We start from the raw sequence: 569,016 nt of genomic DNA on the forward strand, positions 1-569,016 counted from the left end.
GGGAGGGGGGTCTGGGGAGAGTGCTCAGGAGACAGGCTTGCCTCTTGAGTCTTTCAGAACACTCCTGCTCCGTCTCCTGCCATGGTAACTGATCAGTTCTGGAGATTTCTCTGGAGGGAACGTGATGGCATCCTCTTTGTCTAGCTGCCCGGGCATCCCACTGCAGTCCCTAGCTCTGGAACCTGAGAGAAGCCAAGCTCCTTCTACCCCTCACAGCCCTAACCCCTCCCTCCACCAGGTCACCACTGTCATCTCTACAAAGGACTGGGCTTGGGTGACAGAGGTATGGTCTTCACAAGCACTGTTTAAACATCCTTGTTTAAAGTGATATCTAGAGCCACAGTGACCTTTGTGGATCACCAGGATGGTTAGGGCCAGCCACCAATATCCAGATGGCGCATGCCCATATGACTGTAAACACAGTGTCTGATGCCTCCCTGGGCCTCAGTGTTCCCACCTGGAAGGCCACAGGCAGAGACCTGGTGTGCTTAGCTCAGCAGCTGTGAGCATCAAGTGACCACTTGACATCTGTGGCGTTCTCACTGACTGAGGACCTGGTGTGGACTCAGGAAGGACAGGCAGTGTGAGACAGACTGTGGGCTAGCCTGGATGGCTCCCAGGTGTGGGAGAGGATGGAAACTTAGGAAAAAGCTAGTGAGAGGAGGCGAGGCTAGAGTGAGTGAATCTGACAGAGGGTTTGGAGGGAGGAGAAACGGGACCAGTGAGTGGCTGCACGGGTGGATCTGGGAGGGCTCACTTGTGCCTGCTGGGGTGCCATTGTTGCTCCATGTGAATTGCCTTGGGCTGAGGCCTGAGGCCCCTGGGCCAGTGCAGTCTTCTTCACATCTAGGGTAGCTCTGGGTCCAGGGACTTCTAAGGAGAGAGTGAGGACAGTCACATGGGTCCTTAGGAAACACCTGCTCCATGTCATCTTGCAGTTAACATTGTGACAGGTTAAAACACAGAGAAAGAAAAGGTGGTGTCAGGACCCCTGTGCGGCCACCAATCACCTCGATCATGAGCACATCCCTGACCTCCTTGCTTCCATTTTGCTGTTCTGTTCTTTTAAAACAGCACCACACACAGTATTATTTTATGTTTGATTACCTCAGCTTTTATCTCCAACCAGATGATTAAAAACAAATCATATAACTACAACTAGGTCTTGGCCACTGCTATTGATTCGACAATGATTTCTTTTGTATGCTCATGCATGTGATATATATATATATATATATATATATATATATATATATATATATATATATATATATATATATGCAAGTGTGTTCACCTATGCATGTGTACAGGGAGGCTAGAGGCTGACTTATAAATTGATGAAGTAATAGCTCCCACCTTACTCTTTGGAGGTAGGGGTTTGTCCAGATTGAGTAGCTAATGAGTCCGTGGGATCTGCTGCTCCCGTGTCCCAGCGCTGGGGTCAGAGGAGTGTGCCACAGCACCGAGACTTTGCCTGCGTGCTGGGAATCGGGACTCAACTCCTCATGCCTGTGCAGCAAACACTTGATCACCGAGCTGTGTCCCCAGACCCCAACCTTCTCAATCTCCTGTAGCAGTAAGTCCAGGCTCAGGCTTTGCTGATGGTCTGTCTCTTCCTTCTGGGAACAGTGACGGATTTAATTTCTAGGTAGGGGGAGATCATCACACAGGTTCAGTTCATCTCATGATGTACGATCTGTTTGCTTCATGACTGTATATAGTGATTTGTGGAAGGAAGAAATGAATGAGCGAGCAGAGAAGGAACTGGAAAATGTGGTAGTAGAGGAACACGTTCTCAAATTCTCCGTCCATCCTGAAACTGGAAAACAGATGAGGGCCCGGGAGAGCAGTGGGGCCATTCCTGTCCCAGCACAGAGCTGTCTTTTGTTCCTTCCAACTACCCAGCCATGCCTGTCTGGTGTCCAAGCTCCTGTCCCATTGGCCTGTCTGCACCCTGGGGCGGTTTCCCTCCCTGGGACGGGCTGGGAGCAGGAGGGTGGGGGAACACACACACCCAGACCCACTGCTGCTGGTGGGCTCTGCCCATGAGGGGTCATCTGGTTTCAATCCACAAGATCTCAACACTTTCCATGGGAACGTCCATGCTCAGGCTCTCCCGAGTGGGCCGGGCAAGGCAACCTGCTCAGGCTGGCACTGCTGAGATGCTGGGTATCTCCAGCTTCTCCCAGTCGGCAGGACCAGGCCTAAGGAACTCTGCAAGTCCTCAGCTACCGGTTCAAACCCCGTAAGATCTTCATAGTTAAATAATGTGACTCCAGCAGGCTTCCTCAGTTTGCCTCCGCTTCAGCTTCTTCTTCGACAGTGTGGACATAAACCGTGCTGTCGGGATTAAAGGAACGAAAGCCAGTTGTGGGCTCAGCATAATGTCCGCATATGCTCAGGCTGACGAAGGCAGGTGTGCCGGTTCTCAACCAAAACCTGACCCATGTGTTACAGAAATCCTGTTTCTGGACTTTTAGAAAAGTAATACGATACATATTCTAATATCGTATATAATTCAGCATGGTTGGGACAATGGCAGGATCACACACAGCAGTGCATCCTCTCTAGAGCACGTGACTGTGACTGTGCATCCGAATGAAAGTTCACAGGCAGTAGCTGCCTGCTTAGGGCTTTGCTAAAGATGGTGTGGAGAAGTTTCAGTTTTGGGGGCCCGGAGGTGTTTGGAATTGTAGAAGAGGATCTCCCATCTCTCCCTCTCCCTCTCCCTCTCCCTCTCCCTCTCCCTCTCCCTCTCCCTCTCCCTCTCCCTCTCTCCCTCTCCCTCTCTCCCTCTCCCTCCCTCTCCCTCTCCCTCTCTCCCTCTCCCTCCCTCTCCCTCTCCCTCTCCCTCTCTCCCTCTCCCTGTCTCCCTCTCCCTCCCTCTCCCTCTCTCCCTCTCCCTCTCTCCCTCTCCCTCTCCCTCTCTCCCTCTCCCTCTCTCCCTCTCCCTCTCCCTCTCTCCCTCTCCCTCTCTCCCTCTCCCTCTCCCTCTCTCCCTCTCCCTCTCTCCTCTCTCCCTCTCCCTCTCCCTCTCTCCCTCTCCCTCTCCCTCTCTCCCTCTCCCTCTCCCTCTCTCCCTCTCCCTCTCCCTCTCTCCCTCTCCCTCTCCCTCTCTCCCTCTCCCTCTCTCCCTCTCTCTCTCTTTCTCTCTCTCTCTCTCTCTCTCCCCCCTCCCTCTCCCTCCCTCCCTCTCCCCCTCTCTCTCTCTCTCTCTCTCTCTCTCTCTCTCTCTGTGTGTGTGTGTGTGTGTGTGTGTGTGCGCTTCCATTAACATTACATATTGAGGATCAAGGTGGGGGAGTCTCTCCTGCCCTGGAAGGGCAGGCTTGGCCCCTGTGGAGAGGGGTGGGTTTTCCCATAGGGAGAGAAAGCAAGAGACAACTTTGGGTGCTGACAAATCCCCTTCTCTGGGCGAGTGACACTGGGTTGGTGAAGCAGAAGCCTTGTGGTGTGGTCATGTAGGCTGGTGGGCACTGTCAGAGCTTTGGAGGAGAAGGGCCTGAGGTAACCTGGGCTTCCCCTGGTGGCTTCAGAAACCCTCTTTCCACTTAGGCCACTCAGAGACACAGGACCAAGGTTTGTAACCCATTTCCCTCCCTGCTCTTCTAGGCCATGGGGCTCAGGCTCAGGGCTGAGAGGCAGAAACCAGGTTTCTTCCTCGCAGAATCAGAAGCTGGGCTGGATGTCTCATGGGAGGATCTCACCCACCCCGTGTTGCTGTAGAGAAGGAGCTATAGGTCGACCCAGGGCACAAGCATTTTTAAAGCACGTTTGCTGGCTCGGGGCAGCTCACTACTTGGACATCGTTTTAATCACACTTGGAAATGAAGGGACTTGCCCAGGTTTCTGCCTCCATGTTGGACATACTTCCCCCCTACTTTTCTCTCCCTAGTTTACCCAGTCTCTGGAGGCTTCCCAGGGACACTTTCTCTGACTGCTGCTCCTGCCAAAGGTATCTGTGGGAAAAGTGGGGCTGAGCAGAAGCGTGGCGTGGGACCTTGCCTTGCCTGGAGCCCCAGCCCCCGGCAGGGATTGCGTCCTCGCCTCCTCCACGGCTGGCATGGGGGAATTCCCCCTTGCTGGGTGCCCAAGGATTAAACACAACACCTCAGCTAATAATAGAATATAAAGAGCAAACAAGACAACAGCTGGGGTGGATGAAGGAAAGAGATGCTTATAAAAGTGCTTTGAGCCCCTGGAAGAAAGGAGAGGCCAAACACAGGGCTCCAGTCTCGGCCCCTGACTGGCCTGTAGGGCATTCAGAGAGTCTCTGAGTTTGCAGTGGAGGATGAGGCGGAGGTAGCTTAAGCCCCCAAAGAATGCTGGGAAAAACGATGAATGCCTGGTGTGTTCGGGTTGTCTCAGCCCAGGTCACTGCTAGGCCTTCCCTTGGTCAGTCCCTGACAAGGACAGAAGATCCCCACCTCTGCCATGGCCAATTTATGAGAGAGCAGGCACCAGCATGAGAACTTAAGCAGAGGCTCCTGCCCAAGTCCATGAAGCCCACCAGAGAAGGTCAGTCCTCTCTGGTCCTTACCCGTGTTTGAGAGGCCTCTCTAGGCCCTGGGTCCTAGCATGGAATGCACACTCAGCATGTCAGAAGGTCACTAGTCTCACCACCACTCGAGGCTGGGCGGAGGGCCTGGGGGAGCCGAGCCCTGGGCCATCATGGCTGGAGAGATGCAGCATACTCTCTTGTGAAGGGTTGCCTCAGTGGAGTTTTACCTAGGATCTTTCCCAACTCTTTCTGTCTCTGCCACAGAGTTCTCCCTTTCCACAGCTCTCATGGACCATGGCTGCTTTTCTGTATGGTATAGGTCAGGCCTGAGGCCTCGTGCACATTAAGAAGTAGAGCGTTTGCTTCAGTGCTCAGCCTGTATTCTAGAGGGGAACACAGAAGTTCCCATCCCCTTGACTCTGTACAACATAAAAGCTGGGCTCAGATTGGTGACTGGAGGAGCCTTTCCAGGGTACACAAGATGACCTCAGTGCTGTATTGGTCTATGATGGTGGTGCTGAGGCGGCCTGGCTGGTCACTGAGACCGTGAGCTTTCCTCGCATACCTCTATTATGGCTGGGCTAGACTGGAGCAGGCCAAGGACTTTTTAGTAACTTCAAGGGTGTAGCAGTCCTCTGGGTGATCATTAGATGCCTGCCAGGTCTGGTGGAGCCCTTATCTTCTAGTCAATATTCCCGTTTGCTAGGCGGGTACTGTTACCAATACCAGGTATAGATGGATGGTGTCAAGGCAAGTGATAGGCAGGGAGACAGAAGAAGTTGGGGATGCCATCTCTGTAGCAATGGACTTTAGTCGTTGTCTTCTCGACCAGTCATGTCCTTCAACCTAGCCGGTGGGCCTGAGTCTTGTTCAGGCTGAACTTCAAGTCTCCCAGATACTCTGAGGCCCCAACATGGAGGGAGCTCTTCTCTTCTTCCCACCTCACAAGTGGGCGCTGACCCAGGTTTCTGGAGTCTACTGGGGGCCCCAGTCTGGTGGCCCATGCCAAGTCTCCTGGCTACCCTCTAGCCAGGGATCTGGAAGCAGGTGGTGGCATGCAGGAGGCCCTGGCTCCTGCCCCATCACTTTGCTGTGCCCTCCAAGGGTGTGGTCTGGCCACCAGCCTCTTACGACCGTGCACTATGCCTACCATTCTCAGTGCTAGCCGTTTCTCGTGTTCATCTCCTCCTGTGTGCTGTTTCTGCTCCAAGACCCACCCTCTGTTCCCTAAAGTGTGGTAATATTATCAGCTACCAGCCTCTACCTCTTGCTAGTTACCCTTCACCATTACACTGCCCACCCTCCACCACATCACTGTCCTGACCTCCCCTGCTCAACACGGGCTCCCATGGGCCCCGGCTCTTAGCTGCTCTGGGAAAGCTATCATCGGTTACTCCTGGACCCAGTGCCACCTCCTTGTCTTACTAAACAAATCTACTCAAGGAGTTCCTACCACTGCTCTGCCAGAACACTCTAGTCCAATCTCTTGTGTTCCTCTGCCCCTTAGTTTCTGAGGCCTGCGTTGGCAGGGGGATTCCACTCATGGTTCCCTGGGATTTGTTACATAATTGCCTAGTTTCAGCCTGGCCCAAGTACTTTCCTATAGTGAATTAGAAGCCATTCTTTATGGAATGTATCCCTAATACAGAAAATCAAGAAATAATTCAAATGCCCTCAAAGAAGGGAAACGGAATGTGAACTGTTAGGCAGATATTTCAAAAGTATGTAGGTATGCATGTGTACGTGCTTGTGTGCGTGCTTGTGTGTGTGTGTGTGTGTGTGTGTATGGTAACAGAATGGTCAAAATGTCTTCAATAACATTAAATGATAAGTTAAATGAGATCTAAAATTGGTTTGTGCTGTTTTCAATATAAACAAGAAAAATGACTGGAAAGAAGCCGTCGCATTCCTCAGGCCTCTGTTGGGATATAAAGCCCAGTCATAGACGAGACACAAAGTATTTCTTGAATACTATTGCAGACTACACAGTGAGCCTGGGTGTGCTCTCCCCCTTTTACAAGGAAAAAAACACAACCTCAGTAGTAAGTTTCGATGGCTACTCTGGAAGCACGTTGCTGCTGTGACACCTGCCAGGGTCCCCTTTCCAGGGGCTGGTGGCACAGCGTCCAGGCAGGGCGCATGGTGGGCCCTCCTCCCCACCAAGGACTGAGCAGCCTGGGAGCAGCCGGCCTCTGCTGACCTGTTGTTCCTTGTTCTGCAACCTCGATGGCTGGGCATGGCAGGGAGGGCTGAGGCTGGGATAGCAGGCAGGATGGGTGTCGCCCCCACTTCCTTTGAGCTCTGTGGTATTTTTACCATCTCTTTTGGGCACAGCCATCAGGCCAGGGCTCTGGCCCGGCAACAGTAAGAAGCTCGCCCAGGGCGGGAACCAGTGCAAACGGCTTCCGTTTTCATACAGTGATGATGGCCAGTATTCCCAGACCGTGTCTGCTTATTTTCCTTGCCGCCCTTACAGGTGAGGGAGCTCCCACCCCAGCCCAGGGAGCAGCCGGCCAGCCTGAAGCCAGCTTCCACCACCCGGCCCCTTGCCTGCCACCCCAGGAGGCAGGGACAAACTCTGCCAAGTGCATCTATGGAAGAAGGCTGTCAGCAGGCTCACACTGGGCCTGTGATGGAGCAGGTTTGGGGAAGACGGGAAGCAGTGCCTCTCGAGTCTAGAACAGTACCTGGCACCTTGTGCGCGTAGTGGTTAAGTGAACTGGAATGTCCTGTGCTCCCCAGCAGGACACCCAGACCGCCATGATGAAGCAAAGGGACAAGTATCTTTGAAGCCAGAAGCCTTGGAACTGAATTGTCAGGCTGGCTCCCTCCTCCAGGAAGGCTTCATTGTCGGCCACAACTTTGTAAACAGACAGTGCTGATCGACTTTTCTCTTAGGAGGTGATGACCCTGCCTAAGGGCACACTGGCTCAGCTATGCCCCTGCTTCACCCGCCTGGCCCTCTGGGGACAGGGACACTCTTACCATTCATACAGTCCCACAGTCCCAGTGCCAGCCCAGGGTGGGAGTGTACCCTAGACCCCCATTCTTGTCTCTCCCCTGCAGCAACACTGAACGTGCCTGATGAGTGCCCAGCGATGCACGGATCGCTGCCTGGGTGGGTGAGCATTTGCTTGTCTACGGCCCAGGCCCGTCAGCTCCCACGATGCTTGTCCAGGCCCAGCTATACCGAGTTCTCTCAGCTTCAGGGTGTCCTGTGGCATCTCCAAGTCTGTCTACCACTCATCAGAGACGGCCTCTCAGCATCCGCCCTGCCTGGACCAATCTTGGAAACCTACTCCTGCCCCTGAACGTCCCATACTGGGCTCCTGAGACTGATTTCTCCATGCTAGACCCCTGGCCCTGGTGCTCCCCATACTGAGCTCCTGGCCCTGGTGCTCCCCATGCTACACTCCTGTCTTGGTGCTCCCCATACTCCTGACCCAAGTTCCCCATCCTGGGCCCTCCACATTAGGTAGCTGATGGGAAAGAAAGAGTAAATACTCCTCCCACAGATGGTGGCCCTGTGTGTTCCTTCAGCCTTTCTAGTCAGCTCAAGCCCAGTATGGCTGTGCAGGGCGTGGCCCAGAACACAGAGCTCTAGGTACAGCAGCAGAGCCAGAGGCCTGGCAGTGAAGTCCTCACCACAGAAGAGTCGCAGTCACTGTGTTTTCCAGAGGGAAGGTTACTCTTGTTGATAGCAAGCTCACAGCTGGACTGGAAACGTGTCAGCTTCAGGGGGCCGTGAGGGTCTCCAGTGTTGGTTAACTGTGTGTGTGTGTGTGTCTGTGTGTGTGTGTGTGTAATTAACTTCTTAGTAAGTGTAGCTTTTAAAAAACTTTGCTAACAAGGGTCCCAGGTCAAGCAGTTCAGCACAGACTCTCTGGATGTCTGACAGGGCAACTGGAGATCCCCAGGACAGTGACCTGCGGGTTGTGTAGAAGAGGTGAGGCTTGTGGGGTGCGGGGCACTAGCTGGTGCTGAAGAGCTAAGGTATGAGAGACAGGAGCACCTGCAGCAAGTTCCTGCATGGAGATTACGGTGAAGACAGGCTTTCTGGAGTATTGCTTGCTCCCTGTTTTCTGTGTCCCTGGATTCAACCTGCAGGTTGAAAATGTTCAGAAAGACTTTGCATCTCTACTGAGCATTCGTAGACTTTTCTCTTCCCTAAACTGTTCAGTGTGACAACTGTTTATTTGTATTTACAATTGTACTGGGTATCATCACTAATAGGGGTGGTTTAAAGGGTGGTCAGAAGTCATACACAAACACTGCTGGATTTCATAGAAGACTTAAGCATCTGTAGATTTGGGGGTGGGGCAAGTGGAATTAGCCTCCATGGAAAGCAAGAAGGGATAGGTCTACCATGCGTCAGGCATGGGCACTGGACGTGCCCCGACTCATTGAACCCTTCTGCTGACCCCATCAGGTTGTGGAATCCCATTCTGCAGAGGAGGAAACAAAGGTTAAGTGGCTTGCTCAAGTTCATGCACTTAGTTAAGTGGTGGAGCCAAGATTTGACTCAGGCTGGCTGGCTCCAGGGCCCACAACCCTCCACTCCGACAAGCTAATTAGCCTGGAGCATGAACACTGCTGTGCTGGGCTCCAGTCGGGAGTTCTCTGCATGGCTCTGGCAGTGGGTGAGACTGGGGGACTGCTGGGTCTGGGTGGCTGGGGTAAGGGCAGGTGAGGCAGGTGCCCCAGGGGCAGTCTGGGTGCTGATGTTGGGTGAGAGGCGAGAGAGACAGGCAGGCAGCCATCTGGGTTGTGTAATTTACAGCCCACACTATGAGAGCCACCGGCACAGGGGCAAGATACCTCCTCCCACCTGGAATATGCCTCAGGCTTGGGAGGCTCACTGGGGCAACATGGGGAGGGGGGTACAGAGTCCTTGAAGTCAGCAAAGGCAGCATTGAGCCCCCAAGGGTGCCTCACACTGAAGGCCTCCTGGGTGAGCGGGGACCCTGGCTCAGACACCAAACATGGTATCATCAGTCTCTACTTGGGTTGTGAACTGAATCCCAATCACTCATGTCTTCTCCCTGTCCCCTCCCAAGTCAACCCTCGGTAACTAGTATTCTGCAGACACGGTCACACTCAAATGGCTCCTGGCTTTGTCTCTCTGCAAGATTGTCCTGTCAAGGGTCTCAGAAAGGTTAAAGACTAAGAAGGTGGTGGATGTGGACCATGTGGGACAGGACCTGGGCTGTGATGAACTGTGTTGGAGAAGGGAGACTGTAGCTACCACCATCGGCAGCCACCCACACTAGCCTCTCATTTCTAGGTAGTAACTTCCTCTACCGTTTGCCAAAGGGTGCTCGGGTGCTGCTCTTCCAGGTGGGGATTGAAGTGGTCACAGAATGAAAGGGGCTGGTTTTCTCAGGTGGTTCCTGAGGTGACTCAAAGGACACATTCCGAAGGGTCTTTGGAATGGGGAGACTTCTATGCCAGGCCTAGTCCACGAAGACTCAAAGGAAAGGGGAGGCCTACTGCTGAAGGAGTGGGAACATCTGACTGAGGGCCTCCAGGTGCCATTTTGCTCATCCCAAAGTCCTGGACAGGCAGCTGCCCAGGGGAGGAAGGGTCCTGATGGAGGAGCCTTGGTTGCTTCCGGGATACTTTTATTGCCATGATTATCATGGTTTGTCATGACCCTAAGCAGGACTTCCCACACTTGTAAGGTGCGATTCTTCTAAAGGGGTGAGAGAATGTTGCGGAGTGAAGTTTAGGGCCTCAGAGAAGGAAAATGTCCATTAGGACGACTGGGGTCACTGCATAGTTAACCTGGAAGCATTCCACAGACCTGGCTCTGGGGATACCTGGCTGGATGTCCTTGGTAGTTCTTAACAATTTTCATCCTTCCCCCCACCAATGGAAAAGTGTTTGAACTTGGACCTGCAAATCTGCTTTTAACCTTAAAGTTCTAGTTTGTCCCAAGCCATTCAAGCACAGCCATCTGGAAATAAGTTTGTATGATCCACACTTATGTAGTCACACAGATATCCTACTCACGTGCAAAGATTGCCTTCAAGTGTATTTTGTTTGGGTTCTCGGAGACAGGGTTTCATGCAGGTCAGGCTGTCAAATTTACTGTAGCTGAGGAGGACCTTTAACTCCTGACCTTCCTGCTGCTGCCTCCCAAGTGCTAGACTTGCAGACACTATGGCAGCTTCAAAGTCCTTTCCTGCAGAATCCACTGTGGTCAGTATGTGACCTTGGAGCCGGCAATCGTGGGTCTGACTTTAGCTTCACGTGGTTTCCAGCCCAGGACCCACCATAGCAAGCCCCTGTCATGGGAGGAATGGCCAAAACAACTGGGGCAATGAATTACTTAATGGTGTTGACATGCTCTGAGAAATACAGTGTTGGGCGGTTTGTGGCTGTGTGGGCATCACAGCAGAGGATTATGAAAACAAAGATGGCTACATCACTGGTGATATTATCCTACGGAACCACGGTTTGGTCACTGACCAGAGCCGCTTGTGACGAGTATGAATGTTATACACACAAGTGGATCACAGAATCTCCTTGACTGCGGAAGACCAGGGAGCTGTATTGATTCCTTGTGCTCAGAACAGAGGAGGGAAGAGAGGGCAGGAAGGAGAGGCAGGAGGGGGAGATGGGGAGAGACAGTGAAGGGAATGGGTGGCTTTGTGCCTTTGGGTAAGCTATGTCAGATCCTACGGATTTTCACCTGATTCTCACAGCGATGGGGATGCAATGGAGCCCCTCTCTGTGCTAGGAAAGCATTTCAACACTGAGCTAAATCCCTGCCCTTCATGTTCTGATTCAAAATGTGAGGCTAGGGTCACACCTACAGTACTTAGCTGTTCTGAGAATTTAAACTGTATGTACCTACAAGTGCCATGTCCCCATTTCTAGTTTTTACTTTTTTCAGTTGGCATTGAAGGTGCTAATTCTTGTTCTCATTCATAAAAGTATCAATGAATCAATATTGATGCTATAAAGAGTTATGTGGTATCTCACCATTAGCTGATTAGACAACCTAACTTTCCTGTGTCGAGCTGCAGGATGAGTCTGTCCTCAGGACCCAAGCAGGTTCTGGGGCTGCTTCTATTTCTAATCCCACACAAGAGGCAAATCCAGTGCTGCCACTTTGCTGGCAAAGCCGAGACTCTGAAACACGAGTCTGCAGCCAGCAGGAACTGAAACTGAGTCAGAGGGAGAGAGAATTGCCTTGCTCTGATTGCTTTGCTGTGGGAAAGCAGGGGCCAGGGAAGAAGCAGGTCAGTGGGTCGAGGCTCTCCAGTGCAGCCTAGGAGGCCTGCTGAGTTAAAGCAAGATCTCCTCCCTCCGCCCTCTGTATGAGAAAGAAAGACAGACAGACACACACACACACAGAGAGAAGCAGAGAGACAGAGACAGAGACAGAGAAAGTCAGAGAGACGGGGTGGGGATAAATGAATCACAGGGCCTCCCGATTCTGCATTTAGTGACTTCGCAGGAGCTGCTGGTTCGGTGGGTTATTTACATTGGGGATTTGGCAGGCAGTCCATACTACTCAGGGTCCCTGCATTTCATTTTCTTTAAATCACAAGAGAGTAGGCAGAGCAAGGTTTGGATGTGAGTCTCTCATGTGGAAGCTTACACTGTTTGTAGTTTATGTCTCAGGCTGTGGGCAGCGGGGCCTTGGAAGCCACACTGCCATCGGTGGAGCACTGGCTAACTAGAGTCTGTTATTCCTTCTTCCCAGGTGACCAGAGGATGCCTGATCACATCCACACATCAGTAAACACATTTTGCTGTGATTCCTTTCCTTGAGGAGATGTGAACATCTACTGTCTATGCTCCCTCCTAAGGTCAGGCTACGGTGTGAGTCTGCCAAAGTTCACTCTGAGGATTTATTTATTCAGCAATGGGTGAGGGTTACAGGCAGAGGCATGTGTGGTGGTTCTTTAAGCAGCCACTCTGGAAGGTCGGTACCCAGCATGCACAATGTCTCCTCCATGGCTGTGTGGGTGGGAGTTCCCTTCCCTTGTGATACAGCCTCCAGCCCAGTGGTTTGCAACCCGTGGGTCGAGACCCCACTGGGGTCAAACAGACCTTTCACAGGGGTTATCTAGGACCAGTGGAAAACTCAGTAAATTACATTATGATTCATAACAGTAGCAGAATTAGTTTTGAAGTAGCCATGAAAATAATTTTATGGCTGGGGGTCACCACAACATGAGGAGCTGTAGCTGTAGGAAGGACGAGAATCAGAACTGTATTAAAGGGTCAAAGCATTAGGAAGAATGACGACCACTGCGCCAGCCCTTCTCTGAGTCCCCAGGGCCATGTGTAATTAGTGGCCTCTGGATACTCAGGTGAGGATCCCATGACCTTCCCAGCCCCCTCCTTCCAAAAGGAAAGAGTACAGTTCACAAGCCTAGCTGTGATGATCTCCAAGGAGTAGGCCCAGCCAAGATGGTGGCAGTTTGGCTTGCCTTAAATTACAAGGGCCAAGTAAGCTGGAGGTGGGATTTACAAGGTAGTAATAATGCGCTCTCCTCTGTGGCACTTAGCTTCTTGAAAGCATTTTACAGCCATTTACTAATTAGTCCTCCGCTGCACCCTCTGAGCAGGTACAATGCTTCCTGATGGGCAAAGCCACAGGCAAATTGTAAAAACATGCACGGACCCTCACTGCACTGGGTCACACAACCTCGCGCTTGAATCCATATGAAGTGGTGACTTTCAGTTTCTGTTTTCTCCTCCCACCAATATTTTTACGTGTGTGTGTGTGTGTGTGTGTGTGTGTGTGTGTGTGTGTGTGTGTGTCTGTCTGAGAGAGACAGAGAGAGAGAGAGAAAAAGAGGGAGAGGGAGAGCCTGAGAGATTACCACTCAGCATGTGTGGAGATCAGAGGACTACTTCCTAGGGCCTGGTTTTCTCCTTCTACCTTGTTTGGAGGCAAGGTTTCTCTTCTTCCTGCTTCTTTGTTAGGTTTGAGACCTTCTGGCTCATCTGTCTCTGTGTCCATCTCACTGTAAGAGCGCTGTGATTACAGATGTGTACCATGACACTGAGCGTCTCATACGGGTTCTGAGGACTGAATTTAGGCCACCAGGCTTGGGTGGCAAGTGTCCCCGCCCCCTCCCCTCCTGTTAAACCTTCTCTCTGGCCCAATTTTCTGTTTTTTCATTTCCTGCTAAGAAAATCAGTTCAAACTCTTCCTGGGGTAAGAGAGCTGACCATCTTTGTGAACACAATCTCCATCCCTACAAACCTACACATCACCCCTTTCCAGGAAGGATATAAAAGAGCCTCAATGTGTTCCCTAGACCCACGGGCATCTGCTGCAGGCTTCAGCTGGCCTGCTCCCTGCAGCCATCACAGGCAGGCTGCCGCTGCTGCTGGTCTCTCCTGGGAGGTGGGGGCTGGGAGGGCCAGAGGACCATCACCTGAGTATCCACACTCCTCTAAACCAGTTGTCTGCAATTCTGCCCTAATTGCTCATGGCTCTGGGGGCTCTGAGAAAGCCTAGAGCAGTGGTCCCCCAACCGGAGGGTCTAAACCCTTTTGTGGGGGGTCACCCAAGAGTATCAGAAAACACAGATATTTACATTATGGTTCATGATAGCAGCAAAATTACAGTTATAAAGCAGCAAAAAAATAATTGTATGGTTGGAGGTCACCACAGCCTGAGGAACTGTGTTAAAGGGTGGGAGCACTACAGTTGAGGAGCACTGGGTAGAGGACACAGGAAGGGAAGGACTGGGGGAGGGGATTCTCCTACATAGCCGTGGGAGAGTCATGCACGCTGGGTGGTGGCTGCTTTAAGGTCACCCATGCTCTCGCCTGTAATCCCTGGCCACGCAAGCCTGATGGCCTCAGTTCAGTCCTCAGAACCCATATGAAGAGTTCAGTGTCACAGTCCGCATCCGTAATCATGGCGCTCCTATGGCTTGCGAGATAGGAGACAAAGACAGAATTGGCCGGAAGGTCTCAAACCCAGCAATGGAGCAGAAACAAGAGGTGGAGAAAACCAACCACAGGAGGGATTCTGATCTGGGCCCAGCCTGTCTGACAGGTGATGACCGGCACTTCACTCAACCTCTCTGATCTTGCTTCCTCATCTGTGGGGCAGGACTTGACCCCAGCTGCTCGCCCACATCCCAGGTCTGCTGTGAAGATACTCTGAGCCCTGTCTGCGACCGTGCGTCTTAGACAGACGGTGTCTGCCTTGCTCAGATTAATCATCCGCTGGCCTGGACATGCCAATCCTAGAGGCTGACAAGGGCAAGGTGGGGACAGCTGGAGACTGAACTGCGCTGTAGGCTGCAGACTCTGCTATCTGAAGTGTAGGGGTCCCCTCTATGCATATGCCACCCTATTCTAGGGCTGGCGATGCCTGCCAGGCGGGTGCCGAGGAATCTTAGCTCCAGCAGCTCCTGACTAGGTTGGCAGTGAAGCCCGATGCATGCCCGGGTTCACAGGGTAGCCAGAATAATCCTAAGTGGCCACGGCAGGGAGCCGCGGGGCAGTGGTTCGTAACCACTGTGGGTTGTGACCCTTTTGAGAGTCGAACAACCCTTTCACAGGGGTTACCTAAGACAATACAGAGAGTTACATTATGATTCATAACTAACAAAATTATACTTAGTAGTAATGAAAAAAGTTTCTGGTTGGGGGAGTCAGGACATGAGGAACTGCATTACAGGGTCACAGTTCTCTGAAGGTTGAGAACATGGCTTTGCAGGAACGTCTTAGAGCTCAGCACACATCTGCCCTGAAGAGAGAGCACTGCCAAATAGACTCCAGCATGAAACACCCAACAGATTCCCTGGGGAGTCCCACTAAACTCTAGATGCCCACACTCAGGTTCCTATGAGTCTGCTAACAGTCCTACAGTGGAGAGAAAATCAAGAGTTCCTGAAAAGCCCCCTGGGAGATTCTGGGGAGCTGAGGTATGGTCTGGTGTAGCCCCACTTCTAGAATTACCTTCAGGAAGGGACTGACTTGAGTCATGCAGCCAGTTAATGGCACAGTGGGACATGGACACAGACTCCTCTGTCCTGGGAATTCCCAAGGGCAGTGAGCCAAGAACCCCTGGGTGCAGATGGGCAGCAGCCCCGCTGGCAGATCTGTTCCTGGTTCTCCCTAGCCTCTTGAGAACATCCTTGGAGCTGGGGGTCGGGGATGCAGGGATGAACTTCTCACTGGTGCAACGGGGTCTACAATTCCTTCCTTTCTGGGCCCATGTGGTAAAACTTGGCTCTAAGAACCCCCACGGAGTGGGCCGAGTGGGAGGCCCAGCAGGACCGTGTGTTCCTGCAGGAGGAACCTTAGTTTCACGAAGCAGAAGAGGAAGTCCAGGCCAACCACTCAGCTCTTGGTTCTCTTGCTTTAAGGATGCTTCCTGCACTTTAGGTTGCCTTCAGGATAGGAGCGTGCTACACGGCATTGTGTGTGTGGGCCTTGTCAAGAGGTCAAGTGCAGCCTGCTGGTGTGGAGGCTGGGAAGCGGCGTGCTGCTGTGAAGGGCCTAGCTGACCCGTCCCACACTGCTCCAGCTTTGCCTGTTCCTGCTTTGCTTCCAGTCACGAGACCCTCCTGGCCACAGTCCTCCCTCTGGCCACTGACGGGAGTGGTAAAGGATGGGGAGAAACTTGATGGCTTCTAAATGCTCTTGCCATGTAACCCAGACTAGCCACGAACTTGCGATCCTCCTGCTCCGCTCTTCGGAGTGCTGGCGTGACAGGCAGACCTGGCTCCCCAGTTCTGATCCTGCTCAGCTTCAGAGCGGCCAGGCCTGAGGTGAGAAGTCAAACACACCAGAGATGGCCCTTGACCCCTACCCTTTGTCTCCTATGAATAATCCACAGAGCCAAAATGACCCAAGGAGCTCCCATGAAGAGAGGGAGAGGGGGAGGGAGAGTACACACCGGAGCCAGTGGCTGCACGGTGCTAGGAACCAGGAACTGCTGAGCGCTGGCTCTGGGCCTGCGGAGTGGGCAACTGAACCCTGTAGGTCAGAATCACTGGGTCACCTCTTCTCCAGTGGAAGACTTCCTCAACTGGAAGTATAAATGTTGGGGTACAAATTACACACACACACACACACACACACACACACACACACACACACCACTAGTTTCAGTGGAGTAGGGAGAAGTCAAGGGTGTTCAATGGAACTTGAACGGAGCCTTTTGGACAAAGACTTGAAAGAAGGGTGTGTGCATTCATGACATTTTAATTTCCCTGGAAAAGTTCTCCATCGTAAAGCAGTTTATTTCTTTCAGCTAAGAAATCTACGGAGGGAGGAGGAGCAGCCAGCCATGAGGGGCTGGGATTCAGGGTGCTGCCAGCCGTGAGGGTTTGGGCTCCAGCAGAGCAGGGCTGTGTGGGGCAGGCAGAGCTGCTGCCTGAGCAGAAGGCCGCCATGGAGACCTTCCCAGCAGCTTCCAGGAAGCAGGCTGAGCGCTGACACGCATGTGGCTGGGCTCTCAACACTGGTGTTTCCTAGAGCTTCCCGTTGGCAAACGCGGCCTCCTGGAACTGAGGGACAAAGGTTTTGAAATAAGCCCTGGTGGGAAAGAGGGGAGAAAGAACTGTGGTTAGCATAAACAGCTTGAGCAAAAAAATGCAACTCAGAGCTTTCCCCGTAACTCAGAACAGTTGTTATTTATTGTTCATGCAAGCTGGGGCGGGCTCTCCTCCCCAGGCAAAGCCTTCTGGACTGTTCCACGGAGCTCCATGCGGTTCACTACTGCACTACCTCTCACAGGTGGCTAAAGAGTCTGTGCTGACCTTCCTGCCTGCCACATCTATTAGACGCTCACCCTCAGAACGCTGTCCATTCTTAGGAGAAAGACCGGGCTTGAGCCAAGCTCTAGAACAGAGAGCGACCATATTGATACCCAGTCACCTCCTTGCCTGAAGGCATCACCAGGGTTATACCCTCCTAAGTTAGATCTATGACTTCATAAACATAAAGATCTAATAAGGATCCCTAAATGAGTTATGCTCTGTATTTATTTCCACATATGTGTAGTCTAGCTTCCCGGCTGGGCTTTGGGAGAACCTCTAAAGACAGGAAGAATCTCGGACAGAACACAGCCTTCTGGATATCTGATTTTTTTTCTATTTAGACAAGTGTTACTCCTCATCCAGACTAGCCTGGCCCTTACTCTATAGCTGAAGTAAGCCTAGAATTCACTAGGTACCCTAGCTGGCCTCTTAACTCCCAGGAATCCTCCTGTCTCAGTTTACCAAGTGCTGGGATCATAGATATGAGCCACCACATTGACCCAGACACCCGGCTTTCTACTCTGCAGAGACAAAGCCACATTCCACATCAGGGGATGGAATGTGCTGAGCCTACGCTGTGCCAGAGGCTGCTGGGATGGCCCAGATGTGGGACCGGTCACATAGGAGAGATCTCCGTTTAGAGGAGGAGGCAGATATAAAATCAAGCAGGACCAGAGCTGGGGAGTCAGGTCTCCCTGTCATGCCAGCACTCCGGAGAACGAATCAACACTTAGGTGTGTGGTACATACATCTCGGTGGCACTATGGACCCTATCAGGCAGTCACTGAAAGACTGGGGTGGGTTGAACTGACAGAAGACCCAGCAGGAGCAGTGGGAAGTGGGAGTTGTGCATGTGTAGAGAAAAGGACCTTCCATTACCCAGACTTGCCTTTTAGTCCCTGACTGACTCCCACATAATCTCCATCATCCTTGGGCGTTTAGTGGTAGCTCGCCCAGTAATCTCACTTTCCCAGAACAGCAACAAGAACTAGGAGTCCCCAAGAAGTGCCACCATCCACACAAAGTATCGTATTAAAGATCTGGGTTCTAATAAGCCTGGCTGCCAGGTTCCAGCTCTTAGGAGGTGAGAGGTGCCCAGCTAGGAGTGGAGGGCCCACTGAGAGGCAGGAGGTGCACCTGCCTCATTACTGAGATGAAGGACAGCAGAGCCAACCTGGGAGAGCACCGAGAGCTGCACAGGACTTAGCTCTACCACAGGTGCTACGATGCGGCACAAGCGCCCCTGTACCCACCAGGCCCTGGTGGCCGGTCGTCTCTAGACCCCCCAGAGTGCAGCTACTGATAATGCACGGCCCTCCTCCACCACCACCAAGTCACTGAAATCCCTTCTAATTAGACTGCTCTGGATGTCTGGGCTTCTCAGTCTAGGTACCCCCATAGTATCTCTGCAGCATTTAGAAGCCAGTGCCCCTCTTTGGAAGCCTGCTCTCTCTCTGTCTCTGTCTCTCTCTCCCCTTTCCCCGCCCCATCATAACTGTGTGACTTAAGCATGTTAGCTCTGCTGCCCCTCTCTCTCCTGGACACACCTTCTCTTGGAGCTTGGGTCTCCCTGCTCTCCTCTCTCCATGCCGAGCAAGGCCGAGGTCATGGTTCTGAAGGCTTGCGTCACTTTCAGTGCCCTCCAGGCTGCTCCCCACCCTCTTTCCCCTCCCAAATTTCCAGTCCCACAGTCCCAACCACCTGCGGGACATTCTGACCTAGAAGACACTCTGGCCAACGTGCGCTCCTCTAAGAGAGCCTGTAGCTTCTGAGGCTCCCTAGATCCTCGCTGAGAACCCACCGTCAAGATTCTCATCCTCTTTGGTCTTGGTGACACTCCTGTTCTAATTTTGCTACCTTCCAACCGAGTCCTGGAAGAAGCCTGCTTCCCTGAGGACACAAGCCAGCCATGCCTTTCTGTTGACTGTCTCTGCCACGGAGACCTGAGCAGGATCTGTGTTCCTCCAGCACTCATCCTGACTCCCACGATGGTTCTATTTGCCTGCCACTCATTTTATTTTGTTGAGTTTTTTTTAAAAAATATATTCTTTGATATTTTTGAGGTATGAATTCCTTTGAAAAGTAAACAAAGGATACTCTCAGAAAAAGTGTAAGCAGATCCTTCCATTCCTATTACACATATCTTATGCAACTAAGGACTACCCTAAGCCCACCCATGTATGCCTGTGTATCTGCCCGCCCTCCAGTACGTGCCCGCCCTCCAGTACGTGGCCACATCCTCTTTCTCACAGCGTCATTTCCACCTTTACTTCCGTTTAGGTTAGGTAGTTTTGATTTCCACATTGCTTGGCCATCAGAGGATTCTCTTCTGCCCATAGACAGTCCTTGTGCTTCCAGGGCATTGGAATATTCACACATCCCCCTGACAGGCCACACTGGTGGCCCCTGTAAAATGGGGCTTGCTGGTTTAGCCCTGGTTCAGCTTGCACTCCACAGTGGCTTTACTGGATGTAGCTCATGGTGGCCACTGGTCAGCAAGGGCTGGCTTAAGCCCATGCATTACGAACTGTTAAAGTATGTGGGTGAGAGAACAAGACTCTACCAATATATGCAGTGTTTACATGGTGACAGAGGAAACTGGTCCACTCTTAAATTCAGTCTGTGCCAATGAAAAGAGAGGAAGACAGATAGAGCAGCATCTTCCATCCACTCCTGACCGACACAGACCCACAGTGCTGAAATCACTGTCACCTTGACTTTAAAGGACTTGTGCACAGCTGCACCTGACCAAATACTCTTTATGCATAAGGAAGAGCTGACGAGAGTGTTGTGACCTGGAACACAGCTGGATGAGCCAAGAGTAGCCCTGATATGAGGTTCAACAAAGGACAGAGTGTGGCAACCATGGCTGTCAGTCACATGTCCCAGTGGCGTCCATTTATTTTCCCAACTGTCTAGATGTGTAGCTGGGGAGAGCTGACTCCCTTACTCTGAGGATCAGAGTGGGTGGGCTGCTGCCAGAGCCTGCAGCCCTTCCGTCAAGGTCACTGTGGACAGGGTCCCTCTGGCTGTATCTAGGTTACATACAGCAGGGCCCCAACATACAGCCTGGTTGAGTGGGCGTACTGGCTGCAAGGATTGGCTCCAGGCATTAGCCTGAGCCGGGCGGCTATAGTCATCCCTCCCAGGACCAGTCTCTCAGGGTCTGGAGCTACTCAGCCCTCAGCTTAGTGTTTCCTCGGAACACTAGTGGGGAAGGGGCTACAAGGTCCTTACAAAAGGTCTTGGCAACAGGGAGCATGATTGATAGGCAAGCTCTTCCTTTGCAGAAAATTTGCAGAAAGTTTCCTGTGTTTCCCGGGCTTTCCCTGCCAGGGCAGACTGTGCCTCTGCAGGGAAGTGTGGCGAGGGCTATTTAAAGGCATGATGCTCCCAGCTGTTTGCAGAGATCGCTTCTCAGCTTGGCTCCTCATTAAGTCAGTTAAGGGAGGGGAAGCAGGCAGAGGAAGGGGAAAATGACAACTGGCGCCCACCCATTTATAGATGGTTTTAGAGCACTGTTTTCAATTATTTACTTTTTATCAGAGAAAATGAGGAGCTGCCCAGGGCACAGCATGCTAATGGCACTAGGTATCTACATCTGTTACCGAAGGCAACAACGTGTCCAGGAAACTTCCCAAGTGTGTGATGTGGTGGGACAGGCTCCTTGCCTTAGCGTTAGCTGGCCAGGGGTGGGTGTGGTGGCAGGAGACAGATGCCTGGAGTCAGCCAAGTCCCTCACTCCACTCATGCTAGAAGTTTTAGTTTCAGACTAGTTCAGAGTCTATTAAGTTTCAGAGTGGAATAAGGCTCCGATACTCTCACACTTTTGATAAGTCTGACTGACACCCTATTGCTCAAGGTTTCAGAAATCCAAGAACCTCCAGAAAACAAATTGTAGAGAAGGGATCCCAGGCGGTGGCAAGGTCAGTGCTGTGTAGAACAGGGCAAGGGGCCAGGAGACGCCATGCTTAGCAGCTCTCCTTCTCTTGGCCCTGGACCCAGGGCTGATCTTTTCTTCTCTGGACTTTAGTTGCCTCTTCTCCACAGCTGAGAGCCTGGCCTGCCTCTGACTGTGAGTGACGGGTAGAGTAGGCCCTGAAAAGGTGAGATCTCAGCTTCAGGCCTGTTACTAGCTGGATCCCTTGGGCAAGTGACGGTTTGGTTTCTTCATCCATAACATGGGAACAACTGTGGCTACCTTAAAAGGTTCTTAAATGAGATGGTCCAAGTAAGCCCTTGACATAGAAACTGACCTAATAGATGATCAATGCTGCCAACTGTAACCATGGGAACCAAGCTGGGTCTAAGTGGTGGGGAGAGAGGGTCAGAGGTTCTGTACACAGTCATAAACATCGTGAGGCACTATGGAGGAGGGATGCCTTGTACAGGAAGACAGGCCTTTCGTGTCCGTGTCCTTAATTCATCCTCTTCCTGTGGCTTCTTGACTCACTCCGCCTTCCCCACACATCATATACAGAGCTGTCAGCCGGTCAGTGAGATGGCTACTCTTACACTGGACACAGCCAATGTCCTGGGGACAGCATATAACTTCTGAAATTCAGTCCTGGCCTGCTTGGTGGCATATTGGTGGCATCTAAGGGTAAGCTCTGCGGCCAAAGGTACCCCAAAGCCCTCATTCATCTTCTTCCAAACCTGCTGGGTTTGCTCTCTGGGTACACATTTTTGGTCAGGAAGGAGGTCACATCTGTTGGTTAGGAAGGGGTTTAAGAGTCATATGACGAGCTGCCCAAGACGAGGGCAGAGTTATTTGGCGTGGTCCTCAGACAGATCTTTTTATTTTGCAAAAGCCTAAACATTTGCCTTCTTCCAAAACAGGACTTGAATTAAAAAGTGCTTTTCTCTGGGCAACTGTAAGATGAGACAGACCTGTGATGTGCGAGCCAGGCCAGTGTGGTGGTGGGGTGGGGTAGGGTGGGCTGGGAGAAGTGGTTTAGAGACATGACCCTCACCGTCAGGAAATTCAGAACATATAAATCAAGCCAGAGGTCATTTATGAAAATAGAGGCAAGTTCCAAACACCTAATAGCTCTCTCCCTGCCTTTCCAGCTTCATTCTGCAGCTGTGACTTCAACAGACACATGGTTTTCATCAGGCGCATGAAAACCGATTGTGGTATGAAAATCAAAGCAGTCCTGTAAACAGTGTAAGGTAAGTCCTGCTAATCATGCCTCGTGGTGCCTTGTCCTCATTGTCCGGGACCGCCATGTAAATACAGACTCATTCTGGGTTCTTGCCTCATGTCAAAAGGCCAGGCTTACAATAGATCTTGACAAAAAGACCTGCTTCCATTTTGATGCCTTCCCCTGGAAACCTTCCAAAGCCCAGGTAGCAACTGCCCATCTAACTCTGGGCACTGATGGTGGATCAGTGATGGGTGGGGGTCTGTTTGACTGCTGTGCCCTGGGTGACGGTAGCCTGGCCCTCTCTAGTATGGGGTTTAAGAACATAAGAGTGTTTCTGTCATGGTTCATGGGGAGTCTTGAACATGGCTGCTACACATGCCAGTGCTTGGGCAGCTCTGGTTTCTTTCTGGGATGTGGGAGGTGGTGCCCAAGCTTATAAAATGAGGAATTAGCACACTGAAAAGACAAAGGCTTGATAGCAAGCTAAGAACACAATGTCACATGCTAGTGGCTTCAGATACAGGCCCCATGCCCTCAGCTGGGCCCAGTCTTTCTTAGGCTGAATTCCACGGCACTCTGCTCACCAGTCTGAAGCCAGCATGGCCTAACTTGGTTGAGGATGTTTAGACTTGGTTCTAGACTGTGTGTAACACAGTGCATTGCCTCACCTATGAGAAGGATAAGGTTGTGATCTCAGTATTGCTAAACTCAATCAAAAGCTGTTGTGGAAGGTCTTCACATCCAACTATTGGAATGGAACCTGGTTCCTGATGAACCGTAGGGTATCTAAACATTCTAAGTGCTCAGGATTCCCTAGCAGTTCGTTGCCCTTCTGAAGCCCTCTACAGAGATCTTCTGGAGCCTGGCCAATCCCTTTGGGGTCAAGGCAGCTTGCAGGCAGTTACTGCAATTGTTGGGGCCAGTAATTACTCTCCAGGATGCAAGCGTCTCCAGCTCTCACCTCTAGCTCAAGTGCAGTGTGCACGGTGGTGGAAGAGGGCAGAGGGCTACCTGGTAACTGGAGAGGGTTGGAGAGGAAATCCTCAGGCCTCAGCTACAAGGCTGGACGGCTCTTCTGGGCTTCCATCTCTGAGTAAATGCCTCTTTAATATGCCAGACAGTTTCCCATACTCCTAGGATGGAAGATCCCTGCTCATACAGGCCCCCAGGTTCACACTGGGTACTCCACACACAGCTCGACATGGATTCCTCAAACAGATGTGTGAAGAAGTGCATTAGAGTAATTTCATTTTATGAGATGGAACAATCACATTGTTATAGGGAAGAGTGTTAGAGGATGGTTGAGTTGCAATGACCCCTTACTAAGATGCAGATCCTGGCCTGTCCATATTGGCTTTTTCTGTAAGTCCCTCAAAGGCTGAAACTAGCATGGACTCTCCTCAGTATCCTGGTGCCTGTCTTTCTCAGGCTTTGTTACAGGTGAATTCCACCCTGGTGCATAAAGGAAAGAAGTCTGCTCTGAGGATGGCCGGCAGTCCGGGAGCCGGCAAGCACGCCTTCTCATCCGTCCCCTCTCTGGTCTTCTGCGATGAGCTGGTGAAGCTGCAGCAGGTAGTGGGTGTTGGGAATGAGGGATGAGGTGCTGCTGGGAGCTTCGAAGCCCAAGTGGGGCCCAGCCCTGTGCTCACTGGGTCCTGTCGCCTGTCTCTGCCTATTTTGCTCACACAGTGATCTGATCCCCCAACTACTTGGCTAAGGGCAAGTAGGAACCTAGCTCAGGCCAGGATGTGATAGCAGTGTGAAGGACCACAGATGGTGAGGGACCTGACCACAGCCCTGGCCACAAGAAGGGCTACTCATCAGCTCACCTGCTAGGGGGAAGTGACCATCTATTTGATGGTAGTGAGTCATCTTCAAGGTCACAGATGGCCTTCTACTGCTTAGTAAGTAAAAAGGGAAACACCAAAGGATGACCCCCTGAGCGGAAGTGCTCAGCCTACCAGCAGGGCTGACCACAGGGAGTGGGAGGTCTAGGCTCCAGCAGGAAGAGGCGGTGCCTCAGGGTTTCCATACAGCACCACTGGGCATTAGTCTAGACTCAGGGTCTAGTTATTGTCCCCAAGGAGCAAGATCACTTTTAGGACATCAATTCTTTGTGGATTTAGAACAATAGTATTCCTGTTGAGTTTCTTGGTGGTTGTGATGTCTTGTTTGCCAGGCAGCAAACATGGCTTAGGGGGTGAACGCTAGACCTCAAATGTCTAGGGGCTCACGGCTTCCCTGGCTGCCTGGGGAAATACCTGTTGGCCTTTGGGCACAGCATCTGGTGGGTGCTCTGAGCCTTGGTTTCCCAGGAAAGGTGTTTATGGCTAGCTTTGGTAGCAAACCGAGGGCCTTTACACCCTTCTACATTCACAGCCAGTGGACCAGACAAGTCAGAGAGCAAACAGAGGAGAAGCACCTGCTCTGTGTCCACGGCAGCTCACGGACCTCCAGTGCCACCCCAGGATGTGTTCACTCAAATACTGGGCTGTGAAATCCATTCAGTGGATCCTGACCACTGTAAATAACTTATATAAAATCTGAGAGGAACACATGTAGCCAGGGGAAATATCACTTTGTGAAACTTCTAATAATATACACTAAATTGAGAGATAAATATCTTGCTGTGGATTATGGTTTAAACCATACATAGAAGCCACAGGCTCGAGGGAAGGAAGGAGCCTGTCCTATGCTAGACAGCTTACATCCATCTCTGTTGTTTCCCACTGACTCCCAATGGCCCCACCCTCAGGTTGGTGTTTTTGCTTTGGCCAATGAGAAATCAATGATCCAGAGATGCCCACTGGCTTTTCTAGGGTCACACGCTAACAGGAAGTTATGCTGCTATGAATTTATGGCTGCTGACTCCAAAGAATATGCTCCTTCCTCTCCACTCTGGCATAAGTTCCAGTAGAGTGAACACTAGCAATGGAGGTGGGAAACAGGCTCATCCCTGGCTCTACCAAAAGGAATAATGCTTTCATTTCCTTGTCTATAGGGGAGTGAGGGATAGGAGAGCTTGATTTGGTGGCTCTCCCCTCCCGAATAGCGTTGTAGCTGAATGTGCTTTTCCTCATCCACTACTTTTAATAGAATAGCCAGCTACCTACGAGTGAAGCTCAAGAGCGGCTCTCATTCAATGGTCAGTTCTCATTCAGTGGTCAGTTCTCATTCAGTGGTCAGTTCTCATTCAGTGGTCAGTTCTCATTCAGTGGTCAGTTTTCATTCAGTGGTCAGTTCTCATTGCCCGGCATTTGTTCTGCATGTGCTCGATGGTCCAACACCTTGCAGTGTGTCTATGGATACGGACTGGTACCTCAGGGCCTGCCCTGGGTACCTCTGAGGACATTTATGGCTGTGATAACAAGGCGCAGAAGAGATGAGCCTGGCCTTCCTGCTAGCCCATTTGCTTCTCTGACATGTAGTGCAACTTAATGGAAGCTGGGATACCTCGCTTGTCTGAAAGGACAGAAGAAAAGGAACTCCAACAAAGACATATGCAGTCCGTCCACATGACACTGGAGGCACCATAGATGTTCTCTCAACAGATTCCCAGGAGAACACGGGTACCTATAAACTGTTTTCACCACAGATGTCATCTGGAAGCTCTGTTGCCCAGTGCTATAAAATGGGGTGCCTTTGATCCAAACACAGTCAATGGATGGATTGTGGTGGGAATCCTCCAGAGATTCCAGCTCTGTTTCTTACTGGCTGTGTGACCTTGGATAAGCCACCTTACCTCTCTGGGCCCCAGAAGCCTCATGTGTAAAGTAAAGGTATGGTTTCTAAGGCAACTGCTGGTCAGGTATATTATTATCTGTCATTGTTTGCTATTATTATCACCTCAGTGTCAGCCCAACCATATTAGTCATAGGCAGTTTCTCAAGTGGGAAGCAGTCATTTAATAATGACTTCTCCCTGTGCTTTGCTAGAGGGGTTCCCTCCAAAGTCTTAATAACCATCATCAGAGGTCCTGCATATCTGAGGCTTCTCTGCAGCTCCTGTGTATCTACAGATCTGACCTAGGATCCTAAGGAATGGTGGACCGTCTCCATCCTATCCTCCCTCCAACCTTCCTCCCATCCTTCAAATGAGTAGACAACAAGACATTTACACACTTAGAGAGCTTGTGGTCTGGGCATGGTTGTTCCTGTAGTGGTAAAGAAATTCGTGTAAGCAGGACCCTGGTCCTCAGAAAACACATGGACATTTGACTACCACGTCAGAGAGCTGATGCTAGCCTTAGAAGGGAGCTTGGGTGCTTTGCTTTTCGTTATAGGCCAAGCCCTCCTTGGCTCACTCGCTACTGCCAGTGAGAGAACTTCCTTTTCTGCTCAGACCTATGCCTGGGCATTATGCAGCAGACCAGATGTCTAGCATCTTTAAGAACATTAACAACAATAATAATAATTTGCATTTATACAAGGCCTACCATTGGGGAATCTTAAAGTATATCACAAACAATAATTAATTTCATTTGCAAGTCTGGGAGCCAGCTAGGTAGAAGCCCCTTTATTTCACAGGTACAGGATACTTTCCTGCACCCTGAAGCATGTTGGGAGAACTTTCTGCCTCTTAGAAATCCAACCTCTTCCCTCTTGAGTTCTGGGTTAAGATCAGGCCCTGAAATGGAGTTTCTCATGTCGAAAATTCCCTAGCTATCTGATTTGGATAACTGCTGAACACTAATTTGGTGCTGGAGAAACACAGGGTTGGGAGTGATCTTAGCAGGCAGTCTGAAGCAGACTCTAACAGCATTTGTGAGGGGTGGGTAACACTCTTGACTGCTTTTCAGAATGGAGAACTCAATACTTGCATAGAAGTTGTCTATTTTTGCAGCACCCAGAGGATGGATGGCTGGAGGCTGCCTATATGAGCTGGGACCTGCCTTCTTGTGTGTTACAGGAGTCTCCAGGGTGCTTCTGGCTTTGGTATTGTGGTCTGCTTTAGATACAATTCCTCAGACTACTTTGTCTCTTCTCTGGGAGCAACTGTAGTTTATATTCTGGGCTTATCTTGGGGCTGGGGGTGCTGCTTTGTTTCAGTGGCAAAGAAATACCCCGAATTTCCATTTAGCTACTGATGTACTGGATGCTCTAGTGCTGGAGATTGACCCAAGGGCTTGATCCACACTAAGTAAGAGTTTTCCCACTCAGGAATGAATTACATTCCTCATCCTCTGATGGGTGTATTCTTCTTCAGGCTTTTAAATTTTATTTCACTATTTTATGTGCATGGGTGTTTTGCTTTTATGTCTGTGTCCTACATGCACGTTTGTATACAGAATACAAACAGAAGAGGACATCGGGTCTTCTGAACTGGAGATGGCTGTAAGATATAATGTGGGTTCTGGGAATCTAACCTGGATCCTCTGGAAGAGTGGCCAGTGCTCTTAACTGCGGAACCATCTCTCCAGCCCTCACTGAAAATTTTGAGACAGGGTCTCATTATGCCTACCTTCTGTTCCAACTTTACAAGGTTCCTAGAGTCTGGTCTAGAACCGGAGGATCATTCTGGCCTTGGTTTTTTGTCTGGGCCATTGTTGGGAGAAGACTGGGAAAGGACAAAGGGACTGGAGGGTAGAGCTTCCTGGTTATTCAAAGGCAAGGAGCACATCCTACAACTGTGTTGCCCAGCTGTGAAGGGGAAACTGTGAGCTTTCGAAGCAGAGCTAAATTTAAATACAGATTCATTGCTTGCTCCCTGTGCTTTTGGGGAAGTCCTTGGGTTTCCAACTGTTTTTCTGCTTGGGGCATTGGAAGAACTGAGGCCACCTTGGCTTTCTTTCTGCCCCATTCTACTGTTACCAGAATATCTATGCCCCCCTCTTTCTCTGTCTCTCTCCTCTTTCTCTGTGTGTGTATTTATGTACATGTATGTGAGCATGTATCTGAAGACCAGAGGTCACCTTCCTCGGGAGCCGGCCACCTTGTTTTTGGAGACAGGGTCTCTCACTGGGGCCTGAGGTTGTTCTCTGTTCCAGGCTCTGGCTAGTGATCCTGGGGATCCCGTCTCTGCCTCTCCAGTACTGCGATTATGAGTGGAATCACCATGCTTGGCTTTTTACATGTGTGCCAAGCACTTTACCAACTGAGTCACTGCCCTCTCTGAACACCTTCCAGGGAGATCTGGGCTCACTGGTGCCACCTGGCACTGTGTAACTTTCCAGTGTCTGTTGGGTAAGTGAATGAACTAACTTGGCTCTTGGTATTTTGCAATTTATAATGTGCTTTTAAAAATAACTTCATTGTAATCCAAATAGCAGTATGTACAGAAGAGATCCTGTTACTCTGCTCCACAATATCCATGGACGAACGGGCTCATGGTGAGGCAGGAAGCAGCTCAGTGTCAGACAGGAATATGTATGCCACCCGGTACCCTGCCAATAGTACACTACTAGCTCGGGATGGCCTATGGTGCCTTCTGTGGTCACTGAAGCTTAGACATGGAAGAGGAAGAACATAGTCTGAGGTGTACCACATTCTACACAATGGGACCCTTAGAGTGATGCTCCAATCCTGTGTCCAGCCACCACAACACACTTCAACAATATCATGGAAGCCATGTTCTTATTGCTTAGGGGTGGTGGGAAGGTGTGGAAGGGTGTTGCTGAGACTATCCCTGCTTGTTACGATCTCAAAGGCCAGGCCACATACTAGGCAACAAGGATCACATTACAGGACTCTGTAGACACACTGGGTGAGCGTCAGCAGCTGCCACTGTGTCTGGGAGTCCAGCAACCACTGCAGCAGGGGCAACATGGTGCCCAGCCTGTGCTCTTCTTGCTAAGCTGTGTGTTCATTCAGAGCCAGGGGAGAACAGAAAAGAGACAGCTTTTTTCCAAACTACTAGTGAAACTAGCAACCTAGAGGGGACAGAGGCAGCCTTTCTTAGTCTGCACAAAGCTTTTTTTTTTTTTATTAGATATATTCTCTATTTAAATTTCAAATGATTTCCTCTTTCCTGGTCCCCCCCCCCCCCCCCCGAAAGTCCCATAGCCAACTCCCCTCCCCCATTCCCCAATCAACCCCGTTCCGCTTCCCTGTCCTGGTATTCCCCTACACTGCTGCATCAAGCCTTTCCAGGGCCAGGGGCCTCTCCTCCCTTTGATGCCCAACAAGGCCATATTCTGCTACCTATGCCTCTGGAGCCATGGGTAACTCCATGTGTATTCTCTGGTTGATGTTTTTGTCCCTAGGAACTCTGGAAGTACTAGGTGGCTCATATCTTTGTTCCTCCTATGGTTCTGAAAACCCCTTCAGCTCCTTGGATCCTTTCTCTAGCTCCTGTATTGGGGACCCTGTGCTCAGTTCAATGGCTGGCTGAGAGTGTCCCCCTCTGTATTTGTCATGCGCTAGCAGAGCCTCCCAGGTGACAGCTATATCCAGCTCCGGTCAGCAAGCACTTGTGGGCAATGATAACATTGTCTGGGTTTTGTAACTGTATGGGATGGATCCCTATGTGGGGTAGTCTCTGGATGGTCTTTCCCTCAAACACTGCTCCACACTTAGTCTGCACAAAGCTTGTCTCTGTATCTTCTTCTGTGGGTATTTTGTTCACCCTTCTAAGAAGGACCAGAGTATCCATACTTTGTTCTTCCTTCTTCTTGGGCATCATTTGATATGTGAATTGTGTCTTGGGTATTCCAAGCTTCTGGGCTAATATCCACTTATCAGTGAGTACATGTGTGTTCTTTTGTGATTGGGTTACCTCACTTAGGATGATATTTTCCAGTTCCACCCATTTGCCTAAGAATTTCATGAGTTCATTGTTTTTAATAGCTGAGTAGTATCCCATTGTGTAAATATACCACATTTTCTGTATCCATTCTTCTGTTGAGGGACATCTGGGTTCTTTCCAGCTTTTGGCTATTATAAATAGGGCTGCTATGAACATAGTGGAGCATGTGTCCTTATTGCATGCTGGGGAATCCTCTGGGTATATGCCCAGGAGTGGTATAGCAGGGTCCTCTGGTAGTATCATGCCCAGTTTTCTGAGGAACTGCCAAACTGATTTCCAGAGTGGTTGTACCAGCTTGCAATCAGTTCCTCTTTCTCCACATCCTCTCTAGCATCTACTGTCTTCTGAGTTTTTGATCTTAGCCATTCTGTTTGGTGTGAGGTAAAATCTCAGGGTTGTTTTGATTTGCATTTCCCTGATTACTAAGGATGTTGAACATTTCTTTAGGTGCTTCTCAACCATAAAACCAGACACACTGAACCTAATAGAAAAGAAACTGGGGAAGACCCTTGAGCACATGGGCACAGGGGAAAATTTCCTGAATAGAACACTAATAGCTTATGCTCTAAGATCAAGAATTATCAAATGGGATCTCATAAAATTACAAAGTTTCTGTAAGACAAAGGACACTGTCAATAGGACAAAATGGCAACCAACAAATTTGGAAAAGATCTTTACCAACCCTACATCCAATAGAGGGCTATTATCCAATATATACAAAGAACTCAAGAAGTTTTGGTCAGTAGCGAGCTGGTATAGAACAGAAGTGTGGGAAGTAAATTCACTGGGAGTGAATTCTATAAATGGCACCCCTTGTTTGCATTGGCTTTGAGTGTAGAAAGGTTAAAAAAAAAAGGTGCTTCCTAGCTCACATTTTAGAGGCCCTGAGGAGCCCTTCCTGGTTTCTTACAGAACTTACCAATCACTTCAGCACTTTTGGCCATCCCCACCCCACTGCTCAGACTGGGAGACAAGGCAAATCCAGACAGAGCAGGGCGAGAGAGGGCTGGGCATCTGGGTTCTTGAAGACAGCATGTGGTTCCCTTACCCACCATGGTTACCAAGCAGATGAGTCAGTATTCACATCAGCATTCCCTGTTTTTATGAATAACGTGGGTACATGTGGGTGTCCCACCTTGAACCAAGCCACTGAAGACAGCTACGCAGCTGAGGAAGATGTCATCCCCCACCCCCATCTAAAACTGGTAGACTCCGTGGGAATCACAGCCACCAGACCAATAACCAAACACAGACGTACAGCAAAGCCTCTGTGAAAGCACAGGAGAACAAGCTCCCCACCCTTTGTGCACTTCCACAACGCCAGAGCATGTTCTGTACTGCCAACTGTGGAGAGAAGGAGAGACCTTTTCCTAGTCAGTACCTTAGTGGATGCTTTAGGGACCAGAGTCCTTGTTAGAACTCAGAGTGCCTCCAGGTTTAAGGTCAACACATATTCTGCAAAGAGCCAGCCATTAGATATTTTCAGCTTGTAGGTCAAATCTCTGTCACAATAACTTGGCTGTACACAAGATTTACAAGATATAAATGGATAAGGGTAGCTATGTGCTAATAAAACTTTATTCATAAAAACAGGTGCTGGTAGTGCGGGTCTCTGATGGTTCACTGATGCCTTATCTAGTCTGCATCTTCTCTGTGTAGAGGTAAAGAATCTCCCTCAGGGAATTATGCAGCTGTCCAAGACTGACTTTGCAAGGCTTCATGGTGTGTGTGTGTGTAGGGGGGGGGGGGGAAGAGCAAGCCCAAAGTTGAAGGAAAGATGGCTCCTTGGAGTATAGGAGATTTTAAATAAGACTTTCAGAAGGGACCAACAATTGAATGGAAAATCACAGGTTAAACGTCTGCATTTGGCTCCTGCCTGCCTAAGGTGGGATATTCAGCTCAGCTCACACTGACTGGAGCAGGGTTGTGGCCCTCCTAGTGTTTGCTGCTCGTGGTCATTAATCAGTGAGACTCAGACGCAGTCTAAAAGTGTCTCAGGAGCAGGGCTGCGGAAAGACGCGAGAGGAACTGGGAAGCCGCTGGCATTCGTCTGTGAACAATAGGAGAAGAAAGCAGCAAATTTCTTTTTTCCAGTCAGCAGTTTGTCCAACATCCAATTGCACGGAAACGGTCAGGGAGGACAAGCCCTCTTGTCCAGGCTGAGAACAGGTTGTTTTGGCTGTCAAGCATTTTCAAAACAAGTTTTCTTGGTCTCCTGACAGGCTGAGGCAAGAACAAGAGAATGAAGAAAGGAAGATCCCATGATCAAGCTCCGGGTTCACGTGGGTCGGCTCTGCCTGCACAGTCAAGTGTGCTTTCAGAGCGTCCAGATAAAACTGGTCTTAGGGTTAATACCTCCTTGCCAGTGACACCATTTACTGCAGCGATTCCTCTAAGAACTCTCTGGAAGTTAGGCAATCATTCTAGTCTGGGAGGAAGGAGTAAGCGGTCACAGGCACTCTGAGGCAAAGGGTCGCATTCTGCTAAAGCCTACACCCAGCTTTGCTTTAATTCTCACCTCAGGTAACACAGACACAATCTCCCTGAAGCTGAGCTCTAAAACTATCTCCTCTAAGGTGGATTTTTCCATCGCAACCACAGAACACTTGGTCAGGGTGGGGCAGAGAATGTAGCAAGGAAGTGTGCACCGGGCAGGCTAGGAGCAGCCTGCTCTCAGGAAAAGCACCATTCCCAGCAGCGTGGCCTGTTAGGGCTTAACAGCTGCCTTCAAGAGAGCGATCCAAATATATCCAAATATAAGCGTGGTGTCTCAAAGGACGGAGCCCCAGACAGAGCCTAGGGAGGGCTTATCCTGCAATCCACAGAAGCCACTCCGAAAAGAGAGCCAGGAATTCTCAGATCCCCTGAATAAGGACCAAGGGCCCAAAGCACAAGACACAAGGGCTGTGGAACTGGGGCAGAGCAGCTCCCTTCTGGAAGGCCCTCTCCACAGTCTCAGATTCCAGGTGCAGTGACCAGTGAGTCCATTAGCATCACTTGGGGGATCCAGGAGGAACCCTGCAGAGGAGGCACTCACTGACTGAGGCTGGCTCTTACTCAGAAGTAAGTTACCAGGCCTCCAAGGAGGCTGTGTTTGCGCTACTAACTGTCAGCAAGAGAAAATCCCCAGAACTTTCAAGGCAGAGGCAGGCTGGCCTGAGCTGTTTAGGGACACTGAGAGCTGGGAGGGAGGTGCAGATCAGCGTGTGACATTCCTCCTGCCTCGCCCACTCCCGCTCCCACACAGTGGGGACTGTGGAACCGCACTGCCTGCTCTGCCCCAGGTCCTCTAGACGGAGCTTTTATTCCCTGAAAGACAAGGAGAGCTGACCCTGCTTTTCCACAGGCAGGCTGCTCCGGCTGACCACCACCAGGTCTGGACTGCCCCACAGCACAGGAAGCCTCATCGTGCTCAAGCTTTAGACAAACAGCATTTGACTTTTTAGTGTCAATATGTCCTGCAAGGGGGAAACTTTTATGAACTTATTTGTTACTTAGCAAAACGTTACTGTTTTTGTAGTAAATGGCACTGTATCTGGCAACTCTGTTTTGGTAAGTGTGTACATGTGTGGGAGTTCATGTGTGTGTAGGTATATGGAGAGACTAGAAGACAACCTCGGGTGTCATTCCTTAGGTGCTGCACCCTCCCCCCCTTGAAAAGGGGTTTCTCATTGGCCTGGAACTTACCAAGGAGGTCGACTGGCCAGCCAGTAAGTCTCAGGACTCTACCTATTTCTGCCTCTCCAGGGCTACAAGCATGTGCCACTATATCTAGCTTTTCAGATGTGGGTTCTGAAGATCAAATTCATACTTGTAAAGCAGGCACTTCACCAACTGGCCGCCTTCAGTTCTCTACCTGGCATTCGAACACTACAGAACCAGAGTAAGTTTGGAAAGCTCCAGACTGGCAACGAGAGGGTTAATAGGCTCAAGCCAACGGTTCCTTTACTGGGTTCTTGATCAAAAGCTTGACATGAAGACATGATGCTCTCACCACCTTCATCACCATTTCCGAGGCCACGAAGGCTCTACTAGGACTTCGCTGCCCAGATTAGGGCGAGTCTATGTATCCACATGTAAGCTTGTCAGGAAAACCCTATTGCACTCAGAAAAAGATCAAGTGTCTCAGTGTGGCAGCTGATAACAGCAGCTACGTTAAATAACACTATGCCAGGCATTATACTAATTTCCCCATCAACACTCAACAATTCTGACTTATACACAGTATACTGAGCAGCTAATTCCCTGGAAGGCCTTAGTGTCAGAGAAAAGAATCTCCATTAGTGACTGGCCTTAGTAGCCAGGGTTCTTTGAAATTTGGGCACTGAGTTTCAGCATTCTGAGAACAGCAACTCTGTAATATGGTGTGTGTGTGTGTGTGTGTGTGTGTGTGTGTGTTATATGTTAGGCCCTCCAGGACTCTGGACATGTTTTGTATATAGTTTTCTGCATGTTTCCTATATACGGATTTGCCAACCCATAACATAACTGCTAAGCCCTGTTTCTCTCTGCTGGGCATCTGGCACTGACTTCCATTGGACACAAAGAAATGAATTAGTATTTTCCCCTCAGTGGTGACTTTGGAGAAGGTTTACCTGACTTCTGCTTTCTTGCCTTCCATTTTCCACTGGGCATGACTAATTGTCTGTCTGGAAGACAGGAGTCACGGGAATTTCCTCTCCACTTGTCACTGTGCATTGCCATCCCCTGATGATCTGGAGGTTACTGTGAAGGCCATACTGCTTGTGGCCTGCCTGTCATTGTGCCCTTACTCTTTTCTCTCATTTATAAACCCCAATAATAAGTTTAGCTATGGGGATAATTACCTTCTTTTAAAAGTCCTTGGGACTGGGTCCTTAGACCCTCAGAAAGTTATTTCTGCTCGAGAATATCATGGGCTCCTCTTAAGGACACAAAGGCCCTCAGCCTCCTGGGTAAGCTGTGAGGCAGGTCACCCCAAGCCACTCCACATGCAAGCTTCCTCACTCCAGGCCCTGACTCCACTGTGCTGCTCCTGAGGCCACAGGGGGCAGGGGAAAAGCAGGAGGTCACATACAACTTAGGCATTGTCTTGGACCAGTCGTCAGGAACACAGGGTTCTAATCTTTGTACTGTACATTTTAGCCAGATTCTTCCAAGAAATAAAATTGATTCCCCAAATGTCAACTCTATGCCAGTAATTTCATTTCACTGCCACGGTGATAGTCAAAGTTTATCACATTTCTAGCTGATTTTTAAAGTTTGTTTTTCTTTCCTCCACATAAAACCAGACACACTGAAACTAATAGAAAAGAAACTGGGGACCCTTGAGGACATGGGCACAGGGGAAAAGTTCCTGAACAGAACACCAATAGCTTATACTCTAAGATCAAGAATTGACAAATGGGACCTCATAAAATTACAAAGCTTCTGTACGGCAAAGGTCACCGTCAAAAGGACAAAACGGCAACCAACAAACTGGGAAAGGATATTCACCAACTCTACATCCAACAGAGGGCTAATATTCAATATATACAAAGAACTCAAAAAGTTAGACCTCAGGGAACCAAATAACCCTATTAAAAAAATGGGGTATAGAGCTAAAAAAAGAATTTTCACCTGAAGAAATCTGGATGGCCGAGAAGCACCTTAAGAAATGTTCAACATCATTAGTCATTAGGGAAATGCAAATCAAGACAACTGAGATTTCATCTTACACCAGTCAGAATGGCTAAGGTTGAAAACTCAGGAGACAGCAGGTGTTAGCAAGGATGTGGAGAAAGAGGAACACTCCTCCACTGCTGGTGGGATTGCAAGAAGGTACAACCACTCTGGAAATCAGTCTGGTGGTTCCTCAGAAAACTGGGTATGACATTTCCGGAGGACCCGGTTATACTACTCCTGCACATATACCCAGAGGATTCCCCAGCATGCAGTAAGGACACATGCTCCACTATGTTCATAGCAGCCTTATTTATAATAGCCAGAAGCTGGAAAGAACCCAGATGTCCCTCAATGGAGGAATGGATACAGAAAATGTGGTATATTTACACAATGGAATACTACTCAGCAATTAAAAACAATGAATTCATGAAATTTTTAGGCAACTGGTTGGAACTGGAAAAATATCATCCTAAGTGAGGTAACCCAATCACAAAAGAATACACATGGAATGCAATCATTGATAAGTGGATATTAATTAGCCCAGAAGCTCTGAATACTCAAGACACAATTAGCATATCAAATGATTCCCATGAAGAAGGAAGGAGAGGGCCCTGGTCCAGGAAAGGCTTGATCCAGCTTTGCAGGCGAGTACCAGGACAGAGAAAAGGGAGGGGGGTGATTGGAGAATGGGTGGAGAGAAGAGGGCTTATGGGACATATGGGGAGGGGGAAACCGGGAAAGGGGAAAGCATTTGGAATGTAAACAAAGAATATAGAAAAAAAAAGACATAAAAAAGTTTTGTTTTTTGTTTGTTTGTTTTTTTTTCCTCGGGTCCTATGTCTTGAATCTGGCCCCAGTCTCAAGCGTACTTTCTGGCTTGGTCAACCCAACCTAGCTCTACTGTTGGTTATGGATTTTTGTGGATCATTGAGGAAAGACAAGAGCCCTATTTGTCTAGTCAGTATTTTGTTTATTTCTAGCAACTCTACATCAACAGGCATGAATCTAGTTCTTGCCACCAGTGGTTTTTGTGCTGATGATCCAGTGACAGACAAGTGCGAATCTTGTTCCTGCAGAGGCAAGGCCTGTGCTCGTCACTATAATCTGCATAGTATGAACAGTCCTCAACATTCTCTGACCATCCTTTGATGGTACCTCCTCTTCCTGCTCCTCCTGCTCCTGCTCCTCCTGCTCCTCCTCCTCCTCCTCTCTAGAATCTCTGCCTTAATGAGAAGTGATAGAAACAAGAGCCTGGGCCCTCTCGCCTGGGCTGGACTCCACGTCACACGTGACAGCCCTGAGCGGCCCTGGCGGCATATGTCAGAAGCCAGCACACACACATCTGAACAGTCAAGCCTAATTCCCAGGAAGCTGTTTTAACTTGACATCTGAAAATGTACTGTATCTAGAGTGACTTTACAGGGTGTGTGTTCGGGGCATATGCGCGCACATTCCACAGCTGAAGTGTTCTATAAATATCAGATGCAGGCTGTACAAATAGCATCACGTACACGGTGTCCTTTATTCTCCTAGTAAGATCTCAGTTTGTATCTGACCTCTGGTAACAGGGATGGATGTTTTTCAATACAGATGAAAAACTATGCCACCCTACCTTAAACATACTTTTTACTTAACAGTTCCACAAATCTATCAGAGTTTAGTGGTAACAGGTAGATACTTGCCTGATGCTTTCAGATGAGGGTACCCAGGCCCAGAAAATGACATGCCCTTCCCAAGATCACACAGGCAGGTAAGAGTGGTGTCTGGATGAGATCCAGGTCTCCTAGCTCACAGCTCTGCATTTTCTTTGTTTCCTTATATGTGTCTTCTTCCAAAGGTTCAAAGGGAACTGTGATCCTATTAGCAAATGTACATTCCTCTGTGGTGTGTTATTTAAAAGCCCCAAATCAGAACTTCTCTACCCTTTCTTTCTGTATATTTTTCTAAGAAAGAGAATACTGACTGTAACTCCCAGACAATCAGACACCCCTACACTCGATGGGGAGCACGTTCCCAGTGGCAGGGGCCAGATGCCCCACCCCAGCTCTCCCCTGATAAGCTCAACTGAGGCCAGCATCTTCTGCTTGTACAACTGAGGTTAAAGCTTAGGCCCAGCCCTGTTTTCCACTGAGAAAGACGGGGGCGGGGGGGGGGGCACGACAGAAAGCTCAAAACCAGCCTTCTGAGGAGCAGAAAGAAGCCTCAGAAAAGATGGGTCCAGGGGTCCTGCTGAGGGGATTTGCTCTGATTAGCTTCACCAGGGAGAGGGGAGGCAGGGTAGCACTGCAAATGCTGGTGCCTGGTACAGTCAGGGCTATGCAGGCTCCCAGGCCGCTGAGAGGCTAGTTCTGGGATGACGCTGTGTAAGCAGTGACTGATGGCCAGGCTTTTTAATGGAGCTTATCATATCACAGCAACAGATGTCAGGCTCTAATAAATAACATGCTCTCTCTGACCCACGCAGTTTGGAGAGGCTGCCTGTTGTCAGGCAGAACTGGATCCCTCCCATCCCTGTTGCTCTGTCTTCTGTCAGTGAAAACAAACCATGTCCCCTGAAGATACTCTTCAAACCGATTCTGGTTTGAAGGTCCTGGAGGAGCCCAGCATTCCATGCTGTTTCTCTCACCTTTCATTCCATAGCATCTACATTTCTAAACCATGAGGGAAAGCTCAGAGGAATGCAGGAACTAGTTCACAGAGAAACCCAGGCAGGCAGGCAGGCGCTGGTGGCTACAGCCTTCTGAAGTCCTGTCAGCTCAAGAGGACCAGCCCCTGCACTGTCCTCTTGACAGGGTGTTCAGGCAGCCCAAGGGCTGAGAATTTCCCTTTGCTCTCCCAAGGGGAGTTCAGTTGAGATGAGGTTGGGAGTTTTTAAAGGGAACTGGTCCTAGGAAACAGGGCAAAGCAAGAGATAAAGAAGTTCATGAATCACTGCTGGGTTGAGTGTTTGTCCCAAGGTCTGACCCCATGAGCCCTGGGACAGAGCTTCCTTGGAGTCTAGCATGGGCTGCTCTGCCTTCAGCCAATGACGCCTCTTCCTGCCTTAGGTCCTCTGTCGCCTTTGTCCAGTGGTCTGGGGATGTGATCGAGAAAAACTTGCCAGATCTCCTGCCTTCCTGATAGACTTCGCATCCTTACATGTCAGGCTGGAGTTCCAGGAAGACAGATATGAAGGAACGAGATAGGACAAAGCTGTGGCCTAGAAAGAGTTATCTGGCCACCACCAGGGTTTCCCCAGAACTGAGTGAGGATGAAGAAGATGAGAAGCACAGAGCCAGTGGGTCCCCAACATGCCAGCTCACTAGGCACGGGGACAGTTGGGACCAAGGCTTTCTGTAGTTTAGGCTCAATAGAAACAAGGCATTAGCAAGGCACCCTTGGAGCTAACAGCAGAGAACCAAGAGGGGTGGTCAACTCCTGGGGAAATAGACATTCAAAGGAGCTCATCCTTTAACTACTTGGAGTCATGCCCTGGCCTCTGATGAGGTCTCAGGCCATGCCCGCCTCCCTGCTGTGAAGACCCAATTGGAACTAGGATTTCCACATTGTAATGCAAGAGTACTAGGGGGGCCCCCAGGGACCATGGAGAGGGCTGGAGATGGGGAAGCAAAATCTGATGTCACATTTATCTCCATCTCTTGATCTATAAGAGATCTAATCAAGGAGTCGATCTATATTTAGAAGTTTTATTTAAAGGACTAATCCATGAGACTGGATTTGAGCATTTGGTAATATGTATTTTGAAGGAAAAAAACCCTAAACAACCCATAGTACATTTGAAAATATTAAAGAAGCAACTGCGAAAGTCATTGACATAATCCATAATACACAATTCAAAAGGAATTTGCTAAAGAGAAAATTATTCTTTACAGACAACTGGATGTCAAATGTTAAAAAAGCACCTAGTGAGAAACAACACCCGGGAAGCCAGGGCTGCTTTGGGAGGGTAAGGAAAACATCTTTTTGACCTTGAGGCAAGAAGGGAAATGGAAAATGGTTTGGGAAGGCTCCTGATGAATTACTCCCATGTGTGGTCTAAGGCGCTATTTTTGAACTATGTTAGTGATTCCTTTCATGTTATGGACTTTATGTGTGACAAACCATTGAAGGAGGTGCACTGGGGGTTCGGCTCGATTCTAAGATCCTACTAGGCCTCTGCTAGGACCAGCCTAAGGGGTATACAATGAGATTCACGAACAATCACACCACAGATCTCACTGACCAGACAGTACTATAACAAGGTCACCCACCCTAATCTAGACAGGTGTAAGCTACCTACACAATACCAAGGTATCTTATTTTGTTTTTTGTTTTGTCTTTTAAGGTGGTTAGTTTTATACAAAGTATGCAACTCAACTTCCTGATAGATTGTGAGATTTTTCCATTTTTTAACTAGCTGTGTTGGCATCAAGATAATAAAACCACAGGAGCCAGCAGCCTAAGATTTTAGAGTCTCTGGTCAGGTCACTAAGGTTTAGTGCTTGTTACTGGGGTATGCCTTGGTGTTGATACTATTACCTGTTAAAATTAAAATCTTTGGTCTGTAAGAAAGCATACTGAGAGTTATTTTTTTATTGCAAGCTCATAACATGCCAGACCCTACCAGACATATACCTGCATCACCTTATATAGTAGCCAGAAGCTAGAACTCTAAAATTCCATGTTCTCTGTAATGACTGAGATACTGAAACCAGTGGTTTCCATTCTGGCAATTAGGTTTTCTGGTAATATGGCACAGATGATGTTAAAACAGGGAAACCGACTGTCAGTGGAATGGCCCCTTTAAACCTGGGTGTGTAGGCCAGGCACACAAGTCAGAGACTGGAAATAGGAGGAGGATTGGATGCTGGCTTAAAAGCTGAGGGTTACTAGGCAGGGAATGAAACCAGCTTCTAGTTACTGAGAGTGATCTCCAGGTGACATCCAATAAGAAAGAACACAGGGACCTGCGTTGTGTCCAACTACCACAGGGAACAGAACTCTGCCAACATCCCAAATCAACTTAGAAAAGTCCTAGCCTAAATCTTTTTTGTTTGTTTGTTTGTTTTTTTGTTTTTTTTTCGAGACAGGGTTTCTCTGTATAGCCCTGGCTGTCCTGGAACTCACTTTGTAGACCAGGCTGGCCTCGAACTCAGAAATCCGCCTGCCTCTGCCTCCCAGAGTGCTGGGATTACAGGTGTAATCCACCGTAACACCACCGCCCTGCGCTAGCCTAAATCTTAATTGCAGCTGTCTGGACTCAGGCACGGTATGAAGGCCTCCCAGCCCATCAAAACTGGGGAGTGATAACCTGCGGTGCTTCACAATGGGGAGTTTTGCTAGACGTCAATGCAGAGAACCTTATGGGACACTTAGTGACCCTCTAAACAAGTCTTTTCCACTTTATAGACAAGGAGACAAAGACTTGGGAGGATTATGCATATCCCTAAAGTTGCACAGTCAATGAATGACAAAGACAGGTTTAAACCAGCTGGCAGGACTTCAAGGCCAGTGCCCTTAAACTGCTGCACACATTTCTTCTCTACAGCACGCTGCCCGGTCCCCGTGGAAGGGACCTTAGGCAAGTGGCAAAGAGGGTGGGAAGTATGTCTACCTGCCTGTCTCTGAATGTACAGTGAGGTTGGAGCTCAAGTGGCTGAGAGCCTGCTCTACAAGAAGCTAGCTATGTACCTTTGGGAATACGTTATCTACGTGAAGGGGACTAAGAATTTCTGCAGTGGTGATCTGTAACAGTGAGGGTGTACTGTCAGTAGTGAAGTCACAGGGATGGCAGATGCACCTGGATGTCACGCAGGAGGAATTTTCTATTGCTAATGACTGTAAGTCTCAGTGTTCTTGGCCTAAACAATGAATGTCATCTCTCCAATAGTTTGCTCTGAAAAGAGATTTTAAAAATACATTTCTTTGGGTGCTGAGCCTTCCCCCCTTAATCCAGCCATAGCGAAGCAGAGGCAGGTGGCTGGAGGTCAGCCTGGTCTACACAGTGAGCTCCAAGGCAGCCAAGACTACACAGTAAGATCCTCTCAAAATGGATTCCCTGTTACCTTTATCTAAAATCTCCAGAATGAAGTAGATTATAGTTTTCCTTTGATTAGAAAAACATTTTTTTAAAGCTATTTGACTGCTAAAATTCAATTTATTGTGGAATTCACATGCAAAACTCATGGACATCATAGCACAGAGGCTAACTGGGGCATAAAGAAACTCACCTTTTATAGATTTAGCTTTTAGATTAGGTATGAACCATTGTAATATTACTTATGATAGGTATTATCCATGTAAATTTATGTGTCAAGTAAAGGTTATATTTACTGCATATGTAACCAAAATATATGAAGTGATAGAGTTAATAAGCCAATAAGTGGGACATCAAGGGACAAAAGGGACATCAAGATATATGCCAAAATACTTCAGTAAACCAAAAGAACACTGGAAGAGAAAACAAAGGAACTAAAAGCAAAGGAAATTTAAAAATTTGAAAAAAGGACTATGTAGAGATATAGGACTTAAACTTAATAAACTCATTTGTTTTGTTAAGTATAAACAGACTAAATATTAAAGGACCATCAAACTAGATTAAAAAAATCAAAGTCTACAAAAGGTTTCAAGACATACAGATAGCTGTAAAGACTAAGTAAAATAAAAAGGGACGAAGAAAGACAGCATACAAGACTACATGGAAAGAAAGCTGGAACAACTATTTTAACACTAAAGAAGACTTCAAGTCAAAAAGCCTTACAAGACATAGACATTCCACAATGGCAGAAGGACCAATATATTAAGAGGACATAAGAATTCTAAGTATGTATGTACTTTATCAACCTAAGCAAAAGATGTTCTTCAATTTTTAGAGGGGTTATGGCCCAGTAAACCCACAAGAAGTTGAAAGTATCCTGTAGGCCAGTGAGTGTCTTAGCAGGTACAGTTACTTGCTGCCAAACTTGACAACCTGAGTTCAATCCCTAGAAATGACATGGTAGAAGGAGAGAACCAATTCCCCCAATCAATCAATCAATCAATCAATCAAAAAGAGAATTAAATATCCTTAGTAAAAACTCCATTTATGTATCTAGCTACAGGGCAGCAGAGTTTGGTAAAATAGACGACCTTAGACTACTGTTTTTCTTCCTAGGGAGCTGTGGTTTTCTACTGCTTTCTGAAATAGCGTATAGCCGTGTATTAAATAACGCTACCCATAAAAATATTACAATTCAAGATCAAAGTATGGATTCTACCAAATGTATGTTGCTTTCGGAGTACTACATGGCTCAAAAATTTTATCTGAGCCATTGTAAGACACAGTCTTTATATAAAAATTTGTCCACAGCACTGTAAATTAGACACAAGTTATACTACAATAAAAAGATAATTACAGAAAGCTTTTGCCTTTAAAGATCTTACCATTTGGTTAAGAAAACAGATGAAGATAAAGATGCTACACAAAAAGGAAAAATAACATAAAAAAGATTCTAAAGCAACATGTGAGCAGAGTCAGGACCGGAAAGAGGGCGGTGAAGGGCTGCCTGGGAGTTTAGAATATGTGAGGAAACCCATATGGAAGGAGGTTTGGGGATGAGGGATCAGAGCCCCAAGTGCAGGCACTGAAGGATGGAGCAGAAGGAAAACTTCTGGTGTTCTGAATGTCGCCTCATTGAGCACACCTTCCTAGCAAGTCCATTCAACGGCAGGCAGTACAGCCCCGTCTTAAAAGATGAAGTTCGGAGAGATTATGCACTCTGCCCAGGGCTACGGAGCTTATAGGATTAAACTCTGGCTGGAACTGGGGCATGCATGACTCTGAAGCCTGTGCCTACCCACTTTAGGATATTGTATTTGTTAAGGGTAGGATTGGCCGGATTGACATCAGCAGAAGCACTGTGGTAGGAAAGGCCTTTTCAGTGCCACTAAGTGTCCTTTTTTTTTTTTTTTTTTTTTTTTTTAATGCACATGTTTAGAACTGTGCTCTTAAACAGGCAGGATAAACAGCTGATTTCACTCAAAGGGCTCTGGGGCTGTTCTAAACCATGAGAGTGTTTATGCCGTGGGCAGAGCTCCCCAAGTGAATTATAGCCTTTTACATACTGTGTACAGTATTTTCATAAGATACAGAAACGGGGCATGCAAGGAATGCTTCACTGTTTGTTCAACATTTTCCTCCATGCCTTTCTGTTAGTTTTCAGACTGAACCACAGAACAATTCTTGCTCATGTTTGCTATTACCTGGCCTCTGACAGAGCCCCATGTAATTACTCAGTTCAATTAAAGAAGAGGGTTTAAAGCTATTACTCCTAGCTAGCATGAGCTGCTGGCTGTCTCTTTTATTACATCTAAAATGGATTTATCCTCATTAAACTAGCAGGCAGATTTTTTTTAACACGACTTCAGATGTTTTCTTTAGACTGGTGTTAACATAAAGCAAATGTCTCTTGAAAGTCTGAACCAATCTGTTAAGATAAACAGGCTTCACTTACGATATTCCTATACTGAAATCACAGGCTTGTGGTCTACAGCTCCTTAAAGACTCAATTCATACATGCTAAAATGCCTGCTTAAGAAGTACACACAGGCACACCAAGATAGCTTTGCCATGGAAACCACAAAGACATGTCTGGTTCAGACTCTGGAGCACGTACCACAAATAATGGCCCATCTTCTAAGGGCAGATCCTACGTATACACAGGGAAAGCCCAGAAAATTAAACAACTGTAAGACTTCAAAAGGAAACCTTGCTTTCTATTCCCTTTGTCCCACTGCACTTCAACACTGGCCTTAATAGCTGTTCCTAGTCACACTTGCATATGTTTGTTTATTCCGTAAATAGAATTTCAGGCTTCAGTAGACTGGATATAAAGGGAACATACAGGAGAAAGGCACATGAGTTTGAGATAACAGCTCTGGGTTGCACACAGGGATTTTGGGTGGCTGGAGTGCTGGGGAAGAGCCTTGAGCCAACCACACGGGAGGGTTTAGTGGGACAGCTGATGGGAGGGGACAGGAGGGTTTTTCCTGGGAAGAAAACTCAATCAGGAAATGGTTGGTAATAACAGGAAGTCTTAATAATCCAGAAGTTTCTAGGCCTGGAAGGTCATCTTTTGTTATAGGAACTTTAAAGCTGTCAGGAATTTGGTACGATTTATCTCCTTGCTGGCCCACAGACTCCAGGCCATGGATAATTTCTAGTTTCTTTATCATGACATCCTGAGCACGGCACACAGTGCCTGGAACACTGTAGAGGTGAATAAATACTGGATGAGCAATGGGGGACGCTTATGAGACAGTTTTCTTTCGGTGATTCTTTGGCTCTGCCGGCCCTTCAGCTGGGATCACAGGCATGTGCATACGGCTGTGCAGAGTGAAAGAGTATTAGCCACACACCGCCCTGTGATTTATTTTTGGAAAATCCCATTTCATTCCACTGCTGCTTCAGACTAGGAGGCAATGGTCCATACACTGCTGGCCCAGACACTGAAGTCTTACCTACAAACAGCAATCATGTTTCTGGATCAACCTGATTCTTGTGACTGTACTGACAGCCTTTCTATACTCGTTAGTAAGGCTAATAACTTCACTCTCCACTGAGGCACAAGTTCCACAGCAGTGTTCCCAGATCTAAGGAATCTGTGTACTTGAGTATACATCCACGCAACACACAGGAGAAAGAGCATAATTCATGAGATGCAGTTTCCCAAGGAAAAGTAGATACTGAATTCATTAAAAAAATGAATGGACTATTCATTAAAAAAAAAATCTGTTTACCAACATTTGAAATTTATCATTTAAAATATATAAGCAGTTGCCAAAATTTTTATTGTTGACATTATTTATCTACAACTCAACTTGCTATCTCATATTTCCTACAATCCATTTACCAACAAAACAAAACAACAACGACAACAACAAGCCACTCACAGCTAGTCAAATAACAACGGACCACTTACTTCGCTCTCTTGGCCATTTCGTTCCCATCCCATCTGGGGCTGTATGGGTAATTTTTTTGTGCTTGGGAGTACAGCTGTCCACTGTTGGTAAAGTGATAGACGGACTGAAATGTGAGTGTCGGCTGATCTCGAGGGAAAAACAGGGGCAGGTCAACTGCAAGGCAAAAAAAAGGAAGAAAGTTGGAGCTCATAAATACATCCTTTTTATTCCTCCTGAGACAGCGTTTCTCTGAATAGTCCTGGATGTCCTAGAACTCACCATGTAGGCCAGGCTGGACTGAGACTCACAGGCATCCACCTGTCTCTGCTTCCTTCTCAAATGCAGGGATCAGAGACATTTGACACCACTGCCCAGCAATAAACACATCTTGAGACATGTTTTTGCCTAACTCAGAATGTTGTGTACATGACAATAGGAACCACAAGTACCCTTGAAATTTGGATCAAAGCAGGGACCAGAGAATCCATGGCACATGTAGAATCTTAGGCATAAACAGGATGGCATCCCACACTGTCTGAGCTCCTGGGCCCTGGCCCTGCCCATCGGCCATCGAAGAGCTAGCTGTGTAACTGCGCTAAGCTTCCATTATGCCATAAGCTTTTCAAGGGTGCGACGGTGTCTTTCTCATCTGTAATTTGATGGGGGAGGGCAGGATGGAAGAGGGTTTTCAAGAACAAACTTGGAAATGGGACAAAGAGGGCTTTTGATAATCTCTCTACTTGATAGGATGCGCCAACTAGACTACCAGAAAAAATAAAATGATCATTTTGCTTCCAATCAAGTCGTGAATCTCCATACTCAGCACTTTCCATTTTTTCTCACATATGTTACCACATATATTTATATCTTGTAAATCAGAGGGAGCTCCTTAATGGGCTGCGACGGGGACAAATCTGAGCAGAGACTGCCGCTGTGCATCAGAGCCGAGTCCAGGCCTCCTGCGAGTGTGTACTGTGCTTTAGCATTTCATTCCGGGTTAAGTCATTTTTTAAAAATAAAATCTCTTGTTAGTTTTAGTGGAGGCAAAGCATCCCCAGAAACTGTTTCAACATTCTTTGAGGTAGACAATGTTTGTGTAAATGTTATCCATTTCCAGGACAGCAGACAGGCACATTAACAAATGCAGTAACAATGTGTATAGAATTTTCTAGCTTTGCAGAGCACATTTTAGATGCTTTGTTAATTAAAGCTTCAAGAAAGGGACATTATGTTGAAACTGTGCATTTAACAGATGAGTAAACTAGAAAGTGCCTGGACTTTATCAACTTTCTCATAGTCTGGGCAGCAGCAGGAGACAAAATCTAGAGCCAGGATTCAAATCTTTGGCTCCTACTGTGTGACACTGAAGTATAATCTCACATAACCTGTTTATAACTGTGTTGCAATTACAACTCAGTCAGTAAGCGGGAACCTCCATTGTAAAGAATGAACAGGAATGGGAATGTTAGCTGCACAAACAGATGCATACTAAAGCAGCATGTATCCATTGCGTGGAATGTATCCCGCCCGCGCCCTCGTGGGTAATGCTGATCCTAGGGCTTTCCCTATATGTGACTTCTCAAAGGAAAAGGTAGCTTTATGGGTTTTGGTTTTTAAAGAACACCCCCCTAATAATAACTCACTGCCCCCCCAAACCAAAACCAACCAACCACCAACCAACAAAAAAAAACTGTGTTGTTGGTAGAGCCTCTCAGACTTCTGAGTGGACTCGATTCTGATGATATCTGACTCAGCGGCCCAGGGGCTTTCTACTGGTGACTCACAGCACTACCAAAGAAAAGGGGCAAGACTGAGAATGCCCACTCTTTAGTCACATTTCTCAGTGTCACAATATGATAGCCTCCATACATGGCTATTTTTATGAAAGCAGAGATTTTATAACACAGAACAACAAAAGTATGAAAAGACCAATCCAAATGACAAATATCTCAGTTCAGAAAATCTCTGTGGGTTCTTCCATATAACTAGCTTGGTATGTAATATCCTCAGCTACTCTGAACAAACACTGCTTTCTAATGTTTTTATGTCCTTTCTGATACTCATTTAATTTCCTCTGATTAATTTTTAGGAACAAATGCCTGTTCATGTACTCTTTCCTCAACTTCAACTGCAACTGCTGAATTACTTTCAAGTTTCCAAATAGAAAACAACATTCAGATTAACCTCCAAAGCGATCATTAATAATAGAGAAGTAGGTTGGGAAGTGGTGGTGCATGCCTTTAATCCCAGCACTTGGGAGGTAGAGGCAGGTGGATTTCTGAGTTTGAGGCCAGCCTGGTCTACAGAATGAGTTCCAGGATTGCCAGGGCTACACAGAGAAATCCTGTCTCAAAAAACAAAAACAAAAAACAAAAAACAAAAAACAAAAAAAAACCAAAAAAAAGAAAAAGAAAAAAGAAAATAATAATAATAAAAAAATAAAAAGTATTTAAGATGCTAGTTTACCTATAAAGAAAGAGTAATTTTAAATAGTAGAATTCAATGCAATCATTTATAAACAGCCATTATTCACTATCAAAAGTAATATAGCTACTACTATGGGTCATGAAATTTTCAAGCAACTGACTTTCGGGGTTTTAGACTCTATTTTTCTAAAAATGAAAGAAGTGTGTGTGTGTGTGCGTGCGCGCGCGCGCGCGCGCATGAGTGTGCACAGACAAGCATGCATGTAGGTACATGTGTGTCAGTGCTTTGCTTGTGGTAGTCAAAGGAAAACTTCAAAGACATCATTCTTAGGAATGACCTCAACCTCCTTTGAGAAAGGGTCCCTCATCTGGCCTGAAGCCCCCCACTTAGACTGAACTGGCTGGGCAGCAGGCCTGGGGCTCCCCAGTTAGACTGAACTGGCCGGGCAGTAGGCCTGGGGCTCCCAGTTAGACTGAACTGGCCGGGCAGTAGGCCTGGGGCTCCCAGTTAGACTGAACTGGCCGGGCAGCAGGCCTGGGACTCCCCAGTTAGACTGAGCTGGCTGGGCAGCAGGCCTGGGGCTCCCCAGTTAGACTGAGCTGGCTGGGCAGCAGGCCTGGGGCTCCCCAGTTAGACTGAGCTGGCTGGGCAGCAGGCCTGAGGACCCCATGCAGCTGCCCTTTCAGCTGGGATCACAAGCACATGTCACAACGCTGAGCTTTTATACGGATCAAACTCAGGTCTTTTTGCAAGTACTTTGCAGACTGAGCCATTCTCCCAGTCCCCTGAAAAGAGAAACTTTTACAGGACTATTGTGCTCTGGCTAGTGCTAAACTCCTGGGTTCATGAGATCCTTTGGCCTCTGACTCCAGAGTATCTGGGACATAGGTATGCAACCCTGCATCCGGCTGGAATGCCTTCTAATTTTTTCCTACTATTTTGTTTTGCAGAAGTGAACTGCTGCTATTAGTATTTGATATGTTGAAAAATATTTTTTTTCTAGTTTTGAACTACCTTCTTTGACTCAAATGCCAATTAGCATCAGAAACATTAAAAACCAGAAATATCTATTTACCTATTCAAGTAAGATATGATTTTGTTTTTGTTTAAATATCAGTAAGATCTATGCTGATGTATATCATAGTCCCCCAAAGCATTAATTACATGAATCTTTTTTGTTTCCATAGAGAACAGCGTGTCCTTATAGCTAATGTTCAAATCAGAAAACTTCCTGAATCACAACTGGGTTGCTGGAAGAACAGGGATTGTCAAAGGATTTCAGAGATAAAAGTTGTCTATATGGAAATCCATGTAGAGAACATAAACATTGAAAACTATAGATACCTTTCCCAGGTAAGCTATAGTCTATCTAAAGTAGTCAGTAGTCAATAAAATTGTAGCTTCTTTAAAAACTACTCTATGCATAAAATGATGTAATAAGTACAATATCTCAGAACTACTTTGCATTCTTGTATAAGATCTGAATGGTACAAATTAGTCAGAAATTAGCAAAAACAAAACTTGTTTTCCCTTATCTCTAAATGTCTCTGTCACTTAACTTTTACTTAAAGTTAACTGATGATGAAGAATTACTGTAGGCTTCAAGCAGCATACTTGTTCCGAAGGAACTTTGTGGAGTCTAAGCAATTTGGTCTCAGTTTGGCTATAGCCATCAATTCTTGGACCATTTGCTTTCTTACGAGTGACTGGCACACACTTGATCCCTAGAACAAAATCATTCCCTTGATCTACTACTTATTATCAGTATTGCTTTTTGACAACTGTTTATTTTTTCCTCTTGTGAGTTTTAGTCGGCTTTTCATAAGTCAAAGGGACGGTCTTCGCTGGCTCAGTAGATCTGAACAGCTCTTACAGTTCTTTAAGAACTGGCTTAAGTAAGCCACACCAAATACTTCAGTTCTGCACATACTGGGCCCTTCTGGAGTCTCGTCCACATGGCTTTTGGCCACCTAAGAAGTCAGGCGTGATGAGACTGCACTCTGGACAGCCGCCACATGATGGTCACTGCGATGGGGTACTTGGTAGCTCCCAGGTAACAGCCAGAGGGCAGCATGCGAGGAAGTAAGCACAGACAGAGCATGCTGCCTCTCTCTCTACAGCACGCCTAGGGACAGCGTGTGGCTGCTGCTTGCCCACTCAGGAGCCAGCCTGCCCTGCCTGTCTACGAATGCGCATCATTTCACCAGAAGAGTCCAGGAAAGGGCTGTCTCTATGGGAAAGCCCTAGGACAGCCAAAACCACTCCATCCCATGCACTGGATATGCAGCCTGACTGACTTTCAGAATACTTTTGGCATAGCTTGAATAACTTTGGTTATAGGAGTTTTCATTCTCAGAAATTAAAAAAACAAACAAACATCATAATCACAGCAAGACAATGACAGAGCACTTTAGCAGCAAGTACTGGTAATTAGCAGTCTGGCTTGGGGAAAAGGAGAGTATAATAAATGATAAAGCAGTCAGGAGGGGAAATCCTGGTCTGAGGCCACATAGTATAGGAGGGAAGAACACTGCATTCAAGTCATTCCTCACCCTGAATCCTGGTAAAGATGGCAGCCCCCCTTGGCTGCCTACCTAACAGCCATTCTCTATCCTTCACCCGCCATGAGCACAGCTTCCTTCCCTTATCCTGTTTTTAAGCACTTGATTCTCTTAGGCTCCCAGAAGCCATGGCGTGCGACTGTTGGTGGCACTGTGGGATTGGAGCCTGGGCCTCTCACAAGTTAGACAAGTACTCTATAAGTGAACTATATTCCCCCACAGCATGGAACTTTGACTCACTGTTGCCAGTGGGATCTGAGGGGAAGCTGGCAAGGGCTTTTCTGAGACATATTTTCCACTCTGACTAGAGACACGTGGAGGCAGAAGCCCCCAGTTCATTCTGGCCTTTGATCTCACCGTGTGAAGTCCGGAGCTGTGGCCCCAGCTAGTATCCTGAGGAGGCTGTCGAGAGGTCACTGAGCTGGTGGCTTCATCATCTCTGAAGTTCTTGTTTTCTGAGGTGATTACAAGCCTTTATTATTTTACCTTGCTTAATCAAGTTTTCTTATATTTAGAGCCAAAGTTATCTAAGGAAACATTATTTCTTATAGTTGTTCAAGAAGGAAAACTGAACAATCTATTTCAAAAGGATTTCCATCATGCATGGTTAAAAAACATTCAAGAGACATAAATAGGAAACTCCTAGCTGTCTGGAAAATTTGGTTTGTGGGACAGTTCAATCCTGGCAAATGCCAAACAAATGAGGGGTTACCATAATTGCTTCTCTGGGAGTCACATCATCAAATATTTTCACCATTATTCATAAGCCATTATTTCATTTGTTCAGGCCCCACAAGCTATATTCCTCTGCCTGCCCCCACGATCTCAGACTAGCAGGGAAGGTTGTCTCTCGTGGGGAAGACGCACTAGTGGTTACGTTCCCAGTGCTAGGCTTCTCGGTCCCTTGAAGCGGGGCGATGAGGCAGCTTTCTTGTTACCCCTCCAGTGATGACTACATTTGAAGTTTTGAGGCAGAGCCTTATTGTGCAGTCCTGGCCATGTAGCTGAGGCTGACCCGGAACTTGTGGCAGCCTGCATCCCAAGTGCTAGGAATAAGCAAGTATGCCATCACACCCTGCTTGAAGGTGACTTGCAACAGTGGCCTGTGCACATCTCATTCTCGGGGTCTTCTCCAGCCTGCGTGGAAAGATTGCTGTGTAGTTATGATCCACCTCCATCTTACTAACAACTACGAGACCTTTGAGACACATAGACTTCAACCACTAGAAAGCTAACCGTGATCTAAGCATTCTGCTAATTCTGAGAGACATGATAGTAAAGTTTTCCAGTTCAGAAGTATTCCTCTTGAAGGTGTCTCCTCTGATCATCACTGCCGTTAAGTGACCAGGGAAAGCACAGCTAGGTTTTGTTAAACTGGTTGTACTTTTTACTGGTTCTGAATGTACAGCGCGCGCGCGTGTGTGTGTGTGCGCGTGTGCGTGTGTGCGTGTGTGTGTGTTTGTGTGCACTATCTGATGGTGTGAGCAGATGACTTTTGTGGTTTTAATATTATCAAACTAGCATGAAGCTTTCTAAAAAAAACTGCTATATATCCTTATTCCATTTTGAAAGGAGATAGAATCATACTCCCTTGCTATCAGATAAAAATGGCGCACCATTTATCAGTGATGTCACAGCCAAAATGGGACAAATTATTATCAGCTCATTGTGTCTGTTGACAGGATTCAACAAAAATCAGGCAGCTACTAAGTAAATATTCACTCTGCCCCTCCTTGCTCTCGCCCTGTGTGCCTCATCTAGCTTCGTAGTATTCCACGCAATTCTGATTTCTCATGGCTGTATGTAAGCCTTCAGATGCTTACATTTTAATTATCTTGATGGCAACCTTTCTCAACTTTGTAAACATTTTCACATTTCAATAAAAAAACATAGTTGTGATATCATAGAACATGGTTAAAAAAAATACTATACAGGCTGCCTCATGAGTTAAGGAAATCTTAATCCACTATTTCACAAGTGCTTAGGCCCCTAATCCAGAAACTGCTGTTAAGGGCAATGCACACTGAGGGTCTCAGGGACCACTGGGCGTGGCTCCACATTGGACACTCACTGCAGACTCTCTCCTTTAATAATGGCTCCATTTCCCAGCCAAGCCCCTTCTAAAGTCAACTTAGTCTGAGCAGTAATTCTTTCCCTCTGCATACATGCTTACTTTTGAAGAGTAAGGTGGGACTATCTCCTATCACTGGGCAGCTATGGAAGAAACTGGGGTGCTACAGTTGAGGCTAGCCAGCTAGAGACAAGATCCTCTCCCCTGCCTACTTAAGCAAACTCAGAGTGGATCTGTTAATACTGAACTTTTTTTCCATGAGATCAGAAATCTCTAACTGTAAGCCAACAGTGGCAGCACTCTGGAGCTTGGCACTGTAGATATCCCTGATGTTTTTATGTCTCCATAGGCAGAAATTTCTACAGATGTTTGGAGGGCCCTTTAGGATGTGCTGACCATTCATTAGTTCATGTTCTTAGCACTTAGCACAGGTATGTGACACATGAGAGATACTCCATACATGTTTGATGAAAGAAAGGAACTATTGGGTTCACAATAAGCTAGGTAATACCCAGGGGTTGTCCAAGGCACAAAACACCGAGTTCCCATTCACTGATGATAGAATATGAACTGCATATTGTGTTTGTATGGGCATGACACCGTTTGTGGGTACATACAAAGATGATATGGTAACTACAGGAGCAGCTAACAGGAAGTCCAGGTTAGCAGCTCTTCCCTGGAGAGGCGAGCTCCATTCAAAGACATCAGCTCTATCCCTGCCAGTATTTATTAATCTTAGAGTATGCAAGTAGGCTTTCAGAAAACCGAAGGATTAGGAAGCTCACCATGTTTCAGGAAATAAACTTGAAGCTGATAGAGTGCAGCCCATGCGCATGCCCAAGGTCTGCAGAGAAGAGCTGTGGAGGGGAAGGAGCTCCTGGACCCACACGAGGCACCCGGAGAGGGAGTGGGGAACTCCGCCTGCGGTTAGAGTTCTGAGGAGGAGATGGACTTTGAGTAGGTGGTAGAAGGTTAAAAGATGAATCAGAATTGGAGTCTGGGGAATATTCTTTAGAAGGAGAAGTAAACAAAACACCCACAGATAGCTGTGTAAGTATAACAGGTTCCTACCCATAGATAGCTGCATGGATATAACACGGATATCACATGTTTCTGCCCATGGATAGCTGCATGGATATAATATGTTCCTACCCATAGATAGCTACATGGATATCACATGTTTCTGCCCATAGATAGTTGCATGGATAAAACAGGTTTCTACCTTTTTGCCAGAGAAGCTCTTACTTGCTTTGTTTATCAGTCCTATTTCTAGTCACTCCTTCCCTGCCCCTCAGGCGGCCAGATGAAAAGGGTAGTGCGAAGCTAAAGGGGGCAGACGCTGACCCTGGGCAGCTCCTAGGCCCAGCTGCCTTCCCCTCACAGGCTTTCTTTCTTGCTCTTCTGAATCTATCTAGTTTCACTAGGATTAAGGCTCAGGAAATCAAGAAAGTCTCTGTTCTAGAGATAGAGGTCTAACCTGTGCTCCCAAGCAGGGCTCTCTCAGGCTCTGTGGAGGGTGATAGAATACCAGCGGCTGGAGTTGGGACCAAGGGGTCTCCAGCTTTCCTGGTACTCACTGCTTTCCTGTCTCTGCTTCAAGCATCACCCACTCAGTGATCATAGTCCCTGGTCTAGGTGCCATGCTAAAACCAAGGGTCCATATGTGCAGAGGGTGGCTGTGTGCTGAAGTCTGCATCACCTGCTGGTACTGCCACTGGGTGGGTGGGGGCATGCCCACCTGGACCCTGCCTCTGACACACCCTCATTCCCATCAGCTCTTCTGCTTCCAACTCTGAGACCCACACTGCCTTCACCTTTGGGGCCCATACACCTCACTTCTCAGCAGCACTGCCTGAGTGTTTGCTGGAGTGTTCACCCCACTCAGGGCTGGCCAGAGGTGGTCAGGGTACACTTAGCGCCCGACTGGCACACACCAGCATAGCAAGGGAGTCTTGACTGCACTAGGCACGGAAGAAGGAAGCACACTCTCTTGAGATGCAGAAAGAAATCTAGCAAGAGGGAGCACCATAAATAGACTTAGTAATGTCTTAAGTTCTATTTTAAAAAGAATTTAGTCACAATAAACAAATTCCTGGCTTGGGAGTATTAAAAAAGAAAGTTGGCTAAATTAGGGAAGCATTTGATTAAAAGAATCCTTAAATAAATTAAAATATACTCAAATGCAAAAATCCTTGGCGCTTTTGGCCAACTCTCCGAAACACTGTAAGCTTTTAATTTAAAGGAATTCATGGGCAAGGTACTGACTTGATTAGAAGGAAGGGGACCAATGCAGTGTTTTCTGGTTTAAAAAGAGGGGATGACACTGGGCAGCTTACATTAGTTTTAAAAAACTGACCTAGCTACAAACCAATTTACAGCCATTGTGATAGCCCCAATGTGAAGGGTGAGTAATGAGGACTTATGAATAGGGTAACATTCCTAAGCTAAAGCAGCCTCTTTTATTTTTAATTTAAAGGCTGTAGTTATAACCTTTATAGAACACAGACGGCAACATGTAACCAGCGTGAGGACCATTCCTCAAGTCCCTCCTGTGAGACAGCTGAGGGAAGCCAGCGGATCAATCCAGTCTTCCCCTCACTATACCAGCTTGTGCTGGGCCTCCACTGCGAGGGCTGGGAGGCAAGAGCGAGGGGAACAGCAGAGGCGTCCTGCCAGTGTCACAGTGGAAAGGCACACTGCTGAGGGCCTTCTAGGCAGCCTACTAGACAAGGTGGCTTTGAGTGGGGCCTTCGAGGACAATCCTGTTTCTAGCAGGATTAGAGGGAAGGGAGGGGTAAGAGCAGGACAGGCAGAGGAAGACAGTGGGGGGGGGGCGCACATGGCGGGTGTCTTACCGGTGTGTGGCAGGGAGCTCTGAAATCTAGAGTGCTCTGAACACAGAACACAGGATGGTGGACATTTTCCCATGCTGAGAGCTACTCTTGGATACTTCTGGACAGTCTCCCATGCCACTTGTAAGAGACACAGGAACCATCTTGGTATGATTCCTTCAGGATGGAGACCATTTGGAGAGTAAAACTAACAAATCAAAAAGAGGCTCCTTCTGGAGGAGCGTTCCTGAAAGAACCAGATGCCTCAGTGAAGCAGTGTATTCTGGGAGGGTAGTCTGGGGTCCGCTAGCAGCTATGCAGCACTCCTACAGAACTGTCTTGGAGTCTCTTTCCCTACACCATAAATCTGCAGACTCCAGCCTTAGGAGGGAAAATAAAGCCCTGTGTGCTTTTACTGCTTCACTGGCCTTTAGCAAGTGCTGGATGAAAAGGAAGTGGGAACCAGACTGTATGCTGGAATGTGACCGGGCTGGGCTTGACCCCTGCTCTGCGGATTACAACCTGGGTGACCTCAGGCAATCACCAAATTCTCCAAGTGTGAGTTTCCTCATCTTTAAAATGGGAGAATCCCTACCTTACAAGGCTTTGGGTGGTTTTCATGGTTTAACGAGTATACACGAAGAATGCGTGGCACAGCAAGAACTCGTAAGGGACCCCTAGTATCACTTACGTCTCTAGAAATAATTTACAAAGCAAATCTGAATTGGCATGTCTTGTACTAACTGGAAAGAAGACACAGCCCACATATCAAAAGTAACTCCCCCCCCCCCCCAATTCTGCTTTTACCTCAGTTTTGTGCTTGTATTTATTTGGGAGCCTCAAGATCTTCATTTGTTTTTTGTTTGTTTGTTTTGTTTTTTATTCTATAATATTCTCTCTTCAAACAGACAAACAAACAAAAAGCTTCAGATAATCTTAGGCCAAATGGTGTAGTGTGGTAAAAGCTTCCCAAACCAGAAGCTATCTAAAACAGAAGGCTATCCAAACAAGGCTGAAGCCGGAAGCGAGCTCTGCTCGAGCTCTCTAGGTGTTGGTAATGCAGTGTTCCTGTTCTCAGAGGTGACGGACGGACGGACGGACGAGGAAAAGCTTTGTGAGTGAGCAGGCCTGGTCTCCCGTAATCAGTCATTGCACAGTTAAGGCTTAGCTATCTGGCTTGTGGATTATCTGGGTCTGGAGTTTGGTACTTCTTATTTGGGCTAGCTCCTTTGGTCATTATTTCTTCTAGGTTAAACAGGTCGGAGATAGAGTGAGGGAATGGAAATTAATGAATGTTCTTCTCAGAGAGAAATTCCAATTAGAGTTTCGTCTGTGATAACATGTGGTTGCTGACTAGAATGAGACTTCTGAGCTCTCATTACTCTTACCCCTTTCTTTAATGAAAGAGAATGTGCCAACAGAAGGTGATCCTGTTGAGGCAAGCTCCAGGCTTCTGTAAGTGGCTCTACTTGCATGTCAGATCTGAAGGGAAGTCCTCTCCATCAGGAACTCAGTGTCACCCTCGTATAGGCACGTTCACCCTCAGCAGATCACTCTGATAACTGATGGATTGGTTTTACAAGCTTCACAGCGGTTTAGTCTTTTTTTTTTGCCCCTGATAAAAATCTAAATAGATTTCATATTTATTTCTCTTTTAACTCTAGATGATTCAAACTCATAACTATAAATCAAGTTCTGATAGTAGGCCATATAGCCATGGCATGGCCAGTAAGGTGTGTTAGCCTAAGGCCCAAGCGTGCTGTTCTTGGTTTGCTGGCTCTGAACTATTAGGTTATTGTCTGAGAATTAACTGCTGTGGAGAGACTGCACTGCTAAGGACATGGGAAGTATCCCACCAAGCTGATTAAAAAGAAGGAGGCCTGGAGCCCTTCAAGTAAGTCACACAGACATGGGGACATCTCTTTGCCTCTTCTTCTTCACTGCCTTTTGATAGGAGTGCTGACAGGACTGTTTTCCTCAGAGGTTTCCATGTCTGGTCGCATCAGAGGACATAGTCAGGTCATCCAGGGTGTGGTAGCTACCACCCAATTGACGGTTGAGTAGCTTGAGCTGTAGGGTGGCCTGATCCACCTCTTGAGCTGTCACTGAGAAGACCTGAGGCCCACTGCGGCATACCACCTGCCACACAGCACGCTTCCTACAGAGCTGAAGCAGCCACCACACACAATGGCTGTTTTCACCGCATGACTGGATATTTCAGGAACCCAAAAAACCCCTTGGAAAGGAAATCAGTCAGGCTCCATGGGCATTTGCTTTGTTTTTATGCAAATAAATACTTTGTTGCCTACTTTCTGCCCTAGGATTCCTCTTTCCCTTTTTTACTTAAGCATTAGCCTACTTCCGGGGCAAGCCAGAGAACCAAGTGGAAGTGAAGACAAGATGGCAGGAGTAGACACTAGCCCGACAGGCGGGTCTGGAGTCCACATGCTGTCTTCCAGGTCTGCAAGCTGACTTACTGCTTGCTTCTGACATCTCTACTGGGTTACCATTGCAGGTATCAGACAAGCGCTTGCTGGCCCTGTATTGGAGAAAGTGTAAGAGTCTGAGGCTGACATTTTGTCAGAGAGGACAGGGAAGAGGGAGGGGGATGTGTCTGTCTTTCAGACAAGTTAACCTCAAGTGTACACTGATCTTAGACTTGAATTTTTGCTTTTGATGTCTCAGTGTCCTTGCTTTCTCTCTGTGACTGGGGAATGCCCGATGGCCCTGTCTATGGAGCACTAATGCTCTCGTCGCTGTGCTCAGCCTGTCCTCCAGGTCTCCCCAGCACAGTCGACCTGCTACTTCTGGGCCAAGTTTTTACTGCACTTGCCCGTCCATCTTCTCACCAGTCTCAATCTCAAAGCTTAGTGGAGGGACTCACTAAGCAAGCTGTGAGGCCTAGCAGTTCTTCCTCCAGGAAGCCCATCCTTCCATGAAGAGCATCTGGTAACTTCACGAGGTTCACATCTTCTCTGACTCCTCACACTCCAGCCTGCTCATTTCCAGAGGCCTGGATACAAGATCTAGGCTTAAAGATAGCTTTCTGGCCTGGCACACAATCCCACTCAGAGAATACTAACTCAGGAACAGATAGTACCTTATTTTAATCAGGAAGAACTAGCCTTGGATTCAAGCCTTCAGATTTGAAATCTAATATTTCTAACGCCATGAAAATGTTCTGGCATCCAGAGGGAAAGAGCTCTTCCTGCCTGCTCTAAGTTCACTAACCATCAGACTCAGTTTACAGTTCTGCCAAGCACAAACTTGGCCATCTTCCGACTCCCTTCATTCTGTCATTCCCACCCTGGTGAGATTTCCATCCTAGTGAGGACCACCTACAAAGACACTGTCCTTCACACCGAATTCTATCTTGGATCAAAAGAAATGTGAATATACATTCAAAAACCAGTATCCGCCAACATTAGATAGCTGGATATACTTTTGGAAATACAGGTTTTTGCCAGAGCAACTGGCAAGGCTGCCCATACCTACCATCTAAGTCAGTTCCAAACAACATACTAATCACTGTTCATATGGAATAGAAGAATAAACTTCCTCAGGTCCTAGGAGATGGCTTTCTATCTGACCTATATACAGATGTCAGTTTAATGACTACTCGACTCCTTGTTCTAGCCCGGGGTCCTAGCTACAGTCTCTGTGATATTCCTGTATTCTGCTAAGGACAGCTATGAGAGGCCTGATGCGGCTCCTGATACCCTATCACCCATCAAGCTTTGGGCTAAGCGTTTGCTTGGAACACTAAAGAGTTTTGGAGTCAGAAACCAAGTTTATGAGTATTTCAGGATTAATGAAAAGAGTCAGATTATAAATAGAAAAAAACCTAGAGTTTCAAAGGACTTCAAAGTAAACCTGGTCACATCTCAAACGGACTCCATGACAGACTCAACAGCTAAGGCCTTCTCAGCGTGCCTGCTAATACTTGGACAGCAAGTGGCACCCTTGCCTACTTTGCCCCTGACCCCTCACCAACACACACCATGAGGTCAAATGTTTCATTTTAGATTTATTATTAATTAGCTCATGCTAAAACAGGTTTAATTCTTTGTTTGGCTCGCTAAGTCATTCCTCAAGCTCAGTTCACAGAAAAATCAAACAGAAATCTGCAAAGCAGTACAGGAGTAGGAACTGGTATGAGTTAGGGGAGGGGTGTCTGAGCCCTGGGTCTAGACCAGTGGTCCTTACCTTACTATTACTGCAGCCCTTTAATACAGTCCCCCACAGCACGGTGACCCCAACCAAAAAGTTATTTTGTTGCTACTTCATAACTTTAATTTTTCTAGTGTTATAAATAGTAATGTAAATATCTATGTTTTCTGACAGTCTTAGCAGACCCCTGTGAAAGGATTATTTAATCCCCAAAGTGGTCATGACCTACAGGCTGAGAACCACTGGCCTACAGGACGCTTTCAGTAAGAGCACATCCCATCCCCAGCATCTAAATGTTGGTGTGAATTTGGTGAAAGGATAGTTTTAGATTTGTACAAAATGAGAGAGCTGTTGGCACGAAAATCTAAGAATGTGACCAAGAACATTCTCGACCACAGGCTTTCTAACTAGCACAAAATGACCTTTGGGATTTCAACTGTTTAAAACAAACTTTTAGCTAAGTGTGGTGGTGTTGATGTGGGCCTATAATTCCAGCACTTGGGGGAATGTAGGCCAAAGGATTGGAAGTTTAAGACTAGCCTGGGTTACTCAGGCAGTTCTAGGGCAGCCTGTGCCTTAGGAAACTGTCTAAAAAAAAGCAAGCAAGCAACAAAACATGAATATAAAACAAAACCCCCACACAATTGTGGTTCATGTGAGAATAGGACCCAGTACATTATTAAAAGCATATTTAGAAATGAAAAGGTGAGTTTGTGGTTTATTTTAAAAGCCCAGTTTGCATGGCTGTCAAACTCCAGACTACAGGCAGGAGACTTTAAGGTAAAGTAAAAAGAAAATTGCCTGGGTTGGCCATTGAGGAGTCAGGGGCAAACCATCAACACAGCCAGAGGACTGTTAGCACAGGCTGCCCCTGGGGACCAGCTACTGTTCCTGTGTCTTCTAATGTCTCCCCTTTACTAGGAAGATAAGATGTAGATGATGGGGCTCAGACCTGTCCTAGCTGGCCTGATGAAATTTCAGGTCCAAGGGTAACTCTATTCTATGCCTCTCTAGTGTCCCTCTCCATGGGCAGTGGCAGAGAGGAAAAAGCATACTCTCCTTCGTGGTTGAGAGGGCAGGGCTGGTGGTGGCACCAGCCATGAGTCACCCCTCCATGGTCTTCTCAGGAGGGGCTACACTCTATGCTGAGCAACACTTGTGTCCGAGACCATGCCCTTTTCCAAGTTGCCCTCCTGGCACAGCTCTACCAGCTACCACCTATTCCCTCTTCCTTCCTTCTCTAAACTCACAAAAAATTGAGAATCTGCTCATGTTTGACTTCTGTCTATCTGAATGTATTGGTGGTCCTTACCCTACCCACAAGCCCCCACGACCATCACTACATTGATTCTTTTCCTTGGCCTTCCCCTTCCTGTCCTCTCCCTCCGGATACCCTCTCCTGACTCACCTTACTCTCTTAATGTTTTCCAGCAGCAATCTTCCCTTGCCCTTCACCAGCTGTTGGCCATATCGCTAGTGCCAGGGCTTCAACGCCATCACTATGTGGTCCCAAAGCTTTTGTTACATCTATTTTGTGCTTCTCACGGAACATCTGCACTGGCTTATCACCCAGACACCCCAGACTCAATGCATCTAAACTCATTCTCGCCCTTCTGACTTCTGGTCCTCTTCTCCAGTTTCCAGTCTTTCCTTGGCTTGCCAGGCTCAGAATCACACAGCACTCTACAAGTCCTCCCTCTTCCCCCAAAATCTGAGTGCTTACCAAGTCCCAGTTTGCTTCTGATGTATTTCTAGACTCTGTCCTTTCCTCTCCTGACTCCCACAGTTTTAGAACCTCACATTCTCTTGCCTGAACTAGTTACCAAAGTGGCTTTTCTACCCCCGGCCTCTTCCCACTTGCATTCTCCTCCCCTCTGCCATCACACTGGGAGCCTAAGATAATGCCATATCCATGTTTAACATCCCTCTAGGCCTTTCCATCAGTAAGATGACATATTTTCAACAACTGACGTACATGGTTCTTTCTAACGAGTCAACTTTCTCTTCTCTCTCATCTGCCCATGACATTCTTCACCCATGTATCCAGAACATTCCATTTTATGAAGTAGTTCCACCATGAGACAATACTATACCAGTCCCTGAGCGCACTGTACTGTTCTCTTTGGAACACTCTTGCTTCCTCACCTACAAAACTCATCTACACTTAAAGGCAAGCTCAGGCAGAACAGTTCTCTAAGATCGCCAGAGGTCTGGCACTCCTGTGTCCTAGCAGTCCACACATGCATCTGTATATTTGCATGTCTGACTCTCCCACTCAAGGACAAATGTGTGCACCTCACCACTTCTGTAGCCCCAGGTTTAGTTGAGGGCTGGGTTCACAGTATATAGTTCAATGTTTGCTGAGTCGACTTAAATGTACATAGGGCTTTCCGTGACAATAGGACTTTAGCCTGTGCATGTTCTGCTGTTCCCGGTAACAGTACTACTGACACAGCAGGTTTGGAGCAAAGACGACAGATGGTAAAAGATGCAGCTGCCAAGTATCAGAAATGGCTGCAAGTGGCTCGGGATGGGCAGGCAAAGGGGAGGAATTATTCTGTATCTTTCTGAAGTACTTGCTTTTGCAATCATTGTTGATGTTTCTTTGATAAGTTCAGTAAAATTCACTGTTGGCTATAAACAATCCAATGATAGGTCTGTAAACTGAAAGGGATCACTTTCTGAACATATAAACAGACAGGTTACACTCTAAGGACTTAACTCTAAATAAACTGTAATTTCTGTGCCAGTGACAACAGGAGCTAAGTGTGTGAGGCTATGCCCGGACAACAACTGGACCAGCAGAGCTCAGCGTCCGAGAAGAGCAGAAGCCCTGCTGGATGGATGGACACTTGCACTGACCAGGCTGCTCATCGACAGAGAAATCTTATGTGCACGAGTAGCTGCATATTTTTTTTAAGCATGAAAAAACCCTTTAAAGCCAGGGGTAGCGGCATGTGCTGATCATACCATAACTTAGAGGGAAAGACAAAAGGATCAGACTTCAAGATTGGCTATATAGCAAGTTTAAAGCCAGCCTGGGACATATGAGAACCTATTTTTAAAAAAACAAAGAAAAATTCTTGAAGAAAATATTATTTTATTCTTATAACTCTGACCATAGGTAAATGTGGAATGGAGAAGCCTTTGGAAGTGTTTTTCTTGCAGCTTATGAGAACTAATATGCTAATATTGTAGACTAAAGATAGATAAACGCACACGTGCGCTCGGAGGCGCACACACACACACACACACACACACACACACATGCACACACACACCTGGTTAAAGGACGTGGGTCTTCATGCTGGATGTGTGAATGGAGAAGTTGTGAGACTGAACTGCTGCTAAGGTTGACTGAATGCTTGGGTCAGAGAAGCCAGTGTGAGGAGTCCGCTGCAGTGTGATGCAGCAGAATGAAAAGACATTGCCCAGCATGGGTCATAAATAGATTCTTTGAAAGACCAGACATGAAGATCAATCAGTCCTTGCTTAAACATCGGATGGCTGCCGGGTACAAAGGCCTATTTTGCTTTGCTATGTAATTTCCTCACTACTTAACTACAAGAGCGTATCAGAATTGAATCCCAGTGCTCTGTCTAAAAGGGAGCTGAGTCACAGGTACCTGATGCGGTGTCTGCAGACTGAAGAGATGACTCACGTCTGTGAAATTCTGAGAGAAAGTACCACTCGACCCCTTGCTTAGTCATCGTTTGCATGGATGCTGGGTTCATGAGCTCTGTAAACTATAATGAGCTATCTAGCCTTTTACCATCTCTTTATTCTTTTCTAAACAGTACAAATTACAGCTCTAAAAATAACCTCATCTACGCAAGTGAGTCACTGTGACCTAACAAGCTTCCACAAGTAGTCACCCAGCTAAACTGTAACATTTACTTGTGAAGGCACAAATCTTATTGTCATATTAGCCCCCAGTTTTCTTTTCTTCTTCTTCCCCAAGCTTCTGATCAGAATTTGGTGAACTGGGGAAAGGAGAAGGGAAGAAGGTTTCAGGGAACATTTTAAAGAAAACATGATGTACTCAATGCTTGATATGTTCAGGATTGTAAACAGGGCTTGTGGGGAAGGAATTCATCGGAAGCCAGTCCTGGGGTTGGGATGTTTCTCAGTTTTTCAGGTTTACCTAGCATTTATAAGACCCAGGGCTCCATGCCCAGCACTGCATAAACTGTGGTGGTAGGATCAGATGTTCAAGATCATTTTAGGCCACCTAGTGAGTTTTAGGCCAATCTGGGCTAGAAATCATGCTGTTAAATCAATCAATCAATCAATCAATCAATCAATCAATCAATCAGATAAGTAAAGCTTTTCCTACCAGCATATGAGAGCTAGAATTTTAATATTCTAGGCTAAAGACCTTTCTCTTAGGAAGGAGAACATATTGACTATGGAAAGACATCTCTAGATAATTCTATTTTCTTAACAATCTTGGACTGTAAATTTATGACTTTTTTGATAAAAGATGCAGCTGTGCCAATCCGTTTGTATGCATTAAGCAGCCATCTCTGGATCTTAGAGACACACACTAAGCTTGGCCCTCCACCTGTCCGCTCTGCAACTTTCCCACCCTCAGGCCAGACCACTGGCCCTCAGCTTCCCCAGCGAGGCTGCCAGTGCCAACTTGTTATCAGCCCTACCCCAGGCCTGTACAAAAAAGACCAGGGGCAGGAACCAGGTCGTCTCCATGGAGCGTCTGTCTTCACAAGTGAGGCAATGCTGCTCAAATACCAAAGCGCCACTCACCTACACTCTGGCTCACGGGGGTTGGGGGACTGGAAAGGAACAGACTTCCTACTACCACCAGGCCTAACACTTGCCATCACCGTCTCAGCTTCTCCTGTCAGAGGTCAGACCTCTTGGCCTCACCCAGACAGTCATGTGAACAGTTGCTCCTAGCTGCTGAGGGTGCTTAGGGATAGAATGATGAAATCACTGATTTAGTTGAAAACTTCCCCAGGAAATAGGCTACAAAGCCCATTGCTGGCTCCAGCCAGGCAGAGGCTGAGTCACCCCAATCCTTCCTGACTCCTTGATTTATACTAAATAGGTCAGCTGGATCACCTGCTCATCCTCTTGAGGAGCTGGCCCCTGTCATCATGCCTACTGCTTCCTGTTGGGCCTAGTGTTTCCTGTGAGGACTTTACTAATCAGCCTTAGCCTCAAGTCCCAGGAGGCCCTGTGTACTATGTCCCAGGGGCCACCTCATGATCATATGTCTCCTTGGGATCCCACATACTTTGGATCCCTTCCAGGATGCAGAGACCCTAGCTACCCTTTCATTCCCACAAGGTGGACAACATGTAGCTCCTGTAAGCTCTGTTCTCATTACAAAATGGGAGTACCATGTACCTCTCAGGGTGTGAGGAGGAGGAAAGTGACCCCATCGTCTGTCCAAGTTCAAGGGGCTCACAACACCCAGAGGCTATGCAGTTTCTGATCAGGGCCTGCCACTGTGGGAGGCTCTGTACCTAACAATATGTTAGGATAGCATTTGACAGAGGCAAAGTAACAAAGTAGCTGGAATGAGGCAAGTTCATGGGATAATGACATGGTAAAATTTAACTGTGTGTTCTTCAGAGCAGGAAACTCAGATAGGACAGTTAAGCAGAAGATGGGTTTTCAAAAATGGCACAAGATGAGGCCAAGGAGTGACAGAGAGGAGGGTCAGCACACAGGTTCTTGCTAAGTAGGAGAGAAAGCCTGCTGGCCAGGGGAGAATGTTCCCTCGAGAGGCCATGGGATAAAAGCAGTGTCTCCATTGGCTGAATGTGGTATCTGGGCACAGGAGCTGGCCAGCGAAATCCTCCATGAGGGTGGTGACCCGACTTGACCTGGTGTAGCTAGGGAGGAGGCAAGGGTGTGGCAAACACAGAAGCAGCTCATACCTTGCATTGCTAAAGCACAGGATAGAGTCTAATTTGCTTTTATGTGATAATCCTTTATGCTTTTAATCCTGTCCTATCATAGAAGATAGGCAGGAACAGGAACAATTCCATTTCACAGATGAAAATACAGGATCTCAAGGCTGCTATGCGGTGAGGTTGAGAACCTAAACCAGTATTCAGATGGTAAAATGAGTGCTTTTTCTACCATCTGTACAGCTCTCAAACTAGCTGTGCATCTGACTCACATAGGAAGCTGGTTTTGAAACATACAAATTTGCCAACCTATCCTCCCTGATCCCTTGGAGAAAGGCAAGGAACAGGGAGGTTCGTGGGAAGGTGGGAAGGTCAGAATGGCTCTGAGGTTCTTTTTTATAGATGGGGCAAGAACGAATAGATAGCTGCAGCGCACGGTGTGGTGCCAGAGCAGACAGGGTGATGAAACTGGAGGAAAGGCAGGCTGCTCCAAGGCCTGGGGCCATTAAAGGCTGGGTGGAGCAGATGTGCAGTTAAGGGAACTGGGCAGGAACAGTGCCTCCATCAGGATGCCTTATCGGTCCCATGTGCCTCTCCTAGGCCATCCTCTCAGCAGCCAGAGCAAAGCAGTCCTGTGGCTTCTTAGAAGACCGGCTAAGAGCACCAGGGCTGTGGGCAGGGCTCCCTGAAAGACCTGACTTCTGGTGACAAGGGCATTGGACTCCCCTTGGTCTACAACAGCCAGAAGTGGTTGGGTCTGCCCTTGCCTCTCACCTCCCACCTCTCACAGCCTCCTGCTTCCTCAGGCAGAAGGAAGAGCTCCTTCCTGATTGCTATTTGAGCACCATCTTGAATTATCTTGTACTTCTCACATGATAGGCTCCCTTAGCTATTTGCTTACTCTAGTCATCCATAAAGAATTTCTATCCTGATGCTGAAGAGATGACCAGCAGCTAAGAAAGTTTATTACTCAAGAGAGGACCAGAGCTGGGTTCTTAGCACTCACATAGGTGGTTTTCAATTGCCTGTAACTGTGGCTTCAGGGGATTTGAAGTTCTCTTTTGTTCTCTGGACACCAACTGACACCTCTCGGCCCCCACCCCCACCCCTACACTCTCTCCCTACCCCCACACCTTTTTAAAAATAACTTCTACCTAATTCTTAGCCTTCTATCTATAGCACTGCCCTTTGGAACAAAAGCACACTTGTATAAGCCACACCATCATTAGAATGTTCTGATTTAAACTGAGGTTTCACTCCTTGACCTGAGCGAAACACTCTCTTATTTTGGAGCCTTTGTTTAAATGATAAGTCGCCCCATAATTATTTAGCTTCCAATCCCCCACTTAGCTTTTCTTCCTGAAGCTCCAGGCTTTAGTAGGTTCTGCCTTCAGTACTATTTTCTCACAAGATAGTCAATTCACTAAGTCTAATGTCTAGACTTCTAAGAAAAGTTTGATGTTTCATTTGACTTTTATAACTTTATCACAGATAAATGTTCATTTTTTCCCACAGGCTTTTGAATTAGTTTTGGACGCAGTGTAGTGTAGTCAGAGACCTGGGAATAAACTGCTCTAAATGCTATAAAGAATCCTTTATCTCTTGTTCATCAGACCATGAAGCAGCCACCCTCAAAGTCGGTCATCCGGTTTGTCTTGAGAGAGGGTCCTACTATGTAGCTGATCCATCTGGAATTTTACACCCCTCCCCCACCCCCACCCCTATCCCAAAAGTGTTTCCTGAACACTCCCCAGTCAAACAATGCTCCCTTTCCTCCCTCTCTATAGACCATTGTATCTATCACACCTGTGTTTTCTTTCCTTCTGCATCAACAAAAAGTTCAGGTCCCTGAAAGTAGGTGCATAAAACTACCAAGTGTCTAGAACTGACAGAGGCTCATACAAGACGGTTAACTGTTACTGATTAGCATAGATGTTACAAGCTAAGGGTAACTCCTGGGCTTGAAAGTCAGTACCTCTGTCCTGTGAAATCCCAGACCGGTTTTTAGCCTCCTGTTTTAACTCCATATGCAAAGCTGAACTGTGCTGCCTCCTATAGCGAACCCATTTGGTTTTGCCTTTAATCTAATGGCTCCATAGGTGAGTCCTGGTGACAGATGCCTCTGCCATATCTAAAATCCTTTACAAAACCAGGGGATAGCTTCTGGCTTGACATGCTGAAGAAATACTCACAGTAAAGGGCATGTGGGCTTGTTTCCTTTGAAATGGGTTATCAAACCTATTTCTCCCAAATCAAAAACAAAGCAAAACAAACCAGAAAACAGACAAAGCAATAGTATTTGGCAACTGTGATTACATCATGTTACTACAGTTGGAAGTGCAGCCATCCCTCAGGGCCTGTGCCACAAGGAGAAGAGGTCACGTTGGTTTAGTACCTGGGTGGAGACTTTGAAGAACAATTTCCGGCATGCAGCAGGAAGTTGCTGTGGTGGCAGGCAGGTGATGGCTCTGGTCCAGCTCCAGGCCCAGGCAAATAAAGAGCATCAAACCACCTTACATTTACCAAAAGCTCCTATCTCCAGGGACAGGTGAGACCTCCTGAAGATGTCCACGTGCGTGCGTGCGTGCATGTGTGTGTGCGTACGTGCGTACGTGAGGCAGCTGCATCCTTTCATCTCCAACTACAAACATGTCCAACATTCTACTGAGTCTAGCCGTGTTAAAGGAACACAAGGTATTCCATATTCTCTTTTGTCCCAAAGACTCTGGCACACAATCTGTATATGCTAACTCCATGTGCTCACGTCCCCAGCAGTCCTGACTTGAATCTCAGGGAAGCAGAGCAAGATGGTATCTGAAGGACCGGCGAAGGTGTTACATCACTATGTGCGTCAGACTAGAGGAGGCTCACAGAAGGAGCTGGGTTGGAGTCTGGACACTTAGCACTTTGTTTAAACCCAGTTCTGCACTTATCACCTGTGGCATCTTTGGCGCGTCACTGAACTCTGCTTTCTACCTTTCGAGTTGTAAAATGGCAATTATGATTTTTATCTTGCAGTGTTTCATAAGTGACAGCTATTAGTGTGATTTAGAATGAAGCTAAAACTCACTGTCTTCTACAGGAGCAGCTGACAGTGTCAACAGACTAAAGGAATCCTCACGGCATCCAGGTGAACAGCAGGTCGACTCTTGGTTCAGACTGAGTCCTATCTGCCTTATGTGCAAGAAATCCAGGAACCATGGGGATCATCCCTGTCCAAAGCATGAAGACTACGGGGCCTGGGCGTGGATGCCTCATAAAGGCCCTGCTCTGAATTCGGCCATGGTTTTAAAGAAGAGACAATTTAAATATTCTTGAGTGGTGAGACACAGTGATTTCTGAGGTGGGGGGGTGTACATAATAAACTGTCTGGCCCAAGTATTTAATAAAATGATTTCTAATTGAGTTATAATAGTAAACACTTCTTTTCAATATAGAATTAATGGAAAATAGCAAGCATGCTATAAGAAATGCCAGAGCTAGCCCCTTCTGGTATTTATCACATGCAGAGTTAGCCCAGCATTATTGGTATCATTAGTCAAATACTATTGGGGTCCTTGAAACTGATCTTTGTTGTAAAAGAAAAGAAAAAGCTGAAAAATCTGGACATTCTTTTCCCTGCAGAGCATGGGTTTGCTCTCATGCTGCACAGTCCGTGCTCACCCGTAGCCTCCCTTTATGGGCTCTGTGGCTATAAATCTGAAAGGGACAGATAAGGTAGGAACCTTGTTAAACAAAATCCCCACCGAAATGACAAACATTCAAACAGGAGTGGCCTGCCTTTATCTCGTCACCACCCAGCTATGACCAGGTCTGTTTTCCTTTTACAAAGGGTCTGCTGTCCACAGAGCAGCCAGTAATATATCCAGGAGACCAAAAGTCACTTGCTCGCTAGGTATTTCCCAAAGGACTGGTACTGTGTGTTCTACAGTGAACTTGCTGAGCTGCCTAGGTTGCCATAAAAATCCCTTGATTTTTATCTCTGCTTGGACAGATAGAGCTTTTTGATAACCTCAGTCCATTTCCCAGGAAATGCTGGTATCCATCCATGTGCTGACTCATTGTGGGTACAGAGAGCACAGAATCCCCTGCAGAGGGTGGAGACTTAAAGACTTGGAAGACAAGGGAAGGTTCTAGATAGATCATTTACAGGTTGTTTCAGCAGCTAGATAAACAGAGAACCAGGCTTGCAGCTTGTAAAGTGGTAGGTCCTTTAGGTCTTTCACAGGAAGAGAAAAGAGATTTGACATGCTTATTAAGCTGTCTGGCTACCCTGGAAACTGCGCGCATGCACCTCTCGTAACAGCTGTGGAGCAATGACTTCTCTTTGTTCTAGCCTCTTTGGTTTGCATCTCTGAAGTACAAGATTTTTTTTCATTTGAGACAGGATCACAGAAGCGTATGTAGCCCAAGATGGCCTTGAACTCAAGATTCCTCTGCTCCAGAATCCCAAGGGTTGGAATTGCAGGGCTGTGCCAACATGCCTGACCAAGATACTTTTAAATAGATGATATTTACTAAACTTAGACATGTAAAGTCCTCCTTTCATCAGAAAGAACTGTGATATGGGTTTTACAGGATTTTTCTGCAGGGAAAAAATCTCCACAGTAGAAGTAAAGACACTACATATTGAGCTCCCAATGACAATTGAGTCAACAGGTAAATCTGATTGATGTGAATTGTAAGATAACTACCGTGCCAACTAAGCTTCTGGTATAGGCACTGGGGCTAGTAAACAAGATAGCATTAGGAAGCCCTGAGTGGTAGTGCATGGCTGTAATCCCAGCATTTGAGAGGCTGAGGCAGGAGGATCAGGAGGAGATCAAGGAGTCAACCCTGGCTACATGGCAAGTTGGAACTCAGCCTGGCCTACAAGAAACTTGGTCTTAAAAAACCAAAACTGAAACAGAAGTCTGGAGAAAGGCTGAATGGTTAAGAGTCCTTTTTCAGAGGAGTAGAGTTACACCCTCTTGTGGTCTCCAAGAATATCCATAAACACGCGCGCGCGCGCGCGCACACACACACACACACACAATTAATTTGCATTATTGCGAAGAATGTAACACATATTACATTTTTAAACATGCTAAAACACAGAATCTGAGGCTGGAGAGATTCCTCAGTGTTTCAAAACATTGCTACTCTTGCAGAGGGTCTATTGGGTTTGGGTTCTAGAATCTACATGGCAGCTAACAATCATCTACAACCCCAGTTGTAGGGGGCCCAACTCACTCTTCTGGCATCCTTGGGCACCAAGCACATACACATATATACAAAACACTCATACACATACTATAAACATAAATAAATCTTTTCAAAACCACATGGCAATAGACACTATTAACCCTAGCACGCAGGAGGCAGAGGCAGCATCTCTGAGTGTGAGGTTAGTCTGCTCTACTTAACGAGTTCTAGGCTAGTTAGGGCTACACAGGGAGACCCTGGTTCACAAAACAAACAACAACAAGGCCCAGTAATATCCTACCCCCATTAAGTCTGCCTAAACGTCCCTCTCTGAGAACAAGAGCACATTTGCCCACCTGCTCCCTTTACTCCCTTGTGTCTCCCAAATTCAGTCCTAAATGCTTGCAGGCATTCTCTTCTTATTAAAGAATATGGCTTCAATGAAGAGTTATGGGTCCCTAGTTTGACCATGTTTTTTTTTATAAATGAAAATTCTATTATACAGTATGTCTCTTGTAACTTGCTTTTTAACACTAGGATACTAAGATTCCATCATCACAGTGTGCAAACTACCATTTTCACAATTAATTCAACACTATTTCTCCATCCATTTGCTCCAGTGAACACGGGGTTTCTCATGATTCTTTCTGACCATGTACTCACCAGCAACTTTCCTTTGCTTTCTGGGCACAGCCAGACTGCTTCTCAACTTCTTTGTTCGTTTATGAGTTTAGAACTCATGTAGGCCAGGCTGGCCTTGAACTTTTGATCCTCTTGCCTCAACCTCTAAGTACCAGGATCATAAACTTGCTCTACCACTCCTAGCTTTCTCAGCCTTCTTGTAGCGAGGTAGAGCTATGTATCTGAACTGTGACTGGCAACTGTGTGGAAGGGGTGCGGGCCACTCCCTGACCTGATTCCTCTCATGCCTGAAGCAGAGGGCCAAATTGGGGGCAGAGGGAAGAGGCTGGAGAGACTGGAGGAACCACCAGATAGGAAACGGGGAGAAGGCTCTGCACCGTGCACTCAAGGGGAGGGAGTTATGGGGATAAAATGGCACCAGCTGGGGAAGAGTGGAGCTCTGTGGCCGGCAATGTCCTGCTTGTTATTGTCACATTGTTATGCAAGATATTCCTATTGGGATAAATGGGCAAAGGAGGCAGTGATCTCAAAAAGGTTTGGAAACTATAAATAATTCTATAGTAAATATGGAAGTGTAACAACAAAACTACTCTAGCCATTAAGTCATATGTGGCTTAAAATCCACAAAGGTATCTCTAAAATACCCAAGTTAAATCTGCATTGTTTCAAAGGACTTTTTAGTGGTTAAAGGAATCAAACTTGAGGGACTGTAGGCCTTGCCATGCATGCTTGAGGCTCTGAGTTCAAACCCCAGTATCCATGTAAGAAAGATACTGTGGTATACATCTATAAGTACAACCCTCAAGAGGCAGATACAGATGGGCCCCTGGGGTTTGCCGGCCAGTTACTAAAGCTTTATCAGAAAGCATATCAATGAGAAACCTTGTCTTCAAAACAGATGAACAGAATCTACTGAGAACTGAGCTTGTCCTCTGGTCTCCACACGCACACACATGCATGCACTTGTATACCTTTTCCTCATTACCCAGAGGGAGAATCCTCCCAGATCAACTTGAAAGGCTGAAATCAAGAAGCAGTTCTTTCCAGAGAGTTAGTTTTCTATAGCCCCTGTGAACTCCAGAATGATGGCTACACTGAATGGTCTTGGAGTAAACTGTCTTTGAACACTGGGATGTATGGTCTCCTTCTGTTTACTCTTTATGGAGTCTACTAAGTCTGTAGTCTTGTGATGTTCACCTCCCAGAAGGAGTTCTTTGAAGTACTGTATCCCTTTGGTTAGAAGCCAACTGAGCATGCTTCCATGTGGTAAATGCAGTGTTAAGTACCATCTTACTGAGGGTTCTACCTTCTCATTGGCGGGCTGTGGTAGAATACAGAACTGTGTTTTGGCTTTCTCTGTTCTTCAAACAAAATAAAACCTTTGGAATTTGGAGAGGCTTTTGTTGGGAGCAGAACTCTGAGTTCTCTATCAAACACAAGCATATATTCTACAAATTCTTTTAATGTCGGCTATAGGAGACAATTTATAAGGTGTACGAGGTTTCTAAGCATACATCCAGATAAAAAGCGATACTATCATAGCCAGCTATTAAAAGGACGACATTCATGAAGAAGGCCACAGGGAATCTGAACATGGCAGCCTGCTCTGGATTCTTCTATAAGAGGGACATCTTCATCAGCCCTAGGTTTTCAGTGTTCAGTAAGGCCAATTTAATGCCCAAGTGTCTACACAGTCCAATTCCACTTTCTCTTGGGGTGCATAGGAGAGCTACATTAGCCTCAACATCTCATTTGAAAGATTAGCTGTAACTGTACATGAACTAACTTCCTTGAGAGACAGCCAAGAAGTGACGGCAAGTTAGCGAGAGGCTGCTCAGGTGGTGTGTGTTTATGCTGTGAAGGTGACTGTCTTTTCCTTGGTTCAACCATACTTGATAGATTCTTTTAGTAATTTTATTTCCTAGGCTCACCTGCATGCAAAATTCGCTGACCAAGAGCAGGTACTATGGTTTCTCTGAAGACCAGAAAGCCTTAATCCACCTTTTCAACATTAGGAGAGTTCAAAAGACCCACAGCACAAAGGGACACTCTCACAGCTGAGGAATCAAAGGGAACATGGAAGAATTCCAAAGCACCTCATTTTTCAGGAAGAAACAAGAAGTTAGGATCCCTGCCTACCATGTCCTCGGAGGCTGAGATTCTCATGATGATAACCTAGCTGGGGCCCCCAGAGAAGAGCCAGAGGGGGCTGTACTGCTATTGCCAACCTTTTGAAATCATGGCACTTACGCAGACAATGGGCCTATCTTATGGCATACTGGAAAAATGGGTGGGGCTGGTGAGACCACTGACTCTGCACTCCAGCTACTCCTATGACTGCCAAGAAAGGAAGCCTCAGTGAGGAGTAGGGAAAGGGAATCTGTTAGCAGGTCTTGATTTACATGCTATTTCCTTTAACTGTAGGCCAGAGGACAGGCGAATTGCATCCGTTTCCTCTTCCTGGAAAGTGAGGAAAGTAACCCAACCTCATGGGCTTTTGAGAAAATGATACTGAGTTATGGGTGTAAAATACTCTGCACGATGCTCTGTATATAGTGAGCACTCGACAGACAATACTGTCTATATGTTGTATCACCTATACTGGAGGGCACATTTTATTATTCCAGTGACCTCTGAATGGAAATGGGTGAGAAAGCATTGCTGGTTGGTATGGAAGAAAGGCTACTTAATTTTCAGGCTGTGATTTTAATCTTTTCAACTTTTTGAAGTTATGGTAAAGTATAATGAGATTCAGATCTTTGCCAGTGCGTAGAGTGTGCTTACACTGGAGCACAGCCACGACCACCATTCATCTCAGAATGTTTTTCATCACTCTTACCCCTATTATAAAGACAGCTTCCTGGTGGCCCAGATCCTAGCAACTGCTGTCTGACTTTCTAATTCTATGATTTTGACAACTCATGGAGGTGAAATCAGGCTGTATTTGTCATATGTGACATGAACTATGTTTTGACAGCCCCATTACCTCCCTTCTATTGGAGGACAAAGGCTTATTTTTAACCAAAGGCCATTCTGACTCTAGAAGTCTCTTCTAAAAGCTCTTTTAGTAAATCCTAAGTTAGAGTATGTTACGAATCCAGATCGCCTCTTTGTGAGAAAAAGCATGCAACACTGCTTTGTGAGTTCCAAACCAGAGGACAGAGAAACCTGTCTATCAGGACAAATAGTCCAGACCATCTGGACTGAGGAAGACCAGGGTTTCTGGCTTGGATGGACACTGTTCTATGGGAGTATTGGCCCATCCACTTGTCTGGTTGCCCACAGGCTCTTAAGTGCTGGCCTCATCATCTCCAGTCTATTCCTCTGAACAAAACCTTGCTTTAACTGGTGATTTCTGCTGCCTAGATGCCTATAGAAGAAACCTGGAAACCTTCATTTTTTGTGTGTTGAGCTCCGAATGTGTGTGGAGGCCAGATAGCATCATCTTTAAGTGCCTTCCTCAATCATCCCAGTCTTATCTATTGAGACAAGATCTCTTGCTGAACCCAGAGTTCACTAACTGGCTAAACTGGTTGGCCCTGAGCTTCAGGAATCTGTCTGGTTCACCCCTCCCCCACCCCCCACTAGGGTCACTGACATATCTGACCATTTCCAGCATTTTATGTAGGTGCCAGAGATCCAAACTAAGGTCTTTGTGTTTGCACAACCCTCACTCTCTCAGCTGAGTCATTTTCCCAGCCCAGAAACATCTTTATATCCTTGTATACAGAGCCAAGACAACTTTACCACTAAAAGATTTCTTTTACTCTGTTTCTCCCCTTCAACCCTCTAGTAAAGACAGCTCTGGTTAGATTCAATCACTGTTTTCCAGGACTATCTTCGCAGGTCTGCAGCATTCCATTACCAAACCGTTTTCCACAATACCAGAGGAATCTAACTGTAAAAAGCAAACATACTCCGCTTTCCTACCCAGCCCTCTTTCTTCTTATCCTTGGGATAAGGTCAAGCATTATCGGCCTGGTATGCAGAACTGTCTGTGTTCTGGCCTCTGGTGACCTTTCCAATGGAATCTCACACCACTCCCCAGACACTTGAGAAATTGGAGTCATTTGCAGTTCTTCACAAACACTTGACCATTTCTTCTCTCAGGATCTTTGTGCTAATCCTTCTGCCTAAAGTGTTCCTCCAGCTCTCCTGCTTTAGTAAGTCGGGTGTCCCCACCCTGTGTTCCCATAATACCTGCTCTATACCTAGCATTGTACTTCAAAGAATGTTTCATTGTTATGTTGTGTGTTTGGCTTTTAAGCCCGAGTCTCATTGTACACTTGTGATCCCAGACCCTGAGCCTCCTAAGTGTGGGTATTACAGGTGTGCACTGCCGTGTCTGCATGGCTTGTATGTTCATTTGCTCCAAGAATGAGAGCCGCTTCAGAGAGGATCCAAGCATCCAGGCATACCCGTGCCTTGAAAGTGCCTGACCCACAAGGACAAGTGAACTGCAGGTCTGCCTGGAGGCCACAGGGAAGAAGGAAGACGGCGAGGGGTGGGGGAAGGCAAGGAAGGAAGAAGGAGGAAAAGTAGGCGCATAGGAAGGAAGAATTAAGACTGTCTCTCTTCTACCTCAGTGCTGGATTTGAACTCCGGCCCTTATACATAGTAGGCGGGCATTCTCACTGATATTGCCAGCTCTACATTTCTTGATAGTATGATCATGTATTTAAAAATCTTAAGGAATCAACTAAAGGTCAACATAAAAGCAAAAATATCTTCCTTCTCTGACAGCTTATGGTATTTAGAATACAATAACCTGGAACTCATTTACTATGTAGCCCAGGCTGATCTGAAACTCACATGGTCCACTAATATTTTTACAAAGATACTAAAGCAATTCAGTGGGGAAATGGTCTTTTCCATCAATGTTTCTAGAGTAATAATAATAATATATATATATATAATACAATCATGTCCCCCACTTCACACCATACATAAAACAAAGCAGAATAGAGACCTATATTTATGAATTAAAACTACGAACTTTCTATAAGAAAACAACTTAATAAGGGCGGGCTCTCTACCCACCATTCTGCTACTGCTACTACTCAAAGCCTTGTGAGGAGAAGTCTGGACTTCATACCATCTCAAAAAAATAATTAAATTTAGAAAAAATTGAATTGTATTAGATGACTTAATTAAGCAGACTGCAAAAAAATTAGATGTTCTATAAAATTAAAAAGTGATAAAAAGAGACCGCATAAAAATTATAAACCTAGTTTTTGGAAAGATGCAGTTAAATAAACATACATACATACATACATACATACATACATACATACATACAACCAAACAGCTTTGTTAAAGTTTATAGAACACATTAGTGATAAATGGATCCCAGCCAAGTTTATAAAGAATTCTTAGGTCAGGGCTAGGGATAAGGTGCCACGGCAGTATTTGGCCAACGTGCTGGAGGCTCTGTGTTTGATTCCCAGCACAGGGGGAGGGGGGCTGAAAGCTGAAAAAATGAGATAACATGTCAGTGAAAACCAGAAGGAAGATTTCACCAGATCCTCCCATTCCCATGAACTGGCTCGGGAGGTTAGCACACAGAGTGCTCAGCGACACTGCGCACGAGGGAAGTGGATACTGAAAATCCCAGGGTACTCTCTCACACTCCACTGCAGCTGAGATCAGGGACTGATGATAGCAAGAGGCAGAAGGCATGCGGGAGAACGGAAACCTCACGCTCTGTGAGGAAGACTGCAAGGAGTCACACTCCTTTACAGCATGGTGGCGGATGACTGAGTTAAACACACACTGGCTGGGTGACTCAGCATCCCTACCCCGCAATTAACTAAACAGAACTAAAAGCACTGTCAAAACAAATACTTCCCTTAAATTATATCCAAGAAGCACTATTCCTAATCACCAGATACTGTAAAACAAAAAACAAAAAACAAAAAACAAAACAAACACCAATATTCGCTATCTGTGGTGGAATACTACTCAGTAACAAACAAGAACAAAACTCCGAAACACACACCTCAATATGTACAGACCTCAAACACATTATACAACAGAAAACAAGAAAAATACCATATCTATGTGGTTCCGTTATAAAGCAAATATTGTAAATCCTATAGTAGCAGAACTGACAAATATACTCTCTAACTGCTATTCAAATTCTATTCAAAGCTGACATAAATACTGAATGGCTCATAGTCTAAGTGAGGTAGCTAGAAACTCTGCAATGTCAGGTACTATATAATGTAAGCTCTTGCCTCTTAAGGGTGAGTTGATATTCTTAACTGTTTCTTACCTAAGCAGATTTTCCTAACCATACTATGAAAAGAAAAATAGTGATGTCTATTACTCAGGACCACCGTTCTTCAGGTACATTTCCGAGATTTGGGAATCCTGACTGTTTTGGGATCCTGATCTGGACAAGCTGACTGTGAAGACAATATGTATGAGGGACTGGGGTGGATAGTACAATGGTTAGAGAGTGCTATAGATCTTCCACAGGCTCGGGATTCAATTTTCTCCACTCACATCAGCAGCTTGAAACTGTGTCTAACTCCAGTTCCAGGTGGGTCAGCACACGCTGGACTCTGTGGTCACTGCATGCATACAATTCACATAGCCTCGTGCACAGGAATAAACCTTTCAAAGAAGAAAGCATGTCTGAGACCATCAGGGGAGCTTCAAGGCAGACTGAGGATTGCCTGATGTTAAAGGATTAGCTTTATAAGGCTATCTGGATGTATGATGCATACACTGTGTCCTTAAAAAGCAATGCTGTTAGAGATACACACAGGTGCATACAGAAGTATTCATAGATGAAACGAGTGATGTGGTTTACACTTGCTTCAGAGTTCTCCAGAAAATTCCAAGAGCAAATAATGAGGAGGTTTGGGTGAAGAGACAAGAGACACAGCTGCCGTGCAGGTGCTACAGGCATGAGGTGCCCGGGGGACTTCTGCTTTCATGTGTCTCATTACTTTCTCGATTGTTGGTGGCACTGAGACATGATCTCACATGATCTCACGTCCCTGCACATGCTTGGCAAGCGTTCTGCCATAAGCTATAGACAGCCTGCTTTTTGCTTTCTGAGACTGCGCTCAGTTGCTACCCGGCTGGCCTTGAATGTACATTGTGCTGGATCCTTAGCATGGACTTGTGGGTCCTTCCAGCCTCAAACTCCCGAAGTAGCTGGAATACAAGCTAGTACCACTAGGCCTTGCAGTGTTTTTTAATTTTAATTTTTGACTATATGTATATTTGGAGGGTGTATACATGTAGAGGTCAGGGGAAAACTTTTGGGAGTCAGTTCTCTCCTTTTACCATGTAGAGCTTGAATTCAGGGGATCGACTTAGTGTGACTTAGTGGCGAGGCACCTTTTGATCTGCTGAGCCATTGCTGGCTCTGTTCTTGTCCGTGAGGAGTCACAGATGCTCACGGCAGAGCCAGCGCACACGACTGATTGCACTATACTCAGCTATAACACCATGGTGAGTGCGTGAAGGAGCGTGCACTTTGCCACAGTTCAACTCCCGCCCTTGTCCTGGGCCACGGCCACTCCCACATCTGCATCACCTCCTGAGCCTGGGCGGTTACGGGATCTAGCAGGCCCCTCTGGACTCTGTGACAAACCATTATTAGCCACAGTCGCTGTCTCAGCTTAGTTTTTGATCCTCAGTTGCTCATTTATTCTTTGGTTACGCAATGTAGTTTGTCCTTTCCATGGTCAGCGTGAATTTTTATCTCAAGCTTGTATATTTAGGTTTCTCAGGAAGAGATCACAACCTGCCACCACCGAGGAACAACCCTGGCTTCACACTCTGCTGCCTTCAGCTAGAAAGGCCATCCCTGGAGAGGTCCACTGGCTCTTCGGAGATGAGAGGATGTGTCTACGTGCGGGGCTTGACGCCGACACTCTGCTCCTGCTGTTGGGGCGTCCAGATTTGTCAGGAAGTTCTGAAGGATTCTGAAAGTTGTCACACATACCTGGGGACACTGCCAATGGACTATCTGGAGCAGTGTCATACTGCAGCCACGGATCAGTTCCGAGATTTATATCCTAGCTGTCATTGAATCTTACTGTGCCACAGTATGGTCTTTTGCTACACAGGGTAAAACTAGTAATTACTCATGGAAGGGTACTAGGAGGGTTAAGTATCATAAGATATGCAAAGTACTGATCTGGGGCACAGTATACTCAGAGTTTCTGTTAATACAGATGACTGTTACTGTCATCAGCCATAGTTTTGTACCAAAAATTGCCTGTAAGTCATCAATGTAGATATCTTTTTAATGCTAACTATACAAAAATCATTTCACTCAAGGAGATCAATACCATAATTTATTCTGAAAGTGGCTTTCTTTCTGAGTAGAAGGCTTACTTTAATTATAACTTGTTAATTGGAAAGCAGTCTAGTACATTTTGGAGTCAAAAATCACTGAAACTTTTCAGGAACTCTGATCAGAAAAATTCACTTTCAAAATTACTTTACTCCAATAGTTACCACGAAGGAGAGCTGTGTCACAGGTCCCAGGGGGCACAGAGTACAGGAGTCTGTGCTGACTGTGGGTCTGACTCATAGTTCCCCTCAAGAGACATCCCTGTGGATCTCTAAACAAGGCGTTATTTAAGTCTAAGAATTCACAACAAGAGAATATTACCCAGGAAGATTTGTGAATGAAATTTTCAACCTAGTGCCAGAAGTTGCAAATAGGTTTTTAGAAAGTGAACTCTAAAGAAGAAGGAAGTTTCAGTTTGAGTCAAAGTGGTGATGGTGGTTGCTAGGGACCAGAGCTCTGAGCTGTGAACCTGGGGAGGAAGGCTTGCTGCATGTGTAATCGAGAATGGCCAGTTCCACTCCACGGCAGCTTCACAGCCCTGGGTTAAAGCCAATCGAAATGTGTGAGCCAGTTAAAAGGCCCAGGAGCCCTACAAAAACAAGGAGGCATTGGAGAGATTATCTCCCCTTTTCCCACATTCTTTAGCACTGTGAACAATAGAAGGAACAGACAGGCTTTATTTCTCGTTAATAATCAACTAGTTCCTGTTGCTCTCAGAGTTATTAATACTAAAAATTATTACATTAAACTAAGCATCTCTCACATGAGAAGTGAATATGCCAATACTACACAAACATTGTGGCTGTCTAGCTTTGGTTTAAAACAGTTTCTAATACACGTCATTGTGGTCCCCACCCTCGGTCACTTTCCCAAGTCTGATTTGTTAAAGTCCACTCATTAATATACATAAAAATGTGATTTGAACCCCAAAAAGTAAGTCACTTTTGAGAAACATCACAGCTTGGGGGTTACTGAATTACCCGGCAGACAACGTTTTTATGGGTGCTAGATTATGCCACAGGGCACACTGCTTCTGCAGCAAGGGCAGACAGCACTGTGCTCAGGGCAGAGGAAGCTGAGAGGATGGCTTTACCCTTAGTGGTAGGCGACTGGTGCGGCCCCATTTAGTGGTAGGTGACAGTGTGATTCCATACGAGAAATCCTCTGGGCTACATTAGGAATCAATCAGCTTGACAAAGCACCTTAGAATGGGCCCTGTAGCCATCACAAGCTTCCGGTCTTTATTTACAATTTCAAAACCTCTCTCGATTCCTACATTATTGGCCTCAGTTAAGGAAAGGATTGTTCCAATAACTAGCAGAGTTAGTCTGAAGTTGTCAAGTTTCTCTGACTTCATAAATATCAAATTCTGCTAGAGACTGAACCCTTTGAGAAACAATATCTATATCCTTAATATAAGCTTTGGAGCTACAAATGAAAAAAGAAAGAATGAACAGGTGGGAAATACAGATACGCAGAAAAGATAGGTGATGAACTTGATATATATATATATATATATATATATATATATATATATATATATATAGAGAGAGAGAGAGAGAGAGAGAGAGAGGGAGAGAGAGAGAGAGAGAGAAGAGAGGGAGATAGAGAGAGAGAGAGGAGAGAGAGAAGGAGGGGAGGAGGAGGTAGGTCCTCATCATTCTTAGGACGCTGTGAAGCCCACTGCTCACCTGCATCCCCCATGACCACTGCAGGGAAGGGGAGTTGCCTAAGCCTCATGAGAGGACACAAGCCAACCATGTATTAAGAGGAAACCCTTTCTTTACAACCGGGACTGTTATAGCAACCACAGACATCTATAATGCTCTACAGTTAACATACCCTCATGTGACAGACACATGGGACAATTACTATCATAAACAGTACAGTATGGGGGAGGCAGAGACGCCACATCGTACTAGCTTTAAGTCACTATTAAGCTGAAGTAGACCATGTCAAGCTAAAGGCATGCATGAAAATCTTGAGAACCAACTACTAAGAAAGTATCTAAGAAACAGCAACCGCAGAAAGAACCACAAAACACACAGTCCATCGTGCCCCAGCTGTTGCTGCATCTGCAGACCCCCCTTCCCTGCAGGTTTCTTCCTTGGCTTTTCAATGGCCTGACCATTAAAGTCTTGGGTGCAATGTCACCTCCAGGAGAAACCTTTCTGTCACACTGAAAGACTGCTACTGAAGACTCAACTTTGCCATCACAGTTCTGGTCCCATCTGAAATGTATGTGCTCGAATTTGCTTGTGAGCATTACTTTGTTTTCTATATCACAGACACACAACAAGGGAGTCAGAAAACACTGTGTTAGAGCAGCATACAGCTAGATTTCACCTTTGTCTGATTTTATCAAGTAGACTGGGGCCGGCACGCGTCCTCTGCAAATGGTGGAACGACAGGTTTTAGGCTGTGTAGACCATGCACCTCCCCCACTGTGTATTCTTTCCCTTCTCTCTTCCTTCTGCTTCTTCTTAACAACCTTGTAAGAACATGGGGCCCTCTTCTTGGCCTGGGTACTACATGAGAACACGCTGTGGCCTGCAGGCCGCAGTTGTCTAACTCCTGTGCTATACTACTATGAGCCTGGAGATCAAGCCGGAGGATGCACGTCTACACACACACACACACACACACAGAACATACAGAACATTTCTGAACATACAGAAAATGCACACAGCTGACCTTACAGTCTGCGGAAAAAGAGACGAGAAAAATGGAGACAGGCTGCGGTTGACAGACATTTCCTTGGAGATACAGAACACAGTCCAGGTCAGCTCTACAGCCCTTTAACAGATACTGGGAAAGACAGCTCTTCAGTCAGTCATAGCTTCTACCCACTTCTCCCTTCAAGCCCCGATCTCAAACCAGCCTCCATGAGCCACATGCTGATGCTTGCTGCCGCCTGGGGCCCATAAAGAAGGGAGGAGGCATCCCCAGGGTTGCTGTGCTCTGGTCACTGGCACACCTTGCTATAGGCTCTCTCACCAGCAGCATTCTGAAAGACTGCTGGCTGTGGCTTCCATCTACTACCTGAGGTAAGGATAGCTTGGCAGACACGGATAGGCCTGCCCAGTCACTGCAAGTGCTTCTCAGATGTGGCCAGGATGCCTCTCTCCCGGTCTCTGGGAGGAGAGAGCATGTTTCTCCTGCTGTGAGTATGGCTGCAGACACAGAGCAAGGGCAAAGAGAGGAAGGGGTGAGCACCTGGGAAGGCTGCCCAGTCACATCCAGAAGTACAAGAATGCCAGGGTGCTGCAGCGTGGCCTGGCGAGCCCGGAATGTGGGCAGCACCTCCTCTGAAGGTATTCTTGCTTCTGTGCATCCAAACAGTCTGAGGTCAGTACCATATGGCTCAGGAGAGGGTGCCTTTCCTCTGGTGTCCCCCAGGCTCAGTGAGCACAGGAGCTGCTCCGCTGACACTGGCTTGCTGAGCTAGGAGAATGCAAGGACAAAGGGAGGCAGAGAAGCGAGCTCATGGCCTACTAGGCCTTCAACCTCCATGACGTTGTGGAGCCGCCCACGGGAGACTGGCTCTATCTCCAAGCACTTCCTTCCTCCTCTTTCACATGTTGAGATCCCAGAATAATTCACTGCAGTGTTCTTTGTCAAGTCCCTGCTACCCCATATTCACCTCCCAGCTTTATAACAGGGGAAAAAAATAAAGAGGAACAAATGGTCCCCTGGGCGTTGGAACCAAGCAAGCAGATGCTTCCAAAGGAAGGTAAGTGTCAGATGCGCAGCCGTGTGGCTGAGGAAAACACATTATCTAACCATGCTCCAGCATGCCGCAGCAGGGCCTAAGTCTTAGATAAGAACGAGGCACTGGATGGGAATGAATGGTGGGCTGTGAGTTAGGGAAGGGGCAGGAAACAGCACCAAAGGCCCTTGATTTACAGGCATTATCTGACAGAAGAGCCAACAGTCTGAAGGCAGTGACACTAAGGGACAGGGGAATGAACAGCCTGGGGAGGAAAGGGTGACAGTTTGGGAAAACATTTTTTGGAAAAAGCAAATGAAACCAGGTTTTAAGGAAGCCATCCTAAGGAGTGCCTGAGGAGTCTGTTTCTGAAGAAGGCAGTTCACAGCTACACTAAAATATGATAAGGTTGCAGTTTTGATATACAACTTGGTGGGAAGGAGCCATGAGAAACACTGGACACACAATGCCAGGGAGATGATATTATGCAGGAACTACACGGCAGTAGCAATTCCTGTGACTACTGAAGATACTGAAGAAGGATTGGCAGGAGCCACAAGGTAAGGGCTTTTATCCTGAACATCAGTGCAAGTAATGGCTTCCTTGGTAACTAGGAGTGCGTGGTATGGTTTGTCCCTCTAGGATTCTTGGGCCGGATGCTGGTTCCCAGCGCAGTGCTATTAGGTTGTAGAATCTTTACGGTCAGGTCTACGGGAGAGTGGTTAGAGCACTGGGACACATGGTGGGAGCAACTAGTGCCATTCTCATGGGAATGAATCGTTATGAAGCTAAGACACAGAATACCTTGGCCATTCTGTATGCAGCAGGTTCCTTTTCTATTTTGCTGCCATACTGTAATCCAGCCAAGGGGCCTGGAGCAAAGTGTAAGACTCTGGACTTCTAATAGTATGAGCTGCACAAACCACTCAGTTTTATAAAGTACCTGCCCTTGGATATATTCTTATAGTAACAGGAAGTGGACTAATAGATGTTATTTTGAGTTGCACGCTGGAAAAAAACAATTAGGACTAAGGAATATGAAGAATATATTTTTCTTTTATATGGTTAACCTTTTTAGGAAATAAAAATAAGTTTCAAGAAAATTATCTGTGCTGTTGGGCTACTTCAAGATAAAGGAGCTGCTTGAAGGACTCATGCAGCCACTCTGGCAGCATCTGATGACCACCACTACCACACCCACTGGAGGCAAAGTGTAGTGTGGATGAGTTAGGCTAGACAATCACATCGGGCAGTACTTTCAAGTCCCGAGAGATCATCTGAAGCTGCAATCGGGATCTGGGTATCAGGTAAGAAAAGTAGTAATGGTGAGGCTCCCTTTCCCAGTGTACTTTTAATTGTGGGCTGAAGGCCACATGGCAATGTTTGCAGGAAGCCTAACAGCAGCCTTGCCGTCCACCATGCACGTGTGAACTAACTAAAGCAGAAGGAAGCCTGACCTAGTGATCTGACCGAGGTGTGGTTGGAGGCACGCACGCCCAAGCTGGAGCTCTCTTTCAAATTGTTTATCTGCACACATAATTAATACAAAATGTCTTTTCCAGATTTAATGTATGAAAAAAAAAATCGCCCTACTGCAGAATGTGCCACCAAGCAGGAGCACGCTGTGAAGCTGGGAATAGCTCTGAGAAGGAAGGAGAGCCATCCTCAAATGCACAGCCAGCGCTCCACAGGCTCTGTGAGGTACGCCAGCATCAGGCTCCAAAGGGAGGCTTTCTTCCCATCTTGTGGACATTTAGGGGCTTCATCTCTTACCATGTGCTGGTATGAAATCAGGTTTTAAAAAAAAAAGAATCTGAAAACTATTTTAATCTAAAATTACAATCAGAAACCTAAGCCTGCTGGGGAAGAAAACACTCTGGAGTCAATATCTGTACATTGTTTGACACCATCTATTTAGGGCCAAAGTATCCCTTCTTAGTATGAATTACTGAGATACAAGGGAGCTCTGCCTCTGCAGGAAGCCAGCTCAGCCCTCTGCTTTTGTTCTAGCTCAAGCTGGAACTCCTTGGCTGTTGACTTAAGCAAAAACATTATACGCCAAATTGCCACGGAATGCAGGGTTTAGTTGACTTGCAGCTTACACCTGATGCCACAGGTCACTGGCTCCTCTACAGCAAAGCACTACAGTCTAAACCACCCACAGAGAGGTGGACCAGTGATTACGGGCCCACTACCGATTGATTATGTAACAAACATTTAAATATGACCGCAATGTGGAAACCCACCAGAGGCTACTGGGGAAGCACAGACCGCTGCCCCCATGTTCTGTGACACTTCCCACTGACCAGAAAATCAAAGTGAGCCTGCTCTCAGCAATCCTGAAAATGTGGAGACCTGACACTGGATACATATTTTGAAATAGAAATATGTTTAAGGTAGGGTCACTATATCTTGGCAATAGTGACATTTTGTATATTCTGTTGTGAGGGGCTGTCCTGGGACAGAAGGAAATTAGGATTGTTAGCTGATGATTGTTAGCATCATCCACTGTGACAGTAAGAAATGTCTTGCCAGGTGGTGGTGGCGCACGCCTGTAATCCCAGAACTTGGGAGGCACAGGCAGGCGGATTTCTGAGTTCGAGGCTAGCCTGGTCTACAGAGTGAGTTCCAGGACAGCCAGGGCTACACAGAGAAACCCTGTCTCGGAAAGAAAAAAGAAAAGAAAAGAAATGTCTTGTCAGATATCTTCTGTGGGGCAACATCACCTTAGTGGATGAGAAACAATGGTTGGAGAAAGTATGACCTCAGCATACATACACACATGGTAAAATAAAAAGAACCATGTCAAAACACCAAAGGTTCTCACACTGATTTTTACATTCCTAAGTGTATGTGCACAGTAAAAGTATACTCACTGTGTACAAGAAAACAAAAATCTTTCCACATCAGCAGCAGAGTAAGTTTTGTGAAGCCTTCTGCATCATATTCCACGACACCTCTAAGGAAGAAAACACACACATAAACCCTCATAAAAATAACGTTCAAAAGCAATGAAGTGAAGACTCTAAAAGGCAAATGAACACATAAGCACCCAGAGGGTCTAGATATTGGGATGACAACACTGAGGTTCATGTTACAGCCCTGCTATTTGCTACTGCTTACGACCTCACTCCAATCTTTTAACCTTTGGAGACTCAGCTTCCTCATCTAGCAGGAAATTATAATATTGGTAAACTTTTTAATAGGACTGTGAAAAACTGACCAAGATAAACCATGGAATGGAAACATTAGTCATCAGTTATGAGTAAAAAGACAAACTATGAAACCAGTCCATTAGGCTTGATGGACCTTTTGCATGCCTTCGCATGCCTTTTATCCATGCCTGTATTTGGGAGGCAGAGGCAGGTGGACCTCTGCATCTCTATGAGTTTGAGGCCAGCCTAGTCCGCATTGCTAGTCCAATGGCTGGGCTACAAAGTTAGACCCTATCTCAAAACCAAACCAAAGGTCATAGATGACATTACCACACCGGATGTCACCTGACTACCTGGACAGCGAGCTCAAGTCTCACTTTATCCAGGGACTAAACAAGAATGATACTGACAGTATAATTGCGACTGTACAGTCTTGCATTGGTACCTTCGCTTCTATCTTCCCAACAAAGCAGCAGCATCAATGGGAAGTTGTTGGGGGTGTCAAGGGACAACGGTTCCTCACTTGCTGAGGGGGCTAGCAGAACCTGGTGGGCTCGCCTAATCAATTTCTGACAAAATCAGAGTGCCGAAAGGATGTTATCGCCAAAGTGTGACAACATTGTCCATGAATTGGTGAACAGAAAATACTCATTCACACAAGCAAGTCCCTGAAGCCTTAGAAATGTCTTCTCCTGACTCGTCAAAAATATTGATGGTTCCCAGTTTAATACTGGGACATTTCAGGAAACATACAGAAACTTAAGATACCAAGGACTAGGTGATCTGCTCAAAGATGGTGTGTTTATCACTCAGAACTGACTTAAGCCAACAATTCTGCCTTATGAATGTATAATTAACCCAATACTGTAATGGTGAGGTCTGAGTGCTTCACTCCACTTCCTCATAGGCGAAAACAAAATATAATGCCTTCCATGCCTAAACACATAATATGGTAATACAGTGGTAATCACTTGTAATTTAGTAACTATATATAAGTAATGCTATGTTACAATATGTGTATAATAAAATATACAAAGTGTTTATTAAAACACGATGACATTAAAAACAAATGTAAATTCATTTTTCCTACTTTTCTTATGCCCTAATAGATTTTTTATTCGATATATTCTTTATTTACATTTCAAATCCTCTCTCCCCGAAAGTCCCATAAGCCCTCTTTCCTCCCTCTGTTCCCCAATCACCCCCTTACCATTTCCCTGTCCTGGTATTCCCCTACACTGCTGTACTGAGCCTTTCCAGGACCAGGGGCCTCTCCTTTCTTCTTCTTGGGCATCATTTGATACATGAATTGTTTCTTGGATATTCCAAACTTCTGGGCTAATATCCACTTATCATTGAGTGCATACTATGTGGATTCTTTTGTGACTGGGTTGCCTCACTTAGGATGACATTCTCCAGTTCCACCCATTTGCCTACGAATTTCATTAATTCATTGTTTTTAATAGCTGAGTAGTATTCCATAATGTAAATATACCACATTTTCTGTATCCATTCCTCCATTGAGGGACATCTGGGTTCTTTCCAGCTTCTGGCTAGTATAAATAGGTATTCCCTAATAGTTGTGTGTTAGCCCATGTGTGTACATTCCATTTTGTGGGTCGTTGTGTTAGTGTCTTCATTTTCAGGCATAGACAGCCAAGGTAATCTACTCAAAATTGAGATTATCAATATTTACTACCACTATTGTATAAAAAGTGCTCTCTCAAAATGTTCACCAATAAAGCTGAAAATACGTTTAATTATGAAAGACATATAAAAGATAGGCATGTTGCTTGGATATTGGCATTTCTATTTAGGATAATGAAAGATGTTGTAATGGTTAATAAGTGAACTGTTTGGCAGTTTTTCAGGAGTCAGACATCTGTGCTACGGTGTGACGCCATGTTACCCTTGGATTCATCTGCTCTTATTTACTCTCTTACTTGGCCTCATCTTCATTTACTTCTTTGGTAAGGAGATATATTTCTGTATATGTATTATATTCCAGTCATTTCTGGAATAAGGTGGGACCTAGAATCAGAGCACTGAAATCTCTGGTACCCAACACTGGGCAGAGTGTTCCACCTTTACAGGCTACGAGGAAAACACACTGGTGCCTGAGTGAAAGTGTGTAAGAGCCTGACAGCTCTTACAGGAGAAGAACCAGGCTTTAAAGAACATGGCCTCTGGCATCCAGGGGAAGGGCAGTGCACAGGGGAGCAGTGGGAAGGGCCATTCTGCTGCCCCGTGAAGTCACAGGCTTCCCAGCTTTCTCGTGCCATCCTCTAACCCCTTCTCTGAAGTTTAACTCATCTCTGTGAGGTGTAATGTTATCTTTCCTTCCCCGTCTGAGAGGCACTGCTGGTGGCAGTCCTGTCAGAAGCCCTAGGTCCTAGGAAGTGTGATGTCTGCCTTACTGTCCCCTCTTCTACACATGGGACTTCACTGGGTCACTAACCTTCCAGGTTTCAGGGCTACCTACACAAATACATTTATAAAGTGCTCTATATCCATCATCCGTTGAATGGACAACCAAAATGTGGTTCACACAGACGATGGAATTTCATTTATTGTTGAGGAGAATGAAATCCTGGCACTTGTAGGAAAATGGATGGAACTGGAAATGATTACGTTAAGTGAAATAAAGCAGACTCAAAAAAGACGAGTGGCACATGTTTTCTCGAATACGTGGGATCCACATGTAAATGTGTATGTGTAGGCCATGAAAACAGGCAGAGGAGCAGGAGGGAGGAAGGCTGAGGGAGAACTGAGTAATGGGACACATGCGACGTGATAGGGAGAAGGAGGCCATTGGGGAGGAGGGGGAAATGGGAACAGCAGGGGTGCTTAGAACAAAGGCATGGGACATGTGTGTGTGGAAAATGCATAATAAAACCCATTACTTATACGCCAACCTAAAAATTAATTTTAAAAAGTGTAGCTGAAAAATAAAAAGAAAGAAGGAAAAGAGAAAAAGAAAAGCCCTGGCCACTAGAAGGCCTTGGGGGTGGAAGTGCAGGACAAGCCACAAGCTCTGCGAGAAGCGGGCTCTGCACCATGGCGGTTGCAGACAACACTACCACAGTGGCTGTGGCTGGGAGCACACAGTCCTGCTAGAGAGCATGGCTGGTTCTATTATTTGCTAAGGAATGTTAAAAGCTAAGTCATCCGGGGAGCTGCAGGGTAAGCACCACTCTTACCAGAGTGTAAGAGAAACAGCATCCGGTGTGCTAGCCGACCGCACAAGGCAGAACTTACGTGCCAAAGTGACTGAGGAAAGCAGCGATGTACTCTCTTCTTTTGTGATAGCCTTGAATCACATACTGTACCTGGAATGGGAACCCAAGCTTGGGATTAGTACAGAAAGACTGAAAATGCTCTATTACGAAAAACTGGAAAGACTCGGAGAAGCAGAAGGAACAGGAAAACGAACGACCACATTCCTGCCTTATATTCAACAACTGTGAGTATTTTGCCTAGCTGCTTTATCCAGCTGTCTACCTACCTGCCTACCTATCAACCTGTCAATCCATCTTGCTGAAACATTTCAAAGGAAATTAGAGACATCCTGACGGTTCACCCCAAATACTTCACTTAGTGTGCAACTCCAAAAAACTTGAGTTGTCATACTCAGCAGGTTTAGTGAGCATTCTGATGTCAGCGATGTCAGCAGCTATCTGTCCACACCGGCTACCTGTCCACACCGGCTACCTGTCCACACCTGCTACCTGTCCACACCGGCTACCTGTCCACACCGGCTACCTGTCCACACCTGCTACCTGTCCACACCAGCTACCTGTCCACACCGGCTACCTGTCCATACCGGCTCTTTTTTATAGCCTCCAAAACATTGTTTTCAAAATTCTGTCTAATTCAGGATTAGGAATGCAATCTTCATATTTTAAAAATCTTTTCATCACATAGTAACAGCATGCATGTTCCACGTATGAAACACATATGAACTTATCTGCCTGTCCATACTAGCATGAGAAAACAGCATTACCTTTTCAGAGAACAGGTTAACTTTCTTACAGACTACCTCAGTTTTCTGTTTTCTTTACCCTCTGTCTTTTCCTATACATTGGAAGTTAGAGTTAACAGTATGATTAGAGTGCATTAATGGTTTTTGGCAAGAAATCTTCCTAGGTAACACTGGATTTCATTATTTGGTTAAACAACTCCATAGTAAAGGGATGCTCTCCCTTGCCATAGTGAGAAAATGCCAAAGAACACACACACACACACACACACACACACACACACACACACACACACGCACACACCGTTCTTCTCAGGACCATCAATCTACAAATGCATCTTTCTTTTTTTAAATTTATTTTTATGTGCATTTGGTATTTTGCCTGCATGTATGTCTGTGTGACATACATCCACTGGAATCTGATTATAGACAGTTATGCATTGCTATGTGGGTACTAGGATTTGAACCTAGCTCCTCTGGAAGAGCAGTCAGTGCTCTTAACTGCTGAGGCAACTCTCCAGCCCCAGACAGATGCATCTCTTGGAGTATGTGATGAACTGGTCTCTGTGAACCATTTGCCTAATGGTTTCAGCATCAGCTGGAATATTCTTGTCTGACTTATTTCATTCGGGATTGAAAAATGTTGATCTAAAAAAGTTCTATTATTCCTTTTGCATTTCTCAGCAGACATCGTTTAAAAAGAAATGTCATTAAGTGGGGGCATTTTGGTTATCTTGCACTCCTAGTAAAAAGGTAAGATAAAATTAAAAAGGTAAGATAATACTTTATTCTTTCAAAAATCTTAATATGCAGAATGAGAAATATTACAATGGGTAATTTATTTTGCATTTTTGTATATTGTTGGTTAGCAGAAAATGACAGTTTCTACAAAAAAATGTTAAATCATTATGCTAGGTAGCTGAAAGTTAGTTATTCATACAATAGCTTCTACCACAAAAACGTATTCCTTATGATGGTCTCACTGTAGTTGAAAGAAAGAATGACAGAGACCCTCCCAAAACTGTTTAGATTGGCTGCAGCCACACTGTGTTCCCATGGCTACGGAGGGCTCAACCTTGACACAAGGCATAACCTTGACACAAGTGGTCCAGATAGCCAGGCTCTACCTTCGAAAAGGAAAACAATTCTATTTTTATAATAGCGGTTTATGTCAATTTACAGAAACAGTGCTTACTTTGCAGGCTTAATGCAGGATCAGATGTTATTTTCAGAAAAGAAAAACAGATGATAAGTTTGCTTAAGTGGCTTTGTTTAAAAAAGGGATGAAAACAGTTCTGTGTACTTGATTTTAAAAACAGAAAAGCATTTTAACAGAAACCCACAACAAAACTGGCTATAAAGATAGATTTCGATGTAATTATGGAAATTCATTTGAAGAGACTGCTCCTAAAAGCAGCCCATGCTGTCCTCGTTTAGAACAAACAGAGGAACACCAATTTTAAAGACAAGTGAAATTAATGAAAGGGAAGCAGATAGGGAAAGCAGACTGATTCTCACATTTCCGAGAAAAATGTATGACTAGAAATTAATCTCAATTGGGAAGCTTTAAAAAGGCTTTTCTTCTCAGTTCTGGAAGACAATTTACATTTTTCTCCAGAATTCTGGGACTTCAGATTTGAAGGCACTTCAAAGCCCCAGGATGTAAATAAGAATCCTGCGCTCCACTCTGGCTTAGAGGGGAGCAGCGAATAGAGGGGGTTGTCTCAGCAGAAGCCACTGCTCCAAGGAGCTAAGTACCTTGGAGTCTGGGCCGGTCCCACACACTGTAGTCTTGCCAGATTTCAGTTTCCCTGACATTTAAGAAATAATACTAAAGCCTCTGAAATATTATTGTTCTTTACAAATATGTCCTATATAGAGATGAGCTATCTTTTGAATGAGAGAGATAAACAAAAGATCTGTTTTCCCAGCCAATATGAACGAGTCAACAAGAGCAAAGAAAATAGCACTTTGGTAATTAAACCAACTGAGTCACAGTCCATGTGGGAGGGGAAAGAGCTAGGGTGACTCGTGTGTTAATATCTCTAGCTTTCAGCTAAATATCATGGTTAGACATTAACAAGTCTTTTTCCATACTTTGGGGAAACAGTTGACCACCAAACTCAGCTACATGTTCATGAACACAGCTAAGGGAAAGCTTTCGATAATCCAATAGGGCAGGGAGAAGGCCAGCTGCCCCACAATGCTTACCCCAGAGGAGCAAAAACTGGCCAACTGCCATGATGAGAATAACGAACAGACAACTAACGGGTGAGATAAGAAAGCGGAGAGACCTGAAGGCAGTTTTACAGAATTATCTCGACATGAGCTGGCTGCAGACCATGTATACACCAGATGACCGGGAGAAGGGGGTTCACAAAGGTAAAACCATAAGAATGCACAAGATGGATCCAAATGCATGCAGGGGATTATGGGAAACTTTAAGTGATGATTAACTCACCTTGTGTGAAGGGAAGTGATGAATATAAGACAAGCAGTGGAGGTCGGGTCCTCAGAAAAGGGGGAGGAAGAGGATGACAGAGAAGGAGGAACATGAATTGTCCTTCAGAGTAGGCAAGGGAGAGGTGGCTGGCACACAGACCATGAGGTGAGCTGCAGCAGAGTGCTGGAGGCGGGGGCGCTCAGCAGACAGGGCTCAGGGGCTCGCTTTTACCTTGTTGGTGAGCAGGTGGCACACTTGAGGCACGTAATCAATGAGACATCCTCCTCCTGGGAAAGCAGGGATGTGAAGAGCCGAGGAGCCTCCGAGGGCACTGAAAGGACAAGAGACCTGGTCTTAGGGCCAAGGCAGCGCAGGCCATGACACCCCGAGCAGAGCCGCCATCTCACCCGGTCTGGCTGCCGGCTGCCGAGGGTTACTGAGAATGGGAAGAAGGTCTTCACACCATGATTAGATGGCTGTATTTTAATTCAGTTTGTTTCAACAGGTTACACATCATAAAGAACAACTTGAGATGGTATCACACAGCAGTATAAACCTGCAACTTCTACCTGGCCCAGGCAAGCGTCTGAGCAATGGTGGGCAGACATTATTTAAACACATTTTTACACTCATTGTGTTGATTTAGCGCCGGACAAAGATAAGTTATTCATCAAACACTGGGCCTGAGCCACAGGGGACTGGAGAGCCAGTTCTAGAGTTTATTGTATTGTAAAAGCACACCAGACAGAGAGACAAGAACAAAGTAAGAACAAACAAGAAGACGCAATCAATATTCACTGATCTAATTACTGATGTACAGTATCGATTCTGAAACAGTTGGCCGAACTTTCGTGCAGTGAAACCTTTCCCATAGAAATGAAATGCACACTGATGCAAAGACATGGTTCAGAACATCCCACATCCATCTCTCTCAAAAACACGCATCTCATCCTTAATCTCTCCTTATGACCCCCTGTTGTTTTTCTTATGTTTTATTTTAATGTAATAATTTACTTACATGTAATGTTTCTATACTGTCTGTAAACTCCCCCTGGAATATGCTGGGGAAGAATAATGTGCCTACTTATTGTACAAGAAACCAGCTCCAATGTTGTGGGTGAAAAAGAGAATGTCACAGTAACTACCTGGAAACTCTTTTCCAAAGAGTGCAGGGCAGGGTGACTCAGTCTAGGGCTGTGACACAGGGGACACTCTGAACTCCAAACACATGTTCTCTTGACTGCAGATTTTTAAAATTAATTTTCCTGGTAAAGATGAATTTTACGTTTGCTTATGGGAATGAAAAATCTCAACAAACAAAGCCAGATGATGGCTGGGGGTCAGAGACAGACTGGAAATAGTCAGTCTTAACTTGGTAGTTCATGATGCCTGACACTGAGGTCAGCGGCCTGCGCCATGGTGCCCCACCACAGAGCTGTGCCCTGCAGCTGCCCAGGGCTGAGTCCAGGGCTTCCACTGTCAGCGTGGAGAACGGACGGAAGGCGGCCAGGAGCGGTGCTGCACCCGGTGACCTGGGGGCCAGCTTTCTGCCCGTGCCTCCAACACACAAGCACATTCTTTATCAGGTTCTAATGACTCCACTAGGTTAAAAAACAGACCAAGAAAAGTTCTATAGGGAAAAAAAAGTCTAATGTTTATGCCTTGTGATTACCGCTTAAATGTGATTACCACATTACATATAATGTGGAAAAATAGAGATAACATAAAGAAACAGGCTACACAGCCCACTTAGAGAAATAATCCATGGTATTACATATCCCCAAAACAGTAAACTAATTTGGACAGGTCCCTGGAATCAGTTGACTGCAACAGGCTTTTGGCTTGTATAAAACATTATAGGGTCGATCTTTAATCATTTGCTAAATTGTATAGAAGGAAAGTAGTCTGTGGCTATCCTCTGAATCAATCAATCTCTCTCTCTCTCTCTCTCTCTCTCTCTCTCTCTCTGCTTCTGGTGGAAAGAAGCGGAAGTGTGAAGCAATGTGGAGGTTTGCTGCCGGGCCCATCACTCTGCCCATCAGCTGACACCTGTTGCTCGCTCTTCCTTCCCGCTGTGCACTTTAGCCCCCCCTTTAGCCCCCCTCCTGCTCGGTGAATCAAGACGGACTGTGCCTTTAGAGGGGAAGAAAGCCAGGCTTGGAGGATACAGGAAATGGCCGGAGGCCTGTACAACTCATCAGTGGTCAAACCAAGATTAGAAAGCAGGTCACTAGAGCCCCTGATATTTTTAGTGACCTACTATGCTTCCTGAGGGGAGGGTGAATTTAATCATAAAAGGCTTAGGAAGAACGGCTACTGTGGTTCCCTAAAGTCCTTGGGGTCAGGATGCATATGAAGAAAAAGCTCCCTGATGCAGACACTGAGATGCACAGAGCAGGCGGGCCAGCACCCCTCCTCAGCCCTCAGCACTCACCCAGGGCTCCTCAACCACCAGACTGCCCTGATTTGGGATGTGATGCAGTAACATTCTTGGAATCGACCTTTGAACCACTTAGCTTCTGTGCTTCGCTAGCTGAAGTCTGTCAGGTGTTATGAAAAAAGAGCTCTAACTGGGCTCATGGTAAAGGAGGTATGCTTCATCACTCGTTCACCTCAGGAGTTCCTTAGTGTGTTAGGACATGAAACCTAAGTTCCAGTGTCACACATAGATAAGTGCTGCTGATTTATACATGAATACCCACTTTGTGGGTGAATATTTAACAGGCTGTTTAAAGCCTGAATGCCTTAAGTCATGTGACTTAAAGACTCATGCCATGAAATAAAAGCATGATTACATTTTCACAGGGTGGAAGGTAGAAGTAATGGCCTGTGAGCTCCAATTATTTGATCTATTTGATAGTGATGATGATGGTGATGATGATGATGATGATGATGGTGATGATGATGATGATGATGGGCTGGACATATGGAAAACTCACCCTGTGCAGAAGAGAGTCCAGGGCTGGCTCAGATACTGCCAGGGGGAAACAGGCAGGGCTGACCCCCAAAGTGGCCTATGGGGCTGAGTTTGACAGTTGTAGAGAAGGGGGAGAAAGGGTCCCTTGCTGCTCCTTCTGATCTCTGCAATGGAGCACTGAGAACATGAGGAGGACCTGTTGGATGGCAGGACCTCAGGCTGAAGCCAGGAGACGGTAAGAGGCTGATTTGATGAAGAAGCACCTTCCGATTTATCTTTCACAGATTAATATGAACCGTGAAGTTAGGTGCTAATTCTTAGAGATGAAACTAAATTGGTATGTCTAAGTTTGAAAGTCAGAATTTGAAAATCTTTTCTTCCAGTGGAGTTATTTGAATAGAACAAAAGGTAACCAAAAGGGCAATTCCAGCCATCTCTTTGGCTCTAAAAGATAATCATAGCAACAGTTTCTGATGAAGATTAATATATTCCTTTCCATGCCAATGAAACTGATAGAGCCTTCTGTGAACCTTAGTCAGAACGTCTCTACTACTCAGCACTTGACTTGGTCACAGTGTGACAACAGGGGAATTATTGTGATATGACAGAGTGCAGGGAGTCAGCCTGTCTGAAAGCCTGACTTAGGACAATGGGGCTTGACACTGACCCATGATGAAATAGCAACTTCCAAGTAAAATGAAGAAGGTATTATGTAGACAGGAGGAGATCAGCCTTTATCCTCGCCCCTATAGCCTCCTCTCAACTCAAGGGTCTCATTAGTACCACCGGGATAACACTACTCTCAAAACAGATGTGCCTGTTTTAAGAGACATTAAGAGGATAAGATTAACAACAGGGATTATACTAATATTCAAACAGCACCAAGCACTTCAAAAGAAAATACCAGAATTGTCCAGAGCTGAGTATTTCATGTCCAGGAACGAGGACAAGGCACTTTCAGGGACACCTGGAACAGCACCAGTGCTCTGATCATGGCCTTGACTTGGGTTCTGAGAGGCAGGGAGTTGTCTAGGCTGCCCTCCTTCACAATCCTGTTCCAAGGAATGTGTGTTTAGTGCATGGACATGGGAATTTCAGGACCATCAGCAGGAGACAGGCTGCCTCTAGCTCCGAGCCACAGGTAAGAGAAAGGGGCACTGCCAACCAATATCAGCCGTCTGCTTAACTTTTTTAAGGCATCCTTTTCCCCAAATAAATCTGTGAGCAGTACACCATGGCAAGGTAGAGGAATTCTATGGACCTCAAGAACCTGGGTCACTTTGTGGCATCAGCGTGTATGTCCTGGAGGCCTGCCAGGAAGGTCATTACAACAAAACAAGCCACTGACCTTTAATGAGTACCTGCTTTGGCCAGGCACTCCATAATATCTAAACTCCATAACAACCCTGCCAGGCAGACTTAACTAGATCCAGTCCCAGGTGAGAACAGTGAGGTTCAAAGGTTTAAGACTCTTATCCAGGAAGAGCAGCTGCGGTGCACAACTACAGTGCGTGAGCCTGTCTTTCCGGTTCCAAAGCCCACATCCCGTTTCATTAGGAATTCTCTTGTAGTCAGGCTTGTCTGTCTTTTGTATGGGTGTTTAGCCCGCATGTGTGTCTATGTACCAAGTGCATGCCTGGTGCTTGAAGTGGAGTTACAGATGATGATGGGCAGCTGTGTAGATGCTGGGAATTGAACCCAGGTCCTCTAGAAGAGCAGAACATTCTGGCCATCACTCTGGGACCAGTCCTGAATGCTTTAAAGATTACTCCCTTAATTGGGAAGGATGATGCACTCTGCAGTCTCAGCACTTGGAAGGCTGAGGCAGGAGGATCTATGTGAGTTTGAGACTAGCTGAGGTTATTTAGTGAGTTCTAGGCAAGCCTAGGCTACAGGGCAAGATTTGATCTCAAAGAAAACCCCCTCAAGAAAGTCTGTTCCTCCCCTATATACTGGAATGGTATTAAGTGACAAAAGTGTCTGTAACCTGATATCCATCCACGGTAAGATCACTGTGTTATTTTACTCCTTCTTAGTTTAAGATACACATGTCACAGCTAACCTAGAGGGATTAAAGTATGCATGTGAGTGTGTGCATAGACACACACACACACACACACACACACACACCATACATATATCACATAACATACGTGTACACTTTCTAGACCTATTGTTAGCACTTACTTCACTTATGGTTTCAGTTTTGAGCCATTTGGAGAGTCTCCCAAATCCTTAGTCAAGCAAAGTTTGGGTATAACGCAACATGGAAGGACCCCAATGAGAATGAGAAGAGAAGAAGAGAATAAAACATAGATCAGAACGAGGCGCTAAAAATCTCAAGAAGGAGAAATCCTGGCTCCACACAGGGGACAGAGGCTCCCAGGGGCATCGGTGCAGGGCGGTAAAGCTAAACACACTCCACGGGACATAGCAGACTTGGTTGGAATGCTGGATTTCAGTTTTCAGTTTTAGAGGAACAGATGACAATGGAAATGTTCTGAGACAATCACAATGATGACGAGGCGTTCAGAAAAGGCTCTTCCTCGGAGCAAAATCTGAAGAAGCTGAAACTGTTGAGTCTAGTTTCTTAGATGCTTATAGAATTATTACAATTATTAAATTGCTAAATGCCAATTGGCTGTTCTCTACCTAGGGACAGCATGTACAAAAAGAACTTCAATGTCAATAAAAGGGTCTTAAGTCTGCAAATGAATTCTCCATGGGACAAAAGGCAGACAAACTCCACTCACTGACCATTATGTGTCATGACCCACATCAGGAGAGGGGCAATGGCTAGTCTTGACCATTGATCTGACAGAATTTAGAATGGCTATGGAAACAAATCTCTGGATCTATCTATGAGGGGTTACCTAAGTTAGAATAACTGCGGGCACACCGAACTCCAGGGCTCTGTCACAAAGCTGCCCCACTGCTTTGCCATTGTTGGCACTTCAATCCCCCAACACATAGACCTATTCTCCTTCTACATGTGGCTTGAATGTCAGGAGATGACAAAGCCCTTGAGGCTCTTTCCAGGAAATCTTATTAAACTTAACCAAGTACTTGAACTGAAGCAAAAAGAGAGAGCCTTTTACCTTCTAGAAAAAAGGAAACTCTGGGACCTAACAGAACTGCACCGATCAGTTACCCTGACCTTCTCCAGTGGGATGCAAGCAAGAGATTTTTATATTGAAAGGATACAGAAAATGGGAATGTTTTAATTGCAAACAGAGTTTGTCTAACAACATGAGTTCTAACCAAGCCTTTGTTCAGAACTGTGTTTTCTTAAGTTTGTTAAACATTTCACAAAAGCCTTTAAGAGGCAGCAATCTTAACAGATGTCCACCATCAGGATTCTGTTAGCATGCGGAAAAGCACTTTAAGGAAGGCCCCAAAACACCAATGGGCTTGGTAGATGCTGTCCTAGTAGGACAGAGACTGCTAGAAGATGCCTGGCCACTAGAGACCAACAGGAGAAGTCTGGGCACTTTTCCCTCTTGCTGCAGCCCTATCCCTGACCTATGACCTGTAATTTATTTCACCACAATGTTTTCTCGTAAAACTTTCAAATACAACTGGTCAGGTATGAGTGAATTCACCGTTATTTTGATATAAATTTGCAAATCTGAATTGCCCCAGAATGGTTTAATGTTCTTCTACTGTGTGGGGCCAGGTTCCTTTCCCTATGACTTACCTCTGAAACATTTTTATTGAAAAAAAAAATCAATGTATTCAATAGTTACTCAAGCCTAATTTATCTTTCCAACTCCTCACCTCACAAAAACCCATAGGTTTTAAGGTCATCCAGGCAGAGGCAGAGAATAAGAAATAACTATGCCTCAAAGGAGAGGTGTGTGCATGCTTCCTGTTCAGTTGTTTGCCAAAGACTCCTCCACAGGAATGGCGTACACATGCACTGCCCGCCCCTGCACTCACACATGTGGAGTCACCTGGAGCCTGGCTTCCAGAGAGAAGTGAAAACACACCAGAAAATGCGATCAGCCTGGGAACTGTCACTCTTCACATCCTAATTGCACACTGCTCCCTTTTTGACACCTCCCATTGGCTTTATGTGGTAGCTGAGGCTGAAACAGCAGCAGAGGAGAAGCCTGAGGAGAAGTGCAGAGAACCTACCCAAACTGGAAACAAAACTGGGTTTGCAAAGTTTTCCTGCACTAGGTGGTTTCCGTGTTTGTTTAAGAATAATCTAGGGAGCCTGTTAAAGATTCACAAACCCAGGCCTCACCCTAGAGCAGGCAATGAATACATTAGGCCCAGGAGGGCTGAGATGGGGTCTGGGCACTGGCACTGTACCAGCCCGCCCAGGCGGGGCAGCACACACCTGCTGCAGCTGGTGTTCTTCACTCTGACCATGTGCAGTCAGTCACTGGGCACAGGCAGAGGAGGGGTGAGCAAATCTGCCTCCTATCCCAGAAGCATCAGGAGCGTCTCAAAGGAACTGCTTCAGGTCAGACTGGATTACAAATAAGTCTCAGCCAGCCCAAACCACATTATGAGACTCTGCCCCCGCCCCCCAACCCAAACCAAAGCCAAAGGAAAACAAATACCACCAAAAACAAGGCAGAGGAGGCTCCCGAGGTGTCTTAGCAGTTAAGAACACTGCCAGGTTTGGTTCCCAGAAGCCACCTGGGACTGTTCTCAACTACCTGTAATTCCAGTTCTAGAGGCCCTTTCACCTTCTTCTCTTCTACCCCCATGGACACCTGAATGAACATGGTACACAAACATGCTCCAGGGAACCAGACAAATGCAACAAACAAGAACCAACCCAACCGACAAGGCAAAATCATAGATCCAAAGCAAGAAATTCGTTGTAGATGGCAGACCATGGGTCTTGGGCCATATTTAATAGCTTTCGTCTGTCCCACTGAGGAAAGGAGAAAAGGGGGGGGAGGGGACAGGGGATAGGGAAAGGAGGGGAGAGGGGAGTTAGGAGATGGGAGAGGGGAGAGGAGGGGAGAGGAGGGGAGAAGAGAGAGGGGAAAGGAGGGGACAGGGAGGAGGGGAGAAGGGAGAGGAGGGGAGAGTGGAGATGGAAGGGGGGAGAGGTGAGAGGTAAGAAGAGGGGAAAGGAGGGGAGAGGAGGGGAAAGGAGGGGAGAGGAGGGGAAAGGAGGGGAGAGGAGAGGGGAGGGAGGGAGGGAGGGAGAGAGAGAGAGAGAGAGAGAGAGAGAGAGAGAGAGAGAGAGAGAGAGAGAGAGAGAGAGAGGCATGACTCCTATTTCAGACTAGCCAGGCTGTGCCTAGCTAGCAAGAAGGACAACAATAGCTCCAGATGGCTACACGTGGTAAATTAGAAACAAAATCTAAGGTTAAGAAAAGCTATGTTTAAACACACACACACACACACACACACACACACACACACACACAGAGAGAGAGAGAGAGAGAGAGAGAGAGAGAGAGAGAGAGAAACAGACAGACAGATCCTAGAGATAAAGAAGTCAGGGCTTTTAGAATAAATTTCAAGCAACTTTATTTAAGTACTTTTCCCTTTAAACTGACAACTTCCAAATTTATAACTCTAGATCAGACGTGGACTATAGTCAGGACCTAGATAATATACTTCAAACTGTTCACAGCAAACCCTGCTTTAGTTCTAGCAACTCTTGCCTTTTAGCTCCTGAATGAAAAGCCTCAGCTACCCATCCTTGTTTCTCCTTTTCCAGCCCATATTCAAGGAGCTGAGACCAGCTTCCCACCTTCGCCCCCACCCCCCGGCACACTGCCCGGCTGGGACTGCTTCACTGCCTGCTTGCCAGCCACTCTTGGGGCTGAACTCCAGTGCGGCCTTCTCACTGAGGCCTCTGACCCCAGTGCGGCCTTCTCACTGAGGCCTCTGAACTCTGACCCCAGTGTGGTCTTCTCATTGAGGCCTCTGAACTCTGACCCCAGTGTGGTCTTCTCACTGAGGCCTCTGAACTCTGACCCCAGTGTGGTCTTCTCATTGAGCCTCTGACCCCAGTGCGGCCTTCTCACTGAGGCCTCTGAACTCTGAGCCCAGTGAAGCCTTCTCACTGAGGCCTCTGAACTCTGAGCCCAGTGCGGCCTTCTCACTGAGGCCTCTGAACTCTGACCCCAGTGAGGCCTTCTCACTGAGGCCTCTGAACTCTGACCCCAGTGAGGCCTTCTCACTGAGGCCTCTGACCCCAGTGTGGCCTTCTCACCGAGGCCTCTGAACTCTGAGCCCAGTGCGGCCTTCTCACTGAGGCCTCTGAACTCTGAGCCCAGTGCGGCCTTCTCACTGAGGCCTCTGAACTCTGACCCCAGTGAGGCCTTCTCACTGAGGCCTCTGAACTCTGACCCCAGTGAGGCCTTCTCACTGAGGCCTCTGACCCCAGTGCGGCCTTCTCACTGAGGCCTCTGACCCCAGTGTGGCCTTCTCACCGAGGCCTCTGAACTCTGACCCCAGTGCGGCCTTCTCACTGAGGCCTCTGACCCCAGTGCGGCCTTCTCACTGAGGCCTCTGACCCCAGTGCGGCCTTCTCACTGAGGCCTCTGAACGGGGGCCCTTTGCCTCTGCTTGTACTCTCTCCTCTCGTGCTCCTTCCTAAGGCCCGCACCTCTCACAGACACTGTTTGCTGTACTAATTTGCCATTGACTTCCTGACCATCATTTATTCGAAGGCAAACTCTTTCAGAAATGGGAACTTTGCTGGCTTTGTTTAGGTGTATAACTCCCAAAACAATAATGGTAAGCTGCACTGGGTTCCAATAAATATCTGCTAGTGCAAATGGAATATACTTAATCTGAAAAACTGAAATCCAAAATGCTGCAAAACTGGAAGCTTTCTAAGTGCCGATTAATTTCCCAGTGGAACATTCCATACCTAATCTTACAGGACAGGTTACAGTCAAGGCACAGGCCTGGCGAGACAGGTCAGTGGGTTACAAGTGCTTGCTGGGCAAGTACGAAAACCCTAGTTCAAATCTCTAGCTCTCACATAAGGACTAGGTATGGCTGCACTGCCTGTGGCCCAAGTGCTGTGGGGAAAGAGACAGTGCCATGGAGGCTTGCTGGCCACCAGGCTAGATCCAGGTAGAGTCAGAGACCGTTTCAAGAGGTTAAGGCAGACATTCTCTCCTGGTCTCTTATTATGCATAGATCATACATATACATAAGTGTGCACACACCTATACACTCACATACATACACATACATATCACACAGACACAAACCCGTAGGTACATTAAGACTATTGTATGAGATTAATTTCAGGCTCTGTGTATACAGTACATATGAAATATAAATAAATTTCCTGTTAGATTTGCATCCTATCTCAAATATAGACCTTTATGCATATGGAAATATTCTAAAATTTGAAAAACAAACCTGAAACATTCTGGTCCCAAGCATTTTAGATAAGGGACACTCTACCTGTGTCAAATGACAATGTTGAATTTCCCAAATAAACATTCAAAGTTTATAAACATCTGTATTCTTTTCCTCATATAGTTACTATGGAAAGGGAGATTTTAGGGGTATTGGGGTCAAACACTTTTGGTAGAGTCAGTTAATAAATATTGCTTTTGCTGCTTTAGAAGATGTGTAAATGAATGCGCATGGCTGTGTTCCAACCCAATTTTATTTATGGCTACAGAAATTTGAATTCCATACAGTTTTAACAAGTTATGAAACATCAATCTTTAAATGCTTTTCTAACCATGAAAAATGCAAAGATTATTCCGTGGCTGGTGGGCCACATGGAACCAGCCACTGACTGGATCTGCCCGGTGGCCATAGCTTGTCTCTTGACTCAGAATGACTTGAGGGCTCTACAGAGGCTGAAGAAAACCGGAAACACCCAGGAAGAAACACAGGCAAAAGTCCAAGATGAGGATGTTAACAGAAACAGCAGCAGGCCCCTTTGCTGGCGTCCTTGTAACTCCACTGGCGCAGTTGGTGTTATCCCTCATGACTTCTTTAGGCATGGGTGAGGTGCATATGAGGCAGTTCATGAACCGTGGGAGTTCTTACGATGGCATTAGATCGTAACTGTGCAAGAGCGCGCTATTTATATGATTCCGAACGAAGCTTGAGGCATATTCTGGTGTTTTTTACTTCTATGTTAGGTGAAAAAGCTGCCTACAGAAGGCTGCCTCCCACCCAAAATACTAGCTGTTAGCTGCTGACTGATCTCGGCAATATTAAGATGAATCATATATGCTCTTTTCTCAGTGCAAAAAGGGATAATTTTAAAACTCAAAAAATGTCACTTTGGGTAGTCACAAACCACACAATAGAAAAGCCGTCCAGCCTTAAAGTTGTAAATAAATAGAACCCGCTTCTGCGTGGACATCTTTTGCTTCTTTTAAACTGTGACGCTTCTTCAGGCCTCGCCTCCAACCCTGCATGGTGTTGAAATGAGAAAATGTTGCAAGCGTGTTGCGTGCCGAGGCGGGAAGGCAGCCTTGCCCCACTTTGCTCTTCCCTGGCACCCCACACCCTTGATCTGAGGAACACACGCCCCTTTTCAGGCAGCTGCTTTCTCACCTACCCCAAGCAGCCTGTGGCTCTCCTGGCCTGCTCTTGCTTGGGCGCCAGCTGCCGGCAGAGTCTAGTCTTTTCCTATCACAGAAAAACCACGTGTTTCTTTCTCCTGACTGTGTAGAGAAGCAGGTATTGTTGGCCTCGATTCCTAATATCTGTTTTATTTCTCTTGTTACTAAGCAGATCCCTGCTACCCTCATTTTCTGCTGTGTCATCATTTTCCCACATTGCCCTGTTTGGCACCAAAGGATGGACCACATCAAATGGAGGAATGCAACCACACACTGCCTTGAGAAGCCAGCAAGGGAGACCTTAGAGAGAGAGAGAGAGAGAGAGAGAGAGAGAGAGAGTGTGTGTGTGTGTGTGTGTGTGTAAAATGAGCGTTTTGGGGACTTGTTCTTCCATAATCAAATCCTGCCTATCTTAACAATGTGGTGGTGTGTCAAGGCATTGGAATTCTGCTTCACTCAGCAACACAGAGCTTTATAGGAAAATGAAGCAACAAAATGTTGGTCTTCCTGTTAACTTGAGGCTGGGCTTGTACTCAGCCTGGGACTGTTTGTCTCCCTATGGCATTCCAGCCAAACCTTCAAAGTTTGTGGAGCTTGGGGCTACCACAGAGGCCCAGGCAGGATCCTGACACCCTCAGGCATGCTTCCTTTTTACTTATTTATTGATGCTGGTGCCTGAACTCATTGGTTCATGTTTTTAATTAACAAACTATCACTTGTCCTAAGTAGACAGTTTACCACTAAACTAGATTCCCACTTTCTTCTAACCTGTCCCTAGAGAAACATCATGCATTAGAGGTATAAGTTTTAAATCCAATAAACCAAAGAAGCAATTTGCTTGCAAACATTTTAGACACTGCTGGGTACCCAGATCAGTGGGAGGACACTCACAATCTGGTATGAACAAGGCTCTGGGTTTCATCTAGGCTCTGTTAGGAAACCAAACTAACCCAAAATGGTTACATCTATGTTGCTAGCAGCAGTGCAGGTCTGGCTCTGGGACCCTTACTACATGTGAGGATTTGTAGTTATGGGCCTATATCAACTGACTTTTTGCTAGTTAACTAAAAACATGTGCCTGACAAGTAAAGCATCCAGGCACTAATGTAAGATGCCACCTCCCACCTGGGACATTTAGCAGTCACATGTGATGTCTGTAGGATACAGTGCTAGGGCTGATGTTTAATGACAGCTGGCTCATGCTCATCATCATGGAAAACAGCACCTACAGGCGGAGCACTTGCGGTGATTTGATCTTTGTGACTAACACGGGCAATTAAGCAGTTCATAAAATGAATGCCGGTATTTTTGCTGTTGTTTTGGTTTGGCTTACATGCAGTTTTGGCTAATGTTGGAATTAGTCTTTCTTGAACATCATCTGTAGAATGTATAAGTTGTCTGTAGTACCAGGCAGTAAGTCTCTACTTCCATCTGTCCCAGCATAGCACACACAGGTAAAATAAATGCCTTTCAGAGATTCTCTTGGAGCTGGAGGAGGCAAATCTCACAGCTAGTGCTGCTGCAGATCCATAGGACCAACTGTCCAACGGGTCACCCCAGCATGGAACACTGCCAGGCAGGCGCGCAGAAGGAGAAGGTATCTATCCAGTCTTCTCAGGTAACAAGCAATTGGTGTTCTCCCAGTGGGGATGCTCTGCATGTCCTGATCCACTTTCAAGAGCTAAACAACACTGAAGGGAAGGAGGGCAGAGCCAGCCTACCAGGGCTGTAGGGAGGAGTGCTTGCGCAGAAGCCCTCTCCTACATTCTGCCACTGAGATGCCGAAACCTGGTGTTAGCTGGTAACTGTCATATAAATGCCTGTCAGCGAGTGAGTGTAAGATGCTGTCCTATTGCTCAGGCAGGATGGTGGTAGACCCACTCCCCACCTCTCCGCCAACAACCATCCTCCTCCTGAGGCCCCGGGGCAAGCAAAAGGAGACGCTTACATTTGGGACCAGGTTACAGAGAGGAAGTTGAGGACAAAAGATGATGAAAGGGGGCAGGTAGGACCTGGAGTGGTGATGGACTGGACTGAGGAGGCTAACTGTATCAGCACTTAGCCCTGAAGATGTACAGGCGCCTGTCACTGCTGCCTTAATCTCAGAAGACAGTTAACTTTCTAACAGAATAGTGGGGCTTCGTTCCATTAGCAGCCATCTTTGCAAAACTGAGGAGCTGCTTTGGAAAAGTAGAAAAGAAGATTATTTATTATCTCTAATTTTAAAACACCCACCATTTTAAACACTTCTTATTCAGTTCTCTGAAATAGGGAACTAAGCCCAGTCATGACAGTAAAGACGGCCTCCCCATTCCCAGGCAAGGCTGCCAGACATGTGTGAGGTGGGGACAGGGACTCTACGGTCTAGGTGAACTGGGCGAGTAGACCTGATACTCAGAAGAACACGTTTATGTCCTCCTCCTTCCCTCTGTCCCTCCCTCCCTTCTTTCCCTCCTTTCATTCTTTCTTGTCAACAGCTTTGGACAAAACAGAGGGAGAAAGGCTTGGTCAGGAGGGATGGATTCTGGTAATGTAGGCCAAGGCCAGTTTCACCAGCCAAATGGTATTGAGGTTGGTATAGTGACTTTTTTTCCAAAATGAAAATGAAATTTTGATTACTATTGTTTTCTTAATCATTTAAAACCAAAACACTTGAAATTTACTAATGGAACAATTTCAGAGCATAGCAGGAAATGTACATTATTACAGTTGAGCCGTGACTCTTGTGTCCCATTTCTGTTATAAGATAAACAGAACATCCACGGTAGCAGTGGGCATGAAGTGATGTCACCCAGACTCCCATGGAAGGACACCCAGAATGGAGCTCTTCCGTTCAACACACACTTTTAACTCCCAGCAGTCCTGGTATTCTCCACACACTCCCACAGATCTCGGCACAGACACATCACACAGGGAAGAGCAGGGGACACCCACAATGTCTGGGGCACCTGGCAGCTAAAAGCATCATTTTATTCACAGTCTGCCACAGAGCTGCAACCAGTCAGGGAAGACCCCAACCTCCTATCAGAACTTCAGTTTCTCGGCATTTTTAGTGGAAGTAGATGCGTTTTAGCACAGGCTGTTACTAACTCAGGGAAAGTCGCATCCTCGATGCTTCCTCATAGTATGCCCTCAAACTATTAAGTTGTAGGTGTGTTCATTGCCTGAGCAGATTCAACCTATAACAAATCTATTTGGCAGAGTATATCCCAGTGACTGTGCCTCCCTGGAAGGCAGAGGACTGAAGGTAAACAATGACACATCCTGAGAGGAAGGAAGCATGTAAACAACACTCCACATCTGTGGACCGGGCGCTAACTCTACCACAGTCTTCACTGGGGGACTGAGAGATAAATGAGTGACCTACAGACTCTGCTTTAGAACAATGGTCAGGATAATGTTATTAAGTGAACACAGCAAATAATAAGATCACATGTAATACTGAATACATTTTTGTGACTAAATTATAAGAATAAAAATTAATTAGAAACACATCAAACTGATTTAACAGAATTATTGCCAAAACACTAAGTCTATGTGCTGCTCCTTTCTCAATAAATTGTGTTTGCCCTCCGACTCATCGCCCCGAGGAAGAGAGGTACTACCGGGTTAAAAGAGCAGGAGCGGGGAGCAGGTTACAGCTGTGGGTCAGCAGTACCCCATGACTGCAAAGACGCCAGTGCCAGAAGTGGAGAAACTGTCTGTGTGTGCAGTGATGGCGGGGACAGGAGCTCTGTATTCATGGAGGGACTCCAAATGGACAGGGAGCTTTTACTCTAATTTTCATGTAGCCATCCAGGGACTTACTTTATGGAGCGACCTCCACAGGAGGAGCTGTGGCAGGACTCCATTTTATCTTCGCCTTGTTCACTAGTGGCATTGGAAATACACCTAAATAGATACTACCTTTGTGGAGGTGCAGGGTGTGTTCAAGTGCTGAGCCATGCTTATCTCTGTGGGCTTACAGACTACTGGTCTGAAATCTACATCGAGAAGAACAGCAGTAACAGCTACTGCCTGTGAACACTTTCATGGATCAAGAGCTTATTGTCTTGATTTAATCCGTGTAAAAGCTCTGCAAGGTTGGCATATTAAGTAAGTGACTCGAAGGAACTATGGTAACTATAAGTATCCCTTTGAACCAGATCAACTGATTCCAGTTCTTGAGTGCACACATCTCACCCTGACTTCCCACAAAGCAGCTGGGCTAAGAACCACCACTCTTCCCGGTCACAGGGTGAAATCAACTGGTTCTCAACTCTCTCTGAATTTGAGCATCCTCTTCTAGTTTAAGGCAGTGGACTGGACAGGATGTTAAGAGGATACTGATACTTGGATTCACAGAGCAAGACTGCACACTACTTAGCAAAGCCTACGAGGAATGGAAAAATGTTTCCAGCGAAGAATGTAGAGAGCGACTCTCTGGTCATGCAGGCATGCTGCAAAAGCAGGCATAGGTACTGAGAAAGGCTGAGGCCTAAGAGCACAACAGGATCACTGAGCTGCAACTCCATCTTCTGTGACTTTCCCTGAGGTCCTGCACGACTGCAGTACTAGTTTGACTTTGCATCAGGGATCCTTTAGCAGCAGATGCCTGATGTTTACTTAGCATGTCAGGTTTTCTTGACTGTTCAAGCATTGTGGTTGAGGCTCTGTTACCCCTCTAGACTCTTCTGCACCCCTTCTCTGCAAGCCTCTTCCTTCCAACTGAACTCAAAAAGTACCTCAATGAACAGTGTCTTTGTTTGTGATCTGTCTTGTTTCATATTTATATTTGTGTGTGTGTGTGTGTGTGTAGGAGGCTGACAACCAGGACTCTACCTTAATCACTCTCCCCTTTATTATTGAGGCAGAGTTCAGTTGAACTGAGGCTTGAAGAAACAGCACATCAGCCTGCTCAGAGATCCTGCCTCCGCTTTCAGAATGCTGCAAGTACTGGATGGTGTGCCTATTCGGGATGTGTCTGGCTTCTGGAGATCCAAACTCTCAGGTCTTCAAGCCTGATATTTTCTTCAAAGAACTTGAAAATGCATGTCTAGCTCAAGCTTTGGATGGTGTAGTCATTTGCGGTAGGTAGGAAGGTTCCCCAAAGATGTCCCTGCTCTAACATCAGAAATTGTGAATATATCACTGTGCTGGCTGGTTTTATGCCAACTTGACTCAAGCTAGGGTCACCAGAGAGAAGGGAACCTCCCTTGAGAAATTACCTTCATAAGTCATGGCTGGAGGCAAATTTGTATGGCATATTCTTAATTAGTGATTGATATGGGAGAGCCCAGGCAGGTGGGGGGGTGCCATTCCTGGGCTAGTGGCCCTGAGGGCTATAAGAAAGGATGAGCAAGCCACGAGGAGCAAGCCAGTAAGCAGCAACCTTCCATGGTGTCTGCATCAGCTCCTGCCTCCAGGTTCCCTCAATGATGAACTGTGCTATGGAATTGTAAGATCACATAAACCTTTTCCTTCCCAAATTTCTTTTGGTCATGGTGTTTTCTCACAGCTATAGAACTCCTAAGACAACCACCTTCCATTGTGAAAGGGATTCTGGTTGAGAGATGATACAAGTTAAAGGGCTTAGCCTGGCAAGAAGGTGCATGCCTTTCATCCCAGCACTCAAGAGGCAAAGGCAAAGAGTAGTGATCTGTGAGGTAGATACTAGCCTGGTCTAATGAGTTCCAGGTCATCCAGGGCTACACAGTGAGACTTCGGCTCAAAAACTAAACTAAATTTAAAATGGTAAAGACCTGACATAAGATACTACCCTGAAATATGTGGCCAGAAGAATTTGATCATGGGAATCTTGAAAAGGAGAAGAGGAAGCAGAAGAGGGAGGAGGCTGAGCAGTCAGGAAGGATCTGAAGCACTATGGAACTGTAGCAACCACTCTTGACTTTGAAGGAGGAATGTGCTAGGAGGTGGAAGGCTCTAGAACCCCAACTGATTTCTAGTTAGGGCATTGATAGATCTGTCTTCTACAGAGAGAGACCAAACTTTCTCAGCAGCCTGAATGGGGGAGGGGGGTTGTCTACCTCAGCCTCCAGGAAGTAATGCAGCCCCAGGGCACCTTGTGGTCAGTCCCTAGACTCTGAACCAGGCCTTGAACTTTAGAACTGGAAGACAATAAATCTGTGTCATTGTAAACTGATGATGGTTGGCAACTGTTAGAGCAGCCATAAACTTTTAATGCAGCACTCCAAACACAACTTTTAGAAGAGAGCATGATAAACGGATGGAGGCTATCTGTCTTCAGCCAAGGACATAAGTAATGTTAGAAACAGCTCATGTTCCACTGAATCAATTTAATACTGATGCATATGTCAGTACACAAATAAATGAATTAAGTCCTTTAGAGTAAAACTACCAGCTAATAAATGAGAATGAAAAGATGACATTAGAAATGTCTTAGTGATAAAATCAGAGATTTACATGGAAAACATTTCTGATAAAATAGAAGAAATATATAGAAAAACATGTTAAAATTGAAGATTATCATGAAAAATTATGCAGATAAAATAATTCCACCTTCAATTAGTTTAGAAAGGTTTTTTTTCTATCTACCATTTTATCTGTATAATTTTCCATGAAATAGTCAATTTTAACGTGTTTATCTATATATTTCTTGAATTTTATCAGAAATATTTTCCATATAAATCTTCAATTTTACCTGAAAATGTTTATAATTCCACTTTAAAACAACTTAGAATTATTTTTATGCCTACCATTTTATCTGTATAATTTCCATGATAATCTTCAATTTTAATATTTCTCCAATTTTATCAGAAATATTTTCCATGTAAATCTTCACTTTATTAGAAAATGTTTATATTTCCACTTTCAATCAACTTAGGAATACTTTTATACTTACCTTTATTTTATCTATATAATTTTTTCCATGATAATCTTCAATTTTAACAAGTTTTTCTACATTTTTCGACAATTTTATCAGAAATATTTTCCACATAAATCCTCGATTCTATCATAAAATTTTTGTATTTCATTTTTCAATTAGTTTAGCAATGTTTTTGTCTACCACTTTACTCTTTAATTTTCTATGAAAATTGTCAATTTTAACGTGTTTTTCTATATATCTCTTCTATTTTATCAGAAATATTTTCCACATAAATCTTCAATTTTATCATAAAATGTTTTTACTTCCTTTTTCAATAAAAGAACATGCTTTTCAAAAAAAAAAAAAAAGAAAGAAAGAAATGTCTTAGTGGATGCTGGCACTGCTGGGTAAAAGTGTGGCAAGGATGTTGCCAGTGCCAACATATTTCCACACAAATCTCTAACAGACAACGTCAGAGTCCAGAACTTCATGGACAGTGTCAGAAGACAACACCGCCACAGTAGGCCCAAATGGCATGGCACGCCTTTGACAAGACAGTATCCAGAAATCAGCATCACGTCTGTGACACAATCTACTCATGAGAAGGTACCAAATGAAGTTGAGTGAAGGAACAAAACAGCTGGCTATGGTCTTTGAAAACCTCAAAGTCAAGAAAGAGAGAGGTGTAGCAACTGTTCCAGACAGAGAAGAAATAGGGAGATGTGACATCTATGACAATGTGTGACACTGGACTGGATCCTGAATCAGGGGCAGACACAGCAAAAGGGATGCTATAGGATTAAGTGACAAGATTAGAGTAGGGCTTCAGGTCAGATATCGTTCTGAGTCAGTGACTGGCTTCCTGTTGATAACTGCACTGCAGTATATAAGAGAATGTCCATGCTCTGAGGAAGTACAGTCTGAAGCCTTCTACAGGGGAAGTGGACCATTCCCCAACTTACTCCCAGATTGCTCAGGAAAATCCTAGTGTTGTACGCAAACACAATACATGGAAGATATAAGGCAAACATGGCAGAATATAGACAACTTAAGTCTGTAGGTACATTCTAGCCGTTTTACTTGAAAGTTCTGTAAATTATTTCTTTAATTCTTAGCTTACAGTAGATAGACTGTTACATGTCACATAGAGAATCTTAGGTGAAGAGAATATAAATTCAGTGAGCTGAATCTTCTCTCAATGCAATATAACAGATGTGCCTTTCAATTAATGACATGCCATAAGACTTCTTATATAGTAGGCAAGCAATAAGTATCTGTAGATTGAACAAGTGTTTGTTAGTAAGAAAAGCAATACCCTGAATTAAAGAGTGGTTGACATGATATGAAATAAAATCTTCCTTGAAACTTAAGCGAACTGAGCCAGAGGCACTGACCAGCCCTTGCTTTAGCGTTGAACTGTCTGCCTGGATTTAAAAATCTAATTTTTTGTCACTTACTATACTGAGCTTGGAATAAGTAGTCTTATGAGTTTCCTAAACCTCATCTTGCTCATCAGTAAAATGGGACTAACAACAATATGCCTCCTAGTGTTACTGTGAAAAAATGGCAGAATCAGGTAAGGTGTTTAGCAAGTTCCTCACACTGGTTTATAATGTTATTTATTATTATTAGCATGGGTTTTAATACGTCTGTGGTGTTCTGTTTCCCTTATAAGAAAAAATTAACAAAAAAATTAAAACATTTTTTGCCAAATTATTTAAATTATTTTATTGCCAAATACTTAAAAGACATTTTTCCAATTAACTTTTTAAAAAGCTGTCTGGCCAAAGGGAAAGCGATGGTAAACCACTGCAGTGTCTGGGTCTCCGGTTCATCTAGAACCCAGTCCGATCAGCCCCGCCCTCATCCCGTCTGCCATACTCTGCACTCTGGCCAGCCTCAGGTATGTTCATCTAAACAGCAAATTTCAACAAGCTATGACTTTCTGGTTTTTTGCTTTTGTTTTAATTTTAGGTCTACTGTTTATTTTTCTTTGATCTAGAACAGCTTCCAGTTAGCCAGATATGATAGTGATTAATACTAATACTCAGAAGGCTGAGGCAGGACAATGTCTGGTTCAATGTCAGCTTGGGCTACACAAGACCTTGTTTAAAAAAAAACCAACACCCCATAGAAGACTTACACTGCTTCCTGTGCACTCTGAACCCACCTGCTGAGCCCCTTCATGTCCTTCCCAGCTGGTGCCATCCCTATGGTCAAGTGGATGCTCAAACATGCCCTTGCTCAACTGGTGATATTGACCACTACTACCTAGTATATCAATTATTCCTCATACATAATATGCCTCTCTCCAGTATGATATATATTTATATATTTTACATATATGGAAACACAGACACACACATAGGTGCCCAGGCATGAAGCCTTCATCTTCTTCCCCCTCTCCTCTCTCTCTTTGGCAGCACTGGGGGAATCTGTAAACCTAGGGCTGTGTACTTTTTGAGACGGGGACTTAGTGATTTGCTGGGGCTGGACTTAGACTCATTCTGTAGTCCAGGCAGACTGTCAACTTGAAATCCTCCTACTTCAGCCTCCTGAGTAGCCAAGACATCAGTCAGGTATATGTGAAAAGGCCTGGCCATAAATCCTTTCTTGACCACCATAAAATGCAATCAGTCTGCTCATTCATTCATTCATTCAGTCAGTCAATAAATGTTAACAGATCTGAGCAAGATTTTTGTTCTCATGTAATTCATATTCTAATAAGAGACAATACAGTAATAAAATTACAAAACTAATTACCATAATGTCAAAGTGTACGGCCCACACATGTCCAAGCTGGGAATAGTTACTTTTAAGGCAATCAGGGAAGGCACTGACACCTCATTGATAATGTGGACTCAACTATATAAATATCAGGAGAAGGACTTTCTGGCAGAGAGAACAGGAAGTACAATATTCCATCTATGAGAGAGTTTAGTGTTGTTTCTTACTATGGATATTCATGGACTTATATAAGTTCTCCACAAAACAAGCGCTTAATAAATCTTGAGAATAGGTTGGTAAAGGAGCTCTGAGGAAGTGAGGGCCACTCTCTACGCTACCGGATGATGGCCTCTGCCCCTAGCTTGCAAACATGTTCCATCAGCCTGAACTTCAGATCAACAGGCCTGTTATAGTGTAGGAAAACAAAGTTGCCATGGCAACTAATTAGATGCTTCCTTTCCAAAGAGAAGATCCACTGCTGTATTTACAGGCTGGTTTGGTACTCCAGCACACCTGCAAGGAGTGGAGCTCTCTGGTGAATCACGTAGTACAGGGATCATCCAATTTACCCAAGGGACCTTAGGGAGATCCCTTGAGAAAGCCTGCCTGGGAGGACTTTAGTAAAGGCATTTGTTCTTAGAAAAAAATGTAAATGAGATTAGATTCTGGGGCTGAGGAGGAGGGTGGCCCAATGGGAAGACCAGCAGTCTCAACTAACCAGGACCCCCGAGATCTCTCAGATACTAAGTCACTAACCAGGCAGTGTACATCAGCAGATATGAGGTCCCCAACACATATACGGCAGAGGACTGCCAGGTCTGACCTCAGTGAGAGAAGATGTACCTTCAAGAGACTTGAGGCCCCAGGGAGTGGGGAGGTCTGGTAAGGTGGAGGTGTGGGGGTAGGGACATCCTCATGGAGATGGGGGTGGGGTGGGGTGGGGGGTTGAGTAGGGGGTGGGGGGTATGGGATGGGGAGTGATCATGGTGGGGCAAACTGGAAGGGGAATGAAGTCTGGACTGTAAAAAAGGATTAAAGAATAAAAATAAATAAATTTAAATAAATGAAGCCAAAGTAAAGATTGCCACTAGATAAAATGTAGTTTGACAATGAATATTACTGTAACATAGCAATAGAAAGGTGATTTCTATGGTCTTTTAAACTGCCCAGTTCAGCCATCATCATACCTTGGTAGGAACTCCCATCCCCAGCACACAAGAAAGTTACCAGAGTTCTTCCTGGGCCTTGAATGTTCTGGGTAAGTCAAACAGCACTTCCAACTGCTGCCATTTATTATATTATAGTATTCTCCCTCCCTAGAGTATGAACAGCTAAAGGATAGAAACATGTTCTCTCTGTAGTTCACTACAGGACTGAACTCTATTCTGACACATAATAGATATTATACATCTAATTAGTAGAAGGTGTGAAAGTACTGAGACAGGCCAGGGAGGTCGCCCCTGCCTGGGAAGGCTTCATGCTCTTCTTGTAACAAGTTAAATACTCAAGTGCTGGATGGACTTACAGAAAGCCATAGTGTTGCCACTTTTATGATATTACACTGAGGGTCTCATTACCCCCAGGTATTTGTGGCCTCTGCTTTAAGACCTCTGTAATCTAAACACTGTCTGTCTGTTTGTCTGTGTCTGTCTACACACACACATAATACACACACACACACACACAACACACACACACACACAGAGTGAGATTATTTTACTAAGTAATTTTATCTTTAAAAAAAAAAAAAGTAGGGAAACAGACTCCCTCTTATAATCTCCAGTGCAGGTAAAATGATTTCAGCCTCCAAGGTTGGACTTGATTCTGAACCAGTGTCAAGACACTCTAAGAGCAGGCCACATACCTATGGAAGTGTGTTCCTGAGAGTGTGGGGAGTCAGAAGTGCTGTGGGGGTCAGGGGTGCTGTGTGACAGAGTAGCATAGTGAGGACACATAGATGAATGAATGAATGAATGAATGAATGAATAAGCCACAAGACAGCAGTACAGACCCGGCACTTGCCTCACGGCTGCCAGCTTGGCTGTCTCCTCTCAGTGGGTAACACTCCTAATTCAGTGTCTAGAAACTTGTAAAGTATTGCAATCCCCAGGCTCTTTGTCCCCAGGCTGCACCTTCTAAACACCATGCTGAAGTCCAAAGTCTCTGTTACTGGCAGGCCAGCAATCTTAGCAGATTACTATTGGTAATCAGGCCCTTCTCCACCCAACACTACAGCGACAGAAAACAACATTACCTCAGAGGTAAACATGGCAATCACCAGGCCCCACCCCAACTGGAAGGAATGATCAGGAGCCTGGGAGCAACCCTGACGCCGCCTTCCTGCTATGGAGACAAACACCCACCTTACCAGACCTCAGCCACTAATGGATCGCTCAGTGGCGGGAGCGGACAGTTGTGGACAACTGAGCTGGCCAGGTTGATCAACACACACTATCTTTAAAGGCCCTGACCTAATTTGCCTACTTGGCATACTCTGGGCTACTGCAGCCAGGACGCGATGAAAGGCTGAGACCCAGCACCTGTGAGGGCAGAGTTAGAGCCAGAAGCACCTGCCCCAGCCTCCGGGTGCTCTGAATAAAGGCACTAAAAGTTCACCAGGACAAAGAGGCACGCAGCCTGCCGTCAGGACCTTAGGAAGGTAGTGGCTGTGTGCGCTGCGTTACCAATTGCTACTCAACCCTGGCTCCACTGAGCAACCTTGGGCCCCTGCCCATCATCTGGGCAGGTTTGTCAAATCCCATGTGGACATGCCTACACACAACTCCCTCTTCTCTCAGACTCTACATGGAATGATGATATATTCAGGGAAAACACATTTCCTTCCTTTCATTTGTAAGAGAAATGATAACAAAACCAAACCCAGCAGCAACCAGCATCCTGAATCAGAGACATTACCAGTCCTCAGGAGTAGGCAAGGCATATTTGTGCTAAGAAAGAACAGTGCAGTTTGACCTGGTTCACAGCCTATGCCACCAAACTTAAAATCCCTGGGAGATAGCTACAAATTTCACAAAAATCTCCATCTTTTATACACATCCTCGTACTTTAGTTTTCTTTTCGAGGATCTTCATGTACCAAACTTACTGAGTAGCTGTCATAGCATGGTGTGACACTAAACGGAGTCCCTGTCCAAGCACACTGATTTAAGCATTTCTGTTGTTCATGTCTTACTGGGCCTTTAATAGTGAGTCAGTTTTGTTTTCTGAGCCATCTCATCTGTAAGCGCTCAGGGAAGAGACTGATATAGGGTCAAGTCCTCCGATCTAGAGTCTGAAAGGTGCTTCAATCTCTTGTTCTGCCACTCAGCAAGAAGTCACAGCACCCACTTCCCAGGAACAATGCGGAGCTGAAATGAGATCCACATGTAAGTCACTGAAGCCAGGGCTTGGCACAGACAAACACTCAAGGAACGTCAGCTGCTATTCTTTGCCTCGCTGTCTTAGTGGTAGTGGTAGTGGGGGTGGTTGTGGTAACAGCTGTACATAGTGCCACGGTGTGTTGCAAGAGTGGAGTCAAGCAGCAATGTAAGAATCAAGAACAATGGTAGACATACACAGAGTTTGAATTAGGTAAGAGTGGAATAAAAAACCAGCATGGCCTCGTGTGTGCATTAGAAACTAATGGCACCTCTGAAAGCAAGATATCCAAAAGATGCCCTTTCATCAAGACTGGAAAATATTCCAAAGGGCACATGGTTAGGCAGGAAGCAGAGTGAGCAGGTGGAATACTGACAGGCTTTAGCAGTGTTCAGCACACCAGTCAGGGTCCCACTCAACACACTAGTCAGGGTTGCACTCAGCATACCAGTTAGGATCACACTCATTGTCATCACTGCCTTCAAGAACTCAGAAGAAAGACTAAAGCTCAGAAATGATATGGCTACCCTCCATTACCAAAGGTTCTCGTGGCCTGGAACTGATTAGTACCCCCCCCCAACACCCCACCTCCTGCGAGAGGATTAGCCCACATCCCTGAAGGTGTAATCTCCTTGCTAAGAGTCCCCTGGCATTTTACTTCCTATTGATTTGCACAGGGTGGCATCCCGACTTCCTGAGGGTATGATGTACCTCCTCAGCTATAACTGCAACTTTATCAATAACTCAACTCAGATGCTTGCATGGCTCACATATGGACCCCAAGCAAGAGTGGCTGCTGTAGAGAGCATGCACCATGCAAACCAGACAAACATCCTTCACTGCCATGTTACTTAACTTCAATCTGTAGTTTATAAAGGGCCTGGGACCTAACTCATATGAAATTTAAGAATACATTTTTGTTTGTTTATTTTTCCCTACAGGAAGAATCAGGTTGGGCTTTCATTAGGGGAACCAAGTTAATCTCTGTTCCTTCTTCATCTGTAAATTAGGGGTAACCATAGACTTTCTTAGGCTAGATAAATACTTCTTAGGCCGAGATGATAAATCCCTCACCTCCTTACATTGGTGTCCTAGTACAGCAAAAGCTCATGGTACAAAAATGACTGTCCTGGAGGCTGTCTTCAATGGTAGAGCAACTGATCCAATGTCACCAAAGGAAAGAACCCAGTACAACCAATTTGAAAGCAGCAACTGGCACTACTCTTGAAGCATTGATCAACCAGCTACATATGTGACCCAGGCAACTCCAGGGGCTGACAGGACAGTGTGCTGTATTCTTAGAATGAGGGATACACAGTGTTTGGTAACCGCAAAGCATGACTGTCACGATGCCTCAACCAAGCTGGAACACAACTGCATAAGCGAGCAAATGTACAACTCTTAGGGCAACACGCCTGAGTGTAATACAGGTTTACAGCAGTAACACAAATACAGAGTGACTACTATCGTTATACTAACAAGATGTTCACCTTTAAAAACTATAGTCATAGTGGTCTATAACATTGATTCCCAGCTACTCGGGATGCTGAGACAGGAGAATCACAAGTTCAAGACCAGCCCATGAGACTGTGTCTAAAATATAAACAAATGAAAAAGACCCCAAGAAACTCTAAAACCAAAATAAAATAAAAGTGCTGAGGACACAGCTCAATGTCTCATATGTGTAAGGTTCTGTGTTCATGGCACCGTACTGCTCCACACGCCCCCCCAAATAAGGATGATTAAAGATTCAATTACTGGATGATCTGCACTTATTAGAGCATTTGAAATGATCCTATTCTAAGTATAATTTTATTTTATTTATTTATTTTTTTAAAAAAGGTAGTCTGGAGAGTCAGCACAGTCTCCATGAATGTCGAGAACCCTGGACAGATCACCGAGTCCCATGACTGGTGAGGCTTCCGCTAGAAGTTCTCAAAGAATGCATTTGCCCTCCTTCTGTTTCAGAGGTCAGGCTGGGAACTGTTCACATCTTGGCTTAAGGGTTCTATGCTTATAACTTCTACTGCCAGCTCCTAGCTTAAGGCAAATCCAAAATTGTATTTTTTTCCAGAAAGCTAAAAAAATTAAGTAAAATTTTAATGACTTCTACTTAGAGATAGATAGGACAAACTGAATGGACAGATAGGTCACTTAAAGGGAAAAAAACCAACAGCAAAGATTTAAATAGGAAGCAGTACGGCATATATAAGATGTTCCAGGGATCAGGCTAAGACATGAATGTAAAACTGACAAGAAGACAGGACCAGATAATCTGCAAAAAGAGAGGCTCAATCGGGTAAAATCAAATGATGGCCAACCTACCAATAACCAAAGAAAGATGAATCGATGCAAAATCATAAAGATGGGCCAAGCTGCACTCACACAGAGTGTTGACAATGATGCGGGGAGATGAGCACTCTCAAGCAGGGCTGTGAGCCTCTACACTGGCACGCCCCTACAGTACGCTCAGCACATGAGCTGAGACAGAGCTGCACAGTGCTATAGGAACGAAAGACAACAGGCCCCAGCTGTGCAAGCTCATGTCAGGTTCAACAACCCCACTGTGAAAAGAAACTCCTGCAGTATAAAGCCAAGTGGACATACAAATAAGATGGATGGGGACCTTGCCTACCACCAATAGGTAAAGCACAGCCGGAGCAACTCTTTACTAAGGGCAGATAACCCAGGATGCTATCACTAGGACTTGGGATGGAATGGAGATGGAAGAAGTAAGAAGAAAAATGGTAAGCAAGGAAGGGGACAGGCAGCAGGGAAGCTGCTATAAAGCCGAGTAGCCAGAATCACAGAATCACTGACCTTTGGCCCACATCCACACAACATGTAGAAATAATTTGCAGGAATTAGTTCATATGTATCCATTACATTATTAAAAAAATTAAAGAAGTTCTCCTGATTGATGTATATAGATAAATAGAATAAAATAGGCCATGGAAAGACAGTGAGTGAATTGACTTTTTCAACTGCTAGGGGAGGGAGGACCACAGCTCTCTTGGCTTGGGAGATGGCTCAGTGGGTAGAGCACCAGCTGCAGTTGTACATGTCCGTGATCCCAGCAATGGGAAACCACAGGAGAAGCTGTCTCAGACAAGACAAGCTGAGCACACCCGAGGCTGCCCTCTGACCACCATGCGTTTAAGGTGGCAGGCAGCTGTCTTCACACATATGCAAATTAAAACAAAACCAAAAAGAAAGAAAAAGCCTCAGCAGTGGCAGGAGTGAGTCCTTTTCTTATAGAATCAGATCATTGGTAAGTTTCCATTTTGTTTGCTTGTGGGGGGCTGGACAGGGCCTCACTATATACTCTAGGCTGGTCTTGAACTCATAATATTTTCACCTCCACCTGAGGGCTGGCATTACAAGTGTGTACCACCACATCCAACATGATACAAGCTTTGGAATGCAAAATACAGATCCTAAAATATAACGCAACTCTGGTAGAATATGCCTGTAGAGACATATAAGAAGTCACATTAAATTCATATTCCTGACAAAGGTCAAAGGACAGCCCATCACTTGAGTCACTGGATATTATTTTAGCACGTGATTCCTTTAACACACAACACAAGGTGACTCCCAAATGATTCATCAGTGGAGACTGCTCTCTCTGTGGGGGTGTTTAAGGGCGCAGGAGATGTTCAGGGATAAGATTCATGCTCATGCTTTGTCCTAAGTACCTGGGAGGAGTCTTTTCAGGGACTGAAGTACCTCAGGCATGGAGTTGGGGTGTGGCACTGGTGATCTTTGTTTCTCTTTCTATTTTTTTCTTTTCTGTTTTGGGGGAGTGGGTGGGTGAAAGTGCTAAGTTCCAAGCAAAATTATGAGAATTCTGATTTTCTATAATCATAGGGGTTTTTTCCCCCCTCTTTTTAAGACACATTACTGACAGGTTAAATAATCTCATTTGCTCCCTAGTTGCATATACTGTATTAACAAAAACTCCAAATAGGTCACATGAACTAAAGTGACAGTACTGAGTCTTAGAAAATGCAATTTACCCAGGGTTCTTTGAAGCCACTAGATCCTGGAAGTAAAGTATATTTTTGTTCTCTTGGGAAACTTCTTACTCAACATTTTAAGAATGTAAGTGGTCCTTGATGGGGACCTCTGAAAACAAGTTACACTGTGAATGCAGAGAAGGATGGACTAGGTAGGGGAGAGGGTGCAAGAAAAGAGGGAGGCAGGGAGGAAGAGACCATGGGCTCAAAGTTGAGGATACCGTTGGAAGCCGGGTAAAATCATCCTCGATTAGGAGGACAGAAGGGATCCTTGGTCACAAATTTCATTCCACAGAAAAGTAGTTATTCAGGCTTTCTTATCTTCTCTCAGACTGATGTTCAGTCTCTGACTAACAAGGGCTTCTCTAGCTCATCAGAGTAGAGGTGTGAAGTGAATCAGGCACGGCCCTTCAGAGGCCACCAAACACCGCCAGTTCTCAAAGCTTCTAAGTTCATCTGGCAAAGGATGTCCCAGGCCAAGCCACCAGCTCAGCCCACATGACTCTGCGAATGGAAGAAGCCCACACCTGCTGCCTTGCCCCAAGCAGGCGCACCTCCACCTGTGGCCTGGCCTCTCTGAATCCTGCCTGGCCAGGTCTTGTCTTCTTTGCAGCCTGTCTCTGCTGCTGTGTTGTGGCTTTCTGCCATTGCCTCTGTGAATCCCACTCAAGACTTAAGAAATCTCTAGAGAGCAGCTGTGCTGGTTTAGCTGAGGTTACAAAATGGAGATGAAAGTCCCAACTGAGTCAAATATTACAAATCTAGCCAAATTTCTTTGTGACTGTTTTCCTTCCTTTTGTAGGAATCCCTTCTGCTGCCCAAACACAATAGAAGAGCTGTTACAAGTCAGTGGCTTCTCCTTAATAACCAAACCCATAAACAAAAGGCTTCCTGCACCAAGACACATGGGCCAGCTTGAATCATCCCAAACAGCATCCTGCCTGCCATGCCGCTGGATACATCATACGTAAGAAAATGTGTGCAAGGCTCAGACACATGATGATATGTTCATTTGCATATTACCATCATTATTAGAGTCAAGGAGTATGAAATTATTATTCATCTTCCAAATATAACAAATCATTTATTTACACTAGCATGCTACATATTAGAGTTTCTTTGATTACTATTACATCATTTTTCAAAGGTACTGTAATATAAAATAATGAAATAATATCATACTGTCTTTTTAATGGAACAAAGGTCATAGGTATTTTGCTACTATTGAAATTTGTCCCCCACCCACTCTGTGACTAGTAAAAGAACAAAACAAGACAAAACAAAACAAAAACCGCAAAAGCCTGGTAATCTTGTAAACAGCCCAGAGTCCTAGATAACAAAAGACAAATATTGAAGCACGTCTATTTTTGGAAAGACTGATGATGCTATCTACTGTTTGAATCTGATTGGCTGTTTCAGTCAAGTGAGCAAGAGGAGGAAGTTATTTAAACTATTATTTGCAGATGACAAGGCTGATTAATTGTTCCAGCCAACTCCCAGGCTGCCTCTTACCATGCACTGCAGTCTTCTGCTTCACTGACATTCCTGGGGAGGGGACAGTGAACGCTCCTGGTCTTGTCTTTCCTCTGAAATGACTGACTGCTTTTATTAAAAGACGTGCAGAAAAGGGCTAGTCTGGACATGATATTGTAGTTCACCTCCTTCTGTAACCATTAGCCCTCTTCATCCGGTGTTGTTGTTGTTGTTAGGTACTAGAGACACCTTGATGTAGGAAGCCAGGAAATAGGACAGACCAGCTAGAAAGGCAGTGTCAAGAAAAATAATGAAAATGTGGCTGACATTTTCCGAAAAGGCACATTTCACACATCTGGTTACGAAGACGCACATGCTGACTGCAGTTAACAGTTCACTTAAGCACATGCAGCACACAAGCAGCACTCCTAATATTTACTTTACAAAATTACAGGGTGTTAGGAATTAGCCAGGTCTGCCTAGGCTCTGTCCTTGTCAGTCCTAGACAAGGAACAGGTCTTATGTCCAGGGCCTTTTGTTGCACATCTGCTAGCAGTGTTTTCCCAATGATGGCTGGAAACAGCAGGCTACAGGTTCGTCCACCTTCCAGCAGTTGCTCACTGACTTTCCAGGATCCAACCTGTGGCCCCTGGCCCAGCTAATGGGCTTGTTTTTAATTCCTCCTTTTCTTTCTTGACAGTGAGGGGGCCAGAATACCACCTTCAACTTCAGCTCGAGACATGAACAGCCGACCAACGCTGTGGCCAGTCCAAGACCCAGTAAGAGTTCTCCCCCTGGGCTCTCCTGCACGCCACACCAGTGGCTCTCACCTTCCTGATGCTGTGACCCTTTAACACCGTTGCTCATGTTGTGGTGACCTCTAACCATAAAACTATTTTCGTTTCTACTTCATAACTAGAATTTTGCTACTGTTATGAATTGCAATGTAAATATCTGTGTTTTCCAATGGTCTTAGGTGACCTCTGTGAAAGGTTGTTTGACTCCCACAGGGGTCATGACCCTTGGGTTAAAAACTGCTGCTCTACTCAAAACACGAATGCTCTCAAAACCACTTTCAAGGACTTATAATCCACCAAGCATAATTCTATGGGTGTGTAGTCACGAACAAATTCGCTTGCACATTTTAAAAGTTTAAAAACAAGGACTATCATCTGCCAGAAAATCTCACAGCTGCCCGAACAGCAAATCCAGGCTGAGAACAGGAAGAGCTGGGTGGCATTTACCTGTGCCAGCCTAGCCAAGAATATGCACATAAAACAGGCAACTCGCTCCAAGCACATAATGAGAGAGGGAAGGCTGTGGCAGCCAAGAAGTCACCTCGAGCAACGCAGCACATGCCACCTTGCTTCTGGGCTTCACTAACTGGCACTGTGCTTCTAAAATCAATTGTTTGCCCTTAATGCTGACCCAGCAATGGGGTTAGCACTGCATTATTAGAACAGATCCAAGGGGTGCATAAACAAAACACTTCAAGGATTCTGGGAAAGAACCATGGTAACAGGAACACAAATGCAAGTTAACAAACTTAAGTCTTACCTTTAAATAATTACATGTAAGTAAGATGTGAGAGGGGCCCTGTGAAGACTGTCTTTTCTTCTGCTTCCATTGGTGGTTGCGCTGACTTGGTCAAAATGCTCCTGTCCATCTGTCCCAAATCACTGCAGTTAATCGCTATACTCTGTCTATACCAGAGGTTCTCAACCTGTGGACTGCAAACCTTTGGAAGTGGAATGACCCTTTCATAAGGCTTGCATATCAGATATCCTACATATCAGATATTTATATAACAACTGGTAACAGTAGCAACATTACAGTTATGAAATAGAACCAAAAATAATTTTATGGTTGGGGGTCACCACAGTATAAGGAAAAGTATTAATGGGTCACAGCATTAGGAAGGTGGAGGACCACTGCTCTAGACCCTCTCCTGGTCTACTTCAGGTTGATTATAATTTAGGGTGGTGGTATTATTATTAGAATAGAGGTTTGTTTGTTTGTTTTTATACATATACAGTTAGGTCATTTCCCTTTATTTTCATCCTTCTTATCTACTATAAGTTAACTCAAAAGCTTTCTATACTGTTATACTCGTGTTATATTCTGTTCACCTAATAGGGTAAGGTAACTTGCTATTTTAATTAGTCAATTATATACTTTAACATGTGAAGTTCAGAGACCACGTGCCGCAGGCTTCTCTGTCACTAGTCACTGGGGCCACAGGCAGGAACGGGAGGAAGTAGGACGTATCTGCATGTGGAGCTGACGGCATCTCTAAAACCCAAAGCCATTTTAAAGAAAAGCCTTTGGCTGAAAGTTTTTAGACCACTCTAAAAGAGAACAAATTCAGACTTGCTTGAGAGCTGCCTGTGGTTCTGAATTATTGAAAACAATCAACAACCAAATCAACAAAAAAACAAAAACAAAAAGCCCAACCTTTGTTTCCTACCCAACACCATTACGGTAAGCGTGCCTCCTGACATCCCCTTCTGTAGTACAGACTGCTTTCTAAGCTGTCCTTTGGGGAAGAGTTCAACAGTCCCAGCTGTTTATGACAATCTCGTGCTACAGCGGCTGCTGTGCATCAGACCTGGCTCTGGCTCTAATCCCCTATGTCCAAAGCTATGATAACTTTAGCTGAAGGCCATTTGGTCAGATAGGAGGCTTTGGGATTCATGAAAGCCACCTCTACTGACAGCCTACTCTGAGGATCTCCGTTTATATATGACTTCTGAGATGATATTATTTTGTTTTCCATTTTAACTTTTATCTTATTTCTAATGTGTTTGATATGAACGTTGTTTAATATTAAATTCTGGGAGAGACCAAGTCAGAATATAGTTCAGAAGTTCTCCAGTGACTTAGGTACTCAGGCCCTTCACCTTGACTTCTGCTCCCATCTAGGATTATAGACATGCAACTCCGAGTTGGCAGGAGAGGGGAACACTGAGGGCCACTGTGCCATGCCTATCTTAGAGGTGGTTTGGGGTACTTTAAAGAGAGAAACTAGTACTTCAGAGCATTTTCAGAGCACCAAGTCCCCTGTTTTGTACCTTCTCATACATTAGCCTTATTTCTATGAACTAAGTATGCTACATCTCATAAGCTGTGTGGGTCCAGGGCTTACAATCATTGAAGCTATGCTTTGAACCAAGTGTCAGTGTGACCCCAACAATGCTTTCCCTTCACACCTGATGCTGGTTCTCAGCAGTACCAAGCACAGGCCCCTGCCCTCCTGGCCTTTAATTTCCATGTCAAGCTTCCTTACTGATTCAGAGACTAAGAGAGCCAACAAGAAGATCACAGACAGGCCATGCTAATGGTAGAGCAGGTACTTTAACCAGAGTCCCTTGTTCCATATAATGGTAGAGCAGGTACTTTAACCAGAGTCCCTTGTTCCATATGAACAATGTAATGTGTCCTAAAACAAATACATTAAACCGATTTTCAGGAGTTGTGCTGCATTTTGGACTCACACACTTCCGTGAGAGGCCAACAGTGTTTACATGGTAGAAAGTGGTATTGTCTAGTGAAATGGGGCAGCACACAGTATACCAGCACCTAGCCTGCTAGGCACTGACTACAGGATCAAATGTCTTTGCAGTATTGCATGGGATATTTTTTCTACTTCTTTGAACTAATGAGTATCTTATGAGTGCATCTGACTTGCCTAAGGCTGTTCTGGTTATTAGGCACACTTGAATTTTCATTATTTTAATTTAAATTGTGCTATATTCTAGTGTTTGACTGATGGTTTGTATCAAATGGGTTGAAATTACACAGTGACAGGTTTGGGTTTTTTTTTTTATTTTTTTGTTTTACAGAGATAGGCTGTCTATATCTGAACTATAATGATATTTATACACAGTATCTACACACTTACGTAAGTATCAGATTAGATACTGATATTTTGTTCAACAGACTCTGGTGTATCCAATGAGCCTGACCTTCTTGATGGACAACACCCACTCTTCCCCTCCCCTTCTCAACCCTCCCCTCCCCTCTGCAGTACCAAGAATGAAAATTACTCTTAGTTGCTAAAGTATGAATTTGTTCCAGACATTTACACCCTTGACTCCTTAAAATTCTCAAGTTAAGGAATCTGCAAAGTATAGTAATGGATCCTGTCCAAAGAAACAGAAAGCTGTAGAACAGAAAGACAATGGAAAAGCCAACACAAGCAGAAACCACAGACACATTCTTAACAGTATTCCTGTGGCCTAGAAAAGTTAACACGCCTTTTCCAAAGTTTTTATGTATTTACTTTTGAATGCCAACATAGCAATTGGGAAAGGGAAACAGAATTGGATTATCCTATAATGAAACAAATTCAAGAGGCTGAGGTAAAGCTCAGTGGTGCAGATCTTGCTTGAGCCCACAGACCCAGGGCCAGTCTAGACAACACAGTGAGACCCTATCTAAAGAGCAAAACAACAGGAAGAAGGAAAATAGACTACTGCCTTTGAATTCCTCTGTATTTGAGCTGTGCTGGCCCTCTTAGTTAGAGCTCAGTTTTTCTCCTGCATAGGAGCAACTGATTGTGAGAGGAACACTAGGAATTAGTTTCACTGACCAGGATAGTAACAGATTTGTTTATTAGGAAAGGTTTCAATGTTTTCAGTCAAAAACAATGTAAACAAGTCAACTGGGTCAACATGAACTAAGTTCTATCCAAGAAAGTCTTGGAAAGCCTAGAGAGAGGTCGACAGCCATCTTAATCCAGAGGACCACTATGAACCTTTTCCAAGGACCTCTGTGAGCTGCAAGCTCAGGACTTGGTATGAGAATGTTAAGCCTTTTGCTTAAACTCCACATGGCTCCTGGCTGCTCGCACCTAAGCTCAAGGGCTCTAGCAGCATCTGTCCCTAGTGACTCTCTCACAGGAATGCTCACCACAGTTCTTCCTGAGGCTAGCCCTTAAGTCTCTTCCGGCTCTTTTCTCTGATGCCTCAGATCTGTGTCACAGGTCCTCACAGGTGTTCCAGCACCCCTCTGCAAGATCCTCTTGGAGCACCTGTGACACTGTGCCCCACCCCACCGGGATGTCAGCTTCTCAGTGGCAGTGACTCATCTGTCTTCCTCCTTTTATTTCTCTGCCTTAAAGGCCCTGACACCTGGCAGGCACTTAGCACTATCTACTGATGAAATAAATGAAGAAAATGAGGAAGCACAGGAGGGAAACAAAGTGGCAAGAGGAGGAAACTGCTTCTGAGGGAGCAGGGCGGGGTGTCTGGTTTTTAGTGATGTCATCTGTTTCTACACAGAAGTTATATCACAACGCAGCCTCATTTTCTTCTTGTAAATGACGAAGATTACGCATCTTTGCCTTTTCTTGAACAATGGATGAGCAGATTCTGAGTTCATCCTGAGGATGAAGATAGAATCAGCTCCTGTATTTGCAGATCACATTATATCTTTGATGGAGTAACCATGTGACTCATGTCAGTTCTTGAAGGCAGAGAACGTAATTCATACGCACCTCCCATCCCCTTTCCCAATCAGTCTCATTAGGCAGTCCTTGCTAGCATGGAATTCTGCTATGGGACCAGGCTGGCCTTGAGCTAGCTTATAAAGATCTACCTGCCTATGCCTTCCTAGTGCTGGAATTAAAAGTGTGCACCACCACATTTAGCTGCTATTGTAATTTTACACACAACTGAAGATCAGTGGCTCATGGTCTGCTGAGGTTACATGCTCACCGAGAGGCCTTGAAGGTTTCTCATGCCTGGGAGGGCTGACCTTGGGCTCCTACAGCAGAGCACAGGACCCATCACCTTCCCACCATTTGTGGAGCACGGGCTCAAGAGGGCAGAAGTACTGTGGTCTATCTCAAGTAAATAAAAATTGAATCAAAATTTAATTATGTAAAGTGCTCCAATTCAATCTCCACAGAGAACAAAACCAGAAATATTCCTTAAGAACCATTTTCTCCCAACAAATGCATCAGCTAAGGATAAGAGTTAACTGGGGCTTCTTAGAGTTCCACTAACAAAGAACCACAAGGTCTGACTACACTGGCTTTTCTACCTGCTTTAATGGTCACCTATCGCCACAGGACACTGGCCTCACTGTAAATATTTCTTTGAATTTTGCCATTATGCAAATAGAAATGAATATTTAGACAATCACTTTTTCCCTTTTTTGTACAGCATTGAGGAACAACTGATGTAAAGTAAACTGTACATTTTCAAAACACAAAATTTTAATGAGTTTTGACATATGTTTAAATCCAGGAAACCACAATCAGGATAATGAACACATTCAGCATCTCCTGAATTTTCCTCTTGCTCTTTGTCTTTGGTCCCTCCCACAACTTCACTGTCCCCATCCCCAGGCAACCCAGGGTCTGTGTTCTGTCATCAGGGTTTAGTTTACATTCTCTAGAATTTTATACAAATGGAATCATGCAAATTTTTTGGTCCAGTTTCTTTCAGCCAGCATAATTATTTTGAGATCCCTCTACTTGGTTGCATCAATAAATCATTCAGTGTTACAGAGTGGCATATTCCATTATTTGGCTACTCTGCAATATGTTTAGCCCCTTCCTGTTGATGGTTATTTGGGTGGTTTCTATCTTTCAGCTATTATAAACAAGACTGTGATGGGGCCTGGCACGGTGGCCCAGCACTTGGGAGGCAGAGGCAGGTAGATCCCTGCGACTTCAAGGACAGCCTGATCTAGGGTGACCTCCAGGGTAGCCAGGACTATATATAGAAACGCTCTCAAAAAAACAGAACAAATAAATAAACAAACAAATAAGTAAATAAGCCTGTGATGAGCACTCCTTTAAAGTTTATTTCTATGAGGTCATGTGCTATCATTTCTCCTGATTAAGTTCCTAGGAGAACAACGATATGGCAGGCATACATTCAACTCTGTAGGAGCTTCAAGCTTCGTTAGTTCCTACTCTTCCAAACAGAACTACAATTCTAAGTGAGAGCTCTAGCTCTATATCCTTGCCACACTGGTTTTTGTCAGTCTTTCTAATTTTAACAATTCTAGTGGATGTGAAGTGTTACCTTTTTGTGGTTTTAATTTTTATTTCCATGATGATCACAATATCTTATCTGTCTGTCCATCCATCTGTCCGTCCGTCTATCCGTCCATCCATCCATCCATTCACCCATCCACCCACCCATCTATCTGTGCACCTACTCAAAAAAGAACTTTTATCCAGGAAATATAAAGAACATTTACAGCATATAAATTAGATGACAAATACTTTAATAAAATTAAGGTAGGTAGGTAGGTAGATAGATAGATGATAGATAGATAGATAGATAGATAGATAGATAGATAGACAGACAGATGATAGAGCCAGAGAGCCCATGTTCTTTGTAATTTTCTTCTCCCCAGTGTCTTTGCTTACTGTGTTGTTTTCCTAACAGTGCCTTTGAATGGCAAACATCTTTATTTTGATGAAGAGAACTTATTGATCTTTCTTTCATATTTCATATTCTTTTGCATATCATTTTTTTTATAAGTTTTCACTAAATTTACAAAGATTAGTCTCCTAGTCTCCTGCCTATATTTCCAAGACATTTGTTATGGCCTGAATGTTTGTGTCTCCCCAAATTTTTACTCTGAGATCCTAATTTTTCCAGGGATTCCAAAGTGGGACCATTACAAAGGATCTGTTCTCATGGACCAGGACTACACGGGCTAGTTTCTTCTGTTGCGAGATGTCACACTGCATAGGAAGCTGGCCCTCACTAGACACCCAATCTGCTGCTCTTTAAGTGTGAACTTCCCATCCTTCCAGAGATATGCAAAACAAATTCCTGTTTTCTATAAATTGCACAGTCTAGAATGGCTTGTTATTACAGGATGAACAGACAATGTTCTTGAATTTTAGCACATATTTAGGATCATAATCCACTTAGAGTTTGAATTGTATATGGTAGAGATAAAGGATGAGGTGTAACTTTTTGGTTATGACTATCTAGTTGTTCCAGCATCGTCTGTGGAAATCACACACACACACACACACACACACACACACACACACACACACACAGAGAGAGAGAGAGAGAGACGCAGAGACACAGAGACACAGAGAGAGACAGAGACAGAGAGAGAGAATCTCTGTGTAGTCTGCTTCCTTTCGACTCAATGTTGTTTTATATATTTTATTTCTTTATGTTAAGTTTTATGTAGCTTTGATTCCTTTAGACTTTATAAAAGTCTTGACACTGTCCTTCCTCAATTATGCTCTTTTCCATAAAGCTTGGTTTCTGCACCTGGACGCTAGGCATCTGCATATATACACTTTAGAACCAGAAGCTAAGTCTCCCCGAGTCCGCTGAGATGTTTGACTACCTAAGCTCTTAGATCAAGGATTAATTTGGGAAGAGATGAAGTTCTGAACGATTAAGCTTTCTGGCTCATAAATGACATGTCTCCTTTTATTTAGTGGTTTGTGTTGCCATTTCTCTTTAGAATTCCTTGGATATAGGTTTTATGTATCTTTTGTAAATTTGCCCCTGATCCATCACCTCATCTTTTAAGTACTTAAGTCATACTTAACCAACGCCCTGCTTTCCCACAGGGAGGGCACAACCTTGTCTTCCAGTCCATTATCTAGTCTTCCACCTTTCTGCTTCAAACGCGCCTCTGACACCAACCCAGGCCAGGCTTCCCGAGTGTTCTCGCTGCCCGTACCAGTGCCACTCTCTTGACAACTTGCCCGACACTGCACATCTCCGCACCTTATCGTCATGCTGCTATGTCTTTTCTCTTGTTCCCGCCTTGCCTGGTGATCCAGGCAGAGGATCCAGAAGTAGGATCATCTGACAGTAAAAACTTCAGCTTCTACTTGTGTGCAACTCTATGGTGCTTCAGGACCTGAGAAACAGATAACCAACTCCCTCTGAAAATAAGTTACTCCTAAAGTTAAGCCAATGAAACTGTGTCCAAAATTCTACTCTACACTAACTTAAAATTAAGCAAATGAAGAAAAAACATATTACGTAAGCACTTTTTGTGTTTAGCTGCAGCATGGGCTAGAGAGCTTCAAAGAACCAGTATACAGCCTGCTTTCCTGTCCCAGGGCACTCCACGGACGAAGCCACTGACAGGCAGTGCCCTGAGTGTCTACATGAAAGATCCCAAAGGGCCCCAGGGCCTGTGGTTAGAGACGTCTAAAATGGCTTCTGTCCACTTTCCATTTCAGTTCTTGGCATGTGTAACTCTAACAAATAGCTGTTAGCATCTGATTGAATCTGTTTACAAGACATGGGCCAAATTCCACCCTTCGCTACCCTAGAATTATTTCCAGTGATTTTAGGTCCATTATTGGATTCTGGCCCTATTCACTTTTTAGTATACTTTTTAACAAATATTCAATATATTTATAAGACCTTGCAATAGTTTTCCTGCCCCACAGGGTGAGAGGTATCAGGAATAAACAAGGAATAAACAAGGCAGGGACTTCAGTGTGGGTCATTGAGTGGCATGCATTTCGGCCTACATCATCCAGAGATTAAAATACCCAACTTGAATAGAAGATATTTAGGACCTAGTCTGTTTTCAATTTCCATTATTATATTACATCAGCCTCAACACGTCCTCACGTTCTCCATGAAAGAATAATTTCAAGCAACATTAAAAGCCATAGATACAAAAGACAGGGCAAGCTAATAACTGACAGTCAGAGGCAGCACTAGCACTGAAGGACAGCTGCCTAACACAAAACGACTGTAGGGAATGTGGGCAACAGGAGATCTAGTTTTCTGCTGGAAATGAAAACAGGAGTTATTAGTAACAGATCAGCAAAACAGGGAAAATACACACGTGCCACTGTAGGACAGTTTAAAAAGTAGCTTATAATTGGCCATGTTGCATTATCAGGCCTGCTGATTTTATAGCTTCGCAGACTTATGGTTTACCTCCTATGATCAAAGAACTCTAATGTTAACCCTAAAGAATTCATACATAATGCCTGAGTTAAGAAGGAAATAATATATACTTTTACATTGCAAGTGGTTGCAAAGCTTATTTACAAATAATTCCAAAGGTTCTGTCATACAAGAATAGTAATGACTACTTTGTGAATGGGAGTACTTCAATTCTGTAAGCCAGAGACCATTGCCAAGAGAATTCATGAGAGTTCAGACAGACAGACAAATGTAGATAGGCAAATTTTATACTAAGTGATTAAAGTACAAAGGATCAGATGAATAACCATTCTTATTCTTATTAAGAGATGAATAACTCTTAAAGTGCTCTGGTGAGGCGCTGTCCATGGAAAGGGCCCACAGCTCTGCGGACTCCTGCTAGGGTGAATCAGTACACCATGAGGGGAGCGCGAAGTGGAAGAAGAGCCCACCTCGGAATGACGGGAATGAGACGGAGAGAAGAGGGATGTGGGACTCTTTAAGGATGTGTCCCCAATGGCCTAACTTCCTCCCTCTAAATGTCAGGCCTTACAAGGTGTACCAATCTGGAACCAGACATAAAGACAGACGGTCTTTGGGACACACTTCAGGTCTAAACTGAAATCCACTCACATGGAACTGAGTGCTTTACAGATGTTCATGTGGGCCAGGAACTGGACAAGACATGGTGCCCGCCTTCAAGATGCTCTGCCTCGATGGTGCGGCCTCAAACACCTGGGAGCTGTGCTAGGCTGCCGCCCTCCCGGCCCCATCTGCGTTGTGCTTTCTCTTCTCTCTTCTCTCTGCTTTAGAATGTACTTCTCATCTCCCCTTTGTTCCCTATGTGTGTGACAGCTATAAACTCTAAACTATCCCCCAGAGGGACACGCATGCTTTAAAGTCATGCAGTAGACTGGGTTTAGGAAGTAAGTGAGTAGAAGACTGGCCACAGGGGTAGGTGTCCAGCTCGGTGGCACAGCCTTCTTCGCCTAGTATACTCAAGTCCCCAGGTTCAATTCCCAGCACCACAAGAGAAAATGATCACAGAACAAAGAAGTAGGGTGTTGAGCCCCCGAGACTCATTATACTGTTCTATTTTAATGGCTTTTGAACTTGTTATAACACTTTTAACTAAAATGCCTACATTAGGAAAAACTTACAACATCAGTATTCCACCCAGAAAACAAGGCGGTAAGCTGAAGTGTTTTCGACGTACACAGACGACAGAAATGCACGAATCTGCATGTCTCACTGAAGACAAGGAGTCATGTGTTCAAGTCTTCCTCTCTTCTTTATCCTTGTCCTCACTAGGTCCTATCTTGATACTTTACAAAGTGGGCTTTCAAAATGTATTAAATAATGAAATTAGTGATATTATTCTTATGACCAATCTTTCCTGTATGTACTTTAAACATCCATGTTTAAAAACAACACAGAAAATTGTCCAAAGGGCAAAAAAGTAATGCTCCAAATTGCTTGTCAAATGAAAGAAACATGGCAATTCAGGTAACTGACTTTACTTGCTAGGTAGTGTGTCCCACTCTCCCTCAGTAACAACTGTGGTGACCTCACGTGTTGATCTTTGCGGACTGAAGATGCAGGTAAAGACTGAAATCTGACAACTAATATATTTTCAAAATGACGAAAATTTAGTATCACAGGAACTCGAGCCAGCTCCAAAACCAAGCGCGATGATGGTTCTGGCAGACGTGCAATCTGGATCATCCACGAAGCTATTTAAAGTTGCTTGATATGTTACCACGACAGATTTCAAAGATCAAAACACAGGTGCGCATGAGTGTTGCACAATCCTGTGGCAGGAGAGAACGTGAGCTCCTTCCACCTAGAAACAGGCCCAAACACAAACACCCACCTGGGGTTCAGGTGCACAGCTCTGTCTGCAGGCAGATGCATTTATCTCTCTAGGTTTGTTCTGATAAAAATACGCCACGATAAGATACAGAGTTTTAATAAACTTAGGTTTCTCTGAATGAGTGTATCTTTTTAGCTGACTCGCAGTGTATACACTTTGTATTATTTTTAACCTCTTCAAATCTTATAGGTATAAGATTATGGCTGCTTTTAACTTTAAAGAGCCTTAATTGTTTTGTTTGTTTTTGACTTAATAAACATAGCAGAGTAGCACACATTTCTAAAGGCAGTGGAGGTACAAGTCTTTTCCATTTCTTTGGGAACCAAGAAAGAAACCTACTCAGATAAAAAGCCTTATGAAGACAAAGGGACTTAACTAAAACCATCTCGTCAGGAAGTGTGTACACTCTGTGCAACGATCCAACAGCTCCTGTGCATAGGCATTATGCACAGCTTCACAGCAACGAAAGCAAACAAGACAAGGCGGTTCTGGCTTCTGGGGCCGGAATGGTCATGGCTCTTTGGCTCAGTTTTGAGAGCTTGATTTTGTTCTGAGGTGACTATGATAAGAAGGGTACTGCTACTGATTTATCTAAGAGTGAGCTTATCACCTATGCCCAAACACAAACTGTGATTCCTCAACCGACCAGGAGTAAGCTTTGTGTGAACACAAGCAGTAAGGAAAGATTCAAGAATGTATCTGTGGGCAAATAACTACACTGTGGTTCTCTAATGTGAAATCTTCCCAAGAAAAACAAATTCTTTCTTAAAACAAAACCAAAGGCCCATGGAAAGGAGAAGCATGCACTTCACACAGATGTAAACAGGGGAAGCATTTGTGCACTGCCACCATTTGGTCAACAGATGTTGGTGTCTGCCCTGGGCTCCCACAGACAAGCCAATGCACTCCATTTTTGTGCAGCAGCTTCTATCCCAAAGTAACATGAGATGCTGCTTGGCTGTGCTGGTAGAATATGCGTGCAAAGATCTGTGTAGTAAGAATTATAACGGGCAAACACCTGTCCGGCCCGTTTGGCTGCAGTCTGCTTAGCTGGTGGCTGGCTCTGGAACTAGAATGCCAAGGTGGACTAATGTGCAAGCTTCCATAAAGCAACTGGGGGCAGCATCACTGGCTAGACTGTATAGCTATGGATTCCTTCCTCGATGCCTATTTTTATGTGATCTTTATAAAGGGAAAAAACATACTTTGGGAATTTTTCTAATCTATATGGAGTTTGAGTTTACTAGGCTATCTGACATACTTGAAGGAAGGAAGGAGGGAAGGAAGGAAGGAGGAAGATCATTCTCTTTTGTATTCATAAGAAGCAGGAGTTAGTTCCTACTTGTTACTGACAGTATTTATACTCCTATAACAGAAGAATAAATCAGCAAGATTTTAGTCTTCTAGCTTAAATGCAAGGAAAGGGTTCTAGATAGATGTGTTCCAGCCTGCTCTAGCATTAGTAACTTCAGCACATCAAAACCTCTGTGAGACAAATCAAATGACAGCAGTGAATCTGTGCAATGAGAAAAATATGAGAAAAAGAAATGTGGATGCAGTGATAGCTGATAATATAACTCCAGAGTATTAATCATAACAAACTCAGCATTCATTTTTAAAGTAATGGTATACAGATGTTAAACATTATTTAGTCTATAAACAACAGTTAGAATACATATGAATTTTCAAAGTTTTTTGCAACAGCTCCCTAGCAGATTCTGAACTCCATCTCTGGAACTTTGTTCAAAGGCTGGAAATCTAGACTTCCATGGACAAGCTCCAAATCCTCTGCTGCTGACCCTGCCACTACCATTTACCAGCCAGACCAACAGCTTTGGAAATGGAGACTTCTGTTCTCTAGCTCCTCCCGTGAAGGCCGTTGCAGAGACATTCCAACAGCAGTGCTGTGAAGCGGACATGCTGGCAGACACTTACCAAAAGTCCCAAGTCTCTGGAGAGCAGCCCTACTCCAGGGAGCAAAGCCATCCAACTTTTCTTGGTGTCTTGGAAATGTTTCCACAGAGACCCTACAATATCCTCTCACAGAAGGAGAACTCTTGTAAGCAGGAGCCAATCATCCATGACATATGTCTATGTAATCTGAGAGGGAAGAAGGGAGGTGTGGAGGGAGAGAGTGGTCTTGTGTTTTATAACAAAGCAGGCAGAGCAAGCTACGCGGAACAAGCCAGTGAGCAGCACTCCTCCATGGCCTCTGCATTAGCTCCTGCCTCCAGGTTCCTGCCCTGAGCCCCTGCCTTGACTTCCTTTGATGATCAGCTGTGATGTGGAAGTGTAAGCTGAACAAACTCTTTCCTTCCCAACTTGCTTTGGTCATGGTGTTTGAACAGAGCAATGGTAACCCTAACTAAGATACCCACTGTCTTTTTATTTCAGTGAATTTTTATAGTTGAAGAAAACCAAACAAGCATATACTCCCCCCTGTCTAGTCCATTGGCAAGTCCTCAATGGTCTTAGTAGACCTAAAAACCTGCTATTTGTCATCTCTAATTCCACCACCTGCTCAAAGCTTCCTTCTCTACTACTGGGATGTCTATAGTAGCCCACTAGCTGGTCTCTCTCATGCTATTCCTGGTCCTCTTATCTCCCTGTAATGGTAGCCAGAAGGCCTAGCAAAAGACAGACCATACGATTCCGCTGTGAGCCACTTACTCAGAGCCCTCAGAGTGAGATTCAGTGACCTTGGTGCCACGGACTGGGACGGGATCAGCAGACTGTTGCCTCTTCTACCTCCCCACCATGCCAGCCACCGGGGTCCTGGCTCAGCCGGCCTATTCTCAGGAAGCATTTGTGCCTCGCCTCTGTGCTGACTCCGCCTCCTCCCTTTGCTCAGCACTATGAGCTTTCCTTATTCTGGACCCCACTCCCCAGACCCCAACCTCTGCCTTCTTCCCCTACCCCTCCACATGGCTTATTTCATTTTATTTATTTATTTACTTATTTTTTGCAGGTTTCTATAAGCTAGAATGCAATTTCCATAAGAGCTTTGGTCTTTTTATGGTGGTAACCTACCTTTGTTTAATGGATGACAAGTAGTTTTCAAAGAGGCTTTCAATTCGGGCCTATGGAAAACCACAGTTTATTATGAAAACTACCAGGAAAATTAGAAGTACCTTAGAGAAGTGTACTTCATAGACCAAGTGGATGGAAGGACCATTCTAGTCTAAAGCAGGGGATCACATGCCTCAACGTTTTGTTTTTTGTTTTGTTTTCTCTACTTGAATACCTGTACAAGAGCAGGGAATTTATAGTTAATCTTTTTCTTTATCATCTTAATTCTCTTAACTTTTATAAATCCTATTTCTCAATCTTGACTACAACTACTTTTTCTTTTTTAACTTCTGGATTGTCTCCAAGGTTTTCAAACCCAAAGGTCATGTACCAGCCTGTAGTACAGCAGGCATAAAGCTGTCACAGAGTTCACTGGCAATACAGAGCTGTCAGAGCTTTCTTAGCTCTACCTTGTCAGATGACACACTGACAAGTCAGAGGAGGCACTCTCCTCACCCCAACATCAGTGCATAGCCTCAAATACAAGTCTAAAACAGCATGGGAAGGAAGACTGGGGTGCTGTGGCCCTAGCATGAAGCCAGTCTGTGCCCAATCTGATCCAGAAGTCAGACCTTGGGACTCATGGGTGCAGCGTCACCACAGCTGCTTAGCATGACTATAGATAAAAGGTTAGTGCTCTAAACCCTCAGGCACTGCAAATGTCTGATGTAAAATCACTCCTCCCCCTCTTCCCAAGGCTATCTGGATCTGGAGCTCCTGAAGCCAAAGCTGTGTGAGGCTGAAAGGCTGGAGCTACACAGCCAATTGTAGGCACCAAAGGGAGAAATAACGTAAACAGGAGTTTATTTATAGACCAGGCTCTATGTCTGGCAGTTAAGTTCTTGTGAAAAGCAAGTGGTCAGTTGTGTCAGGGCCTCGCCCACAAGGCTTTGCACACATACCACTCACAGGCACGATTCTCCTTATGTCAGGGCCACTTCCACAGGGCTGACACATGCAGACCACTCAGAGGGAAGTATAAGCCAAGAGAGAAGGCAGCTTCAGAACAAGTTGGGGAAGGCAGACATGCCCGGGCAGAGTTCCAGGCTCTGGCCTTCTGGCCCCGTGCTTGTCCCAGAGCTCTCCATATGTCAGAAGGAGACAGAAGCAGCAGAGGGAAACCCCTCCCCTGCCCTGTAGCCACTCAGAGGAGAGGTCCAAACCGGTGGAAAAACTATTTCCCATCTTTTTGATGAGAAAGAATTAAAAAGAGAGGGCAAAACTGTATATATTAGAGTACATGCTAGTCTTCTAAGCTGTGAGTGTGCTAATCTGATTGTGCAAACAGATCAAACAAACAAACAAAAAAGGATTCTCAATTTCATTAAGTCTTGTAGAGTGGATTATATATACATTCTTTACTACCAAACAAAACCACAGAAGAGGTGGGTAATGTTTAGCAGGGCTAAGTTTCCTAAGTTCCACTTTTCTATTCTCCTTTGATAATGACCCTGAGCTAAAAACTTTGTGTAACATTTACAACATTAAGAAAGGCCTTTATTGGAACTTATTGGGAGAGATGGTTCAGTGGTTAAGAGCATGGGCTGCTTCTAGAGGACCAGGGTTTGGTTTCCAGCACATACAGTGGCTCACAAACCATTTTTAACACTAGCTTCAAGTGATCTAACACCTCTTATCGTTTCTATGGGTACTAGACACTCACATGGTACCCAAATATACATGCAGTCAAATCATCTACACATAAAATAAAATTTAAAAGGTCTTTGTTCTAAAGTTACACACACACACAAATAAATCAAATAGGCACTGTCTATAGGTTAGCAAAAGAGTAAAAAATAAAATTAATTTAAGACCTGAAGGAAATAAGGTCCCATCTATAACCTTCGTTGACATATCACTGAAAGTTCTAACTGCTGAATACACCACAAGAGCCTGCCCACAGTCACTAATGGCAACTGCATAAAGGCACAGAGAGTTGTCCACCTGTAGCAATAAACAAATAACCATTTCAGAAGAAGTAGATTATTCTAAAGAACGAGTCAAGTAAGCAATATACCAGAAAGCCCTGTGAGCCCTGCTCGGCAGCTAGGATATGAGAATCCCCGCCCCCCCACCCTCCCCCGGTCAAGTCCTATCTGCTCACATGTGTGACTGTCGGTAACCACAGTCCTCAGCATGTGCACAGAGTCATCGTTAGCTTGGTAAAACTGAAAGAAACTATAGGCCACCAATAAGGATAAGGTGAGACAAATGCACTCAAATGTTTGTGTAGCAGAGCTACGTGGGTTAAGATGGAACCATCTCTAAGCATATCGTTTTGGGGAGAGGCAGGCTTATGGAAAAGTTTCTACTCACAGCACACCACCATGCAGATGTGCTGTTCACATGCTCAGTATCAGAATGGAACTGGAAGAAGTATATTTTACAGTGGAAAAATTTTCATAACCTCATTTTTTATAGTCTAAAATATTTTAAGTGTATATCTATTAACCTGTTTAGTATTGTTTACTTAAAAACATCATTAAGTTTGTATGTTGACAAGAACCTGTAATTCCAGTATTCAGGAGGTAGGGACTAGATAATCAGGAATTTAAGGCCAGCCTGGGACCCTCTAGATCCTGCCTCAACCAACCGACCAACCAAACAAACGAAGTGTTAAAAAGCATGAAAGAAATGGGGATTTTGGAAAGTTAAAATCTTTCCCTCTTTAGGTTCTACTTACGAAACTTTGCTTAATATTTTAGAGTGATAAAATATAAAAGAATAACTAAAAGACCTATACCTTGCGATTCTATTCTAGTTTGTAAATACCAAGAAATAACTTTAAAAATATGATATCATCAAACAAACTGAAAGATATGTAGCATAGCTGGTAGCTATTACAGGAAGAATGTTTCTTATATCATAATTGTTCTTGATCTTCTGCATGAGTAGATAAATTCATTCCTTCAATTGCAACTGGTGGTTGGGAGTTAGTAATTCTAGCTTTTAAACACACTGATTGTGACACTTTGGGCATCAGAGTAAGTCAAAATATTGGCTTTATGCCTTAAAGTATTTAATACTTTTTATGAAAACACAATACATGTTCAGTGCATAAATGTAACTAGAGAAAAGCAAAGAGAACTTTAAGCAGTTCATAATCCTATCTCCCCACAGAAAAGCACCATTAATTTGATATTCAGTCTTTCTTTTTCACTTCCAATGTAGCTATGCATTTGTAGTACATGCTGTTTTTAAAATCTTCCATAATAAATCATCACCATTACCTATCTCTGTGGGGGGGAGGGTGCACTGTTCATGTGTGCATGAGACGGACATACACAGGGTGTGTGTGTGTGTGTGTGTGTGTGTGTGTGTGTGTGTGTAGACTGGGGGTCAATGTTGAGTGTCTTCCTTGCTTGCCTGATTTTTGAGTCAGGTTCTCTCAATGAACTTGGCTGCTCTACCTAACTCTATTTCCCAAACACCAACACCAAGATCTCAAGCCTGTGCCACCATGGTTGGCTTTTTTTTGTTTTTGTTTTTTGTTTTTTTTGTTTTTTTGTTTTTGGTTTTTTGGATTTAGTTTTTTTGAGACAGGGCTTCTCTGTATAGCCCTGGCTGTCCTGGAACTCACTTTGTAGACCAGGCTGGTCTCGAACTCAGAAATCTGCCTGCTTCTGCCTCTCAGAGTGCTGGGGTTACAGGCGTGTGCCACCACCGCCCGGCTTTTTTTTTTTTTTTTTTTCACTTATCTCTTTAAAGACAACAATAATGACGACGACGATGATGATGATGATGATGATGATGATAATAATAATAATAATAATAATAATAATAATAATTTTTAAAATCCCCTTTTATAGTGCTAAGGATTGAACCCATGACCTTGTGTGTACTCCGCAAACACTCTACTGCTGAGCTATTCCCAAAACCTCTTTTGTTTTATAATTTTTGTGCTTAAAATTGTAAACTATACATTCCTTACAAAATCTCAGTTAGCTAAAGTTTTAGTTCTAATTTTTTATTTAAGTTTCTGATATGAGTCCACTGAAGCAGAACAAAATTAAGTCAACAAACATTTTCAAAATGAAAATACTAATTATAAAAGAAAGTTAAAAACATTTGCAACTCGGAAGAATTTATAATTCTGATGTTATTAAGTCTTAAAATTATACTATGACTTTTGGGAGGCTTTACATTATAACTATGCTCCCAGACCATGTTTGATTATTTTTTTAATAATATGCCATGTCATGTTCATCTAACTTTTTTTTAAAAAAGAGATTTATTTATTTACTTTATATATTTGAGTACAGTGTAGCTATCTTCAGATGCACCAGAAGAGGGCATCAGATCCCATTACAGACGGTTGTGAGCCACCATGTGGTTGCTGGGACTTGAACTCAGGACCTTTGGAAGAACAGTCAATGCTCTTAACTACTAAGCTATCTCTCCAGCAATCATCTAATGTATTATTTCTGGATATTTACATTACTTCTTTGAACAGTCAGAAAATACATAAAGGCACATATATATTGTGCCTTGTCCAGATTAGAATTATACCCACCTGGTCAGTACAGAAAGAATGTACCTTTTAAAAGTTTGTGACACATACTGTCAAGTTATCCAGAGTAGCTAAACAAGAAACAATGTCACCAATATTAGCTACATTTCGACTAAAATTAAAATGTCTTAAAAAAGAAAAGTGTCTCTCCTCTTAATCAAAGACACCAATGATAATGATTAGAGAGCTATGTTGCAAGCTCCCTTTGTTACCATAGCTTGTTGTAAATTCTCATTAAGAGGTTCAGGAAAACACCTTAAAAACCTGCCCCCAACCTCAGGGGACAGTGCCTTCAGTGGGCAGTGAGATCCTTAGAGCACAGAGGGGAGCTGGGCTTTGTTCTTCGCTCTGCTACTCAGAGCTCTGCCACATGGCAAAAGGACTTCCTGGGACACAGCCTGGAAACTAACCTGGGTCCTTTTTGGCATTCTAATTTTTTTTATTAGATATATTCTTTATTTACACTTCAAATGATTGCCCCTTTCCTGGTTCCCCTCACCCCCGAGAAAGTCCCATAAGCCATCTCCCCTCCCCCTGTTCCCCAACCAACCCCCTCCAGCTTCCCTGTCCTGGTATTCCCCTATACTGCTGCATCAAGCCTTTCCAGGACCAGGGCCCTCTCCTCCCTTTGATGTCCAACAAGGCCATCCTCTGATGCCTATGCATCTGGAGCCATGGGTAACACCATGTGTACTCTCTGGTTGATAGTTCTGTCCCTGGGAGCTCTGGGAGTACTGGGTGGCTCATATCGTTGTTCCTCCTATGGTTCTGCAAACCCCTTCAGCTCCTTGGGTCCTTTCTCTAGATCCCCCATTCAGGACCCTGTGCTCAGTCCAATGGCTGGCTGAGAGTGTGTCCCTCTGTATTTGTCATGTACTAGCAGAGCCTAGGGTGATAGCTATATAATGCAAATCAAAACAACCCTGAGATTTTACCTCACATCAGTCAGAATGGCTAAGATCAAAAACTCAGGAGACAGCAGGTGCTGGGGAGGATGTGGAGAAAGGAACATTCCCCCACTGCTGGTGGGGTTGCAAGCTGATACATCCACTCTGGAAATCAGTCTGGCAGTTCCTCAGAAAACTGGGCATGATACTACTGGAGGACCCCATTATACCACTCCTGGGCAGAGAGGATTCCCTAGCATGTAATAAGGACACATGCTCCATTATGTTCCTAGAAGCCCTATTTATAATAGCCAGAAGCTGGAAAGAACCCAAATGTCCCTCAACGGAGGAATGGATACAGAAAATGTAGTATATTTATACAATGGAATATTACTCAGCTATTAAAAACAATGAATTCATGAAATTCTTAGGCAAATGGGTGGAGGTGGAAAATATCATCCTAAGTGAGCTAACCCAATCACAAAAGAACACACATGGCATGCACTCACTGTGATAAGTGGATATTAACCCAGAAGCTTGGAATATCCAAGACACAATTCACATATCAAATGATGCCCTAGAAGAAGGAAGAACAAAGTATGGAAACTCTGGTGTTTCTTAGAAGGGGGAACAAAATACCTACAGAAGAAGATACAGAGACACAGTATATGGAGCAGAGACTGAGGGAAAGACCACCCAGAGACTACTCCACCTAGTGATCCATCCCATATACAGTTACAAAACCCAGGTACTATTGTTGATGCCCACAAGCAAAGGTATCTTTTAAGACTTGACCACAGTGACACCTTTTCAGAGGAAGTACTTTGTGCTAGCCTCCTTGAGTTCTGGAACAAAAAGCCTTTGAATAGAGCCCCAGAAAAATCTAAGTATTAGTGAACCTCCTCTCTTGTTCAGAGAAATACACGAATTTGGCTCTAACATTTACTAGGTGTGTGGTCTGGAGAAAATTACTGATGTCTCTAAGTGCTGGTTTCATCATCAATAATAAGGACGATAATAGCACCTATGATATAGAAATGCAGATTAATGATACCACAAGGAAAAATTAGCATATAATCATCACAACTGTCTCAGTTTAAGGTAGCACAGGCTTTATTATTTTGGAATATAGGGTAAAGTAAATCTTGGCCACAGGAGTGCCATCTAGAAGGACTTAGTGTTTTTCATTAAGACATATTTTTAAGTAACTTGTAATTAGATATGCAGGGTTTTAATAATTACATTTCTGAGGTCTGTAAATGTTACTTTTGTTATTTAACTTACCCTATAAACCGACGCACTGTTCACTGGTTCAAGTCCCTTTATGACAAGTCAGTTTTTGTCTCTGTCTGTCTCTGTCTCTGTCTCTACACCCTCCCCACCCCCCTTCCACTTCCCTCTTGGTTCTCAAGCTGGGCCAGAAACTGGAACTCCTGATCCCCCGCCTCACCTTCTTGAATTTGAAATTACAGGTATATGCTACCATATACTTTAGTGTTTATGTTACTAGTAGGAATATCCAGTCTGAACTATTCACTTGCATTTATTCATATAATTAGACTTAAGGAATTATATAAGTGAAATCCAACTTTGCCACAAACCCAGATAATTCCTAAGAAGTTTAAGTTTCTGAGCATACTACCCATGACCCTTTTCCCTCTTCCCTGCCCTTGGCAATGGATGGATTAAGACCTAACCTACAGAATACCAAATCAGACTCAGACTCGGACTCTTTCCAAGTGTCATCATACATTTCCACCTGCCTCGAGGACCTCCACATAGAAGGAGTGACTTTTAGGTCACCAAAAGAGATGGCGCATGCCAAGGGCCGACTGAGGCTGAACACACGGTTAAACAAACAGAGGCAGGGCCACCACAGGCCTGGCACCGGTGGGCTGGCATTGTGCTGCCCAGGTCTCGAACTCGAGTGAACTACAGCTACAGGGATGACTCCCTGTGGAAATGTGCCCAGAGGAGAAGGACTCCGCCGTGGCCACACCAGCTAGTGTTGTGAAGCAGAAACAGAACAGGAAACTACCACTCTTGCTGCAGAACTCAAGCAAGGGCCAGCAGCAAGGAAACCTACTTGGATACCACCCGAGCAGCTCAGCTACCCAAGGCAAAACCTGAACTAGACAGGTCTCAATTCATTGGGGGTTCGACTGTTTGGGGTTCGACTCCTCTCTGCTCTCCCAAGGTGTCTTCTCTCTGGTATTCATCATTTTGGTTAAAAGGGCATCTTACAAGTACAATCCCTCAGCAGCCTAGAACTTGGCCTCAGCCCCTAGTCCTGGTTCCTCTACCTACTTCCTGACTGCCCTATGACAGCATCCTCTACATAACTGCATTTATAAATCACAGCCTTGAGAGGAGTGTACCCATTTTCAAGGCTCCTGTGACTCAGGAGAGCTCAGACTGAGCCACTGAAACAACAGAAGTGCATTTCCTAGTTGACAGTTGGGGTGCTGGCTGCGGAGTCCCTTCTCAGCACACGCCTCCCACCTTGCTCTTCTGGTAAGGACCCAGTCCTACTGACTAAAACATTCCTAAAGAACGCCGTTTTACCTTAATATCCACTGAAAGGCCTCATCTCCTATACAGTCACCTTTTGAGGTCCTAGGGATAGAACCAGAGCACATGGCAATACAACTAAGCCTGTGACACCGAGTGTGTGATTTTCTGTTTAAAAGTCATCATTGATCTTACCTTCTCTTTTTTGAAAGATATATGTGTATATATATAATATATATTTATTATATTATATATATGAATGATTTTTAAGCCTCATTTGCAAAATAAGTGAGATGGGCTCCTGCCCACCTTGAGTTCCCAGCTTTATTGTCCTCATTTCTTATATTCTAGTTACTCTGGACCATTTACCATTTCGCAAACACATCTTCCATATATGCTGTTCTATGTCTAGAATAAACCATGTCAAGTAGTCTGGGAAGGCATTTTTGATGCCCGAGGCAGAACCAATTACACCCTTGCCATTCCTCAAAGAACTTTAAACCCTACTATTATAGTGTGTATCACCTTGAATTGTAATTAATCTTTTATATGCCTTTCTCCCTCACTACAATGGGAATTCCTTGAAGGCCAAGACCACGTCTGGTTTTACTTATTGCTGACTTCTTTGTACCCAGAGCTGTACCTGGTACACAGCAGGAGCTAAATATATATGTGTATTTCTTGAACAAAGGAAATGAAAAAGCTTAAGTGAACATATGAACAAAAGGGAGACAGAAGAAAGGGTCTGACTTAATGTTTAATAGCTAGGATGGTGGCACGGAACGCACCAAACTTAACCACATGCTTCAAAACTGACTGCTGCATAAAGTACTGACTGAGCCGCAGGGAGAACAGATACAACGAAGGGATCTGGAGTTATTTACTTGAAGAAAAGTCATAGAAGCAGATTATCTTCGGGGTAAGAAGGAAATGGGTTGAAAAAAGCCTATAAATGTCTTGGAAGCCAGTGCACCAACACACATGTGACGAGGAGAGCTGAGCTCCACTCAGATCCAAGAACAAAAGGTCCCCAGTTTAGGCTATGGAAGGGTCCGTTCCAGAGAGCAGCTGGGAGAGGTTCCTCACATGAAGACTTCTTAATGTATGGGAAGAAGAAAGCAAAACAAAACAAGCAAGAGCAGCAAAGGGGGAGAATTAGTGTAAACGGTTTAAGGTTTCTTTTTCCTCCTTTTTTCTTTAATGCACTGGACAAATCCCAAGGAGAGGGAAAGCGTTGTGGGATAAACATCTGTGCACTGGAACTCGACAAAGCCTTCACAGGCTCTGTGGCCTGTGCGTGTCCTTATGTGCCCGAGGTTGATCTCTGTGCTTCCATGGCCCAGACAGCTCGGAAAGTGGCCTGTAGCAGGCCAGAGCTCACTTGCTCGCTCCAGCCGGGCTGTGGGAGCAATGTTCTCTCTCTGCCTTGTGTTTGATATAACAGAAACCACACAGAAAAGCAAGTACCAAGTATATGTGTGGAACTGCCCAGCCCTGTTTGCACACATTTCTAACATATCTGACCACTTGCACATAAGTCACTATCTGTCCCCTGACCACTGATATCAAGAGATTAAGTGTAAGGGAGGAAAGGAGTCTGCTGAGCCCACTTTCTTGACCCCCCCCCTTGTGTTCACTCACAAGTGTAGGAGTTTGTGGAAGAGAAGAGCTCTCTGGGAAAATCCTCTAGTTTGGGGTACCACCTGTTCGTTTCTACCTCCCCAGTGGGGGAGAAAGATACATGGTTGTGGCCCAGTGTGACAGAGGCAGAAATAATCTGGCATCTTCAATGGGCAGTGGCCTTTGAAGGAGAAGAGAGAGCCTCAATTCTTATTCCCACTGTCTAGATCCCATCACCTCGGGGCCTTGGCTATACAGAACTACTTCCAAGACCTCTCTGCCCAGCTCACCTGCCTAATGCCAGCACTCGTGTCAGGGAGATGCTGCCTCCCTCTTGCTCTGCCTTCTGGCTAGGACAAAGCTTTCCTTGCCCTACCTTCCAATTTGTTTCCCTTTCCAAGGCTCAATATACATAGTTTTCTTTATTCACATTGCATTAGTATCTACCCATGGCATTTGGTACATATCAGGCTGAGATTTACTGTCTTATATTTCTCTCCTAGAATTTTGTGCTCGGTCCCATGTGATTTACACAAAGTCTGGGTGTCCTGGAACCAGAGGAACGATGGTCATCTAAGTGCAATGAGATATTTCAGATACATATTTTTTGTGACATATCTCAAACTCCGGACGGAAAAAGTTATTTTTTTCCCACTCCACAGGCATGCAACTCTCCAGATCTCCAGCACCTCCTGGGGTAGCTGACGACTGGCATATCCCATATAACACAAGAGAACACACTTATCCAAATTATTTTAAGAGTGGCCAGTTGGGGCTGTTAAGAAAGCTAATTATAAACCTATCTTGGCCCACCTGCTGAGCTGGATGGAGAACGCCCTGGCTCACTGAAGTTCACACTCAGGAAGGTCATGGAGAAAACAGAGGAGCAGCAGGCTGGGAAGCTTTGGGGAGAGCAAACATCCACCAGGCTAAACAAAAAGCTGATTCCAATGTCTTGTGTACCCCACTCTTCCTGTCCATACACAATATAGCATTAGAAGTAAGGAATTTGCTACCTGCTTGAATTCTGTACAGAAATATTGAAAATCACTTTTTTATACTTATGGATCAAATGGTTACTCTATGGTCTAATTTTATCTGAAGTGAGTGTGGAGAACTGACATCTAGCAGTTAAGTCTTTGTCACTAGAGGCCTATGACACAAATCTCAATGATATTTTAGGGGAACATGTATAGCTTTTCTTCACTCGTGGCTATAATTGCTGCTGGAGAAGCCCCAACATGGAAAGGTTGATGCTTCTGAATGTGCTGAAAGATGTTGGAACTAAACCATGCAATGACAGCTATCAAAATGTCACCAATGCAGTGTCATATTCAGTCAAGATGCTTAAAAAAAAATCAAATGTTCCAACTTCGACGCCGTGAGAGCTGTGCGAGGAAGGGAGCCACCTCGTCCCTGATGGGGAATCTAAGACGAGGTCATCCCAACAGCCCAGCCATCTAAGACGAGGTCATCCCAACAGTCCAGCCATCTAAGACAATGTCATCCCAACAGCCCAGCCATCTAAGACGAGGTCATCCCAACAGCCCAGCCATCTAAGACGAGGTCATCCCAACAGCCCAGCCATCTAAGACGAGGTCATCCCAACAGCCCAGCCATCTAAGACGAGGTCATCCCAACAGTCCAGCCATCTAAGACGAGGTCATCCCAACAGTCCAGCCATCTAAGACGAGGTCATCCCAACAGCCGAGCCAGCAGCCTGGCACCAGGAGCCCTGCTAGCAAGAGCCATCATTTAGTTTCATCTCCACGGCCACATTATAAGTGGTGGAGCTGGGGTTGAACAAGACTATGGAACCTGCCCAGGATCTCTGGGCTGCTAAGTACTAGAGTTGTCATCCAAATCCAGATCTGCCCGACTGTGGAGCCTGGGCTTTAATCATTCATGCGAGATCTGGTATGTTCCAGGCGTCCCTCTGCAGAAATAAAGTGTATCTCAAGTGTGCTTTACTGATCTGTACTACCCAGGTATGAAGCACAAGGTGCAGAGATCAAACACAATCTTCTCTCGCCCATGATCTAACCACTATTTAGGGGAGTACCACAACTGTCAAAGTACATACAAGTTTCTAAAGAATTCTCATGTCAATTAACTGTGACTCTTAGCTGCTTGACCACAAAATCAAAGGTCTTTATTCTAGGAATTAGTAATTGGCTGAAGAGATGGATGTAGTAGATAAGATTTAAATTTTTACTAAATGAGGTTTGGGCAACAATATAATCGATTATATTACATTTGAAAGTAAGCACATGTGGGCTGGAGAGATAGCTCAGTAATTAAGAGTTTGCACTGTTCTTTTCAGAGAACACATGTTCCAGTCCCAGTAGCCACAACTGGAAGCTCACTGTATAACTCCTGCTCCAGGGAATGCATATGCACATACCCCCCCCACACACAACACTCATGTGCACTTGAGCGCGCGTGCACGCACACACACCATTTGAAAAAGAAGTTACAAGTCTAATCAAGATCTCATCCTTCAGTTTTACCCCAATTACAAAATGCAACTAGAACATCACTTGATAAACACATGTTTAAGTGAGGTGCAACTGTGCCTGTCTGGCAATAAGTAACTGCTGTGCAGGGCACTTGCAAGCAGGAGTAGACAAGTACCAGGAAGGACACACCCACCCTCCTGTTCTGTTTCTTGGGATGCCCAGACCTTGGCACTTCATAGGAGTTTCAGGGCAAGGTCATGCACAGGTCCGCCAGAGCTCTGCTTAATCCCTTTTCAAAGGTTGGAGTCTATCTGGACCAATCCAGAGGGGAAAAAATGAAGAATTTTTGTGACAATTGGGAAGGTTGGGCTAAACCAAAGACTCTGATAAAAAAAAAAAAGTGGAATTTCTTTGAGGCCTGTGTCTAGTTTCTGCCTGGCCCGGCTTTTGCCCATGTTTCCAATTCCAAGCTCTGGAGTCTGCTGTGCTGGGAAGCGGCTCAAGCTCTAAGTGGAAGATTGGGTCCCCAGCATCTAGACCCCAGATGCCCAAGGAACCTGAGGGGCCATGGAGTAGTCCTGAGCGACTCGAAATAAGGAAGCGCCAGCCCATGTTCCTTCCCCTCCAAGAGGGAATGGTTGGGCATGTGCTCTCTGTTCCACAGGCATTCTTCACATGCCACATAAGCCACTTGAAAAGAACACTGCCTCCCGCAACTCCCTGAAGATGTCTGGCTGGGTTAAATAATTTCTCAGTTATGCAGCCTCCCTCTAGAAGGAATCTGTTGGAAAGCTGGCTGAGTACAGCTAAAAACCTTGGGATCATCATGGTTGAACATTAATAAGTTCACAGAGAACACCACAGTTTAACTTTGTAGTAGCCTATAGAAATTTGACTAAATAGATCCTCCCTCGTACTATATGCTGACAACTCACATGCAGCCCACAAGCCTCTGTAAGTTCCTGACTTTCCCAGTCACTGCAGCTTCTCTCTACTCTAACCACTGCCCACCAAAGCGCCCCACCCTTTGCGCATGCGCACACACTCTGCTTCATTACTACATGCCACCTACCCATGCTTAAAAGACATAGGAGGAAAATGAAACATGCACTTCTTCCCATGCCACTTAATTCAGCGTTGCAAGATGCCGGTACTTGTGCCCTCCAAGGAGGTCCCCAGTCTATGTGAAGTATCTCTTAGGAGTTTAGCTTTGATTAGCAATCATGGAGGAAAGTCCAGGATAGCACATCAATGTTGCTTTGTACATCACCACAGTATGAGGATGTGGTGACTGTACAGAGCTGCCTGCCAGCAGGAGGGAGCCTCTGCGACCCAACACAGTGGCTGAATGCACTGGCAAATGTTCTCCACAGACTATGATCAAAGACCCGAAGACAGTGGCATGAGTGCCTGAGAAACCCAGAGTGGTGTCAGCTACAGTCCAAACACAGGGTGCAAACATTGCATGACCTGACACAGAACTAGCCCAAAAAGAACATTCCAATAACATTTAAAAGCACAGTCATTGTATGCATTTCTTCTCTGAGGATGTCAAACCCTTCTCAAGGATGACCTTTAGCCTAAGTTCTGGTGCTTAAGCTATAGCCAGGACCATTCATAGTTAAATATCCATAATGTTCCACTCAGAGAATCTTGACTATGTTAGGGAAGCCCCTGCTGTGGTAGACAGAGCTAGCCCTCTGTCTAGCATGCTAATACTGTCATTCATGTATTGGGGAAAAAAACCTACTCATCCTTCCAAACCCTGCAGATGTCTTCCTTCCTGCAGTCCCTGGGATGCTAGCGATGGCTTTCCTAGCTCTCTGTGCTCATCTCCTATGTTGTGAAGTCACAACTCCAGGACAGGCTAGGAACTTCTGTGTGTGTCCTTTGTAGGGCACTCTTTGTTTTATATCCTGTAATGCTGACTCTAGTCTCTGAACAGTGTCAGTAGGGTACATGACACAAAATAGGAAATTAATGTTGGTTCAATGGGTGTGTGTGTGTGTGTGTGTGTCTGTGTATATGTATAAATGCATGTATGTTTTTCTTCTAAAAAACAAACTCCTGAGGCCTTGACCTAAATAATTCCCTCAGAATGCAGTGATTGCAGATCAAATGTTTTCTCCATGAGCCTTTTGAGTGAAAAGACAATCCTGTTGATGCTTTAAACCCTACAAAAACATGTTCCATATCAGTAAAATCGCCAGGCATAAACTAAAGCAGAACTGAGGCTGCCAGACATCTTCAACTCCAGTGATAACCCCAAAGAGAGAAAGGGCAAACACTTACAACGAGGATGAACACAAAGTTCCAACTCTGCCAACTATAAATTGTTTTGTAATTTAAAAATCCTTCCACAACCTTACATAAAAAATTTTGAAATGTAAATTATGCAATAAAAAATAACAATAATGTGGGCAGAGCCTGCATTTGGCAAGGAGAGTCCCTGAGTGCAGCAGGAGTGTCAAGCCTTACTGCATTATCTAAGACAGTAGCCCAGGAGATGGGGCGTGGCCGCGGAGCTGGGTGGTGGGGTCGTGCATCCCTACAATCCCAGCACCCAGGCGGCTGAGGTAAGAGGACCAGAGTGAGGCCAGGGAGCGCCATCCCACAAACAAACAAACAAACAAACGGACTTAGCCTGGCTTCTAAGTAAGAGAGAAAGAGCAGACTGTTCCAAGAAACGGAGACTACAAACTTAAGTGTGCGACGCTGCCAGTCCACTGAGGAGCACTCCTAGCAACAGTGAAGAAAGAACGGGGATCCAGGACCAAAACAACCTGCTGGGGCCAGCATGAGACGGAGTGCCAGCCGGGTTGGTAAGAACAGAGTGCACCGCGGCCCTGCACAGCCCTGCGTGCTCCGGTGTGGGGTGTGCTCTCCCTGGGTGAGCCTCTTCACTTGGCCCCGATTTTGTACCTTTACAAATCACCACGATGTAGGCCTTTTGTTTTTATTTCAAAATATTGGCTCCTTAGGTGAGGTTGGACATAATTCTAGGTCTGCCTATTGTTTTATTTCCTGTTTTGGAAACAGAAAGGCCTTACTTTTTGTTCTTCACTGGTATTTCAAATGTTCTTCAGGTCAACTGATAGCTGCTATAGTTGTGACAGCTATCTTTCTGGTTTGACATTTCTGACAGAGAAAAGCAACTTGAATGGCTTGGACACACTATTCATGACTAACATCCATGGGTGGCATATCTGAGATTAGAACCCAGGCCTTTCTGACTCCATAGCTCATGTCCTTAAATGGTTTATTGAACAGGAAGAATGAATTTGACTCTGGGTCCATTCGTGACAGGGGCCATGATGGGGAATCTCAGCTAATGTATTTGACTTCTGACTTATGCAAATATGTCAGTTTTTACTACTACCAAAGTACATCTATCCATGGCCTTTCCTCTATAGGTTCATATATGATAGGTTAAAAATAAACCAAGTTTTCCAGACAGCATAAAACAAAATAGATGGCTGCATTTCAAGACTAGGGTCTCTAGAAACTCAGATGCCCTTCCCCTTGTGTCCAGGGATCAAGGCTATTTTCTGGGCTGAGGCAGAAATCACCTTTGGATATATGGGGTTTTTCCATGAAACTGATAATATGACCTTCCCATAGGAGGCGCTTGATAAATGTTTGCTGAAGATGATGAAATACTTCTTTTCAGTTTTCTAAGTTGTTGAGAAGGAACTTTTCCAGTCAAGATTAGAAAGACCAAAATTTTCCACACACAGTGAAATACTGTTTTTTAAGAAAAAAGACTTAAAAGTTTTCTTTAAGTAAATATTATTTTTATTCTCACAGAAGTCTAAAAAATTGTAGCGCAACACACTTGTTTCTATTGAGAACCAATTTAAACCCAAGTAGTAGTGGCAATTTAATCCCAGTAGCCAGGACACAGAGGCAGGTGGATCTCTATGAGTTATGGGTCAGCCTGGTCTACAGAGTAAGTACCAGGGCGACCACGGCCACCCAGAGAAAACAGTATCAAAAAAGAGAGAGGGGGGGGAAGAGAAGGAGGGAGGAAGGGAGGGAAGAGGGGGAGAGTGAGGGAGAAGGTGGGAGAGAGAGAGACAATTTAATTAAAATAAAGTTGGCTGTAAAGGAGATTCCTATCAAGGGAACTGAATGGAATGAATCATATTTCTCCATAAAGTTGCAGTCTGACCTGGTAGCAGAGATGTCCCTAAAGTACTTAAACGTCAGTTAAGATAAAAAGGTCTATTTTTTCCAACTCAGACAATAAAATTGTATTTTAAATAAATCACTAAATTAAAATTTCACATATGAAATTCTATATATCCTGCCCTGAGAAGAGAGCTATAGTAAAAGAAGCCTTGTGTGGCCCTTGCAATAAATACTGCAGCCTTTTCTGATTAAGGTAAATAGCCCTTCCAAAAGACTGCTGGAGTCAACTGTTTTGTTGGAAAACTGCTATCATTTTTTAGAGTCCAGGAGAAGACTGCATGGGAACAATTAATAGTATTCTTTAGTCTATGGCAAGCTATAATTCTCTAACACTGTGACTAACTCCAGCCTGGCTTTGTTGTGAGGAGTTAGTAGAGACATGTAAACAACGTGTGGTCTCACGACCCTCCCAATCCACTCCCCCAGTCAGTGGCAGGGAGACACACACAGCAAAAGAACTTTAACTCAATAAGATATCAGCTGTTCGTGGGCAGATAGACCACATAGGAGGAAGACGGAAAAGGGCAGTTTTTAATCTTTACTTGGTGGATAGATAGATAAAAGATATATAAGAAATGCCTTAAGGAGGAGGTGACATTTCAATGAATACTAGAGGAGAAATGTGAAGCATTATTAATAACTAGGATTGTTTGATAAGTAAATTTTATCTTCTCAGAAGAGTTATAACTAGCACAATAAAGCAGCCTACTATGACAGATAGATATTTTGCTTAAAATACAAGCACTTCTCATTATGAATAACCAACACATAAAATAACTCATTCCATCCTTCTTCTCTGGCCCATGACAGAACAGGAAGCTGCCTGAAACAGCAACTGAGCTGCCTGTGGCTGACAGCCCCACCTGGTGGTTGTGTAGGGAACTTTTTGTCCCTATATTCATTCTCTTCTGAGTAGGAAAGGATGAGATGTGGACCATTCTGTTCCCCCCTCCCTCTCTGTTTTCTTTTTCTCTGCATCTCTAGAACATGTCCCTCAGTACACAAATATTTGTTTATATTTTCCCGATGAAGAGCCCTAGGATGAATTGTTAGCACAAGGCATATTTCTATCTATTGTCCCCAGTGCCTTTAGCTTGGCCATTATAGTATGAAGGGGAAGCACAGATAATGCACATCTGCCCCACTCACCGTCTTTTACACTACAGTACACGTGCTCCACAAGGAGACAGATGCTCCATCAACTATTTATTTAAAAAAAGAATGAACGTACTGTCCTTTTCTCTGAAACAGGTTGCTTTACTGAGAGTAGGTCGTAAGTAGCCCTGCTGGCCTCAAACTCACTGTACTGCTTTGGATGGACGTGAATTTTGGATCCTCCTGCCTCTGCCTCCCAAGTGCTGTGGGCTCATAGGCATTTGCCACCACGTCTATTTCTTTTCGAATTCTTAATCTGCTGCCTTCATTTTTATCTGTAACACAGGTCCTCTAAGCCACACTCAGGAGCTATGCTATTTCCACATACCCTGGGGGACAAGCAAAGGGAGCCCACACTGTCTGTTCAGGACCAGCCACCTGGACAGTGCCGGCACTGGGACACAAATGATAAGCCAGATGCCCAGAGGATCCAAATACCTTTTTTTCCTTTAAAACAAAAACAAAGATCCCTTTATTGTGTGTGTGTGTGTGTGTGTGTATGAGAGAGAGAGGGGGGGGGAGAGAGAGAGAGAGAGAGAGAGAGAGAGAGAGAAGGGGAGAGAGAGGGAGAGGAAGAGGGAGAGGGAGGGAGGGTGGCACACATGTTCACCACAGAGACTTAACAAAGTAGGCGCCCCCCCCTTCCTTCCACCCCTGCCTCCTCTGCAGACTCAGGTTCGTCCTCAGTGGGTCTACTGAGCGCCTCACTGCCTCCCTTTTTCCTTATACTTTAACTTAAGCTTCGGTTTTGCTTTTTGTTTTGGTACTTGAAGATATGACCTTCAAGATTTTTTTAAATGTGCTCAATTGTATTTTTCTAGTCTATGTAACCATTTATGTTCCAGTAGCAGTGGCTTGTAAGGGAAGGAAGACTACAGAGAAGGCAATGTCAGAACACTCACAGGAATAACAAGGAAACACCAGACGGGCCAAAGTTAAGACTTTAAAATGGAATATAGGAGAAACATCGGAAGAAAAAAAACGTGATAACCCGAGGTGGTCTGTAGAGGCCTCAGTGAGTCCCGCCTCTATTTCCTCATTCAATATAACCACACAGCAGAGCCCTGGGAAAGGTCCCTCAGCTGACACACCCCTCACACTCACACTTCCTGGGCCATCTCTACTTAAATCCTAAATCTTTATTTATCTAAACATTAATCCCCCAAAGGCTTTCCTTGTGAAATAAAGGGTCCTTAAGAAGTCTGCAGCTGCTATTTAGAACATCCTCTCAATCTAGAGCAACCCTTTAACACAGTGCCTCATATCGTGGTGATCCCCAACTATAAAATTATTTTTGTCGTTACTTCATAACTGTAATTTTGTGACCATATGAAAGTTCCCCATGGTCATCCGTGGTCCCTTTGAAAGGGCCACACAGCCCGCAGGCTGAGAACTGCTGATCTAGAATAATTTACAAATTGGTAAAGGAGGCAAAAAGTAGGAAAGTAAATGAAGGAGCCTGAAGGCAGAGGAGTTCAGTATAAAGAAATGTTAGCAAGAAAAATTATGGTGTTTTCCAGCTGAATACCTCTCGTTATTAAAAGCATTAATTAGAGCGATAAAATATGGCTGTGTGCACTCAGGTCGGACGGGGCAGCACCTATCACCACTGCTCCCTGACCAAAATCACAAATGCTTATTTTGAATTTTTTCCCTTTTCCAAGTTAACTGTGTCATTATCCAAAAGAAGTATCTAAGTTAAGCTTTCACGGTCTTCTTTAGCTTTAAATCTAGAAAAGTGAGGAACTTAGTATTGACCTCTCTTGCCAACGTGTTGCATACTTTGTTTAATATGGTACTTTAAGGCCTCAGTTTAAAGACACTTGAGAGGTACAAAGTATCATTATCTTAATTACTATTATTATAAGGCTCCAGAGCTTAGACTGGCTGGTGTCTAATATACTAAGTAGTCATCTATGACCTAGGAAGGTGATTTCCAAGTGTCACGTGCAGGTCCATTGCCCCTGCATATCTGTGGAGAGCCACACCCAACAGTCATAAGGGGTCTAGTGACTTGGGATCTGGTAATGATGCTGGAGTCTGGCTTTTTCTGGGACTGCTGAATCCCAGGAAAAGGATGGACCGACTCCTTCCTAGGAGAATAATTCACAGGATTCAAGTCAAGGGCAGAGTTGCAGAAAAGCCATCATATATATCCTGGGGAAAATTAGGTAATAACTCCAAAATAAACGAATAATGAGCAGACTTGAGGCATGAATCCTCAGAGTTTAGGGGCTGTTCAACGCCCTATGAGGCTAGTGAGAATCTCTGTGTCTCCCCGCCCTGCTTCTAATTGGGTAGGTCTGAACGGGTTCAAAAAGTCTACACTACTAAGGAGTTCCCAAGGCTCTGATTCAACATGTTCAATGTGTTGAAGAGGTCTCAAAGACAGGCACACCAGATGGTATAGATCAATTAGCTTTAACCATAGACTCAATTAATAGCAACCTGAGAGGCTATAGTTTGGAGTACCAGTTCCAAAGTCTTAACCAAGACCAAGCTGGCTTGAAGAAGCTGTTTCAGCAATGCCATGCTGAGGTGTCCGTGTGTGCGGACAGAATAAAGCAGAAGAGTCTTGTTAGCCAGCACAGGTGGCGACTCCATTTTCACACTACATTTTCAAATGGAACTAGCATCTCAGAAAACAGGCGTGACATACGATGCATCAAGAGAATGCTCAGTAAAAGCCATCCCAGCGTTGGGGAGTATTTTGTGAGCAGGCCTCTGTAAAGAGGAGCATCCACGAAACGGGATCCAAAATCCGAACGAGCTTTGCTTTCTTAAATGCTAAAGTCACAGTTAAAAAAAAAAAAAAAAAAAAAAAAACCCTCCACAACTTCAAGTGAAATGCTGCCAGGTGTTACTGTATCAAAGTGTTACCCACTAAGAATAACACACAAAACTGCTCAAGTGATTGCTGAAAGGTTTTACTATAAAGACAGAGATAGGAGACCAGGCTCAATGAGGAAAGTATGGCTCTGTAGAACTCAGCCCTCCACCCACTCCTAGCCCCCAACTAAATTAAAGATTGAGATGGCAAGAACTAGCACATAAAAGTTACTGTAAAACTTTATGCCAAAGCCTGGTGTAGACAGCAGCCAAAAGAAGAGAATCTGTCACTGACTCCATAGCTGTCTGGTAGCTGGTGACCATGCTCCAAAACGCCTCGGGTCACACCTCTTCATGGACCCGCCTCTTTCTTACCCTCCAAGGGCAATCTTCAGTGATGACAACAGTGGGTTGGCTATCCTGGTATCACACCAGTATATCAGACAGATACTAACACTGCTGTTGGTGTTAAGAGCGTGAGTTCAAAGCTCCAGTCGTCCTTGGCTCACTCCGGCTTCAGGAACGCCCCCCTTCTTCCCTGTATCTTCAGTCACTCTCCCTGGTACCTCCTATAATTTTCCCTCCACATGTCCAAACCAAAGAAATCTGAGAACTCAGGGAAGGGGAAGAAGTCCTTGAATTTGAGGGACCTCTTCCCCTCTTACAAGGGGTGGGGGGGGAGTTGTTGAAAAACAGATCAAAGCTAACGCTGAGGCATGGACAGAAATGAATAGTTCCACCCAAGCAAGTGCTTTGAATGTGGCAAAAATGATTCACAAGCCCTATTAGTCACAGAGGGCCAGTTTCAGGACATCTAGGTCTGTGGTCAGAATCCTTCAGGATAGAGGGCTCTTACCCCTGAACTGTTTAACCAAATGAGTTACTAAGCTTCAGGTTCGTCTTCCGAGCATGGTAAGGGTGCAAACTCCTAGAGCATCCGTGTCTCAGGAGAACGCACCACTCTGAGTGAGTTGTTTGGAGGGTTGTATACCATGCAAACCTCTCCGTTCTCCAGGGAGGGCTCAGTGCTCACAACAAAAATGATAAAACCCATGTGGGAATTCCAGCTACCAAAAATAGGGGAGGCCTGGTGTCCCAAGAACCTGGCAACTTTTGTTTCTAAGAGATAGTTTGAACTCCATTTTCTTTTTTGACAAAAGTCTAGAGGCTGATTAGGCAACTAATGAAAATAAATTGTCGTCTGTCAAGAAAGAGACCAAACCCTGTTTCTAAATATCTTTCTGTAAATGAAACTTGTTTTCATGTTTGTTCTCAGTATTAGTAATTAGTTACAGCTCACTTTCAAAGAACTGTCGAGAAACTGAGTGTGGAACAGGTACACAGCTCAGTTAATCAAAACATGATCTTGAAAAAGAAGAGCAGGCTCAGTCCTGGATACTACCAGGAAAAAGAAGTGACAGCGTCTCCCCTCATCACCATGTGCTCAAGGCCGGTCCATCTGTTGGTTCCTGGAGTCCTGAAAAGTACAGAGTTCACAGAATGTGAACCGTAGAATCAGGGCAGGCTGGAGTCCGACATCCCCTCAACGGCCACTTGCACTGTAATTTACTCAGCCTGTCGGGGCCACAGCCTCTTCACTTGTAAAATATAGAACGTCACCTACTTTACACGGGTCTTCCAAAGGATGAAATGAGATCACATATGCAAAACATCTAGGACACTGTCTGGTTTACATGAGATCCTCAAAGAAATCTGTTCCCTTTGTCCCTCTTCTATCCACTGCTAACATTTCAGACAAGTAACGAGCCTCCGCATCTATAATGGCAGATAATGGATACTTTGGATGAAAAGGTACTATATAAAACAAAATATGGTTATTAACCACCATGATAAATACCTGAAGGCATTCATTCGCTTCATAAAATATGTAAAGGTACTAATTCACTAATAAATGGGCTACAGTGGGGGCTTGTTGTGAGGTGCCAATGTGCTGAGGAGAGAGATGTTCTATGGCTATTGTGTCCAGAACTCTGACAGAAACAGCCAGAGAAGAAAGGCTTGGTCTCTCCTAGGTGAATTTATCATTGAATTTAGAATATAAAAGAGAGCCAGCACATCCATCAAAAAATAAGAGAACTAAGGAGACCGGCAACAGCCACGTATGTGGGATAGTACATGGAGAAACCAGGAGAAGTCGGCCCCGCCCTCTCTCTGCAGGTCTTTGGGGGAAACAGGGAAAGTAGGAAAATCCTTCAAGAGTACCTGCATGTTAATTTTCACTCTGAGACACAGAGATGCCAAAGCCTACATTACCCAGCTTGCAAAGAACACTTTGTCAATAAATACCAAGTACTACACAAAGGTAAAGTAAAATTATTGCCACTGAGCTGCATACAAAGATAGGAAATAACAGCTGAAATAAGGAAGTACTGGGGTGATAAGACAGGAGGAGGGAAACTATGGCATTTATTGAAGACGCTGAGTGTGTGATCCCAGGATAAACATAAGAGCTGAGAAACACGCAGCTGGGGCTCAGCATATCAACCATATCCCAGCATGCCATGGGAACAGGCAGCCTCTGGAAATAAAACATGCACAGCAAACACTCCAGAAGTCCTCAGCTTCATTTCAAAACAAAATCAATAGAATCACCACAATCATGTGTAGCCACTTCTAGTCCTTGCCTTCATGGCAATGCAAGGAGTGAGCCTCATTCCTGAGGCTCCTTTCCTATGCGAGTGACACATTCAGTGCCAGGGAAATGCTTTGCTATTAACCCCTGGGTGACACGAGGAACACACAGACTGTAGAAAGCCAATCACTTATTGCAAAGAGACTTGGGATACAAAGCCTAAAGAGAAGCCACATCATCTGCCCTCCACTTCCCCAGCACCAGTCCCCCTGACTGAGGAGGTACAGGTGAGTACCAACAATCCTAAGGGAAGGAGGGTAGCTCTACACTGCCGCTGTATAACTCAGCAGTGAGCAACAGTTTGGCTATTGACTGCCCTGCCTTTTTACTTTATACAAGAAAGATCTGACCCCACTCTGGAGGCCTCCTGTTAAACAGACTTGTGCTGTGTGAACTGAGGGGTCTATTCTCTATAGCTGGGTCATGGCTGCCTCATCTCTAACAAGATGTGCTATCTGACTCGTAGCCGCCAAGCAGAAAATAAAAGGACTGGATTCTGTCTCTCTAAAGGTAATCAAGCAGGCACTATGGCTTGATGGACTCCTTCAGTACATCCGGTTTCCTTGGTAACATAACTATGTACTAAGTGGTTTCCATGGCAAAACATGTCCCAGAGCCCAAATAAGAAGCCTACACATACGATTTGGACTTTACCTTATTAGAGGAGGGGTTTTTTTAAACATGAAAAAATTAGTAAGCTTAAAAACAGGCTTGGTAAACAGATACCGCAGAGAGCTGGCTCAGGAGGGACCCTGTCAGGCAGGAGGCTGGGAAGGAGAAAGGCAGATCTGGTGCTGCCGACATAAGCTCATGATACAGGTTCCACACACAACCCTCCAAGGGGACAAAGCTCACTCTGAAAGAGGTGGGAGAGTCATCAGAGTAAGCTTAAGGTGTTTCTAGGATCCCCTCGAAATGTCTTCTACAAATAGAAATAGGCTTGCTAAATACCCTAAAAAGGTAGCCAGTTTCCCATAGGAACTCAAAAAACAAAAACAAAAACAAAACAAAAAAAACTACCACCAACAAAAAAACCATTAGTTATATTTTCCTCAAGTGAGGTGACAGGAGCCCTTGGTAGGACATGTAAAAATGTACTGGACATTAGCAGACAGGGCCGATGATACGAAATACCCTGCACTACATAACACAGGACCACAAACCAAAGGAGTACAGCATCCATGGTGAGAAATGCGATGTGCTGCCCAGAAAACTTCCTAATGGGACTATGTTTAAAATTTTAACATGCTTCTTTTTGCTTGCATTCCTTTAAAAAAATAATAATTCAGGGGGAAAAGAAAAAAAAACCTAGGTTCTATTTTAGCAACCTTAAATGCAAACATGACATAAAGAAAGTTTTAAAAATGACTCGTCAAAATGAAAACAGCTTCCATTTCTGGTATGGTAGGCAGGCATTCTCAGCACCAACAACTCTCTAAGACAGAATGGCGTTCCAAAGGCTGCCCCGAGCACAGGCTCTGAATTTATTTCCAGAAGACTGAGAATGTGGGTGAAGGCAAATTGGGCTTTGTGGCTGCTGACCTTCAAGACAAAATCTTTCAAAATAAGTTGCTGACAATGCTATTGAAAGGAGCTTTAATATGTAAACATGAAAACACCAAACCAAACAAAACAAGACAAACAGACGAAAATGCTCTCTGCCTCACTAACGTCTGTGAGAAAACAGAGACCTGACTTGGGAACTTGAACTTTCATTAGCAGTAATGAAAAGTAACAAAAAGATGATGACTAAAACCAAGAAACACACTTTCAAATGACAGCACCAAGTGAGCTGAGAGGGCAGGAAGTGGGCAGACAGACAGGCACCTCTGAGTACTGAGGGCCCAGAGCTAGTGGAGTTGGATACGGGATAACCAGGGAGTGCTGCGGGTGCAAGGCTTTCTTTAACTTTGAATTGCTGTGCATTGTGTAGGGGCGTCAGCCTTTACTTGTGAAGTTTCAGGCATGAGTGAGGGGTTTGTGAAACCTGAGCACAGATAAAAGAGGCCCTGAGGGCTTGCTAAGGACTGATGGTCATAGACTGACACTCCGCAGAAGATGTTCCTGCCACAACCCGTGTGCTTTCTACTGTCCTCGCACAAATGGAATCCTATGCTGCTGACTCTCCAGCCTGGCAGTCGCTACTGACATCCAGTGTGTAGGAGCCAAGGAGGCAACTGTCTTTCAAGTAAGAGAAGAGACAACCCCTCCTCCCAAACAAAAACAGGGATTCAACCCAAACCGACAACAGTGCGGAGGGTGAGGACTAGGAGAGACTAAAGCACGGAATAGTCAGTTATCAAATGCTCAGTGGCCTCACAAAATATCAAGTACTGTATGTAGAACGGGGATTCTTCCAAATGGTAGGGCAGTCATTATGATTCAAAATGTATAGTAAATTAGTTCTAGTCTGATTCTTTTACTTCTTAAAAGCTAATTTAAAAATTTTACATTTTGTTCTTTGAAAGTTCCATACATTTATACAACATATATTGATCATATCCACCCACCACATCATATCCCCCAACTGCATCCTGCCTCTTCTCCCTACCAGCTTCATGTCTCTTCTTGTTTGTTCCCAACAAATTCATTGTAATGTCAGATTTAAAATACCCAGATCCACCTTGGAAAACACTTAACCATTACCTTTAAGGCCAAGGAGATCCTTTTGACCCCGTGTCAACATTGCTAGAGTCTAACTGTCCAGATTTAAATAGTGCTGACCACCACGTGCCAGGCATAGGTCAAGGCTGCTGTCAGAACTGAAGGGATCACTCAACAAGCTCCACAACTTCTAGACAAACAATGGAAGCTGAAGAACTGCTTTAAGAAGTAGCATTTCTGTATCTTTTAAACGCAGTATAAACTGTTCAAACTCACCAAAAGAGAACTTAAAGCATGAAACACAGGAATTCATTAGTGCTATCTACTAGTGCAGTGCAGACACATAAATGTGCAGGCATACACACAAAGGCACGCACGCACACATGCATACCTATTCCTATGCTCAAATATAACATTGTCTTCATATTTAGCATTATTGTTTATTATTGAACCACCTTAGTAAAATTTTAGTTCATTGTATAATACTGACTGCAGTCCTCATGTATTTTTGGTTTTTTTAAATTCTTTTTTTCTTAAGATTTATTTTATGTATATGAGTACACTGTAGCTTTCTTCAGACACACCAGAAGAGGGCATCAGATCTCATTTCAGATGGTTGTGAGCCACCATGTGGTTGCTGGGAATTGAACTCAGGACCTCTGGAAGAGCAGTCAGTGCTTTTAACCGCTGAACCCTTTCTCCAGCCCATATTTTTGATGTTTAAATGCATTTAGTTTAAACAACTGCAATCCCATGCCTTCTGATTTACTCCTCCCCTTCTGTGTCCTCCTTGAATACTGCAGTCACCATTCTACCCTTGAAATCTCTATTTCTATATGTTTATCCTTTAAAGAAAGATTCCACACAGACCTGAGATTACAAAGTAGCTTTCTTCTTGTCTTTTGGCTTATGTGGCTTAGCATAATAGTCTCTAGGTTCATCTATATTGTTGCAAAATGGCAGTACCTCTGTTCTGACAGATGAATAATCTCTGCCTTCTCTGGGAGGGACGGAGGGAGGGAGGGAGGGAGGGAGGAGAGAGAGAGAGAGAGAGAGAGAGAGAGAGAGAGAGAGAGAGAGAGAGAGAGAGAGAGAGAGAGGGAGGGAGGGAGGGAGGGAGAGAGGGGAATGTTACAATGGCCTCATCTGTCCATTTGTGAAAACCACCTAGGTGTGTAGACTGAAATAGTTGTTTTCAGCATCTGTGTTCCTTACAAATTGACTTCTTCTTTTACAGAAGAAGTCAGAGGGTGGCAAGATGCTCTAGTGGGTAAACATACTTTCCACCAAGCCTAACCACCTGGGTTTGAGCCCCAAGATTTACATGGCAGAAGGAGAATCTTGTGAGCTTCCTCTGACCTCACCACCTGTGCTGTGGCACATACATGTATGTGCACACATGCCCACCTGCACACACACACACATAAAAATTTTAAAAAGCATTGTCAAAAATTAAATAAATAGTTTCAGGTAAATAATCTTAACAGAATGGAAATAATGAAGGCTGGTCACCAAAATGTCTAATGTCTACATATAAATATTCTAAGAGGTTTTCTTAAGTCTATAAACAGAAAAATATAACAAAGATTTCAAAACTTCTTTCCTTAGTTTTAAAAGGTATTAAATGGTTGTGCTAAAGTCTCACAAAATTAAAGTTAGGGAAAGGTTCTGGGTCAGAAGAAGTGAGAGCGAGGAAGTACTGTCAATGTGCGGCCATAAATGCTTCCTCAGAGAAACATGGCTGTGAAGTCTCCTCTAGGATGAAAACTTGCCAACAAACAACCCAGTCTGACATCATAGTTTTTACAGATTTGGGTGGAGTAGGGAGGAGGGGAGGGATTAAAAGGCAGGAGGGAAAATTCTTTGCATATGGGAAAGAAAGAGACTGTAGGGAAATACGTTTCCCATTGCTGTATCTATCTCCAGGTTAACAGTGTGGGTCAGCTTCAGCTGGGTGAAGCAGACGGGAGGCTTTCCCAAGGATATCCTCTATTTTGTTGAAATGCCTGTAAAAGACAGTGTTTGCAGACAGAGTCATTTGCTCCCTATTAGGGCCCTGTTCGCTATACGATGGCTCATCATGTCTTATTTTAAATCAAAGGCCTTCCATTCACTAAGTCATTAGTGCTGCTGGTAAAAGACAGTGTGTCTGAATTTTAATAAGGGCAGAAAACTCCAATATAATCATTAGCCCTTTATTATGGGAATCAAAATCAGACATACCTGGATCAAATTACAAGCTCTCTAATAAAACCCACACAATAAATCTGACAACAATGATGCTTCCTTTTCTCTCAAACTACAAGACAGGCACTCCACTTTATATACGTTTACATAGTAGGCGCCTTAGTCATTACCCATTTACCAAAGAGTTGTAATCAGGAACCAGGGCATTACTTGGGTACTAAATCATCACCCTGTGAGAATATGTGGAGGATGATACAGTCAAAGTACTTTTTAGGGATAAGACAAACAACTTTAAGACCCATCTGACATATATTTCTATGTCTGCAGCCACATTCTATTCTATAATCTAAGTAGATGACACTTTCTTCTTCACTGTGAGCACAGGATAACTGGAGAGAGAAAATATTGATGCCTCTGAGGGCCAAGTACCAGGAAAGGAAAAGAGATGGGAGCCATACAGCAAACCACAACGTCCAAGTGGCCGGCGGCCTTGCTCCCTTAAGTTCTTCTTCCCATGTATGGCGTGAACTATAGTAGGTGCTTCTGTAGAGCAGGAGGCGGAAGAGCCACAGACTTCCGCACGAATCTGTCATCCCACCATGAGACAAAGCAACAGGCAGAAGAACTTCCTAGCACAGTAATTATGTTAGCTATTTTAAAGGAAGTTAAAATGTTCTTTTACTTAAGCAAATAGTAATAAATTTGAATAAAGGATTCTTGGAGAAATGATCACTCATTATATACCCTTTACAACAAATGTTCCAAGCCTGGTTATTTCATAACACAATGGGGCCAAAGAATTGACAAAGGAACTTTACTACTGTGTTGTACGCTGATTACTATATAAACACTGACCAAATGCTGTGTAGACACTAAATAAATGTAATACATGCATACTTGTTGTCATAGTAGACTAACATATTATCATCTAAAATTTAAATATTTTATGTTTTTAAATTTTTATATTTTTAATTTTAATTTCACTTATTTTATATACTGACTTTAGTTTCCTCTCCTTCTTCTCAGGCTCTCCTCCCCACTTGCCCCCACCCTTACCCCTCCTCCCCCTCTGTTTCTCTTCAGAAAAGAGCTGGCCTCAATGGATATCAACCAGCCCTGGCATATCAAGTTGTAGTAAGACTAGAAAGGCTAGACAAGGAAACCTAGTAGGTTGCCTTCAGGAAAGGGTCACAAAGGCTGGCAATTCAGTCAGAGACAGCCCCTGCTCCCACTGTTAGGAGTCCTATAAGAAGACCAAACTTCACAACTGTAACATATGTGCGGAGGGCCTAGGTCAGTCCCATGCAGGCTTCCTGGTTAGGGTTCCGTTTCTGTGAGCTCCTGTGGGCTCAGGTTAGTTTTCTTGCTGTTTTGTTTTGTTTTTTAAAATTCATTTATTCATTTGTCTGTCTATCTATCTATCTATCTATCTATCTATCTATCTATCTATCTATCTGTATTGGTGTTTTGCCTATGTGTTTTTGTGTAAAGGTGTCAGACCCCTAGAACTGGAGTTACAGACAATTGTGAGCTGCTGGGAATTGAACCTGAGTGTGACAGGATTATTCCTGTCCAAGCACACTAAGGCAGCAGGAGGCCCGTGATTGGCCAGGGAAAAGGGAAGCAGAGCTAAGAGTTGGAGAGACAGACTGTCTCAGGGACAGGAAGAAGGCCAAGTTGGAAGCAGACGAACAGAAAGAAGAACCTGAACCAGTGTGGCTTTAGATAGCCACAGGTAGTTACAATATCATAAGGTCAGAATAATTAGGATAGTTAGTCTAATCTAGGCGGGCAGCTTTTATCATTATCAATTGGTTCTGAAATTATTGTATTGGCATCTTGTGAATTGAGAATTTATTGATACATAAATCTGACTTGTTAATTATAAGCTCCAAGAGGTTTGATTTACTGGGTTACTGAAATGTGGGTCCTCTGACTACAGGGGTTTATGGTGGCGAAAGAACTAGTGGCTCCAGAGACAAGCAAACCATTGCTGGAAAGACAGCAAATGGCCACTGCGAGGAGGAGGGTGGTGGCTAGCTAGAGAGACTTCCTGGCAGCAGGACCACAGGAAGCCTGCCAGTCTAGCCCTGCTGGAGAGTTGGCAAATTCATTTTTAATATTTCCCACAACACCTGGGTCCTCTGGAAGAGTAGCCAGTGTTCTTAACTACTGAACCAGCCCCTGTCACCTAGAATTTAAACATTTCAGGAGTATTTATTTTATATGTATGAGTGTTTAGTCTACATCTAGGGATGGTGTTCATGCCTTGTGGCTGTTTAAGAGTCAGAAGAGGGTATTAGTACCCTGGAGTTAGCATCATGGATGGTTTTGAGCAGTCATCATGTGGGTCCTGGGAACCAAACCAGAGTCCCTCCCTCTGGCCTCTTGTCACCTAAAATCTCTATGGTGAAGCCCTTACCCAAGTGGGATAATATCAGGAGACTGCATACTTTGGAAGGTAAACAGTCTAGGTAAAGTCAAAAGGGTACTGTGATAGGTTGAGTGTCTTTACATGAAAATGAAAACATGTCAGCATATCTCTCTGCCATGCAAGTACACCTATGGTCACTTGATCTTTGACAAAGGAGCTAAATCCATCCAGTAAAAAAAGATAGCCTTTTTAACAAATGGTGCTGTTTCAACTGGTGGTTAGCATGTAGAAGAATACAAATCGATCCATTCTTATCTCCTTACACAAAGCTCAAGTCCAAGTGGATCAAGGACCTCCCCATAAAACCAGACACACTGACACTAATAGAGGAGAAAGTGGGGACGAGCCTCAAGCACATTGGCACAGGGGAACATTTCCTGAACAACATCCATAGCTTATGCTCTAAGATCAAGAATTGACAAATGGGACCTCATAAAATTGCAAAGCTTCTGTAAAGCAAAGGACACTGCCAATAGGACAAAATGGCAACCAACAGATTGAGAAAAGATCTTTACCAATCCTACATCCTATAGAGGACTAATATGCAATATATACAAAGAACACAAGAAGTTAGACTTCAGAGAACCAAATAACCCTATTAAAACATCAGGTACAGAGCTAAACAAAGAATTCTCAACTGAGAAATATGGAATGGCTGAGAAACACCTAAAGAAATGTTTGACACCCTTAGTCATCAGGGAAATGCAAATCAAAACAACCCTGAGATTCCACCTTATACTAGTTAGAATGGCTAAGATCAAAAACTCAGGGGACAGCAGATGCTGGAGAGGACTGGGAGAAAGAGGAACACTCCTCTACTGTTGGTGGGATTGCAAACTGGTACAACCACTCTGGAAATCAGCTTGGAGGTTCCTCAGAAAATTGGACATAGCACTACCTAAGGAACCAGCTATACCACTCCTGGGCATATACCCAGAAAATGCTCCAACATGTAATAAAGACACATGCTCCACTATGTTCATAGCAGTCATATTTATAATAGTCAGAAGCTGGAAACAACCCAGATGTCTCTCAACAGAGGAATGGATACAGAAAATGTGGTACATTTACACAATGGAGTACTACTCAGCTATTAATAACAATGAATTCATGAAATTCTTAGGCAAATGGGTAGACCTAGAAAATATCATCCTGAGTGAGGTAACCCAATCACAAAAGAACACACATGGTATACACCTACTGAAGCTTGGAATACCCAATATGTAATTCACAGACCACACTAAGCTCAAAAAGAAGGAAGACCAAAGTGTGAATACTTCGGTCCTTCTTAAAAGGGGGAACAAAATACCCATGGGAGGAGATACAAAGACAAGTGTGGAGCAGAGACTAAAGGAAAGGCCATTCAGAGACGGCCCCACCTGGAGATCCATCCCATATACAGTCACCAAACCCAGATACTATTGCAAAAGCCAACAAGTGCTTGCTGACAGGACCCTGATATAGCAGTCTCCTGAGAGGTTCTGCCAGTGCCTGATAAATACAGAGGGGCATGCTCTCAGCCAACCACTGGACTGAGCAGAGGGCCTCCAACAGAGGACCTAGAGAAAGGTCCCAAGGAGAGGAAGGGGTTTGCAGACCCATAGGAGGAATAACAATATGAAACAAGCAGTAACCTCAGAGCTCCCAGGGACTAAACCACCAACCAAAGAGTACACATGGAGGAATCTATGGCCCCAGCCACATGTGTAGCACAGAATGGCCTTGTTGGACATCAATGAGAGGAGAGGCCCTTGGTCCTGTGAAGGCTAGTTTCTCCAGTGTAGGGGAATGCCAGGACGGGGAAGTGGGAGTGGGTGAGTTAGTGAGAAGGGGGATGGGGGTGGGACCGAGGGCTTTTGCAGGGGAAAGGAGGAAAGGGGATAACATTTCAAATGAAAATAAAGAAACTAATAAAAATTAGCTTAAAAATAAAATAAAATAAATGTTTGTTATCTAAGACACCTTGTTCATTATATTTCATTCTGGTAATATAAGCTAAGATGGTGTGTGTATACACTTATACATAATCATATAAGTAGCTTACATGTATCATGTATACACATGGGAACCTCCACATGCACTCAGCATATATACAGTGGATATCTATATCTATTGCCTCTAAAAACATTTTATTAATCACAACAGTATGAAATACTCAACACATATATACAGCTATCTATATTTTATATATTTATGTCTAATATTTATATATATCTTTGTACATATATGTAGTATGTATATTTCATACTGTTGTGATTAATAAAATGTTATTAAAGATAATATGAGAGCTGAACATGATGGCTTATGTTTGCTGTAATTTCAGCACTTGGGAGACAGCTAGGAGGACCGAGAGCTCAAGATCAGCCTGAGCTATATGGTGACACCCTAACTCAAAAAAAAAAAAAAAAAAAAGAAAGAAAGAAAGAAAAGAAAAAAAGAAAAATAAGAAAAAAGAAAAAGGAAATAAAAAACAAGAAAAGAAAAAGAAAAAAGCATTGTAAATTTATAACTTACTAATATAAAATATTAAAATAGTTCTTTTGCTTCTAAGTATCTATGAAACATTTTAAAAATTATCTTTCACCAATAACACAATGCACTCTTTCAGTGTACAGTTCTATAGAACTATCTATCTACCACACCATGATGGGGTGATTCTGTCACCCTGCAATGCCCTGAGTTTTTGCAGCCAAGCTCCCCTTCTGCCCTTACACGGAGGACGGCTGGAAAGCGTGCACAGTGCTGAGGACACCTGCTTCATAATTTAAGTCACTGCTCTCTAATCCTAGCATATATTTAACACAAAAGAGTGAAGGGGATGAGTAACTGAATCAACAAGACAGGAGCAGCTAAAGGCTTGATAGAATCTAGACGAAGAGAGCATAAAGAAAGCATGCTTGCATCTGATGGGCTGGATAGCATGGGGTGGAGCTGGATATGGCTCGGGAGTGACTGCATCAGAGGAAAATTATCTCTGTAGTGATGAGAGAAAGCGATGAGATCAGGCTCATGTTTTAAAGGACCACTCTGTCAAGGATAGCAAGTAGCCCCAATCCAATGAGAGCAGAGTGGTCGTCAACGACAGCTTAATCCAGAGGCACAGGAAACGGAGAGCAGGATGGTCTGAGTAGCTACGTGACTATGGTAGCACTTGAATGCCATTCTGCAAACCCACAGGCCAGTCACCCAGTCCATGGGGGAAGACTGGCATACCCCACATACATATCTAGTGACAGCAACGAGAGAGTTCAGATGTTCCCAGAGGGCTACAAGTAGGATAGACACTGAAACTTCTCAGACAAGATGACAGCGCATGTCCTAGACTGATGTGTTTAGGAAAGAGGCTCCAAGGGTACAGAAGAGAAAGTGACAGAGATGGAGTCCTGCTTTAGGAAACATAATGTGGCAAAACATCAGCACCAAGGAGGCCTAATGGAGCTAGGGCTGGAGCCAAAGAGATGGTGGAAAGACCATGACAGACAGCATGGAAGCAAACACAACCAGCAGTCAGTTGTGTAGAGGAAAACAACCACAAGAGGAAGCTCAAGAATGGCTGGGTCACTAGAAGGCTAGCAGGCCATTAATAAAAGCAAACACAGGAGAGGAGAAGTCCAGGGGAAAGGGGGGATGGGCAGCATTAGATGATAATTTTCACTTAAAACAACTAACTTATTATGTTCTTATTCATACATCGTTTTATATTTTATTAGCATATATTAATTACACAATATAATGGGTTTTGTTGTGACATTTCCATACATGAATATAATATACTTTGATCATATTCACCTCCCTACAATTTGCATGTTAACGAGGTACATGAATTGGCTACCGGAGAGCCTGTTTTTCTCAAAACTATATTTAAACCCCGTGTTTCTATTTATTTTTCTAGAGTGAAGCCCGGGTCCACATGAGATCCTCAGAGCTCCGTGACAATGTGCTCTTCCTCCCAGCAGTGTGACTCTGTGTGGGTCAGTCTTCAGTGCTCTACGGTCTGGGTGCAGACTTCTTTCATTTAGACTGTTTGATCGGCATTCTACTGCCCCCAACTAAGAGCTGGCATCTGCCGCCAGATCAGGAACATTTCAGGACATTTCCTCTTCCACATTCTAACTTCCCTGATCCGACCTAAAAACTGCCCACTAGGTTTGTTAACTAGCACTATATATCTTAGATTTTATGTTGAGAAGATTTTTTCCTATTTGTCAATAAATAAAAATGGACAGCAACTACATCAAATAGAAATGACCAATGTACTCAGCTTTGCTAGTGAAGAATAATATTAAATTGAAAATCACAAATTCCTCATCTTCTCTGCGAGAAAAACATTGGGCCAAATCCGTGAGATGCTCCTCAGAAAATGGGAGGCTTACTCTTTTGGATGAATAGCTTTCAGCTTAGGCTGGTCATTACACAGCAGAGAGGACACAGGCACTGGAGAGAGATCAGGCACAGAAGTGTCTAAGGACAGAAAATTAACCCAAGGCTTAATGTACCAAGGAGGTCTGAGTTATCACAGATGTGTGCACAACTTACTTGTAAAGTCATCATTTCTGCCTAAAAGAAGCCTAAACAAGACCACTAAGCTAGCACTAACTGCTGGGGCTGGGGCTGGGGCTGGGGAGCTGGAAGCTGCACATCACAAAGTTGCCAAGTACATGACATTTAGGGGCTGACTGATCTTCCCGCATCTAAGTCTGTTTGCAATGTTGCATAGCAAAGGCCGAGCGAGCCCTTGGTGTGCTGGGAGGCACAGGCTAGACAACAGGCCAAACTCACTAATGAAAACTAGCTGAACTTTTCAGAATTCCATTCTAAGTCACGAAGAATCCATCTGGCCCTACTCCCGGGCCAGTAAAAAGAACATTTTAAGTCCCTAGAGGATAAGACAGCTCTTTCCACCAAAAGTAAATACACATCTCCCTTGACAGCTAGTTGTCGCAGCACACACTGGACTGCGTACTTATCAAAGGAGCAAAACTTGTCCAGGAGCACAGTATTTATTACAGTGTAATTTGAGTGACTCACGTAAACTACAGTAAAGTTGAATTAAGTCACATTTACTCTGTTGTGCTATTTCTTAGCTCCCAGCCCAAAATTACCTCTAGTGATATGGGGCCTCCTTTTTTGAGATAGTTGGCAAAAATTTTCTTTCAAAGAAGAGAACTATAATATTTTGTTTTGTTTTGCCAATCAATCTGTGCTTAGTCACACATGCTTTGCCACATACAACATATTCCCATGTCCTCAAAGATCATGCTTGTTGCAGGTATAGTAGGGAAAAGGAGGCCAAAAAGACCATATGGGAAGAGGTCAGACACTGTAAGCTCAAAGTTACACATTTGAAAAGGTACTCAAGGTAATGGTTACACCCACTATCTCAACACTTGGGAGGTGGAGAGAGTAGAGGATCAGGATTCAGGATCATCCTTGGCTACACAGTGAGTTCAAGACTACCTGGGATATATAAGACCAGGCCTCAAACTTTTTTTTGGAACATCTAAAATGATATGTTCCATCATGCCAGATAGTAAAATCAATGGGACTTTTGAAAAAAATCACAATACAGTGAATTTTCTTATCAAATTAAAATTTTTATTTTATCTGATTTACCTGAATACGGTATTCTTACCTATAATTTCAAATAGCATTGCTTTAATTTTCAGATCCCTATGTCCTTTTCATAGGTATGAGTCAAATTTCAATGTATCCCAGTTTCTGGATTATAACCTATTCCTATGTCCTAAAAGATCAGGCCTGTTGCAGGTACAGTAGGGAAAAGGAGGCCAAAGAGACCATATGGGAAGAGGTCAGACACTGTAAGCTCAAAGTTCATGAGGCTGAGCAAGGACCCAGCTGCTGCTTACAAGGTACAGGAACAAGAACTGAGCTACAGCCATGGAGACTACATGCCTTGCTAGGCACAGAGATCATCGGCTCCTACACTTCTGCAAAGTCACATTAGTGGGCAGTGGGGCTAGGGAAGGACCAGCTTGGCAGAAATGGGCCGTGTCTTCCCCAGCACTCAAGTAACAGGGACTTCATAGCTTAATGAAACAGTAAGCCAAGAGAGTCAGAACACAGGAGGAAAAGGTGCAGTCCCAGTAGACGGCATGTGGTGGGCAGTAAAGAAAGCTCCAAAGAGGAGGTGACTACCAGGAAGACCTAAAAAGATGGGCAGGTCACATGTAGACACTGCAGGAGAGGGGACCAAATGCTCTGCAATGCTCTGGAACAAGGACTAGTCTGAGCAAAGGTACCGATGTGGACAAAACACAAAGCCTTTTGAAAAAAAATATTAAAACATTGGGCTAAACGGCAGGCTGTGTGTGTGTGTGTGTGTGTGTGTGTGTGTGTGTGTGTGTGTGTGATGTGCAGATGGGGGTGGAAAGGTAAGAACACAGCCACTGAAAACTGCCTGAATGGCAGACTGTTAGCTGGACTGCAAGGGAGATGTTTAAGCAAGGATGTGTGTGTGGAACTTCAGGCAGACAGAGACAGTTCTGTGCCAAAGAGAGATAAAGTGAAAGCTAAAGCTGGGAGTTAGCTGGGAGTCAGACAGGAAGAGAACAGGGGCAAGGGTGCATCAAGGGGCACGACGGCTGGAAGGTTAGACCAGAAACGGTGGGGATGACGGGGAATGAAAGGCACCGGAGAGAGTGGCTTCTGGCAGGAGACCACTGGCTGGTTGATGAGAGGAGACAGGCTGGAAGATGCCCGTGAGATGCGGTGCTGGAGCACCCCACAGAACCAGAGGAACAGGAAGTGAAACAGGAAGGAAGGCTGCCTTATTCAAGAAGACAAGCTTGGTTTGGGACATTGCGCTAAACTTAGAGGTTTAAATTAGTGGTGAAAATGGAATACCGGCATAAACTTATTCATCAAATGCCTAGAAAGCAGTTTGTTTTTTTTCAAGCTTGGGAAAAAGTTGATATTAGAAATAAAAGCCAAGGAGTCAACCACAAAGAAGGTCATGAAGATGATCGGAGGGCTAGGCCGAGAGTGGGGAGATGGCTCAGCAGGGAAGAGCACTGCTTGCTCCCGCAGACGACCTGGGCTTGCTTCCCAGCACCCAGGTTATGCCTCACAACTAACTCTAACTCCAATTCCAGAAGATCTGATCTCCTCTTCTGGCATCTGAAGACACTGAACACATATGGTACACAGACATGCAATGAGAAAAAAAACACCATACATGACAAATAAAAATAAACAAAAATCTCCAAAAACAATTAAGAGGAAAGAAATGATCTAAGGGGCTGATGAGACAGCTCAGCCCCAGAGGTGCTTGCACACGGGCCTGACAACCTGAGTTTGATCATCAGAGCCTATAAGGTGGCAGGGGACACCCTACTCCCTAGAGCTGTCCTCTGTCTTGCACATGTATGCCGTGGCATGCACATACCTGCAGTAACACACACATAAAGGCACTAAAAATAAAAACCAAAAGTTTAAATGATCAAGTGATAGAACCATGAGAACATAACTTCCACAATTTAATGAGCTGACAAAATGAAACAGGTCCTGGAGGAGACCAGGAACGCCTGAGAATACCAGGTCCCAGGGGAGGGAGAGCTCTGTGGAGAACACACCACGAGCACTATTATGAGCATCATACGGCGGAGTAAAATGAATAGCAGCTTGAGCATCTTAACATACTCAGCACATATATTGTCACTGGGCTGCTTATTTCATTTCTAGAGAAGCCATATGACATTAGAAAAGCTAGGCCTTCAAGAACCTTCCAGTGTTCCCTTTATCGAGTTGGATGGAAATGCAATCTCCTCTGAGCTCTTGCAGTGTAAGTTTTCCAAGTTCTTTCTACAACTCGACAAGCACTAACTTGCACTGAGCATGAGCTCAGCACAAAAGGCCCTTTGCTACTGTCTCGCTGGAACAGGTACAATTAAAACTGAGATGTGCACCTTTTTCAGAAGAAAGGGAGCCCCAAAATCACTTGAGCCATGCTTGGCACCCAATAACTGGGAAATAGAGGGCTTCTAGTGCCAAGTCTCACTGTGTCGTTTTCGCTAACCACAAGTTGCAACTTGTAGTTGTTTTTATGCCTTTTACTGTACTGAAGCAAACTAGGGCACAGGGCCACCGCACATTTGTCTTCACAGCCTCTGGCAGGCACACCAGCGAAGGGCCCCGCACTTGGTCAGCTCCTGCTGAAGAATGCCCACACGGGCCTCACCATGGGCAGACATTTATGAGCTGGTGAGCTCTGTGTACTTATTTCCAAGGCAGTCTGTAACTTAACAACAAAAAGTTCCAAAAACAAATTCTGTACTTGTGAAAGATGCCACCTGGTCTGCCTCAGGGGCTGAAGTCCTCTTTTATGCACTGAGTGGGAACAGCACTGGGAGTGACAAAGCTGGTTTTCTTCAAACCACTCCTATACACTGGCTGGAGCCAAGAAAAGGGCCCACACCTTCCCGAGACGAGCACGGTGCTGTCTTGGATGCCCATTTCACCTTTCGTTTCACCACGGGAACTGCCCAGTCGGTGCCAGCTCCGATGGTGTAACCTTAGCATTCGCAGCTTTCCTGCCAGAAAAAGCAAGGCAACTGGTTCAGAAACGATTTTTTCCCTTTTCTAATATGTGACCAAAATCTAGTAGTTTACATTCCTGACTGCTAGCTAATCTGCCTCCTCAGAGTCCTCACGCTCGGCCTTCTTTTTGCATATCTCCCGGCTTCACTCTTTCAGTCAGCAGACCCTTAGGTCTAAGTCAGAGAACTGCTTTGATTCCATGGGAAACAAATGTATACTACATGAAATCTGTTTACTTCATGAATGTCCCTCATGCATGAAGAACACAAAGTTCTTCTCAGAAGTGTTTATTCTGCAAGCAATACACATGCACAGTGGGAGGCTGGGGGACAATAGGCATCTCTGCACCACGAGGGCATGCAAGCCATGTGCAACAGGGCTGGCACAGGCACCAGGCAGACTTCAGAACATCAAAAAATCACAACGCACTTGGGAGTTTTTGACCAATGTATCTGACAGATGTTCCTTTTCATTGGATTGTCTACTTTTGGGACATTTGGTACTCATATCGTTAGAATCTTTAGAGTATAACAAATTGATCCCTTTTCCTTCATGTGATGACAACACCCTAAGTAGTATTTTTCTTTTCTATTTCTGGGACTAGTTAATATCCCTGCCTACTGCACAGACAAGCTGGGGCAGAGTGAGAATAGCCAGACAAGCCTGGAATCTCCCTTTGCCCGTGTACTGAGATGTGGAGAAGCCAGACTTCTTTTGACCATGTTAAAATAATGTGTAGCGGGCTCTCGGCCTCCTGGAGCTTCAGCCTATGTGAGACCCTGCACAGGGCTTGGGACTTCTCAGAGAGCACCATGGCAGAAACTGAAAAGAACCCTCAGCTCAGGGCACAGCCGGGCCAGGCTAGCTGGGGATGCTTTCCCCATGGATCCACAAGGTGCCCTCCGAGTCTGAATCTACAAGCCATGCTTGGACAGCTGAGAGTTGGCTAGATAACGCAAATTAAAGGCGGCAAATGCAAGCTTAACACGATGTCCACGATAGTACTAACCCCTTTTTCACTTCTGAAAACGTATCCCATGCCCACTGCCCTCCTGAAACGGCATTACTCCTCTTCTATCCTCTGATCTACAAGGGTTAGCAAAAGATACAACAGTCCCCTTTATCCATGAGGGATATGCTCCAGGACTCTCAGTAGATGCTAAAGCTACAAATACAAATAGTACTGGACAGCAAACATGCTGGGTTTTGAGATATGCATCTTAACTACTACAAAGTTTAATTCATATATATGAAGTGTGACACTAACAACAGCCACAACAAAACAGGAGCGACGGCAGCTTCTACAGTCCGGAGTGCAAAAGAAAACTAGCACAGGGGATTCCTCCACAAGTCAGGGAAACAAGATTTGCTTACTGTAGAACTGAGTGGCCCCAACTCAGTTCTTCATCTTTTTCTTATTAAGTTGAAAACGTGGTTTTGTTCTGTTCTGCTCTGTTTTGTTTTGAGACAGAGTCTCCCTGTGTACTCCTGAACGGCCTCAGATTTACAGAGCTCCTCCTCCTGCCTCTGCCTCCCAAGTGCTGGCATTTAAACACATGTGCCACCATGGCCTGGCACTGGTCTCAGCCACCAAGCCCAGCTCATAAGCTGAAAACCTTCACCTTTCCACTTTAAGTGAAATCACTCAAAGCAAGGCTTCTTGTTGGCAGGTCTGAAGTGCCAGCGTCCCTCCTCTTACACCCTGGGCCACTACTAAGTCAAATAGGGTTTCCTGAACCACTGTGATAGAACGACAGCCAATCTGATAACCAGGACATCTACTAATGACTAACTGGAACGGTGCACGTACAGCATGGAGGGCTGGAAACAGGCGACTCCTACCTAAGGCAGGGATGAGCAGGACCATACCAACTTTATAAGGTCCAGGATGGTGTGCAAATTGAAATATGAATAGTTTATTTCTAAGCTTTTGTGTTTAATATTCTGAGACTTCAGTGGATTGTGGCTGAAGGAGATCTCCAGAACATTCATCCAGGCTAAGGGGTTAGGGAATGCTTGCACTCATTCTAGCAAACGCAGAAGCAAACCCGCACACAGCCATGCCTCACGCTTACCATCTCCATTTTAACCCTTCTCTAAAATCTTCTTTTGAAAAATTCTGTTTGAAGATATACTAATGTCTGGTTGTTTACTTTCATATTAGATATATAGTTACATCAGGAGAATTTGTATCAACCAAGAGAAAATTTAAAGCTCTCAGTTAGCCATTCCAAATTAGGGGTTTGAATTACATATGAACTTACAGTCAACATCAGGCTTTTGCTGTGCAAGGCACTGTGGAATGGTACACTTCTTCCTCGCTTTGAAGAGCGAGTACAGTTCAGCAAAGGATCAGAGAAACGTACATCTCACATAAGTAGACGGTAAGATGGGGACAACTACTGTGACAGGGAGAGTAGACTGCTCAGCCGCAGCGCGGGTGGGGAGGGCGTGAGAACAAAGCCATGGAGCACGTGCATTCACCAGGAGGGGACAGTACTGCATGGGCACCATGCACAACAGGAAGGTTTTGTCAGCAAAGGCATGGCAGGAAGAGTGAACTGAGGGTGCTGAGCTGCAAAGACAGACTCAGTGAGGGGAAGAGACAGGAGCAGGGAGAACAAGGAGGCACACTGAGAACTGGGGTGCTGTTTGTTTAGTTGTTAGGGTTTTGATTACTTCAGACAGGCTTTCTCTGTGTAGCCCTGATTGTCCTAGAACTTGCTCTGTAGACCAGGCTGGCCTTAAACTCACAGAGATTGCCTGCCTCTGCCTCCTGAGTGTGGGGACTAAAGGCAGGTGCCACCACACTCTATCTAGAGAGTTGCATTTTAAAAATAGGAAAAGTGACTTAAAATATACCTACCCTTTCTCAATTGTCTCACCACATCTTAGATTATTAGAATAAACATATTTATTTGCAAACTTTCTTGCAAAGTAGGCACAGTCAATCACTTCAGAGAGATAACCTGGCTTCAGTTCAGAATAAAAAAGCCTTTCCATATAGACTCAGTGGCGCAGGGCTGTAATCCCAGCAGCTTGGGAGGCTGAAGTGGGAAGAATCCCAAGTCTGGGGCCCCTTGGACCATATAATAAGATCAGCCTGGGAAATGTAGTGAGATGGATTTCTAACTGAAAGTACACACTGGGCTGGAGGTACAGCCCAGCGGCCACACTTGCATTGTATGCTTGAGGCCCAATGCTCTATCCTGTTACCACAGAACAACACCCTTCTGAGAGCAATGCTTGTTTACAGTTAACCAACATGTTCGTTTCTCAGACATCTTGGGATGTTTTTCTCTAACTTTCTCATCACCGCTGAATTTAGCTCACTGAGTTCGCACTGAGTGTCCGGAACTAGTGTGTTTTCCCATTACACCCATCCTTTCCATTTCTCTCCGGCTCAACTTCCCTGTCAACAACCCACTGCCATGAACTCTAGCAGCAAAAAACTGACAAAGCTACTGTTTGGTGAGGGTTGCCCCAGTGCCAGGCTCTACACTTGATGCTCTAGGACCAGTACTGAATATAACTCTAAAAATAACATTCTTAAATAGGTACCAGTATGTCCACTTTATGAAAACATAAGACCTTCACTGGCCACGCTAGGGGTCAGAGTCTGGGCGCATGCAGCTCTCCTCACTCCAGAGCGTCTACCTTTTAGACTGCATTGATGCCGCCAGCTTATGGCCTTTTATTTAACATGGGTCAGAATTTGAAGTTAAAATTTCATGTGCTGGGAAGGGAAAAATACAGTATTTGCTACTGTAAAATCCCATTCCAGCTGTTATCAAAGATATAAATTAGTGAGAGAATGCCTGTACATTACTGATTTTCACAATCTCCCACATTTGGATATGAGCAGCTGCATCATATCAATTTGTAAGATGGGGTGTCCATGACTCATAACTTAGAAGAACTGAGGTCAGAGAGCATCAAAATGGTCTAGTATATTAATGTCGGATGGTAACCATATCTACTCTCAGACAGAAATCTGCCAAGCCTGACTAAAGGCCTTACACAGAACCTTAATATATTTCAGTCAAAACCTGTAAAAATTTCTGTTGATGAAAAATGTGTCTTGTCAGAAGTTTCCCAAGCAAATCTGCTTATAATCCATTTTCAATGAACCTTAGCTTCCTTTGAAGTCGAATGAGCTACTAAAGCATTTAGCCAACAATGAGTACATTGTGAAGTGAGTCTTTATAAATCTCATTTCTAATAAGAAAAGTTACTTGGTTGGAACACAAGTAGGATAGCAAATTGTTTAGACTATGTGACTAGACGCTGCATAAAACCAGAGAGGGCTGTTTAAACACAGAGAACTCAGCCACCATCATGTTAAACTACTGTCTTTTAAAGCTACCTTCATCACTTTCTGATTAACTTTTTGCTTAATATCTTAAAGAAACTGGTTATATTTTCACAAATAACTTGACAGTTTTGAATATATGTTATATCATATTATTTAGCAATCCACATCAGGTTACAACTGCTGCTTGCAATAAATGCCTTGGGACACCTGAGAGAGTAAAAATTTAGACTTGGTATACTCTACAATTCCTTCAAGGATTCAAAGGCACAGTACAGAGAGCACAGATTGCATGAATAAGAGTCACTGAAAGATTACACTTGCAAATACTCTCTGCATGTACTGAGCAATCAAAACTTTCAACCCAAGGCTAGAGATATCGCTGAACAGTTTAAGAACATTGGCTGCTCGTGCAGAGGATCTGGATCAGTTCACAGACCCACAGGATGCAGCTTAAAACTGCCTGTAATTCCAGTTCCAGGGGATCTGATGCCTTCTCTGGCCTTTGTTGGTATATGCATGCAAACGGTATTCTTACACCTGGGTGTACACTCATGTATACACAAGAGAAAAAGAGTTTTAAAAAATCCTCAATATATAAATTTCTAAGAAAAGAAAAGAAAAAAACAAGAGTTCATGTAAAAAGAAGAGATGAATGGCTTACTAAGTAGAAGCATCTGACTCATGATATCAAAGACACTGACACTTACTGCTCAATTCGGGGTGACAAGTACAACTTGGGGTACACCTGGGTGGCTTCAGTATCCTCAAAACTGACAGAAAGAAGGGCCACATCTTCTCCAGGGTCTTCATTTACATCCTTAGAAAAGAAGTGAAAAAACACGATATGAGCACCTGTTCTCTGAACACGTTTGTTTTTTTTGAGATGAATCCCATTGTGTAGCCCAGGCTAGTCTCAAATTCAAGAGCTTCCTACCCAGGTCTCCCAAATGCCAAGATTACAAGTATATATCATCACACCCTGCTTACTACAGAATTGTATGGCATGGAACTATGGTTTGGAGTCACCTTCATTCAATCAAACGGCTCAGCATACCCTTGCCTCACTCCCCAAGGTGGTGCCTCCCAAATATCTTGACCAAACCCCACCACAGTAAAGAACAAAACCTCAACTACTTCACTGTTCCACATGTCCCCAATGACGCAGGGGAGTGAATCTGATGGTAACAAATTAGACAGAAGCATAGTTAACACAGTTTAGTAAACATATTGCCACAAACATAACATGTCCTAAAACACAGAGAAATATTAAGATATGGCCCAACAATCTCATTATACCAATCTTAGTATGCTTAAGTTACTTAAATAGAAAAAAAATCCCTAGTAAATATATTACCATGAAGTATAAAGTAAGCCACTATATAAATAAAGGCTGGGTGGGGGTAGTACACATCTACTTTAGCAACGTGATTATAAATGGTTTACTTGGGAATGCCAACACATACCTATCATATGTGTCCAATTATGAGAATACTTCAGAGTAATCTTCCCATTAATCTAAGAATGATAATTACTGATCAATCCACCAGGGAAAGCACTAAGGTTAATGGTAAACTGAATGGGTAAGTATTGACCATCAGACTCAACTGAAATTTAGAACTAATTCAAGGAAGTGTTGGTGATACATGGATGAAGTGGGAACTTTTAACTATGATTACTGCCAAGTCCCAAACTGTCTACCAGAGTTCTGAATAACACACTGGATCAGGGCAACCCTGAAGCATGTTGACTGTAACACAGATTACACATAGATCTGTTAACTCCTGGTAACCTGGCAGGGCTCCAAGTCAAATACAAAAACCTAAAATACTCCAACTAGATGTTGTTCCTCTGCAGGGAAAAGTAAAAACAAACCTGTTTTTCTGAACCAGTTTCCTGGTCCTGGGGGATGGAGTGGGGGGCTCAGCCAAACAAGACAGGGGTCCCAGTCTAAGCTTGTGCTGTATGTGAACATTGAGGGGCTCGGACAGAGACCTTCATGGTTCAAATCCCATGCCCTTTCTTGCATGTTGGGAAGCTGGTCATTACACATATCGCTCAGCTTAGACATTTTCAGTATTTTTTCCAATTTCTTATTGTGCTAATAATGTGTGTGTTTCATGCATACACATGGACAAGGACCATCAAGTCTTTCCCATCTTTTGAGAATAAAGTTAAGAAGCACTAAGAAGTGAGAGTTAGGTAGGAACATGTAGCTGCTACTTGCTGTAGCCATGGCTAAGCCTTCTATTGCCTGGGATTTGGCCCCATGTCCTGCATCTACCTGCTACCTGATAAACAACTTCAGCAAAGTGGCTGATATAAAATATACGCAAACAAATCAGTAACCTTCCTATACTCAAAGGACAAACAGGCTGAGAAAGAAATTAGGGAAACAACGCCCTTCACATTAGTCACAAATAATATAAAATATCTTGGTGTGACTCTAACCAAGCAAGTGAAAGATCAGTATGACAAGAACTTCAAGTCTCTGAAGAATGAAATAGAAGATCTCAGAAGATGGACAGATTCTCCCATGCTCATGGATTGGCAGGGCTAATATAGTAAAAATGGCCATCTTGCCTAAAGCAATCTACGAATTCAATGCAAACCCCATCAAAATTCCAACTCAATTCTTCATAGAGTTAGAAAGAACATTTTGCAAATTCATTTGGAATAACAAAAAACCCAGAATAGTAAAAACTATTCTCAACAGTTAATGAACTTCTGCAGGAAATCACCATCCCTGACCTTAATCTCTACTACAGAGCAATAGTGATAAAAACTGCATGGTATTGGTACAGAGACAGGCAAGTAGATCAGTGGAACAGAATTGAAGATACAGAAATGAACCCACACACCTATGGTCACTTGATCTTTGACAAAGGAGCTAAAACCATCCAGTGGAAAAAAGACAGCATTTTCAACAAATGGTGCTGGTTCAACTCACAGTCAACATGTAGAAGGATGAAAATTGATCCATTCTTTTTTTTTATTATATATATTCTTTATTTACATTTCAAATGTTGTCCCCTTTCCTGGTTCACCCTTTCCCCAAAAATCCCATAAGCCATCTCTCCTTCCCTAATCAACCCTCCCCTGCTTCTCTGTCCAGGTATTCCTCTACACTACAGTATCAAGTCTTTCCAGGACCAAGGACCTCTCCTCCCTTTGGTGTCTAGCAAGGCCATCCTCTGCTGACTATGTGTCTGGAGCCATGGGTAACTCCATGTGTACTCTTTGGTTGATGGTTTTGTCCCTGGGAGCTCTGGGAGTACTGGGTGACTCATATTGTTCTTCCTCTTGTGGTGCTGCAAACTCCTTTAGCTCCTTGGGTCCTTTCTCTAGCTCCCCCATTGGGGACCTTGTGCTCAGTTCAATGGCTGACTGAGAGTGTCCCCCTCTGCATTTGTCACACACTAGCAGAGCCTCCCAGGTGACAGCTATATCCGGCTCCAGTCAGCAAGAACTTGTAGGCATCGCTAATAGTGTCTGGGTTTTGTAACTATATATGGGATGGAACCCTAGGTTGGGTAGTCTCTGGATGGTCTTTCCCTCGGTCTCTGCTCCACCCTTTGTCTCTGTATCTCCCTCTGTGGGTATTTTGTTCCCCTTTCTACAAAGGACCCAAGTATCCATACTTTGTTCTTCCTCCTTCTTGGGCCAAATTATCACTATTTGCAAATGATGTGATACTTAAGCAACCCAAAAAACTCCACCAGAGAACTTCTCTACAGCTGATAAACTACTTTAGCAAAGTGGCTGGATATAAAATTAACTCAAACAAATTAGTAGCCTTCCTATACTTAAAGGATAAACAGGCTGAGAATGAAATTAGGGAAACGACACACTTCAAAATAGTCACAAACAATATAAAGTATCTTAGTGTGACTCTAATCAACAAGTGAAATATCTGTATGACAAGAACTTCAAGTCTCTAAAGAAAGAAATCAAAGGAAACCTCAGAAGATGGAAAGATCTCCCATGCTCATGGATCGGCAGGATTAATATAGTAGAAATGGCCATCTTGCCAAAAGCAATATACAGACTCAATGCAATACCAATCAAAATTCCAAATTCAATTCTTCATAGAGTTAGAAAGAGCAATTTTCAAATTCATTTGGAATAACAAAAAACCCAGGATAGCAAAAACTATTCTCAACAGTAAAAGAACTTCTGGGGGGGAAACAGTATCCCATGGTGCTGGTTCAACTGGCTTTCTGCATGCAGAAGAATGCAAATCAATCCATTCTTATCTTCTTGTACAAACCTCAAGTTCACGTGGATCAAGAACCTCCACATAAAACCAGACACACTGAAACTAATAGAAAAGAAACTGGGGAAGAGCCTTGAACACATGGGCACAGGGGAAAATTACAAAGTTTCTGTAAGGTAAAGGACACAATCAATAGGACAAAATGGCAACCAACAAATTGGGAAAAGATCTTTAGCAGCCCTACATCTGACAGAGGGCTAATATCCAATATATACAAAGAACCCAAGAAATTAGACCCCAGAGAACCAAATAACCCTATTAAAAAATGGTGTACAGAGCTAAACAAAGAATTTTCAACTGAGGAATATCGAATGGCTGAGAAGCACCTAAAGAAATATTCAACATCCTTAGTCATCAGGAAAATGCAAATCAAAACAACCCTGAAATTTCACCTCACACCAGTCAGAATGGCTAAGATCAAAAACTCAGGAGGCAGCAGGTGTTGGTAAGGATGTAGGGAAAGAGGAACACTCCTCCACTGCTGGTGGGAGTGCAAGCTGGTACAACCACTCTGGAAATCAGTTTGGTGGTTCCTCAGAAAACTGGGCATAATACTACCAGAGGACCTTGCTATACCACTCCTGGGCATATACCCAGAGGATTCTCCAGCATGCAGTAAGATCACATGCTCCACTGTGTTCATAGCAGCCCTATTTATAATAGCCAGAAGCTGGAAAGAACCCAGATGTCCCTCAACGGAAGAATGGAGAAAATGTGGTATATATACACAATGCAGTACTATTCAGCCATTAAAAACAATGAGTTCATAAAATTCTTAGACAAATGGATGGAACTGGAAAATATCATCCTAAGTGAGGTAACCCAATCACAAAAGAACACACATGGTATGCACTCACTGATAAGTGGATATTAGCCCAGAATCTTGGAATACCCAAGAAACATTTCAAATTGATCCATTCTTATCCCTGTGTACAAAGCTCAAGTGGATCAAGGGCCTCCACATAAAACCAGATACACTGAAGCTTATCGAGGGCAAAGTGGGGAAGAGCCTGGAGCACATCATCACAGGGGAAATTTTCCTGAACAGAACACCAATGGCTTATGCTCTAAAAATCAAGAATCGACAAATGGGACCTCATAAAATTGCAAAGCTTCTGTAAAGCAAAGAACACTGTCAATAGGACAAAATGGCAACCAACAGACTGGGAAAAGATCTTTACCATTCCTACATCCTATAGAGGGCTAATATCCAATATATACAAATAGCTCAAGAAGTTAGACTCCAGAGAGCCAAATAACCCTATTAAAAGATGGGGTGAAGAGTCTGTCTTCTTACTTAATCTTTAAAGCTCTCGACAGGGATGATCACTTGCTTCCAAACACTCTTTTCTTTTTTCCCTTCTGTTTTTTTTTTTCCCTGAAACAGATATATTTTATTCTATAACTCTTGTGAAAGCTATTTACTAAATCCAGATTCATTTTGAACATATTACAATAAATTCACAAGCATACGATTTTATACATGAATATCAAAGTTCTTTTTATTTGATGTATTTTTTATTTACATTTCAAATGATTTCCCCTTTTCTGGCTCTTCACTCCCCGAAAATCCCATAAGCCCTCTTCCCTCCACCTATTTCCCCATCCACCCCTTCCCACTTCCCTGTTCTGGTATTCCCCTATACTGCTGCACTGAGTCTTTCCAGAACCAGGGGCCACTCCTCCGTTCCTCTTGGACATCAATTAATATGTGAATTATGACTTGGGTATTCCACATTTCTAGGCTAATATCCACTTATCAGTGAGTGCATACCATGATTGATCTTTTGAGACTGGGTTGCCTCACTTAGTATGATGTTCTCCAGATCCATCCATTTGTCTAAGAATTTCATGAATTCATTGTTTTTGATGGCTGAATAGTACTCCATTGTGTAAATATACCACATTTTTTGTATCCATTCCTCTGTTTCTTCTGTTGTGAATTCTCTGTTTAGCTCTGTACCCCACTTTTATTGGGTATTTGGTTTTTTTGGAGGTTAACTTCTTGAATTATTTATATATTTTGGGTATTAGCCCTCTCTTAGATGTAGAGTTAGTGAAGGGTTTTTTTCCCAATCTGAAGATTGCCAATTTGTCCTACTGACAGTGATTTTTGCCTTACAGAAGCTTTTTAGTTTCATGAGGTCCCTTTTATCAATTGTTGATCTTAGAGCCTGAGCCATTGGTGCTCTGTTTAGGAAATTTCCCCCTGTGCCAATGAGTTCGAGGTTCTTTCCCACTTTCTCTTCTGTTAGATTCAGTGTATCTTGTTTTATGTTGAGGTTCTTGATCCACTTAGACTTGAGCTTTGTGTAAGGTGATAAATATGAAAACAAAGATATTTTCATTCTTCTACATAGAGTGCCAGTTAGACCAGCAACATTTATTGAAGATGTTTTTCCACTGTATTTTTTTGCTTCTTTGTCAAAGATCAAGTGTCCATAGGTGTGTGGGTTTACTTTTGGGTCTTCAATTCTATTCTGTTGATCTACCTGTCTGTCTCTGTACCAACACCATGCAGTTTTTTTTTTTTTTAATCACAATAGCTTTATAGTACAGCTTGAGATCACGGATGGTGATTCCCCCAGAAGTTCTTAAATTGTTAAGAATTGTTTTGGCTATCTTGGGTTGTATCAAGTTGAGAATTGCTCTTTCTGTGTCTATGAAGAATTGTGTTGGAATTTTGATGGAGATTGCACTGAATCTATAGATTGTTTTTGGTAAAATGGCCATTTTCACTATCTTAATCCTACCAATCCATGAAAATGGTAGTTCTTTCTATCGTCTGATGTGGGAGGTAGGGAGACCCTCTAGAAAGTACAAGAGACATGAGAAGTGATAGACTCTCAGAACTCAGTGGGGGGTGACCTTAGCCAAAATGCCCAAAACTGGGGGAAGGAACTCCAGGAGTCCACCTCCAGTAGATAGACAGGGCCTCAAGTGGGGGGAACAGGGTTACCAACCAACAGTCAAAATTTCTGACCCAGAATTGTTCTGTCTAAAAGAACTACAGGGACAAAAATGGAAAAGAGACTTAAGGAAAGGCTGTCCAGTGACCTGCCCAACTTGGGATTCATCTCATGGGGTGGGAGGCACCAAGGCCTGACGCTATTACTGATGCTATGATGTGCTTACAGATAGGAGCCTGGCATGGCTGTCCTCTGAGAGGTCCTACCAGCAGCTGAGCGAGACAGATGCAGATATTTACACCCAACATTGGACTAAAGTTGGGGCCTCCTGTGGTTTAATTAGTGGAAAGATTAAAGAAACTGAAGGGAGGGCAACCCCATAGGAAGACCAGCAGTCTCAGTTAATCCAGACCCCAGGAAACTTCCAGAGACTGAGCCACCAACCAGGAGCATACAGGGGCTGGTCCGAGGCCTGGCACATATGTAACTGAGGTCTGCCCAGTCTGGCCTCAGGGTGAGAAGATGTGCTTACTCCTCAAGACTTGAGGCCCTAGGGAAGGGGGAGGCATGGTAGGTGGGGGGAAGCACCCTTTTGGAGGCAACAGGGAGGAGGAATGGGATGAGGAACTGTGGGAGGGGGGCTAGGAGGAGGGGGAGCAAAGACTAGAATCTAAGTAAATAAAATAATAAAAATAAAAAATAAAATAAAGCCCAACCATGCAGAAATTTATTTTAAAATTGGTTTTTCTACTCCTATCTTAATACTTATTTTTTAGTGTAATCAAGACTGCAGTGTTGCCTCAGTCAGCTTTCCCTGTGCTCATAAACATATACACACATGCAGCCACACAGGTACACAGATGGTTACCACTTTATCCTCTTGATTTGTTTTCCCTAATGGAATCATATTACACACATTACTAATTGCTGTTTCAATAGCTACATACTACTCCTAGCATGGATATCTTTTATTTAACTATTGCCCTAGCAACAGACCACCATGTTGCTTGCAATTCTTAGCTACTGCATAATGCTTTGATGTGTGTATATAGCTTTAGTAGTCTGCTGTTTCTTAATAGGTAACTAAACCTAAGCTTAAAGGTCATGAATACCTTATATTTCAGTAGAATTGAATGGATTTTTTTTTAACTGAACAATTTGCAGAAATGCAAATTTAAGACAACATACATTTGTAATGCTTTGAACACGCCTGTTTCCTTCCTTGTGAGTAACTTGGTAACAGGGCTCTTATCCACTCACTCTTTCTAATGGAATATTGGCAGGTTGATATCTGGAGACAGCATCCTGATTTAGATACAACACTGAATCTTGTTTCTTGAACATTCACATCTCTGCTGTATACCTGGCCAAATCCACTGCTGATTTCTCTTTAGGGTCCTCACATCATTTTGGTTGGCTAATAATTCCATAATCTATCTCCTACAATATGTGTGACATTTTCTCTCAGCCAAGCTTGGTACATTTATTTTGAGGCTCTTCTAACATCAAGAAGATGTATGATTTACATGGCCAACATGTAGACCTGACAGTCTGTAGAAAAAAAAAGCATACAAGACATTGGTCGAGTTATTTCTAATTTATCTTCTGAACTATTACAATGTTTTATTCCTCTTGATGAGATAGTTGGATTCTCCTTGAATTGGTTTTTGACTCCTAATAGATAGCTAGGTTTAGTTTGGGGTGCTTAAATAAGCCCAAAGAGTTCCAAAAATACAAATCCACATAGTGCTGTTTCCAGTTTCTGCAGCTCTAACAGGCTTGTACATGTGTTCCCTCCCATCTGGGAAATTAGAAAAGAGGCTCTTGCACCACGGTTCTTAGAAGCTAGCATTACGGATGATTATTTTAACCACTAATGGCAGCATGTGGAAAACAGGGGATGGTTAAAACCTAGTAAGGGACATTTTAAAATGTACAAGTGTACATTTTCAGGGCTTTCTATCTGCGCCATTCGAAACTGCCACAGGCTAAAATAGGAGGAAAAGACGCCAAATCTGCTAAAGCTACAGAATGTTGCATTCTTCCTCTCCAAAACTGTGTCAGGCACTCACATGTACACAGCGAGGTAATAATAGCTATGGTATTCTGCTGAGACCCAATGCTGATTCTGGCTCAGCTTTGACTGTAACAGAAAAGGGTTCCTGATATTTATGATGAGGATTCACAACAGACAAGTTCTTGAGAGTCTGCACACCTTTGCATGCCCATTATGGAGCATACCACATATATAGTGAATTGAAAAAGCAGAAACTATTAATGCAGGGATAGCTAAACAAAGAAATGAGTGAAACTAACCACTGCACGGCTTTGCAAATCTGGAAACTCATTAAGTTTCAGGTCCATTGGATAAAACCGATAAAACTAAACAGAAAGTACCTTCAATTAGGAAGATCTTCAGTGTTCATCTCTTGAGTAACTTAAATTATAATCATTTATATTTTAATAAAGAACTCTTATATTTGAAAAATGGTACCAGACAAGGCTCCATCTCATAAGTCAACATTCTGTTTTAGGTCATGCATGATTATTCTCAATTGAGGCTCTTTGCAAATATCAAAAGACTGTAGAAAAAAATGACAATTAACCCTGGAAATGAAAGTAAATACAAGTATAATTTATTGTTATGTGCCTCTCCTTTGATATGCTAATCGCTTCAAGACAGAAGCCATTAAACAAGTCCCTATATGTTGAGAACATTAGTGTCAATATAGGTACAAACTACCAATTAACTAATTGCTGACAGACATTAGCTGAACCAAAATATTATTAACTGTGGTCACGTGGGAGGTATATTAAAAAAAAAAGCCACTGTATTTCTCAATTCAGAAGAGTTTAGAACAAATCTATAAGCTTTACTAGCAAAACCAGTCCGTGGGCATACGAGACTGTGTCAGAAATCTGGTTTGTCCCACCCGAGTTGTATTTGAAGTGCTACCAACCTAGACTTGAGACTGACTATGATTCCTAAGGTGACCATAAAATGAGGCTCAAATATTATTTACACAAAACTTTAAGTTTATGACAAGCTAAAGAAAACTAAACCTTTTTAAAACAAATCTTAATCAGAGACATCCTGACAGGTTTGTATGTCAGATGCTCCAGTATTTACTGTAGATTCAGTACCTCAGTTTATATTATTTAGATCTTTTTAATTAGTTTTTTCCAGGTAGGAGAGATTAGGGTTCTTTGGTTTTAAATTCGATATAGTCTTTACTTACATTTCAAATGATTTCCCCTTTTCCTGGATCCCCCCTCCTGAAAGTCTCATAAGCCTTCTTCGCTCCCCCTGTTCCCCCATCTTATAAACAAATAAATTACATCTGATGTTACAAATGTTGCAGAGAAAGGTTAAAGCAAAGTAAGGAGATGAGGAGGGGAGAAAAGACATCTAACAATGGCAGTCAGCAAGGGTCTATGGAGAACTAGTGGTGGCCCTTCATTCCTTAGAAAAAGACTGTATGTCAATATAAGGAATCCTGATCAATATCTGACTTTGGGGTCTACTGACATCAAGACATGATGGTGAATATGGTATGAATATGATTTAATATAAGTAGAAGAAATATATTCAAGAAAGGGAAAATGATGCACATAAGGCCTTGGTCACTTTGTCCCACAATGCAATAGACATTTCTGAATTTTGGTCCATTCCTCTTCATTCCACTGCTGGAAAATATGCAGTGCCAGACATCATATATTCATAATGCAAACAAATACAAAAGGAAGATCAGAAAGTTGGGCCACCAATAGCTGACTCTCCTGTGTTTGGCTCCTGCTGGTGGTGATTCGCAATCCTGAGCCTTCTTTCCCCACGTCAGAGTGCTGAAGCTTTGAAAAGCTTTAGGTGTAGAGTTTTGAAGGCCCAGTCATAACTCATCTCTACCATATGTTGAATTTTTTGTTCAAAATGGGAGGGTCAGAGAGAGAGAGAGAGAGAGAGAGAGAGAGAGAGAGAGGGAGGGAGACAGACAGACAGACAGACAGAGAAACAGAAAGAGGCAAAGAGAAATACCTTATGTAGGTAGTATTTATCAGAGTCAATTCTGATTAGTTTTGTTAAGGGGAAATAGATACATCCCCGGCCTAATCCAGATAAATTGAGCCATGCTCCATTTGTTTTTCTACATCTTAACTAATATCTCTATAATCCTACCTTTCATCAAATCTCTCAAAATATCTCTCTCCTCTCTCTCAGCATGTTACTTGCACATATGTGTGAGGGTATGCATTTCTGAGCAGACATGGAGTCAGAGAAACATGGCAGAGGTACTACCCTACCGTCCTCCACCTAATTACTTTGAGGCAGGGTCTTTCACTGAACCTATAGCTTGGATGATGGCCAGAAAGACATAGGGACTCCCCCTCTCTTCCCTGTCGCTCACCCCCACCCTATGCTGGTGTTACATGCACAGGCACAGCCATACCCATACCCTGATGTAAGGAGTAATGGTGATTTGAACTCAGGTCCTTTAATTGCTCAGCAAGCATGTTTATGGGCTGATCTATCTCCATACATCATTTATGTCTTTTCTTTGCTGGTATGCTTTTAATATCTTTACTTCTACCAAACTGTGGATCTGTTTGCTCTATTAATATTGCTTTCAACTGTATTATGATCCATGGCCTCCCTGGGTAGCTTCACCATGTTGCTTCATTATCCCCCATACTACTTGAGGGGGTCTTCTATTCCAAAGAGACTATGAATTTCTTGAGGAGTGAGTAGAAACCTGAGTTAGTGAACATTCATCACTAAACAGAGCATCTGATGCGAACACCACAGGAGATGAAAGATTTACTACGGTTTATGGATTCTGCGATTTCAGGCTATGGCTATATGGCTCCGTGTTTCTGAGCCTGTAATGTTAATCATGGTGAGGGGCTGTTCATTTCATGTTGGATGGGTAGAAGGGAGGGAGAGAAAGACACAGACATAGACACAGGCACAAGGGGCCAAGTTTAGCCTTCAACAGCACATTCCCAGTCATCTACTTTCTCCTGCTAGGCTATATGTCCTACAGTTTCCAGAAGCTATCAAAGTAAGTAGATAAGCAAGTATTCAAGTTACCCTTTGGAGGTAACTTCATATGCAAACTATAGCATGGTTTATGCCTTACAACTTGTCTACTAATAATTTACTCAGTGTCATTAGTCAATTACCATTTTCATTAATGATTTAAAAAGCGTATAAGTCTTACTACTCTCACTTGGAGAGGAAACTGAGGCACAAACAAATTAAATGGTGAACATGAATTTTGAAGCTAAGGTTGTTGATTCTGAACCTGGCCTGAGAAATGGTGTCACAGCCCTTGACCAACTACTGGGCACAAAGAAGATTCGTTGTCAATGTTCAAAGAAGGGCATAAACAACCTAGCCATGCGTGTGAGGGGAAGGCAGCAAGCGTCACTGTGCACTTTATTGTCCCCACTTAGAGTCCAAACCCAGTGTGCTCCAAAAAATTCCCAAGTACCCACTTCTTATTTCTTTGTTACCCAGAGTCAGTATTCAATGGGTATTCAAAACAGATATAGTATGCATACATTGTGTGTTTACTGCTTATTTTTGGAAACTAGAGAATAAGAAGTTACGTCATGACAATATAAATACCAGAGGCTACAGAGGCCACACTACCAAATAAAATGCATCCATTTAACCTTTACCAAGGGAAAGAGAATGGCTTCTCCTAGGACACCAGTAAGGATCACCAAGTTCTAACACCGTAACATGGGCCTTCCTTCACTGATCGATACAGTGAAAATTCAAAATGCTGCTTGTCTGGTCAGAGACTGGTAACCCGTGTTCCTGAAATAGCCGACTTGGAGAACGCCCTGGTGCCCCCTGCCTGTGCCTTCCAGTTGTACAGACCAAGCTCATTACTCCGGAAGTCAGGACCCAGCATGGGCTCAAGCTTTACACAGCGGAGCCTGACTGCTGTGCTGAGCACAGCCCTCTGGGCAGCGTTCCTTCCTGCAGCGCTGCTTGTGAAGCTGCACTTTCCCTCGGCATGCTGGCTGTTTATATGCTAAACCAAAACACATGTTCAAAAGTTAGCCAAATAAACTTCAGGGCAGGGGCATCCTGGCTCCTTTAAAATAATGATGATAATGATTTTCATGGTCAATTATTGTCCCCTCAGTAATTACGCCCCCCCCCATGGGCAGTGCAGATCTATGCTAACAGCTGTGCTGTGCACCCCTTATTTATGAGACCAGCGAGAGGAGCCTGTGCCTCAGCTCAGGCTCTCACTGGCAGCAGAAGGTGTTTCTTGCTTCTGCCAACTTCTCCACTCATCAAAGTGTGTTGAGAAAGAATGTGGAACACAGGCTTCCCCCATTCTCCAATAACTCCACTCTTAATGAGGCTGACAAGAGCCGCTGGGCTTGTTTACAAGTTATGCTGACCTGCATTCTGGGAGATCTCTGAATTATAGTTTTATGTGGGTATACCAACACAAATCTTGAGCCTGAGGTCCATCCAAGAACTGAATAAAACAAGTGAACATGATAGCAAACCTTTATTAGGCCTAAACAGAACAGATGTGACTGCATTATCTTGCCTCTAAAACTTAAAGGAAGTTTTTGGTTTTTTCTTTCTTAAATCCTTTACCAGTGCTCTGCGACAGACAGACAGACAGAGAGACAGACAGACAGACAGACAGACAGACAGACATGGACTTAAGGATAAGTTCATACAATAGTCCTGTGGTATGCCTGTCTTAGACCTTCCTTCTTCCGACAGATTCCACTCTCCTGGGTGCCACTCCCAAGCCCAATCCTACTCCTGCCCCACAGCTCACTGGGTAACCTCTGGTAGATCTAAGGCAATGCTGGTCCTTTCTTCAAGATCTGTAACTGAGTATAGAGCAGCCACTCTGAAGGAGGAGGAGCAGCAGGAGGAGAAGGAGGAGGAGGCAGCAGCAGCAGTGGCAGCTGCATGTCCCACACATGAACAAAGCCAGGCTGCAATGAAGAAGGACGCCAGCTCACTCAGAGGCCGCTCTTGGCAACATTTGCGCCTTTATTCCCTTGGCTCCATCCAGCTGTGTCCCTTCTCTTGCTGTGGTTTGGCTACCCAGTCTGCTCCTGACTTTAGAAAGCTAATAAATTGCCCTAGATGCCTAAGCTGTTTTGAAGTAGTTTTCTTTGCTTATAACCCACATTAAAAAAATTATTGAACTGACTGATATAGATGATTCCATGGCAAATTTACAGGAGTGCTAAAAAGAAAAAAGAAAGCTTATCTCTGGGTCACTGGAATATTTATTACATGCTATGTAATGCTGGGCCCTTAATCAGAGCCTCAGAGGCTCTGATGTGAAGATGTGCTACGGGCTCCATACACATCGGGAGAGCCTTTCGACGCTCTCCCCTGGCGGTGGCTGGTTCTGGCTCTGAATTTGCTGCCTCATATCTTGGTGCACTTGGAACAGAACCCTATCCCATTCTGGGTGTCAGAATACCTTTGTGCACGGGGTTCTTCCTCACAAAAAGAACGAGATAGTATGAAGTATTTATACTAAGTGGAATGTTCAAAGCAATATGCATTTTTTTTTTTTTTTTTTTTTTTTTTTTTTTGGTTTTTCGAGACAGGGTTTCTCTGTGTAGCCCTGGCTCTCCTGGAACTCACTCTGTAGACCAGGCTGGCCTCGAACTCAGAAATCCACCTGCCTCTGCCTCCCAAGTGCTGGGATTAAAGGCGTGCGCCACCACTGCCTGGGTAGCAATACGCTATTGAGTACATGAAATGTTTCACAAGTCTGTCCTGAATTTTAAGAACTGCCCAAATATGGTGAACTTTTAGCTATAGAAGAAAAAAACTGCAAAGAGATTATATGTTTTTGTTTTTTCCCACATGACATGCCAAATGTGAGTTTTACGGGAAGAAATGGGCTTGCAAGGCCTTTGCAAATGAATATGAAAGGGTCATGCACGGAGCCTCACACGCACCCAGCACACGGCTTCCGCTTCTCTCATTCTTTGAGAGATGGTCTGTTATAACTTCCTCTACCAGGCCATTCCTCCAGATATTAAAACTATATCCTATCCTCTCCTCCCTGCCCTTCTCCTTCCTTCCTCTTCCCTTCCCCGCCCCTTCTCCCCTTTTCCTCCCCTTTCCTCCCCTCCCCTGTCCCTTCTTCTCATTGCTTTAAGCTCTGACATGTAAAGTTTGTTCTCAGGCAATTTGGAGCACAAAGAAAGGGAAAGACCCCAGAAGTCAAAATACTCAATTACATCCAGCAGGTCTCGTGGCTTGCACTGTCTTGGTGCCCACAGCAATTAGGCAATACTTATTTCAAAGTTATCTCAGTGCTATCGTATCTAGGATGACACCTTTATTAACCAGAGACTAACACAAGCCTCAGGTGTTAAACAATGCAGCCAACTAGAAACTCTCCCCTTTGTAGTGACCACTAATTTCTTGATTAACATTAATATTATTTATAGAACGTAAAGGATAGTCCCATAAAAGGGACTCTGGGGAGAAAGAGGAGAAAGAGAATGACAAATATAAGCTACATCTCTCTGGAACTGGCTACAGGAATAGGTCCGCAGTAGAAATGGTTCTGAGAAGCAAGTAGTACCATGCCTTTCTCTAGCCAAGAGAGAGAGAGAGAGAGAGAGAGAGAGAGAGAGAGAGAGAGAGAGAGAGAGAGAGACAGAGATCGATCGAGATCTACAGTGACCTGGCAGAGCTCCACTGAGCCACTGAGCTGTAGTTCTAAGCTAATGGTTCTCTCCCCCTGACTACAGCAGGTCCCTACATCCCACACTGCCGCTCTATTAGCTCTCTGTCTTGCCCTTCTCCACACCCTAAATCTTTTGCTGGACCAAGTCTTTGAAGACCATGTCTCCTCCCCCAACCTCCCACAGCCCCCAAGGCACCTTTCCTCTGCACTAGGCCAGCTCTTTTCGGGCTAGGTCTATACTCTTGTCCTATAAAGTTATTTTTATTTGTGCTCCTGACATTTCTCTGATTGGTTTTCTTAAAAACAGTGACTGTGTTTTGCTCAATTTTATATTTTCACTGCCTAGTATGGTGTGCTCCACAAAAATAGACACCCAGTAGTATTTGATGGCAAATGTCTGAATGACTACGTATACTTGCCCACAAACAACTAAACCAAAAATGGACTTGACAAGCAGACTCCTCTACCAAAGTCAGCAGGGATGGATGTCAATCACTACTTGGCTTCCCAACATAAATCAATTGCAATATTTGGTCTGAATTCAGACCTGAGAAACGGGTATACATGACTGAATATGCAAACCTCACAGCAGGCAAGGGCAATAGTTTTTTTTGTCATTTTTAATTATAACCTGTCTTCCTAAAACTAACAAACTTCTAAAGAACATATTATGTGGTTTCCTGTGGCTTTTGCTCTTCTATGACTTGACTTGTTTGTGACACACTGTCAAATAATGAAGACCCCTCACCCCAGAAATGGCAACAACTGATTCGATTCTCTCTCAAAAGGAGGGAAGGAGGGAGGGAGGCAGGGAGAGAGAGAGAGAGAGAGAGAGAGAGAGAGAGAGAGAGAGAGAGAGAGAGAGAATGCATATGAAATGAGAAACGCATTCTTCTCTTTCAGTGAGGGTCCTGACAAAGACAGGGCAACTTGATAAGTGGTGAAAGGCCATGAAAAGCTTGAAGAACTCACTCATCTCTGCGAATTCAGAATCAACTCCCTAGGCTCCTTCCTGTCCAACCCTCACTCTTTTACACCTTTTCTCCCTTTGAGAGAGATAAAGCAAACAGAAGAGTAATGTGTATCCCAAGAAAACCTTCAAAAGTGATTAAAACCCCAAAACCAAAACAAACAAAAAAACAAGTAAAAACAATGAGCAGAGTTCTTGCTTTCCCAGCCAGAGAGAAGTTATAAGCACTTACTTTTTTCTACCTCTTCCCTTTGCAGACTTTCAATTCCAAACACCCAGAGACAGAGGAACAGGGCAGCCCAGAAACAAGAAATGAGGGTGCCGTATAACTTTTGTGAACAGCACAGGTATTAAAACCTATATGGTTGGGTGGCAAGGCGTCCATCCATATAGGTTTTAATATTAGTTTGCTATTCAAACTAAGCGCCAGCTAGGACATTTGATGCACATTAAAATCTCAGAAGCACTGGCTAAGACAACTGGCAACCAAAGGAAGAAAAAACAGAGGCAAACATAATAAAAAGGGAACTGGAGAGCAATATGGTGAACTATCACCCTATAACTTAAAGAGAAAATACCAGGAGTAAGATCACACTGGGCTAGGAGGCTGCATAAAATTTAGACTATGTAAAGTTTAAGATTCGTAAGTAAGTATATAGACAACTAAAGAAAAAACTGATAAATCAGACTTTATGAAAAAAATCAGGATTAACAGAGTAAAAAGGCAAACTATCAGGTGAGAGAAAACATTGATATACATGCATCGTGTGTGTGTGTGTGTGTGTGTGTGTGTGTGTGTGTGTGTGTGTTATCATGTAACTCTGGTTGGCTTTGAATTCATTATGTAGACCAGGCTGATACTGAACACACAGAGATCTGCTTGCTTCCATCTCCCCAGTGCTGGGACTGAATATATGTACCACTACACCATCTACATCATATTCTTATCAAAAACTAATATCCAAATTACATACAGAACCCATGAAACTCAACAAGATAATAAAGAATCTGATTTTAAAATGTACAGAGAATCTGAGTAGACATTTACCCAAATAAGGAACGCATATGGCAAGTGAACACATGAAACGTTGTTCTTACTAACGCAGACCACAGTGGGATGCCATCTGACACCCGTGAGGATGACTACTGTACTGTAAAAGCAAAGGCCTGGAAAACACCAATCCTGGTGAGGATGTGGAGAAGCTGGAGACCTTCCTTGCTGTTGATGGGAGTACATTAAAAACAAACTCAGAAAAGATGAATGTGAGAATGGCCTTAGAGTCCTGCACCCTGGAAAGTCAGAGTCTGGAAGTCTCTTGAGCTTGCTCAGAGCAGCCCAGGGCAACAGTGGACAGGCTTCCTGGCCCTGGCCCTCACTTCGCCTCGAGCTATTATTATTCTGTTTTATATTAAAAAGAAAAAGCTTGTAACCATTGATTCCAACACCCACAGATTCACAGACACCAAGATAAAGAAAGCGGATTATGCTCGGCAAAGAGCAAGTGAGTCACGGGGCAGCAACCCAAAGCCAGGGCTGCCGACTCCCGCTGCAGTGCTTTTCCTTTACATGACTCTTCTAGTTCCAATTTGCTTTGAAAACTCTTTGTCACATACTGAGGCCTGTGTGAATCAGAAAGGAAATGCAAGGCCCAAAAGAGGAAGAACAGAGCAAAAGTGTCTCTGCAGTAAATTATGGAGAGTAGAAATATTCATATGAAGAAAGACATACGATATTAATAGCTCTGTAAATGAACCACTATAAATGTTGGACTTGAGTAGGTGGATTTTCTAGAACTTTACTAATTATAGAAATGCTGATGCCAGATTTAGAAGTATAAATTGAGTTAGGAGTTCTCATTGGCCTAGATTACTAAAGAATGTTCCTCTCCTTTGTAAGCTAATAGTGGTTTGAGACAGATCAATTGATGAACATTTGCAGCTTTGTGCTTATAAAGAAATTCTGAAGAGAAATTGTGACATTTCACGATGCATAACTGATGATAAAAGTAGCAGAGCATTCTTTCAAGTCCTAACTCCCCGGGGAATTATTAACAGCTTAAGGGTTCCAATTCACACCAGAGTGTGGGTTCAAGTTTCTGAGAGAACAAAAGTTTTTACTAAGTAGATATCAAAGAATGCAATCAGGCCAGCAGAAGGGAAGCCCTTCAGTTGGGTCTCCGGACTCTGTTATTTAATCACAAGTGGGTAAGGATACAAGAAAACATGCATAGCAATCCAGCTTTCAAAAACTAGTAAGAAAGGAAACTTGTTAAAAAATTATAGTAACAGCAAAAAACAAGGACAAAAGCAACTTCCCCAAACCTCACCAGAACATCCCAGGCTTTCCCTATAGTGAGACAGACACACCACCACAAACACGGAGCAAACAAGTAAACAGATGCTAGGTAAGCCCATCTGTCTGCAGTGTGTGTTTAATCGGAAGGGAGAGGCAGGGATGGGAGCAAGGGGGTGAAGCTGGGGGCTTCAGGGGGCATCAAGGAGGAAGTGATGCAGTGTGGCTCCATAGGGAGCCAAAAAGGGTAGGAGAGTAGAGAGACAGATGTGGAGGGCACGGGCGCATGGCATGGGCACGGTTCTATTCAGGAAGGCGGAAGCACCAGAAATCGGGGGAAACAGATAGAAGATGAAGCTTTCACAGGTGTAAGAACGAGCTCATAAACAAGTGTGAGGCATCTTAGTTAAGGAGCGGCAGAGCAGATACTGATGCGGAGTACCTGTTGATATGAAAGGCCTTCAGAAGGCTGGAGTGAGGACAGTGGGACTGACCTGGGGTGAAGAGGGAGCACTAGGGTGGTGCAGATCAGTGAGGAGGACTACACAGAAGGGCATCCTGGTTGTTTTGGTCAACTTAACACAAATTACAGTCACCCAGGAAGGGGAACCTCAACTGAGCAATTGCTTAGATCAGATCGGCCTGTGAGAATGTCTGCGGGGCATTTAAACTCATTAATTCAGTTAGTTAGTTTTATAACATCCCAACTGCAGTTTCCCCTCCTTCCTCTCTTCCCAGCCCCTCCCCCAACCCACTTCTCTCCCTTTTCTCTTCAGAAAGGGCCTGCCTCCTTCAACCAGCCTGCAGTAGGACTGGGCACCTCCTCTCCTCCCGAGGCTGGCTGAGGCAACCAGCAGGAGGGGAGGGAGCGTCCCGAGCGCCCCTCAGAGACAGTCCCTGACCCCATTGCTCGGCCCCTTACATTTATTTTATTTTACTTTTGCTTTTGATATATGATTGATATATCATATCAGGGCATCCTAAGGTGGTCATTGCTGTAGCCTGAGCAGATGATCCTAGACTGTCCACGAGAGGAGGCTGAGCAAGCCAATAAGAAACACCTTCCATAGTCTGTTTCAGTTCCCAGTTTCAGGTTCCTACTTTGAGTTTCTGCTTTGGTTTCCCTTGATGACGGGCTGTAAAGTTTCAGATGAAATAAACTCTTTCCACTCCAAGCTGTTTGATCACAGCAACAGGTAAATCTGAATAAAAGGTAAGTTGGTATAACACGTCAGACTTCAAACACAATGAGGAACATACCCACTTGTGGGGGCAGAGGGAGACAGAAGAAGCAACGATGGAAGACAGGTTTCATACCAACGGATGTATAATTAAAATAAATAATACCTACATATTTTATTATAGTAACACTCTAGGACAATAAGAATCAGAATCGTATTTAACACGTTCAAAGGAAAAGAGAGACTGTGTCCCATGCACTGAACTGGAATTAGAAGTATCAGTATGTACATGGCTGCTAATACAGATAGATGACAACAGAATACAAAAGAACTTAGCACAAAATATACACAAATCAAAAGAAGTGACTTTGTAGTGAAAACATGATAGGCAGCACACTCGCTAGCTTCCGACTGCTGTGAGAAAACAACGGGAGGCAGCGTGAAGGAAGACAAGGTTAGTCCGGACCATGTACCAACATTTCTAGATTGGGTCTCTTGAGCCAGGGCAACATAATCAGAATCTTCAGGAGCATGTGATAAAAAAAAAAATCTGTTCATCTCATGATGGTGGAGGAGAGGCAGCAGGAGAGGAGGGGAGAAAGGGTAGCAGAAGGAAAAACAGGAAGAGGAAGTGGGGTTCCAATGACTCTGCCTCCTGAAGGTTCTACTTCATTCTGAGTACTGTAGGTTGGCGACCAAGCCTTTGCGTGGGGGCTACTGAGGGATGCTTAAGATCCAAATTATTGTAAACAAGACCTCAAACAAGTGACGAGCACTTCAGTCAAACAGCAAATAGAAAGGATGTGTCATTTGAGAGGAGGCAAGAAGGAAATGCAGCTTATTTCTGTGATATCCTGCCTTGAAATCTAGTCATGATAGAATATCAGACAGACCCAAAGCTTACCACATACACATACACACACACACACACACACACACACACACACACACACACACACTGCTGTGAATGCCAAAGAAAAACTAAAGTTCTATTACACTCCAAAGAAATACACAGCTGAAGATACCACACAATGACAAGGTGAATTATTCTACTATCAAGAACTCACTAGGTGATTTGAAGAAATTTGAATGGATCTTAAAACTGGATGGTAGTAATGAACCAATGTTAACTTCCTGAACTGCATATACAATTACTGGGAGGGTCTCCACTTATAAGAAGTATGTATCAAAGCATAAGGAAGTTGTGTCCATCATGACAAACACCTATTTTCAAATGGCTAAAGAACAAACACGCTATACTGTCTATATTTTGTAGTAAATTTGATATAGCTTTAACTTTAAAAATTTAAAGGAAAATATAAATACACCAGGAAAACATTTTGAAAACAGAAACTCAGGAGAGGCATTATGGCACATGCCTAAACTTCCAGTATTCAGAAGGCTGAGGCAGGAAGACAGTGAATAGGCCAGCTGCGACATATAACGGGACTCTATCTTTAAAAAAAAACAAACTAAGCAAACAAAAACACAGAAACATATTAACATGCTTTACAAATGTACAGAATATTTATATTCAATTGCATACCAAGATTGTGTAACTATCAGATCATGATATGGGCTTAATAATTCTCTCAAATATTGCTGTTTTCTTCTAATTGGGCATCTTATCAAGTTTTATCACAGCAATCTACCAGGGTAGATGGCTTCTCTCTGATCACGGAGTCAAGATTTCATATCTAAAATAGACAAATCTGTGCTAGCAATGCTTCTCTTGGGAGTTGCCTCATATGGCTCATTTCTATCTGGGGACTACATGTCATGATGAGACACAGTCACCAACAAACCATCAAGAAGGATACTATCTTTGGGCAGGTCTAAACCTTTTTCAAAGATACTATGCAAGATGACTAGAGTCTCCAACTAGTATCAACAGGGCACCTAGAGACAATTCCAATCTCTAGCCCCAAGCCCATTCTTTCCCCGCCATAATCCAGGACTTCCCTGGATACGAGACATCATGTTGCTTAGTGTGGCAGAGACAAATATGAGTGAAACAAGTTCTCAGTGAACAAACTGTTTCACTTTTTTCTTTCTAGTGCCATGGTCTTCCCTCTCAGCATGACTCTCGACTTTGGGTAACCCAGGTCAGTGCTTCTCTACTGTTTAGTCTCTGAAGCCTGAAGCCTGTGTCTTAGAATGCAAAAGTGAAAATGTATTGGGCTCAGTGAGTTTATAAAGTCTGTGATTGACCCATCTGATCAGCTAAATGTGGAAAGAAAAACCCACACAGGGGGAGCATGGTGCTAAATATAGCTACTTAAAAATAATCCGATATTAGATAAGAAAAGACAAAGATCATGCTAGGAAATATTAGGAGCTTCAGTATGGTGACTTTCTGACCCTCAGGTTTCACTTGGACAGATCTCCTTAGGAAAGCTCTCAGCCCACAGTCCCTGCTATGGGACTGGAGAAGCAATGAGGCTGTGAATGTTTCTATCTGTAAAGATGGTGACACTCTTCCCATCTATGTGATAATGTGAAAACCCAGACGCCAGACAAGAGCAGAGGGAGAAGAATGGAACGGCACCTTACTGAACCAGCAATCCTTCAACCACGCTCATAATGCAGAACTGGACACATTTAGCATTCCTTCTATAACTCTTACTTGTCCACTAGAAACACTGACTGTAAAATCTTCCTGAGCTTTTGAGAAGTACACATATAGTAAGTAAACTTTCACAAAAAAAAAAAAACAACAACAACAACAACAAAAACCAATAGTTTAAAATGAGAGACATGATAAAAGAGCCATAGAATTACTTTCAAAGTTTTATTGAGGGAAAGGATATCCCCAAAACAAATCAAAAACTGTAGTCTGTACATAGTACATGGAAATAAGAACAACTTGATTACTCAAATTAATATTAGTTATTCATATTAACTTAATTCAGGAACACTATTGGTGCAAGAAGTTACAGGAGAACACAGTGGGGTGTGCTTCTTGCTGTCAGCACTAGGTCAGAGAGCCAGTGGCTTTGGTTTACCTCCAATGCTCTCTCACAAACACACCAACTGACTCTGTCTATTCCTGGAACCACTGTGAGACCCCGTGCGTTCCATCCTCTCACACAGAGCTACGGCCAGGAACAGTGGTAATGTGTGAACCAAGTTCAAAGATCCCGAAGTGGAAGCCGCTGCCTTCCTGCATCCTACCTACTGTAACTGAAACTGGGGATTTACTGGAATTGAGGACTTACTATGAGTCAGATGGCTGATAGCCTTTCCAACCAAAACATCTGCTGCACAAAGGCACAACTGCTGCGATCCATTTCCTCTTAGGTCTGGAGGGGACCAATTTACTTAGCCCTGCTCTTAAAGACATAGGAACTTCGAATGGGAAATAGGATAAAAGAGATCTTGACGAAACCTTCCAACATCTATTACTTTCTGAAATGCTATTCAAAACTCGTGAAAATAAGAGAGTTAGTGGACATATAAAAAACAACCAGGTCAGTTCAGGAGTACTCAGTGGCTTATCAGACCATAAACATGTGCTCAGGGACAGCGGGAACACTGCTTCCTTGGTGTGTGAGACGGGGCAGCCATCACAGGAAAAGAGTTCATAACCAGGAAAGCTGCAATATTTACCCAGTCTGTTGATAACTACTTACTGGATGTTTCTGTGTGTCAGGAACTGTCCTAGGGACAAGTCGAGAACAAGCCAGGCAAGGGCCTGTTTCTCCCCCCCCCCCCCCCCCCCCCGAGAGCTTGCCAAAAACCATAAACAAGAAACAAGCCACCCTCTTGTTTCTGATGACTTATTTACAACAACAGGCACCAAGGTCCCCCCCCCCCAGCAAAGTAATGAAAGGGAATCTGGACACTGAACTGCTCAGACAGGTTTGGGGTCCATTGCCTTAGAGTACTTAACCCTGAACATTTAAAATCTTAGCCATCAGTGATAAGCACTGATTTTCACATCAAATTTCTATATTTATATCCACAGAGGAGTATACTAATTCACTATAAGCAGTATGAATGTGCACCCACAGTAGATCTTCTTATGAGGGTGAAACAAGACTGAATGCAAATCATTACTTTTCCTAAAATTGTGCAGCTTGCCCGTATGGGCTTTAGTTTACCATGCAGGTTCTGCTGGTCTGCGGGCTCCACAGTCAGCCCAGGCAGTAGGACAGACACTAGCAAGGCATGCTGATTCTACATCAGCCCGTACTTTGGTCCATAAACTCACCCATATTACTGCCAGCACAGGTGCAGAGGACTGTGCAGAAAAAAGCATTAGAATCATAATTGTTGTAGTGATTTAAAAAAAAGGCGCTTGCCTCTATCTGCCAACATATACCTGCCAGTTTCTTGTCAACATACTCGAAGGATGGCAAACCTGACCTGAAAAACAGATGATCTCTGCTATAGATCCAGAGGCCATAGCCCTACTGTTTCATCAGCTTGACTCGTGTGTGACTGTATCCATGCATATTAGAAGTAAGACAATGTGTTACAGTCAAAAGATCTGAGACTCTGGAGTCAGACTAGGGAGAATCACAACTCTACTGCTTTCCTACTATGTCAACCTTGCTGGGAAGTTATTTAAAACCTGGTACCCATCTATGGCTACCAACAGAGTCACTGTTACCCAGCTCCTGCTAAACTATCTCACCCACATGTTCCTTTATGTCAGTGGTTCTTAAGCTTCTTAATGCTGTGACCCTTTAATACAATCCCACATGCTGTAGTGACTGCCAACCATACAATTATTTTTGTTGCAAATACTTCATAGCTGTAATTTTGCCACTGTTATGAATATAAATATGATGTGTTTTCCAATAGTCTTAGGCTATCCCTAAGAAAGAATCCTTCAATTCCCAAAGGGGTTGTGACGCACAGGTTGAGATCCACTTCCCTTATGTGCACATTAAACAAATGGTGCCTGGATGTTACCAATTATGTATGTCAGCTCTGTTGGGAAAACCTGGCCTGTCTGCATAAAACCTGTTACTTGTCTAGTCCCTCCTGCTCAGGACAAGCAAGGAACAGTGCAATTGCTGCCTTCTGGGACCAACTCTCTCCTGGTGAGGTCCATATGTATTTCCTTAGACTGAGTTCCATGAAGTTCCTCATGAGACAGAGCCATGAATCAATACCACACTAAAGTTAGAAAAGGCAGGGGATGGAGAGATGGCTCAGTTAAGACCACTTAGGGCTCTTCCAGAGGACCTAGGTTAAGTTCTCAGCACCCACAGGGTGGCTCACAATGGGCTGTAACTCCAGTTCCAGAGTATGATCTCTTTTGGCCTCTGAGGACAGTAGGAATACATGTGGTACACATACATATATGTGTACAAAACACTCATATATGTAAAATACAATTAAGCAATCTTTAAAAAATAAGATGAAAAAGGGCAAAATAAGTAAGAGCAGACAAGCAACTGAAAGATACGAACCAATGAAATATTAAATTAATACTATAAGTTAGAACATAGGATTTTAAAATAATTAAGTCATTATAACCTCAGTTATGTACCAGTAACTGTGGTAATAAATGGAAAAGATATAAAAGATATAAAAGGTATTGGGACATCACAAATTTAAGTGAATGACTTATAACAATACAAGAATTTTCAGTCAACCCTTTTCAAAGCTATCAGTGGGCAATGAGTTTGTTAAACAATGTCTTCAGGTTTTTCCAAAATAGGTAAGAATGTCCTTTTCAATCAGCGCCATAAGGTAAATATAATTTTATTTTCCAGATAAACTCCTATGACTAACAACAAATACTGTAGTAAGTCCAATGAAAGACTAGGCTACAGAAATTTCTCACTGTGAACAAGCAAAGTTTATTCTTAGACTGCATAAATAGATTCAAGTAAAAAAATACAATTAATCACATAATAAAAACAGGAATCACATCATAATTTCAATAACTGTACACAAAAAACTAAAGTATCATTTAGTCCTTGGAGAATGCACACATGGTATAACCTGGTCATTGGGCTATCTCCAGGAGACTTTCAGGCTACATGAACATGAAGTCATGCTTCATAGGTGGGTGACATTGTACAGCCAGAATACTAACTCATTAATTTACTCTGAAAAATAAATGGAGTACTAAAATACTCAGTATTCATATGGGAAATGCACTTTCTACCATAACAAGCCAGCCCATTATTTTTGCAATGGTAAAAAACAATCACAGAAATGGAATACCCTGAACCCTTGATATCAATGCACTGTCTTTTTATAAAGCATGTGAATTTTGACTCAGGTGAGGAGACAGAGACCTGAATTTTAATAAACCCGCACACTAGTCTCACTCCAGAAACAACCCAGTTAATGAGGACAACGGAAGGGGCAAGAGTGTCTGAAGTCTGTCACCAAGTCCCATTCCATCCGTTTCTGCATCATAATATTCAACGTTCACAGGTGAAGCCATTCTGCATTTGGATATGTTAAACCACTTACTGTCACATTCTGGTTCTATTACATTTTTCCCCTAATCCCTTCCTAGCTAAGAGTTTATGTGTTAGTTCTTCAGATACACGAACACATGCCAACAGGTCTGACACTGCACACATGAGACCCATTGCATCTCCCAAAGAGAATACCACATGTTTACACCTTAATTCACTCCTTCCACAGGGTAATAAGATTCCTTTATTTCTTAGTTCTTTGGAAAGCAAAGGTAGTTGCATGGCTGAATGAACAATTAATCATTAAAAAGGAGAGAGAATTAAAAAGTATACACATAGAAAGATACTATACTTGATCTTAGCCAAAGGCCAAGAGCTAATTAAACAGGAAGGAAAGAAAAAGCATGTTTTCTACAGCATGGATCTGTATCAGGAGGTTACAGTCATATGATTGTACAAGTCAATAAAATCAACTTGAAGTAAGTAGTGTTAGCAAACGATTTCAGCAAATTATAGGATAAAAGCCCATTTGAAACTATTATAAGCCTGCATACTATGGGCTACAAATGGAAACCATAATAGGCAAGAGACCATTTATAATACTGACAAAAATTCAATAAGTGGGTATTAATTTAAATCAGAAAATTAGAAGCTTACTCAAAGATGACATAAAGTCTGACAGTAGAATTAAAGAAAGATGGATAAATGGAGAAATATAATTTGTTCCATGCCAGGGAAGCTAAATATAGTAAAAATGACAACATCCCCTAAATCATTATGTAGATTAAATAAAATACTGATTTTACAGAAGTTGATATTGGTATTAAAACACATGTTGGGAAAGGGGGAAGACTTCTAAAGAGAAACATTGAAATTATAATAGTGGTTTCAAACTATCAAAGTTTAAAAATGTTTATAAGAAAAAATCATTCTTACAAAAAGATATGGTATTAGCTGAAACAGAAAAAGAGTAGAATTCAGAAATAAATAGAAAAGGTTGGATATGACAAACCAGAAACAATGCCATTAGAAATGAAGGCTAACCCTGGGATCAACAGGAGAGCGAAAGGAGGCCAAGCACTACAGTATCTCTTCAGCTCAAAGATTTAAATACCACATATACTTAAACAGTCCTGGGAGAGGAACCTGGAAAAGTATGCATCCTGACAAGTAAGGAAACAATTTATTATTGCACTTAGAAAGGGACACACACATGACAAAAAGCCAAGCAGACTTCGGTTACAGGACACAAACTTCACTTCACACAAAAAGTCCCACAGATTTCTGGGGCGCCTCCCATCTAGTCCCAGATTTTTAAAATGTTTTCTGGGTCTTGCCTGTTTATTTCTGGTCAAGAATGTACTCTCCACATATTCCAGTAAATGAATCTGAGTTTTATTTTCCTGTCCCTGGGTCCTCTGCTGCCAGGCATCTCAGTTACCCTACAATTAAGCTCCACCTGGTTCTTACCATGTTCTTAGCCAATAACTGTAGCCAGGCTCTCTCTGGCTATCTTAAATCTCTTGCCAATATCAAGTCTTACTACCTTCCTGGATTGACCATTCCACTCAGTATCTGCTTATTTTACAAGGCAGAGTTTTTTCCTGACAAGCCCACAGAAAATTTGAGTATTAACTAAACACAGAAATACATTCCTGAATCATGAATGCTGCCTAGACAGACAGACAGACAGACAGACAGACAGGTTTGGAGATAGCGCACGTGTGCACGCACACATTTAATTATTTCTTATATTCAAAGAAATAATTGCTGAGTGGTAGTGGTGCACGTCTTTAATCCCAGCACTTGGGAGGCAGAGGCAGGCGGATCTCTGAGTTCGAGGCCAGCCTGGACTACAGAGTGAGTTCCAAGACAGCCAGGGCTACACAGAGAAACCCTGTCTCGGAAAAAAAAAAAAAGAAAGAAAGAAAGAAAGAATTAAAAACATGTACAAGATATTCAAAGCATCACTATCCCAAATAAGAAGAGAAAGGGAAGAAGGCAGGGAGGAAGCTTGGTTAAACAGTTAATCTTATAAGAATGGCTGATAAATCTATGATATACTACAAGTCTAGAGAATGGCTTAGCAGTTAAAAGACGGGGTACTCTTCTGCAGGATCTGGGCAGCACCCACACTGAAGCTCACCACTGTCTGTAATTCCAGTCATAGGAAATCTGAGGTCCTCATTGGCTTTTGTAGATGCTAGACACATTTAGTACATACATTTACATGCAGAGAAACATATATACACAACTGCGGATGTCTTTGGTTTTTTTTTAAATATTTATTTATTTATCATATGTAAGTACACTGTAGCTGTCTTCAGCCGTCATTAGAGGGTGTCAGTTCTCTTTATGGATGATTGTGAGCCACCATGTGGATGCTGGGATTTGAACACATGACCTTTGGAAGAGCAGTCGGTGCTCTTACTAGCTGAGCCATCTCTCCAGCCCTGTAGATGTCTTTGTTAATTACTAACTACTGCAAAGATGTAGCTTCTCAGATGAAGGCCGAACAATGCTCTCATCCCTGGGTACACCAGTGTGTCATTAGGAGTCGTTCTATTTCGGTGTTTTTTAGAAGTGTAATAGTAGTAAGTTTCCCCTTACTTACTTCCGTCTAGTTTCAGGTTCTGGGCCACATTAGCATAGTTGTGTATGCATTCTACCTCAAGGAGTGGACTAGAGGAAGTGGACCTTGGTAGGGAGGGGCAGGCCTGTGTTTGAAGCTTCCTGTACAGTATCACTTCCTTGTATAATGAAATGTATGGGGCTGCCTCAGGCTCTCAGTGTCACCAAGCTACCAGCTACCATGCTGTGGTAGGCTTTACCCTCTCAAAACAATGAGGCAAACATACTTCTTCACTTTAAGTTTCACAGTATGAGCTATTTGGTCACAGTAATTAGAAAAATAACTAATGCAGAAAGTGCAGGAAATCAGGAGTGGGTCGTTCCTGTGATAAATCAGCCTATGTGCTTCACAGGCCTTTGAAATTGGTTTTGTGGAAAGAGTATATTGGAATTTGGAACGCTCTAGAACACTGTAAGCAAAGCAAATGGGTACTTCTAGTAGGAATCTGAAAGACTAAAATGGATTTGGGGGTACAGAGCTACGAACTATGTAATGGGAAACAAATATAGATTATTACAATATCTCCCATATTTTTCATAAAGGTCATTTTGTAGATTTCAATGTAGAAATTCTCTATACTTATAATTAAATTTATCACCAAATAGTTTACATATTTATGTCATTTCAAATAGTATCGCTTTTCTGTTAGCATATAGGAAGTTTTCTATCTTTTCTAATATAATAAAATATTTTAAAACTATTTTGTTTTGACATCCTTAGAAATGAGATGTTTCTACAGATATAATTCTTGTCTTTAGAAACCAAGCATATGGCTTTTTTTCAAGTTCTTTTTCTTGCCTTGTTGCATTGGTTAGCATACCCGATTCAAAACTGTAGACCTTGAGAGCCTAGGGGACCCTTTAGCAGTAACACACGACTACTCATAGACCTTTCACCCAAGGTCAGACCTTCTTGGTGGGGGGGGGGGGTCGTTTTCACTGAGCTTGCTGCTTTTGCGTGAGCACTGAGAAAAGAAAGGGCTGTATACCTAGCTAACAGATCCTGGGAATCAACCGTGCAGCAAGTGAAATAACAGATAGTACAGTCAGCTCTAGAAACAGTTAAAGCAGACACCCTTACCTTTCTCAGACCTCAGAGAGAACATTTCGTAAGTAAGCTAGAGGTTTTTAGTTATGAAGGAGTATTAAACATTAATGGTTTTCTTGTTCCGATTGAGATGATCATATGTTTTTTTTCTTCTAATTCATTACTGTAGCTAATTAAGTATATTGATTTTTGAGTGTTACACAGATCTAATAATCCTGGATGATGTGGTTTTTATCTCACTTATGGCGAATATTCAGTAGCCTTCCAGCGACACACCACAAGAGGGCATCAGATGCTATTACAGATAGTTGTGAGCCACTATGTGGTTGCTGGGAATTGAACACAGGACCTCTGGAAGAGCTAGCAGTCAGTGCTCTTAACCGCTGACCCATCTCTCCAGCCCTTGTTAAAGGTTTTATATCTATGTTCATTCATACGGGATAATGGTTAATAATTTTCTATTCTACTCTATCTTGATCAACTACAAATTTTTCCTAGTATCCCTTACACATGTGCAACAGCAAACACTTTGAAACCTGAGCCAGCAATATCTAAATATCACTTATCTATTTGGTTAAGACTATTAAATATCCAATATTGCTTTGAGTCATTTTACACTGAGACAGAGTTTCAACTGGCATAAGGCCCCATTTATTACCTGTTTTAAGACAGGCAAACAAGAGGATATACTGAGTATTAAATCTAATGTGAAAGAAATCACATGTTCATCTTTGTTTCATACCTGGAGTTTGAATTCAGCTTCTCAGGGTACAATAACAAGGACAACACCTATTATCAAGACTCAGGAGGAGGACGACGACCTAGCACTCACAGTAAACAGAGAAACAGTGATCCCAGTGCTGATGTAATACTTGTCAGCTAAGAAAGTAATTTTCAAATATCACATATAGTTCTTACACAACTTAGGAAAATAGAAAATAGCATGGTCATTATTTTCACAAGAAGACAGACAAAGTTATGTAACGTGTTCAAGTTTACACATAGCAAATGGCATGTTTAGGAGTGGATCTTTGTCCTCTAATCCAGACAACAAAATAACTCCTAATTATGGGTCATGTGTTGCTAGCTATACATATAATGCACACACAAATCTGTCCAGAAGTTACATGACAACATTGGCGTAAAGAACAGAAATCTTAAAAAACTCATGTGAAATGACCTCAGAGAACATGTTACCCATTTCCAGCCCAAAGTTGAACATCCTGAAAGACAGGATGGCAGCGCATATAGACAGCGGTTAGAGAAACTACAAGAGGGAATTTATCTTCTCAAACACCCAAGCTCGCCTGCCAGAGATACACATGCTGTCATTGGCCATCTCATGATTACTACATCTTCCTTGTGTGTTAGCAAGTCAAGGACTTGTACCTCCTGTTAGCACAGACAGGTGAAAATTACGCAGAGACTGTCTGAACCCAGAGACTGTAAGTCCAACCCAATGTACCTCAACAATGGTTCTGCCGACTCTCAAATCTCTAAATCTTCCTGAAAATAATGCTAACAAAGAAAGCTTAATCTATGCCTTTCTCTCTCCCTTCATTCTCCCTTAGAGGGTAACACCAGAGTTTAATAACCATAACTGGTAGGTTGTTCCAAAACACACATTGACATCGCTGAAGGCCATTTATTGAGTAACTTAACAGGGTTTGCCTTGACTACCTGACCACAACACTGGACCCACACCGCCATCAGACAGTGAGTGGAGTACTAAGCCCTCTCACTCATAGGGTCTGAGGTCAGAGGACCTTGACTGAATCCCAGCTAGCTTGGCACTACTTTATTAGGCTGAGCAGGTTATTAAATGTGTATTAAAAGAGTTCCCTCATCTACAAAATGAGGATAATAAAAAACAACCATCCATTTTTCATCCTTGAGTTGTTTATCAGAACTTCAAAGGTAATTACAGCTTTCATCATCTATTATAATACCTAGAAATCCATCATGTGAACTCTAGATCAAAATATGATTATCAAGAAAAGAATGGAAAGCAGGCCCTAAAGTTAAATTTTAAAACCACTTGGCGGTATCAGAGACTCTGTTAACGTCCCGGGGGGAACCTCTAGCATCTGGAAGAATGACTTCCACATATGTGGGGATCAGACCATGCCCATTCAATGCAAGGATGAATCTAGTTCACAGGGAAGTGCCCTTTGATCTGAGGGCGCTTGCTATTGCTAGACACAATAGCAGAGCATGTTGGTGTGATCACAGCCACCATATGTGCAAGCAATGCATACTGACCACAGGAAGAGATGTCTTCCTTTATGGAATCAGTCATCCTGGGCTGGTAGAGTGTGGGAATCACAATAAGCAGCCAATCAACAGATTCCAAATAAAAGTTTGATAAGTGAAAGATGTTCTTGTGGGCTATTATTGTACAAGAGACTGACCATAAATAGAAATAATTGACTTTATACTTCAAAAAGCTGGAATCAAGAATCATTTGACTTTTAAGGTTTTATCCATAAAGAAATTATACATGTTTAAGGACTATTATGTTCACCCTGATATAAATAATACAAGGTATACATATATCAAAACTTCAACTGATACCCCCAAAATATATAATTTTTTGTTTTAATGTATCAATGTAAAAAATAAATTTCAAAAATCAAGAAATGTAAAATAATGACATGATCACTTAACAGTCATTGTCCATTTTCAATAAAATAGGGAAAACAACATGAACACACTACTATTTTTCTTGACAAGTTTCAGGGACAGGTGCTGTCGCAGGCCTCAGAACACCATTTAAAACACGAATGCGTTTCCTCTGAAAATCAGAATTGGCATGGCATGGCAGGTGGGTTGTGCACATGAGCATAAGCCCAGGCACGTGCACTTGCACATATGGAAAACAGGTCCTTATTTACTCCCAACTTCCTACAAGATGAGTACTGAGATAACAGTGAGTATGGATAGTGATTTTCCAGGTTGGTCCTGAAGCTCAGAGGGATTCCTTAGGTAGAAAACATGTTTCCTTAGCATACAGTCTTGCAACCTCAACAGAATACATAAATTTCTAGGGAGCTTTAAGGACTATGGCTTTTGGGGCCTGCCCCCAAAGACTGGAATCTATTGGTCTGGGTGTAGCAACACAGTGTTTTTTCAAGTTCCTCAGAATTTCCTGGGGATTAAACTTCCATATTGTCTCTCAAAGATGTCCTTGCCTGGGGGAATAGGTGAGTTGGAGAAACCCAAGCCATGTTAACCACACCTGCAAGAGGGCCTGCACTGAGCCCTGGGCTTGACATGGAATACACAAGAGTCTAAAGAGCATCATCAGAGTACCCCGTGCAGAGCTGTGGTGCCCTGCAGGAGGGTAGGATTCTGATCCTGTAAGATCCTGAACATCTACATGAGAGCCAGCTGCTGAGAAACAGTGAAACTCTTTTTACTTCCTGATGATTAATTACAAGCGTACAGTTCTGTTTTCTGAGAATTCTCTTAAATACTTTTTTCTCAGCATTGTAGAAAATACAAATAGAAAACATCACCCACAATCTATGGCTTAAATATGAGTCACACTTTCTTTTGCTATCTATATGCATACATAAAATGCCCAGATTCCTTCTGCATATTCTTTCTGCTCAGAAGTTATTTTCAGCTAATAGTTTGTTGTGATGCTGTCTTCTACTTAAGACAACAGATTCACTTCAGAAAGCTTTATTGATGAGAAGCAAAACTCCACACTGAGATGCCCTAGTGGCAAGAACAGAGTCATGGATTCTGTGGAAGGTGAGGCATCAGTGAAAACAGGGATGATGGTTTGGTCTCTTACTAGATTGCAAAAGGGTAAAAGGCTGCTCCTGAGTCTGCAGGTCCAGAGACTTCACTCTCTCACCCCACCTCTCGCAATTCACCCAAATCGCTAGCTTGGTCTTGCTATAATCATCCAGAAGTGTGTGCCTTAGGTGAGTTTTTCTCTGACTCAAAGTCCCTGTCCCTGGGATGACCATTTGTTATAACCTTAGTCCTCTGATGAGTTCATGAAAGCCGCTGGTACTCTCTCGCCCTTCCTCCCTGTCTGCTGCCCCCACCCTCAACTCCTGTGCATGTACTTGTTCACTCCTGTGTGTGTGTGTGTGTGTGTGTGTGTGTGTGTGTGTGTTTCTTTTAAAGATAGTCCTTACCTCTAACCACAGGCATGACCTACAAACTGACATTTGAGGATTTCTTAATGAATGAGGCAGCTCCTTGCCTGGCCTTGGTCTTTTAATAGTTAAAAATCTCCATTATCAAGATATTTCTCTATTAATAAATTGGCTTAAATTGACATTAAAATTCTTTGGTGGGCTGGATAAATGGCTTAATGGGTAAAATGCTTATACCACAAATATGAGGACCTGAGTTCAAATCCCCAGCAGCCACATGAAGCAGGGCATGATAACATACGCTGTAACCCCAGCATTCCCACATCAGGATGGGAGGCAGAAACAGGAAATAGCTGTCCCCATGGGGCAGCTAGCCTACCTTAGGCAAAGATGAAGGACAAAGAAAATAAAAGAGAGAGAGAGAGACTATGTCTCAAACAACAGAGAAGGTGGGTCTGACACCTGAGGCTGTCCTTTGACTTCTATATGCCCACAGTAGCATGCACACACATGCGTCACAAATGCACGTTAAAAGAGGATTTTGAAAATTAGTTTTGTATTCTTGGCACAATGAAATCAGGAAGTTGCTAAAGTATGAAGGCAAGTGGGAGAAAAATCAAACAAAGGCAAACATTCTCTTTTTCTAAGTTAGAAAGCAAATAAGTCAACTCTACAGATGTTTCTGAAGATAAACGACTCCATGAGAAACAAATGGAGAAAACAGACTGAAGTCAGGACGGAGCATGGAGGTCCGCTGGGCCACTTGATGCGGGTCTGAGCGATGTTTCTAATGATTAACTTGAAGGGAGGGGAAATGCGTCTTAAATGAGGTCCTCTATTGTTGCTTCTGAGTGAAGCTTTATTGCAGTTGAAGAAGAGAGTCATGAGGCTAGAAAGTAGATAAAACCTTGGAAGCATATTTCAACACACCTTCCCCTGGTGAACCTCCATCAGCCCACAGAGTGACTCTCTCCCCTGGTAGACTTAACACAGTTTCTAAACTTTGAAGCAGGTGTCCACACGCACTCAATAAGTATATAAACACAAACGTGACCATCTCTAAAGTCAAAATTGTAAATCCTCTCAAGGAGACATGTTTACTTTGAAGTCTAACTTAACTCACTGTGGCTAATAAACAAATGATAACAAAATTAACGTAATCTGGAAGAAGAAAACTAAAAGAAAAATTATTTGTTTTTTAAAAGCCCAAGCTGAGCTCCCCTTGCCTCCGAAGGCTGTGGAATGTGTTGATATACTAGGTCACACGGAAACCAACATGGTCTTGGCTATGAGCTTCTTATAGACATATTCAAAATTCTTTCTCCTATTTGTTAAGCTCTAAATTATATTTTTTGTACTTGGGCATATCCTGACTACAACTTACAGATGGACAAGTTCATCTGAAAATTGACTAATTAAAATATATTGATCATAAAATATGTACTGTTATATTTTTTTCCTTAACACATCCTAAAGCTAATCTTAGCCGAACACTTATAAGTACTTACCCTTGTACAGCACAAGACAAGAATATAATTCAATGAAACCTTTACAAAATGTCAGATTAATTACATTCTTTCAGTGCAGATGGATTTAAGGAAATCATCTCTGAAAACAGTACTTCATTTAAAGTAAAATAAAGACAAAATCTTCTGTGATAAGTCAATGTGTAGGAGATGCCAAAATATTAAAACAGACTTATATTAAAGATGCTTTGCTATGAGTTTTAAAAATAAATATAATAAGTTTGTGACTCTCATGAGACAACGGCCTAGACACACTAACATTTTTGTAATTGCACAATCAGGAGGATTAATGACATGATAGAAGAAACTATGTCATGTGGTAGAAAAAAATCTCAAATTTTAGAAAGGTCATTAATACACAAGTCACGTGTGTTACATATTTATCTAGTTAACAGGCACTTGCTATCTGCAATGCACAAGTATCCAAATATATGTGTAAGTAAAACTCCAGTTGGAATGGGAGGGACAGACAGACAGATTTTACCTCTCCCACACAGGTCAGCATGACATTTCTCTAAAGTGACTTTTTATGAGGTTTTGAAATTCAGTGCCATAAAAGTCAGATGCATAAATCCCTTCTGGAGAATACATTTATAATACAGCACTCATTGTGCAATGACTTCATGTTTCTGTGGACTTAAAAAGATTTACTGTTACTGGAGTTAAACATTAACAGAGGCAAAATATTTATCTCTTTGCCCATTAAAGCTTAATATGAAGCTTAAAACAATTTACATTCATGTATTTGTTAACAAAACGCAAGTAATATGCTATCATCTCAAACTGAGATTTGTTGTTTATGACATCACCTATGCCATATTTGACACAGAAATGGCACTTTAGAGAATATTCAAGTTAGGAAATGTGCAAAACAGAAAACTGACGTTGTGCAATTGGATTGCTAATGTTCTCCTGTTTCTGTTTCTGGGCTCTTACCTGCATTCTACAGGGACCATCTTCTTTCTGGGCTTTTAAAGCCTCAGTTAAAAAAAAAAAGAGTTTGTTTCATTTTACAAGTTACATAAAATGAAACTGGGAGTGCTTGGATATACATGCTTCTTTTAAGATAAACACTTAGACGGGAGTGGGAAAGTATTAGAGACAGGACACTCAGTGTCACCCTAAGGTCTTCTTTTATATGGTTTACTGAGAGACTATGAGACAGAAGAGGAGTCTCTGGCCAGTCATCAACTATGGCCGGTAAACTACTGCCTCAGATCTGTCTGGGTCCACAACACGGCTCCCGAGTTCCTTCAATGGATCAAATCTCCCAGCTTACCTTCTCCAGCAACAAGCATCAATGTGAATAGCGCATATGTAAGGTACCAGCCTTTCCTCATCAGGAAACCACCCAAAATGAAGACATTGGGGCACACTCGAACAAGAAACACTGCCTTCCACAGTGACTTACTCAGTCCCTTGACTTCAGAAAGAACAAAAAGAAATGCATAACCAACTCTACTTCAAATATAATTCAAGCCAGCTTGGGCTACATAATCAGACCCTAGTTCAAAAACAAACAAACAAAATACAATTCAATATACACAGAAATACTGATGAGCAAACTCTATTTACCCAAGAATGGTTGGCATGATAAAGGAATCCCCTATCTGTCCCCATCTCATATCAATTAAGGCCTCCTCTGATGCTGTTCTAGCAGAAACTGATAGTCACATCTCTGAGATGTCTTCTGCACACTAGCTCACTAAAACAGCATTTCTCCCTTCCCAGACTGGCTCTGAGAGTTCTGAAAATCACTACACCAATTCTTTTCTCCCTTACATATCCTTTACAAAAGTGCAAATGCTCTGCAGAGTTGCTGTTACGTGTCTGATACCCATGTACATGAACACTGATCACAGCCTGGAAGCCAAGTCATAGATAGTATCCACCGTGCCATATCTTACTCTTGCATTCTGAGGAAGGGCAGGGTACCACTGGTGCAACAAACTTCATGGTTAGAAACAAGTGCACAGAATGAAACTTTGTGCCAGGCATGATTACACATGTCTATAATCCCAGCACTCAAAAGGCAGAGGCAAGAAAATTGTCACAAGTTTGAGATCAGTCTGGTATGCACAGTGAGTTCCAGGCAGCTCAAACTATACAAGGCCTTGTTTTAAAACCAAATGAACATGAACACAAAGGGTGACTGAATTTGAGTGCCTCTTTCTGTTGCCTTCATTATCTATCTGTGGCATGGGCTGTGTGGGAGGTTTTGTTGTTCCTTTTCTAATTTTTCTCGATTTAGTATACTCAATAAATGCAGATCACTGAAGGGTCAAATATAGGCATGAAAATAAACAAGTTGCATTTATTTCAAAGATGGCTACCTTGTAAGACTGGGATAAAGACAAGCGTTAGTCTTGTTACTTTGAAATTAAACCAGACCTCGTAGACACAATGCAAAGGTACAACATTCTGCTCACTTCCCAGGGCCAATGAGAGCACACAGCAGCAAGGAGCAGCCACCACTCATGAGAGTGAAGACAATCTCTCAAGAAAAAGGGAGAGTGATTCTAGTTAGAACTGGAAATACATGGGGAAATGGAAAGCATTTAATAGTCACCGAAGAAAATGTGCTTAAGACTCAGGTTTTTAAAGTCCCAAATGAAATGGGAACCACAAATTTTAGGGAACCAAATTAGTATGTCTCTGAGGATTTCTTCTCATGTTCAACCATCAGACTACGGAAAGGGGCAGAGCATGTGGTGTCAACCACAGTGGACAAAGTGGACAGTTAGGAGGACTATGGTATGGGGCTGACGTATAGATCTTTGTGACAAGGCTGGGCAGATGATCATGGGCGATAGGCTAAAGTGGAGAAGTGGCTCAAGATGCAGAAGTGTGAACAAGGCAGTGGTTTGAGACGTACTAAGCAGGGAAGAAGAGTGCTGGGGCTTCAGAAACAGGAGGGCTGGAGACGGTAGGCAGAAATGGGAGGGCAGAGGGACATAGAGGGAAGTTGGCAGGCTGGACCAATGATGAGCCAGCATTGTATGTGTCATAACCTATCGAGAAGAACAGCAGAGGGCAGGGAGACATTATGACCCAGGTACTGAGGTCACATGGGAAATAGAAACAGGCCCCAGGTTGAAAGAATCAGCAAGGGTTTCTAGAGAAGATTGATGCGGGCAGACAGAGAAATAGGTTTTTGTATTTTCATAGTGAGTCAGCAAAACTGAGAGAAGGTAGGCCAGTCTCCACATAGGACCAGAGCAGGGGACTCAGGCGGAGAGCTAGACAGCATGTCTCCAAATGAGAACCCGACACTACTTCTAGCTGCCCCTGTATTGACTGGATTACTCAAGGACCGAATTAACCAACAAAGTACCCTATATGCCTTTATTCTAAAATGTTTAAAAAAAAGAAGAAGAAGAAGAAAAACAACAAAAAATAAAAATCAACCAAAAAGAATATCAATTATTATCATCTGGAGATTTATTATCATTCTTCCTCAAGGATACACTTTGACCTAGGTATTATATTCATTTCAAATAAGATATACGGACAGAAACAAGCAACTTGCCCAAGGTCTGGGTCAGGAGCAAAGCTGACCCTGGAACTAAAGTGTAACCTGCTATCTTTCCTGTTCTCACCCACTAACAGAACTCATATGACATCAAGCATTCCCTCTTCGACTATGTCTGCTTTTAATAAAAATCATAAATCATTTAGTTATGTGATGTCAGTTTCAACCACATCAAAGAACAACCACCCTACATTTCCTTGCATTATGATAAGAATGCAATTGTGTCTTCCTAGAAATGCTACACTTGTAACTTCTAGGTGAGAAATAGAACATGCTAAGAAACACAACTGTGCTTGACTTTGAAGTCACAGACAACTTGGTGAAGGGCCCTTTTGTTTCCCCCACAGCAATATGCAAGATCACAACATGAACTCTTGGACTTCTGTTATTTTGTCTCAATGTTTCCTTACCTTCAATGAACATAAACAATTTCAGGTTGGCTCGGTTTTGTTACAATGGATCATTACAAATAAAAACATCTTTGGAACATCTGATAAAATATCCCTGTGCTGTTCAGGTTGCTAGGTCATTTCCATACCCAGACTATAACTTAGTCTTGGTCTTCTGAGAGATAACGGGACTGAAACAGACTAAAGAAACATGAATATTTCCTAGTTTGGATGAAAAGAGTTCTGTTTAATTTAAACATACATACATAAAGACCTACAGACAAATGGATGTATGCATACACACACACAGATATGTATATGTATATATATATATATATATATATATATATATACACATATATGTGTATATATATATATAGAGAGAGAGAGAGAGACAGAGAGAGAGAGAGCTTGTGTGTGTATGTGTGTGTGTCTGTGTGTGTGTGTGATACAATCCAGACTGGATTACAATTCCTGATTCTTCTGCCTCCATCCCACAAGTGCTAGGATACTAGAGATATCACCATACCTGTCACACCAGGCTGCCTACATTCTTTTCGGGCTAAAGAAAAGGGAATAAGTCAAAGAAGAGCAAGAGCTCAGCACCTAGAACTATGACAGGACCTGTCACAGCGTATGCTAGTGGGAAGGCAGGTGTCTAAGGCATGTTGAGGTGTGATGACCACTTGGCTATTCCTCAACTGATAGATCAGGTCTATTAGTCTTTGAGGATCTTCAGTGCTAAGGCAGCTCTCGATACACTATGATAAACTGCAGGGGTAAGCAATTTTCTTCTCTGAAAGACCGCTCTCCACATGGAAGGCATTGTCTGGTCTCCTCCAAGGATCAGGGGTCAGATGAGGATGACTCTGGCCTCTCTGCACCAGCCACAGCTACAGAAGTTCCTCTTGCAGGCGAAAAGGACCTCTGCTTTCCCTGCTTGTCCCAGTGGCTGTGAGGGAAGAGCAGCAAGTCCTCTGCCAGGCTGACACACAGACACGGGCACTGGGACCAGCCTGTGGGGCTGTGTGAGCCTGTGAGCCGTCCAACTCCATCCTCCTGCCTCCTGCCCCTGCTATAGGAAGGAACACTCTGCACAAGCTCATTACTGCTTCACCAACTGCAAGGAAGGAAATATTTCTATGCAATAAAAATTCTTCTGGTGTTTTCTACTCCCTCCTCATCCATGCAAAACAGGAAAGCATGACACATTGCCTTTTATGGTTATAAAAGATCCAGATGAAGGTTCTTCGTGTTCTCAGACAATTGTGCTCGCAATATTAACACAACACTTTCCTAACTGAACACTGCTTAAAAGAGGAAAATGCCTTATATGCTCTCAGCTTATATCTCCAGGGAAGACAGAGCCTGGTGAATGTTTACTGGGTCAGATCACTGGATAGTCACACTGGGAGGCCATGGAAATAATAAAATCAATATGCTTGCAGACGGCTGCTTCAAATGAGAATAAGAAGGTAATTTTAATTGGTTTTAAAAACACAATTTTATTTTCTCTTCCAAATACTTGAACCACACCCTTAACACTGTGGTCCACAGAGCACTGACAACCTAGGGCCCTAATTACTTTCTTACAACATGATAACTCAGTGAATCTGCACGTTGTCCAACACCCATCACCACAAAAGCCATCATCTGAAGGGCACTTTATCGAAGGTGGGAATTTTCACCTGTCTTGTTATCTCTGGGACCTTTTCCTTCCTAAGGCCTATGGACTTTCCCACTTCAGGAAAAGTCTACCTGGTGTTATCATTTAAGGATAATTCTTTCTGCCTAAATGTTGGGTGATGCCATTATTTTTGTTTATAATATTTTGTCTTATTTTATGTGTATAGTGTTTTGCCAACATATATATCTGTGCAACCACAGAGAACATCAGGCCCCCTGAAAATGGTATTACAAACAGTTGTGCACCAAGTATGGGAGAGTGGTAGGAATCAATCAAATGGTAGGTCAGTTAGCACTCCCCACCACTGAGCCATCATCACCCCAGTCCCTAGTACCATTTTCTTGAGGCATCGTAAAATTTTAAGGCTGAACCTTTAGAGACTATAACTGCTCAATTCAAAGACTGCTCTGGAAATAAAGGCAAGGCTGGAGTCTGGAAAGATCTTAATATCCCTATGCTATACCAAATGCACTAAGGGATAGGCAGTGTGACTACTTAGAAAATTCTAATCCCCAAATGGGTATTTACAAAATATTATGTATTTTAAGTAAGGATTTTTTTCTTATTTCCCCCAACCTGGGAGGTTTTGGGACAAAAGGTTTCTAAAATAATGAATTCACTATGTAAAATAATAAATATCAAATATAGAGAAATATATCTATAATGGTTAACTGTGAGCCAAAATTTGTAACTGATTTCTAGATAACATGAGTCCTATAAAATAATTTTAATTATGACTACTAGCAATCAAAGTAACATAAGTCTGCCTACTTCAAAAGAGGCCCATGTATGAAAACATGCACCGTTTACCTTCTTTTTTGTTTTGGTTTTTTGGATTTGGTTTTTTCAAGACAGGGTTTCTCTGTGTAGCCCTGGCTGTCCTAGAACTCACTCTGTAGACCAGGCTGGCCTCGAACTCAGAAATTCGCCTGCCTCTGCCTCCCAAGTGATGGGATTACAGGCGTGCACCACCACTGCCCAGCTCAGTTTACCTTCAAATGGCCCAAACATATTTTCAATCAAAAAATGGAATCACCCCACACATATGTTTTACATTTATAAAAAATTGTATTCCCTGATAAGCCCTCTAACACCCAACAGTGTAGTTAGAATATGAATTTCCCATGAAAAGAATTACAAAGGGAAGATGTGCACACTGGTAAAACACTCACTGTGCAAAAGTAAGGGCCTGAGTGCAGATGCCCAGTGGGCACAGGAGAGAGTGGAGGGTGGGGAGGGTGGCAATGAATGAATAACAGCAGGACTGGAGAGGGAGGGGCAGGGGCGGTCCCACGGCCTACCAGCCAGCTAGCCTGGATCCTCAGCACATTCTAGGGTTAGGCAGAGACCATATCTTAAAAATAAGGTGAAGAGCTCATGTTGATCTCTAAGCATCTACATGCATGTGCTCACACACTCATGCATGCACACACACATGAACATGGCACACACAAAAGAAGAAAAAAGAGGCTGGGCGGTGGTGGCGCATGCCTGTAATCCCAGCACTCTGGGAGGCAGAGGCAGGCGGATTTCTGAGTTTGAGGCCAGCCTGGTCTACAGAGTGAGCTCCAAGACAGCCAGGGCTATATAGAGAAACCCTGTCTCGGAAAAAGAGAGAGAGAGAGAGAGAGAGAGAGAGAGAGAGAGAGAGAGAGAGAGAGAGAGAGAGAGAAGGCCTTCAGCTCAAAGTTTTATTTAAAAACTATCTGATGGCCACACTTCATCGATATATAATGTTTGCTTATATAACAACATTTAAATAAATAAAATAAAGAAATTTATTAAACATAAAAATTCTCCATAGTAAGCAGCATTTCTAAATGAAGGAAGAACTTTAATTTTACCTCTGTAACAAAAGCAAAATGAATAAACTGTCATTGGAGTCATCAACTTACAAAGACTTTCTTCTAGAGATACTCTAGAGATAGAGATAGGGTTTGTACTTGATCCCTACACCCAGGCTAACCAGACAGATACTACGAGGAATGCCAGCCTACCCAGCATGTAATACATAGGCCTGTGGGTCTCCTGCACTGTTACTGTCACCACATCCAAGTGTCCACCAGGCTGAATTTCTATTTTGAAAAAACTGGCACATTTGATGTTATCTTTTAAATAAATTATTCTTGTTGACATCTTTTCCCTCTGCAAATTTTACTATATTAAATATAGAACATAAGTTGCTAGAGGAAATGAGATCAATATCGCACGATTTATTTGAAAATACATTTCTGTTCAATTGACATGAATAGAAATTAACTGCAACTAAGAACAATTTCTTTAATCACTACTGAGTGAGAGAGTAAGCTGGTGAGTGAGAGAGCTAGTCAGCGAGTGACCAGGCTACGGAGTGATACCGTACTGGCAATGTTTTTGTTTTGCTCCCTGATCGGGCACAACAGACATGCTCTCGCTGAGCATATCTCCTAGAATATCCCTTCCCTTAGATGTATCAGTAATACTACTTTCACTTGTGCTTTCTACCACTGTATCAAGCACTCTTGCAGCCTCTGGGTTTTACTGCTTCTTTTATACATTATTTCTAACTATTCAGAGGATTTGGAGCTCTTCTTTATACACTGTCCACCATGGTAATGTTGGGCATTTAAATAAACGTCAGCAGTGTCTTTGTGCTAATGCTTCTGACTTAAGTTTCTCCACAGTCTTTCTCTTGAAAGCAAAATGAATAAACTGTCCCGTCTACTGGAGCTTTCCATATTTCCAAAAGCCCATTCCAAATTAATACAGACAAACAAACCAAGATTTTTGGCCCAAACCTGAACCTTTCACCTCACTGCAAACGTGTACCCAAATCACTCTTTATTTTCAAGTCATCGTAAAAGATATCACCATCCGCCCAGACAACAAGCTAGGAACCTAACAGTGACCCTTGATTATTCTCCAAAAATATTTCTTTCTCTTGGTGTGGAACAGATTTCATGAAACTATACTGAACATTGGCTTGTCTTCCCAAGACAGTGGCACACTAACAACTTAAGGAAATGAGATGGCATATGGAATTTTCAATTGTGTCTATTGGGTATGGTCTTTAGGGTGGGGCTGCGGGTTTAGTAAGTAAATGTGAGAGAGATAATCTACTAATATATCAGTGCTAGACAATCACTGGTGCTAACAAAAACCCACGAGGAAGATTTGTGCTTCAAAACCTAAACACTGCTCCACCCCCAAAGTCTTACTCTTTTTCTGAAAGAACATTAATTTAGAATAAAATTATTTCAAAAAGATAGCCTTGGGCTGGAGAGAAGGTTCCGTAGTTAAAAGCACTTACTGCACTTTGGGAGGATCAAAGCTCAGAATTCAGAACCTATGTCGGTCGGGTGGGGCTTACTGTTGCCTATAACCACAGACAGCTCAGGTGACCCAAAACCTTTTGGCCTCCATAGGCAGGGATTCACACACACACACACACACACACACACGCACACCCCAGAGAGAGGGAAGACAGAAAAAGACAAAGACATTGGAAGAAAGAGGGATGGGGAAACTATTTTTATAATGTAAGTTCATAAATGTTACATGAATTTTTTGTTCAAAATAAACAGTTCCGTATATTCTGCCTCTCTGAAGTCTATAATCAAGGATAATTATATTATAGAATAAAAGCCAAAGGTAGTACAATTTTAATAGCATCTTATATGCTCTATAAAAATATTTTGAATTCATGAAACTCAGAGAAACAAGATGAGCATTCCTCTTAAGACATTAGACCTTAAAAAGGGAAAATTTTACTTATATGTTCTGAAAGGCAACTTCAAACAGAACAGGTTGTACTCTATATTAACAATCATTCACACAATTTTATAATTAGTCCCCCCATTCCCTATTAATTATTAATTAAATTTTATTTTATTGTCAATAAGTACACAAAGCTTACTTATTGACAAATGTAGTTTTAATGTTTGTCTCTAGCATCTAGGATGAAAGGTCTATTTAGCTTCTTACAATGAATGAAAATACCATCAGGGAGCTATTTTTACTTCTGCGGCCAATTCCCAATTAATTAAAGATGATGTCAAGCTGGTAAAAGATTGCTGCTCACCCAAATTAGGTCATGATGATGCATGGATATGGGCTATGTAAGGCCTGAAGTCTATCCCTATTGAGTGCATGGGACAGATATACCTTCCTATAAATTAGAGAGAGAGAGAGAGAGAGAGAGAGAGAGAGAGAGGTATTTCTGTTAAAACTGGTTTTTCCTCCCTAGAAACCCCTCATTCTCTCAAGACTTCTAATTTTTCTTTAGTAAATGTGTATTCATTCTCCTCAAATGAATGAATAAATAATTTAAAAATTAAAAAACAATAAAAATGTTATATGGTCATCTATGATGTGAATGATCTCAGTTCAACTGCATGTTAAATTACTGAAACAAATTACTGTTGAGAAAAAAGGGATAAAATTTTCTACTTTAAAATTTGTAAATGTGACTAACCACAATATACCATGTATGTAATATAAAGAAAACTATTAAATGGAAAGAAAATATATGAGATAATGTGGAAGTTTATGTTTCATATAAACAAAGTGAAAAATTATAATCGTTTCAAGAATCATGAATTCTTACAACATTGAATGTGAACTATTGGCATACTTATAATGACTTCTGAAATATTCACAGAAGATATTGTGTACTATATGTAAATAACCTGTTAATCAGATTTTCCATACCTATTGCAAAATACAGAAATTGTACAAAAGCAGATCATACCCACTTAAAAAAATCACACACACACACACACACACACAGAGAGAGAGAGAGAGAGAGAGAGAGAGAGAGAGAGAGAGAGAGAGAGAGAGAGAGAGATTTGTTTTTAGAATGGCTATAATTTGAAATTTAACTTTCATCTTTTGTGACCTCAATATAAGTATTCCTTGTCTAGAAAGAAATGCAGTAATGCACTGGGGCAGTGCTCTTGACCCTAGGGGTAGGGCCTCAAAGTTGTACAGCTCTATCCTTACCTTGTTAGAAGCCTGCAGGCCTAGTTAGTGCATTTTAAAACAAAACAAAACAAAACAGCTGTCTCTATGCTTTTAAACAGAGCTGCACTCCCATCTAGACAACTGTGTGTCCTAGCATATTCTACTAGATCTCGCAATAGCTGGAATCGGGATAAGGGCTTGTTTAGTGGAATTTTCACTGATTATATCTGTATTATATTTTTAATACCCTGTGTGAAAAAAATTGAAGTATGGGGCTGGAAATATAGCTTAACAATAGAAGGTTTGCTTACAAATTATATGGGCCAAGATTTAAGTCCCAGTGACACACATGCACCGTACATGAGCCTGTTATTTGTTATTTGTGTATATAATAAGAGTGTGTGTGTGTGTGTGTGTGTGTGTGTGTGTGTGTATGTGTGTGTGTGTACATGTGAAAGGAGACAGCAGCTTAAGACTCGGCATCCTGAGAAATCAGCACAGTTCACCGAGCATACCAGTGACCGCAACAGATGTGACCCAGAAAAGCCCCTCCAGATATTACCCTCCTTCTTACCAATCTCCCAGGAGTCCCCACCAAAAACTGTTGGCATGAGGTTAGAGTGCTAAGTTAAAGGGACACTAAAAGTAAAACTGAAGTTTCTTATTTTCAGTGATATTTCACATCCTAAATAAAGGTCTGAAGATCTAAATTCACTGAATCCCTGACGAGTCTCTATAAAGTGCCCCTGCTTGGCCCTACTCGCTTGCATGACTGACTGCTCATTTAACTATTTCACATTTCAGACATTACCTTGCCTTTAATAATAAATACACGGAGACCAGGGAAGAGAAATGTGACCGAAAAGTCCACAGAAAGCAACCAGTCTTAAGATCTGGCACTGGGGACTCATCAGTTAAATCATGAAAATTTATTGATTAGAATCCAAGATCCTCAACAAACCTTTGCTTCTTTTTCCTTTGTTAAAGACTGATGTGTGTACACAATACAAATTTAACTGAAAATACTCAGCTAGACAATTACCAAGGCAGACTGCAGTGATGGCAGCATGTAGTCACTGATGGCTACTTGAGCGTTGAGTGCGTCAGCTTTGCCCTTTGCACTGGACAGACACTTAGTTTAACGGTTTTTCTTTTTATAATGATCGTGTATATACAAAAATAAAAATACTAATAAACTTTTCATTTTTAAAAATTGAAATGGATAAGGGCATTAGAAATGTTGAGAGGACTGTTAAGAATAGGCCTTCACAGGATAAAAACAAGAGCCCAAGCGCTTATGACTCATTTGCTTAACAACAGAGGAAGTCCATCATTAAAGGCTCATCCTCAGAGGTAAATGGAAGAAAAATGAGGTACAGGCTAAAGCTGAATACTTGCTAAAATATTTACTGGTGAAATTATATAATGCATGGGGTTTGATTAAAAAATAATCCAATTTGTAGGGTAGAAAGGATAGAGGTAAAATAGATTCGCCATGTGTAAGTACTTACAAGAAATAATCAAGAGAGTGCCCATGGAACATGAAAGAACCCAGGTAATGAAAGCGTGGATGCGGCTGCCCACTGGGGATGAAGGGGACTTCAGTCTTCCTCCTAAGGGGGCGGATACTTTGTAAAAGGGAAGATGAAGATGGAGTGACTGAAATGGGTGCAGATATGTGTATGCGCGTGTACTCCCTCCCGTGTGGTGTTTTTCAAGACAAGATTCTCTGTGTAGCCCTGGCTGACCTAGAACTCATTCTATAGACCAGGATGGCCTCTACCACCCACCTGCCAGTCTCCTGCGTGCTGGGATTACAGGTGTGTGCGACCACCACCTGGATCATTTAAGGGAAATATTGTCCCATGTTATAGTTAAGAGTTTAGGCTTACAAGACTGGAGTGACTTGCTAAGACAAAATAGTAATTGGCAGAAATGCAATAGTTCAAACAGTTGTTCTGACCATAAAAGCCTGAGCTGTTACCCAGGACAATGGAACTATAAACATGTTCTATTTTTTTTATTTTTACTTTTTTACATTTCTTATTAGATATTTTTTATTTACATTTCAAATGTTATCCCCTTTCCTCATTTCCACTCCGAAAACCCCCTATTCCATCTCCCCTCCCCATGCTCACTAACCAAACCATTCAGCTTCCCTGTCCTGACATTCTCCTATACTGGGGCATTGAGCCTTAACAGGACCAAGGGCCTCCCCTCTCATTGATGTCCCATAATGCCATCTTCTGCTACATATGCAGCTGGAGCAATGGGTCTTCCATGTATGTACTCTTTGGTTGGTGGTTTAGTCCCCGGGAGCTCTGCAGGTACTGGTTCATTTATATTGTTTTTCCTCCTATGACACTGCAAACCCTTCAGCTCCTTGGGTCCTTTCTCTAGCTCCTCCGTTGGGGACCCTACACTCGGTTCAATGGTTGACTGAGAGTCATATGAGAGTGTCCCCCTCTGCATATGTCATGCACTGGCAGAGCCTCCCAGGTGACAACCATATCTGGCTCCGGTCAGCAAGCACTTGTGGGCATCCACAGTAATGTCTGGGTTTTGTAACTGTATATGGGATGCATCACTAGGAGGGGCAGTCTCTGGATGGTCTTTCCCTCAGACTCTGCTCCATGCTTTGTCTCTGTATCTCCTCCTGTGGGTAATTTGCTCCCCTGTCTAAGGACCAGAGTATCCACACTTTGTTCTTCCTTCTTCTTGAGCTTCATTTCTGTGAATTTTATCTTGGGTATTCCAGGCTGCTGGGCTAATATCCACTTATCAGTGAGTGCATACCATGTGTGTTCTTTTGTAATTGGGTTACCTCATTCAGGATATTTTCTAGTTCCATCCATTTACTTAAGAATTTCATAAATTCATTGTTTATAATAGCCGAGTAGTATTCCATTGTGTAAATGTACCACATTATCTATATTTGTTCCTCCTGTTGAGGGATATCTGGGTTCTTTCCAGCTTCTGGCTATTATAAATAAGGCTGCTATGAACATAGTGGAGCATGTGTCCTTATTACATATTGGAGGATCTTCTGCATATATGCTCAGGAGTGGTATACCTGGATCCTCCAGTAATACTATGTCCAGTTTTCTGAGGAACTGCCAAACTAATTTCAAGAGTGGTTTTACCAGCTTGCAATCCCACAAGCAATGCAGGAGCATCTGTTGTCTCCTGAGTTGTTGATATTAGCCATTCTGACTGGAGTGAGTTGGAATGTCAGGGTTGTTTTGATTTGTATTTCCCTGATGACTAAGGATGTTGGGCAGTTCTTTAGGTGCTTCTCAGCCATTCTGTATTCCTCAGTTGAGAATTCTTTGTTTAGCTCTGTACCCAAACTTTTATTAGGGTTATTTGGTTCTCTACAGTCTAACTTTGTTCTTTGTATTTTTATATACAAATTATTTGTATATATTGAATATTAGCCCTCTGTTAGATGTATGATTGGTAAAGATCTTTCCCCAATCTGTTGGTTGCCATTTTGTCCGATTGACGGTGTCCTTTGCCTTACAGAAGCTTTGTAATTTTATGAGGTCCCATTTGTAGATTCTTGATCTTAGAGCATAAGCCATTGGTGTTCTGTTCAGGAACTTTTCCCCTCTGGCCATGTGCTCGAAGCTCTTCCCCATTTCCTTTTCTATTAGTTTCAGTATATCTGATTTTATGTGGAGGTCCTTGATCCACGTGAACTTGAGGTTTGTACAAGGAGATGAGAATGGATTGATTTGCATTCTTCTGCATGCAGAAAGCCAGTTGAACCAGCGCCATTTGTTGAAAATGCTTTTTTTCCCACCGGATAGTTTTAGCTCCTTTGTCAAAGATCAAGTAACCATAAATATCCGAGTTCATTTCTAGGTCTACAATTCTATTCCATTGTTCTACCTGCCAGTCTCTGTACAAATACAATATAACTGCTCTATACTACAGGTCAGGGATGGTGATTACCACAGAAGTTCTTTTATTATTGAGAATAAATTTTGCTTATCCTGGGTTTTTTGTTATTCCAAATGAATTTGAGAATTAATCTTTCTAACTGAATGAAGAATTGAGTTGAAATTTTGATGGGGATTGTACTGAATCTGTAGATTGCTATTGCCAAGATGGCCATTTTTACTATATTAATCCTAACAATCCATGAGCATGGAAGATGTTTCCATCTTATGAAATTTTCTTCAATTTCTTTCTTCAGAAACTTGAAGTTCTTGTCATACAGATATTTCACTTGCATGGATAAGAATCATACCAAGGTATTTTATATTATTTGTGACTATTGTGAAGGGTGTCATTTCTCTTCTTTCTCAGACTGTTTATCCTTTGAATAAAGGAAGAACACTGATTTGTTTGAGTTAATTTTATATCTAGCCACCTTGCTGAAGTTATATATATCAGGTATAGAAGTTCTCTGGTGGAAGTTTTGGGATCATGCAAGTATACTATCATATCATCTGTGAATGGTGATATTTTGACTTTTTCCTTTCATATTTTTATCCCTAAGACCTCCTTTTGTTGTCTAATTGTTCTGGCTAGGACTTCGAGAACTATATTAAACAGGTAGGTAGAGACTGGGCAGCCTTGTCTAGTTGCTGATTTTAGTATGACAGCTTCTAGTTTCTGTCCATTTAGTTTAATGTTGGCTACTGGTTTGCTTTATATTGCTTTTACTATGTTTAGGTATGTGCCATGAATTCCTGATCTTTTAAAGACTTTTATCATGAAGGGGTGATAGATTTTTGTCAAGTGCTTTCTCAGCATCTAATGAAAGGAACATGTGGTTTTTTTCTTTGAGTTCATTTATATAGTGGATTATGTTGATGTATTTTCATATATTGAACCACCCCTGCATCCCTGGAATGAAGCTTACTTGATCATGATGGATGATTGTTTTGATGTGTTCTTGGATTCGGTTTTCGAGAATTTTATTGAGTATATTTGCAGCGATATTCATAAGGGAAATTGATCTAAAGTCCTCTATCATTGTTGGGTCTTTGTGTGATTTTGATATCAGCATAACTGTGGCTTCATAGAACAAATTGGGTTTTGTTCCTTCTGTTTCTATCTTGTAGAATAGTTTGAAGAGTGTTAGTATTATGTTTCCTTTGAAGGCTTGATAGAATTCTGAACTAAATCCATGTGGTCCTGGGCTTTTTTGGTGGGGAGACTAATAATGACTGCTTCTATTTCTTTAGGGGTGTTGGTACTGTTTGGATCATTTATCTGATCCTGATTCAAGTTTGGTACCAGGTATCTGCCTAAAAAAGTGTCCATTTCATCGAGATTTTTCAGTTTTGATGAGTACAGGCTTTTATAGTAGGATCTGATAATGTTTTGGATTTCCTCAGCTTCTGTCGTAATGTCTCCCTTTCCATTTCTGATTTTGTTGATTTGGATACTGTTTCTGTGCTCTCTGGTTAGTTTGGCTAATGGTTTATCTATTCTGTTGGTTTCTCAAAGAACCAGTTCTTAGTTTAGATGATTCTTTTTATACTTTGTTGTTGTTGGTTGGTTGGTTGTTTCTACTTGGTTTACTTCAGACAGAGTATGATTATTTCATGCCATCTACTTGTCTTGGAGTTATTTGCTTCTTTTTGTTCTAGAACTTTCAGGTATGCTATCAAGCTGCTGGTGTATGCTCTCTACAGTTTCTTTTTGGAGGAACTCAGAACTATGAATTTTCCTCTTAGCACTGCTTTCATTGTGTCCCATTAAATTTTGGTATGGTGTGTCTTCATTTTCATTAACTGCTAAAAAGTCTTTAATTTCTTTATTTCTTCCTTGAGCAAGTTATCATTGAGTAGAGTGTGGTTCAGCTGTCATGTGTATGTCTGTTTTCCATTGTTTATGTTGCAATTTAAGACCGGCCTCAGTCGGAGGTGATCTGATAGAGTACATTGGATTATTTCAATCTTCTTGTATCTTTTGAGGCCTGATTTGTGACCAATTATAAGGGCAATTTTGGAGAAGGTACCATGAGGTGCTGAGAAGAAGGTATATTGTTTTAGGATAAAATGTTCTATAAATATCTGCCAGATCCATTTAGTTCATAAGTTCTGTTAGTTTCACTTTGTCTCTGTTTAGTTTCTGTTTCCATGTCTGTCCATTGCTGAGAGTGAGGTACTGAAGTCTCCTACTATTATTGCGTGGGGTGTCATGTGTGCTTTGAGCTTCAGTAAAGTTTATGAATGTGGGTGCCCTTGCATTTTCCTTTGACCAGTATGAAGTGTCCTTATCTTTTTTGATAACTTGTGGTTGAAACTTGATTTTATTCGACATTAGAATGGCTACTCCAGCTTGTTTCTTGAAACCATTTTCTTTTCTTTTCTTTTCTTTTTAAAACAGTAATGGGATTTTTTTTTAATTTATTTATTACTATATGTAAGTACACTGTAGCTGTCTTCAGACACACCAGAAGAGGGTGTCAGATCTCACCACGGATGGTTGTGAGCCAGTATGTGGTTGCTGGGATTTGAACTCAGGACCTTTGGAAGAGCAGTCAGTGCTCTTACCTGCTGAGCCATCTCTCCAGTCCTCTTGGAACCATTTTTTTTGAAAAATTGTTTTTGAGTCTTTTACTCGGAGGTAATGTCTCTCTTTGTCACTGAGGTGGGTTTCCTGTATGCAGCAAAATGTTGGGTCCTGTGTGCATATACAGTTGGTTTGTCTATGTCTTTTCATTGGGGAATTGAATCCATTGGTATTAAGAGATATTAAAGAAAAGCATTTGTTGCTTCCTGTTATTTTTGTTATTAGAGGCAGAATTATGTTTATGTGGCTATCTTCTTTTTGGTTTGTAGAAAGACTATTTTCTTCCTTTTTCTAGGGTATAGTTTCCCTCCTTTTGACAGTTTCCCATTTATTATCCTTTGAAGGGCTGGATTTGTGGAATGTTATTGTGTAAATTTGTTTTTGTCATGGAATACCTTGGTTTCTCCATCTATAGTAATTGAGAGTTTTGCTGAGCATAGTAGAATGACCTGGCATTTGTGTTCTCTTAGGTCTTTATGACATCTGCCCAGGATCTTCTGGCTTTTATAGTCTCTGGCAAGAAGTCTGGTGTAATTCTGACAGGTCTGCCTTTATATGTTACTTGAACATATATGTGACATTATGCGATGGGAGGAATTTCTTTACTGTTCCAGTCTATTCGTAGGCTTCTTGTATGTTCATAGGCATCTCTTCCTTTAAGTTAGGGAAGTTTTCTTCTATAATTTTGTTGAAGACATTTACTGGCTCTTTAAGCTGGAAATCTTGTCTATCTTCTATACCTGTCATCCTTAGGTTTGGTCTTCACATTGTGTCCTGGATTTCCTGGGTGTTTTGGGTTAGGAACTTTTTGCATTTTGCATTTTCTTTGACTGTTATGTCAATGTTTTCTAGGAGATTCTCTCTTCTCTCTATTGTATTCTGTTGGTGATGCTATGACTCCTGATCTCTTTCCTAGGTTTTCTATCTCCAGTATTGTCTCCCTTTGTGAATTCTTTATTGTTTCTAGACAATAGACCCACATCCTGGATGGTTTTGTTCAATTTCTTCACCTCTTTGGTTGTGTTTCTTGTAATTCTTTAAGGGATTTTTGTGCTTCTTATTTGAGGGCTTCTACCTGGTTACCTGTGTTCTCCTGTATTTCTTAAAGGGAGTTATCTATGTCTTTCTTCAAGTCCTCTATCAGCATTATGAGATGAGATTTTAAATCCAAATCTTGCATTTCCGGTGTGTTGGCGTATTCAGGACTTGCTGTTGCAAGAGAACTGGGTTCTGATGGTGCCATGTAGCTTTGGTTTCTGTTGGTAGAGGATAGCTTCCAACAAGCAATAGTTCATAACTCTTAACTTTACATGAGAATGAAGTCAATAAGCTTCACCTATGAAACAATGTATTGCTCTGATGGTAAACAACACACACATATGCACACACACACACACACACACATACACACACACACCCCAGAGTGGAAAAAGTAACTTAGCTATACATACATCTAATTAATAAAATTATTAGGTATTGTGTCTAAGAGTAGGCCTAAATTTAAATCATGTAACATATAGGCTTGAATTGGCTACATAACTCACAGTAATTAATAAATTATTATTTTATCTTATGAATTAATTTTATAGCAATCATAATAATAGGAAAATTCCTACGCAGTGATCCTATGAAGGTCACCACGTTAAGTACATGTCCTTAAGTCAATTCATCTTCTTAGCTGCCTTTAAAAATGGGTAGATAGAACCTTGGGTGTTTGGTTGTTGTTATTGTTTTGTTGTTGATGTTCTTGTTTCAAGACAGGGTTTCTCTGTGTAGCCCTGGCTGTTCTGAAACTTGCTCAGTAGATCATGCTGGCCTTGCACCCTTGTACCTGACTCTGCCTCCTGAGTCCTGAGATTAAAAGTATGCACCAGCGCTGGCTAAGACTCGAGATTTTTGTTTCTTTTGTTTTAGTTTGTTTCAGGTGAGGGAACTAAGACATACAAGAAAGCACAGCATGGCTCCAGTAGTGAGTCATTGGGTGCATCAGTATCCAGTTGGCATTTACTGGGCAGCCAGTCGTTCTGTTGGCTAATCTTGCTCTAAATCAGCAGGACTATCAAGGGAGCTGAACGATCTTCTAGAGAGCCTATACAAAGCCATTCTTTTTCTGCCTAGACCTCTAAGCTTAACTTCCTATCATTCTTTGACCAATAACATTCCAAAGTCACCTAGAAACACATCAGACATTCATGAATTGGTATGGACGGTTGTCTCTATCTTCAGCTTGTAAGGCATCATCTCTGTTACCCTGAAAGTAAAAATGTAATAAAAAAAGATGTAGCAGTTGAGGCTGGAGATGTGGTTTACTGCTAAAGTGTTTACCAAGCATGCAAAAGTTGCTAGGTTCAAGAACACCCCAACACTGAGGAACAGAGATTTATGAAAAGCAGACATATAGGCATTTACTCTCCATTAACCCTCTGAGCAAGAAGAAAAGAATTAGCAGAATACTCTACATTTGTGGGTTCATTTTTTCAGAATTTTATCAACCTAGCTATTTTGAGTTGCTATTCACTAAAAACTATAAGATATGTCAGTGCTGGGGCCATATGTTGGAAGTCAGCGGGACTCTTTTTCTTCTAGCATTCTCTCCTCCATTGGCAGGTTCTCCTTATATCTGTCATCTGGCAGAGCTCGCTCTGCAGAGTTGACGATTTTCCATAGGTTATGTTTTCAGGCTGAATCATATCTTTTGTAGCTATAATCTTCTGAAATTCTTATCACACTCGTACAATATTTAAAACATTTTTTTCAAAATGGAAAAGTTTTTCACCAAGTTCACAACTAGACCAGTATCAAAATGTCTTAGCAGAATCTTTAATCACTAGGCGGAGTAACTCGGTTTTATAATTTAAATTCCTATGTTTTCCCCAATGTCGGAAACTCAGAATTTTGCGTATTCCTAACAAAGGTTGTTTGCATCAGCCAAAGGAGTTCACAAAAGTTACATTGCGTGACTTGGTTCTGATTTATGGTTGAGATTGTTAGAACTTGTATTCTGTACCCTTGCTACACATGAACATTGTAAATATTGCATAAGAAGATTGGAATGCAATACCCATAAAAGTAATTGCAGGGTATTACATAATCAGAAGTCTGTTTCTAGTCTTTATTAGGCTAGTCTCATCCCACTAGGCAATATATACATATATATGTACTAGGCAAAAATAAAATGAGTGCTAGAATATTTTTTATGTTTCTCTTACACTTAAGACTTTAATTATTATAATTGTGGATCATTATTTTCTTTAAAGAAAAGAAACAACAGAAAAAGTAGAGTCCACTTAAACAATACAAGAATTCATCTACAATATCATTAAGTCATATATATGTGTGTGTGTGTATACATACATATATATACATATATAAGTACTTGCAGATGTACATTTATCGTTTTCAAAGAAAAGATTTACTGAATATATTCAACTAACTCCCTGCTTCTAAAGGTTCTAAGTCTGATGGTTCAATCAAGCCAACTAACTCAGGGTCGAAATACTTATAAAACAACAACATCTGAAACTAAACTGATGGTGTAGACTTCTGATGCTATTTTTCTTTAAGCAATGGGATACATGTATATTTACATAGTAGTTAAAATTGTAAATAACCAAGAGATGATTTATCTAGAGGAAAAAACTGGGCTTAGGTCACATAAAAACAGATATTCCACTTTATAAGAGACTTCAATCATTGGAGATTTTGTTTCTGTATGGTTCTTGGAATATCAAGAGATGGATATGCTGCATTCAGGAGTCTCCAATAGCATGCAAGCAAAGGAAAAGGAGAATTCAACCAATTCATGCCTCAATGAGCTTAAACTCCTATACATACTATATGTCCCTACACAGCTGACAGTGACTGGGCAATAGCTTATCACTGCCCTCCTGGTCTTTTGCAGCCTCCTTCAGCCTATGCAGAGCTTCCCAGTTGAAATCTTAAGGTTTCATTTCAATTTCAATGGTACCTTTGCCTTTATTTGAAAACTTTTAAATGATCTCTTAGTGCAACAGTTTTCAATCTGTAGGTTGTGACCCCTTTGGGGGAATCAAACTCTTTTATAGGCATATCAGATATTTATATTATGATTCCCAGCAGTATCAAAATCAAAAAGTATTTTATGGGGCTGATGAGATGGCTCAGTGGTTAACAGCACTGACTACTCTTTCGAAGGCCCTGGGTTCAAATCCCAGCAATTACATGGTAGCTCACAACCATCTGTAATGAGATTGGATGCCCTCTTCTGGTGTCTGAAGACAGCTTCAGTGTACTTACATATAATAAATAAATATTTTTAAAAAAATTATGGCTTGGAGTCATGACAATATGAAGAAAGATAGTAAAGGGTTGCACCATTAGGGAAGTTAAGAACCCATCTTAGGGTGTTGTAGATCAACGGTAAACTCTCTAATCTGCTAATTTACACTTAACCATTATGTTTCCTTCCACAGAATTTGAACTCAATGGCTTCACAAACTTCCTCATACTTCCATTCCTCCTGAAGTAAAAAATATGTAGCACCATATCTGATAAGTAGAAATATTTGAACCAAGTTGAAGTGGAAACTTCAGAATTCTTTGTAAGTATATTATGTCAAATGATGTTTAGATGGGATACACAGGTGAAAAAAATGTTTTGCAAAAGCAGTCATATAGAAAACTGGTTTCCTGAAGCAGACACAAATGAAAGGATGTTTTTCTATAGCAAAAGTGTAAAAGAATGCATGATATTCAGATGGAATATAAATATAAACCCACAGAAAGTGGGAGTTCAAGAATTGGTTTGCTCTGCTCCTGCTCCCTATTCTTCTCTAAGGACACAACATGTATTGGTTCACCTTATATTGTGTTGCTGAGTTCTGCTTGTGGTGACTCCATAGAAACTCCTGTGGATTCTGCTGCTTCTGTGGCCTCAGCCTAGTTGGCGAGTCCTGAAGGTTCTTCTGGATTGAACTGCCCTTGTTGGTTAGTGTGTGGTGTCTGCCAAGAGGACTGGACTTGAGCTGCTGATTCATATTTGGTGTCTACTTCCACCGGGCCCTAATAATTCTTCTTTCCTACTACCTCTGGTGAGTGGTTGGCTAGAGAGGAGGTTGAACCCTTATTAAAGTAGGTTGAAAAAAATTTATGCCTACACCGAGTAAAAACTGCAATGTAGAGTGTTCCGGATAGAAGCAGAAAGAAATAAAATACAAAGAACAAGCCCAGACTCAGTGCTGAATTGGCTAGAGTACACCACTGGCATGAGTGGCTGAAAGGACAGGTGATACTCAGGAACTCCCAGATCCCAGAATCTGTTATTCCATCCACCTTCTTTATATCCTTGTAGTCTAAACATATCCACAGAGTCACTGATACTTTTACTTGAGTAATATGGGAACTAATCCTATTCCTCGTAAGTATGGGTTAGACTGAACTTTTTTGGTTTTGATTTCTTTTCTTTTCAAGACAGGGTTCCTCTGTGTGGCCTGACTGAACTTCTGTTGTAGTGAACAGAGGAAGCAAAGTTGATGAGTTCAGACATGAGCCCATTAAAGGCCATGCAAGGCATCCTCACTTAACCTTCTTCCCTTTCTCTCCTCTCTCTTTCTCTCCTCCCCTGTCCTGTCCCCTCCCCTCCTTCTCCCTTCCCCTTCCCTCCCCTCCTCTCCACTATTCAGTCAGGTACCATGCTTTTAAAACCATCAAGCTGCTGATGGAGAGACCCATGTGGTTGGGCTTCCTGTCAAGAACCATTAGACATCCTGACAAAAGACAGCCTGAAAATGGGTCCTCTCATCCTAAAAATCCTTCAAATGACCAAAAGTACTGTCATTAAAACTGGCTGCAGCCACAGAACAGACCCACATGAAACCTGGCAGCTAACCCACAACAACTGGGTTGTGATGAACACACATAGTTTTAGGCCAGGAAGTTATAAATTAAACTAAAGTATACTAATTAATAATATCCTAGTCACTGACAAGTGTTTACTAAGAAGAATATTGATAGCTTTAGATATACATCTTTGCAATAACATTCCTAAACAGTACATTAATAATTTGTTGAATTGCTGATATGACTGATGAGCACAGTGAAAACAGACCTTATTCACTGTATTTGTGTGTGTGTGTGTGTGTGTGTGTATACATGTTTAAAGTAGAGTCCCCAACTCACATCATAGTTTAATTACTAAATGGATGGGTGGATTCCTTTCCACAGATGCCCCTGAAGCATTTTTCTTACAGTAATACAGACTTCACGGCACTAGGCTTCTCAGGCAAAACTAGGCAAAGAACATGGAAATGACATAAAACCTTAAAATGTTTAATTTTGTAATGCTTTCTTAGAGCTGGGTATGGTAGTATACATATTTCCCAGCACTCAGAGAGGCACATGTGGATCTCTATGTTCAAAGTGAACTCAGATGACATACTTCTAGGCTAGCCGGGGTTACAGAATAAGGCCCGGTCTCAAAAACAGAAACAAAACAAAAACAAAAAATCACCTTAGCTTTTTATTGCAAAACAAAGCACAAACATGTAAAAAAAAAACTTTTTTTAATAAAACATTCTAGTGAATTAGTGAAAGACAAATGTCCTTGAAAAGAACCACCCAAGTCAAGGACTTTAGCTGGCTACCACAGCCTTGTACAGTTGTAGTTTCCCATCCTTTATCTAAGAAAGGGAAGAACCAGGCTATCTAGATTTAACAAAACAAAGGGGAAATAAAACTGAACCAGCGGTGGGAAGACCTCTTATGGAACAATCTTGTAAATAGTTGATGTCTCTGGGGAAGAGTCAGAGCAGCAGTCACCATCATAAACGGAAGACTCTCAGTGTGCATCTGCTATCTTTTTACAAAATTAATTTAAAGGCCGGAATAGAACTTTAAGGTGAAAAAGTATGATCACAGCAGCAATTCCACAATTGAGCCAGCTTTATGCTTTGTAGGTTTTCATTTTGTGTGGCTTTCTGTCACACTCCTAGTGACATTAAACTGCCTTAATGTGCTCTGCTGTTGTCTAATAAGGAAACATCGCTAGTGTGCTGATGAAGTAAATAAAGCTGAACTTTTAACTCTGTGTCATCAAGTATGGGTTAACTACAATTATAGATTGCCAGGGTGGCCTAACATAAATGTCAGCCTCTTGAGTAAAAAGGTGGGTCTATGGATCAATTATCGGGTAAATATTAGAGCACTGGGGTCATTTAAGAGGATGATTCTTAAAAAGGGTGAACAGTAACCTCGCACTGGTATCCATCTTTCAACATGAGGCATGATAACAAGGAGACTGAATCATTCTAAAATTATTATAGACCCTTGCCTAATGCTATTCAGCTTGGAAAACAGATCTTACACAGCTTTAACAAGGCTTGTGAGTCTTGCTCTTTGATGATAAAATTGTTAAAAGGTACTAGTAAAGTTTCTTGGATAGACTATAATACACTTCAAATGAGACAGCTCTGGATTACCCTACCTTGTCTACAGGACATCAGATACACAGAACCATAAATGCAGAGTACTGACCCAGGTCCCACTCACTGTCAAGTGGCTCACTGAACTCACTTAGAATGAGTGTGTGTGTGTGTGTGGGGGGGGGTGATATATGTTTCTGACACTACTATTGGATCCCAGACAAAAAAATCCTATGTGAAGTAGTTTCATCATTCCAGTGTGTCTGAATCTGGAAGAACTGTTAGGAAATGAATACATAACAATGCTAGGAACAGATTCTCATTCCTGCATGTGAAGAAGCCATGGATGGTCTATAAGGAGCTTCTGAGGCAAATGCCTGTGGTAGAGAGCATAGCCTGAACAAGACGAACTTTGGGTTGAAATCCATGCCATACATGCTTTTGACAGACAAACAGGATAACCTTGGGTAACCATCCTGGTTACCACATTCTCTGAGCTAATTTTTCATAAAGCATATGAAGACAACAGTGCTCTATTATATGAGCCAATATTTTTCTGACTAAAGCTGATAGGAACCTAATTCACCCTACATAAAAGAGAAAGAACACCTAATAAAAAACTCTGAAAGGCTCTCAAAGACTTGAAAATAAAGCTTGGCTAGGAATGATAACTAACAGACCACTCCCACACTAACCACTAAAACCTAACCCTCACCCTCAACAGGACCATTTCCCCCTCAACATCACCTCTCACCTTTGCTCTTCATCCATGAAGGTTGCCTTGTTCCCACTCAGAGCATAAGGCTGTGTAACATGGAAGCCACCAAGCAATGTGCCTACTGCCAACACTTAGGATGTGACTATACTGAACAGAGGGGTGGCCAAAAATTCCAAAACTTAACTATAAAACACTATATATACATGTTATTTTATTTTTAGTATATATTTTTAATGTTTTGAAACTATATAATACATTAAATATAAGAGTAAAACTAGTTCAGTTGTTTCCTTGGAATTTTTTTAATGTGGCCACTAGAAATTGCTACACTGCATTAACTAGTTTGCATTTTACTCTACTATATGACATGTTGATATGAGGTGATGAAGGACATTGCTAGCATAGTCCTAGATCAAATTTCTTTAGCATTAAAACATCTTGAGAAAGAAAAGATTTTTCCCTTTCTTCTACTAAGACTCTGAATGGTAAAGTTGAGGTCATCTAAGCTCTTCTAGGTCTTAAGAACTGTGCTGATCAGCCCTACAAGAACTGTGGGAACGGAAGAGAGGAAATATCTGGGTATACAATACCAGCAGCAATATCGGTCTATCTCGTCCATGGATCTATTTCCTCACACTGGGCATGAGATGCTATCACAGGAGGAAGGGACAAGAGACACAAGGCAGATCGATCAAATATCCACTGCATCCCCTAACAGTGGCAAGAGTCTGACCGAAGTCCCTCTCCAAATATGGCATTAAAACACATATCCCTTGAATAAATGAGAATGCTGTGTATGAGTCACGTCTCCAAATGGCAAGCACTAGATACCTCAGAGACAAGCACTTCAGATTTCCACACTTGAACTCTCAATCAAATGTGCCGAATCCAAGGATACTTTTGCTAAGCTAGAGCTCTAGAGCTCATGAGCCCAGCTACTCATGGTAGCACTGACGTCAAAGAGCAACTCTACATTGATGTAAGCTGGTAACATGGAAACCTTCTGATCTAAGAACTATCATTATTAAGCATGTAACAAGTCTGGAAATATTTGTATTTTGAACTGAATCCACTTAAATATACAGGCAAAAGTCTACAGCAATTGTTCTAAAACTGTTCAGAATTCACCCTCAAAAGGATTGACAACCCCAAAGAGTTCTTGGTTAGATGTTATCTGCATTGATATATACTTATTTTTTGTTTTGTTTGGTATAGTTTCTTGTTTGTTTGTTTGTTTGATTGGTTGGTTGGTTGATTGGTTGGTTGGCTGGTTTTAGACAGGGTCTCACTAAGTAGCCCTTACTGACCTAGAAATTACTATATAGACCAGGCTACTCTGGAAATCACAGAATCTGCCCAAGTGTTGGAAAGTGCCACCATGCCCAGTTACTAATTATCCATTTAAACTGATTTTAAAAGAAAACATAAACCTTATGGGGGTTTATCATATTTTGTTTTTGTAGACAATGTAAAGTTTTAGATTTAAGTTCCTTATCCTTATTATCTATATAGATATTTGATTGTTCCGGCATCATCTTATTAAAAAGATTATTATTTTTTTTTTTTTTACCTCTGAACTAACTCTGTACTTTTGCCAAAAATCAGTGGTTCACATAGGTCTGCTATGAATATTTTATTTTGAATTTATACTGGATTACTATAGCTTGGTAATTAATCGGGTTTTTTCACAGTGAGTTGACCATTACTAAGCAATCAAATCTGAGAAATTCTGTAGTTAGGCTGTTACCACTCCAGGCGGGCATTTCAGAAGTATCTGAAGATATCATTACAAATAGGATGGGAAAGTATAGTGTGTGTGCTGGCACTAGCCAGGAGGGCATCAAGAGCTGACAGCACAGAAGCAGTAGTAAGGAGTGGCAGCTATCACCTGACATGTTCTGCAAGCCTCTAATGAGACCCAGTGGCAATGACCTGAGTAGAGAAAGCAAAAGAATCTACTCATCAAATCTATTTGCTAGGATGCTAAAAGGAAAACTGAAAAACTAATCCAAAATTCAACCCCTACCTCAAGAAAACATGTATATACATGGCCAAGAGCATGTAGGTGTTACATGACCACAAGGTCAATACACAGCATAAGACTAGATAGGTAGGTAGGTAGGTAGATAGATAGATAGATAGATAGATAGATAGATAGATAGATAGATAGATAGAGTCTTAATCTGTAACAATAGATCAACAGATGACAGCACCATTAACTCTGTATAATTTACTATTTGGATTTTCAGGGACTTGGTACAGACAAATATTTTTATTTCCTTATTCTATTTTTGATTGCTGTATCAGAAAACCACGTCCCAAGTTGGTTGGTTATTTACAAATACCTTAATATTGTCCACGATTTTTATTAAGTTTTCAGTTGGTACACCATGCAGTGGGTTTCATAGCAGCATTTACATACACAGTCATTAGTGTTGTTCTTGTCTACCCTCATCCCCCTGCCTACCCCATGCTGGATCCCTTTTCCCACTAAGTAGTCTCCCCTTCCACTTCCATTTCATATGTATTATGACAAGTCTGAAATTAAAGTTGGGGTTTACAATGTTGCTTTTCCTTTTCAAAGTTGTGTAAGCTATTCTGGGTCTTGGGTATTTTGAAATAAATTTTAGAATCTGGTTGTCAGTTTCTACAAAAATTGCCTAATAAAATTTTAACATGCTAGGATTGTGTTAGGTCTATATAACAGTTTAGGAAGAATTGATATCTTACAATATTGAGTCTTCTGACATGCAAAAATCTGTTTAGATTTTCTTTAGTTTCTCTCCACAATGTTATATTTTTCAGTAAAAAGATAAATGCTAGACTATAAAATAAAAAAAAAATGGAAAAACTGGAAGTGTGGAGTTCTGGGGGAAAGCAGAAGTAAATGGTCACCAGAAATCATGTAGAGCAGCAGATCTGGACAAACTACAATGACGCTCTAAAGAAGAGCTCTGGCTTTTTCATTTCCACAGTGATGGGAAAGCAGACAAGAAGTACTTACATGGAGAGTGTGTGCCAACCAGAGGGACACACAGCGTCGAAAGGACACTGTGTCTAACACACAAGGCTTTAAGGGATCGCTCACATGGCATTCACATTGGTACAGTCTGCATTCAGTTGTTATTAATTACTGACCAAAATGCTAATGTAGAAAAAATCAACTATAAACCATAGCAGTGTTTTGCATTATGCTGGCTTGTGTCCACTCTTTACCAGTTATGTATGAACTAACATGTGTTACTAAAACATACTGCAAGAGAACAAAGTGTACTTGCAAGATTAGCATTCTCTATGGGAAAAGACTGAGGTCAGGTTAACTGAAAAATCGCTTAAGTATGTTACATTCTATAGTTATAATTTTAAAAACAAAAACACAAGCCAATCATATTTTTTAAAAAGCAAAATTAAACTGGAAAACAATTAAAAAAAACAATAAGAAAATTCACAGTCTGTGACTATTTTTCAGTTTCCAGACAAAAATGCACTGTTGTCAGAATTACGACGTGTCCCATTTAGTTATTTGGGGTGAGTTACTGAGTTCTGAACTCTGGGTTTTAAAAATGAGAGGGAAAAATGAATGACATAATTTTATGTTAATTTAAATGAGATCCTTTTTTCAGAGTAATACAAAGAATAAGTAACAAATATAACACTCTTAAATACTCATTACATGACTAAATAATATCCCAGCCATTACTATTCTATACTTTCTCCAAGTTCAGAAGTCACATAGTTAAGTTCCTATCAGTATAATAAAATACCTGAGTGTGATGTTCTGCTGGAAAGCCTTATGTCAACTTGACACAAGCTGGAGTCACCTGGGAAGAGGGAACCTCAACTGAAAAAATGCCTATGAGCAAGCCTTGTGGGCAAGTTCTTGACTGATGACTGATGCAAAGTGTGCAAGTCTTTGGACAGTGCCATCCTGGACTGGTGGTCCTAGGTCAGTAAGAATGCAAGCTGAGCAAGCCACCATGAGCCATCAGTAAGCTGTTCCCCATGGCTTCTGCATAAGCTCCTGCCTCCAGGCTCCTGCTTTGACTTCTCTTCCTGGCTTAATGCTAGACAACAATCATGGGATGAAGCACAGCCTTTCCTCCTGTTGCTTTTGGTCATGGCATTTTATCACAACAGTTAAAACTGTAACTAAGATACACGGTTCATACTGATTGTCAATTTGATAGGAACTAGAAACATTTAGGACAGAAACTTCTGGGCACACCTATGAGAAATTTTTAGATTAGATTACCTGAGGTTGAGGTACTCACCCAACAATGGCCACACCATTGCATGGGCCCTGGGAGAGGGACTGAGTGAAAGGGGAAGGGAGGGAGCACCAGCAGTCAGTGCTCCCATCCTCCTGCTGCCCTCATTCTTCTGTCGTGGGGGACTGCATCTTCAGACTGTGAGAAATGGCAGTTCCTTGCTTCCTAAAGCTGCCTTTGCTAGGTGTTTTATCACAGCAATAAGAAAAGCAGCTAGCATACTAGCGTAACTTATAGAAAAATATTAATTTGGATTTACGATTTTGCAGACTTCAACCCATAATTAACTCTCCCCACTGCTTTTGAACCGAAACAAGACAACATATCACACTAAGAACCCATTGTAGGATGAAACTCATCATCTCATTAACAAGAAGGTGAGGAAGTGACCAGAGTCACTTCTAGTGACAAGCTCAGGATGTGCTTCCGCTGACCTGAGCATCTTCTGCTAGATCTACCTTTTGGAACCTGGACCACAAACATTTAATAAAGGGACCTTTGGAAGATATCCAAATTCAAATTTATAACAGAAAGCTGTTAATTGCTCTCTTGTTATAGTTCTCTGACATCCCCAATAATCCCAATACTATGTCTAGCATCTTAATCAGTTCTGATTGCTCTATCAAAATACTACATAACTAAATAGCTTTTTTAAAAAGTAGGCTATTTCCTATGGTCTAAGAGGCCAGGAAATCCAAAAAATCAAGGCCACTATGGATCTGGTTCGAGCACAGGGGCCGATTGCTGTCACCATATGGTAGAGGGGTCTAGACAGCTCTCAGGAGTCTCTTCGGGAAGACTAGTCCCTCAACCACTCACAGCTGTCAGATCCACTTATTTGTCTATCCATAACTTACCACACATCTTTGTACAGAAATAACCCCTTCCATAATCTAGAAGAGGAGCAAACTACTGCTCATGAGCAAGATCCAACTCAAGGCCTGCTTTTGAAAATAAAGTTTTATTGGCATTGAGCCATACTCACTCATTTATATACTGCATGTAGCTGCTTCTATATCATGACAGCAGAAAAGTTGTGACAGAAACCATATGGCACATCAGCCTAAAATTTTACTATCATGCCCTTTAGAAATTGCTGGCCCTTAGCTAGAAAGAGCTGTTCTCAAAGCCTGGCTTCTCTGCCTACAGAAGAGAGGTATGACAAGGACGATGAACTAAAAGTCACAAGTCCCATACTTAATGAAGAAACAGCCAACATTTCCCAGCAGAGTAAACATTCAGCCCATCTCCTGTTCCTGCATGATTAAGTCCAAAATGCAAATTTTGGCTCCAAGTTATCAAGGATAGATCAGGCTTCTTACTGGAATACACAGCACACTTCTTTTCTGTGTTTTCTCATAGGTACACATTCCTGCTTTTATAAAAGTATGCACCCTCCTATTTGATTAGACAGAAACTATTTCCCTTGAGATAAGAAGATGAGAGCTCCACAAGAATTCATTATCCCCTTTCAAGCACCAGACAACTGCTCTGCTTCAAAGCCAGATTGCACAAGAATGAGTTAAAACAGTCTTCCTAAAGGCTGCTTATTAAGTGCGGCTTTATTGGATAAAAAAAAAAAATCACCTCAAGTAAAAGGTCTCAAATTCGGAGGCATCAATTAAATGTGACAGACAGACAGACAGACAGACACACACACACACACACACACACACACACACATACACACACACTGGGGTCCACCTCTAAGTTTACAGTCACTAGGAGGATGGGAAGGCCTCGGGGTCACAATTGATGATGCTGGAAAGTAAGGACCACCAAGAGTGACCCCTGATGTGCCTTCCCAACCCCATATAAAGGGACTATTGGGGAGAGAGACGATTGGATCGAGCATGACCTTCCTAGAAAACTGCTAAGGCTACCTGGACTTCCAGGCAGCACTGAGTCGTAAAAGACAACGCAAGGATTCATTCCCTGAGACAGAGTACAAGCCCCTCCACCAGTCCTAAGGAAAGGGCAGAAACATGACAAGTTTCAAAGCTCTACCAACTTATTGAGACCTGATCCTTGACAACAAGGCACAAAATGTGACTGTCACACAAATACTTTCAAACATACATCACATATTTCTTATAATTATGGGAAAGAAATGGCTGTTTTCAACTAATGTAGCTTTTACACTTTTCAAAGGCAGACAATCAGTAAGATAGTCATATTCATGCGTATTATGAATTTATATGCTATTTCTTTAAAAAAAAAAAAAACGTACAGCCGGGCAGTGGTGGCACACGCCTGTAATCCCAGCACTCTGGGAGGCAGAGGCAGGTGGATTTCTGAGTTCTAGGCCAGCCTGGTCTACAGAGTGAGTTCCAGGACAGCCAGGGCTATACAGAGAAACCCTGTCTCGAAAAAAAAACAAATCAAAAAAAAAAAAAAAAGTTTACTATATAGGTAAGTGTCCAGTTAGCACTTAATTATTTCCAATTAATATTTGTTAACTGTATGTGCAATTTTATTATATGGTACTTAAGGGCAATAATTAATGCTTAGATTTGGGGGTAAGATTCCTAATCCTAGTACATCTGAGTCCAAGTCAACACTGAGGTATTCTGTATAGACTGAACACCAAAACCAAATGCTACCCATTTGGTAGGTTCTACTGTGGAGATCATAACAGCACAGGACACTGTGGGGCTCAGATATTGACTAAAACCCTAGTTCAAATCACTCATCTTTAGTTCATCACATCACAAACTGAACATACAGGCCAGGGGAAAAACAGCTTTCCACTGTTGCTGGTTATCATATTTATAGGTCATGACTGACATGAAGAGATACTCTTGCTTCAGCCTATGCATGGGTTTTTTAAAAATATATGTATCAGAGTAAAGAAATAGCTCAAGCCGGGCGGTGGTGGTGCACGCCTGTAATCCTAGCACTTGGGAGGCAGAGGCAGGCAGATTTCTGAGTTCGAGGTCAGCCTGGTCTACAGAGTGAGTTCCAGGACAGCCAGGACTATACAGAAAAACCCTGTCTCGGAAAAACAACAACAACAAAAAAGAAATAGCTCAATGGGTGACAGTGCTTGTTAACAAGTCTGATGACCTGAGTTCAGTCCCAGGAACCCACATGTCAAAGGGAGAGAAATGACTTCTGCAAGTTGTCTGCTGACCTCCCTCCACATACATGCCTTGACATGAACACACACACACAAGAAATATATAAACAATAGTAAAAATAAGTATCTTTGCCATCATTTAAAAAGGCAGTTTTCATATTCATAAACTTAAAACTCTGAGCTTCTGGGCTCCCTATACAAGCATCTGCATATCTGGCACATCAGGCCCTACTGTCACAGGGAAACATTCTCTAGCTGTACAGCAGCTGCTATGCTAAATGAAGCATGGGCTTGCAGGTTCACTGTCGTTCTCACCATGTCCTACTACAGGACACCAAGCCAGAGCCACTGTCTCTCAGAACCTGCCTGGCCCCAAAAGCATCTGCTAAACCAGGCTTGACTGAAAGAAGGCTGCTAGCAGGTGCTTAACCTATTAGACAGCCAGGTGCTGCTGAGGAAGCTGCTCCTGTAACATTCAGAAGCTGGCAGCAATAGGGAGGCTTCAGTACTGCTGTTAGAGAAGTGCTTGAGCCACTGTATGCTAGTGCTAGCCAGCAGGGCCTTCACTGCAACTCTCTGCCTGTCTTAGCTTCCTAAACATCTTGACAGGCTCACCTGCACATCTGCTGTCTGTCTCTACTTGGCAGAGTGAACTGTGTTTTTCCCAGGACATCCTGACTGATTAGACAGCCACAGTAGGTGGCCTTAGAAGATGACTACCTTGTCTCCTGACAGGTGAATGGTTTGGCTTTTTCACCTGCACCTTTCATTTTCATAGTATAAGGACTCAGATTCCGCAGGGGAACAAAATGTCAGCAAGCATTCCATTGGGATGAATACTCTCACTGTATCACATAAAATGAAGCCAGTAAGATTACTGCAGAAACCAGAAGTCTACATACTTCAGTCACAGTAAATCAGTTTTGGCTCTGCTTCTGGCCTGGCCTGATCATATCCTGTGGAGGGGTACTCTACAACTACATAGACTGCATGACATTTTCTTATCCAAAGAAATGTTGCTGGTGATATTTTTTGCAAGATTATGTTTATTATATGCACCATAAGCTGGCTAGTTTTATGTCAACTTGACACAAGCTAGAATTATCAAAGAGGAGGGAGTCTCAACTGAGAAAATGTTTCCAGAAGATTGGGCTATAGACAAGCCTATAAGGCATTTTCTTAATCAGTGATTGGTAGGGGAGGTCCCACTCATTGTGGCTGGTGGTCCTGGGTTCTAAAACAAAAGCAGGCTGAGCAAGCTATGACAAGCCAGCCAGCAAGCAAAAACCCTCATGGCCTTGGCGTCATGGTTCCTGTTCTCCAGGTTTCTGTCCTGTTTGAGTTCCAGCCATGGCTTCCCTCAGCTGACTATATAAGACTCAAAAAGACCCAAATAAGCTCTTTCCTTCCTAAGCTGCTTTTGGTAGTGGTGTTTCATCACAGCAACAGGAACTAAGACACACTGCCAGCATGAAATAATTGCTACTTAGCCCCCCAGGCCAGTGACAATTGACAATTTCCTATGATATTATGAAAGAAATTCCCACCAATAGGAGTTTAACTACAGTCTGTATAATGATACAGTCTGTATAAAGATACAATCTACTAAGGGAAGACAAATGCCAGCCCAGATTACTATACCCAGCAAAACTCTCAATCATCATAGATAGATAAACCAAAATATTCTATGACAAAATCAAATTTAAACTATATATACATATATATGTGTGTGTGTGTATGTACATGTATGTATATATGTCTGTCTGTGTGTGGGGGGGGGTGTATACACACACAGAAACACACTAATCTAGCCCTACAAAACATTCTAGAAGGAAAACTCCAACACAAAGTAGATATCTACACCAAAGGGGGAAAAAAAAAACAAGAAATTAATCATCTCACAACAAACCCAAAAGGAGAGAATCACATGCACATAATACCACTCCCAACAACAAATATAACAGGAGCTAACAATCATCTGTCTCTAATATCTCTCAAAATCAACAGACTCAATTCCCAAATAAACAAACAGAAGATAAGAGACCGGATATGTAAACAGGATCCAGCATTTTGCTGCATGAGAAAAACACACATCAATGACAAAGACAGATAATACCTCAGAGTAAAAGGCTGGAAAAAAGTTTTCCAAGCAAATTGCACTTCATATTCATCAAAGGAAAAGTCCACCAAGAGAAAGACTCAATTCTGAACATCTATACCCCAAATGGAAGGGCACCAACATTCATAAAAGAAACTTTACTAGGCTCAAAACACACATTGAACGCTACACAATAATCATGGGAGATTTCAACACCCCACTCTCACCAATGGACAGGTCACTGAAACAGAAACTAAACAGACACAGTAAAACTAATAGAGGTTGTGAACCAGATGGATTTAACAGATATCTACAGAACATTTCACCCTAAAACAAAAGAATATACCTTCTTCTTAGCACCTCATGGTGCTAAAAAAGCTGGCTCTTTGAGAAAAATCAACAAGCTAGATAAAGCCTTCTCCAAAATTGATGATATAACCAGTCACAAAACAGGCCTCAACAGATACAAGAATAATTCCATGCATTCTATCAGATCACCATGGACTTCAACAACAACAAAAACAACAGAAAGCCCACATACCCATAGACATTGAACAACTCCCTATTCAATGATAACTTGGTCAGGTAAGAAATAAAGAAATTAAAGACTTTCTAGAATTTAATGAAAACTAAGAGACAGCACAGCCAAATTTATGGGACACAATGAAAGCAATAGTAAGAGGAAAATTCATTACACTAAGTGCTCTCATAAAGAGATTGGAGAGATCCTACACTAGCAACCTAACAGCACATCTGACAGCCCTAGAATAAAAAGAAGCAAACCCAACCAAAAGGAGTAAATGGCAGGAAATAACCAAACTCAGGCCAGAAATCAACGAATTAGAAACAAAGAAAATGATACCAAAAAAAAAAAAAAAAATTAACAAAAAAAGCTGGCTCTTTGAGAAAAATCAACAAGCTAGATAAAGCCTTAGTCAAACTAACTAAAGGACACAGAGACCTTATCCAAATTAACAAAATCAGAAGTGAAAATGCCTAGTCTATCCTCAGTGGGAGAAGCTCTGCCTAATCCTCCAGAGACTTGAGGCCCCAGGGAGGGGAGGTGTGGGGAGGGAAGCATCCTCTCGGAGAGAGGAGAGAGGAGGAATTTGAGTACTTCTTATTCAATTAATAAAAAATTTAGCAGGAAAATTAAAATCTTTTCTTTTCTTACAAAGTGTAGTTTTTAGGAAAACAGGAAAAAGATAAAAGCAAATAGTAAAAATAAGAATGTTGAACCAGTTTTCACTCTAACAAAATTAACAGCAGTGTCTTCCAATGATTAACTCTTTCTTATAAGAAAGAAACCAGTCATATCTGAGTGTCTTAGCAGGACTGGTTCCATGACTCCTCATGGATGCCAAAGTCTGCCTGGTAATTAGTTTTTTGATATAAAATGATGCCTATAACCTATGTGCATCCTCCCATAAACTTCAAATATCTAGTCTTACAAATAATTGCTATACCATATTATGGAGTAATTATAAGCACCCCCCCCTCCAAAAAAGAACCTGTACACACTCAGTAGAGGTCCATTTTTTTCCAAATCTTTCATCTTTGGCTAAATTCATGGATTCAAATACAGAGCCTGTTTCTTTGTGCTCAAATGTATATAATTACAAAATAATCTTTCTTTGTTGAAATACTATGAAGTATGAATAGTCACACTTCAACAATTTCAGAAGCCTCTCTGCTGTTCTATGGACCACAGTTTCTCCTTTCAAACACATCAGATTGGGTAGAGAACTGAGCCCGAAAGGACAGACTTGGAAGGCCAATCCACATGATCTGAAACCTGTAAAACACAGGCTAGTGTGCTGCTGGGTAGACAGACTACAGAAGCATAGTACATTTTCCCTTTAGTTTACCTGAGTTTGTGTTCAATTTCTATCGCCTGTATAATACACAGTAGCAACTGGAAAACTGTTTTTCTACTGACTGAGTTTTTACTTAAGTAACTTATTTATCAAAGCCTTTGACTTAGCTCAACCAAAGTAAAATTTAGGGTCTGAAGTTAGGTATCATATTAAGAGCCATTTCTACTTACAATAAAAAGTAAAATCATATCATAGGATATTTATTAAATTGTACATCCTAACATCAAACAATCCATTAGTAAGTGCATTTGTTATCATTGGTAATATGAACTTAAGAATAGATGGTGAGTTACCTCCCATAATGCAATGAGGCTCACTGCTGCAAATCAGCAGGGTGTCGCCTGCTATCTCAGTGCTCACAAGTTCTGCTTCACCAGCTAATTAATTGGCAAAGTAAGGTAACCTGCTGTCATCATGACAAAGCAAAAGCTAACCCCAGGAGCTGAAGGAGTTAACTTTATTTGTATTCCAACAGAAACAGCTACAGACCTAAGAATTAAGCAGGGAACATCCAAATAGAAGCAGCAAGCCAAGGAGTTCCTAATGCAAATGTTCTCCAAAGACCACAGCAAGTTTCCAGCCATTCTTCAGAGTCCTGGCTGATATTACTAGTTTCTTTTCTCTCAACAGTTACAAATCCAGTCAGTTCTGGAACAACACCAAATTAAGAAGGCAAAAATTCAGCTTGGCAGTGGTGGTGCACACCTTTAATTCTAGCACTTGGGAGGTAGAGACATGTGAATCGCTGAGGACTACAAATTGAGTTCTAGGACTGCCAAGGCTACACAGAGAAATCCTGTCTCAGAAATGAAAAAACAAAACAATAAGGCAGAGACAGTTTAAGATTAGACTGAAACTAAATAAGGACAGGTTGAAAGGAGCTGTGGGCAGCCAGCCAAGTCTTAAATCATAACCCACAATCCTCATCTGAGTGGGCTGGGCAGTTCCTTTTCAGAACTTGTTCTTTGATCTATCTGGTTTCTTTCACTAGCCACAAGTAGTCTTTTGGAGACTACCTCTTCTCTACGAAGCATATATGGAGGGACCCCTTACTAAATAGCTGCTCCCTAGGTCTCGATCCCACTTTAACAAATCCAATATATACTGGTCCAATTAGATTAGTGAATCTCTGAGACAGCCCAACTTTGAAGGTACATGAGTTCAATTGTTGACATAAAGAAGATGAAATGCCCTTTTAGCATATTTAATATGTAGAATTCCTTAGACAATATCTATGAGTCTTCCAGCCCAATAAGACTCATAATACTAATTTTTACTAAATAATAATTTTTACTAAATAAAAATGATTTTCCCAAGTGTAATTTATTTATTCTACTAATGTACCTTGCACAAAACAAAGCAAAACAAAACAAAATAAAACTCATGCCTAAACAACTTTTGAGGTTAGCACGATAGCTGAAGAACACAATTCCAACGGATTTCCCTGCAGGAAGCATCTTATTAGAATTCACTATCTGAACAAAATGAGAAGAAACAAGGCATACAAATATTGAGCTAAATGATCACAGTACTTGCATTCTCTTGTTTTATTTGTATTCTGATTTGTATTCTCTTACTGATAATGCATAGTTTTACCTTGAGAAGGTATGTGGGAATGTTGCTGAAATCGACTGGTAACTTCAATAGAAAACGAGCTGAGAATTCACCAGTCTGCAGGGAGAAAAAGGAATAAAAAACATTGATAAATAGCAATAAGTCTGAGGGAAAAAACCAACTATTTCAATATGGAGACAACTCTTATTAGGGTTTCCTAAGACAAGACAGAAAAATAAGGTTGGAAGGAGGAGAATATTAAAAAAAATCCTTAAACTATTAAAGTGGCACAGTTTTAACAAAAGAACTCTTCATTTTAATGCAAGATAAAATTTTAAAGTAGTATTGGCTTTTTAAGAAAACTGTGAAAAGAATACATGAATGGATATTATTTTTCAACAAACTAAAATAGGAAGAGACCGCCTCGCCCCTCAGACTCACCTGGTTTCCTGTCATCACCCTGACTCTGTAATTTACCACCATGTGTCTGACTCGGGATCTCACACAGCTTTGCTGCCTCTGCATAGAGTTCTTGGAATCCTGAGATCACTGAATAGTTTGCTTAGAAGCAGTGCTAACCACGAGTGCATGAAGCCCTGAGTGTGTTCTCTGGTAAAACACACACACATACACACACACACACACACACACACTCATACACACACACTCATACACACACTCTCACACACACACACACACACACACACACACACACTCATATGTGCGCATACACATGAACACATGCACAAAGCAATTAATTGGGGTTATTATTCATAGCTTAAGTGTTTTCAATTTCTAATTACTGAAAATATTAGTTGATAATAATAATATTAGTGAACTTTCAAGAGATTAGAAACTTTTCCGGGTTTGCATTGATGTGTCACTCCACATTAGAGGAAGTTTGGATGAGCACATGTCCTATAATGGATGTCAGCATACATGGTGGTAAATTACACAGTCAGGGTGATGGCATGAATGCTTAGGAAAGCAGATGAGTCTGAGGCCCGAGTCCCCCACCCTCTCTCACTGCAAACCTTTAGTGTGGCTTCAAATTTTGACACAGTGAATTTCGATATGACGTGTTTGACCAAAAAAAAAAAAAAAAAAAAAAAAATGCTAAAACTACTTTCAATAATGGTTTCTTCTCTAGCCTGACTGAGCACTTGGCCTAGAGACACAGATTAACGTATGTCTAGTCTAACATCAGAGGTGTTTCTATTTGTAACAGATGCTAAGTAACAAAGAGACCCACAACTGGTCAAGGTACAGAGAATAAGAGATTTGAGAACACCCATCCCTAAATAGGACATCTATATATAACCTCCCCTCACCTAGGGTTCATGGATCATTGTAGAAAGAGTGTGGAAACCTGAGGTGCTATCTTCTGGACACAGTAGGGCAGCTACACAGAGGTATTTACAGCAGCTGTGACAGTGTGCATAACGCCTGTGCAATCTAAAGCCAGACGAACACCAGCATGGAGACGCACTGGGCATGGAGTCCCACATTTAGTCAAGGAACTATCGGCACGTGACAGCTACTGGAAGATATACTGGGGAAGGAAAAGTCAGTGTAGCGCCCAGTATCTACTGCCTTCCATAGAAGGCCACACGTCCAAGAACATATGTGTAGCACAGACTGACGTCATTTGTGGGAGGAAAAAAAACCCCACAAAACTAGGAGGGTAGGGAAGTGGGTGTGAATCTAGGAGGAGTTGGAGGAGAGGTGAAGATAGCATATATGCATTATATATTTTATGTATATATAATATTTATGTATAGTATATATGTGTATGTGTATTAATGTTATATATTGCAGTATTTATGTATACTATATATACATAAATAAAAATCACATATTTTCTCAAAGAACAAGTATTTTTAATATTTACCCGATCCCTTTCCTTTCATAGTGTGAGTACTCAGAGCTCACAGTATCGTTTTTGCCTTCCAACCCTTCAAAAACTCAACCAAACAAACTCCTAAACCATAGCTTTAAGTATAGAAACATTCCCAAATAATTTTTAGGACTAGATGGAAGAGCTACATATAAGCTGTGTACACCTTTACAGAAGGTTCCACGGGTTTCACCCTGCTCTGCTACAAGCACACTAACTCAAGGGCTCTGCTTATCATAATACTCTGACTAGAAACTTTAGAAATGAGGATAAAAGCCAGGCGGTGGTGGCGCACGCTGTAATCCCAGCACTCTGGGAGGCAGAGGCAGGTGGATTTCTGAGTTCGAGGCCAACCTGGTCTACAGAGTGAGTTCCAGGACAGCCAGGGCTACACAGAGAAACCCTGTCTCGAAAAAGCCAAATCAAAAAAAAAAAAAAAAAAAAAAAAAAAAACCAAAAAAAAAAAAAAAAAGAAAAAAAAAAAAAAGAAAAAAGAAAAAAGAAAGGAAGAAAGGAGGCTAAGGATAAACTTCAGCTCAGAAGGTGACAGTGATAGCGGCCCTCGGCCAGGCTCCCTGTTTGCTTACCACTTACCTCGGCTCCCAGTGTGCACTCGGCTCTTGCTAAGGACACATCTCAGCATCATCCCCAGCCCAACCTCGTGACAGAAAAGGAAGAAATGAGTAGTACCCCAAAGATGTGGTGAGTAAGAGAGAGAAGCATACCAGGAATGCCAAGGTGAGGCCCAAGCCTGATTCTCAAAGCTAAGCAGCTACTCAAAGCCTCACTCTGGGCCACAGATGATCTGCAAACACCTCCAAGGGACCCTGAAAGAATAGTGGTGAGATCCTAGCCTAATTTCCCTTTTATTGAGCCCAAGACTTCTGGTGTTAGGTTTAGCCCCTAGAAGACTCTAAAGCTAACATACCATTGAACTATGGTTCTTTGGATCAGAGATATACTGGTTCTGTCAAGAAGGGGATCAAACCTTGAACGAATTAAGGCTAGTGCTAACATCTAACTCTATCGTGTGGAATGGGGTTTTATTAAAAGTTACTAACCCGTTGGGTACTGAGAGCACAGAGATAAAACAGAACGTCTTCCTCTGGGATTGTGTACAGTGCTCAGCCAGGAACCCATGCTCCCAAGCGAGCCTCTCTTCTTGCTCTCCACTCGCCCATCAGCACCACACAAGCACCACACAAGCACCACACAAGCATCACACAAGCATCTTTCATCTCACCTCTTTGTTAAGCTCCCATCTTAGTTTGTTCCACATTACAAAATCATCCTTCTGAAAAAATGAGTCTATTTGAGGTCTGCATTTGCACTTTTGTTTTCTCTCTACGAGACCCTGCTTACCCATCACTCCACCAAAACAGCTCTTGCAAGGTCACCAATGACCCCCTCACAGCCAAAGTCCATGATGATTCCCGTCCTCATCTCAGGGTCCTGTCAGCAGCACTCTGGCAGGGCAATCACTGCTTGCTTGGACCATAATTCTCTTAGCATCTAGGGCCACATTCCAGACTCTTCTCTATACCAGTTGGCCTCAGGTCTAATCTCCTCAACCAAGAAACAATGAGCTTAACCCCAAGACCTTTCAGCTTCACTACACATTCCAACAAGCCTCATGCAAGCTCAGAACCTTAAATATTTATATGCCAATGCTCCCAAAATGCTCTATCTCACTCCCGATGGTTTCCTAGTTCAAGTTTTACTTCTCCAATACCATGAAAATTCCTGATTTTGTATTCTTTCCTTGATATTTATTGTTCAGTGCAATAAATTATAATTCTATTATTCTTTTTTTGTTTTTTGTTTTTTTTTTTTTGGTTGGTTGGGTTTTGTTTTGATTTGTTTTTTTCGAGTCAGAGTTTCTCTGTGTAGTCCTGGCTGTCCTGGAACTTACTCCAGAGACCAGGCTGACCTTGAATTCAGAATTCTGCCTGCCTCTGCCTCCCAAGTGCTGGGATTAAACGTGTGGGCCACCACCACTCGGACCTAATTCTATTATTCTTGCAGACAAAAACAAAACAAAACAAAACTAACAGCAACAAAAGAACCCACAGTCACCCAGACTTGTAGCTTTCCCTCCTATCTCATTACCAGAGTGGAAACATACCACTGGAGTGCAGCCACTTCTCATGTCACTGCCACCTGCTACCCCTGGAGGGAGCTGCAAGGTCTCCAGGCCGAACTCTGCCATCGATTGGCCCCTCTGCACCTTTTCAGGTGCATCTCATTTTTTCCTCAACACTCTATCATCAGATCATAACTTTCCTTGTTGAAAATCCTTAGTGCGGAGATTTTCCTCCTTTACAGAGTAAGGTGACAAAGAGGAACTGAGCAAGGAAAGAAAGGATCCAAAACAGCAGAAGGCGGAGGCAGGCCCTGCTGCATGCAGAGGGAAGGGCAGGCCGGGAGAGTGGCTGGGCTCAATAAGCAGGAGAGGGGTCCATGGGCCACAGGAACTCCCCCCCACAGTGTGAAGAATCCCCAGCCCCTGCAGGATGTCCAATACTCATCCACAGAAGGAGTGAGTACCTGTTAAGTCATCTGGAGGCGAGGCTTTAAAAGGTGCCAAAGGATTCCAACAAAGTGGGAAAGGGTTGGGGAGACGATAAATGAAATTCAACCCCTTTAGTCTTCATTCTCAACTTATGTCGGCAAGCTACCTAGCAATAAATAAACAACTATTTCTATCTGCTAGTGCAAGATATGAGTCTACAGTTGAAATTGTGATCTGATGGTTTGAAATGGTCAAATCTGATGGCCTGTATATGTATGTATATATCTATATACCACATATACACACATATACACACATACATATATTTGAAAAACCAATAAAAGAAATAAAATGTGGGATTTAAAGAATTATAAGAACTCTTGCACATATAAGGTAACAAAAAATAATTAGATATTTTTTTAACACTTGGACTCATGTGAATTGCAAGTTATTTTGGTCCACTTACTACATTTTATAGTGTTGGTACTCTTTTAGTTCATATGATACATTTTTATTTTATCAACTCTTTTAGACCAAGTGTTTTAAAAAAAAAAAGAAAAAGCCTCTCAGACGGACAGTCCCTCCACATCCTTTCTCAGAAGGTGGCTCCTCGCGCTGATACCAAGGGGTTGGCTGACACAACTGAAGTCACAGGAAAATAATTGTTGGTCCAAAGGCCAAAATAAAACAGTTTATCTGCAATGGGTTAGGGTATAAAACTAAAGTCAGAAAAAGACTTGTGATAGAAATAGAATTTACTATAGTGGGAAAGAAAGTGACTGATGATCTCCTGCCTCCAAGCCGACCATACCTCCTTCCAGAAAAAACTATTTTACCGGCACATATTAATTATACAAACTATTGGGTTGGTGACATTCAAACCATGGGATGTTGGTACAGGAGCCATGTTTATCTTCTCTCAGTGCCCATTTCTGTAGATGAGTTGCTGGATCCAGCGCCCACTACGCAAGGAGCGAAAAGAACTCAGGCTGGAGATCCAGCTCAGCAGCAAAAGGACTGCTGAGACTGCACAGGCTCGGGCTCAAGCCCCAGAGCCACAGAAACATTACAGGAGAGCACAGACAACTCTCACTCATCTCTAAGGCACTGGAAATGCTGGCCACTGCAGCGCAAGGACTCTGCTGGTAGCTGTCACTGACTCTCCTATGATCTATCAGCTAAGCCGCCTTCGGGAAACTGAGCAAATATCAGACTAAGGCCTGTCGTTGTGTAACACTGAAATTACAGACACACTATGAGGAGGAAAGCACACACATACACCCACACACAGTCACACAGACACAGTCACAGTCACAGAGTCACTCACATACACACATAGTCACACACACACACAGTCACACAGAGTCACTCACAAACACACACAGTCACACACACACAGTCACACAGAGTCACTCACATACACACACAGTCACACACACACACACACACGGTCTCTCTCACACACACACACTCATACAGAGTCACTCATAGACACACACACACACACAGTCACACAGTCAGTAACACAATGGTCTCTCTCTCACACACACACACTCACACAGAGTCACTCATACACACACACAGTCACAAACACACACACAGAGTCTGTCTCTGTGTCTGTCTGTCTGTCTGTCTCTCTTTCACACACACACACATACACACACATACACACTCATACATACAAGCATTGCTCACCCACATACAATGGCTGTCTTTATACTTGATTTCAGTCACTCTGTTGTACTGTCGAAGATTACTTCTACAGCATTCCTTCCCGTAAGCTGTAAATGAGTCATTTAGATGCAGCCAAGTAAAGAGAATAATTTGATTTTTTTTAGTCAGTCCCTGGTCAGACCTCTTCTTGGATAGATATAGAAAATTACCTGACCTATGACCGTGAAAATGTCAGCCTTCCTGCCAACTGTCTTAATGGCACTGTCCCCAGCATTAGCCCTGAATACATGCGACCTCCTCTGTTTAAGTGGGAGTGTGTTGGCAATTGCTCCAGCTGACAAGGTTGAGTTTGGCAATTTCCTGGTGCTAGGCTTTTCTGCTTCGAAGCAGCTGTCCCACAGCTCTCTTCATCTCTGAAGAGTGACAGTTAGACATCTTGTGCTCAACACATTCCAGTCAGGTTGTCTGCCGCAAGGCATCTTCCTTCCTGTCTTAGGAACTGCTCCCTTATCCACAATGAGCTTTCCTAGGAAATGGACTAGTGCCACTCAAAGAAGGTAAAGGCCAAGAACTAACTGGAAGGGTGACTCTAACTTCATTTGGGAAAATGTGGTAGGGGTAATTCTTACAAGTGACAACCAATTAGTCTGGAGGTTTGTGGAAATTTCTTTCACAAGAATAGAAGCATATAGCTAGTCTTATTAGACTATCACACTCTAAAGACATTCTTAAAATGTATTACTTTTCCCCAAACCACGTTTAATAGATGTCATCCACTTCTATCTACTTTAAAGCAAGGGGAAACCAGAGGCTGAAAGAGGAGAATTCCTTCAACAGAAAAGGGGAGTGGAGCTCAACCTTAAGCTCTATGTTATCACGTCACTAATAAATTACTAAAGAGTACAAGGTTAAGAGAAAAGCCTTGTGATATTCCTCAAGACACTGGAGGATGTGAAGATAGGGAATCCCAGAGCAAACTGGCTGCCTAGACCAGCTGACATGGCAGGCTTTGAATTTAGCCAGGAACTGTACCTTGATATCTGAAGTGAAGTCACCCTACATCAGTCTCTGTCCTTCACATGCATGTGTACATACATGTACATGCATACCACATGAAGTACATGTGGTACATTCACACCACACACACACACACAGAGAGAGAGAGAGAGAGAGAGAGAGAGAGAGAGAAATAGTAGGGGAGAGGAGAAAGGAGTCTAATTCCTTTGTGATGGTTGTTTCTTGGCTTTTCCACTGTTACACCTGACCACTGCACTCCTACTTAAGTCTGAACACCATCTACTCAGAGATAACCACTCCAGTATGTCTTCCTCTTCACAGTCATCAACCACGTTTCTGCTTCTCCATGGTTTCTTGAAATCCTGCCTATGGGCGCCCTGGCCTGCGGCTCCCTGTGAGCCCCTCCCAGCGCACCGCTGTGCCCTTCCTTAACCCTAGCGCAGACAGATCCACTCAGTGTGGACCCCTGGGAGTGTAAGACAACATGGCTAGGTTGTCTTAATTGAACAAGATCACAGTAAGTTTATAGCAGTGAAAACAAGCTAATATTGTTCTTGATTGAAACATGTTGGCTGAAAATCAAGCTTTTTTCTCTCTTGCAGAATCCTGTGTTAACCTTGCAGATTCCTGGTCTGACAGTGTCTCTGCTAGCAAGCTGTCCTATGGTATAACCCTGAACCCTATGCCTAGCCCTCACTTGTCTGTACCTAGAGGCTCACCTTTGCATCCTAGTTCTTCCTTGCTTACTTAGATGCTAACTCATGTCCAGAACTTTTACTTCTCTACTGTCATTCCTGTATGTCACTGGGCCTTGACTACTGTGAGCTTAGATGTAACTATCACTGCCCTTGAAGGGTTCTTGGGTGCTTTAACTCACCTTATGACCTCAAGAGGCTCAGCATTAAAGTATCAGAATCACTCCATTAGAGTAAAGGGGCTAACTACAGAACTAGCACACATTATCACTAAAGTAGGTATCAAGAGGCAGGAAGATGCTGAGACCATATCAATGCATTAATAAGAACAAAAAGAAACAAATATACCCACGAGGAGTAGATGTCAGGAAATAATCAAACTCAGGGATGAAATCAATCAAATAGAAACAAAAAGAACCATATAATCAACAAAACCAGGAGCTGGTTATTTGAGAAAATCAACAAGATAGATGAACCCTTAGCCAGACTAACCACAGGGCACAGAGACAGTATCCAAATTAACAAAAGCAGAAATGAAAAGAGAGACAAACCAACAGAAACTGAGGAAATTCAAAAATCATCAGATCCAACTAAAAAAACCTATACTCAAGACAACTGGAAAATCTGAATGAAACGGACAACTGTCTGGACAGATACGAAATACCAAAGTTAAGTCAGGATCAGATAAACCATCTAAACAGTCCCATAACCCCTAAAGAAATAGAAGCAGTCATTTAAAGTCTCCAAACCAAAAAAGGACCAGGACCAGATGGGTTTAGTGCAGAATTCTTTCGGACCTTCAAAGAAGACCTAATACCAATACTCTTCAAACTATTCCACAAAATAGAAACAGAAGGAACACTACCTAATTCATTCTATGAAGCCACAGTTTCGCTGATACCAAAACCACACAATGACCAAAGAAAGAAAGAAAACTTCAGACCAATTTCCCTTATGAATATTGATGCAAAAATACTCAATAAAATTCTTTAAAAACGAATCCAAGAACACATCAAAACAATCATTCACCATGATAGAGTAGGCTTGATCCCAGGGATGCAGGAATGGTTCAACATACTGAAATCCATCAATATAGTCTACTACATAAATAAATTCAAAGGAAAAAAAAACACATGATCATTTCATTAGATGCCGAAGAAGAAGTTGACAAAATTCAAAATCCGTTCATGTAAGAAGTATTGAAAAGATCAGAATTCAAGGCCCATACCTAAACATAGTAAAAGCAATATATAGCAAACAAGTAGCCAATATCTAATTAAATGGAGAGAAACGTGAAACAATCCCACTAAAATCAGGGACCAGACAAGGCTGCCCCCTCTCTCCCTATCCAATGTAGTATTTGAAGCCCTAGCTAGAGCAATTAGACAACAAAAGAAGGTCAAAGGAAAGGAAGAAATCAAAATATCACTATTTGCACATGATAAGATAGTATACTTAAGTGACCCCAAAAATTCAACCAAAGAACTCCTATAGCTGATAAACAACTTCAGCAAAGTAGCTGGATATAAAATTAACTCAAACAAATCAATGGCCTTCCTCTACTCAAAGGATAAACAGGCAGAGAAAGAAATTAGGGAAATGACACCCTTCACAATAGTCATAAATGATATTAAAACAGTGGTATGACTCTAACCAAGCAAGTAAAAGATCTATATGACAAGAACTTCAAGTCTCTGAAGAAAGAAAGAAATCAAAGAAGATCTGAGAAGATGGAAAGATCTCCCATGTTCACGGATTGGCAGGATTAATATAATAAAAATGGCCATCTTGGCAAAAGCAATCTACAGATTCAATGCAATCCCCATCAAAATTCCAAATCAATTCTTCATAGAGTTAGAAAGAGCAATTCTCAAATTCACCTGGAATAACAAAAACTCCAGGATAGCAAAATCTATTCTCAACAATAAAAGAACTTCTGTGGTAATCGCCATCCCTGACCTCAAGCAGTACCACAGAGCAATAGTGATAAAAACCGCATTGTATTTGTACAGAGACAGGCAGATAGATGAATGGAATAGAATTGTAGACCTAGAAATAAACCTACACACCTATGGTCACTTGATCTTTGACAAAGGAGCAAAAGCTATCCAGTGGAAAAAAAGATAGCCTTTTCAACAAATGGTGCTTGTTCAAATGGTGGTTAGCATGCAGAAGAATGTAAATCGATCCATTTTTATTTCCTTATACAAACCTCAAGTCCAAGTGGATCAAGGACCTCCACATAAAACCAGACACACTAAAAGTAATAGAAAAGAAACTGTGTAAGAGCCCCAAGCACATGGGCACAGGGGAAATTTTCCTGAACAAAACATCAAAGGCTTATGCTCTAAGATCAAGAATTAACAAATGGGATCTCATAAAATTGCAAAGCTTCTGTAAGGCAAAGGACACTGTCAATAGGACAAAAAACGACAACTAGGAAAAGACCTTTACCTACATCCTATAGAGGGCTAATATCCAATATACATAAAGAGCTCAAGAAGTTAGACTTAAGGAGACAGAGCTAAACAAAGAATTATCAACTGAGGAATACCAAGTATGTAAGGAGATGTTCAACATCCTAGTCATCAGGGAAATGCAAATCAAAACAACCCGAAGAGTCCACCTCACACCAGTCAGAATGGCTAAGATCAAAAACTTGGATGACAGCAAATGCTGTAGAGGATGTGGAGAAAGAGGAACACTCCTCCATTGCTGGTGGTATTGGAAGCTGGTAAAAACCACTCTGGAAATCAGACTGGAAGTTCATCAGAAAATTGGACCCAGCTGAGGACCCAGCTATACCAACCACTACTGGGTATACACCTAAAAGATTCTCCAACATATAACAAAGACACATGTTCCACAATGTTCATAGCAACCTTATTTATAATAGCCAGAAGCTGGAAACAACCCAGATGTCCCTCAACAGAGGAATGGATACAGAAAATGTGGTACATTTACACAATGGAGTACTAATCAGCTTTTAAAAACAACGAATTCATGAATTTCTTAGGTAAATGGATGGACCTAGAAAATACCCTGAGTGAGGTAACCTAATCACAAAAGAACACACATGGTATGCACTCACCAATAAGTGGATATTAGCCCAAAACCTCTCCATATCCAAAATACAACTTCCAGAACATGAAGTTCAAGAAGATGGAAGGCCAATGTGCGGGTGCTTCAGTCCTTCTTAGAAGTGGGAACACAATACGCACGGGAGCAAATATGGAGACAAAGTACAGAGCAGAGACTGAAGGAGAGGCCATCCAGAGAGTGTCCCACCTGGGGATGCATCCCAGACACAGTCCCCAAACTCCGACACTATTGCAGATGCTAAGAAAGGCTTGCTGAAAGGACCCTAATACAGATGTCTCCTGAGAGGCCCTGACAGAGCCTTACAAGTACAGAGTTGGATACTCGCAGCCAACCATTGCACTGAGTGTGGGATTCCCAATGTAGGAGTCAGAGAAAGGACTGAAGGAGCTGAAGGGTTTTGAAACCCACAGGAAAAACAACAATATCAACCAACCAGACCCCCCCCCCCCCAGAGCTCCCAGGAACTAAGCTACCAACCAAGGAGTACATATGGCTCCAACTGCATGTGTAGCAGAGGATGGCCTTGTCAGGTATCAATGGGAGGAGAGGTCCTTGGTCCTATGAAGAATCGACAGATGCCCCAGCGTAGGGAAATAAAGGGTGAGGAGGCAGGAGTGGGCAGGTGGGTGGAGGAATGCCCTCATAGAAGCAGGGGGAGGGAGAATGGGATAGGGGGGTTTCTGGGAAGGGGGAAAACCAGGGTAAGAGGATAACACTTGAAAGGTAAATAAATTAAAAAAAATAAATTACAAAAAAATAAAAAAAAAGGTGCTGGGTACCGGGGCAAATACTTTACATACTAATATACGATGATATATTTAAAAGATGACCTTGAAGAATACAGCAGAGTAATACTGGGGAAAACAGATGTGAATTCTAAGAACAAGTATAATAAAGGATTATATATGCATGTTTACAACAGCACAATTCATAAAAGTCAAAGGTAAAAATAACTGAAATTTCTTGAATTAGTGGCTAGAAAAACAAGACATGGTATGTCTGTCCATTGGAATACTACTCAGCCATGAAAAACAATGAAGTACACATGCAACATCAACAGATCTGAAATACATTCTGCTAAGTGAAAGCATCTAGTCACAACCATTAGGGATGTGTTGCAACCACCTGCAGTGTGCAGAAAGAAAAATCTACAGGAACCAAAAGAAATTTAGAGGTAACCTATGCTACATGAAGAGAAAAGACTAATGATGTGTGAACATGAACGCCCTCACTGGAGGGCAACAGAGCCACTGTAGGTCATGGTAGTGGCTGTAGAAATCAGTCAATTAACTGAGAAGCAGAAACTCAGACAAGGAAAACATGTAAACTTATGTAAAACATGTCTCAAAAAATTTTTTCAAAAATTGGAGCAGGATATCATTGAAAATACTTTAGCTGAAATTTGAAGTTGGAATGGTGCTCACCATTCCAGGGAGATAAAAAGCTAGCGCAGAAACGTATGCAAAGTGAGTGGGACAGGAGTGTGCCCGGTGTGTCTGCATTCCAGCAGAGGTGCCAACACAGCTAAGCCCAGTGCAACAAACGCAGAAGAGGAAGCAAGCAGAGTCTGAGGACAGGAGGTGTGGTGCACCGTTAGAGTTCACGGTACACTGGAGATTGCAGCTGAGCTGGTGTGTGGGGTGGGGCAGCGGCATATAAAGTTTCTGGGCAGAGGAGGGCTATAATCGACTTATATTTCAAAATGACCACGCAATGCAGAGAATCCTAAGCAGCAGCTCCAGCTGCACATGGTGGCACTCCCTGCAACCACAGCACTCAGGAAAGGGATGGAAGGATCCTGAGTTGGGGCCAGCCTGGGCCGTGTAGCAAGTTCTAGACCACTCTGAGCTGCATAAGGAGGCCTTGCCTTTAAGAGAAGGGCTGGGGGAGGAGGAAGGCTCCAGACAACCAGCTGGCGCTCGCCTGCTCTTGTCTGACTGGGGCACTGGAAGTCTCTCCCTAAGTGAAGGTCACATCAGCATGCATCAGGGCCTGCCTGGAGCTGGAGAGCACATGCAGTCCTCAGGCAAGCTCCCTGACTTCTGAACACAGGAGACTGGGGATGAGCCAAACGCTGCACACTTCTCCTGTGATATTCTTTACAAATATTAAGCGTGCTCACCAATAGTTCTCTTCAACCTCTGCATTATGAGAATTTGCACAGATCACCGAGCCATCTGTGTGTGAAGAAATGACCAGACCTCACTCTGCATGGACATCCCAAAGCTCTTATCTCTTTAATTTTGTCACAGATGAAGTAAGTCCCCTACCTCTCGGCACTTACCCAGTTGTTTTTCTTCCCAGCATAAATTTCCATGTTCTCGCCATACTGCGGCTCTTCCAGGAGCGTCTGGTACTCAAACATGAGGCGTGAGCTCTCACGGAGGCGGCTGCACTGGAACTGGTGGTACTGCTGCACCAGCTCCTTTACCACGAGCAACAGGCACTCTGGGTTTGAGGGGTTCCAGGAGGCCAGGTTCTGCGGAATCATAAACAAGGACCAGTGACAAACAATCTCATGCAAATCCCTGGTCACCACTGCACCTAAGTGTCACCACTGCACCTCAGCACAGAGGAAGGGAGCAACAAAAGCCTGAGAGGAAGACCACTGCTGACAGGCAGCGCCCACAGAGGCAGCGCCCACAGAGGCAGGGCCCACAGAGGCAGGGCCTACAGAGGCAGGGCCCACAGAGGTAGGGCCCACAGAAGCAGCGCCCACAGAAGCAGCGCCCACAGAGACAGCATCCACAGAGGCAGGGCCACTAGCCAGGGGTGAAGGAGGCAGTGCCAAAGTGGGAAATCAAAATCGCCCAGAAGACTGATTTTGATCCTGAGCATGGGATTTGTTTTTGATTCTTTTATAACCTTTGGTTTTCTTTAACAAGCAGCACCTAAATTCAGCACTATACAAAAGTAATTTAATTCTACATTGCAGACTATCTACATCTGTAACACAAGATGTAAATACTCTGCAAACAACAGCGTTACACAGAAATATAAACAAAATAGTATTGACCAATAGGAATGGAGAAGATACAGGGGAAAATACATCTAGGAAATGTAGAAATTAGAAGGGAAAATGGAAGGAGTAAGGGAAGATCTAGCAACTGTCTAGTAGTCAGGCTAACATCTGCCTGTTCACTCTTGCCTCCCTATACGCTCGCTATGCTGGATCCTGTTATACATCAGTCACTGCTCTAGACAGTGAAGAAAGCAAGCGAAGTCCATTATCAATCTGAGACTGCGTAGTGGTGAAGTCTACACTGACTTTGAGACTACAGTACAGCTGAAGCCATGTCCTTCCTTGACTATGTATCAGAGGTACCCACCTGGGCTTCTTTAGAGTAAGTGAAAACAGCACAATAAAAGGAGACACAGAGAGCATCTTGATGTGGTCCTGGAAATACTGACATCACAGGTCCCTAAAGGGTCCCCAGGGATCTTGCAGGCCCACTTGTAGGACCATCACACTACACTACATTCCATTAAAGACAACCTAAGCATAGCCCCTACCTGAAGAAGATGAACTGACAAAGAATACATTCATGACAAGGAGGCTGATGCCCTTGGTATCCATGGTTTTAACATTCAGAGGTATAACAACTGCAGATCAAAATCACTTAGAAAAAAGTACATTTGTACTGGACTGATATCTTTCCTTTTCCATTATTCTCTACACAATAGAATATAACCATTTAGGCAGTATTTGTATTATAGATGATGTGCACAGATGACTACAAACATCACATACAAATTGTCGAGCAGCTGAAGATTCTGGGATCGATGGCATCTCTTGGCACTGATTTCCTAGACACCCAGGACAATGATTCTGTGTTCTTCTGCATAGTCTAATTAACAGGGACTTAACGATGGTGTGGAAGGAACAGGTATCCCTTCACTGATAGGAAAGACAGGACCAAGCAGGTACTTGGAGAAAGAGCAAATGCTCCACCATCACACAATAAAGTAGGCATGGTGACATAAAGTAACTTGGTTAAAACAGTCATGCATGGACAAACTCTTGGCCTTGACAGCCTAAGATTCCTTTGAGCTATTCAAAACCTCATTCAAAGCATTAACAGGATGTACAAACACAGGCCAGAACTGAAAATGGCCATTACACAGCCTGCTGGGTGTGTCCTTCTGAGTTCAGTCATGCTGACAAATAAGAAAGATAATGACTTCTTACTTCTTAATTGAGTATGCCTTTCCAGACTGCCTAGAGCAAAAGGAAAAGGCTTTAGTACCCTCAATTTTTAGTCCTTAAATCTTACCATTTTTATTCAGAGTTTGGAACATGTCAAGCCAATGTCCACACAATAAAAAAAAAATCATAAAAAAAACATATTATTGAGCAAACATCTCTGAATAGCTGAAATTAATTTCAAACCATTTAACCTAATTGTTAAACTCACAGTATAGACATGTCAACCAACACCTCCTTCCAGTTAAAACACAGCCTCCCAATGCCTAGAAATGTCTCAGACCTTGACCATTCAAACACATTTAGCTGGAAACCACACCCATCCTTGCAGATTTAGACATAATAACCTACCTAAGATTTGTCTCTTATAACTATATGACTGCTTTTTTCTTTTTAGGCAACCCACGTTTAAATCACTTTATCTAGAAGGGAGAACACAGAAAATATAAAAGGTTTTAGTCATGTGTGTGTGTGTGTGTATCCACATATATATAACCTTTAGTCTTAAGGTTCTTTAAGAGTAAGTATACTAAAGACTAAGACAAATTTTAAAAACAGTGTCCAGCATACAGGACACTGGGTTTCCTAATCCTCTTGAGCAATAAATAGAGAAGATGCCCAAACTTTCATCAGAGAAGGAGGCAACAGCAACATACATTTTCAGAACTCTCTATAGAAAAGGAAAATATAGCTGGGTTTCTACTCATAAAGATACGCTCTGCAATATTCTTGTTAATGAACAAAAGAAAACATCTGAAATGAAGATGGCCACAAACCAGAAGCAAAGGTCACATAATATACTCACAAAAGAGAAATCTAAAATGGATTCTAAAATTAATAATAAAAAATACAATTGGGGCTGGAGAGATGGCTCAGTCAGTAAGAGCACCGACTGCTCTTCCATAGGTCATGAGTTCAAATCCCAGCACCCACATGGTGGCTCACAACCATCGTTAAAAGATATCTGACGCCCTCTTCTGGTGTCTGAAGACAGTACAGTATACTTACATATAATAAATAAATCTTTTAAGAAAATACAATTGAAGAAAATGATCAATTACAGCCAATGAAAATAACCAAAGAATTAACTAACAGTTTGGAAGAGAAACTTAAATTGTCTTCACTAAAATACCTCAGATGCTGGAGGGGGTCAGTCAAAGACTATTTAACTAGTGGGATGCAGAGTAAGACTGTATAAATGTAAATCTGCCCCTGAGCCCCCAGTTTAGTTCTCTAAAATATTAGTGATCCAGACACACAGCGCATTTCATGAGAATGGCGAGTTCCTGTCCCTGCTCTGGCTACCCTGTCCAGCTGCCTGACATGAGGGACATTACTGTTGAAGTGACCCTCAACCTGCCACGTTTCTTCCTTCCTAAATCCACTCCACTCACATCAGCAGCCCCACAGATGGGTCCCATCATCCCTCAGACGTTTTTATCTGTGTTTCTTCCCTAAGAAAAGCAATGAGTCAGAGCAGCTTTAGAGAGAGGCCTGGCCCACAGGCAGCTCAGGTGTTCCTCAGACAATAGCACTCATCATACTGCAGCAACTCCACACCAGAAAGGACATCAGCAATGGAAAGAGCTAGAAACTACTGCCACCAGTCTGCGGCTTTGGGAGGATTAAATAGGGAGACTAATAAACACATGAGACTTGAAATCGTCACTGTCTAATAATAAGGAGAATGACATACCAGAGAAATTTCTCTTCTTCAAAAATAATTTTATGATGAAATTTTGTAACTGCCCGCAGTTACATCGAACGGGCTGCCTGGAAGAAAAGCTGGGGATAGAACTGGCTGGCAAGAGAGAATATGGAAGCAAGGCAAAATATTTTCTGATCAAGGCTCAAAGTTTAATGGGAGTCTCCAAATATATTGGGGGGGACCCCTCCCCCAAAGGCTGGAAACTCTCAGCAGAACCAGCTCAGGTTGCTCAGCAGGTGGCTAGTGCCTCTCAGGAAACTGCGGGTCCTTGAAGAACAATGGGCTTTACCTTGGTCTGAGTGCTCAGACCTAGGTGGAGGGGATTATGGCTAACACAGGAACTCCAGCTCAAAGGCTGGGAGAGGAATTTCACATTGGTCAATGTCAAGTTCCTGCCAGGTGGCATAGCATCCCAATAAGGCTCTCTAAGAGGATGATATATACAATGAATCAGAAATAAGAAAAACTAATATTACCTAAAACCTTACAACAAAATCCTGCCTAACATTCTAGCATAAAGTGACATCAAAACCAAGGAACAACATACAAAAATACGAAGCCTTGTTAGTAATCAAAGAAGTGTGACTTTAAAACATACAAAATGGTCTTCTTACCAGCATTAATGATCATGTGCCCTCCCCCACAGAGATTCAGAAAGTTTTTCCCTGTTGGGCACCCTGCAGATCCACAGCTTTGCCATCCTACACTTCCTGTTGTCTGGGGAGACTGGCCCCAGACCAGGATTAGCAGGAATAATTAGTGTGGCATTTTCTGAGGACAGAGGGGCAGCTCCACAAGTTGTTTCTTACTCCCATGTGAAATTCTCATTGGTCATGTCCTCATACAACACCCACACAAAAGAGTTGAGCTGATAATATTTAGCTCTTAAATTAGCCAATTAACTAGTGATACTGAGGGTATCATTTAATGGGTACTTTAAGACACAGGAGTGTAATATTCCACATAAAACCCATCTATGCACAAGAAACTTACTAGAAAAAAAAGTTAGCAACTCATTCCTACAATTGAAAACCATTCTGTAGGATTTTTTTTATTAAATTAATACAATTTATTTATTGACATTTTAAGTCATCAAAATAATATAAAGTAATTAAATCCTCTTAAATATACAAGATACCTTCTGAAGCTAAAGTAATATGCACTCAACTAGTTTTTAAAATCTATTTGGAAAATTAAACATGATAGAAGTCCTTATGAAATCTTATGAAGTCCTCTACCAAAAAAAAAAAAAAAAATGTGACAGGTTCCTGATTAGAAACTGTTCCATCTCCAAGGGAGAATACACAGTATAACTGTGGCTTCATAGAATTAATCAGGTAGTGTTCTTCTGTTCTATTTTGTGGAATAGTCTGAAGAGTATTGTATTAGTCTTCTTTGAAGGTCTGATAGAATTCTGCACTAAACCCATCTGGTCCTGGGCTTTTTGTGGTTGAGAGACTTTTAATGACTGCTTCTATTTCTTTAGGGGTTATGGGAGGTTATGTTTAGATGATTTATCTGATCCTGACTTAACTTTGGTATTTGGTATCTGTCTAGAAAATTGTCCATTTCATCCAGATCTTCCAGTTTTGATTTATATAAGCTTTTGTAGTAGGATGTGATGATTTTTTAAATTTCCTCAGTTTCTGCTGTTATATCTCCCTTATCATTATTGATTTTGTCAATTTGGATCCTGTCTTGTGCACTCTGGTTAGTCTGGCTAAGGATTCATCTATCTTGTTGATTTCCTCAAATAAACATCTCCTGGTTTTGTTGGTTCTTTGTATAGTTCTTTTTGTTTCTTTTTGGTTGATTTCAGTCCTGAGTTTGATTATTTCCTGCCGTCTACTTCTCTTGGGTGTATTTGCTTCCTTTTGTTCTAGAACTTTCAGGTGTGCTGTTTAGCTGTTAGTGTATGCTCTCTCCAGTTTCTTTTTGGAGGCACTCAGAACTGAGTTTTCCTCTTAGCACTGCTTTCATTGTGTCTCATAAGTTTGGGTACATTGTGCCTTCATTTTCATTAAATTCTAAAAAGTCTTTAATTTCTTTATTTCTTCCTTGACCAAGGTATCATTGAGTAGAGCATCGTTCAGCTTCCATGTGTATGTGGGCTTTCTGTTGTTTCTGTTGCTATTGAAGACCACCAGCCTTAGTCCATGGTGATCTAACAGGAGGCATGGGGTTAATTCAATCTTCTTGTATCTGTTTGAAGCCTGTTTTGTGACTGATTATATGGTCAGTTTTGGAGAGGGTACCATGAGGTGCTGAGAAGGTACATTCTTTTGTTTTAGGATGAAGTGTTCTATAGATATCTGTTAAATCCATTTGGTCCAAAACTTCTGTTTGTTTAAATGTGTCTCTGTTTAGTTTGTGTTTCCATGATCTGTCCACTGATGAGAGTGGGGTGTTGAAGTCTCCCACTATTATTGTGTGAGGTGCAATGTGTGCTTTGAGCTTTAGTAAAGTTTCTTTTATGAATATGGGTGCCCTTGCATAGATGGATGTTCAGAACTGAGCATAGATGTTCAGAACTTGGAGTTCTTGGTAGACTTTTTCTTTGATGAGCATGAAGTGTCCTTCCTTATCCTTTTTGGTAACTTTTGGTTGAAAGTTGATATTAGAATAGCTACCTCCAGCTTGTTTCTTGGGACCACTTGCTTGGAAAATTGTTTTCCATACCTTTACTCTGAGGTAGTATCTGTCTTTGACACAGAGGTGTGTTTCCTGTATGCAGCAAAATGCTAGGTCCTCTTTTTGTATCCAGTCTGTTAGTCTATGACTTTTTATTAGGAAATTGAGTCCACTGATGTTAAGAGATATTAAGGAATAGTGATTATTGCTTCCTGGGTTTTTTTTTTTTGGTTTGTTTTTTCTGTTTTTTTCGAGACAGGGTTTCTCTGTGTAGTCCTGGCTGTACTGGAACTTTCTGTAGACCAGGCTGGCCTCAAACTCAGGCTTCCTGTTATTATGTTTGTGTGGCTATCTTTTTTTGTGTTTGTTGAAAGAAGATTACTTTCTTGCTTTTTCTAGGGAGTAGTTTCCCTCCTTGTGTTGGCATTTTTTGTCTATTATCCTTTGTAAGGCTAGATTTGTGGAAAGATATTGTGTAAATCTGGTTTTGTCATGGAATATATTGGTTTCTCCATCTATGGTAATTGAGAGTTTTGCTGGATATAGTAGTCTGAGCTGGTATTTATGTTCTCTTTGGGTCTGTATGAGATCTGTCTAGGATCTTCTAGCTTTCATAGTCTCTGGTGAGAAGTCTGGTATAATTCTGATAGGACTGCATTTATATGTTACTTGACCTTTTTCTCTTACTGCTTTTAATAATCTTTGTTTTGTGTATTTGGTGTTCTGTAGGTCTCTTGTATGTTTATGGGCATCTCTTTCTTTAGGTTAAGGAGGTTTTCTTCTATAATTTTGCTGAAGGTATTTACTGGCCCTTCCAGTTGGGAATCTTCACTCTCTTCTATATCTATTATCCTTAGGTTTGGTCTTCTCATTGTGTCCTGGATTTTATGGAAGTTTGGGGGTTAGCAGCTTTTCGCATTTTGCACTTTCTTTGACTGTTGTGTCAATATTTCTATGGTATCTTCTGCACCTGAGATTCTCTCTTCTATCTCCTATAGTCTGTTGGTAGTGCTTACATCTATAACTCCTGATCTCTTTCCTAGGTTTTCCTATCTATAGGGTTGTCTCCCTTTGTGATTTCTTTATTGTTACTATTCCCATTTTTAGATCTTGGATGGTTTTGTTCAATTCCTTCACCTGTTTGTTTTGTGTTTTCCTGTAATTCTTTAAGGGATTTTTGTGTTTCCTCTTTAAGGGCTTCTACCTGTTTACCTGTGTTCTCCTGTATTTCTTTAAGGGAGTTATCTATGTCATTCTTAAAGTCCCCATCATCATCATGAGATGTGATTTTAAATCAGAGTCTTACTTTTCTGGTGTGTTGGAGTATCCAGAGCTTGCTGTGGTGGGAGAACTGGGTTCTGATGATGCCAAGTAGCCGTGGTTTCTGTTGCTTATGTACTTGCCCTTGTCTCTTGCCATCTGGATATCTCTGGTGTTAGCTGGTCTTGCCGTCTCTGACTGTGGCTTGTCCCTACTACAAAGCCTGTGTGTCAGTACTCCTGGGATATCAGTTCTCTCTGGGAGAAATTTGGGTATGGAGAGCTGTGGCACAGGGTCAGCTCCAGAGTGCAGAGAGAAACCAGAAGGATCCGGTCCCTGGTCTGTTCCTTGGTTCCTGTGTCCTGATGGCTCTGGGCAGGTCCCTCTTGTGCCAGGAATTTGAGCAGAATTGGTGGTCTTACCTGTGCTCACAGGTGTATCGGCACTTCTGGGAGACCAGTTCACTCCAGGCAGTTTCTGGTTATGGAGCGCTGTGGCCCTTTTTGTAGGTTTTTAAAACCTGAGTTCCATATTCTCTAATGTCTGTATATATTTAGGAATAAATGCATTAACCACATGCCATAATGGAAAAATATAAATGTTACAAAACAAGATAGGATATTTCCCATATTTGATTTCAATATTTGTCTATGTGTGATCCTGGGAACTGAACCCAGGACTCAAGCATGCTGCACAACCAAGCACTTTCTACTTCAACCTTGAGGGTTGAACCCAGCCTCTTTGTTTGTAGCTTACGGCATCATACTTTAGTTCTCTCTTTAAACAACTGAAACTTAGAAGGTTCTGGAAAGAACAAAAACCTTATCTATTAACCATAAATATGTATAATTTCACATCACCAGTGAACGTGTTACTGTTTCAGTTCCAAGGCTCACCGAATACTTTGGGACTATCAGTGCTGCGGGCTCTAGTGGCATGCAGTGATCACAGTGGTCTCAGGAAATGACCAATGACATTTTCATTTCCAACAGAACAGAAACTGAACGAACACGAATGATTTAAATGTCAGCTGGGGAACATCAAATGACAACAAAAATATTCCTGCTCTTGGCTTATTTGTAACAGACGATGTCAACAATGAAAATCTGTTAACACATAAGTAATTCTTCAATATAAAGAAATGAAATGACCTTAGCCATCTCTCCATAATCCCTTCCTACTTTTTAAAGCTAACACAACCTGAGCATGGTGTGGATGACAAATTTAGGTCTACACATAGCAAGTCTGTTCCCTGTTCACATAATATTTCTCAAAATATTTACATAGTCATGGGGATAGCAAAAAAAAAACAAACAACAGCAGATCTCAACACTGAGATTACATCCTATAATGGCAACAGTGTTAGCTGACGGCTGATATCTGGGGCCTTTACTCTTGAGAAGATTCAAGGAATAAGAACAAAACGAAGCTCTTAAAGGGAAGAGAACACTGTGTGCTCTTGCCGCACAGTTGCAGTGGCAAACATTGACAAGGCAAGAAAATAAACAGGGCAGTAGTTCCACGAACCTAGAGCTTTATTTCAGATGCTCTAATAGCTCTCAAAGTAGCTTCATGAGCCTATGGCTTTATTCCAGATAGTTAATAGCTCTCATAGGCAGGGCTTGCTGAGTCTGCAGTTCAAGGCTGTTACTTTGACATTTGAAGTTGTTATGTTCTTTCAAAACCAGGTGGAGCTAATTAGAAAAATATGCAAATCTCAAAGAGGCAAATAAACAGTTAAGTACGCCAATGAAAAGTCACTTGAGAGATTGATATGTAATAGTAAAAGTAGTTCAGAAATGTAGTGAAGTTGAGTTTGAACACCTGCCTAAGAAGAATGTGTGCATGTAAGTGGAGTGTGCACTGGGAGGGGGAGGCAGCTCAGGGCCTGTGTCCAGTGGCCACTGCCCAACTATGGCCAGTGGTAGATGAAAGCACCCTGGACATCCAAAGCCTGCATGCCCAGAGCTCTCCAAGGTTCTGATCTGCTTCTCACACAACCACCACCCTTCCCAAGTGTGTGTCTGAAGCTTCTTCTAAAAGGGATTTTATTCATTTCATTATTTTTGTATATAATTGGTTTGTTCACATGTATGTCCTGCACCATGGGGGTGCCTGGTACTTGTGACGGTCAGAAGAGGGCACTGGATTCCCTGAGACTGGAACTACAGCAGGTTCAGAGCCGCCATGTGGATGCTGAGAACAGAACCTGGGTTCTTTACAAGAGCGACAAGCACTCTTACCCACTGAGCCATCTCTCCAGACCCTAGAAGAAAGTTTTAAGTGACTTGCAGGTTAGTGGCCATCAATCTGTCCCCTGGGCCTACAGCAAAGTCATCGGGCTGCTAGTGTAATACGACCCTGACTGTCCAGTCAATTGGGAATGGGAACTAGACAGTTAAGTATGCTGGAAGTCAAAGGCAATGCCAAAGGGAAAATATACAAATATCTTAATAATGAATATAATTTTTCCATGTACTTTTGTGATAGTTCTAACGAATCTTGTAAAAGAGAGAACACGACGAATGCATACGTCTGAACTTGAAATTCAGTCTCCTGTCTAGTTTACCCAGCTACCTGGTTAAGAAAACCACCAAGTATGAGGAGGGTTCTAGTGCATCTTCAAGTATCTACCACAAAATGATAAAGTGATGCCTCAGTCCAGAGCTTCTCTTTCATCAAGCCTTTAGCCTAGGAGATCAGAATCATTAATGCTGGAACCCTGGCTTAATTTCTTCAGTAGGCAAGTGAGCCTTAAGTCTAACAAGTGAGAAAGGACACCAAAACTGCAGCTGTTGCTGTTCCACTTAGAAAACTCAAAACCCATATTATCTGTCCTTGCCCATCAGAGGTTCCTGGACAGACTATCTTTCTGATGCTCTTAAAAGAAAGGGACAAGGACGCAGCTCCACCTCACACTCAACTCCCAGTTCAACAGGGTCTCCAGGATCACACGGCTCACTTCTAAGCTGTATTTCTTCTTCAGAATTGATGGTAAGCAGGTAGAAAGGGGGGTAAGGGATGCAGAGGAATGACATTCCAGAGAGCATCTCTTGACCCATCCTTCCTTCCCTCAGAAGCATTCTCAAATGGGACAGAAGTGAAAGGGCAAGTATGTCCCCGAGGAACAGAGCCTGATCAGCGTTCTAACAAGAGAATGCAAACACCATGAGACGACATGTGGAAGAACACTAATTCCAACACACCAGCGCTCCTGAATGTGATACAAGCTCCTTGCAGCAGCAGACTGCACAGTAACTAAACCCTTTCTATCTACAGGTCTTACCCTTGCCTATACAATTTTAAGGTGGTATCTTTAAAGTATATCTTTTAAGTATAAGGGTCAAGATCAAAACAATCAGTTTATACTTGTTTTTCAAAGAAAATATGAATTAATATTGGTATTAAATTCAATGTCAAACAAAACACCAGTATATAAAATGATTAACAAACCCTCAATATTGACAAAAAAAATTGGTTTCTTGTTTGTTTGTTTTGTCTTTCTTGTTTCTTTTGTTTTTTCCCCAGCACAGACTGGCTGATGCTCTGAGACGAGTGCTGCTGTCTCGCACCTGGCTGCTGACGTCACACCCTGCCCAGTCCATGCTGCTCAGACCCGGCGGCAGCCCTGCAAAGGCAGAAAGCAGTCTAGAAATGTTACTGCAGCTTCACTCCAAATGTTTTTCCTGAGGACGTATTGAATCTTCCAGGTTGCTCGAATATCATCCAGGGATGTGATCTTGAAGGAGACAGCTTGTTACTGTTTTTCCTGGCTGTACTACAAGAAACAACAGTGTGAGCTTGTTTTAAATTAATGTGTGCTTCTGTGTGTCTTCACAAGAAATTAACTGCAATCGTTCAGTTAAAGCAAACACATAGTGTTTCACTTTTCATTATGAAATATCTTCAGGATCCTCTCAAACCTTGGAAATTAAACATTCCCCAATTTTAATTGCTGGTTTCCAGTTTGGGACAAATTATTTAAATCACAATGAAATCACCTTTCAAGCTTAGTAACCCAGTGGGGAAATGAGTGTTTTATAAGTGAGAGAGTCCCTAACCTTTCCCATGGCCAACAGTAATTCTCCTGGTCTCAGATGATACTCCTGATAGTGTGCTGTCTGTCCATCTCTTTCACAGAGACTCACAGTAATGGACAGCGCAGAAGGCAGAAAGCCACAGCCTCAGCCAGGTTGCTATTTGTAACTAAAGAACCATCTGCAGGCTCTGACACCTGGCTTCTGTCCTCTGTCCTAATGACTCCCCTGCTTAGGCCAAGCCCCAGCGCTATAATAATTTACTCTACTGCTCTCGGCTTAGCAGAGCACCCTGGACTCCAGTCCAGACCTAAAATATTTGCAGGCCCTTCTCTTACTCCAAATCCCAGGCATAGACTTTCCAAGCCAACAGTGACCTAGTCACTCAACCTGTGTGCATATGAACAGAAAAAAAAAAAAAAAAAAACACACCTAAAAGAAAGAAAGATGGACTCTTCTTGTTGTAATAGAAACATGTAGCTACTGCAGCAAGAAAGAGAAAGCAATACAAAGTAATAACTAAAAAAGCAGAAGACACAAATACTGCACAAGCTTTCAGGGTCTTCTTTTTCCTTAAAACTTTAGCCCTGTCTCATGTGATGCATGTGATGTACATACATACACTCAAGAACATACAGGCACACGTAAAATTAATTAAAAAAATTCTAAACTAGTCTAGTAATTATGGTCCACATAATTACTATGACATACTCCTACAGTGCATTTTAATCCACTGTTTGATATTCAACATCAATTCTCCCTCCGGCTAACACTCACCCAAATTTCCTTAAGAAATCGCCCCTTGCCATTCTCAGCCATGGTCTGGAGTGAGAACTATCAGATAAAACTCTATAGCCCTGCGACTCCTTAGCCCAAGTATTTCCTAAGTGGCCAGCCTCAGGCAAAGTAAAGGAGCTAAAAGACCATGTGAACTGACCTGCTGAGAACTGAAGGCTTGCCTTCTTCCCATGGTGAGGCACACAGTCTGAACTGAGTGAGTATGCTGTGTTCACAGAAGCAGGGCAGCTGAAGAGTAGTAAGTGGTTGTGGAAACGAAGGCCAACACAATGTGAAGCAAAGAAGCAATGGGACATTGCTTGGGTCTTTAGTGACATTATTTCAGGGATAGAACATCCTTGTCCAACTGTGTACTTGCAGAGTCCTATAAGCCAATGGACTCCCTTTACTTTTTGAAGATAGTTTGAAGCAAGTTTCTATTATTAAAAAAAAAAAAAAAAAAAAAAAGAGCAAACTAAGAGAAGAGTGAGGAGGAGAGAGAATTGGAACAGGCCAGGGTGAGGGGATGGGGGGATATAGACCAAAATTGATCCTGCTATTTTACCTTCTCTAGGAGTGAAGGAGAAAGTACAGAAACTCTTAGCAAGCCAAAAAGCCACATAAGTACAGTAAAACCTTTAACCTCACAGTACAGAGTCACTTTTAGATACTTGGATCATCTTACAATCGTGTGGAAAAAAAAAAAAAAACCTACAAAAAGAATGAATGTGTTTTCATTAACCTTACAATGATTACAACCATTTCTGCTATGGAAAAAAATATGGAAAAAATAAACAGAAAAAAAACAGAAAGGCATACTTTCATAAAGTATGAGTCATTTAATGAACTTGAAAATACATCTGAAGTAGGTATGTAAGGTGCTCCCCACCCTACAGCTTTTCAAACATCAAGAAGGCATTTGTCTCAGTAATAAAGCAAGCCTTCCAAAGAAACCAGCAGACCCACTAAGGATGTAAAGAACAAACAGGTCAAGACCAGATAAGGACACTTTGATTGCTGGCACGTAACCTGGTACTGAACCATCAGCACCGAGCCTTTCTTGAGCACGGAGCTTGGAGAGGTGTTCACTGACGTCATGCTCCCTTGCCCAGCAGACATTTTTCCTCTGCTCTACTTGACTAGAACACATTCAGCACGTACAAGCTGTCTGGTGGTATCACATGAATGCTGGCTATATGCCAAGCTGGGAATGTGTGCCTTGGAGCAGAAAACCTTTATATCTTCTGCAAACAATCTCTCTCTGGAGACCTAAAATGGGCCCCTCAGTGCAACCACAGTGACTGCACTCCAGCCATATATCAACTTAGCAGTACATACTGAACACTGTTTAATGAACTTTCGCTTCTTCAAAGTAGTCATCCCTCTCCAACCCCCAAACCCAAGCCTTACCAGTTCTTTCAATACTGTGGTGAACCTCACAATCAACCAAAGAAAGGCATCTGTTTCATGGCTGTCATGAATAAATTACACAGTTACCCAGGCCAATGAACTGCTTCAGAAACCTCAGCCAGGTTTTCCCATTCCACGGTACCAATATGTATTGCTATCAATCCACCACCAAACAAACAGAACAGGGTCCCTTTACTCACAACCACCATTTCTCTTAAAAAAAAAAAAAAAAAAAAAAAAAAAAAAAAACTCTTCCAGTTATACTAGGTTGCTCATGATAGTAATCATGTCAAGAAAATTAGAGGCAGAAGAATTTGGTGATCAGGGCTAGCCTCTGCTACTTACCAAGACCCTGTCTCAAAATCAAACAACCAAAACAGGGACTATGGATATAGCTTAGGGCAGAGCACTAACTTAGCATGCACCACAGGCACTGACGTGTCAGTCAATCTCTCAACAGAAGGCTGTCACTTCACAGTCTTCACTAACCAAAGGAGCCTGATCTCCTGAAGCAAGTATGACAACCGTGGGTGTCTTCAGAACAATGCGGATGTATCTTCGAAGGGGAAGCTCATGAGTCCTGCCACTGAGACATGGATTTACTAAGCCCCGATGATAATTACCTTTTGGGTATACAGAATTTATTCTGCATTTCTGAACCACAGTCAGGCATTTCATAGCAAGGAAGAAAATTTAACCATCTTTTTAACAGTCTGTCTTATTGTTATTAAAGACTCAACTATGATTCCTTAAACCCTCATATAAGCCCCTCTGATATCAGGGTGGCTAGAGTCTCCCTTCTGGATTTTCTACTACTTGTCCCACATGTTTCTCAGGAAAAGAATTTGTTTATAGAAAACGTGTCTCACAATCAAAAATTTCTAACAAGTATTAACTCCTGGAATCCAGGGCTACCTAACCCTGAAGCAGGGTGGGAAATGGATATGATACCTTTAAACGGTGGAGAAGCCAGAGTGGCATAGACTTACAATCCCAATACACGGGAGGTGGAAGCAGGAAATCAGTCAAAGGCCAACTCTAACTATGTAGCAAGTTCACAGTCAGCAAAGGTCTACATGAGGTCCTGTCTGGAAGGGAGAGCCAATCAATTCTACTCTTGCTACTTTCTGCCTTTCCCGTAGCTCTTTATCACCCGTTCCCCTCTTTTGTCTGGACATGGAATGTCTTCTAGGCCTCTCCTGAGGCCCTAGCATTCCTGGTTTAATATCGGGAACAAAAGCACCAACTATGGTGTGATCTTTCTTAAATTGGCCATATTTATTTGCATTTAATTTTAAATCATTATCTTTTTACTCAAATATTTTTGTGATGGTCCAAATAATATTAAGGAATCACAGCACACTTCCAAATTGGCAACTGTGGCCTGCAGACATGCTTTCTTTCACCCGCACAGCAGTTTTATTTGAAGATATTTAGACAAGGCAGACACACTTCCGGCAGGTCACAGTCCCCACTAATTCTCACAGTGCTGAATCACTTTCTGCACTCATCAGTGTGACTTGACTGGTCCCTTCAGATGCCTGAGTTTATAACCCCTGTGGTTAAGATTTTAGGACATTTCCTAAAGAGATGGCTTAGTTCCTTTCTTGGTTCCTTCATTTATACTACGGACAGTGGGTGTTTATTAGTTTTATGTTTGCAAAATACAATAGAAAGTATAGTTAGACTTTCTTTGTGAATAAGAGTGAATGCTTTTCTGTTCAATGAACCCAGCAATGTTCACTATGAATGATTGCCTGGGTAACGGTTACAGGATACTTCTTTCCTTGACTGAGACTATTTTTTTCAGGTATCTGAAATCAGAGACAATATCCTGCTCATCTCTATGTAAGTGCTATATTAAACAGCATGGGTTTACAATGTATACAATTATTTTTCAAAAAAAGGATCACCACAAATATAAGCTAAACTAGATATAGAAAAGGATTCAAGACTTTTTTATGGTCAGTAAAGATACTAAATTGTTTGAGCCAAGTTTATTCAGTGGCTGTGAGCAAAATTGACAAAAGAAAGCTGAGCAGCAATTTTGAAATACAATATTGCAATATAACTAATTACAGTCATTGATTGTTAAAATTTTAGGCCATCTTAAAAACAGTATCTTTCAAGCTTTCAAAGATAAGATTTCTTTTCCAAGTCTAGCACACATAAAATAAGAATGCAAAAAAAAATCATCAAAACAAAATGAAATATCATAGCTCAATAAATTAGGCCTGAAGGGTACAAAACAGCAAGCACATTAAATCATTTTCCAGTTCAAAAAAACTGCATGAGATGTTGGTCTTCCTGTTTTTCATAAACCTTATAATTGTGCTTCCAGAAAACTACCAAGCATCTGCCTCTATGTAGCTGATTCCTCCTCTTGGAGCTCTCACAAGGAAATAGAGAGTACACGGTGCCAGGATCACTATCTCCTCCAGCCAAAATCATTAAGTCTTGGAGCCAATTTCCCCTTGGTAAATTTTGATGAAATTCCTTCCATTTGCAGCTTCCTTAGTTAGTGGTAATGGCTGCACATGTCACAAGTCAATATGCATGTACATGTGTTTAACAATATACATTTTATATTTTAACAGTACTATGTATATCAGTGTACCCAGGTAAACATGCATCTATATATACAGCCACACATAAATACACAGCTCCATAACTGTTCCTAGAAGTCTGCTGATGTGATTCTCTGGGTCTACCATCTCTTAACTGAGACAAACTTCTCTGATAGCCAGCATTACTCTGGAACTCAGCACCGACCAACTCTTCTGTGCAGTTACAGCACAATGAGAAGGTTGGCAAAAAATGATTTTAATGCTGAGCACAGTCCCTTAAGTGCTTCTGAATCATCAAAGAAAGATCAAATAGGTTCTATTTTAGGGTAAGGGGCATTTCATCAAAATTTAATTATGTTTTAAAATATATAATTTATGTAGTAAATTTTTATGAGTCTAAATATTTTATTAATTGACTTAACCTTATTTCCTATTTAGTCTTAATAAAACTTGTAATTTTATGTCTGTTATAATATGAGTACATTAAATACATTATTAACAAAGACTGCAGATAAAGCCTAACACATATTTTTCATGATAGTACCTAATTTTTCATTTCTTCAACTTCCATCCTGTTGATTATCTAGCTGCTAACATAAACTGCATTTCATACAATTCATATTTCTTGATGGACTAAGGTCATTTATTTTAAGACCATATGATACAGATAAATTTTTAAAATAGTGAGATCCTGGTGGTTAAGTAAATTGAATAGCGATAATAAATGACTAGAATACTGTACTTTTCTAATCCTTCTGTTTCTGATAATTCTTATCTTCCACCTATACACACACACACAGACACACACACACACTCCTCATTTTGCTACAAGTATTAATGCATATATACTACACAATTCTCTACATAAAGACTAAGATGCATCTAGGTCTCATATTGTTTACAATAGCTATTTCACATAACTCTCTAGTGTGGGAGGGAGAGGATTATTTTTTTGGTCATGTTTTGAACTGGAAGACAGAAAATCAGGACATACAGACACCAAACAACTTATATAACATTCAAAGAAATGAATTAATGTGTTAAATTATGGCATTAAGGATATGGTTAGCAAAAATCCACTCTGTAGGATGAATTAACTTGTTTCTTAAGCCATAAGTTACAAAGAGAAGAAAAATGGAGAAAGTATCTAAGTTAAAAGATATTAGAGAAGAAAATGATCATACTCCATAGATGTTGGTTTAGACAATTAGAAATCCAAGTAATGATGAGTTAATTGGAGATTAAAGGCCAGGAAGCAAGGTAGGAAGCTCTAGTGATGACAGAAGCAGAGATGGAGCCCCCCCCCCGTGGGGGTTCACAGGTGGGGGTTCACGGTACAGCCCTCCCTTCTTACATACACGCCAAAAGCTCCAAAGGAAAGGTCTCCTCATAGGAGGAAGTCTGATAGGTAAAATTAGGTTTTCCTTTGCTTTAGTTTCCTAACACTATGCTTTGTCTCCTGAACATGCATAGCTGAACATTTATGAACATGACATAAAACACAGTTAAAGGAGCAGTGTAACTAATCTTAATTCTTTAATCTGACTTAAAAACTCTTAATTTGCCAAACCTTCAGTAATCCTTAATTCCGAATGTTATAGACATCTCTCAGGATTCTTAGTATGAAAACTAAAATTTCATAAAGTATGTTTTAAAATGGCACAAGACTATAGATTATTATTTTAATTGCTATAAACAAAACGCCCATAAAAATCGATGGGGGGGGTGGGGAAGTAGGGGTGGGAGGTGGGGGCAGGAGAGAGGCTGATGTTCCCTAAGCTTGCTATAGGCACTCAGTCATTAGGCTAACAGTTACTGTCTCAAATGGGGGTGTGTCTCTGTTTTTACAGACAAAGACTTTATTTAGATGTTTGCTTGTTTTACTTATTTGTGAGGGTTTTTTTGGGACAAGGTCTCATATAGCTCATATTTTCAAACTCTTGGTCCCCAGCAATCTCAATCTCAATATACAGAGTCAGATGTCTGTAATGGTCGTTTTCTCTCTTGGTTATGATAAAATGCTGGTAACTTTTTTTTCTTCTTGCCCCGGCTCTGCTAATTCATGGTGCAGAAGGCTTTACAATTTATTTAATGTATTTGAGTACAATGTCACTCTCTTCAGATGCACCAGAAGAGGACATCAGATCTCATTCTAGATGGTTGTGAGCCATCATGTGGTTGCTGCGATTTGAACCCAGGACCTTTGAAAGAGCAGTCAGTGCTTTTAACCACTGAGCCATCTCTCCAGCCCAAATACTGGTAATTTAATCTGAGTAGACTTTAATGAGTTTGGAGGACTGGAATTGGAATAGAAGACAAACAAATGGTTAACTTTAAAGTTTTAATAATGAATTAGTTTTAAATAATAATTAAACTTATTGGAACAATTTTCACATTTTGAAAATAAAACTGCCAAAGGAGTTAGCCAAGATAAGCTTCATGTCAACACTGAAAGCATCTTTAAATTCACACAATTAAATGTGTTTTAAAACATGCCTTTAAGCATGCAAATCATAACAATCCCTACTCTTACCAATTATTTTTAATTAAGTATAATATTTGTATTAATTCTTTAAGAATCTCATACATATGATGTATTTTGATATTATTGCCACTCCTTAATGCCTCTTTCCCTCTAGATCCAACCTCCACTCCCTTCAAACTTCCTGTCCTTTTTTGATTTTTTTATTTGTTTCCTCCTGCATAACCCATTGTCCTTATAAGGATGGGCCATCCGCCAGAGCACAGGGCGCCTACCAGGGACTACGTCCTCAAGAGGTCTTCTCGGAAGCTACCTCAGCCACCCAGCTATTGATTCATGTTGGAGTGCTAAATGACTTGATCCTATGTAGGTGACAAGAGAGGCTGCTGCACACCCTGACCTTTGACCTCCCTCCCTGATGTCTGGCTCTTACAATCTTTCTGCCTCCTCTTCCACAATTGTTCCAGAGCCTGGAAAAGAAGGGTATGATAAAGATGTTCCAATTATGGATGAGCAAACAAATTATTGTAAATCATGTAAAGGATTCCTTTGATTTTAGAAACTGACTAAAGATGTCTAAGAAACTGCTTTTTGTTTTTTGTTTGTTTGGTTTGGTTTGGTTTTTTTGAGACCAGAAACAGGCTCTTATTAAGTTTGTAGAGTTTCCCTAGGACTCACTCTACAGCCCAGACAGCCCCTGAACTATAAGGCTCCAGCCTCAGTCTCCTAAGTAGCTGAAATTATAGGCTGACACTAGGCCTAGCTATTCCACTTTAGATACTCTTAGTAATTAGCTGCCCCTCTTTTAAAACTTCTATAATAATCTAGACTTTTACTTTTCAATCTGGCTTCTTCATAAATGTTCTTGAACCACATTCAAGAATATGTATTAAATGTGTTGAATGTTTTGCTTATAATATTATAATTCATTGGAATTTTCATAATTGCAACAACTTAAAAACAGCTTTTAAAGAACATATACAAGGTCTACTTAGTCACTGTCAGTGGCAGGCTACAAAGCATTCTGCAGCTGAAGGATTACATCAGACCAGGGTAAGGTTGAGCTGGCACTTTACTTCACAGGTTTAAATATCTTGGCTTTCCAAAGCTTGTGTGGGGGCTGCAGTTTGGCATCAAATCCTCAGCCGGATGCAGATAATTCCTCTGGGGAAAATGTTTTTATAATAGCTAAGGTTTTTTGCTTTTAAAAATGTTAGAGAAAGCATACATTATATCCAGGTTCAATTTTTATAATACATTTTTTCTGTTTCTTATGTTTATTTCTGAAGCTAACCCAAGGACAGCAAGTTAATCCACAAACATAGACTAGTAAGTACAAAAGTTCACTTTCTTAATAGTTTAAATATAAGATCAAAAATCAGAGCAAGCTCCACTGATTACAACAGGAGAGGGGACTCTGCTGAAAAGTCTGCTAAAGGCTCCAGGGTTAGCGCTGCGCCGCGCTGCCCTGACCACATCTGCCTCTATGCTCACTGTCTCTGTTTTTACAGTGAAACTCGTGCTTTCCCCATTCCTCACAATGGCCTCGTGGGACGGGTATGGATAATACTGGTTTTATCAATTAAAGATGGTATAAAGACCACGTGTCATACCCAGCATGCTCTCCCTGGTACTCGGCAGACCTGAGGCCGAGGCTAGCTCTGCCTCATCCAGTGTTCACATTACTACTTGCAATCCTCAGGCTGTCAGAGAATAGAACTGGCATTCTTAAACCATGAGGTCCAGCTGTGACTGCTGCTGGGGCTGACTGAATCAAGCTGACCGCATTTAGACTCCCCTAAGAGGCACATCTCTTTGCTTGTCTCTGAGGGGACTTTCAGAGAACATTCGCTAAGGGTGGGAATCTGCCCTATAAGGGCAGCAAATAGTCCAGAATAAAGAGGGCTGAGAAAAAAGCAACACGAATGTCCCGCCTCACTCCTCTCCCTGTGACTGTCCCTACATTGGGCTCTTTGTTTCTTCAGTCTTTCGATGTACACTCAATACAGCAACTCTCAAAAAGCTTCAGGCTTCCGGTGCCAGGACCCCCTGCCAGGGAAGGGCACCATCCACCACAGGCACTCTCACAATCCATCATTAATCAAAAAATGCCCCACAGACATATCTACAGGCCAATTTGATGGAAGCAATTCCTCCACTGAGGGTTCCTCTTCCCAAGTGACTCTAGCTTGTGGCAAGCTGACAAAAACTCACTGGTGCACATACTGATTAAAAAATTGAAAAAATAAGTATGGAGGACAGATAAATATCCCACACAAATAAATGCTGGATAATTTACATATATAGTCTATCCTGGATGAGACTGGGCCTTACTCGATACTTAAGTATGAGTGCACACACTTGAGTACACACTGAGATCCTAGCAAAACACTGCAGCAATGTAACTTTGCAAGCGTGAAATCTAGAAGTATCTTGAATCAAGTGACCAAAGTAAATACCAACAAAAAAGTCATTTCAAAGTGTGTACTCCTGATATCTTGTGACAAAAGTGGTACTAAATGTGCTGGCTAGTTTTATGTCAACATGACTAAAGCTAGAGTCACCTAAGAGGGAAGAACCTCAATTGAGAAATAGGCAAGTCTGCTGGGCATTTTCTTAATTAGTGACTGCTGAGGGAGGCCCAGCCCATTGTGGCGGTCCTGATTGCTATAAAAAGCAGGCTGAGCAAGCCACGCGGAGCAAGCCAGTGAGCAGCGCTCTTCCATGGCCGCCACAACAGCTCCTGCCTCCAGGTTCCTGCCCAGTTTGAGTCCCTGCCTTGGCATCCCTCAATGGATGACTCAGAATAAGCAAGTCAAATAAACCCTTTCCTCCCCAACTTGCTTTTGACCATGGTGTTGCTTTTCACAGCACAGAAGAGTAAACAAAGACACTCTAGCCAAAAGCCTATAACCACAGCCTCACCATGAGAACATACCAGATAAATCTCAACTGAAAGATAATTGCTTAAATAGCTGACCAGATACTCCTCAAAGCTATCAAGGCCAAAAGAAACAAGGAAAGCTACAAACATCTGTCACAACCAGGAAGAGTCTCAGCAGGCTCGAGGACTAAATAGCATGTGATAGCTTATATGGGATCCCACAATCGAAATGAATACTAGGAGATGGCTAAAGAACACAACCCAGGAATATATCATTTATAGATTGTTTCAAACATTTTATACTCATAAAAGTAACTATGAGTATATATATTAATGAAACCAAGAAACCAATATTCCTAAAAAGCAAATATAATTACTTTCATCATAAAATTATTGAATAATACTTCAGATTTTACTGCTAAATAAGAATAATAGCTTTTTATGTACAAATTCTATCGTAGCTAGAATGACAAAAACATTAATAAACTTTTTCAGGTATTAGAAAAAAAAAAAGAACACAATCCAGGCTTCATTTACTAACAATACTCAATACTGAGTCACCCTTTGCCACAAATGTACCATAGCATGGTAAGAGGTCAGTAGTAAGGGGAAATGTGGGTACAAAGCTCTCTCTAGTATCTTTGCAATCATTCTGTTCATTTAGAACCAAATGCTTATTTAAATAAAAAGAGAGAACACAAAATCTTTCTCTCCTAAGACCCTAATGTTTATACCACAAAAACATAAGGCAGGCTGGTTAGAAGAGCAACCTTACAACCCAGGAGACCACCTCAGAGACGCCACCGAGGGATGAGGCCAGGGCCCACCACAGCACTCGTGTCTTTATATTAAATAAGAGTTTGACTCCTCTGAAAAATTGATTTATTCATGTGAACTCCATAATTATTCCTGCAGGTATATTTAACAAGTGCTAAAAAGGAAATGCATGAAAAACAATTTTGGAATCTTCGATGTTGTAATCTTGGAAAAAAGTAAAATTCTCAGATTATGAACATTTCACAAAAGCTTTGATCTCTAGGTGAGCCACACTATGGGTGGAGGGGGTGAAAACAAATTCCAAATCTGTGGTAGTTTCTTAAATCACAGCACAGCTCAGTTTCTGAGAAGCCTCAGTGCTTTAAGGGGCTGTGCAGGCCAAGCTACCTAAGATTCAGCCCCAGAGCACCACACCGAGGTAGACAACCCTCACATACATACACACACACACACACACACACACACAGAGGAACACAAAACAACAAATAAAACAAATACGTTTTTAAATCACAACATAAACTAGCAATGAATAAGATTTAGCTTCTTAACATTTTAATCTAAACCAGGGCTCTTAACCTTTTCTTCCACTTGTAACCTCTTCCTTGCCTGAGAAGTTTTTATGTGATTCCTGCATATGTACGCATATAAAACAGGTCTACAAAGGAAAAATCTTACTGATAATAACTCATAAAGAAAATTACTTAAGCAATGCTTTGGTATGCATATACTGTTATAAAACTTATAATTTTACCATTTATTAAAGAGGAAAGCAAATTTGACACAAATTTAATGGATGTGCTCGTTTACTTTTACATAAAGAATTAAATCTTGGCTGCATGTGTGATGTTGGAGAATGGAGAAAATTTGCAATGTTTTTCAGAGTTGATCAATACTTTGCTTTTTAATTGTCAAAGCTAAGAATGTCACTTCACACAAATATATAGTATGAAAATAGCAGATGAGAGACGAAATGTGATGTTTCTGGCCACCTCAGAAACTGTTGGAAATTTTGTCCTAATTCTTAGCCAAAATTCATTCAATGATTCCTTGTGAAACATTAAGTCAACAACTCAAATATTGCTTTGTTCCCCTCCCCACCAACATTCTAACACAATAAAAAGATACACTAATTTGATACTTACATGATGAGAAATTACATTAGGAAAAGGAAAGTCTTTATTTTCTGTAATTCAACAATTATAAAGACACTGGATGCAATTCCTACCATCCAATAGTCTACAATCTGCAACAAGGGGGGTTTGAGGCAGTATTTGGTATTGCACAGTACGCCAGAACGATCAATGTGGGCTGCACTGCTGCATACTCAGAGCCAGGTCTGCAGTGAAATTATGCAGTGGAAGAACAGATGAGATGCATTACCCGCTTGAGAATGAGTGTGACTCAGTTTAAGGAGCTGGGATCTAAATATCTTATGGGTTTTTGCAACACTTACCTATGTAACTACTCTCTGCCTGCGGAACCCTTGTTTACAGCAAGCCAGTTTGATGGACGCTTCTAACATGTCAGTCTTGCAGTCTGATGTTTCTCTGAAGCACAGTCCCCTCCCACAGTGCTACCATCCTCCAGGACCCCCGCCTCACTCTCAGTCTTCTAAGTCTGGCCCTTGCCTGATGCCAGAGCAGACTAGACTCCACTATGGCTACTTTCTCACAAGTCCAGCAGCACTGACACAGGATCCATCCACTAAAAACAAACAAAGAAACAACTCTTTTGTGTTTATTTGCTAAGTATAAATAAATGCAAGAAAAGCCAAGGACAAGAAAGATAGTAGACTCTGCCCCCACGTGCTCTTGAAGTTACAGAGAAGACTAACAGATAAACAATTATTACAAAAGCAATGCCACCTGTGCACACTCAACTACAGTCTTGCAATGTACTGCAAACGCAGTCCTTCTGAAAAGGACTCCTCATCTCGCTGGGACACATCCATCACCACCAGCCCTGGGACTTCTTGACTGTCACTTTTACTTCTTTCCAGTCTTCTTAAGAGAAGCAGGACAAATCCCTGTTCACAGACATGAAAATTAAGATGTACTAATATGTTACTTTTTAATAAATTATTAACCATAACCAACCAGTACTTATTCATGGTGAAAAAAATATGAGAGTTAAGAAAGAAATCTCGGGGCTGGAGCGATGGCTCAGTGGTTAAGAGCACTGACTGCTCTTCTGGAGGTTTTGAGTTCAAATCCCAGCAACCACATGGTAGCTCACAACCATCTATCATGAGACCTGATGCCCTTGATGCCCTCTTCTGGTGTGTCTGAAGACAGCTACAGTGTCCTTACATATAATAATAAATAAATAAATCTTTAAAAAAAAAAAAAAAAAAAAAAAAAAAGAAATCTCAGGCTAGAGAGATGGCTCAGGTATTAAGAGCACTGACAGCTCTTCCAGAGGTCCTGAGTTCAATTCCCAGCAACCACATGGTGGCTTACAACCACTGTAATAGGGATCTGATGCCCTCTTCTGGTGTGTCTGAAGACAGCTATAGTGTACTCATATAAATAAAATAATCTTTTTAAAAAAATTTTAAAAAAAAGAAAGAAATCACAAATTTGTACTCACACTAGCAATGAAGGAGTGTTCCCCCTTGCTACACCTCCTCGCCAGCATGTGCTGTCCCTAGAGTTCTTGATCTTAGTGATTTGGACTGGTGTAAGATGGAATCTCAGAGTTGTTTTGATTTGCACTTCCCTGATGACTAAGGACTTTGAATATTTAAGAGCTTCCTGGCCAAGAGCACACATGGGCTGGACCTAGGCCTCCCCACACATATGTAGGAGATATGCAGCTTGGACTTCATGTGGGTCCCAAACAACTAAAGCGTGGGCTATCCCAAAAGCTGTGGCCTGCCTGTGGAATATGTTCTTCTGGCTGGCCTGCCTTGTCTGGCCTCAGTGGGAGAGGATGCGAGACTTGATGTGACAGGGTGGAAGGATACCCAGGAGCCACACAGCCAGAGGAGAAGGGGAGGAGGGATGGAGGATGGATTGTGTGTGTGTGGTGGTGGTGGGGGGGGGGTAGTTAGTACTACCTTACTAATATTAGGTAGTAATGTTACCTACTACCTAACAGAAGTAGGTAATATTCTATTACCTACTGAACAGAAGGTAAAGTGAATCAATTAAAAAAAAAAAAACCTAACAAGTAACCACTGTTTCACTAACAAGTCTGAAAGGGTCATTGTTTTCTTAGAGTAACAAACGTAAGAAAAAGGAAGCACTAGTTAGTGCAGCTCTGCAAGGAAGAGCACCAGGACCTGGGCTGGGTCCAACCAGGCAAAGAAATGGAGGAGGGGGAGGGGTGGAGAAAAAAATGGCTAGTTTAAGATGTAACCCTTATTTTCGACCAATCAGAGGAGGGTCAAATTAATTCAGATAAAGTTATTCTGATGTACTGCCTAGATTATGTCAACCAGACACAAGTTAAAGTCATCAGAGAGGAGAAAGCCTCAACTGAGAAAATGCCTCCATAAGATCTGGCTGTAGGGCATTTTCTTAACAAGTGATTGATGTGGGAAGCCCCTTGTGGGTGGGTCAATCCCTGGGCTGAGGAGCACGGACACATAAGCAGCACCCCTCCCACGCTCCCTCCGCTCGCTCCCTCCATGGTATCTGCATCAACCCCTGCCTCCAGGTCCCCTCCCTGCATGAGTTCCTGCACTCACTGCTTTTGACAGGAGCTGTGAGTGAAATAAACCTTTTCCTCCGCAACTTGCTTTTAGTCAGGTTTCATCAAAGCAACAGTAATGATAACTAAGACAGCTGTCCTAGGAGAAATACTTGACAATATATAAAGCCTGCAAACGGAATGGTACAGAAAAAATTTAAGAATATATATATATATATATATATACGGTACAGACACAGAAAATACCAAGAAAAAATATATTCTAAAATGTTAAAATTCTTAGCTCTACATTGTATGGGAACATGAAGAGGCTCGTAACTGTTGATACTTATATGAATTTTACATGTCATTAATAATACAAATATATGGCCAGGAGTGGTGGTGCATGTCTTTAAACACAGCACTTAGAAGACAGAGGCAGGTGGATCTCTGTGATTTTGAGGCCAGCCTGGTCTACAGAGTGAGTTCCGGGACAGCTAGAGCTATATACTGAGACCATGTCTCAAAATAAAAGTACACTTAGCAAAAACAATAATAACAGCAATAATAATACATTACCAAATATAAACAACAAATTCTTGAGAGGAGTTGGGAGGGACAGGCGGTGATAAGGAGAGTGCACAACAGTGCCCAGAACTGCTGAGGCTGCCTCCCTTGGAAAAGAGTACTCATGAGCTACAATTTATTCCCAACTCAATAACTCATTTTCCCAAAAACATTTTTACAAATTCAGTCAAGTAAATCAAAACTGACAACATCTGCTAAATGTTTTATTTGCCATTGGATTTCAAAAAAATAACTTGGTTTGCCTTTTTCCATTTGTCTTATGGGAAACAGCATTTTTAAGGTAACTTGTTTATACTTCCAAGATGCTCTGTTTCTCTACAACTATGTTTAAAAGTCTTGTTTATAACACATGTTTTCAAAATTGTGTGTGCACGCATATTAACAGCCCCTAATCCACAATTGGCTGTGGTAGCAACAACTTTTGTAAAACAGATAAAATCATAAATTATAGTTGTTAAACCAAGAGCAATCCACAATCCTCCTCTAGGGAGAACATTTTTAAAAGGAAAAAAAAAAGACACCAACTTATTTCTCACTCCATAAAGGATTTCTACAGCTGTTAACTTAAAATAAACACAGGAAATCACAGACCGTCTCACACACACAAGTCCTCACAGATGATGTACTCACAGACCACGCAGACAAAAGTACTCAGACCTTCAGACACAGTGCTCATAGGCCGCCTGTCTCGTCAAAATGTCTAGTCATTTTCTCACACTCACACTGACCATTTACTGATGGATTTATTATTATAAGCTGCTCTCAACTCAAAAAACCAGAGATGCCCTCTCTAAATAACATTCTACTTCACACCAGGAAAATCTACAGGAATTTAAGTACAAAGATTTCTATAATTAAAAAAGTACACTGTTATGGAACTATGGCTGGACTTTGGCTACTTTGTGGGTTTTCTTCCACTTTCTCCACCCTTTTCCTACCCTTTCAATCCCCTAACACTAGATAGGAGAGAAGGAAGAATGGGGGGGGGGGGGCAATGTCATCCTTAGAACACTTCCTGCTGATTAGGGGTGTCAACTTCCTTGGGACAAGTTTGATCTGTGCAGTCAGGATATCTAATTTCCCCTCCTTTCTTCTTTGCAATGACTGCTTGACAAACCACTACCAACAGTAACCAACCAACAACCTAACCCACCTCTCTGGGCCCTAGCATTTATGTACCTACCCTCTGAAAAGTCCACAGAATTAGAAATGTCATACAATCGTAGCAACTATCTGCAGATAGGAAAATCACACCCCTGCTACAGCATGAGGCAAATCATAGTAAGCTGTTGTAGACAATCTCAAGCAGCCCCATAGCCCACATGTGGAATTAAAATGAAAACATATTCCCATATTTGGGGTTTTCAAAGAAACCAAAATTTTCACTACATGGAATCTTTTTTTTTAACGTTTGGTCAACCTTGTTATTAGCATCTTATCAATAAGCACTATCTGCTTTTTCTTTGAGACAGGTTTTGCTCATATCTTCTAGTCTCACTGAGCACAGTAAACTCACTGGCCAGCAAATTCCAGAGCAATGTCCCCACCTCCCATCTCAGCATCTTTGGTATCAGAGGTGTGTCCACTTAGCCCCGCTTTACACTTGGGCTCTGGAGACCTGAACTCAGGTCTTGTGCTTTAAAGGTACATACTTTGCACACTGAGCCATCGCCTCAGGTGTAAGTCTGTGTTCTTACCAACAAAGTGTGTAGCATTCATGGTCCACTAAAGTTTTTGTACATTTGCTTTGACAGTAAAGGATAAAAATGACATTTTCAAAGTAAAATGACATGTTCTCAAAATACAACTGAACACTTCCACATGGGCTGCTGTGGCTTTGCACAGACCAGCACTTAGAACAAGAACAGCCTGGAGCTTAAATACAGCACAGATATTTCTCTGAAGCTATCTGCTCTCTGTAGAAGCAATAATGGTGAGACAGAGAACCTCCCGAGAAGAGCTGACTGCCACAACTGCTTTACCCAGAGATATGCGCAAACTGGCCCAGAGGAGAGCCGGGATGCAGGCACTGACCAGACAAGAGCTGCTGCAGGGGCTCAGGGAAACCATGACAGCTTCTGGCAGAGAGTCAGCAGACCTCAAATATGCAGCTAGTTCCCCTCAAGGCTCTGGATCAACAGAGCTCAGCATTGTGTTGAAACTTGAGAAAACACCAGGGAAATGGAGCTATCTGCAGTCATACAAGACAAAATGTAAAATATGGGTTCCCTGGGAATAAAGATCCATACTACTGTGTTTTTAAATATTTGATAAAAATCAATTTAAATACATAGAGAGCCAGGCATTTAGAACTGTCACAAAAGACTGATCACACTCCTGGCTCCCAGGAATAACCTACACATGCTATTTCAAAACTAGAAGTGGCCCTACTAAACCAGAAATCATCCTTAACTCAGCGAAGTCTCTGGATTGAAATAATCAGCTTAGCTGCCTTCAGAGAGGATAATTCTCTGCCTCAGTTTCTGTCTCTGCCCCCTCTCCCTTTCTGCCTCCCCCCTCCCTCTACCTCTCAGAAAACACCACCCCTGAAGCTGCTGCCAGTTTTTAACTAGAATATCTGGTGTTTCTATCAATTCCAAGAGCTACCACGCATAGAACCACATGACTGATATGGAAGAAAGGAAGCAAAACAGACTCAAGGAGAATCCAGACGGTAGGATTAGCTCATAAGGACTTCAAAACAGTTTCTAGTATGAAAATGAAGACTGTAAACTGAGGGGGAAAGATAAATCCAGCAGAGAACTACAAATAGTAGACAAGGATCAGAATTGAAGTCAAGCGATGATATTCATATTCTCTCTCTCTCTCTCTCTCTCTCTCACACACACACACACACACACACACACACACACACAGGTCCAGGAACACTGCAGGCTAACAGATTCATCACAACAGGGGTTCCGAGTGTCCTGGCTTCCTTGGCTTTGGAAGGGTCCATGGAGTGTCCATGGAGGGTTTCCTTATTGGATTCTGTTTACATGCATGTTTGTGGTATAACATTAACTAGAATTTAAATGACTTGTTTCTCATCTTTAAAAAAAAAAAAAGGAGGATCATATAGAATTGAAGACTAAAGACTGTTTTTCTCAAAATTAAGAAGTCATTACAAGAGTTTAAGAAAACAAACTAATAACTTGGGAGATGAGTTGGGCATTATCTAAAACGTGCTTGCATACCTCTTACCTCTCCTACCCTCTCTTCTACAAACTGAGGCAGTTTTCCAGTCTGTCAACACAGTGATATGGGAAGGATACAAGGCACAAGGCCCAGAGCTTCCCCATCCTATGTCTGGATCCCAGGGGCTCTCCATCTTGCTCCAATGGTAGTTATGTGAACGTCGCAGAATAGACCTCACACCTCATGCCCCCCCTCCCATCTTGCACTGTACCCACCCCACTTCTAACATCAGAAGACCCAGGAGGCCACCAACATTAGCTTTGGCTCACAGCACCCATAATGAAGGTTGTTATTCTCCAGAGAACTGTAGGCACACCCTCTTCCAACAAATAAATTGAAATTGTGGAGACAGGGGCCACAACAGGGGAATTGAACAAGAGGACTCTAGATTTGTTCTTTTGAGGCTACTTTCCTTTAATCTTAAGTAACAGTTTTCAACACTATTAGTCTTATTTGTATTCTTTAGCATTCTCTTGCTTTTTATCAGTAATTAACAATTCTGCATCCTAAATGTTCCCTATTTAATTACTAGGGTAGTTACTAGATCCTGACTGATAAACTAGTAAAGCTGAGAAACTGCTAACAGATCTAGTCCTTACGTATGTCCAAGGAAGTCCATCTATTGATATGTACCATCGAGAATGCACGTGGTTACTACTGAGAAAGGCAGGACATCCACAGCAGCGCTGTTTACAACAGCAGGAGTCAAGGGGTGAATCAACCCAATGACCATCAACAGACGAGATAAAGAAACTGTGGTGTGCTAATAGAGGGGATACTATCATCAGTGAGCATAAACAGCAACAACAGGGAGAGAAACTGTATGGGAGAAAGAGGCCAGATGCAACCAAACAAGTAAAATTGTTTGAGCTGGTTTGTACAACAATCAAAGAGAGTAAAATTAATAAAATGCTACCGGTCAGTATAGTGTGCACTCCTAGGTGGTGAGCACAGAGATAGAAGGGAGTGCAAGAAGAGCTTCCAGATGTGGGGTGTTCTGCTTCCTCATCTGGGACCTAGTTCAGTATTCACTGTGCACATAATTTGGTCTTATGTTCTCGTCTCTCTGTTATTCATCACTAATAATTACATTAAAGTAGTCTTATGAACATTCAGCTGAGGGGCTAGCTCAGGAGTACAACGCTTGCCTAGGCAGCACATGGCCCTGGGTTCAGTCCCCAGCACTGAAAACAGTACAAATAAGCAGACGCTCACTGACACGTTTCTAAGGCCCCAAGGCTTATGTGCATACACAGATCTGGAAAAATGCATCCTGCTCTTTGTTCCCACAGTAGCTGTGCTATTACCTGCAGTTACCACCCCAGCCCACCGTGCAAATCTCTTTCTTATCTGTCTTAAGCACTATGTACAGCTTGAGGGGCAAAGACAAGTCCTTTATGAGTCTCAAATGACACATGAAATAGTATGGAATAAAAATGTGAAAAATGAGAGTCTCCCATGTTAAACATGTCATAGGTCCAAGTACTTGGAAGGATCCAGGTTTTCATCTGCCCATTTGCCATGTTTCAGTAGTGGGACATGCAGTCCACTTTAGCTCGGTACACTTGGGGCATATATTTCAAGTATACAGGGGCAGGTAACTACTTTAGAGGGACCTATTCAAAAAGTGTCATTTGTAGACAGCACCATGAGGAGCAAAGGAAGAAAAGCTAGATGTCTGAGCCAACTCACATGCAATGCAAGCAGAACAATCAACGGAGGACTCAAACAGCCACTGAGGCCCAAGCCTCAGTAGTGTCAGTGTGGCTGTGCTGAAGAGCCTGTCTGAGGCACTAGATCAAGCTCACTGTCCGGGAAGTCAGACAGCGCTGCTTTCCCCTCCTCCTAGGATTGCCACGTGCTCTTCTCACTCAAATGCATGATCCAACTTTCCTCCTTTATGCAACTTTATTTTGAATTAAAATGAATTATCATTATTACTTTGGGGAAAAGAATTTCAAAACAGTCTTGGAGGCAGCTGAGCATACCACAGAATGTTGCAAGACTGGGCTGAAAAGCATTGCTTTAGAAGTTCTGGTAACTGATTTCAGATCTCCAAATTTTTCTAATGATAAAATCTTTTTCCTGATATTTTATAAGTGTATTAAAAGTATACATCCTAGTTTTAAAAAATTAGTGAGGTTATAACTACATAATCTCAAAGGAACCCAATTCCTTTAATAAGCATGTACTATGTACCCTGTAGTGAATAAAACCAATGTTTCCTTCTGGGAAAGAGACAAGGGCAACACTTAGTAAGCCCAGCTTACTAAGGAGTGTACTGTTCTAACAAGAAATGCCTTGCCCTCTCTCAATTATCAGACTCAAACAAATAAGGGAAGCTGGTCAGACTAGGAAAGACAGACACCAAACAAGCAACTAAAACTTATCATAAGGCAGTAAGTGACAAAGAAGAGAGAGGTAAAGGTAAGAGGGTATGGAAAGTGTGCCCGATTCATGAGGCGAGTCAGGGAGAAGCACTGTGGATATAGGACTGGAAGGAACCAGGGAGCAAGCTCTTCAGGCAACTTGGAAAAGAATTCCAGGCAGAATAAAAGAAAATAGCAGGTGGCAAATGAAAAGGTCCTAAGGTGGCCTTGTGTTTAGAAAGTTAAGAGAACTACACAGCCGGGGCAGGGGGTGGGGGTGGGAGTGGGGGTGTCAGCCAAGAACAGTGGGAAAGGAGGTGAGAGCAGAGAAGCCACTGGGAGACAGCCGCGTATAAATCCCATCACTCAGTCCTAGCACTCAAATGCCAACCTGGGAGAATATTTCTTCTCATTATAATAGAACTGCCTTATACATATATATGAATAGAGAGTCATGTATGTGTATGTGTGTACGCATATACATATAAAGCCTCTATTTAACTATCCCATAGAATTCCTTTGTAACAGTTATTCCAATCTTTATATTATACCTAAGTGTACCTATTTCTCTGTATCTATATCAGACCTTCCTAAATCAACTCTTTGAAGTCAATTCTATACTATACATTACTGAACAGAGTGCACAATCAAAAGCTCCCAGTAGGCAGGATTTCACTAATTTGCCTATGGTTGATTTGTATGGCTTTATTATTAGTAGGCAGCCATGGAAGACTCACTGCCATGCACACAGCATGACACATGGCCAGCACAACAGAACATGGAACAGCAGAACGGAACATGAGAACAGAATGAGCCCTGAAACCCAACCTGCAGTGCAGAACTGTCTCTGTATCAGCAGATGGTTTGGTGTAAGGTGCAAAGCAAAGGCACAAACAGGACACAGCTGTTCAAACGAGAGCCTCCCTAATCATGGTCAGCACAAAGGGCCTCAAAAGAGCATCTCTAAGAGGAATGGATAGCTTCCACAGCATGAGAAATTTCCATGGCCACCCCAAACCGTGTGGCATCTTCCCTCTACCATGCACTGTTTGTTTTATTTTTATGATTTTCCTAAGCTATAAAATAAAGCTTGGGTCTGTCTACCCCACGACCCAAGGATCACATCTAGAGCCCAGGTCTCAAGTCAATTGCCTGGAACTCTGTATCCTAACTTTCAATAAGTGTTAATTAAATGGTTTGGTGAATAAACTTTTAGCTTATACAATATAAAGTCATGCGGTAATTCTAGATAGAATTTACAATCATTAACTTTAAATACAACTTTCCAATATACTCTCCAGTGTGTTACAATGCTGTTTCCATTTTTGTCTTGGGAAATGCTTTCAGCTTAGTTTTGAGATAAAAGGAAAAGCAGTGTTACTATTTTATAATTACATCTCAACTCAAAATACACTCTGAGCTGGCTTCTCGAACATTCTAGTCTGCCTCAAAATGGCAGGAATAAAATGATTTAAAAGAATCTAAAAATTTTTTGCTCAGTAGTAAAATTTGTCACACTAAAATTTATACTATAAGGTATCACAATATATGACCATTATTAAAAAAAATCAGTTGTGTCTCTATATTGCCACAATATAAAAGTAGAAACTAAAATTAGAAACAATTCCATTTATTACAGTGCAAAAAAAACTAAAGCAAAAGTATAAAATAACAAACACCCAAAATAACAAACTCTGTTGAAAAAGATTGAAGACATTGTTCCTAATGATGAAGACTTGACAATAACATCCAGATTAACCTAAGATTCAGTATGATCCGTATTAAAACCCCAGGCGGATTCTGTGCAGACATTCACATGCTGATCTATGTATGCGGCAATGCGATGAGAGGGACCCTCCATAGTTAAGGCTGCCCTGCAAAGAACGACGAACAGGTCCCACTCCCTCCTTTCCAGACTGATCACCCAATAGCAGTAATTAAGACAATATAATACTATTATAAACATATACACAGAGACCAGTGAAATAGAATTAATAACCCAAAATACTCCCGCACAACTACTATCAACTTACTGATAATAAAATGCCAACAAAATTCAATGAGGGAAACACATCCTTTCTAATAAACAGTACTAGCACATCTAAATTTACAAAAGAAAGCTGGGCATCAACCTCACACCAACACAATGAACCTAAAAGGGAACAAATACCCAACTATAACAGTAAAAATAATGAAACTCTTCAAGGAAAATATTAGATTAAATCTTTACAATCTTATATTAGGCTATTGTTTCTTAAATATCAAAAGCACAGGCAACAAGAGAAAACAAAGTCATCAGACTTTGAAACTTCTCTTTAAAGATGATAAGGTGCATAAACTCCACTACATGAGGATCTGAGTTCAGGTTCCCAGGTCCACACAAAAGCCAGGCCCAGGCACATGCAATTTTGTCCTGGCACACAGGATGGAGACAGAGGGGTCCAGCAGAAATGATGAGCTCTGGTTCTATGAGAGACCAAAAAAAAAAAAAAAAAAGCATGGTAGAATGACACAAGATGCCTACATTAACAAATGGACTCCACAAATGTACACATAGGCTAGCGCGCGCGCGTGCACACACACACACACACACACACACCACCACCACCACCACCACCACCACCACACACACAGGAAACAAAAAGGACAATCCACAGAATGGAATGAAAAATGTGGCCAATCATGTATATGATTTAAAAAAAAAACTTTGAACCAAAAAATATATTTAGAAAAAGAAAGGACAAAGACAATGTAACATTAGGCAAAGATGTCAACAGTTCTTCTCCAACAACACGAAAATAGGCTCGAATCATTCATCATGAAAACAACACTAACCCAAATCACAAGGAGCTATTGTTTACTGAAAAGCTACCAGTGATGGCTAATTTAAAAAACAGAAATATTAATAATAGTAAACACACAGAGAACAAGAACACTTACACACTATTCTAGATGAGAATATAAAACAGTACAACCCATTTTGAAGACAGTTGATGCAGTTATTCAAAAAGTTAAATATAGAGTTACCATTTGGCCCTATAATTCTCCTCTTAGATATATAGCCAAGAAAATACAAGGATGCCCACACAAAAGCAGTAGTTCAATAACCAAAATATGGAAACAACACTAATATCCATCAACTGACAAATGAATAAATAAAACATGGCCTACGCACATAATGGAATACTACTTGACAATAAAAAAGATATGCCACATAAAAAGAGTCAGAAAGGACTACATGTGCACACATATATGAAATGATGTCTATTTACGTGAGATGCTCAAAATACACAAATCCATACAAACAAATACAAAGTAGTGTTCGTCTGGGGTGAGAAGGAAAGGGAACTAACTTGACAGGTTTGGCATTTCTTCTCAGTATGATGACAGTGTGCCTTAAATTGTGGTGACAACTGCACAATTCAACAAATACTAAAATTCACTGAATTAATACTTTAAGTAGGTGAATCATGCGGTATACAAACTATGTGCCAATAAACTTGCTTCTTAAAAATTACATGCATATTTACTTATGCATGCTATTCCCTAAGTAGAAAACATACTTCAGTAGAGCAATGTTGAGCAAAGACGAAGGACACTGTGTTAGAAATGTTCATAGACGAGTCAGTCAATGGTTCCCAGCACAGTTGAGAGTCATACATAAAAACTACCCAGAAGGCTGAGAGTCTTTGGGTTCTCCAGATACCTAATTCTGGGTCAAGCAGGAAAGCTAGAGTCATAACCAGCTTTCCAAATTATTCTAATATGCATCCAGACTCAGAGGCCATGGGGCCACTAAGGCCTTTTGTTCAGTGTCTTCATGATTCTATGGTGTCTGAGATGCTTCTGGCACCAGTACAGATTCCAGGATCTTACACACAACTGATCCCTGCACAGAACTCACTTCCTTTAATGAGCAATCTGAGTTTAAAGAAGAGCTTCAGCAGACATTTGAGGCCCATATCGATTTCTCTTACCCATAACTGTGTCCCTTATTTAAGTCACCCACTTTTTGGAGAAAAACAAGTATAAATGAATGGAATAAATTTGTTTAAAACTGTTTCTCAAGCTGGACTATATTGGAGAGTTCATTTTCCCTTAATCATTATAACACGATATACTTTTACATTAAAAACACAAATATATCACAAAATCAGATGTAATTTTTTCATGAATTTTAATAATTAACTTAAGGCAAATTTCATACTTGCCAAAGAACAAGCTTTGGCAAGTATGTCCTTGGTCCCAGATTGTGAGGCTGCAAAGCCCCTTCTATACTTGGTAGGGACTCTAGTAAAAAATCTTGAGAAGTCCAGACACTGGTTCTGCTTCCCAACCCACGGGTAATAAGATGTGGTTCCCTTTCATTCATCGTGCAGACAAGTCAGCATGACCAGTACATCAAGAGAGGATGGGGGGTGGAATACACAACTAAATGCAAACCTATTAACACTGAGTGGCGGCGAGTCCCTGAGCAGGCTGTGCCTACAGAAATGGCTACTAGAGGTCACATTAACAGTGTGTCCTGTCTTGGTGTTTCAACAAAACAGATATCAAGTGTGCCCCTTTAAGAGTGTGCTCTGACTGCTTTGCTGTGCAGGTCTAACCCACTACCCATGAAGTGTGCCTTCCTGAGGTCCTCAATCCACTCCTCTTGGATCTAGTACACTGTTGTTTGCCTCCTCCGACTGACGCTGTCCTTTTTCAGCTCATTTCTCAAAAGCACTTATGATAGCTTCACTCAAGTATGAAGCATCATCAGAAGAATGGAATTACCATATCAGCTCTGCTACAGGATTCTATAAATCTACCAGCTTTTCTTCAGTACAAAAATAGAAGAGTGGAGTAAGATGAATCTCAGAGCCCTTTCTAGCTCTTAAATTCCCCATTCATCCCGCTTGCCAATACCGAAGACATACACTGCAAATTGTAAAGTCAATTCCAAAACTAGGCTGTGAACACTTCTTATCGTTTTTACCCCAGTGCTCTATCTCTCTTGCATAACCCGACGCTTTCTCTCTCCTTAGATTTTTTTTTCAACAATATTCAGTTCTGATCATAGATTTCTCTCTCCGTTGCTATCACATGGAACACAGTTCCATGAGGTAGTTCTCCTTCTGTTCTTCTTTCAGTGGCTCTTGGCCCAGCATTTGATGCCCTCCTCCAATGTCCTTGGGATGGCGACTTTTATGTCTACAGGACACAAGCCAGAACTATCTGGGACGAGGGACTCTCAACCAAGAGACTTCCTCCATAAGAATGGTCACTAGGCAAGCCTGTGGGGCATTTTCCTGACTAATGACAGATGCAGGAGAGCACAGACCATAATGGGTGGTCCCATCTCTGTGTAGGTGGCTTTGCGTGTGTAAGAGAGCAGGTGGAGCAAGTCATGAAGAACAAGCCAATGAGCGACACTCCTTCATGGCCTCTACATCAGTTCCTGCCTCCAAGTTCTTGCCTTAGGTTCTCACCGGGCTTCCCTGGATGATAGATTATAAACTATAAGATTAAAACAAACAAGCAAAAACTACTTTCCCTCCCAGTGTTGCTTTTATCATGCTGTTTTATCATAGTAATGCAAACCCTAGCTAAGACAGCAAATGCACCTAGCCTTCGTAGCTGTTTTACATTAATGAGTACTTCAGCAACTGCATCAGTACCCTTTTCTACAACACATCATATGAACCACAGCTTCCTCCAGTCAGTATCAGTCTCTCACCTACTTGAATTATCTCATACCTTTCTTTCTCTCTTGAAGGACAAAGACAAACATCACCCCTTCTACAAAGCTTTCTCTGATCACCTTCTGTGAATTCCAGGAACACTTAGGCTATAATATTTCTTTGGCATATGATGTAGGCCTCCCTCGACTGAGCAGATTTCAGACATGGAGGAACTATACAGTAATGCTTCCGTCTCATCTACTGCAGGTGGGCCTCTCAGTCTTAACATGGGGTAAATACCAATACAATGACTTCTAAGGAGGAAGTATTTAACTAGAAACGTTTTAATCAAACAAAAGTTTATGTACAATTATTAAAAAACCTTACAACAAACTTATGCTAACAGAATCCTCACAGCTGTGTGAAATGTTAATGTAATTCTTTAGTACCTCGCCTTTAAATGGGAGGTGGAGGAAAGGGGGAACTTTCAAAGTAAGTCATCAAAACATCAAATACACGTTTTTAGTGAACCCCCCCCCCAAAAAATCCAGAAAACAAACTAAGAAAATAGTTTTAATCAACAATTAAACATCATTGAAGAGTATAGCTGTTACAGCAGATCTGACTCTGGAAAATGAAAGAAAGAACAGACAAAATGGTACCTCTTCTTTGTCGATCATGCACAAACCCAACCATTACACAAATGTGTGTGCTCAGACAGATGCCACCATCCCTTTTCTCTAACAGTAAGTCTTCTTGCTTTAATTCCAGAAATATATTTTAACTACAGGGTTGGGGGGGGTGGCTTAATACAGAACATTCAGTCTAGTCTTTCCCCTTATGAGGCAACAAAATAATGTCCAAATTTGCCACTTCATTTCAACACCACCACCACCACCAACAACAACAACAACAACAACAAAGACCTAAAAAGCCAGTAACTGTCTTGCTACCAGTCTTCGTGAACTCTCCTCAATCTTATTGAAATGTTATTAAACACTGGAGAACCTGACTGCAGGCATGGACGATCACAGTGAAACAAAGAAAATGTTGATGTGTCTTAGAGTTGAAGAAAAATTATTTCAACCAATACTGTAGACGTAATGTGAAATGGTCCCAGAGTAAAACTCCAATGAAAACCTCTCCTCTTTAAGGATTTTGGCATATGAAGAGTTGCATTTATTCCACAGAGAGGGAAAACCACGTTTGACTAAGCAATTACCAAATGCCAATTTTTTTTTCTTTTCCACAAAGGCCATGAGAGTGAGCCTGCAGTACTCACGTGCAGAGCGGAGGGGTCTGGCAGAAACTCAGCGTCCTCTCCAAAGATGAAGTCAGGAGGCAGCTCTGGGTACTGAGCATTGAAAATTATGTCCCCTGAAAGGTAGGAAAATGACAAGCTCTTCTTAGTCCCTGCAAATGGGCATTCTGAAAAATGCATCAAGAACTTAAATTTATATTTAGTTTAAGAAACAAATTTGAAAAGTTCTTTCTGAATGATTAATTCTTCAGATAAAAGAACTGATATCCTCTTTGAAATTACCATCCACAATAAGCAATCAAAAGAGTGCTCTACACTGTGACTATAAATACCCCAGGAGGAAAGCAGCAGCGGCTCCACAAACGCATGTGTTGATTGTTTTTTACAGGAAACACAACTATCCAATCACTGCCTGCTAATCAAGACGCCTCTACTGAAAACTGATCCTGTGGAAACACAGTCCTTGCCCTCTAGAAATTAAACACACACACCTTTGAAATAATGGGGAGGGCATTTTGCCTTGACGTCAAATAGGCCCCAGCTACATACGAGACCTTAGGAAGGCTTTGAGCACTCACCCTCTATCAGAACACCAGCAGTACTGTGCTGCTGCCACAGCAGATAGACTTACTGTGTGAAGGAGACACGTGTGCTTGGCACCATATGTGGCATTCAGAATGGCGGCACTCAACAAGCACACACAAGTGTGGTGTTGGTAGTGGTGATATTCCCAGACATAACAAGTTGCAGGGTCCCATGAGCACACCAGTGGTCTAAGGTCTCCTGTTCTTTCTCTCCCTTTACTCATCCTGTATTCTCCTGTGTTCTCTCTACTCAGCCAAAAAATTAGCCCCCAACTTTCTGCTCATATTTACTAATAAGCAGATTAGTTGTAGGCAATCTAACATACACTGGGCTGTGAGTATATCATGGTGTGTATATTTCTTTGCACATACACAACTCCTACATACAACACAGTTGTCAGTCCACTCACTTGCACTGTCCAAAGGATAAGATGTGACCCAAAATGAAACATTCTGGCTTCAGTTCCACATTGAGCCCTTCCATGTCTATGCATGAAGCATTTCATACCAGGCTCAGAAGCTTAAGGATGTCATCATGATGGTCCAAGCACTCACACTCTACAACACAAGCCATCTCAATTATTCCTCCAAAGGAACGAACGTGGACTTCTGTCCTGCCCACAGGTCTGTCTACATCACCAGGTCTACACACTTCTACTTTCACTGAATAATGAACTGAACTGGACTTTGTTCTGGGGCCTACATTAGGCACTAAATCCAAAGAATTCTACTAATAAAGAACTGAAACCTTCTTACAGAGTAGCCTAGTACCAGCTGCCCTCCACCCACAGCATACACTACTCCCCAAGTAAATCTTATTAAAATACTATATTGTCAGAAAACTTGTAACTCAGAAAATTTCAGTAATTATCTAATGTTCAATATAGGAAAGGCAAACCTTGCAATCTGGTACTTGCACCCTCCCAGATAAGATGTTCCTCCCTATTTACCCACCCTCCTTGTCAGTCCACAAGCCAATACAAACCATACTCTGGCCATTATGATCTACTCAATGCCTCCCAAATAATACAGTACCCACCTCCAATGGCTCTGCTCTCACGCAGCCCCTACACTACCCATGAGCCCACTCATATTACCTTCTCCTGCACAGTGCCTCCCCTCATAAATCTGCAAAATATTGATCAATGTTAATTCTGAAATTCATCAATACTGCTTGGCTACAACACGGCTTGCATATTTGGTTACAGGCTTAGACTGTTTTATGGATCTATTATTTTTAAAAGTTATAATAAACAGAGGCTGCATATGAGGCACTGGGCACACACTGTTAAATCAAAAATACTTACCTTCAAGGGGCTCAGTAAGTGCTGAAGATAACACACAGAACCTTCTGGACATAACAGGACTGACATACATATTAGCTCATAGGCCATGGCAGCGTGCAGGGCTGTGTAGGCCTAAGCCAAATGGAGTGTCACTGCTGAGAGGGGAAGGGCATAAGCTCCCACCTCTAAGCTAAAAGCTGAATCTTCAATTGATAACCACTCATAAAAAATAAAATAAAATAAAATAAAATAAAATAAAATAAGTTTTCCCCAACAGTGTCTTCAGGAGATTCAAAGCACACTTAATGGCAGGCCCCAGGCCCAGCATAGACAGACAGCCAACACAAAATGAACTCAATAGTATTTCTGGAGAGTATTTTCATCTCACCTGCTTTGTCTGGTGTCCCCCATCCCTTACAGGTTGATCCTCCCTGATACAGTATGGCTTCCTCTGATTGTACACAGTTTCTGTGGACAAATGTGTTTGTCTCTGTCTACGTGTGTTTCTTGTGCTCTTTCCCCTTTTGGCTCTTTTTTTTCCTGTTCATTGTTTTTCTGTTATGCTTTGTTTTGTTTATTGTTTGTTTTTGTTTTGGTTTGCTTTTTTTAGGTACTCGTTTATGTTCCAATGAGAAAAAGCAAGAATGTAGAATGGATGTGGATTTGGGATTTGGGTGGGTGAGGAGGAGGGAGAATCTGAGAGGCTTTGGGAGAGGTGAAACTGTAATCAAAATATATTGGATGAGGAAATCACTATTTTCAATTTTTAAAAGATTAACCAAAAAAGAAAACAAAAAGAGGAACACACAGAAATGCCTATATACAGACTATGGTAGGCAGACATGCTGATCTTCCCACATGTATTACAAGCACCCAGAGAGCAGGCTCTTAGGCTCACTTCATGTCTCTTACAAGGCAAAGTGCAGCTCACAAAAAAAAAAAAAAAAAATCTATTTCAGCAATGCTGGGAATACGAACAGGGTCCTCTCTTCTTTGAACAGATATCTAAGTACAGATAAAGTCCGGAGTAAATTACAAAGCACAGCAGTGTTACCTCCAGAGCTCCCAGAGGGGACTATGTTTAAGTAAGAAAATGTACCCGACAGGAGTTGGGTGCAGAATCAAACAATCAAAGGTAATACAACCCCCATCTCCTATGCAAACTGTCACTATCACTATCTCCAACTACCAACTACATCCTATGAATTCTAAACTTCCAAAGTGCTAAGGCATCTGTCCAAGCCATGGATAAGAGTCTCCAGAAAAGACAGTATGGTGTCCTCAATACTTATTCTATCCACATATACTGGCAAGCAAGAATCCCTAAGGAAAGCACACTCACTGGACTGACTCACTGGAAATGTCTTTAAGATTGCTTACTTAATCGCTTTTAGGGTATTTCTCATTAAGTTAATAGAGCATAGGTATCAGAAAATTTGGGAAACACCAAGTTACAAGTACTGGGAACTCGAGTAACAAAAAGGCTGAGAGCAGGGCTCAGTGGAAAACCACTCACCCAGAAGATACAAGGCCCTGGATTCAAACTCTAGTACTAAGATCAGTCAATCAACCAATCAGTTACAAGAAACTGCACTGCCTTAGTTACCAGAGGAAGTCAAAAATCTAAATTTTTAACTTCCCAAAAGAACAGTAATACCTATCTCCAGACCAGTTAACACTAGAGCTGCAATCACAGGAAACCCAGTCTTGTTGGTGCTGTTCAGTGTTGGAGAGGAGGCTCTAGCCAGGGCAGAAAGAAGAAGAATCCATATTGGAAGGAGAGAAAAAACTAAACCTACTACATCCCACAGGTGATTTAGTTCTACATATGGTAAATCTTAAGAAATCAAAAAGAAAAAAATAATATGTGGACTAATAAGCAGTTTCAGAGAAGTTTCCAGACATAAGATAAATAAAAGAAAAAAGAAAAACCAAACAAAAACTTCCATTTCTGTATACTAGCACGGAAAAAATCCCAAAATTAAATTAAGAAAACAATTCCACTTACAGTAGCATAAAAAATTTGCTTAGGAATAAATTTAAGGAAATAGAAACTTTATACACTGGAAACCATAAAACTGTTAAAAATCAATTACAAAAGGCCTATGTAAACGGATATACATCTTCACATATCAGAACAATAATGACGCTAAGAGGCAACACTGATCTACAGATTTCATACAACTCACACAAAATCCCCAACAGATTCTCCGCACAAATTTAAAGGCCAATTCCAAAGGTCACATAGAAATGTAAGACCTCTAGATAGCCCAACAGACTCTGGAAATCAAGGCAAAGGCAGAGGAATGAAACAACAACAACAACAACCAACAGAAGACAAAACAAGGATTCCTATGTCTCAAAGGCTGTCACAAACACAGTCACAACAACTAGGGAATGTAATGCCGGACATCAGCAGACATCAACCAATAGAAACCAAACTGCAATGCAGGGTTGTGCAGGCCTTGGTGGTACATGCCTATAAAGTAGCACCTGAGGAACGGCTGGAGAAAGATTGGGAGTTCAAGGCAATCTCAGCTACAAAACAAGTTCTAAGCTAGTCCCGGCTATATGGCACCATCTCTTTAAATAAATAAGTGAAATGAAATTTAAAAAAAAAAAAAAAACTTTCACTCTTAGGGCCAACTTCTTTACAGAGCTACAAGGAAATTCATATCCCCAATATAAGTCATGTTACTTTCTTGCACAGTTTATGGTAGCAACTATTAAAACAAACAAACAAAAACAAAAACAGTGACGGGGAGATGCAGAGAAAGCCAATCCCTGAGCAGTGTTGGTGGGAGTGCAAAGGATGTTGCTGCTGTGGGAAACAGAATAGTGGCTCTTTAAAAATTAAACATACATTATCATATGATTAAAAATTCTCACTTCTAAGAATATAATTGTTTAGGAATAAATTTAAGGAAATATAAACTTTATACGCTGTAGGCCCCAAATTAAAAATAAGGGCTCAAATACTTGCTTTCATGGCAGCATCATTTCCAGCAGACATGAGACATGAACGACGAAGGAACAAACGAATGAACAAACACGCCGTATGTGCAATATAATTCAGCCTTAAAAGAAAGTGAATCCTCACAAACGTTACAACGTGGATGAAGTCTAAAGGCACTGTGGCAAGTTAAACTAATTAAAAGACAGACACTATTGTGCTTTATAGGAAGCAGAATGGTGGGAGCAGTGTCTGGGGAGAGAAAACAAGCAGGAGCAAATGGTATCAAGTGTGTTCACACACTCAGAGTGCCGCGACTATCGCTAACAACACTAAAACAGACACTTAACCCTTCATCTTGAAGCTGGGTGTTGTGACACACACACCTGCAATCCCAGACCCTTTGGAAGCTCAGGAAAGAGAATCCTGGGTTGGGGGGTCAGCATGAGCTAACATCAATTTTGAGGCCACCTTGGGCTGCATATATAAATAGCCCTTGTCTCAAAAGTCAGAATTAAAAAAAAAAAAAAATCTGTTAAACTGGCTACAGAACAGCCGGGCAGCGGTGGCACACGCCTGTAATCCCAGCACTCTGGGAGGCAGAGGCAGGCGGATTTCTGAGTTCGAGGCCAGCCTGGTCTACAGAGTGAGTTCCAGGACAGCCAGGGCTATACAGAGAAACCCTGTCTTGAAAAAAACCAAATCCAAAAAACAAAAAACAAAACAAACAAACAAAAACTGGCTACAGAACATAACAATAACTGGACTTGGGAAGAGTGTAAATCTGAGGGCTGCCTAGGCAACATACCAATTTCTAGGCTAGTCCAGGCCCTGTAATAAGATATTGCACACCCCAACCCCCAAGACAAAATGATAAGGGTTAAGGGTGCTCAGCAGTAAAGGACTTGCCATTTGCCCAATGCGGGAAGCTCTGAATCCGGTCTCAAGCACTGAAAAGAAACGTAACTAAGATGACGCCGAGCATACTGCTCTTCTAAGAGGACTGAGTTCAGTCGCCAGTACCCACGCGGGGCGCTTCAGAACCACCTCTAACTCCAGCTCCAGCGGATCATACATGCTCTTCTGGTCTCTGCCTGCACCCACGCACAAGGGACAAATGCTCATGCATAGCAACACCTGTATGCATAGATAACAATACAAATAAAATCTTTTTAAAGTATCTTTTCAACTTCATGGCTAACTCTCTAGATAGCCCAAAAGATATCACTGAGACAACTGGACAGCCAATGTATGAAGTGGCCCTAATTTTACATAATGTAAAAAAACTAATACAAAATGGATAAAAGGTCTAAAGTTAATAACAAAAATTAAAAAAAAAAACTATAGGAAGCTTAAGAATAAATCCTCAAAGCACTGGATCAGGCAGGCATTTCTGTAGTGATTACTTTAGGAAGGAATAGCTGGGAAACTGTTACAGCATGGGTGTGAGGTGTGTCTACATGGAAGTGTCCACAGGAAGCTAGCATGTTAGTGTGAGTGGACGAAGTGGGGAGAGCCTAGAGGACTCACCCCAGCATCCTCTGGGGTCTCCCGCCTTTGTCCTCAACCTGAGAATGGTATTGTTTGATCTCCAGTTCCGGGGCTTTCTAAATGGACCTGGCCATACTTCAGGCCAGCATCCATCCTGCAACTATACTTTATAGACAGTCTGTCATAAAACTTCCCAACCTTCATGCTCACATAGGTCAGTTCCCCTAATACTAATAAATCTCCTCTGTATATCTGTGTATTATGTTGATTCTATCTCTCTGGAAAGCACTAATAATTTCTTCCATCTAAAAGGAAATCAAGCAACAATACTTATAAAGGTAAATCAGACGTCATCAAAATTAAAAGCTATTGTCCTTCAGAGAACACTATATAGAAAGTAAAAAGCCCATACAATGGGAGAAAATTTGACAAACAACATACCTGGTAAATAATATACAGAATATATACAGAAGTATATAACAAGTCAGCTTAAATTTTAAATTGGGAAAGACTGTTATGAGAAGTTTCTCCACTTACAAGTGGCCAAAAAGCCCATAAAATGTTCAATGAGTCATCAGGGAGAGATATCATCAAAATCAGAATGAGATACCATGTCACCGCTCACTAGGATGCCCATAACAAAAAAGATAGACAATAACAAGTAATGCAAAGGCTGCATTATAACATAGCAAGCCAGATACAAAATGACACATCTGAATGGCCTGGCAGTTCCTCAGAGAGGTAAACATAGAGTTATCCTTTGGATGCTGCAGCTCTTCTCCTAGGGATCTCAAGAGAACTGAAACCACATCTGCCTAAAACCATGCACATGAATGTCCAGACAAGCATAATTCATAAAAGCCGAAAAGTATAAACATCTAATGTCCATCAACTGAAGAATGAATAATAAATATAAAGAAAGAGAGACAGAAAAAGAGAGGAGTATCTTTAATTATTATACATGCTACAATGTAGATCAACTTTGAAATCATTAACACTAAGATTTAAAGATGGGGGAAGGTCACTTATTCATGTATATGAAATGTTCAAAATATACAAATGTAGAGGCAGAAGTAACTTGGTGAGTGCCTGGGGATAGGAGAAAGAGAGTGAATGCCAACACTTAGATTTCCCTTTGTAGTGATGGAAATGGAGAATTAGTGGCACTGGTTGCACAATTTTGTGACTATACTGAACCCACTAGATCATACACTTTAAAGGGTGGATTGTATGGTATGTGAATTATATTCAATTAAGCTGTTATTTTTCTAGTTTGATGCAAAAAAACTGTCCCACTTTCAAGAAATATGATCTTAAACACAAATAAATTATAAAATGTTTACTGTGTGGCTGTGGGTAAATCTAGTTTTGTAAATAAACTCATGTTGAAAATGCAACTTTAGGAGCTCATACCTAAAGAACTCTACAATGGTCTCTTTTTGAAAGTAGAAATTATCTTTATATGAATACTTATAAAATATTTTAACTTTTTAAAAATTTTCATAAATATCTTTTTAAAGGAGTACTAAAGGGGCTGGAGAGATGGCTCAGCAGTTAACAGCACTGACTGCTCTCCCAGAGGTCCTGAGTTCAATTCCCAGCAACCACATGGTGGCTCGCAACCATCTGTAATGGTATCCGATGTCCTCTTTTGGTGTGTCTGAAGACAGCTACAGCGTATTTACATATATAAAATAAATAAATGAATCTTTAAAAAAAAAGTACTAAAAATGTTTAAAATGTATCATTAAATTTTAGTTATTTTTTTTTGTTTAAGACAAAGAAAAACATCTAAATTCACAGTAAAGTTTTCTTTCCAAAAGAGGAATATTGTATACCAAATAATTATACCCTAACTGAAAGCATCTTTTGAGAAATATGTAATAGAGAAGTAGTATTTGCGATATTGGATACAGCAAAAATATTGTATGGCTATTTTGAAAACAAGCCTTTGGAATGCTTTTTGATACTTCAAGCTCTTCTGACTCTCAGAGTCCAACTCCAGGCCTCAAAGGGAAACCTCCTGAAACATTTGCCTCGGTGCCCAGAGGGCTCCTTGAAGGGCTGCGTGGCAGTGTTCTTGCTATGGAGAACAGTGAGTAAATCAGTCAAGAACAGTTATTAAAAGCACTCTCCGCACAGATGCGCACTCAGGACACCTGGGAGTTATACAGGAAGTAGAAAGCACAGCACCTGCCCTCGAGGCCGACTTGGTAGGGACATAAAGACACACAAATCATGGGAAAGGCAATAACACTGTGTTTCCTTTATGTCGCCCTGGAGGGGAGGATGTGAACACTCAGAACAGGTGACTTGGGCACTGCTTACTTCAACCTGTCATAAAAACCAAGAGTAGGCAGTAGAACAAAGAAATAAAAATAGGAGGGGAGGTGATCTGAGGTGAGGTTAAAAGAGAGAGAGCAAGGAAACACAAGACTTTAGAAATGGCCACCTAACAACAGAAGCACTTTCAGTCTTGTTTGACCCTCTGAAACTTGCTGGTCTACCACAGCAATGCTCAGAAAATTTCTTTCCAAGTGTGCATCAAAACTGCTTCCTGGGGTAACACATCTAAAACTGCACAGAACTCCAGGCACAGGGCAGCTTTCCACACTTGCACCATGGCATCTGACAACCTCCGGAAGGCATCGGGCATCTTAGTGGGGCAGTCACCAAGGAACCAAGCAGACCGTATGTTCTAACTCCACTCCAAACAGAAGAAACACAGCCTGTCGGCAGGCTCCACCTAGCCCAGTGAACTAGGCCCAGGCTGCTCTGTCCGCTTCCCAGCAGGAGTGACTGTGAGTAAGTGCAGTGGCAATAAAGAGTTCAGATTAGTCTTCTAGATTGCTCTTTACATGCATATGAACCCAAGTATGACGAGAGAGGGTCAGGCCAGAAAACATTAGGATAAAGGAGAAAATCAAAATGAAGGCAGGCTGAAGCAGCAGAGTTTTACAGAAAACTGAAGAGGTGGTTCATTTCTAAGAATTAGCTTCAACTACAAGATACTTCCCTATGCTGAAATTTAAATTCCACTCTCCCCCCAAAAAAACTCTATCCACTTGTTCTTAAGAGTTCACAAGGTAACTTTCTCTTTAATGCCATAACCTTCAGTCTCTGAAGGCAGTCTTTTGACTTCTTGGCCAAGCTGTGCAGCCGGTGTCCTCCACTATTCCTCATCTAACTTAGTCACACTGCTCCTTGACTCTGAATGTGCCCATCACTCTCTGCACGGATAAAATCTACAACTAAGCAGGGGAACACCCATGCCTTCGTTATAGATACCTGCCTTCTAGTGCTAAATATCATGGCAAACTGAAGTAGGTTTTTGGCGGTATTATGCTTCCTGCCAACTAAAACCTCAGACTTTCCCTTACATACAACAGCTAACCTACATAGCCCTCTCTCCTGAATTTTGGAATCTACCTCAGGGTTTCAGTTTCAGTTTCGTTAGACTCACCCATAGACAGCCTGTTGTAACATCCCTATATCCAACTCCCATTTAGGGCTGGCATTCCTAACTCAATCAACAACAGACTGACAATGGCACCTGTCTGAGTCAGGATTCTATTACTGCACAAACATCCTGACCAAGAAGCAAGTTGGGGAGGAAAGGGCTTATTCAGCTTACACTTCCACATTGCAGTTCATCACCAAAGGAAGTCAGGACAGAAACTCAAGCAGGTCAGGAAGCAGGAGCTGATGCAGAGCCCATGGAGGGATGTTTCTTACTGACTTACTCAGCTTGCTTTCTTACAGAACCCAAGACTACCAGCCCAGAGATGGTACCACCCACAAGGGGCCCTCCCCCCCTCTTGATCACCAACTGAGAAAATGCCCCACAGATGGATTTCATGGAGACACTTCCCCAACTGAAGCTCCTTTCTCTGTGATAACTCCAGCCTGTGTCAAGTTGGCACACAAAACCAGCCAGTTCAATACCAAAGAGTAAAACAGAAACAAATGAAATTTAATTTTAACTTTTTATATGTAGTAAATGTGCGTTTTAGATGTTACAACAGCTGCATTATGACACATAGACCTGTGTACAATATCACCAACATGAGGGCACAGACTAATTCTTTCTTCGGAACAGCCTTCCTCCATCCTTTTGTGACTAGACTTTGACACTTCTCTCATACACAACAGCCTCTGCTCTCCTCCTGCCCCTTTAAAGTTACTTTTCCAAAACATCAAATAATAGAGTTACAAGTTCAGCTGGGCTTCTCTCAAGTAGCTTCAAGACATACCAAAGTCTTGCACATGTCAAAAGCTTTTCCAACTTCAGAGTTCTCAGTCATGTTCTGTATTATGGGGGAATTTACTTACAAATGATGAGAAAGATAAGATAGAGGGTATTTATTATTTCCTATCTTGAACAGATAATTAATCCCAGTGGTTAAATTAATAAATAAAGCATATAAAAATAATCAAATATAAAATTAAACAATATAATCAATATAAAAGTAGGTAATCAATATAACCAATATAAAAAGGTAATCAACATAAAAGTTATGAGATATGTGACATTCTTTTTAATGATAACACTTCAGAATCTGCCATGTATTTCACACATTACAATTCAGACTGTTCACAGGTCAAAGGCTCCTGCTACATGTGGCTAGTAGCAACACCTGGGCAGTACAGGAGCAAACCCTGAGGCACGAGGAAGAAGGTAAAGGGAATGAAAGAAGGTGTGGGAGAGCAGCCAGCCACCCAGCTCTCCAGGACCAGTTCCCAGGAAATGTGCTCAGCCCACCTGCCAGCTCAATTTGTTCTCTGCAGTTATTAGTGGCTAGGGAAGGTTCTTTCTTATACTGAAAAAGAAAGACTGTGGTTCTGCTTGCCTATAACACTAGGCCCTGGGAGGCCATGGCAGGAGAATTGTTGTCTTAGGCTAGTCTGGACCAGACTTGGAGAGATCAGGAGAGAGAGAAAACATACCTACAAATACACTTTCTTCCGTAACTTTCTACACTGATGCTAAATACCCTGTTAGCAATATTCTACACGACAGCCTCTAACTAATTTAGCTATACCTATCATATCTCCATTTGGTAAATAATGATTAATGATAATGATAAAAAATTTAAAAACCAGATCATTTAGAAGTTTACAGAGTCAGGGTTTCAGATGCATGCTTGTAATCCAAATAGTTAAGAGGTAAGGCAAGAGGATAACGAGTTCAAGGCCACTGTGGACAAGTTAGCAATATGCTGTCTCAAAGTAAAAAGGAGACTAAGGACTTCAGTGACAAAGCACGTGTCTAACGTGTATGAGGACCAAGACCCAGGCCCAGGACAGGCAGAGATTAGAACGGACAGTTTTCCAAAAACTAAGCTACATGAACCTCAGGTGTATCTGAGAGATTCTTCTATGTCACTGATTCTAAGAAATTCAGCCTAATTAAGAAAGGCACAGAATGACCTGTCCTCAGATATTAAACTAAGTTTTAAGTGAACTTTTAACCCCTATTTTTGTATACTTATTTCAAGGCATAAAATAACAATATTTTAAGCCAACTGCTATAAATTAGCATTACTTTAATAAGCAATGAATATTCTACTGCAGAAAGCTTTAGTCTTCATAATCTCCTAATGCATATTCACAAGCTGTTTCATTAGTGCAATTTATTACCAATTCTTCTTTAATGACTGCGATGCAACTGACCTCATTAAAAAAGAAAAGAAACTGTCTCCATCTTCTATGATGGCTGTAATTCTAAAAACTAGTTAAGAATTAAATCTTATTTTTAAAACAAATGAATCTGGGAAGACAAAACTGTAGGAAAGTGGCAAGTGATATGTTGCTGTTGTCACCTTCTTGATGCTGAGCTAAAGAGCAAGCAGGGTTAGGACCTGTGAGCACAGGGTGATGCAGGTTTGTGCACATTCCAGAAACCCGTGACCTCAGTGCTACCTCTGCACTAGTCCACACTTACGTCTCCCTTTGTATAAGGTAAGCATCACTGTGAGAGAGATCATTTCATTATATCTAGTCTTTTATTGAGGTGGGCTTTCATATGTAACTATGTAACTGAGGCATCAATGTCTGCACCTTCCCACCTCAGCTTCCAGAGTATTGGGATCATGCCTGGCTAATGGTCTAACATGGACCACAAATAAGGGAAAGGAAATCATGCCAAGCGGCTTTGCATTTACAAGGAAGAAAAAAACATTGCCACTCAAGAGTCTCAGAAAACAGTCTTGAAATGGAAAGCAATTGCAGGTGGTAGGGAGGTGGGGATGGCAGTCAAGTACTCTGTGCCTGAGGAAAATGAAGAAAAGGAAAATGTAAATAGAAAAATCTGCATTAAACTGACGGGATATAGGGCTTTATACTCACCTCTTAAAGAGTCTTCATTTATAAGTCCACTCAGTCACTCAAAATATGAAGCATATATACTATGTAGACAGTATCAGTGACACAGAAAGAGTCAGGAGACTTTGTCCTTGTATTAGTGAGCTTTATTTTCCTGTGACAACATATCTGGGAAATTGTCATAAAGAAGGACAGATCAAGTCAGGCCTATGCTTTTAGGGGTTCAGTCCATGGTCAGTGGGATCCGCTACTTTAGACTGCGGCAAGAGAGAAACAAGATGGAATGGTAGAGAAAGCTACTTGCCTGTGGGAACCACACAGAGCCAGAAAAGGGTCTGTAACAAGAGAAGCCCTTCAGAGTCCCCACCTCCAGGAGGCTCTGACTCTGGATAGCCTCCTCAACTCACCAGCACATCAACCCACTGATAATCCAGTCACTTTTCAATAGCACCATGAGCTTGGGTCCAAGCCTCAACTTAGGAACATTTTAGGGAACACTTCATACCATACTATACAGTCCCAATGCACCTTGTAATCTAGGAGACACAAAATATTTAAAAAACAACAACAACAACAACAACTATAAACAGACAAAAATAAATAATTCAAGATGGGACCATCAGAGCCTACTAAAACCACCCAACATAATGTTACTAGAGGATCATATACAATCTTAAAGTCACTTCATAAATTACTAATTAACTATAAAGGGAGTATCTTCGTATTGGAAAACTTTGGAAGAAGCCATCTAGATTGAAGCACGCGGTCAAGCACTGAAGGGTGCACCACGATCTGCTACAAATGTGTGACCAAATGCTTCACCTGAATAAACTGTGCGGAGAAAAACCCACATCAGGTTGAGAGAGCCAAGAAACCTACAAGCTTGGATTCTCTAAAGCTGCTAACATTTTAAGGGAAAAAAACACAAGTTTAAGATACACAAACTACCCTAGATTAAAGAATATTAACTAGCTATAGCAATAGGCACCGTTTGATCACCTCCAGAGAGCTACCAGATTGTTACTGAGCCCAGCGAGATACCAACACTCAGGAAGCTGAGGCAGGAAGTTCTAGAATTTGATGCCAGTCTAGCCTATATGGTGAGACCCTGTACAAATAAAACAATAAGATAAAAACATAAGAGAGCAAAAGGAAGAAAGACCACTGTAACTACTTAAAATTTCCTTATGATGACACCAGCCCTGAGATTTTTCAGGTTAAAATCTGTTCTTTCTTTGAAAAATTCAGACTAAAGTATTTAGGGGTGAAATATGAACATATTTTCAGATTACTTTAAAAACAGTTCTGTGAAAAAACACAGAAAGATATAACTGTATATTCATATCTGCTTATAAATACACATCTGTGAGAACAGAGAGTTTAATGGCAAAATGTTAACAACCAATAAATTATATAAAACTTATATTTGTTGTATAATTATTCCAATTTTTATAGGTAGATTTCCTTTTTTTAAACTGAGAAAAGCAAACTCACGGTGCTTTGCAAGATTCTGTCTTGCCCCAGTCAGAACAGCTACCATCAAGGAAACAAACGGCAGGAACAGTTGGTGAGGACTCAGGGAAGAGGAACTTTTACACACTGCTGGTGGGAATGTCAGCTATCGGCTGGAGCCGGCACTCTGGAAACCATTCACCAGTATGGAAGGCCCTCGAAAACTAAATTAGCACTTCCAGCCCACCCAGCTATACCATTCCTGGGTTTACCTGTCAGCACCATAGAGCTCCGTGCACATCCATGTTTCTTCTGCACTACTGACAATAGGCAAGAAATAACAAACAGAAAAGGATCTAGTCTAGACACCCAGGAACAAATGAACAAAAGGGTCATGTATGGTACATAGACACAATGGAGTTGTATTCAGCTGTAAAGAAAAATAAAATGATGACATTTTCAGGAATTCGAATGGAATTACAGGCCATTCTGTTAAATGAAACAAGCCATATTCATAATATTGCATGTTTTCTCTCAGATGCAGAGTCCAGATTTAAATTTATAAATATAGAAGTGTATGCACATGTGCATGTGCGCATGTGTGGGCGCACACGTGTGCGAATGCATGTATGTATATGGGTGGTGGAAGATAATGGTGTTATCTGCAATTAGCAGTGAGTGAACTCACCAGATCTATCACCAATGTTTCTCAGTCACACCTCAGCTGATATTTGGGGACACATATGTCTTTGCTGCAGAAGCTTGTTCTACACACGGAAAAGTTTAGTAGCATCCCTGGCCTCTACCTACCACATGCTGACCAGGGACTCTTCTCATCCCTCCTTTGTAATAATCAAAACTGACATTGGCAAATGGTCCCTTGAGGGCAAAGTCACATCCTTTCCTCACTGAACTCTACACTTGTGCTTAAGAAAAAGCTGCTGCTATGAGCTAGCTGTCAGATAAACTAGCTGTCAGTCAGTTCAGGACTTTCTATGGCTTACAACACGCCAGCTAGTGAGGAGGGAGGACACAGGAGGGAGAGAAAGAGGGAGGGAGAGACGGAGGGTGAGAGGGGGAGTCTGAGACTGGATTGTCTGATAGCGAAGGCCCTAAGAACAGATACATGAACTTCTTTACCCTGGAACAATTCCAGACAAGTCCTACACAGTTACTAAGTGTCCAATGAAATTGAATCTCACTCATCCACAGCAACAATCTTCCCCCCATCCTTTCTCTCTTCCCCAGTTGTACTGGTAGTTCTTCCTGTCAATTTGAAACAACTGGGCAAGAGGAACCTCTACTGAGGAGTTAATCCACATCACACTGGCCTGTGGCCATGTCTGTGAGACTGTCCTGACTGATTATTGATGTAGAAGGGGCTAGCCAATCCACAGTGCCATCCCTAGGCAGGTGTTCCTGGCCTGCCCAAGGAAACAAAGCAGAAGGCAGGGAGCGAGCCAAACATGTGTCCTCTTAGGGTCTCTTCCTCAGTTCCTGTCCTGATGTGTCTCATGGTGAACTGTGAACCAAATAGAAACCCTTCTCCCCCGCACCCCCAGTTGCTTTTGGTCCTGGTGTTATCACGGCCGGAGGAAGCAAGTTGAACAGCAGTACTTCTTGGCCTTCAGAAATCATCTCGCAGACAAATTACGTACACCCAAGTCCTTGTCTGGGGTCTCCTGTTTCTAGAATCCAATCTAAAGCAGGAAGTCTGGCTTCTTGATAAAGAAATATCTGTTCCTTTTAGAAAAATAGAAGCTTTAATATCACACACCACAGCCCTGTGTGAGTTTTCACAATTACCTCTCGGCTGGTTTTGCTCACTCAGTGTCCCCACAGGAAACAGCACTCAGTATAAAGGACATGATGCTTCCGTTTCTACCCCACAACTACTGAAGAAGGCAGCACGCTGTACCCAGAGGCAAGGAAAGGAAGGATCCAAAACACTGACCAAACAGAGAAATTTAAAACAAATAAACAAAAAGGGGTTAGGCTATTAAACTTGCCTGGCAGACCGACCAAAGGCCGGGCCTGGGCCCTGAAGAGACCCATCTCCTGACTAACTAGAGCCAGGTGATTTTGCAAAGGCCAGTGATTCTCCTACAAGGGGCTAAATCTGTGAGAAATGAGAGCAGAAGGGAAAAGGCAAGCCTGAGGCCCGGGAGAGAAGGGACAGGATGAGCTGAGACAGTTAGTCATGCCAGAAATGGGGGGAATCTAAGGGTTTCGGGTCGCTTCAACAAGGTGGATCAATTAAACATCAATAACAATAGTGAGTGGGTTGGACAAAAACAAAGCAAATGATATTAAGAGTCATAAATTAATGATACTTTTAAAAATCAGCAGTTTTAGAAAAGTCATTTTGAAAATCAGCTAGTAAGAGAAATATTAACTAGTTTTACTGTCCTGCCTAAAGCTTTTAAACCCATGATTACCAACCAATTGCTCAGGAAAATCTTATATTCAGAGAAATAATCCATAGTGGACTGAGTGAAATGGCCCCTCAGGTTCACAGGAACTGGCACTATTATGAGGTATGTTCTTCTTGCACAGATGTAGCCTTGCTGGAGAAAGTATTCAAGTTCTCAATGTTCAACCCAGGCCCAGTGTCACCCTCTTGCTAGCTGCTGCCTATCATTCAGATGGAGAACTCTCCACTACCTCTCCAGCACCATGTCTGCCTGCAGGACACCATGCTTCCCTCCATGAAGATCATGGACTAAAAGCTCTGAACCGTAATCCAGCTATGCTTACTTTTCAAGAGCTTTGCTTTATATAAGAGCTGCCATGGTCAGCAATAAAACATAAACTAAGACATAGTCCAACCAGTAAGCTAATAAGAGATATTACTAGAATGTCACAATTTCTCAACTTCTTGAGACTGTAAACTGGGACTTTTTATGTGCTTATAATACTTATTATGTGCATATAATAGTAACATATTATGTGCACAGACTAGCCTCAAAGTTGCAATTCTCCTGCCTCTACTTCCTGATTTTAACTTTTAACAAATTAATGATCTAAACAAAGACCACTAAAGGCTGTATATAAAACTTGGGCTTGAACAACAGCATCATGTATGTTTAGTGCATATATAAAGTCACAATTTAATCCTTGGCACCAATAGACAGTGGCAAACCAGACATTATAGAGCTCTTGACAGGAAAATATGCTATCTTAAGAAATTCTGTTCTGGGAAAAATAAACTTTAACTTGAAAAAGCCTCTAGAGAAAATTACCAGTTCATATAGAATATACAAAAGAGTATGTGTTTACTGACACACAGAATGAAGCAATCCAAGTTCAGCCTATAGGAAATTATAGAACAAATGATCCAGGTTCTTTATAAATAAACTGAAAACAAAGGGGAAAGAACAAGAGTGGAGAAGGACAAAGGCCAGAGGAGGATGGACGAGAGCAGAACAAAAGGCAGGAAGAGGCCTAAGGTGACCATAATGCGAGATCTAATGACAATCAACACATGGCAACACACACTACCAGTATACAAAAGCTGTAAAGCACACACACCTTCCTACATATGTGTATATATGCACACATTTGTGTATACGTGCATATATACACACCAACCAGTAAAATTTTATAGATTTAAGGAACACTTGTTACTTTTTACAGTATGACCAAGATGTTCTGTTTTGGTCGTGTATCGCCAGGGACCCAGTGTTTCTACTAATCCACAAGAAGACTGTGTTTCCAGTCTCATCTCAGTATGGGTTCAAGCAGTTTTTCTCAGATCTTTTTAATGACTTATTTTCCCTTATCAAAGAACTAAATAGGGGCTGGAGAGACGTCTCAGTGGTTAAGAGCACTGACTGCCCAAAAAGAAAAAAAATAATAATAATAAGGAAAAAGCCAGGCGGTGGTGGCGCACACCTATAATCCTAGCACTCTGGGAGGCAGAGGCAGGTGGATTTCTGAATTCGAGGCCAGCCTGGTCTACAGAGTGAGTTCCAGGACAGCCAGGGCTATACAGAGAAACCCTGTCTTGAAAAAAACCAAATCCAAAAAACCAAAAAGAAAAAAAAAAAAAAAAAGAGCACTGACTGCTCTTCTGAAGGTCCTGAGATCAAATCCCAGCAACCACATAGTGGCTCACAACCATCTGTAATGAGATCTGATGCCCTCTTCTGGAGTGTCTGAAGACAGCTACAGTGTACTTACATATAATAATAAATAAATCTTAAAAACAAAAAAAGAACTAAATAAATATCTTTACATTTGCATGCATTGTTTCTAGTCTAACACACTAAACTACCAGGACAAGCTGAAATGCACCATAGTTTCTGACCCTCAAAAGTTGAGTCTTCCATACTGAATCAAATACATCTAAATCATTCAGGAAAACGCTGAGCAAAAAAACAAACCTCCTCAGGATAGCTAAAAAAAAATCCTGTACAATAAAAGAACTTCTGGAGGTACCATCACCCCTGATTTCAAGCTGTACTACAGAGCAGCTATAATAAAAACTCAGGGTATTGGCATAAAAACATACAGGTTGATCAATAGAATCCAACTGAAGACCTAGAAGTAAGCCTACACACTTATAGACACTTGGTTTTTTTTTTTTTTTTTTTTTTTTTTTTTTGACAAAGAAGCCAAAACTATACAATGGTAAAAAGAAAAAAAAAGAGAAGAGAAGACAAAACAAAACAAAGGAACAGAAAAGAAAGGAAAAGCGAAAGCATCTTGAACAAACGGTGCTGGCCTAACGGAATGTCTGCCTGAAGAAGAATGCAGAGATCCATGTCTATAGCCCTGCATGAAACTCAGGTCCAAGTGGATCACAGACCTCAGCACAAAGCCAGTTTCCTTAAATAATGTAGCTGGGTTTTCTCTCATGGACGGGCTGCCGCCATTATGCACACTTCTTTAATGCAGACACCTACTGTAGTAAGTCTAGAAATCCCATTTATTAAAAAAAAAATCGTTACTACCAAAGGAATTGTGGTTCAGGAAACAAATTTAGACAAGCATTCTGAGAACTATTCCTTTTAGCACCATAAAACTGTCACATAGATGAGGAAATATAATTGTTCTGTCCTCAGGATAAACATACATATACATACACATACACACACACACACACACACACACACACATACACAGAGTTTGATTGAGACCCATGATGTTGGATGACAGAGCAAGGCCTCTGTTAGTGACAGGAGCCTACTAACTACTTACCAGGGGTATGATTAGAAAGATCCTCTCCCCTGTGCCCCTGTCCTCAGGGGTCTTCCCCAGTTTCTTTTCTATTAGTTTCAGTGTGTCTGGTTTTATGTGGAGGTCCTTGAACCACTTAGACTTGAGCTTAGTACAGGGGATAAGAATGGTTCGATTTGCATTCTTTTGCATGCTAGCCACCAGTTGAACCAGCAGCATTTGTTGAAAAGGCTATCTTTTTTCCACTGGATGGTTTTAGCTCCTTTGTCAAAGATCAAGTGTCCAGAGGGTTGTGGGCTCATTTCTGGGTCTTCATTTCTATTCCATTGATCTACCTGCCTGTCACTGTACCAATACCATGCAGTTTTTAACACTATTGCTCTATAGTACTGCTTGAGGTCCAGGATAGTGATTCCCCCAGAAGTTCTTTTACTGTTGAAAATAGTTTAAGCTATCCTGGGTTTTTTGTTATTCCAGATGAATTTGATAATTGCTCTTTCTAACTCTATGAAGAATTGAGTTGGGATTTTGAACTCTAGGAGTTCAAAATTTGATAATTGCTCTTTCTAACTCTATGAAGAATTGATGGGGATTGCATTGAATCTGTATATTGCTTTTGGCAAGATGGTCATTTTTACTATATTAATCCTGCCAATCCACGAACATGGAAGATTTTTCCATCTTCTGAGGTCTTCTTTGATTTCGTTCTTCAGAGACTTAAGAGTTCTTGTCATACAGATCTTTCACTTGTTTGGTTAGCATCACACCAAGATACTTTATATTGTTTGTAGCTATTGTGAAGAGTGTCATTTCCCTAATTTCTTTCTCAGCCTCTTTATCCTTTGAGTATAAGAAGGCTACTGATTTGTTTGAGTTAATTTTATATCCGGCCACTTTGCTGAAGTTATCAGCTGTAGGAGTTCTCTGGTGGAGTTTTTTGGGTGGCTTAAGTATACTATCATATCATCTGCAAATAGTGATAATTTGACTTCTTCCTTCCCAAATTGTATCTCTTTGACTTCCTTTTGTGGTCTACTTGCTCTAGCTAGAACTTCAAGATGTCCCTCAACAGAGCAATGGATACAGAAAATGTGGTATATTTACATAATGGAATACTACTCAGCTATTAAAAACAATGAATTCATGAAATTCTTAGGCAAATGGGTGGAAGTGGAAAATATCATCCTAAGTGAGGTAATCCAATCACAAAAGAACACACACGTTATGCACTCACTGATAAGTGGATATTAGCCCAGAAGCTCGGAATACCCAAGACAAAATTCACATATCAAATAATGTCCAAGAAGAAGGAGAGGGCCCTGGTCCTAGAAAGGCTTGATGCAGCAGTATAGGGGAATACCAAGACAGGGAAGCAAGATGGGGTTAATTGGGGAACATGGGGAAGGGAAAGGGCTTATGGGACTTTCAGGGAGGGGGCAACCAGGAAAGGGGAAATCATTTGAAATGTAAATAAAGAATATATCTAATAAAAAAATCTTAAATATTCATCAATTAAAAATTGTATTTTTGTATTTGAAAAATAAAAAGAAACATGCTGTCATGTGCACTAAATTGGATGATGCCAAATGTTCTCTATTTTAAAAACTAAATTTCTGTTACTGAGTTAATTATTAGAATCACGTAAGTTCTAACAAAACCAAGTCTCTCAAGTGAGGTTAAAGATTAGCAAATTGAAAAGAAAATATTCTACTTTTGACTTGTTTTGGGTGTTATCTGTTTCATAACATAAAACTATGTGCCTTTTTTATGTAAACATTAAAGGTAAAATCCCTGATAATTTCATCTCTACCAAATCTCATAAGTTATTTTTTGCTGTCATTTTTAATTTATTTTATTCTTTGAGATAGGAGTCAATTATCTATCACAGGATGGTCTAGAACTTGCTCTACAGACAGATCTTTCCACAACCTTGCAATCCTCCTGCATTAGCCTCCCAAATACTCCAGGGAATGCCACCATGTCTAGCTTTGACTGCATTTTTGAATGAAAAGTGAATTTATTTGTTCAAGAATGGTTAGAATTTAGTTACATAGATCTCATCTACTTTATCATCTTGAGTAGTAATTTATCATCATCTTTAATCTTTCTTCTTTCATCTTTTCCAAATTATAGGAAACAACAAAATGATTTTAGAAGTCTTTTAAAATTGTTTTCTAATTTACAAATCAAAAAAAATATAAGCAAGAAAAGTAAAGATATATTAGGCCAGTGATAAGACCTGAATAATAAATCTAACCCACCCAGTAGGACCAAAAAAAAAAAAACAAACAAACCTCAGTTGGTAAAGTGTTTGCCACGCAAGCATGGCACCTAAGTTCAGAATCCGTGTGCGATCCCACTGGGGAGGCAGAGGGAAATGAGCATATTCTTGGTGTCTGTTGCCAAGCAGACTAACCAATAAGTGAGCCAGAGTCAGTGAGAGAGTTTGTCTCAAAAACTAGGTGGCGCACCATTGAGATCAACTGGTACAGGAATCTGTAACCAAGCCTAAACACCTGAGTTCAAGGACTCCTGTAAGTGTCCTGTGACCTCCACACATCTGCACAGACACAAAACAGATTTAAAAAAATAATCCAAGAAAGATGGGAACTGAGGGGATCGCCTTACAGAGACCTCTCATCTTCACATACATGTTCATCCACATATACACTCCCAAAGAAAGAAACCTACATAACACCCATGCACACCCACATACCCACACCCACCCCCCACCCCCACACGTTCATTATTTTATATATCTGCAGCCATAAGGAAACCATCTGACTGGTTCATGCACAAGGAACACTACATGACTGACCTCCTGGCCAAATTGAAGACCAAGACCAGAGTGAACCAGAGCTTTGTCACAGTAGGTACCACTGGGCTTGTGGACTTGCATGTGGTATTTGGTTATAGAACCTCTCTTCCCTGCAACCTGATAGGTTTAAGATGCTTACCCTATATTTCAATGAAAGCCACAAGAAGTACCAACAACAAAGATACCAAATAGATGATTGGCCTGGCTGGTCATGTGTGTCTTTTTTGACAACTTGACATAAGCTAGAGTTATCTGAGAAGAGACACTCAATTGGGAAAAGGCCTCCCATCAGATTGCCTGTAGGCAACTCTGTTCAGCATTTTCCTGATTAATGATTGATGTGAAAGGGCCCAAACTACAGTGGGTGTTCTGTGGAGGTGGTCCTGAGGTGTATAAGAAGGCAAACTAAACTAAGCAAGCCAGTAAACAGTGGTTCTTCAGGCTCCTGTCATGTTTGAGTTCCTACCCTGCTTCCCTTCAGTGATGGGGTGTGAACTGAGACATGTAAAAAGAAATAAATGTTTTCCTCTCCAACTTGCTTTAGTCAGTGTTTTATCACAGCAATGGAAACCCTAACTAACACTGATAAACTGAGTAGTGTATGGTATAGTCAACACTGACAAGTCCTTTTCATCTGCTGTCAGTTCCTCTTCTGCTGGATGAGGAGGAGAGGCTTCCTGTTGTGGTGCACGACCCTGAGCTCTTCGGGCAGAGCTGAGGTGCTCTCCGAGCAGTATCCGTCCTGTCTGCCTGAAGCATGAGTTCTAGGTTCACAGTGTGGTGAGGTATGAGAAAAAGCCAGAGAGTCACAGATGTCATCTCTAAAGAAGCCAAAGCAGCCACAGTGACTTTGATGACTGGGAGGGAAAAAAAGCATTCAAAGCCCTGGTGGGAGGGCTTCCTGCCCCAGAGCCTAATATTTCGTGTAGGTGTGTGTGTTTTGTATATGATCTATATCACACATGTATATAATACATAAAGTATATGTTATATGTTATATGTTATAAATAATATATATACACACACCAACACACACACAAACACACACACACACACACATATATATATATGGCAGATCATTTAATAATGTTGCCTTGAAAAAGTGGGTTTGCTATATTAAAATCCAGACTTTTATTTGCAAACTGTCTTGCTTATTCTTACTGTGTATATACAAAGGGAGCGTTTCCATGTAAATTCTTATTTTAGGTATTTTTATTTTATGTATGTGAAAGCTCCATCTGCATGTATATTTGTTCAGCATGTACATGCCTAGTCAGAAAAGGGAGCCAGATCCCTGGAACTGAGTGACTACATGTTGTGAGCTGCCGTGCAGGTGCCAGAAACTGAACACAGGTCCTCTGCAAGAGCCGCGGGTGCTCCTTACCATTGAGCCTCTCTCCAACCAACCCTTGATTTAAATTTAATGCAGTAGGCTTTATCTAAAAGTTTGATGATATTTTGCCTCTGAGTACAAATACAACTAAAATTAAAATTCTATAATCCGTAAGCTCTGTTCTGCTGGGTCTAGTAAATGCATTTTCTTATACTTATATTTAGAAAATCTTTATGGTTCTATTTCATGTGATGTATAATTTTATGTAATTCTTCAAGTTTTTTAAATGACTTTGTACATATATAAAAGTATATATATAAAAGGTTATTATTTGGTTATAATGTGCATAATGCTTATGGAGAAGGAGCTGGGAGAAAGTTATATATACCATATGTCTATAAACTCAGAGGGCCTGCTAGGTAAACCAACAGCACTCTTCTGCTGGCATGAGCTGCTAATAACATCTCAGAAGATGTGACTGATATTCTCATGAGCACAGTGAGAAAATAGGTTGAGAAGGAACTGGCCTTATTATTTTCCTAACATTATATAGTAAATACCAGGACAGCTTTGTAGAGCAGTTAGTGCAGTGTACAGGGAGGATTTATATACACACTGTAGCTCTGGCTCCCTGTAGACAGAGCCATGCTATCTTACCTGCTGTACATGTGTCTGGTTCTGAGATGCTAAAATAAGACGCCATTGCTGTCTGAACTACAAAGCTGAGTAACAAGTTGCTTTGGTCTCCCCCCTAGTCCCTACTCTTCCAAACCACTTTAAGGAACCTCAAAAGATATGCCCAACTTTAATTACATATATGATTCTTTTTTTTTTCTCTTTAGACAAGGTCTCAGGTAGCCCAGGATGGCTCTGAAGTCACTTTGTAGCTGAGATGGACCTTGAACTCCTGATCCTTCTGTGTCTCCTCCTCCCCCCAAGTACTGGTAGTACAGGCCTATGCCCCAATGCCTTACTTACTTACTTACTTACTGTACAATGCCTGTACAGATGCTTCTCTCTGTCATTAGCAGTGACATGCCAAAGATAACATCGGCTTTAAGAGCAGTTCTGAGAGAAGTAAGTACATCTAACCTCTAACCAGGCCAGCATGATTAAGTTAAACTACTTTCTCTCTTTTTTCTAGCCCATAACGTGAAATTTAAGAGGTCTCCCTACTTTACAAGTCAAAATAATTTGAATTCCCTTTCAATGCATTAATTTTTATGTTTTGTTTTGAGCAACAGGATATAGTTTCAATGAATAACTACAGCTTGATTGGACAATGGGATTAATGAGATTTAAAAATCTGAACTTTACAACATAAATCAGCTTTCTATCCTTAGAATTAGACTAAAGTAAACCAAAAGTGTTGACTATCAAAATCAATAATATTCTAAAGCAAATGTCCAATAACCAGCTTTCTTTCAAATGATTATGATTATAATGATATAAAATACTAAAAACACTAGAAAACAAGGAACACTAGAACCCTAAAATAATAATATGGGTCACAGTATTATTTTCCTATGGCTAATAATAATCATATTACTTTTTTAAAAACTCAGCCTTTTAGAAAATAAGCAGAATTGGTATGGGGTAGTGGTGGGACAACTGTTAGGTTTGGAAGGAAAGAAAGGAAGAGGTTAGGAAAAGAGGGGGGGGAGAAAAGGGAGAAGAAGGGAGGTAGGAAGGAAAGAAGGAAGGAAGGAAGGAAGGAAGAAAGGAAGAACGAAAAGAAGAAAGGAAGGACAGACAGATAAACAGACAGACAGATGGACTGAGGGACAGAAGGTAGGTAGGTGACTCTAAAAATGTTTTGTTCCCTTTCTAAAAGTTAAAAAAAAAAAAAAAGCATGCCAGCTTCCGGTGTATAGAGTGGACTGCTGTTAACTTAAACATCAATGTCAGTGTAAACACTACTAGAATGAAATACAATCTGCATTCGTGTTACTGCTGCTTTGATCCCACAGCTATTTCCCACAGCATGTTCTACAACTAAGTTGTTACTGCTTCCTGCAATATGTTTAATAGTAGACATTACAAACTAATTCTGCCTGTATTTCCCAGATATCTACTGTGGAGAGAGAGAATCCTCAGTGAGCTAAAGGCATAGTTCAATGGGAAAGCCATTTGCCACAGCTCTGGGTTCAATCCCGACATCCCACCCCCAACAACAATAAACAGCTCTTCTCCACACTTACAGAAGCAGCCTCCGTCTCTGTGAGACAGGCTACTAACCCTACTTTCACCAGCTTCTGCTTGTGATTCCTACCCCATAAACAAAACAACCAATCACAAGCTACTTTTTTTTGAGTGTCTAAGAGATCTCTACACGTTAAGGGAAGTTTGGGGGTTAGCTTCCTGATGTGGTCTGGATCCAGTCTGGCACTCTTTAGAGATGGTGAAATTTTTTCAGAAGTGGGGCCTCACAGGAGTCTTCAGGTTACAGGAGACATGGTATTCAAGGCCTGGGTGAACCAGCCCCTTCCCATTCTTCTCCTTTGCCTTCTGTCTGAAGTGTTTTTCCTGTGACACATGCTCCTTCCAGGACACACTGCCTCACCAGGGCCAATAAAGCAACAAAGATAATAAGAGTAGAGCCCTCTAAAACTGTGACCACAATAAACCACTTCTCTTTATAAGTTAATATCCCTGCAATTTGTTAAAGTATAAAAAGCAGTCCCCGATCAGATGTCAACCAGCCACCCACCACCGCTCCCAGCTGCTGTGCAGTGGAAAGCCTCAGCAGTCGGTGCTCTTTATTTTCTACTCAGCCGTACCAGGGTGGTTCTCACCCCTGCCTGGCTCCCACCATGGGCAGCTGACTCTGTGGGGACTTGTTCGTCCCGACTTCTACAGGGAAGAACAAGTGCCTTGTAATAAGGGCAGAACTCACTTTGGAGCAAGCCACAGTGGCAAAAGTTCAAATGCAGAAGATGAAGATCTGCACACTAGGTTCCTGACTGCCCACGTCTGTGACCTCAGCCTTGTCACTCAGGCCCTGGGATTCCTCATACACAAAACAGGAGAGCAGGCCCTGGGAACGCTGCTGGGGATTAAAATGAGATCATACAAGTAAATCTGTATTTGGAAAATCGAGAATACAATTTGATTATAAATACGTCTTTCTAATTCCTAGCTGAATTATACAAAGCAGAAACTTAAGGCTGATGTGGCACAGTTTGACACACACAAACGACACTTGCCAAAAAGCTCGGTTGAAATAACCACAGAATGCTAGATGAGGGGTTGGGGGGAGCCACACCAATCTTTCTTAGTTCTGAGCTCATTGTTTAACAATGAGACTTTTACTGACTCCACGCAGGCATGAGCCAGGGAGAACCAAGAGCACAGTCAGGCCTGTGCACAGAGGAGGCCCTGGACTGGCCTTGTGTTCCACTCCCGTAAAACAATGACTGAAAGATCATGCAAAAGTCCACACACCTCCATAAGCTTTGTGAAAATCAGGCACTTTCCTGTGGAATTTATGAAAAAAGCTGACTAACACTATCTACTGTCAAACAGCTCTGAAATGCCCAATTGACACAAAGAAGACATGTCTTTTTATGGTACGAAGAATGGCTTCCATTCTCAGGTGACACATCCAAACAATGAGGCTAACAATACACAAAAGCAAGCTTAGAAATATGGTGGAGCCTGACAGGGAGAAAAATTAAGATGAATGAAAAATTTTAATGCTTTAAGAAAGCAATGAAAATATAAAACCCTTCAAAAATAGATGTAAGAAAGTGCTTTTGAGAAGTATTAAATATAAAATAAAAATAATCTACTACTTAAGTGAAAAGCTCACAAGCTCTAGGGAGCGACAGGAAGCTCATCAGAGGGAGGTGAAAGAGCAACAAACTGAGTAATCAATTTGTCAAAGCAGCGTCATGCTAGTGGGAGTTTTTCTGATTATTCAAGTTCTGGGTGACAAAGAGCAAAGACAGTCCTGTTTCAGCCAGGAAAGTTACTGAAGTCAGAAATAAACAAGCAAGACGGATCTGTAGGTGAAAGCTATGCACAGGTGATGCTAGATTGAGGGACGGGTGGAGACTGGAGAGAAACACTCCAGGGTCACTCCAATGCAGTAGAAAAAAGTAAAACTTAAGAAACGGGAAGTAGTCTTACTAGCTGTCATAGAAATGGAAATTAAGACAACACTGAGATCACAACCCAAAGAGAAGAGCGGTCATTAAGGGAAAAGCAACAAGGAGGAGCCACGAAGGAGGAGTCACTGCTCTCAGAGAACCTGGGCTGAGTTCCCAGCACCAGGTGGCAGCTCACAACCATCTGTCACTCGAGTTTCAGGGGGTCAATGCCCTCACTGAGCTCTATGGATATAAGGCCTGCCTATGGCATATCTATACATGTAGGCAAAACAGTCAGACATATAAAAATGGATAAATTAATAAATCTTTAAGAAAAACAACAAATGCTAGTGAGAATGTAGCAGAAGGAAACTCTAAAAATGCAAAGTAATAAAAAAAATAGTAATAAAAAGAAATGGTGAGATAGAGATGTCTAATACACTTCAATACCAGAATACAGGAGGTTTCTCTTATAAGGACAGAGACTATCTTCTGACTATCTTCTGATAAAGGAAATACTTGATATATTATAGTTAACCTGTAATAAAAGCATCCCTCTTTCATCTAGTAATAGTATCTTAATGAAGCTCTATAACATCTGTCTAAAATATAAATTAGAAGTATTTAGCAATGAAGGAAATGTCTCATTTCTCTAAAGGGAAAACTAAAACTTGGTGATTTTCCAGGATTGCATTTAGACATGAATAAATCACTTGAATGTGCCTGGTGACAGAATGCTGCTATACCACAGAACAATTCTTAGTTTTACATAAGGAATTCTGACCCTAGAAACACATGCTGTGCCTTCAACATGGACAAAAACAGTGTGAATCATCATAACTGAGATGGTAGATCTGCTTTCTTTCCTCTTACTGTAAAGGTGAGATCCTTCCATTTCACAAACCCACATAGCTTCAAGCCATCTGAAAAAGATGGGTGAGGTGAACGCAGACCCATAATCCTACCAACAAATGGGAAGGCTTGTTCTTGCAAGTTCAAGACCAGCCTGGGATACACAGTGAGACCCCATTCTCAAAAGGAGATTTGCGGGGAATGTATCATATTGAGATTCAAAAAGCATCACCAGAGAGCCAGGCTGGGACTAGAGCACTCATTTGGAAAAGACTCAAGGGAGTTCACAATGACTTTTAGACTACACACACACACACAATCTCTTGAAGAAATCAGACCACATCACACACCACAAATAATAACAAAATGCCAAGCTCTGTCTGTCGTCACCTGAGGAGAAACAGCAGAGGGCGGGATCTGTGCGGTCCTTAGTGCACTCCACCAGGCAGCCCAGTTCTTGGTAGGTGACTTCAACACAACCTCATCCACACAGTCACAGACACAGGCAGTAACCTACAGTAACTGGCAGCCAGATGTGAAGACCTCATTCTTCAAAATTCCTGAGTTGCCCTTCCAGTCCTTTCATCTCGCTCCTGCAGGGAGCTCCATTTTGGTGTCTCTGCCCCCACTCCCAGCTTTCCCACACCCCTGGTCTTGTTTCGCTGCACACCTACATCCCAGCTTACATGCCTGCCCAGCAACTACTCTAAAATTCAAAAAACTACAGAAATAAAATAAAAACAACCCAGCACTTGACCATGCTTGCCATTGTGAGGGCTAGAAACATCAGGGTGGAATCTGCTCCTCGGGCCGCTGACATCACTCAGCTGGTGGGACTCAGCTTTGAGGAGTCTAAGGTTATTTCCCTCACATATTTGGTGCTCGGGATGGAGTGACTCCAAGGTGACTGCCAACTGCAGCGCCTCTCCATGTGGTTTGGCTAGCAGACAGCCTGTCTACCTCAAAGTAGTCCCACTTCTTAGGTAGTGGTGAAGGGCTTCAAGAGCAAGCACTCCTGCTAGTGAGAAGAAAGTGGAATTGCTTTGTATGTGCAGGCCATCCAGCACCATCTCATCATACTTGATTGGTTGAGTCCTGAGGCACCATGACTCAAGAGGAGGGAACTGATACTGTATCAAGGAAAGTAACAAACAAGGAGATGGTGCATAAAAGCATGGAAACAAGATTCTATAGCTACTCCAGGACAAAACAGACACCCATACATTTTTACTTGGCTAAAGACTTCTCCATCTAAAACCAAGTTCAATCCTGTTGTAAAGCGGCTTCTGTTAGAGTAACCCCCAGTAGGGAGCTCCACAGGCTCCATTGCTTTTCTGTTAACTTACTTTTCTCATCACTGACAGAATAACTGACAGAAGCAGCTCAGGGAAGGAACAATTTGTCTGGGCTCAGGTTTAAGGATGTAGGCCATTAAAGTAGGAACTACATAACAATGAAGCAGGAACTTGGGGCGCAAGCTTCTCACATGCCCACTAGCAAGCAGAGAGCTTGGCTGAAACCAAACCAAACTATAAACCCTCAAGCTTCACCCTCTAGCAAGCCATTTCCTCCAGCTAATCTCAGAACCAGGCTCCTATAAAACCCTAAAACAGTTAGACACATTCTCACTGCAGATGGGAAGAACCACAGCACAATTACAATCAGATCAAACCAAAACCCAGCATGCAGTGTTATAAATCAAATCCTGCAGCTCACTGTCTGGAATCTATACCACACTCATGATCTTCTGGCTCAGGCTGCCGCTACCCAAAAGCTGCCACTGTCCTGAGGGTCATCCCACTATGTTGGCTTCTTCTTATGCTGGCATCGTCTAGAATTGAGACTGAGCCCTTCACCAGTGGCCACTCCTAGCTACTCAGTGTTAAGCCTCAGCTGTTCTCCATAAGTCCTTCATGCTTTCAAACCCAGTACCAGGTGGGTGAGAGCCTCTCAGGCATTATTTGTCTAAGATCTACTCCAACTTGACACCAATTTCCCACACATCAGCCCAGCAATCTCTGAGTACTCAATACCCTGTCTGTCTAGACCAAGGTTCCAAAAGCCTTCTACAGTCCTTCCCCCAAAACAACCTGCTCAGGTCCATCACAGCAAGAGTGCAAGAGCAAGTGTACTGAGATCAAAATAGAAAAGGTGGGATCAAGGAAATAAATATTTTTTTAATTAGCTGACAAAAAACATTGTAATTTGCTTTGCATTGAGAGTAAGTTGCTGTCAACAGTAAATAGGGCTCATGACTTCTCTATGGTAGACATTAAACACACTGCACACAACAACATAGCTTATGCTTAACTAATCATTCATGATCCACTAATAAGATCGATCCCAAGGATAAAATCAAAACCATGCCTCACTCAGAATAATCCAATTTGTCAATCTGTTCCCAGCACAGTATATTAATCTTTTTATGAGAGATTTAACCTATGGAGAATTTTTCTTTACAAAGTAAAATGGTGCTATAATAGTCTAGATCAGGTATCCTTTTCCAAATTTTCTATTAAGTATGTTTACACCATAGACTTGTTAATTATATAACCTTCATTGCTCTTTTTCAATGCAAAGACTAGGTTGTTCTTTTTCAAAACCAGATCCTACCTTGTCACACTGCAAGATCTCCCTTCCAATTAAGACTTTCCCCACATGTGGTTTGGTATCCCTGCTGTGCTCTCACTGAACAAACAGTATTTGGTTGTCTACTATGTACACCCGGTGTGTCTCCCATACACCACGACAACCTCAGTGATCAGTGACCTTGTGTCAAACATTCAGCAATATATTATTCCTGTGACTACAGAATTAGCTTTCTAGAAATAACTGATACATAAAACTCCTCCAAATCTTGAATGCAAGTTTCTTCTCTACACACCATCCCAAGAGCACTGTGAGGATTTGGGCTGTTTCTACAGTGTGGTCTAATGTCCATAAAGTGGACATAAAATCTACCGTAAGCAAAATTTCTGTGGGCTATTTCCCCCTATGGAGGAGCAGAGCTTACCCTTTCCCTCCCCTCCACTCCCTCCCGTCCCCTTCCCTTCCTTTCTTAGGAGCTATGATACAAAGACCACAATTACACTTCACATGCTACTGGACCCTGCTGAAGGCAGGCTTCTCAAAGAAATGAAAAGAAGAGCCTGGAGTACACAGAGCCTACGCCACGACAGACAGCCAGGGTGCTGTTAAACACGATGAAGAACTCACCCATGAGCTGGTATGTGCGTTATCAAGTAGGTTCTTCTCTTTGGTGGACTGAGCTAAAAGAGCAATTACTAGTGGAGAGAAAGAAATCAGTGGCCAAAATCTAGTTTCCAACTCACAGAAAGCTACATGAGCCCGTTTCTAATTCCCATCCACTGAGGCAAGAAGCTGAGAAATGACTAAAGTGACGCTTTCTCATCTTCAAGAGTGAAGAGGGCATTTTAGCCACTTCTGTGTTCTATATAGTTTGAAAACTGTGAGGCAAATACTCAAGAAATTCACTCAGGTGAAAAGACTTAACAGATGCCAGGAAGAGGAGCAGAAGTTCCTAGTGCTGAGAGACAGAGAAGAATTACATAGGCAACAATATGGCCCAAGTAATTAGACTGCTGCTTAAAACCAAAGGCTCAAAACAAAGTAAAATCCTTTTGTTCCCTCTAAAGATTTCATCTGCACTGGAGTGAGGACTTCCAGTTGTCCACAGCTGCCCTACTGCATGCCTCTGTGTCACAGGAAAACAAGGCCAGACTTAGAGGTGACAGGAAAGATCACTTACATTTTTGCCCTAGTCCAGCAATATGGACAGAGTTCTTTCAAACTGCTACCCAGAGTCTTTAAAATTTGCCAAAGTTTGAAGTAATTTGTTCTTTTAAAGAAAGAAAGCAACAACAAGAAACAATAGTGTGTTTCCTGCCTTAGGAAGAATACAACAGAGTTTCCTGACTGCACTTCCTAGAGAAGGGTGCCAACCGCCTCACATGGACAGGAAAGCAGCCTCAATGGAGGACCAAACATAATGGTCTACACAGGGAGGACAGCGCACAGAACACACAGGAACTGACAGATTTCAGCTCTGGGCTGGCACATACACATTCCAGAAGGCTGGGGATCCTGGACCTTTGACAACCAAATTTCATCATCTTTCTCTGGGAGAACAGTGATCTTTCCAGGATATGCATCAGGGAAATGCTACCCCGAGCCTTGCCACTTCTATTTTCACATGGAGGCCCTGCCCCTGCTTCCTTTCAGCGTTCCTCTCGTCTGTGTCAGGCACCCATCTGAGACTATCCAGAACCACCTGACCAAAATTCACATTTGCTGGCACACACCTACATGCTCTCAAGCATGAGCCCACGATATGCCACGTGTGAGTCACAGGCAGTGATGATGGTAAAGAGAAAAACTAATATTTGGAGTTCACCAAATAATGAGTCACGCTCCTGGAAGAAAAGGAATCCTTACAGCTGGCAGCTCTTTAGCATGAAATTTTTAAATTGTTGTAACATTAATATTAATTCCATGAAAGCTGGCAAGAAGAAAATGAGTTAGAGAGGCCAGATTTGGTTGACTGGTACCATGTTAAAAGCCCAGTTCATGCTCCAAGAACAAGAACGAGAACGAGAAGGCCGTCTACTATCGACTCCTGCGTGCCTCCCACACTCTCCATGGACAAGCTGCCTGCTCGCCCACATCACACTTCCATACTAATTTTGACCCTTAAGAGTTAAAAAGAAGTCTTGCTTTCTCGTACCCAAATGCCAAGTGGGATCTTGTGGGATCTCACCTTTATAAAGGGAATGTTTGAAAACAGGCCCCTTTGGCTGTGACATCAGTGAGCTGCTGAGGCCTGCAAGGGCCGAGGAAACATTCCCAGTCCCTCGCAGCTCTGCCGTACTCCTACGGTGCAATCTGGCAATGGCCAGGGACCAAATCTTTAAAGCTGTTTTATGGTATTTAACATATGGTCATAAATTGCTCAGTGCTCTAAAGAGGGGCTAAATTTGCCACCCCTATTGATGAGACATGTTCTTATTTATTTAAATTTAGTGACAAACTGGCATTTCTCCAGAAGGAGAGGGTTAGGCCTAAGTACAAAAGAAAGAACTAATGAGAGCTGGTTTGCAACTCTGCTATGCACTGAATACAGCCACTATCAAGCAGGGGCTTCCCACTGAGAAAACCAATAACAGGGACGGATTCCAACATCTAAGGCCCAAGGAGGGGGCGAGTACAGATTTTATTCAGAATACAGTTTTAATTTTTGTCAGAATACATTTAAAAAACTTTTAATCATTTTCTCTTTTTCCTTCAACAAGGGCTGTCTATCCATCTCTCTTCCCTCTGCCTCTTTACTCCCCTCACAAATTATAGATCCTTGGTCTTCACCTGAAATCACATGTCTCTGTGACTCTCTAGAACATCCCAAATCCTCTTGAAAATCCTCAGAAAAGCATTTTCTGATTTTTTCCATATTTTTGGCTGTTTATTTTTTTAATGGATGTAATTTTGCATCTCTAAAGATATAATCCTACCAAAATATTTTGTTCCCTTCCCTCTACAAGATAGCACATAGCCAAAGTCAGGGGGAAAAAAGGATATTGGTGGGGAGGGTGTGTCTGAATGATATTAACAGGGATGGTTAATATCAACCTGGTGTCAACAGGAAAACACCAAAGTAACAGCACCGGTGAATTTGGTTATATATATATATAAGATGATTATCTTGCTTAGATCTGGAATGTGGAAAGGGATTTCTACAAGCTAGAGATTCGAAAGCAGTCTGGGAACAGTATTTTTAAAATGCTACTAAGAAAGATTAGGCTGTTTATATCGCACAAAAGTCTTTCTTTATCATTTTGAAGTATAGAAGATATATACATGGCACAGAAATAAAAATCTACATATAAACAGCAATAGAGACTACAATTATCAATGTACAGAAGTTAATATGAATGTCATACACTAGAAACTAAGGAGTGGGATATATTTCTCAGGAGGATGAAATATGTCATCTCAGTTATGGTCCCCCAAGGCAGTGATCCAGTGATTAAGGAGATTAGATCATGCCATGAAAAGACTACTATGAAAACTGACATGAGCTGGAGTGTCTGGGTTATCTGGAGTGGCCATAAAATGATCCATAAGGTCTCATGCTGACTTCTAGTTGAAATACCCTATGTGTAAGGTCATTCTGTCGTAAAGGGCCAGAATGATACAGGAAAAAGACTATATAGAAATATATTCAGGCCCTGTTAACACCTCCAGTAAGGACCTAGTTTTCTGAAAATTTTTCATTCTGAGGTCAGACTAGAATGTTAAAATATCTTCCGCACTATTCTAAAAAGTTGTATTTGTAAAGGCTCTTCCTTTCAGACACAAGGACACTTTTCTCAGTGCCGTAATCTTGCAAAAAGGAGAATAGGTCTGAAATGCAAAGATGATTACTAGACACACACAGGTATTCGATAATATGAATTATGTACCATCACAAGATGCTAGGTAGTGTTATGCATTGATCCATCCAATACATCAATAATCATATTAAATAAAAATGATACAAACACCTCAACCAAGAAACAAAGATTGTTAAAACTGAAAGCAAGATCCAGTTACATGCTGCTATACAAAATTCACTCTAAATGTAAAGACACAAATAGGTTGAAAATTAAAAAATAAGAAAAGATGTACCATAGTTAATTAATATCAATTAATGTAGATTTCAGAACAAATAACATTCTAAGAGCAAGGTGTGCAGATATCATCATCTTACACTTTTTTATCTAACAACAGAGCTTCAACATATGTGAAGCAAAAGCTGATGAATAGTGAAGCCTGGTAGGTCTACACTTGCAGTCCACAGTCTCTACAGGCACTCAGCTGACAGAACAGCATAAATGAATAAAATATGCCACACTCAACACACACTCGGAGTCACACTCAGAGAACTCAGTGACCCTTTCTGAACACCCATGGTGACAAGTAGACAGACAGACAAGGTAGTATGTGACATCTGAACATCCTACCAACCAATCTGACTGAGCTGCTATTTACAGAGCACGCCACCAAATAACAGCAGAGCACACATTCTTTTGGATGCACAGAACACCTGCTAAGATCATTCATATCCTGAGCCATCAAACAAGTCTCAAAAAACTCATAAAGAATAGTCTCTACAATGAAATTAAATTCAAAATCAGTAAAAGGTAACAAAATCCCACAGAATTCTAGAAATTAAATGAGATATTTCTAGATAATATGTGAAAAAAAACTAAAGGAAAATTTGAACCAAAATAGAAAAAAAATGAGCACAACACAGCAATAGTTGCAGAATAGAGCTAAATATACAAATGGTAGAAAATTATAGTGCTCAATGCTAAGAGCAGAAAAACATGAAGCTATCAAGATAGGCAGTTCATTTTTCATTTATATAAACCAGAGGGGTTAAGAAAAGAAAACAAAGATGAATGGTTTTAAAAAAAAAAAAGGAGGAGGAAGAGGAAGAAGAGGAGGAGGAAAATTAAAGATCAGAAGGAAAAGCAGTAAAACTGAAAACAATAAAAACGAAGATGGATGAAAGCAAAAGCTGATTGCTTGATCACACTAACAAACCGACAAATCACTAGCCAAACCTGCGAGGAAAAGGCAGGGGGAAAAGATAAATTACTAAACCAGGAAACACAAAAGCGATTTTACTACTACAGATTTTACAAATATTTTCAAAAATAGGGGAACAGTATATAAATTTTTATGCCAATAAACAGTGAAACTTTAGATGGATGTTCAAACTAGCAAGAGTCGCCAAGATAAAATGGATCGGGTCAGTATGTCCACTAGGAGCATTCATTTATTCTTTAAAACCTTCCTACAAAGAAAAGTCCAGATCCAAGATGGTTTTGCTAGCATATTTCACCAAACAGTTAAAGAAAAATAATACATATTCTTGCTGAACATTCGTAGAATGCATACTTCTCAATTTAGTCTATTCATCTACATTTAACTATAATGCAAAATCCAGAAAACATACTAAGGAAAAATATAAGCCAACACAACAAATGAATACACAGTATACTCAACAAAACATTAACAAATTGAATCCAGCAACATGTAAGGATGACAACTGAAGCTCATTCCCCAGGGATGCAAAATAGGTTAAATATGCCAAAATTAGTTACTAAATATCCATAGTGCTTTCTTAACTCTATTAGTTATTCAATATTAGTTGTTCAGTGGTCAGCCTTAAAATCATACGGATACAAACAAAACTAAATAGACTTTTAAGACTGTATTTGTGTGTGTGTGTGTGTGTGTGTGTGCATGTAACAAAAATAATTAAAGAAAAAGAGGCCATGAATTTGAAAGGTATACAAGAAGGCCAGGGAAGAAAAAAATAAAGGAAAAATTATATTATTAAATTAGTAAATGCCTTGGTATGTATTTTTAAAATCCATTGTGCTAATAAAATTAAAACAGAAAAAAATCACATAATCATTGTAGCTGATGAAAGAAACTATTTGACCAAACCTAATGCTTATTCTTGATTTTTTTTTAAAAAAGTGAAATAAGACAAACGATTCTCAACTAACATCCTGAGAAAAGGCAATTCTAAAAATACACAGCTAAAAACTATACTGAATTATGAATGTACTCATTTCTTTTAAAATCTGAAATAAGAATGTCTACTCACAACACTCCTCAAGATCCTAGTCAATGTGCTAAGGCAATAAAAAGAAATATGACTCAGACTGTGTAAAAGAACTAAAACAGCCATTCACTGAGTACATGATTTTCAGTATAGAAAGTTCTAGGAAACTACAAACAATTGTATCTCATAAATGAGCTTACAATGGTTTCAGAATCAATAGATTAAAAAAAAAACTATTTACATGATGGCAATAGATAATCAGATCTAAAAATATCATTTCTAATCAAAATATATTAACGTTGGGTGAATGATAGAAAAAGTCTAAAACCTATATATTAAATACAAAAATGAAGCAAACATGAAAAGTTTTTTGAAAAATGACAAACTGATTCTGAGATTTATGGAACTAAAGAACCTTGTATTTCTAAAACCACTTTTGAAAAAAATGACAAATTGAAATATTCATACTACCGGATTTCAAGGTCTCCCTATATATGCATGTGTGTGTTTCTTTGTGTGTATATGTGTGTGTGTGCATGCGTGTTCGTGTGGGAGTATCTGGCATGCTCCTTCGAGGGCATGTGGAGGACAGGCTTGGGGTGTGGATTCTTCGGCCTTCCACTGTCTTTAGATAGTATCTCCTTGGAGCTCTTAGGCAGGCTAACTGAGCCCTGAGCCTCTGGATAGTCTGTCTCCCCCTGCCATCTCGCTTCAGGGTACACTGGGACTAGGAGTCTGTGCTACTGTGTCCAGCTCTAAGACAGCTCTGCGAATCTGGTCCTCAGGCCTGTACAGCATGGGTTTTTAATCACTAAGCACCCCTCCCCAGCCCTCAAGATTTACTTTTTGCAAAAAATGGAAACTGCATCAGAATAAAGTAAGATATGTACAGAACAGAACAGCCTAAGAAGTTCAGAAAGAGCCCCATCAATAAACGGGCAATGAATCTGGACAAAGGTACAAGGGCATTATAGAATAAAAGAGTATTATTTTAACAGATGACAGTAGAACATCTGGAGATCTGTGGGTTTCCTAAATGCAATATCCTAAACAAATGTTGACTCAAAATGAATGACAAGCTAAGCATAAAACCTTAAGTTTTACACATTTAAAAGAAAGCAGAGGACTAGGAAGACGGCTCGGTGGCTAAAGTGTTTACTGCACACGCATGAAGACTGGCGTTTGGATACCACAATCCTATGCATACGGCCAGTGGGGCGGTGGCCAGGGGCCTGCCTGTAATTCTAGCCTCGGAAAGTGGAGATGAGATCCCCAGGCCTCATAAGACAAGACACATCCGTGAGCTCTAGGTTTGACTAAGACACCCTGTCTCAATGAATACAGTGGAAGAGTGGTTGAGGATGATTTTTGTCATCAACTTTTGGCATCCACATGCATGTAGAAACATATACAGATGTAGTCACATACATGTTAAAACATGCACACCACACAAAAACATGAAAATCAATCAATAAGAATAAAGCATAGTACAAAGATCTTTATGTCATTGGGTTAGACAAAGACTTGTAAAAATGATAAAAGATGGTCATGGAGAAAATATACATCTTATAAAGAGCTTATGTATAAAACACATGAATTCTCAAAATACAATCAGAAGAAAAAGGTTTTAAAAATTGAGGAAAAGATATGTGAACACTTTACTTATGCTACTGTTATATCCTGAAAAAGAGAGAGAGAAAGGGAGAGAGAGAGAGAGAATGAGACTGTAACAGTAACAGGAGGGACAAAGATGAGGAAGGATATGACCAGAGACATACAGACAGACAGATTGAGCATCCTTAGTTTCCATTCATTGGGACTGCTCAGACAGTATTGGCTGAACATCCCAAACATCTGTGCCAACAGGACACTAAGAAGTTCCAGGCTTGAAGTCAGCAAGGAGACTTGGTGCTATTAAGACCTTTCCTTCTCTACAGATCGGGCTCTGGGTTCAGTGAGACCCCAGTAGGTCCTACTGAACAGGACTTCTGCAACATATGAAAAGCTGGACCTAAAATACAAACAAGCCAGAAGAGCCTGAACAACTGTGGACATACATGCTCCCATTTAGAGACATCCATAAAGCTGCAGGAATTAAAACAATGCTGCATGCTTGAGAGTGTACATAATAGAAAATCCAGAAGTGGAAACTGCTTAAGTGGTTAAGTAATAAATATATGGCTAAAATTAGCTTAAAATGAACCAATAATACCAGAACATGGAGTAACTAGAATACTCACAACTGTTATCCAAACTATACATAAAATGATATACCTACTTTAGAGAACAGCTTACCACATACTCAGAAACATTAATCTATGTTTACTTTACAGCATAGGATTAACCTAAAAGAAAAGGAAAATTTTATTTCTACAATAAGGTATCTACAAAGAAGTAACAATTCAAAATGCAATTTATAACAACCAAAAATCTGGAAGTGGCCCAAGTGTCCTTCAACAAATGACTTTTTCAAAGGGATTCTATTCACACAATGTTGCACTGTTCAGAAATAAAAGAAATGAAGTGGGTAGGCTCTGTTGTGCAACCCGCCAGTTGTCCTGTCACCAGGAGGCTGAGGAAGGAGACTGCGAGTTCACTGTCTCTACAGCCAGGGAACAAACCCCCTTACTCAGTGACATGGATGAAGTTCCAAACACCGTGCTCAAAGAAAGGAGCTGGCCGCCCACCCACCAAGCACACAGAGAACCTGAGTCCAGTTCTGTGAAACTCTCAAGTGCACAGCTTTATACTCTCAGAGAAGAGAGCCTGAGCACAAAGGGGAAGGTCGTGGAGCAGACTGACCTGTGAGGAACCGGATGTTCTACATCTGCACTGAGGGGTTCCTTACAGGTAGCTAGAACTCCCAAGCTATGCAAATTATTTCACTTAAAATGCATATATTTTATTACTATACACTATGATGCAATAAAGTTAACTTAAAATAGCAGTATATAAATGCCTACATCAGAATTGTGATAAGTAAAACTCTGCATAATAAGCCTGCTTTATATAAATGGAATTTTTTTATAATTTAGGAATTATGTCTGTCGGTTGTTTATTATTAAATTATAATCAACATCAAAACCAGATTGCATATATATGTACTATTATTTATAACTAAAATGATTTTCCAAACTTAATAGTATCTGCTGCTCTTCTTAAGATAGCAGCATATTCCATAGATCCCAAGAAATAAAATACTCTGAAATGCCAAGACAAAGGAATCCTGAAAATCTAAGGGAGCAGAAAATGTCTAATCCCCAAAATTAGCACTTCTTGCTTTTCAGTGAGAATTCTTTTCGACCATTCAGTAAATCAACGGTGACCTGCCTCCCTAATTAGCCTCTAAAAATACCTTGAGTGGTGGATAATAATAATCTTTAAGTCAATGAATCTTTTTTAAAAGATAAAAATAAAAGTAAAATGGACTGTGCTACCAAGGAAAGCGACAATGCTCCTCAGCATGCTACAGAATACTATGTCCCAAGATATAGCGCCCAGCGTTTTACTCGTCTTGAATGTTGCCGTCAGAGTCAGAGTCATTAATGCCCATTATCCTGACAAGCTCCTGGAGACAGAGGAACCTACACACCAGCAGTGTGAGTGCAGAGGAGAGCCAACATCATAGTCACTCGACAACGACGGCCTGTTCGCTAGTTGCTTGGTTTGTTCCACAAAAGCCAAACCCAAGTGAACAACAGCAGAAGCAGGAACCACAGGATGTAGCCACACATGAGCACACCAGCCTTGCCTTTCACAGATGAAGGCTGGGCTAAGGATTCAGTTCACAAAATACTCAAGGGGAGACGTGCCAAGGGATTAAAGAAGAAAGATTATTCAGTTAATGTTCTCTGAACAGGTTTTGTTTCATACAATACAAGAAATTTTTTCATAAAGTAACACTGTCACCACAACAAAAAAGCCAACAGTAGCAACTGGACAGAGCAGTGCAGGCCTGTGATCTCGGCTATCAGGGATGCTGACGTAGAATAGCAGCTTCAAGGTCTTTCAAGGCTAGAGAGTCGTTTAAAGCTAGCCTGAGACCCTTAGAGAGACCCTGACTCAATTTTTCAAAAATGAAAATGTAAATGCCAACAGCTATGGGCACATCAGCCAACTTTTAAACTGACTTGGACAAAGTTCAGAGGCATGTGGCTGGCAGAAAGCACAGTGGCAAAGACACTTGTCATGTAATCAATGCCTAGAACACCTACACAAGCGAAAAGCGAAGACTCACTCCTTAAAGTTGGTCTCTGGCCTCCTCTCGTGCAGTACGGCCTGTCAGTGCCTCCATACAAACATCATACGCACAGGTGTGCCAAAATATTTTTTATTATTATGACACAATAACAAAGCAAGCAAAATACGAAACACACACACACACATACATACACACATATATACATGGAGAGAGTGTATCAATGATGTCAACATCATTTTCAGCTGACACACAAACGTCCTAACAACACTGATAACTGGATCCTTCAACACCATCAACTTGGTGGTGCCCAGTTTCTATGTAACATCCGTTAGGGCTGAGACCCTCAGTACAACTACACTGCACTGCCTAAGTAAGATTTCAGAGAACAGTAAACTGAAAAAGATATGCACTCTGGGCTTCCTACACTGATTGGCTAGAACGATGAACATATAATGGGTCTGAGGTACCAAAGAGGTGTTAAAATGCAAGCAAACGTGAGTGTAAATGTGCATGCACATACAGAGAAGGGGGGAGGGGAGGGAGAAAGGAGAAGGGGGAAGGGGAGGGAAGCCAAATCATCAAGAAGGTATGGATCAAAAACTAAAGCTGAATCCTGAGCTGATTCAATAAAGCAGAATTTCTAGAACAGTAGTTGTAACTTCTCTATAAAAATATCAGTTTGTCTGGCCACTGTTTAGTTGAATAGTACATTCAATTTAAATAACAGTTCTGAAGCTGGTTTAATTCTGTTGGGATAACTGTCCAAAAATGATATATTTAAATTTAGTAATGCAGTACTGAATCCTTAGAAATGAACAGTGAATTTTACACTGTACTTCTGAGGACATGAGGGAGAATGTATTATCCAAATCATAATCCACATTTTTTTTCCAGGCTTTTTCCTCTGAAGGGAAAGTATTTCAATTTGAAACACTTTGAGATAATTCTTTGGCACAACTTCTCTACTGTGTTGCAAATGGCTTTAATAAATATTCATCATTCCTCTTAGATAATAAGCAACAATACTGCTCCATTGTTAGATACAAAATGAGCATGTCTACAGTTTCATGAGAAACAAAGTAATGGACCTCTCTGGGCCTTCCCAGACCATGGTTGCCTGTGCTTACATTGGTTCCTATGGGGTAGGGAGATAGTTCCTAACTAAAAGTATTTGCTCTGAAAACATAAGTGCCCCATGCTAAAAAGCACAGCTCAGCTATGCATGGCTGTAACAGGAGGCAAATGGTGAGCTTCTGGTTCAATGAGAGACATGGCTCATGGGGAAGAAAGAAGAGAGTGGTAGAGAAAGTCCCCAGAAGTCATCCTCTAGCTACATGCATGGGTGTCTGCACACCTGTACACTCATAGACATGCCAACACACACACACACACACACACACATACAAACGAAAGGAAGAGGGAGGGAGAGAGGGAGGAAGGGATACTAGAGCCTATCTGTCTAGTGAGCAAACTAAGAATAACAAGCCTAGGGAGCCCTGGCCATGTTTATATCAAGCGGACTTTCAAACACAGCCTTCCCAAGAATGAAGGCTCAATGACTTCCTTGCTACTGGCTGGAATCAATTCACCTGTAGGAGACTGAGGAAATAATTTCTACTCAATGTTTAGAGAAATCTGGGGGGAAAATATAGTTAATAAGGTGCCAAAACCAAAGGGCACAGAAGACAAGCAGCTACTCCCCTGTCTACGAGCATTCCAGTCCCTGGTTCCAGTCCCAGGGAAGCCTTGCTATCTTCCCTGCCCTTGAGCAACATAAAAATAACTTGATTTCTTATAAAGACAAATAAACAAATCCTTTGGTTTATTTTGGTTCCAATGGATTTCTTATAACCAAACAGTCCTTGATTAACATAAATTGTTGGTATGAAATGAAAGTTTCAAACAAAAGATAATTTCGGATTTGAAACCGATTCACTAGCCACAGACTTGCTCAACATAACCTACAATATTTCAATAATTTCTCTTCATAGTGGCATAAACAATATGATTCAAAGAGCTTTCAGAATTAAGATCTGTCACTTCTTCATCAAACCCCACCGTTGCTAGAGCCAGAGAAAGAATATCCTGGGTTCTTTCCACAAACACTTACTAAGCTTCTCTAAATGTCAGGCACCAAGCTAGAGACTGGAAAAGAAGCATGAGCAGAAGCGTGCTCCCTGCTCTATTGAAACAGGGTGGGTACACACGGTTTCTCATTTTCTTTCTCTTCATCTTCTTTCCTGTCTCTCCCTCCCTCTCTCCCTCAAATAATCCAATAATTAATGTACAATTAAATGCTATGCAGAATGACTGCTTTGTCTGTTTATAAACCCATGTTTATAATAAATCCCTGGCCCATCATGAATTTTACTATAGCTCAGAAACTTCTTCCACTCCAGGGGGATGGTAAGACTCCAACATGCCGCCAGGCGGTGGTGGCGCATGCATTTAATCCCAGCACTTGGGAGGCAGAGGCAGGTGGATCTCTCAGTTCAGGCCAGCTGGTCTATAGAGTGAGTTCCAGGACAGCCAGGGCTACACAGAGAAACCCTGTCTCAAAAAAAACAAAATAAAAAATAAAAAATAAAAAGACTCCAACATGCACTTTATTCAGTTCCTCTTGATCACTGAAGAAGCAAATATCTATTCCTATTCAAGGATGGTTTATGTCATCTATGACTGTCAAATTCAAGGTCTTCTCTTTAATTAATATCACTGTTCCTGGATGACTTTCAATAATTTCTTACACAAATTGGCAACTCGTTCATTAGCCAGCAGTTGTTTCTTCACATTAAAGGAACTGCGGAAACAATAACATCATTCCCAACGTACTGTAATTTTCTGGCGTCCTTTTATTTAGGAACCAGTTCACGATGCACTGATAGAAGTGCGTCCTCTCCTCTGCCTTTCATTCTCTCTCAACAGCTGCACAACGTTCCCTTTGTGTGCAGGTGAAATGGATTTCTGTAAGTGCTGATTTCTGATATGTAGAAGATTCTAAAATACAAATTTTAGTTGCATCCTAATTTCATTATTCTGACTCCATTGGGGGGGGGCAGAATAAAATAAATAAAAATAAAATAGGTTCAGACTCCCAATCTGCAAAAGACTTGTGCATGCCTTCCTGTTTTTTCTTAGTTGTTAGGGGCAGTGCTCCAATTAATAATTCCTTGTGTAATAAATAACCTGTGAAAACTAAGTGTCTGCTGGTAACAAGGCAGACACAGGAACGGAGCACCGCATTCTCTCTAACCCTACAGCCAGCACAGACCTGAACATTATGACCCAGGGACTCAGACACCCACCATGCGGCCCGGCCACTCCTTCCACAGGTATTTAATTGAGCATCTATCGCTACTGTGCTAGGAGCTGAAGGTACACTTTAATAAACAAAGAGGCCTGTTCACTGAGCTTAACTTATCAAACAAAAAAACTATAAATTCCACATACTTTGATTTAGCCTTGGCTAAAGCCAACGAGCTTCAGGCTTGGAAGACTGCTCACTGTTAAACAGACTGGCTATTCTAAAGTGGAAGGACAGGGACACCAATCCAGCCACCAAACCTTCTACCTAGAGTTTGTCCTATCTGAAATATTTTGGGATTGGAGCTTAAGAAAATTGTCATCAAAGAGACTAGAGAGATTTCATCCAGCAACTATTGGAAGCAGAATCCCATAGACAAGTCTTACAGGGAGCTCTGGGAGTCCTGCAGAGAAGGCAGAAGGACGGGAAGAAGCAGAGGAGTCACAGACACCATGAGAACATGGCCCACAGAGCCAACTGACCAGGACCAAGGAGCCTGTCAAGGGGTCTGGCTTGATGCTGTGCCTGGGTAGCTTGGTGTTCTTCTGGGAATCCTAACAATAGAAGCAGATGCTGGCCCTAACTCTTCCACCTACTTGTGGGACCCTTTCCCTGCCGCCCCGCCCCGCCCCATCCCCCTCCCCTGTACTGTGCTGCTTGGTCCAGCCTTGATGTGATAGTACATGCCTGGTTTTATTGTACCTGGGTTATGCCATAATTGGTTGATGTCCCTAAGACACCTGCTCTTTTCTGAGGGGAGGCTGAGTGTATCTAGGGGAGAGGAGAAGTGAGGGAAAGATTGGGGAACGAGGGGCAGGAGAAACTGTGGTTGGAATGTAATATATAACAGAAGAATGAGAAAGACAGAGAGACAGAGAGACAGAGAGACAGAGAGACAGAGAGACAGAAACACACAGAGACTTTAGCTGCCCTTCCAGAAGACCCAAGTTTGATTCCCAGTACCAACACGATTCCCACAACCATCTATAACTCCAATACTATAGAATCCAATGCCCAGTTCTCTGTATGAGATGTAATTCTAGTTTTTTAAAATATTATGAACAGAATTAATTGGGAAATAGTTTTCAGTTAAGTTACAAAGAAGGGAAGCTTACTGGCCATGGCCTAAATATCACACAAAGCAAAGCAACCTTGTCCTTGGAAGCACTGACAGAAACAAATATGTTTGCAAGTGGAGACACGGCAACTCAGTGTACCGAAGCTTTAACTGCATGTGCAAAAGACACACTGGTTCTGAGTTTCTAAACTAAGACTCACCCACTGTAATTTATATAGTTGATTTCATTTATTTTTGATGCCTGTTACATTTTCAACAGATCTTTAAAAAAAAAAAAACATTTTCCCAGGGCTAGAGAAATGGCTCAAAAATAAATAAATAAATTTTAAAAAGTTTCCATCCCTAAAGTTACAGAGGTTTTTGTCTTGGTCTTCAGACTGAAGCAGTAGGCTACCTACCCCACAGGGTACAAATTTGAGAATCAGAATAGGCTTTTATAGGTTTTTAAGGCAACAGATAAATAGCATCTTAAAAACCCCATACCTTGCTAAAGTCTGGAAGGAACTTATTCATAATACCATCTTTTCAAGTAAATCTAGCTCTGTACCTACTGCCACACCCTGGTTCTAACACCAAGCCTAATTAAGCACATCACCAACAGCCTTCAGGTTTTCTACAGAAAGTCAAGAATTTCAGAGGAGCTTGGAAAATAGCTCACTCCATAAACAGACCACCACCCAAGTATGAGGTTGAGTTTGAACCATCAGAACAATGCACATTAAAAAACCAGGTCCAACAGTGAACATCTGTAATTTCAGAGCTGGGCAGGCAGAGGGGACAGATCACTAGACTCATTGGAAAGCAGCTTAGGTGAACCAGTGAACTCCAAGTTCAGTGAGAGACCTTCTCTCAAAGAACTCTCAAAAACCTACCAGCCTGGCATGGTTAAAATAATAATAATAATGACTTAACAGTCATTCCTGCATTCCTGGAACTGAAAAGGCAAAGGCAGTTGGATCTCTGAGCACAAGCCCAGTCTGGTCCACAGAGTGAGTTCCAGAACAGCCAGGGATACACAGAGAAACCTTGTCTCAAATAAATAAATAAATAGACATCTAATAGTCACCTATTCATTACAGAGCATACAGTAGGCTAAATAAGTCTTTAGTGCTTTAATATATAATGGCAACAAACAACAGTTTGATAGAATACACCTAATATATGATGAATGCCAGGTTTTATGTAAAAATTTTATAGTAATGAGATACAGGACACAGCAAATATAGCATAGTATAACATAAACTCACACACCTAAAAAGACTGGAGTCTGACTATTTTTTATTCTTCCTTCTAACCACCCCTCTAATAATGAAAGTTTTAAAAAAAAGTAGGTAAAAATACAAAAGAGAAGGAAGGAGAAGATGAAGGGAAGAAATAGCAATCCACACATGGGAAATGTCAACAAATGTGTAGAAGACAGTATATGGCCAGGAGCTGGTGCTTGGCAAGGCAGGGTGCGCTGTGTCTCTCACAGCAATGTAAGGAGGACACAGCTGCTCACAGAGACACCATCGTCCTTCCATACCCAGTGAGGAGATGAGAGGAGGAGACACAGGGCTATGAGCAGGGAGATTAATTAAAAGTTCTTCAGGAAAGAGTCCACACACCTCCCTGCCTGACAGTGGCCAAGCGTGCGCTCTCACACTTATTTGAGGACAGCGTATAGATCAGCAATTCTCTACCTGTTGCTCTTGACCTATGGGGAGATGAACGACCCTTTTATAGGGTTCACCTAAGACCATCAGAAAACACATTATGTAGCAAAATTACAGTTGTGAAGTAGCAATGAAAATAATTATATGGTTGGGGGTCACCATAACATGAGGAACTGGATTAAAGGGTTGCAGCATTATAGAAAAACAGGAAGAGAAGTGATAAAATATGATGCTCCACGGGAATATTAAAATCATGGTGGTTAAAAAGAAAACATTTTTAAACCTTTTACAATTGTGACATTTATTTAACTCTGGGGGGGGGTGGTTTGTGTGTGAGTGTGTGATGGTGTGCATACATGACACGCATATGGAGATCAGAAGACTACTTATGGGAATCAGTTCTTGAACTGGTTAGCAGGGATTTTGTTTAATCTTATTCTTCAGAGGTTTTTTACTTTCAATTGCAACTACACACGTATGTGTACATGTGCAAGCAGGAGCCTTCCCATCCCAGAAGACAGCATGGGATCTCACGGCAGTGAATTTGCAGAGCACGGTGTTCTGCCTGACATGACTTCTAGGGACCAAACTCAGCATTCTCTACAAGAGCAGAAGAGTTTGTGCTCTTAACTACTGAGCTTTCTCTTCAACCCCTTGACTAGCTTTAACTGTACCCTAGAGTCATCTGAGAGGCGCCTCGGCTGAGGAATTGCCTGGAGGAGACTGGCCGATGTGCATGCCTGAAGGGAACTATCTTGATAATTAACTAGTCCAAGGAGGGCTTTGGTCACAGTGTTTTATCCACGGCAATGGATCTTCTACCAGGTAGATCCCAGGCATTGAACTCAGGTCATTAGGCTTGTCAGGAAAGCACCTGTAACTGCTGAATCACCTCATTGGTCCCAGAAGTATTTTAGATCTCTAATAACAGATACTGCAGTCATAAAGTAAGAACAAGGATTCTGAAAGAAAAATGGAGAGGAAGAAAGAGATCTTAAGTAAGATACATAATTAAAATGGAGGTAATAAAAAATGTTGGGCAGAGAGATAGGAAAGGCAGAAGCAGAAGAGGGAATAACAAAATCTGGGCAGGTTATTTGAGCCTGGGTTCCAATAACCTAAGCAAGTAGCCTGTTTCCTAAGAACCCATCCAGTAATGTATAGGATTGTTGCTACTTAGGCCTACACAACAAGGTAAAAATCTACTGATAATTAATGCAGAAGCAGGCCTATGTAGCCACTGTGTAATTTATGAACAATGCCCTGGAGACTCTTATAGACAACAAATTATTAATCTTAAGAATGCAAAGGGGAAGACACATGAAAGCAATGCAGGAAAATGCAAGAGAAAAAGAAAGAAGGGGAGGCTAATCTCATCCTGTGAAGTATGAAGCCAAAAGGCACTATCTGTGCTTCGTGAGACTCCAGGAAAACGAGCCATCCATCACTACTGCACAGAGATGTCCTGGCTGATAGCGAGGCTGAGTCATGCACTTATCAAGAACTTCTGGGGGCTGTTCATTGAGTTGTATGATGCAGTGTTTAAAGTGACCCTGGAGGGGTTGCCATGGATTTGTTCCTTGGGAAAGTTTGTCTCTAACCTTTGTAAGGCCCTGAAATTTGATCTCCAGCAAAAGAAAAAAGAAGAAAGGTTTAAAGTACAAGGTAAAGAACTCAGGAACCAACAGCAGTGATGTAGTTTTATTAAAGATGAAGAGAGTGGTAAGGGGGATGGTGAAAATAGACTGATACCTCGATAGCAGGGCAGGAAGTCAAAAGATAATATCTCCAGTGGGCCAGTCAGGAAACAGGCAGCGTAGTACTGAAAGAACTGGGAATCCTCAGAAGAACTAAACTGAAACCATTTCTTAAAACTATAAAGATTTCCTCAGAAAACAGGAGTAGGAGGTGGAAACATGGGACAGGAGACCAGTGCTTCCTTCTGTGTGTAACGTTAGCACTATCTCCATTTCATCCACCAGCAACTTACTTGGATCATTTCTTTTAAATTTAGTTAATAATTTCTTTTTGAAAAAAAAGTAGCAATCTAATCCTGCCACTATTTTGTACGTTTGTGGTTTCCTGAGAATGGTCTAATAATGCAAGGGTAACAAATGACCTTGGCCTAAATGTCTCACTTAACGCTGCATTTGGTAAATTAATACAAAGCAATTCTAGAGAATACCAAAATGTGGTAACCTCCCAGTTAATGATGGTAAAACACATAGTCGATACTCCGAAAAGAGTTTATCTACCCATTCTATCCATCATAATGCGCGCGCGCGTGCGCGCGCTTGTGTTTGTGTGCGTGTGCGTGTGCGTGTGCGCGTGCGCGTGCGCGTGTGTGTGTGTGTGTGTGTGTGTGTGTGTGTGTGCGCGTGCGTGCGTGCGTGTGTGTGTGTGTGTGTGTGTGTGTGTGTGTGTGTGTGTAAGTTCACACGTGCGCACACACACACAAGTGCATGTGGGAGCCAGAGGAAACTTTAGGTATCATTCCTAAAGCGCCATACACTCTGTTTTCGCAGACAAGGCCCCTCATTGGCCTGGAACCTGCCAAGCAAGCTAAGCTGGACCATCATAAGCCCAGGTATCTCCTTGTCTGTGTCCCACACTGGGATGGTAAGCATCTGATCCTGCCAAGCCTTTCTCTGTATAGTTCTGGGGATCAAACCCAGGTCCTTTTATCTTGAAAGCACATTATGGCTTGTGCCATCTCCCTCACCCATCCATCTGATCCTTAATGACCACATTTTTTATTCTTCTTCTTTACAAATAGATGGATTTTAATACCCTGTTCACAAGAATAGGTTTAAGAAAGAAAATGCCAGGTGCAATTACTGACACTAAGAAAGTAAAGCTATTATCACTTTCACAGTAGGCAGGAGGTTCAGTGCTGTGCCGGTGACAGAGAAGGGCTAATACGGCATAGACAGATGCTGTGCATGCTGGCCTGTGGTGCAGCCCAGGCATGCACCTCGTACACCATCTGGGCAGTGTTGGAAGCCTACAGTGCAGAAACTCAGGCCACTCTTCACACATACTCAATTTACCTGAATAACTTATGTCCTTAATTTTGGAAAGATAGGCAACATTTAAAACTGATTTAAAAAAGAAAAAAAAAAAAAAAAAGCCAGGCGGTGGTGGTGCACGCCTTTAGTCCCAGCACTTGGGAGGCAGAGGCAGGCAGATTTCTGAGTCCGAGGCTAGCCTGGTCTACAGAGTGAATTCCAGGACAGCCAGGGCTACACAGAGAAACCCTGTGGGGGGAGAGGAGAAAAAAAGAAAAAAAAAAGATGTAAACTGTCTGACTTCCACTTTCTGAGTCAATAGGAGGAGTTTCCCCAGAGACGGGGTGTTCTCTGAAGCTGCCATGGTGGATCTGCTTTTCTTGTTTATAGTATCACTCTGGCTGCAGGCCATTAGCATTTCTAAGTATTGTTCATGTATCCCATGCACAGAATCCTAGAGAAAGGACTGAAAATGGATTTTGACAGCAATGGGGACATCTGCCATTCCTACCTAAAAAAACTATTACTAAGTAGGTACTTTAAATGGTACATCTTTTTCTTTTTTACTTTTTTTTTTTAACTTTATATAGTGCAGGGCACACCACACATGTAGAAATTAGAGGACAACCTACAAGATTCAGTTCTCTCCTTCCTCTGGATCCAAGATGGAACTTGGGGTGTCAGTATTGGTAGGAGGTGTCTTTACCTACTCACTGACCCATCTTGCAGGCACAAAGAAATAAGCCTCTTTATTGGGATATTATCTTAGAGCTACTTCTAAGAAAAATGACATACATATGCACTATTGTGTTTCTGTATAGGCCTATTCCTCTACAACTTAAATTCAGCCAGCTTTGATCAGAACCACGGCCGGCTGGCAGATAACAAAACAGTAATTGTTAGTAGGCAGGATCAGAGATCGCTCTGAACAGCCGGAAGTAAAATCTAAACCACAACTTGCAATAACTGGTAGTCACCATCTACTCACATTTTAATGTCTCTCCAGCATACGGGATGTGCAGTTTGAAGCGGTCACAGTTGGGTCCAGGAGTCAATGATGTACAGCTTCAGCAATCCAAGGGAGGGAAAAATAAGATTTTTAAGAACAAAATTGAAAGGCCCACATATTTATGACACTTTAAAAAGTAAATAGAAAGTAATTTTTATACATAAAAGAATTAATGAAGAAAATGAAAGCCATGACTACTCATGGAGTCCAAGGCAATATATGAGCCTTGATCGGAGATAAATTACGGATCTTGCAAAAAAAAAAAAAAAAATTCTATGCCTTCTAACAACGAACCCCAAGTGCTTCAAGTATCTCTTGCATAGAAGTGTATCTTGACTTTTAAAACCATGTATATCATCCAAAACAGGTCTCTAATCCTTGGTGCCAAGAACTATAAACACAGGGAAATTTTATGGTCATATTTTAAACATAGATTCTTAGCTTTCACTCTGTTCATACAAAAAAGAGCCCACTTTTGGCCTTTTTCTAGTGGCAGATGGTTTTCTTTCTTTCTCCAAAGGTACGATGCTTTCCCGAGATCTGGCACGCCACCCCACTCATCTGCAGGAAAGCACAAAGCATGGTACTTGATTTCAGATAAAATGCAAATGCAAAAGAAGGGAATGAGTCAGTCAGCCAGGCCTCAGCGTTCGGGGGTTTTAGAAATCTATGGCTTTACAAGGCTTGACAATGGCCTCTACTTCTCATATGTCTTGATTTTGTAAGATATCTCAGGACCTTACAAGTCAGAGCTTCGACTGCACAGACAGCCCTGATCTCTTAACTGAATAAAACATTCATAGGAAGTCGGTGAAGGAACCCAGGTGGGTGCCACGGTGGTGCCACCATGTCCAACTTCCGTATTTTATCTCCCATGTTCTCTGCCCTACACTATAGAGGCAGTGCTTTGAAAACACAGACTTGGTTCGATAATAGGACTCTTCTGATTAAAATCCTCCTTCGCGCCTCGTGGGAAAGCCATCTCAGTTGCCACCACTCACAGGACCCTGAAGACTGTCTTGCTTCCTGATCATCATCTCTGAGATGCTCACCCTGCTCACTGTGACTCTGCTTGACCCTCTACCCTCTGTGTTACTCGGCTTTGATTTCATCTCCTCCAGAGGTCTCCCTCGATTCTCCACTGTGAAGCAGCACACACGGTTTGGTTTTTGCGTTTGGAGGTTTTTGGGTTGTTCTTTTTTAATTCTCCACATCACCTATGATGCTTGGTCTTAATGCTTTTGTCTCTTGCTATGGCTTCCTCCCTCACTGGAAACTGAAGTACTAACAGACTATAGATTTTGGCTATCTATCTGCCTGGTGTTCCTACGCCCCCAGAACAATGCTCAGTAAATCTTTTCTAAATTAAAATAAATTAAGTAGACACTGGACTAAACACAGTTATGGCAAAAGGAAGAGTGGTTTCAGATGAAGACCTGTGCTGTAAGAATGTATCTTTTACCCATTTTAAATCATCTTCAGAAACTGGAAATGTGCTGTTTTGAAGTTTAAGGTGGGAAAACCAAGATAGACCAATTCTACGAATCTGGAGGTAAGAATATCAACTGAGAATTCTTTTTTTTTTTTTAACATATAATTACATTGTTCTAGTGTGTGCAGCCATGCACAGGCACTCAGCCATGCCATGGCACACGGGTAAAGGTTAGAGGACAAACTGTGAGTCAATTCTCTCTTCTCCCATATGAGCCCTGGGGAATGAACTCCAGTCAAGCCCAGCAGCTAGCACCATTGCCTACTGAACCGTCCGCCAGCCCTCAAGTGGGAATTCTTGATTATATCAAAAGTAGTTTGTTCTACTAACACGTTATTAAGGGAACTCCTGCAGTTAACAATTTACATTAAAAAATGTTCAGCATAAGTTTCACATGCCCTCACCCCACAGTCTCTTACATAACTTCTAAAGTTGTTATCTACCTGGTTTCAAACTGTGGCTTGTTTTCTCAATCCGACTGTAAGATTTTGGTGCTAATAACTGTTATGCGCATTTTAAAAAGAGAAAAGGAGCATGCCTAGCCCAGTGCCAGGCACCCAGCACAGAGGAAACCTTAGTGTGTACAATTAATCGCAACTCAAAACTTTCCACTGAAGCATGCTGGTCTCATGAATACCCAGAGAGGACACTGGGTTAGAAACTGTGCCCAGGAAGGGCACAGTGTACAAGTGGGCACGGTAAGCAGCGGATACACAGATAAGGATTTGCTGAATGTGCCAGCCTTTAATCTGAGTATTTGGGAGGAAGAGACTGGTGGATTTCTGTTGAGTTTGAAGCCAGAGTAATTGACACAGACGGGGCAGCTAGAACTACACAGAGAGATCCTGTCTCCCTCTGAGAGAGAGAGAGAAAGAGAGAGAAGAAGGGGGAGAGAAAGAACGCTTTGCTGAATGGATGTGCCATTGTGTCAATGAGAGGGAAAAGAAAGGGAGAAGAGAACCAAGTGTAATACTATGTATGTATGAGGGCTGACAAGACAGCTGAGGGGGTAAAGGCACTTGTCACAAAGCCTGCCAGCGTGACTGAACATAGAAAAGGAGACATCCAACTCTTGAAGATGGTCCTATAACTTCCATCCATATGCAGTGTGGTATGCTTGTACCCACAAATATACAGACATGTGTGCACCTGCACACATACACAAATGCAACTTTTCAGTTAAAAAAAATATATATGACAGTATTACAACAAAATCCACTGCTATTATTAAATAATAATAAAAAGTTCTATAATGTGCACTAATGAAGATCATTTATAAATATGTATAAGAATTGTCTGTGCACACATCAACCAATAACATAGAAGAAAATGACATCCTTGATACTTGATTCTTGGGACCTACAATGTTGATACTCTTGATTCACTTAGCAGATTATTCATAAATATACAAAAAATAATAAAAATATTTCTTCCTCTTTAAATAATCTACTCCTAGTTATTGAGATATGATTCAAATTATTAAGTTTTCTATATAAACAGAGAAAATGGTCAATTTTACTGTACTTGACAAGACTTTAGTCAGGAAAAAACACTAATGCAGGTTAATTAGGTTCCATGCAGACATCACAGTCTTTACAACATCAACATTTTTAAGGCAATGCAAAGTACAAGAAATGCTTTCAGGCTTAAGGCTAAACCCACTTAACTCAATATGGTCTAAAAAAAGTAGTGAGTTTGCCATTTCTGTTTTTAAGCCACCTAAAAAGAACAAAGTCGATGAATTCAGGGTTCCTTCCCTGAAAATGCGTCAGCTTCCTTTGCCCTGACTATTAATTCACCATTTGGCATGTTCCCTGCACAGCTTCCTGTTTTCGTGATAATGACGTTTGTGCTTCACCAACAACACTTAACATCCGCTAAGACGGAAGCCTTCAGCTTTGGCAACCTCAAGTAACAGGTGACAGTGAAATAGAATAGGCTCCAAGACCAATAACTGCCTTGTAAATAAGTCACACAATGTAATGAGTAATTGTAGCTGATATTCACCACATATTCGTTTTATAGAATGAAGAGGGTTTTGTTTTGTTTTCTTATTTTTTTTCTGCATTAAATTAGGTATCAACAACTTTACTCAAACAAACTGGTTTCCAAATGGTCAAGAATTCAGACTGACTGACATCTTAACACCTACCTAAATAATCTGCACAATGCAAAGGCAATCAAACCATTGGACTCAGGCCTTTAACGCAATTTCTGCCTCACAGCCAACTAAATCAAACCAAGCAAGGTGAAGGATTGCTCCCTTTCAAAGGAAATACATGAATTATAACAAAAGAAAGCAGCAAGATTATTCTATAGCAAATCTTTTACACTGTTCTCCAGCGAGATGGGCCTATCCACTTGATAACACGATTTTCTTGATATACCACATGTATCTCTCTGTATCACTAAAATCTAAAAACTATTTCTAGAATCTATTAGAAAAATGATGCATTTAATTCCTAGAATTTCAAATGATCATTACCAAAATAGTTAACTAATACAAGAATGTTTTTAAACATCACAAAATTAAGATATTCAAAAAAACCATATTGCCAGATCATGTGGCATCACTTATTATTCCCATCTTCTATGTAGTATTTCCATTCATAAACGATAAATTTCAATTTTACCTTAGAATAGTTAGAATGTTAGTATACCTCTGACAAATTTAATTTAAATTATAATGTGATTCTAGTAAGAATGTTAGGCTCAAATACTACTCTTAATCTATAACAAGGGAGTGAGTGCATGCTGGCACACACCTTTAATCCCACCACTCAGAAGCAGAGGCGGGTAGATCTCTGACTCTGAAAATTCAAGGCCAGCCTGATCTACACATTGAGTTCCAGGACAGCCAGAACTGTTTCAAAAACAAAAACAAACAAATAAACAAAAGATAACAAGGAAAAGTATAGTTTATGGGCTTTATGTCAACTTGACAAGACCTTCGAGTCCATAGAGAGAAAGGAGCATCAGTTGAGGGAATGACACCATAAGATCCAGCTGTAGGCATTTTCTCAATCAGTGATTGATGAGGAGGACCCAGTAAATTATGCCCCCCTCGGCTGTTGGTCCTGAGCTCTATAAGAAAGCAGCTGAGCAAGGCCTGGTGAACAAGTCAGAATGCAGCGCCCCTCCACGGCCTCTGCATCAGCTCCTACCTCCAGGTTCCTGCCCTGCCTGAGTTCCTGTCCTCACTTCCTTTGGTGACAGAACAGCAAACCTTTTCCTCCCCTTTCCTCCCCAGCCTGCTGTTTGGTCACGGTGTTTCTCTGAAGCAATAGAAACCTAAATGAAGACAAAGGTAAAGTCCTTTAGTTTCTCCAGACAGATGCTAAATTCACTGACTGCTAATCCTCTTCTACTGTGTCAGGGATTCACTGTTAGCATAGTAAAGGGAAAGTGAGGAACCACTTACAGAGTGAGTGATTTTCGGAATTCTCTATAAACCACAAATAAGAAGGAATAACTCTAATTTCATAAAGAGGCCCCTACAAAAGAAAACAATTCTACACTAACCCCAAACTTAATAGCAAAATACTCTCCTCTAGCCGGGCGGTGGTGGCGCACGCCTGTAATCCCAGCACTCTGGGAGGCAGAGGCAGGTGGATTTCTGAGTTCGAGGCCAGCCTGGTCTACAGAGTGAGTTCCAGGACAGCCAGGGCTCTACAGAGAAACCCTGTCTCGACAAAAAACCAAATCCAAAAAAAAAAAAAAAAAAAAAAAACCTCTCCTCTGAGAAGGAGACACAGATGTCTGCCCTTCACACTTTAACTCTCCACTGCATTGGGGGACAGGGAAACATGAGGGAAAGAGAGGTCAAAGGCTGGAAAGGAAAAATCAAAGTTTATTATTTGGAGATAATATTTGCATCTAAAATGTTTCTAGATCTTGAGATGCACTCCTGGAGTTAACATACGAGCAGAGCAAAGGTGAGTGGCAAAGACACAGGAAAAATCAACTATCTATTTACAACATCAATAATCAGGAATCAACTATCTATTTACAACATCAAATCAACTGTGTCTATTTACAACATCAATAATCAGGAATCAAATTTGTACGAAGATCCCACCAAAAACAGTAGCACAGAGGGTAAAGTGTCTACCTCGTCTGAGCAGTGGCTTAGGTTTAATTCCCAACACAGCACAAAAATGCATAAATATCAAATGATCAAGTATAGACCTATTTATCACAACAGATGTGTAAGATCTTTATGCAGAAACCTAATACTGTATTAAATGCAAAATAAAACAGAGAGGAATCATGTTTATAGTAAAAGACTCAATGAGAGAACATGTCAGGACCATTCTTTAAATAGTCCCAAAGGGAACAATTTAAAGGCAATTCCTAACACAACACAAGATGTCTGTTGGCTAAAGGATAGATAAATAAATTAAGATATAGAGAAAAATGAAAACATATAGCTATAAAAACATTACTTTTGCTGAATAAAACAACGTATACTATATGATTCTACTATGTAAAAAGTCAAAATCATAGTATTTGTGTGCTGACTGACAAAAGTATTTATAATGAAAACCAAAATGGTTTAACTATGGGGAAAGAAAAAAGGCAAGTAGGAAGAAACACACAGAAAGCTTCTAGGATGCTGTGTGTGTGTGTGTGTGTGTGTGTAAGAGGGTGGTATATGGTGTGTGTGTGGTTATGTGTGATGTGTAACTTTAAATTCTTTTAAATCTTACTTTTAATGATGGTTCTTAAATGCTTTAACTTCCCTTGTAGCCCACCACCCACTAGAGATAGTGGGGGAAAAAAAGGATATGGGATGGGGTTTGGGGATGGAGGAAAAGCAGACCTGTTTAAAAAAGTTCTTTGGAGCAACTCCCATCTGTGTTGTCTGGAAATCGGCAGTTCAATTCACAGGTTAGCTGGCAGTGGCAGCTTGATCCACTCGCAAACACTTGACGGGTACACCAGCAGCCCATTTTGGTAGTGGCAGGAGACCAAACACAAATCAGCAGCAATGACAATACATAGCAGCGACAGCCAGGCCTCAGCCTCAGCTTGAGTCAGTAGAAGGGACCTGGAGGGATGCCAGAAGTTCTCGGCTGTGCCCCTCTCAGGGAAACAGCGAAGACACAAGACCCACAGGTGTCGCACAGCTAGCTCTCTAAGCAAGTCAAGCCCAGTCTCCATCACTGTCTGTAGACGTGTCTCGCCTCAGCATGTGCATCTGTCTCAGCTGGCATCACTCTGCCAATCAGCCCAAGACCACGGAACACACCACCACAAGTTTTTTTTTTTTAATTCATTTCTCTCTATGGAGTCCCCACAAATGCAGCTCAGCTATGCAATGTAAGGCAGACCAATACATGCCTGTTGTTAGCAAAGAATCTCTGATCATGTGTCCTTTCATGTGCTTGCTTTAGCAGAACATCCTCTCTGTGTCTACTTCAGTGAAACGTTCCTTCACAAGTCTGCCTTAGCCTATCACACCTGTGTCCACTTTAATAAAACATTCCTTCACATTTGCCCCAGCAAAACACCATCTAACCGACTTGCCAAAGAACCTGTAAGTTTCTACTTCAATGTGTGAGTGTGTGTGTGTGTGTGTGTGTGTGTGTGTGTTAGTGGTTATGTATGGTATATGTGTGGTGTGTGTGTGTGTGTGTGTGTGTGTGTGTGTGTGTGTTAGTGGTTATGTATGGTGTATGTGTGGTGTGTGTGTGTGGTTATGTGTGGTGAATGTGTGGTGTGTGTGTGTGTGGTTATGTGTGGTGTATGTGTGGTGCGTGTAAATGTATGGTGTGTATGTGGTTATTATGTGATGTGTGTGTGGTTATGTGTGGTTATGTGTGGTGGTATGTGTAAGTGGTATGTGTAAGAGTGTGGTATGTATGATTATGTGGGGTGAATGTGTGAGTGGTGTGTGTATGGTGTGGGTGTGAGATAAGTATATGTGTGTGTGTAGTACATATGGAGGGGCTAAGAGTGGGTGAAGGTGGGGTGTGTGGGGTGTGTGTGTAAGTGTTGTGTGGTGCATATGCATAGGAATACAGAGACCAGAGGAGAGCACCCACTGTCCTGCTCTATCAATGTCCAACTTAATCCTTTGAGACAGGGTCTCTTGTTGAACCTGAAACTAAGCTGTGACCATAAACCTCAGTGATCTATCTTTCTCTCTCTAACCAACCACCCACAACACTGGAGTTACAGGCACATGTGAAGTGGTACCCAACCTTTTCCTGGATGCTGAAATCCAAACTCAGGCCCTCATGCTTTCAAGCAAGCCCTCTTACCCACTGAGTTCAACATTGTATTTCTTGACTTAGATGTTCAAGATGGTCACGTTTCAGTATCTACTAAATGTAAATACATTTCGCATATCTACCCAACCCCCTTGCAAAGGATTTTCTATGATCACTGGATTAGCCCAGCAACCTCGGACACACACAAGTTCATATTTTCATTTTCAATGATAGTAAGTCATTTTGAAACAACCTGTTCTTGTGTGTTTCTTTCCTCTGCAATAGAATTCTTTTTAATTCACATGGAACTAGAAGTTTTCAAGAAATTTGTGAACAATTTGTTGAACATCCTATGACAGGCAGGTATAGAAAATGTTAGAGATAAGTAGTCTGTGTTCAAGTGAGCATGTCAGACAACCCAGAGGAAGAAAATCTTGGGGAGGGAAGTGTTCAGTATGCATATGGGAAAAACGAATTCTTACTACATGAAATGTAGATTGACCCTGATGTTCACAGCTGGTTCCCAGGGTCCTGGCAGAAGGCCAAGCATCACACAATGCCAGACGGTCTATAGTGATGCTTTCTGTTATAACGGATGCAATGCTAACAATGTTAGTACAGGCAGTTCTCAACAACTTTTCATACGGTTACTGAATTGGACTGGAAACTAGACTGAGGGTACAACTTAAGTTGCCAATCTGGAATATCTTCCATTAGTATCCCCACAGTTTTTTAAATTTCATTGCCAAGTATGCCTGGTGAAAATACCATATTATAAACAATATAAATTCTAAGTATTAGCCAGACAGTGGTGGCGCACGCCTTTAATCCCAGCACTTGGGAGACAGAGGCAGGTGGATTTCTGAGTTCGAGGCCAGCGCAGTCTACAGAGTGAGTTCCAGGACAGCCAGGGCTATACAGAAAAACCCTGTCTCAAAAAAACCAATATATACATGTATGTGTGTGTGTGTGTGTATATATATATATATATATATATATATATATAAAATTTTCCATTTTAATCCAGACTTTGTATGATTTATAATCTACACATCTATTTTATAATTAAATAAAATGCATGTATTAAGATTCATAACCAAGTTGTCTGGACTATACTATAGTGTGTGAATGCTTATATAGTTCCAAAAATTCATATAATAAAATCTAATCCCCCACGGTGTTGATATTAAGAGACAGAAGCTAACTAAGTCACTATGAATGAGACTAATACCTTTATGAAAGGCCAGATGAAGTCTGCTTGTCCCATTGCCCTGTGAGAGGATATACAGAAGGCACCATCTATGCAGAATGGGGATTCAAGAGATACTAACTCCGGTAGCATTCTGACCTTAGACTTCCCAGCCTCCAGAACCCTGAGAAAGAAACTTCAGTTGTTAATAAATTACCCACTATAAAGTCTGTGTCATAGCCCTTGGAACAAACAAAGAGAGTAGGAGATCACCTTTCTCAGAGTTATAGAAAGGCGTCTCCTCTTCAAGAATCCTGCACTGTAATCAGAAGAAAAACATCACACTAGGAAAGTCAAGATGCAATTTAAATAACAAGTCAAGACAACAATAGAATACAAGGCATAAAGCAATTAACATGATTAATTGCCAAATTAGTGGTTAAAGAATATAAGCACAATTAGATTTAAGAGAGCAGAGACACTATTTTCAGCTGGTGTAATCAAGGAAGGCGCTGAGAAAATGACCTCTCGGACTGAGTTGGATTTGGTCAAGAAGGGAATATAGAACACATCCCTGCCACTGTCCTGAAGCAGCAACAGAACCCAGGAGACAGCTCACTGCATGGCTGAAGCTCTGTCTAAAGCGACCCTCTGGGCACAAACCATCCAAAGACTGCAGAAGTACTTTCCCAAGACAAGCTGGAAGTAGACAGTACACACTCACTCAAAGAATACCTTAAGCCACACATATGTCACAGAGCAACTGCTGGAAACTCTCGTATATATAAATATTATAAAGGCTAGGGTTAGCTTACAAATGTGCTTTGTCTACCTTTAATATACAGTGTAATTGTGTAAAAATATTCATAATCAACCATTTTCAATAAAAATATTTTTATAACCATTTTAGAACATCCATCTACCCTAAGTGGATGCCCGCCCTAACTTTTAAACTCTGGAGCTTTCTCTTCTGCATCATATCCAACTGCATTGGAATCCCTGTCCTCATGGGCAAAGATTTCGTTATGGAGAATCTTTCCTGTGGCATGCTCTGGGAGCTCGCTTTCGAGGGCACACACCTCCGACGTGTGGCCTGCTTCTGTCATTAGGTTTCAAGCCACGTGCTCTACTTAAGCTCATTATTCTCACAGGGTCTCACACTCACCAAGCGCTCCATATATGCTTGTATTGCTTTTACTCCTATTTGGGGGATGCTTTTTGACACAGGATCAGATTTGGTAGCCCAGGATGGCCCAAATCTGGGGCTCTCCTTCCTCAGTCACTAAGTATGCAATCTATCTTTATGATATTTTTATAAAAAGAAAATATGAATGAATACAGTTCAAGACAGTTCAATACAATGTTTAAGAAAGACTGAACTGAAAATACCCTCCTTACTCAAAAGCCAGCACTTTGGAAATAGAAGCCAGAAGATCAAGAGTTCAGAGGTCAGGGGCTGGAAAGATCACTCAGTGGTTAAGAGTAGTGGCTGCTTTGCGGAGGACCAGGCTTTGATTTCCAGTACCCACAGGTGGCTCACCACTGTCTGGAACTCCAACTCCCAGGGATCTGACGCTCTCTTCTGGCCTCCTTGGGCATCAGGCACATGCAGGGTGTATAATCACGCAGGCAAAACACCCAGACACATAAAATAATATTAATGTAAATTTTAAAGAGTTCAAAGGTCATCTCTACCACATAGCAAGTTTGAGGCTACATACAGTAAGACTGGATCTCCACACAAACAAAAGAAGAACCGTATTTCTTAGCATAATCCAAATACACAAAACAATGATGCTCTCCTGTGCTCTCTTTGTTTTTTTGAAGTCAATTAAAAAGTTTATTTAAAAAACACAACAACAACCAAGTAAGCCATTCATAAAATCGAATGATTTTTAGCAATACAGCTGACCCCAGCTGCATGGCAGTGAGTGAAGTACAGCGACCCAGAACAAAGGCTGGTCTCTTAAGGACGTCCCTTTTAGCAACAACTTCTGTAGAATTCTTTTAAACAAATTTTATGACAGCAGTTAAGCCTCATAGCAGATTCCTTCCTGGCTCTATGTAATGAGAAACTCCGGCCACTGCCATGGCTACTGCTGCTGCTGCTGGAGCCTCCACAGCCACCTTGGTGTCGTGGTTTGTAAAGTCCTGGCCTCCACCATGGTAAGGGCCAGAGCTCCTGCCTCCAAAGTTTCCTCCCTTCATCAGTCCAAAATTTGAAGACTGATTGTTGTAATTGCCAAAATCATTGTAGCTTCCACCACCTCCAAAATTGCTTCAATCATTGCCAAACCCATTATAGCCATCCCCACTGCCACTATATCCGCCACCACCATGCCTGCCACCGAAGCCATCACGACCACTGAAGTTCCCTCCTCGACCAGAATTGTCATTGCCACCAAAACCTCCTCCACGACCACCACCAAAGTTTCCGGAACCACTGCGACCCCTCTGGATGGATGAAGCACTAGCCTTCTCTTGTTTCGACGAGGCCTTTCTTACTTCACAGTTGTGGCTGTTCACAGTACGGTATTTCTGAATAACAATCTTATCCACAGAGCCATGGTCGTCAGAGGTGACAAAAGCAAAGCCCCTCTTTTTTCCACTGCCTCTGTCAGTCATAATTTCTATCACTTCAATCTTCCCAAACTGCTCAAAATAATCTTGTAGGTGATGTTCTTCAGTGTCTTCTTTAATACCACCAACAAAGATCTTTTTCACAGTTAAGTGGGCACCTGGTCTCTGAGAATCTTCTCTTGACACAGCTCTCTTAGGTTCCACAACTCTTCCATCACTTCTCCAAATAACTGAAATTCTGAGAAGTCTTCATACTTATCCACCATATTTATTTAAAATTAATTGCATTATCCAGTTTTGCCTCTACTCTAATAACTGCGTTATATAATTCTGACTCTATTCTAGGACAAAATTCTAAATCAGACAACTTCTGGACTGTCAGAAGAGCAAAATCTTTCTAACCCAGACCTGCTCAGACCTGCGTGCACAGAGCAGCTGTGACACATAACTGTCACATACCCACAGACCTCACGTAAGAATGTTAAAGCTTCAAGGCAGAGTGCAAAAACATCATCAAGTCTGCCGACTCCAATAAAGAGAAGGGGTTAAGACAAGCTGGTAGGTAGTCGTGGTTTTCCACCTTGCTTTCCTCATAAGTCATTTTTATGATGTACCACAAAAGGATCAGTAAGAAACTGGATTGCTTTTTCAGCTCTGCTCTTTCATCAAAGACCCTCCTGAGAAACATTCACTGCTGTGCCTTTAAATGCTGAAGGAAGGCTGCAGGATATGAAACAGGCCTGCTTGTCTTTGATGTCCCCATCTCCCTTCATCTGGCTTCCTCACAAGAGCCTCAGTATAGTCCGCCCTAAGACTTATCACTGGATTCTCTGACTGACAGACCAGGAACGCAGCTCCCCTCTCAGCACATACAACACCTTGGTTCCCAGTGAGAAGGAAGGCAATCACTAACTGGTGACCCTTTTTGAAGAGTCACCCAACCTTAACAGCATGTATGCTGGTGTCATTCGTAGCAATATAAGTCATCAAAGGAATTCTTAAGCTAGTACAGAATAGTATGGGTTAAATTCAGTGCTTCTACATCTATTTTAAATCTTATTCATCCTTTGAGAATTCTGTACAATGTGTTTTGATCACATTCACCTCCTCCCTAACTGCTCCCGATCTGACTGCCCTTCCCTGCCCACACAGCTCTGTGTCCTTTTATTCAGTTGTTCTTACACCCACCAAGTCCAGTTTGTGCTGTGCATGTATTCTGGAATGTGTGGATGTCCACTGGAATGTGCTTGACTTACCAGGGGCTTCAAATAAACTGATACCCCTCAACCCCAGCAGCTATCATCTGCCAATAGCGCCTCAGCTAACGGTGGGATCTCTGGCCCACCTCCCCTCTGCATGCTAGGATATGGTCTGGCTTGAGAACTGCCCCAAGATTAAAAATATCAACAGCAATCACAAAGTAATAGCCTGGGGCACCTGGAACTCATGCTCTACAAGCTATCATCCCTTCAATTCTGATAATCCATCTAGATTTACAATTTTCCACTTGAACTATACAACTTTCCTAATTTACAAATTTCTTTACCTTATTATACAAGTTTGTGCATATATATGTATATATATATATTTTTTAAAAAACTTACCAATGATAAATCCAAAAGGAATTTTTATCTCAGAAAAATATACTAAGGAAGATAAAATATCTGCTGCTATGCTCTGATATCACAGTAATGATAAACCATCACCCCCAAACCAGGCACCATAATGTTATAATGTAAGAAATATTCTGCAATGCTGATAATGACTGCAGCATACTTTTAGTTAATACTTGCAATATCGTTCATGCTTTCAACTATTTAAAAGCATGTATAATGAAAAATGGTAATTGAGGTCAAAATGTAAACAACAGCATATATAAACTTATTTGATTTCTGCCTTAGTTCCAACAATAAAATTCAATTCCTATCCCAACATTGCGTAATGTTTAGACATCTACAAACTTTTGTCAAATTATCCATTGCTCAGATTTAGCCCAAATGCAGTAAATTGTTGCCATTTTTTTTTTCTTAGCCAGCTACTTTCTCTGGGGCTTTTTTTTTTCATTTATTTTAGTGGGGGCACATGGTCAGAGGACCGCTTGAGAAGTCAGTTCTCTCCTTCCATCAGATGAGTCCAGGGACTCAAACTCAGGTCCTGAGGCTTGGTGGCCAGTACCCTACTCCACTGAGCCATCTCCCCAGCCCACTCTGACGTCATTCTAATACTGAATTAGTCTCAATCTTTTATTCTCAATCTCCTAACAAATTCCTCTTTGAATTTTAACCAGTTACTAGGTTTGAAGTGTCCATACCAATACAGGCCTCCTAAACGGAGACAGCGAAAACCGTTCAACCACGCATCACATTAGTGATTTCTTCCCCAATCTTTTCTTGGAAAGAAAGGCCACGGCATTTGGTAGAGAAGACTGGGATCCAGTCCAGGCCTCCACCACTTATCAGCTAAGTAACCTCCAAATAGTTTCGTAACCTCTTGGAGACTTATGTCCTCCTGCGTTTAAATGTTTTAAAGAGGGGGATTAAGATTCTACACAGATTTACTGGGAGCAAAAATCAGCCTACAGAAAAGAGATTTATGTTACTCATAGCACTAAATTCTCTTCATGGAACAAACCACACTCACTAACAACTGCGCACTCTGAACCCACTGCAGGCCTTGGTCAGCACCTGCTGCCAACTCACAGGAAAACTGCTGTCCTTGCCAAGGGCGTCCCTCACATCTCGTCACTCCTTTAACAAAGTGCATGGATTCCCAGTGTCCAGTGCCAAAGATGGTTTCCTTTGAGCTTCTGTCCTCCCCAAGTCTATTTCTTCTATCCAAAAGTCTGTCTGCCTTCCTGATACTAAAGCAAACTTCCTCTTCTACTCTTTTAATTCCCACAGAATATGCTTATTTTAAACATATTCATTTTTGACCTACAATCTCTACAAATAAAATGTTTTCTTTGTAAAAAAAAAATCATAAAAACGAAACTCCAATTATCCCCATAGTCTCTTCCTTTCCTTTCTTGACTTAATCACTGTACTGAAGTTGATAGGTATCTTTCTTAATAAGCTTTTTCCATGCACTCAGACATGCATGTACCCTTACACATATATGACAGGACTTTTCTACAAAACACAATTATTCTATATCTCTTATTCTATAGACTGGTTCTGCCTTCTTGGCATTCAGATACAATCAACAGTCTTTAGCTCCAGTCTCTGGGAACCCAGTACATACAAGTAGTGGGTTTGAACTCACTGCAGTCAGAACACAGTTTCCAAGTACATCAACAACAGCTCCCTGAGTAACTTCTTTGTGCCAGGTATAGGGTGTACAGTGTAGAACGAAACAGGCACTGTCCCCAGGGAGCTAAACGTCTTCAATAAAAAACAACAACACTAACGGCAGGTACGATGGCTCACACCTGTAATCCTAGCTCTCAAGAGACTAAAACAACATGGTCTGTGTGAGTCTAGAACCAAACTAGGCTACATAATGAAATTCTCAACATCCTCACAAGAAGGCCATCAGGCAGGAGGGGAGGAGAAGAAATGAAAGAAGTAAATATAGCTCATCCTGAGGCTACAATCCAAGGCATACCATCCCAGTGGACACCTGAAACCCTGGACATCATTTTTTTTATTGTTATCTGAAGCTTCAATATAATATTTTTTTATTTCTTTGGGAATTTCATACAATGTTCCTACTCCCTACTCTTCCTCTTATCCCCTCAACCCCTCCACCCTACTCCCAACTTCCTGTCATTGTCATTTAAACCCACTGAGTATAAATCGTGTTGCCCATATAGTCAATAGTTTCGGAGCCCTCCAGTGAAGCATGGTTGGCCCACCAGGGGCCACGCTCTTAAAGGAAACTGACTAACCCTCTCCCAGAAGTCATCATGTCAATAGCTCCTTAGTTACAAAAGAAAGGCTCAAGCGTGCTTCCTCTCCATGCTAGAATGTTTGCCGGCTTAATGTCTTGTTGATCTTATGCAAGTAACTGCAGGTGGTGTAAGTTCCTAAGCACAGAGGTCCTCCCATGTCCAGACAATACTGTTTTGCTCTGGTCCTCCCTAATTTCTAGGTCTAATCATCTTTCTCTGGTACTCCCTAAGCTTTGCAGAGGGAGGGAAACATAGATACACCATTTGTGACTGAGTCCTCCACTAATACTCTCTGGACTTTGACCTCTCATGAGTTTCTATGTTAGCCACACCCACTGCAAAGAAGCATCTCTGCTGGGGCCTGAGAGCTGTACTCTCTCTATAAAGACAGAGAGCAGTAAATACCATGTCCACTTAGCAGAATGGTACTAATGGGTTCGCCCCAGGAAGGTGAGCTTCCCAAACACAGGTCCTTGGCAAGATCTACAGTACCAGGCATGCACTTCCTCACAGGGAGAGGGCCTTAAACCCATCAGAAAGTGCAGCCCTGTAGTATTCAAGTCACTACTGTACCCATAGGCATATCCTGTCACTCCAGGCATGACTGTACCTCAGTGTTCAAGGCTGAGTAAGACTGCTCATGACTTTTCCCCCAGCAGCCTACATAGAACCTTCTAGTACCATGAAAGTTAAGTCAGCAGGGAAGACGCTTCGTGGTCAGTACCAACTTGATTTCTCCATGACCAGTAATCAATGTGTGTGGTACCTTCAGCAATAACCCAACACTACTAAAGTCTATGGATACTGGTTTTTTTTTCCTACAGAAGTTCAGTTTACAAAGATACTGTAAGAAACTAAGCATGACCAAGAATGAGATGGAACAACTGTAACTATACACAATCATAAAAGCCATGTGAACAAGGCTGCTTTCTATTTAGAGTCTCAAGAAATACTAGTATTTTTGGATCGTGGGTGGCTGCAAATAACTGAAACTACAGAAAGTGAAACTTCAGATAAGGAAAGACTATGTAAAGATTACAATATAGTCATCAAAGCACTCCTATTACAAAGACAGCATTATTCAGAGCAGCTTACACCATTGTCCTTACTGCTAGACTTAGCATTGCTCAAGTTAACCAATAACTTGGCATGAGCTACACCCTACCTCCATAATCATAACAATATAATCACTAACTCTCCATTAAAAGGTTTCTACTCTGGAGTAAGAGGTGCACTGGTAAATGGAAGGGAATGCCAGTACTATGAAAGGCCCAATTTCAATACAGTTTCTTCTAGGTGTGTGTGTGTGTGTGTGTGTGTGTGTGTGTGTGTGTGTGAATTCAAGTAGGTTTATGCATGTGTAGGTGTGCATGTGCATGTTCATGTGCACATGTGCACACATGAAGGCCAGAGGTCAATGTCACAGGCCTTCCTCTGTGGCTCTCCACCTTGTCTTTTGAGACAGGGTCTCTTACAGAACCTGAAAAGCGCATTGATTTGGCTAGGCTAACTTGCCAATAAGTTCCACAGATCTGCCTCTCTGCTCCCCAAATGCCTGCCTGCTAACTCTGAGGTTACAGATGTGTGCTCCCATGCCTAGACTTTATGTGGGTGCTAAGAAATCCACAAGCACATTCCATGTTTTGTGTGGCAAGCACTTTACCAAGTGAGCCATTTCCCCAGACCCTTTTCTAGTCTTTAAAGAAAAACCTACAGATGAAGGAGGCTACAGAAGGGATTTCAACTTCTCAAAGGTCAACTTAACAAAGTGAAAAATATATACTAAGAACCTTGGATTTCAACAAGGTAAGAATTTTGTACATCAAGTGACATTATCAATATTGTAAAAAAAAAAAAAAGTGTCCCAAGTTACCTTTCTACAGCCTGTATTATAGAAAATTATATGATGAGTCAGTAAAACTAAGCATAAAATTGCCATACAATCCAGCAAGTCCTAGCAAACAAGCTCAGAGAGCTGGACATCTTTACCAACAGCAGCACTGTTCATGACGGCCAAAAGATGCATGCAACAGACATCACTGCAAAAAGTACACAATGTGACACATACACGTGGGGTTGCAGGAACACACCACACACATACACACACACACACACAGAGAGAGAGAGAGAGAGGAATCACACACACACACACAGAGAGAGAGAGAGAGAGAGAGAGAAAGAGGAATATTACTCAGCATTAAAAGGAAAAAAGTTCTGAAACATCCTACAATATGAATTAATCTTGAATATACCATGCTAAGTGAAATAAGCTATTCACAAAAAGATAAATATTCTATGACTCCACTTACTTACTACCTGAAATAGTTAAAACTCATAGAGATAAAGTAAATCACATTTGTTACTGTTTGAATGAAGGGAAGACCAGGGAGTTACTTTTTCGTGGGTACTTGAGTTTGCAAAACTTAAAAAGGGTTGGCCACATGTACAACATCTTCACATTTGGGTAGACTTAATGCCAAAGAACTGTACATTATAAAACAAAAGATTTTATGTTATATATATTTTCTCACATTAAAAGGTTGTGCAAAGATCAAAATTGTACCTGTATATTAATAATTAGCTGAACCACTAAAAATAATACTTTTAAATGAAAACATCTAAAAGTTCACAGATGAAAAAAAAATCATTGAGGATTTAAAAGATGAAACTGTCCTCCAAAATGTCAAATTGATTCAAGGCTTGCTGTCCATAAATTGGTGAGTAAAAGTTGAGATAAAACCCTTTTCAGAAAACAAAAAGTCAAGAACAGCAAGGTCAGTGGGATAAATTTCACTTTCATGACATGCCATGAGAAAGATAACCAAATGACTCAGGAAGCGTGGCCCTGAGCGGGAAGGTTATAAAATCATTCTTCGGGCAGCATGGCATAAAAATCAAGATTATCCAAACAACTTGGAAGCTAAACTGGGGAGCTAATCTAGGGCCAGTAAGATGGCCGAGAGGTGAAGGCACTTGCTACCAAGCCTAACAACCTAAGTTCAAAACTCATGACTTACATAGTGAGAGGAGAATCTTCAAGTTGTCCTTTGACCACCACACGCATACACACTAACTTAATTAATTAATTAAGCGATGATATTCCCCTTTTCTATACAAATAAAGTGAGAACATAGAATAACTAAGCTGGAGCCTTAAAACACAGTTGTTTCCCTATAGGCATGAACCAACCAAAAGGTTCTCGCCTATCTTCTAAACGCAGAGGCAAACAAAATATAAACTATTTACCAAGCACTGTCTTAAAATAGCTCAGAATGGGCCTGCAGAGCTCATTGTCTCACCTCAGTGGTTATAGCATATATAGCATATATAGCATATATAGCATATATAGCATATATAGCATATATAGCATATATAGCGCTTACAGGGTTTGTGTTTGGTTCTCAGCACTCACCTCTGTCTGCTCACAACCACAGGTTACTCTAGATCTGGGAGATCAGATGACCTCTTCTAGCTGACAACTCCACACAGACACAGAGGGAGACACACAACTGTGTGTGTGCACGTGTCCAGAATAAAGGGCCGGAGAGATGGCCCAGTGATTAAGAGCACTTGCTGCTCTTGCTGGGGACCCAGGTTTGGTTCCCAGCTCCCACGTGGAGGCTGACAACCACCTGTAACTCCAGTTCCAAAGGACCTGACACCCTCTTCTGAGTCCCTCCCATGTGCACCAGGCACTGACATGGTGCACTTTCCACAGATGCAGCCAAAAATTAAAATAAAAATAAGTATTTTTAAATCGTACAGAACAGGAAGCACAAAAGGCGAAAGGGCAACAGCAGAATGCTTTTACTGTCCCGTAGCCTGTGAGGTTCAGTCAGCCTTGACTAGCCGCTCCTGCACTCACTTTTCTTTCCACATTAGTTACTGCCCTTCCCCCTCCCCCTTCCCCACCTCTGCCTCCACACAGAACAGTTTAAAATCACCCCGAAATGAAGTCATTGCAGAACATGAAAGGCCCAAGATTCACACTACATAAAATCCAAGCCATGTTTATAAAGGTTTGACTACTCCAGATCCTGGATTTTCAAAAGTTCCCAAGTACGTGATTTCAGAGTCGACTGGCTCAAGGCCAATAACTACCACTTAAAATACTAAGTACAAAATATAAATTAAAAGCCACAAGTGGTAGGGAAGTCACTTGGTTTATTTGGGCTTTTGTTTGACTGTATCTGACCACTGCGCTATCTCACGGCCCTCTTCTCATTTCTTAATCTGAAATTCCATTGGACTGAACTCCCCATGCTGACCTTGCCAGACCTTGAACTTGGGATCCTCCTGCCTCCCTTAGAGTTGGGTTTACAAAAGAATACCATTCCTGGCTATGGCAGCATCTTTAAGTATTAAAAGTTTATAAATGGATTAATTAAAATTACGTGTATTACTCTATGATGTGATTATAATCAGAGGAGAGTTAGATAGACGGCTACTGGGATAAAGATCTAAGGGAAATGCAGGGCATGGGAAGTGCAGAGCCCAGGTTAAACTCACTGCAGAATGTCTTCCTAAAGGGCACTCAGCAAAACCAGCAAAATATCATCACCACACTCTCAAGTGTCCTGCCATCTGTGGAACCTAGCTAGCACGGTGAACTCTAGATGAACTCCTACCCCGGAATATCTTTGGCCACACCCAGGGCCCATAGCAGCAAAGCTCACAGCATGTCCTTCTTGCTATGCCTGCCATTCTTGGTAAAGGTCCCTCCTGAAGTCTGCACACTCACGCTATCTCCAGAGGCCTTAGCTGAAGGTGAGCTATAGGGTAAGCATAGCTGGAATTAGTGAGTCATTCTCTGGAAAGGAGACCGTGAACATGTCAATCATGGTATCCCAAGAGGATAGAAATACAACTGCAAGGCTCTTAAGGCCAGGACTCAGAGGTCAAGTATCACTTTCTCATAATCTCCTAGCAAAATTCAACTCACAGAGAATCCTATACTAAAAATTAAGGAAATGGCTGGAGAGATGGCTCAGCAGTGAAAAATGCACCCTGCTCTTGCAGATGACCTGGGGTTAAGTTTTAAACACTTATATCAGCCTGCTCACAACATGTAACTCTAGTTCCAGGGGACCTGACGCCCTCTTTTGGCCTCTCCCTGTACAGGCAGAATGCAAATACAAACACTCAAACCCACACACAAATACATAATTTTTTTTCTTTAAAGCCTTCAAAAGAAGCCAGGTGATGATGGCAAAAGCCTTTACTCCAGCACTTGGGAGGCAGAGGCAGGTGGATCTCTGAGTTCAAGGCTAGCTGGTTTATAGAGCAAGTTCCAAGACAGCAAAGGCTATACAGAGAAAAACCCTCTCTTGGGAAGCAGAAAAAGAGTTTTGAATTGGTTAAGAGTACCTCTTGACCAAAGACAAAGCAAGGTTACATTCAAAGAATAATTGACAAAGGAAGGCATGACTTTTGGTGGCCATTATTATAAGAATCCAACCAGGAGAGTGTTTTACATAAAAAGAAAGGAAAAAAGGCTTGAAGACACAGAGCATACCTTTAGAAGAAATAAAAGAAAACAGGAAGAGCAGTGGCCACCTAAGAGCAACACTAAGAGGAAAGGAGTGGCTATGCACCGTCACCTCTGCACCCTACTATGGCCCTACGCACAGTCACCTCTGCACCCTACTATGGCCCTATGCACAGTCACCTCTGCACCCTACTATGGCCCTACGCACAGTCACCTCTGCACCCTACTATGGCCCTACGCACAGTCACCTCTGCACCCTACTATGGCCCTACGCGCAGTCACCTCTGCATCCTACTATTGCCCTCAGCACCCTTCTGTGCTATGAGATTTATTTATCAAGGCTTCACAAACAGAAAACACCGAAGAGTATCTGCATATTTATAAAAACAAGATTTAATTGAAAGACATTGAAAAGGTAGGAGGAACCCAGGCAATGCATTGTGTGAATTGTTGCATTTGGTACGGTACAAAGAGTTTTGCAAATTAATCAGAAAAAGACAAACACCCTACATGCTTCTCTCTCACACACATACACAATCAAGATTAAAAAAATGACTAAATAAGCACCATGTCTTCTATCTATTAAATTAATAATCAATTTTACAAAACTTATGAATAACAAAATTAAGAATGTGGAGGAATTGGCAGCTTCGCATACTGCTATTAGAAGAGCAACTTTACAATACATTTTCTGAGATGTATGTGAATGCCTATTAATATGTAACATACTACTTTATTAAGAATATCCAAAGCCTTAAAGTGTGCATACTGTTTGGTCTACAAATTGAAATTTTGCTGAAGAAAGCAGGCATCCACATGGGTTTCGTTGTATAGCCTACAGTAAGACCTCCAGCTAATAAGTCTAGCAATCACCCAATAAAAAGGCCCAGCTGTTGCCTGGCAGCACTGTACTGAAACTCATCCATGCTCAAAGAGCTTTAGAGACACATTTTCTTTAATAAATATGGACTGCCAATAATAAAGAACTTGAAGAAAGCCATTCACATGAAAGAGAGTGGAAAGATAATAGAAGAATTTCAGCAAAATTAATATCCTTACAGAAATAAGACAGGACTTTCTTTATGATTTTATGACAAGATGTGTGTTGGGTACTCCAAAATTACAGATTGAAAGCTCCAAATTTCAAAAGAAAAATCATTTGTAATTAAGACTTCTGTACTTCCCTCCAAATTACTGCTCAAGTTTAAAACAAGAATAAAAACACGTTTAGATCTTCAAGAACTCTACAATTTTACTTCCCTCTACCCGTGTTAGATGCTATAACCTCCAAGCAAAAGAACAGAATAAAGACTAAGATATGACACTCACTACAGGAAAAGGCAAAGAGAAGGCCCAGAATAACAGCAATATGGCAGAAACAGAAACAAATCTAAATTGAAACAATTCTTCCACCGGCCATGCCTCATTTCAATAAGTGACATGAACTTGCTCACGCTAAAGAGTAGGCAGCCACACTCGACCCCTCAGACCTATATTCAATGTCCTCATTATTTCACCTTTACATGGCTTGTCAACCGCATCTCTCTTCCTCCACTGCCAGCACCATATTCCAAGTTCCACCATCTCTTACTCCGTCGATTGTACTGGCCTATTAATTAGTATACCACTCTGCAAACAAGACAGTTTCCTTACAAGCCAGTTATTTCATTGTGAAACACAGTGAAATCATTTTACCCTACTTAAAAACCTTTAGTCGGTTCTCATTTTATCTAGAATAAAATCTAGCTTCACACCTAGTCTCTCAGGCTCTCCACACCCTGACTCCTGACCACCTTTAGAATCTCTTTCCCTCCATCTCCCATCTCTAGCCCAACCACAGTGGTCCTTTAGGCCCCAGAACATGCAAAGCTTCTCCCTGCCTTTGCACATGTTTACCTTTTTATACCATGGCCCTAAACTTTCACACTAAATTATTCATGTTTCATTCATGAGTCAATCATTCATGACTCAATTAAATGTCAGCTCAAAGTTTTCCTGGACATCAATTCTCAATCAATCCCTCACCAAGTCACTCCTCCTTTGTAACTTTAATTTTTTCAAATCATATTTTTAATGATGGTTCTTAAATGCTTTAACCTCCCTTGTAGCCCACCACCCACCAGAGGCAGTAGGAAAGAAAGGATATGGGGAAGTGGACCTGTTTAGAAAGGTTCTTTGGAGCAACTCCCATCTGTGTTGTCTGGAAATCTGCAGTTCAGTTCATAAGTCAGCAGTGGCAACTTGGTCCACTCGCAAACACTTCACAGATACACCAGCAGTCCAGTTTGGTAAAGTCGGGTTAGCAACAGCGGTGACACCACCTCGCAGAGACAGCCAGGCCTCAACCTCAGCTTGAGTCAGCAGGAACATCAGGAGTCCTCCGCTGTGCCTCCCAGGGAAGCGAAGATCAGTGAAGATGCGAGACCCAAAGGCATTGCACAGCTGGCGCTATAAGCAAGCCAAGCTCTGTCCCCGTCACTCCTGAGTCCTACTTATACCCTCCAAACATCACGTGTCCTCCACGTGCGGATCTTGCCATAGCACGTGCATCCAATCAGCCTGAGTCCAAGGAGTCCTGACAAATGGAGTTTAACTGTGCAGTGTAAGGCAGACCAATACATGTGTGTTAGCAAAGAATCCTTCATCACGTGTCCTTCTACATGGTTGCTTTAGCAGAACATCCTCTCTCCTGTATCTACTTCAGGGAAACATTGCTTCACGAGTCTGCCTTAGTCTTTCACACCTGTGTCCACTTTAACAAAACATTCCTTCACCTGCTTGCCCCAGCAAAACTCCATCCAACACAACTGACTCTCCAAAGAACCCTTAAGGTTCCACTTCATTCCTTTATTTCTTTTTCTTGGTGAATTAAAAAGAGAGAGTTTTGTTAACTGATTTATAGGAGGTCACCTGACAGATTTACCTGATTTAATCTACTATTAAGTATTATTTAGGATATATGACTCAACAGGACAATTTTTTTAACTATTAGACAAGGGTAGATGGAGGAGAATGTGCTCTCTAGAACAGCATCTTTTAAGACTATAATAAATACAGCAGAATCAAATGACACAAGACATTGAGGGTGACAAGAATTGAGAAAGCCTAGAATCAGGTCCACGTGTGACATAAAGGACACCTGAGATCCTCTTGAAATGGTCCTGCAAGGCAAAGAACAATGCTGGTGTGATCATTATCCACACAGAGGGAGAGCTATGTGTCTTGTTCTGTATTCTATAGGAAGAAAAAACTAATTTCTGTTTAAATGTCAGGAAAAGCAAAAACCTTTAAAATTTTTAGAAAGGATGTACGACTACTGACTAGACCAGAATTCCTCAGAACTTCCCCTCCCCCTCTTTCTCTTTATGCGCATTCTCTTTCTCTTCTGCCCTCCTCTTCAAAAATGAAAAATATTACTAAACTGAAGCTCATTAAAACTAAATCTCCTGGATAAAAAAACAAAATACAAGTCCCAGACTACACACTGGTATTTCTAATACATGTAATTGTCAAAAGATTAAAGTCTACAATGCATGAATAATGCTTTCAAATCTATATAAACATACCAATAGCCCACTTAAAAGATGAGCAAAGATTGTCTCTAGAAGAAGAAATTGAATTGCCAGTAGGCATATAAAAAGATATCAGAAAGCATAGAAATAGTAAAAAAAAAAAAAAACAAAAAAAAAAAAAACATATGAGATAGCGTTTTACACTGATTGGCTTGACAAACAGCGCTGTCCTCTCTGAAGGTAAAACAACCGCCACAGGCTCTCATGTGTTTGAAGGTTTGGTCCCTGCTGGTAGTACTGTCTAGGAAGACTACGAAACTCTTAGGTGCTGAACACTTGCTGGATACATTGCTGGACACGGGTTGAGGTTTTTAGCCTGGTTCTTCTTGCGCTCTGTTTCTTGAGTGCTGATGAAAGGTAACCAGCCAGCTTCCCTTCCGACAACCATGCCCCCCCTCCAACAACCATGCCCCCCCTCCGACAACCATGCACCCCTCCGACAACCATGCACCCCTCCGACAACCATGCCTTCCCCCCCCACAACCATGCCTCCCCCCACACACAACTGCCTCCCCCCCTTCCCTGCGGACCAATAAACCCAAAATAAACCCTTCTCAACCGCATTTCTCAAGGCATTTTATCACAGCAACAGAACTAGTATGCCAGGTAACGGTAAGGCTACAGACACTACGTGGCCACAGCCAGTACCAGAGGCTGCCTCTGGTCTAAGGGTGAGTAATTGCATTCCTAAGAAGAGGGCGTGGAGGGGCAACTCGCCACCTCTTTTCATCACTCAGACCTGTTTTACTGAAAACTCACAAAATACACTTTACTCGTACGACATGTGACATGTTCTTAGAGTTTCCACTCTACTCTTTTTCCCTTCTCGAACGCTATGACTTTGACTCTATGACTCACTCAATTGCTTTTACAACACTAATAGATAAACATACCCAGGTTGAGAAATTCTGTCTGAGACAAGAGTATTCTCATAAGCGTCTTCTTGTATGGACACAAGAATTTCCATTATGGTATTCTTTGTCAAAGGAAAAATAAAAAAGAACATTTAAGAATGAATTAAAACCTCTGGGCATTTTAAAATGGGGAAGACATGCTGATAAGTGTCTATGGGAAACAGAATAGGGGAATTATGGGTGTGCATAATAAAGATACATTGTATGTATCTACGAAGTCATCAGAGTAAACAAAAATATTAATTTAAAATGGGAGGGCATATTTCACACAATGGACTATGATATACCTGTTCAAAAGTAAGAATATCTATAAACACAAGTTTTACTAGCTTAAAACTAGGCAAAAACAGGCACTCCGTCTATAAACCCAACATTTAGAAAGCTAAAGTCGAAATGTGAATTCAAGGCCAACCTAGACACTATAATGAAACCATGTCTCAAAAAAGAAATTAGCAAAACAAGCAAATTCCACATGAATATATAGAGTATATTGCTTGAAAACAGTTTTTTACACATACAAAGTAAGATACTACTAAGAGATATATTTATGATAAGTCAATATATTAAGTATAGCCAGGCATGAATCCCTGCCCTCCAGGAGGCAGAAGCAGGTTGGATCTCTGTGAGTTTGAGGTCATAGTGAGTTCCAGGATGGGTTATGTAGAGAAAGCCTGTCTCAAACACACATACACACACACAGAGAGAGAGAGAGAGAGACAGACAGACAGACAGACAGACACAGAGACAGGGAGATAGCCAGAGACAGAAAGAATGAAGTCAAGTACAGGGAGAAAGAATGAGAAAAAAAAAAAAAAGAAAAAAAAAAAAGCAATATGCAGAGCCAAGGGAACATCTCCACACTAAAGCACTGAAACTACCATCTTTAAAATTAATCTGTTGCCTCCAAGAACAGCAGCTTCTTTCCAGACAGACTAAGAAAGAAAGCTAGAGACAGACATAGCTCAACTGAGCTCAATCATAAGAACGCACACCACTCATCTTTTAAAATTACACTCTTTAGTAATCAAAGTACTTACACTATCTATTTTTAACTAAGTAACGAAATTTAGAACGTGGACCCAAAAACGCAACAGGTAGTCGTGGGTGGATGAGATGTCACAGCAGATGCCCCAAACGCAACCATGTGCCAGTGAGGTTGAGTCACGCAATACGCCAAAAAAAGCTATCAAGGCTCAGCTGCCACAGGTTGCGGTGTGCTGCTCGGCCTCCCCCACTCCCATTACATTTGCCAGGCATCATTACAGAGTGCTGATCACTTAGGCATCATCAGGATTACAAAACTCACTAGGACTGACAAAACACAGCATCCTGTGCATAGCACAAGCCTGTGACCAAATTACCAAACAGCAGAGAATAAACCTTCAGAAAGTTCTCTGTAATAAACAGTAGCCAAATCTGGGGTTAGAGAGATGGTTCAGTGGTCAAGAGCACGTGTCCTTACAGAGAAGCCAGGATCAGTTCCCAGCACCCACAACACGGTTCACAAGCACGTGTTAACTCCAGTTCCAGGGATCCAACACCCTCTTCTGACTACCACAGGCACCAGGCATATACATGGTGCCCATACATACATATAGGCAAAACACTCATACACATAAAATGAAATAAATAAACCTAAAAATATATAAAAAATGTAAACTATGTTAAAGAATAAATCTGATCCTATAATATATTTTTGCTATAATTTCAAAACTATCAGTTTAATTGTCAGGGAATATCAAATGTAATAGAATTTAAACAATATGTTATTGACAATAAAAAGCCTGCCAAGCCAGAAGAACAAAGCTGCTCTGATCCTCAAACTAAGTAACTTCTCTGTGAAACGCCTACCCCATTCACCCACTCACTCAGCCCCTATTTATTATATTATGCGTGTAAGGTACCATAGCAAACTCACAGAAGTATATGAGTGAATGAGTATATCAAGCGGAAACCAAAAGGAAAGGCGGGAAAATGGGAGGTCCCTCTATCCAAAGTTAGTGACCAAGGAGAAACAGAAGTATTGAAAGTTATTTGAACAGGAAGAAGAAACGGTTCTCTGTCCTTGAGAGACTGAAGGCCTAACAGTGGAGCTTAGAAGCACACATAGTCCTAACTGCTACAGAAACCTTGAAGGTCTATGAGGGAAATAAAGATGAATTGCCACATTACAAAAAGAAAAAATAAATCTTGCTTTGATTTGGTTCTTGCCTATCTATTCAGCCTATCAGTAAAATATGGAAAATATGGGCACTTAAATAACATCTCTTCAAGGATAACTAGCACCTTTCAAACTGTGTCCTTGATGGTACTTCCTGTGTGTTCTATACCCTACATGGAGTAAACAGGCATTTGCAGCTCAATCACAACCCACAACCCTGAGCCCTGGGCTCTAAAAGAGAAATGCCAGTCAGCGCAAAGACTCAGCGGGTACTTGCCAAGCCTGATAACCTGAGGTCAATCCTCAGGACACACATGGTGAAAGGGGAGAACTGGCCCGGTTAGGTTGTCCTCTGATAGCTGCAGGCACATTGTGGCACTTGCATGTTCACACACATAGACAAAAGATAAATAAATACACTGTAAAAAATGAGAAGGGAAGAGAGTCTAACCAGGATAACTAAGAGAGAGCCAAGAATGCAGCATCTTCATTTCCCGTTCCAGCCTGAAGGAAGCAGGCTCATGGGCCAGGGATACCCAGAAAATAAAGAGGTTTTTGGTACCCGGGAGGCCGTGGACGGCTGCTCCATGGCAGTCGTCCCGCCATACCACAAAATGAATATACTGAATTGCACCGCCAACGATACGGATATCATTTGAACTACCATGAGAAAAACAGAAAGAAAGAAGGTCAGGAGGCCCATGCACGTTCAAAGAAGGCCAAATAAATAAATAAATAAATAACTGCCCGAAGGCTAAGCTCTACCATAAACAGCCCCACGCCGAGAAAATACAGATGGAAAAGACTATTAAGATGCACAAAGAGAGAAACACCAAGCAGAAGGAAGAGGAGGAGACTCCTCAGGGAGCAGTCCCACCTACCTGCTGGACAGAGGGGCAGTCAGGGGCAAAAGCACTTTCCATCATGATTGAGCAGAAACCAAAGGAAAGGCGGGGAAGTGGGAGGTCCCTCTACCCAAAGTTAGTGACCAAGGAGAAAGGGAAGTATTGAAAGTTATTCCAACAGGAAGAAGAAAAAAGAAGGCATGGAAGAGAGGTTACTAAAGTCTGCTTTGTTGGTGATGGCTTTACAAGAAAACCACCTACATACTAAAGGTTTATCAGGCCAATGGGTCTGCATTTCAAAACAGCCCATGCCACACACCCTGAGCTGAAAGCTACCTTTTGCCTGCCTATCCTCCCCATTATATACGATCCTGGGTGTGACCTCCAAAGGTATGGTGATTGAAGGAAATGTGAGTGAATGGAGGCAGGGTTACTCGGGAAAGTATGCCCAAGTTACCAACAATGCTGAAAACAATGGGGGGGGGGGGGGGCAGTGACGTCTTACAAGTCATTCCACTCAATATCTAAGACTACAGTCTCTCAGGAAAGCTCCATTACTGTGACATTTCTGAACTACCAAGTAGCCTTACCCCATGTGCAGTCATGAAGAAGTATTTATTAAGTTGTAAAGGAAAATAAAACACTGCCTGATTTAAAAAAAATAAATAAAAAGAATGCAGCGTCTTGGGCCATCCATCTCCTGGGCCCCTCCACACTGCTGGTACTCTACTTCTCAATAAAACCTTGTTTGCTTGCTCCTACACACACACACACACACACACACACACACACACACCACAAGCAACATTTCTACTGAGAAAAAAAAATAGTGCAGATATGTCAAAAGGTCACAAAGCCACTTAACAGACCTCTCAAAGACAAAAGCCAGGAACAGATAAACAACAAAAATAAATGACAGATATTTACTCCCTGACTTACAAAGAGGTTACCCCAATAAACTTATCAAAACTTGGAGAGATCGTATGTTGACAATGCATAGAATGTGCCTAACATGGCAGCCACAGGCAGCAGCACTCATGTGAGGTCTCACCTCCTGACTGCATGGCTGAGCGGGTGTGGGGGGTGTGGTCCCAGCTCCTCAAGAGGCTGAGGCGAGAGGGTCATATAAAGAGAAGTGAGCATCACACAGCCACCGTCGGATGCTCTGAGGTGGGGTGACACGGCGACTGTGCCCTTGGGGGAGGGGATACAGTTCCGATCCGAATAAGAGGAAGGCATCTAACAGCCTCATAGAGAGGGACCTATCACACAGTGGCTAGTCAACAACCTTTTAGAATGCCAAGGTCATTTTCAACGAAGGACAACTAAGGACAGCTGGGGACACTGAGGACACTTAATGACTAAGTACAATTTGTATCCTGGATTACTCTTAACCATGGAAGAGGAAAACTGGCAAATGTCGAGAAGTATAGAATGACTAATAATGTCAAAACAATATTAATTTCTGTCCTACTTTGCTTCTGTGATGCTGTGATGAAACACTGACCAAAAACAACTTATAACGGAGGCTCATTCCACCTCACAGGTCTGGCCCATCAGTGGGAGAAGCAAGGGCAGGAACCCGCGAGGAACCCAGAGGTAAGTGCTGACACACAGACCTTGGAGGAATGTTGATTTCCGGCTTGCTCCCCCATGAGACTGTTCAGCTCCGTTCCTTATACAGCCCATGCTCACAAGGCCAAGGATAGCCCCGCCCAGAATGGCCTACGCCTCTTCCTCCATCACCATTTCCCACTCATGAAAATTCCCAACAGACCAATTTGATAGGGGCAATTCCTCAACAGAGGGTCACTCTTGCTACGTCTGTCAATTGACAACCAAGATTACTACTGCAATTTCCTATTTTTTTTTTATCTTTTCTGTAGATCTAATTTTAGTTCCAAATGAAATGTGGGCAGGTTTTTGCACTTCTTTTTTCTTTCTTTCTTTCTTTTTTATTGGTTTGTTTGGGGTTTTATTATCTTGTATTTTTTTTTTAACACAACATATCCAGGTGTGAAACTGAATGTTTCAACCCCACTGTGACTCATTTCAGCTAGCTCCTGTAATTTTTGTATTAAGGGAGATCATCAAATCATGTCTGACACAGCATCTCTAAACCCAATTCTTACAGTATCTCAGATTGCAGTAAACAAGAAAACAAGCCAATGAAGGAAAACATACGTGCAAAAACCAACCGAGCATGTTAGTCACAGAGAGGTAAGTCAGAAAAAAATATATTAGCATTTCCCACTAGAAATAAAGTGCCCATAATGCCCACATGTGGACACACATTCTTATGAAACAAGCAGCATAAAATGTCAAGAATTAAACAAATGAATTTGGCACTGGAATGTGACTTTGTGGTCAAGTTTTGTCTAGCATGTGTGAGGCCCTGAGTTTAATAACATACACACATGCACACACGCACTCGCACACACGCACATCAGCGGATGGTAAGAGTGTGACCTGAAAGCTTCCTGTGATGGTTATTTCTCATGAATCTGGTAAGAAAGGTCTACTGTGAGATAAAAGTTGAATTAGTTCTGGTACATACCCAGACTTCAAGTCCGTTATTCTCAAACAGTTTGTAGCATCCAGTCCTACCTTCCCATTTCGGACCACACTTGATATGAATGGGGAGAGCATTGGAGAAATTCGGTTCAAGGCAATTTCTGGAGACATTTTAACTTGACTTATGAGTTACCACTGAAAGTAGAGAGAAAGAAAGAAAGGTGATCAGTTTACAAACAAAAAACAAAAAAAACAAAAACTCAATTTTAGAAATATAGCTAGAACTGGAAGTTAGCACAGTGCTCAGAATTTCCTCTTATATGAGCAAATGCTTTATGACCCGTAAGCACCTCTTCCTTTAGTCTCCCAGGAGCCAGATCCCTGCAGCTCAGATACTCAGGGCATGGGCTATGCCATGCCTTTCAGAAATGAAAAGAACCCTTAAAGTATAATTCTCTCCTCCTTTCCAAAGACAATCCCCACACTAGCTCAGTCTCCTTCTCCTCAAAGCTTCACGGCTCCATGTTATATCTGTCCCTTCCAATCTGGTTGAGCTAGAGAAGGTTCACTAACAGTTCTATAACCATAACACACAAAACACACATCACTAAGTCAGGACACCACCTGTATCCCAACAAGGACAAAGAACTAGATCATTGATAATATACAACATTCCAAAGCAAACACAACCAATTGTTACTTAAATCATTTACAGCCCACATACCTTAATAAGTCCTTCTATGGCACATTATAATTACCTGATTATATTAACTCTTCCCAACAAAGACTGTAACTTGAAATTCTCACATTTAACAAATGCAGTTAACATACACTTAGTATTCAATCACATTTAATAATAAAAGTGGTCAATTCAAATAATGGACTTTTTTTCCTGGACCAAATTTGAAGCATGCTTTATTAAATACTGGCCTGGACCATGAATACTGGCCTGGCCCATACCCAAGACCCATGCTCAGAATATGGCTTCAAATAATAGATTTAATAAATTAATTTTAAAATAACTTTAAAGAAATGAATGAGGGAGCAAAGCTGAAGAAAAATTTATCGATGGAAAAGATATAATATACCCTCAAAATCTGATAATATGGAGGCCCTGAGGAACCGGAACCGTGAGTAAGGCGCCTGAGCATGCACAACTTCCGCTCCTACCTAGCAGCTGTATAAAAGGCCAACCTAGTGGCACAGATCTCTAACACCAGCACTGTGGGCTTCAACTCAGCAGAGTCCCCGGGCTCACGGGCCAGCCAGTCTAGCCAAAAACGGTGAAGCCCAGAGTCAATGAGAGACTGGTTTCTAAACCTAAGGTGGAGGACGACAGAGGAAGATACTCAACACTGACCTCGATCCACCACAGGCACACGCATACGTGTATATACATACTGTATACACAGACATACCATGTACACACACACACAAACACACACACATGATAGCGAAATCTGAGGAATACATGAAGCAAGAGAAAATGCACTTGACACTTAAACTATAAAAACACAGGTCAGATACTAAAGCATGTCCAGATATTAAGCAATGAAGACAAATTGAGTTTTTCCAGTCTTTGATTTTCTGGCACTATGAAGTCTTCACACTTGATAATACGAAAGCAATAAATCACATCTATGATACTTGGATATTCATGGAGCTGGAGGAGAGAGTGCATGAACTCCCAATAGACTTCTAGATGGAAGCTACTACTTCAGAGGTGAATAACTCAATTCAAATGATCATTGTCTCTCTCAATCTGTAAGCAAATTCATTTCCATCCAGGTACAATTGTGAGTACTTGCTGCTCTCTGGTTCTAGTATCTAAACACTGTGCCACATAAGAATTTACAAGCTCTGCTCAACTGAATGCTTGCTTTATCGTTGTGGATAGTTAAAAACAAAAACAAAACAAAACAAAAACCACAGTGACATCACAAGGCCCCCCCAGAAATACTTGTGAGGTGCTTAAGCTTTATAGAATATACTTTAGTCTCTACAACGTTGTCTTCTGACTCTTGGGAGCTGGCCTCCCATACATTCTAATACATCTAACGTGAGCAAATGTCTCCTTTGCTATACACAGTATTTATCATAAAAATACATATATTTCATAGCATGGCATGACTTCTAAAGCACGTCCATACACAGCCTTGCCATCCGCCTTCACATAAGGCAGGTTTCTAATTCCCATTTTCCAGGTGACAGGCAGGGGTAACTGTTTATGAACAGTAGGCTCACCCACACTATCACTCTGAAGACTGCCTGCAGTCCTGCCTGATGTCTGCCCACTGCATCACAGGTCCTGAAGAGAATGCTCGTTTACTTCACATTCAAAACACACACAGAGTCATCTGAGAAGCAAGCAGAGGGATCGCTTAAGACAAAAATGTTCCCAAGCTTTTTTTCTCAGAGTACCTATTTTACCCCAAATTTCTAGAAGAAAAACCAAACTAACACATCACACATGAGCTGTTACTCACCTCCCTCTGTACAGATATCCACTCCCCCTACACACACAGTTTCTTAATGAGTATTGTTTCCATTTTGTAAATATAAAAGCTAAAGACCAGCCAGACCAAGTTACTTATTTAATGTTAACACAGAGAGAACAAACAGAAGGATTGGAATTCAAAGCTAGATCTCTCTCAAAGTCCAGTATTCCCATCTTCCTCTCAAGCATTAATTACAGTGGCCACTAAAGAAAGCATCATGGTGAATTTTTAAAACATGCACCTTGGTAAATATGAAGACAAAGTCTCGAATTTATACACATGATTGCTTTACAGCTAGACACCAACTCGGCTACTGCTGCCCCAGTGTTAGTACTAGCATGAATGATTCACTAATTAAATGCCAAAGGAAACAGCCTTCTCCAGATGCCAAACCACACTAGTGATTATGAAAACCCATTCCACTTCAGCAACTGTCAAGACTTTAGGATCACACCTGAGGGAATGGAATTCTGTCTTTATCTCCAAAACAACTATAATACATGTTTTTGACAGTGCAAGGTTTTATGCAGCTTCAAGATCTTTGAGTGTGATTTCATTAACAAAGAGTTACATGAGAGTAAAAAACTATACTGACTCCAAAATCAGGAATTTAAAAAAAAAAAAAGATGATTCTTTGGTACAATATGCAGGGATATGGATTGGAAACAAACACACTCACATACACACACCACACACACACCACACACACACACACACACACACAACCTCCTTTACATATGGTACCATTATAACAGATCCCAGAGAGGCAGGAATTTTTGGTGTCCAGCCTCTCTTGAATGCTTGTTTTGCAATTAGTATTTCCTGATTTTGACGTACTGCAGAAGGAAGATACAAATATATAAGTTTTATAAAAATCTGCTGCCGCAAGATAAGGTCACATGAGGTCTTTTAGTGGGCGGACTGTCTGGGGAATACAAAGACGTATAAAGCACCATCCACGCTCTTGCAATTAGGAGAGGATGACAAACACGGAAACATGTGCCCCCGTTGACGTCATGGAACGGAAAGGGGTGGCCTCCTGCTGCATCACATCCACGTCATATGGCGCACGAGGGAAGTTACTGTGGGGGAGCAATTTCTCCACTGGGCAACCATCGGGGAGGGGCGGGAAGAGCGAATTGGTTCAGATCCAAAGAATGGCCACCCATTCTGAGGAAAATCTACAGGGATCCAACCCTTTCTCCCAAATTGTATGATGCCCCTCATCAAGTGCAAAAAGAGGCGGGCTTCATCAGGGACCAGGACTGAACGAGATACGAGGAGAAAGAGAAGCCTCGGCTCTTGGGGGCCGGCTCTTGAGGGAATCCGCGTGCTGCGGGGCATCTTTGGAACGCGGGCCTTCTCTTGAAGAGGCTAGCTCTCTGGCCATACTCAAACATGGCTGTCTGCACCACCTGTGCGACTGAGATCCAACCTCCCCGCACCAGCCCGGGTCCAGGTACCTGGAACTTAAGTCCGATCAGTAACCGGCGACTAGACGGGGTACAGGTTACCCGAGCGCGCCCCCGACCGACGCACCGACCTGCGCGCGAACCGCGGGCCAGATGCGTGCGCGCTCCCCCGGACGTCTCCGGAGCCGGCCGGGCGTGCGCGTTCCCGCGACGAGCCCAGCCGGAAGCTGAGGAAGGCGACCGGGCAGCGCCTGAAGGTTCCCGGGAGCTCCCGCCTCGAGCGTGGCGCGCTCTGTGATTGTCGCCGAGGGGGCTGGTCCCTGTGCCACGAGGCGGGGCAGGAACACGGGTCCCAGAGGAACCACGACTAGCCGAAGGCCGGGGAGATTTCGGGCATTAGGGTGGGCGACCCGCACAGGCGTGTGGACGCACGCGTCGTTAGGGAGGACGGAGCGGCGTCCCTGGTTACGGGGTCAGGCAAAGGGCAAAGGGCAGCGTCCAGGTTGAGCGAGAGCGAGCATTAGTAATGGCGGCGTCTGGGGATCCCGGGAGGCCCTGGCAGGAGGAGGAGGAGGAGGCAGCAGCGGTGGTGGTAGTGGGTTCCTGCATGACCGACCTGGTCAGGTTAGTGCGGGGCTGCAGCGCAGGGTCTCGGGAGCGCGAACCATACTGTGGTGCCCGGGCCTCGGATCTGTGAGCACCCACCATGGAACTTTCTTGAAAGCTTCAGGTTTCCACAGCAGGACTTCTGAGGTGGGAAGGCAGAATTAAAGTGTGTGGAGGTCAATGACAGGGGAAGGGTCGGGGCCGGGGAGGTGGGAGGGACGCTGAATGAAAGCCTTGATACTTCTAAAGACAACCCCCACCCCCGGGGGACCCCCAAACATCTGCACCTGTTTCCTTGGCCAGGCTGCCCCATGACATTTTAACCTCTGAGAACATGATGGACCTACCTCACAGGGTAGTGAGCACAAAAAGTGTTTTGTCCACCAGACCCAACTGGGTATTACTGGATTGAAGACATGTGAAATAAGGCATTGAGGCAAACAAACACCTTTTCACTCGATCGCTGTAGTGTTTCATATTTTCAGTTTACTTTTATGTAGAAATGTAACCATGGGTCAACCTTTGTGGGGAACCTAGTGTGAATTCAAAATAAATAAAGTTACAGCCACTAAAAACTGATCAAATAGTGCTAAGTGAGAATAGTCGAGTTAGGACAGAGAGGCTGTAGAAAAGATCCTTCTGCTTTGTCGTCTGTTTTTATGAAAACAGCTTTCTAAGCATAAAAGCAAAATACATTATAGAAAAAAATAATTCAGGTAGTCCCTTAAAAAGTCAGGCCATCTAATTCTGTTTATATTAACAACCATATTTCTCGACAACTAAATGTCATCAGTCCCTAAACTTTTTTCCAGAAGATAACAAAGAACTTTGAAATAAGGCCTTGGGATAATCAAAACAACCAAATTCTTCCACCAAACCATCTATATCTACTTTAAAAAGTTGGAGCCTCATATGTCCTACTTAATCTTGCTTAAAATATTTATAAATTATTATCGGACTCATCAAGATGGCTATGAGGTAAAGGTGCCTGAATTAAGCCTGATGCCCTGAGTTCAGTGCCTGGAGCCCAGCGTGGTAGAAGGACACTCCATATGTGATGTATACATATGTACACGATAGATAGATGATAGATAGATAGATAGATAAGTATATATTTTCAAATTACCAAACACAACATAAAAGGTAGAATTAAAAAGACTGGGAGAGGCAAGTGTAATTGACAGAAACCTTGGTATGCTGAGGGGTTAAAGTTGAGAGCATTGGATCACAACCACCTGTAACTCCTATTCCAGGGGACCCCACACCTCCAAGTGCATTGCTTTCCTACAGAGAGTTAAAAGTTAAAAAAAAAATCATTTTTATAAATTTAGCAATAACAGAAGAGCTACAAATAATTAAATTTTACATAAGCTTGTGTGCGGTGCTGGCTGATGAACTCCATCCCCTTGCATGGCTAATGAACACGCACAGCCTTTGATGTGATTTTGAGTCAAATTCTCACTCAGCTCCCATGCTGAACTTGTACCATGAAACTCAGGCGCTTGACCTTGCTATCCTGCTGTAGCTGGGATTGCAGGCCTGCCACACCAAGTCTGTCTCTTAAGTTCTAAATTTTACTTTTTCAGAAATGTTTGAGCTGCTACCTTGTCCTAAGTTATGCCAAGGCAGGCATGACTTTCTGTAGTGGCAGACAGTACAGTTGGAGACCTTGGGTGAGGAGGCTTACATATATTTTTCTAGGGGAAAAAATCAGCACATCTTCCTGTAAAGCTCCAGATAGTTAATGTCTTAGTTAGGGTTTTACTGCTGTGAACAGACACCATGACCAAGGCAAGTCTTAGAAGGACGATAATTAATTGGGGCTGGCTTACAGTTTCAGAGGTTCAGTCTATAATCATCAAGGCAGGAGCATGGCATCATCCAGACAGGCATGGTGTAAGAAGACCTGAGTTATACATCTTCATCTAAAGGGTGCTAGCGGAATACTGACATCCAGGCAGCCAAATGAGGGTCTTAAAGCATACCCCCACAATGACACACCTACTCCAACAGGGCCACACCTTCTAATCTGTCATTCACTGAGCTGAGCATATGCAAACTGTCTCTTCACTCGTATCTCCCATGTGCTCCGGAAAAGCTGCAGACTAACCTGTCTGGATCCCTGTGTGTAGGCTTTCGTCCTCTTACTGCCCATCCTAATTAACCTAATCCCCGTGGTGCTTCTTGAAGAATAGATAAAATGTGGCGGTCATTTTATATCAAAGTAAGGACTGTGGTGGCTGAAGAGATGGCTAAGCAGTTAGGAGCACTGACTGCTTTTCCAGAGGTTGTGAGCTCAATTCCCATCAACCACAAATAGCTCACAACCATCTGTAATGGGAACCGATGCCCTCTTCTGGTGTGTCTAGAAACAGTGACAGTATAGTGTACTCACATATATAAAATAAATAGATCTTTAAAAAAAAAAAAAAGCATAGGGAGTATATTTAACTTTAGAAATAGTTCCATCAAGAACATAAAAAGGTTAGGGCTTGTTACTGAGTTGTCGGGGACATGTTTAGCATGCGCAAAGTCCTGGGCTCAGGCTGCCCCCTTCTGAGATTTTGACCATCCCAGGCTACAGACAGCCTAGTGTCTTCTAAGGTGATTATTCTCCAGACTGCAGAGTGTGAGGGACAAGCACAGATGGAGGCTAACTTTATGATGTCAGGATTTTAAAAATTCAAAAGTAGAGAAATTTCAGGGGCTATTGATCCCAGCTCCTCAGTTATAGATAGTAAGCCAATGCTGGGCGGTGGTGGCACACGCCTGTGATCCCAGCACTCTGGGAGACAAAGGCAGGTGGATTTCTGAGTTTGAGGCCAGCCTGGTCTACAGAGTGAGTTCCAAGACAGCCAGGGCTACACAGAGAAACCCTGTCTCGGAAAAACCAAACCCAAAAAAACAAAAACAAGTAAGCTAAGGTCTAGAAACTTACATTATAGATGATAAATGTCCTAATTTCCCTTGTTGTTTTCTTTATAAAATATTTGAATTACTATTTTTCATGAGGCACCAATTAAAAACAATTCCCTAAACTAATAATTTTCATAGATTTTTCTTTAAAAGTTTTCATGATCTTTTTTTTTTTTTAAGCCTACAAACATACCTCGTTTGTAGAACCCTGCATAAAATTGAGTCTGGCTCTGTTTGTTAAATATGTGTCATATTAGTGCCTACTACTGCTGAAACAATTTTCCATATATTTGATTGACATAATATTATTACAGCTCTGGAGGCCCTAAGTCTGGCTTAGTAATCACTAAACTAAAATCAAGGAGTCAGTAGGTGAGGTTCCTTTCTGGGGGATGTTTTTTTAATGTTTATAGCTTCTCTGTTACTTTTTCAGTCAAGTTTCCTTCATCTTAGTAGCAAGCAATGGTTGGTTGAGTCTCACATAGCATCAGCTTAACTCAGTCCGTATGCACTATATGACCCCTTGTATTACACTGATGCCAGCTAAATAACTCAAGATAATCTCCTTCTCTTATTGTATCTTATTGGCTGTTCACCACCTAAGTACTCTCTTGTTGTATACAATATATTTCTAAATTGGAGAGATTACAGTAGGAGCATGTTTTTAGAACATTTTGCTCATAGTGTATACAAGCATCAAATAACCTTACCCTGCCACTTAGGGAACCTTTGGGTCTTCTCAGCCCACCCTCACTCATATCTACATATGAAGTGACCAAGAGCTTATAGCTAGCTCACTTCTGATCACACAGCCAGTCAGAGGCATAATGAAGGCTAGAACCCAGGACTCCCAGACTTATCTTTCCTTCCTGTCATTCTACCTCTAAGAGACCAATAGTACTGCCTTTTTGTAAAAAGTCCATGTGGAGATTTGTAGTCTCTGTATTCACTTTATCTTAGACACAATATCTTAGACACTGATGAAGAATAACTAAAGATCTTCAGATCTAAAAATATTATCTTCATTACTTCATTACTCTCATTTTATTCCTGCATTTAATGTAGCCAGACTAGACACCATGACTGTACTATAGAAGCACTTTAGAAGTAAAACCACTTCACTAAGCCTTTTTGGAAGGCATCCAAGTCCAACTCACTTTATATATTGCTGTGTGCCAGACACTGCTAATTCTATCAATGAGCATTTTTTTTAATTTATAATTTTAGTTTTCTATGTGTAGTAAGCTTTATGTAGTAATAATTCTTAAAACTCATTAGCTGATCCAGTTGACACTGGGTGATGCCCACTCATGTTTCTCATCATCCTTTCTTCTTGAATACTCCTGTCTAAGGTTTCATGAGGTCTCATGTTGTATCAAGCATGATGGCACATGCCTGGATCCAGCACTTGGGAAGCGGGAACAAAAACAATCTGACGTCAGGGTCATCCTCAGCCACACATGGAGTTTAAGACCAGTCTGTGCTACATGAAACCCTCCCTGCTTTCAAAAAGGTTTCATGTTACAAAGAAAAGAGAAATCAAATCTGGTCTTAGGAGAGATATGAAAATACGTGGTAATTTTTTATATGTTCAGTTTACAGACTTCCATTAATCATAATCCATTAATCATTAATCATACTTTAAGTCCCTATTTTTTATAACAAGTATATCACCCATTCTTTTCAGTCATTCAACTAATTTTTATTGCATTTACACTATGTACCAGTTTCTGCCCTGGGTAGAGAAGATACACAGACAAAAATATCTGCTTTGTAAAGGTACAGAGAGACAGTATCAATGAAAATAAGCAAATCATGTGATATGCTAAGTTAAATGCTAGAAAAGAAAATCACACAGGGGGTTAGGAATACTAAGTTTAGATCCCCAGTCAAAGAAAGCCTCACTGAGAAGTGGAATTTTGCATAAATACCTCAAGTAAGAAAGACATGAGCCACACATTAACTAAAGACCATACGTGACTGATGACTACTCCAGGCAAAGGAATGGTGTGTATGCAAAGGCCTTGAACAGTTAACAAGAAGGATTGCAGTATTTGAAGAAAAACAGAGTGAAGGTTGGAGTTCACAGTGAATCTTAACACTGAATTATACACTGGATGGATAAAAAGCCATTGGATTTGAGTGAAAGAGTGACATAATCTGACTTAGACTATTGTAGGGTTCCTGAGACTGAGGACAAGAGTGAAACAGAGTCCAGAGCAGTCACATTTGGAGTTGATCTCAGGAACCTAGCTAGGTAAGCCTGGAAGCACTGTAGGTGAGGAACAGCAGGTATTTGTAATTGTGTTTAGAAGGGAGTGGAGCTAAAAGGATTTGCTGAGGGTAACAGGCCAGAGATTACTCCAAGTTGTGTGACTGTGACTGCAAGGGGAATTGATCTTTGCAGAGAGATGCAGAAGATTGTATCAGGAGCTCAGGGTTGTGTGACGGTTGAAGTACCCATTAGACATCTGACCTATTAAACTGAAGAGGTCAGAAGGGCAGATATAAGTTTGGCATTCAGAGAAGTACAGTCTAGAGATACAAGTCTATAAATGTGTCATTGGTGTATAAATAATATTTAAAGCTATGAGACACGATGAGATCACTGAACTCCAGGAGTGCTTCAATATTTTGAGGATACACTTTATTTATTGCCTCCCTTTGAGCCTATGCAGTCCCCAAAGGTAAGTTTAATACACGTTTCCAGAGCAATTGACTGTGATGTCACCTAACACCTATGATACCGTTTTATGTGCTGCTAATGAGAAGAGGTAGCTTCAGAAAAAAACACTCAAACGTAACTTTGAACTTGATTTAGCAAATCAGAAGATGATTGCTTAATTCTCATAAGACTTTAAGTAGATCCTGGAATAAGTGAAGTAGTGACCCTAGATTACTTTAAAAACACCACAGTGGAGAGTACATATTGCTCTTCCATAGGTCCCAAGTTCAGTTCCCAGCACCCAATTTAAGTGGTTTACAAACCACCTGCATCTCCAGCTTCAAGGGACCCAGCGCCCTCTTCTGGCCTCCAAGGCCACTGCACAAACCCAGATACACAATTTTTAAAAAGAAAAGAAAGAAAGAAAAAAAAAAAAAAACTTGGCTTAAAGAGATGACTCAGCAATCAAGACTACTTGTTCTTGCAGAGGACCCAGGTTCAGTTCCCAGCACCTACACTAGATGGCCCACAGCTGCCTGTAACTCCAGTTTCAGGGGGCCTGAAGCCCTCATCTGTCCCTCACTGGCATCAGGCATACCCTAGGGGCACACAAACTTAGAAAGCAACACTCTCCTGGTGCTGTACCGTCGAGTCTTATGAAAGAGTTCTGGCAAAGTAAGGGGGAGGCTAACGGAAATTGCCTTCTGATGCTTGTTTTGTAGTCTGAGTCGGACTAAAGCATATTATCATATGGTAGGAAAATAGATAGGGAATCTCCTTTAGGTCACATTTTCAGTAAAGTAAAAATCAAAGGACATTGGTGGAAAAAATCTGACAATTCCTAGTGTTTGAGAAAAATAATGCCATTCTTTATGATGTCTACTTTTTTAGCTTTAAAATTTGCTTTTAAGTTGTAAGTCATATTTTAATTTTAAAATATATTCCTGTCACTTGTATTCTGTAATGCCAAAAGAAATCATCCATGAGAAATTTGCTAATTTTGATACCTTCAGTGAAAAGAGATGCTTTAAAAAGTGAATTCCCAGTGACAGGAGCTAAGCCGGGTGTAATGGCACACACCTGTGATCCCAGCACTTCAAGATGGAGGCAGCAAACTCGGGTGTTCAAAGCCAGCCTCCATTATTCAGGGAGATCAAGGCCTGCTTGGGCTACATGAGACCCTATCTCAAAAAAGGAGAGAGGAGGCAGAAGGGAGGGCAGGTGAGCTGTTCTAAGCCATCCGTCTGTCCGTCTCTGTCCGTCATCCTCATAACTCTTTTGTGTTCTGGGGAGAACAAAGGTGAACTCCAGCGACTTTTGCTCCAGTGTTTTGATGATTTGTATATAATATTAAGAGAGCGAGGGGGCTGGAGAGATGGCTCAGTGGTTAAGAGCTCTGGCTGTTTTTCCAGAGTACCTGGGTTCAATTCCCAGCAATCACATGGCAGCTCACAACTGTCTGGAGCTCCAATTCTAGGGGATCTGGCACCTTTAAACATACTTGGAGGCAAATACCTACTCTAGCTGCTTTCAAGGCCCCTGGCACACATACAGCAAAGGACTGCCTAGTCTGGCCTCAGTGAGAGAAGTCACACCTAATCCTCAAGAGACTTGAGGCCACTGGGATTGCAGAGGCCTGGAGGGTGGGGTAGGGGTGATGAGGAGACATCCTCTTGGAGACAAAGGGAAGGGGCAGAGGGGGATGGGATGTGGAACTGTGGGAGAGCAGACCAGGAGGGGGTAACAACTGAACTATAAAAAAATAAAAGTAATAAAACTAAATAAGTAAATAAATCTTTTAAAAAGAGGAAGTGAAAAGTATGCTAGACACTTGGGGTACTACAGTTAGTAAAGCATGATCCAAACTCTGGAGCAAGTACTTACAGGTTCTCCCAAAGCAGGGAAACCTTACAAAAGGAGAGAGCATGGAGATGGAGGATCCGAAATGATCTGAGATGACTCCAGGACAGTCCCTCCGTTCTTCATCCTTAATCAAACCTTCCGAATCAATATAACTTTAATCTCTATCTTTAAAGCCTTGGAGGACAAGCTTTCTTTATATTATATTAGAGGCCATGACAAATTTATAAGAACATCTTTGAGCATTCATATGAGCATTTAAAACTTTCAGTGTCTTTGCCTGACTTCACAGTTATTCTGTGACTAGCTTGACTTGAAGCATGTCTTATGCAGCTGCAAAAGCCAGCTACAAACTATCTTTGTATATGGTTGGCTTGTGGTCTGAGTAAAACTTGAGGGTTTGGTTGTTTTTCTTTTAGGTCTGGGGTTTTTGTTTGGGTTATATTGTTTTACTTTAGTTTTTGGTTTGTTTCCCAAAAACATCACATGTTAGGTACTGGCTTTTCCTTTTGTGGTTGGAAAGAATCTTGAAATACAATTCTGTAATATTGCACAAAATAATTTGTACAATAGTGTGTGTGTGTGTGTGTGTGTGTGTGTGTGAGAGAGAGAGAGAGAGAGAGAGAGAGAGAGAGAGAGAGAGAGGGAGAGAGGGAGAGAGACAGAGACAGAGACAGGGAGACAGAAGGTCTAAGAATGTTGTCCAGGCTGGCCTCATACACAAGGGTTTATTTCAAGTGATGCTCCAAACTAGCTAGAACTATGCTACCACAGCCAGCTACAAATTATTTTTACAATATATTTATATATGGACATATATTTTACCATATTCTGATTTAGAGTCTTCATTTTCAAGTGAGAAAGAAAGATATGTTTTTCAGGTACCTGAGTTTTCAACCAAAGATCTTACAGAATCTTAGCTTTGAAGTTCATCAGGGCCACCTCAGATGGTGCGAGCCTTTAAGTGGGATTTTAAGAGATTCCAACATAAAAGAGGTAAAGACAGAAGTTCACAGTCAGTGTGAATTATATTACAAGTTAGAGGACAGCCAAGGCGATGAAGAGTCCTGTCTGTCTCAAGAGTGCTAAACAACAAAAACTAGCAACGGTGTGCCTTTAACCCCAGCACTTGGATGGCAGACACAGAGGGTTGCTGTGAGTTCCCAATCAGCCAGAGGTGCATGGTAAGTCATGTGCATGTCTGAAACATGAATGATAAAGATAAAGTGCATTTTCGTGTCTTCAGAGATAAGTTTTTCTTTGGTTTTCTGTTAAAGCTAAAAGAAAATAGATGAACATGTTATCTAAAATAAGGATAATAAGTATCCTGGGCAGTGGTGGCACACGCCTGTAATCCCAGCACTTGGGAGGCAGAGGCAGGTGGATTTCTGAGTTCGAAGCCAGCCTGGTCTACAGAGTAAGTTCCAGGACAGCTAGGGCTATACAGAGAAACCCTGTCTCGAAAAAAAACAAATCCAAAACCAACAAAACAAAACAAAACAAAAAGTATCCTGTTTGTACTTGGGATATCACAGCACCTGGCTTAAGATAGCCACTTAGTGTACATGGGTGGAGTAAAGGAATACATGCTTGCACATCACACCCTCACTCATTCCTGAAGCTATAATAGAAGACCTAAAACTGGGTAATTCATAAAGAAATGGGCTGGCTCCCTGCTCATCCTCACCCTTGCTCACGAGGTCTGAAGCTGTGGTGTTTATACAGGTCCACCAGTCCAAGCCAACTTCGTGTGCCTGGAACTTTATATACCTAAAAATTATGTTAAAGTTACTTATGTATATATGATGGATTTGTCTTTCTAACTATAGCCACACTTATTTTCATTTATAATGGATGTATTTGGTGCTATTTTGTTAGTATATTTAGTCTAGAATTGCTGTCTTCTCCTGCTCAGCTCTACGCTATTTTCTTTCTGGTTTGTCTGATGTTAATAAAGCTATCCAGAGTTATTGTAATTGATATCTGCCTAGTGTATCTTTTCCAACCTTTAGTTTAACTATTAAATGTGTTCTATAATAGCACATACCCAGAGTTTAGTCTTCTGAGAATTTGCGAGGTTTTTTTTTTTTTTTTGGTAACTATAATTTTTTCTTTCTACTAGCAAATATAATCAGTTCACATTTATTATATTATGATGTTGAGTCATTTCAGATATTTTTACATAAACTGCTCCAATAGAAATACTAAAAAGACGGCAAGGTACCAAACCCACCCACATTAACTATTTAATGTCAGATTAATTTCAAACATTTTTACATAAACAGCTTTGTAGAATATTGTTTGTCATAATTTTATTAAGATTGTACAGCACAACTAAGATACTTTTGTAGAGTCGGGTGGTGGTGGAGCATGCCTGTAATCCCAGCACTCTGAGAGACCCAGGCAGGCGGATTTCTGAGTTCGAGGCCAGCCTGGTCTACAGGGTGAGTTCCAGCCAGGGCTACACAGAGAAACCCTGTCTCGAAAAAACAAATCCAAAAAAAAAAGAGATACTTTTGTGGAATAACAGAATATTAAGATGAAGTTAACTGTTCATATTTCACATGGAGTTAAATGATTTCTTCTGATAGATTACATTTTAAACAAAAAGTGATACATTCAAAGATTTAAAAAGAAACATATATTTCAGAGTATTCTGTCCATTTGCAATTTTTTTTCTCTGAGCTCTAGAAAAGAAACACAGTTATTTGGCTTTTTCATCTCAGCATTTAGATTGTTTAAAAATGTAACTGGAGATAGGCCTGGTGGGTCAGACCTGTGATCCCAGCAATTCAGGAGGCTAATTAGAGCAGGAGGATAATGAGTTCAAGTCCCACCTGGGCTACAGAGTAAGTTTAGGGCCAGAGCCTGAGCAGCTTGATGAGACCCTATCTCAGAATAAAAAGTCAAACGAGGCTAGACACAGTTCAGTCTGAGGGAGTGGCAAATCGGGAGGTCTGAGGAGCCAGTCGTGATGCATAAGGGAGGCTGGCCTAGACTAGACAGCTAAACTGTGGCTTGAAAAAAACATAATGGTCAGAAATTGCTCAAAACATGATGGAACTCTGGTGTGTAAATAGGTCCTAGGGTCTGTAGGTGTGTCTGTGGATACCTTAGCCATACCTGCTTTATGTTAAACCCTAACTCTGAGCTAGGCATGCTGGCACGTACTTGTTATACCAGCACTTGGGAGGCAGAGGCTGAAGAATCAAGGAATGAGGGTCATCCTTGGCTACATAGAGACTTTGAACCCTATTTAACCATGTGGGACACTGTCTCAAAAAAATTCAAACAAGCAAATAAATCCTAGCTTTGCCATCTTTTAAGCAAACATGGGATGTTTTTATACCTATGATTCTAATTCTTATTACGGAAAGGAAATGACTATAATTTTTCATGGCTTTTTTGTAATGATTTCTTGAATTGATGTTCATAAAAAATATTTGGTGCAGTACTTCCTATATGGTAAGATTCAAGAAATAGTATCTGCAATTAATTCATTGCTTCAACAAAAGTTTGTTGAGGCAGGGTGTATATGGGAATAATCTTAGCTATCAGCGTACAGAAATGAGGATGACTCATGATATGAAAGAAACTTCACAGACGACTAGAGACCACAGGCATGGTACCTAGTCCACCCAGACTGATGCATCACAACTTCTCAGAGAGGCCATAATGAACTCACTTTAAAGGATGTGGACATCTTAGCAAAAGTCAAGGCACAGGCAATAGGATGTGTGAAACAGATTTAAAATATACATAAAACTCTAGGAATAAGCCACCATTATGAGAAGGAGGCAGATGCTGCCTCTGGAACATGAACTTATTTACCTTCATTAACTTATTCACTTTACATCCTGATTGCAGCCACCACCCCCCAAGTCCCACCTTCACACACTTTATTCCCCCTCCCCTTCTCCTGAGAGAAAGGGAGACCTCTCATGGGTACCAGCCCCCACCCACCCAGCAGCGCCGCCACCACCACCACCTCTACACGCCAAGTTTCAGAGAAACTAAGCTTATCTTCTCCCACTGAGGCGAGACAAGGCAGCCCAGCTAGAAGACCCACAGGCAGGCAACAGAGTCAGAGACAGCCAAGGTTCCAATTGTTAGGGGACCCACGTGAAGACCAAGCTGCACATCTGCTACTTATGTGTAGGGGGCCTTGGTCCAGCCCACGCGTGCTCTTTGGTTAGTGGTTCAGTCTCTGGGAGCCCTCATAGGCCTCAGTTAACTCTGTAGGTCTTCTTGTAGTGGAACATGAACTTATAAAGCCAAAGAAGTTGTAAGGCAGAGTAAACTACAGGTTTTTGTAAGTATAAATCTGTTTCTCTTTGTGTTTAATTGTAGTTGCTACTTAACATGTTCAGCATTCTGAATATCTACTATAATGGTCAAAAATTTTAAAATGCTGATTGTCAAAACACAATAGCATAAACACTGTAGCATTAGCATTGAAAGACCTGAGTTAGTTTAGCCCTTATGACAACTATGAGCTTTTTTGTGGGGGGAGGGGGTTCCAACAGGGTTTCTCTGTATAGCCCTGGTCACTCTGTAGACCAGGCTGGCCTTGAACTCAAAAAAATCTGCCTGCCTCTGCCTCTGCCTCCCAAATACTGGGATTAAAGGCATGTGCGGAAACTATGAGATTTTTGATAAGCAAGTACTTTACCAAATTCTTAACCTTCCCCCTTAAAACAGAGGTAATGATAATACCCATCTAATCTGCTTTACAGATATTTAATGTTAATTTAAATATAATCAATTCTTGATTATTCACAATGCCTGTTCAACCTGCTTTCAAATATATGGTTAACTTCAAATATAATCAGTTGTTGATTACTTGTAATAATGGAAAACATGACCACCCAAAACCAGAAATAGTAGGTAAATGAAAATTTAATAATTAATTCTAAAATACACTATTTTTCTCATGATTTATCCTTCTAATTATATTTTGTTAAGGATGAAATTAAAAATCCATTTTTTATTGCTTTAAACTACACCAGCAGATGGCAGGAAGATGTAGCCCAGATAATTATAATATGGTGACAGAAGTCATTTTGGAATTTAAATTTTTACTATAATTAATTGGCAAAATAGAAAATAAAGCATTGGTTCTGTAGTTATTTGTCTTTGTCTTGTGTTTCAGTGTCTATTAACTGTATCTGTCCCTAGTACCTAGTATATATGGGTCTGACTCTCATCTATTCATATGGTCTCCTTTTACCTGCATGTCCCTCACCTCAGAAAAAAAGAAAGGCTTATTTTACTCGACATGATGATTTCCATACCCATGAATTTTCCTAATAAAGGTATAATATCATTTTTTGGAATTGAGGAAAACTTTTTGTGTATGTATCCCACATTGAATAAATGCATTCTTCTACAGGCAGGCACTAGATGACACCCTTACTTGGCACTTGTAGATAGCACAGCAGTAAGCATGTATATTCAATGGTAAGCTGACGTGACTCTTTGAGGATATACCTAGAAGGGTCACAATCATTCATATGGTTATATAAGATCATATATATAACAATGTGCAAATTGTTGTATGAGTTATATAAATATACAAAGTGTTGTATATAAATAAAATGTTCTCATTTTCAGTGAATTTAGAAGTAGCATCATTAACTTTGCCTTTCATGAGATTCTTGTGTCTTGCCATTCTCCTTTCTGTCCCCTTCATCCGAGCTTCCTACTGTATAGGACCCTCATGGAAACCTCTGTCATCTGTAGCTGTCGGATCCTTACTTCCTAACTCCCAAGTGCACACTTATTCCCTTTGCTCTCTTTCTCTTACAGTCTCTAGTTACAGAATTGATCCACTCTCTACCTCTGTATTTGAGCTTCTATTATTCCTCCAGGACTGCTCTTGGATGAAAGTAAAGAGTGAGCAGAGATAATGCACGCACACAGATGCATGCACATGCGTGCACATGCTGTACGCACACCAAAAAATGATACTGGGGAGTAGTTTTTTAGGTATGTTAATATTTTGAGCTACAAACCTCTCCCAGCACACTATATATTCAGATCTTCCATGCTACCTTAGAAGAGTAAAATCAGTATGTCCATCTTGTCCCCATTATTCTGATAATTACTTCTGGACTGAGATTAAAATGTTCATCTTATAATTACTGTTCCATGTTGAACTTTTCATAACTGGCTTTCTCTTCTCCTTTGGCACTACCCTGCAGACTCCCCTGCCTACATGATATTGTGTTGCTGTTATGTGCAGAGGCATCTGTCATCTAATCTGTTGCTGTACGTTTATTTTAAGGTGGAACCTATTCATACCCAAACACTCCTCACCCTTTGTAATAATGACTACCAAACTTATCCCCTCAACATCAGTAGAAATAAGTAAAAAACAACTTCTTCAGATAGTGAAAGCAGGCAACATGGGAGAGGAAAACACACAGTCCTAGGAGCACATCCCTGACCCCAGCAGAAAGGGAAAGCTCAAGAAATATGTAAAATTAGTAATCCCAGAGAGGTAAGTAAACAAAGTTCTTAGTTTGGACAGACTAAGAAAACTAGAATGTGTAGCGGGATACTGGCAAAGGAAGGAACTAATGAAGCAAAAAAAAAAAAAAAATTTTTTTTTTTTTTGGTTTTTTTGGATTTGTTTTTTTCGAGACAGGGTTTCTCTGTATAGCCCTGGCTGTCCTGGAACTCACTCTGGAGACCAGGCTGGCCTCGAACTCAGAAATCTGCCTGCCTCTGCCTCCCAGAGTGCTGGGATTACAGGCGTGCGCCACCACCACCCGGCTGCAAAATTTTTAAAGTCCCATACAATCTACTGCAAATGCCAAAGGGACATGAATAGAGAGAAACTCAACTAAGCCAGCAACTCCTGGATCAATATAAATTGATCATTTTCCAGAAACTATACAAGAATAGGAGATTAGCAAATTCTGTCCAACCAGAAACATTGTTAAACCTTTGGAACCTTTGGAACAGTAAAATAACTCGAGATCCCAGGACCACAACCTAGTTAAAGGGGTAAATCCATCCTCCAGTAAAGACTACTTTAGACCCATCCTAACATCTCAACAGCAACATTTAAAAGGATCATGATAATCCACAATTTGTTTAACTGCAAAACAGTCAAATGCCCTCTAGAGAAACCAAAATGGTAAGATAAACTGTGATATCTGCAAAACTTAGCATCTAATCAGAAATCATTAGACTTTTGAAGAATCAAGTAAATATGGTGATCCATAACCAAGAGAGGAAAAAGGGCAATCGGAAGACAGCAATAACAGAAACATTGGAATCAATACCAATGTTAAAAGAGCCATAAATAAGCTCAGTAAATCAAAGGAATGGGGAAATGCATAGAGCCTCTCATGCCCAGGAGACAACAGTCTAAATTAAGTGTGATTATAGTCTAAAAGGAAGAGAGAGAGACGCAGAAAGTATTTGAAGAAATGATAGCTAAAATTTTTCCAAGTTTTATGAAAACCTGAAATTTTAATTGAGAGATTAACTCTAAACAGGATAAATAGTATAAAAGCACATTCTAATGAAATTCAATGCAAACCCATTACAAACAAAAAGCATCAGAGGAAAAAGATACATGGCATTAAAAAAGCAAATGTTTAGTTCCAACTTCTTGTCAGAAACAGGCGAATAATGAAATGAAACTTTGGGGGCTGTAGTGTGTGGAGTGGGGTGGTGTGCGCATGTGTGTTCAGATGTATGGGCATTCAGAGGCCAGATATGCACATGTGTGTTCAAGTATATGAACCTGTGCATGGGCATTCAGAGGCCAGACATGCACATGTGTGTTCAGATGTATGAGCTTGGATGTGGACATTCAAAGGCCAGATAAGACATCTACTACTTTGCAACATTTTGCCTTGAGACAGTGTCTTTCATTGAATTTACATTTTCAGTGAGGCAAGCTGGCTAGCGAACCCTCAGGATCTGCCTATCTGCCCCCATGATCCAATGCTGAGGTCACAGGCACAGGCAAAATGATTGTGTGTGTGTGTGTGTGTGTGTGTGTGTGTGTGTGTGCTCGCAAATGGCACGATAAGGATTTAAACTTGAGTCTCAAGTCTTCATGCGTGCAGAACAAGCTCTTACCCACTGAGCCACCTTTTCAGCTCCTGAAATGAAACCTCCAAGTGCTTGAAAAACAAACTATCGGTACAGACTTCTATGTCCTTTATAGTTTAGAGTCAGAGGCCAGATATGGTGGCACATGGCATAATCCCAACACTCAGTAAGCAGATCTTGGAAGATCACAATCTCTAAGCAGGTCAATCCACACAGTAAGTTGGAAGCCAGACCTTGAGCTACATGGTGAGAATTTGTATAAAACATCAAAGAAAAGATTCCTTTGACAATCGTATTCGTTATCTATGTATCACTTGGCCACTAATCATTTAGTGTCATTCTTGTTGAGCAAACTGACTATCATTGCATAAAAGTACTGTGTTCAGTTAACCTTTGTGCACCCACCAAAGGGCAAAAATGGTGGTGATGGCAATTTTATGGCAGAATTTTATGATGATTTTTCTATTTTGGCATTGTTAATTGTTAGTTTCTTCCTGTGCCTAATTTACAAATCAAACTTTATTATAGGTATTCACGATAGGAAAACCATAGTATATATGAGTTGGGTCTGGTTCTGTCCATGTTTGTAAGCATCCAGTATAGGCAGAGATGTCTTAGAATTTGTTGTGGAGATGACTCAGTGGTTAACAGAGACTGCTGCTCTTACAGATGACCTGAGTTGAGCCCAGCGCCTACCTTAGGCAGCTCCCAACCGCCTGTAACACTCGCTTCAGGGTAATACAAGCTTTACTGGCTGCGGATACTAGCACTCATGTAGGCATACACACATATACAAAATTAAAAATAAAAGCAAGTCTTTAAGAAAACAGCTTATTGATTCCCTATGAGTAAGGAAGAGCTACCATGTCCACATAATGTCTCTGAGCCTATTGTCAGAACGCACCCGTAATCCCAGCCAGCACTCAGGAAAGAGAGGAAGGAGGAACACTGCAAGTTCAAGACCAGCCTAATGTACATAGTGCGTCTCAGGTCAGCCAGGCTACATAGTAAGGCCCTATCTTAAAAACACAAAAAGAAAACGGTAAAGAAGACTTCTGATCCAGAAATTTAGTGGTTTTTGTCAGAATGAATAATAATAAGAATTTTAATTGGACAGAGTTAACATGATAACAGGAGGCAGCATGTGATCAGAGATTCAAGAATGAAATAAGATTTGCCAAATGGTGACCTGGCAGAACACCGTAACACACTCATCTTTATTGTCTTTCTGATCACCTAGCTTTTTCCACTTTAACCAGTTAAATCAGTTGAGGTCAAACATGTGACACTAAAAAACTGACCGCCTCTGTTTGGTGTATGTTCTACTCTGAACTTGAGGTAGCTACATCTTAAAGCAAAATGACTCTTAGATAAGGTAGACAAACCATTGTCAAAACAGTTAACTACTTAAAACGTAATCGATAGTTTATTTCTTTAAAAAAATCACTTGTATGTCTACAAGTTCAGATTAGAAAAAAATGTGTTTTGTTTTGTTTCATTTTGTTTTGAGACAGTGTCTTCCCTATGTAGCCCCAGCTGTCCTGGAATTATGTAGATCAGGCTGGCCTCAAACTCACAGAGATCCCCTGCCTCTGCTTCCTGAGTGCTAGGATGAAAGGCATGTGCCCTGCCACATGCCCAGCAGAATGCAATTTTAATTAGTAGGTTAAGAGCTTTTTACACACAGAGAAATATATGTTACTAACCTGATTGTTAGGTTATGGACAAATATACATATTTCTGCATTACAGTGTAATGTTTCAATGCATGTGTTTATTTTGTAGTTATCAGGGTACATCTATTATTTTAGAGTGTACAATGAATTACTTTTCACTGTCATCACCATATTATGGGCAGAACACAGGCAGTTAGTCCTCTGTCTTAGTTAGGGTTTCACTGCTGTGAATAGACACCACGGCCAAGAGAAGTCCTAGAAGGGGCAACATTTAATTGGTGCTGGCTTACAGGTTCAGAGGTTCAGTCCATTATCATCATGGCAGGAAGCTTGGAAGCATCCAGGCAGCATGGCACCTGAGAACCTGAGAGTTCTGCATCCTGATCTGACTGCAGGCAGCTATGAGAAGGGTCTCGAAGCCCACCCCAACAGTGACACACTTCCTCCAACAAGGCCACACCTCCTAGCAATACCACTCCTTAGGGTCAAGGATATTCAAACCACCACATCCAGTTGTGGCTTTGTAACAAATCCCACCTCTCCCCTGCGCCTCTGGTAACTTCCTTTCTACTCTCCGTCTATGAGTTCAGCTTTTAGGTTCCACAAATCAGTGAGATGGGTGTTTCTCACCCATCCCAGCTTATTTCACTTACCATAGCGCCCTCTAAGTTCACTCGCGTTTTTGTGAGTGACAACTTGATTTTGAAATTATACTTAACCTTTAAATGTGACATACACAAATGCTGAGGAGAAGAGAAATGGCTGAAAAATACAGGCAGCGGGAATAATTAGTATGAATTTTAATTAGGTATTAACTAATGTACAATCTCTTATCATAGAAGCTTCTAATATGTCAAAAGCTTTCAGCCAAAAGAAAGGGTCAATGCAAAAACAAAAAAGCAACGTGCATCTTGACTTTTGCTGAGGCAGGTATTAGTATAACTTCTTTGGTTGAAAGACTTGTCATCTTCCAATCACCAGGTCATCTCTTCCTTTGGTTCAAATAATCTCTTGAGAACCTGTAACAACCACCTCATTGTCAAGAAGTTAAAAGCAATTGATAAGTTGTTCTGGTAACACCTGTCAGTGAATTCGCTGTGAGCACAAAACCCTGGCATTTCAGGAGTTGACAAGTATTATTAAACTGTTTTGCAAGAGAAGAAGCTGGTTCAAAGAGGGGAGAGCTGTCAAGATAATGAAATCAGTAAGTGGGTCAAGCCTCCTGCTTCAAACACCATCCTCTAACACGGTGCCTCTCACGGCAAGGATGGCTTTCTTTCTGTCCAATTCAAAAATGCAACATTTTGTAAGCTATAAATTTGTTCTCCGTTTAAATATGTCTTGTGCATGTTTTTGTCTGTTGAGATTCTTCTCTTTCAATCAAAAGTTTATACTATTTTAATTTTTATATGGTAGCAACCTTGTTTCTCTTTTTCTTGGTCTTCTCCCCACACACTCTCACCACCCCCACATCGAGCATCTTAATTTGTGTCTTTGGCATCTAGCTAAGCTTCGTGTTTGAATTAAAGGGAATCCATGTGATGGTGCTGTGATAGTTAATCTTCATGTCAACTTGAGCAGATTAAGAAAAGCATAGGGCATTAGTATAGCACACCTTTGGGCGCATGCATGAGGGTGTTTCCAGGGAGGATCAACTAGAGGAAGTAGACCTGCCCTGAATGTAGACTACACCACCCCATGGGCTTGGGTCCTAGGCTGAATAAAGAGAAAAGGGAGCATATGCCACAGGCCCCTTCCTCTGCTTCCACATGTGAGCACATCTGCCCATTGTGAGCATCCATCTCACACTCCTGCCTCCACTCTCTCCCTACCTTGATGGGCACCTGTACCCTCACCATCAAACCATGAGTCAGGATTACTGCAGTTACCCTTGCACTGCTTATCACACTAAGAAGAAAAGATACTAGGTACTTTCTTAAACTTGACGTAACTTCCTGGTGAATTAGGAAAGTGTAATTAAGAGTAAAATAGAATTTACAATTTAGGAATACTTCTATTTATAACTAATGTTCCAGTTTCTCCTCTATTCCCTTTAAATTTATTTCTTTAAGAAACACTCAGATGCACGGTAAACTACTTACCCTGGATTACACATGAGGAAAGCACAATACAGAGGATTAAGAATACAGACTCTTAGACACACAGTATGCCAGGCCTTGGTCTGTTTGATGACCCCAGCAGATTCCACTCCGTTAGACAAGCAGCCTGTAGCCTGGTTCTCACAGACCACACTGCTCAGTACTCCATGACCATTTTTCATGGTGCCCTTTTTTTTTAATTTGAGCAATGCCTACATCCTTAAAAGGAAAGTCATGTTTTACAAGAGCCTAGATAATTTCAGGAAAGCAACAATCAAATTCTCTCCCAGTAATTCAGCGAATCGATGGAACAAGGTCTAGTTTTTGTGTTTGTGTTTGTTTTGTTTTGTTTTGTTTTGTTTTGTGCTGTTTGCCATAAGGGTAAATTTGTCTGGTAAAGAAACAACATGACAAAGCTGGGCGGTGGTGGCACACACCTATAATCCCAGCACTCTGGGAGGCAGAGGCAGGCGGATCTCTGAGTTCGAGGCCAGCCTGGTCTGCAGAGTGAGTTCCAGGACAGCCAGGGCTATACAGAGAAACCCTGTCTCGAAAAAAACAAATCCAAAAAACCAAAAAAAAAAAAAAGAAAGAAAGAAAGAAAGAAACATCGTGACAATCTTCCTTGAGATTATATGTGTCTCTTCAGTGTTTACTTTGATATGGCATAGCAGTGATTCTTTCTATGTTGAACTTTAATGAAAACATTTTCATCATTAACAAATGGGGGAAAGATTTCATTACTGATGCTTTGTCTTTCGTTCACCACTATGCATTTTTTACATCTTGTATCTTTTACTAAAATTTCCCAAAATGGACAGTTTTCCTCTGTTTAAATACCTCTAAAAACTTAAAGGACTTTTTTTTCATCGTGTGTGTGTGTGTGTGTGTGTGTGTGTGTGTGTGTAAAGCATTCTATATTCCAGAAACTCTCAACTCTGCACAGTTATGTCCTACCCATTACAGCCATTGTCTCCCCAAAGGTATGATTTTGGCATCGCAAAGGCTTCCTTGCAAGCCAAACAACAGAGTTCTGTGGTAAAGGCAGGTCCCAGGGAGATGACTAAAAACAAGATTCCCTCAACTATAAAAGTTCAGAGTTCTGACCTGAACTACCACCAACTTGTAAATAAATAATCACTACTAAGTACAGATAATGTATTAAAGAGCTAACACTGGCAGACCACTGGTGACAGCTTAGAGTCAATCCCTCACATGTTGGTTGGCACAACCAATTCTGAGACTTGTATGGTGTTTCAGTATTTCAGATGCTTAACGATACATTGAACAGCTGGTTACTTAGAATTAAGAAGTTTCAAAGATAAACCTTTTGTTTAAAAAGAATACATATTCTAGTGAGCTCTGTAAAGGAGTGTTGGGAACACAAAGGTCCTTGTGCCCACTGAGCACAAGGGAACAAGGAATGTTAAACACACAGGGCCTTCTTCTCAAAGGAGCAAATACATGTTTTCCAGAAGGCTGGGAGCGGATTTTGTTAACAACCTGGTAACCTTTTGGCTTTCCGTGGAGGCAGACCTCCCCTAAAGCACTTATCCCAGTCTCTTCCCTTCATAAGCTGTTGTTTATTCCTTCCAATTAATAGAACTCATCTTTGGGCAGGAGTGGTGGTTACATGTATTTTATAGCCCACTGACTTCGATGCTATCTCTGTCAGAGACCACAGTAGATTCTAGGCCTTTTAGTTAGAGAACATACCCTCACAGTCACATGTAAAGCAGTTTCTAAGTCAGCATTTCTCAACCTATGGGTCTTGACCCCTTTGGAAGTTAAATAACCATTTCACAGCTACCTAAGACTATCAAATATCAGATATTTACATTATAATTTATAACAGTAACAAAATTACAGTTATGAAGTAGCAACAAAATAATTTTATGGTGTGGGGTCATCACATGAGGAACTATATTAAAGGGGTGCACCTTTAGGAGGGTTGAGAACCACTGTTCTAAGAACGCTTTAGGCTTTATTGTATGCCTATATCAGACTAATTGTTGCCTGGAAACCTTTTTACAAATTGCTCTGTGTTTTAAATATGTTGGCAATGAGCTGCCTGCCATCAGACTTCCCAAGTCTCATTCAGGTTGAGAAAGTCGATCTGAACCAGGTTTCCATTCTCACCTCTTGCTGTGTGTTTTGTGTCCCTGCCTGAACACCTACAGGTTCCCCCTCAATGGAGGAAGCACGGGCAGGGGCTAGGGGGTCAGAGCAGGGAAGAAAGAGCCCATACAAAGATAATGGTGGCTGTGAGGTGCTGGCTGCCAGCCCTGAATTCAATCCTCGGGACCTACATGTTAGAAAGAGAGACCTGACCTTTGACCTCTATGGCCTGTCCTGAAGGATCTTAGCAAAGAGATGGAGAAGCTCTATGGAAGAAATAATACAGCAAGGCCCTATTAGTCTGTGTCCACAAAGAGCTAATTGCTACCAACAACGAACAGGTAGAGTGTGTGGAATCTGGAGTGGTATGCCTTAATTCAGTAATGGTTTCTTACTATATAGACTTAAGTGCATAAGTATCCAACATACAAAATGAAGGCCAGGTCTGATGGTACAGGCCTGTAATACCCCAGCTACCTGAGCAGGAGAACTCAAGGACTATCTGAGCTATAGAACAAACTCAGACTGCACATGAATCTGGCAGGACACTTGCCTAGCACGTATGAGGCCTTATGTCCAATCCTGGACTAAAAACAATGACCAGTAGAACACGATGTTTTGTTCCCCACCCTTCTCTGTTGGTGCCAGTCATAGGCTCACTTTCTATGTGTTACCCTTTTGTGTGCAACCTTAACAGTCACATAGTAAATGAAACTGTTGCTGTCAGCCATAGAAGGTGTGTGTGATAGTGGTCTTATAAGATGTCCTCGTTGACATAGCAATCTTGGTTTGTGTAAGTAGATGCTGATATTTGACAAACAACAAAATTATTCATGTCTCAGAATGTAAACTTGCCATAAAGCAATGCATATCTGCACACTTATCTTTTTTTCTCTTCAAAAGACATAGTGAGCTTTTTTTTTTTTTTTTTTTTTTTTTTTTTTTTTTTTTTAGTGCTAGGGATTGAATTCAGGGCCTCACACATACTAGGCAAGTGCTCTACCACTGAGCTACATCTCCAGCCTCTTTAAAAGATAGGAATCAGATCATATGATCCTGGATCTGTAATACGAGTTTCATTCATCTTTCACTTGTATCACGATTGAGTTATAACCTTGTCAGCAAGATGATTCTCCCCTAGAGAAAGTACACCAGAAAATAATCAACACTTACTGAATTAGTTCCTCAATGTGTAAGTAATGATGTATTCTATAATTATAATTCCTGGGTATAGAAGAGGAATTTCGGGGGGGGTGGCTAAAGAGAAGGCTTGGAGCCTAGGAGGGCCAGTCTGTCCCCCATCAGGCAGCTCACAACTACCTGCAACCCCAGCTCTGGGGGGTCTGATATCCTCTTCTGGCCTCTGAAGGCAACAGCATATATACACACATTTAAAAAGTGAAAATAAATATTTTAAAAAGAAAAGAAAACCCCTAAGCTAGGCCTGGAGGCACATGCCTATCATTGTAGCACTTGGGAGACAAAGGCAGGGAGCTTAGGAGTACAAGAGCAGCCTCAGCCTCCGAGTGAATCCCAGTCAGCCTGGGCTGAGTGAGACTGTCTCAGAGAGGAGGGAGAGGGGACTGGGGCGAGAGAAAGAAAGGCACCCTGCTAAACACACTGGACTGCAGTGGGCAAGAGATGACAAAACATGGAGTTGGTGTCAGACAGTTGTGTGGCCATGGCTGCTGGCTTTCTCTTCCATCCCATAATCAGTACCTCATCCCGCCAGGTCAGAAGCAAACATGGATACTATACAGAGGAGACAAGAGCTCAAGTCTGTTGTGTGGCAGACAGTTTGGGTGCAGTGGGGGACACGGCAGACACGATCTTTGTCCTTGTATAGGGAAAGTTAACCGTTAGAGAAAGAAAGGGATAAGGGCAGAGAAAGATGGAGAAAGAAGAAAAACGAAAATAGTGAAACACCAAAGACATGAGGCCTTTCAGTGATTGTTGGATTAATTCCACACTTGCTAATATCCACCAGCTTGTGTTAATATTGTCTGTTTAGAAATGGCTCTAAGGGAGCTGGAGAGGTGGCTCGGCGGTTAAGAGCCCTGTGGCTCTTTCAGAGGACTGGGGTTCAATTTCCACCACCCACCTGACAGCCCACAACTGTCTGTAACTCTAGTGCCGGGAGATGTGATGCCCTCTTCTGGCCTTCATGGGCACTGCATGCACATAAGGCACAAACACATGCAGGCAAAACATCAATATGCATACAAATAGCATTTTTCAAAGAAATTGCTATATATCCTAGCCATATCTGCTCCGACATCAAGCACACATACATGCTGCCACAATTTCACCCCTCACCTCTGTACATACACATCCCATAGTAACCTGGCAGTATGGTTGTCATGGTTCCCCACAGCTGACAATAAAAAGGACAATTGATTCAAAGCAGTGACTTGTGACCCAGATAAATACAGCAGAAGTCCTAAGTTTCTTTAAGTCACTGTGTTGCTAGTGCAGTTATTATAGCTGTTTTAGCCATGTTAGATATTCTGCTTTTTAAGGTTTTACGAGTCTTTGGTAGCCAGGAATTCACATCACTACTCCGTCACATGGGTTACTCACCGCTGCTGCTCATAACAGAATCCTAAAATGTTTAAGATTTCTGATGCAAATCAAAATCCCATCATCACTGTCATTGCTAAATTAAATGACAGGATAATAACATTACATTAAAACCATTTTTCTCTTGATTGAGTACCTTTTCCAGAAGTGAACCTTTTAGATGTATATTTTTTTCATCAGTACTATAAATGCATGTAGAATCTTAGATAAAAATAGCATTGAAGAGAGGAGGAGTGGGATGTTTTCACATTATTGATGAGTCTCTTGAATCTCAAGCATATTTGACAGCACGGTGCTGGGGAGTAGAATCGTGCCGACTGAATTATTGATGGTTTTAGAAGCATATAGAGAGACTCATGGGTTGGTCTTGGTCTTTATTGGAACAAATGTGCATTCTGACATTAGTTCATGACAACCCACTGCGAGCAAGCTGTTAGTGACCTGGAGGAACCGGCGTTCTGCTACTCGAGTCTAATACAGTATGTGCTGGTTTCAGATGTAGCACGGCCTATTACTGAATACAGACCTGTACTCTTCAGACACCATAGATTCTCACCCAGTCTTCCTGTGAGCTCATGCTCGGCCTTTCTTCCCTTCAGAGGTGACTCACTGTGGTTCCCCTGCCACCCGTGGTCCCCTTCGTTGGGCCAGGCAGCCAGTCCTCACTTCCCTTGTCTGAAACGCCTACCATTTTGAAGTCAGTCATTTCTTCCCATCCTCCTAAAATGCTGTTTCCTCAATCTTTTAAAGTCATGAAAATCTTTACCTGGAACAAATGTCATGTAATGTTTCCCCTGGATAATGCTGTCACCGATGGCCATAGCGTTATAGTGAAGTCATGCTAAGCCTCTTGAGACACCAATGAAAGGAGAGCAAGCTGAGCTGGGAGTTGAGGACTGAATCTGAGTGCTGAGTGGACAGGACAGGGGGTCTACTTTTATATGATTGTGATGTTCCTTAATAAAACTTAAGCCCAACTTAGTACTTAGCACGCCATCGTTTTAAATAGATGTTCTTTTTGACAGTATACATAAATGACACAGTATACAGGAGAGAGTTTGATCCTGCCCCACCCTCAAGGAAAGAAGGAGGGTTGTTTTAGTACCAGAAATCCCCATGTCCCTCTCCTCATCAACCCCACCCTTGATAGTCACTAGATTCATGATACGCCTCCTGCCTCTTATTTAACTGGCAGAGAAGCCCATATGCTTTTCTTCTGCCTGCCTGCTGAGTTCCACTGTGAGTAAAGCTCTGGCGTGGGCCAGGGGACGAGCCCGTGAATCACCCCAATGCAGTGCAGACACCAGCTGTTGTATGCACTGCAGCTACAGCAACTGGAGAGCAGAGGAATTCTCCGGAGGAGATGGGCTGTGTTATAATGCAAGCTGAAAGGAAAGACTGTCTTCCTGGCAGCTCACAGCTTGCTTAAGAGTAATCAGAGCTCTAGATAACCTTTCCTGGTCTCTCAAGAATGTACACTGATTGCAATTACCAACATGCTTTGTTTTCTTCTCTTTATAATAGTCTTACTTCTCGTTTGCCAAAAACTGGAGAAACCATCCATGGACATAAGTTTTTTATTGGCTTTGGAGGAAAAGGTGCCAACCAGTGTGTCCAAGCTGCCCGGCTTGGAGCAAAGGCAGCCATGGTCTGCAAGGTAAGCCATGGAGCACTGGGAGGGCCCAGGGCAAAGGCCTGCTCACGGTCAGTTTCTGTTTTCCTTCACAAGTACATAATGAGCACTGCACTGGAGATAGTGGAGGTACCTGTGGTACCAGCTGCTCATGATGCTGAAGGGCCAAGTCCAAGGCCAGCCTCAGCTACATAGTGAGGCCCTGTCTAGAGAAACATTACATTTTAGTAGCACTTAGTGATCTGCGATGTTTAGCATCTGCTGCTTCTAGCCAGTTCAGAACACCATCACTCCAAAGGAAAGACTCTTGTCCATTTAAGCAATTTCTTCCTAATCCTGTGGCCACCAATCTACATTCTGTCTCCATGAACCTCTGTATTTCGGATAGTTCATGTAATTGGCTGTGTAATATAAGACTTTTGCTCTTGGCTTCTTCACTGTTTTTGAGGCTCCTCCATCCATAGCATGTATCGATATTACATCTTTCTTAATGGCTAAATACTCTGCCTTGATGTGGATTCCTATCCACCAGGGAGTGTGTTGCTAGACTCCTGGGCTGTGCCCACCTTTCTGACTGTTTCTGGGTAGCCTGCAACTATGCATCCACATGCCCCTCTCTGAGTTCATGATTTTAATTCTTTTGAAGGTCTGTTTGTAAAAAATCTAAATAAGAGTGATTAGGCTTTCTTATGCTTTGTATGAATTTATCCTTTGATGAATCCTCTGGGAAGTAACAGTCCTCAAATAACTTAATGCTGTGTTCCCTGAATCCAATGAACTTACAGTCAAAGTATGCAACGTGAGAGGAATTAACCTGTTCCCTGGGGGTCTACAGTCCCACTCTAAACAGCCTGAGTCATCCTGCACTCAGAGGGCCTCAGCAGCAAAGTAGCCCTAGGATCAGCCAGTCTTCACTAAGGCACTCGCTCGGCATTACTGCTGTGCCGGGAGTTAGCAGGGTCTAGGGTGGAATGACCACCTATCGGACCCTTGGCATGCTCCTCTTCTCAGCTGGGTAGAGAAAGGGTGTGTAACATCAGCAATCCTACTGAAATAAGTCAAGATAATTGTATTTGGCCTTCAAAAGTTTCCAACTGTATTTATTGCATGTCATTTGAAGGTGGTAACGTTGCTGTTATAAGACGGTAAACTTGTGTGAGTTTAAGTGCAAGGGAAGTTGAGTTTGAATCTGCCCAGCAGATGCTAAGAAAAGAAAAAAAAAAAAAGGAAAAAACTTAGGAAAGCTGTCTCTTGTGAACTATGTAGATTTTACCAAAAAAAAAAAAAAAAAAAATCTGCAGACATGTCATTTCTGCGTTCTCACAGCACGTTCCTCTCTGTGGGATCCTCTAAGGGATGTTTAAGCCATACAATTATCACTTCATCTGCTAATGAACCGTAGTTTCACTTCTCATTTATGACCAGCATAGCATTCTCATGGCTATTTGGTCAGAAACATCACAGGAAAAACAAAATTCAAAATAAGAACCGCCTCTGTCATTAAGATTGGTCTTTAGGGATTTAAAATAGTAATACAGCCAATCAGGAAATAATTGTGTTCTAGAAATGATGGCACCTTGAGAGGACACTGACAAAAGTTTTACACTGACTTATCCCATCCTTGATTAGAGATGAGATCGAGTTAATGACCCAACATACTCAAAAAGGGAGCTCAGACACTGGGAAGAAGATAGGCAGGAAAAAGATGGACATAGAATGGTTTGGTATCCAGAGTGGCTGTCCTGGGACAAGGGGCGTTCCCTCGGACTGGGAGTGGAAAAGACAATGGAGCACCCTCCCCTCTTGAAAGCAAAGTATTCCTAGGCCACTGAAGTCAGGAGTCCATGGGCCCCGGTTCTCATCCTACTCTTAAGATTTTGAGATTGTTTTTATTTTAGGTCTATAGAATGGAAGGCATAGATAGAAAAACAAAATAGAAATATTCGAGTTGTAGAACTGAACTGAGGAAGTGAGACCTGAAATCACGTGACCGATGTGAGAGGTGGGGCTGCGCTCAAGTCCTGAGGGCAGTTGGAGGGCGGGGCTGTCCACCTCACTTTGAGGGTGGAATGGATGGCTATCTGCTTCACTCTGAGGTTGGAGTGGATGGCTCCTAACAGCACCTCAGGCTTCCGGAGCGTCTTCTGAGCACCTCTAGCCAGCCGTGTTTGCTCCACACAACTTAGTCCAAACTTTTGCACAGGAAAACATAAAAAAACTGATTTCAAGCAAAGCCTGCCCAGGATAAATTTGCTTTTGTGCCTTGGGACTCTAAGGCAAGGATTTATTTAAAACATTAAATTAAGAAAATTGTGTGATATTCTTAGTCTCCTTGTTTTATTTTCTTATTTTGGTGTTGGGGAAGGAACACAGAGTCTCACATATGCAAAGAATGCCATCTGCCTCTAGATTTCACCTCTAGCTGGAAACCTCTCTAATTAATTGATTAATAAAGGGTTTCTCTTTGTAGCCCCTATTAGCTTCCAAGTCATAATACTCCTGCCTTGATCTCCTGACTGCTGGGATTATAGGTATGTGCCTCTTAGAGTTCTTAAAGAGAAAAATAGACTTTTATAGCAAAAGTTATTCATCATCGTTATAGCTTCCACTGTGTAGTATTGTGCTGCGTTATCCTGTGTTGTGTTTCTTTTTGGTTGTGTAGACAGGGTTTCAAAGCCCTGTGTAGCCCATGCTGGCCTTGACCTTGCTGTGTGGTATAGAAAGCCCTTAATCCTCCTGCCCTCCCCTGGCTGAAGCTGGCCCACAGGTGTGCGCCAGCACACGCAGCGTGCAGTACAATCTTGTCAGACAAATCAGCCACACTTGTGTTTTAGCAGTTTTTTTTTTAAAGATGACAAGTTCCAAATCAAAACCCAAATCATTACATTAATCAAGATAAAAATGAACAGATGGAGCAAAAGAGAAACTGGTAGAGAATCCCCTGTCATTCTCTACGCAATGCTAACTTATGTTCTACTCTGATACACTAGCTGTCAGGCTAATGTCCAGCAATAACTGAAGATGGTGTTTTTGAAAATGAAAGTCTTCATCCCAAGGCAAACAGCCTGCTAAGGCCTCTCTCATAGACTTCTCCCAATGTGTGCAAATGCTTTCTCCACCTGTATGCCATTGAAGCCAAATATTTATGAGGAGGAAGTTCTTTCTAAACACCAAGCCCTGGCGAGTGCCTGTAAGCCCAGTATGCTGGAGCCCACCTCCAGTGTGACTAGAGATGGCAGTGTGGCAACCACAAGGACCTGACCTCAATACACAGAACTGTGCTTAAACGGGTGGGCATGCTGGTGATGTGTATGTGTGATCCCAGCACTGGAGAGGCCAAGGCAGGAGGAGGAGGGTTCACTAGCCAGCCTAGCCGAATAGGAGAGTTACAGTAAGAGTCCCTGTCTCAAATATCATGGATAATGTCCCTAAGGGACAGCACCTGAAGTTGATATCTGACCTTCACATTCACGCACCACACACACACACATGAACATTCATATATGTGTACACCCTCACAGACACATACGTGCACACAAATGAAGAGAAAGAAGAATCATCAAATATGGCATCTAAAAACCGTGTTAAATAAAGAGACCAAGGTGTAGGAGCCCAGTTGTGAGCCCACAGCTGCTCTCTGTGTAGATGAATAGAACCACAGGCAGACCTGGACCTCAGTGACCAAGCCAGGAACCAGCATACTAGGGTGAGCTGAGGAAATAGCATGGTTTTGTTTCCTACAAAGGTAAACCTGTCTCACTTCTAATGCAGGTAGCACCTGGTTCCCTTCAGGAAAGTCAGACAGGAAGTCCAGTGACAAAGGACAGTACAACTCTAAAGCCTCTGCATCAGGCCAGTGCTGTACTCAGTCTGTCCTGGCCTAGACAGTACAGAAACCAGAAGTAAACAGGATGATTTATAGCAATATGACAGTAGATTTTTACAGCCACTGAATTTAGCCACAAAAATAAATGAGGCTTTGTACCTTATGATCCTCTTTTTGCTTTTTTTTAAAGACATATTTATTATTTGTGAGTACACTGTAGCTGTCTTCAGACACTCCAGAAGAGGGATTCAGATCTCATTATGGATGGTTGTGAGCCACCATGTGGTTGCTGGGATTTGAACTCGGAACCTTTGGAAGAGCAGTCAGTGCTCTTAACCGCTGAGCCATCTCTCCAGTCTCCTCTTTTTGCTTTTATTGCCTTGCTTCTGTATGTTACACATTCTTAATCCACACTGTGAGTAAACAAGGAAAGCAGTAAGGGCAGGAGGGCTTCGTGTAAGAGAGCTTGAACAGCAGCGACAGAATTCCTTCCTAGCCAGAAGTCCCTCCTAGGCAAGATCATCAAGTCCTGTGAATTGCCCTGGCATAAATCCATGTTGGAGCTGCCCTTGACCCACCCTTTCAGCTGGAACAGGCTCACGCAGATAGACCTGCCTCAGATTATGTGCAGTTCAAGAACAGTGCCTGCAAAACAAGAGAGCCATTGTAAGCAAAGCCTTGTCTGCAGCTACAACGTAACTCCTGTGCTCAGGGTTGTAGCCCTTCAGGAATAAGATAGGCTCAAGAAAGTAAACTGTAGAATAACTAAAGTGATGTGACACTAATTGAGCACCTTCCGTGTGCAGGACTGTGGGAAGGGCTGGGAGATCCCAGGCTAGCCTCTCCAAGCTGTTAGGAAGCCTCAGTGGACAAATATGGAGTTGCAAACAGTGTAAGATGGCACTGTATTACGGTATCGATCAGGAATGCTATGTAGGAGTTCTGGAAATGAGAGGATTAATGAGAGCCAACAGAGAGAAGGTAGATGTGAGTTGGTGCTTGAAAAACAGGTACCGTGTGAGGAGGTGGAGAGAGAAGAATGGGCTCCCACGTTTTCAGAAGTGAAGGCAAGGAGATAAACATGAACATATGCACACACATCGTGTCCCACCACAGTCAAGTGACAAGGTCAAGTTAAAAATGACTCTACTCACAGCTCTGAAAATAAAATCTAATTATTTTTAGCCAAATGTGAATTTTAGAAAGATAGAAGAAAAAAACTTTAAAAAACCCAAACAACAACAACAGAATCCCAAGTGAGAGCAGCCCTGCAGCCTTTCTGAGCAGGGTTCAGCAAACATCCCCTGAGGACATCTCTGTAGCTCTGCTGTGTCTTCATCCCAGAACTGGGTCCAGCCTGGCGACCCTAATGGACTTTGCAGACCATACTTCGCCTCTCCTCTTAGCTGATCTACCTACAGAGCATGCCCAGGACTGTGAGCTCACTGTCAGCTCTCATTTCCACCTCTTAGACACATACAGCTTTCCAACCCTCTCCCAGCCCTTTCATCCTGAAACCCAGCAGTCTTCCACGTGGACCACACCCTGGGCTCTCCTCCCCACGCTTTAGCTGGGACTGTGTGTGACCAGAGCGGGATGTTTAATGCTCCTGGGAGATGTTAATGTGCAGCCAGAGTTGCAGCTTTGCAAACCGTTGGTTCCTGTCTGCCAGAGAGAACTCACACCAGTTCCACCCTCCAGCCTGGCTCGGATGGAACAATTTGAGGCAAAATGCAAAGAATTTTAATTAGCTTGATAATGGCAGAACTGAAAGAAGACTCCAAGTTCCCTGACTCCCATATGCACCACTTGCCTCCTGGCCAAGATGCTTACATTTAAATTTCTCTTGTCAATTTAATGGCCAAAGTGTGACTGGGAAACAGAAGCCTCCTGATATTCCTTTGTAATAGTCTTTCTTGGGCCCATTATCCTCTGTGAAGATGTCATCTGTATTATCCACTGTGCTCAGTGGCAGGAAGTAGTCAATAACCTTTTCAAAGGTTCTACTGTGACTTGTTAACAATTTCTGAGAACTTCAGTTTGAGTGTGGAACCAACAGAAAGGATTAGGAAGTGTGTGCTTCTAAAGCTGGAGGGGGCGGAGAGGGATGGGGAGGGGAGGGGCGGGGAGAGCAGGGCTCCGCCCCTGGGCAGACCTTGGCTTCCTCCAGCTTCCACCTGCGCATGCTCAGCACGCTCCACCATGCACAGCGTTCAGGCTTAGTTTAACTATTTTATTAATTTGTTGAGACTATAATATAATTATATTCCCTTTCCTCCCTCTGAACCTTCCCATAAATCCCTCATTCAAGTTCAAGATCTCTTTTTTCATTGTTTGCACATACATATATGTACATGTGTGTGTGTGTGTGTGTGTGTGTGTGTGCATATATTCCTAAATTCATAAATACAACCTGCTCAGTGTGTATACTGTTCTTGTATGTATATGTTTTCAAGCCTGACCATTTGGTATTGGATAATTGGTTAATTAATGAGCTCTTCCCTGGGGAAGACTATTTTTCCCATTCTTAATAGTTGTCTCTAGCTCTTTGTGTAGGATTGAGGCCTGTGGGCTTTTCCACATCCTTGTTAGCATGAGATCTTAACCGTTTCAAAGTCCGGAACCATGAATGAATGGTGATTACATACATAATTTGAAGGTGAAGAATTAGAAAAGATCAACTTAAAACAACACAGCCTTGCCTGTTCAGTGTGTGCCACTCCGGTGAGCTCTGCCTTCAAGACACTGCTGCTGGGCTGGAGAGATGCTCACAGGGAGAGCACTGAGCGCTCTCAGAGGACCCACGCTCAACTCCCAGCACCCACAAGGCAGACAACCATTTGCAACCTTTGTTCCTAGAAATCTGAAGCCTCTTCTGGTCCCTCGGGCGCCAGGCACGAAGAGGAGGCACAGACATACGTGCTTCCTGCTTTAGATGGGTATAAGTAAAGTAGGGTTACAGATCTCACTACACTACAGCCTTTGGACTGAAATATAGTCTAGCATCTTACATTAAGATTAATTAGTCTTATGAAGTACCATGCATATATGCCCTTTTAAAATGCTAAATACTCTAAAAGCTACATTGTAACATTTTACTAAATGTAAAAGATCTAATGCTCATCGTTTCTTTGATACAGGTTGGCAATGATTCTTTTGGCAATGATTACATAGAAAACTTAAAACAAAATCATATTTCTACAGGTAACATTTCATCTTTTTTAAATTAATGCTTATAACTTTCTTTATGGATTTTCTATTGTTTCAGTTTTACTTTTTTGAGAGAGGGTCTCACTACAGAGCCTTGGCTGACCTGGTAGTAACTATGCAACCTGTACTAGTCTCAAACTCAAGGTGGTCCTCCTGCCTTAACCTTCTGAGTGCTAAGATTACAGATATGTGCTACCACACCTGAATGTATTGTTCATAACATTCTTCTGTGATCCTGTTATCAGGAAAATTGAAAGCTAAGTATAATTAGTAGCTCCTCCCCTGGTAGCCAGAAAGGCCGTAGCACTGCTTTGTTTAATTTCTTCATGGACATTCATCCAAATAAGAATGAAATCATTGGAGGTGACAAATCTTCATTTAACGGCTAAGAGGCCAGTGACAAGAAAAACTCAGGTGCTATATTCACAAAGGGTGTTTTAAGAAAAGTCACTGAATGATACAGCTGAGGCCATCATAGAAGCTGCCAGGGCTGAGAACATAATGACAGAAGAGGAAAGCAAAGGTTCTGGGGCTTTCCCAAGAGCACACAGCCAGCTGGAGCTGCAGCCAGGACTGGAACACAGGGCCCCTGCCTCCAGCCCGAGGCTCTCTGCTGCTGTCAGGCTGCCTGGCTGATGAGCATCTGTCTCCACGCCAGACCACAGTTCTGGATGAAATGCAAAGCTGAGGAAAATAAAGAAAATCAAACAAGTTCATTTTATCTGTTTAACCTTTTGTTTTTTATCTCAAGCCTGTCATTTTTTTTACAGTGAAGAAAAGAAATATGTTGTTCTAAAAAATGCATATGTATACAACTCTGAATAATTTTAAGGAGTAAAATGTGTGGGTAGTTTGATGGGTTGTTACTAATGCAAAGAAAAGGTGCCACTGATGTAAAGATGCCCATTTCCTCACTGTATAGGTGATGGGTATAAATTAGCACTAATTACTTACTTTTTTAACTCATTCCAGATGGTTAAAGGTTAAAAAGTTTTTCCAAGAATTAGTGTCACATAAAAATTGTTAAAATAAATTATCCATGCCAGGCTGTATTCCTCAATTGTGGCTTTCTTTTTCTTATAGAGTTTACGTATCAGACCAGAGATGCAGCTACAGGAACAGCCTCCATAATTGTCAATAATGAAGGTATGTGCCTCACGTATGAGAGCCACCACCCCAGCAGACTGTGCGTCCCAGAGTCCTTCCGACCTCACCACACCCACTGCTCCAAATAACAAGATTTCCAAATAGCAAGTTAAATTATATTCCCCACCTTGATCACTTGTAAAAGTCTAATATATGGGAAGCACAGTAGATGCTTCCAAATGCAATCTGTGTCCTATCACGGTGTCTCCTTCTCCCTTCACGAGAGGCTCAATACCGGTGTGTGTGTGTGTGTGTGTGTGTGTGTATGTCTATGTGTGTGTGTGTGTGTGTGTGTCTATGTGTGTGTGTGTGTCTGTGTGTCTCAAAGCAGTTCCATTACATTTCCTCTAAGTAAGTAAATGTAAATAGGCTCAAAACAAAGCTTGATAATCGTATTTATAGATTATTTACTGAGCAAATAGCAGACAGTAATTACTTCTAACTTATCATTAATGTTCAATTTTGTCTGCTCTTTAAGCCACAATCAAACCTCAAAAGTCAGTATACAAAGTTCCACATGAGGCTTTACCATAGTTAAAACATTTATCTTCAAAAACAGTAACTACGACTGGGTAGGGCATCATATCTCTGTGAGTTCAAGGCCAGCCTGATCTACATAGAGAATTCCAGGACAGCCAGGGCTACATAGTAAGATCCTGTCTCAAAACAAGAAACAAAACAAAACAGTAACTACCTTCACGTTGAAGGGTCACAATCTACCAACTGTTCTAAGTGTAAAATATCTACATAGGGTTTTTCATTTTAAATTAAGGCCAATATTCAGAAAGACCAGGCATCTCTTGGGTATATGGCGTAGGACCTAATACATTTTGTGGGCTGTGTTAGAATCTGTTACAATATGTCTTTGATTTATACAATGGTTCTTCCTTATCCATAGAGGAATACAATTTAAGACTGCTAATAGTCCTGATCTCTCTATACAATGTTTTTTTTTTCTTGTATGTATAGCCCTATGATAAACTTTAGGTTACAAATTAGAGACTGTAAGAATTTTACATCAGTAATAATAAAACCGAATGATCATAACAACATAGTGTAAGAAATAGTATGTCAGTGTAATCTATATCAAAAGGTCTGTGGCCTGTGTGCAGCTTCCTTGTGGACTGAGGTGACACAGCCTGTACGTGAGTTCAAACGAGGTGAAGGGCGATTAGGCTGCTATGTAGACGTTAGCATGAACACAAGGACTGTAGTGTCTAAACGATCATCAGGAGGGCCACACAGGCAGTGTGGACATGATCTGTTGGATAAAGAGGAGACTCACATCTCAGGTGAGACAGAATAGGATGGCATGAAATTTCATTGTACTACCCAGAAAGGCATGCAATGGGAAACACGTTACTTTTTTCACTTTCTTCAGTATTTACACATAATATTTAATACTTTTTCGCTTAATATGTTGACTACATCTATGCTTTTTCATGAGGGGAGTTATTTGTAGCCTAGGCTGGCACTGTCTCACTGATGGTCCTATCCAGCCTTCTGTGTGTTCTTTGGGAGGTTGTTTCCTTGGTTGGTTGTCTGTTTTGAGACTAAAACCTCATGGATTCCAGGATGGCTTTGAATTTCTGATCCTCTTGCCTACATCGTTTAGGACTGGGATCACAGGAATGCCTCATCATGCCCAGCCTATGCCAAGGACTAAGCCTGGATCTGTGTACCAGGCAAGCACTCTGCCGGCTTGAGCCTCACCTCAAGCCCCTTTCAGTGCATTTGAACTCATGTACAGGCTGTGTCACCTCAGTCCACAAGGAAGCTGCACACAGGCCACAGACCTTATGATATAGAGTGTCACTTCTGCATGAGCATTTGACACACAACCTCAGCAATGTAAAGTTGCAATAGGTTAAGTTTTCATTCTGTGGTCAGAATGAAATTATTAATCATATATAATTATTAATCATATATCACTAGAGACAACAAAAATATAATGCAGCATTTATTATATTAAGCTATGTTGTCAATAATGATTACTGTCAAAGGCAAGTCATTTCTGACCTTAAACCTCATGTTCTAGAAATGACTTCAGTTTTTCCTTCTTCCTTTCCTGTGAACCAAAATGTCTGTTATGGTAAGCCGTACCTGACTTATAGTAAGGCAATATTCTGCAGTGTAGATTGTGTAGGACATGGCAGCACAAATCTATAATCCCAGCACCCAAGAGAATCACACAGGAGGTTTGCAAGGAGCTCAAAGCCAGACTAGGTTATGGAATAAGACTGTCTAAAAATAATAATAACTATAGAGGAATTGAACAATCAGCTCCTTCAAATGAAGACAAGAGTGCGTACAAAGTGGCAAGTGTTAGTCTGGCATGTCAAACTTGAGGCCTGACGGAGCTAGCCACATGCCGGGGCTGCTTTGTCTGTGGACTGCCCGCCTGGGTGTGGGCTTGTTGTTCAGCCACCAAAGCCCGTCCAGAAATACATATGACATCATGCTACAGTTGACGCCAGCCGAGAGTGAGCTCACTGCTGGGGAGAAGGAAGGAGAGATGCAGTCTTTCAGCAAGTGGGCTCCTTGCATTTTTCCAGGTCTGAGGTTGGGTTTGTGCAGAACCATCCCTACTTTATTAAGTTTCCCTCATGGCCAACAAACACACATGTGGTAAGATGATAGGCTAGGATTTGTTCTGTGTGGAGAGGTAATTTTAGGTCATGTCTATACAAGATCTGCACAAGCAGCCTGAAGCACTAAAAAGTGCCTGCTACAACTCATTCCTTTAGAGCTGTGCTGGCCAATAGAAATAAAATGTGAGCCACATGCAGTTTTTAAATTGTCCAGGAACTATATTTTTAAAGGGAAAAGGGAAATAGGTAAATCTAATTTTGACAATATGCACTATATATAGATATAGATAGATAATATATATATATATATATATTTAACCAAAATATTATCATTACAACATGTAATTAAATTTATTTTAGAATTAAGACATTTCAATATGTTTTTTTTAAAAATTAGTGAGGCCAGAGAGACGACCCAACAGGTCAGGATGCCTGCTGCCAACCTGCCAACATGAGTGGATGGATCCCTAAACCTACACGATAGAGGGAAAGGGTTTGTTCTGACCTCTGCATGTGTGCTATCGCACACACATACCCCAATACACACAATGCATAAATAAACAAACAAACAAATAAATGCATGTCTAAATTAGTAAAATAGGGGATTAGAGAGATGGCTCATTGGTTAAAAGTACTTATAGCTATTCTAGAGGACCCAGGTTCAATTCCCAGCACCAACAGTTCACAGCTATCTGTAACTCTAGTTCCAGGGGATCTGATACCCTCACACAGACATGCAGGCAAGCAAAACACCAATGCATATAAAATAAAGGTAAATACACTTTAAAAAAAATACTGAGGGTGTGAACTCTGCAGCCAATCCTGTGACACCCAGAGGAAGCAACACTTGCAGGTACTCTAACACACCCAGGATAATAGGATCAGAGGTGAGGAGATATAACATCTGTTCTAACACTACCAGGCTTACCTGGGACCCGTGGGATCCAGGCACACAGGAACCCCACCCAACCAGTGGCAAGGGTACCTTCCAATCTGGGCTGGTTTACCTTGGGCGCAAACTCTGCAGCCAATCTTGTAACACTCAGAAGAAGCTCCACTCCCAGGCACTCTAACGCACCCAGAATCCCAGGATCCCAGGAGCTTGGTCATACCAGGATCTCAGGAGCCCAGAGGCAGCTTGACGCCCCATAGCTCTAACACACCAGGATCTCAGGATCACAGGATCCTGGAATCACAGACCACAGACACAACTAGACTCTGAGGAGTTCTGACACAACCAGGATCACAGGAAGGACAGGCTCCAATCAGATATAGCAAGAGCAGGTAGCACTAGAGATAATCAGATGATGGGAGGCAAGCGTAAGAACATAAGCAACAGAAACCAAGGTTGCTTGGTATCATCAGAACCCATTTCTCCAACCATAGCAAGACCTGGATACACCATCACACCAGAAAAACAAGATTCATATCTAAAATCACTTCTCATAATGATGATAGAGGACTTTAAGAAGGACATAAATAACTCCCTTAAAGAAATACAGAAGAAAACAGGTAAACAGTTAGAAGCCCTTAAAGAGGAAATACAAAAATCCCGTAAAGAATTACAGGAAAACAAAATCAAACAGGTGAAGGAATTGAACAAAAAGATCCAGGATCTAAAAATGGGAATAGTAACAATAAAGAAATCACAAAGAGAGACAATTTTGAAGATAGAAAGCCTAGTAAAGAGATCAGGAGGCGTAGATGCAAGCATCACCAACAGAATACAAGAGATAGAAGAGAGAATCTCAGGTGCAGAAGATATCATAGAAAACATTGACACCCAATAATGGTGGGTATATTTACACAATGGAATACTACTCGGCTATTAAAAACAATGAATTCGTGAAGTTCTTAGGCAAATGTATGGAACTAGAAAATATCATTCTAAGTGAGGTAACCCAATCACAAAAGAACACACATGGTATCCACTCACTGATAAGTGAATATTAGCCCAGAAGCTTGATACAACCTAAGACACAATTTACAGACTACATGAAGCTCAAGAAGAAGGGAGACCAAAGTATGGGTGCTTCAGTTCTTCTGTGAAGGTGAACAAAACACTCACAGGACTAAATATGGACATATATTGTAGAGCAGAAACTGAAGGAAAGGCCATTCAGAAAATGTCCCACCTGGGGATTCATTATGTATTCAGTCACCAAACTCCAACACTATTGCAGATGCCAAGAAATGCTTGCTGAAAGGGGCCTCCTATGGCTGTCTCCTGAGAGGCCCTGCCAGAGCCTTGCAAATACAGAGGCAGATTCTCACAATCAACCATTGGACTGAGTGTGGGGTCTCCAATGGAGGAGTTAGAGAAAGGACTGGAGGAGCTGAAAGGATTTGCAACCTCATAGGGAGAACAACAATATCAACCAAACAGACCCCCCACAGCTCCCAGGAATTAAGCCATCAACCAAGGGGTACACATAGCTCCAGCTGCATATGTAGCAGAGGATTACCTTGTCAAGCATCAATGGGAGGAGAGGCCCTTAGTCCTATGCAGGTTTAATAGATGCCCCAAAGTCAGGGAATTAAAGGCAGGTACAGGGGAGAGCGGTGGGTAGAGGAATACCCTCATAGAAGCAGGGGGAAGGAGGATGGTATAGGGGGTTTATGAGAGCAGGGGAAACTGGGACAGAGGATAACATTTGGAATATAAATAAAGACAATATCCAATTTTAAAAAAAAAAATTAAAAAGTGAGATATACTGTTCTTTATACTAAATTTGAAGTCCAGCATGTATTGACTTTTGTCTTAAGAGTTTTACTGCTGTGAACAGACACCATGACCAAAGCAACTCTTATAAGAACAACATTTAATCGCAGCTGTCTTACAGGTTTGTAAGTTCAGTCCATAATCATCAAGATAGGAGTGTGGCAGCATCCAGGCAGGCATGGTACAGGAGGAGCTGAGAGTTCTACATCTTCATCTGAGGGCTGATATGAGGAGACTGGCTTCCAGGCAGCTAGGATGAGGGTGTTATAGCCCATGCCCACAGTGATACACTTACTCCAACAGGGCCACACCTCCTAATGGTGCCACCTCCTGGGCTGAGCATATACTTAAAGTGCACCTCAGTTCAGACTAGTTCAAGTGTCAATGTCACATGTAGTATTGTGATTCTAATAGTGGACAGCACACCTCCTAACAGTTTATTTTCCAGGAACTACAGAGATAGCTTGGTCACCACAGTACTTTGGAAAACTGTTAAATCCCCAGAATCCACATAGAAGGAAGAGAGGGAGAAGAATAAAATAAGGAAGAGGAGGAAAAGAAAGGAGGAAGAGAGGGAAGGGAGGAAGAAAGGGAGGGAGGGGAGGAAGGGAAAAAGCCACGAGAGCATATGCTTGCAATCCCAACTCTGAGGTGGAAGAAACAGGAAGATCACCATGGCTTCCTGGCTAACTACCTCAGCCTGCTTGACAAGCTCCAGGCCCGTTAAAAATCCCTGACTCAAAAGAAGTGATTTTTTTTTTTAAAAAAAGGTAGCTAGTGCATGAAAAACAATACTTACATTTTCCCTCTGCCTCCCCCACATACTCAGAGAGACAGAGACAGAGACAGAGGAGGAGAGACTTTGTCTGCAGATAAGGTGCATCACTACCCCTCCTGTGTGGATATATAAAAGGATTATAGAGAGTAGGTTCAAGTCATGAGAGTCTATCAAATCCTTAGTTGTAGTTCTTTGTTTGGTCTATACAATATAGACCAAATAAAGTAGAGATTACCTATCTCATATATGTTCTGTCTTTTAGATATTTTTTAAAAATGTGTTAGAGGAAGCAGTATCATTTTTGGGAAGAACATGGCATGCCCATGAACTGCCCATATACAGTAGAGCATTTGTTTTGAACATTCTACAGGGTTATTCCTACCTATATTCATCTATATGGTACCCATCACATAGAATTCACAATCTTTGCCATATGCATGTTATTAGCCATTTCATATAAAAGAAATTGTAAAAATATGTTATGCATCATTTCTCAACTATTATTCTTTGTATATAAGAGTATTAATAGGAAGAATGCTTAAAGTTTTGTTCAAAGTGGTTATAATAATTAGACTAGGGAGGTGGCTATGAGATCAGTTCCTGCAACCCACATGGTAGGAAAGAACTGAATCCTGTAGCCTCCAAATGCATGCCCATGGTAAGCATGCATACACATGCATACACATACATTCACATATGCACAAAATAAATAAACACAAGCAAAATAATTAAGTGTTCATAGTAGGTCAGGTATAGTGTTATGTGCTCACAGTCACTCCTACTCAGGAGGTGAGGCAGGAGGGAGGGGCTCTTGAGCCCAGATGCTTAAAGCCAGTCCAGAAAACATAACAAGACTCTTATCTCCTTTAAAAATAAAAATAATCACAATATTATGAATCTCACAAAAACATTGCCAAAAAACACATTTGGAACACAATAACTAAACCGGAATGTCCTGGAAATGTTAATATTAATTCTTCTAACACATTCTGTATAATGCCTTTAGAAGATGGTTTTACAGTGCAGCATATCACTGCTTGGCTTTGCTTGGTTTAGTATAAATATGTAGAATTTCTTCATAGGCCAGAATATCATCGTCATAGTGGCTGGAGCAAATCTGCTTTTGAATACTGAAGAATTGAAGGAGGCAGCCAGTGTCATTAGTCGAGCCAAAGTAGTGATCTGCCAGCTAGAAATAAGCCCGGCGGCGTCTCTGGAAGCCCTGACGATGGCCCGCAGCAGTGGAGGTAATGTTACAGATTGGTCGCTCTTTCTGGGAGAGCTTTTATCGCTGTCTTAATTAACGTTAACCTTTCAAGTTGAATAAAGCATTACTTTGTAGTAAAATATTCACTCCTCCATCTGTGAGATTCACCGGCTTGTAGTTCTTGATAATGTTAAGAAAAACTCACAAATAGGATAAAAATAACATGAGTAGCATATCCGATATCCCTAAATATAAAATCTGGAGTGTAGTTAGCAGAATCGACCTAAGGCATCACTGGGGCCTCTAAAGCACACAGCAAGGTAACAGAGGACGTAGGATGCTCCCACTGCACACTGTCTCTTGTCTCTAGGATTCAAAGTGTCATTCTTAGCCAGGTGTGGTGGTACACACTTGTAATCCAACACTCGGGAGGCAGAGGCCCTAGGAGCTCAATGAGTTTGAGGCCAGCCCGCTCTACAGAGAGTTCCAGGACACCCAGGGCTACACACGGAAAGCCTGTCTCAAGAAAACCAAAAGCAAAGATTTCTTCTTTCTCTTTTTTCTAAAATTGTATCATCTTTTCAATACACAAGAGCTTATTTGTATATAATGGTGCTGGGTTGTCTGTCAGTGTCTGTTATCTGCCTAGGAGAAAAAATATCCCATTTTTATTCTTTGTTAGGTTTGGGATATTAGGAAAATTAACTAATTTTTCTGAACCTGTCTGTAAAAGTAAGTCCTGTAGTCTTAATCTGTGGATAGAATGACATACAGTATGATGTCATACTTGCAACTAAGCCCCAGTTTTCTTCCTTCCTACCCATTTTCCTCTCTGAATTAGAATTGGAATTGCTTGGTGTGATGGTGCACACCTGGTATCCTGACTCTGAGAAGTAGAAGCAGGAAGACTATGTGTTTGAGATCAGCTGGGCTACATAGGGAGTTGAAAGCCAGCCTAAGACAGACTCTGTCTCAAAAATAATACCTTGATGGACCACCGTTTGCCCAAGACAAAAAGTAGCTGCTGTATGAAAATGGCCTCCACTTGGTATTGTGGCAATAGTTCTATGATATATAATAAAAACAATATAGAGAACTACATCAACTTTCCCTATTAAAACTTCCCAGGAAGCTGAAGTCAGGAGGATGAAAGCAGCAGCATCGTAGACACAGACACTACCAGGCGCCGTCAGGGGCACTTGGCCACAGGGACAGAATGTATGTGGACGGTACAGCTGGGTTTGGATGTGTGCTTTATGTACACAATTTCTCTTAGAACATTTCCTGTTCAATATGACAATGCATGTAAAATAAGCCCCCGAGGGCTGGCAGGGTGGCTAACTGAGCATAGACACTTGCCACTAAGCCTGGGACCCGAGATTAGTGTCTGGGATCTGTATGATGGAAGGAGACGTCCCCTCCTGCAAGCTGTCACCTCACCTCCACCTGTGTACCCCAGCGAGTGTGCACACTCCTCCCCCACAACAGATAAATATCTGGTTCTTCTTTAAGAAAACTAAATCTCTGAAATGATTTTGTGGAGAATTTTACAGTGTTTATACTGATTTCACAAATTTTTCCTTTTGGCAAAACAATATACTGTGGCAAATTCTCACTGACATTTACTGTATTTTTAATGGACTCAAAGCTGTCAGAAAGAATTCAAAGCCAAAATTCGTTTGGTTGCATTTTCTCAAAGTGTCACAGATGAGTCCCGGGCTCGTGGTGAGCAGTGTGGAGCTGGAGGTAGGCAGGCTGGGAGAGCGCGGACCTAGCATACAGATCGCTGCTGGGTCCAGGGCTGCATAAACCAAATACGCTGTACATCTGTCATCCCAGGTCATGGGAGGTGCTGGCAAGAGGATCTGAAGTTCAAGGGCAGGTCAGTGAGGTAAGATAAAGGCACTCAGAGCCCAGCCTGTGACCTGAGCTCCATCACCAGGACCTATGACGCAGTAAGGACACAAAAAGGACTAGATATAAACCATAGTTGTCCTCTGAGCTCCATACATGCTCTGTTGTAAGAATGTGCATGCAAACACACAGAAACACAGAGACCAATAAATAAATAAGTGTGGACTTTTTAAAATAATTTTTGAAGTTCAAATCATCCTCAACTATATAGAAAGTTCAAAACCAGCTAGGGCTAACAAGAAAGCCAATGTCAAAAAACCAAAACCCAGTCTATGCCTTGTACTTGTTCTAAGCAGGCAAAGTGACTACTGTGTGCCTCTGCTATCTCCTGTCCATGTACAGTGCACTCACGGCAGCTCTGTCCTACCCCTGCTTCTCAGAGAGTGCTGGTCTCTCCTCCAGTTCCCCGCAGCCCACCCAGCTAGTGGAGGAGAGGACCATACAGCCATCACAGGTGAGACTCTAGCCTTCCACAGGCACAACTAGTGTCATCCTGACACACAGGCAGCCTGACCAACCTTATGTGGGTGGGGTCCAGAAATGTTTCTTTTGATCAGCACTTCATCTTCAGACGCTGAGGGTCTTTATGGCATCAAGAAGATGGTGGGTACTGTAGCAACCGGCCACACAGCTTACTCTAACTTTTGTTTGTATGTTTTGTTTTGAAACAAAGTCCTGTGTGGTCCTGAATTTCTGATCCTCCCTCCTCTGTCTTTCAATCACAGGGTTACAGGTATTCACCACCATGCCTGGCTTTCTACATCATATTTTTGAATTTGGTTTGTTTTTTTTTTCCCCCGAAACAGGGTTTCTCTGTATAGCCCTTGGCTGTCCTGGAACTCACTCTGTAGACCAGGCTGGCCTCGAACTCAGAAATCCGTCTGCCTCTGCCTCCCAGAGTGCTGGGATTACAGGCATGCGCCACCACCACCCGGCTCTACATCATATTTTTAAGAAGATCCAGTGTGCTTCCAAATTAATTCTGCACGGTCTTTCCTATACAGCAGTCCCATCCTGTCTGGAGAATATGCATTCCAGAACTTCTGTAGATGCCTGGCACCACGCAGAATACTTTAATGCCCTTTGTGTTGATGGGCTCTTCTATATCCAAGAGCCATAACTTTTGCATCCTCTTGATAAGCTCTTTCATATAGTAGAGTCATAACTTTTGCATCTTAAGGTACAACGTCAGAACTCACACTATTTTATCTTCCTTCCTACCAGTTTTCTTTTAAAGATTTATATATTTTATATATGTGAGTACACTGTAGTGTCTTCAGACATATCAGAAGAAGACATCGGATCCCATTACAGATGGTTGTGATCCACCATGTGGTTGCTGGGTATTGAACTCAGGTCCTTTGGAAGAGCAGACAGTGCTCTAACCACTGAGCAATCTCTCCAGCTCCTTCCTACCCGTTTTGTGGGTATAGTTGATCTTAGCCACCTCGGCATACAGTTTTTTCTTACCTCACTGGGTAAAACACTTAGACTTCTTCACCAAAAGTGAAAGTGTAGGCATATCTGAATTCCAACCTCACTACTCTTACTGTAGAGCCATTGTTAAACAAAATAGGGGTTCCCTGAACACAGGCATTTTGATACCTGAACAGTGCAACCATGTGGCTAACCAAGTCCAATATACAAACTAATAGGATGATTCAGATCCCAGAGGAGATGGATCGGGGTGGCACAAGGTTTGACCACATGGCTCGTAGTGCTATGAAATTTGTAACTGGTGAACCTGATAATCTGACAGGTTTTAAAATTCAAAGAAAAAGTTTTATCTTGAACACACTGTCTCAAAACTCTCCTTAGTTTTACCTAAATAAAAGCAGTTTTAGACATAGTGCTAACAGTCAAAACAAAGAAACAACAAAACTCAGTCCCCAGTGGGTCACAGTGCAGTTAGGTAGACCTGCTGCAAGCTGATACTGTGACTGCTGGTGGTGAGACTGTTCGTGTTGGGTCTGGTCTTTATATCCATTTCAAAGCAAATGGAACATTACAGGGACAATTATAAATAATTGAGATTGTCAGATCGCCAAGATTAAATCCCAGGTATGATACAAAGTGTCTTTTAATGCCACTTTAGCCCTTTTCCATTTGGCAGGCTGAACCTCTTGGCTGGCCGTGTAGACTTTTGCAATAACATTGTCCCACACGTAGGCCAAACTTGGAGCTGTTTTACAGTTCAAGTATCAAAAAAGAAAAAACAACCTTCAATGGAGAAGAGACAGCCAAGCCAGCACTGGGGTACCCACTCTCCTCACAGTGCCTTTGCTTAGGGGTGACATTAGTCCTCAGCCCTCTGAGCGAGTTCTCAGGGCATTTGTAACCGTCCATCTTCTCTTCCACCCCATTTTTCAGCCTGCCAGCTTCCCCTAGGCTCCACCAGCTCCTCGTCAACATTACTGTGTCAGCCATTGGTGTATGCTTAAGATAACCAGGAGTTTAGTGCATCTCCCTCTGTGATGAGGGATACTTCCTGTTGTGTCCTGTCATCCTCTCCACATCTCTGGTTTTGCCTGGTCCCAGGATGATGTCATCTTTTCCATCTAGGGTGTTATACATTTGCGCTTCTCCTTAACTACCTGCATCCACTAGTTCCTCATGTTTCTTCATCCTGGGAGAAGAGAACCCAAGAAGAATGATTTCCTTATAGCATTTTTTCACTTCTACCCTAAGCTTAGGGACTATAAACCACACATCAGATGCTGTGCTTACATAACCAGTGACAGTTGAAAAGAATGTCCCGCCCCACCCACCCCACACCCACCCCGCAGTAAAATACAGGCAAAGAGGATTTGCTTGATTTTATGCGATATTTATAGTAATCAATTTATAGAGTCCCTCACTCCAACCATTGATACTTAAAACACAATGTGATTTTGTTTAACATTTGTTCTCATTGTAGAAAATTGCAACTATAGAGACTAGGAGAGCAGTATAATAAACCACATAGTACCATCATTTAGCTGTTGATGGCATTTCACTAATTTATTATCCACCATCCTCCACTACTAAAGCGAGTATCATTTCTTCATTGGTAGAAGATACTGCACATGTTCAAAGAATGGGGTCTTTTCATGAAGTACAACACTGGATCTACCATCAGACTTAGTACCAGACTTTATAATGGAGCATTTATAAGTTTAGTGAGTAACCTCTCAGATGTCCTCTCTTCTACACAAGCATATACACATATAGTGATGTTTTGTTTTCTTTTAGAAGGAAGGATTGGCACAAGACTACCTTCTTTTTGGTTAATAAGGAATAGAGGTATTTCTCTGATAAAGCATCGATGGCCTCATTCATGTTAGCAGAGTTAGAGTATTGATCACGTAGACCAAGAAAAAAAGAGGACCAGCCAATCTAGTTAGACCAGCTAGTGCTCGGGTGGATGTGTGGATTCCCTGGGCCTTCCACCAAAGCCAGCAGCGTGAGCATCACTGTACTTCATGGCTCTATGCCTGTCACCTTCTGCAAGACCAGCATAGAAAAGGACTTGCTCGATCCTGGATCTGTGGAGGACCCAAATGGAACTTCTCAAAGAACAGCTTCATCCTGCATCTTCGTTACTGGTAGCTTGACACAGTGCCTGTGCTCAAGTGCTTAGGAATACAGGCTTGACGATCACGCTAGATGAGCAACTGCATTCAATTGAATGCTTGAGGAAAACAGAGCACAATATGCTTGCATTAATTACTTTTCTTTTGTTGGAATAAGATACCATGACCAAAGCAACTGTGGTGGTTTAACTGAAAATGACCGCCACAGACTCATAGATTTGAATGCTTAGTTATGAGGGAACGGCACTGTTCGAAAGGATTAGGAGACACAGCCTTGTTGGAGGACGTGTGTCACTGAGAGTGGGTGTTGAGGTTTCTGAAGCCCAAACTAGGCTCAGTAGTTCTCTCTTCCTTTTGCCTACAAAACCAGATGAAAAGTTGCTTCTCCAGTGCCGTGTGCCACCATATTCCCCACTGTGATGCTGCTGGACTAAACCTCGGAAACTGTAAACAGCCCCAAGTAAAGCTGAAGTCATGGTGTCTCTTCACAGCAATACAACACTGACTAAGACTGCAACTTATAGAAGAAATCGTGTATTTGGAGCTTACAGTTTCAGGGTTTAGAGTCTGTGGGCATCATGGCACAGAGCATGGCAGCAGGTTCTGGAGCAGTAGCTGAGAGTTGACATCTTAGACAGGCATGAAGCAGAAAGCACCAACTGGGAATGGCAGAGCTTTTGAAACCTGAAAGTCCACAGACACACCTCCTCAGACAAGCCCATACATCTAATCCTTCCCAAACATTTCCAGCAACTGGGACCAAGTATTGAAGCGTATGAGCTTACAGGGGCCGCTCTCATTCAGACTACCCCAGTGCCATTCAGAAAACCTCAAACCTGGCTGCATTCAAATGCTGGGCCCTCGGGACTTTCGTGCATAATGGACATCTGTAACCCCTCAAAGACATGAGAAAGCCACTAAGAGGTTGTTGGTGAGCTACACATTCTTTCAGAAGGAGGAAGAGAGGTAGACAGGCGTGGGTGTTGGCTGTGTGCAAAGGACACTATAATAACAGTAATAATCTTCCATATTTGGACAACACTATAGTTTACATAGAGCTTTCACATGCATTTTCTAATTTAAGCCATACAATTGCCCTATATAAAAATCTGAGCAGGAATATTTTAAAAGCATACAATTTATGTGGGAGGACATTATAAAGTCTAAAGTAACAAAAATGCAGTGATGCTGTCAGACTATACTGGCTGAGACCACTGACTGACCCAACTGTTAAGACCTAGGAAGGTACAGATGCAGGCTGGACCTGCTCACAGTGTTAGAGCAAGTTAGGGGTCTTCACCAGCCGTGAGCACTGCCCAGGATGGGGGATGTGTCGCTGCTGAGCTAGCTATGACAGCCACCTAGAGAACTTGTGAATGTGTGGGTTCCCTGATCATAGCCCACAATTCTGACCCAGTGGGCTGGAAGGGGGACATAGAAACCCTACATCTGAACAGGCTCTCCTGTTGGGTAAACAAATTTGTAGCCATTGTTTTAGAACAGTCCCTAAGAACTGCAGCTAAAGGATCTTACTTGAGACTAGTCAGGTGGATTATTTACCCTGAGACGCTGTGGATCCAGGCTGAGGACAGAGGTCTGGCCAGCCTAGTTGTTTTGTCACAAAGCAGGAGTAGTTTGCAGGAATCTCTAAAGCCTTTAGAATAATTTGCAGAATTTCACACCAAAACCTGTTGTGTAATAGTGCGCATTGGCACTGGAGGAACGTGCTGCTCGGGAGACAGCCCTGGTCTAGATACGTTGCTATTTTAAAGAATAAACCCTCAAATCAAAGCCAAGGGACTCTTGGTTAGGTCCCATCCTCCCTATGTCCAAGAGTGTGAGTGTGACATCCCGCACTTGGCCTCATCTCTAGAGTTTACTTTTCTCCTCTGTCAGTGTAATAATGCTGTGACAGTCCCCTGCTCTCGCTCTGCCGCCCCCCCCCCCCCCCCCCCCCGTCCTTCTCTTGTAGTTGTCTAGTCTGAGCTAGCACCTAAGTCTCTGAAAGAGATTTCCCCACTTTCTCAATCTTATTGTTCCAGAGAGCTCCTAGGAGCCTAGAATGGACAGGGGGCGCTGTGAGAGAGGGTAGTGGGGGGAATATATGTGTGGTGGTAGTGGTAGTGGCAGAGGTGCGTGTGTGTGTGTGTGTGTGTGTGTGTGTGTGTGTGTTTGTGTGTTGACATGAGTAATTTTCATCTATTTTGGAAGCACACCTGGGTCTATCTCAGTTTCCTACATACTGTTACAACCAGGAAAGTCTGGATTCTTTGCTGTTTCTTCCCTGAACCATGAGTTTGTGAGCCTGCCCCAGAGATAAGCTCCAGAAGTGCTCCCTGTTTTATCTGAATTCATACATGCTCTTCCACACCACACTTTTACTTTAATGTTCTTGTCCTCACCTGACCGAGTTAGTCGTAACTATGACGCTTGCCCTTGAGGCTGAGTGGGAAGGTAAAAAAACAGAGGACATGGATACAAAAAGGATTGACACCAGGCTGTCATGTTGCTGGGATCCCAGACCTTTCAGTGTCTGTGGTTTAATAGATGATTTTATCTGGTGAGGGTGAAAGTGACGGCCCTCAGCTCCCTCTCCCTTCGAGTCTGTATGCACACCGACCCCACTCACTACCTTACATCTAAGGTAAAAGATAAGTGAAAGGATTAAATCAGTATTTTTAAATGATAACTATTGAGCCTCTTTCCCATTCCTTTGCAGTGAAAACCTTGTTCAACCCAGCTCCAGCCATCGCTGACCTGGACCCCCAGTTCTATTCCCTGTCCAGTGTATTCTGCTGCAACGAGAGTGAGGTACGGACAGACGGCTCGCTGATTCTATGAGGGACTGCAGACAGCTGGGTAAAACAAAGAGGCAGGCCGAGCCACGTCAGCTGAGCACATGTGAATGAATTCAGTAAAAAGAGATTCTCAGTTCACTGGGGTGTGGCGGAAAGGAAACTACTAAGCCTTTTGTGGCCATAAAGGATTCTGAGCCACGCCCCATCATCTTACACCAACTAACCTCTCCCATGTTAGCGCCCTCCAGTCCCCAAGCACTGGCAGATTGTCTGCTTTTTTAAGTAGTTCACATTTTCTGGACTAATTTACTGATTTTATTGGGTTTTCAAGACAGGGTTTCTCTGTATAGCCCTGGCTGTCCTGGAACTCACTCTGTAGACCAGGCTGGCCTCGGACTCATAGAGCTCCATCTGTCCCCGCCTCCTGAGAGGGGTGAGGGGGACTAACTAATATTAAAGTTCACAAGTTAACAAATAAAAATACAGACAAAAAAATCAAAAATCTTAATTTCAAATAATCAGTGAAAAAACATACAAAACCATTGGTTGTTGTTTGTTTTGTTTTGTTTTTTCTGAAAATCAAATTTAACTGTGAGCCTTTGTATTTTTTTCTGTCACTTGTACTTAGTGTAAAGTTCTGGAGTAGCTTCTGTACAACCTCCTAGTGTACAGATCCTGTGGCAGCACTGGCAGAGAGACACAGGCCCCCACTGAGCCTGCTGTCAGAGGGACACAATATGCACATCTGTACAACATACCTGTCAGTGGCGATACAATGTACTCTTTAATAAGTACCATTAGGAAGGTGAGCTCAAGCCATCACCGTTTTCATAGAAAGACAGCCTCTCATCGTTCGATGCCACACAGAGAAACGCTCTGTCGGTCTCTAAAGGCTAGCTGTCCTTTGGCTCTAAGGCTTTCTTTTTTTTTTAACTTTTTTTTTTTTTTTTTTTTTGGATTTTGGTTTTTTTTCGAGGCAGGGTTTGCCGCCACCGCCCGGCTCTCTAAGGCTTTCTTAACCGGCTTGCTTGATAACTGCATCTGTCAGGACATCCAGGACAAAGAAGGCTGCTACATGGAAACTAATTTTAACAAACCACAGTAGTTTATGCAACATTTTTGTGCAACCACCATGGCCAGGCATTGGGCTAGGAAAAAGGAATTATGGGAGATAGAGACCATTTCACAATATGAGGTTACATTACTCTCAACCACCAAACTGGCTTAGATTTCCCTGGTAAAAACTTAAAAGACACTGCTCTTCGGACGGTTTTCACAGCCCGAGTGTTTCTTCAGCTCATGTATCTTCTCCATTAAATTACAAATTCCATTATGACACAGCGTTATGTTATATACTTACCTATTGCTATTTAATAAATTCTCCACAGCAGTTATAATCATTGCCATTCCCAGTTTCCATGCCTAGGGAATCCAGGTAGGGCCTCGCATGGCTTGTCCTTGCTCTGTGCTGCCCAAGGCTGAGAGATTCTTCACTCATGTTTGATAGGTGCTCTTCGTGTTGCCTGGGGCATACTGGGACTGTTGGTCAGAATACTTACACATGACTTGTCTTGGCATACACACTACACACGCGTGTGCATGCACACATCAAAACACATACATGTACACACATATATTCCCTCACACACACACATCAAAACACACCACACACATACACACACATACACACCACTCATACACAAGGTCGGGGTGTTGACAGAGATTTCAGAGATTTTAGAAGGTACAGTGTGTGTGTCTCTGAAAGTAGATGAGTGTATGTAGCAGACAGAAATGGTCCCTGTAACACAGATTAATACCAAATTTATTAAGATGGCTCAGAGTCTGTTCCCAGCACCCACATGGCAGCTCAGAACCATCTGTAATGCAAGTTCCAGGCATCCAGTGTCCTCTTCTGACCTCCTCAGGCTCCCGCACACACTGGGTACACAGACATACACTCAGGCATGTGTGAGTGCGTGCGTGTGTGTGTGTGTTTGTGTGTGTGTGTATGTGTGTGTGTACACAGGGGTCACACAGAAGACAGTAGGAGAAGGCACATGGCCGGGTTTAGGCAGCTTCTCCTACTGGGACCACAGACACAGAGAGCAGGCACTTGAGGGATGGTTTTTATATGACAAAAGAATTAATTTGGGCATGATCTGAGCAAATAAAAGTGAGACAAAAATCTCAGTCTTAAGAATGTACAGCATGTGATTAAATTGTAATACAGAAAAGACAGAATTTGGTAATATGCCTTAAAAGTCTGTTATACATGGTGTGCATGTGTGTGTGTATATGTGTGTGGGTATGTGTGCATGTGCATGTGTGTATGTGTGTGGGTGTGTGTGCATGTGTGCACGTGTGCATGTGTGTGTTTGTGTGTGTGTATGTGTGTGCATGTGTGCACGTATGCATGTGTGTGCATGCATGTGCATGTGTGCACATGTGCATGTGTGTGCGTGTGTATGTGTGTATGTGTGTTTGTGTGCACATGCATGTGTGCATGTGTGTGTGCGTGTACATGTGTGTGTGTGCGCGTGCATGTGCGCATGTACCTGCCTGCACGCTCATATGCCATGGCATGTATATGGAACTGTCACAGGGTTCCAGGGAGTCTTTATTTTCCTTCCACCAGGTGAGCTGTGGGATTGAACACAGCCCATTAGGTTTAGTGGCAAGTGCCTTTACCCACTAAGCCATCTGAGCAGCCTACACACACACACAGACACACACACACACACACAGTGCTTTTATATGGAACAAATGTGTTTAATTTGGGCATATTCACAGCAACTACAAGCAGAGCTTACATGCAGTCTTATATAGCATATGGTTAAACTACAATATGGAAAAGAATTGAGTTATACACTTTGAGTCAAAAAAATACTAACTCATTGAGTACTTTTTTTTTTTTTTTAACTACCTGTGTCACAAGTAGAGAAGCAACTCAAAGATGGCAGAGGGCACCTCTGTCCCAGTTTCTGGCCAAGATTCTTCACTATTCCAAGAGAGAAATACTGATCCCCCACAAACCCTCATTTATTGTATGTGATTTAAGGAAGGTCACAAAGATGGTGACAAGTAATGACAAAACCAAGTAGTCGGCAAGAGCATGACAGAGACACCAAGAGAGGCCTGGGGCCGCCGGGCCAGGGGAGGCCTGGGCGCTGGTGACCTGGGTAGGTGCCTGTGTGTACAGGTGCAGCATACACGGAGTTCCTCATAGTGGCCCCCTCTCCACTTCCCACCTTCCTTGCTTTCTTTCGTAGACTGCATTTGTTGTCCCAAATTCTATATCTAGAAGAACTGAGAGAGCAATCCAGCCATCAACCTCCGCTCACCCCAAAAGCTGTCAGCACAGCTACATTGTTTAGCCCGTTCCCCAGCATGTATTTATTTACTCTGTTTTTAATGAAAGAAAAAACAAGCCAGGTGGCACATACCTTTAATCCCAGCACTCAGGAAACAGAGGCAGGTGGATCTCTGAGAGTTTGAGGCCATCCTGGTCTACAAAGTGAGTTCTAGGACAGCCTAGGCTACACAGAGAAACCCAAAAATGTCCCAAGAATTTTAAAAATATTTTTAGATTTATTTTATGCGGCTGGGCGGTGGTGGTGCACACCTGTAATCCCAGCACTTGGGAGGCAGAGGCAGGCGGGTTTCTGAGTTTGAGGCCAGCCTGGTCTACAAAGTAAGCTCCAGGATAGCCAGGGCTGTACAGAGAAACCCTGTCTTGAAAAAACCAAATCCAAACAAAACAAAACAAAAAAAGATTTATTTTATTCATTTGAGTGTTTTTCCTGCATATATGTCTGTGTACTTCATATGTGCCTGATGCTTGTGGAAGTCAGAAGACAGGGTCAGATCCTCTAGGACTAGAGTTATAGATGATTGCAAGCCACCATGTGGTTGCTGGGAACTAAAGTTGTCTTCTGTTTGAGTAACAAGTGCTCTTACCATGGAGCTATCTCTCCAGCCCTGAGAGTGTTTTGTTTTGTTTTGTTTTGTTTGGAGTTTTTGGTTTTGGCATTAACTCTTGACCTCCCAAACTCTGAGACAGGAAGTGTGAGACAACTTTGCCCATTCAGAGAGTATGTTAAGTAGCTGCTTTTGTGGTCCTCCTTGTGTTCCTCTTATTTACGCTTCTGTGGCAATATCCTTCAAGGCTCCCACTGCCCTGACTGTATGAGAAACGAGGGAGACATGTCTCCTAAAGGGCAGGCTTGAGCAGACCTGGGTCTCTGTTCTCACCACTGCTTCCTCTCTGGTGTGTATTCCAGGCTGAGATTTTAACAGGCCATGCAGTGAGTGACCCGACCACGGCTGGGAAGGCTGCGCTGCTTCTCCTAGAACGGGGCTGCCAGGTTGTGGTCATCACCTTAGGGGCTTCAGGATGTGTGACACTGTCACAGGCGGAGCCTGTTCCAAAGCACATTCCCACAGAAGCAGTCAAGGCTGTGGACACCACGGTAGGTTTCAAACTTTTAAGAGTTCTTTTTACATCTAATACAGCCCTGTCTGAAGATTATGGGGTAGGAGAAGACAGCCAAGCAGGAGAGCCCTCTCCTGGTCCCCTCTAAGTCACTGGGAAGCCCCATGGCATTCAGACTCTGGAAACCTGTTTCCTTATCCATAAAGTACTGCTCTATTTCCAGTAAATAACTGTCCCCTGAGCCTGTTCTGTGCCAGCCATGCTCTGGATGCTGGGGACACCTTGGGAAGGAGACTAGAGCATAAACATAACCATGTCTTACTGCCTCTGGGTGGCAGGGGTGACAAGGCTCACTCGCTAACAGAGCTCCTTGTTTTGTTTTCTTCCGTTTGACCCTCAGGTTAGTGTAGAGTCGTAGGCCTCATGCCAGCATCTTCACACTCGTCACAGGTCTCCCCCAGTACTTCCTTCTGTACACTCCCCTCCCCCATACTCCACCCTTCTGGATCCCCGCTCCCCTCCGTCCATCCTCCCGTCTGCTTTCTTACACATTCTCTCACTCTCTCTACACGTCCCACCTCCTGACCAGCTCTTCAGTACTCATCATCTTCTTTCTAGTTACACACATACACACACATACACACACATACACACACATACATACACACACATACACACACAATTTTAAAACTAGATACTGCACATGAGAGAAAACATGGTCCTTGTCTTTCTGAATCTGTTTATTTGGCTTAGCTTCATGACCTCTGGTTATAACCATTTTCCAGCAATTGCAATGATGTCACCTTTCTTTCTGACTATCTAGCGTTCTGCCGTGTGCATACAGCACATTCGCTATTCTTCTGTTTATTTCCTGGCCATCTTCACTGCAGCCATAAACATGGTTGTACAAGTACAAAGATCATTCTCTGGGCCCATGGATGACAGCGGGAACCGTCACTGCAGACTCCAGGGTCTCCTGCATATATCTCATTTAATCGTATCTCATTTAATCCTTGAAAACTTTATAAGCAGTGTGTTGCTACCCTCTTTCTCCCTCCAGTGAGTGACAGGGCTGTGACTCCAGAAAGAAAAAGAAACCCTGTCCAAATCCAAAAGAAAGAGAGAGAGAGAGAGAGAGAGAGAGAGAGAGAGAGAGAGAGAGAGAGAGAGAGAGAGAAAGAAAGAAAGAAAGAAAGAAAGAAAGAAAGAAAGAAAGAAAGAAAGAAAGAAAGAGAAAGAAACAACTTTAAAATATAACTCGTTTATCAAACCTGAAGCCTGAGGGGGAACCTGAACTCGGGAGCTGACACAGGAGGATTGGCACCAGTCTGAGGCCAACCTGCACTACAGTGTAGACTCCCCAGCCCAGCCACTCCCCCGCAGATGAACGGAGAGTCCTGTGTGAGCAGCTCCTGCACACTGGAGCTGACACCGCGGGGCCTTCCCCAGGGCCTTCCCCAGGCGCCTGCAGACTCAGGCCCAGTCTGTCGATTCCGTGCTTGGTCGTTTCTAGCACTGCTCATCTATTCTGTTCTGTCAAAGAGAGACCCGGAATATTGAAGGTTTATTAGTTCACTTCATCAGAGTAAATTTGCTCCAATGTGAACCAAACGAGAGAAATTTCTTTTTCTCTTGCCAGAGTGATCTGAAGGATCCTGAGGGAAGCCAGGCCTTTGTGGGTACCCGTAAATGGGTTGGCCTCCGCTGAGCACGTGTCAGTCACAGTTCTGCTTGCTTCTGCACAGAAGCAGCCTATGAAAGGCATGTTTGGTGCACACAAATAGAACCTTTGGAGGGTATTATTCGCTTCCAGGTCAGCTCTACCCTTCTTGTCATGCATGGGCTTTGGACTCAGTCAGGCTGTCTCCCAGAGTGATCCCCAAAAGCTCTGTTCCCCCACCAGGTGCCTCATCATGCCCCTGTCTCTGATGTCAAATGACAAAGAACTTATATGGATGAATAGGGAGAAGGCACCAGCTAAACAACAGGAAGCCCTGCTTGGTGTTCATCCATGAATAGGTAGACAAGCAGATTGTAGTGTGTCCATACAACTGAACGGTACTGAACACTAACCGGACTATCGACACGTGCTGCGTGCATGGCAGGCGCGTCACCAGCTCAACCACCTCCCTAGCCTCTCCGCCGTCTTTTTTTATGCTGTTTTAAATTCTCATCCAGCAGCCTCACCACCAGTGTGCTTGCCTGATCCACACACAACCATTCAGCTAGCTTAAGACCATGAAACAGTGGCCCTGCTGGGGTGAGGAATTCCTGGACAAGAGTCTCGCCTGGGCAAGCAACCCCTTCACTCCCGGCCAGCGGAGTGCCACTTGCAGAAGGCTCTATCTCCTCCTCCACTTACAGACATCGGGCTTTGCACGATGGAGGAGAGTAGTTACTGGCTGGCACACTGTCCGCTTGAGACAGCCTGTACGTCAGAGCCACTGTGTGCTGCTATATTCAGTTTTGCCTCTGTTAATAGTTGAATATATCACTTCTATTTTTACATCTGTTTTTCCCATTGTGCTGGCGTGAGAGGGTGGCAGAGCTGCAGATGTCCTCAGTTCAGTTTGGAAGACATGACAGATGTGTCTCTTTTCCCATCTCTGCATCTCAGCCTCAGTCAGAATGATCATGTTCATGTGTTTCTATTCAGGATTCACCGGAAGTACATGCTGTATGTCACACACACACACACACACACACACACACACACGAGCAATTCTTAGGGATTATCATGGTAGTATGAAGGAATAATGCTGTCCTATTATTTGACCCTGCAGGCTCTGTCAGATCTTATGTACTGATTGTTTCCCTTTATGTAAATGCTTAAATCCGAGAATCTGCCCTCACACTGCCATTTCAAAAATGCAGGCAGCAGGCTAAACCTAATTCTTCCAGAATCACTTGCTTCACTATAATGCACCATAAGTCAGGGCAGAGACTAAGCCAAGAGTAAACAAGAGCTGGGGTCACGGGGGGGGGGGGGGGGGGGGGGGGGGGGGGGGGAAGGGGGCGCTCACCATCCCTGCCCTTGACTACCCTTCCTCTGTCTGTCTGTCTGTCTGTCTGTCTGAGTTGGGTAGGAGTCAGAGTTGCTGATGAGGCTCCTGTCACATCTGCCCACCTGGTGGACATCCCTGATGACTCGGGGCTTGAGAATTTGTTCTAGAGATGGCCCTGGAGGGAAGTACAGGCCGGTGGCAGGGAGTGTCTGGGAAGGTTATCAGGGAAGCACTTTAGTGGGATGTGATTGTTGAGACTCACTAGATGGCTCCAGGGTGGCTTCTCTCGGACTGTTCTCATCCTGGGGTTCAGCTATCTAGGCCATTCTCAGGGGTGAGACCCCATTGAGTCACCACTTAGGTACTATAGGACTGACAGTGCAAGCTGAAAACTATTGCAGCATCTGGGGGTCAGTGTGCCCATCTTACCAGACCTTTCTCCCGCCTTGTCACCTCCTGCCACATCCCTACAACCAGTGCAGAGTCCAACATCTGACACCAAATGCAGTAAGGGCCAATGAATGCAGGTCAGCCTGAAAGGCGGCTCACAGCCCAGGTGCTCTCTGCTACCCATAGGGAGCTTCCATCCACCGCCAAGACAGTCTCTGACCTTGGCCTGTGTTTCCTCAGAAGTCCACACACTTCATCCTCCCTGTGTTTGTATATGTGGGGTTTCTGCAGAGTCTTTGTGGATCTTTGTCCGGAAACAGAGTGTTTGGGCGCCCTTCACTGTTGAACACTAAGATCTAGGAGAATAAGGTATTATGGGTAAAGACTAACAGCCTGCTAGGCGATGACGGGTGATACAGAGCAGTTAAGACTCATTCTAACCCTGGCTGCATGGTTTGGGGTGCTGGTTGTTGTTGTTGTTGTTGTTGTGTTTTGTTATGTTTTCTTATCTGAGAAGAAACGTTTATGACCTTGGGAGACTTATGCTGTGGATGCTACCATCAGTCAAAGTACCTTTGGAAATTGCCTTTAGACTTGCCATGCCAGCCAGGAACACGCTGGGAATGTGGCTCATCTGAGAGGATTTGCATAGCCTGGGTGAGGCCCTGGGCTCTGTGCCTTCAGCATACCCTGTACCCCAGTAAGTGCTTTATTCAGTTCCCCTCTGCTTATGAAAGGAGCCCATACTTAATGTGCACTGGCGGATGGAGAGGACACTCAGTGAGTAGAGAGAGGAAGCAAGTTCTTGTGATTCGGCCACTCTGCTGCTAAAGCTTCTGCAGTCCGCACATAAATATCCCTCCAGGGGGATGTAAGCAGGCAGTTCTCGGAAGAAATGCGAAACAGTAAAGAAACTAGGCCGTGCTTAACCTCACTAGTCAGAAATATGCCCATTAAACAGCAGGGAGAGCCTCGCCCACAAGGTCAACAAATATTAAAGGTAATTAATGCCCACTCCGGCAGGCAGCTCCAACCTCCTGTCCTTCTCAGCCGCATACTCAGTTCTCCTGAGAACTTACATTCTTACGTGCTTTCAGGGTGACCTGAAAAGGACGCTTTCTCTTCAGCGCAGTGACTGCCCTTCCAGGAGTCTGTCACTCACAGGCATGCTCACATACAAAAAGCAATGCAAGCATGTTTATTTAACTTTGTATTGACCCAACACTGAGAAGAAGGCATGTGCTGCTCGGGAGAGGAGCTTAACTGTAACTGACGTGCTAGTTACTGGAAGGCGCCTCCCAGCCCTCTGCATGTAAATATAGACTCCACATCTGGAGCAGACTCCAAGTCATTCTGATGGCTGCTTGGGAAGGGAGTGGATTGGTATGATAACGAGTGAATTCTACTTTCTGCTTCATGTCTTTCTTGTCCATAGCCTGTGTTTTTAGTATATTACTTTGTTATTTGAAGTAAGCATTTCTTTGGGGGCATAGCCAAGAGCTGCTGAGAGCCAGCCACGTCTAACAGACAGGGTAGGGTCATCATCACAGAGGAGCCCTTGACAGGTGACCTCACGAACAACCTCTCAAGCACTCTAAAGTCTCTGTAAACAGACTGAGTCATAAGATGTCTTCTGAAATGATGTCCTGTTGCCACAGGAGAGAGGAGGTGCCTTCTTATAGGGGCCCTTGGGGTCCAGTCTGGACATTTCAGAGTGCATTTTGACAGGATCTTTCTTTCTTTCTTTCTTTCTTTCTTTCTTTCTTTCTTTCTTTCTTTTTTCTTTTTTTCTTTTCTTTCTTTTTTTTCTTTTATTTTTTTGAGACAGGGTTTCTCTGTGTAGCCCTGGCTGTCCTGGAACTCAATCTGTAGAACAGGCTGGCCTCGAACTCAGAAATCCCCCTGCCTCTGCCTCCCAAGTTCTGAGATTAAAGGTGTGCGCCGCCGCCGCCGCCGCCGCCGCCGCCACCGCCACCACCACCACCACCACCCGGCTAGGATTTTTCTTTCTTAATCTTTTTGAGGAAGTAGTTTTCCTCAAAAATGCAATTTTATATAGTTCCCCTAGGAGATATGAGGGTGACTGTTGAAGCTTGCCACTTCTGTCCGTTATTCAAATGCACTGCACATCCTCAGAGAAACGGCTCATGTCCGTGTTTGGAATGAGTCTGCTTGTTAGCCAGTGTATCTCTCCAGTCACCTTCCTCCCTGCAGGGAACTGCGGAAGCCTAACTCTGCTTTCCTCATAGTTTTTGGATTTAGTTACTGGGTAACCAGGAAGAATTGTAAAGGGGACCAGGCAAAGCTATGGAGATGTCTCAGTCAATAAAGTATTTGTTGTGTAAACTACAAGCTAATTATTTTTTATCCCATAAAAAGCTGAGCATGGTAGAATACACCTCGAACCCTAGTGCGTTATCCTCCATGCCTTTCCTTTTTCAAATGTTCCTAAGGTGGGCTGTGGCGGCACCCACCTTTAGTCCCAGTAGCAGCCGATGGATCAAGTCAAGCCCAGCCTACTTAGTAATCATGTCAAGTTCTAAGACAGCCCGAGCTACATAGTGAGACCCTGTCTCACAAAAGGAAAGAAACAAAAGGGCGTGAGTGAAAAGAGTCTCGGGAGAGGAGACCACGTGACCGTGATGAGTGCTCACTGGTGCCCACGTGCCGATGCCTCTCTCCAGTGCAGACACACTTGGAGGCAGAGCGTGTTAGAGACCAGTGAGTGAGGCCCCAGCCTGAGCTCCTACTCCAGGAGTCTGAGTGTCCTCTGAAGCATCCTCTCTGCCAGAGAACTCCCTCAACACACGCACAAAGAAAGAGCTCTGTGAGCACCAGCAGATAGGAACTACCTGCAGGCCAAGGGAAGCTGCTCAGAATGGGACACCTTGCCTCAGACCCCCTAGCCTTGAGGACTATGAGAAAGAAGTTTCTGTTGTTTAAGCCACTATCTGTGGAGGTGTTTTTTGGTTTTTTCGTTTTTGGTCTTGGTTTTGGGTTTTTTTTGGCAGACTAATACACACAAGGCAGTGAATATCCTCTGAAGTGAGCTAAAATAAATTCAGAAAAGTCAGGTATCCATGAGGAGACAATGACAGCAGCAAAGCAGCAGGAGCCAGATCACCTTTCTCCAAGAGGTGAAGGCTTCTGCACACACGGCCAAGCCGATGACAGTGCTGTGACCTGGGGCAGATGATGGCTCTAATCCTGCCTTAGCCATCTGCTGGCTAGACTGCTTTAGTAAATGAATTGTACCATTTGATTTGGGGACAGTCCACCTCTCTGTGCCTTGACATTCTAGCACTGACCCTTAAGTCACATGTCAGAATACAGACTTCTATAACCCCTCTTGTCTCCAGATCTTGGAAAGGCCTTGCATACTTGTACAATACACTGCAGCCTCAATGTAGGGCAATAACACACCATAGACCCTGAGTGCCACCCAGCTGAGTCCCAACGAGTGAGTCCTCAGAAGGGGAGCACTCGTTAATCAGCACATCGCTCCTGTCTGCCCTTGTCTGCAGGTCACAAAACCTGGAACTTGCCAGGCGGTGGTGGCGCTTGCCTGTAATCCCAGCACTCTGGGAGGCAGAGGCAGGCAGATTTCTAAGTCTGAGGCCAGCCTGGTCTACAGAGTGAGTTCCAGGACAGCCAGGGCTACACAGAGAAACCCCGTCTTGAAGAAAAAACAAAACAAGACAACAACAACAAAAAAGATGTAAGAGAGCAAGAGTTGCTCTATCTGCTGTCTCTGGACCTGCTCTCCAGAGCATACCTCACTCCTCAGCATCAACAGTGAAAGCATCCAGAGAGAGATGAAACCAGAGGTACGCTGCTCCTTACACATCACTGGAGGATGAAATGATTACCCAGTGTTCCATTTTTAAAATCCTCATTTAACAAAGGCTACAGGTCACAGAGAGTGAAAGGTATCTCCAAAATGCAGAAACCCACTGGAGTTCTACGGTAGCTTCCCTTAGGGGTTCAAGAACACGTACTTTTAATCTTCCAGAGAAGCCAATCCCTGTATATGGTAGCTCACAACCGCCTGAAATAGCCCCCGGGGTCACAACACCCTCAACATGTCCATACACATACCATACACATAGTTACATTTAAAATGGTTCTCCTTGGAGTTGGGAGATGCCTCAATCGTGCAGAGCACTAGCTGCTCTTCCTAAGGACCTGGGTTTGATTCCCAGCACCCACGGGGGGGGGGGGGGGGGGGGAAGGGGGGGGTGCGCATAAGTGACAGTAACTCCAGGTCCAGAGGATCCAGTACTTCCTCTGGCCTCCACAGGCATCAAACTCATGCATATGCTATGCACACAGACACACACACACACAGACACACACACACACACACACAGAGAGAGAGAGAGAGAGAGAGAGAGAGAGAGAGAGAGAGAGAGGAGAGAGAGAAGCAAAACACTACTATACTTAAATAAATCTACTTGTTAACTAGCCCTCCTTGTTCCAAGAATGACATCTAGAAAACTCTCTGAAGACTCAGCTGCCAGAGGCTGCCAGAAAAGATGAGAAAGACAGAAGATTCCCTGGCTGTGAGGAAAGGACAGGGGCAGAGTGGTCACTGAGGCAGCTGACAGACAGGACACGTGACATCTGTCATGCCCTGAAGGCTGCGTGAGCTATATTACATTACTTCTACATCAGCATATCACCTCCTTTATTAGCTAATCAGGCAGAATTCAGTACTTGAAATTACCCTTCCTAATCCTGCATGTGATCAGTTGAAAACCCAGGGCTCTAAAAATCTAATTGTAACTGCTTACCAGAAATGTCATGTTCTTGTTGAAGGACTGAACCAGGGCCAGGCATGGGCTATTTTTCCTGTCTTCCCAATACAGCAGAACTGAGTTTACACAGTGCCCCAGGGCACTATACTTCAGCAGCCCTGGAGGGCATCTGGGACTAATCTGTCCCAAGACTAAAAGTGTGGCCTCAGAGAGGAGTGGCACGGGATAGAGAAGGAACAGTCATTTCAGCAACAGTCTAGAACTATCCAGATCTGGGTTTGGAGGGTTCTACGGACTGGGCAGGAGCTGGTCCCTCCAGCAGGGTGAGATGTATTCATCTCGGATGAGGATCTTTCCACCCTACTCTTCACAATCTATTACCATCGCCTTCCGGTCAGTACCCTGGTCGCGGGTGTGATGGCAGGCAGGAGCCTGCTGTGGTGCGGTGCGTTCCCTTGCATCTCTCCACTGGCATTCCAGAGCAGACTCACAGGGCTGTCCCGGGGTCTGCAAAGTGGAGACCATTCCTGAAACTGGAAAGAGATTTAAAATCAAAAAATAAATAAAATAAATGGTGTCAAACTACAAAACCCAGAAAGCTGAGTGTGCCATGCCCACGGTCTTCACTGACCACTGTTGCTGATGCAGGTGAACGGGGGAGATGAAAGGCCGGGTGTGCGTCGTAGACCTGAGCATCTGCTTGCTTTTGTAGGAAAATATGGCTGCACACTATAGGTTGTATAAATATACCATTAATGGTATGAACGTGTGTGTGTGTGTGTGTGTGTGTGTGTGTGTATGTGTGTGTATGTGTGTGTACATAATATACTACAGTGGAACTTAAGATTCTCCTACCCTCATCATCTCCGAGGGCAGGATTGCAGGGCTTATGGTCACATGATTTTTTTTTTTCACTTTTGTTTTTTGGGTTTCTTGTTTTGTAAGCTGGTTGATTGTTTTGTTGATTTGGTTTGGTTTAGGTTTTTGTTGTTGTTGTTTTGATTTCGAGACAAGGTCTCACTATGTGTGTATCTCTGGCTGTCCTGAAACTCACTATGTAGACCAGGCCAGCCTTGAAGTCACAGATATCTGCCTGCCTCTTCCTACCCAGTATTAGGATTAAAGATATTATACCACCAAGCCAGCTAGGCTCTTTTCTTTAAAGACAGGACTTTCTAGCCAGGAGGTGGTGGCACACACCTTTAGTTCCCACACTCAGGAGGCAGAGGCAAGCAGATCTCTGTGAGTTCAAGGCTAGCCTCGTCTACAGTTCCAGGACAGCCAAAGCTACACAAAGAAACCCTGTCTTGAACAAAACAAAACAAGACAAAATGAGAATTTCCTACGTAACCCAGGCTGTTTCAGACTTGCAGTCATTCTACATTGGCTTCTCAAGCACTTAGCTCACGGACGTGGACCACCATGCCCAGGGTAACAGCATGCCTCTCTCCAGTCCTTCTCCCTACTGCTTTCCTTCAAAACCGGAAAGGAGGGAGATTTGTCCCAGTGACAGAGAAAGCGAGCAAATCTTGGGCTGACTAAGCCCAAAATAAGCACCAAAATAATAATAACCCAAAATGCTTTTTAAAAGGAATAAAATTGTATACTGTTGTCCACTAAGGAAAGCGCTGTGATTTGAGGGCAGAAAAGACCATCTCGGGAAGTGTAGCTAAGTGCGTCTGTTCCAGAAACTAACTAACTAAAGCTTATGTCCTGCTTCTCTCTCAGTCCAAACCAAGCAGTTAGGTTAGGGCAGGGCCCCAGAGCCCTGTGTGCTGGACAGGTTTCCCATGACTGCTCTGTTTCAGACAGAGCTCCTTCCTTGCATCTGCTCTTTACCTAGCTGAGCTCGTGAAGTCTAATTAATCATTTAAGTAGGCTGTGACGTAATGTGCATCAAATACATTTACTGCTTTAGCACCTCTTCCCTTTCTCCTTTTCTCCTTTCCTTCTTAAACATAGGAAATAATTTTAATAACACTGAAAGATTTTTTAAAAAACTGAAAATATTTTTAAAAATTAAAGGCATGTTGGCACAGACAGGAGGATTGCTGTGAGTGAAGTCCAGCCTGTTCTATATAGAAAATTCCAGGGCAGCCTGAACTACACAGAGAGACACTGTCTCAAAAAAAAAAAAAAAAAATCCACACCATTCAGCCTTATTAATCCTAAACATTTTGCTTTTTTAGCTTCTTCAAGAAGTTTTGATTTTTAAAACATTTGAGAATTTCAAGCATGAGTGCCGCGTTTACATCATTACCTCCCCAGTCCTCTTAACTCTACTGGCCACCTGAGGTCTGCCCTAACTGAGTATTGGTTCTCTGATAAAGCTAGATAACAGATAGCGTAACACACAGATAACGTGAATGTTGAAGTCCAAACTGAACGTGGGCAGGTTCCAGATTCCGAAGTCTCAATAGAGATGGGATTTCTTACTGTTCCCTAATTGTGGCTAATTGCCTCCGTTCCCTTTCCAAAGGAGTCTTAGTTTCAACATCCCACTTAACTGAGTCCCACAAGAATACTAAGGTCAATCAGAGAAATGCTAATCAAAACCACATAGACTGAGTTAGCTATGATGGCATAGACCTGTGATTCCAGCATTTGGGAAGTAGAAGCAGGAAGATTAGGAACTCAAGGCCAGCCTGGGCTATATAAGACCCTGAAGCCGGCAAACAAACTAAAAACTTGTATTGAAATTCCATTTGACCGGGGAGATGGTGGTGCACACCTTTAATCCCAGTACTTGGGAGGCAGAGGCAGGCCGACCTCTGAGTTTGAGGCCAGCCTGGTGGACAGAGTGGGATCCAGGACAGCCAGGGTTACACACAGAAACCTGGTGAAAAATTCCATTTGTCCCCAGTCAGAACAGCTGTCATTAAGAAATCAAACAACGGAGACAAAGGAGATTGCTCAGTCTGTAAAGTGGCTCTTGCCAACTTTTGCTTTAAAAGCCAAGTGTGTATTTGCAATCCTAGTACCAGGGAGGTAGAGGCAGGCAGAGCCTTAGGGCTCACAGACCTGTCTCCACCTGAGGATGACAGAGCACAGCAAGATGGGTGTTTGTGGGAAAAGCAAACTTCATTCTGTTGGTCTCTGTGGTTTTCAAATGTTTTGGGCTTCTGATTCACCTTATGGCTGAAGCCATTTTCCACAGAGAGTAAACCCATCTGTAGTAACAGTAGCAGAAGTGTAACATTAAAAAAAAAATCAAAACTCAAGTGGCTTCATGTGTCCTTCATAGGCATGTGTACCTGCCTTCTGGTAATTATCTCTTCACTACAAGCACTGAGAACAGAATCCTACCGTCATCTAAATCCCAGCTGAAATGTAATAATAAATATAATAAAAAATGAATAGCATATAATGCATACAAATAATAAGTAATAAATATCCATCATTCAACTACCTCCCAGCAGAACGGGAGTTCAGCTAGTTTGCCAACAACACATGCTTTGGAGGCCAGCTCACTCCTGACCAAAACAGGCTCCACATAACTCTTCCCTCTTCCTGACAGGGACTTTGAGGCAGGGCGTGCTGGATTCAGGTTGTGTAGACAGACCCAAGTAGTCCAGCCAAGGTACAAGCAGTTGGCAGTGAATCATCCACTTCAGCTTTCAGCATAGCCAGAGGCTGCAAACAATTTTACTCCATCCCTCCACCGTCCTCCCAGTGTAGACCTGGCGTAAGAGCAGGGGTGAGGCAGTCACTGTGAGGAAGTAGGGGCGTTATAAATAACCCAGAAACCCTCTCCCAACAGCAACTGCTGCTGAACTTGCGGCCTAACAGCTCAGGCGCAAAAAGGGCATGAATACAACATTGTGCAATGACTAATTACTCTAAGTCCTGTGCATGAGCAGAGGTGAGACCTGCAACTCTTGCCCAGGCTATCAGATGCCCTTATGGCGCTGCGCTGGTCTGCAATTCTCAGAGAACAATGATAATGTTTCCAAGACCTCTCAGCACCAGAAGAGAGCAGCTGGTGGAGAGAAATGCTGGGCAGAGACTGTCTCAGCAAATCCTGTAAGATACCGAGTCATATTGGATTAACTGTTTTCTGTCTAAAATGGCAGTCACCGGAAGAGTAACCACAGAAGGCAAGGCCAGCCTTCCGAGCAGATGAGTCACTAAAGGATGCTTTGGTTTTAAGTGCCATTTATTTGTGAATATGTAAAGTTGTTTAAGCACAAAGCCTATTAACAGAGCAAGAAGAACAGAGCCTTTCTTCCGCTTTTAGCTTGACCTCGGGATCCTTTCCTCCTTTCTGAATTATAGAATGGATTCATCTATCACAGACATTTTTGGGCAAATCGGGGTCTTAGCCTATTCTCAGTCTCTGTAAGCCATTTTTCTCCATGGCTTCCCAGACTGCAGAGCCTCTAAGGCTGCAGTGGATCCTACACTAAGTGGATCGTTGCTGCACACAGTCCAAGCCAGCCCACTCCAGAACCTGAGGAGGCTACCCACTCCTAGCTAACAATGGGTGTTAGCTCTGCAGTCTGGCCAGCCATCATCACTGCTGAGTGACTGACAGCCAGGCATGGCCATGGGACCAGCAAACCAGCAAGTGTGGCAGAACTACTTCACTGAGGCCATATTTAGTAACATAACCAACTGTAGGTAAAACACGAAATGCTCAGATTTTATTATCAAGCAGCAAGCAAAACAGCTTTCCTCGAATTTCCACCCCCAGCACAGAGTGGGTTACAGGTAGAAAGTGAAGCTAGAGAGGAGTTTTGAGAGATTGCTGCCCGTGGCTTAAGGGCTGGGCTCCAGTTTGGACTGGGGAGGGTGAGGTGCACAGAGGGGTGCAGCCAGGGTTGTCTGCTGTGAACATTATTAGGTAAGTCTGCACTTTATATGAGATCCTTTGGATGAAGTGTTACTTCAGAGCACCCCATCAGGATCGTCCAGAACTGGTGTGACTGGCCAGAAAGAGGCCATCACTGCCTGGTGAGGCTGACAGAGAACCCTGACACACGGGCAGGGCCAGGGGAGGCAGCAAATGACCTCTGTCAGTCCAGGAGCCATGTGTCACCAACCAGAGGGCAGCCTGAACACAGCAGCCCTGTGAATACACAGGACAAACTGAGAGCTCTAAGAACGCGGGGTCCAGCAGGGGCTTCTCTTGGCAGTGACTCAATTTTAAATAAAATCCCAGCAATGCAGCTGTCATTATCGCCTGTTGTCTTTCAAATAAAGGCAGGGCACCAACAAGCCAAGAATCTAGAGCTTTTTGCTGCACAGTAGTTGAAGTTTAATCAATGTAGTGAAAGCTGGGAGACCAGGGTCCCCTTTAATCTCCCCCACAGACTCTGGGCAATAAACCGCGGGCCTGTGCGCACTGGAGCATAACCTCTCTTTGATGTCACACTTGACCTTCCATTGATCCTTCCACCCATCTAAATGAAAGCAGGCTTCAGCCCCAAAATCCTGTTCCAGATAGAAATACATAATTCAAGAGAAATACTGATGTCAAAGAAGAGGCACACCAATCTGTGTCAGCACTCGCTGAAAATGAGGAGTACAGGGAGAGTTTAATGTAATGTAGAATGGAAATTAAAACAGAGCCAATATTTAGGCATTCCTCCGCCTCCCTTCCCTGCTGTGACACAAAGCATTGACTCTCTCCCTGTCTAAGCACTAATGTCATATGTTGTGGGGTTTTTTTCTTCTTTTTCTTTTTTCTTTTTCTTTTTTCTCCTACTGGGATTCTTCTCTGGGTGAAACGTTACATGTTTGTCTCTGGCATCTAAAGTTTGACCTTTTCACCCGATCTGTTCTGATCACAATAGCAAAACTCAGACTTTCCCCTCTGGCTCCCAATCTACCCCTTTCATGTTGCAGCAGAGAAAGGCCCCCTACCTGCTCAGCATCACTTAGGAGCTCTTAACTCCTCCTGACACCGAGCCAACAACGTGTCCCCTCCGTGCTCCCGTTATCTGAAGCTGAAAAAATAGTAAAAGTTGATAATGAACATTTCACAGTGTGAAGCCAGCGAAGTGTTGAGTTCTCCAGCACATCTGGGAGAGCCTCCCTTTCCTAAAGTCCGGTAAGAAAAAGTCACAATTTTCCTCAAACCAGCCAGGTGCCATAGCACATCTGGCAGTCAGAGAGCAGAGGTAAGAGAGTGACAGTGAGTTCAAAGCTAGCCTGCTCTATCTGAGAGAAAGTAACAAACGCAAAGAGGCCTGTATGTATGGATCTCTCTATCCGACTTCCTGCCCTTGTTTTTGACCAAATGGTGGAATTCCTCAGCATTATCCCAGACCTAAAGGACTAGACTTGGTTTTTAAATGATTCACTGTTTCCAGAAGTAAATTCTGTATCTCAGCCTACTGCATCACTACTACCTGGGAACTCATTAGGAATGCAAATCCCAAGCCCCACCTTGGGTTTAAAGGATCAGAAAGTTTGAGGGCGGAGCACAGCAATCCCCAGTTTAACAAGTGCCCCCAGGCTATTCTAAGGTCAGGATTGAAAGCGCCAAGCTTAGAAAAATACATTTGCTTCACTGAAGATACCCAAAGGTACCCCATATATTCTGGAGGTATTCCAAAACCGGTTTCAACATATTTATGGGCAAAGGCCTCTCCAGGCACTGAGCCTCAACCAGACACCCAAGCTGCAGCCTCACTAGTCGGTCGCTGTCACCAGCCGGCCTCTGGATTGTAATGAGGTTCATTTGAATCACATCTGTAAACATACCCTGTAGACAGACAAGAAAGCGAGAGTCTTCACTGTGTGTGTGGGGGGGTGGGGACGGTCAGGATTGGGGCTGTGAGCTTTGTGTCTGGGACAGGCTGAAGGGCTGTGTTTATCATTTCTCTGACCCAATTCCCTTTTTTGTCCAGCCAAAGGCCTGCTGGGCTGGGTGTGTTTCAGGGTCTGCCTTTTAGCCTTACCAAGTTGATCTGGCATTAAGGAAAACCATTTCCTGATTAGTGGCTCACCCAAATCTGAGGGACTACACCCTTGTTCAGACATGCTGGGTTTTGATGGCTTCCCAGGGATGTTCTGTTCTAGTCATGAGGGTGGGCAATGTCAAGTGGAAACCAAAGTTCTCATGCCCAGTGCAGTTCACACCTAATGCCTCCATTCAGACCTGTGCACTGGAGTCTTCACCTTTAAGAAGGAAGCTTAACAACACCCCTTAAGCAGCACAGAAAATCAGAGAGAAGATTCCTCAAGCTGGCCAAATCTGCAGAAAGCAAGACTGACCATGTTAATGTTGAGGAGCATAGGTGGGCTTCGCTTGAGATTAGGGGCCACACAGTTTCACCACGGCAAGTCTCACAGCAGACCCAGTAAGTTTCCAGTTTAATCTGGAAACCTCACAGGCTTTGGATAAAAATTTCTGAGAAGAAGAAAGCAACTTTTTCTGCAGTGTTTGTTAGGAATGAAGTTTTTGTAACTAGTTCCCACTGGATCAACAGCTGCTTCACTTTCATTGAAACTACACCAAAACCATGACTAACTATAAAGTAATAAATCATCAGTTAATTATAGAATTAAACTATGAGATTATCCTACTCTAAATCGTGTATATATTCAGCAAGTCTGTAGAGACAGAACAGAGATGAGGCCTGAGGGCAGGACTGAGTGAGGTCTCCTTAAGAGGGATGAAAACTCTAAAATTAGACTGTGGTGTTGGCTGCCTGGCCCGTGACTACACTGAAGAATAGCGAATTATACTCTTTAAGCGCGTGAACAGTGTAGTGTGTGAACTATATCCCAGAGTCAGGATCTGGGGAGAGGTTGTTTGGGTTGTTTGTTTATTTATTGTATTTTCTGTGGGAGGAGGGTGTAGTTTAGTAGTAGAGGCCCTGGGTTCTGTCACCCCTAGGTTCCATCACCACCAACACACACACACATACACACACATGCACGCACGCATCAAATGACTAGCTGATTATAGAAACCAAGGAATAAGTTTCAATGCTTAATTTGAAGTTCTGATCACTTGAACTATATTGAGACATAAAATAGAGTATTTTTAAGGTGGGTTATCTCAGCCTAATCATTGACATTTATCACAAAGTGGCAAGGACATGGACATCTGTGATATAATAATTTGTCAGTTCCCTGCAGATTATTTAGAGTGGAAATCAGCTACACTTATAGAGAAGAAATCTGGGTTCTGGCTGTCTATCTGATGTTCATAAACTGATCTGGTTTGAGAAAGAGGGACATGTGAGGTTAGGGAAGGATGTGATGTCATCCCACTGAGATAAACATGAACTGATAAGAGGAAAGGTATCCATTCTAGTGGGAGTGTGAACTGAGCTCTTGCACAAACAGCCTATCTCAGGGTCAGTCCACCAGAGAGCTCACCTACTCAGGCAAAGCCTTTGAACTGTTCTGCCTGGCAATCAGCCTTGCTGGTCCCCATCTGCTCCTAAATTCCTTCTTCTGGGCCTTTGAGACTTCCCAGTGTTCACTGGGAACCGTGTTAGAAGATCTGGTTCAATGGGAAGACAGCAGGGACCACCAACAGTTACCCACGATGCCTTGCGATGGAGTGTTTGCCTTTAGGGTTACCCACACACCCAAGACCCTGACTAACCCACTTGCCCTTCAGGACTCGAGGCCTTCCCTCAGCGTATCTCTGATGTATTCTTGTTACCGCCCTGACCTAAAGAACCCTGTAAACACGTTCCTACTCCCCGTCTGGTCCTGGTGAAATACTGAAACAGCAAATATGCTCAGCTGCACATTACGGACTTATGGTCCCTCTTTAAAGAGACACCAACCAGCTGGGAACCCACACCCTGTAGGAAGGAAAAGGCCTCAGCTGAGCTCTCCTGCGCACCCCAGCAGTGAGAGCTGGCCTGTCACATGGGACCATCCCCCCCACCCCCGTTTCCACGCTGCTCTCCAGCCCATCTCTCCTGGCTTTGACTCTTCCTAGAGCCTCTGCTCCTTCCCCACAGGAAAGCCTGAGCCTTGCCTGGCTCCCCCATTCTGCATTGAGCCCAGGGCTGTCCATGCGACTTGATCTCGTGAACTCACTGCAGGGTTCAGCGAGAGCCTCACCTAGCCCTCAGCGGAGGACGGGGGAGACTCTGATGGCCACTGCTGGAGCTCTCTCCATCCTGGCCTGCATAAACAGGGGCTCTGGGCACTGGCTTCTACCCCTTCCCAGCCCCCCTACTCTTCTCTGAACTGGGAACAGAAAATCAACCTTCTTGCTCTAACACTCAGTAGATTGTGTCCCTGTGATGGTGACCCCTTCTGTTGTTGGAACTTTTTCTGACCCCACTCACCTAGGTCATGAGTTTCCACTACAAGTAAAAGAAATGGCCTCTGACATGATGCCATTTGGTCTGCCCCGCGGGGTTGAACACCCACTCTGACAGGCTCTCCTGGAAGCCCCTGACATTATCTGATTTAGAATCTACAGCAGTCCGATCATACAGGTAAAGAGATGCAGAGAAGCTGAACAACCTGCCAGAGATCACACAACTAGTACATTAGTCAAGTGAGGGTTCAGATCTGCCTGTCCCCACCCCATTTGTGCATGAGAAAACATCCCAGTTGTGAGTTTTAATTCAAAGGGCAGAAGGGCTTCAATACAAATGAAAAGGCAATCAATCCACTTACCATCCCTAAAAGATGACCTAGCTAACAAAGAGGCTGAAGAGCAATTAAAAAGTCCTGTGCATGGTGTCCCTGATGTCTGGGACACCTAAACCCCATCAGGTTCCCATGCTCCAGCTCCTGGAAGCATGAAGGAAGCAGAAGTCTATGCCTAGACATCAATGCCAGAGGAGGGTAGGCCGGACTGCCAGGCCAGCCTAGACACAGTCACTCAGCAACTGAGGCAGCTCCAGGACATGATCCCTGGAAGGCAATTCCATTCCCAACCAAGTGCAGAGAGCCGGGCTGACCCGGAGTGCTCTGGAGCAGATCTGGGCCCCAGCACCATGTGCACATTGTGGGGACCCTGGCACTTTACATTTGCTCTCTCCTGAGCCCCTGGCCAAATCCTTGAAAAAGAAATGGTGTGTCATCATGTTTCAGCCATTTGCTCCTCTCTGACCTCTGAAACCACAAGCAGACAGAGTGGTTCTGCCCTCAGTGTGGGCTTTGAATAGCTGTATGGAGGGAGAGGCCCCGAGAAGAAAAGAGAGTGGTATCTACTTGTCAGATGGAATGTGTGAAGACATCCAGGAGGAATGTGGGGCTCTGTTCGGGGCTCTGCAGCTTGGCCTCTGAATCATGCCCTGTGGGTCCAGATTCCTAACAGATGAAGCCTCAGGGCTGACACACTCTCGAAAGATCACCCGGGCTCTGTTGTGCCGCCCAGCAAGTTTTTTACCTTGGGGATTTTCAACACTTGGGGATTTTTCCCAACCACATTTATTATCTGTCATTCCTTCCTACTCACCCATTTTCTGTCATCTGGAATTTGACAAACTAGAACTCTTATGAGCCTGTTTCATTGCTGATGCCCCCTCCTGCAAGATGAGGCATTGTTGGAACAGTGTGTGCTCGGTCTCGCCTGACCTCACAAGCCCATCTCCCTGACAGTGCTAACTTCTGTCAGTGCATTGCAGCAGAGGCTGGGCACAGCACTAGGCCTTGGGATCAAAGGTGACAAAACTGTCTCCATGTCCTCAGAAAGGAGGCAGAGAGGACACAGGGGTAATTGGCTTAGATTGGTGGCTCAGAGAGGGATTTGAACTGAATGCTAGGCAATCGGTGTGTGACTGACCACACTGAGGTCTGAGTTGAGTCTGAGGAAGGAAGGAATGAGCGGATAGTCTATGGAAAGTCTAAGCTATAGTGTCTCCAGGAACAAGGACAGAGATGGTAAGAGGTAAAACTAGAAAATAAGTTTATGCCAGATGTGATGGCCACACTTTAACCCCAGCACTTGGGACACAGAGGCAGGCAGATCTCTATGAGTTTGAGACCAGCCTGGTTTGCATAACAAGTTCCAATGAGACTCTGTCTCAAAAAAAAATGTTTTAAAGTGTTTTATGTGCTGTGTTTAAGGAGATAAGGTGTTATCCTTAGAAAGACAAGAAACATGCAGAATGTTTTAGGCATAGAGATGAGACAACCAGGTTTACAAGCATGTGGCGGATAGACTGTCTGGCCTGAAAACAGGAAGACCAGTTAAGAAGTCACTGCAGAGCCGGCCTTGGTGGCACACGCCTTTAATCCTCGCACTTGGGAGGCAGAGGCAGGTGGATTTCTGAGTTCGAGGCTAGCCTGGTCTACAGAGTGAGTTCCAGGACAGCCAGGGCTACACAGAGAAGCCCTGTCTCGAAAAGCCAAAAAAGAAAAAAAAAAGTCACTGTAGACTTGTAAGAGGGTGTGGATGTGCATAGAACCATAGGAAGGGATGGAGAGAGGCAAGACGGCAGAGCCACGCATATGGAATGCAGTAAGCAACTGTTAAATGTACAGAAGAGTCCAGAAGATCCCTAGGCCTTCATATGAAGGTGTACAAGTGACAGGAGGGACGGGAGGCCAGCATTCAGGCAGTGACAGTCAGTTTGGCTATAGTGAGCTCAGACTGTCTGTAAGAGATGTGAGCCTGGCCAAGCAGTTTCATATCCAGAGGAAGAAGTGCATCTGAGTGCAGGGTTTAGGAAGTGCGGTATTCAAAGCAGCTGAAACTGTGTGATTAGTTGAAACACCCAGGAAATGGGAATGAGAAATGGGATCCAGGATCGTGAACCTGGAAACCAGTATCGATGGTGCAAGGGAAGACAGAGGCCTGTCCTGAAGACAGGCAGAGGCCTGGGGACAGGGAAGGACCCGTCTCTCCCTTTGCCACTTCCCTGCTCAGCTTTATGGCTTACCCTCTCTGGCCTGCTGGGCCCTTCCCCACTCCTAACTCCCCTTACAGTCCTGCAAGTGAAAGCCATAGCTTCCCTGCATCCTTGGGGCTCACGTGATCCCATGATGGCACCTCCTCTGGAAGCTGGTCACCTAATACTTCAGCATCTACATTACCATTTTTCCGCCATCCTGGTACAACTGTCATGTCCAGGGTGACTTCTGGACCATGAGGATGAGCCATTTCCAAGACCCATAGTTTCCAGGTAGCCTCAGCACTGGTGACCCTTGACCTCTGTTCCACTTCAGCCTCTCGCTCCCACGTACCTGCTTGAAACACCCCAGTCCTGCTCTGGCCATGGCCAGTTTTCTCCCCTCTCCTCCCCTTTTCTTCTCCTCCCCAGTTGCCTACATTCCTCCTGTCCTGTTGAGTCCCTCCTGGTTGTTCTTCCTCCCTCTGCAGCTAAGAGTCTCTGATTGTCCTTCTCAGCCATTATTCCCAGAAAACATTAATTCCTCTGTAGATCCCTTCCCAGACCCCTGCCCGAGGCAATCTAGTTCAAACTCTGTGCTCCTGCCCTCAGCTTAGAGGAAATGGTACCTGTTGTGATTTGAATCTGATGTACTCCCACACACTTGTGTTTTGAGTGCTTGTCCCCCAGCTGGTGGCACTATTTTAGAAGGCTATGGCACAGAGGGCCTGAAGGCCATACAGCCAGGCCAGCAGGTGAGTTGCTAGGCACAGGCCTTTGAAGGCCGTATCAAGCCAGCTGTGTGCTTCCTGGTCCACTACGATGTGTTGGTTATCTGCCACATGCTCCCACTGTGAAAGGCTTTTCCCTGCCATGTGGACCCCGCCACAGCACTGGAATCATGAGGCAAAGTAATCCTCTTCTCCTCTGAGCTGCTTCTGCTCAGTTCTTAGGTCTTAGTTCTTTTGCACAGTGATGCAAAAGTAGCCAACATGGTACCCCATGCATGGCAGAGAGAGAGAGTCATGATCTTCATGTCCATCCCTGACCCAGGCTCTTCCCACAAGGCAGTGGGAAAGAGAGGCTTTCCCACAAGAAAGCCTCTCTACCTGTACTTCCTAAAACCCTTCCCTAGAGACGAAGCAATGTCAACATTCCCCGAGAGGTCTCAACAGCAACCTTGAGCAGCTGTAGTGCAGACTTATATGCAGGTGGTCATTCACAACCTAGCACAGTCGAGGTCATACAGAGGTGGCAGTCCTGTGCAACATGCTGTGTCACTGGAGTCCCACACAGACACCCTCGCTGCAAACCGTGACTGTGAGCGCTGCCTTTTCTTTAAATATACAAGAGCTGTCCACATGCCTTGAACCAAGGAGAATCAGTTTCCCCAGCTTGAACCCGGGGACGGGGACGGCACAGGATTGCTGCTGGCCTCTAGGACACTTGGTGAAAATCACAAGATGCCTCTCTGCATGGCCTCTCAGCTTTGTGTGACTCACTCACAGGCACACACCGAGTACAGTTTGAACTGTGCCTTCCTCCAGGGGTCCTCGTGAATATCTGAGCAGTGACATCCTGGAGGCCCAGAAGAACCTGACTCTGAGGGAAATAAAAAAACAAAAAAACAACAAACAAACAAACAAACAAAACCAGCTACTACAGACAACCGGACAGCCGGGCAGCCAGCACATGGATCAAGCAAGGGTGACATTCTCACAGTTTTAAGCACTTCCTTCCCAGCTCCCCGTTCTCACCAGACAGTGCTCTGAGACTGGGTCTGTCTGAACTGGGTCAGTTCAGTGAAAGCACAGAGCCATGATTTCAGACAGAAGCCCCAGGGAATCAGGGAGCAGGGGAGGGAATGGAGACTGGAGTGCTGGCCAGAGAAGATGGTCTGAAAGGAAGGAGGGAAAAGGGGAGCGCCTCCACAGAGCAGCACTGCCTCAGGTCCAGCAGCAGAGGCCTCCCACAATCCAGCTTGGCCCCTTCTTTCAAAATTCTCTCCTCTCAGGTCCTGGCCTTGAGGTCATCCGAGCAGCTTAGCCAGTGCCCTCCCTGCACCACTGGCCCTCAAACCCACCCCACCCCCACCACTATCCGGTGTGCTTCTCTGCTGATGGGGATTGATAACTACAATGACCAAAAGCATCTTAGGGAGGAAAGGGTTTTTATTTGGCTCGATGCAGGAACCTAGAGGCAGGAGTTGAAGTAGAGGCAATGACTGAGTGTTGCTTCCTGGCTCTCTTTCCATGGCTTGTTCACAGTGGTAGCGCCCACAGAGGGCCCAGACCTCCCACTTCAGTGGACTTTTTTAACTGTCCTTCACATCCTGACACAAGAGCTGCCTCCACACATACTGTTGATCAGAATGTCTCAGAACACAGGAATGCGGGGGCCCTTGGGAAAGCTGGGAGTGCGGAATGCCACGTGTACTCTGGGTGAGCAGCTAGTCCTCAGAAGGGGAATGAATGATCTGAGAAGACAGCAGTACTAGCCACGTGGGTGACCTGTCGGAAGGAGGGTAAGCTATGCCATCACCCCTTTTGGCATAAAAATAATGTTCAATAAAAGGTTAAAACCATCAAGTTCTATCAATGAGATGTATTCCATTATACCAAGAATGATTGATTGAGAAGTACTTTACTTACAGGAAAATCACAGTGATAGAATACAGCTTCCACTTTTAAAGCACTTTCCATTAAAAAAAATCATACCAATGTATAAAAATAGTTATACTAAAAATGTGAATCAACAGCCAAGTAATTTATTGGCCCTTGAAAGCCTTGTGGTATGAATAGAGGCAACAATGGGAATATCAAGTAACTGAGCTGTGGTAACCTGACCTCACTAACACAAAAGACTGTTACGTGCGGCTCACCCAGAGCCGGCAGCCACCGTAGTAGAGATGCTGAGCAGAGAACATGATGGAGCTGCAATCATTAGGTCAACATCAAATGCTAGGCAGGGCAGGCAAAGAGACATGGCAGGCACAGGTGTAGACCCGACCCCAAAGAGCTTACAAGTTGTCCTGATTATAGGCCTGTGCCTAAAAATGCACAGCATGGTGTATTCAGGGTCCTAAGGAAAGCACAGAGTTCCCCAGATTCTAAAGAAAACAGAAATTTGTTTCTACTCCGAGATGTTTCCTTCTACCTTTCCTGCCCACAGACAGGTGACGTGATGCACTGATTTACCAGGTGCTCTCTCATGTTTGCTAGTGATGCCTTACTGTCTCTGAGGTTCCGTTCTTTGTTTTGTCTTGTTCTTTTGGGGACGGCCAGTGTAAAGGGGAAATGAAGTTGGAAGTATGTGCTGTAGGTAAAGTATCTGGCTTTGCAGCCTCCTGCTGCAGAGCAAACCAGAGACTGTTGCATCAGGACTTCCCCACCGTGCTACTCTATATGAAGGAGAATCACTTCGCTGCATCTCCATCCTTGGGTGTAACACGGCTTTCACGGGTGGGCGCTCCACAACCCAGCTGCCACTTGTTTTGGAATACTCCTACATCTCCCTTCTGCTGAGGTCAAAGCCTCAACTGGAAGTTGGTTCATCAGCAACTGAGTACATACTTTGTGTGTGTGTGTGTGTGTGTGTGTGTGTGTGTGTGTGTGTGTGTACGTACAGTTGAATGTACATGCATGTAAAGGCAAGAGGTCAGTCCTTAGGAACTGTGACTTGTGGAAGACATGTATATGTGACATACACTTCTATGTATGAGAACATATGCCCAGGCATGCACATGTAGAAACTAGGGACAGTAGGTGTCTTCCTCTGTTGTTTCCCATCTCCCTTCTTTTCTCCAGTGAGACAGGCTGTCTCACTGAACTGGAAGCTTGCCACTTGAGCCAGGCAGCCTGGTTACCCAGCAAGCTCCCAGACCCTGCTGTCTCTGCCCTAATGTGCAGCCATGCCCAACTTTCAGGTAAATTCCAACCCAGGGCTGTCACAGAAGCTCACTCACCTACTGAGTTATCCCCTGCCTTGATTCCTGAGGCAGGCTTTGTCATTGGCCGACGCTCACCAGGTAAGGCAGGCCAAGTGGCCAGCGAGAACCAGGGTCTGCCTGTCTCCACCTCTCTAGCACTAGAGTTGCAAATGCACACCACTATGCCCAACTTTGATGTGGGTTCTGGAATCATCTACAAATGAAGTCACCAAGGAAAGGTGGAAGCAATCTGACCTCTCTGCAGTGTTTAACCAGCGGGTAGGGACAGCCTCAGGCAATGCTCTTAGTCAAAAACCAAATAAAGCAGCCATGTCTTGCCAGGGTACCATAACCTGCTGGGCTGCTAACACCTTGAGCCTCAGCTTTGCAGCAGCCACAGTCACAGCCATTAAGTGTCCCTCCCAGTTCCTCAACTTTCAGGTGCCTGGCCTTGGCTGGAAGAAGCTGCCACAGTGAGCTTGAGTATCCACCAATGCAGGCAGGCCTTCTCTGGAATATTCCACAGGCTCAGGGGAGAGCCACAAAATGTTTTAAAAAGAGAGAAATCATTCAGAGGCAAATATTGTCACAATTGCAAATCCACAAAGGGAGACTTAAAATGCTTTATGTCTTTTTTATTTTATAAAGAAAACTTGGAAACTGCATCTCTGCCCCACTCGTCACTCACCTGTCACTATCATGCTGTCACATCTGGCCCATTGCTCTTGCTGTGCATGTGCATAGTGCATGCATGGGGGTGGGGGCGGGGCAGAAGCCAGAAAGTGTCCTGCTCTATCTATCGCTCTCCACCCGAGACAGTGTACTCCTAAGCGGAGCCAGCAAGCCCAGTGATCGTCCCGACTCTGCCCACTCGCCCACATCGCTGCTGTCACAGGCACGCACAGTCACACCTGCTTATCTGAGTTCTGGGACTTTGAGCTCAAGTCCTTCAGTATGAACGGCAGGTGCTCGTAGCCCTTAGCTTTCTGGCCCAAAGATGCTTGCTTCTGGATAACAATTTGAGAAGAAGCTGCTGACACTATGACTTACTGTATGTCAAGGATGATCTTGAAGTTCTGATCCTCCTGCCTCCACTCCTAGGTACTGGGATTGCAGGCATGCACCAGCACATCCAGCTTAGGCAGCAACAGGGATCAAGCAAGCCCCGGGTTTCATGCATACCACCTGAGTACTGGACCAACTGAACAACACTCCTAGGCTAATAAATTTGATTTCTTATTGTTCATTGCTATTATACATAAATACAACTCATTATTATAAGGACAAGGTATCCCGTAATCTTGTTAAATCTGCTATTTCTAGTAGGAACGTTTTTTTCCTTAGGACTTGTACATCAATCACTACACCGTCTTTACTGAACTTCCCTTCTTTTCTGTCGGCATACTTCCTTTTTCCTGCCTTTCCGCACTGTGCAGTGCAGACCAACCAAAGGGACAGCAGACCACCCAGGCCAGGTCCCAGACTGAGGGGAAAGCGTAGCTCTTCCTCAAGTGTGAGGTGCACAGGAGATTTGCTCATAAATGTCCAATCGATGGCCGAGCCATACTTTCCATTGTGCTCCTGACACAGAGCTTTTAAGAAGATACTTATATTGATTTTAAACATAAGTGTCTGATAGTGATATATTCGCTCCTTGGACAAGTTCTGCTTGGTCATGGTACATGTGTGTTGTGTTTATATATTTATAAACTTGCTCAAAAAATAATACATTTGCATCCTAATTCATATGGATATTGTTGTGTGATTTTGTTTTTCTCCAGTTGTCTTAGCCTGCTTTAGGAGTCATGGCAATGCTGACCTTGCAAAGCAAGAGAGAAATGTCCCCTTGGCTTTTCTATGTGCTCAGTGTATCTCAGTAGCATTCTTTCTTACTTAAATCTTGCAAGAATTCTGCAGTAAGGACATCTGGTGTTCTTGGTGGAAACTCTCTAATTTTAGAGACAGGAGAAGTATACCTGTGCAGTCTCTGAGAGCACACTGCGTGGTGTGGGGAAGGAAGAGAAATCAAGGCATGAGAACCCTTTAGCCAAGTAATGCTTCCACACACAGCTTTACCAGTGTTTCCTCAGTTTGGCAATAATGGAGATAAGCAAAGTAAATTGTGTGGATAGACGTTTGTAGCAACCAGTACAATATTTCTATTCTTTCTTGACGCTTATCTGTACATCTTCATGAAGTGTATTACTGAAGTTCAATACATGCATAGAATGTAATAATTAAATTGAGGTGGTAAACATTTCCATCTCTTCAGTCATTAATCGTTCAGGCATACTGGAATTTTCTTATTCCTAACCATTTTTAATATATCAGGTCTTTGGTGTTAATTGTTGTTTTATTTTTGAGATACAGCTTCACTAGGTGGGCCTGGCTAGAATGGAGGTCTCTTTATAGACCAGGCTGTCCTTGAACTTTTAGTGATCTTCCTGCCTCAGCCTCTGGAGTGTGGGGATTGCAGGTGTAAGCTGGTCTGCCCAGCTCTTCAGGGTGTGACAGTAAGTCCTTCATCAGCTCAGCGTCGTCTCCAGTCTTGGACCCTCTCGTGTCATGCTGCTGTGCTGGGAAACTCAAGATGCCTGAAAAGAATGTCTTTCCCTCCTTTGCAGCCTTTAAAAAGAATGAACATATCAGAACTGTAGGAGCTCAGAAAGGCATGGGGGAGGGGAAAGAAAGGGAGGGGAGGGGAGGGGAGGGGAGGGGAGGGGAGAGGAGGGGAGGGGAGGGGAGGGGAGGGGAGGGGATATAAATACAGTTTCCTGTGACTCCATGGCAAGGCTCACCCTGCCCACGGTGGCTGTGTAGACAGTGAAATGACTCTTTGTCTCCTGAGCTCACTTTTTCCTTCCTCCTCCCATGTCTTTGATCTGTGAGGCCTGACTTCTCTTATTCTATAAAAACTCCAGGGAGGATTTCTTCAAATCCTTTCTTTAAATCCACATAAGCTTGCATGATGGTACATGCCTGTAAACTGAGTGAAGACTCAGGAGGCCGAGACAGGAGAATCACAAGTCCAGGCCAGCCTAGACTAAGTAGCAAGATCCAGACCATCTCTGGGCTGCATAGTGATTCTATCACTCATCAAACCCCAAACCATTTACAAACTCTGCCACACTGTTTAATACTTAGTCCACAGGCGTTCTGCACAAACCCCCTTGGAGACAGGTCTTGCTATGTAGTCCTGGCTGGCCTTGAAGTCACTATGTAGACTAGACTGGCCTTGAGATTGTAGTTCCTGCCTCTGCCCACTGATTAAATCCAGGGGTTAAAGTTCTTCCCCACTGTGCTGGCTTTGTCCCTTCTTAGTAGCCGTCACCGTGCTGACCTCAGCGCTTACTAGGTGTCTCAGCTGCAGAAACAACTGCACATCAAAGCTCTTTGCAGCAGTTACAACAGCCACAAGTCATCAAGAACTGTGAAAAGTAGGCCTAAGGAACCAGTATTGGTTGTGGGGATGACACTGGGAAATGCCCTGAAAGCAGCTGACACCAGAAATTCCAGAGTGAGATTCTGCAATCACTGGAACTTGCTTTAAACATTATAGTTACATGAGCGCGTGAGCAGGTGTCACTCTGGAGGTGCTGATGGTATGGTAGGGTGCTGGTTCCATCCCTCTGCGACCTTCTCCAACCGAGCCTGGGAAATGGGAAGAAAGTTGCTTCTCCCTGTATTTGGTGTGAGAATAGCATCTGAATGGCTCTCACTGCTCTTTGCATGCATTTTTAATGGAAACATGACAAATTTTAGGGATAGAGAGGGAATATACAAAATGTGCCTGGGGCATCTTGTCCCAGAGAGCGAGCGAGCAAACACAGAATGATGGAGCTAGCATAAGAGACACACAGGAGCAGCCGCAAAGACCCCAAGATAATAGCCCAAACAACGAGCTCATGCTGAGACAAATGATTAAAGAATGGGGGAAGGGAACTCCAATTTATATCAATACTCTATGCTCTAGGTTCAAGAATCTAAAGCATAAGTTAGGAACGCTCGCTACCCACTTATCAGAGTGTCATGCCAGGGATGTAGCTCAGTTGGTTCAGTGCCTGCCGATTATGTATGAAGCCATAGTTTCAGTTCCTGGCACCACCACATAAACTCGATATGGTGATATATGCCTGCAGCCCCAGCACACAGGAGGTAGAAGCCAGAGGATTAGGAGTTCAGGGTCATCCTTGGCTTCTTAAAGAGCCTTTGAAGCTAGACTGAGCTATATAAAACCCTGCTTGGTGGGAAGGGATAAAAAATTGGATCCTTGGTGATTGGCTTATAGAGTATAATATGAAAAGAGGAAAATGACTTTAGAAAATCTGGCAGAAACCACTTGACCACATGGCCAAGGTAACTCACAACACACATCCTTGCTTTGATGTGACAATTTTGAGACAAAGCCCATAGCCAAGCACGGTGGTACACACCTGTAATCCCGTAGAGAGAATCTCTTATAAGCATCACCTGTCAATAAAGTTTATGGCCAATGAGCTGAGGCAGGAAATAGGAGATGGGACACTGGCAGGAAGAGGGAGGATTCTAGGGAATAGTGAAGGAATGAAATGCGATGCAGGGAGAGATGTGGGAGGAGACTCAAGGGAGACACTGTGAGGCTGAGACACAAGAAGCAGGCAAGGACTAAAGGAGAGCTAATTAACCAAGTGGCAGCCATTGAACAGCTTGAATGGGTTAAAGAAGTTACGAGCTAGTCAGGGGATGAGCCAAAGTTTATGGCCTCGGTATTCAATAAAATTAGTCTCCGAGTCATCATTCCGGAGCTAAGGGTTTGGGAAGAAAAAAGATTTTTTTTTTTAAACATAATCCCAAACTGGAGAGACTGAGGCCAGCCTGGGTTACACAGTGAGACCCTATCTATCCTGACGCAGTCTGCAAAGTAGCTGACCTCTAATCTGTCACCAAACACTTTACTGTCATAACCTATGGGTATGGAAGGAAACAGGACAACTGTAAAATGCCATCCTGCGTGGGGTGCTGAGCAGAAGCTAAGAAGATCCAAATAAAGTTCAGCTAATACCATTATTTCCTCAGCTGTGACTGTGCCTCATCTGGATGGAAAGCTGGGCTGGGGTCTTTACTCCTTTTCTGGAACTCTGAAGCTATTATAAAATTAAAAGGATTGGCTTGGTTTGGGTACTAACGCTCAAACCTCAAGCCTCCCAAAGACCAGGCAGGTACCGTACCACTGAGCCACAGCCACAGCTTGGTTACATGCTTATCTTCATAATTGTGCTTCCATTGCAGGGTGCTGGTGACAGTTTTGTGGGAGCGCTGGCCTTCTACCTAGCTTACTACCCAACTCTGTCCTTGGAAGAAATGCTCAAGAGATCCAATTTCATCGCCGCAGTCAGTGTCCAGGCCACGGGCACACAATCCTCTTATCCATACAAAAAAGACCTCCCTCTTGCTCTATTTTGACTACTGCTAACCCCCAAATAAATATAATCTGGAAATTTAATTAACATGGGTGTGGCCACTCAGCTCACAATTACTAGAAAATGCCCTTCCATTATAAATATGTCCATTTATGAAGCTATCAAACCTTCTTTGAGTTAGTGATGCTTTGCTATTTCATAGTCAAAGAAACATCAACTAAAATTAGATTTCACAGTCTGGACAGCATCAAAGTCTAGTGTTGAATGTACTCTGTACAGCAGGGGTGGACAGCAGTGTCTATGGCCAGAGCAAAGAATGTTCGAAAGGGAAGGGATAGCATTCAGCTCTCCCAAGCACAGTCCAAGGAGCTAATGCTCACCTTTAGCCTGTGTTGTCCAACTTGATATGGGGGCTGGGGATATAGCTCAGCTGGTAGAGTGATTGCCCACTATGCATGAAACCCCACACACATGAAATCCCAGCACATACCTGTAATCCCGGCACCCAGAAGGTAGAGGCAGGAGGGTCAGACGCTACATAGCACATTTAAGACATTCTAGAATAAATGAAATTCTGCCTCAAAAATAAAATAAAAACAAGATGGCTCAGTGGTAGAGGTGCTGGCCGCCCGGCCTGATCTCTGTCCCTAGGACCCAGACAGCAGAACAGAACCAAATGCCAAATGCCAGCAAGCTCTCCTGTTTACACCTGGGGAATTCCATTTCCCAAGAGTTGGTTTCCTCCAAAATCACAGACTGGACCTTGGGAAGGGGCTATTTTGGGACAGTGCTGGTTCTTTGTGGCCAGGGGAGACACTATATTTTCTCAGGTATTTTAAATGAAGTAGGATATGGACTAGCAATTCTAGAAAAGCTCATCGTTTTAGCTGAGGGAAAAAAAAAAGGAGAAATCTGGGGAATTTTGAAAACTCGTGAAAAACAGCCTGAGAAAGGTAAGGAGGTAAGCCAGCCATCATATGAACATGAGTGCTGACACAGTTAGCTATGGAATATCCCCATGCCCCCAATGGAGTGGAGTACACTACAGCTCCTCTCGTTGTAAGAGGTACAGACGACCAGGTCCTCTGCTGTCCTAAGAGCTTGTGACCAGCCTGGGCTGCATAGCAAGGTCCATGCCAGCCCACACTATCCAGTGAGAGCTTGTCTCTCAAGCCTCACTACGGAAATGCCTTTCCTTATGTAAGACAATAGTTCTTTCTTGGTTAGGTGGTTGTTTTGTACGCTTCAAATGACAGAGAAATACCTCTCAGAGACACGAATATGGGCTATTTTGATATTTTTTTATTAAGGCCTCTAAAGCATCCAGGGAGATAAATACGTGGTCTCTGTGAAGGGCTCTTTCTTGGCACCGGTCCCTCACATCCGCCAAGGCCATGCTGCCGTTTCGTCATCTTCATTGCACACTCCAGAGTTCGGAACGGTGCCTCACCCTTTATCTTCTTATTTATGAATCAAATTCATTTTCAATCCACTACTCAGAGGGAACGTATTTTTTTCTGTTCCACAAAGAGAACTTTTTTGTTCACTGCAAAGCAAGAAAAAGGGATTGTAGGAGAAAATAGGAAGCATCATCATTTTTATTAAAATATGCATTATACCCTGAGCCTTATCCCTCATTTTGTCCCTCTGACATGAGGATGAGTGGATTTGCAAACCCAGCTCCTCTATCTCAGAGGCCAGAGAAGACTAAAAAGAAACAAGTAAGAAGCCAAGGGGGAGGGGTCACCAGCCAATCAGCAGTATCTGTGACATGCTACAAAGTCATTACTTCAGTAAATGTGAGATACTGAAACAAATATGGCAAACTTGGATCCGATCTCATAATGGGTTCCCAGAACCGGCTGTGCACTGCGCTCCAGAGCAGCAGCGAGAGCTGCACAGCGACACGAACGGCAGTGAGAAGGGAAGCAAACCACAGAACCTCCACTGTGTGAAGATGGCTTCACACCCAAACAGGAATGGTGCAGACTGACAATGAGGGAGCAGAGCAAAACCTCAGTATTATCTCGATTTACTGGAAAAACTGCTGCCTTGGCAACAGAGTGGAGTAAGGTGCTGGGAAAGGAGACTCATAAACAGGACACACTCATATGGACACTCATAGAGCCCTGAGTGTCCTACCACCTGCCATCAGCCTCCAGCCAACCCAGACACACACACACACACACACACACCCTACATGACCTGATTCTTCTTTGCCACAAAACCAAGACACCCAAAGGATCCTAGGATGCGAAGGACTGTGAGGCCTCACAGCTCCTCGTCCCTGACTACACACTCCAGCTTTGTCTTCTCTACTATGAACATGGATATAGCCCACGTTAAATCTCCAAGCCATGATTAAGCTTATTTAAAATAGACTGCTGTGGGCTGAAAAGATGGCTAGTTACGAGCACTGGTTGCCTTCAAAAAGACCTAGGTGTGGTTCCCAGCACCCACATGCTGGCTAACAACCACCAACTCAAGTTCCAGGGGATCTGACGTCCTCTGCAAGCACTAGGCACACCCATGTTACACAGACATACCTGCGGCCAATTCACCCTTACTAATAAATAATGAAAGAAAAAACATTGAATACACTGTGTTTCTCACCTCCACCCTACTTCCAGTTCAGCATCAGGAACTATTTCTTAAAAATTCTCTAGGTGGACTTCATGAAAACTGAAGAATCATTAGCCACTCAAGAGAAATGTACCACTAAGTTAATAAAATACATTATATAAGGGGTATTTTTCACATACTTGGAATCATGTAAGACATGAGAGAATGTTTTCATTCACTGAGAGGCAATCACGAGTAATTTAATGACCACATCCAAAATCTCTGGTTATGAGAGCAAGGCTTTAAGCAGGTCAGCCTGCACACAACCTTCAATCCCAGTGCTTGTGACGCAGAAGGAAGTGGATCTTGGGTGTGCAAGGACAGACTGGTCTACATCTCAAGAGTGTAGATACAGAGAAAGGCTAGACCGTGATTCAGAGACCCTGTCTCAAAACAACAAATAGAACAAGAGTTTATGTACTAAAATACCTCGATCCTCTGTATTAATCCCTTTAATTAAGAATTTAGTGCACAGAACTGTGACAGGCACTGCAGAATTTATAAGGAAACCGTGATTTAATACACCAGTGAATCATGAAGCGAACATGAGAAAATTCTATAAGGTCTTACAAACCTAGAAATCAGACCAAATGTGGTGGCAAATGCTTGTAATCCTAGCACTCAGAGGGCAAAGGCAGGAGGATTAAGTTCATGGCCAATGGTAACACCCTGACCCCACCCCACCCTCACCAACCCTCCAATAAACACAGAAACTGGCTGGGCACGGGAGAGAAGGCAGGTCAAACTCTGTGAGTCCCAAGCAAGCCAAGGACACACAGTGAGACCTGAGGCAAAATAAAGAAAAGAAAAGAGAAAAAAAGACAGACTTCCTAGAGAAGTCAAAGCTTGCCTCCGCAAGATCAGCAAGATTCGCTGAATCAGAAGCAGAGGTCAGGCCTCATGCCACGGGCCCACAGCACTTGTCCACAGTGTGCAGCACCAGGTTTGATCCCAGTACTGAAACACAAAGTGCATACACATGGCTAAGAGGCAGAACCAAGAACGATAGTGGAGCTCCAAATGCTGACTAGAGCAAAGAATCCAGATTGTTCTATTTTAGGGTTTTTATCTGGTTGGTTTGTCAGGGGAGCGGGGCAGGGCCGGGGTAGGCAGTTCTAGGGATTGACTTAGAGCTGTGTACACATAAAACAAATACTCAACCACTGAGCCATATCCCAGCCAAGGTCCTGACTTTTAAACAAGTATTAGGAAGGTGCTCAAGCCACCTTTCCTGGATAAGTGTAGCTACCATCCCTCATCAAAGAAAATGGAGACCATCATAGAAAACCACCACTGGACACAACATAGACATCAACAGATCATAGGAGCCCAGCCCCAACTGATACAGCTACAACACAGCTCCAAATCTGTGGTTCAAGAAACATCAAGGAAGAGGGGGTGGGATGACTGTAAGAGCCAGACTACCAAGAAGTCTGATGAAAAGTCTGTCCTAGAAACAAGACTGAACAGCAGAAGTTCAGTGAACATGTGAACATGGAAGGAGGAAAATCTCATGAAGATTTTCTCACTCTAGACAAAGAACTCCACACAGCTAACGGCCGCTGGGAGAGTTAGCCTCTCCCAGGGATAAGTCCCTTACTGGCTGTCCAATGCAGAGCGGTCAGCCCTGTTATACACATACATACCTACACACATAACAATAATCAAAGAAAAGAGGCTATGATCTTGGAGAGGACATCAGGGTGGCTGAGAATGGCTGGAGGGAAGGTGACATAATTATATTTCCTTTAAAATGTATTAAAAGCGGCAGTAGTGGCGCACGCCTTTAATCCCAGCACTTGGGAGGCAGAGGCAGATGGATTTCTGAGTTTGAGGCCAGCCTGGTCTACAGAGTGAGTTCCAGGACAGCCAGGACTACACAGAGAAACCCTGTCTCGAAAAAACAAACAAACAAAAAAATAAAATGTATTAAAAACAAAAAGCTAGTATCAAGAACATAAAATTGGCCCCAAGTCCTAGGACAGGCAAAAGGGCTGGGTTCTAACCATGACTCCAAGGAACTAGGGGTGCCGCTCATATTAAAGGGCGCTTCCGCTTCTGGGTTCACTATGTAACAGCCCTGAGCCCCTCTCCCGTTTCCTTCCCAAGCATCCCCTCAGAGCTGTTGCCAGATACACAGTGAGCACTCATGCGAGTGAGCTGAGACGACACACTGCTATCCACAACACTAAACATAATGTAATTTTCAGTCAAAATATTTGCTGTTTAATTCATAGAAGAATGAATCTGTCAACTTCTTTCCCTACAGCTAACCTAAATCTATTCTGTTCCAATTAAAGTCTATATTGCCTTGTTTAGTGGTCCACAGAATTAAAACTGACAAGTTTTAATAAGATTTAGTACTCTTATGCCTCAGCCTTTAATCCTTCCTCCCTGGCATCTAGTTTTATATGAGGAAAAGAAGTCTAAAGACAAAAGTGGCGCTGGAGAGATGGCTCAGGGAATAAGAACACTCGGGCAGGGGACACATTCAACTTCCCAGCACGCACACAATGGTTCACAACCTTTCACAACTCCTCATGGGTAACACAGGTGCACATGCATACACGCAGGCATTCACACTCACAAATAAAATGGAGACTACATGCCTACGTACCAGTTGTTGCCTCAGAGCAGTCTGTGAATCACTCAACTGACTAGGAATCCTTCTGTGTTTCATCCCTGATCTGCTTCATAAGAGACTAACATTATCCTCCAACTAACGCTACTCATTGCAATAAAATGGTGGGAACAGGCCAGACTCTCTGAAACCCTAAGCAAGGCCAGCCCCAAGGCAAACATCTTCATCTTCATGGCAAGTCTACAGGACATCCCACAGAACAGAAGGAAGCAGGTATTGCCTACCACGGGACATCCTCTTCTTCAAAAAAGACATCTGCTACCAACATTTCTTATTAGAAAACCTAGTTATGTAGAGGAAGCCAACATACAGACCTGTGATCTAAGATGATGGTGCATCCTTTCCCAGTATCGCAAAACTGACAAATCGTAATCCTAACTTCTTGAGAGCTCCTCCACATTAAGGATGAAATTCCAGCACATTTAAACTATCACAGCTCGTTTAATAAACACTCATCAACACTGGTGGGTTCCTACGAGTCAACTGGAAAGGAGCTGAGCTAGCAGTACAATACTAGGGTATTAGCGATTCTCTGCACGTGTTTACCGGCTAACACAAGGAAATCAGAAGGGAAGGGAACACCATCCAGTATCACAGCTCTTCACTCCAGTAATTTCTCCACCACATAGGAATCTTCCTGAAATTTAGAGTTCTAGTCTTCACATCTAAGACTAGAATTCCCCTTTTACTGGCCAGAAATATGAATATCATAAAAACAGCAGGGAGTTTCATTTCTATAACAAAATGGAATTTGAACAATTTTAAGCTGACAACTGAGCCTGAGGTTTTTTAATGCCTTTTCATACTAATACAGCCTTTATCTTACTAGCAGGCAACTAAAGTGGGCAGGAAAACTAAACAAAAGCCAGAAACTCTAAAATAAAATACCTGTCAGCTTATTTTGCCAAGTCCACAAATTTAGGAAAGGGTGGATCTCTCCCAACAGTGGCTGGGTTTGTGAGTGGACATCTAGCCTTGGGAGCATGTCTCTTCTTAATTTACTGCATTTATTGATTGTGAGTGTATGCAGAGAGGCACATGTGTGTAGGTCAAAGAACAACCTGCAGTTCATTACTCTCTCCCATGATGTAGGCCACAGTGGTGGCACTCAGGTCCCAGGCTCACTGGCCTTAATCTGCAGAGTCATCACATCAGCCCACGTATGTCTGTCTCTTAGACAAACTTAAAACTACTGTTTATTATGGCATTTTTGGTAGATATCATGGTAGAAACCCAAATGTCCTACCCCAATGTATCAACACATACTGTCTATTTGCTTAACTCATATCTGAACCCCATGACTTGTCACTTTCGGACCACGCCCTCCCCTTTGCAGATGGCTACTGCCTGTTCTTCGGAGAGCTGAGCTCCTACCTCATGTACCTGACCCTTCATAGAGCCTCTGCTTGACTATCCCAGCTCAAGTGACATCTCCCAACGTCCCGATGGGCTTGCTCTTAGCACGTACAACGATGTCACTACTTCCCTCCCTCTCAAAGCTCTTGTGTCCTGGTGTACCCACACCTGGCACAGCAGCTATCTAGCACCATAGTAACATTCAGTACATATCACTGAATGAATGTCACGATTCCAAGGGGTACACAAAATCCCCAGAGACATTCATTTGGAAAGTAGACAAAAGGTCCTGAGAACGCAAGCTGCCAAGACCTCACTTCTGAGCCTTACCTATTGGATCATAGTGCAGAAGGGTCAGTTTCTCTCGGAGTCGGCTTCTCTTGTGGTTGAAGGAGAAACCTGTCCCGGCTTGGCTCACCAGTTTCACCAGAATAGTTCTAAGATCAAAAAGTACACTGTCACAAGCTCTAAACACATTAGGTAGGCCGCCAAGAACACAGAGCACACTTTGCTATGGAGTCATAGTGGTTATGATATTACTCAGCCCTAAGAGGGGTCCATGCCATGACAGTCTACATTTCCCATAAAACTATTTCAATGGCTCTGAATCCCAAGGTCACCTACAATGACAACCTTGCCAAAACAGCGGGAGTGATGAAACCACATCAGAGACTAAGCCTCTGAGGACATCTCTCACAAGGAGCAGAGATCTGGTGGGAGAGTGTACAGGATGACACAGCTGTACAGTCACAGCTGGCCTGTAAGGCCACCCTGAAGACTGCTGCCTCAGGAGAGCCAATCTTCCAATGACTCATAGCAGGAAGGGGCAAAATAGAGAGATCTCAAGTTTTCCATCATTGATATCCAGGCCCTGGGCACCTCCATATTTCATTTAGTCATCATTATGATCTCCCTGACCTTTGACCTGTGCTTCCTCATGTGTGTGTGCCATCTTTGCCTCTCCACACAAGACGTTCCTCATGTCATTCCAAATCTGAAGCAGTTGAGACCACATTATAACCAGGCATGGAAGCTCACATCTATAATCTTAGCACTCTGAAGGCTGAGACAGGAGAATTACCTTGAAGACCAACCTGGACTACAGACTGAGATCCGTCTCAAAACACAAAATAAAGCCAAGAAGGCCACATTACTGCTCAAACAGTGCCGCTGAAGACCACGCTATTTGTGGATAAGAAAGACAACAATGCCATAACATTGTGCAATAATCCTAACCACTCAGGAGGCCGGAGCAGGAAGTTTACAAGTTCAAAGCCAGCCTGGGCAACTCATTGAGGCCTTGTCTGAAAACTAAGAAAAACAAACAAATATGAAGGCTGAACAGAATTCAGGGAGAGAGCTTTTGTCCAGCACTGGCCTAGGTTCAATCCCCAGTACAAGATGGGGAGAGGGGGTTATGTCACAAAGATCTGACAAATCTGTATGGGGTACTTAACGCTGTGAGGAGCCCTACAAGAAGCATAAAACTAAGTCTGCAGCTTCTAGCTGAAATTACGGAACAGATGAACTGGCACATAGGGAAAGGCAAGGCACAGGTCTAGCCTCTTCGTTCCAGGTGCCTGCTGTTGAGCTCTGAAATCTTTCTAGTGCTTGAACTGACTTCTATAAACAGCCCTGCTTCCATCCAATCAGAGCTCATCTGTAGACTCCAGGCAAATGGCTCTGGTGGTAGCGCCAAACAGATCACCAGCCTGATGGCTTGTTCTGGACCAAAGCAATGAACGGATAGATCCTGAGGTGAGAGAAGCAAAGGTCCTTTACACATAGCCTAGAACACTCACTGGAGTTACTCCTGGGGCCAGGAGGGCAGCAGTGTAAATGCACTCCTTTGCAAGGCGACAGATTTCCACCTGTGCTCTTTTCCCCTAATAATAACGGGCACCTCAGCTCCCTACCATCCTCGAAGGTAAGAGGAAGCACCAGGCTGCTAAGTACATGCTCAGTACTTCGTTTCGGTATATTAGATGCATCTTCAGCTATGTGTCTGCAACCCAGGCCAGAACTGTCACCAGAGCAAAGACAGGCAGCACCATCAAAGGAAGATGCATCTGAACTTTTGTCCCCAAGGTGTTCAACAAAATAATTAACCAAATAAATAACTTTTGGGAGATCAAAACCAAACACTGGTCCAATCCCAACAGGAATAAGCAAATTTTAAAACAAAAACCTTTACTTACTTTGACTTGCTCTTGGCAACTTGGGTGTGTATAAAAGTTGGAAGGGAAAAAAAAAAAGAGGTAAGTTTTTGTTTTTGTTCTTTTTTACTCAACGTGCATATCAACATTAGTAGTAACCAAAAACACTTTAAAAATATACCCCATTTACACTAATATAACTTTTTCCTGGATATCAGTGACTCAAGCCCACACAATTTTGAATGGTTTTTTTTTGGGGGGAGGGGGGGGGGAGGGGGTAAGGGTATCATCAACAGTTGTCTGTCACCTTAACAACATCTTTCTTAAGTAGTATCTGCTCTAGCCTCACCCTTCTATGGTGTAAATATTTGTACTGACACAAGGCTCTTGTTTGAATTTTACGAACTGCAGTAAAGTCTCCCGGGGTGGAAACTCTAGCCCGGATGTGAGCTAGGAGCCTGGCAGCGGGGTAACACACCGGGGCTGCAGGAGACACGCTCCGGCCGCCCCTGCAGGGGGCGACGGGGCTCCCGCCGCCTCCGCACCAGACCCGGAGGCGCGCCACCCGGGCCGCGCCAGGTCCCCACCCCGCCGCGCTCCACCTCCGGACCTGCCGGTCACCGCCTCAGCCCCACGCCGCAGGCCCTGCCGCCGCCTCAAACCGACTTACAAGAGACGGCGGAAAGCAGCATGGCGTCCGTCCCCCTACTCTCACCTAGACCGACCTAGAGAGCACAGCAACTGCTTCCGGGGCATGTGCCGGTTCCGGTAGAAGGCTCAGGAAGTGGACCGAAGCCACGCCCTCCCTGAAGTTCTGGCAGTCTGACTCCGAGCTGTACTGGTAGGAAGGTTTGTGGTATTATGGGAAGGACCCCTCCCCCAAAAAATAATACTGCCAAGTATCACAAACCCCTGATCTGCCTGGCTTCAAAACCTTCAGCCTTTCCCAATATACACTGATCGACCATTTGCCATCAATTGTTTATGCCTGTGCAAGAAGCCCTAACTCCACCACCAGGGACCCCACTGGTAACTTCATCTCCCAATTAATAAGCGAGATTTTATTATTTTTTGCTGTTGTTTTGCTTAACTTGTACGTTTACAATAATTCTTCCTATATTATAAGCAATGTCTGAGTGTTTTGCTTCCTTGCATATTTGTGCACCACCTGTGTGCCTAGTGCCTGAGAAGTCCAGAAGCATGCTTAAAATCGAGAACCAGAGTGTTATGATGGTTGTGAACCACCATGAGAGTACTGGGAACCAAACCCTGGTCCCCTGCAAGAGCAACAAGTATTCATAATAGCTGAGCAATCATCTCTCTGGCCTCTTGTTGTTGTCTTCATTGTCATCTTAAGTGATCTTCCCAACAACGCTACGCTATATTTCCATTTCCATGTGAGGAATCCAAGAATAAGAATAATTAACTTAGCCAAGGTTGTTCCAGTTATTAGTGGAAGGTCTAGGTTTTGAACCCAAATCTTCAAAATCTAGACGTCATATTTTTAAATTTTAAAATATGGTAGGCATGCACTTAGTGCTAGTCTAGCTAAATCAGAGAGTTCCAGGTTCAGTAAAGACCCTGTCTTCAAAAAAAAATGTAATTACATAGAGTGGAGAGGAAGAAACATTGGCCTCTGTCCTCCACACATGCACATATGTTCACATGTGCCAGTTCACATGTACACACACACATATGTAACACAAGAACACAGAAGTGATATCGTGTGAGCTGTCTCTTGAATGCTTGAATGGGGTGTGAAGGCAGCAATTACTTTCTCCTCCTGTTAGCTACATCTGCTCCTAACACAGTGCTGGCAGCTGGTTAAGATGGTTACTGATACAGATGTAATTCCTGATATGGTTTTTTTCTTCCACCTGGACTTACATCTTGAGCCCTCCAAGCCTTATAAAGGGCAGAGCAGCAATGGCAGCCAGCAGGGGACGAAGCAATGAGGTAAGGGAACAAGTAGATCCTCTTTGAAAACTGGAGTGGGGGAGGGGGGAAGAGGCCAGAGATCTGCTTAATCCAGATCTCCGCCCAGAGAAGTAGATGGAGGGAAGGAGACCCCACACCTCATCCTGGGTTACCGGCAGCACCTGCCTCAGGTTGGTAGACACGCACTTAGTGATGGAAGTTAGACCTCTCTATGCTGGGACGTCCCTGACAGTATACCATCCAGCCCATTGTCACACATATGCCCTGCTTGACTCATCCTTGGGGCATATAGCTGTTGCTCTTGTCCACAGGATCAGTGGTGTTAGCTCCCTAACCTATCCCTCGGACCAGGGAACATGGGTACTGGTAGAAGGGACACCACAGGAGGAGACTGAGTTTCCTGCAGAGTGATGGCACTTGCTCAGTGGCCTCCAGACAGACCAAGGCAATTTCAACATCAGGTCTCCAGCCTCAACAATTTAGTATTAGAGCAAAGAACACCTTGGAGAGTAAGACTAAAAGCCGGGCTTAGGCCCTGGGTTCAGGCTCTATGGAATAGGAGTCCTCGGGTTGGCAGTTAACATGCCCCCATCACCCAACCCTGCCATCATGATTCAGCCCCACGGCTCTTCACTGGGGTCTACTACAGGTCAACACCATTAGAAAGCATTTCCTGACATGTATGCTCCATCTCACTGCCCCCTCAGAGCAGCTAGTAGGCCTCTCTGCAGTGTTTTAATCACTGGCCTTCCCCCGCCCCAAAACAAAACCATGACGTCCAGTTTGTGCCGGCCAGCTACTCCTGAGAAGGAGGTCTACCTAGGGCCTCTCTGTGAAAGAAAATGAGTTTTCTGTTTCCCAGAAGCTAACAGTTGCCAAGAGCTTCTTGGCTAGAGGTGGGACTTGGTGCCTATTTCCCTTCTCACAGAGACTGTGACAGCAAGCACAAGATCTGCACAAGTTCAGGCAAAATGCCATCCAGTTCTTAAACTCCTCAGAGCAGAGGCCCTCAAACTTCATGATGTTGAGACCCTTTCAAAAAGCACCTAATGTTGTGGTGAGCCCATAAGAATATTTCATTGCTACTTCACAACTGTAGTTTTGTTACTGTTAAGAATTGAAATGTAGCCGGGCGGTGGTGGCGCACACCTCTAATCCCAGCACTTGGGAGGCAGAGGCAGGTGGATTTCTGAGTTCGGGGCCAGCCAAGGCTACACAGAGAAACCCTGTGTACAAAACAAAACAAAACAAAACAATTGTAATGTAAATATCTGATATACAGGATATCTGATATTTGGCTCCCAATGGGGATTGAGAACCATTGCCCTAGAGGATCTGAGGTACAGAGAAAATTGAACCATACTAAGTGGGATCCATGAATTCTAGATTGACTAGTAGGCCTAAGTTGCAGGTGTAGTCACTGAATTTGTTTTGCAGGAAGAGCTGCCTTTATCTGGGTAGGCAGAGGTGGGAAGAACGTAGCCGGTAGCCGGTAGCCGGTAGCCGATAGCCGGTTTGAGAAAAATGAGGAAGTCTTGAGCTATAACCAAAGAGAAATCTGCACACCTACATTCCAGAAAGCTCTAGGACACTTAACAGAGGCACAAGACCAAAGAGCCAAACCAGGAAGCTTAGCTGCTACCAGAAAGATTAATGGAGGTCCTGCCGACAACACCCTTCCCACCCACATATTTCACACTCTGCTGGAAAGGCCCTGACTGGAGCAGTCTTGGAAAAAAAGTCAATACATTCGGCCTGATTGGTGAGTAACAGATGGGAGAAAACTGTAGGTGCTGAAGTAAAGCACCTGAAAGGGTGAGGGGGGTTAGGGGGAAACGGGCTGAAACCCAGCTGGAGGGGGCAAAGGTGCAGACTTGTGGGAAGCTAGGCAGCCACAGAGGCAGCTGATGGGAAAGAACAGCACAGAGAGCAAGCTGACTCTGCCTCTCACCAGCCCGAGACTCCTGAGATCTCACGTTTTGTGAGGGTAGGAAGTGTAGGGGTTTTGGTGGCTTTTGTTTGTTTGTTTTGTTTTTTCTCTTTGGGTTTCTGATATTAGTTTAGTTGGTTGTTTGGCTTGATTTGTTGATTGGTTGGTTGGTTGGTTGGTTGGTGAGTGGGTGGGTTGGTTGGTTGGTTGATTGGTCAGTTGGTGGGTGGGTGGGTTGGTTTGGTGGGTTGTTTAGTTGGTTGGTTGGTTGATTGGTGGGTGGGTTGGTTGGTGGGTTGGTTGGTTGGTTTTTTGAGATAGGGTCTCACTAGGTATATTTGGTTGGCTTAGAGTTTTCTATGGAGGCCAGACTGGCCTTCAACTCAGAGATCCTCCTGCCTCTGCCAGGGAGTAGTGGAATTACAAACGCCTTTGCCTACAGAGACATCTCATTGTTCCAGTTTGACAAGGCTTGGTTTTGTTTTGTTGGGGAAGAGGGTTGTGATTGCTTTTGTTTGTTTGTTTGGTTTGGTTTTGGTTTTGGTTTAGGGGTGGTTGTTGTTGGTAGTGGTGATGGTAGTTTTTCAAGACAGGGTTTCTCTGTATATCCCTGGCTGTCCTGGAACTCACTCTGTAGACCAAGCTTGGCCTTGAATTCAGAAATCATAAAGGCACGTGCCACCACTGCCGGGCTGAGTTCTGTTTTCTTTTGTTTTGTTTTTTGTATAGAGCTCTCCAAGTAGGCTCCATTGGCTGACCACCACGCCCTAGGGATTGCCTGCCTCCTACTTCCCAGCACAGGGTTTACGAGTGCGCACCACCATGCCTGCTGCTTTTTATACAATTCTTGCTGCCTTCCCCCTGGATACTTGGCTTGGTACATGGTGCGCATGCAAGAGAACTGAAAATCTAAGAGAACTGAAACTGGGCTCTTATTCTCAGTTCTTCCAAATGCTTTCCAGGAGAGGTCTCTAAACTTCTGATCTTCCACCTCCCCCCGCCCAGTGCCAGGCTTAGAGATGAACACCCAGTCAGTCTCAGTACATACTTGGATTTCTGTGCCATTTCAGTGATGCCCAGGAGCCCAGTAGACTGTTATCAGATGAGTTCTGCAGCTGTTTTCACTGTGAAGTCCTACAAACCTAGAGAGAGCCCTTATAACATGGTTTCAACCTTCCCCCAATAGTTTCAACCCCAGTACCCAGCTGAATCTTTTTTTTTTAAGGGTGCTCATCACCAGATATCATGAATCTGCAGATATCATGAATCCCATGAGAATGGGACCCTGGGACACTTCGCAGTGCTTGCCAGCTCCTGTAGATGCTGCATATGATTTGCAAATGGTCGTCCTAGATCAGGGTTACTCAGCACCAGGGGATTCGGCTGAAGAGTCTATTCTGAGCCTTGGTGGGATGAAGTAGAGTCTGAGGTTCTGCATCCCTAACAGGGTATCCAGCACTGTGAGTGCCACTGGCTGTGCCCTGCTCTAGGTTTAGTCAGCCAGAATCCCCGGCAGCAGAAGAAGCAGAAGCAGCATTTGAGAACTAGCTAGCAGTGCAGATTTCAGGCCCCATGCTGACTTCTGTAATCGAAATCTGCATTCTAACAAGATCCCAGGATGATCTGGAAGCACTGAAATTCAAGAGGCAATGTTCTAGGAGGAGTGACTTACTGACCAGGTAACAAAGGTTGATCGCAGGATAGAGGACAGGCTCATTTTCAGAACACAGTAGAAGACAGATGGGGGTAGAGGTTTCTCTCTGTTTTAGTTACTGTTCATATTTGTGGGCCTAACAGAGTATCTGGTATATAACAGTTGCTTAGCGAATACTCCTTAAGTAAATGGACAAGGTAAGCATCAGTTTTATGGCCCAGAACATGAGGCTACTATGAGGCCAGCCACTACCATGATGTTAACTTCTGAGGCAAAAGTCTTTCTATCCCCCCACCTAAGTCCAGTGTGGTCCTAATGTCAGCACAGAACAGGACTCATAAGCAGTTAATGGGTCTCATCTGTGGAGGTGAAGAGGGTGACCATGAAGCAAACAGCCAGACAGGCAGATCTGCTATGAGGGCCAGAGGTAAGCCAGTGAAGAGCAGGAAGAGAAGCCTCAGGTGCAGAACTAAGGTGTCTCATCTGTAGATTGGCTCCCGGAAGCTGCCTCAAACATACTTACAGTAGGAAAGAATGCACTTAGCTGGCATGGTGGCATTCGGAGGAGACAGCAAGGCCGAACTGGAGATCAGTTCTGTTTTGTAGAGTACTTGTCTAGAATCCCAGTAAACTGGGCATGGCGGCCAAGCTGTAGCTCCAGCCCTGCAGAGGCAAAGGCAAAAAGGCAAAGGGCTCAGAAATTCAAAGCCAACTTTTTATACAGAAAATTGAGGACCAGCCTGGAACACATGAAACAGTTTAAAAAAAAAAAAAAAAAGATGTCAGTATGACATTTCCCAGGCAGCCAGCATGGCTTCTGGATTAAGTCCAAATTCCATGGTTGGACAAATGTTAAATCTCACAAGAGAACACAGTATTCATTCGTTAGTAACCGACCTTAGAGGACTGAACGGAACAGTAACTAATTTTTGAAATGATTGTTCTTGGACCTCAGGGTGCCAATCTAGAAAAGAAAGAGTTGCCATGTTTCCTATATGCTAATATTATCAAGATTTCCTAGAAAATCCTGACAGGAAACGCTGGGAGATATATTCCATTCTCAGCACATTCTACTCAAAATGCCGGCTCCTTTATCCTGACGATTATTTTACTCTGAGCACAGGGAAGGCCTTTTTTTCTCTACTGGTGTGCACATGTGTGTGGTATGAGTGTGGGTGGACCTGGGCATGTGTGTGGCGTACAGAGGACAAGTTTGGGGAGTCATTCTCTGCCTCCACCTTGTTAAGGCAGGGTCTCTCTAGGTGTTCCTCCCCAGCTGAGGTAGCTGTCTCTGGAGCAGGCTTCTCAGCCTCCGGGTGGTAGTGACCCCTACAGGGGCCAAGCACTCTCACAGGGTTGCCTTAGACCATCAGAAAACACAGATACTTACATAACAATTCATAATGGTAGCAGAATTACAATCATGAAGCAGCAATGAAATAATTGTATGCCTGGGGGTCAGCACAACAGGAGGAACAACAGTATTAAAGAGTCACAGCATCTGGGAGGTTGAGAGCTGCCCTGGAGCTTGGAACCATCCTCCTGCCTCTGCCTTCCATCTTGCTGTAGGGATGCTGAGATTAAAGGTCCTTGCTTCCACATGCAGCTTCTTCTTTTCCAAGTGTGTTCCTTGGGATCAAACTCTGGTTGTCGAGCTAGCGTGGTGGGCTTGTTTTCCTACAGAGCTGTCTCAGAGGCCTGAGAGGATGCCCTACCACCACCACAGGGAACAGACTTTCACTGTGTAGCCTTGGCTGTACTGGAACTCGCTCTGTAGACCAGGCTGCCTCTGCGTCCCAAGTGCTGGGATCAAAGGTATGCACCCCCACATCCATCCTCCTTATATTAGACTTCTTTTCTACTCAGTTCAATGATTTTTGTTGATGATGATGATGATGTCTGAGAGAGGGTTTCTTTGTGTAGTCCTTGTCTTGGAGCTTCCTATGTAGACCAGGCAGGCCTCTAACTCACAGAGATCCCCCTGTCTCTGCCTTCCCAGTGCTGGGATTAAAGCTGTGTGCTACCACACCTGGTAAGAGGATGCTTTCTATGGTTGTCTGCTTTTCCTCATTTCCATAGCGGACAAAGGTAACACAATTGTACCTTCCCAAGGACTTGCCTACCCCTGCACTGAGCTGAATCCCATGTTTAAGATCAAATGAAGTGTTTGGGAACTAGCAGGCTGGTTCAGCAAGTAAAAGGGCTTGCTTCCAAACCTGACGACCTAAGTTCAAACCCCCGTAGCCACACGGTAGAAAGAACTGGCTCCTACAAATTGTCTTGTGACCTCCACACAGGCAGTGGGGCATGGTGCATCCACACATAGAATCTCTCGTGTACACACAATAAATCCATAAATAAATGTAATAAAAAGTCAGAGGACAATTAAAGGAAGGCTCTCAACATCTCCCTGCGCCCTTATGTGTACATGCACACATTTACATACAAGACCCTGTGGCACATGCAGATTACCTAGCTGGAACGGAGTGACGAGTTTCCATTGCTTATTCTCTTACTGACCTGACCCCTGACCTTACTTTAAAGTGGCCTGGAAAGCAGAGAAACAATCCTGACCATGTCTCTGCATTTTCTCCAAGGAAGTTGAAGATAGCTCCTGCCCGGTGTGCAGCCCATGGGAAGAGGGAGTGAATCCCACGCTAAAAAAGTGACTTCATTGCCTGGTATTCCGGCTTCTCAGCTACAGACCCCTATGATTGACGGGGAGGGGGACGGTTTGACAAAGAGGGCTAATTAACTTCTTGCTTTGGAGAAGCAGGGGCAGGCTGACACACTCCTGCAAACTCTGAGTCTTTTAAAGCCACTTTCAAAAATGTGTCTGTGTTTCTTTTTGTTGACCTAGAGAGACAAGCAGTTGTCATGTCCACAAGAATGACCTAACTGGAGCTTCTGTGGTTTGGGATTCTGCCCGCCAGCTTTTTTGCCCTGTTTTGCCTGCAAGGCGGCAGCGTGTTCTCCTTGCCAGGAGATTGTGGTTAGTTTCCTGGCCTCCGCCCCACATGGGGACACACCTGCACCCCTGAGGGAGGGAGAGGGAGCCTGTGGAGGGTCTGTGAGGCCAGAACTGAGTCACTCAGCTGGATATGAGTCAAAAGACATTAGAACAGCACTTTGGCACTTTGAGAACCCACACGAAAATCCTCTTGCGTGTGACAATCCAGCCAATCTTCAAACTAAACCAAGGAAAAGGGATTACAGTCTGGTGTCTCCACGCGCCAGCTCTGGGGTTCGCTCTTCATGTGGAATTAACACAAGGAGAACCTTAGCAATCATCCTGATGACGATGAAGAGACCCTAAAGAGACATGTGCGCCCCTCCCGGTGCCCACCAAACTATTGAAACAAAGGACCCCCGGGAAGTTAGAATCTCCCCAGCAGTCTCAATCCGAAAGAAGGAAGGGGCTGACGCTTCATGACAGCCAAAGGGGACTTATCTCCAGGAAAGAGGTCTCATGAGTTCTCACAACTTCTCAGTAATGGAGCAGCGTGAAAGGTGGTGCGAGGGAGCATGCGCAGACAGGGACCGCAGTTCACCCTCTGCGCCTCTTAAACAGAACACTTAAACCTACACCTAATGTCAGGACCTAAGACTCCTGTGGAGACTGCGCTGGGCCTCTTGTTGTTCTGCCCAATGTGGCCGCGTTAAATCTCCTTCACCCCCCCACCCTCCCACCTCCTCCCCCTACCTACCCCCACCCACCACCTCCCCCCTACCCCCCCACCCCCCATCGCCCACCCCAGCTCTTCACTTGCCTAACTCTCCATTGGGGACAGTAGATGAGCCTCGCTCATTATGGCTGCCAGGGCCCAGGCTCTGACCCTAACAAGTCATGTGACAACCTTGGGAGGTGAAGCCCCGCCCTGAGAATACTACATCTATGTCCTGCCATGCAACAAGATTGGGAAGGTTGAGAAAACCACACTAGAGGCCATTCATTGCTTTAGGTTTTCTATTTAAAGCACTTTCCTACCTCGGAAAATTATTTGAAATGTAACATGAATGAATCTTCTTTTCTTCCCATATACAGGTTACCTTTATATAACAAGTCCAGAAATAAGCTAGCCAGCTCGAGATAATCCTTGGCTAACTAGCAAGTTCAAGACCAGCCTGGGCTACCTAAGGCACTGTCTTTAACAACAACAGTAACAATAACAATAACAAGGGTGGGAAGAGGGTCCAATGGGTAAAAGCACTTGTCACTCAGTCCTGGGGAATCTCAATTTAATCCCTGGAACCCAGCTAAAGGTAGGAGAAGAATAACATAACAGTATTGTCCTCTGACCTCAACACATGCACTGTGGCAAAGGAGTCACACACATACACACACACACACTCACACACACGCACACATACATATATCATGCACACACATTATGCAGAAATAATAATAAATTTTAACTCTAAATGCCTTAGAAGTAACGAAGCATTTGTAGAGGTAGCCATTTTTCTGACCAGAAGTCTCCTTTAGCGGCTACAGCCAGAATAGCTCAGTGCAGAGAAGAGCTTCCTGCCTCTTGCATAAAGTTAAAATTTCCTGTTAGATTTCTTTGACCCAGACCATCACCTCAACCCAGTCACAAAAAGTGGCAAGCTCACTCAGAGGTGGGGGGGGGGAGGGGGGAGGTGGTGTAGCGACTGCTTGAAGAAGGAGAGCTGTAACCTTGGGGCTTGGTCCCTGTCACAGTTCTGTAAGTGCTGAGTCCTAGATGCAAGAACCAGGCAAGAGAAGCTGGTCTGCCTCCGCTTCATCTGTGCAAAGGTCATCTCCATTCATCTCATCTCCTTGGTGTGAGCGGGCGGGCGGGCGCCCTGCACTGCAACCTCCCTAATCCCCAGCGGCAGGTAGAAAGTGGTGCTCTCCTAGGCTGACATCCTCCACAGGACCCTGCAACGTCTAATCCAAACAAGGGTTGTCACAGTTCGCATCTATTTCCATCCACCCTGGCTAGTTTTATGCCACCTTGACACAAGCTACAGTCATCTGAAAGGAAGGAACCTCAGCTGAGAAACGGCCTCCATAAGGTCCGGCTGTAGAGCCTTTTCCTCATTACTGATTGATGGAGGAGAGCTGAGCCCATTGTGGGTGGTGCTATCCCTGGTTCTGTAAGAAAGCAGACTGAGCAAGCCATGAGTGAGCAAGCCAGTCAGCAGCACCCCTCCATGGCCTCTGCATCAGCGCCTGCCTCCAGGTTCCTGCTCTGTGTGAGTCCCTGTCCTGACTTCCTTTGATGATGAACTGTGATGTGGAAGTATGACCCAAACAAACTCTTTCCTGCCCAAGTTGTTTTGGTCTTGGAGTTTCATCACAGCAGTCGTAATCTTAACTAAACCAGCGTCTCTTTAAAGGAAGCAGCTTTGAAAGAGTCAAATGGCTTAAATGCAGTCTGGTATGCAGCTAGAAGGGAAAACCGGGTCCTCCGGCAACCAGTGATCTGAAACAAAAGGCGGCAAAGCCTTTCCAGAGACGCCTTCTGTGACTCCGGCTAACTGGGCCAGCTGAGGTTGGTGTGTGGTGAACTACGCGGTTGCCTCAGTGTAGGCTGCAGTTCCCATGAGCTCCAGACTTAGAGGTTAGTGAGATAAAACATCTATAAATCAGGGTGACGGCTGATGCAAGAAGGCCCCCAACTCCTGCCCCACCGCACTAACACTATAATTGCCCTATTTCAGGCTGTCCAGATGATTACATTTGATTGCGTACCACTGTATGTGAACAAATGTATAATCATAAAATGTGCGCTTAAATTATGAGCTACCTTGCTCAAGGCTTCTTTCTAAATTTAGTTATTTGATGCCAAGGAGAAAAGAAGCCAATCATTTCTTAACCAAATTAATCACCTCAGAATGAACTGATTTGGGGAAAGATTTAGAAGAGAATTTTCCCACACAGAATGGAATTTTATATGTTACATTTGACATATGTGTTCTAGGTGCTGCTGAGATGGCTCAGGGGATAGAGCATGGTAGCACACATATGGACCCTAGCACTGGGCACGGGAAGATACAATAGATCCTGGGAACTTACTGGTCAGCCGAGTTCTGTGTACGGCCACAGCTGGTCTTACAAATTTATTTTCTTACCAATAAAAGTCAGAAGACCGCATTATGAAGTTGTTTCTCTCCTTCTACCTGTATCTAGGCCCCAGGGATTAAACTTAAGTTGCTAGACTATCGTGGCCTACTGAGCCATCCTGCACCCCCCAAATATATATGTATATACACACACAAACATATATATACACACACACACACATCTAAGAAACACTGCTCTTCAGCCCCACATACACGTGCTTGCATGTGTGAGTGCGCGTGCATGCTTGCGTGTGTGTGTGTGTGTGTGTGTGTGTGTGTGTGTGTGTGAAATGGAAAGGAGAAAATGGCACATAGCTCATTTCTAATGGCCATATGTGGCCTTAAACAGAAGTGTGTTTTGATGCCTTTGGCTTTATAGAAGACATTTTTGGATCTGACACATTCTGATCCCTCTGGCTGGATCCATTTCCTCCTGAAAGAACTCATGGGAAGCATGATCTAGTAGGAGCAGGTCCTCCAACCAGCCTGTCCCCTCTGAACACGCCACTGCGTGTGTTCCCAACAGACATGGCTTCAAGTTAATGAAGTCAGTGAATGACTGCAGGTGAATCCTAACAGAGTATCATCTAGAAATTTGGAAGATCAGAGGATGAACCCCGTTTCAGTGATAAAGACGGAGAGAAGAGGAAGCTGAGACCTTTTGGAGGGAGAACGGGTCTTACAGCTGCGGCCCAGGGCAGCCCAACCCTGCCGGCCTTGCCTCTGTCCTCAAAGAACAACAGTAGCTTTGCTTGGCCTGTTGCATCAGCTGCCTCACTCCGCCCTGCCCTTCCCCACCCCAGGAAGTGGTAAGGAGAGTTAAGTAACAGCCTGTGAGGCAGCCACTCGGGGCAGCTGGAGATCTGGGGGAGGCTGTCTTTCTCCTTCCAGCCAGGCTCCACCCAACAGTCTCTCCTTAAATTCAAATCCATGGAAAATGAAGTGCTCAAGTGCCGGAGTCCTCCTGCTCTCCTGACACTGCTTCATCCCTGGTACCCACAGGGTAGAAGGAGAAAATAGACTCCTTCAAGGGGTCCTCTAGCCTCCACAAGAGGCCTGTAACATGCGTGTGTGTGTGTGTGTGTGTGTGTGTGTGTATGTATGTGCACACACACACTAAATGTTAAAAAACTATTTTTAAAGACTTTTTTTTGGACTAGAGAGATGGTTCAGTAGTTAACAGTGCTTACTACTCTTGCAAGAACTAGGTTTGGTTTCCAACACCCACGTCAGGTAGCTCACACCTCCAGTTCTGGAAGAGACCAGAAGAGGGCTTCAGATCTCCTAGAGCCGGAGTTACAGATAGTTGTGAGCTGCTTTGCCAGTGCTAGGAATTGAACCCAGGTCCTCTGGAAGAGCAGTCAGTAAGTGTACTTAACCACTGAGCCATCACCCCAATCCCACATAACCCTGGCTGTCCTGGAACGCCAAGATCCTCCTGTCTCTGATTCCCCAGTGCTGGGACTAAAGGTGTGTGCCACCACTGCCCCGCAACGTTTTCTTAATTAAAAGAAAAAGAACCTATGGCAATATACTTGACTCAAAGTCTATATTAGCTATCATTACACACAAATTCTCTATTTTTAAATTATTATCATGAAGATGTTTGCTGAGATAGGGCCTCACTCTGTAAACAAGACTAGCCCTGATCACACAGTTATCCTCCTGCCTCAGACTATTAAGCACTGGGGTTACAGGTGTTCCCTACCACACCCAGTTCATGTTTTTTTTGCTAATATAAGTTGCTGTTAGTCACATTCTAGCAGGCTTGAAAGTCAAGGACAGACCCCTCTCTCATAATCAGCATCTTGTGCAGTCAGGAACCAAAACTACAGGACTTTGATGACAGGTTAGAAGAACAGGCCTGGCTGGAGCCTCGGCTTTCTGAAACTGTCCAAACGGTCATATGATTACTATCTAGTTAGAGGTTTTCTGGTAAAGAGCAAAGACACACTAATTGTCCCCTCAGAGTTAATCCAAATGGGCCTGCCAATCACCCAGATAAGAAAATGCCCTTAGGAATCTGTCTGTTCCAGAAACTTTAAGAAAGAACATAATGCCAGCCTAAAATGTAGATTCAACTCCTGGCCTCTCTGGCATTGCCCAGCTCACCCCTTGCAGCGTTTTCCTCAGCAATGGCCTCTTTGCCCCTCTCGCCTTCCCTATCCTCTAGATTGACGTTTGTGCTGCTTGTCTGATATTTTTAGTTAAGTTTGTGGGCATGCTCGTACTTGCCACAGGCATGTATGGGGACTAGAGGACACCTTCACGGGATCGTTTCTCTCTGTGTTATAAACACAGAGTTCAGATTCCAGAGACTGACCTCACATAATGAGGCTTGGGCAGCAAGCGTGTTTACCCGCTGAGCCATTTACCCACTAGCCCGTTTCTGAATTCTTCCTATGTAGATCACCAGGCCCAGGGAGCTGAGGAGATCCAGAGTGAGCTCTGGGAGTCCTAGCTGGTGCTCTGGGGAAGGGTGACCAGCTTCCTTGGGTCACTTGCTCTTGAGAAATGCAGCCTCAGGTCGAGTAGACAGGGTGAGCATGTCCTGATGAGGACTGGGCTCTAACTCCTAGTCTTCCGAGGTCCTAGTTTAAGAACTGCTTCTTGCCGGGTGGTGGCGGCGCATGCCTATGATCCCAGCACTCTGGGAGGCAGAGGCAGGCAGATTTCTGAGTTCGAGGCCAGCCTGGTCTACAGAGTGAGTTCCAGGACAGCCAGGGCTACACAGAGAAACCCTGTCTCGAAAAAAACAAACAAACAAACAAAAAAAAAAAAAAAACAAATCGAAAGAAAGAAAGAAAGAAAGAAAGAAAGAAAGAAAGAAAGAAAGAAAGAAAGAAAGAAGGACTTCTTGCGTGGCGGAGCACGACTTTAATCCCAGCACTCGGGAGGCAGAGTCCGGCAGATCTCTGAGTTCCAGGCCAGCATGAACTACTTCTTTCAGCTGTGAGATCAAAGGCTACAGAAACAACCCCAAGAACTGTGTGTTTAGAGTTTTCCTAGATTCTGGGAAACTTTTTTTTTAATTTATTGATATATTTATTTACATTTCAAATGATTTCCCCTTTTCTGGATCCCCACTCCCCGAAAGTCCCATCAGTCCCCTTCCTTCCCCCTGTTTTCCCACCCAACCCTTCCCACTTCCCTGTTCTGATTTTGTTCAATACTGCTTCACTGAGTCTTTCCAGAACCAGGGGCCACTCCTCCTTTCTTCTTGTACCTCATTTGATGCGTGGATTATGTTTTGGGTATTCCAGTTTTCTAGGTTAATATCCACTTATTAGTGAGTGCATACCATGATTCATCTTTTGAGTCTGGGTTACCTCACTTAGTATGATGTTCTCCAGCTCCATCCATTTGCCTAAGAATTTCATGAATTCATTGTTTCTAATGGCTGAATAGTACTCCATTGTGTATATATACCACATTTTTTGCATCCACTCTTCTGTTGAGGGATATCTGGCTTCTTTCCAACTTCTGGCAATTATAAATAGGGCTGCTATGAACATAGTAGAACATGTATCCTTATTACATGCTGGGAAACTTGCACTGAATGTTCACGTGTGATACAGGTGTTAGACGCTCAGCGCTTGCAGGATTGCTGAAGGTCATGCGCATGCGCTCTTTGAACCCCTTCTGAGGGCTGAACGCCTCTCCAGACTGGAGTGCTCTAGCAGGTTGTCTTGCTGGTGATTCCATTTCTTCTAAGCTCCTTTCTGACTCTGCTCTAAACATTTGGGGCTTGGGGAAGGAGATGGCTTTTTGAGGCAGAGTCTACATCATCTAGGTTAGTCTGGACCTCGTCCTGTCCTGCGTGCTGACTCTACCCAGCACCAGCACACAGTGTGCCACCTCACCAGCACACAGTGTGCCACCTCACCCTGCTCTACTTTTGCGGCGCATCCCTTCTTAAGTGTTCCTAATTGTCTCAGAGGGGCAGGACCATCTTTCCTTTTAGGCAAGTAGACCTGAGGCTTCGCACTGTTGGCTGAAAGGCTGGTTTCCTCAGTGCCCTGTAGTCACAGTCCTACCGTGTAGTCACAGTCCTACCCACGGTAGGGTTGGCTCCAGAGCTCATGCAAAGCCAGTAGGACAGGACCTCAATGTGCCAATGTGTCCCCACTAGTCACAAGCCCCCGTAGAGCCGAGGAAGCCGCCCTGCACCCCCAGCCCTTGACAGGGAAACAGCTAGTAAAGGGGGCAGGTGAGCTAGGCAAGGCGGTGCTGCAGGAGCTCAGAGAGAGAGTGAGGAGGGGGTCCTATGAGCAAGAGCAGGGAGACTGGGAGGGTGACTGGAGCTGCTTCAGGGAAGGGCCCGAGGCAGCGCATGGAGGTCCAAACCCATATGACCAAATCATCTTCCACTTTTGCCTAACGAAGTCATATATGTCAACTAGAACACGGCCATGTGTGTCAACTCAAAAGTTAACATTTTTCACACCCTGCTCCCAAGGCAGAAGGTAAAAAAGATGGCTGATTGCAAGATTTGACATTTTCAGCTGTTTCCAAGAATGGAAAAGATCCGTTAAAAAGGAGTGGTCAGAAGCAGGGTGTGGCCGTCCCGCCCTTAATCCCAGCACTTGAGAGGCGAAGGCAAGTGGATCTCTGTGGGTCTGAGGTAAATCTCGTCTGCATAAGGAATTCCAGGCCAGCCAAGGCTGCGTAGTGAGACCCTGTCTCAAAAACAAGCAAGCAAGCAGGAGTAGCCGTGGGCCGTAGGCAGAGATGGCTGCTACTGCAGAGAACTGAGGTTTCCCCGGACTCCGCATCAGGCCCTGTGACTCCAGTTCAAGGCTCTAGTGCCCTCTTCTGGACTCCAAGGACACCTGCACACGTGGCACACATCAGACAGAGAGGCAAAAACACATACTTAGGAATAAAAATGCACCTTTTAAACAAATTTAAATGAGCAGTCACATGCTGGGCATGGTGGTTCCTACCTGTGATCCAAACACCCAGAAGACTGAGACAGGAGGAACACAAGAGTCTGAGGCCAGCCTGGGCTACAGTGTGAGATCTTTTCACAACATAAATAAGCAAACGCGCACCCTGTCCTAAGCCCACCCTTTGTCACGGGCGGTAGCACACTCTTCTTAAGAGGAGCTGAATGACCCAGTCTAAGAAGGAAATTAGAGCTGAGAAGATTCAGCAGGACTCCTCACTTTGCGAATGGGAAAACTAAGGACCAGGTCAGTCAGTTAACCCGTGATGCATCACGTGACTCCACTCAGCCAACGCTGCCCCCCAGGTGGAGCAGCTTAGCAGTCAAGTTTCTGGCCCCCCATCTTGTTTCACAGATTCCCTTTCCGGCGTTGCCAGACTGGTTTACTTACTGCTGGAAGTTTGCCCTGGAGTGCCCTCCCCTGGTTCTCAGCAAGCCATTAGAGCCAGAGCCGCTGTGGCACAAACCATGGCTCCTCCTTGAGCCTGTGGGTTTGGGTAAAGCAGACTGTTGGGCACTGCTGCAGGAGTTTTCAAGGTCTGGGGTGGCATCTCAAATTATTTCCTTTTTTTTTTTCTTTTGGGTCTTGGAGACAGGGTCTGGCGGTGTAGCCCAGGCTGGGCTCCACCTCTCTGCAGTTCCTCCTCACCTCCTGAGGCTAGGATTACAGTTAGGCACCCAGACTCAGCTTTTGGTGGGGACTCAGACAGGGTTTCTCTGTATAGCCCTGGCTGTCCTGGAATAGCTCTGTATACCGGGATGGCATTGAACTCACAGAAATCTGCCTGCCTCTGCCTCGTTAGTAATAAAGGCGTGTGCCACCACTGCCCAGCTTCAGACTCGGCTTTTAAATAGCATCTTGATGTCTGGGAAATGTATATAACTCAGTAAAATGTTTGCCCAGCATATGTGAAACCCTGAATTCAATCCAAAGTACTGAGTAAACCAGACAGTGTGAGCCCAGCACTCAGGAAGTGGAGACAGGGGGATCAGAAGCTCTAGGTCATCCTCAGCTACAGAATGAGTTTAAAGCCAGCCTGCATTATATCAACCAAAGAGAGCATTGGTCTTGAAGCCAGAACAGAATACTTGGGTTAAAGGCCCAGAGTTGGAGACTTTGAATACGATACTTAATCTCTTTCAGGAGAGAGAGAGAGAGAGAGAGAGAGAGAGAGAGTTAGTTAATATGTAGCTAGGGAATATCCATGCTGTTGGACTGGTCTCTTAATACCATTCAAAAACAGCACAGACCCAAAAGGAATAGTGTTTACCTTCTACAATATTACTTGAAAACTCATCAGGGCTCGGCACTTTCTGTGCAATGCTTGGGGCTTGCAAGGGTGACTGGCACAGTCTCTGCCCTAGAGGAGCAGCTAGGAAGATGCTAAGCATGCAAATCCTAATAATTACCCTGAGAGGTCATGAACCAGGGAAAGAGCCTGGAGCCTCTGACTGCAGAACCCCCAGGCTGTGAAGAGATACCTGAGCTTTTGAAGTGGCATACATAAGAGGGATAAATAAGAGTTCTTTAAAAGTGGGTAACTGGCGAGATGGCTCAGGAGTTAGGTTAAGAGCGCTGAGTCCCAGGACCCATGCGAAGCTCACAACCATCTGTAACTCCAGCTCGGAGGGACCAGAAGCCCTCTTTTTGCCTCTGCTGGCATCAGGCACGCACGTGGTACACAGATATGCATGCAGTCAAACCATTCACACACATAAAATTAAAATTAAATGTTTAAAAAGTGAAGTACCCTGCCGGGCGGTGGTGACACACACCTGTCATCCCAGCACCCTGGGAGGCAGAGGCAGGCAGATTTCTGAGTTCGAGGCCAGCCTGGTCTACAGAGTGAGTTCCAGGACAGCCAGGACTACACAGAGAAACCCTGTCTCGGGGAGTAGGGGGGAGGCTGCGGGGGGTGGGGGAGGGGCGGGGGAGGGGTGGGGGGTGGGGAAACCCTGAAGTACCAAAGTAGCCAGTATATGTAACAGTTACAGAGGCACAGGAATTAGATCCAGCTCAGGATAATAGCAGGTAAGTGACCAGAGTTCCTTGGGTATGGGAAGAGAACTGAAGTCTGAGGCAGGGTTTACAGAAACCCGGATGCCACCCTAAGGAGTTTGGCCCTGATTGCGAGTCTGGTGGGAAGCCTCTGGAAGACACCCAACACTCCACTAGAGAATTCCTTGGAAAAGAATCCCTAATGACTCCCCTAAAAGAGCTCCTCGTGCCAGAGAACTTCCACTTCCGCTGCCTGGAAGCCCAGCCTAGAGCCCGGTGGTGGCCCCAGGGAGCAAGCTTCCCTAAAAGGGACTGACCGAGCGGGCGCCCCAGCACCTTCCTTCCCGGCATCCGAGGCGCGGCGCCCGCACGCACTTTCCCTGGAGGTTTTCTCATTCCCTCCCCCGAAGGGTGTGGATCATTCAAGAACAAAAGGGTGTTATCAGTAGCTGAGAGGTTCTTTGAGCGAGCGGGAAGGACGTGTGGGCGCAGCGCCGGGGGTGGGGAGGGGAGGATGGGTTCCCCCACCGCTGATGCAATGCAGGAAGAGGCAGGTGGAAACCCGCACCTGAAGAGCAGCCCGGCTCCCTGACGGGTACAGAGTTCTGAGACTGGAAGGGATCTGAGAGCTCGCCATCCCCGGTGCCTACGCCTTGCCCCTGATCCTGAAGCTAGATGACAGATACCTGGCCCTCAGTCCCCGCATCCGATTCCAAGAAGGAAGATCCCAGCGCTAAGGAAACCGACTTCTGTTGACCTTGTGCCTCCTACTGAAATGTTCCCATAAAGCCTTCCAGCCTGTGCGTGGCCTCCTTTTCAGACTTAGCCTTCCAGATAGATTTATAATGTGCAGAAAGTGGCCTCTGCTATTTCTGAAATAGCTGATGCAAACACAGGACAAACTACAGTCACAGGAGTTAGTCTGCTTTCTCTGTCTCCTATGGAGGTGATAGTGTATGCTCTTCTGGAAACAACCCTCTCGTTTTTAGGAAAAAAAAATATTTTTAAAGACTTATTTATTTATTTTATGTACATGAGTACACTGTAGCAGTATACATAGTTGTGAATCATCATGTGGTTAATGGAACTTGAACTTTGGAACTCTGATCACTTCAGCCCCACTCACTCTGGCCCAAAGATTTATTTGTCAGATCTCATTACGGATGGTTGTGAGCCACCATGTGGTTGCCGGGATTTGAACTCGGGACCTTGGGAAGAGCAGTCAGTGCTCATAACCGCTGAGCCATCTTTCCAGCCCGGAAAAATATTTTAATAGGTCTTTGGGTTTTACAAGGACAAACCCAGAGCATCATCTTCTGGGAAAGAAACAATGTGAGTTAAAACAATGGGAAGTTTAGATCTGGGGCTGTCGCTGAGGAAAAGGATGCTTTATGCTTTTAATGCAGAGCTTCAGGCAGGGACTCTGTCCATAGTGGGAACCAGCAGGGGAAGTCCGACCTGCTCGCCGCCGCCGCCCCGCCTCTGCCAGTGTACGCATAATTCCCAGGAGTGAAGGCAAAGCGCGAAGCTGGAACCCAGAGAACCTGTGCTGGGTCACTCCTCATTGGTAACAGAAGTTGCTGAGCCCAAAGGCAGGCAAAACAGCCCCTCAGTGCCACTGGAGTCTGCCCCTTTGCTGCCGGCGTGGCTACCGAGAACATCTCAATCTATCTGAAAACCACTGAGACTACAAAATCAGGTCGCTGTAATACACTCACTGCAGTTCCTCTGGACTACCACTTGGAAGGACACCTCCATGTCAGCAGAGACTCTCCCCTACTTCTTTCTGTGAGAGGTGTGGCCAACACCAGCCTAGCCTCTTAAGTCTAATGCTCTACTGGGAACTGCTTCTTTTAATTTATTTAACTTTATTTTATATGCATTAGTGTGAGGGTGTCAGATCCCCTGGAACTCGAGTTACAGACGCTTGTGAGCTGCCACGTGGGTGCTAGGAATTGAACCCAGGTCCTCTGGGAAAGCAGCTAGTGCTCTTAACTGTTGAGCCATCTCTCCAGCCCCTGAACTGCTTCTTTTAAAAAAAAAATATATATATATATATTTTTAATCAAGCTTTCACTATGTAGCCCAGCTTGGCCTTGAACCCACAAATCCCCCAGCCTCAGTTTCTACAGAGTGCTGGGTATAAATAAGGCTGTTTTGTGAGTTTTTTGCTTTTGTTGTGATTTCTGTCTTGTTTCTTTGTTTTTTGAGACAGGGTCCCACGTGTCCCAGGACAGCCTCAGACTCACACTTACCCAGCTTATAACACTTCATCTGGTTCGTACAGTCCTCAGGATGGAACCCAGGTTCCCTGCACGCCAGGCAAGCTTGCTGTGCCACATCCCCAGCCAAGGGAGAACAGTTCCTGTCAGAGGAGTGGCAACCGAAAACCAGATGCAGGGATTAGAGTGTGGATCCCGACAGACTTACAGCTGGGTTTCAGACAAGAGGGCGGGATGGTCATCTGAAAGGCAAAGCTTTTCTGTCTCAGGATGTAGAATTACTACTGCAAATTAGTGTAAAGCTCACACTAGTCTTACGGGCTGACGAGATGGCTCAGCAGGTAAAAGTACTTGCCACAAAACCTGACAGGCTGAGTTGTCCCTGGAACCTGCCAACTTTTACAAGGTTTCCTCTGACCTCCACATGTGTGCACATACATACTAAACGAACAAATAAAATAATACAATGTAACTTTAAAAATCACAATAATAGCCAGGCAGTGGTGGCACATGCACTCTGGGAGGCAGAGGCGGGTGGATTTCTGAGTTCAAGGCCAGCCTGGTCTACAGAGTGAGTTTCAGGACAGCCAGGGCTACACAGAGAAACCCTGTCTCAAAAAAAAGAAAAAAAATCCAAAAATCAAAAAAAGAAAAATCACAATAATATTATTTTGTAATAATGTTACAAGTAAAATATATGGTAGGATATATTACTTGATATTAAGCATCTTTAAAGTAATATTTCTAATATCGAAGTCTATTTTGATACAAATAAACACTTTATACAAAATATACAAATAATATATAAGTGTGTAAAAATCCACAGAGTTCATCCTAAGTGACTCAGTATCACTTTTGGCAGACACTAGCTTCAGGCTTCACTGTACACATAGAATGAAACAAGTAAATAAACGATGCTAATGTTTATCTATATTTACTTTCAATCTTGGTTTAAAAAAATACAGTTTTTTCTAAAACTTCAAGCAACAGTGCCAGAGACAACTCTCTTTGGTCCAGACTGGGTCATGCAGGTCTCTCTGAGGCTTCACCAGGTCTGAGTTATATACTCCACCTGATTCTAATCACCTGACTGAAGGATATGGAGAAGAAGGATACCCATGCCTGGATAAATACGGTGCCGGGGCCGATACCCAGGCCTGTGCACACGAGGCAGGCTTTCTACCAAGTGAGCTGCATCCCTAGTGGTGTTTGTTTGTTTGTTTTTAGGAGGCGGTGCAGAGGTGGGGATATTTTATTTTTTCTTTTGAGACAGCTTCTCTGTAGCTCCAGTCAGTCACGCACTCCAAGTGTTGGGAGTATAGGTAGTTAACATATCCTTGATTCCTACGTAGCATCAGTGCAAGTTAGGGTTAAACTCAAGGCCTCAGAGGCTGGAGAAACAATTTACTAACCAAGCTACATCCCCAGCCCTCCATTTCTCTGCTGTCTTCCCTCTAAGACACGTTGTCATCACAGCTAGCTCAGCTCGACAGCGGTGGACTGTCCGAGGTGGACTGTCCGAGGTGGACTGTCTGAGGGAGAACATGGACAGTAGTCCCTGCTCCCACCACAGGCAAACACTTCTTGATCAACTACATGGATTTTGGCCCAAAAATGAGTTGGCCACTGAGGGAGTGCCTGAGGCAGGCACAGTTCTCGTTAGTGGACCTCCAAGAAAACGTTTCGTCTGGAGAGAGCTCACAAGTTAATTGTTCATGACTCTATCTACCTTCTAAGAATCCATTTTTTCTTTCTTTTTTATTAAGATGTATTTATTTTTACCCTAAGTGTTTGCCTATAAGTATCTATGTGTACCATGTTCATGCCTCATACTTGCAAAAGCCAAAGAGGGCATCAGTTCCCCCTAAACTGGAGTTATGGGTGGCCGCCTATAAAATGTCTGATATAGGTGCTGAGAACTTGATCCTAAGAACAGCAAGCTTTTTTAACTTCTAAGCCATCTCTCTAGCCCCTACACATTTTAAAGATCTCCGTGTGTGTGTGTGTGTGTGTGTGTGTGTGTGTGTGTGTGTGAGTTCCCCTGGAGGCTATAAGAGGACATCAGATCCCCTGTAGCTGGAGTTATAGGCAGTCCTGAGCTGCTCAGTGCAGGTGATGGGCACCTCCAATCCTCTACTAGAGCAGAAAAGGTTCTTAATTGCTGAACTATGTCTTCAGTCCCAAGCAATCCCAGTTCTGGCCCGCTGAGGAAGAACTGAGCCAGGAGGATCACAAGTAGGGCAGCCTGGGCTATATCATGACACCCTATCTTAGAACACTAATAATGAGCCAGGTGGTGGCAGAGGTAGATGAATCTCTGTGAGTTCAAGGACAGCCAGGGCTACACAGCACAGAGAAACCCTGTCTCGAAAAAACAAACAACAAACAGACGAAACAAAAGCCCAAAAAACCAACCAAACAAACAAAAAAACCCAACAATAATGAAATAAAGTTTCCCAGAAGAGAAGGAAATAATTCTACATTACAGGTGCTTACTAGGTATCACACAGAATGTAGGGGAATGCCTAGCAGTATCTGGACATTCAGAATGCCGGGGTAGTGGATTGAGCTAACAGCTTCTAGAAAGAAGAAGCCAAGGCCTGGGGAAGGAATAAGAATTTAGGTGGCATCAGAGTTCCCAACCGAAGCACATGGTGCTGAAGAAAGAGGTGGTAGGGACCGACTTTCTGAGTGAAAAGTACTTTTATCCCAGAATTCTATACTTGGCCACGTAAGGGCTAAGCATGGGAAAAGGTATTTTCAGATATGTAAGAACTCAAAACATTTACCTCCCACGTACCTTTTCTTAGGGCTATAGTAAAAGATATGATTCAGTGAAATGGAAGGTTAAGCCAAGACAAGAAACAAGGGCACTCAAAGCCTGAAGACTCAAAGGGTGCTGTGGGTTACAGGCTGTCCTGTGAGGACACCTGAGCCCCAGGTGCAAAGAGGAGCCTGCCCAACTTGGATCAGGATGACAGTCGGGACAGGAGGCCTCCAGCAGTGGGAGTGGGCAGGGCGGGGTGGTGATAAATTACGGATGACACAAGTGGCCATTCAGGAAAAACTGTCCTCGCAAAGACACGTGGGAAATATTCGCAATGGCTACTTCTCAGTTAAGCAAAGGAAAGCCGTTAGCTCAGGAGGCAAGGTAATTAAACATGGAAATTAACTAAACAGCACCACTGTTCACTAGTGGTCATGATATATGCAGAGTAAAGCCAACATAAACACTGAGTCTGTTTAATTAAACATGTACTACACTTATATGGGAATATACAGAAGGGGGAACGAAAGCTCCGGGTACCGTGTAGGCATCAATAGATAGTATCTATGTTGGTCCCCTGTCTTGTTACTGTGGTGGAAGGCCTGCTGAGAACTAAAGGAAGGGTTTACTCCCGCTTTCAGTTTGAAAGTACAGTCCCTCGTGGCAGGGAAGTCACAGGAGCAGGAGCCTGAGGTGCCTGGTCCTGTTACATCAGCTGTCAGGAAACAGACGGACGAACAGTGCTCAGCTCCGTCCTTCTGGACTGCAGTCATGGGTGGCTCCGTTCACAGTTAACCGAGCGCTTCTGTCTTCTAGGTGAGTCTACACCCTGTCAGGCTGAGAGCTGGCATTAACGGCACACTGACCCTCTGACGACTTTTGGGCATTTTTAGGAACAAATCTGAGCAAATGGATAACTGCTCAAAACTCCTCTGACATCTGGGGGTGCCAGTCATAGCAGGGCTGGGGAGCTGAGCATGGAAGACTAAGGGGGCAGTCGCTAGCGAGCCCTCCCCTCCTAGGCTTCTGCCAACAGCTCCAAGCTCCGTGTGTGCTCAGATGACCCTGAAAGGGACCCTGAAGTGTGAGAGACAGCTTCGTGGGGCAGAGAGCTCCATCGTGTGGGGAAGGCAGGGAGAAAGAGAAAGAGGGTCTTAGGGGGAGGGGACAGTGCAGGAGGGCAGAGGCATAACAGATGAGGCTAAATTAATTTTGGAAACCATTAAATCTTTGAAAAGAGAGTGTGTTTTCGGCAGGGACAGTGAATCACTGTGATTTGCAGAAACAGGCACAAGGCAATTAGCCATCTGGATGCTGCGGCTTCCAGCCTCCCAGCGGAAACTTCAAGTTAGCGGAAGGCTGGTCATTACACAGCTCAGGCCCAGCACGCCATGCTCTACAGATAACTTTGTGCCTCCAGCCGGCTGGAAGTCCAAAGGCTTGGTACAAAGGGCAACTTGGCACGAGACGCAGAAAGTGTGCAGGAAAAGCAACACAAGTCACAGGGAGCCAGTGCCACTTCCGCCTTCCTGTGTGTGCCCCTCAGACTTCCTTACGAAGAAGTGTACAGTTCACTCAACTGAGAGGCACTTCTTAATCACCTACCGCTATCCTCCAGGGTTTCTGATAGTCCGTAGGTTGTGTCCTTTAGTCCTCGTGACGTACATTTAAGGTATTCCACCTCGACGCAATCCTCAGAGTTCTGTCCTCACCAATCTTGATCACTATTTTATTATTCTAGGGTTAGTTAGTGATTTTGAGACAGAGTCTGACTGTGCAGCCCAGGCTGAGGTGAACCTCTGGGTTCACTACCATCTATTACATATATTCAGCGACTCATGTGCTGGGATTTTAGGCGTGAGCCAGCATGCCTCTTACTCGTTTTAATCAATGAGGAAATAAAAACAAAAAGAAAGAAGACGTGGAACTGGGAGTGTAGCTCAGTTGACAGAGTGCTCACCTAGCATGCAAAGTGTCCTGGGTTTGAGCCACAGCACTGTATCAATAGGGCATGGTAGTGCATACCTGTAATCCTAGCACAATGGAGGTAGAGACAGGAAGATCAGAATTTTAAAGTCATTCTCAGCTACACAGACAGTTCAAGGTTAGCCTGGCCTACAGAAACCTTGTCTCAAAAAACAAACAGAAGACAAAGTAAAGTTGTTCACGGTTTGAAGCAATTGTGGAGTGCTGGGCCTTCCCTGTGTGACCATGCTTGAACTGGTGCTCTGTGTGGCTCACAGGGCTGGAGAACCACCGCTACATGAAGATAAAAGATTTTATAAACCATAAAGAGAGGTGGGAGCTCAGGGGCTAATAGCACTGGCTGCTCTTCTAGAGGACCTGAGTTCAATTGCCAGCACCCACACGAGGATCAACTACCATCTATTACTCCAAATCAGGGGATCTGCCGCCCTCTTCTGGCCTCCAGGAGCACTGCATGCAGGCAAAACATCCACACAAATTAAAGCAGATAACTCTTTTTTGTAGTTCTGTATTTTTTGAGATTATAATATGCCTCTTACCCCCTCCAAAAACATTTTGTTGTTACCATGCATGTGTGTGTATTCCTAAACGCATACATAGAAACTGCTCATTTTTTAGTAAATAAAGATTTTGAAATATACAAATTGTAAAGAGCTGTTTGTAACAGGTATCTCAGCTCACTCTGACCCCCTTGACCCGAAGTTTCTGCTTTTTAATTCATTTCTAGAAGCTATTAAGGGAGCCTGCACCTCTAACCAGGTCTTTCACTCAAGGAAGTCTGACTGGGCTAGATGAACTGGGAGGTGCAGAGCCAAGGGGGCCTGACCATCATCCACCCATCTTTTTATGACCATGTAGAGCAAATCACAGAGACAACAGGGAACACCAGCCAGGAACGGGCAGCCCAGCTCAGAGAGGCCAGAGGTCAGTGCCGCTTGTGGAGGACCCCCGTGCCTTACTGCCTATGTTGCTGTGGACTCCTAAGCCATGCTGCACTGTGGCTTGGTAAAGTGCTTCTCCACAGCCTCTTAGAACTGCTTAGCATGGCTCAGGACTCTGCAGTGGCCCAGAAGTCCCACAAAGGAGGTGCTGTCCAGTGTCTATACCTGTAGTCCACTGAGCTGGACAGGAAGTACCAGATCTCAAACATAGGAAAAGCAGAGGAAGAGGACAGCTCAGGTAATCAGGGAGTCCAGTGCCATCTGCTTCTCCCTGGCTGTGGCCTCATACGATGTGTGTGTGTGTGGGGGGGCACACTCTCTCCATGTTTCTTTCCCAAGATGCAGCTAATGTCTTCACTCTCCCAGGGCAACAGAGGGGATCAAGGAGGTCACAGGTCCCCCTGGATGGTGCAGAGAGTTTAAATAAAGAGAACCAAGAAACTGTCTACAGCTAAGCCCATAGGGCCCTCCCAACTTGGCTTTCGACACAAGGGAAACGGGCTTGCTGTCACCAGATTTTTTAAAATTTGATCAGAAGAATAAGAAATCTGGTTTGTTTGTTTGTTTGTTTGTGTATGTTTTTATTCCTAAGAGATAAGATCTTCTTCTGTAGCCCAGTCTGGCTTGGGACTTGCCCAAACTACATAACCCTTCTGCCTCATCCTGAGTTCTGGGAACACAGGGGTCTGCCACCACACTCAGCCTAGAATTTTGGATTTTTCTCATGAACTTCCCAATTTTCAAAACCCCCTGAGGACGGACAGAAACCTGTCTGTGGGTCTCTGGTGGTGGACTCTGGAGTTCCTACGGTCTCGGTCTCTGGGCAGGCTCATGCCAGTTCCCCCTCCTGTCTCAGGTGCATCTTCCTGGTGCCCTCTCTCCCCACCCTGTGTCTGTCTGCTCCTTATCACTCGACTTATAAGGAGAGTCAGGCTCAGGTCAGATCTGCAGTTACCAGAAGCGAGCTAGGAACAGGGCTGCTACCTAGAAGTCCTACAGAAGCTCTTCCCAGAAGGCAGAGGCACAGAGACTTTCTGAAGAAAGGGATGAGAAGCAAGGAAAACGGTCACTACAGGCAGAAGGGCCTGGCCACTGCGTGGCTGGGTAGCATCCCCGGGCATTCCTACATAAACATTAAGGGAGAGTGTGGCCACCTCTTGCAAAGCTGGTGTGGCCTTTCGAAGCACCTACAACCTAGGAGACCTTGTGGCTGCAGCCTCCTCAAGCAAGAATAGTCCAGTTGGTCCTTCAGGAGAACCTGGCATAGAAGCTGCCTTGGAGCCGGGTGGTGGTGGTGCACACCTGTAATCCCAGCACTCTGGGAGGCAGAGGCAGGCGGATTTCTGAGTTCGAGGCCAGCCTGGTCTACTGAGTGAGTTCCAGGACAGCCAGGACTACACAGAGAAACCCTGCCTGGAAAAAACCAAATCCAAAAAACCAAAAAAAAAAAAAAAAAAAAAAAAAAAAAAGAAGCTGCCTTGGGCCTTGGGCTGGCCCAGCGGGCTCAGTGGGTCTTGCATCAGGGTCCTTTCTGGAAACTGAAGACTTCCTGCTCCTGCCCTGCTGCCTTCCCGGATTTGACGCCACTCCCCAGATGCAGCCTTTCCCAGGTTTGCTCAGTCTAGGATGACCCCGGGTCCTCTCTGGACCCAAGGGAAATCCTTTGCCTGCTGGGTCCCTTCCGCCTGTGACCTGTTGTCCTCTCAGTCTCCAGGCCTCTTAGCTCAGGCCACTTAAGCTGTCCTGGGGGTGTGAAAGCCCACGGATGCTCGCTCTTCGATTGAGCACTGCTAGTAAACCCTGGGGGTGAGGAACTGTCTGCAGAGGTGCTCCCCTGGGCCTGTGAGAGGACACCTCTGCAGAGAGGGATTAAGGATTCTGTGTCACCAAGCAGTGGCTTGACCTGAATGTCCACTCATAAAACCAGAAAGACCAGGATGGGCAGAGGAACTGTCCCACATTACAGGAGGGCGTGTGTGGTGACATTTAAACATAATAATAGGTGTATTTGAGTAGTTACATTGTATTAACCATGCTCACAGCACTTGGAAAGCCCAGGCAGGAAGATTGCTGGAGTTTGAGGACAGCCTTGACAGTAGAATTCCAGACCAGCCTCAGCTAAAATAACAGCTTGTCAAACCAATCAATCAATCAATCAATTGATCGATCGATCAGTCATCCATGTTGAATGTCCCGTAGTTGATCGTTGATCTCTGATTATGGTGCGGCATGTCCTTGGTCTTACTCCTGTTTTCTCTGGCATGTCTACAACTCAGATTCAAAATGGTTCAGAATCACTGAACGGCTCAGCACTTAAGAGCACTGGCTGCTCTCCCCGAGGACATGGGTTCAGTTCCCAGCATCCACATGGCAGCTCACAGCTGTCTGTAACTCCTGTTGCAGGGAATCTTGACACCCTCACACAGACATATATATAGTCAAAACATCAATGTATACAAAATGGTTCGGAAATAGAAATGATAACTTGTACTTCATTACTTCTCAAATGGTTAAGCATACAGTTACTGTTTGAGCTAACAATTCCACCCCCAGGTATATGCCCTGCCCCCCAATGAAAACAAAGGTCCACTCAGAAACTAGAATCAAATGCTCATTCATGGGGAAATGGCACAAACACCCGTCAACTGGTAAATGGCTAACTAAACTGTGCAGGTCCATAATCGATGCTGATTATGGTAGGTACTGGTAAATGCTATGATCTGGCTGAATCGCATAAACAGTATGCTGAATAGAAGGGTGATTCCTGGGGAGAGCATAAGAGTTCCTTTACATGCGAGGTCCAGAACAGGGAAACCTACAGGACAGATTAGTGGTTGCTTAAGGCTGAGGTGGCTGGGTTGGTGAGAAGGTTTTAAAAATGGCTGTGGCAATGGCGGCATGTGTCTAAATACTAAAAGATGGTGAACTGAATACTGAGTGAACTGTATGGTTTAAGACTTACCTGCGACAAAACTGTTAGAAGATGTCACAGGGTGGGATGACTTGTGCCAGTGATCTCTACGCTGAAGCAGGGGAATCCCTGAGTAGGAGACTGGCTACAAGGGACACTCTTGTACCCTAGAAGCCTCCATCTACCCTGTACCCAGCTCAAGGGACCACAGAGGTCACCACACTTCTGTTAGGATAATAAACTCCTCTGTAAAACAATGGTAGCTTTGCAGACCTCCCCCTAAGATATAAACATATGGAGAATTTTGCCTGCAGTGCTCTGAAGTTCATCTTTGATGATCAGGAAAATCAGACCTGCAGAAGGGAAGTGTATGTCAGGTCACACTGTGGGTAAGGGGCTGAGCTGGCCCTGGAAACTGAGGCTCTGTTGTCTCGGATGCTGTCTTAGTAACTGTCCTAGTGCTCTGAAGAGACACCATGACCAAGGCAGCTCTTATAAAAGAAAGTATTTAATTGGGAGCTTGCTAATTGTTTCAGAGGGTTAGTCTGTTGTCACCACGGCTGGGGCGCGGTGGCACACCTGGTGCTGGAGAGGGACCTGAGAGCTACACCCTGAGCCACAGGCAGAGACAGGGATACAGGGGCGGCATGAGCTCTGGAAACCTCAAAGTTTATCCCCCCACCTCCCAGGGACACACTTCCTCCAACAGGGCCTCACCTCCCAGTCCTCAAATATTGCCACTCCTTGGCGACCTAGCATTCGAATGTATGAGCCTTCGGGGGCCAAGCTCATTCAAACCACCACAGATGCTCTTCCAGCAGGGCTTCCTCCCCCTGCCTCATCAGCTGAGAGAACTGGGGAATGTGCCCTGGGCCAGTCAGCAGCTCGAGCCTTCGGTAGCCTTCTCTCTCCTGAAACACCCTCCCGATCCTCAGGGAGGTGGCAGGGGGCCACTAGCTCCCTGGACAATGGCTCTGGCCCTGAACACCCCGACTGGTTCTAAATGTCAGTGGAAATGTTATACAGGGAAGAGAGTGCATTTCTCTAAACCGAGACATCGTTTGTCTCATCTGCATAATGGTAGGGACACAGATGTCATTCCTGGCCTTTTTCCTCCCTAAAGATAAAGGTTCTGGCCAGTCTTCTTCTCAGCAGGGAAGGTAGCTGTATGGCGCCGGCCCCTGCCCTGGAGGATGTCAGGGTGAAGGCGCAGACCCAGACAGTAGTCAGCACCCCTGGGAGTAAATATTTGTTAAACAAATGATATTCATCTATGGGGTAAGGGTCATAGCAAGAGGTGACGGTGGACTGTTGCAGGGTCTCAGCTGTGGGAATTAACGGGCTGGTGACAGCAGGGCCGGTAACAGGTAGGGGTGACAGGAAGTTAGGGGAAGGCATCCTGTAAGCCTGTACTCCAGTTATGGATGCAGAATCAGGAGTTCAAGGCCATTCTCAGCTACGGAGTGAGTTCGAGTTCAAATGGGCTACATAGGACTGTGCCTTAAAAGGAGGGTAGGGGGCTGGAGGGATAGCCCAGTGGTTAAGAGCACTTGCTGCTTAACCCAGGTTTAGTTCCCAGTACCACGAGGAAGCTCACAACTGTCTGTAGCTCCAATTTCAGAGGATCTGGTACCTTCTCAGATTTACATGCAGACAAAACGTAACATAAAAATAAATAAATCCAAAAAAAAAGTATCTCAGAGTCTGCTCAGTTCAGAGCTGTAGAGCTATGAAGCTTGGTCTCTGCCAGCTACACATCACGTTCTCACATCACAAGCACACACACACACACACACACACACGCACACGCACTCAAACACACACACACACGCACACACAAGCTAGGCACCTGAGGTATTCTGAGACCTTCCCTGGGCTCCTGGGATACATCGGTGACCAGAACAGATGATGACCCCCTTGAAGATACATTGAGAGTCCTTTATCTGAACTGCTTGAGATTAGAGGTGTTCCAGAGTTCTACTTTTTTTTTTTTTTTGGAGTTTGGAACATTTTCATACACATAATTGAAATATCTCGGGATGGGACACAAGTCTGAACATGAAAATCTCTTTGCTTCGTATACACCATTTTAAGTCTGAACATATTTGAATAAGTTGAATAAAAAAAACATTTTAGAGAGTTTTATTTGTACAGTTCATCTACACTATACAGAAGCCCTGAACTATAGAAACAAAGGTGTTGTTCAGATAGTTCAATAGTTCAGAGTTCAGATTTCTTTTTTTTTTTTTTTTTGGTTTTTTGGTTTTTTGGATTTGGTTTTTTTGAGACAGGGTTTCTCTATATAGCCCTGGCTGTCCTGGAACTCACTCTGTAGACCAGGCTGGCCTTGAACTCAGAAATCCTCCTGCCTCTGCCTCCCAGAGTGCTGGGGATTACAGGCGTGTACCACCACCACCCGGCTAGAGTTCAGATTTCTGGGTAGGGAGCACTCAGCCTACTGTGTGATAGAAACACGTTGAACGTAGTATTTCACCATGGATGACGCAGACACAGACGCACGAGGTGGCGATGCCTATTCGCTCTCACTATAGGGATGTATTGCGTTGTCTGTCCAGCTTTGCCAGTCCAGCATGTCATCACGGAAGGATTTGCCAACTGTTTATGACTCCAGGATTCACAGGTGTGGGCACAGGAGCCAGGTGGGACCAGTCATGCCAACTATTAACTCTATAATCCTCTTAGCCACAGTTATTGAACTAGAAACAGTCGCATGTCCCATGCCAAGTCAATCAGAATGTGGCCATTGCTCTTTTTTTTTCCTTTTAATTTAAAAATTAATTTCAAATACGTGGAAAAAGTTGTCCTTGGAGAAAGTTAAAAACTGATGGGCTCTGTCAAGTCCAACTTACAGTCTTACTCCATGGAGATAAACAAGACAATTTAGTACGAATCTAGACCTTTTTTAATGCATTTGCATATATTCAGAAACATATGTTACAAGCCTGCATATAGAAATATCTTATTATTTCAATATTTTTATTTACACCAAAGTGAGACCATATTGTATCTCTCATCCTGCAAATTGCTTTTCCCATTCACCAAGATGCCTTAAGTGTTTGTGGTGGTACATGTTTCCTTCTTTCTGAACACCTGCCATGTTTTTGGAACACACAAATCCGCTGTAATTGACATGAAGCAGTGAGGTTGTATCGCGTTGTTGCTGTAACTTTCTCGGGCTCCAGTAAGTTTGTCTGAAGCATTCTGGAGGCCGGTGAGTGAGTCACTGGTCCAGAGTTTGAGAAGTGATGGCAGATCAATGGTGCTGATATCTGGAATCAGAAGACACTGGCAAGTCTCCTTCCAAACTGGCTGGGACCATTCACACTCCCTTTGGCTTGTGATAGAGCATCGTGGTTTCTATTCTCCCGCTCCTTCGCCAGAGGTGGAGAGGACAAAGCGGGACACCGCAGAAGCTGGCTGAGTCTCCCTATGATCGGGCTGTGAGAGCGGAAGCAGAGCCTCGCAGTTACCCACGGGCAGAGCCTCACAGTGATGGGGGGTAGTGGGTGACGCCACGGGGAAAGCCTCGCAGTGATGGGGCTGGTGGGTGACGCCATGGGCAGAGCTTCACAGCGATGGGGGGGGGTGACCCCACGGGCAGAGCCTCGCAGTGATGGGGGGTTGACCCCATGGGCAGAGCCTCGCAGTGATGGCGGGGGTGACCCCATGGGCAGAGCCTCGCAGTGATGGGGGGGGGGTGACCCCATGGGCAGAGCCTCGCAGTGATGGGGGGGGGGGGTGACCCCACGGGCAGACAGAAGACAAGCTGTGTCTTCAGTGTATCCATTCCCTGAGGTCGGCTGTTTCCCTCTGTGGGCTCCATGGAGACCTCGGGTGTGCCGTTCCCTTTTGGGTTGCAGCTAATTAATTTGGTTTCCGTTGCTTTTAGCTAAAAGACAGAACTCGTGATTAAAACGCAGAGATGACCTCTGCTTTCACATCCCTATCTTGTGTTCATATAGATTCTCAATTCTCCTCTCCTCTGGGCCATCCCACCTCACTGTCTGAGGCTGTACATTCCTAGCCCCAGGCACCACACTTAGGGTTCGGTAATTCCTGAGTCCCTCTTTTGGGAAGAAGAGCAGGGAAGGAAACCAAGCCCCTGAAAATGGCAATGAAGAACAGTGACCCGTCTTCTCAGGGTGGACTCTTCTTCCTTCCTTCTTTCCTTCCTTCCTTCCTTCCTTCCTTCCTTCCTTCCTTCCTTCCCTTTCTTTCTTTCTTTTTTGTTTTTTTTTGTTTTTTTTTTGTTTTTGGATTTGGTTTTTTTGAGACAGGGTTTCTCTGTGTAGCCCTGGCTGTCCTGGAACTCACTCTGTAGACCAGGCTGGCCTCAAACTCAGAAATCCACCTGCCTCAGCCTCCCAGAGTGCTGGGATTACAGGCATGAGCCACCACCGCCCAGCCAAGTGGACTCAGGCTGGCTTCTGTGCCTGGGCCTCATCAGAGATGGTCTCAGATAGGTCACTGTCCCTGTTTTAAGAGAGAGAAAGGAGAAAAATGTGAAGAAAAGCTTAAGAAGAGAAACATACTGGAGGACTCCACCTCTCCTTTTGGCTTCAATTATTATATTGTATTAACAAAACTCATTTTGTTAACAATCCACATAACAGTTGTAGCTTCTCAGAGACAGAGACAACATAAACACATAAACACAGACTGTCGGGCTCCTTGGGAGTGCTGCGTTGACTGTTTATTAACAAAGAGTGAGAACAACGAGGTGCTAAGTCTCACCCACCCAGAGCAGAAGACTCGCTTTATTCCAGGAACATCGTCTGCCCCATCGGTGGCAGCAGGCCCTGCCTTCTGCTTGACTTGAGAGTTCTGCTTGATATGACCCATGCTGCTAGAACTTCATGTATACGCTTCTCAGATGGAAGCGTATTTCATTCTGGAATAATCCTGAGAAGAAATGATGGTCACGGGGTTAAACATTCAACTCCACATCCGCCATTCCCGCCACATGTCTCCTTGTCTCCCTCCTTCCAAGCCTGCTAGAACCATCATGGACACGTCTATGGTTGACCAGCTCCTATGCTCCCAAGGTAGGCGCCCCCCCACTGGAATGCGGGGGGGGGGGCAGCACACTCCTCTATATTGCTTCAAGTCCCACTCTACACCCCCCCAACACTAGCAGTGCCCTATCTTGCTGCCCTAGGTGGATGTCCATGAAGATTCCTCTGCCTGTTGCACATTTAGGACAGGTGGGAGATGTGTGCCAGAGAGACCTGCTGGTCTTCTGTCTTGTGCCTGTGACCAGGGCAGAGCTGTGGACTTGTGTGTGTGCACCTGCACATGAGGTGCAGAGGAGGTGTAGGACCCCCTGGAGCTGGAATGCCATCGTGAGCCAACTGAATGTGTGCTAGGAGTCAGGGTCTCTTGGAGAGCAGCTGGTCTTTTAAGTGCTGAACCATCTCTACATCCCGTCATCCTGCACCATTCTTAAGGCCTGCCCTACAGTGGAAATGGGGAGGCCCCGCCACCCGTGGAGGATGCCCATTCTAGCTTCTTTTGTACTTTCTTCTGAGCTACTCTGAAATCTCTACTGTCGCTTGTGTCAGACAGGGACGAGGAAAGTCCTGGAAGCTGATCGCTGGACAATGCAGTCAGAAGCGTGAGACATCTTCAACTCTAGAGAGTCCACGCAAGCTGTGTACGCTGTCACTATAACGGACTTCACTTCTCAGCCCCAGGGATAGCCTGGTCCTCCATTGCCCTGGTGCCCAGGCTTTTCAGTCTGAGTCCCAGTACTTAAAAAAGACATGGGTGGCTTCTTGTCAGAGGGAAGGAGCAGGTAGCTGGGGTCATGCCTTTGAAGGTTATCCCTAGTGTTTGGGCCTCTATAGATTCCCCTGTGTCCTGACAACCGTGAGGAGAGTGGCTGGTCACATGTTCCGACTGCCAGGATATTCCATCCACGTTTGTAGAGCCAGGCAACCAGGGTTAGAACTCTCTGAAAGCACAAGCAAATAATGCCCCCTCTCTTAAGGTGTTTCTGCTTAACCGTCATGGACACATCTGTTTGGTCAGAGCAGATAACTAATGAACCTGTGCGAGCCCAAGCCTGCGAGACCCAGGGCTTGCCAAGGGATGGAAAGTTGGTTGGTAAGCTGGAAAGGTTTGGGGAGCCAAGACTAGAGTGACAGGCGGTCTTGAGAGTCCTGTAAAGGATCCTTGTAAGTTGACCTCAAATTCATACCAGAAGCTCAGGAGACCACCCTATGGAAGGACCAGAGAAACTGTGCAGTTTGAGCAGGAAAATATGGGTTGGGGGTGGGCGGGTCATCAATCAAGTAGCCAGAATCTATTCATTCAGGAAGTCTGAGTCTGCATGTGAAGCCCCGGGAAGGCACGGAGTGACGAAGGTACAAGAGGATTGGGCTCCGGCTCCTTCCTTTCAACTCAAGGAGATGAGTCACCCACCCAGAGGTGCTGGCCCAGATTTCACCCTCCTCTGCTTGAGACTAACTCAATGGTCCAGAGGATGTACCCAGAGGATAGAGACCACAGTACAGTGGATGAGTCACAGGACTGAGTCACAGCCCACTCAGCCCCTTGCAGGGCTCTGACGGAGGCTCTGCCAGCACAGCGGCATCCTAGCCTCTCACACACACACACACACACACACACACACACACACTCCTCCTCCAGACTGATGACCTCACAGCATGCTTCACATGACTGCTAGCCTCACAGATTTCACACGTTCAGCGAACACTCCTGCATCTACCACATAATGAGCTCCTCACCCCAGCCTTAGTCACTCACCCACTCCTCCGCTCATTCCTTGATCAGGTACTGAACTGACATCCCAGTCCTGGCCTTTAAGGAGGTCGCCAGGCAGCAGAAGAGTAGTTCCCATCCTGGCTTTACCACTTGAGAGGCAACAAGAGATCCTTCCACAAATCAGCCTTCCATCCCAGGCAGCACTCAACAGGACATCCAGGCTGAGACGTGGGCCCTGAACGTAGGGATGGGTAGAGGACATGTGACCCCAGGACTCACAGCCTGGACTGTTTTTCTTCCCAGAAGGAACAGCAAGCCAAAAGGGTGTTATCTATACAGATCTAAACATTCAGTTTTCTTTGAATGCCACACGGGGCTGGCTATACAGTGAGATCTGTATCAAACTTTAATTAATTGTCAGGTCCCAAGGAAACCCAGGACAAGGCTCACTCAGTACCTGAGGCTCCTCCCAGCCCTTCTCACCCTGCCTTCTACCCTAATCCTCTTCAGCACAGGGGCCTCAGTCCCTTCCCCAGATCCCCATTCCTGCCACAGTGGCCACATGCTCTCTCGGTCTTCCTGGTCCTAGCCTCCTCTCTCCGTTCCCTTGCCCTCTCTCCTGTTCTCTCTCTTCTTTTCCCATCTTGCTCCCCACCCCACCCCCACTCTCTTCTTGTGGCCTGGTTCAGTCTGCTGAGCAAGCTTTGTCTGCTGCTTTCTCTCCCTGTCTGGACGTTTCCTAGATGCCTCTAGCTGAACTTGCCTTCATAACTACAATAAAACCCTTCTTCTCAACTACACTTGGAGCAGTCATATCCTCATTTGCGTTAATAATAAAAAAATAAGTTCACAGAGGAGAAAGGAAGTACAGTACTTTGATAATCTTCATCTATTTACAGCCTTAAATATAACGTTTACTATGGAAGTTACCATGCCACAGGAAGACACTGAGCCTAAACTAGTGGGCTCAGAAGAAGTTCTAGCCTTACTTGGCCATTGTCAGTGTGACTATTGAGTTGGGGCTGTTTTTAAAAGTGGTGTTGTCTCATTGTGCCACCCAGGTCAGCTGCAAAGCCCCTCAGCCTCCTAAGCAGCTGGATTGTAAGTGTGCCACTGTACTCTGCTTGAATTGTAGCAAGTGACAGCAGAGGCACCTGACAGTCAGAAAATACACTATCAGAACTCAGATGACTTTTAGGTAGCTAGATCTTATCTAACTACTTCATTTTAAAAGTAGGAACTGAGGGCTAAAGAGCCGGCTCAGCAGTTAACAATCACGGATTGCTCTTCTAGAGAACCAGGGATCAGTTCTGAGCACTCCTATGACAACTCGCAACCATCTCTAACTACAGTACTCTGCAAAGTACTCTGATGTCCCCGTCTGACTTCCATAGGCACTGTGACATGTGGTACACAGACATACTTTGGGCAAACACCCATGCACACAAAATAAAAACAAACATATCCATGCTGGGCGTGGTTGGTACAGGCCTTAAATCTCAGCTCTTGAGAGGCAGAGGCAGGTGGATCTCTATAAGTTCCCCTGGGCTACACAGCAAATTTCAGGACAGTCAGAGATACATAGTGAAACCTTGTCTCAAAATAAATAAATAAAATCTCAAAAAAAAAATAGAAGTAGAAATCCATATCTAATATGATGGCTTATGCCCACAGTCCCTGAACTTGGAAAGCGGAGACAGAAGGAACATCATAAATTTAAGGCTAGCCAGGTCTACATGATGAGGCCTGTTGTCCCTCTCAAAAAATGAAGCTTAATTATTTGATAATTTCTGTCTATTTTCCATTCTACTTATTCCAGAAATAAAGCATATTACAGAAGTAATAAAATACTGCATTAATCTCAGCATACCTTTTTAAACAACTGTAAGCATGCAATATAAATAATGCTATGTACTCTTTTATTTGCTCTTATGTTCTAACAATTTCTATTTTTGCTATCTTTTTGTAAAAGATCTTATGTATATGACTACATTGTAGCTAATCTTCAGACACACCAGAAGAGGGCATCAGATCCCATTACAGATGGTTGTGAGTCACCATGTGGTTGCTGGGTTTTGAACTCGGGACCTCTGGAAGAACAGTAAGTGCTCTTAATCACTGAGCCATCTCTCCAGCCCGATCTTTGTTATTTTTAATGACTGTATATTATCCCAGCAAGAAGAGAGTCTTAATTTTTTTCATGACTTATTTGACCATTTAAATCATACTCCAGTATTAGATATTAAGGTGATACATGTTGCTTTTTCAACCATTTCTGCCTTTGGGATAGACTCATAAGTGAAGCTGGAAACATTTTGAAGTCAGGACATATATGTTAACAAATTTTGTGACTATGGAACGAATCAGCACCTCATCTATACAAGCTATTCTTACTGGATATTTTTCTTTTCATTGCCCAAAATGGCTTAAAGAAAACAGCTTCAATTTCAATGTGTGACCACAATGTTTATGGTTAAACCTTCTGACCCATCTACTCTACCACAGACTCACAGTGATAACCAGGAGCATGTCTTGATGTCTGTCAAGACATAACTGGGGACTAGGAATCTTAAATACAACATGCTCAAAGTCCGTGGAGAGGAAAGGGCTTCCTTTAAGCCATTTTTAGCTATTTATAGATGCTAGGTATTACTGTAGTTAGAAAAATGGCCAGATCTAGTTAACCTGTAGTACCCCAGCAAACAGTAGTACCCCAGTTTCATTTGCAAGGAGTGAGCAGGATGTGTGCTTCAGACTCCCACAGAAGCCTCACATGACCATGAGTTTTCTGTCAAACTGTGAAATCACTTACACGAGATAATTTCTATAGAATATGGAGCCTAACACATTTAGGACACACATGCACTTTCTGTAGATATTCAACTGTTTTTTACCCTGGCATTTCATTAGACTGTAGAGGTTCCTACTCCCCTATCCAAAGTCTTGGTCTCCAGGTCTCACTCTGATCCCAGCAGCACACAGCCTTCAGGGAAGAAAGCTTGCGGGATGCCCTATCAGTGACAAATCACAAGCCACTAACCCTGAAGTAACACCAAGGCGTTTGGGAACCAGGATTGCACATGCGTGTGGGCAGTGCACTCAAGGATAAACGGATGCCATCCTTCTGCAGAGAGTGCTGAGGACACACAGCCTCCGACATTGGCAATGCCCAAGCACTTGTTTTCACTAGAACAACTGCTGGTGGGGAGGTACTCAAATAGGTGACAATGAGAATGTGGCACTGATGGCCTCGATGAGGCTTCTTCTTCTTCTTCTTCTTCTTCTTCTTCTTCTTCTTCTTCTTCTTCTTCTTCTTCTTCCTCCTCCTCCTCCTCCTCCTCCTCCTCTAACACAAGCTCTCAATACACACACACACACACACACACACACACACACACACACACACACAGAGAGAGAGAGAGAGAGAGAGAGAGAGAGAGAGAGAGAGAGAGAGAGAGATCAGGATGACCTTGAATTTGTGGCTATTCTCTTGTTTTTGCCTCCAGGGTGCAGAGTACCAGGATTACAAGCATGCACCATGATGCCTAGCTAGAAATTTTTGTTACTTTGTTCTTTGAGACTGGGTCTCTTTATATAGTCCTGGCTGTCCTGGAACTCACTCTGTAGACCCGGCTCCAACTCAGAGATTCACCTGCTTCTGCCTCCCATGTGCTGGGATTAAAGGCATACATCACCATGCTTTGACTTGGGAATTTTTTCTTTTCTTTTCTTCTTTTTTTCTTTTTAAAATGTACATGGGCACACTGTTGCTGGCTTCCGACACACCAGAGAGAACATCGGATCCCATCTCAGAGGGCTGTGAGCCACCATGTGGTTGCTGGGAATTGAACTCAGGACCTCTGGAAGAGCAGTTAATGTTCTTAACTGCTGAGACATCTCTCCAGCCTCACCTTGGGAATTTTTAATAATTGAAATTTCCCAACATATGTAATAGAATGTTTCATGCTTTTTTTGTTTTGTTTTGTTTTTTGAATTTTGTTTTTTCAGGACAGGGTTTCTCCATATAGCCCTGGCTGTCCTGGAACTCACTCTGTAGACCAGGCTGGCCTCGAACTCAGAAATCTGCCTGCCTCTGCCTCCCAGAGTACTGGGATTATAGGTGTGCGCCACCACTGCCCGACTGTTTCATGCTTAAATTCAGAAAAAAATAAATTAATGAAAAACAAATCACTTTTTATGAAGAAAAATGGGTATGGAAATACCAAGCCAATGACCTTGGTCCAAGTTCAAGGTCAGCAGAGGGACTGTACTCCCTGGGCCTCTGTCCTGCCCCTTCTACTCTTACAAGCATGCAGCATGCTTCTGTCTTTTCTTTGTGTTTAAACACAGGGTCTCACTATGTAACCCTGGCTAGCCTGGAACTCACCATGTAGACCAGGCTGGCCTCAAACTCCTAGGGATCCATCTGCCTCTGCCCAGATTAAAGGCATGTCCCACCATCCTCCAACTCACCTTTTGTGTCTGAGCCTCCACTGTAAAGAGGATCACAGATGCTGCTACTTTTGGGTTGGTGAAAGTTATGGGGAGCACCACAAACCCCTAAAGTCTGGTTCTTACCGTCTTTATACCTTGCCGATTGGCACGTGCCAGTGTGAGGAAACACGGGGATTTGGCAAACCACACAATCTACCAAGAACTTAGCTGTGAAGGGAGAGCCAGGCCAGGACTGCCTGTAAAGTTTCTGCTTCCTCTCAAGCCCTCCAGAGGCAGGGGCTCAGGGGAAGGAATCCTGACCCGCCATCTTCCTTAGACTCCAGGGTTCTCCAAGGAGGTGGGTGCTGAGTGCGGGGGGGGGGGGGGGGGGCGGCGAAGGGGAGATCAGTGCAGCCAGGCAGGAGGCTGACCTTCAGTTAGCTGCTGCTAGACTGAACTCCCACTAGTTGCCTAGGAAGGCACCCAAAAGCACTGGGGGGTAGGGGTGGGGGTTAGGGGGTGGGGGGTAGAGGGTGGAGGGTGGGACGGAGACCAGCCCCCAAGCGAAATGAAGGGCTTGGTGTGGGGAGGGAAAGGAGGAAGCAGGAAGGGGGCAATTTCAGGGAAGAAAGGAGCACTAGAGAGTGTGGGGAAGAAGGTGGAAGTCATTGTGTGGGAAGGAGGTTGCTGGACAAAGAGGAAGGTGTAGAAAGCTGAAGGAAGGTGTAGAGAAGGGTGTAGAAAGCTGAAGAGTCGTGAGGGAGGGAAGAGGAGGCGCTCCCTCCCTCCACTTCACTGCCCATTCCTTCTCCCTTGCTGAAACATCCAACCAGAGCCTTTGTGGCCTCTTGGGCTGGGTTGCAATCTCATGCCAACCGCTTGCCTTGCCGGTTGTCAGGAGGCCTCTGGGGAGGACGCTGCAGGAGCCTCAAATGCCACCTACTCCCAGCCTCTCTCCCAGTTGATGTTTCTATTTTGGGCACCACATTATTTCCTGCTGTGATTTTTTTTTCAGGCTTCTATTTCGAGCTCTGAGGTAAGCTGTGACATCCGCTCGCTCGTGCCCACAGGCCCCTCCCGAACACTGCTGTCCTCCCGGGGCGCGGGCACCCCTCGGGCCCAGCAGCAGCCCAGCCACTGCAGGGAGTCTTGGCAGGGCCTGCCTAAAAATAGGCTTTCGGATTTCCCCTCCCCCTAGGAGGGCAAAAGGAGGCTAGAATAGATTTCTAGGCAAGGATTTAAAGGGACTGGTGGAGTGAGGTTGACAGGGACCTGGTATAAACTGTGCCATTGTGCCTAGGAATGGGTGTGTGTGAATGCTTCCGGGTCGAAGTCATTTACTATGTTTGGACAATGAAACCGTTAGAGATGCTGATGAAGGGTACACACCATCCCAGAAACTGTCCACAACAAACTCACAGGTAGACTCCTTGTAATTTTAGGTTTGTGCACTTCCTGGAGTTGGAGAGCCCTGGGTTCAAAGCCCTGGGTATGCATGGACGCATCCCTCCCTGCTCTCTCCCCTCAACCTCGGTATGCCTCATTATATTTAATCAATATGTGCTTAAAAAGAAGTCTCTGTATGTGCAAGTACTTCAGAGGCAGATTGTAAGCTATGTCCTCAAGGCAACAACAGCCTCCTAAAACTCTCTTCTGGCCACCTGGCAGTGGAGGGAGGGTACTCACTGCATTGGGTCTTAGCAGACTTAGGTTCGGAATTCAGTTAGGTAGGCTCTGTTTTTGTTTTCCCTGACTTCTCTCTCACAGTAGACACAGTAGACACAGCTAAAGCTCCTGGGAGCCTCAACCATCCCAGCCAATGGAGGTGACTTTTAGCTGAGACTCCTTGCAGTGGGTATATGGAGCCTGTTTTGCTTGTAGGATGGAGCCTACCATAACTGTCCTCTGAGAGCTCTACCCAGCAGCTGACTGAAACAGATGCTGAGACCCACAGCCAAAAATTAGATGGAGTTTGGGGACTCTAATGGAAGAGTTGTGTGAAGGATTGGAAGCCCTGAAGGAAATAGGAACTCTACAGGAAGATCAACAGAGTCAACTAACCTGGACCACTGGGGGATCCCGGAGACTGAACCACCCACCAAAGAGTACACACAGGCTGGACCTAGGCCTCCCTGCACATATATAGCAGATGTGCGGCTTGGTCTTCATGTGGGTCTCTCAACGACGGCAGCAGGGGCTGTCTCTGATTCTGTTGTCTGCCTGTGGATCCTGTTCCCCTAACTGGGCTGGCCTCAGAGGGAGAGGATGTGCCTAGTCCAGCAAAGACTTGATGTACCAGGGTAGCGGAATACCTAGGAAGGGGGCCTCCATCTTCTCAGAGAAGGGGACGGGGGAGATGGAGGGAGGGACTGTGTGAGGGAGGCATGGGAAAGAGCAGACAGCAATTGGGATATAAAGTGAATAAATAAATACATAAATGGGGGGAAACGATAAAGTTCCTCATGTGACTGAGAGTGAAAGAGGCAGGACCTCTGGAAGAACAGTTAATGCTCTTAACTGCTGAGCCTTCTCTCCAGCCCACAATTCTTCTTCTCCTCCTCCATCTTTTCTTCTTCTTCTTCCTCTTCTTCTTCTCTAGAACTCTGAGAAATGAAATTCCATTGTTTAAAGATTACTCAACCTAACATATTTTGTATTAGCATCCAATGGCCTGAAACAGGTACACTGAGCCCAAATTAAGGAAGTGATGTAAGATAAGCTATTTTTAGAACACTGAATGAGGACCAGGAGCCCATCTCCGGAAAACTAGGGTAGCTAATAATGAGAATTATTAGCCCTTGAAGTAGGCTTGTTCTTGGCTCTAGATCCTCCGTTTCCCACAGGTGTTCTCCTACCTCTACGTGGGCACCCGTCTCGTCTCCTTGGGAACTCTCTAGGGCTCTCATTTCCTTGTGCCCTTCACATTCTGATGGGCAGTCTTGACTTCTTATCTCCCCTGACTTTCCATTTGGCCCACTTTAGTCTCCCTCAGTACATTAAAAAACTAATCAAGAAATGCCCCTTACCAAAAAGCAGGCACCCCAATTCCAATGCCTGGTAGGACAAGGCGGGTCATGAAATGGGTAAGTGGGTAAGGTGGACCAGGTGGAGTGAAGTGGCATTTAGACCCCCGGAGCCTGGTCTAAAGGGCATCTGCTACTTGGCTCCTTTTTATTTCAAGCCGACTGTTAACCCATCTCCCAGAGTTGTTTGCTTGTGCTTTGTTTGGTTTTGGTTTTAGATTTTCTGAAACAGGCTTTCTATGTGCTACAGTACTGGCTGGCCTATGTAGACCAGGCTAGCCTCAAACTCATAGAGATCCACCTGCCTCTGCCTCCCATGTGCTGGGATTAAAGACATGCACCACTATGCCCAGCAAATTTAGTTTTTTGCAAGTATTCCACAGGGCAAACCAAACATGGCTGAAGGCCAAACTTAGCTTGCAGGTCACCCTGCAGTCACTCAATGTAGCAGCAAGAGCTCTGAGCTGGGACTTGTGGTTATCACCTGATGATAAGGGGTTCTGTCAAAGGCTCTGGGAAACCCTTCCTTTCAGGTTGGTAGCTCTATAGCTCTTTATCCTAATAAGGAAATCCTGTTGGGCTGAACTGGTTGGTTAATGAGAATCACCACGCGCACGCGCACGCGTTGACCAAGGAATACCACTTTTCAAAGAACAGGAACACAATAAGCGGCTGGTTATTGGAATTCTTCAGGGTTAACTGGAAAATCCCCTCAATCAAGGTTATTGTTGAAAGACATTCTAAAATACCAGCGCTGCTTCCTGCCTTTCTAAGCCCAGGGTTGCAACCATACCCAGCTAGAGGAACAGATGAGTCAAGGCCTGGAGACACGGCTCTGCCACCAGGCTGCCCCAGAGCTGGCTGGAGTTCCTGTCAGCCAGTGGCTGCTTGGAGCATGTTGATGAAGTCAAGGACATCAAAGCTGCCCATAAAACAGCTATCCTGGGGCAGGGAAGGGGGGCTTGCCAGCCTCTCTGGCCTGAATCTAGACTCTTCATTTCCTAGCTTTCTGGCTTTTGGCAAATGTTGCAAGCCTTCTGAATGTTCGTTTTCTTGTGTATAAACTGTGGGTAACAATATGGTCCCCTGGAGTTGTCATCAGAGATGGGAGAAAGTGGATGCTAAGAGGTGTGCGGGGGGGGGGGGGGGTAGAGGGGTAGAGGGGTGGAGGGGTGGGGTGGGGTGGGGTGTCTGGGATAACTGAGTGCTGGAAAAGGAGTCGCTATACCATTAGGAACACAAGCATTTTTACCATGCGAAGTCATGATATTCCCTAGCTTTTTCTTAGTGAAGTGAGAAAGCCAATACCAGTCACTCCCAACCCCCTAGACATCTGAGAAATAAGCTATTACAGAATTTAATTCTCTACTCCCTCTCCTTACCACTCTTACCCATCTACATGATACCAGCCTTAAAACCAGAATCATAACTTCATTCTGGGGCTGTCATATGAATAGTTGATTCATCAAGAGTCATCAGAGGAGCCGGCAAGATGGCTCAGGAGATAAACACATTCGTTGCTGTGAATAAACTACCTGAGTCTGTTCCCTAGGACCCACATGGTGAAGGAGAGAACTGACTCTCAACATATTATCTTCTGACTTCTACACAAGCCCTGTGACCCAAGTATTACAACCGCATCACAAAATAATTAAAATAGATAAAATGTAAAAAAGAATCATTAAAGAATCATCATAAATTTGGTTTGAATGGGATATTCACAAAATTAAAGTACATCTACCCATTTACTTTTTTCAAAATGTATTTTTATTTATGTGTGTTTGTGAATGTGTGTGCAGGTGTCAGAGGAGGCCTGAAGAGCATTTCAGATCTCCTGGCGTTAGAGTTACAGGCCTGCTGGGCATGCTGGGAACTGAATGATGGTCTTCTTGCAAGACAAGAGGTGATCTTAACCGCTGAGCATCTCTCAAGCCCCTCATTTGCCAATTAACCGCAAGCGGCCAAGAGAGAACCTTCATAGCAGTGAAGAGGACAGGCATCCCTTAGCCAGGGGATGGAGCTGTTTGTACCGTTCCCACAGGATACCTGCTCATAATCACAAGCCCTCATCAACCTAACCCAGCTGAGGAGCAGTCTACCCACAGCTGGCCTGCACTCTGGAGGAGGAGGAGGCATCTTAAGCTAAAAACCAAAGAGATCTGAGACTAAATGGACCATGTGATCTGGATATGTGATGTTGGACGTTAGACTAAGAAAAGGCTTTTTACTTACAACATTATTGGAAGAAATGGATATATTTTAATATGGGTTATTAAACAATATATTACATGCACATTAAGCTCCCAGGTTAATGTAAAATGACATCTGTATTTTTGAGAAATTCACACCAAAGTATTTAAAGGTAGAGTCATTTAATGCCTGCAACTTATTTTCAAAGGGTTGTAAGACAGAAAGCAAGCACAACTGTGCGTGTACACAGGACGAGAGAGAACACGGACGTAGTAAGTGCTGACAAGCGAGTGGAAAGCCTGAGTGACGAGCACATGGCTTACTCTCAACGCTTTTAAGTAAGTTAAAATTATTTAAGATAAAGAAATAAAACAAAGGGCTGGAGAGATGGCTTAGTGGTTAAGAACACCGACTGACTGCTCTTCCTGAGGTCTTGAGTTAAATTCCCAGCAACCACATGGTGGCTCACAACCCTCTGTAATGGGATCTGATGCCCTCTTCCAGTGTGTCTGAAGACAGTTACAGTGTAGTCATAAATCTGTTTTTTTTTTTTTTTTGGTTTTTTTTTTTTATTTTGTTTTTTCGAGACAGGGTTTCTCTGTATAGCCCTGGCTGTCCTGGAACTCACTCTGTAGACCAGGCTGGCCTCAAACTCAGAAATCCACCTGCCTCTGCCTCCCAGAGTGCTGGGATTACAGGTGTGCACCACCACCGCCCGGCTCCATAAATCAGTTTTAAAACAAACAAACAAACAAAAATATCAAAGTCTGGGGCTAGGTATATAGCTGAGTATAGAAGTGTATGCCTAGCAGAAAAACATAAAACAAGTCAGCCAGTAATGGTGTAACACACCTGTAATGCCAGCCCTTGGGAAGAGGAAGCAGGAAGATCAGAAATTCACACTCACCCTCTAGCTCAAGGTCAGCCTGGGCTACATGAAACAAGAGACCTTGTTTCAAAAGGCGAAATCAGAACAATCAGGCAGATCTGGGTTGCCCTTTACAAAGCAGTCTCATCCGACTGCATATAGTGAAGTAGAGCCCTCACGTGGAGACAGGTTGGAACCCAAGTCTCCAAGGCTTCTGCTCCTCATTCAGACATACACACTAACAGAATGCCTCTCAGGGCCGTGAAGGGAATAAGTTCCTATGTCAAAACCCACCAGAGAATTATTCATGTACACTTCAAGTATATGCCAGTAAGAGTCCAGCAGACGGAAAGGGAAGAAGCAAGGACGAGACAGAGTGGTCTATTCTCGGGGAGTAATGACACTAAGCTAAGGCAGAAGAACAGAAAGGAGTGGGGCGTGGCGACTTAGGTGGTAGAACAGCCTGAGCAAAAGCTCTAGCGTGGGCAAGTGGCATGTGTGTACAAGCAACTGCAAACTCTTCCTCCTTTAAGACCTGGAGGTTCAGCGCAGCACCCAGTAAGGTCTGGACGTGTGCAGAATGTGCGAGCAAGTGAACGGCTGGGCTCAGGTTCCGGGATCTATCTGGAGAGAGCCCCTCGCTGAGCCCCTCGGGCCCAGCGGCACCTCGTCTGTGCTTTCCCCAGCCCCACAGCCTGCCTTGTTTATTTGTTCAGCAGGTTTATTTCCGCCGTGGCACAGCCTGTTCCGACTCTGGAACATTTACAAGATGAGCCAATTTTTAAAAATCATACAAAATAAATGATTTCTCTTGGAGCTAAAGGGTGGGGCTGCCAGGGTGGGAGACAGGTTTCTGGCCAACTCTTGGGCAGAGTTTCCTTAAGTGTATTCTTTCCCCCTCCTGCCCATGGGACCCAAAGGGGCTGTGATGGGATTTCCTGCCTCTATTTCTCCAGACTGTGATGTGGAAAGATTGGGACATTCAACCGTAAGATTTCTGGTTCTCATCTCCACCCTTGGTAGTTCCGCTCCAAAGCCTGGCTCTAACCCACTGTGTTCAAGCCGTGGCCCCATCTAATCGATCAGCCTTGGGATACAGATGTCAGCGCTAGACCTGGACCCCACCCTCTGCAGAAGCTTGCTTTCCCTCTCTGCTTGAGAATTCTGGCTTTATCCTTCAAAGTCCAGCGTCATCTTGTCACCTCTAAATCCTGCTGTCTTCCTTGTAGCTGGCCAACTATTAATATTTTTTCAAAGTCTGACCAGGATTAATAGGACAGCTAAAAATGTTGAATTTTTTTTCTGTCTGGAAAGAAATCTGTCAGCAGAATGATATTAGGTATCTCAGTTGATCTGAAACCCTGATTTGTAGCTATGTGAGCTTTTTTTTTTTTAATCACCAAAAAACTAGAAATTAAAGATTAATACGTTCAATTTGGAGACAAAAAGAATACTTTATTCAAATCTTAGTTTAGGCAGGTTTAACTGTAATACTAGCGCTCAAGACTGAGGGAGGAAAACTGAGAGTTCAAGGCTAACCTGAGCTACATAGCAAGACTGTCTTAAAAAAAAAAAAACTAAAAAAGCACAACCATGCATCTCAAACAGCTGAAAAAATTGTTAAGTACTCCAAACGATGGCTAAGAGGAGTCTCCACTCCAGTCCAGGAGTGGAGAAGGGGCACTGAGAGGTCCCCACCGGGCCTTCTGACATGTGCCTGACTTGTTTCCCTAAAAGGCCAGGTCCACAGTAGGCAACCTCAAGGAGAGATGCTTGAGGTCGATGATTCTCTCCAGCGCCTGGGATCCTGCACCCTCTGCCAATCCAGGCCAGGAATCCCATGAGAATCAATTTAGGAGCTGTCCCAGCCCAGGCCCTGGGTGCCTAATCGATGGCATGTCCTCTTAGCACTCACTCAGGGAGCGCAGTGGCTAAGGACATGGGGCCAGGGCAGTGTGTCCTGGACTCCAATGCCCACACCAGCACCCTGGGCAGCTCGGGGCAGCTCCCCCAGAGGCCTGGTCAGCTGTGGGAGGTACTGTTCTTCTTTTCCAAGATTAGCTCAGACTTCAAACACCGACCCTGGGCCTGCTCTCTGCCAATGAAAACTGTGTCGGGAGCCTCCTTAGGTATCTGGAGGCCAGCTCTCCCTCCTCCCTTCCTCATATGAGGTCATTGAATAGGATGACAGGGCAAACAGTGACATATGCTAGGACTTGTTCCCAGAATGATTCCAGGGATTCTCCGGCCCTTCTCTCCTCCCCTCTTCAGAATGTGTGGGCAGCAACCTGAACTGTACTTAGTAATTGCGTTCCTCTGAATGGCGAAGAGAAGGTAGGTCCTGGCTAGACAGACACCAGCACAGTGAATGCATTTGAAGCCTCAACACACTTGTTTTCACACCATTCTAATCTGACTTAGGGCGGGTAGGAACTCTGTAGCCCACTCCACAGAGGAGGAGTGTAAGGTGAACAGTCCAGTGTTACGTTGCTTAGGCAGACTCAGGCTTGTAATTATTTTGTCAATAGTTTTGTTACATCTTCCTGCCTTACCACAGTTCCTTAAAACTTGACTTTGGGAACCGTAAACTTCCAACTCTGCTTTGCTGCCTCTCAACAACAGTGCCATTTGATGGTTTTCTTTCCTTTTTTGAGAGATGGGTCTCGCATACACTAGGCTGACCACAAACTCCCTATTAACCGAGAATCCTCCTGTGTCTATGTCCTGGGTGCTGAGATTAGGTGTGTGCCGCGATGTTCCCAGGGCTTTGTGTGCACCTGGCTGGCATGGTGCCACCTGAGCAAGCTCAGGTTTCCAGCCCCTCTCTCCACGGACCCCACACTGAAAGTTAACTTCGGAGGCAGGGATGGGAGCAGCTCAGCATGTAAGAGGACCCAGGTTTGAATCCCTAGACGGGATTGTCCGTACAAGCTGCATGCGCCTGTATTCCCAGCATTGTGGGGTGCAGGAACAAACAGATCTAGAGAGCTCAATGGCTAGCCAGACTCCCCAAAACCGGGTTTCTGGTTAAGCAAGGCAAACTAGGTGTGTCTTTGAACAAGTCACTTGTTTCCAGTCTGTTTCCTTCAACTGCAATGACAACCATTCCCTTTCTGCCATTCAAGAATGACAGATGACAGAGCTGGGGAAAGAGAGGTATGCGAATCCTCTGCAAACCATAAAGTTGTAAGAGAACTGTGGGGATGGCCCAAATTTCCCATAAAGTGTTCTCACTGTAACTAGAGGGATTTGGGGCACAGCTTTTGGACCTCGGCAAGGTCCCTGGCTACCATGCTGCTTCCCAGGTGTTGGGCTTGGAAAGGCACTGCGGAGCTGAAAGCACTTCAGACTCCTTCAGAAGACTGTTTCTCTTTGATCCTTTTCCTCTAACTTAGGGCCTTTTCTTTCAGACTTTGCAAGTTAGCTGAATAGTCGTGGTTCTCTACTGCCCTCATGTGGTCGCTCCCTAACATTGTTGCATGGCCTTCTGAAGGGATTTGAGGAACAAAAGCCAACCAGACCAAGGAAAGCAAAACCAACCTTCCAAATCAGCATTTTCCAGGGCCAGCAGAAAACCCCAAATTAAAGTCAGCATCTTGAAGCCGGTGCTCCTTCATGGGAGGGGGTGAAGCTATGGTAGTGGGGGATGCTGACAGCGGAGAGGCCACAAGCGTGAGACAGGGACAGAGACTCGACCACAGGCTGGCTGTTCAACCTCGCTGTGAACTGAACACTGCTTTAAAGGTACACTACTTTTAAAATGACACTTTGAAGAAAATAAAAACAATTTTACCAATCACAATTTTCTAATAAATACACCTGTAGGCACAGTCGTTCATTGTGAACCATGGGTACCCAGGGTCTCCTGCACACGCCAAAATGTGGGGTGTTCTGGGTCCCTTCTACAAAACACCACCATGTTTGCTTAACAGAGCTCTAAGAAAACAGCCTACTTCCAAAGAAGAGGACTTTTGGTCGTTGTCTGTTATTGAGAGAGGGTCTCACTATGTAGCCCTGGCTGGCTTTGAGTTACTAGGTAGACCAGGCTGGCCTCAAAGTCGGAGATTTAGGTTGTCAGGCATATCTAAGCAGATGGTATAAGGGCGGGATAAGAGCATGTCTGGAGTCATGACATACAGAAGTACAGGGAACCTAACGGATTTTAAAGCTTCACAGGGATTTGATCCTGGGGATCTCAGGTTTCCAAGGGAGGCACTCTGTGTAAGGGTCTATCTGAGATGGCAGCAGAGCCAGAGCAGACAGGGGAACCTGAGAAGAGGCCTGGGTGAGGGCGATGTGGCTGAAGTCTTTCCCGGAGCAATCTGAACCAGGCGAGAGGGATGAAGAAGCTGCCTCAGGAAGGAGCCATTTCCCCTTTACACGCCAAGCTGGTTAACTCTTCTCATGACACCAAGTACTGTGGGGGAGAAAGATTCTGGCCTCCCGTGGAAAAGAGGTCTCAGATCCACCATGAAACGTGGTGTGGCAAACCCCTTAACCCATAGCAGGGCAAGATCTGCTAGAGACCAGAGACATCTTGAAAACTGCTCTTAATGCCACATCAAATGAGAAATCTCGGGATCAAAGAATAGTTAGTCACAAAAGAAGACCATACTGGTTTGATATCATGACCAAAGGTCAAGTGGCCTTATGTCATTTCCCAGAAGCTCAGCGTCTGGTGGGATCAAATCCTGTCTGGGAACTCAGCCCCAACGTGGTCCCTCTTCCTCCAGAAGACTCCTGCTTCTGATTGCCACAGAGCTGGCAGGCTTCCCTCTGCCTCCCATTCTTTCAGGAAGCCATCTCCAGCAGCTGGTCCCTGTCACGTGTTATGTGGTGGTGGCGGTGGCAGCAACAGCAGCTTTTCAATGGTAAAACAGATTTCAGGTTACAGCTAAGGACTTCAAAGTTAGTTCAGAAATGTGTTGGATTCCTGAAGAAGGCTAACCCCTCCAGTTCTAGGGATGTCGTAAGGGCTTAGACTTCAAGTGCCTAAGCTTCATTCCAATTCCTATTTGGTTTTGAACAATTCTAGGAAGAATGTTTATGGCAAGCAGTCAACAACCACTAATGGAATGTGCTAGGTACTTTGTATGGTAAGCAGTCTCTGTTCTCAGAGAGTTTTGGTCTCAGGAGGAGACCTACCTTGTGCTAATACTTTACTCTGCCTTTTCCTTCCCAAAGTTTTGCTGATACCTGTCCGCTTCATTGCCCTGTCATTTCTGCTATTAGATGCTACTGCCCTAAAATCACACAAAGCCACTGTGCCCAAGAAAACAAAATTTAGACATATGCGGTAGGGGATTTTGTGGAACTCTTAGCAGTCAAGAGCCCTTACTGCTCTTCTAGAGGATAGGAGTTCCGCTACCAGCAGCCACAGCTCACAAGGGCCTCCAGCTTCAGGGGCTGCACCACCCTCTCCTGGACGCTGCAGGCACTGCACTTTTTTTGTTTGTTTTTGTTTTTTTGATTTGGTTTCTCTGTATAGCCCTGGCTGTCCTGGAACTCACTCTGTAGACTAGGCTGGCCTCGAACTCAGAAATCCACCTGCCTCTGCCTCCCAGAGTGCTGGGATTACAGGCATGCGCCACCACTGCCCGGCCTCATCTCTTAAAAAGCAATCTCTACAAGGGAATATATATTTTAGGGACTGGCTATAAGGAAGTGGTTCTCATCAAGGGCAGCCCCCAAGAGAATACTATGTAGGAAGTTCATTTGCCTCTAAACAACTACAGTCTGACAAGAGAGGCCAACCTAGCTGGAACACGGAGATTCCTATAAAAACAGATACAGTAACCCAGATCCCACCATCCGGAGGTCAAGACTGAATACACTGGGAAAATCACTTCACTCCCTGGATGGAGTTGGGAAGGGGTGGGGTAAAGTGTGACCATGGGAGGGAAGTCCCCCAAAAGGGGGGCAGGAAGGAATGCAGGACATAAATAACACCCTAGCAACTACATACAAATTATGTTGGGTTGGGTTTTTTTTTTTTATTTAGAAAGAGGCATCAAATTTAATAATTTTCTTCAATTAAGGAAAGTGTTTTCAGGCTGGAAAGATGGTTCAGAGGTTGAGAGCACTGACTGCTCTTCCTAAGGTCCTGAGTTCAAATCCCAGCAACCACATGGTGGCTCACAACCATCTGTAATGAGATCTGACGCCCTCTTCTGGTGTCTGAAGACAGCTACAGTGTACTTACATATAACAATAAATAAATCTTTGAAAAAAAAAAGGAAAGCATGTTTTCATCTCACATTGACTCCTTTTTTTTCTTTCAAATTATGGTTTTCAAAGCATCTTTATGTACGCCTCATGGTCTCTCAGCCATCCTGAGCAGGAAGAACGTACAATTTTATATTGTTTTCAGTTTAGGGGACTCCTACTGCTTACCAACACGTACTCTCAGGACTCTTCAGAAGCAGAAGCAGATGACTGGAGTTGGGAGTAACGACTCTGCAAAGCCAGAGGGACCCTGGAGAGCCCTCCGTCCCGACAGCGTGTTCTGTTTGCTCGTGGTTTCCAGGCTAAGTGCTTCAGTCACACAAAGGAAGCCTCTGGGTTTGGGAAGGCTGCTCTTTTCAGTTCTCCCACGTGGGTCCCTGGGGTTGAACCTGGGTTGAAAGCTAGTGGGAAGTGCGGTTACACCTGAGCCATCTTGCCTGCCCTTTCCTTGGAACAAGGCCTCTCCCTGAAGCTCACGCACAGCTAGGTCAGCTGGCCAGTAAGCTTCAGGGACCCGTCTGTCTGTCTCCCCACGCATGCGGTCACAGGCACAATGCAGCCATGCACACTTAAGTGTTAACTGTCAACTGCACAGGATCTAGTATCCCTTGGGAGACAAGCCTTTAGGCACACTGTGAGGGAGGGTCATGTTCACTGAGGTGGTAGGTGACACCATTTCCTGGACTGGTGAGACTCTCAGTGTGTAAATATGCTTGCTGCAGAGCCTGAGGCCCCGAGGTCTCCTGACCTCCACATCCACTGTGGAAGTTGCTAAGACCCATGCTGGGTACCTGCAAGGGCTCTTCGCGACCAACAGTCTGGGCTGCCTCATGAGGTGGATGCTGATGGGCTCTTACCGGGCTTCGGTTTCAGGCCAAAGTCTATCGGTTCATTCTGAATTGTTTGTTGTATACACGTTCATTTCACCACATTTGGATGGATCACTGACTCGTTTTGAGAATACTTATTAGCATTCTCCTGCCATTCCTCAAGTATCTAAGTTGTTTTGTTTTTCTGTGTCCTCTCCTGTTTTTTACAGCCTAGCCCCTTCCACTTTACAAGTCTATGATTGCTTGATGCAAAAGATTACCAAGACAAGGCCATTTGTTCCCTACAGTCCAGCAGGGGGCAGGGGGCAGGGAGCAGGGGGCAGGGGGAACTCCCTGGGGTATGCGACACCCTCAGAGGAGCAAGACACAACACCCTCACCATGGTGTGTAAGAAGCCTTGTTGGCTCAGCTCAGAAGACTCACAGAAGGGGTTCTTCAGAACAAGAACCAAAGGAGCTACTCCACTAAGCAGCAAATTCCACTAGGCTAGAAAGTTGGTTGTGTCTTTCCTGGGAGAAACCATCAAGCTGAGAAACTGATGGAGAAAGTGTTTGGAGGGAGCACCCTTTGCCCTGCCCTTCCTGCTGGCTTTATGTTTGATAGCTGTAGTAATTTAACTTGCAAGTATTTGATCAAAGGGGGTGGATCAAAGTCACTTTTGACATACCTAAACTGCCTGTTCTCCTAAACTAGAAGTCCCAGGTGACAGACAAAAGATCATGAGAGGGTAGCCTATTTTAACTGGAATTTACAAGTATACAACAAAAAAAATTGTAAAATTGTCAATTCAAAGATGCTATCAAAACTTTTTAAAGACATTAAAGAGGAGGAAATTCATGAGAACTTCAGGGCTGGGGATATGGCTCAGCAGTAGCGTTTGTCTCTCATATGCAGGCGCTAACCTTCAACACCTAGTGTTGTGTTGTTTTGTTTGTTTTTTTTTTAAATTTAGAGGTTGAGAACTAAAGATTAATTTGGAGTAATTTAACCTGTCTTCTCCTTCCTCATTGATTTCTCTCCCACACTGCGTCGTCCTTCTCTGCCTCTCCTGGTCCCTTCTCCAGGAAGCCCTGTACAGATCCAAATTCTGTAGCAAGGGGGAAACTATAACACAGCTCAGACACAGCCTAGAGGAGCAGAGTCCTGATGTATCCAATCCCTGGACAAAAACTGGGCTGAAAACACTAATCACAGGATTCCCTGAGTCACACCAAGACACTCTGGCACTGAAGCAGCATGGAGGGCTTCTCTTTAACCTTTATTTTCACCCTACATGCTTTGCATATATATTATGACTTCAGTCTTGTGTTTTATGGGACTCCTGAGTGTGTGAGGGAGTGCATCTTTACAGTGTATCTGTTTCTTGGACCTTTTCTTGGGCTCTTCTTTTCTGTTTGCTTTGTCCTATTTCTATTTGTTTTGTTTTTGCTTTATCTTATTTTACCATTATCCCTTAGATGCCTATTTTCTTTCTTTTCTTTTTTGAGACAGTTTCTTCTCTCTCTCCCTTCCCCTAACTCCCCTTCCCTCTCTCCTCCCCCCTCTCTCCCTCTGCCCCCCCCCCCCTGGTGTGTGTGTATGTGTGTGTGTGTAGGTGCTGTGGAGCTTGGAAGAAGGTATAAAGGCACCTTTTATTCTCTGGTTGTAATTGCTGTCTGGGAGGCTTACTGTCTCCTTCTGCTAACCTAGTCCTAGTCCTAGTCCTGGAAGTTTCTAGCCTCCATATAAACTAATCTATGCCTAGAATGTTTTCTGCTTCTGGATTTGCTGCTGAATAAGCTCAACCTTTCTAGTGCTTTCTGAACACTAGCTGGCTGGTTCAACCCAGCTCTTCTGGCTCAAACTCCTCTCCCAGACTGATTTAGTCTGGCTTTTTTTTTCCTCTTGGCCTCTGAATTGCTCTCCCTCTCTCTCCCTTCCCCCTTTCTCCCCTTCCCTCCCTCCCTCCCTCCCTCCCTCTCTCCCCCCCTTCCTGAAACTCAACACCTAGACCAGACTGGCCTCAAAGTCAGAGATTGTCCTGCTCTATCTCCTGAGTTCTAGAATTAAAAGGCACTATGCCCTGGCTCTCAGTGTGTTTTCTAAGGAGAGACAGTTAGGGGGTGGTTCTAGATGTAAGAGGGGTGGGAGGTCCTGGGAGGAGTAGAGGGGAACCATAATCAGAATTTAAGTATGAAAAAACTATTTTGAATAAAAGGGAAAAAAAAGACACTGAGATTTTCTTAAGAATTCTTAAGAATGTAAAATTCTTATTTACTTACAAACCAATGATCTCTTGCCTTTCCTAATTAATCAGAATTTCCATGTGCAAGAGCAGTTCTCTCTATTGCTCTCAAACAAGGGAAGCTATTAACACAGCAAGCTCTATCCTTTGACCTTTCTGCTTTTCTTTGGGTGCTTTACATTTCAAGGGCATGGCTATACATTTATTACTTTGGTTCTTTGTACTGGGTACATTCTAAGTTAATATAATCATATTATGTATGCTTTTCTGATAATTTCTGATATTTACTGATTTTTTTAAAAAATTATTTTATGAACATGAGTACACTGTAGCTGTCTTTAGACACACCAGAAGAGCATCAGCTGACATTATAGATGGTTGTGAGATGCTATGTGCTCTTAACTGCTGAGCCATCTCTCTAGCCCCCCTACTGATTTCACGTAAGTGTTTATGTGTCATTTTTTCATATGTCTGTAGGGTAAGTCCATGATCTGACATTCTTATTTATGACTCCAATATACAGGGCTTTGATTTTTGTCCCTCAGTCTACCTATCCCAGGCTGATGTGGAACTCTATATTTAGACCAGGCTGGCCTCAAAACTGTGGTAGTCCCCTTGCATCTGCCTCTCAAGTGCTGTGACTGCAGGTGTCATCACTATGCCTGGCCTACTGCTTTATAGTATAATGAAGTTCAAGTTCTATCATCTTGGGACTACCTGTTTCTGGATACACAGACATATGCTGTGGAGAGCAGGAGCCCCAGAATTAGTGAAGTTGTGAAGAGATCGCAAAGTCTTCCTCAGGGGTCCAGTGTAAACATGGATTGCCTGTGCATGTCCACCATGCTTTCTCCTTCTGAATGTCATGGCCTCTACTGCTTGCCAACAGAGACTGTGCCTACCAAGATTAGCTAAACCTGCCTTTTGAATTCAAGTGTTTGCAACAACCCCACCTCCCTATTCAACTGTAGATAATGAACACACGGACCCTCCAGGGTGCTGGTTTCTCTACCTGAGATCCCAGCCCACTGGATCCTAGTGTTCCCCTGTGTCTGTCTGTCTGTCTGTCTGATTTCCTCATCTTGAGGCATACCAGATGTGGTGTGTTTACAAAATACACCTCGCCTCCTTCAATGATTTGATTCGACGATTCATTTTAATTAAGTAGTAATAATTTTCCCAAACTATAGTAATTGGCATTTCTAGAACTAAAGTGATTCTTTTTTCTAGATTCTGCCATCTCTGTACTGTTGAATCCCAAGTGACCTAGGCCATGTTTACATGATCCTAGGGTGTTTACAGATCACTCACCACCCTCTCAGCTCCTCACAATGTCCAATCTCAGGGGGAAAAAAGAAAAGAAAAAGGAGGAAGAGGAGGAGGAAGAAGAGGAGGGAGAGAGCAGCAGCAGCAGCAGCTGTTTGACCCAACCCCCATCTCCTCTCCCCACAGCTGTCCCCAGACTGTTTTTGGGAGTTTTCGTGGATTAAGCTTATCTGTTGTAGAAGTCAATGGTTTCTTTTGCAGACCTTGCACTTGAGGCATTCCTGATTAATTACATAGTAACTATAGGACTTATTTCATGGTCAAATATTAACTCCATTTGTAAAATTGGGCCTATGCATTTTCATTGAATCTATAATCTTTAATTATATGGATTGATAGTTAAATATACAAATACCACTATAAAAATTTGTTTCAAAATTAACTAAAGCTTCCAGTTTCTTTACCTAATGAGTCTTCATAGGTCTCTTAATCTAGGATCAAACCCTTTTAGAAAGCATCAATTATTTTTTTCATAAAGCAACTGTTGGGCATCCTATAAAACAGACAAAATACCATATAAGCAATCTTTCTGCATTGAACTCCCAGACCACAAATAACTATGTACCTAGGAGCTAAAACCAAGTTACAGCAAAGGTTTCCTATTAGACAGGTCTAAGCATCTTTTGTGCCACAGAAATTTAAAGTGGGGTGGACACATTGGTATACACTTTTGATCCCAATGGTCTCCTTAAATGATCCCAATGCCTGTCCTGCCAGGTTTGAGGCCAGCCTTGCTGCGTGAGTCTTTGCTACACCACATGGCTTTGTGCTCCACACCCGCCCAGGAGCTAGCTTTGGACCCACAAATGAAAGACACATGCACATTAGCTTATTTTTAAAATGCCTTGGCTACCGCAAGGCTGGGCATTCTTAACCCCTTCCCCTTCCATCCCAGGTCCATTTGGAGAAGTGGCCAGTGGCTACCTCTCCGAAATCTCACATGGCCGGTTGGCTTTATTTCTGTCACTCCTGCGTCTAATCCTTTTACCCGGAGTGATGGCGATCCTCCTCCGTTCCTCTCTGTGTCCTGTCCTACCCTCAAAACTCTTAAGTGCCTCGCCCTATGCGCAGCCATTGGTCATTGGCATCTTTATTGATCAATCAAAACCAATTAGGGACAAGGACCTTTAACAGATTCCTGATTGAATCAAAGCATGAGAACCAATCTCCAACAAACCTGGTCTACACAGTAAGCATGAAACCCTGTCTCAAAAACAAAACAAAGCAAAACAAAATCCTAATCAGTCTGTCTGTTAACAGTTCTACCCAGATTTCTTTTCTCAGCATAATTAGTCCTGATGACTACACACTCATAAATATGGCTAGATATTCCAAAGAATAGGATCTAACCCAATCTATCAAATGTTCAAACTTCAATTTATAGGGGTAACTGATACTGTATTGTGATCATATTCCTTTTATAATTGTCCATTTACTTCCTCAAACTAAAATACTGTGTAATACCAAACAGCATTACTAGTCACAAAGCTGAGTTATAATACCTTAGACATTAAAGACCAACAGTTCCTACAAGTAGAAACTTGTAAAATCAACAAGTAAAATCAAGAATAAATTATTTCAAATATAAACATTAAAATAAAATTTCAGCAGGACATGGTGGTACACTTTTAACCCCAGCACTCAGGAGGCAGAGGCAGGAAGATCTCTGAGTTAGAGGACAGCCTGATCTACAGAGCAAGTTCCAGGACAGCCAAAGCTACACAGAGAAACCCTACCTCAAAAAACCAAAAATAAATAAAATAAAATCACATGAACTAGAAATGAAATCATATTCAGCCTACCTGGAGAATAGAATGATAGAGGGGTTAAAATGCCTGTTAAAACGCCCCATCTGTGACATTCACCCATTCTTCTCCCCACCCCTAGACCCCTCCCTCCTTCTTGGTTTCTGAGATGGGGTCCTTGTCTGTGTAGCTCTGGCTATCGTGGAACTATGTGGAGCAGGCTGCTTCCAGCTCACAGATCTGCTTGGCTCTGCCTCCCAAGGCCTGCGCCATAATGCCCAATTTAACTTCACTTCTTTAGAGCATTCTATGTTCCTATTTAAACTGTAGATAAAATATTCCTATCACATTTGTGTAAACATTAGATGCAGATGGTAAAAAAGGAGAGAAGTAAGACCCCAGATCATGACGGCTAATAGTATTAATATGGTCAGGGCTTTTCAACTATTTCCTCTGTCCAAAGATTGCCTTTCTGCTCTCTCGGACTCATCTTTATCAGGTCTCTAAGAATGGGCCCTACTAGCACTGTGAAATAGATACAAAATAACATTTGCATTGGCCAGCTGGCTCTGTTGGTTAGATCATAGTACTAAAAAAGCATTGAGCCTTTGCATGCATAAACTGCAGTGGTCAGCCAACAGAAGTATTATTATAAGTTCCCAGGAAAAAAGCTATACCCACACTGAATACTACCAGGCCGACTGGCTGCCGTATTACAACTCTGTGTCTGGTGTGAAATGTTAGAATGCTGCAGAACCAGCGACAAGTTATCTTCAGTCACTTACATTTGGTTGAGAATGAACACTCTCCTCCTGCCCTTGACTGAGAGCTGTGTTGTGCATCTTCAGCACTGGCAGGTGGCTCTGAGGCCTAAGGATAGTCTACTGTCACTGCAGGATTCACCCAGGGTAGCAGCAGGGTCCAGCACAGGCCCTGTTATATTAGAGACTATAACCTTAAATCAACATTAAGGGAATCATCATCATTGCAGTTAAAAATGGGTCATGCCTCTTACTTTACTGATTCTCAATGTACATGGTTCTTTTTACATATATACACAAACAAATATAAACACTGAAATTCAGGAGAATCCCATGGGCAGGTAGTTTTAGGAAGTCAGGGATACAGAAGAAAAAGCCAGTCACCAGATCTTACAAATGGTCATCTAATCCCTGGCCATGACTTGATGTCTCCTCCCAAACATCCTGTGGTCCACAAGGTCTTCCTTTGGGACTCTGAATCAATAGCCATACTTGTCATTAAGATGGGTTCTACCATCTCCACTTTGACCTACATCAAAAGAAAGAGAGAAATGTATTTACTTTTCCAAAGTCAAAATGAAAAATTTTTTTAGAAATCAGTAGGTCAAAAGCAAAGCAAATAAGGCTTCTTTTATAACAGAACATTTACCTACAATTTTTTTTTTTTTTTAATTTTTGGATTTTCAGGACAGAATTTCTCTGTGTAGCCCTGCCTGCCTCTGCCTCCCAAAGGCTGGGATTAAGGGCATGTGCCACAACACTTTGCACTGAAAATTTACTTTTTGGGCATAATCTCACAATATTGCTTCTTTTTACTCAACATTTATTAGTAGATAAAAAGCAAATATTTCTAGGACCTAAAGTTATAATAGTTACTAGTATCATAGAAACACCATCCACCAAGAAAAGCAACATGTAATTAAGCCTGTGGGGAGGCAATCATCTCTTACACATATGTGTGCACTAGCACAGAGCTGGCACAGTCTCCTTAGAGTGCAATTCTGGGCACACCTTTGACCCAGAAAGCGTGAGCGCTTTCCCACAGACAGCACTGTACCTGGTGTATTTTGTTTTCTCGTGTTTCCAGTAATCTTTATCCTTTTCATTTTCAGCACTTATTAACTTTCTTCATAGTTGGCTTATTCCACCTGGCAGGGTTTTTCACAGGAATCTGTAATGTGCTTTGAGCACACTGCCATCCCCCTACCCTTCCTCTCTCCCATAACCATTAGTCCCTCTGGACAGCTTCAAAGTCATGAACACACATGATTTTATACCTAGAGAAAACACGCAATGACGGTCTTTCTGAAACTGACTTAATTCATCTAGTATGATTACTTATTACAGAGTTGTTATCGATGAGTAGCAAAAGACTAGAAACACAGCAAATATCTAACTATTTAAAAAACAACCAAGAAAACAGAACAAGGAACCAGTGAGTCGGCTTAGCAGGTAAAGCCACTTGCTGCCAAGACCAACGAGTCTCAGAACTATACAGTGAAAGGACAGAATTAACATCCCAACTGCCCTCTGAGATCCAAACATATGCCATAGCACACGTGTGCGAGTACACACACACACACACACACACACACACACAGTTAAAAACAATAATGATGTCAATTAAATGAGAAAAAAGAAATAATTGTTCTAAGAACAAATAGTAAGTAGAAGCACCATTTGTGTAGAAAAGGCACTAAAATATCTTTTGTATAGGCATTTTATATAACACATTAAGAGTTAATAATTAATAAAGAACTGATAATATTCCATTATCTTTAGATAAAAAAATGAGTAGATGAGTCGGAATCCAATTTTTTCTTTTGGTTAATAAAATGTAAAGTTCTTGCAAAAATAAGCAGAAAACTATGAAGAGTGCACGCACCCCTCCCTCAGCCCTCAGCTCTAGTAGTTAATAAAATGTGGCCAGTCCTCTCTATCTACTAACCCCATTTGAGTTCTCGTTCTCTACCACCAGAGTATCTAAAGGTAAATCTCAGATGTCATTACATCTGAGAACATGTCTAGAATATAAGGACATTTTCCAAAAGCCATCATTCAACACTATTCAGACCTTTAAGGAGTCTGAATTTCTATCATCAATATTCAGTTGGTATTTATGATGGCTTGTGTATACTTGGCCCTATTAGGAGGTGTAGCCTTGTTGGAGTAGGTGTGTCACTATGAGGTGGGCTTTAAGGCCTTCATCCTAACAGGGCCCCAGTGGAGGAGTCAGAGAAACGACTGAAAGAGCTGAAGGGTCTGCAATCCCATAGGAAGAACAATATCAGCCAACCAGAGCTCTCAGGGTCTAAACCTTCAACCAGGGAGTACACATGGCTCCAGCTGTATATGTAGCAGAGGATGGCCTTGTTGGGCATCAATGGGAGAAGAGGCCCTTGGTCCTGTGAAGGCTTGATGCCCCAGTGTAAGGAATGCGAGGGCAGGGAGGTGGGAGTGGGTGGGTGGGTGGGGGCACACCCTCATAGAAGCAGGAGGAGGGGAGATGGGATAGGAGGTCTCTGGGGAGGAAATTGGGAAAGGGGATGACATTTGAAATGTAAATAAAATACCCAATAAAAATAAAAATAAAAAAAGACCCTCATCCTAGCTGCCTGGAAGCCAGTATTCTGCTAACAGCCTTCAGATAAAGATGTAGAACTCTCAGCTCCTCCTGCACCATGCCTGCCTGGATGCTGCCATGCTCCTGCCTTGATGATTATGGACTGAATCTTTGAACCTGTAAGCCAAGCCCCAATTAAATGTTCTTATAAGAGTTGCCTTGGTCACAGTGTCTGTTTACAGCAGTAAAACCCTAACTAAAATAGTGTTCAAATGTGTGTGACTGTCTCATTACTTTACAAAAATTATTTTTATATATTTATGTATTTTTGAAGCAGAGTCTTGTATAGTCCAGGCTAGCCTCAAACTTGCTATGTAATAAAAATGACCTTGAACTTCTTCTGATCATCCTACTTCTACTACTGAATGCTGAGATCACAGGCCTATGCCACCATACCTGGCTTATGCAGTGCTGGGGATTAAACACAGGGCTCTGTGAATGCTAAACAAGCACTTTATCAACTGAGCTATACATTTGGTCATTATAATCTTTTTTTAAAAAAGATTTATTTATTATATGTAAGTACACTGTAGCTGTATTTAGACACTCCAGAAGAAGGCATCATATCTCATTATGGATGGTTGTGAGCCATCATGTGGTTGCTGGGATTTGAACTCACGACCTTTGGAAGAGCAGTCAGCACTCTTAACCACTGAGCCATCATTCCAGCCCCATTATAATCTTTTAAAAGGTGTTTAAGTGACGATCTACACAGGATGCACCAAGTCTACTCACTTGATATGTCTCTTTACATCCTTTAATTCCATCAAAGGGAGACTTAATATATACTTTGTAACTTTCTTAAATATATAACCTACTTAATATAAATAGGAGCCAGAGATGGCTCAGAGGTTAAGAGCACTTGCTGCTTTTGTAGGAGACTTGAGTTCAGTCCCCAGCACCATGGCAGCTTGCAGCCACCCACAAGTCCAGTTCCAGGAAATCTAATACCCTCTTCTGTCCTCCACGGGCAACAGGCACACATGTTGTACATATATAGATACATCTTAAAGGAAGGAAAAATAAACACCATACCTTCGGGTGGGACCCATACACAGTAGTCTGGGTCATCCTCAGGATATTTGGAAGAAAGTATAGGTGGAAACTGCAAAGAAGAATATACTGTTTTACTCACAAGAGTTGTTTGTTGAGTCAAGAGTGTTACTAAAGTAGTTCAGAGTACCGTGGAGACTTGTGATCATCCTACCTAGTTTGTCCCATCATGTCTGATTCTAAAGACTTTTATCTGTAAGAATTATTGTCTTTATGCCTGTTAGTAAGCAAAATTAAGAGAGAATAGTTCTATGAATGACTCTGATCCCTATAAAGCCAGAGACCAGTGTTGAATGTCTTCCTAAATTGCTCTCCACCTTTTATTTTGAGACAAAGTCTCTGTGAAGCCCCAATTGTCCAGGAAAACATTACATACAGCAAACTGGCCTCAGAGCCACAGAGACCCACCTGCCTCCGCCTCCCAGGCCCTAGGGTCAGAGGCAGTGCACCGCGCACACGCCCCACTAGTTACTTACTCACTTACTGCTTGCTTGCTTTTCCAGACAGAGTTTCTCTCTGTAGTCCTGGCTATCCTGGAACTTGCTCTATAGAGCAGGCTGTCCTGAAACTCACAGAGATCCACCTGCCTCAGCCTCCTGAGTGCTGGGATTGAAGGTTTGCATCACCACACCTGGCTCTTGTTTTTTTAACTTTTAAAATTAGTTTTGTGCTTTTGAATGTGCACACGCTGGGGCATAAGAAGAGGTCAGAGATCAACCAGCCAGAACAGTTCTCTCCTTTCATCATATGAGTTCAGGATCAAACTTAAGTTGTGAGTCTTGACAGCAAGTAAGCGTCTGTACTAAGCCATCTGCCGTCCTTTTTTTGACAGGTGATTCTGCACTAAACCTGGAGTTCACTTATCTGGCTAGGCTGGCTGGCCTGTCTGCCTCCTCAGTACTGGAACTAAAGACATGTGCTGAGAATCCAAACCCACCTGGGTCCTCACACTTGCCCTAAAGCATCTCACCAAGTAAGCTGTCCCTGCAGCCAGTATAAGACCCTGTAAAGTGGTGTTAACATCTGGCTGACTGAGGCACAAGGGGTATGGGGCACTCCTTCACTACAACGGAAGTCCCTGCCTCAAAAACAACAGAAACAAACAATAACAAAAAAGCACACACACACACACCAGAAAGAGAGAACTAAAAGGAGTGGTAAGAGAAAGCTGGCACCCATCTTTGACCTAGCGCAGCAGACAGTGGCCAGGCAAGCCTGTTGCTATCCTTTGAGGCTGTTGCCAAGGTTAGCCTTTGGCGGGCTGTGGTCTGGGGTTTGGAGGGTGACTTGAGTCCTAACAGACACAGTGGCTCACTATCTCTCCCCTGTGTGCTCGATGTGATCAGTTTCCTCTTGTCGGTATGGGAAGTGGACACATGCTGGGCAGGGAATGCCTTACATGATACGCCCTCAATAAACTCTTGGTTCCAAGTCACTGCAGTACTAGGCACATCCTCTCCCAGTGAGGCCAGACAAAGTGCCTCCGTTAGGGGAACAGGATCCACAGGCAGGCAGACAGGTGGGCAGGCAACAGATTCAGGGACAGCCCCTGCTTCAGTTGCTGGGGGACCCCCATGAAGACCAAGCTACACATCTGTTACATATGTGGGGTACGGGGCTAGGTTCAGCCTGTGCTCTCTCTTTTGTTGGTGGTTCAGCCTCTGGGAGCCCAAGGGTCCAGGTTAGTTGACTCTGTTGGTCTTTCTGTAGAGTCCCTGTCCTCTTAGGGTCCCCTCAATTCCTCCCTCAGCTCCTCTACACGACTTCCTGAGCTCCATCCAATGCTCAGCTGTGGATTTCTGCATCTCTTTCCATTGGCTGCTGGGTGGAGCTAAAGCAACTTTTATGTAAAGGACCGTAGTCTGTAGTTTTGTCCTTCTGCTTTGTGTTCCTGGCCAGTCCCATGTGTGCACCCGCCCAGGAGTTATCTTTGGATCCACGGGAGAAAACCACATATATACACCAGTTATTCTTGAAAAGCCTTGGCTAACTCAATGGCTGAGTACCCCTAAATCTTCCCGTCATCCCAGGCCCAATTGGGGAAGTGGCCATTGATCACTTACCTAAAAAACTCACATGGTTGGTTGGCCTTTTTCTTATTGTTGCTGCCGCACCCCCTTCTCTCCCCAGCCCTCCCAATTCTCTTCGTGCCCTACCTGTGCAACTCCCTGTGTCCCGCCCAGTGTTCAGCCATTGGCTACTGGCATCTCTATTGATAGATCAAAAAACAACTGGGGGCAAGGATCTTCAACCTCAGGAAACACAGACTCCTGATCAAAGCAAAGAGTCCAGAAATGAGCTACTCCATTTAGCAACACTTGCCACAGCTAGCTGCTAGGGAAACTAAGCACATCTTGTGTCTCTAATGGAGTAGGACTCTGAGCCTTGCATATGTTTTGCCCTGGTGTTTTTTCCAGTTGCTGATAGTCCCTGCTATCCTTTTGCTGTAAGCAATCACATCTGCTAGCACAAATGCACACCCAGCTCTGTGAGTCCTCTTGTGACTTAGTCACCCCAGGATGATCCCAGGATGGGACAGAACAACCTACTTGTCCCTCTCTGAGGAGCTAGTGAAGTTGGAAGCTCTTGCTATATTAATATGATTTCCACAATAGGTTAAACAGATCAATTATACTTTTGTGTCAGAAAAGGAGGGAGATAAGAACATGTTACTCAGATGTCTTTGCATCTCATACAAGATATGAAAAAAACAATTAATGAATAAGAGGCAGCTTGTAGGGTAAATGAGCAGGGGAGATGGAGAATTACAAAACGAAAATGAAGAAGAGTCCAGATCTCTGCAAGGAACTAGCACTGCTAGAAACTCTAAGGCAGTCTCAAGAGTCAAAGACCCACCACAGGAAATTTGCTTTTAGAAAAGTGAAGTACTTACTTTGCCTGGCCCAGGAGATTTCTTTTTCTTCACCTCATCTCCGTCTTTTTTATATTCATTCTCTGGTGCTGCTTTAAGGGTAAGGGTAAAGTAGATATAGCCGTTATCAGAAGTAAACATATTATAGAATGAAGCCCCTCTGAAATGGTGCTGTAATTGAAGCCACAGACACCTCAGTAGTGGCCTGTCTACAACTGTAGGATGTATATAAAGCTTGGAGAGCTGGCTCAGAGGTGAAGCACATTTGCCACCCCCCACCCCCCTACCCCCCCCACCCCCACTGGCAGAGCTCCCTGTAACTCCCCATAACTCCAGCTCCAGAGGATCCAACACCTCGGCATACCACAGCACTGGTACTCATGTGCACACACCAACATGCATGTACACACACTCAACCAAAAATAAACTAAATATTTGTAAAAAATGGATATTAAGAAGAAATAGTTGGGGCTGGAGAGATGGCTCAGCAATTAAGATCACTGACTGCTCTTCCAGAGGTCCTGAGTTCAATTCCCATCAACCACATGATGGCTCACAACCATCTGTAATGGGATCTGATGTCCTCTTCTGGTGTGTCTGAAGACAGTGACAGTGTACTTACATACATAAAATAAAGAAATAAATCTTGGGCTGGTGAGATGGTTCAGAGGTTAAGAGCACCGACTGCTCTCCAGAAGGTTCTGAGTTCAAATCCCAGCAACCACATGGTGGCTCATAATCATCTTTAATGAGATCTGACGCCCTCTTCTGGTGTGTCTGAAGACAGCTACAGTGTACTTATATATAATAATAAATAAATCTTAAAAAAAAAAAAAAGAAAGAAATCTTTAAAAAAAAAAGAGGAAGAGGAAGAGAAAGGAGAAGGAGGAAGAGGAAGAGAAGGAAGAGGAAGAGAAGGAAGTGAAGGAAGAGGAGGAGGAGGAGGAAGAGGAAGAGGAAGAGGAAGAGAAGGAAGTGAAGGAAGAGGAGGAGGAGGAAGAAAAGGAGAAGAAAGAAGAGGAGGAAGAGGAGAAGAAAGAGGAGGAAAAGGAGGAGGAAGAGAAGGAGGAAGAGGAAGAGGAAGAGGAAGAGGAAGAGGAAGAGGAAGAGGAAGAAGAAGAAGAAGAAGAAGAAGAAGAAGAAGAAGAAGAAGAAGAAGAAGAAGAAGAAGAAGAAGAAATAGAAATAATTAAGAGTACACGCTACTCTTCCAGAGGACCAGAGCTTGGATCCCAGCACATGTAACAACCACCTATAATCTAGCTCCAAGGGACTCTGATGCCACCACCTCTTGTCTCTGCAGGCACCTGCACACATGTAGCATATAATCACAGACACACATATATATAGGGGCTAGTGAGATGTCTCAGCAGTTAAAAGCACATAGTAATCTTAGATAGACTTGAGTTTCCTTCTCAGCACACACATCACACGGCTCACAAGCATCTGTACGTGCAGCTCTGGAGGGATCTGGCCCCCCTGGCTGTGAAAGCAGCAGCACTCAGGCACATATAGCCCCACAGATATGGGAGGGCCCCCCCCCCCACACACACACACATACACACACACACACTCATAAGAAATTACCTTCCACTGATATCTTTCAGTCTTTAAATATCAAAGCTAGGCTATGAGCTACAATATGATGAGGCTGCTTTTCCTATTCCACAGTTTAACTGTTAACAGGCAAAGCCTGAGAAAAGCAGCCTCTCTAAGTATCAACCTAACTATCAATCAATTTATTACTACAAGTTTAAATCATTTCCATGGTAGGACACAATGAACTGAGAGCTGTAATGCTGGAGAGACTTCTTCTATCTGGTCAGAGAGAGGCATGAGGCACTGAATGCTTCATGAGACAGACGGGGAGCCCCAGGAAATAGGCTAGGAGTAGGGTAAGAGGCAAGTAAGATGGTAGCGAATAGGAACCTCTGTACACCTAGCCTCTCTACACCTTTTCTGTTCTGCTTCCCACGGCAGCCGCAGCCACCTCCCTCCTTAAAAAACCAGGTAGTGCCTGTGTGTGAAGAATCGGCTATCCTACTCACCTGAAGGGTCCTCACATGATGACATTATTTTGCCCATCTCTTGATAATCTTTACTCTGCTCCATGAGGCTGAGTTGAGATATACTTTCTATAAAAAGCAGTGCCAGGGCATATTGTTATTATTTAATTCATGGTGGAGTCCAAAAAATGCAAAGAGCAGCTGCACACATCTATGTCGTTCAGTTAGACTACAGCAGGTCCAGTTCACCTTAAAGGGAAGGAGCCTCTGCAAGTCTGGCAGAACCACTTCTCAGGCTGGGCGGTGGTGGCACACGCCTGTAATCCCAGCACTCTGGGAGGCAGGTGCAGGCAGATTTTTAAGTTTGAGGCCAGCCTGGTCTACAGCGTGAGTTCCAGGACAGCCAGGACTACACAGAGAAACCTTGTCTCAAAAAAACAAAAAACAAAAAAACCAAAACTTTCTCAGGGCTGGGGAGATGGCTCAGCGGTTAAGAGCACTAATTCCTCTTCCAGAGGTCCTGAGTTCAATTCCCAGAAACCACATGGTGGCTCACAACCATCTGTAATGGGATCTGACGCCCTCTTCTAGTGTGTCTAAAGATAGCTACAGTGTATTTACATACATAAAATAAGTTAAATCTTTAAAAACAAAAGATTTGTTGGGTCTCGGGTCAACAAAAAGTCTTAAAAACGCATGTATCTACCTCCTGACTTACAAATGTAACTTCAAGGAATATATATTTAAAAGATACCAGAATTAAGTATCAAGATTTATTATTTACATTTTCACAATAACAAAAATTAACAGGGCCAATGAGATGGCTTGGCAAGTAAAGATATTTGCTGACAAACCTGACAGATAACCTGAGTCCATCTCCAGAACTCACGTGGCAGGAGTCATGACCCCCAAGATATATATATATATATATATATATAACCACTATGACCCTCAGTAAAAGAAAATCATATCATAAACAGAATCTTTTTATTATCCCTTATCTGACTCACAAAGCCAGTAAGAAGGCTCAGCAGGTAAAGGCACTTGCCTCCAAGCCTGACGACCTGATTCTAACTCGTGTCAAATTCCCCACAATCCACAATGGTGGAAGCAGCGACCCACTCCCTTAGTCCTCGGACCTCCACACATGTGCCACAGTAGTCACATAATCATAAATACACAGATAATAAATGTAATTTTAAAAATTAAAAAGTAATATTTTTAGGACATAAGAAAAAAACAGGCTATAGATTCTGAATGATTCAGAATTCATTTACATAGGATATAATTCTATGTTTACAAAAATAAGAAGACAGAGGACCAAAAGCCTAGAATAATCCTTCATCAACTATGGATTTACTAATTATTTAACCTTTCAGATTTTTTTGTTGTTGTTTTTAGCTTTTTGTTTGTTTTTTGTTTTAATTTTATGTGCATTGTTGTTTTGCCTGTATGTGTCCATATGAGGGTGTCAGATCGCAGGAGTTACAGATAGTTGTGAACTGCCACGTGGGTGCCAGGAATTGAACCTGGGTCCTCTGGAAGAGCAGTCAGTGCTATGGACCCCTAAGCCATCTCTCCACTCTCCAAGCTTTAAGGTTTTAAACCAAGTTTTAAAACCTGTGTTTTTAAATAAAGGTATTTCCTTTGTGCTGACATCAATTCTCAGAAGACTATACAGTACCTAACAAAAATCCCAGCCCCAGGCCCTAGAAACTCTTACCCAAGAGGATGGTCAGGGCAGTCCAAGTGACTCCACAAACAATAATAAAGCTGTTGCCACTGCCCGTCACTGACTCCCAGAGGTTGAGGGTAAGTCCCTATGGCTAAAGACACTGTACACTTAGGACACGAGAGAGGATGGCTGAGCTGGATCTTCTGGAAGCCTTGATCCTGTACTCTACCTTCCATGGCACCAGAAGTACTACACAAACTGACAAGGGGCGGGGGGAGGAGGAAGAAGTTGATAGTCCTATTCAGCTGCCACAACTATGAACAAAACAGACCAACACACCAAGATACACCGACAGGGGCTATAGTGGCGCCTCTGTTGTGGCAACTGCTGCCTAATTGGACATAAGGCCTGCTAAAAAGAGAAAAGTCTGCTATTTTCACATGGACATATACTCTGATCCTCTGTAACAACAAACGCAATTAGTTTTGCGTTTTTAACTCTACCACAATGAATACAACTGCCAACTAGCCAGCACAGTAAATAAATACACTACCATGGCTTTTTGTCTCCTTAGAGCATGAGGGCTCTGAGGGAGCACTCAGATGCTCCACTGCTGCTTCCAGCTCTGGCTCGGGCTCCTGAGGCAGCCTGACAACTCCGTCCTCCACTTGTTCTTCATGCTCCTCCTTCGCTTTCTCCTCCTCCTCTTCCTCCTCCTCCTCCTCTTCTACCTCAGGTTCATCCTTCATTTGCATTAAAGCTGGAGGGAGTTCTGGACGCTTGGGTGGCAACTTCTACAAGGGAAATAAAACCACAAACAGAAAGTATGCATGATGGTAAAAGGGGACAAATCTCCTCTGGGAGGTTAGGCTGAATGTATACAGTGCAGCCTCTCCAGGTTAATAAGCCCTGTAGATATCTGCTAGAAGTGTGAACTCCAATGGAAATTTTGTTCATCTATAAATCTTACCAAGTGTTTTTCAGCAATTTCTAGGGCCACAGATTACTAGAGAACATACATAAGAACCTAAACTGGATCTGCAACACCAAAAACCAAAACAACAAAGATTATTAACACAGCACCGGGCATACAGATCAGTGGTGGTGTGGTTGCCTAGCAGAAGCAAGGTCATGTTCCATCTTCAGTGGTACACACAGGGTTCTAGGATTATTAAATATAAAACACTTGAAGCACCTTGCAGGGAAACAGAACATTACGGCAGATGAGCGACAGCAGCAGGAACTAATCCTGTCATACCGCTGCTATCTTAGTACAAAATCTTCAAGGAAGTAAATCAAATACATGTTTTCAAGAATAAAACATTTTTTTGTTTTGTTTTGTTTTTTCCAGACGGGATTTCTCTGGCTGTCCTGGAACTCACTCTGTAGACCAGGCTGGCCTCGAACTCAGAAATCCACTTGCCCCTGCCTCCCAAGTGCTGGGAGTAAAGGCATGCGCCACCACCAGGCTAGAATAAAATATTTTAACTGCCCTCCCCGACCCTCTAGATATTCTGAGATAAGTTCTTACTAGATAGTGCTGGCTGGCCTGAAACTCACTATGTAGACCAGGATGACTTCAAGTTTGAAGTGACCCTCCTGACTCTGCCTCCCAAGTAGAGATTATAGCCCTGAGCCACTAGCTAGTCCCTTAATATTTTTAAATATAAAATTAACTAATCTTTTTTAAAGATTTATTTATGTATTATGTATATAGCATTCTGCCTGCATGTATGCCTGCAGTCCAAAAGAAGACAGGTTTTCTCTGTGTAGCCCTGGCCTATCCTGGAACTCACTCTGTAGACCAGGCTGGGCTAGAACTCAGATATACACCTGCTTTTGCCTCCCGAGTACTGAGATTAAGGTACCTACCACCACTGCCCAGCATTAAAAAGACTTTTCAGAAACCATTTTTCGGGCTGGAGAGATGGCTCAGCGGTTAAGAGGACTGACTAACTGCTCAACCACATGGTAGCTCACAATCATCTGCTGATGCCCCCTTCTGGTGTGTCTGAAAACAAGCTACAGTGTACTCATCATATATATAAAACAAATAAAATCTTTAAAAAAATAAAAAGAAACAATTTTTCTTCTATTTAAACCTGGATACTTCCCTCTCCATAACTTTGTCAGTCACATGTGTGACTGCCACCTTAGGCCTCTGGCATCAGACAACAGTTCATCACTATTCCAGGTCTTTCCATCTCAGTTGTTTTGTTGTTTGCTTTCAGACAGTTTGGCACTGTAGCTCAGGTTGGCCCAGAACATGAGTCCCTGTCTTCCTCCCCAGTATGTGGAGGACAGATATGTAACACTATACCTGCTTTTTTATTGACTTACATATTGAGGTCCCAACTCCTAAGATATCTCGGAATGTCATCTCATTTGAGATAAGTGATTAAGTTACAATGAGTCGTCCTTAGTCAAATGGCTGAGAAGCCGTGGGCCCTAACTTGTAAGCCTGATACTTTAAAGGGAGAGGCAATTGTATGAAAGGGCAGCCATCTGTAAGGCACAAGATATCAATTATGCAAGCAACTTGATCTTGAACCCCACCTATCTAGAACTGTTGGAAAATAAATTTGCAAGGCATTGCAAGCTGAATCGTTTAGACTTATGTCATTATGTTGCTAGTTTTAATGAACTTGACATAAACTAGAGTCACTGGAGAGAAGGGAGCCTCAAGTGAGAAAACTGTCAATAAAATTGGGCTACATCCTCAGCTAGGGAAAAGAGAGGAAGGTACAAAGTTCTATCCCTAGCTAAAGTGCTATTGGCAAATGATGGGCACTAGGAGTGGGAACGTCAGTTTTCTCTAAGAGTACACCCTCTAGTCAGCCAACTATGCCCTAGTAGAAGGACACACATCCAAGAATATATGGACAGCATAAATTAGGTTCAATGGGTTAAAAAAAAGAAAGAGGTACTGGGTGGTGATGGCACTGGGAGGCAGAGATAGGCAGATTTCTGTAAGTTTGAGGCCAGCCTGGTCTGCAGCCAGGGCCACACAAAGGAACCCTATCTTAAAAACAAAACAAACGGGGGCTGGAGAGATGGCTCAGCAGTTAAGAACACTGACTGCTCTTCTAGAGGTCCTGAGTTCAATTCCCAGCAACCTCATGGTGGCTTACAACCATGTATAATGGGATCTGATGCCCTCTTCTGATGTGTCTGAGGACATCGATGTACTGGCATTACATAAATAAATAAATAAATAAATAAATAAAGCTTAAAAAAAAACAATTAAAACAAAAACAGGGAAGAGGAGGAAGAGGAGAAGGAAGAGGAAAGGAGAAAGGAGGAAGAGAGAAGAAGAGGAGAAGGAGGAGGAGACAAAAGGAGAAAACAAGGTCACAGAGTTGGGTGGGTAGAACAGGGGTGCAGACCTGGGAAAGGTGGAGAGGGAGTGAAATCATCAAAGCACAATGTACAGAATTCTCAGGGAGCTACTATTTTAAATAAGGAGGAAAAACAATATTCCAGCAGTAAGCAAAATAATCATGGGGGAAATTATCAACATAGGCACTTCATCTCTAAGTATAACACGCATTAGAAACATTAAACTAGCTCCAGGCTGCCGGGGCTATACAGTGAGACTGCAGAGAGAAGGGGAGAGGAGGGGAGGGGAGGGGAGAGAGAAGAAAAGAAACTAATAAACTAGTAAAAAAGAAATACACGCATTCTTTTCATGTTGACTGTGTCCGCGGGCACATCTGTGCAAAGCATCAGCTGTCCTCCATCACTCTCCACCACACTCCTTTAAGGCAGCATCTTTACTGACCCTGCACCCAGCTAGGCTGTCAGTCAGTAAGCCTCAGCAACCCCGCCTTAGCGCCCTCAGTGCTGGGGTCAGTCTGCACAGGGCCACTTTACATGGTGTACTGGGCCCTGAACTCTGGTCCTCATACTTGGGAGCAACATCTGAGCCATCTCTGCAGTCAGTTCACTAATCCTAAGCAAGAGATGCTCACAGTAATCCAACAGCGCTTTCCCACAAAACCAGGGAATAAGACAGATATCCAGTTTAGGGACAGCTGAGGACTGAGGTCAACACACTCTAACTCACAACTCACCCCTACTGTTCCAGTTTTTAATTTGAATTTGCTTCCTCCTTTCATGGCACCAAAGAGAGGCAATGCAAGTTTCTTAGTTTTGTTTTCTGCATTTGTAGTCTGAAGTTCAGTCCTAGGAAGAACAACAATTATAAATATCTATTCTAGTTAAGTTCTAGGTTTTACCTTACATGCTATGAAACTGGGCTGGCAAGATGGCTCAGTGGGTAAAGGCACCTGGCAGTCTGAGAACCTGTTCAACCCTCTGAGCCCACAGAAAGGTTAAGCAGAGAAGTGACTCCATAAAGTTGACCTCTGACCCCCACACATTGTATTACACCTCAACCTGCAACACACACAATAATAAGGAACAGTGTTAAAAATACCAAAAAACTGACAAGGACACTTCTGAGAAAACAGACTTGACCACAAGATGAGTATCCAGACATAAACAAGAGGGAAGTGTGCCTACTGAGGAGGTGACTGACATGCTCCTGAGGGCAAGATGAGGCCGCTCCCTGAGCCTAATTCCCAACATGGCACAGGACTTTGCATTTGTCAGATGGTGTCTACAGTGACAACAGTCACTGGAGAAGGAAAATGAAAATACAGCCCATCTTTGTGTTTGTTTGTTTTTTTTTTTTTTTTTTTTTTTTTTTTTTTTTTTTTTTGCTTGTTTTGGTTTTTTTTTTTTCAGACAGGGTTTCTCTGTGTAGCCCTGGCTGTCCTGGAACTCACTCTGTAGACCAAGCTGTCCTCGAACTCAGAAATCCACCTGCCTCTGCCTCCCAAGTTCTGGGATTAATTTTTGAGACAGAGTTTCTCTGTGTAGCCTTGGCTGTCCTGGAATTCACACTGTAGACCAGGCTAGCCTCAAACTCAAGATTCACCTGTCTCTGCCTCCCCAGTGCTGAGATTAGAGGCGTCCACCATCACCATCTGGCACATAACCTATCTTAAGACCTAGATTCTTACGGAAGAGTAAAGGTTCGCAGAGGGATGAGGAGCATATCACACGCTCGCTCACTGACGACCTAAGCAGCTCTGGAACTCTATGCAATGATAGAATACTTGTAATATTTATATTGTGTTGCCCATTTGGCTAAATATCAGTCACATTTAGGCACTGAGCACTTGAAATGTGGCTAGTATATTGAAGAACTGAACTTTTAAAACTTTACTTAAAGAAATTTCAGTAGTATATAATGTTGAATACTATAGGGTATTATACTGCATAGTACAGCTTCTCAAGAGCCCAAGTTCCGAGATCACAGGCATGAGCCACCATGCATACATGTCAGGTCATAAGACATGGGCTTGCTCTGTAGTCTAGGCTAGCTTGAAACTTACTAATCTAGTGCAGGTGGCCTCAAACTTGAGAACCACCTGGTCAGTTTTCCTCATGCAAGGATTACAGGTGTGTACCACCATGTCCAGATTGCAATACAACTGTTAATGTGGTTTTCTAGGTGACTTATTAAAAAATTGAAACTGTCAAAGCTAAAATTGTTGTCACATAACCATAATTTCAGACCTAAAACACTATGCTACTTGGTGCTAGAGTCTCCTTGGTGCAAGTTTACTCACACATTGACTTAGAAATATAAAGAATTTACATACTCTCAAGTATCTCTCTAACTGCTGTCCTCCAGTCACCAAGTTCCTTTACCCAGAGACAACTTACTCAGTCAGGTTTTATAAACATCTCCAAAGACAGAACAGCACATGCCATTTGGAACTGTTGCTCACTCTCTTTCACAGAATGACCAGCTTCTGTAGATGTTGCACCCCACGGTCCACATGTACATCTTTCTCAGAACAGCTGAGATCAATGGTCAATTCTCAGTGGTCAATGCTGGTGTGCAGGAGGATAAAGTGCAAGCCCCTGGCCTCTAGCACATCTGTGGCACCACTATAATTCTTGAAGGCACATCTTTGCCCAGCTTGTTCCCTATTCTTTCCTCTACTTCAATACAGTTTTCTCTTGAGCAGCTATGAGTAATCTTTAAGTAGGTCACTTGTAAGCCAGGCACTCTGGGAGGCAGAAGCAGGCGAATTTTTGAGTTCAAGGCCAACCTGCTCTACAGAGTGAGTTCCAGGACAGCCAGGGCTACACAGAGAAACCCTGTCTCGAAAAACCAAACCCATGGTTTTGCTTTGTATATAAAAAAAAAGTAAGTCACTTGTGAGGTGAGGACAAATCCCCACCTCAAAGTGTGTTTGTAAGGAAGTTGACCAAACAGACACACAGATATATACATGTACATACATACAGAAGTTATGACCTCCTTTCCTACACATTCTTCCGCTACACGATATTACACTGTTCTATAGTTAATATATCTTTTGCTACTTATATTTTGATAACAATCCCACAATTTGCAAAAATACTTGCTTCCTTAATAGCTATATGGTATTCTATTGTATAATATTTAATTTTGTTCTTAATAAGCATCTATGCGATTGATCATATTTGTTATTGTAAACAATATTATATATTAATAATTTTCTAAGTATGTAAACACAAGAGTCTAGAAACAGGCTAGGTGTGGTTGCACGTACCTTTATCCCACCACTCAGGCCACAGAGGCAGAGAAATCTCTCACTCTGAAGCTTGCCTGGTCTACATAGTGAATTCCAGTCTAGCCAAGGCTACTTAGTGACACATTGTCTCACAAACAAAACAAAACCTAAATAAACCTACATTTCTTTTCCTTTTCCTTTTTTTTTTTTTTTTTTTGCAGTATTGGGAATTGAACAGAGAGCCTACAAGCACTATACAATTGAACTATATATCCCTAGCCCTAAATGTTGATTTTTTTTTCTCCCTTTTCTTTTTTGTTTTAGTTGTGTGTAGGCTTTTTTTGAGACAGGGTGTCACTATGTAACCTTGGCTAGCCTGAAACTCATAGAGAGATCCACTTGTCTCTGTTTAAGTGGCAGCATGTGCTCACACACACACACACACTGCCAAGTGTAGTCCAAAGTTGTTTTCAACTTGCTACATAGCAAAAGATGGCTCTGAGCTACTGATCATCCCGCCTATACCTCTGAAATGCTGGGATTATAGGCACACACTACCATGGCCAAGTCTTTGCTTTGTGTACATATTTCATTTTTTGTGGCTGATTATCTCTTACATAAGTTTTTATATATTAGAGCTACGACTCTTGTGAATGTTCTTTTAAAAGAAGTTTGCTCTGCAGAAAGAGATACAGCAGAGGACTGCCTGGGCTGGCCTCAATGAGAGAAGAAGCACCTAACCCTTGAGAAACATGAGGTCCTGGGGGAGGCCTGGCAGTGTGTGGGGGTGGATGGGGACATTCTCTGGGAGACGGGAGGAGGAATGGGATGGGCAGAACAGGAGGGGGATAACGACTGGACTGTAAAAAAGATCAAAGATAATAAAACATTAATAAAAATATATTACATATAGATATATTTATATATTTATGAAACTGTCAAAAAATAAAACTTATTTTTAAATGCTTTATAAAAAACCTTCATATCATTCTAATTAACTAAGAATCCATGGAAAATCCTCTAGCAATCTGTAGTTCACAAACAGTCCTTTTATCCTATTTTCTTTTTTTTTTTAAAGCACGAATACACTGTCTCTGTCTTCATACACACCAAAGAAGGCATAGATCCCATTACGGATGGCTGTGAGCCACCATGTATGTGGGTTCTGGGATTTGAACTCAGGACCTTCAGAAGAGCAGTCAGTGCTCTTAACCACTGAGCCATCTCTCCAGCCCTGTCTTTTTTGTTCTTAAAGGCTGTCTTCACCAGGAGCATGGCTCAGAGTTACGGCATATACTTACTATGTGTGAAGACTGTGGTTGACCCTTAGCATTAAAAAAAACACACAAAACAAAATAAATTTGTAATTATTAAATACAAAGATAAATAAGGCTGGATGTGGTGGCACATCCATATTTGGGAAGTAGAAGCAGGATATAATTGTCTTTTAATTACACACATAGCCCTCTGGGTAAACATTTGGTTGAGGGGAGGACAGGAGTTGAATCTGATCAAAATACATGATATGAAATTCTCAAAGAATAAAAATTTGAGGGGCTGGAGAGGTGGCTCAGCAGTTAGGAGCACCGACTGCTCTTCCGAAGGTCCTGAGTTCAAATCCCAGCAAACACATGGTGGCTCACAACCATCCTTAATGAGATCTGACGCCCTCTTCTGGTGTGTCTAAAGACAGCTACAGTGAGTGTACTTACATATAATAAAAAAAATTTTTGGACTAAAGTTTTCTTTAAAAGTTCAACATTAGGCTGGAGAGACGGCTCAGTGGGTAAGGACCAATCCAAGTGTGAGTCCAATCTCAGAACCCAGACGATGGAAAGAAAAAACCAACAACCGAAAGCTGACCCCTGACCTCAACCTACGCAAACCACATATACACAACAAACAGATGTAAAAGGAAGAACAGAAGCGCAGAGTCGCGCTGGGCTATAGCACCTGTCCGAGGCCAGGCTGGCCAGGCTGGCTACACGAGACACTGTCTCTCATTGTTTTCTAAACAGAACTACTTATACTTACTTTTTTAGTTCTGGGATCTCTGCTGGCTTTACAAGTTTTATTAGCCCTTTAAGTCTCTGCTGTTCTTTTCTTAGTTCAAAAGTCCTCAGGTGAAGTTTCTTCCGGGACACCCCATCCAATGTGCTCCCTGACTTCATTTCTGACATGAATGCATCTAAAGAGTCCTGAGACGATGATTCTGATAGAACTGTCCAAAGGAATAAGACATGTTTAGAAACCCAGCCTGAACACTTTTAAATTCAGTCAGGCTATCCACAAAGGGCTCACAAATGTAAAGCTGAGCGGCCATCACCACTGACAGTAGGAAAGAACCCAAGAGGTAGAGCTGGGTGAGACCTTGGAAGGTGACTTAGGCTTCATTCCTGACAACTACATTTATTAAAGGAGCTACGAAGAGCCGAGATTTATCGAGGTTGTTTTAATAGTATCACTTGACGCTCCAGGCAGACCTGAACACACTACGTAGCCAGGGGCGACTTTGAACTCTTAGTTCTTCCTTCTCACTCACCCTGCTGGCTCTGGCCCAAAGATTTATTTATTATTGTAAGTGAGTACACTGTAGCTGTCTTCAGACACACCAGAAGAGGGCATCAAATCCCATTACAGATGGCTGTGAGCCACCATGTGGTTGCTGGGAATTGAAGTCAGGACCTCTGGAAGAGCAGTCAGTGCTCTTAACCACTGAGTCATCTCTCCAGTCCTCCCATCAACTATTAAATAAAAGAAATTAAACCAAACATTTTTAAAAATATTTTCCCAGCTCTACAATGTTACATTGTGAGAGGAGAAATGGCTCAGCACTTGCTGTTCTTGCAGAGGATCTCAGTTCAGTTTCCAGCATCCACAGCGCTCACAGTGTTCTCTAACTCCAGCTCAGGGGATCCAGGGCCCTCTTCTGGCCTCCAGGGGTACCACACATGCATTGGCACACACATGTATGAAGGCAAAACACTCATAAAAACAAGTGTAAAATAAAAAGCTATATTGCTCCTTCAAAGTGCCTCCAAAGCCTGCACGTCCCAGTGTACCCAGTGCCCAGCACGATGCATGCATGCTTATAGGACAGGCTGATAACTACTTGCTGACAGCCTCACCTTTGCTTGACGCCTTGAGCCTTTCAGAAATTTCGGTGAGTTCCCTCTCGGCATCATTTAACTTTGCAACCTATAATGCCCAAACGGACAGGGTCAGCAAGTGTTTTCCTTCCCATCACCTTCCCATTGCCAACACTATTACAAAGTTTAAGATGACTGATTCAGAAGTCCATCTAAGTTGGCTCCTGATAGAGTTGCGTTAACTAATTTTAGAATTAAAAAACTCAAACAGAATGAGTGACTGAATAGTTATTGGTAGACGCTGAATGTTTTAAGCTAGGAATATTGCTAAATATAGTGTCAAATGCATGTCACCTTAAGGCAAGTTCTTGAATGACTATGCCGTTCCAGACTATGGCGATACCATTCTTCTAACTTCTCTTAAATGTCGGGGCCTAACATCAGTTTCATTGTGAACACCCAAACTTGTAACTTTTTCTTTTTTGGGGGGGTTTGGGGGAAAATATGGGGAGTAACACCATATCCAAAAAATGTTCATTAATAGATCAATACAAACCTGGAGGAAGGTGACAGCAGTGAATTAACTCTTTTTTGAACCAACTTGAATAAAGCTAGTTATGTTCTTACCATTGAATTTAGATCACAAAAGTTGTAATTCAGTATTAGATTTCTATGCTGCTGTTTTTAAAAGCTATAATGACATAAAAGTAGCTTCATCTATGAACAACTTGCCAGTGACTCAAAAGTTTCTGGCTTCTCATCAATCTTCCCAGCCTTCTTCATCCGGTTCAAGCGCTTCTTCTCTACCAGGCCGGTCCGATCGAGGAATGTGTCATCATCACTATCGTAAAAATCCTCATCTTCCCAGTTCTTGGCTTTCCTTTTCCGAGATACTAAAAATAAGACAATTCATAACAAAGGATTTATTTAAGAGACTGAGAAAGAAAAGGGAGGGGAAAAGGGAGGCTGGGTGTGTAGCTCAGTTAGCAGTGTGTACGCAGGCCATTGGTTTGATCCTCAGCAGCACCTAATTAGGTGCAAGGGAACAAATCTATAACCCAGCACTGGGAGGTAAAGGTAGGAGAGTCAGAAGATCAAGGTTATTCTTGGCTATATAACAATATTGAGGCCAGCCTGGGATACAGACTTTGTCTAAAAAAGAAGGAAAAGGAAGAGGAGGAGAAGGAAGAAGAGGATGAGGAAGAGAAGGAAGAGGAGAAGAGGTAATAAGTTACATGCACAAGGGCGCCTATCATGCCGCTTATATAAGGAACCTACAATAGTCAGACTCTGTGTTGAGAAGACAGCTTAGGACACAAAGCACTCATCTCACAAGTGTGAGGAGCAGGTTCAGAGCCTCAGTACCCAGTGCAAATGCTGGGCAGGGAGCCTGCCTGTAATCTCCTGACAGAAAACAGACAATCGATCCCAGAGCAAGCTGGTCAGCTAAAGAGACCTAGGGCTTGGCGTTCATTAAGAGATCCTACCTCAAAATAAAGGCTGAGAAGTGACTGAAGAAGCTATCCAACACAGACCTCTGATCTCCACACATTTTATAAAGAAGTGACATCAGAGACAGAAACGGAATGTCAGACACATGGGATGGTAGAAAGAAGAGAATTAATGTTCACAGTCTACACTGCACAAGGGACAATGAAAGTTCTGAGCGGGGCAGTGAGGATGACATAAATACACCTAATATACTAACTCACAGCATGTTTTACGGTGCATGTATTTTACAACAATAAACAGTGACTACAAAGCTGGGTGTGTTGGTTGCCTTAATCCCAGCATTTCATAGGCAAAGGCCAACCTGGTCTACAGAGCAAGGTCCAGGACAGGCAGGACGACACAGAGAAACCCTGTCTCAAAAAACAAAACAACAAAAAAAGCCAATCAAACAAAAAGAAATCAATCAATAAAAAGGTAAGATGATAATGAGAAAAAGACCACTAAATAGAAATAAACCAAGAACTATGAACCTGAATACATGAACTAGGGTGACCCTAAATCACAACTCTCCCCCTGTGTCTACCTTGTCAATTACAGACATGCACCACCATGTCTGGCTCAGGAGCCAGGGTTGTTGGTTTTTTGTTTCTGTTTCTGAGACAGGGTTTCCTGGCTGTCTGTAGATCAGGCTCACCTCAAACTCAGAGATCTGCCTGTCCCTGACTCCTGAGTGCTAGAATGGTGTACACCACCAAGCCCAGTTTTAGTGTTTAACTTTAAATGTACACTCACCTACATACAAAAAATGTCTAAGACAATATGAACAACTGTCTTAGGATGTTGAGAGGGAATGCTTGTCTCTGCTTCAGAAAATTCTGTACAGTTTACACACTATCCATGTAGAGAGATTATGCATCTTTTATAGTGCATTTTCCTTCTTTGTTTTTTAAAAGAAAAAAGGTTTGCAATACTGACCTGCTTCTTGCCGTAGCAAGCCCAACGTATCAAGGATCCGACAAGCTTCCAGAGAGCACTGTATCATTGCTTCTTTTTTCTTTCCTGAGTGAATGGCCTCGGCCACCAGCTGTTTCCCAGTGGAATCATCTACAGGTAACCTGCATTGGTGTACAGGGAGCTGGAGCTCAGACTCTCATGGAAACAGTTACCAAGAGCGTCCATGACAATGGCAGGTCAAGCTCTCAGGTAACTTAACTGTCCTGCCTCAACTGGACTTCAAGTCATTTCTTTCCACTTTTACTCCTTTCACCTCAGCTCCCAGAGCTACTGAGCTATCAAGGCCCAAACTTGGAACTAGCTAAAAGTGCAGAGTGAAGTTACACTTGGGCTATTCTCTGCAACCATATGTTAACTTCGAGCCAGATACTTTCAGACACAGACATTAGCAAGGAAAGAGCACATGAACCCAGTACTTAGTAGGCAAAAGAGAGAAGATTTTGTCACAAGATCTTGTCTTGTCACAAAACAAGATCCTGTCTCAAAACACAGCTAAAACACAAGCAAAAAGAACTTACCTCACCCTGCAGAGCCAAGTGCTGTGTCCCTGTTCATCAAATTCATATTCTAATTCTTCTCCTGCAGGAAAAGAACGATCTTAGTCAGATCTGAAAACTACTAGTTGATACAGTAAGGTGGTCTGTATCAAGTCAAAGATCTCAAGTGTTAACATCACAGTGAGCACAGCTAGGGATCCACACCTGGAAAGCAGACTGGAATGAATGTGACATCTAAGAAAATAATTTCAAATCCAAACAATCAACTCAGCAGGGCCTGACAACACAGACTTATTCCCAGCAACTCAGGAGGTGTGGCAGGAAAATCTCAAATTCAAGGCCTGCAGCTACAGGATAAATTTAAGGTCAGCCTAGGCAACTTAATGAACCCTGTCTGAAAAACAAAAATCTACACCTGCAATGGCTATTCAATTGCTGACCTGGATCTTGGCATGGAGATCTTGAGGCATAGTAGCTATGAAAAGCTCAGGCTCAGGCAAGGTAGTAAACATATTTAATCCCAGGAGATCTCTGAGTTCAAGGTCAGCCTGGGAAAAGCAAGTCCCAGATCCAGGCATGGCGGTACACACCTCTAATCCGGGACACACTTTCTGCTGGAGGCCTACATAAGGGCATTGGAAGAAGGAAGATTTACTTCTCTCACCTGCTCGCATTTACTTGCCAGCACATCTGTTGGAACCTACTTCTTAAGGATTCCAGGTCATACAGAATACCAGCTGAAACAACTAGCCTTGTAGGACTGAGGGACTACTAGATTCTTGGACTTCCCACCCAC

At 43.3% G+C, this 569,016-nt stretch overlaps 4 protein-coding genes and 2 pseudogenes across 6 annotated transcripts in view; 2 read left to right on the top strand and 4 right to left on the bottom strand.

Moving 5' to 3' along the window:
• Positions 1 to 16,680: 16,680 nt before the first annotated feature.
• Positions 16,681 to 393,344, bottom strand: Babam2 (BRISC and BRCA1 A complex member 2). The gene is made up of 12 exons (XM_052186334.1): positions 393,217 to 393,344; positions 389,299 to 389,450; positions 358,376 to 358,452; positions 307,163 to 307,257; positions 267,977 to 268,171; positions 254,838 to 254,912; positions 181,390 to 181,499; positions 93,304 to 93,403; positions 89,909 to 89,979; positions 86,372 to 86,454; positions 45,725 to 45,878; positions 16,681 to 17,029 (listed from the first exon to the last, which is right to left on the bottom strand). The coding sequence occupies exons 2-12, from the start codon at positions 389,424 to 389,426 to the stop codon at positions 16,966 to 16,968; spliced, it is 1,152 nt and encodes a 383-aa protein (XP_052042294.1). The 5' UTR covers positions 389,427 to 389,450; positions 393,217 to 393,344; the 3' UTR covers positions 16,681 to 16,965.
• Positions 369,274 to 375,769, bottom strand: LOC127687745 (heterogeneous nuclear ribonucleoprotein A1-like 3; annotated as a pseudogene).
• LOC127687746 (ribosome biogenesis protein NSA2 homolog) lies at positions 384,007 to 387,238 on the top strand (annotated as a pseudogene).
• A 110-nt stretch (positions 393,345 to 393,454) lies between the features above and the next one.
• Rbks (ribokinase) lies at positions 393,455 to 476,913 on the top strand. Of its 2 annotated transcripts, XM_052186337.1 has the most exons (8): positions 393,466 to 393,789; positions 419,282 to 419,414; positions 426,357 to 426,420; positions 427,510 to 427,572; positions 434,746 to 434,910; positions 443,076 to 443,167; positions 447,435 to 447,623; positions 476,700 to 476,913. In XM_052186337.1, the coding sequence occupies exons 1-8, from the start codon at positions 393,692 to 393,694 to the stop codon at positions 476,871 to 476,873; spliced, it is 978 nt and encodes a 325-aa protein (XP_052042297.1). In that variant the 5' UTR covers positions 393,466 to 393,691; the 3' UTR covers positions 476,874 to 476,913. The 2 variants fall into 2 exon arrangements, with proteins under 2 accessions (XP_052042298.1, XP_052042297.1); XM_052186338.1 differs by lacking the exon at positions 434,746 to 434,910 and having other exon boundaries at positions 393,455 to 393,789.
• A 1,197-nt stretch (positions 476,914 to 478,110) lies between these two features.
• Positions 478,111 to 486,372, bottom strand: Mrpl33 (mitochondrial ribosomal protein L33). Its single transcript, XM_052186342.1, has 4 exons — positions 486,276 to 486,372; positions 485,648 to 485,666; positions 483,780 to 483,886; positions 478,111 to 478,376 (listed from the first exon to the last, which is right to left on the bottom strand). Exons 1-4 carry the CDS (start codon positions 486,295 to 486,297, stop codon positions 478,327 to 478,329), a joined length of 198 nt encoding a protein of 65 aa, XP_052042302.1. The 5' UTR covers positions 486,298 to 486,372; the 3' UTR covers positions 478,111 to 478,326.
• A 59,216-nt stretch (positions 486,373 to 545,588) lies between these two features.
• Slc4a1ap (solute carrier family 4 member 1 adaptor protein) overlaps positions 545,589 to 569,016 on the bottom strand; it is a 29,645-nt gene continuing 6,217 nt past the window's right edge. Inside the window, exons 4-14 of one of the 2 annotated variants that reach the window (XM_052186344.1) lie at positions 568,242 to 568,302; positions 567,685 to 567,824; positions 565,990 to 566,150; positions 565,297 to 565,366; positions 564,203 to 564,389; positions 559,667 to 559,778; positions 556,147 to 556,387; positions 553,961 to 554,047; positions 551,934 to 552,001; positions 549,023 to 549,092; positions 545,589 to 545,893 (exon numbers count right to left, since the gene is read on the bottom strand). In XM_052186344.1, coding sequence (XP_052042304.1) covers positions 545,844 to 545,893; positions 549,023 to 549,092; positions 551,934 to 552,001; positions 553,961 to 554,047; positions 556,147 to 556,387; positions 559,667 to 559,778; positions 564,203 to 564,389; positions 565,297 to 565,366; positions 565,990 to 566,150; positions 567,685 to 567,824; positions 568,242 to 568,302 — 1,247 coding nt within the window. In that variant the 3' untranslated portion in view covers positions 545,589 to 545,843. Of the gene's footprint in view, positions 545,894 to 549,022; positions 549,093 to 551,933; positions 552,005 to 553,960; positions 554,048 to 556,146; positions 556,388 to 559,666; positions 559,779 to 564,202; positions 564,390 to 565,296; positions 565,367 to 565,989; positions 566,151 to 567,684; positions 567,825 to 568,241; positions 568,303 to 569,016 lie in introns of both variants that reach the window. The other variant, XM_052186343.1, reaches the window with a different exon arrangement.

Source organism: Apodemus sylvaticus, chromosome 6 (assembly GCF_947179515.1).
Source record: "Apodemus sylvaticus chromosome 6, mApoSyl1.1, whole genome shotgun sequence".
Lineage (NCBI taxonomy): Eukaryota > Metazoa > Chordata > Mammalia > Rodentia > Muridae > Apodemus > Apodemus sylvaticus.

Excerpts from the sequence above, each read along its gene's own strand:
- Babam2 (XM_052186334.1), bottom strand. The coding sequence starts at position 389,426 with ATGTCTCCAGAAATTGCCTTGAACCGAATTTCTCCAATGCTCTCCCCA. Across the intron at positions 89,980-93,303 it reads GCCACCTGCTCACCAACAAG|GTACAGTATGTGATTCAAGG; the intron begins GTAAAAGCGAGC and ends TTCCCATTCCAG. Across the intron at positions 17,030-45,724 it reads GAAATGGCCAAGAGAGCGAA|GGCTTATTTCAAAACCTTTG; the intron begins GTAAGTGGTCCG and ends CTTTCCCACCAG.
- Rbks (XM_052186337.1), top strand. The coding sequence starts at position 393,692 with ATGGCGGCGTCTGGGGATCCCGGGAGGCCCTGGCAGGAGGAGGAGGAG. Across the intron at positions 434,911-443,075 it reads GATGGCCCGCAGCAGTGGAG|TGAAAACCTTGTTCAACCCA; the intron begins GTAATGTTACAG and ends ATTCCTTTGCAG. Across the intron at positions 447,624-476,699 it reads TCAAGGCTGTGGACACCACG|GGTGCTGGTGACAGTTTTGT; the intron begins GTAGGTTTCAAA and ends CTTCCATTGCAG.
- Mrpl33 (XM_052186342.1), bottom strand. The coding sequence starts at position 486,297 with ATGCTGCTTTCCGCCGTCTCTT. Across the intron at positions 478,377-483,779 it reads TCTGCACTATGATCCAATAG|TGAACAAAAAAGTTCTCTTT; the intron begins GTAAGGCTCAGA and ends CTTGCTTTGCAG.